The sequence below is a fragment of the Hyperolius riggenbachi genome, chromosome 5 (genome assembly GCF_040937935.1).
Source record: "Hyperolius riggenbachi isolate aHypRig1 chromosome 5, aHypRig1.pri, whole genome shotgun sequence".
NCBI lineage: Eukaryota > Metazoa > Chordata > Amphibia > Anura > Hyperoliidae > Hyperolius > Hyperolius riggenbachi.
In genome coordinates, this window is record NC_090650.1 from 401,896,682 (window position 1) to 402,420,127 (window position 523,446).

Sequence of the window (523,446 nt, forward strand, 5' to 3'; positions counted from 1 at the left end):
ATGACAGGGTAGTCTCCACCAGCCTCTATAGATAGAGTATAGAGCACCAGAGTCAATAAATAGCCTTACACATATCAGTTCTTCTCGGTGACATAATAATTTCCTCTGTGTTACAGGCAGCGGATACAAGCTGGAGTTTGTCCTTAACCAGGTGTCTGCTCAGACTAGAACATTTGCTGCAAAATCTTTACCACCACCGACCACCGCAGCTACTAACACCACCACAGCTTCAACAAACCAACCTCCTCCCCAACCCAATGTTGGGGACTCAGCTGTTGCCACCTACAGTCCCTTCCAAGCACTGCTGGTGCTGGCCGTCACCCTGATGACCCTCAACCTGTTAATGGGTGATGAATAAACAATTGCTGCATCACTGGTGAGTTTCATCATTACTACTATTTGTATTTTACAGTAAGAAACAAAGTGTATGGACACTACTATCACACTTTTTCCCCCTCACCTTCCCACCCACGTTACATAAGGTAGAGTGTATTTGAAACTAAAAAAAAATAACAACAACAACAAAAAACAAGAAAACAATTCACCAAAATGTATCTCAAAATCACAATTGTATGATCTTAGCAGACTGGACAATTTTGGGCCCTTTTTCCACCCCAGGCAAGAAAACATCTGACCTGCATGCTTGTTCAGGGCCTATGGCTAAAAGTGTTACAGACAGAGAATCAGCAGGACAGGCAGGCAATATGCATTCTTTAAAAGGGAATAAATATGGCAACCTTTATATCCCTCCCCCTTTAGGATCTCTTTAAAGTGAATGGGAACCACATTTAAAAAAATGAGATAGATACTTACCCAAGGAGAGGGAAGGCTCTGGGTCCTATAGAGCCTTCTGGCTCCTCTCCTGGTCCCCTCGTTCCAGTGCTGGCTCGCCCGGTAGCAGTATTTGACAAAATTAGTAAAATACTGCTTTACCCAGCTGAAGGAGGCTTCAGAAGTCTTCAGGGAGCCCGAGTGCTCCTGAAGAAGGGCAGCCCTGTACTGCGCCTGCGCAAGCATGCTCTCTTGCATGCTCACGCCTGTGCAGTATGGAGCCGCACGTCTTCGGGAGGACATGGCTCCCGAAGACTTCCAAATACCCCTTCGGCGGGGGATTGAAACGGGGGGAGCCAGCACAGGATAGAGAGCACCGAGAGAGGAGACGGAAGGCTCTATACAACCCAGAGCCTTCCCTCTCCTTAGGTAAGCATTTGCTTCATTGTTTTTAAAATGCGGTTCCCATTCACTTTAAAGAGAACCCAAGCTGGTCAAAATAGTAAAAAAAAGCTTACTACATGATCCAAAAGGGAAGGGGGGGGGGGAATGGGGGGGTGTCGCGGTGGCCGGGTCAGGTAGCGTCCATTGCCGCCTCTCACTGCCGCTCCTATTTGCTGTATTACAGCACTTTCAGTTTTGTGACCTTGGGGTCACAATGCTACAAATACAGCTCTGTGCTCTCTTCTGAGAGCACAGAGCCATGATTGGCATGGAGGGACAGGGGTGAGGCCAGGCCAAGAGGCGTTACACAGGAGTTCTTCTCCTGCACGGGACTCCCCTTCCCCATTGGTCTGCCGATGTCGACAAGCTGCTGAGAGGGGCTAGCGCAGCACTTAAGGGGCTGTCAGTGGATCTGAGGGCACACAGAGGCATGTCCTTCAAATGGGAACATGCCTTTGTGTTCCTTATTTTTTTTATTAAAAACCGCCTCAGGTATTCTTTAATCCAGCCAGGGCCAGGCTGAGGTTGAGGCGAAAGAGGCTCCAGCCTCAGGGCGCAGTGTAGGAGGGGCACAGGACTGCTGCAGGGGGCTGGTAATAGCCGCAGGTAAGTGAAACTCTTTACCCCCCGTTCAGTTAAGGTTCCCTTTAAGGCTCACTAACCGCCGGTTAGTGAATCAAGCCCTAACAGGCGCAAACCACGGAGTTAGGTGGTTTGCGCCCACACATCGCACACAGCAGCGTGCACGGCGTCGTGCGCTGGTAATAGTGCGCGGTGTGACTATAATGTCGCACCCGCTGCCCTCTAAACACCGCATTCGGTGCGCCAAAAACGGCGCATCGGGTGCCCCCAGAAGCGGCGCATCAAACGTCATTGCGACGTTTACAGGGCAGCGGGTCGACGCTATCATTGCACTGCACACTATTACCGACGCATTGCACTGCGCGCTCTGAATGCTGCTTTGTGCGATGCTACTTTTGTGGCACGAAGAGGCTTTTCACTTCGACGCTAACACTTAGCGCTGGTTAGTGAATCAAACCCATAGAAGCTAAACCTGCGTTGTGCTACAATATTTTGCCGCAAGGGGCTGCAGAAGCAATGGAAGTCTATGGAGACTTTCACACTTATTGTCGTCCTTTGCGGTGTGCTGAAATTATCCAAGCCGACGCAAGGGCAGCAGTGTGTTACGGCAAGCACCATGCTTCATGGCTGGTGCTTGGGTTAATAGAAGTTTATAGATGACGCACAATGGGTAAATGACGGAGCGTGGTGCAATGTGGCAATGTGGACAGATAGGAATCACAGTGACGTACTTCCTGTCACTGAAGGGGGGCGGTGCTATGCATATGACCCTGTCGGCACACTCTGACGCAGAGTTATATGGTAGCATGGGACCGTATGAGGGCACACTCCCCCCCCCCCCCCCATCCCGGTAACAGACACATAACAGGTTAAATACTAATAGCATAACTTAAATAAGAGATTAAGACAAGTGATGATCGTAATCTGCTAACTACTAATATACCAGCAGCAGCAAGCTGATAGGTTCAGCAAAGTAGACAAAAGAGTTTCAGCCAGTAAGGCCCTTTGCCTCTAACTTGACCTGTAAATAAGGAACAGAAAGCAGTACCCAAACCCACAGGCAGTTAGAAATCCAAAAATCAGAGGGAAAACTTCCCTCTAAATATGTGGTGTGATGGACGGTGCCCTCAACTGTCCCATGGGATGCTTTCCCCTTAAAGTGAACCTCCAGACTAAAAATATACTCAGCAGCATTGAAAATGCTTGGTGTTTCTTTAACAATTTTACAGCATCAGAAGAAAACTGCCAGGGCATTTTTCCCCTGATGCAGTGCAAAGCATGATGGGATTTCTGATGTTATTGTTCTCAATCTGCTGTTTTGGAGCAATTTTTTTATTTTATTTTGAATTTGAGATTTATAGCCTAGTGCGCAGCTGCGAGGGGTGCTCAGGACACAGGACAGTTGGAACTGTGTCTCATGCTCCTTGTCACCTCCATTCAGCCAAAAAGATGGCTGCCCCCATGGAAAAGCTGGCAGCCCCCATGAAATCACAAACATTTGCCTGTTCTTTTAAAACAGGGTGGGTAAGAGAATATATTACCTATCTATTTTAATTAACATAACTAATGTAACTTAATGACAGTATGTTTGTTTAGGCTGAAGTTTCCCTTTAAATGGGCGCCTCCATGCAGGAGCAGTGCACCACAAAAAACAAGTGTAAAACCATCCTGAAACATTACCAGCTGCCTGGCAGTCCTGCTGATCATTATAGCTGTAGTATTGTCTGAATCACACACCTGAAACAAGGAATCACCCTTTGTTTTGGCAGAAATATCTGATCTGAATGCTTTACAGGGTCTATGGTTAAACATATTAGAGGCAGTGGATCAGCAGGACAGCCAGGCAACGTGCATTGTTTAAAGGGACCCTGAGCAGTCCCCTAAAATCAAAAATGTCACTTACCTGGGGCTTCCTCCAGCCTACCGTATGCTGCGAGGTCCCCCGGCGTCAACCTGGCTCCTGTCCATGTGCCTCCGGCGGCTCCCCTTACCGGCGACACCCGGACCGGGTGTCGGGCCAACTCTTCCTGCTTTATGATGCTCCTCGTCATCACAGCGCCCAGCGTGCCAGTCCTGCGCATGCGTGGTTTAGATTTAGAAAACCGCGCATGCGCAGGACTGGCACGCCGGCGGCCGTGATGTTGCACAGCGGCCGGGGTGATGACGAGGAGCGTCATAAAGCAGGAAGAGCCGGCCTGACACCCGGCCCGGGTGTCGCCAGTAACGGGAACCGCTGGAGGGACACTGACAGAAGCCAGGATGACGTCGGGGGACCTCATGGCCTACGGGGGGCTGGAGGAAGCCAAGGTAAGTAATATTTTTTATTTTAGGGGACTGCTCAGGGTCTCTGTAAAAGGAATTACATATGAAGATGCTTATGTTGCATGTATTGCTGTTGTTGCCGTGATAATAATAAGGATATTTTTCTGTGTTTCGCAGAGCAGTCAGACCAGCAGGAACGATGGATAGCGGAACGTATTTCCCTGTGTGCTCAGAAATATCATTATATAGAATATATATTGTGTGCAGTGCAATCTATCAGTGTAATCTCTTTCTATCGCTGATTAATGAAAAATAAAACAAGTCTTACTTCATGTATACAATACCAGAGGCAAAGCTGGGGTTTTCAGCGCCAGGGGACAAAAGACTGTCTTACCCACCCCCCCCCCCCCCCCCGATGGGTGGGTGTGTGGTGCGCAAAGCGGGAGTGGTCATGTAGAGTGTGGGCATGGTCATAGGTGGAGCCAAGTGTACATAGTCCATCTGCATAACAGCAGGCTTCATATACTAGTCACCAGGGTCAGGGCTTTGGGATAGAGGGCCCTGTCACACTAGGGCGATTAGCGGGTGATTGAAAAGCGCTAGCACAATACTAAGTAAATGGTAGTGATCCCACTGCAGTGATTGCCGCTGATCACTAGCTATTTGCAATTAGCTGCAATCGCCAAACGTGTTACCTGCAGCTTTTTTGTAGATTCGGGTGCGATCGCGATAAGCATATATAGAAGGCCTAATCGCGATCGCTCCAAGAACGCATACTTGTCCAGTGGTTTTTCTGTGTTAAATCACTTAAAAATCACCCACGCAAAACAGTTTTGCACTTTTAAGTGTGAATGGGCCTAAGTGTCCTGTGTGGGAATGCTGGCGTCACAGGAGCGGTCTGCAGAGCCTGTCTCTCCCACAGCAGGCTTGTGGGTGTGTTTGCACAGAGGAGAGGAGGGGGACACTGACAGCCCTTCAGCCCTTCCTGATAACAAATCAGACTCCAGTCAGAGCAGCAGCCCTGGTCTCACACATCCTCTTCCTGTCCCCAGTGCGCTGGCTCCCTGTTCTCATATGAAATGCTGCTGCTGCTCATCTACCTCTTCCTACCCTCACCTGCATGACTTATCCAATCATCACGCAGGCACAACAGAGGGGAGGGGTTGGGAGAGGAAGGAGCATGTAGCTGTCGCCGGGCTGTCCCTTCTCAGTTTCTGTATTGTAAAACTGATTCTTCGCGGGAGACAGTGGCAACAGCTGAGCGCCCCCAAGTTGCAGCGCCTGGGGACACTTTTACCCCTTTGCCCCCCCCCCCCCCCATAGCTACGCGTCTGTACAATATATTAACAATAATAAAGTCATATATGTCATAACTTGTAATTCTATGTTGGCTTCCATTTACTGATTATTGATCAAATATTTGCACAAAATGATATCCATTCATATCTGAAAATTGTGAAATAAACTATTTTTGGTACAAATGATTCTGCACTTTCTTTAATTGTTTGGCAATAATAACTCTACAGATTCAGATCAGTGGGAAGAAGCCAGATCGTTCTGTAGGTATCTTCTGGTGCCTGTAAAATTGGTTATTAATACTATGGGCTTGATTTGCTAAGACAAATAGCTTGCCTTATCCGAGATAACATGTCTTATCAGAGTTAACAAGCCTTATCAGAGTAGCATAGTGAGCACTACGAACTTATGCCTGCTAATTGGCAATGACGAGAGCTCCACTCGTCCTGCCCTGAGCCGCTGGAGGCTCGTAGTGCTTGCTATGCTACTCTGATAAGGCGTGTTAACTTTGATAAGGCATGTTATTTCTGATAAGGTGTGTTAACTCGGATAAGGCATGCTATTTGCCTTAGTGATTCAAGCCCTATGTATCTACAGTATCTCAGCATCACAAAAGTGAGTACACTGCTCATATTTTTGTAAATATTTTATTATATCTTTTAATGGGACAGCACTGAAAGAAGAACTGTAACCAAGGATTGTACTTCATCCCAATCAGTAGCTGATACCCGCTTTCCCATGAGAAATCTATTCCCTTTCTCAAATGGATCATCAGGGGGTTCTGTATGGCTAATATTGTGGTGAAACCCCTCCCACAGTGTGATGTCATGAACATGGTCCTGAAAGTTTGCTGTCTGTGAACCTCATTGCATTGTGGGAAATAACGGCCAAGCAAGCCACATCTCCCTCTGTGCATGGAACTCTCAGTAATGAACATTCCGCAAAGATCACCTGGCAGAACTAAATATGTCACCACCAGTGATACATTTCAGAATGTAAATCAGGGAGAGGAAAGTTTTTACAATGGCCAACACTACTAAATAATCTACAATATAAATGAGTATAAGCAATGTTATTCATTGTTATTTTCACTACAGTTCCTCTTTAACCTCCTTGCCGGTTTTCCCGACCTGAGCTCGGGGTAGAAAAAATAAGCTATTAGCGGTGATCCCGAGCTCAGGTCGGGGTAGGGAGTGCAGCACTTTACATGTAGTTGTGGAGTCCCGCGCGCGATCTCGCTGCGCAGCGGGACTCCAGCCTCACTCCCTGGCAGTGTAGGGTCTTTCCCTGGCCGCCGGGATCCCCCATGTCCCCGCTATTCTACCGGGGACCCGGCAGCCAGTTGGAGCAGCGCAGCCGTGGTGGTGGCAGCAGAGCGGTGGTGGCAGCGTGACGTCATCGGGGGCGGGGCTAATATTGAAAACGAACTTCTCTATATTAGAGAAATATAGAGAAATTCGTTTATATGTATATTAGCGCCATCTTGTGGGCAAAGAGAAAACTGCAGCACAGGAGCCCAGGAAGGTACTTTTTTTTTTTTATTTTGCTGCAGATCTCCCTGCCAGAATGATTTTTTTCAGGTTTTAGGGTCTGACAGAGTGAAAAAAAATTGCACCGCTTTTAGACCCTAAAATCTGGAAAGAATCAGACCGCCAAGGAGGTTAAAGGGAACCTAAACTGAGAAGCATGTGGATTTTTCCTTTTAAAATAATCCCAGTTGCCTGACTCTCCTGCTGATCTTGTGCCTCTAATACTTTTAGCCACAGCCCCTCAAGCAAGCATGCAAATCAGGTGCTCTGACTGAAGTCAGACTGGATTAGCTGCATGCTTGTTTCAGGTCTGTGATTCAGCCTCTACTGCAGTCAGAGAGATCAGAGGACTGCCAGGCAACTGGTATTGTTTAAAAGGAAATATCCATATACCTCTCAGTTTAGGTTCCCTTTAAGATATGACGCATTGATTCAATGTAACATAGTCAATGTACAGCTTGTATTACTGTAAATTTGCTGTCCCATCAAAATAACTCAGCAAACAGCCATTAATGTCTAAATCGCTGGCAACAAAAGTGAGTACACTCCTGGATTAATTATGACAAAAATCTGCCCAATTAGACCTTTTCCCTCCCCGGGGCCATGCTACCCGTTAAAGTGAACATAAAGCCAAGTAAAAAAAATGAGATTAACTCACCTGGGGCTACCCTCAGCCCCCTGCAGCCGATCGGTGCCCTCGCAGCCCCGCTCCGATGGTCCAGGACCCGCCGGCGAACACTTCCGGTTTGGCCGTCACCGGCCGACAGGCATGGGAACGAGAGTGATTGTTCCCATGGCTTAAAGGGACACCTCCTGCTGCAAAAAAAATAAAATAAAATAAATGATCAGGGAAACAGCCATTTGGCATTAAAGAGGTTTCATTTGCGATTACTTTAATTTTTCCGCAAAAAATCCGCAAAAGTCTGCGGAAATCTGATAGCGATGGAATTTAGCGCTGGCAGAATTCCGGCGGAACGGAATTTCCCCTTTCCGATGATTTCTAGTCAGTATCTGTCAAACATGTCCCGTAATAGATGTACGAGGAAGTGAAAAACATAAATACAAGTCTATACAAGTAAGCTAACAATCCTTATAATAGCTGAAACCAGCCAGAGCTGTGTCGGGTCATGTTCAAAGGTGTGGGAATTTTTCAAACCGATCTTTAGAGAATAAGTTAACCTGTTTTATATTGAGGGCTTGTTTCCACTGTTGCGACGCGATTTTGGCCGCATTCCGACGCTTGTAAAAACGCATGCGGATGCGTTTCCACATGCGTTTTTACCCGCGATTTCGCATGCGATTTCGCATGGCAGGGTGCCATGCGAAATTAACCATGACACTGCCAGGGCTAAATAAAATTGAAAAAGGTGCGAAATCGCACGCGAAATCGCGGGTAAAAACGCATGTAACAAACGCATGCGTTTTTACTATTAAATACATTAGCGGCGATTCGCACGGATTCCCGACGCAGGCGAAATCGTTGGCTCTTTTGTGCGTTTTTTTCACGCTGAAAAAAACGCACCTCAACAACGCTACAGTGGAAACAGGCCCATCCACTTGTATTACATGTGCGGATCTGCATGCGTTGGACGCATGCAGATTCGCGATAGTGGAAACGAGCCCTCAAAAGGCTGTCAGCATCAGAATGTATGAAAGGTGATGCCAGAGAGGGATTGTCTGACTCAAGGACTTTGCCAAGCAGTAAAAAACTGACAAGATCTTCAAGAATCAGAACGTATGAAAGGTGATGCCAGGGAGTCAGTGACGTAACTAGACTTAATTGCCCCCCCCCCCCCCCTGCAAAAAGAATTAGCATGGGTCCCCGAACCCCATGCAGGTCATGTGATCGGGAGTCGGTGAATGGCAGCACAGAGTATTCTGATTTGAAGCAGCGTCTGGAAGAAGGAAAAAGTTGCACACGCTCCCGCAACTCGCTACTCTGCATGGCATAAAGGGATACTTAAGTCAAGGGGGGGAAAATGAGTTTAACTCACCTGGGGCTTTCCTGAGCCCCCTGCAGCTGATTGGTGCCCTCGCAGCCCCTCTGATGCTCCTGGACCCGCCGGCGGCAACTTTCGGTTTCGCCGTCACTGGCCGACAGGCGTGGGAACGCGAGTGATTCTCCGCGTTCCCAGCCATAATATCGCCCCCTATGCTGCTATTGCGGCCAGGAGGCTGCAATAGCAGCATAGGGGGTGCTATTGTGGCTGGGAACGCGAAGAATCACTCGCGTTCAGGAGCATCAGAGCGGGGCTGCGAGGGCACCGATCGGCTGCAGGGGGCGAGGAAAGCCCCAGGTGAGTTAAACTCATTTTTCCCCCTTGACTTAAGTACCCCTTTAAGTAGAGGGAGGAGAAGGGGCCCCAAAGCCCCCGGCCCGCCCCTGTGATGGTGGGGTTGCAGGGGTGATTGTTATGCCCATGCAGGGAGTAGTGATGGGCTCAGGAGTAAGGACTCAAATTTGTGATTAAAATGAGGCTTAATTGCCTCAGGTGTGCGGCTGGATGAGAAGGGGTTAGTTACCCACAGGGTCGCCATCAGAAATTTTTGGGCCCCTCTCACATCATCAGGTCTGGCTCCCCCCCCCATCCATCCATGGGCTCACCCACTAGTTGCCATGCCTGCCCACTAGCCACCCCACCCCCATGTCCGTGCGCGAATTGCGTTGTGGCGAAAAATGTGCATGGCTCCGACACTGAAGAAAGTGGCATGCACAGCGTGATGCGGCAAAAGTGGCCGTGGCCATGTCATGTTGTAGGTGGGGCCAAATACTAGCAAAATACAAGTAGTCCCCGGTTAACAAATGAGATAGGGACTTGTAGGTCCGTTCTTATTCTTTATCCGATCTCTTTTGCCCCCCTCTTTTCTTCCTGTGCCTCTTTTGTCCCCCTCTGTCTCACCTCAGTTTGTGCCTCTTTTGTCCCCCTCTGTCTTACCTCAGTTTGTGCCTCTCTTGTGTCCCTCTGTGTGACCTCATGTTCCCTTCTCATCTATTTTCTCCCTGTGCCTCTTGTCCACCTCTGTTCCCCCCGGTGCCTTTTTTATCCCCCTGTGTTACCTCTTATCCCCTTCTGTCTCGGCCCCCAGTATAAGTATCCAAGCATAGGTGCCCACAGTATAGGTAGCCAAGTATAGGTTCCCCCAGTATAAGTAGCCGATATAGGTGGTGCCCCATTATAGGTAGCCTGGTGTAGATGCCCCCAGTAGTGCTACTCATCCGGATTTGAGATGTCCGAGCTACCCAGATAATTGAACTTTTTCAGCTATCCGACCTCAGATTCGGATTCCGGATTTCTGTGCAAATCTGAATAGCGCTATCTGGGTAATGCAGATATTTATCCGCAATCCAGATATCTGGTCGGATATCCGTATAGAAGGAGGGGTGCCATGATGAGAAATCTCATCCTTGCTTGTGACTGCTCACTGAGAGACATGCTCCAGTGCGGCTGCCTGGCCTAGCAAGTGCTGTATACCATTATAAACCTAAAGCTTTTCAGTGATTAACACCTTTACTACACTATTGTTCTATTGTGTATTAGGTAGCTAGCTTGATTTCATTCAGTGACAGTCAGAGTTTGTGCTGCAGGCCTGCAGCAGCTGCTATTAGGTCCTGTGTGTGTGCTGTGCACAGAGACCAGGCTTAACATTATACCAGACATAATGTTTATTATGTTGTGCCCTATTTTCTCCTGACGACGCCCTTTAGGGCGAAACAACTGTTGAGTGCACTGTAGATATTGACACTTATGCACCCACTTATACTTGTTACCCCAGTTACCTTCTGTGAAGGAAAGCTACCTATATCCTTGACCCCTATGGGGTCTTTTTAACAAGTGTGGCCGACTACAATATTGACCTGTGTGCCAGTAGATTGCACCCCAGTATCAGGGGAACTTGCACCCAGTGTTTTTGCCACAATTGTGCGACTTATATAGGTACCTCACATTAGAGCAAATAGAACTGTTACACAGGTCTCATATGGTGACACTGGGGCTGAGATAGCTACACCCCACTGTCAAAAACCCGACCAGTGGGGGGGGGGGGGATCAGCAAAGACCCTCACCCTCCAGTGTGTATATCACCATTGACCACTAATACAGTCCTTTAACTCCTCACTAATTGAGACAGGAAACCTCCCATGTACTATTACAACAATCATATTGTCGTGTATATGGGATAGGTCTACTATTGACCAATTTTCTGGTATTTATGGTTTAGCCCTCTGGGCAACGTGTAATTATTGTGTAGTTAGACAGTTAATGTGCACTGTCTTCTCCTCTGAGGTCTGTCACTCCGTGCTGATTTGCTTTTAAGTCCAACCCTGATTTTAATAAAGTACAAGTACCCCAGTCCAACCACAATTTTAATAAAGTACAAGTACCCCACATCATGTGGCTGGAGCAAGCTGGCACTGGCAGTGGTCAGACTCAGAGCACCAGAACCCTCTCTGCCACTCCTGCCGACACTGAGGCCTGTTCAAGCGGCCAGTCCTCAGTGGCCTCCTCTGCTCCCTACACCGCTTCCCGTGCAAGGAAAAACCACCGCCAGACCTTGTTGGGTGAGTCTTTCCCTGTTGTTGGCAAGAGGGGGACATGAAGTGGCTGGGAATCACTATGTCTGCCTTACCACCCTTTACCACCACCACCACAACCTCCTGGCTCCTCCTGATTGTTAACTATGACTGTCAGGAGCCTGAACGGAGAAACAGGGTTTGACCACAGTTTGCAGTATACAGACACTGGAACCAGGAAATAAGGTGCAAAAATGATTATTTATTGCAAATGCAATAATGCAAGCATACATACAAGCCTAAGTGCAATTATCATACAAACATATGCACAGCACACAATGGGCCTGATTCACAAAGCGGTGCAAACTTTTTCGTGGACTTTTCCGAGCGCAATTTTCCCGCGATTCGCGCGATCGCGGACTTTTGCGCGCGAAAAGTCAGCGATCGCACGAATCACGGCAAATTGCGGGCGCAAAACTCCGCGAAAAAGTTTGCACCGCTTTGTGAATCAGGCCCAATATATACAAATAACCCGGGAAGCAGTGACAAATATATATAACACCTGACTATCTAAGTGCACAATAATATATACACAATCGCAGTACAAAAGGGATTAGGCAGAATATCAGGGTCAGCAGGAGAGAAAGGTCAGCAACAGGTTATCAGAAAAGCACAGTACCAGGAATTAGACAAAAAGCAAGGTCTCAGACAGAGCAAACAGGTTTGGCAACAGGAAGGCATACACAGGAATCAGGGCAAGGAACAGGGACCAGGGTGTCCAGAAACTCAGACCTGGGAACTTAAAAGTCTGGCAATTAGCAGGGGGAAGAGGCAGTCCTTAAAGAGTAACTGTCAGGCTGTAAAAGCTAATTTAAACCTCTATTCTCCTGTGTTAAACAGTTTGGAAGGAAGCCAAAAAGGCAATACTGAAGTTAAAAATCTCTCTTACTTTGATGTGTGCTGAACAGCAAGGCTCGTTATTCCCAAGATCCTAAGGAGGCCGGCAGGACGCATAACAGATACTGCAAAGCATTCTGGAGCTGCTTCTTCTCCCCACTGCACTACCTTGGGTCCTCCCCCTTCATTTCCCCATCCCGCCCTAAGGCTGCTTTCACAGTGAGAAGTTACAGGCTCATGTTACAGCAGCTTGTAACAGCAGCCTAACTCACAGCACTGAAAAAAATCACAGGGCACATGTTCCGTTAGAGTATACTGCATGAGTCCGCTATTGTTCCTAGCCACATGGCTAATTAATATTCACTGCACAGTAGTGTTGTCCAGATCATGAACCATTAGGATCTTTTTTGTGAGTCGAATCATCAGGAAGCAGGGAGGATATGACATCGCAATTGGCTTCATAGGAGACAGACAAACATGGAATCTGCCATGAGCTGTCAGGAGCATCATTCTCTGCAAATACTATATAAAAATTCTGTGAAATCCAAACGTGGACAGTAAAATGCATATGTAATGTAAGTACAGCCAATATTTAGCTACTTATATATGTTTTTTTTCTCTGAGACCCTATACCTAACAGCTCCCCTTTAAAGAGACACTGAAGCGAAAAAAAATATATGATATAATGAATTGGTTGTGTACTATGAATAATTACTAGAAGTTTAGCAGCAAAGAAAATATTCTCATATTTTTATTTTCAGGTATATAGTGTTTTTTCTAACATTGCATCATTCTATAATATGTGCAGATTACACAACACTCAGCATTCAAAATGAGTCTTTCAGAGCAGTCTATGAACTAATGACCTCTCCTCTGGCAGAGAAAAAGTAAATAATTCAATAACACTTGAGATAATGAAAGTCAGATAACAGCCCTCTCCACAACTTTGAAAGTCATAGAGCTTAATTGTTTTTTTTCATAGAGATAGCAACTGGAGTTTCTTAACTCTTCAGGTAGCCATACACTGGTCGATTTGCCATCAGGTTCGACCAACTGACAGATCCCCATCTGATCGAATCTGATCAGAGAGGGATCGTATGGCTACCTTTACTGCAAACAGATTGTGAACCGATTTCAGCCTGAAACCGTTCACAATCTGTTGTGGTGGTGGTGGTGGTGCTGCCGCCGCTCCCCCCGCCCACGTACATTACCTGCTCCGCCGGCGCGACTCCAGTCCCCAGGTCCCCGCTGCTCCGTCTCCGCTCTGGTCTCTGGCCCCGGCATGCTTTACTTCTTCCTGCCCAGCAGGAAGTTTAAACAGTAGAGCGCCCTCTACTGTTTAAACTTCCTGCCGGGCCGGAGGAACTGAAGCATGCCGGAGACCAGCGCGGACATGGAGCAGCGGTGACCGGGCGTAGACGTGCCGGCGGAGCAGGTAATGTATGCGGCTCTATTGCGTCGGTCGTCGGGCATTCGAACGCTGCTAGCGACGCGCTCCCTACCCGCGGGCGATCGACGCTAATTTTCCGCACGGAGCGATCGGACGAGAACGATTGAAATTCGGCGTGTAGCGTGAATGATTGGCAGCAGATTCGATCCCAGTGATCGAATCTGCTGTCGAAACGGCGGTGAATCGGGCCAGTGTATGGCCACCTTTCCTGTACTGGAAACAATAAAAGACTGATGTATCTGAGATTAATGTTTTATTTCTTAGCTGTACTACACATACAAATCATAATATCATAATTTTTTTTTTCGCTTCTCTTTAAATAGTCCAAGTAATCAGCAACCACAGGATGCAGCTGGTGGTGAGCAGTTTCAATAAGAGCTCCCATGAAGCCACCCAGAGACCAAACAGGGAACTGCATGTCTTTGTGAAGGCAGTAACAAGCCACCTGCTGGTGGATGGTGGAGATTCAGGATGATGCAAAGTCCTTAGAGCCCTCTGCTGGTGGAGCAGTGAATGTCCAGGGCAGTCCAAGTTACTACCACCAACAGGCAGCAGGAAATGGCAGGAGACAGTTCATGACATAGCCCTCCCCCCCCCTTAAGGAGTGGCCTCAGGACACTCCACCATGACCTTACAAACCCACCGCCAGGGTCCCAAGAGACGGCAGGTAAAACAAATTTTAATAGGGTCCGTAGTGGATGCCATGGCTGGGTGATCAGGGAAGTAAACAAAAAATGAAATTTTGCAACTGTGTTTTTAGAAAACAGGAACACATCATGAAGATCACCAGGCAGGGAAACAGGTCGGATGAAAAAATTGTATAGCATCAGCAGGGCCGGATTTACCATAAGGCACTGTAGGCACGTGCCTACAGGCGCCTTATCTCACAGAGGCGGAAGTACCCGACATTCCCCTTCTCTGAGCAGAGCGGAGCGGAAGTGCGATGTCACTCACCGCTCTGCGTCTGGCTCAGCTCTCCAGTCCTAGCGGCTGCGTTACAAAGGCTCATGGCAGACGTGGCGGGGCTGGGCTAGGCTCTTGCCGGGACTGCTGCAAACTATTACGCTCCATAGCAATAGCTGCCCGCCTGTCTGTACCATACATTGAGTAAGTGACTTACTCAGCGTGCAGACAGGCGGGCAGCTATTGCTATGGAGCGGAATAGTTTGCAGCAGTCCCGGCAAGAGCTGTTTGGCATCATAAGATTTGCAGAGCACTGCCTTCCTGTTTCCTCCTCTGGTATAGTGAATGCTGGGGCAGGCTGCCTGCATGTCACATGGACAGCTGTAGCGCGAAATTTAAGAAGAGTGAAGGAGCACTGGAGCATGTCTTGATCCCGGAGCACTTTGAGTCTCACAGGGAGGAGGAGGAGGGGGGCAGCATAGACGATCAAAAGAGCTGTCAGCTAGCACACAGAAGTCGGAAGAGCAGAAAAAACAGCCAGAGATCAGCCTGCCTGCTTCAAAGATGGGGATATACAGAGGATGATACAGTGACAGAGGGAGAAGGTAATCTACTCTGCCTGGCTTCTTCACTATGCTTTTACTCACGCTTTTTACAACCCTCTGTTTCCCTGTTCATCTCTGTGCTTCCCCCTTATGCCCAGTCCACCCTTTGTGCGCCCACCCAGAGCACCCTCTGTGTGTACCCTGCTCATGCCCACCCTCTGTGCTTTCCTCTCATGCCCACCCTCTGTGCTTCCCTATCATGCCCACCCTCTATGTGTACCTAGCCCAAGCCCATCTTCTTTGTGCCCACTCTCTGTGCTTCCCCCTCATGTCCACTTTCTGTTCTTAAACCTCATGCCCACCATTTGTGCTTCCCTCTCATGCCCACCCTCTGTGTGTACCCAGACCATGCCCCCATCTTTGTACCCACCCTCTGTGCTTCCCCATGCCCATCCTCTGTGCTTCCCCCTATGCCCACCCCCTGTGTGTACTCTGCCTGTGCCCACCCTCTGTGCTTCCCCCTATGCCCACCCTCTGTGTGTACCCCACCAGTGCCCACGTTTGTGCATTCCCCTTCTGCCCACGCTCTGTGCTTCCCCCTCATAGCCACCCTCTATGCGTCTCCCACCCGTGCTTCCCCCACATGCTCACCCTTTGTGCATACCCCACCCATGCTCCCCCCTCTGTGTGCCCCCCTGCACCCACCCTTTGTGCTTCCTCCTCATACCCATTCTCTGAGCATCTTCTGCCTTTGCCCACCCTCTGTGCATTCCCTCCATGCCCGCCCCCTATGTGCATTCCTTTTGTGCCCACCCCCTCCCTCTGTGCATTCTTTTTGTGCCCACCCTCTGTGCATTCCTTCCATGGCCACCCTCTATGCATCCCCCTGTAATTCCTACCATAGCTAGTGTCATATCTTAGCTTTATTGATATTGTTTATCTATTATTTATATAGCATGGACATCTTCTAATTGCAAGAAGTTTTAAATCAGGATGATACCATTTATTGGCTAACTACAAATGAATAAGAATGAACAAGCTTTCGGCCTTGCAGCCTTCGTCAGGTTTACATCCTGTTAGTTTGCAAGCTGGTGGTACAGACAGCTTATATACATGCAACATCAAAAGGGAAAACAGATATTTTTTTCAAGCATAAATACGTCATTAAGATGCCTTAATACAAACAGACCATCTAAATGGGGTAAGATAAGGATCCTTGTTTACTCTATTGCTCACAGACCTGGTATTAGGATTGACCCAGAGGTATCGTAAATTCTTAGTTCACAAGTTCAGCTAGAGTGGCTGAGACAGTTCATATATCATCAATCTCATACCAATATAGAAAGTTGTTGTCCTTATTCAAACCCTTCTGCACAGCTTTGAACCAATTTATAAATTTTGTTTCTGCTATTAAAGGTAGCCATACACTGGCTCGATTCCCGGCCGTTTCGACAGTAGATTCGATCCTGGGATCAAATCTGCTGCCAATCGTTCGCGGTAAACGCAGCCGCCGATCCGATTCCCTCCCGGAATCGGATCGGTCCGTCGATCGCGCTGTGCGGGAAATTACCCTCGATCGCCCGCGGGTAAAGTGCGCGTCGCTAGCGGCGGCCGATCCTATCAGGTATACATTACCTGAGGCTGGCTCCCGGGCGTCTTCTCCGTGCTGCACGGCTCTGTTCCGGCTCCATCCATCACTGCAGTGACCAGGAAGTTCTAATAGAGGGCGCTCTATTTGAACTTCCTGGTCACGGAGTAACACAGGAAGCGCCGTAATGGATCCGGAACAGAGCCGTGCAATGCGGAGAAGATGCCCGGGTGCCAGCGTCAGGTAATGTATACGGGGGGGGGGGGGGGGGGACAGGCGGCAGGAGCAGCTCAGCAGATGGTGAATCGGTTTCAGGCTGAAATCGATTCACAATCTGTTTGCAGTAAAGGCAGCCATACGATCCCTCTCTGATCAGATTCGATCAGATAGGGATCTGTCAGCTGGTCGATCTAATGGCACATCGACCAGTGTATGGCTACCTTAATCGGTCATTTGACGTTTTGAAGCCGCCATTCAAGGCAGTGACACGAAGATCATCCATGCTGTGTCCATTGGACCGAAAGTGTGTAGCAACTGGGAGTCCAGATTTGGTATCATTAATAGTGTGCCTGTGTCCATTCATACGTTTGCGCAGTGTTTGTCCAGTTTCTCCCACGTACATAACATTGGGGCATTTAGCACACATGATCAGATATACCAGATTGGTGGACCCACAGGAAAATTTACCTTGTACTCTGTACTCCTGTTGTGAACCTGGTATCGTTACCCTGTCAGTGGAGTAAATGTGTTTGCAGGTCCCACATTTTTTTTTGTCGGCAGGGTGATGTTCCGTTTTGTTGAGGCCTATTCAAAGAGCTCCTGACAATCATCTGTTTTAGATTGTGTGGTTGCCGATATGACAAGAGTGGAGGTTTAGGGAACATCGTTCTCAGTCTGTGATCCTTGTGTAAAATGGGATGAAGTTCCTTAGCAATCCTCCTTAAGATTTCCAGGTGTGGGTTGTAGGTGACAACCAAAGGGACACGTTCCTCTTTCTGGTTTTGCTTATATTTCAGGAGTTCAGTCCTGGGGATGTTGCTGGCTTTCCTGATTTGGGCCTCAGCCATGGGAGGACTGTAACCTTGTTTAATGAAAGTGTTCTTAAGGTGATTCAGGTGCTTGTCTCTGTCCATCCTGTCAGAACAAATCCGGTTGTACCTTATAGCTTGGCTGTAAATTATAGAGTTCTTAATGTGCTTGGGATGAAAACTGTCATATCTTAGGTATGTGGGACGGTCTGTAGGTTTGCGATACACAGAGGTTTGTATGTTGTTACCCCTGATGTATATGGTGGTGTCCAGAAAGTTAATCTCTGTGTGAGAGTAGGTAAGTTTCAATTTGATTGTAGGATGGAAGGCATTGAAGTTCCTGTGGAACTGGAGAAGATCATCCTCACTTGCGGACCAGATGATTAAAATATCATCAATGAAGCGGAAGTAGGCCAAGGGTTTTATGCCACATGCATTGAGGTATTCCTCTTCGATTTTGGCCATGAATAGATTTGCATACTGTGGAGCGAATCGCGAACCCATTGCCACGCCCATCTGCTGTAAATAGAGGTCCTGTCCAAAAGTGAAATAATTATGAGTGAGAATGAATTTGATCAGTCCAGTAATAGGCTTTACAGGTATGCCCTGACCCTGAAGATATTTACGGCAGGCCGCAATACCATCATCATGGGGAATGTTCGTGTACAGGGACTCCACGTCCATCGTGGCCAGTATGGTTCCCTCAGGTACTGGGCCGATGGCTTTCAGTTTGTTCAGGAGTTGGGTGGGTGGTATCCTGTAAGTAGCTGGGTCTTTTACAGACAAGAGGTTTCAAGATGTTTACCAGCCACCCTGAGATGTTCTCTGTAAGAGTTCCGCTCCCTGAGATTATGGGCCTGCCTGGGTTTCCCTCTTTGTGGATCTTGGGAAGCATGTAAAAGCAGGCTGTTCTAGGCTCTTCAGGGATAAGGGTCCTTACATGTAGTCTGATGTTGTTTGCAGGCAATCTGTTAACCATCATATTAAGTGCCATCCTGTAGCCTTTTGTGGGGTCCCTCTGTAATTTGGCATAGTGAGCGGTGTTGGATAATTGTCTTTGTGCCTCCTGGATGTAGTCACTGGTGTTCATTATGACTATGGCACCACCTTTATCCGCTGGTTTAATAATAATGTCCTTATTCTCCTTAAGGGCTATGATGGACTGTCGCTCCTGTGGTGTTACGTTCTGGGCCAGTGTTTTTCTTTTACTCAGGATCCTGTCAGAGATTCTGCGTCTGAATTTGTTGATGTAATTATCCAGGGCCGGGTTTTTTCCTTCTTTGGGGGTCCATCTTTTTTTCTTCTTTTTAGATCTGGTACGTTTTGGTCCATTATCCATTGTATCACAGGCTTCCTTATCATTGTAGTGTTCCTTGAGTCGCAGCTTTCTGAAAAATTCCTCCATATCTCCACAGAGTGCAATCCTGTCTATGGGTCTCGCAGGGCAGAATGACAGGCCTTTGGAGAGTACTGACATTTCAGCTTCAGTAGCCCGATAAGAGGAAAGATTCATTACACCTGTGGGTTGCTCTTTTTCTGCTGCTTGTGCATCCAGGCGTCCACTCTTAATTCTAAGTCTCTGAAGTTTTTTCTTTTTGTTGTTAATTAGGAATCTCTGTAGTTTCCCATAGAAGATTTGTAGTTTATCCCATGTATTTCCAGTGGGGTCATCATTCAGAGACAGTTTCAGGCTCTGTATCTCATCCTTTGTAATCCTCTTACGGTTATCGCAGACTCTTAAAAGGTTATTCCGTATTCTCTCCGAGCTCCTCCTGCAGATTTCTTCTGCAAACCTGCTATTGTATGTATGCAGGGTGGGATTCTGTATCCTTAGTCTGTTTGTATTAACCACTTAACAACCTCTGCCACGCTTATCTACGCCCCTTTAAACTTCACCTGAGTCACAGGGGTGTAGATAGGCAACTCCTGTTTATTTTGCTGCTGTGCACGATCGCGATCGCGTGCGCGTGCACGCGGATGTGCATACGCGTTGGGCACCCGCTGGTCCATGATTGGCTGATGTGAACATGTGTTCACAAAGCCAATGACGGTGCTCCTTCATGCAGAATGTGTGTAAACATTGCATCAGTCTCTATGCTGTTACAGTTACTGAGATCACTCGTGAGAGGATCTCAGATAACTAACACAGCATTAGTGACTGATCAGCATCAGTCAGGTTTTTTTTTTAAATAAATTATACCCCCACTAAGCCCATTAACCCTTGCCTCCCTTAAATGTGAAAATTGCTGTGGTTTTTAGGTGAAAAACCCTGTGGTAGAGAAGTGGTTAAGGCATCTTAATGATGTATTTATGCTTGAAAAAAATATCTGTTTCCCCTTTTGATGTTGCATGTATATAAGCTGTCTGTACCATCAGCTTGCAAACTAACAGGATGTAAACCTGACGAAGGCTGCAAGGCCGAAAGCTTGTTCATTCTTATTCATTTGTAGTTAGCCAATAAATGGTATCATCCTGATTTAAAACTTCTTGCTTTTACTGATGGCTAACACGGTACAATACCCTACTGCTACTACATCTTCTAATTGAGGATGAGCTCTGGTGTTTTTCCAAATTTCAATTTAAATGTGTGGACCACGACAGGGAGGCAGTTAAACTATCCTAGCCGCCACCTATAGGCAATGTGCTTCACGTTGCTTTCCATAGCATTTCATCTTTCCAATCCTTCAAACCCAGAGGGTGGAGGTAGTGGAGGGACATGAAACGCAATGTGGAGAGCATTGGCTATAGGCGGCAAAAAGGGTAAGTTAACTGCTGTCCCTGTGTCCTCTACTGTTCCCGTGTCATCCGCTGTCCTCCTTCCTTGCGCTGTCCCCGTGTCCTCCTGATGTCCTCGTGTCTTACCCTGTACCCCCTGTGCTCTGATGTCCCGCTGTGTCCTCCTCTGTCTTCCTGAATCCTCCGCGTTCCCCCACCTCCATGTTATGCTGTGTCCCGAGTGAAGCATCAGCCAAAGACGATGATGTACAGTAATTTGTGTTATCACTGTAGACAATGGTCTCATGGGCAAGTCCATTGCTCCATCATCTGGCCAATCATTGCGCTCACTGGGTAGCAGCGGGTGTAGTGATAACTGAGCCATGGTTCCGCCCATGAGACCATATGCAACTTTTATGTCAAAACCATAGGGGCGTGACTTCGGGTGGGGCCTATGCTGAGGGAGGGGAGTTTAGGGACGCCACAACTTCTGTGCCTATAGGCTCCTGAGCTGTAAATCCGGCCCTGAGCATCAGGCAGGACCCAGAAAAAAGCATAAAGTACTGAAAACAGCAGATGCCAAACCTGGGTGGGCAGGGAGGGAAACAATGCCAACCAAAATATGACCAGAATTCTTTGAACAGCAAGCAATGTTGGAAACTGGACCTCAGGAAGCTGGAACACACACCGGAAACCATCAAACCCGGAGGCAGGCAAAACATCAGGCAAAAGCAGTGGACTGACAGGCATCAGGCTGGACAGGAAACTGGCATGCATCAGGCTGGAAAGGAGACTGGACAGGATCTTCAGGCTTGGCAGGAGACTGGACAACAGGTTGGCACGTCTCAGGCAGAGCAGGAAACTGGCAGACATCAGACGATACAGGTTTGGTACCAACAGGACAGACAGCAGTTTTGGCACCATCAGGAGCGTTGGTAGCAGGAGTCTCTAGCGGCTAGGCAGCAGCAGAAGTCTGTGGAGGCCGGGCAGCAGCAGAAGTCTGTGGAGGTCGGGCAGCAGCAGAAGTCTGTGGAGGTCGGGCAGCAGCAGAAGTCTGTGGAGGCCGGGCAGCAGCAGAAGTCTGTGGAGGCCGGGCAGCAGCAGAAGTCTGTGGAGGCCGGGCAGCAGCAGAAGTCTGTGGAGGCCGGGCAGCAGCAGAAGTCTGTGGAGGCCGGGCAGCAGCAGAAGTCTGTGGAGGCCGGGCAGCAGCAGAAGTCTGTGGAGGCCGGGCAGCAGCAGAAGTCTGTGGAGGCCGGGCAGCAGCAGAAGTCTGTGGAGGCCGGGCAGCAGCAGAAGTCTGTGGAGGCCGGGCAGCAGCAGAAGTCTGTGAAGGCCGGGCAGCAGCAGAAGTCTGTGAAGGCCGGGCAGCAGCAGAAGTCTGTGAAGGCCGGGCAGCAGCAGAAGTCTGTGAAGGCCGGGCAGCAGCAGAAGTCTGTGAAGGCCGGGCAGCAGCAGAAGTCTGTGAAGGCCGGGCAGCAGCAGAAGTCTGTGAAGGCCGGGCAGCAGCAGAAGTCTGTGAAGGCCGGGCAGCAGCAGAAGTCTGTGAAGGCCGGGCAGCAGCAGAAGTCTGTGGAGGCCGGGCAGCAGCAGAAGTCTGTGGAGGCCGGGCAGCAGCAGAAGTCTGATGGCTGGGCAGCAGCAGCATAAGTCTGTGATGGCTGGACAGCAACAGAAGTCTGTGAGGGCTGGGCAGCAGCAGAAGTCTGTGACATCTGGGCAGCAGTTTGCATAACATCAGGTGAAACAGAAGACAGGAAAACTTCAGGCAGGTTACCAGGTTGGGAAGCTTCAGACAGGGCAACAGGCTCAGTAGTTTCAGGAAGGGCAACAGACTGCATAACCTCATGGATCTGGACCTTTGGCTGAGCACTTGGCTGGGCCGTTGGCTGAGCACGTGGCTGAACCATTGGCTGAGCGCTTGGCTGGACCTTTGGCTGAGACCCTGATACAGTTTGTGCGAGCTGGTACTGAAACTGTGCGGACTGGGCCAGTGCGAGCTGGAACTGAAACTGTGTGGGCAAAATACTAGGTGCTGTATGCACGTTTCTGTAGCTTGAATGCAAACTTTTGCAGATTAGAGCAAAGTCTCTGCAGGCTGGAAGTGAGATTCTGCAGACTGAGAACAAAGCTCTGCAGATGGAGGCAAAGTCTCTGCAGGCTGGAGGCAATATTCTGCAGACTGGAAACAAGGTTCTGCAGACTGGATGCAAAGCTCTGCAGACTGTGAGCAGGATTCTGCAGGCTGATTTGAAGTCTCTGCAGGTTGGAGGCAAGGCTCTGCAGACAACCAAATGGCTGGACTGGATTCTGGAGCATACAAAGTCTGCAAGAGTTGTGAGAGGAAGGCAAGAGTCACAGGAACATTAACTGGAGGCTGCATCATACTGGAGTTGGATGGAGGCTTGCACAGGAGGCGAGATGACTGGAGGCTGCACGGGAGGCGAGATGACTGGAGGCTGCACGGGAGGCGAGATGACTGGAGGCTGCACGGGAGGAGAGATGACTGGAGGCTGCACGGGAGGCAAAATGACTGGAGGATGCACGGGAGGCGAGATGACTGGAGGTTGCACGGGAGGCGAGATGACTGGAGGCTGCACGGGAGGCGAGATGACTGGAGTAATGGAAGCTGTTGGAAAGTGTTTGCATCTGGTTTTAGTGACCACTCTGGAAACTGGAACAGCAGGTTTTCTTGATATAGCTGGATACTGCCAGGACCAAGGTGTGGACCTGATAGCAGTTTGTAATGTTGCTGATTTTACAGTTTTTTTTAACTATTGCAGGTTCTGAGTTCTGGACAGAGGAAGAGATACATGGAGAATTAGCAGAAGAAGGAGAGTGGAAACAGGAAGAAAGGATCTCACGCCAGGCAGTAATCAACATAGAAGCAAATTCACACTTACAGAGCTTATGCAGCATCAATGACTCAGTTGCACGAATACAGGCACACACATACAATTCACCGTTCTCAGAGTAAGAATCATAAAACCCTTGTTTGTCCCTCTCTAAATAACCATATACGTGATCAATTTGATAAGAGTTAAATGAAATCAAATTGTTTTGTAATGGGTGATTGACATTTAAGCTGTTTAGTGGCGGGGGGCTGAGGATTCTGAACGTGACAGACATTCGGAGGGTTAACTGAAGAATTTCTTACTTGCAGGACTTCTAAATAGGCAGCAATTAAGGCAGAAGCAGATTCATACTTGCAAAGCCTATGCACAATCAATGATTTAATTGCACATATACAGGCAGACACAAAACCTTCACTTTTCTCACAGTAATAATGAATAAATCCTTCTCTATCCTTTCTCAGAAAACCACACAAATCATCAATCAGTTCAGAGTCAAAAATAAAATTCTTCTTTGCTGGGAGACTGACATTGGAGCTGTTTAACTGCAGTGGACTGGGAGTGAGTGGCATTCAGAGGGTTAACAGGAGGTGTGCATAATGACAAGATTTCTGAATAATGCATTGATCAAAGCATAGGCTGACTCAGGCTTACATTTTCTTTCAGACAACAGATTCTCGACTGCATTTACACCCCCTTACAAACTCAAAGCTTTGTCTTTTATAGAATTAAAAAAAAAAAAAAAAGTGTATTTTTGTCTCTTTAAATAACTGAAATACATGTTCACTTGTTGTAAGGTAAAATCAACCTGAACTGGATTCACAACAGGTGAGCCAACGGTTGTGGAACCTGCAGAAATAATCGTCTGCCAATCATTTCACAGAAGGGAAGCTTTCCCATAATTGCATATTCTCTGAGTGATCAGGGACTGGAGGGAATCTATGCAAGCCTGCACGGTCTGTTTACCTTTGAGTAATGATCAAGAAAATATTCCCTGTCATCCTCAAACAAGTTAATCAGAGCTTCTATGGCATAATTGTCAAAAGGTGGATCATAATCACTGATTGGTCAGAATCAGGTTGCATGCAAACATTTGTCATTTTGGGGTATGCAAGATCATTCCAGGTTCTGGCTAAATTTTCAATATCTTTTGTAAGAATTATTCCTAATTTGACATAACTATATGTCTGGGTCTGGCTAATCAACTGCTGCAATTCAGCTTTAGAGAAATCAGCAAAATCTGCACAACACTCAGCTTCATCCTCATCAGCAAGCAATGCATAATAATCAATTTGTTGCAGACCCCTTTTTGGACATAACAGGTATCAGTGTGCAGTATAGCTGCAGTGGTCAGTGTATATATAGCCAGAACTTTCTGTCAGGAGCCTGAACGGAGAAACAGGGTTTGACCACAGTTTGCAGTATACAGACACTGGAACCAGGAAATAAGGTGCAAAAATAATGATTTATTGCAAATGCAATAATGCAAGCATGCATACAAGCGTAAATGCAAATATCATACAAACATATGCACAGCACACTATATATACAAATAACCAGGGAAGCAGTGACAAATATATATATATAACACCTGACTATCTATCTAACTAAGTGCACAATAATATATACAGAAAATATATACACAATCACAGTACAAAAGGGATCAGGCAGAATATCAGAGTCAGCAGGAGAGCAAGGTCAGCAACAGGTAATCAGAAAAGCACAGTACCAGGGATTAGACAAAAGCAAGATCTCAGACAGAATAAACAGGTTTGGCAACAGGAAGGCATACACAGGAACCAGGGCAAGGAACAGGAACCAGGGTGTCCAGAAACTCAGACCTGGGAACTTAAAGTTCTGGCAATTAGCAGGGGTAAGAGGCAGTCCTTAAATAGTCCAAGTAATCAGCAACCACAGAATGCAGTTGCTGGTGAGCAGTTTCAATGAGAGCTCCCATGAAGCCCCCCAGAGGCCAAACCAGGAACTGCAAGTCTTTGTTAAGGCAGTAACAGGCCACCTGCTGGTGGATGGTGGAGATTCAGGATGATGCAAAGTCCTTAGAGCCCTCTGCTGGTGGAGCAATGAATGTCCAGGGCAGTCCAAGTTACTATCACCAACAGGCAGCAGGAAATGGCAGGAGACAGTTCATGACAATGACTAACTAAGCCACCTGGTTCACAATTTTTTTACAGCCGTGGTACCAACGCTGCGTGCGATGTACACGTGTCACGTGCCACGAACACGTGCCATGTCCGGCATGCTGCTGGGCCTGGCACGTTACACCTGCTGCTGCTGCTGTTGCATTGCCCTGCTCCTGCTGCCTGTGCTGCTTCCACCGCCAGGGTGCCACAGGCCACTGCTGCTGTGCTGATACCACCTATATTTGACCCAAAACACAATTGCCGCATAATTTTTTTGGAGGTGTCTGGGGTGAAAACTGTCATGTCCCAGTTGTGCAATTGGACTTTGGACACAATGTGGGCTGCATGACTGCTGTCTGCACGGCCGGCCTTTGGCCTGTGCGACCGGAGCGATCGCTCAGGGCGCCGGACCGCCGGCTTCCAGGGGGGGGGGGGCGCCGCGCTCCTGCCGCATATTGTTTTGTGCTGTAGCTCCATTCACGCTTGATTGTGTATCTTGCCTGGCTTCCCACCACGTGATATGCCTGTGTGAGGCTGGCTTCCTACCACGTGATTGTGCATGTGCCCGTGTTTGACTAGCAGTGTGATCGAAGGAAGACTTATGAGGGAATCTGAATGGCTGGCGGATGGCCAGAGATGGTCTTGCGAGGATGCTTTGATCCTGGGCTGCAGAGTCCGACGGAACGGAGGTGAGATTAACCTCTAATTGACGGCTGTTGTCTGTGTCTTTCCGGTGGAACTGTTCAGCTTTATCTTGATTAATTGCCTTTGGACTGACTGCTGGATTGATTATCAGTCTTTACTTCCAAAGTGGTCAGTGGAGGTTTTTATGGGGGCTCTTCAAAGGTCAAATAATTAGCCTGGCATGTGTGAAAGTTTGTTGTATTGCTTTTACAACTTTTACAATTTTGCATTCTGCCTGTTTGTTATAATTACATGGCTTGAGGCAGAAGGCTAATGGGATTTATCCACATTGCTCTGTGATTTTAATATTCTGGAGGGGGTTAACCACCTAATGTAGTATCCTATTTAAAGGACATCCGAGGTGATTTTTGTCTATGCATATTTGTATAACTGTCTGCAGGCCAGGTGCCTGGTGACAGTGTGAGTTTGCAAACAAGGGGGCTTGGAGCTGCAGCAGCATGCCAGGAGTGGAGTGTGTGGTATTTGAGATATGCATGAAAATATATGGTATATCTACTTTTTTTTTTTTAAGTGCATTGCACACTACCAGGGGTGAGCATGGGGAAATGAGTGTTCATGGGGCTCAGACTGTAGCTGTGCATGCAGGGTCTCAGCAAACACCCGTAGGGACCCTTAGGGGGAACATGACTGGTGAGTTTCGGGCCCCTAGGCCAAAGAGGTCATAGCCTAGCGTCACAAAAACCTGTTTATTTGGGCTATTTCAATGGTAGTGATGGTGACGTACATAAATCTCAGCCATGGCCGTTAGCAACGTCTGAATTTCACAAAATGTCTCATGCAGGCAGAAGACATATTGTTAGACTTGGATTCCAAAGATGGGGTCCCTACATCTCTGCAAACCAGAGTTACAGGGGTCCAAAATTGGTAAAATCCCCCATAGGCTTTCATTGGGCCTACTATTTACCGTTCCAAAATCTCACACCATTTCAAAGAGCAATGGCTCAGCAGTGGCAAAACTCACCAGTCATGATCCCCCTAAGGGTCCCTACATTGCTAGAAAATTTGGTACTGCTGAGCCATTGCCCTTTGAAAAGATGTGAGATTTTGGAAAGTGAAATAGGGAGGCAATGAAAGTCTATGGGGGATTTTACCAATTTTGGACCCCTGTAACTCTGGTTTGCAGAGATGTAGGGACCCCATCTTTGGAATCCAAGTCTAACAATATGTCTTCTACCTGCATGAGACATTTCGTGAAATTCAGACGTTGCTAACGGCCATGGCTGAGATTTATGTACGTCACCATCACTACCATTGAAATAGCCCAAATAAACAGGTTTTTGTGACCCTAGGCTATGACCTCTTTGGCCTAGGGGCCCGAAACTCACCAGTCATGTTCCCCCTAAGGGTCCCTACAATGCTAGAAAATTTGGTACTGCTGAGCCATTGCCCTTTGAAAAGATGTGAGATTTTGGAAAGTGAAATAGGGAGGCAATGAAGGCCTATGGGGGATTTTACCAATTTTGGACCCCTGTAACTCTGGTTTGCAGAGATGTAGGGACCCCATCTTTGGAATCCAAGTCTAACAATATGTCTTCTACCTGCATGAGACATTTCGTGAAATTCAGACGTTGCTAACGGCCATGGCTGAGATTTATGTACGTCACCATCACTACCATTGAAATAGCCCAAATAAACAGGTTTTTGTGACCCTAGGCTATGACCTCTTCGGCCTAGGGGCCCGAAACTCACCAGTCATGTTCCCCCTAAGGGTCCCTACAATGCTAGAAAATTTGCCACTGCTGATCCATTGCCCTTTGAAAAGATGTGAGATTTTGGAACTGTAAATAGGAGGCCCAATGAAAGCCTATGGGGGATTTTACCAATTTTGGACCCCTGTAACTCTGGTTTGCAGAGATGTAGGGACCCCATCTTTGGAATCCAAGTCTAACAATATGTCTTCTACCTGCATGAGACATTTCGTGAAATTCAGACGTTGCTAACGGCCATGGCTGAGATTTATGTACGTCACCATCACTACCATTGAAATAGCCCAAATAAACAGGTTTTTGTGACCCTAGGCTATGACCTCTTCGGCCTAGGACTGCATTGAACGCGACCCACGCATTGTGCGCATTCTGGACAACACCAATTACTGGGTTTATACCCTTCTGGATCCACGGTACAAACACAATGTTCCAAAACTGCTTGAAGAAAGAGTCCGACAGGTCAAAATGGAAGAATACCAGCAGGCCCTTGTGGAGACTTTAAAGAGGAGATTGACATCCTCCCCCTCCTCTAGCCAGTTGTATGCCGACAGACTGACTTCTGCAAACCCAGGACGACCAGGAGGGCAGCAAACAACACAAGCCGCAGCTAGTGCCCAAAAGGGAATGGTATCGGCAGTGTCCTTGGAGTGGGAACATTTTCCGACACCCATGCAGCAGCACACAGAACAGCAAGCGTGCAGATTCACCTCCAACACCGATCGCCTGGAGAAGATGGTCAAGGACTACATGTCAGATGGCATAGCTGTGTTGAACAATCCATCTGCACCCTTCAACTATTGGGTATCGAAGCTAGACACCTGGCACAAACTGGCAATGTACGCAATAGAGGTGCTGGCTTGCCCGGCAGCCAGCGTTATGTCGGAACGCTGTTTCAGTGCTGCCGGAGGCATCGTCACAGATCGGCGTATCCGCCTCTCCACAGAAAATGCAGACCGTCTGACTCAAATTAAAATGAATCAATCCTGGATTGGAAATGACTACGCAACACTCCTGGACCCCAACCAAGTAACATGAACAATGAACATCTGTGATGGGTTAGCGTTTCCGGTCCCTGTTTATTGAACCTCCCATCTGTATTACATTTATGACTGCATGGCGACAAAACGCAAATTGCTATCCGCACGCTTCTTGTCCTCATGCAAGGCCTGGGTTGTTGTGTCTCAAAGCGTGGCCTTCTCCTCCTGCGCCACCCTCCCCCTGCTGGGTTAGCGTTACCGGTCCCTTTTCCTGGAACCTCTTATATGTATTACATTTATGACTGCATGCCGACAAAAAGCATGTTACCTGTGCAAAGAAAACAGACATTTCCCGCATTTAAAAGACAGTTTTCCCTTTGAAACTTTAAAATCGATTTTCTCAAAAACTATAAGCTCTTTTTGTTAAATTTTTTATTCCTCTTGTACCCACTCCCAAGGTGCACATACCCTGCAAAATTGGGGTATGTAGCATGTAAGGAAGCTTTCGAAAGCACGAAAGTTCGGGTCCCCATTGACTTCCATTATGTTCGGAGTTCGGGTCGAACACCCGAACATCGCGGCGATGTTCGGCGAACGTTCGCGAACCCGAACATCTAGGTGTTCGCCCAACACTAGCTGGGATGCTGACTATCATATGTTGGGTCAATGCTACTTGTCACATGTGGGTGTTTATGCTGCTTTTTATAAGGGGTGGGGGGCAATTGCTGCTTTTCATATTTGGGGTGATTGCAATTTATTTTGTATACAGCAGTAGTGTATTTGCAGTCAACAGTTAAGACTGTATGTTTGCTGGGGGAAAAGGTGTGTGTGTGTGTATTGTGGGGATGGGGGTGTTGGGCTGGGAATGTTAGGGTGCCGTCGGTCAGGGGGCGGCTGATGGTAGTGTGCCTAGGGCGGTAAAAAGTACAAATCTGGCCCTAGCCGGCGCTGGGGTTGATGGGGGCGAAGACCATGCGGCGCTGCCTCTTGGAGTCAGTGTGAGACTCCGCCCAGCTCCCGGCCCCGTGATAGGATGGATGGAGCCAGGAGCGCTGAATGGATGGATGGATAGATAGATATATAGATTCCCTCTTAGTGTATATAGGTTACTAGTCTTGTATATGTAGTAGTCAGATCCCCCTTTAGTGTATATATAGGCAGATCCCGCCCTTAGTGTATATAATACATATACACGAAGGGTGGATCTACCTAATATATACACTAAAGGGGGGATCTGCCTATATACACTAAAGGGAATGTTGCACGTGTGTGTGTGTGTGTGTGTGTGTGTGTGTGTGTGTGTGTGTGTGTGTGTGTGTGTGTGTGTGTGTGTGTGTGTGTGCGCGCGCGCGCGCACAAAGAGGATGAATGGGGGGGGCACCAAAATCTGGTTACGCTCAGGGCGCTGTGAAACCTAAGGCCGGCCCTGGCTGTCTGGAACCTAGTCCTGTTAATTTACAGCCATTTTTTTGTGGGGGGGGGGGGGGGGGATTTTGAGTCCCCACATAATCAATAAGTGTTTCCCTTTAAAAAAATAATGATGCTACATGCCTCATTTACCCTAAAAAATGTTTTAGAAGCGTGTTAAAGGCTACTTCCGGTTTTCTGGTTATCCGAATCTGCCCAGATATCCCGAATAATGAGTTCGGATACGCAGATACCAAAAAATTCTGATTAGGATATCCGATTTGGATCCAGATATCTGGGTATCCAAATCCGAATTCAATTCGGATTTTGAAAAGGGGTACCTGAGCACCACTGGCCCGCAGTATAGGTAGCCTGGTATAGCTGGTGCCCCAATATATGCCAGCAAGATACAGGTGCCCCCAGTATAGGTATTCAACTATAGGTGGTGCCCTGGTATAGGTAGCCTGGTATAGTTGCCCCCAGTATAGGTAGCCTGGCATGGGTGGTGCACCAGTATAGGTTAGCCAGGTACAGGTGCCCCCAGGATAGGTATCAAGCTATAGGCGCCCCAGTATAAGTAGCCAAATATAGGTGGTGCCCTAGTATAGGTAGCCAGGTATAGGTGTTGCCCCAGTATAGGTAGCCAGGTATAGGTGGTGCCCCAGTATAGGTAGCCTGTAGCCAGATATAGGTGGCACTGGTGCCCCAGTATAGAAAGTCCACTGTAGCGGGCTCACTCATCTGCTTCCCATGTTCAAGTGCTGATGTCACTCTTCTCTCAGTGCTTGAATGCGGTGTGCTGGTTAGTGAGCCACAGGCCTGCAGCCAGCACATGTAGCCCTTCCAATGCTTTGGGGGACCAGGGCCCCCAGAAGCCCTGGGCCCCTCACTGCATTGTCAGTTGCCCCCCCCCCCCCCCCTGATGGCTGCCCTTGTTACCCATAAGTCCGTCGTCCTCCCTGCGCTCCAAACAGCTTGCATGTGTCCTGCTGGATGCATTGCAAGCCTCACTATGCACACTTCCTCCTTCCGGCTTGAAGGAGGAATAGCCCGTAGGAAGGCTTGCAACGCATCCAATAGGACGCATGCAAGCTGTTTGGAGCGCAGGGAGGATGACGGACTTATGAGTAACTAACCACTTCTCATCCAGCCGCACACCTGAGGCAATTAAGCCTCATTTTAATCACAAATTTGAGTCCTTAGGGACTCGTGACTACTTGTAGGTAGTGTTGGGCGAACAGTGTTCGCCACTGTTCGGGATTCTGCAGAACATCACCCTGTTCGGGTGATGTTCGAGTTCGGCCGAACACCTGGTGGTGTTCGGCCAAACTGTTCGCGTTCGCCCGAACTGCCAAATTACTAGCCGAACAGGGCCCCTGTTCGACCGAACAGGGCCCTGTTCGGCCGAATACGGCCCCCCCTATGGGGTCGCAGGCATAAGGGGGGAGCATGCCCCGATCGCGGGGGGGGGGGTCGGAAATTCCCCCCACCCCCTCCGCTAGCGCTCCCCCCTCTGCCCGCTTCCCCATACAAAAGTTGCAAGAAGTACCTGTGTCCGGGTGGTAGTGGGTGGCTGTCTGGCTGGCAGTGGGCGGCACTATGCAGTGACTAAATGAGGAGGAGGAGTCCGGAGAGTGACGCGTTGAGGGAGGCCGGGCAGCGGGCGGTTCAGCAGTACTGCTGAACCGCCCGCTGCCCGGCCTCCCTCAACGCGTCACTCTCCGGACTCCTCCTCCTCATTTAGTCACTGCATAGTGCCGCCCACTGCCAGCCAGACAGCCACCCACTACCACCCGGACACAGGTACTTCTTGCAACTTTTGTATGGGGAAGCGGGCAGAGGGGGGAGCGCTAGCGGAGGGGGTGGGGGGAATTTCCGACCCCCCCCGCGATCGGGGCATGCTCCCCCCTTATGCCTGCGACCCCATAGGGCCCCTACAAGCGGGATGTTCGGGGAGTTCGGGGTTCGGCCCGAACATGCCGAACATTGCGGCCATGTTCGGCGAACTTTCCCGAACCCGAACATCCAGGTGTTCGCCCAACACTACTTGTAGGCCCATCACTAGCAGGGAGTCATTGTCTGACTGCAGGACTTTGTCTTGGCCTGTGATTGGATTAGTAATACATAGCTCCCAACTGTCCCTCTTTTGGAGGGACAGTCCCTCTTTGGGAGCCCAGTCCCTCTGTCCCTCTTTCCTCCTCATTTGTCCCTCTTTCAGGACTTTGTCCTTCTTTCCATGTAAATATACAGTGGGTTGCAAAAGTATTCGGCCCCCTTGAAGTTTTCCACATTTTGTCATATTACTGCCACAAACATGAAGCAATTTTATTGGAATTCCACATGAAAGATCAACACAAAGTGGCGTACACATGAGAAGTGGAACGAAAATCATACATGATTCCAAACATTTTTTACAAATAAATAACTGCAAAGTGGTGTGTACATAATTATTCGGCCCCTTTGATCTGAGTGCAGTCAGTTGCCTATAGACATTGCCTGATGAGTGCTAATGACTAAATAGAGTGCACCTGTGTGTAATCTAATGTCAGTACAAATACAGCTGCTCTGTGACGGCCTCAGAGGTTGTCTAAGAGAATATTGGGAGCAACAACACCGTGAAGTCCAAAGAACACACAAGACAGGTCAGGGATCAAGTTGTTGAGAAATTTAAAGCAGGCTTAGGCTACAAAAAGATTTCCAAAGCCTTGAACATCCCACGGAGCACTATTAAAGCGATCATTGAGAAATGCAAGGCAGGAACGGATCTAGACCAAGTTGCGCCTGGGGCAAGGTCAGGTTTTAGCGCCTAAACTGCCATTCCCCATCCAAACTTTGCTGCCTTTTTAAGAATTCAACAAACTGCGCCTGGGGCAAGATACCCGCTTGCCCCCCCCCCCCCCTAGATCCGTCCCTGATGGAAGGAGTGTGGCACAACTGTAAACCTACCAAGATAAGGCCATCCACCTAGACTCACAGGCCGAACAAGGAGAGCGCTGATCAGAAATGCAGTCAAGAGGCCCATGGTGACTCTGGACAAGCTGCAGAGATCTACAGCTCAGGTGGGAGACTCTGTCCATAGGACAACTATTAGTCATGTACTGTACAAAGTTAGCCTTTATGAAAGAGTGGCAAGAAGAAAGGCATTGTTAACAGAAAGCATAAAAAGTCCTGTTTGCAGTTTGCCACAAGCCATGTGGGGGACACAGCAACCATGTGGAAGAAGGTGCTCTGGTCAGATGAGACCAAAATGGAACTTTTTGGCCAAAATGCAAAACGCTATGTGTGGCAGAAAACTCACACTGTACATCACTCTGAACACACCATCCCCACTGTCAAATATGGTGGTGGCAGCATCATGCTCGGGGGGTGCATCTCTTCAGCAGGGACAGGGAAGCTGGTCAGAGTTGATGGGAAGATGGATGGAGCCAAATACAGGGCAAACTTGGAATAAAACCTCTTGGAGACTGCAAAAGACTTGAGACTGGGGGAGAGGTTCACCTTCCAGCAGGACAACGACCCTAAACATAAAGCCAGGGCAAGAATGGAATGGTTTAAAACAAAACATATCTATGTGTTAGAATGGCCCAGTCAAAGTCCAGATCTAAATCCAATCGAGAATCTGTGGCAAGATCTGAAAACTGCTGTTCACAAACGCTGTCCATCTAATCTGACTGAGCTGGAGCTGTTTTGCAAAGAAGAATGGGCAAGGATTTCAGTCTCTAGATGTGCAAAGCTGGTAGAGACATACCCTAAAAGACTGGCAGCTGTAATTGCAGCAAAAGGTGGTTCTACAAAGTATTGACTCAGGGGGCCGAATAATTACGCACACCCCACTTTGCAGTTATTTAAAAAATGTTTGGAATCATGTGTGATTTTCGATCCACTTCTCATGTGTACACCACTTTGTATTGGTCTTTCACATGGAATTCCAATAAAATTGATTCATGTTTGTGGCAGTAATGTGACAAAATGTGGAAAACTTCAAGGGGGCCGAACACTTTTGCAACCCACTGTATATATTCCTCTACTAAAAAATGTGTTTGTTGACTCTAAACATTATTCCCATCCTTTAAAGGGATATATTACTAATTTTAAAATGATAATATGAAGGAAAATGAACCAGGAACCAGGAAAGAAAGGACCAGTGTAGTTTGAATTATAAAACAACATATTTTTCTTATGAAATCTCTATGGTAGGTGTGGCTAGGGGTGTGATCAGAGGCGTGTCAGGGGTGTGACTTAAGTGTCCATCTTTCTCATCTCAAAAAGTTGGGAGGTATGCAGTGCTTTGCAGACTACATTGAACAAGTCACCCCATTTCCTGTCTTTCAAGCCAAATTCTAACTTGACATATCACCTTTCCTGAGTATTTTCAATGACTGCATGTGATATAGGAAGGGATCATTCTTGGACTGTGCACTACAGCTCCAGGTGACCACTGGTGTGAATGTCTCTGACCAATCAGATACATGTTTCATGAGGGTGACCTGAATGCCTGACATCCCCTAGTGGGTCTTGTGTTCGCTGCCTGGCACTGGGGAGTGCTTGATTGGCATATGCCATAGAGTACCAGTAGGTAGGACTGCCACTGGCACTGCTTTTCACAGATAAAAGGATGAAAGCAAGTTCACCATGAAACAGATGGGTCTGGAGAAGCCATGGAATATTTTATGCTGTAACATAGTTCTGAATGACTGGTCTGGTGGTGGTGGGTCAATGATGATCTGGGGAGACATATTACTGGACAAATGCACAGACCTCTACAGGCTAGGCAATGCCCCATGACTGCCTGTATGTATTAAATGCTTGGACCCAATGCCAGACACTACACTGGTGCAAAGAGTCCTGGCCTTCCTGATGCATGACAATTCCTGGCCTGTTTTGGCAAAAGTATGCAGACACCATTGCCTCACCTGTCCTATCCAATCCATCAACCCACTGGCACCCAAAAACGAGTACATCCCTAAGTGAAGAATGTCAAAATTGTGCCCAAAGTGTCAATATTTTATGTGCCCACCATCATTTTCCAGCACTGCCTTAACCCCTCCCATCTAATCCCCCAGCTTTCCTCCTCCCTTAATCCCGCTCTAACAACTCTATTCAATCTTTCTATCTCCACTGGCACTTTTCCTTCCTTATTCAAACAAGCTATTATCACACCACTTATCAAAAAACATTCTCTTGATCCAGCTTCTCTATCCAATTACCGGCCTGTCTCACTCCTCCCCTTTGCTTCTAAACTGCTGGAACGTCACATCCATTCAGAATTGTCTGCCTTTCTCTCTACCAATTTCTTACTTGACCCCTTTTAATCTGGATTCCGCACACACCATTCCACTGAAACTGTCCTCACGAAAGTTGCTAATGACCTACTGGTAGCTAAATCCAAAGGCCAGTTCTCCATTCTAATACTCCTTGACCTTTCCTCTGCCTTTGACACGGTTGATCATGCTCTGCTTCTGCAGACACTGTCATCTTTAGGAATCAAGGGACAAGCACATTCCTGAATCTCCTCTTATCTCTCTGGACGCTCTTACACTGTGTCCTTCTCTAACACCAATTCCTCCCCACGCCCACTGTCTGTTGGTGTTCCTCAAGGCTCTGTTTTTGGGCCACTTCTTTTCTCAGTCTACACCCGTGGCCTGGGACAACTAATTAACTCTTTTGGCTTCCAGTATCACCTCTATGCGGATGACACCCAAATCTATCTCTCAGCTCCTGATCTGGCATCACTACTATCTAGAGTCCCCGACTGTCTACGTGCTGTTTCTGCATATATGTCCTCCCGCTTCCTCAAACTTAACATGAGTAAAACGGAAATTGTGATTTTTCCACCATCGCTATCTACACCTCCACCAATTGCAACCATAACGGTAGACAAAACCCCAATAACCTCAACCACTAAGGCCCGCTGCTTGGGGGTTATACTCGACTCAGAGCTCTCCTTTAAACCTCACATTGCCTCATTAACCACCAACTGCTATTTCCCGCTCAAAAATATATTCCATATCCGTCCTTTCCTCACACAAGAGGCCACCAAGATGCTTGTACATGCCTTAATCATCTCCCGCCTAGACTACTGCAACACCCTGCTCTGTGGGCTACCACAAAAAAGGCTAGCACCTCTCCAATCCCTTCTAAATTCAGCGGCCCGCCTCATTCACCTCTCCACACGCTCTTCCGATGCAGCCCCACTATGCCGTTCTCTCCACTGGTTACCTATTACCCAGAGGATCCAGTTCAAACTCCTGACTCTAACATGCAAAGCCCTCCATGAGTTGTGCCCTCCATACAACTCATCACTAATCTCAAGATATTGTCCCTCCCGCAACCTTCATTCCTACCAAGAAATTCTCCTGGCCTCTAAGCTGATCACCTCCTCTCATGCTCGCATCCAGGACTTTACACGAGCATCATCTCTTATCTGGAACTCTCTTCCACAGCCTGTACGTCATGCTCCAAACCTGGACATCTTCAAACGCACTCTTAAAACACACCTTTTCAGACAAGCTTATAACATTCTATAGCCCTTATTTACTTATTTGACACAATGTAATCAGAGGCAAAGGGTCACTGCCTCATCCATCTTTCACCCCCTTACCTAGTGTGTCCCCCACTACCCACTAGATTGTAAGCTCGCAAGGGCAGGGTCCTCCTCCTAATGTTTACTGTTTTTGTCACAATATTTGTGCTGCTTGGAACTCTGTTTTACAATTTAGTTTATCTATGTTCCCCTTGTCGTCTTATTGTGCTTTGTAAAGCGCTGCGGAATATGTTGGCGCTATATAAATAAATAATAATAATAATAATAATAACTTTCTTGGGCATGGAGCTCACTAGAGCTTCACAGGTTGCCACTTAAAGATGAACTTTAACCAAGGATTGAACTTTCCTTCCTATCAGTAGCTGATACCCCCTTTCCCATGAGAAATCTTTACCTCTTGAATAGATCATCAGAGGGTTCTGCATGACTGATATTGTGGTGAAACCTGTCCCAAAGTGTGATGTCATGGCCATGGTCCTGACAGTTTACGGTCTGTGAACCTCATTGCATTGTGGGAAATAACGGCTGTTTTCAACGGTCAAGCAACCTGTACCTCCCTCTGTGAATAGAACTCTCACTAACTAACATTCCAAACAGATCACCTGGCAGCACGAAAGAGTTCACCACCAGTAATACATTTCAGAATGTAAATCAGGGAGACGAAAGATTTTACAAAGGGCAAACAGTGCTGACTAAATAATCCATAAATTAATATTGTAAAAAATAAGCAATTTTATTCATTATGTTATTTTCACTACAGTTCCTCTTTAAATACTGATAAGGAGTAGAGATGTCACGAACGGTTGCCGAACTGTTCGCCAGCGAACATCTCAGTCTCCCTGTGCCCTGTACTACTTCCGGGTCGCTATGACCCGGAGCAGTAGGCCTGTGCTGGACCGACGGTGCGCTTCCTAGATCGCGCTCCTGTTGCCAGGCACTTTCTGCACATGTGTGTGACGTCATGAGTGATGTCACGCTCATGCGCATAGAGTGCCCGGCAACAGGAGCGCGATCTAGGATGCGCACCGCCGGGCCAGCACAGGCGTACTACTCCGGGTCATAGCGACTCAGAAGTAGTACAGGGCACAGAGAGATTCGCCCGGCGAACGGTTCGGGCCATCTTTATTAGGGAGTTAAAGGAGTACTATCGATTGAAATGACTTTTTTTTTTTAATACTCTATATTAGTGTACACATTACCACTAGTGCTAGGGGCACTTTATTCATTCACCCAGGTCTCTCTCTCACTATCCCTACTTAAAAATTCATTTCTCACACAGCTCATAGTAGTTTGGGTCACCCTGAGCTGCTTGGTTACTCTGTCACACAGCTCACAAATATATTTCACTGTGTCACTCACAGCATGCAGCAGACATGAGGAGAAATAGACTGATCTGAGGTGGTAACAGGTAACTAAATGAGCTGGAATATTGCTGGAATATAACTAGCTATACCACGAGTCTGTGTTTACACTCAGACTGGCTGCCTGCTTGAGGCGATTCACTCCAGGCTGCATCCACTTTACAAGCTGCTGAGAGGGGCAGACCACTGTCTACAATTAGCATTATTAGTATCTTTATCAGTAAAGAGAAGCAAAGATAATAAACACACATTGCTAGAATCTTTAACCCCTTACCACCATATCAACAAGATTATTTCAGCAAGGTGATAATTAAACTATAAACTGAGGAGTTGATAGCATCTCCCCTTTGCAGAGACATGGTCTAGCCCTCTGGGAGCTCAGTATTCGATACATTTTGTATCCAACACTGACGCCAAAACTGACGGAGGATTTTACAGCTGAGAGGAACAGCTGTGTGAGGAACCAAATTGCTCCTAGTACTTGCCCTAATGTGTGCTACAACATACAGCATTTAAAAATAAATGCATACATCGATAGTATTCCTTTAAGGAGGGGGGCGAATGAGAAGGAAGTTCCTGCACGAGGTGCCCCCTGTTGGTCATATAGTCTATGACTATGTGCGACTGAACCCTCCTGCCTCAGCCCTCAGCCTCTGCTTAATTAAAGGATACCACAGTCGAAAAAAAGTTTGCAGCAGTGTGTGGGGGGTTAAAATTACATACCGTTAGCCAGTCCTGCCCCCTCCGTCTGCCGCCGTTAGTCTCCTATAAGTCCCGGTGCCCGGCGACTTGATTGACCGCCCACCCGGACATACTGCGCCCTGTGCGCGCAGTATGTCCTCCTCTCTTCACTTCTGGCCGGCGCATAGCGATCGGCTCAGAAGCACGTTCATTCCTCTGCCTCCCCTGCGCTGCGTGTGTGCGCTCCATTACACTTAGCGTCACATGATTAGCATGTGACGCTAAGTGTAATGGAGCGCACACGCAGCGCAGAGAAGCAGAGTAATGAACGTGCTTCTGAGCCGATCACTATGCGCCGGCCAGAAGTGAAGAGAGGAGGACATACTGCGCGCACAGGGCGCAGTATGTCCGAGTGGGGGGTCAATCAAGTCGCCGGGCACCGGGACTTATAGGAGACTAACGGCGGCAGATGGAGGGGGCAGGACTGGCTAACGGTATGTAATTTTAACCCCCCACACACTGCTGCAAACGTTTTTTTTCGACTGTGGTATCCTTTAAGTATTGCAGACTAGGGCCCATATGCAATTCATTTTTTCACCTGAGTTATCTCCTAGGAGATAACTTCCATCTTTTCTTTAAACTAAATTTTCATAGTTACATACAGTAGTTACATAGTTACATAGTTATTTTGGTTGAAAAAAGACATACGTCCATCGAGTTCAACCAGTGCAAAGTACAACTCCAGCCCATCCCCCACATACCCCTGTTGATCCAGAGGAAGGCGAAAAACCCCCCACAAGGCATGGTCCAATTAGCCCAAAAAGGGAAAAATTCCTTCCCGACTCCATTTTCAGCATTTTACAATTGAGAAAGTATCCAAAAGTTGGTGAAAAAATACTATCACATTTATTTTGAGTATTTTCTCACTTGCTGGTGGCTCGAAGGGCATTTTATGACAAGTTGTGAAAATTTCACCAGGGAGAAAATTCAGGAGAAAAAATGCATTGCATATGGTCCTAGGTGTAAGGTATTTGCACTTCGTATTGCCTGGCTAGCAGTTTGCAGACTATATAAATGGCAGCGTGCTGTCTGGGAGTGAGCATTTGCCTTTTCTACATGTATGCCACTCAGAACACCCATGCCATTACTGGAGCTCCTCCATACTTCTAGACTGAGAACCAGGATGGTTAGGATAGCAACTGACCCTTCTCACCCTGGAACTCAAACCCTAAACCTTCTCCAGTTGGGGCCACCACTACAGAGCAACAATCTCCACCAGGACTTACAGACAAAGAAACATTTTCTACCCACAGGCTATCAAACTCCTCAACACAAGTACTCCTACAATCCAACTCTCCTAGTCTTCCCATATCCTTTAAAAACTCCTCCTCTGTATTTATTCTTTGTATTGTATATAGTAAAGTTGTCAGGAACTTACCTGAGGGGTCCCACGCTGCTCCCAGTCCCTCCCAGAGTCGGCCGGGATTGCCGCTGTCCAGGTCTCGCCCTGTCTCCTCTTCCAGTGGGGCACACGCAGCCAGTAGCATCCCTGTGGCTGGGAGCACGTGTACACGTTTCCGCATTGTGCAGGAACCGATGCGTACAGCCAGGCATCCATTCTATGCACTCAGGAGGAGAGTCTAGCAGGGCTCAGCTATCCAGCATGTTGGGGAAAGTTCTGGCTGGTTGCTGCAGCTAATCAAGGCTCAGCTGACCTGCACTATGGGGAAAGTTCTGGCTAGATGCTGCAGCCAATCAGGGCTCAGCTGATCAGCCAGCTAGAAGCCACGCCTCTCCCCTAGCAGTACTTTAGCCTTGCTCTTGCAGTGTTCCCTTGCCCACTATAGCATTTAGCTGCCTTGGAGAAGCGCTGGGTGCTATTGCTTTGATTGGATTTGCCGTTTACGATTCTGGCCTGATTACCAGATTACATCTTGCCTAGTCCTTTAGTACTGCGAACCTCTGATTCTCTGTGTATGACCTTTGGACTATTTCTGGACCTGTCTTTGCATAGCGTTCTGTTACTGTGAAACTTTCTAATACCCGTTGCTGACTCGGACTGTTTTGACCTTGCTTATTCTCTAGTGTGGTTTTGGCATGTCCCCGCCTTCACCCTATGTAGTGGGGACACGCCACATAGGGTGAAGACTGTGGCGGTAGGTTGGGGCATTGGATCTGAAACGTAGGTGGGAACTCTGCCAGGCCTCACAACTCACAAGAGTATTGTATTGTTTGGTATATTAAGGTTTTGTATTGTATACTTAGGTTCTGTACTTACTGTGTTTCTATGTTTGCTATTTACTTTTAAAGTTGAGCCTGTGTGAGTCTAAAACAATTCCAGGTACGACTAAAGATGAGCAGAAATTACACCTATGCATAATTACACATCGTAATTCACAATTACGTAATGCAAAATTTCAGGAAAATTCTGAATAAATTTTGCATGTAAACGTAATTCATCCATAAATCCTGTAATTTCACAACATTTTGTGTAATTTTTTTGCAGACTTTGGCAGTTAATAGCACAGCCCCCATACATGCTATCATCACCACATTGCTGCATACATTAAAGTACATTAAAGTGGACCCAAATTAAAAATAAAAGATTTCATAAATAAAATCTATTTTCTAATAATAATAAATAGCAGCCTTTTTCAGCTGCATGATGACAAATATAAAATATTTTACATTTATTGGAGGAACCCCTCCCTTCCTTTCATATTGCCGGGACAGAATACGGAAGACTGGGGGAGTAGGTGGTGTCTGGCAAAGGAGGAATTGCTAATGGCTGCCACCTGTATAACCCTATTTATGCAAAGAGGAGGGTGAAAAGCATGCACTGAAATGCTCATAGGCTTGAAGGAGTGTTTATTTATCTTTGTATGTGTCAGAGTGGTGCAACTAAATATTTTGAATTAAAAAAATGTTTGGTTTGGGTCCGCTTTAAATACTGGGAACAAGCCATACACATAATTTTTCAAAAAGACCTTGTAGTTTTTGAGAAAATCGATTTTAAGAATGCAAAGGAAACATGGTTTTTAAACTGCCATTTTTATAAGTTTAAACATTGCTTTTTCTTGCATATTTAAAGAGACTCCGTAACAAAAATTGCATCCTGTTTTTTTATCATCCTACAAGTTCCAAAAGCTATTCTAATGTGTTCTGGCTTACTGCAGCACTTTCTGCTATCACAGTCTCTGTAATAAATCAATGTATCTTTCCCCTGTCAGACTTGTCGGCCTGTGTCTGGAAGGCTGCCAAGTTCTTCAGTGTTGTGGTTCTGCTATGAACTCCCCTCTATGCACACTGCCTGTGTATTATTTAGATTAGGGCAGCTTCTCTCTTCTCTCTTATCTTTTACAAGCTGGATAAATCGTCCTCTGAGCTGGCTGGGCTTTCACATACTGAAGAATTACAGACAAGGGCAAAGCTGTTTGCAGGAAGAAACGAGCAGCCTGAAACTTCAGTGCATGAGAACAGGGGGAAATAAACACACAAATGATCTCTTGAGATTCAAAAGGAACGCTGTATACAGCCTGCTTGTGTATGAATGTATTTTCTATGTGTGGACATACTGTACATCAACCTACTTCCTGTTTTGGTGGCCATTTTGTTTGTTTATAAACAAACTTTTTAAAACTGTTTTTAACCACTTTTAATGCGGCGAGGAGCGGCGAAATTGTGTCAGAGGGTAATAGGAGATGTCCCCTAACGCACTGGTATGTTTACTTTTGTGCGATTTTAACAATACAGATTCTCTTTAAAATCAATTTTCACAAAAAAAGGTCTTTTTGAAAAACTATTTTTTTGACTTGTTCACAATATTCTCCGTAACTTGTGTAGCAGAGCAATTTTGGTGTCAATAGCATGTATAGGGGGTTTGCAATTCACAGCTAAAGTCGGCACAAAATGATGTGAAAATTATGCGAACATTTACGCAAAATGACGCGAACATTTATGCGAAATGTGTAAACAAAAATCACTTGCATTACAAATCATATTTACGTATAGATAATTAGCTGATTATGTTCATTATTAGGTACAATCCTTGTCATACTTAACAAATAAATCTAATTCTGATTGGGGATGGTCAAAAATGGCCATTTCCGATTCCACAGAAATTATGATTTTCCGTTTTTACGATTACTGATTTTCTAGCAGTATTTTATTAGTCATGGTTTTTTGTTTTGTTTTTTTGCATCAAGGAATGCAAAAAAGGGAAAAAAGAAAGATTTAAAAAAGAAAAAAAAAATGAAAATGGGAAAAACTGAAAATCATTCTTGTAATTGGATTAAAATTACTGTGGCGATCCATTTTTTTGCAGAAAAATTCTGCATTCTCTGATTGGTCCGATGCTTCTGAGTTCAGTGATTGGGCTAAATTTACTGAGTTGCGGTAAATCGCATTTCTGCGGAATTCCAATTTCCATTTCCGATTTCCAAATTTCAATTGGAAATGCCGATCACCGATCGGAAATTCAGAAATGTAAAATTCCAAAGAATAATTCTGATGGGCCGAGATGTACCATAGCACTACCAGGAATGGGTCAAGAAGAATGCTTTCTGATGACAGCAATATGACTTTTTTGGTATAACAGATTCCTATTATGTCCAAAGCTATTTTTCTCTATGTTCTTCCTCATACTTTACATAAATATCGACTCTATAGACGTAAGTACCACCATTGTGGGGGGAAGGCTCAGAAATGTCCATTGTGTGCAGTGCTCCATACCTTGTGCAACAGCTCAGAGTGAGGGTTATTTATTCAGAGTAGCAATAATATAAACATGAGCTGCAACATAACACGAATATACTAGATCGGGTGTACAGGGAACAGGTTCCACTGCTATTCTGAGTTTAGCCATACTGTAAAGCACAGTGGAATTTCTCCTGTCTCATAAATGTGATTGGTTGTTTCAGTTGAACAATATGCACAGTGCAACTCCTTTGGTAAATGACTCCAGTGTTTCTGTCAGTTGACTAAAGAGGGGAGGCACTGGGGAGCACTATAAATACATGCCGATGACTACTGGAGGAAACAGTGTGTGGGCATATCTTACGTTCCTCTCCTCACCTTCCAACAGTCCAAGTGACTGAATCTCATCACCTCCATACCGCCAGGTAAGAGGACCACTCTGAGGACATCTTTATACATGCTAGATGGGAGTGAGGTCAGTAGAAGGAAATTTGGACACCCGTGGCTAATGGACGATTTAGCCTCCCTGTAGGCTCTAATGCAAATATCGCTAATACAGTGCCCAATTTGGGTGCCCAATAAATATAATTTTCGACATTAGAATATTAAAATTTTTGAAATATGTTAACGTTTTGAAACTTGCAACATTATAGTTTTTGTAATATTGTTTCATTTGTATGTACAGATATTACATTTGTAAAGGTGATTGTGCAGTGGGAACGGTTAGGGTTAGACACCAGGAAGGGGGCCATGGGGTGGTTAAAGTTAGGCACCACTGGGCCAGGGGAGGGGGGGTCTCAGGGGTAAGCACCTCGGGGCTCTTAGGGTTAGGCACCTCGGGGTGGTGGGGGGGATTAGGGTTAGGCACGACCGGAGGAGGTTTTAGAGTTAGGCACCACCAGAGGGGTCTTAGGGTTAGGCAACACCGGGGGCGGTCTTAAGGTTAGACCCTAGGTTAGATCGCTACAAGTTAGTAGGACCACCCTCATTGAGAGCCAGTAGAGTAGTGCTTTGCCGATCACCGTCGATCAGCAAGTGTAGCGAAAGGGCTACTAGTGGGTCCCAGCCCTGAGGCTGTTGCATTTCAATTTAGTTTTACTATTAAACATTGAAGTTATGTAGAGATGCAAAGTAAAATATCCAATTTTTCAAATAAAATTGTAACTAAGTTTTACTGAGATATTGCACGGAAGTTATGATAAATCTGCATGCATGTCAGTATATTTTTGAGAAGATTTTGTATTTTATGTCAAACTGGAGTAAAAAAAATGTATTACTATTATTATAATTATCATTTGACCAGGGTCTCTAAAGGTCCCCTTTATGGCTACAGAACCTAGCTATAAAGAGATTTTGAAACTAAAATAGATACATGCTCTGATAATATAATATCTCAACTGGACTATTGTAACTTACTACTTTGTGGCCTATCTACTAACAGACTGGCACCTTTCCAATCTGTACTGAACTCGGCTGCTTGTCTCATTCACCTTTCTTCTTGTTCCTCCTATGCTGCTCCTCTCTGTCAAGCTCTTCATTGGCTACTAATTAACCAGAGGATTCAGCTCAATCTCTTAACCCTAACCTACAAAGCTCTCCACAATCTCTCTCCTGTGTACATCTCCTCATGAGTTTCCAGACACCAGCCCAACCACAATCTCAGATCTGCACAACTTTCTATTGTCCTCTTCTAGAATCACCTTCACATTTATAAGATATATTCACACGTGCTTCACTCCTCCACTGGAATCCTCTGTCACACCACATCTGTCACTCTCCAACCTTTAATATCTTTAAAGGACACCCGAAGTGAAAATAAGCTAATGAAATAAACGATTGTATATATCTTCCTTCTCCTAAAAATGACTTTTTAAGATATTCCACAGTTTTATTTTATGTTTAAATCTAGTTTTTAAGTTTTAACTGCTTTATTGTTTTGCTCAATGAAGTATGCCAGAGCTAAAATCGATTAACTATTGATCTTTTTTATCTCTTTCCTGCTCTCAGAATCCATTTTCTGCTAGGAAAGTGTTGGGATTTCTTATCAGTAAGAGTCACACTGTAGTCACTTGCTGTCTGAGTCAGGACTGAGTCAGCCAGTTACATACCTGATATTTAACTCTTTCAGGCAGAGAAAGAAAAAAAGGAACACAGCATAGTTATTTGTGTGCTTGGCACTGTACATACCCATGTCTATCTCATCATGTCACATGTCACTTCAGGTATCCTTTAAACGCGCCCTCAAAACTCCATTTTTCAGTCATGCATACACTCTACCTTAGGCCAGTTCACCTTTTGACCTCTGGCCAAGATATACTTCCTAATTGATAACCCAAAACGCACTGCCTCTACGTATGAATATTGTATACCACCCCAACTCTTGTTGCCACTCTATTCCTTTAGATTGTAAGCTTGCAAGGGCAGGGCTCTCTCACCCTTTTGTGTCTTGGATTTTATTAGACATTTTTTCATATTAAGTTTGTCACTGTCATTACTAATTCTACACTTTGTACCAATTCTGTATTTTGACTCAACTCTGTATTTTGTATATTGGTGTGTACAATTGTCTGTATTATTTTCTACCCCATGTTTGTTTCTAACCTTGTACAGCGCCACAGAATTTGTTGGTGCTTTATAAATCAATAATATTAATAATAGTAATAATGATACAGTGTTATATGGCCTGCTGGCACCATGCTACCTAAAAATGGGCTCTGCAACAAATTTTGTTAAAAACTGGATAACAACCACATCATCTCAATGTTAGGCCTGGGGGAACTTCTATAGCCCAGCAGGGATCGGTACACCATCCCTTGGGTAACATAGCACAGCCGACCATGTACAAATGTACTGGCTAGCCTCCTGTACTGGCTAGCAAAATGTCTGCTTCTATGGAGAGTGTGGAGGGAGGTCAAGCGGCGTACAATGGAGTGTATTACCGTTTGGGCGTCAAGGATTGCTAAATGCCGAATCTTTAGCAGACATTGGGCTTGATTCACTAAAGGGTGCTAAGTGTTAGCACGACAGTGAAAAGCCCCTTAGCATGTGCAAAGTCACTTTGCACGTGCTAATATGCACGCAAATTTATGCTGCACCGGTGCACGCAAAACGTCGCACCGTCCGCGTGCTAAATAGCCTGATAAGCTATTTAACACATGAACGGTGCGACGTTTCGCACGCACCGTGCAGCGCTAAACTTTGTGTGCGATCAGTATCAGCTTTCGACGTGCAAACTACTTAGCACCCTAGTTTGCATCTCCAAAGCTTTTAGGTGTGCTAACTAGGTTAGCACTCTTTAGTGAATCGAGGCCATTGTGCGACCACTGTGCACACACTGCTCTGACTCCCGATATGTACTCTGCCTAAGTTATATGTGAACTCTGGATTTACGATGTCTCCCCTGTTTTCATCCATTCTCCACTCATAGCTAACCGGACAACAAATGGCTCCCATGTTATACAAAGGAGCCATTCACACTTGTCATGCTGCACCGGGATCCGTTGCAGTAAGCGGACCGCACTTCTGTGCAATCTGTGATAATCCCGGGCAGGTGGATGCGTCTGCATCTGCCCCGGGCTACGCAAATCGCCGCCACTCCGTCCCTGCAAACGAACCAATGAAAATGATCCCTGTTTCTAGGGAGAGTTGGCCTAATGCAGCTTATGGTGAGACCCATGCTTCTGCCGGCCTCCAGGCTGATTTCAGAGAGGGATTGAGCAGCAGTGATCGGCGGTGGGACAGGTGAGCAGTGATCACTTCAGAAGGCGGGCAGACAAGGAGTGGATGCAAAATGGGTGTAGCCGTGTCCATTTTGCATCTGCTGTAGTGAGAACAACCACTCATAGCAACTACTGTATAAGTGTTTTCATTGTATGTTTTGCAAGAGTTTAGGTCAGTTTTAATTAAGTGCTTTCGTATATATATAAATAATTGAGAAACATCTACTTTTCTAGAACATAATAATTCTGTGTTATTCAGAATTTCTTGAAACCCACTGGGAATCGTGTACGTGTGTGGCCAAAGGTATGATGAGTTGTGTTATGAATAGAGGTTTGGTGGAGGTGTGGTGAGTGAAGTACCAAATGTGGAGTAAGGGCAAGACTGGAGCTATGGTGGATGCAGAATAGAAAGTGTGGTGGGACCGAACTAGTGGTTTGAACTAGTGGTTTGTTAAAGGACAAGACTGGAGAAGGTAGATTAGTAGGGCTGGAGGTGGGATGAGAGTAAGAATGGACAGGAGTGGGTGAATGTGGGGTGGGGCAGGACTGGGGTTGAGTAAAGGGCAGAAATAGAAGTAGATTGGATATCAATTGGATTGGGTAGATGGTTGGCAGTGAGTTATGGTGAAGTCAAAACTGGAATGTGCAAAAGGAAGGACATTAAGTGTAGTGGTGTTGAAAGAGTGCTGAAGGCAGGAATATAGGTGTTGGTGGATGCAGGTCTGCATGTAAGGTGAGAACAGGACTGAAGGTGAAGTAAAGGCATGCCTGAAGAAAATGGTCGGTCCAGCATGTCTGTCAGTGTTTTGAGAGCAGGACTTTGAGTAGGCTGAAGTCCTGGAGGTGGGTTGGGGGCTGGACTGGACATGTGGTGAGAGCAAATGTTTAGGTTGGTTGAGTGTAGGACTGGACTCACAGTGGGGGCTTTTCTTTTGTCAAAATATGTTTCGGTTTAAAGAAGTCTGTTTTTCTCATTCTAAAAAGTTACAAGCTGGGATTATGCCATTTGTGTTCAATGTCTATTCAGATTATGTACATATGTAATTATATCATGTACTGTTTTTCAGCCCCTGGCTGGTGCTGGCCACTAATGAGAGGTGCCATGCATCACATCATTGTCATCCTCCTTCTCCTCACCATCTACTACACAGGTGAGTCTAACCTCATTAGTGAGTTGACTTGTGGTCTGTTGTTATATTATGCCTCCATGTAGGAGAATTGTATGATTATGATAGCACGTTTTTGAGTATTATACCAGTCATGTAACATCTATTAGAGTACAGGACTATATACTGCACATAGTTAACTATTTTAATACTCTGTGCTCAATTAGGCATATACATGTAGAAATAATGGCATCTGAACAACTTTCACATGCCTTAGGGCCAGTTCACACGACCGGCTGCCGGTGTCTCATTTCATCATTGTATCGTCCTGACAAGTTTTGGGTTCCTGGAGGGGGGGGGGTTTATGGATCCACAAATACAATGAACGCTAGAAGCTACACGTGGGGTCTGCTTGCCACTGTATATGCACGTCTATCTCATCATGTCACACATCATCTCGGGTGCACAGTGGCGTAGCTATGGAGCTATGGGCCCTGGTGCAAGTTTTTCATTGGGCCCACCCAAGCAACAAAACCTGCCAAGGTCATCTACTGTATTAGAGGTGCAACAAGGGGATGGGGAACAGTTTGTTAATGATTACTACTATTCAAAGCATCTATAGAAGTGAGTATTACCAGCACAGGACCAATAAACAGCTTATATTGTTGTTTAGGAAGGGGGCCCCGATGCGGTGGCTACCTCTGCAACCCCTATTGCTACGCCACTGCGGGTACACTTTAGGGGCTTGATTCACAAAATGGTGCTAACATAGTTAGCATGCCTAAAAGCTTTGGACGTGCAAACTGGGGTGCTAAGTAGTTTACATGTCTAAAGCTGTTACTGATACTGATCACGCGTTAAGTTGGTGCACACGAAACGTTGCACCAGAGCATGTGAAATGTCGCACTGTTTGCGTGTAAAATAGCTTATCAGGCTATTTTGCATGTGGATGGTACAACGTTTCTGTAAGAATCTCTAACGTTGGTTGCTATTGGCAACAACACAACACACCTTTTACTCTGGCACCAGCAACTCATTAGAGCTGCAACTCACAGTGACAGCATACAGGAGATAGAGCGGAGACAGCCACCTTCACCTTTAAGGGGTTTATTCAGCAATCAGGCATCTTGTGTTACATGTTGATTTCTTCAGAGTATAAACAGTCTTTCCTATGTCCTATGTACATCACATATATTTACAGCATACAGACAGGAAGCTATTATTCTAAATAGGAAGCGTAGAGAGCAGGATAGCATGCAGAAGAAGAAGTCCCCTCTGCCATCCCGTCTCTTACTTTTATATGAACATCAAAGAGTTACATTCTGACATCACCCGAGCCATACCCCCAAGTCTACAATTGGCGGGCATGGGCATGTGACCCACATCATCATCTTATACACCAGTGCTTTATAACCTAGATACAAGGGGCTCGATTCACAAAGCGGTGCTAACCCAGATAGAGACTTTAGGCGTGATAACCATTGCACCACGCTGGTGAAAAGCCAGTTTAGGCGTGATAAGTTTAGGTGTGATAAGTTTAGGTGTGATAAGTTTAGGCGGGATAAGTTTAGATAAGTGTAGATAGCGTGCAAAGTCCCGCACGCAAAGCAGCGCCATTAAACTCTATGCGAAGTGCACCAGACTTTGCTAGCGCAAAACTTTTGATCAGCTGTGCACTGCGGTGCTAATGCAGTTGGTGCTTAAACTTATCATGCCTAAACTTATCACACCTAAACTTATCATGCCTAAACTTATCACGCCTAAACTTATCACGCCTAAACTTATCACACCTAAACGTATCATGCCTAAACTGAGTTTAAGCGTGATAAAGGGCTTTTCACCAGCGTGCTAACTGTTAGCACCGCTTTGTGAATCAGGCCCAAGGAATGCAATGTTTTCCAAATATTGGCTTTGTTTACCATTTTGTCGTCTAACAGTCGGTACAGTTAGACCTGAAAACATATTATGTGTCCTTCTAGAGGAACATAAAGCAGAGGGACACCAAGAGCCCCAATAGTGTAATTCGTCTTGGGGACAACAAAATAAATGAGAGGTTAAAATTATACTTACAAACCAGGGTTACCAATAGGCAACCACTGTATAGGCAGGTGGGGAGAACAATCCTGACCCCACTCAGGAATAAAAAGTTGCTCTCTGTAGACAGGAAAATAGGGTAACAACCCTCCACCCAGGGTGGACTCAATGTAGTGTACAAGATACAGAGGCGCCAAAAGAATAAAAGGTAATTAAATGAACTTAAAAAACCAACTGGTTAAACAGAAGAGGCAGCGGTGGTCTTACCCCCTCCAAACAGACACAGGCAAGGACTGCGATTCAGACAGTCAACAATTTATTCAGAACTCCAAAAAACAATGCAATGCGTTTCACGGGCCATACATCCCGCTTCCTCAGGCAAAATACAGTAGGAGTCACAGCATCTGTATTATATCAGCGAGCTCGGCGCCTGTCTGAATCGCAGTCCTTGCCTGTGTCTGTTTGGAGGGGGTAAGACCACCGCTGCCTCCTCTGTTTAACCAGTTGGATTTTTAAGTTCATTCAATTACCTTTTATTCTTTTGGCGCCTCTGTATCTTGTACACTTCTAGAGGAACATGTTTCTTGTAAATGACTGCATAATTTCTCTCCGAGAAACTCTGCCTAAAGAGACCCTGCATCTCAAGTATTTACTAGACTTTAGTACCTGAGGCCTAGAATTCAGTATACTTACATTCTAATAGTTTCACGTGCACCGGTGCAATGTTTTGTGTGCACCGGGCAGTGCTAACCTTTGCACGTGCAAACGCTTGCGTGCATATTAGCGCGTGGAGAGCTCATTTTTGCATCCTAAGTGCTTTTTCACTAGTGTGCTAACACTTAGCACCCTTTAGTGAATCAAGGCCTAAGTGTATCCTATAGTAGTATAAAGCAAAAAGTTTTGAATCAGCATGATTCAAAACTTCTTGCTTTCACTGATGGCTAAAGGTGGTCATACACGGAGAGATTTGCAGCAGATTCGACCATCAGATAGATTTCTGTCATATGCCTGTTGGGTCGAATCTGACAGGAATCTATCTGATGTGTGCCACACACTAGGAACAGATTTCCAATAGATTTCAGCATGAAATCTATTGGAAATCTATTGAAAATCTATCTAAATGCATTACTGCACCATTAGATCCAATGCAATTCTATGGGCCATAGATGTGCTGCCAGCGACTTAGGTGTTTCCATCCTGTCAGATAGATCAAATCCATCGAAATCACCCGCAAATCGATCAATGAAATCGACCAGTGTATGGGCCCTTTAGCACGGTACAATACCCTACTGCTACTACTGTAGTAGTATAACGTAAAGGGTGGCACTCCTGCAATGATAATAAAGACATTTATTGCTGCATAATCCAAATCCAACAGTTTGTATCAGCAGCATGCCTAGATATCAAGGTAAACAATGCAGAAAGATGCGCAAAACAAGGGAATTTTGTACGAGCAGCGCACATTATACCAGGATTCCCGCGTGTGAACATCTTTCTGCATTGCGTACATGCACCTTCTGCTTTCATGCTTTACAACCGTTTTTTTTTTTGGAGAGTCATTTCCTATTTTTATCCTTCTATATCTATTTACTTCTCAGTTGTGCCTCTTTCAGGTCTTATATATAGTTCTGTATAAATAAATGCATCATTCTGCTGTTAAAGGGACACTATGAAAAATTGGAAAATTTAAAATATGTGCAAACATAGGCAAATAAGAAGTATCGTATTTTTCGGACCATAAGACGCACTTTTTCTCCCCCCAAAAGTGGGGAGAAAAAGTCCCTGCGTCTAATGGTCCAAAGGTAGCAAAAAATAGTAGTAAAATGCAGTACACGTATTGCAAAAACAGTTATTACTGTTGCGCTCTCTGTGGGTCTCTGTGCCTGCTGCACACTAATCACCTCTCATCCTCCTCGGTCTGCCAGCTCCCTGCCACCAATCATCTGCCCCCATGCCCGCTCTTTAAGTTGCCGCCAATTACCCATCTCCATGCCGCCAATCATCTTCCCCCATGCCCGCTCTTTAAGTTGCCGCCAATTACCCATCTCCATGCCGCCAATCATCTGCCCCGTGCCCGCTCTTTAAGTTGATGCCAATTACCCGCCTCCATGCCGCCTTCAATAAGCCTCCGCCTGCTCTCCATACCGCAGTAATCTACCTCAGCCCGCTTTCCATGCTGCCTCCATTCCACCCTCTGCGCAGTTCGGCGTTCGGCAGCCAGTCGGGATGTGCGGTAGTCCGCCCACATGTCCACCTCGTGTGCTCGCGTGATTGCCTCCATTCCACCCTCTGCGCAGTTCGGCGTTCGGCAGCCAATCAGGATGTGCGGTAGTCCGCCCCTCGTGTGCTCGTGTGATTGCCGCCGAAACTCCGCCCACCGCTGGATGTATTGCTGGATGGCTGGCCAAAAGTACGCTGGATCTCCACCCATCACTCCGCCCTCTGCTGGATGCCGCTTGATGGTTGGGCGTAAGTACTGAAGATCTCCGCCCAGCACTTTGCCCTGCATGATTGTACTACCGTTTACTGCAAATTGTATGCAGTACTGTAAGCCTCACAAACGTTGTATACTGTTGTATACTGTAATCACTGCCACCCAAAGCCATTAAAGATTTTAAAACTGCTCCATTGTATATATTTGCCCATCGTGCAGAGACTTTATGTTATTCAGCAATAACTTGCACTGTCGTGCCTCCAGCCTCTTCTCTCACCAGGCTAAAAGCTGTCAGCAAAGTTCAGTGTTGCATAAAGGTGTGTGGATACCCATAAATCATGCAGAGATACCCTCTCTGCATGATGGGTATCCACACACCTTTATGCAACACTGAACTTTGCTGACAGCTTTTAGCCTGGTGAGAGAAGAGGCTGGAGGCACGACAGTGCAAGTTATTGCTGAATAGCACAAAGTCTCTGCATGATGGGCAAATATATGGTATGATGGAGCAGTTCTAAAATCTTTAATGGCTTTGGGTGGCAGTGATTACAGTATGTGTTGTACCTTAGATTGCTGGATAGCAGAGAGTCTCTGCATGACTAATGGGTACTGTTTTTGGGACACTGTCCTATGAGAGCACCTGATGGAATATAGGGGGATAATGAGAGCCCCTGACCTGATGGAATATAGGGGGATAATGAGAGCACCTGATGGAATATGAGGGGAGTAATGAGAGCACCTGATGGAATATAGGTGTTATTGTGGTTCTATGCTACATAAAATATATTAGGGCACTATTTGGCACAGAATCTTTTTTTTTCTTCATTTTCCTCCTAAAAAACGAGGTGCGTCTTATCGTCCGGTGCGTCTTATGGTCCGAAAAATACGTGTATGTTTTTTCTAGAGTGAAATAAGCCATTAATTACTTTTCTCCTATGTTGCTCTCACAGTAGGTAGTAGAAATCTGACAAAAGTGACAGATTTTGGACTAGTCCATCTCTTCATGGGGGATTCTCAGGTATTTATTTATTTTCAAAAGCACTTAGTGGATGGCAGTTGTTCTGTCCACTAGCTGGATAGCATCATTGTTTAAATCCTTTTTAGGGAATATCTTTATAAATAATAAAAGCCTTGCTGAGAATACCCTATGAAGAAATGGACTAGTCCAAAACCCGTCACTTCTGTCAGATTTCTACTACCTATTGTAAGTGACAGCAACATAGGAGAAAAGTAATGTATGGCTCATTTTACTCTGAAAAAAAAATGTACTTAATATTTATCTGTGTTTGCACATATTTTCCATTTTACAATTTTTTCACTGTAATGACCCTTTAAGAAAGAGGGAGATCTTTAACTCTTTAGCAGCCAATTTATTTAGAGACTTGCAAGTATACTAGGCTAATTTATTGTTGCATTTTTTTTTTATTTGCTACATTTCCCTCTGCTTCTAATTAGTTCAGCTGTAATTTGTATTTATGACCACTTGTCACTAGGGGTCAGTGTGATACAATAACAGAGGACTTCTGTTTTCAGTTTCTAAATCTTCACACAGTAGAGAGAGAAAACGCGTTCTAAAAATTTACAGCACAAGTTCTGCTGACTGAGGTCAAAAGCAATGCACTTATCTCAAACGAGGTAACTCTATTGAACCTGCTAATGGTTTAAAGCACACTCCTGCCACACCTAACCATGCTCCTATTCAAGCTCAAGCACACCACAAAGACTTCATAAGCAAACTACATAGTTTTGTCATTCAAATCATACTGATTCTTTATGCCATCATTAGTTTTTCTTTATATAAAAATATATGTTTTTTTTATTGTATATTTAAAGAGAACCAGAGATGAAGCACCCTCTTGTATTTTACCTTATAAATCAGTGGGAACATGACAGTAAACACCTAATCTGCTCTTTGTTTCATTGTTCTCTGTTTAATCTGACTCTTATCACCTCTGATAAGAATCCCCGACTGAGCACTCAGTCTAGCTTTGCTATGGAAAGATTATAGCTGAGTCTGTCTTCTCTGGTGTCTTTTCAAGCCCAAGCCTGCCCCCTTGTGGCTCTGCTATAATGACTCAGCTATAATTTTTCCCTGCAAAGCCAGAATGAATGCTCAGTCCGGGATTCTTATCACAGCTGATAACAGACACTTTTAGCAGTGCATGGTAAGTGTTTTCTCTAATGTTCTTACTGATATATATGGTAAAATACACAAGGGTGCTTCGTCTCTGGTTCCCTTTAAAAATTAGAAGGTATCTCCAATTAGAGCATGATAATACAAGTTAGTTAGAGTCCATGAAGCAAATTTTTCAGTAGAAAAAAAACATATTTACCATATATTTACATATGATCTGTACTTGAGTCCCGAGAATGGGACAAATGAGCAAGATCGGGGCAGCCACTTTTCCAGTATGCATTTCCTCTACTTGTCTCCGGTTTCCATAGACCTAGTTACAGCTCATGGAAGATGCTTTCAAAATCTGGCCCCAATAAGTTGGATATGAAGACTGGATTTGCCTTCAACTGCTCACCCCCTATTGTGTACAACTTAGAACTTGAGGGGAGAGAGATACAGAGGCTGATATTTATTTGCTTTTAAACAATGCTCATTGCCTGGCTGTCCTGCCAATCCTCTGCCTCTAATACTTTTAACCATAGACCCTGAACAAGAAAGCAGCAGATCAGGTGCTGTGTGTAACCTGACAAGATTAGTCACATACTGGTTTCAAGTGTGTGTATGATTCAGACACTATTGAAGCCAGAAGGATCAGCAGGACAGCCAGGCAATTTGCATTATTTAAAAGGAAATACATTTGGCAGGCTAGCTATGCTTTTCACTTCAGATTCCATTTAAAACATTTATTTCAGTACCGGTTTATTATTCCAAGAACAGCCCATATCAGCATCCAATGCCGGGTACTGCTGCTTATTATTCATAGCATTGAAAGGGCCCTAACGGTTCGTTTCTACGAGGGACAGTAAGGGTCGGTTCTAGCTACAATGAGGCCTTGAGGCAAAATTAGCCTGAGCCCCCCCTGCCCCCTCCCTAGCATATTCACACACCCCTCCCCTCTGGACACCTGAGCCAGCTGCTGCGCACCCCAAATCTCCCCCTTCAACTTTACTGTGTCCCCCAGGGTCCCTGCTCTGTTTTTGTCAGAACATCAACTCACCAGGGCCAGTTCTACACTTTTTGCAGCCTGAGGCAAAAGATCTGACAGTGAGTGAGGATGCATCCCCCTTTCCGATTTGGATTGATCCCTCAGCCACTCCATTCCACCTCAGTCAGGACAGCAGTGCCACCTCCTCCCTTCTGCTGTGCAAGTCGAATGAAACACTGCTGCTCTCCTGCCTCCCCCTCCTCACTCACTGTCAGACTCCTCACACAGCACAACAAGCTGCTTTTCCCCAGTGATGACCTCTGCACCTCACTCTCCTCTCGCTTCTCCTCCTACTCTGTTAGTGTAACCACAGTACAAACATGCTTCCCCTGTAATCTCTGCACCTGATGCAAATGTTTCACCTTGCTTCATGAGAGAACTGGTCTTGCAACTCACCTACCCCGGAATTCCATCCGTGCTCCCGATCTTCGTCCCCGCTGGCTGCCTCTTCTCCGTGACTTGGAGATTGTTATTGCGTAATGACTTGTTATGCAGAAAAGGCAGCCAGCGGGGGATGAAGACAGGGAGCATGAATGGAGCAGCGTGCTGGGATGGGTTAGTTGCTATTCTGGCAATTCGGTGCAGAGGCCCCAGTAGGCACAAGTCGGGGGAAGACCTGGTGACCCTGCAGTCCTCAGGAGCCCTGGGACGATTGCCCCCTTTGCCTCTATGGTAGCGTCGACCCTGGGGACAGTCTGTGCTGGACGAAGGACACCAATGGGATAAGTTGGCATGGGTTGCACCCAATCATCAGATCAAAATATGTCCTGACATTTAGGGGTTTCGAAAAAGATGGGTTTTAATTAAACTATTTGTTGTTTTTTATATTTTTGGTTTTTTTTGTTTGTTTGTTTTTGTTTGTTTGGTTTTTTTTTGTTTGTTTTTTTTTTTGCATCGGATAGCATTTCTATGTGTTTTTTGGACTGTTTTGCAACCTCACGCCACTGCCTGTATGTATGCTCTACTTGCAAAAAGCCCCCATTGCAGAGTTACAAAAACTGGTATGGAATGTTTTGTAACATGCGTCACACTTTCTGGGAAGCACAGACATTCCGGCACGTCATGTGATGAAAGGTTTTGATTATTATTATCTTGAATATGTTCGGTAATAACATGGAAAACGGGTCTGGTTGGTTTCTTTTGTTATGATTATGTTATATTCTCATTATGTCATTTTACAAAGCTGTTAACTTTGTGTCCTTTGCAGATGGACAAGTCACAGTCAATCAGATTTCCCCTACTTACTTCGGTGTGAATGGAGCAATCAGACTCACCATCAAGGGACAAGGTGGGTAAGGAGGGAAGGATTGAAGCTGTAACTTTAGATTATAGCACTGTATGTTATTTTGCCTTATAGGAGACATCCAAGCTCTATAAAAAAAAAAAATACTTACTTGGGGCTTTATCCAGCCCCTCCCAGCTGGCCTTTGTCCTCACGGCAGCTCCACTCACCACCGGTGGCCCGGGGTCCCCTCCGGCGCAGGATGCCCACTGCGCCTGCGCATGCAGCTCTCAGAGTCTGACATGATCCAGACTGTACTGTGCAGGCGCAGTGCTTCTGGATGACTTCAGCGAGACTAGTGAGCCGCATGCTGGATCAGAGAAGAAGCTGACCCGGAAGCCGACCTGGCGAGGTCGGCATCTCCAAAGGGGACTGGGAGCCACCGAAGCTGCAGAGAGGGCACAGGACTGATGCAGGGGGCTGGAGGAAGCCCCAGGCAAGTGGATTTTCTATTTTGAACTGCTTGCTAATCGCGTCACGCCGATGGGTGTGACAACGGCGGCAGCCCCAGGACCGCCTAACACCAATCGGCGTAAGGTCCTTGGGGCTCGCAGTGCTGCTCGCGCAATCTCCTGTTGGTAGGCGGAGCGGAGCCTCAAGAGGTTAGTGCTTGGATTTTCCCTTTAAAGTGTACCTTTAGGGAAAATAAACACTATGGAGTGCTCACCTTGGGAGGCTTCCCCGTTCTCCTCCAGAAGCCCGTTTCAGCAGTCAGCACGAGGACCCCCGAAGAAACGTTTGTCGACGGCTCGCGTATGAGTAGTATCATGGACCCGCTTAGGCTTCTGGCCGGAAAAAGCTGAGCCTGATCGAGTCCGTGCTACTGTGAATGTGTAAGCCATCTGCGCCTGCACAGTAGCACATAAGTATTTGTTTTTCCTCCAAAATACCTCACAAGTTTACTTTAAAGCCCAACTTTCTGCACACTGGAAGAAAAGAGGCCTTGGAAGCAGGGGCGTAACTAGAAGTCCCCAGGCCCTCCTGAAAAAATTTGAGTGGGCCAGCCCTCCTGGGGCCCGCTCATGGCCGTTTTAAGGGGGGCAGGAGGGGTCGCAGCATGAGGAGGAGAGCTTGGTAGCACGTCGGTGGGGAGGGGGGGGGCGGTCCCCCCCCCTCCCTCACCTCGGGCTCTCCCCTCTGCGCTCCCCTCATGCATCTATGTAAGTGGTAGCAGTGGCGGCGGCAGCAGCTATAATTACCTCCATACACCACTGGAGGTCGCCGATCTGCAAGGGCTTCACATTACTTTCACATTACTTCCTGTTTTAACAGGAAGTAATGTGAAGCCCTTGCAGATCGGTGACCTCCAGTGGTGAATGGCGGTAATTATATCTGCTGCCGCCGCCGCTGCTGCCACTTAGATAGATGTGGGAGGGGAGTGCAGAGGGGAGAGCCCGAGGTGAGGGAGGGAGGGACTGTCCCCCCTCCCCACCGACGTGCTACAAAGCTCTTCCCTCATGCTGCGACCCCTCCTGCCCCCCCAAAACGACCATGAGCGGGCCCCAGGGGGCTCCGCTGCTTCCCCTATTGTTACGCCAGTGCTTGGAAGGTACAAGGACACTTGGAGAAGAAACACAGGTGCTAAGGGAATCCAGTATAGTTTAAAAAAATGTATATAAACAATATCTAGAAATGGGTACTTACAAACCATGGTTGCTTGTTAGAGATGCTCATTCAGATTCTGCGGAACTGAAATGTCCGCATTTCCGATTTATTGCAACTCTGGAATTGTAGCCCAACCACAGAACACGGAAGCCTTGGACCGATCTGAGAATGCAGAATTTTTCTGCAAATTACCAGGGTAATTTTAGACCAGTCAAAAGATTCAGCTTTTCGTATTTTCCTGATTTTTTTTTGTCCATTTTTGCATTGCCTGATGCAAAAAAAAATCTATATATATAAAATCTGATGTATGTATGTATGTATCTGTGTATGTGTGTGTGTGTGTGTGTGTGTGTGTGTGTGTGTGTGTGTGTGTATGTATGTGTGTATGTATGTATGTGTATGTGTGTATGTATGCATGTGCCGCGATCACTCGAAAGCGGCTTGACTGATTTGAACTAAACTTGGTATACAGATCCCTTACTACCTGGGATGATATGTTCTGGGGGTCTCGCTGCCCCCCTGCCCACCTGGGTGGAGCTACAAACAGCTAATCAGATTTTATCCATTCATGTCAATGGAAAAAATGGAAAAGGCTGCCATTCTCACAGTAATCAAGCCAGAGTCCCCACACTTGGCACAGTTGGTAACTTGGTGACCGAGGTTACAAATCCAGGAAAAGTGGGCTGACAGCTAAAACAGCCAATCAAATTTCAGCCATTCATTTTTAATGGGAAAATGTAAACTGCAGCCATTCTTAGACTGTTAATCGCAGGGTTCTCAAACTTGGTCACTGGGTGAATGAGATTAGAGGTCCGTACACACGCCTGATCCGGGCGGATCACTCAGAAACAGCCTTATCAGTCCAGCGACAGACTGTACACACGCTGTACTGTCTGCTGAAAACACGCCCAGCAGGAGGTGATGACGGACCCGTCGTTGACTTTGATCAGGCGTGTATAAGGACCTTAAGAGCCAAGAAAGTGGGTGGAGCATACAACAGCCAATCAAAATTCACTTATTGGTTTTCAAGGGGAATATTTAAACTTCTGCCATTCAAACTTGCTACAGTTGGTCATTGGGTGACTGGGGTTCAAATTCACTAAAGGGGCAGGGCCACAAACAGCCAATCAGATTTCTTTGCTGGATAAACTGCTTCCATTCACACATGTTTGATGTCAGGAAAATGAAAGCTCACAAACTTGGTCATTGAATGACTGTGTGTGAAGGTTACAAAAAAGTGGGCGGAGCCAAAAACAAATTTCACTGGTGAAATATAAACTGCAGCCATGCTTACACTATTAATGGCAGGATTCTCAAAGTTTGCACAGTGAGTCACTGGGTGACTGGGATTAAAATTCAGGAAAATGGGTGGAGCCTACAACAGCCAATAAAAATTCACCTGTTGAATTTCAAGGGGCATATTTAAATTGCTGCCAAAAACAGCCAATCAGATTTGATTAATTTTAATGGGAATATACAAATTATTGATACCAAGGTCCCCAAAGCTCATAAACTTGGTAATTGAGTGACTGTAGGTCAAGGCCAGAAAAAGTGGGTGGCGCTATTGTCTAAATTTTTTTACATGGGAAAATATAAACTGCAATCATTCTTACACTGTTAATGGAAGGGTTCCCAACTGTGACACAGTTGGCCACTGGGTGACTTTAATTAATAGTTAGAAAGTGGGTGGAGCCTACAATAGCCAATCAAAATGTACCTATTGATTTTTCAAGAGGAATATTTACATTGCTACTATTCTTACACTGTTAATGGCAGAGGCCTCAAACCTGATACAGTCAGTCATTGGGTGACTGAGGTCCAAATTTACTAAAGGGGGTGGAGCCACAAATAGCCAATCAGATTTGTTAGTTTGATTTCAGCCATTCTGTTATTGGCAGGGGTTTCAAACTTGACACAGTTGATCACTGGATGACTGAAGTTAATATTCAGGAAAGTGGGTGGAGCCAACAACATCCAACTAAAATTCACTTATTGATTTTCAAGAGGAATATTTACATTGCTGCAATTCTTACACTCTTAATGGCAGATGTCTCAAATATGGTACAGTCAGTCACTGGGAGACTGGTTTTAAATTCGGAAAAGGGGACGGGCTACACACAGCCAAAAGCTCATAAATTTGGTAATTGAGTGACTGTATGTACAGGTTAGAAACAACCAAAAACAACTAACTTTTTACATGGGAAAATATAAACTGCAGCCATTCTCACAATGTTAATGGCAGGGTTCTGAAACGTGACACAGTTGGTCACTGGGTGACTGGGATTAATATTCAGAAAAGTAGGTGGAGCCTACAACAGCCAATCAAAATTCACCTTTTGATTTTCAATGTAAATTATAATATTGAAATTTCTGCTATTCTTACATTGTTAATGGCAGAGGCCTCAAACCTGCTACAGTCTGTAATTAAATGACTGGGGTTAAAATTTACGAAAAGGGTGGAGCCACAAACAGCTAATCCGTTTTTTTTTCCTGGATAAACTGCTTCCATTCACACATATTGATGCCAGACACCCGGAAGTTCACAAACTTGGTCATTGAGTGACTGTTTGTCAAGGTTAAAAAACTGGGTGGAGTCAAAAACAGGCTTCCCTGGGAAAATGTTAACTGCAGCCCTTCTTCACTGTTAATGGCAGGGTTTTCAAACTTTGTACAGATGGTCACTGGGTGACTGAGATTAATATTCAGCGAAGTGGGTGGAGCCTATAATAACCAATTAAAATTCACCTGTTGATTTTCAAGGGGAATATTTAAATTGCTGCCATTTTTACACTGTTAATAGCAGATGCCTCAAACCTGCTACAGTTGGTCATTGGATGACCAGGGTTCAAATGCTGGAGAGGGGCGGAGTCTCAAACCGCCAATCTGATTTATTTAATTTCTATGGGAATATACAAATTGATGCCAAAGCTCATAAACTTGGTCATTGAGTGTTTGTGTGTTAGGGTTAGGAAAAGTGGGCGCAGCCGATGCCAGCCAAATACATACCCGGGCAACACTGGGTCATCAGCTAGTGACAAATAAAATACTCCTCAGAAACTGGAAAATCAGAAAAACAGAACATTGAAATTCATGAAAATCTTACAAATCAACCACCCATCAGATGTGGTATGTAGTGGAAAGGGTAGGATGTGTCCAGTAAAAATGAAACAATTAAAAACAGTTTAGAAAGGAGGTAGATGTTGTCCTACCTCCATTAAGAATTCAACCTTTACTGAACGTAGCACAGAAATGATGGCTGCCTGACCCCCCAAATGCACCTCCTTCCCGCATGTAAAATGGCCTGGTCCTGGCCTGAATGAAGTGCTGCTGTCAATCAAGTCCACGTTGTCTGTGACGTACTGTGCAGGTGCATTAGTTCTGCGCTTGCCCAGTATGCTGCGGACAACGTGGACTTGATTAAGAGCGGCGCTCGTGCAGGCGCAGTAGAGGACGTCAGCCTCTACACACGGCGCGGACCCTGGGCTGGCGGTTGCTAATGGAGATGCTGCGTGGGACATGTCGGCTTCAAGGGGCTGGCAGTAGCCCCCGCTAAGTACAGTATACAGTGGGATGCGAAAGTTTGGGCAACCTTGTTAATTGTCATGATTTTCCTGTATAAATCGTTGTTATGATAACAAATGTCAGTTAAATACAGTGGTGTGAAAAACTATTTGCCCCCTTCCTGATTTCTTATTCTTTTGCATGTTTGTCACATTTAAATGCTTCTGCTCATCAAAAACTGTTAACTATTAGTCATAGACATAATTGAACACAAAATGCAGTTGTAAATGATAGTTTTTTATTATTTAGTGAGAAAAATAACTCTAAATCTACATGGCCCTGTGTGAAAAAGTGATTGCCCCCCTTGTTAAAAAATAACTTAACTGTGGTTTATCACATCTGAGTTCAATTTCTGTAGTCATCCCCAGGCCTGATTACTGCCACACCTGTTTCAATCTAGAAATCAGTTAAATAGGAGCTATCTGACACAGAGAAGTAGACCAAAAGCACCTCAAAAGCTAGACATCATGCCAAGATCCAAAGAAATTCAGGAACAAATGAGAACAAAGTACTGTAATTGAGATCTATCAGTCTGGTAAAGGTTATAAAGCCATTTCTAAAGCTTTGGGACTCCAGTGAACCACAGTGAGAGCCATTATCAACAAATGGCAAAAACATGGAACAGTGATGAACCTTCCCAGGAGTGGCCGGCCGACCAATATTACCCCAAGAGCGCAGAGAAAACTCATCCGAGAGGCCACAAAAGACCCCAGGACAACATCTAAAGAACTGCAGGCCTCACTTGCCTCAATTAAGGTCATTGTTCACGGCTCCACCATAAGAAAGAGACTGGGCAAAAACGGTCTGCATGGCAGATATCCAAGGCGCAAACCACTTTTAAGCAAAAAGAACATTGAGGCAGGGAACACACTTGACTGTTTTCGTACGCGTTTTCTGCACAGATAATCAATGGGCTAGAACACACTTACTGTGTTGTTCGCGCGCAGAAAAAAAACTGACATTCTGCATCCTGATTCTGCACATTTTGGCAGTTTCCTCTATCATTTACATCAGCTGCTGTGAAAAAATGTGCGCGTTTTCCTGCATGGAAACACACTTGGTGCGCAGAAAAAGTATGCAGAAAAACGTGCGCGGAAAACTGAAAGTCAAGTGTGTTCCCTGCCTAAGGCTCGTCTCAATCTTGCTAAAAAAACATCTCAATGATTGGCAAGACTTTTGGGAAAATACCTTGTGGACCGACGAGACAAAAGTTGAACTTTTTGGAAGGTGCATGTCCCGTTACATCTGGCGTAGAAGTAGCACAGCATTTCAGCAAAAGAACATCATACCAACAGTAAAATATGGTGGTGGTAGTGTGATGGTCTGGGGTTGTTTTGCTGCTTCAGGACCTGGAAGGCTTGCTGTGATAGATGGAACCATGAATTCTACTGTCTACCAAAAAATCCTGAAGGAGAATGTCCGGCCATCTGTTTGTCAACTCAAGCTGAAGCGATCTTGGGTGCTGCAGCAGGACAATGACCCAAAACACACCAGCAAATCCACCTCTGAATGGCTGAAGAAAAACAAAATGAAGACTTTGGAGTGGCCTAGTCAAAGTCCTAACCTGAATCCTATTGAGATGTTGTGGCATGACCTTAAAAAGGCGGTTCATGCTGGAAAACCCTCAAATAAAGCTGAATTACAACAATTCTGCAAAGATGAGTGGGCCAAAATTCCTCCAGAGCGCTGTAAAAGACTCGTTGCAAGTTATCGCAAACGCTTGATTGCAGTTATTGCTGCTAAGGGTGGCCCAACCAGTTATTAGGTTCAGGGGGCAATTTATTTTTCACACAGGGCCATGTAGGTTTTGAGTTATTTTTCTCACTAAATAATAAAAACCATCATTTAAAACTGCATTTTGTGTTCAATTATGTTATCTTTGACTAATAGTTAACGGTTTTTGATGAGCAGAAACATTTAAGTGTGACAAACATGCAAAAGAATAAGAAATCAGGAAGGGGGCAAATAGTTTTTCACACCACTGTATATAATAGAGGAGACACACACAGTGATATTTGAGAAGTGAAATGAAGTTTATTGGATTTACAGAAAGTGCGCAATAATTATTTAAGTAAAATTAGGCAGGTGCATACATTTGGGCACTGTTATTTTATTGATTCCAAAACCTTTAGAACTAATTATTGGACTAAATATTGGAACTCAAATTGGCTTGGTAAGCTAAGTGATCCCTGACCTACATACACAGGTGAATCCAATTATGAGAAAGAGTATTTAAGAGGGTCAATTGTAAGTTTCCCTCCTCTTTTAATTTTCTCTGAAGAGAAGCAACATGAGGGTCTCAAAACAACTCTCAAATGACCTGAAGACAAAGTTGTTCACCATCATGGTTTAGGGGAAGGATACAGAAAGCTGTCTCAGAAATTTCAGCTGTCTGTTTCCCCAGTTAGGAACATATTGAGGAAATGGAAGACCACATGCTCTGTTCCAGTTAATGCTCGAAGTGGCAGACCAAGAAAAATCTCGGATAGACAGAAGCGACGAATGGTGAGAACAGTCAGAGTCAACCCACAGACCAGCACCGAAGACCTACAACATCATCTTTCTGCAGATGGAGTCACTGTTCATCGTTAAATCATTCAGCGGACTTTACACAAGGAAATGCTGTATGCAAGAGTGATGCAGAGGAAGTATTTTCTCCACCCACAGCACAAACAGAGCCGCTTGAGGTATGTTAAGGCACATTTGGACAAGCCAGCTTCATTTTGGAATAAGTTGGGTGCTGTGGACTGATGAAACTAAAATTGAGTGGTGAGAACAGTCAGAGTCAACCCACAGACCAGCACCGAAGACCTACAACATCATCTTTCTGCAGATGGAGTCACTGTTCATCGTTAAGGCAGGGAACACATTACATGCGTTTCTGCGCGTTTTGCCGCGAACGGCAAAACGCGCACGATTTTAGAGGCTATTGAAAATAATAGCCTAGCTCGGGAAACGCTGCGCCGCATGCGTTTGTGCGCGTTTGCGGTCGCGTTTTTTTCCGCGTTTTGTAGCCGCACAGTTTTCTGCTTTTTTCCGCACATTGCATGACACTACATGCCATGCAAACGCAGAAACGCAGAAACGCACGCGGAAAAACGCACGCGTTAGACGCGACCGCAAAACCCGACGGAAACCTGGGAAACGCAGGGGAAAACGGCCCTGCAAGTGTGTTCCCTGCCTAAATCATTCAGCGGACTTTACACAAGGAAATGCTGTATGCAAGAGTGATGCAGAGGAAGTATTTTCTCCACCCACAGCACAAACAGAGCCGCTTGAGGTATGCTAAGGCACATTTGGACAAGCCAGCTTCATTTTGGAATAAGTTGGGTGCTGTGGACTGATGAAACTAAAATTGAGTTATTTGGGCATAATGAGGGGCATTATGCATGGAGGAAAAAAAAACACAGCATTCAAAGAAAAACACCTGCTACCTACAGTAACATATGGTGGTGGTTCCATCATGCTGTGGGGCGGTGTGGCCAGTGCAGGGACTGAATCTTGTCAAAGTTGAGAGACACATGAATTCCACTCAGTATCATCAGATTCTGGAGACTAATGTCCAGGAATCAGTGAAAAAGCTGAAGTTGCGCCTGGGCTGGATCTTTCAACAAGACAATAACCCTAAACCAGGGGCGCCGCGAGGCACCAAGCAGACCACGCGGGCGCTTGGGGCCTCAAGGTCTTAGGGGCCTCGGCGGCTCCGTGACGTCGGCGTGATGTCACTGTTTTCCCGCAGCCCCAAGGGGCTGGCAGAGCAGAGCAGGGCTACGGGAAGATGGCCGCCGCTGAAGCCCTGCTCTGGAGACTATTTATGTCTCCAGTACAGGGCTTTGGGTGGCCATCTTCCCGTGGCAATCAGCACGGGAGATTGGAGGAGGGAGGGAGCTCCGTGTGAACTGCGCGCCTAAGGAGCCGGCCGGGAGACGGGGAGAGAAGACTTCTGCCAGTGCCAGATGAGTAAATTATTTTCTTTTTGCAGTCCTAATTGCGTTTATCTGCTGAAATGTGCCCTAATTGCGTTTATCTGCTGAAAATGTGCCCTAATTGCATTTGATTTCTGCTGAAAATGTGCCCTAATTGCATTTGATTTCTGCTGAAAATGTGCCCTAATTACGTTTGATTTCTGCTAAACTGTGCCCTAATTGCGTTTGATTTCTGCTGAACTGTGCCCTAATTGCGTTTGATTTCTGCTGAAAATGTGCCCTAATTGCGTTTGATATCTGCTGAAAATGTGCCCAAATTGCGTTTGATTTCTGCTGAAAATGTGCCCTAATTGCGTTTGATTTCTGCTGAAAATGTGCCCTAATTGCGTTTGATTTCTGCTGAAAATGTGCCCAAATTGCGTTTGATTTCTCCTGAAATATGGCCCAAATTGCGTTTGATTTCTGCTGAAAATGTGCCCAAATTGCGTTTGATTTCTGCTAAACTGTGCCCTAATTGCGTTTGATTTCTGCTGAAAATGTGCCCAAATTGCGTTTGATTTCTCCTGAAATATGGCCCAAATTGCGTTTGATCTCTGCTGAAAATGTGCCCTAATTGCGTTTGATTTCTGCTGAAAATGTGCCCAAATTGCATTTGATTTCTCCTGAAATATGGCCCAAATTGCGTTTGATCTCTGCTGAAAATGTGCCCTAATTACGTTTGATTTCTGCTAAACTGTGCCCTAATTGCGTTTGATTTCTGCTGAACTGTGCCCTAATTGCGTTTGATTTCTGCTGAAAATGTGCCCTAATTGCGTTTGATATCTGCTGAAAATGTGCCCAAATTGCGTTTGATTTCTGCTGAAAATGTGCCCTAATTGCGTTTGATTTCTGCTGAAAATGTGCCCTAATTGAGTTTGATTTCTGCTGAAAATGTGCCCTAATTGCGTTTGATTTGTGCTGAAAATGTGCCCAAATTGCGTTTGATTTCTGCTGAAATGTGGCCCAAATTGCGTTTGATTTCTGCTGAAAATGTGCCCAAATTGCGTTTGATTTCTGCTGAAAATGTGCCCAAATTGCGTTTGATTTCTCCTGAAATATGGCCCAAATTGCGTTTGATCTCTGCTGAAAATGTGCCCAAATTGCGTTTGATTTCTGCTGAAAATGTGCCCTAATTGCGTTTGATTTCTGCTGAAAATGTGCCCTAATTGCGTTTGATTTGTGCTGAAAATGTGGCCCTAATTGCGTTTGATTTGTGCTGAAAATGTGCCCAAATTGCGTTTGATTTCTGCTGAAATGTGGCCCAAATTGCGTTTGATTTCTGCTGAAAATGTGCCCAAATTGCGTTTGATTTCTGCTGAAAATGTGCCCAAATTGCGTTTGATTTCTGCTGAAAATGTGCCCAAATTGCATTTGATTTCTGCTGAAATGTGGCCCAAATTGCGTTTGATTTCTGCTGAAATGTGGCCCAAATTGCGTTTGATTTCTGCTGAAATGTGGCCCAAATTGCGTTTGATTTCTGCTGAAAATGTGCCCAAATTGCGTTTGATTTCTGCTGAAAGGTGTCCCAAATTGCGTTTGATTTCTGCTGAAATGTGGCCCAAATTCTTTTTGTTTTCGGTTGAAACGTTGCACAAATTGCGTTTGTTTTCTGCTGAAATGTTGCACAAATAGCGTTTTTATTTTCTGGTGTCTGGGGTAACTGTTGCTGCATTTATTATTTAATGGTCATAGTTGGCTATATTTGCTGTGCTACGGTTAAGCTCTGCCCATACAATGTCATGGCCACGCCCATCTTTTGGCGCGGCGTGCTGCGCGCGCCTCAATCACCCCCACATCCATTTTTCCCCGCAAACAGCCCTGCCCCAATCCGCCCTCCCGCTCCACCCACATGTCATGGCCACTCCCACTTATGCGGGTTAGCCACACCCATTTTTCACCGCAGATAGGGCCACTTACTGCAGTCCGCTTGGGGCCACAAAAACCTTAGCTGCACCCCTGCCTTAAACGCTGCTCAAAATCCAAGGCCGGCCTTAGGTTTCACAGCACCCAGAGTGAAACCTGATTTATGTGCCCCCCTTCATCCTCTTCCGCCGTTAGCCGCCCCCCCCCCCCCCATTTAGAATGATGGCACAGCACCGACAATTTGCAGCATGCGTTATAGCCGCAGTGCACCCCCCAAGAAAAACGCCCCCCCCTTCCCGATCTCATGTGTAGGTGCCCTCAATATAGGTTGCCAAGCATAGGTGCCCCCAGTATAGGAAGTCAGTTGAAGGTCTCCATCGCCCCCATAGGTAGCCAGGTTGGTGCCCTCAGTATAGGTAACCAGCTATTAGGCGCCCCCTTGGAAGCCGGCGCCCTGAGTGACCGCTCTGGTCGCACAGGTCAAAGGCCGGCTATGTCAAAATCCACTAAGGCATTCATGCAGAGGAACAAGTACAACGTTTTGGAATGGCCATCTCAGTCCCCAGACCTGACTATAATTGAAAATCTGTGGTGTGAAATAAAGAGAGCTGTCCATGCTCGGAAGCCATCAAACCTGAATGAACTAGAGATGTTTTGTAAAGAGGAATGGTCCAAAATACCTTCAACCAGAATCCAGACTCTCATTGGAACCTACAGGAAGCATTTAGAGGCTGTAATTACTGCAAAAGGAGGATCTACTAAATATTGATTTAATTTATTTTTTGTGGTGCCCAAATTTATGCACCTGCCTAATTTGGTTTAAACAATTATTGTGCACTTTCTGTAAATTCAATAAACTTCATTTCACTTCTCAAATATCACTGTGTGTGTCTCCTGTATGATATATTTATCTGACATTTTTTATCGGAACAACCAACGATTTATACAGGAAAATCATGACAATTAACAAGGTTGCCCAAACTTTCCCATCCCACTGTAACATGGGGAAGTAAATTTTGCTTGATGCTTCCTTTAAATATAGTTTGTTGCAGCAATGCCACTGTGTTATGGTCTTCTCTTCTCTTTTTAGGATTTTCAGATGCCAATCAGTTTAATTATGGAAACGGCAATGCCAATCTTGGGAACAGCGTCCAGCTTGTCTCCTCCATCAGTTCAGTCCCGTGTGATGTGGAGAAAGCCGCAAGCTCTGCAAAACAGATAGTCTGCTACACCAGGTAACATCTGTAAGAACCTACTCTGTGAAATGCCAAAAATAGCTAATTAGTTCAACATACTGTACATGACTATAACATAGTCCCTGCATACCCATAGGCCAGTTATGTTCCATGTACTGCAGCTCTTTCTTCATACACAGTTCCCTTGGGTATCACCTTTTTTATGTGTTGCTCGCTATTTTCAGCCTCCTCTTTCATATGAAGCAGCTCCCATTTCATGACCAGGGTAACAGCCGCCCAAGGCCTGGGCCTTTGTAGTCTTTCTAGAACTTTTTCTGAGTTCATGGTTCGTGAATACAGGACGTTTCGCGACCTATGACCAGGTTGCTTCTTCAGACGCAACCATTTTCTGAATTCATTTTTTTTTTAATACAGGACGGTTTATAAAATAATAAGAAAAAACATGAAAAAAAATTGAACATGTCAAGTTTTGATTTCTTAAAACATGTTCAAAGATTATGATGCCAAAATGCAATTAGTTTGTCCAACCCCTGAAGGTTTTATGCATAAGATTACTAGGCCGAGAAACCCTCAATTTGTATTTTGGCTTTTTTTCGTATTGAATTGCTAGATGGGTGGCACTTTTCTTCCCAGATACAACTATCAATATCTATGTAGCTTGTTACACAAATAGTAAAGCTTGTGGAGTACATGCAATGACTACATTACTGTTGTATAACAGACAACGTAGGCACTGCATGTGTAAAGCTATGTTATTTGCATAGCATGCTAATGTTAGGCTGCATAAAGTGCAGGAAGCCTTACAAATAAACAATGATAATGACCACTTGCCGACCTCTCTCATGAACGCGGCGGCTCCTCCAGGACCGCTCAATGCCAGTTGGCGTGATGTCCTGGGGGCGTTTTGCACGAGATCGCACGCTCCGATGCACATCTTCTCCGCTTGAATAATGGAGCTCCGCTCCATCATCGGTCTCGCAGCGGCGATCGCTGCTAGGAGACAGTTATTTATAATGTACAGCGCTGCGATCTACGGCAGGGCAGCCATCAGGGGGGGGGACAACTTACAGTGCAGTGAGGGGCCCAGGGTTTCTGGGGGCCCTGGTCCCCCCAAAGCAGTGGAAGGGCCGCATGTGCTGGCTGCAGGCCTGTGGCTCACTAACCAGCACACCGCGTTCCAGCACTGAGAGAAGAGTGACATCAGCACTTGAACATGGGAAGCAGATGAGTGAGTCCGCTACAGCGGACATTCTATACTGGGGCACCAGTGCCACCTATATCTGGCTACAAGCTACCTATACTGGGCCACCACCTATACCTGACTACCTATACTGGGGCACCACCTATATGTGGCTACCTATACTGGGGCACCACCTGTACCTGGCTACATATACTGGGGTACCACCTATACTTGGCTAATTATACTGGGGCACCACCTATACCTGGCTACCTATACTGGGGCACCACCTATACGTGGCTACCTATACTGAGGGCACCACCTATACCTGGCTACCTATACTGGGGCACCACCTATACGTGGCTACCTATACTGAGGGCACCACCTGTACCTGGCTACATATACTGGGGTACCACCTATACTTGGCTAATTATACTGGCGCGCCTATTGCTTGCTACCTATCCTGGGGGCACCTGTACCTGGCTAACCTATACTGGTGCACCACCCATACCAGGCTACCTATACTGGGGGCAACTATACCAGGGCACCACCTATAGTTGAATACCTATACTGGGGGCACCTGTATCTTACTGGCCTCTACTGGGGCACCAGCTATACCAGGCTACCTATACTGGGGGCCAGTGGTGCTCAGATACCCTTTTTCAAAATCCAAATTGAATTCGGATCCGGATACCCAGATATCCGGATCCGAATCGGATATTCGAATCCGAACTTTTTGGTATACGCGGATATCCGAACACATTATCCGGGATATCCGGGCAGATTCGGATAACCAGATAGAAAACTTGAAGTGGCCTTTAAATAGCTTCTAAAACATTTTTTAGGGTAAATGAGGCATGTAGCATCACGTTTTTTTTTTAAAGGGAAACACTTATTGATTATGTGGGGACTTAAAATCCCCCCCCCGTCCCCCAAAAAAATGGCTGTAAAATTAACATCAAGACTAGGTTCCAGACAGCGGTCGTGCAGCCCACATTGTGTGTCCAAAGTCCAACCGCACAACTGGGACATGACAGTTTTCAGCCCAGACACCTCCAAAAAATTACGCAGCAATTGTTTTTTGGGTTAAATATAGGTGGTATCAACACAGCAGCAGTGGCCTGTGGCAATGGGAGCAGCACAGGCAGCAGGAGCAGGGCAATGCAGCAGCAGCAGGTGTAACGTGTGCCAGGCCCAGCAGCATGTCGGACATGGCATGTGTACGTGGCACGTAGTGTTGGTACCACGACTGTAAAAAAATTGTGAACTAAGCGGCTTAGTTATGCATAGTTAAAATCAGGAGGAGCCAGGAGGTTGTGGTGGTGGTAAAGGGTGGTGGTAAGGCAGACATAGTAATTCCCAGCCACTTCATGTCCCCCTCTTGCCAACAACAGGGAAAGACTCTCCCAACAGGGTCTGGCGGCGGTTTTTCCTTGCATGGGAAGCGGTGGAGGGAGCAGAGGAGGCCAGTGAGTACTGGCTGCTTGAACAGGCCTTAGTGTCGGCAGGAGTGGCAGAGGGGGTTCTGGTGCTCTGAGTCTGACCACTACCAGTGCCAGCTTGCTTCAGCCAGATGATGTGGGGTACTTGTACTTTATTAAAATTGGGGTTGGACTGGAGTACTTGTACTTTATTAAAATCGGGGTTGGACTTTAAAGCAAATCAGCACAGAGTGACAGACAGCAGAGGAGAAGACAGTGCACACTAACTGTCTAACTACACAATACACAATAATCCTCCTATTCCCTAACCTACACTGTGGCTAATAGCAGGCCAGCTGCAGGCCTGGTCTCTGTGCGCAGCACACACAGACACAGGACCTAATAGCAGCTGCTGCAGGCCTGCAGCACAAACTCTGACTGTCACTGAATGAAATCAAGCTAGCTACCTAACAATAGAACAATAGTGTAGTGAAGGTGTTAATCACTGAAAAGCTTTAGGTTTATCACTGTATACAGCACTTGCTACGTCAGGCAGCAGCACTGGAGCATGTCTCTCAGTAAGCAGTCACAAGCAAGGACGAGATTTCTCATCGTGGTACCCCTCCTTATATACAGGGGGGGGGGCTGGCAAGGGTTCCGTTCTGTGATTGGGTGCTAGGACATAGGCTGGGAGCCCTCTGATTGGCTCAATGAGGTCAGGAGGAGCTGGTCAGGGTTCCCTTCTGTGATTGGTTGCTAGGGCTTCTGCTGGGAGCCCTCTGATTGGCTCAATGACGTCATGGATGTCATCTCCATGGTTACAGAATCCGGATTCAGATGTCCAACAGATATCTGACCAGATATCCGGATTGCGGATAAATATCCATGTTACTAGGATAGCGCTATTCGGATTTGCACAGAAATCCGTAATCCGAATCCGAGGTCGGATAGCTGAAAAAGTTCGGATTATCTGGGTAGTTCGGATATCCAAAATCCGGATGAGCAGCACTACTGGGGGCATCTACACCAGGCTACCTATACTGGGGCACCACCTATATTGGCTATTTATACTGGTGGAACCTATACTTGGCTACCTATACTGTGGGCACCTATGCCTGGATACTTATACTGGGGGCATCTATACCTGCCTAGGGCAGGGGGACGAGTTGAGACAGAAGGAGACCAGAGGTAACACAGGGGGATAAAAGAGGCACAGGGGGAACAAAGGTGTACAAAAGAGGCACAGGGAGAAAAGAGATGAGACGGGAACATGAGGTCACACAGAGGAACACAAAAGAGGCACAAACTGAGGTAAGACAGAGGGGGACAAAAGAGGCACAGGAAGAAAAGAGGGGGTCAAAAGAGAACGGAAAAAGAATAAGAATGGACCTACAAGTCCCTATCTCCTTTGTTAACCGGGGACTACTTGTATTTTGCCAGTATTTGGCTCCACCCACAACATGACATGGTCATGCCCACTTTTTGCACCATCACGCTGTGCATGCCACTTTCTTCAGTGTCGGAGCCATGCACATGGATAGTGGGCAGGCACAGCAACCAGTGGGTGGGCCCATGGGGGGGGGGGGGCAGACCTGATGATGTGTGAGGCGTCCCAAAATTTCTGATGGCGGCCCTGACGGCAGCGGTGTACTGGGGACAGCCGTGTCACTCAGCTGTCCCCTGCACATGATCAGGAGCCGATCATGGTGATTGGGTATTGGGGAAATAGATAAATAGACAAATTTACAAAAAAAACCACCAAATAAATAAAAAAATTAACAAACAGGGCAGCAGCGATCAGAGCCCTCCAACAAAAATCTCTGTTGGTGGGCAGAAAAGGGAGGGGTAGGGGGGTTACTTATGTTCTGAGTTGTATGGCCCTGCAGCTAGCCCTTAAAGGTGCAGTGGCCTAATTTGTAAACAATAGTGTAACGATCGGTGCAACACAGAGAGGGTCTGATTATTGGTGATCTGCAGTATCACCGATAATCAGATATATTACTAACCTCTGGCCACCTGAGTGATATAAGTGTTTGGTGCAACAGTAATACTTTGAGGACAATATCTGGAGGACAGGTACAAAGGCAGTAAGGAACACTGCACTAGAGAACGAGTACCTTTCAGCAGCCTGAGGATCTCCCGCAGGGAGGAGTCAGGCTGGGAGAAGGAAGGACCAGAGCGTGAGTGACACCAATAGGAGGATGTCACTGACTGATCTGTGAACTATCTCTTAACTGGGGAGATAGTTCTCAAGGTCGGGCAAGCCAGGTCGGCAACACACGGACATACAAAGTACAAAGACAGGAGGCTGATTCGGTAATCCTAAGGCACGCAGGGTTTGGCAACAGAGTATCAGATATAGCGAAGTACCGAATCAGTGAACAGAAGAGTGGTCAGGAAAGCAGTAAGTCATAACAGATAATAAACAATGCCTAGTCTTGGGTGTGAGCTCCGTGATCATCAACACCCTGGAACTAGTCTGACATATAACAGAATGATAACACAAGTCCCTAGTCTTGGGTGTGAGGTCCGTAATCATCAACACCCTGGAACTAGTCTGAAGTTTAACAGAATGATGACACAAGTCCCTAGTCTTGGGTGTGAGGTCCGTGATCATCAACACCCTGGAACTAGTCTGAAGTATAACAGAATGGTAACACAAGTCCCTAATCTTGGGTGTGAGGTCCGTGATCATCAACACCCTGGAAGTAGTCTGAAGTATAACAGAATGGTAACACAAGTCTCTAATCTTGGGTGTGAGGTCCGTGATCATCAACACCCTCGAACTAGTCTGAAGTATAACAGAATGGTAACACAAGTCCCTAATCTTGGGTGTGAGGTCCGTGATCATCAACACCCTGGAACTAGTCTGAAGTATAACAGAATGGTAACACAGATTCTGACAAAAAGGTCTGAGTGCTTCCACGTAGTGATCGCAACGGCAGACAACCAGCAAATGACCAGCACCCGGTATATATAGCACAGCGCTCTCCAGCGCCTCCCCTAAGTGCTGGACCAATGGGAACTGGTTGAATCGTCAGCTGACCGGCTGGTCAGCTGACTCCCTTCTGGTTGTCATAAAAGTTCTGCCTCTCAGCGCGCGCGCGCGTCCTTCTGAACCTGTGTGGACTATCAGTCCCAGCCAGACCAGACATGTGTTGTGTACCACCCGCCGTGCTGGACGCGGAACCAGCCGCACCGCTATCAGGGCATGCCGTGGTTTCTCCGCGTTTAGCCATACTAGCAGATGTAGGCCTATGCGTGCAAACCGCCGCGTTAGATGTGGAATCAGCCGCCTTGTTCTGAGCACACGCGGCGGCTTTTCCACGTTTTCTCACAAATAGTAGTTGGGGGGGGGTAAAGCCTGTGGTCATTAAAGTGAACCTCCAGACTAAAAATCTACTCAGCAGTGCTGGAAAGGCTTGGGGTTTCACAGCATCAGAACTTTGTTTTTCTTATCCAAGCCTAATTTTTAGCTGCGCAGAAGCTAAGTTCCGCCGCATCAAACAAAACTGCCCGGGCATTTTCTCCTGATGCTGAGCAAAGCATGACAGGATTTCTGATGTTGTTGTCTAGCAGCTGGGAGAAGTGATCAAGACACAGGACAGTTGGAACTGTGTCCTCATGCTCCCTGTCACCTCCTTTCAACCAAAAAGATGGCTGCCCATGAAATTACAAACATTTGCCTGTTCTTTTAAAACAGGTTGAGTAAGAGATTATATTACCTATTTATTTTACTAATGGAGCTTAATGACGGTATGTTTATTTTGGCTGAAGTTCCTCTTTAACTAGTTAAGGACGGCAGTGATTGAGATCTACGCCCTGTATTGGTGGGCTCCTGGCTGGCAGGGCGTAGATCTCAATCACTGTCCGCAGCGCGCATCCGCCGTTTCCGCCGCTACCCGCTGATCGCGCCCCTCAAACCCGACGATTCTCGCCGCATCTCACAGGCTCTGCCTGTCTCTATGACGGACGAGTCATGTGAGCCGGTCAGGAGCCGATTTCATTGGCTCCTGGCCATGCCTTTCAATGTAAGCCATTCCCATTGGCTTACATTGAAAAACAGGGTCAGGAGCCAATGAAAGCGTCTCCTGACCGGCTCACATGACTCTGCCCGATTTCTGGGTATCCGGACTAAATTCAATTCAGGATTTTAAAAAGGGGTATCCGAGCACCACTGGCCCGCAGTATAGGTAGCCTGGTATAGCTGGTGCCCCAGTATATGCCAGCAAGATACAGGTGCCCCCAGTATAGGTATTCAACTATAGGTGGCGCCTTGGTATAGGTAGCCTGGTATAGTTGCCCCCAGTATAGGTAGCCTGGTATGGGTGGTGCACCAGTATAGGTTAGCCAGGTACAGGTGCCCCCAGGATAGGTAAAAAGCTATAGGCGCCCCAGTATAAGTAGCCAAGTATAGGTGGTAACCCAGTATATTTAGCCAGGTACAGGTGGTGCCCTCAGTATAGCTAGCCAAGTATAGGTGGTGCCCCAGTATAGGTAGCCAGGTATAGGTGGTGCCCCAGTATAGGTAGCCAGGTACAGGTGGTGCCCCAGTATAGGTAGCCAGGTATAGGTGTTGCCCCAGTATAGGTAGTCAGGTATAGGTGGTGGCCCAGTATATGTAGCCTGTAGCCAGATATAGGTGGCACTGGTGCCCCAGCATAGAAAGTCTGCTGTAGCGGGCTTACTCATCTGCTCCCCATGTTCAAGTGCTGATGTCACTCTTCTCTCAGTGCTGGAATGCGGTGTGCTGGTTAGTGAGCCACAGGCCTGCAGCCAGCACATGCAGCCCTTCCAATGCTTTGGGGGGACCAGGGCCCCCAGAAGCCCTGGGCCCCTCACTGCACTGTCAGTTGTCCCCCCTGATGGCTGCCCTGATCTTAACAACCGATGATACACTGTAGATGTGAGGGCAACTCACTGAGAGCATAAAGTACCCCTGACCTCGTTTGGCACAATCCTCCCCCTTTAGTGCCCCCACCCTCGCTCTGCACAGCCGTAATGCAGAGCTCGATGATAGGTGGGGAGTGTCAGTAACACCCCCTCCACCTTCCACTCATAGTTAGCTATCTGCACAGTGTGCTGGGGAGCAGCGCTGTGTTTGTTCTTGAGGTAATTTAGCTGAGAACGATAGTGTATAGCTGTATTAGTACACTATCGTTCTCAGCTAAATTACCCCAAGATCACACACAATGCAGGTCCCCAGCGCACTGTGCAGATAGGCACTACTAAGTGGAAGGGGTGTTCCTGATGACAGGCAGAGAGGAGGTAGTACTGACACTTCCTCCCCGCCCATCCTGGATGTTCTGCTCCAGTCTATAGATGGCCCGAACTGTTTGCACGTGAACTTATTCGCACGAACATCGGTGGTTCGAGTTCGCAGTGAACCGTGAACTTTATGCGAGTTCGACCCGCCCCCTATGCTACATCAGTAGGCTCAACTTTGACCCTCTACATCACAGTCAGCAGACACAGGGCAGCCAATCAGGCTACATTCCCTCCGGGAGTCGTCCCCCCCCACCCCCCCCGTATAAAAGGCAGCTGCGTCGGCCATGATCTCACTCTGTGTGCTGCGTAGTTAGTGATAGAAGGGAGAGAGGTTGCTGCACAGATTAGGGAAAGCTTAGTTAGGCTGTTGTTAGGTTTGTTAGCTTGCTCCTTGCTGACACTTATTGCTAAGAAGCACCCCAAAACAGTTGTTTTGAGAGCTAATGTTCTTGTGATCAGTTTTTTTTTGTGTGTGTGTGGCCCACTGACACTTGCATATACAGCCCTGTCAGTCATAGCCCTTGCTAATTCCTATACTGTGCAAGGCCCAGCACATTCAGTGACTACCTGTTCATGGTACCTCTGTGTGTGACAGCTGCACATTTATAATACCAGTAACTGCATACCTGTTCATGTTTACTGCACCTGCGTGAAAGCAACACGCAGTGTTATATATACCAGTCACTGCATACCTATTCACAGTACCTGTGTGTATGCCAGCTGCACATTTGTAATTCCAGTCACTGCATACCTGTTCATGCTTACTGCACCTACGTGAAAACAGCACGCAGTGTTATATATACCAGTCACTGCATACCTGTTCGCGGTACCTGTGTGTGTGACAGCTGCACATTTGTAATACCAGCCACTGCATACCTGTTCATGTTTACTGCACCTGCGTGACAGCAGCACGCAGTGCTATATATACCAGTCACTGCATACCAGTTTACGTTCACTGCACCTGCGTGACAGCAGCACACAGTGCTATATATACCAGTCACTGCATACCTGTTCAGTGTACCTGTGTGTGTGACAGCTGCACATTGTATTGATACCAGTCACTGCATATCTGTTCACTGCACCTGTGTGTGTGACAGCTGCACATTGTATTGATACCAGTCCGTGCATACCTGTTCACTGTACCTATGTGACAACACACAGTTTTATATACCAGTCACTGCATACCTGTTCACTGTACCTGTGTGACTGCACATTGTATTAGTCAAGTAAGTGCATACCTTTCACTTCATCCCCCTCAATATGGACCAAACAGGCAGAGGCAGGTCACTCGGCAGGTCTGTTCGAGATCATGCTGTCGTGATCTTGTGCGGCCCTGGACCAAAGTACAGTGTTCAGAAGGCACGTGCCATCATCCCCCAAGATTGTCAGGACGTAGTTGACTATTTAACACAGAAAACCTCAGCTTCCGCATGGAACCATGACATATTTTTCTCCTCCTTCTCTGATTCTGGCACCCCACTTAACACTCACTCGGCCGCCACCACCAAAGTGCCATCATCTCAGAGATCAGCGGTGTGGAATTTTTTTTGTGTGTCTGCCTCAGATGAGAGCAATGCCATCTGTACTCTCTGCCACCAAAAATTGAGCCGTGTAAAGACCAAGACATCTTCCTTACGAAGGCACATGATGACAAAGCACAAACTGCAATGGGAGGAGCACCTGAGGAAAAGCAGCACAAAAAAGCAAAGCCACACACCGCAGTGGAAGATACCAGGCCGCAATTATTTCTCAAAAAAGGCGATGCTCAAACTGTACCGTGATGTTGAAAGGCAAGTGGTGTCATCTCTGGCACACAGCGTTGGGTCAAGGGTCCATATGACCACGTGGTCTGCAAAGCACGGTAAGGCCTTCCTGAAGACTAAGTCAGTCCCCACACGCGGCATCTCTGCCTGCACGCTGTGTGACTGCCTGCCCCAATACTAAGTCGGTCCCCAGCCCGCACACAGCATCTCTGCCTGCCGGCCGCTTGACTGCCTTCTCCGCCCCCATCAACAGGGTCTAGGACTCCAGGTGGATTTCTGAATTTTTAAGGCCGCTAACAAAAACAATAACAATTTTTTCTGGCGCGTGTACATACCTGCCTAATTTTTCTGGCTGCACTGCGGCTGCAACAACAAAACAAAAGGCATGTACATGTGTCAATTCCCCTTCGTGATCATTACCTTGCCGCAGTGAAGGGGCTTGCGTATCACAATGAAGCAATGACCGCCGGCTATATGAATGTGTTGGGGGGGGGCACACCCAAAATAATAAGGTCGTTGCTTCATTGTGGACAGACCAAATTCGATCAGCTGGACAGTCACTGATGTTCTGTAATTGAGCTACCTCAGCCCGGCGACCATATGGGCTTGAAAACCGCCATCTCCTGCACTCTCGCCATGGTGCGCACCAGTCCACCAAGGCCGTCACTTCACAAACAGCTGTTTGCGGTGCGTTACACAGTGAGTTTGGTGTGTCAGTGTGAAGCAGTACCCTAATTACACTACCTGATTGATGTATACACATGCAAGATGTTTTCAAGCACTTTAGGCCTCCAATTTAGCATTGCAATGTGATTTCTGCCCTTAAAACACTGCTTTGCATCCAATCCAGATTTTTCCCTGGGATTTTTGGCGTGTATCCCTCCACCATGCACCCCTCCAGGTGTTTGACCCCTTGAAACATCTTTTCCATCACTTTTCTGGCCAGCATAAATCATTGTAGTTTTCAAAGTTCGCCTCCCCATTGAAATCTATTGCGGTTCGCAAAGTTTCGCAGGTTCGCAAACTTTTGCGGAAGTTCACGATCGAGGTTCACAAACCTAAAATCGGAGGTTCGAGCCATCTCTACTCCAGTCGAATCGCACCTGCTCCTCCCAGCCTGCCTGCCATCTAGTGCCGATCGACTTTCCTCTATTGCTGCTCTTTCACCTCGGGTTCCCATTAAGAAAACTGAAACACAGGGGGCAAAGAGTAAACATCTACAAAGAGTCTTTAAAGGGGTTCTCTTGTTTTTTTTTTTAAATAAAAACAGAAGCTGTAACGTCCCGCGCCGTCCTCCAGCGATCCGCTATTCTCCGCTGCCCGTCCTGGTCTGATCGGCATCTGAGACTCACTGCAGTTGCGCGGCCGTGGCCTCGCTCGTGCTCGCTCCCGTGCGCCTCATCGGGAGCTTACTGCGCAGCCACAGTACAAGAAGACTTCGTACTGCACCTGCGCAGTAAGCTCCCAATGACGCATGCGCGAGCGAGCATTATTCCTCCTGTTAGACGAATACATTACCAGGACCAGCAGCAGGGGAACCGAGGATCGTAGGAGACGGAGGATGGTGTGGGACATTACAGCTTCAGGGGGCTGGTAGAAGCCCCAGGTAAGCGTCCGTTTAAAAAAAAACAAAAAAAACAAGACAACTCCTTTGAGACACTACTTTATTTATTTAAGGGAAAATTAATTAATTGTAAACTAAATGTCCCTTATCTTACCCTAATCATGGGAACTAAACCTCACAAAAACTGAGCCCTGACAGTAACACACTTTTTATTAGAATTCTAAGATTAAAAGACAATTCCGAAATAGATGAGAAAATTATAGAGAACCACAAATTTGGAAAGGGCTGCAAAGCTTTATTAAGCGTCAAATCAACCAAGGTGAACACCGTTACCTCTAAACACAGAAGCTTTGGAAGGCCAGTGAATCTTCCCAGGAGTAGCCATTAGCCATGGCCACATACATGTTACGGGTCACCTGACCCTTCCTCCTTCCTTGAGGAAGGGTCAGGTGACCCGTAACATGTATGTGTCCATGCTCAAATAAACCACAAACAAAAGTTTGAAGCCGGTGGAGTGCCTTTCTCTACCGTGTTGCAGTATTTAGACAGCAGTAGTGGTGGACCTGCAGGAAAAGCCTTTCCCGCCACACACCCAAAAAACCAACTTCGGCCCGACATCTCGCAGCATGCACGATTGGCAATGCGACCGATTTCCACCCTGAAATTGGTCGCTTTGTCGTTTGGGCATGCACTTGGTGGCACTGATTTTCATCCAATGCGATTATAATAATCAAATTGGATAGTCGATCGGCTGCCAAGTTGCCTGATGTATGCCCACCTGTAGAGATCTAAATTAGTCTACACTAAAATCCTGACCAAGATCCCTTAGGGCCTGTTCACACCTATAATCGCAAAATGCCGGCGATTACCGCCGGCGTTTTGTGGGAGTGATTTAGCCGCAATTGACGCGGAGAAAATCACTGGACATGCAGTGGTTTTGACGCGATCGCGATTAGCAGTGCTATGCATGCTAATCGCTAAACGCTAAACGCTATTCGCGAATCGCTGACAAACCGCTGCAAGTAACACGTTCGAGTGAGAACACTGACATGTGTTACATGCTGCAGCGGTTTTTAGAAAACCGCTAGCGGTTTGCTTGAGCGGTAATCGCGCTTATAGGGCTTATAAAAGGCAGCAGCATTGGCCATGTTCTCACTCTGTGTGCTGCAGTATTAGTGAGAGAAGGGGGAGGTTACTGCAAAGATAGGGAAAGCATTAGTTAGGTCTTGTTAGCTTGCTCCTGGCTGATATTTGTTGCTGAAAAGCACTACAAAAAAAGCTCTTTTGAGAGCTAATGTTCTTGTGATGTGTTTTTTTTGTGTGTGTGCCACTGACACGGCATATACAGCCCTGTCTGTCGCAGCTGACCCTTGTTAATTGCTATACTGTGCCAGGCCCAGCACAGTCAGTGCATACCTTTCACTGCATCTGTGTGACTGCACATTGTATTATACCAGCAGTCAGTACCTTTAACTGCATCTGTGTGACTGCACATTGTATTATACCAGCAGTCAGTACCTTTCACTGCATCTGTGTGACTGCACATTGTATTATACCAGCAGTCAGTACCTTTCAATGCATCTGTGTGACTGCACATTGTATTATACCAGCAGTCAGTGCATACCTTTCACTGCATCTCTGTGACTGCACATTGTATTATACCAGTCAGTGCATACCTTTCACTTGATGGATGGCAGACTTGCCCTCCAAACAGATTCTCATTATAGGATTTCAAGTGTATTCGTCTCATCATTATACAGCAGTCAGCAGGACCTCATTGTATTATACCAGCAGTCAGTACCTTTCACTGCATCTGTGTGACTGCACATTGTATTATACCAGCAGTCAGTGAATACCTTTCACTGCATCTGCGTGACTGCAAATTGTATTATTTCACAAGCAGAAAAGGCTGGCAGGCACTTCAGGATAAAAACTGTCATCATTTATTGCCATTCCGTGCACATGACTGATAGCTGCAAAGCATCAAACATCAAAATCACTTCTATGCATAAAGCAAACGTGGCCAGATCTGTCCATCAACACAATGTATAACTTGCGAGCCCAGGACCAAGCCAAAAAACATGTGAGGAGCAAGAAAGATATTATAAATTGTAATATACCAGCAGTCAGTACCTTTCACTGCATCTCTGTGACTGCACATTGTATTATACCAGTCAGTGCATACCTTTCACTTGAATAGATGGCAGACTTGCCCTCCATCAGGGATGCTCAGCAGAGCTCGAATATTCGAGTCGCTCGAATATTCGAGCTCTTTTTCAGCTATTCGAATAGGCTATTCGAGTGAACTCGAATAGCCCATTCACTATTCGCGCTATTCGAGCAAACAGCGGTATTCGAGCTCGAATACCGAGCTCGAATAGCGTCATAGCCCAGATTGATGTCCTTAGAGCCAATCAGAGGGCTCCCAGGCCCTCTGACGGCAGCCAATCACAGAGGGGGACCCTGGCCAGCCCCTACCCTATAAATAGCGGCCGCCATGTTAGGTTTTTCCGTCCTTGCTTGAGACTTGTACAGAGAGAGATCTGCTCCTTTGTGCTTTGGCTTAGCAAGTGCTCTATTGTGGTCAATCACCTAGCGTTTTTGCTCACATACACCTCCTATACACACCTATATTGTTGTTAGCTAGATAGAGATTGTATTTTAGTTAGTAGCTTGTGTGTTACATAGAGACAGCTGCTGCTGCAGGCAAGCTTACAGCGGGCCTTGCCTGTGTGGGCAGCTGTCCTCCTGTCCTCTGTTTATTTCTCATCTATACCTGTGTTTCTGCTGTGTATTCTACCCTGTCTTGTCCTTTACTACTGATTATTGTATTTTGTAGTTGTACTGTACTAGGGACACTCACTGTCACTGTTCATAGCTCCTGCGTGTGTGTGTGCGTGCACTGTCTGTAGTGTACAGTACACACACTCTATTTCCTTCTACTGAATCTGATTACTACTGATTAGTGTATTTTCTAGTTGTACTAGTGTACTAGGGGACACATTCACTGTTCACTGCTCACACTCACTGATGACTGATTATTGTATTTTGTATTTGTACTGTACTAGTAATCACTTAGCGATCTAATCACTTAGTGATTAGTGTCACCTCACCCACCAACCCACTCCATTAAAATACCCCACTTTTTCACCCGCCCTTTTAAAAAACTTTTTTGTTTACGCCCAAAACATCTAAGATGTCTGGAAGTGGCAGCCAGCGCGGTTTGGGCAAGGGGAAGGGCAGCAAGGGAATCAGGAGGAGAGTGAGCAGCATTGTGGCAAGCCGCGCCACCATGCACAGTTCTGCAGCAGCAGCAGCTGCGTCAGTGGCTAACATTCCGCCTATAGCCACTGGCTGTGGACGCCTTGGGCGCCCAGCAGGACCATCTGCAACTCATGCTGCAGAGACACAGCAGCAGCAGCGTGTAGTACCTGCTCCTATTATCCTCCAGCCGGGTCGAAAACGTCCCATTGAGGAACAGGATGCAGCCACTGTGATGCAATTGATGACGGAGGATGAGCAGACCGCCATCAGCTCTGTATCCGAGGCCTCCACCCTCACCACCACCACCCCCATCACCCCTGTTCGCAGCAGCCACCCAGCAGGGCCTGGGGAGGAGGAGTAGGCCAGTTCACCGTCACAAGTTGGCGACCTGTCATTCAGCAGTATTTTGACCCCAGGCATCATCAGGGAATTGTCTGCTGTTGTTGGCGATTTTGAGGAGGAGATGCTGATGGGCACTTTGGGGGAAGAGGGATTGGACAGCAAGACTGTGGCGACAGTCAAGCAGCCCATCCATGCATCAGGAGAGGAGTTTGGGGGGTCATCATCCCAGCAGGACATGTTTCAGGAGGGGGGGGATGATGATGATGACAGGGTGACGGACAAAGACTGGGTGCCACCAGCTCCTGGGGATGTTATCATCAGCAGCTCTGAGGAGGAGGATGCGCTTGTGGGCCTTGCAAGGAGGCGCATCATTGCAAGTATTGGTAGCAGTAGGCAGGTCCCACAGCCTGCTGGTGTCTCAGGCTCAGCAGCAGCAGCAGCAGCATCTGCCAGTACCACCACCAGCCGTACCCAAGCCCCCCCCCCCAACCACCACAGGAAGACAGGCAGCAGCGGCTCCAGTCCGTAGGGGGACTTTCACGTCACCAATCTGGCAATTTTTCACCATGCCCACAGTTGACAGCAAGTACGCCACTTGCAACCACTGTCAGCGGAAGCTGAGCAGAGGTGCAGACCCCTTAAAGTACAGCACCACATCTCTTCTGAACCATCTTGCTGCTAAACATTACCACCAGCATGAGGAGTTCAAGAGGCTGAAGGCATCTGGCGCTGGCAGTGGCACCACACCCACCACTGCACAGCCTTCAGCAGCAGCAACAGCAGCCACCCACCCTCCTGCTCCTCCAGCACCACCAGCAGGAGTGCGGAAACACACTGCTCCTCCCCCCTCTGCAACTCCTGCCGCCGACACTGAGGCCTGTTCTGGCAGCCAGTCCTCAGTGGCCTCCTCTGCTGTCTCAGCTGATTCCTGTGCTAGCAAAAGGCGGCGCCAGAGCCTTTTGAGCGAGTCCTTCCAGGGGGTGGTTAGGGCTCTGTCTCCCAGCAGCCGTCGCGTGCGGCAGCTGAATGGCTTGCTGGCACGGGCCATGTGCTCCCAACTCCTGCTGTACACGCTCGTGCAGGAGGGGAGTGACATGCGTGCGCTGCTTGCTTGTGCAGCCCCAGACTGGCAGCTCCCCAGCAGACACTTCTTCGCCCGCAAGGTCATGCCTGCACTGCACCGCTTTGTGATGGCCAATGTGGAGCGAGGGCTGGAGCATGCGGTTGGTGAAAGGGTCCATGTCACCATGGACTCCTGGAGCAGCCGCTTCGGGACAGGCCGCTACCTGTCCTTCACTGTCCACTGGGTCAGCTTGGTGGAAGGGGGTGAGGATGGGAGAGCAGCAGCGGGCACAGCAGCAGCAGCAACACAGTGGGTGGTGCTACCCCGCAGGGTCAAGGGAACTGCAGCAGGTTCCTCCGATCCTCTGCCATCCTCCGGCACACCTGGCCAAACCCCCCACCTCAGCAGCAGCGTGAAGCCACGCCACTGCCAAGCGCTGCTGCAGTTGGTCAGCCTTGGGAAGACCAAACTGACGGCAACCCATGTGTTGGCCAAACTCCAGGAGCAGGAGAGGAGTTGGCTGACCCTCAGAGGCCTCAGATTCGGAGAGGTGGTGGCCGACAATGGGGCCAATTTGGTTGCCGCAATCAACAGGGGAAAACTGACCCACATCCCCTGTCTTGCCCACGTGCTGAACCTGGTGGTGCAGAAGTTCTTGCGCACCTACCAGGGGATGGACGAACTGCTGGAAACGGCAAGGAATGTTGTGCGTCACTTCCGGCGCTCGCCTGCAGCCTCTGCGAGCCTGGAAGACATGCAAAATGAGCTGGAGCTTCCACGCCATCGGCTGATCCTTGATCTGTGGACAGACTGACGTTTCTCAAGATGAACCAGGCATGGGTGGAAGGCGAGTTCCTGGCCCCTGTTGTCGGCGAGAGGGGGACATGAAGTGGCAGCCGGAACCATCGTTAATATGCCTTACCACCCTTTACCACCTCCTGGCTCCTGCTCACTAAGCCAGCCTGGTTCACTTTGACTATTACGTCGCCTACAGCCACACATTTTACACCTACAGTGGGCTGCTGTGTACTGCCCTTCTGCTGTCTGTCTGTCTGTGTTTCCCACTACCAGGGTACACAGAATTACCATCTGCTGCCACTCTGCCACCAGCTATTACGTCCAACAATAGCTATATGTGTAATTTGCTGTAAATAAATTTAAAAAAAAGGTTACATTTTTCTGAGGTGCCCGGGTTGAAAACTGTGTTGTCCCAGTTGTGTATTGGACACGATGAGGGCTGCACGACCGCTGTCTGGGACCTCCTGTTGTGTTTATTTACAGCCCTGGTATCACCGCTAGGTACCAGGGCTATTATGTCATGCTGCCTGCCTGCTGCCACACTCACACTACTCCTCCATTCCTCCTGCTGTTGCTGCTGTCTGTCTGTGTTTCCCACTGCCAGGGTACACAGAATTACCTTCTGCTGCCACTCTGCCACCAGCTATTACGTCCAACAATAGCTGCCTGCCTGTATATTTATCTTTAAAAAAAAAAAAAGGTTTAATTTTTCTGAGGTGCCCGGGTTGAAAACTGTGTTGTCCCAGTTGTGTATTGGACACGATGTGGGCTGCACGACCGCTGTCTGGGACCTCATGCTGTGTATCTACGACCTGGTACCACCGCTAGGTACCAGGGCTATTATGTCACGCTTCCTGCCTCATTGACTGCCTGATGCCCCACACTCATCCTCCTCCTCCTCCTGCTGCTGAATTTACCTCCTGCTGTCTGTGTGTTTCCACTGCCAGGGAGCACATACAATGGCGCTTCCACCATGCGCCAACCAGCTATTTATTACGCTCAAAAATAGCTGCATTTCTTTAAAAATAAAAAAAATATATACTTTTTAATACTTTGTGATATTATTTTTAGAGGTGTCTGGGTTGAAAACTGTGTTGTCCCAGTTGTGTATTGGACATGATGTGGGCTTCACAACCGCTGTCTGGAACCTCATGCTGTGTATTTACGGCCTGGTACAACCGCTAGGTACCACAGCCTATTATATCTCGCTGCCTGCCTCATTGACTGCCTGCTGCCACACACTCATCCTCCTCCTCTTCCTGCTGCTGAATTTACCTCCTGCTGTCTGTGAGTTTCCACTGCCAGGGAGCACATACAATGGCGCTTCCACCATGCGCCACCAGCTATTTATTACGCTCAAAAATAGCTGCATTTCTTTACAAAAAAATGTATAAGAATAATAATAATAAGAGGAAGAAAAATAAAAGGGAAAAGAAAAAAGATATAGAAGAGAAAGAAGTGAAGAAGAAGAAGAAGAAGATATAGAAAAAGAAGAAGATATAGAAAAAGAAGATGAAGAAGAAGAAGATATAGAAGAAGAAGAAGAAGATATAGAAGAAGAAGACTGGTGAAACACAAACGAAAAATGCACCCGACCACCGGGAGCCCAATCTAGTGTAATATCGCCTTATTGGGTTTAGGGTGAAGTAATTTCGGTGGAAATATACTTACAAGTCTGGGTTGCTCCAGAGGCAACCACTCATTAGAGCAGATGGAGAAATACCGTCCCCACTCGGCCTTTTCTTGTTAGATGTCGGTCGCAGCTCCAAATGAAAAAATATATTCGACTCGCTATACAAGCGGGGCGAACAAACCCTACTAGGTAGGGTGTAAGTATATCAGTGGATAAGATAGGAGGCGCCCAATTAGAAATTTTGTGTAAATTGTATCAGAGCTAGTATCTGACGACACGTGCTCTTAGTAATGAAAACATTGATTCGTAATAGAATTAAAATATCTTTTCATTTATTATATGCGATCAGCACTGTGACAACGCGTTTCTCGGCGTGAAGCCGCTTCCTCAGGTCAAATACGTGCCGGCTCCGGAGTGAGCTGGATATAAGTGCGCTTGTGTGCAGCGGCACACAAGCGCACTTATATCTAGCTCGCTCCGGAGCCGGCACGTATTTGACCTGAGGAAGCGGCTTCACGCCGAGAAACGCGTTGTCACAGTGCTGATCGCATATAATAAATGAAAAGATATTTTAATTCTATTACGAATCAATGTTTTCATTACTAAGAGCACGTGTCGTCAGATACTAGCTCTGATACAATTTACACAAAATTTCTAATTGGGCGCGAAGAAGAAGAAGAAGAAGGAGAAGGAGAAGGAGAAGAATATACAGTACTGAACAGAACTTTGGACACACCTTCTCATTCAAACTGTGTTTTGTTTTGTTTTAAAGGAACATCCCCACATAATCACTTGCTGTTGTTACTTGGAAAAAAGGATGTTTCTTGCATCATTCACCCCCAAAAGAAGTGTTGGAAGCTATTTAAAGGGAAGGTTCAAGGAAACCTTTAAAAAAATTGTGCGCAGTACAGCCCGGAGGACGTCCGATGACGTCAGCGTGCCCGCGTGGGATGCAGAAGAGCCCGTCCTTGGAGCGCAGAAGAGCCTGACCTGGCAGCCGGCCTGGCCAGGTCGGGTCGGCCACCGAAGACGACCGGAAGCCTCTGGAGCGGCGGCGAGGGCACCTCCTGCCTGCCACGGGCTGGAGGAACCCCCAGTTAAGTGGATATGGATTTTTATTTTTTTAAAGGTTTCCCTGAACCTTCCCTTTAAGGCCAATTCGAATAGTCAGCTCGAATAATGAGCTCGAATATCAACTCGAATAGTGAGCTCGAATACCGAGGTCGAATCGAATAGTAAAAAATATGCGACTCGAATATTCGACCTAACTCAAATAATTTACTATTCGAATTCGACCTAACTCGAATAATAAAAAGGGGTATCCGAGCATTCCTCCCCTCCATAACAGATTCTCATTATAGGATTTTAAGTGTATTCGTCTCATCATTATATAGCAGTCAGCAGGACCTCATTGTATTATACCAGCAGTCAGTACCTTTCACTGCATCTGTGTGACTGCACATTGTATTATACCAGCAGTCAGTGTATACCTTTCACTACATCTGCGTGACTGCAAATAGTATTATACCAGCAGTCAGTACCTTTCACTGCATCTGTGTGACTACACATTGTATTATACCAGCAGTCAGTACCTTTCACTGCATCTGCGTGACTGCACATTGTATTATACCAGCAGTCAGTGTATAGCTTTCACTGCAACTGTGTGACTGCACACTGTATTATACAAGGAGAGAGTAGCTTTCACTGCATCTGTGTGACTGCACATTGTTTTATAGCAGCAGTCAGTACCTTTCACTGCATCTGTGTGACTGCACATTGTATTATACCAGCAGTCAGTGTACACTTTTCACTGCATCTGCGTGACTGCAAATTGTATTATACCAGCAGTCAGTACCTTTCACTGCATCTATGTGACTGCACATTGTATTATAATACCAGTCGGTGAATACCTATCACTGCATCTGTGTGACTGCACTTGTACTATACCAGCAGTTAGTGTATACCTTTCACTGCATCTGTGTGACTGCACATTGTATTATTGTATTTTACCAGCAGTCAGTACCATTCACTGTATCTGTGTGACTGCACATTGTATTATACCAGCAGTCAGTACCTTTCACTGCATCTATGTGACTGCACATTGTGTTATAATACCAGTCGGTGAATACCTATCACTGCATCTGTGTGGCTGCACATTGTACTATACCAGCAGTTAGTGTATACCTTTCACTGCATCTGTGTGACTGCACATTGTATTATTGTATTTTACCAGCAGTCAGTACCATTCACTGTATCTGTGTGACTGCACATTGTAGTATACCAGCAGTCAGTACCTTTCACTGCATCTATGTGACTGCACATTGTGTTATAATACCAGTCGGTGAATACCTATCACTGCATCTGTGTGGCTGCACATTGTACTATACCAGCAGTTAGTGTATACCTTTCACTGCATCTGTGTGACTGCACATTGTATTATTGTATTATAATAGCAGTCAGTACCATTCACTGCATCTGTGTGACTGCACATTGTATTATACCAGCAGTCAGTGCATACCGTTCACTGCATCTGTGACTGCACTTTGTATTAGTCAAGTCAGTGCATACCTTTCACTTCATCCCCCTTATTTATGGACAAAAGAACATTCAGAGGCAGGCCACCCAGCAGGTCTGTTTGAGGTCATGCTGACGTGATTTCGTGCAGCCCTCGACCAAAGTACAGTGTTCAGAAGGCATGTGCCATCAACTCCCAAGATTGGCAAGACATAGTTGACTATTTAACACAGAACACCTCATCTTCTGCACGGAACCGTGACAAATCTTCCTCCTCCTGCTCTGATTCTGGCACCCCAGCATACTCAGCTGCTGCCGCCGCCACAACCAAAGTGCCATCATCCCAGAGCTCAGCGGTGTGGACATTTTTGTGTGTGTCTGCCTCAGATGACAGCAAAGCCATCTTTACTCTCTGCCACCAAAAATTGAGTCATGGAAAGACCAAGACCCGCGTATTGAAAACTGCCTTATGAATGCACATGACGAAAAAGCACAAACAGCAATAGGATGTGTGACTACCTGAGAAAAAGCAGCACACAAATGCAAAGCCACCCTCCGTCTCCTCTTCCTCCTTCAGGTGCAGCATCTTCAGCCGCTTTCACCCTTGCACCTTCACAGCCACCCTCCTCCACTCCGCCTCTCACCTTGAGCGGTTCCTGCTCCTCTGACCACAGCAGCCAGGTGTCCGTTAAGGAAATCTTTGAGCGGAAGAAGCCAATGTCTGCCACTCACCCCCTTGCCCAGCGTCTAACAGCTGGCTTGGCGGAACTGTTAGCTCGCCAGCTGTTACCTTACCAGCTGGTGGACTCTGATGCCTTCCGAAAATTTGTGGCCATTGGGACACCGCAGTGGAAGATACCAGGCCGCAATTATTTTTCTAAAAAGGCTATACCCAAACTGTACCATGATGTTGAAAGGCAAGTGGTATCACCTCTGGCACAAAGTGTTGGGTCAAGGGTCCATCTGAATACGGATGCCTGGTTTGCAAAGCACAGTCAGGGCAGGTGCATTACTTATACAGCACATTGGGTCAACCTGGTGACCACTGGCAAGCAGGGAGTACGTGGCTGTGCAGCGGACCGAGTGGTGACATCTCCATGGCTTGCAGGCAGGCCTGCTGCCACCTCCTATCCTTCTCCTCCTACTCTTCCTGCTACATCCTCTTTGGTGTTGTTGTCCTCCTCCTCCTTGGCTGAGTGGCAGTGCTATTCTACTTGTGCTGCGATCTCCTCTCCAACTACACACCCCCAGGGCCTATGCTGCATGCCAGGTACACCGTCTTGGACATGTCTTGCCTCAAAGCCGAGTGTCACACTGGAGCAGCTCTCCTGGCTGCTTTGAACAAACAGATGGATCAGTGGCTGACCCCGCACCAACTGGAGATCAGCAACGTGGTGTGTGACAACGTCAGCATTTTCTTGTTGGCTTTGAGTTTGGGAAAGTTGACACATGTACCCTGCATGGCACATGTGCTGAATCTAATAATCCAAAGATTTGTGTGTAAGTACCCAGGCTTACAGGAGGTCCTGAAGCAGTCCAGGAAGGTGTGTGGGCATTTAAGGTGTTCCTGGTGCGCTTGGCCATGGTGCGCTTGGCCAATATTCAGCAGAGAAACAACTTGCCGGTGAGACGCTTGATTTGCGATAGCCCGACTCTCTGAAATTCAACGCTCCTCATTTTTGACCGCCTGCTACAAAAGGAGAAAGCTGTCAACAATTATCTGTACAGCTACGCTCAAAGGTCATGCTCTGGGGAGCTGGGCATTTTCTGGCCGAAGTACTGGTCACTCATGCGTAATGCCTGCAGGCTCATTCGTCCGTTTGAGGAGGTGACAAACCTGGTGAGTCGCAGTGAAGGCGCCATCAGCGACTTGATCCCATATGCTTTCTTCCTGGAGCCTGCCATGCGTAGAGTGGTGGATCAAGCTGTAGAGGAGCGTGAACAGGAAGAGGAGGAAAAGTTGTTGGAAACATCACGACCTGCGGCAGCACAGAGGGGGGAGGAGGAATAGTCGTCTGGGGAAGAGGGGTCAGATGAGGAAGGTGTTTTTTTTTAGGAGGAGGCAGAAGAACTGCAAATTGCGCAAAAGGTGGATCAGCGCATCACCAGGCCACCTCCAAATGGCCTACAATCAGAGCTTGAGCCCCCCCCAGAAACTGCAAACGCACCTTGAACCCAAACAGAAGCTCTACATATACACCAAAAGCAAGGCTGTTAAGTGGGAGCAGCTGACCAAAAATGAATTAAATTAGTACATGGCAAGGAAATGAACAGCGCTACCTAAAAACAGACAAGTGCCTGCCTGCAAGAGAGTGCAAGCCCCACTTGTGGGATATAATACACACCGAGCATACACATGACCTGTCTACCACTGGAGGAGGATGTTAGTTTCCTGTAACAGCTTGCATGCAACCTATTAAGTACTCGTCCCTCCCACTGCGAAGAAGTCGATCCTCCATGGGAGGGGCCTAACACTAACTAAATCCTAACCTATGTATATGCATAGCCTGGATGCGGCTAATCAAATAAAATCGAAAATTGAAAATTGCGCAAAAGGTGGATCAGCGCAACACCAGGCCGCCTCCGAATGGCCTCCAATCAGAGGTGCGCTGAGCCCCCCCAGAAACTAGAAACGCACCTTGAACCCAAACAGAAGCTCTGCATATACACCAAAAGCATGGCTGTTAAGTGGGAGCAGCTGACCAAAAACGAAATAAATTAGTGCATAGCAAGGAAATGAACAGCGCTACTTAAAAACAGGCAAGTGCCTACCTGCAAAAGAGTGCAAGCCCCACTTGTGGGATATAATACACACCGAGCATACACATGACCTGTCTACCACTGGAGGAGGATGTTAGTTTCCTGTAACAGCTTGCATGCAACCTATTAAGTACTCGTCCCTCCCACTGCGAAGAAGTCGATCCTCCATGGGAGGGGCCTAACACTAACTAAATCCTAACCTATGTATATGCATAGTCTGGGTGCGGCTAATCAAATAAAATCGAAAATTGAAAATTGCGCAAAAGGTGGATCAGCGCAACACCTGGCCGCCTCCGAATGGCCTCCAATCAGAGGTGCGCTGAGCCCCCCCAGAAACTACAAACGCACCTTGAACCCAAACAGAAGCTCTACATATACACCAAAAGCAAGGCTGTTAAGTGGGAGCAGCTGACCAAAAATGAATTAAATTAGTACATGGCAAGGAAATGAACAGCGCTACTTAAAAACAGACAAGTGCCTGCCTGCAAGAGAGTGCAAGCCCCACTTGTGGGATAAAATGCACACCTAGCATACACATGACCTGTCTACCACTGGAGGATGTTGGTTTCCTGTAACAGCTTGCATGCAACTTGTTAAGTACTTGTCCCTCCCACTGCGGAGAAGTCATTCTCGAAGGGAGGGGGCCTAACACTAACTAAATCCTAACCTACGCATATGCATAGCCTGGGTGCGCTACCAAGTAAAATTGAAAATTGCGCAAAAGGTGCATCAGCGCATCACCAGGCCGCCTCCGAATGGCCTACAATCAGAGGTGCGCTGTGTGTATGCTAGGTGTGTATTTTATCCCACAAGTGGGGCTTGCACTCTCTTGCAGGTAGGCACATCTGTTTTTAAGCAGCGCTGTTCATTTCCTTGCCATGTACTAGAAGAACAACTGCAGCAGGCGTTGCAGGGGGCTTGTGCTGCTCACCTTTCCCGTGGTATTGTTCATGGCTGGAGGGAGGAGGAGAACTTACCTGACATCACTGAGGAAAAGCAAGAGGAGATGGCTAGTAGGTCGGCATCAGACTTTGTGCAGATGGGGTCTTTCATGCTGTCCAGCCTGTTGAGGGACCCCCGTATAAAAAAAATTCAAGGGGAATGACTTGTACTGGGTGGCAAAGCTACTAGACCCTCGGTACAAGCACAAAGTGGCGGAGATGTTACCAAATTTCCAGAAGGCAGAAATGATGCAGCACTTGCACAACAAGCTGGCAAGTATGCTTTACAGTGCGTTTAGGGGTGATGTCACAACAAAATGGAATAAAGGTGCCACTGCCAGTAATTTTCCTCCTCCTCCCATGTCTACGCAGGTAAGGACAGGATGCTCTAGCGATCTCATGATGATGTCGGACATGCGGACCTTCTTTAGTCCAACACCTTGCCTTAGCCCTTCCGGATCCACCCTCCACCAACGCCTCGACTGGCAGGTAGCCGACTACCTGGCCTTAATTGCGGATGTAGACACTGAGCAGCGATGAACCCCTTGACTACTGGGTGCGCAGGCTTGACCTGTGGCCAGAGCTGTCACAATTTGCCATCCAACTTCTGGCTTGCCCTGCCTCAAGTAAGTGAAGGGTATCACTGGGTGATGATTAATACCAGTGAGCAGTAAGCACAGTACAACCTAACAGAAGGGTATCACTGCGTAATGAGATGATTAATACCAGTGAGCACAGTACAACGTAACTGAAGGGTATCACTGGGTAATGAGATGATTAATACCTGTGAGCAGTGAGCACAGTAAAACATAACTGAAGGGAATCACTGGGTAATGAGATGATTAATACCTGTGAGCAGTAAGCACAGTACAACGTAAGTGAAGGGTATCACTGGGTAATGAGATGATTAATACCAGTGAGCAGTGAGCACAGTATAACGTAAGTGAAGGGTATCACTGCCAAATGAGATGAATAATACCAGTGAGCACAGTACAACCTAACTGAAGGGTATCACTGGGTAATGAGATGATTAATACCAGTGAGCAGTGAGCACAGTACAACGTAACTGAAGGTTATCACTGCCAAATGAGATGAATAATCTCCTGCCAAGTGTATGACTGGCTAGCTGAATACAAGTGAGCAGTGCACTCTGAACCTGCCTGCCTGCACTAAACACACTAATCACCAGTACACACTGACTACACTGACTACAGCAATGACTCACTGGCTACCTAACTAAATACAAGTTACAACTGACAACTACAGTATAAGAGCACTGTTAGCAGTAAAAACGCTGGGTTTTGACACAGAAAACGCGCTTGCTGAAAGTGGTATCGTCACCATAAAAATCTAATTTCAACAGCAACTGGTCTGAGTGTATTAAGTGATAAAGATGCTAATCCTGCATTCAAAACTTTCAAAACTTTTTCTGCTGTTATGATTTGGAGTTATCACATACTTAAGGAGCACTGGCCCTTTAGTAGTCGGTGCCAAAGAATTGCATGCTGGGGGTTCTTTTTATCTATAATCTATTCCTCCTCTTCCCTTTATTTCCCTGCCAGCTGCTTATCTGAAACTTAATCCCCTACTCACTTGTGTTTACAAGCAAGGCTGAGGTGACTTAGCGATTGGAGGAGACAAGAAAAAAAGTAAAGGGCAGAAATGACATCACGAGTTAGCTTTAACTGTGACAAAATACATGGCCCCCACCAGGAACAGAATTCTCGTCATTTACTATATAACTTTCAGTGAAATCAAAATGTGGACAGTATAATACATGTGTTATGTAAGTAGATCAAGTATTTATCTACTTATATATGTGTTTTTTTTCCCTGGCATAGTATGGCTGATCCTACTGCTTGAAGGAACAATGGCCTGGAGTCTAGCAAGGACGGAGCTTTTCCATCATGGTCGCTGCTTTATATGCAGGACAGGACATAGCCTCCCCTCCTGTGATTGGTTGCTAGGGCCTGGCTGGGGGCCTCTGATTGGTGCCAGGGAAGTCACTTCTGCCTACTTCCGCTATTCACGACCTAACCACGACTTCTGCGCCGTTTTCAATAGTGTGAATGCGTTTGGATGTACGCATTCACGGGCTGCCAAAGCGGCTTTTAGTGAATGAAAAACGGGACGAATTTCCGTGGCAGATAGCTGGCAAATAGCCAAAACCAGTCAAATACATACGCGGGCAACGCCGGGTCATCAGTGGCTGGAGACAAATACAAATTTCACTGGAAAAATGTAAACTGCAGCCATTCTTACACTGTTCATGGGAGGGTTCTTAAACTTTGCACAGTTGGCCACTCAGTGAATGGGATTAATATTCACAAAAGTGGGTGGAGCCTACAAAAGTGAATGATACTTCACCTATTGCTTTTCAAGGGGAATATTTAATTGCTGCCATTCTTACACTGTTGATGGCACAGGCCTCAAACCTGGCACAGTTGGTCAATGGGTTGCTGGGGTTCAAATTCAGAAAAGGGGGTGGAGCCACAAATAGCCAATCAATTTTTTTTATTTCAATGCAAATTATTAATGCCAAAGACTGCAGAGCTCACAATCTTGGTCATTGAGTAATTGTGCGTTAGGGTTAGAAAAGTGGGCAGAGCCAACACCAGCCAAATACATACCCGGGCAATGCCGGGCAATCAGCTAGTAGACTATAAAAATTCACCTTTTTCCCGTTTCCTAAAAATCAGCCTAATAGCTCATCCAATTTATAGCCTGCTAGCGGCTATGGAAACTGAGTTATTATTAAATCAAACAAATTGCATGCAAGCTTGTTAGTGGAAACTAACATCTTCCAAGTGGTAGACAGGTTGTATGTGTGCTCATTGTGTATTTGTATCCCATGAGTGGGGTCTGCACTTTTTTGCAGGTAAGCATTCATCTGTTTTTAAGTAGCGCTGTTCATTTCTTTGCTATGTTTGATTTAATTCTGGTCAGCTGCTCCCACTTGTTAGTTTTTCTTTGGTGTATATGCAGAGCCTCTGTTTGGGTTCAAGGTGCGTTTGTAGTCTCTGGGGGGGGCTCAGCGCATCTCTGAGCTGAGGCCATTCGGAGGCGGCCTGGTGATGCGCTGATCCCACTTTTTCTGCGCAATTCTTAATTTTACTGGTAGCGCGCCCAGGCTATGCATATGCATAGGTAGGATTTAGTGAGTGTTAGGTCCCCTCCCATGGAGGAAAGACTTCTTCGACAGTGGGAGGGACGAGTACCTAACAAATTGCATGCCAGCTTGTTAGTGGAAACTAACATCCTCCAAGTGGTAGACAGGTTGTATGTGTGCTCATTGTGTATTTGTATCCCATGAGTGGGGTCTGCACTTTTTTGCAGGTAAGCATTCATCTGTTTTTAAGTAGCGCTGTTCATTTCTTTGCTAAGGGGGTGAACACACCTACTTTTCAGGTAAGCCAGCCCCAAAACTCAGATTCTATAAAGGTTCGGGCAGTACCAGCCTCTCTTTGTCTTCCAAAATTCCACCGACAACGAACTTTCTCCAGGCATGCATCCTAGGAGGCACGGAAGCAAGCCATATAAGGACTTTTGATATTATCCTTTTTATTTTAAGCTTTGTGTTTATATGTTAATTGGTGTATGTAAATGTGTGTAATGCATTTTTGTTATTAAAACATTTAAAAAATCGTTTTGCGGTTATGAGCTATTCCTGACCATACACAATCGTACTTACACCTCTGAAAGCGTTACCTTGTGTCCTATAGTATTTTGTATCTACGACCCATATGCTTGAATCGGGCACAGATAGACAGATCTACGCAGTAATTCTGCGCCTGCGCAGTACCGTTCTGATGACGTCGGAGAGATCACGTGACCCGCACAGTGCAGCGCAGAAGAATCCGCCCCGGAACCCGACCTGGCGAGGTTGGCTTCACCTGCGGAGAAGACCGGGAGCCACTGGAGCTGCGGCGAGGGCACAGGACGGCTGCCATGGGCTGGAGGAAGCCCCAGGTAAGTGGATCTTTTTTTTTTTTTTTTTTTTTTTTTTAGCAGCTTGGATGTATCCTTTAACTGCAGCCCTTCTTCACTGTTAATAGCTGGTTACTGGGTGACTGGGATTAATTTTCAGAAAAGTGGGTAGAGCCTAAGAAGGCCAATCATTATTCACTTGTTGATTTTCAAGGGGAATATTAAAATTGCTGCCATTCTTGCACTGTTAATGTCACAAGCCTGAAGGGGGTGGAGCCACAAACAGCCAATCAGATTTGTTTTTAATGATGCCAAGGACCCGAAAGCTCACAAACTTGTTCAATGAGTGACTTATGTGTCCAGGTTACAAAAAGTGAGCAGAGATAAAAACAATGGCAGGCCTTCTTACTGTAACACACTTACCTTCCGGCGGCAGGTCCTGCGACGGCTCTGGCGTGGTCTGAGCGAGCGGCGGGACTGCCGCGCTGACATCCTCTGGCGGCATCCCCGGCTTCCCTCCAGCAGTGTCTTCCGGCTCGCGCGCGACCCAGAGGTCACGTCGCCGCTCGCGCGAGCTCTGCCGAGCCTTATAGGCTTAGGAGGAGAATTCAGCAGGTGAGGTCATGAGTGACCTCACCAAATAGGAGTGGCTACCGATCGGGGAATCTGGATTTAAGGCCAGGAGCAGTCAGTGGTCGCTGACCCTGATACTAATCAGTTCGCTGGTTCTTGGTCCTAGATAGCTTCTTTGAGTTACATCATATATGGTGGTACTCACCATATATATGTACTCTAGTTAGTCAGTTGTCGTTATTCATTGATAACTGTAATTTCTCGTAATTCCTCCCTGATATTATTGAGTTTTATTTCTGTAATAAACGCTGGAGGGGCAGCTGCGGGGAATAGTGCTACCACCGCAGCTGCCTCCAGCCCCCTGTTTAGCAGCATGTCCGGGCCTCAGGCTAGACGCATGCCGAGGACGGAACTGTCAGTTGCACATAGGGTTGCCTTGTCGCGCGCGCGCGCGTGCATAGACGGGACCTTTATGCCGGGAGGAGGCGCGTCAGCTGACCGGCTGGTCGGCTGATGTCAGAGGAGACGCTCGCCGCTCCTCATTGGATGATCTTTGGGGGCGTGCCTGGAGGGTCTCTTCTGCTTCATAAGCCGTACTGTGTCACTTGCAACTTGTCTGCTGTTGCGAATACTTCGTGTTAGCACTCAGACCCTTAGATAGTTCAGGTGTGCTTTGATCCGGGAGGAGACCGGGGATATCACACAAGATAGGAATTGTTTGATAGCCTTAACCATCACCTTACTGTATATTATTTGTGCATGACTCTGGCTCGTTCTGACCTCACTCTTGCTAAGTGATTCTGCACCTTTGCTCATCTGATCTAGTTGCCAAACCCTGCCTGTTTATATCTCTCTGTCTCTGCCTCCCGATTTTGTACTGCATCTGTCTGTCTGTTGCCAAACCCGATCTGTCTGACTACTCTACTCTCACTAGAGGGCCCTCGTCTCTGGTGAGAGGCAATATACTGATTATACCCACCAGCTCCTCTGGTGAGGTGTTGCTCTTATCAGTATTACTGTTGCACCAAACACCATCTGTATTTGTTGACACATCAGCTTCTGATATACCAGTATTATAGGTGATTCTGCAGATCACCTTATAATCAGGTATATATCTGCATTATAGGTGATACTGCACATCACCTAATAATCAGAATTCTGTCGCTTGCTGACACAAATCGTTACAGAACAGCAGACCAAAATGTCTATGGACGCACTGTGTAACCAGGTTGAGGCCTTGACCACAGCGGTGAACAATTTAACCATATTGGTCAATACCCAACAGACTCAGATCACCCAGCTGTCTGGGGTGGTCCGCACCCTTCAATCTGCAACGGTACCAGTACAGTCCCCTCCAGTTATAGAGTCTAGAATGCCTATGCCGGGAACATTTTCAGGGCACACATCTGATTTTCAGAATTTCAGAAACCGCTGCCTTTCTTACTTTGAGATGAGACCTGTTTCATCAGGGACTGAGAGTCAGAGGGTGACCTTCATTAACCTCCCTGGCGGTAAGCCCGAGCTGAGCTCGGGCTATGCCGCGCAGGAGGAGATCTCAGCCCCAGTATCAGTATTACTGTTGCACCAAACACCATCTGTATTTGTTGTCACATCAGCTTCTGATGTACCAGTATTATAGGTGATTCTGCAGATCAACATATGATCAGGTATATATCTGCATTATAGGTGATACTGCAGATCACCTAATAATCAGAATTCTGTCGCTTGCTGACACAAATCGTTACAATTTAATTGTGATTTATCTGTGTACTGATCTACTGCCTGTTTCCTGACCTCGTCTCTGTCTAGCCCTTTTGTACCGCAGCCATCTGATTTCTGTTACTGACTCGGCCTGTCCCTGACTCTGTTACTGTCTGATCCTCGCAAAACAACTGACATCTGATACACTTGTATGACCCTGCTCGAATTTGACTCCGATTAAGTTTAACGATTTTGTACCTCGACATTGTAAACTTGTGCACAAGTTCTGACCAGACTAGACTATGTATTGTACTGTTATTGTGTATTGATCTGTACGTTATCTCATCACGCACCAGCGTGATACTTACATTGTTAATGGCAGGGTTTTCAAACTTTGCCCAAATGGTCACTGGTGGGTGACTGAGATTAATATTCAGGGAAGTGGGTGGTGCCTATAATAGCCAATCAATATTCACCTGTTGATTTTCAAGGGGAATATTTAAATTGCTGCCATTTTTACACTGTTAATAACAAATGCCTCAAACCTGCTACAGTTGGTCATTGGGTGACTGCTGGAGAGGGGCGAAGTCACAAACTGCCAATCGGATTTATTTATTTTCTGTGGGAATATACAAATTATTGATGCAAAAGCTCACATTTGAAAGTTTGTGTGTTAGGGTTAGATTGGGGAGACTCGACACCAGCCAAATACATACCCATTAGCTAGTTATCTATATATATATAAAATCGTATGTATGTACAGTGTGTGTGTGTGTGTGTGTGTACGTGTGCGTGCGTATGTGCCGCGATCACTCGAAAACTGCTTGACCAAATTGAACAAAACTTGGTATACAGATCCCTTACTACCTGGGTGCTATGTTCTGGGGGTCTCGCGTCCCCCCTGCTTACATGGGCGGAGCTACAAACAGAAAATCAGATTTCACCCATTCATGTCAATGGGAAAAATGGAAAAGGCTGCCATTCTCACAGTAATCAAGCCAGAGTCCCCACACTTGGCACAGTTGGTCACTTGGTGACCGAGGTTACAAATCCAGAAAAATTGGGCAGAGTATTAAACAACCAATCAAATTTCAGCCATTCATTTTTAATGGGAAAATGTAAACTGCAGCTATTCATAGAGTGTTAAACCCAGGGCCCTCAAACTTGGCACACTTGGTCACTAGGTGAAGGAGATTAAGATTCAGGAAAGTGGGTGGAGCATGCAAAAGCCAATCAAAATTCACTTGTTGATTTTCAAGGAGAATATGTAAACTGCTGCCATTCTTACACTGTTTATGGCAGAGGCTTTAAACTTGCTACAGTCAGTCATTAGGTGACTGGGGTCCAAATTCACTAATGGGATGGAACCACAAACAGCCAATCAGATTTCTTTGCTCGATAAACTGCTTCCATTCACACATTTTTGATGCCAGGAACCTGAAAGCTCACAAACTTGGTCATTGAGTGACTGTGTGTCAAGGTTACAAAAAGTGGGCAGAGCCAAAAACTAAATGCACTGGTCAAATATAAACTGCAGCCATTGTTACACTGTTAATGGCAGGGTTCTCAAACTTTGCACAGTTGGTCACTGGGTGACTGGAATTATTATTCAGGAAAATGGGTGGAGCCTACAACTGCCAATCCAAATTCACCTGTTGATTTTCAAGGGGAATATTTAAATTGCTGCCATTCTTAAACTGTTAATAGCAGATGCCTCAAACCTGGTACAGTTGGTCACTGGGTGACTGGGGTTCAAATTCAGAAAGTCGGCAGAGCCACAAACAGCCAACCAGATTTGATTAATTTCAAAGGGAATATACAAAATTATTGATACCAAGGACACCAAAGCTCATAAACTTGGTAATTGAGTGACTGTATGTCAAGGTTAGGAAAAGTGGGTGGTGCCAACAACTAAATTTTTAACATGGGAAAATATAAACTGCAACCATTCTTACACTGTTAATGGCAGGGTTCCCAAACTTGACACAGTCGGCCACTGGGTGACTGGGATTAATATTTAGAAAGTGGGTGGCGGCTACAACAGCCAATCAAAATTCACCTATTAATTTTTCAAGTGAAATATTTACATTGCTACCATTCTTACACTGTTAATGGCAGAGGCCTCAAACCTGATACAGTCAGTCATTTGCTGACAGGGGTCCAAATTCACTAAAGAGGTGGAGCCACAAACAGCCAATCAGATTTGTTAGATTGATTTCAGCCATTCTGTTACTGGCAGGGTTCTCAAACTTGGCACAGTTGGCCACTGGGTGACGGGGATTAATATTCAGGAAAGTGGGTGGCGGCTACAACAGCTAATCAAAATTCACTTATTAATTTTCAAGGGGAATATTGAAATTATTGCCATTCTTACACTGTAATGGTAGAGGCCTCAAACCTGCTGCAGTCGGTGATTAAGTGACTTGGGTTCAAATTTAATATAGGGGCAGAGCCACAAACAGCTAATCAGATTTCTTTGCTGGATAAACTGTTTTTATTCACAGTCATTGAGGGGCAGTGTGTCAAGGTTACAAAAACTGGGTGGAGTCAAAAACAGATTTCCCTGGGAAAATGTAAACTGCAGCCTTTCTTCGTTGTTAGTGGCAGGGTTCTCAAACTTTGCACAGTTGGTTACTGGGTGACTGGGATTAATATTCAGAAAAGTGGGTGGAGCCTAAAAAATACAATCAATATTCATCTGTTGATTTTCAAGGGGAATATTAAAATTGCTGCCATTCTTGCGCTGTTAATGACACAAGCCTCAAACCTGGTACAGTTGGTCAGTGGGTCACTGGGCTTCAAATTCAGAAAAGGGGTGGAGCCACACACAGCCAGTCTTATTTTTTTTATTGATGCCAAGGACCCGAAAGCTCACAAACTTGGTCATTGAGTGACTGTGTGTGCAGGTTACAAAAAGTGGGCAGAGCCAAAAACAAATTTTACTGGGAAAATATAAACTGCAGGCCTTCTTACACTGTTAATGGCATGGTTTTTAAACTTTGCCCAAATGGTCACTGGGTGACTGAGATTAAAATTCAGGGAAGTGGGTGGAGCCTATAATATCAAAATTCACCTGTTGATTTTCAAGGGGAATATTTACATTGCTGCCATTTTTACACTGTTAATAGCAGATGCCTCAAACCTGCTACAGTTGGTCATTGGGTGACTGGGGTTCAAATGCTGGAGAGGGACGGAGTCACAAACCACCAATCTGATTTATTTCATTTCTATGGGAATATACAAATTATTGATGCCAAAGCTGACAAACTTGGTCATTGTTTGTGTGTTAGGGTTCCCAAAAGTGGGTGGAGCCAACACCAGCCTAATACACACATGGGCAACGCCGGGTCGTCAGCTAGTTAAGAATAAACACTTAATCTACAGGCCAATACTTTTTCATAACACTTTGTATGAACCTGATTTGCTAAGAAAAAAGTAACAAAAAATAATAATGTTATGTTTTGATTCCTTTGTAAGCGGTAAAATGTTTTCCACTTGAATAAACAGATCTGAATTGTTGAATATGATTACAAAATTGTAAAGGTTATAGAGGAAAATGTGGAACATGCTTTAAAAAGTGTTGTTGGTTTCTTGTCTCTATTGCAGGCCAATGCCAGCTGGTAATTATGTGTTGACTCTAAGTGTGGACGGGGTGTCTGTTAACAACCAGAACATTTGCAATGGCTATTCTCAGTACTATTGGAGTGGTTGCATTCTCCAGGTATGTAAACAACAATAGATGATTTGTGACTCATTGACCCAAGTGCAGGACATGGTGCTCTCCCTTGTTCGCAAACTGAATGCAGAAAATGTAGAGGGATTCAAAACCTAGCAGAGAGGACCCCTCAGTTATATTAAATATTGCCCCTTCCCCCTCCCCTATCAACTAAACTCTCAATTTTCACAAAGGAACCAAGCCTTTGTAGATTGTATAGTGTCAACAAGGCCAGTTGTAGACTTTTTGTTGCCTGTGGCAAACTTGTGAGAATGCCCCTCCCCCCCCCCCCTCCCCATGACAAGCAAACTGCCACCTCCTCCCTTCTGCTGTGCTACTCAAATTAAACACTGCTGTTTTGATGCCTCCCCCTCCTCACTCACTGTCAGACTCCTCACACAGCACAACAAGCTGCTTTTTCTCAATGATGACCTCTTCACCTCGCTCTCCTCTTCCTTCTCCTCCTACTCTGACTGCATGATGTAAGTGTAAACACACATCAATACATGAAGATGCTAATGAGTACAAAAAAAAAACAACTGCTACAAATCCACAACTACATCCCCCAACTTACAGCAGAACTGAAATGTGATTAAAAAAAGAAAAAGACTATCACTTACCTGGGGCTTCTGCCAGCCCCCTGCAGCCTCCCTGTGCCCTCGCTGTCTCTGAGCCATTTCTTGACTGCCGACCTACAAGTCGACTGCCACTGGATATCATATACACATCCTCATTCTTGCTCCCATCACCGGGAACGTCCTGCGCAGGCATAGTATGAGAGAATCTCACGCTGCACCTGCACAGGACACTCCCGGCGAGAGCTAAGTGAATGAGGACCAGTGCGGCCGAGGGCACGCTGGCGCAGTGGCTATTGACTTGTAAGTCGGCAGTCAAGAAATGGAGCTGCTCTGGGGGATCGGAGAGTTGTTCAGTGACTGCGAGGGCACAGGGGGCTGGCAGAAGCCCCAGGTAAGTGAAAGTCTTTAATTTCTAATCACATTTTAGTTCCACATTAAAAGGTATTTTTTCAGACAAAAACAAACAAAAAAAAGGTTCTTTCCTGTAAACTTTGACATGAAGTCACGTGACATTAAGAAAGAAAAAGGATTTTCCATAAAAATTATTGTAATTAGAAGTAAAATGATATAAATAAAGAGTAAAATGTAAATGTGACCTTTCTTTGGCTTTTAGCCCTTACAGGACACCCGAGGGAGGTGAAAATAAACAAATGAAATAAACAATTCTATCTATCCTCCTCCTACAAATGACTTTTTAAGATATTGTGAGCTCCTCTGAGGGACAGTTAGTGACAAGACAATATATACTTTGTACAGTGCTGCAGAAGATGTTGGAGCTATATAAATACTAAATAATAATAATTAATATTCTTACTTGTATTTATAATAATTTTTTACTAATTAAATGTGCCATTTTCACAAACTGATTTGCAAGATTTTCATGGACCAATTGGGAGTTGGGAAAAAACACGGGAAACTGCCAGGGACTATTTTGCTCATCCATACTCTACAGCAGGGGTAGGGAACCTTGATGGCTACATCTGGCTCACAGTTAGGGGTTGATTCACTAAGCTACACGGTACAAGCAGCCCAAGTAAAATTTTCAAAGTAGGCACGCTACTGCTGTACCGTGCACTACTAACTTACTCGCGCTCCCCTCCAAAACTGACGGCCGATCCATTTGTCCCACCCTGGATCCTGTCAGGTCCAGTGACTTTGAAGGATGAGATCCACGCACCTTGATTGGCCCAATAGTCTGCCTGTCACTTGACAGGCAGCCTATTGGGCCAAAGTGCAGGGATCTCGTCCTACAAAGTGAATCAGCCCCCAACTCAGCTAGCTAATTGTACAAGCTTTTAGTCGGTATTTCTCCTGTCTGGCTCTCGGGGAAATTGCTGATGTTGCTGAAACCCAAGAGCAGCTGAAGACGTGTCTGACACTTTCACTGCCTGGCGGATCAACTGTATACACATCACCATCGCAACAGGGACGTGAGCCCTCTGCTGCGCATGCAAACTGTTCTAATCGGAAACTTACTGTATGGCTCTCACAGAATTACATTTTAAAATATGTGGCGTTCTCTCAGCCAAAAAGGTTCCTCCTGACCCCTGCTCTACAGCTAAGGTTCAAGTATAAACAAATTTTGGATGAATCTCCACCGAGACTCACAAACAATTTCTAGATAGCCCAAGTTTTCTTCCTGTTTCTGAGAAGCCTGGTAGTTTTTAATGGTGTACAGATACCGTAATTCATTTGTTACACTAAATATATTTGGATGTGCAAGAAAGTGATTGTTTTGTGTCGATGAAGATATATTGTTAGTGTAAGAGGCAGGCATTTTTTGTCTCTCTTTTGATCTGTTAATTTTTAAGCTAATATAGAGTTTTATTTGTCTGCTAAGAACAAATACAGTGGCTTGCAAAAGTATTTGGCCCCCTTGAAGTTTTCCATATTTTGTCTCATTACTGCCACAAACATGAATCAATTTTATTGGAATTCCACGTGAAAGACCAATACAAAGTGGTGTACACGTGAGAAGTGGATCGAAAATCATACATCATTCCAAATATTATTTACAAATCAATAACTGCAAAGTGGGGTGTGCGTAATATTTCAGCCTCCTTCATTCTGAGTGCAGTCAGTTGCCCATAGACATTGCCTGATGAGTGCTAATGACTAAATAGAGTGCACCTGTGTGTAATCTAATGTCAGTACACATACATCTGCTCTGTGATGGCCTCAGAGGTTGTCTAAGAGAATCTTGGGAGCAACAACACCATGAAGTCCAAAGAACACACCAGACAGGTTAGGGATAAAGTTATTGAGAAATTTAAAGCAGGCTTAGGCTTTAAAAAGATTTCCAAAGCCTTTGAACGTCCCACGGAGCACTGTTCAAGCGATCATTCAGAAATGGAAGGAGTATGGCACAACTGTAAACCAACCAAGACAAGGCTGTCCACCTAAACTCACAGGCCGAACAAGAAGATCACTGATCAGAAATGCAGTCAAGGTGACTCTGGATGAGCTGCAGAGATCTACAGCTCAGGTGGGGAATCTGTCCATAGGACAACTATTAGCCATGCACTGCACAAAATTGGCCTTTATGGAAGAGTGGCAAGAAGAAAGCAATTGTAAACAGAAAAGCATAGGAAATCCTGTTTGCAGTTTGCCACAAGCCATGTGGGGGACACAGCAAACATGTGGAAGAAAGTGCTCTGGTCAGATGAGACCAAAATGGAACTTTTTGGCCAAAATGAAAAACGCTATGTGTGGCGGAAAACTAACACTACACATCACTCAGAACACACCATCCCCACCGTCCAATATGGTGGTGGCAGCATCCTGCTCTGTGGGTGCTTCTCTTCAGCAGGGACAGGGAAGCTGGTCAGAATTGATGGGAAGATGTATGGAGCAAAATACAGGGCAATCTTGGAAGAAAACCTCTTGGAGTCTGCAAAAGACTTGAGACTGGGGCGTGCTGCAAAGAGGGCCTACTCTGACAAGCTGGGTCACTACCTCCAGTCAAACAACCCACGCGAGGTGTGGAAAGGCCTCAGAGCAGCTACGAACTTCAAACCACCCCCCCCCCCCCCCAGCATGCGACCCCCAGCACCTCATTAGCCGAGGAACTAAATAAGTTTTATGGTCGGTTTGAAAACAGTCCCAAGCAGCTGGCTGACCCTGCACCCTCGACAACGCTCTCCCCGAAGATCCAGGTCGACCCAGTGCCAGTAGCGGTACAGGAAGAAGATGTTCTCCTATCACCTCCGCAGACTCAATGCCAGGAAAGCTGCCGGCCCAGACGGCATATCACCAACTTGCCTGAGAACTTGCGCAGACCAGCTGGCCCCCACGCTCACCTCCCTCTTTAACAGGTCCCTGGAGGAAGGCAGTGTCCCCTCCTGTCTTAAGAGGTCCACAATCATTCCGGTCCCAAAAAAGCCAGGCAACACAGAACACAACAACTTCAGACCAGTGGCCCTCACCCCCATAGTCATGAAGATCCTTGAACGTCTGGTTCTTGCCCACCTGAAACGCCTTGCCAGCCCCCTCCTTGATCCACATCAGTTTGCATACAGGGCCAATAGGTCAGTGGATGACGCCATCAACATCAGTCTGGCGTACATCACGGAACACCTCGAAAGACCAAACTCCTACGTTAGGATCCTGTTTTTGGACTTCAGCTCCGCTTTCAATACAATCTGCCCAAACATACTGATCGACAACCTGGCACATCTTGGAGTTGACTCCACACTCTGCGCGTGGGTAAAAGACTTTCTCTCAAATAGGATGCAACAGGTGAAGCTTAGTAACTGCTTCTCCAGTGTGAGCACTACCAACACAGGGGCTCCACAGGGGTGTGTTCTGTCCCCTCTCCTGTTCTCATTGTACATCAACAACTGTACCTCCTCCGCTGACTCCGTAAAGGTCATTAAATTTGCGGACGATACCACTATCATCGGGCTCATCGGAGAGGCGGATGAAGAGGATTATCGCAGTGAGATAGAGAGAATCTGAAGATGGTGCAAGGTCAACAAGCTCGTCCTTAATGCAGCCAAAACAGTGGAACTGATCTTGGACTTTAGGAGACACTCCCCCACACAACAACCAATCTCTATCAACGAGATTGAAGTGTCCAGGGTTTCCAGCATTAGGTTCCTGGGAACTACCCTAACGAGCGACCTAAGGTGGGCGCAGAATACCACCAAAATCCAGAAGCAGGCTCAGCAGATACTATTCTTCCTGCGCCAATTGAAAAAATTTGGTGTGCCTCGGGAGCTGCTCTCCAGCTTCTACACTGCCACTATTGAAGCTACCCTCTGCTCCGCCATTATTGTGTGGTACGCAAGAGCAACCATCAGTGATAAGTATAAGCTCCAAAGAGTTATCAGCTCAGCGGAAAAGACCATCGGCTCTCCTCTGCCACCTCTAGATCTCCTCTACACCACCAGAATGAAAACAAGGGCTAACTTGATCTCCCCGGACCCGTCCCACCCAGGCTGCCGCTTCTTTGAGCTCCTTCCATCGGGCCGACGCTACAGGACCATCCGCCCGAGGACTAACAGGCATAGGGACACTTTTTTTCCCCCAAGCAGCCCACCTGCTGAATTCAGGCCTCTCGGCGGTACACTAGCCGCATTTCAGGTCATACTAGCCTACACTCCTTGGCAGAACTCTACTCAAGGTGTGGTACAAAGCTACTTATCCCTGAGTGGCACAATATCCAAACCCGGAGGGTTTCCATAAAAGAGCAAAACACATATTGCACTACATCGACCGATTAAAAACTGTGTGTTACTGCATGTCTTGCTTATCTTGCTTGTATGATATGTTATTATCTATGCCTGTCTTGCTTGTACTATGGCTATTGTCTAATGCCAATCTCTGTCCTTGCTATTGTTGCCACTGCCATGTGAACCACAACCAATTCCGGATACGACCTCGGTCGCACTTGGCAAAATGAAGATTCTGATTCTGATTCTGAAGTTTACCTTCCAGCAGGACAACGATCCTTAACATAAAGGCAGGGCAGCAATGGAATGATTTAAAACAAAACTTATCCATGTGTTAGAATGGCCCAGTCAAGTCCAGATCTAAATCCAATCGAGAATCTGTGGCAAGATCTGAAAACTGCTGTTCACAAATGCTGTCCATCTAATCTGAGCTGGAGCTGTTTTGCAAAGAAGAATGGGCAAGGATTTCAGTCTCTAGATGTGCAAAGCAGGTAGAGACATACCTTAAAAGACTGGCAGCTGTAATTGCAGCAAAAGGTGGTTCTACAAAGTATTGTCTCAGGGGGCTGAATAATTATGCACACCCCACTTTGCAGTTATTGATTTGTAAAAAATGTTTGGAATGATGTATGGTTTTCGATCCACTTCTCACATGTACACCACTTTGTATTGGTCTTTCACGTGGAATTCCAAAAAAATTGATTCATGTTTATGTCAGTAATGTGACAAAATGTGGAAAACTTCAAGGGGGCCGAATACTTTTGCAAGCCACTGTATGTTTGACCTAGCCATCCATAAGAATGAGAGTTTCTTAAAAAAGTTGTATTAGTATGTATGTGCATTTGTTGCTAGAATGTCTCTCCCTAAGATTTTTTTGAAAGTTTCCTCTATCTTTATAAGATTAACGTTTTGTGTTTTAGCAAAACTAATGAGGTGCCCTCTTACTTGAGCTTTGTGGAATAGGATCATGCACATGAGATGTTCACACTGTTTAGATAAAGGGAAAATATATGGATGGTAGTGTTGAGCCGAAATTTTCGAAATTTCGTGTTTCCTAAATTAAGGAAGCGAATTTTGCAGCTACGACACGAATTCCTAATTTCATAATTGCCATACAAACCGTAATTTGGATTTCTGTAAGCGAAATTTTGGTTTCGTAATTTCGTGTTTCATCGCAAATTCATGTTTAACGCAAATTTAGTAATTTCATGTTTTCTATACAAATTAATTTATTTTAGTTACAAAAATGAACGTAATTTCATTTCAAATAGTAATTATGCACATTAGGTAATGACTAAACTCAGGACAGTCACTCACGAATTTCAAGTACCGATAATGCAAAGGCCCCTGCACATGCTGTCGCTTTAAATGTATCAGAAGGCTTTATCTGCAGCCACTTCTAAGTCAGGTGCTCTTTGCCATGGTGCACTTAGCGGTCATGTTGAGGCACTTGGTTTTGGGCCTTAAATATTTGATAATGCAAATGTACCTGCAAGTGCTGTCGCTTTAAATGTATCAGGATGCTCTGGACTGGAACACAATTTTGAGAAAGGTTGAATTAGCATGTTAAACACGAAATTCTGTTTGTTTGTGTTACGTAAATGATTGTAATTATGAAATTCACCATTAACACGAAATTTTGCGTAATTTCGTGAAATTCACGAAATTTCGATTACGCCCATAATTGTAATTTCGTGAATTACACGGAATTTTGTGAAATTTCGTGAAAACGTAATTGGGTCATTACGCTCATCACTAATGGAGGGCACAGTCCACTGAAAGTCTGACCAATCACGAGTGGGACGTGAAACAGATATAATAGGGATGTTGACAATCATCTACAACCAAGTGACATAAACTGAGTGGTTCAACCAGGATCACCAGGAGACACTCATGAGAAGGAGGCTCACCAGATATTTAGACCCACCAAAAGTGTCTCTATACCCTTGCGAGGTACTTGTGGCAACCTCCTGCCTTAGCAAAAACTCAGAGGAGGCTTGACTAAGAGGCTGTCCAGTGTTTGGTCCAGCAAATTTTATGGGACCATGAGATTAACAGTCCTGTCAACCATCACAATTGTCAAAGCTCCCACTCCCTCTGTGTCGTTATACTAGTGCCGTCTCCTGAAACGACGCCCAATGCATTTCGTTCCCTCATCAGGGGCATGTTATGTTACTAATATTCTACAATTGGCTTCCATATCCTATACCTCCCTCAATTCTCCCCTGCCTATGCCTAACACTAATTTTCCCTCCACCTATGCCTAACACTAATCTCCCCCCTACCTACAACTAACACTAACCTCCTACCTATGCCTTACACTAACTTTCTACTTAACTACACCTAACACTTAAAAAGTAGAGGTGTAGCGAACGGTTCGCCGGCGAACAGTTCCAGGCGAACTGTGGTGGTTCGCGTTCGCCTGGACCAGGCGAACTTTTGCGGAAGTTCGATTTGCCCCATAATGCACTATGAGGGTCAACTTTGACACTCTGCATCACAGTCAGCAGGCACATTGTAGCCATTCAGGCTACACTAAGCCCTGGAGCCCCACCCCCCCTTATATAAGGCAGGCTCGCTGGCCATGACACTCACTCGTGTGCCTGCTGCAAATAGACAGACTAGGGAGAGCTACTGCAGATTTTTTCTCCTAGGGAAAGATTAATTAGGCTCTTGGCTTGCTCCTGGCTGATTGTTATTGCTAAAATAGCACCCCCCCCCCCCCAACAGCTCTTTTGAGAGCTAATGTTTTCCTGATGTTTTTTTTTTTTTTTTGCGTGTGTTGCTCACTGACACTAACATTATACAGCCCTATCTGTTGCAGCTGGACCTTGGTAATTGTTATTACTGTGCCAGCCAGGCCCTGCCTAACTATCTATACTGGGACACCTACCTATGCCTACCTAACTACTGGGGCAACTACTTACCTATACGGGGACACCTACCTACCTACCTATACTAGGGGACCTACCTATGCCTACCTACCTATACTGGGTCTCCTACCTATGCCTACCTACCTATACTGGGACTCCTACCTATGCCTAGCTAACTACTGGGACACCTACCTATGCCTACCTACCTATACTGGGTCTCCTACCTATGCCTAGCTAACTACTGAGGCACCTACCTATGCCTACCTACCTATACTGGGACTCCTACCTATACCTACCTACCTATACTGGGACTCCTACCTATGCCTACCTACATACAAGTAGATAATAAGGTTGTTGCTTCATTCTGGACAGACCAAATTTGATCAGCTGGACAGTCACTGTTGTTCTATCATTGAGCTACCACAGCCCAGCGACCATATGGGCTGGAAAACTGCCACGGCCTGCACTCTGGCCATGTTGTGCACAAGTCCAGCACGGCCGTCACTACGCAAACAGCTGTTTGCGGTGCGTTACACAGTGAGTTTGGTGTGTCAGTGTGAAGCAGTACTCTAATTACACTCCCTGATTGATGTATACACATGCAAGATGTTTGAAAGCACTTTAGGCCTGCAATTTAGCACTTAATGTGATTTCTGCCCTTAAAACGCTGCTTTGCGTCAAATCCAGATTTTTCACTGGGAATTTTGGTGTCTATCCCACTCCGCCACCTGGGGGTCCAGGTGTTAGACCCCTTGAAACATGTTTTACATCACTTTTCTGGCCAGCATAATTTTTTCTATTATTCAAAGTTCGCCTCCCCATTGAAGTCTATTGCGGTTCACGGACTTTTACGCGAACCGAACCTTCCGCAGAAGTTCGCGAACGGGGTTCGCGAACCGAAAATCGGTGGTTCGCGACATCACTATTAAAGAGGAACTCCAAACTACAGTGAAAATAATGTAATAAAAAAGTGCTTCATTTTTACAATAACTATGTATAAATAATTTAGTCAGTGTTTGCCCATTGTAAAATCTTTTAAATCCCTGATTTGCATTCTGACATTTATTAAATGGTGACATTTTTACTGTTAGCAGGTGATGTAGCTGCTGTATGCTTTTTTGACAGTTGGAAACCACTGTAAACAGCTATTTCCCACACTGCAACAAGGTTCACAGACAGGAAACTGCCAGGAGTACCACGGTCCTCAGAGTTTGTTGTGGGAGGGTTTCACCACAATATCAGTCATACAGCGCCCCCTGATGGTCTGTTGTGAAAAGGAATATATTTCTCATGTAAAAGGGGATATCAGCTACTGATTGGGATAACGTTCTATTCTTGGTCGGAGTTCCTCTTTAAGCTGGGTTCACACATACACCGAATGAAAATGTGCACAGTTCCGTTCCTGTCCAGTACATTTCATCTGTTTTGTATCTGTTTTGATAAACAGGAATGGAACTGGCAGAGTTAAACAGGAGACAGCTAATTCTCATCTTGCAATGCTGTGTGCTGCAAAGAGCTTCCTGTGAAAACAGATACTAATTCAATTAATTTAGTCCGATTGTTACTGTGCATATGGTATCCTGTACGTTTAGCTTCAGGTCCAGAAAAATGCTGCAAGTTGGGCGTTTCGAAACATTCCATTACTGAATAGGTGCTGGTCAGTGGTGAGGAAAAATGGCAATATTCTTTTTCACGTTCATTTTCGCAAAAATAATGTTAAATTCAATTTTTGAGCGGAAATTCCGTCCAAAATTTGTTTTGATATTTTTTGCACTTTTCACAAATTTTCTCGGTAAAGATATGAAGTTTTCACAGTAAATATTGTCATGATAAAAATGTTTTTCTGCATTGTCGTGCTTTTCATGATTTTTCTTTTTTGTGTGGTAAAAATATAGATTTTTCATGGAAAATGCAAGCCTATTTTTCGCAAAAATTTCTTGAAATCGACGATATCACTTTCAATGCGAAAATGACAAAAAAAAAAAATCGCAAGCAACACTGGTGCTGGTTCACTGAACAGGAAGAGTCAAGATTCAAACCCTGGTCTCCTGTGTCAGAGCCCTATCCAGCCAATCCTAGCTTGGTCTGTTTTTTTTTTTTCATTTCATTCACAAATATGAATTATTTTCCTTATGCATAGAGAGAGGGGAGAAAAGCTTGAGGAAACCATCCATTCATTTTAAATGTTTCTCTTCCTCATTTTCAGGCTTATCCGGGCTATTCCCCTACTATAAACAGCATATCACCTCAGTCCGGGGCACCAGGTATGTCTTATAAAATAAGCACTGCTTCATTGATGTCTCATAAAATGTCTCGCATACATTCAGTGACAAAATGGTGTGACAATGTGAGGCCAAAGAGTGATAGCATAATCTGTTGTAGACTATTACATTATTTTGATTTTCATACTTAATTTTCATACTTAAAGAGACACTGAAGCGAAAAAAAATTATGATATTATGATTTGTATGTGTAGTACAGCTAAGAAATAAAACATTAAGATCAGATACATCAGTCTAATTGTTTCCAGTACAGGAAGAATAAAGAAACTCCAGTTGTTATCTCTATGCAAACAAGCCATTAATCTCTACGACCTTCAAAGTCGTGGAGAGGGCTGTTTTCTGACTTTTATTATCTCAACTGTTAGTTAACTATTTACTTTTTCTCTGCCAGAGGAGAGGTCATTAGTTCACAGACTGCTCTGAAAGAATCATTTTGAATGCTGAGTGTTGTATAATCTGCACATATTAGAAAATGATGCAATGTTAGAAAAAACACTATATACCTGAAAATAAAAATATGAGAATATTTTCTTTGCTGCTAAACTTCTAGTAATTATTCATAGTACACAACCAATTCATTATATCATACATTTGTTTTCGCTTCAGTGTCTCTTTAAAGGACTACTGAAGTGAGAGCGATATGGAGGCTGCCATATTTATTTACTTTTAAGCAATACCAGCTGCCTGGCTGGTCTGCTGATTCTCTACTTTTAGCCATAGACCCTGAACAAGCATGCAGCAGATCAGGTGTGTCTGACATTATTTTCAGATCTGACAAGATTAGCTGCATGCTTGTTTCTGGTGTGATTCAGACACCTCTGCAGCCAAATAGATCTTCAGGGCTGCCAGGCAACTGGTATTGTTTAAAAGAAAATAAATATGGTAGCCTATATACCCCTCTTGCTCCAATTGTCCTTTAAACTCGTCCACTGATATATATATATATATGCCCTCCAGTCTTCTAATGACCTCCACCTGACCATCCGTACATTTCTCACTCTCCAAGAATTCCCAAGAGCCACCCCTACCCTATGGAACTCCCACCCCTCCCCCAGAAAAAAAACTCACCACATCTTTCGACACCTCTCTTTCGACACCTCCAAGCAAGCCCTCAAAACACACCTCTGCCTGCAGGCCGCTTGATTGCCTTCTCCGCCACCATCAACAGGGTCCAGAATTCCAGGCGGATTCCTGAATTTTTAAGGCCGCTGCTAAAAGTGCCCGCTATAATACTTTTTCTGGTGCGTGTACATGCCTGCCTAATTTTTCTGGCTGCACTGCAGCTGCAACAACAAAACAAAAGGCATGTACATGTGTCAATTCCCCTTTGTGGTCGTTACCTTGCCGCGGTGAAGGAGCTTGCATATCACAATGAAGCAATGACCGCTGGCTATATGTGTCTCGGGGGGGGGGGGGGGGGGCACACCCAGGATAAGGTCATTGCTTCATTGTGGACAGACCACATTCGATCAGCTAGACAGTCACTCTTGTTCTGTCATTGAGCTACCTCAGCCCGGCAAACATATGGACTTCAAAACCGCCATGGCCTGCACTCTCGCCATGGTGCGCACCAGTCCAGCACAGCCGTCACTACACAAACAGCTGTGTGCGGTGCGTTACACAGTGAGTTTGGTCTGTCAGTGTGAAGCAGTAGAGATGGCTCAAACCTCCGATTTTAGGTTCGCGAACCTCGAACGCGAACCGCCACAAAAAATTGGGTTTGCGCAAACTTTTGCGAACCGCAATAGACTTCAATGGGGAGGCGAACTTTGAAAATTAGAAACATTTATGCTGGCCACAAAAGTGATGGAAAAGATGTTTCAAGGGGTCTAACATCTGAGTTTTTGCATGGATGAGTGGAATACAAGCCAAAAGTCCCGGGGAAAAATCTGAATTTGACGCAAAGCAGCGTTTTAAGGGAAGAAATCAAATTGCATGCTAAATTGGAGGCCTAAAGTGCTTTAAAACATCTTGCCTGTGTATACATCAATCAGGGAGTGTAATTCGAGTACTGCTTCACACTGACAGACCAAATTCACTGTGTAACGCATCACACACAGCTGTTTGTGTAGTGACGGCCGTGCTGGACTGGTGCGCACCATGGCGAGAGTGCAGGCAATGGCGGTTTTCAAGCCCATATGGTCGGGCTAAGGTAGCTGAATGAAAGAACAAGAGTGACTGAGTGTCCAGCTGATCGAATTTGGTCTGTCCACAATGAAGCATCGAACTTATTATCTTGGGTGTGCCCCTCCGAGACACTCATATAGCCGGCGGTCATTGCTTCATTGTGATATTCAAGCCCCTTCACCGCGGCAAGGTAACGATCACAAAGGGGAATTGACCATGTACATGCCTTTTGTTTTGTTGTTGCAGCTGCAGTGCAGCCAGAAAAATTAGTCAGGAATGTAGATGCACCAGAAAAATTATTATAGCGGCCGCTGCTAGCAGCGGCCTTTAAAATTCAGGAATCCGTCTGGAGTCCTGGACCCTGTTGGTGGTGGTGGAAAAAGGCAGTCAAGCGGCCTGCAGGCAGAGATGCTGTGTGGGGACCGACTTAGTCATGGGGCAGGCAGCCAGTCCCACGGCGTGCAGGCAAAGATGCTGTGTGTGGGGACTGACTTAGTCTTCGGGTGGGCAGTAGCCCTGAAGGATCCATGCCTCATTCATTTTAATAAAGGTGAGGTACTGAACACTTTTTTTGCTAAGTCGACTTCTCTTCTCAGTGACAATGCCTCCAGCTGTGCTGAAGGTCCTTTCTCACAGGATGCTTGAGGCAGGGCAAGACAGAAGTTGGATGGCAAATTGTGACAGCTCTGGCCACAGGTCAAGCCTGCGCACCCAGTAGTCCAATGGTTCATCGCTGCTCACAGTGTCTACATCCACGCTTAAGGCCAGGTAGTCGGCTACCTGCTGGTCGAGGCATTAGTGGAGGGTGGATCCGGAATTGCTAAGGCGAGGCGTTGGACTAAAGAATGTCTGCATGTCCTACATCACCATGAGATCGCTGGAGCATCCTGTCCTTGCCTGCGTGGACATGGGAGAAGGATTACTGGCAGTGGTACCTTTATTCCGTTGTGCTGTAACATCACCCTTAAAAGCATTGTAAAGCATAGTTGCCAGCTTGTTCTGCAAGTGCTGCATCCTTTCTGCCTTCTGGTGATTTGGAAACATCTCCGCCACTTTGTGCCTATACCGAGGGTCTAGTAGCGTGGCCACCCAGTATAGCTCATTCCCCTTAAGTTTTTTTGTACGGGGGTCCCTCAACAGGCTGGACAGCATGAAAGACGCCATCTGCACAAAGTTGGATGCAGAGGTACTACTCATCTCCTCTTGCTCTTCCTCAGTGATATCAGCTAAGTTCTCCTCCTTCCCCCAGCCATGAACAATACCACGGGAAAGTTGAGCAGCACAAGCCCCTGCGACACCTGCTGCGGTTGTTCTTCCGCCTCCTCCTCCAAAACAACACTTTCCTCATCATCTGATTCGTCTTCCCCACTCTACTCTTCCTCCTCCTCCCCCCTCTGTGCTGCCACAGGTGTTGAGGAAACATCTGCTTCTGCTGAGAATTGATCCCACAACTCTTCCTCCTGTTCCTGTTCACGCTCCTCCACAGCTTGATCCACCACTCAACGCACGGCACGCTCCAGGAATAAAGCATATGGGTTCAAGTCGCTGATGGCGCCTTCACTGCAACTCACGAGGTTTGTCACCTCCTCAAACGGCCGCATGAGCCTGCAGGCATTTCACATGAGTGTCCAGTACTGTTTGACAGCTTTCTCCTGTTGTAGCAGGCGGTCAAACATCAGGAGGGTCGAATTCCAGCAAGTCGGGCTATCGCAAATCAAGCGTCTCACCGGCCGTTGTTGTTCTGCTGAATATCAGCAAAGCGTGCCAAGGCCGTGTAAAACTGCCTAAAATGCCCACACACTTTCCTAGACTGCTTTAGGACGTCCTGTAAGCCTGGGTACTTAGACACAAATCTCTGAATTACGAGATTCAGCACATGTGCCATGCAGGGTACAGGTGTCAAATTTCCCAAATTCAAAGCCGAAATGAGATTGCTGCCATTGTCACACACCATGTTGCCGATCTCCAGTTGGTGCGGGGTCAGCCACTGATCCACCTGTTTGTTATGTGCAGCCAGGAGAGCTGCTTCAGTGTGAATCTCGGCTTTGAGGCAAGAAATGTCTAAGATGGCGTGTAGTGATGCTCGGATGTTTCCATCCATGAATTCGGCAACCACGGTCCTTGTTAAAAAAAATCCTGGTTCTGATTTATGCAATGCGTCCACGCCACGACGCCGATTTTCGGTCGTGAATGAGGCAATCACGGCCGGATCCGGATTTTCTTTTAACGTTAATAGCAAAGCCCCCATACATGCTACAATCCCCCAAATTGCATGGAGATAAGGGGCTACAACAACAAGTTCGCCTCCCCATTGAAGTCTATTGCGGTTCACAAAAGATCGCGCGAACTGAACTTTTGGCGAAGGTTCGCGTTCGAGGTTCGCAAACCGAAAATCAGAGGTTCGAGCCATCTCTAGTCACTTGTCATTGAGCAATCCACCACATAACAGATCATTAAGTGATGTTGTAGAACAGCATCACTACACAGGCTTGGTAAAGAGTGCTAGGGATGAGCAGACAAATTTAAAGTTCAATCTTTCAGCAAATTGGGCTGTTTTTGCATATCAAACTTTTTTTTGTGTGGAATTACCCCATTTTTTTCTAGTTTTAAAATCTGCCTTTTACATTTTTGTGAATTTGCAAGCAGATTTCCTGGCAAAGTGTATTAAATTCAATGGTGCCAACTTTAGCAGTCAATAGCAAAGGTCTTATACATGGTAAAAATATCACAAAATGTGCTAGGTATGTTACGGAAAAAAGTGGGAACAAGGGGGGAAAAACAGTTTTTAAAAAAGACCTTTTTAAGAAAATTTATGATAGGAAACATGGGGGTTGATTCATTGGGCTCGATTCACAAAGCGGTGCTAGCCCAGTTAGAGACTTTAGGCGTGATAACCATTGCACCACGCTGGTGAAAAGCCAGTTTAGACATGATAAGTTTAGATAAGTTTAGATCGCGTGCAAACAGAGCAGGGACAAGGTCCTCCAGCACCCAAGGCTGAGACTCCAAAGTGCGCCCCTCCATCCCTCCCACCCCAGCCGTCACACACTGATTGCTATTAGACTAAGAGGGCCACAGGGCCCACAACCTCCCCAACACCTTAATATCTAGTTATCTGGCTTGCAGTCACTGCTATGTGTCCCCTTTTCTTATTTTTTTTCTGCTTCAAACACAATTAGGAATGACAGCTGAATGAATTGTGTGCCCCCTCCTACACTGCGCCCTGAGGCTGGAGCCTCTCCAGCCTATGCCTCAGCCCGGCCCTGCGTGCAAAGTCCCACATGCAAAGCAACGCCATTAAACTCTATGCGAAGTGCACCAGACTTTGCTAGCGCAAAACTTTTGATCAGCTGTGCACTGCGGTGCTAACCCAGTTGGTGCTTAAACTTATCATGCCTAAACGTATCACACCTAAACTTATCATGCCTAAACTTATCACACCTAAACTTATCATGCCTAAACTGAGGCTTTTCACCAGCGTGCTAACTGTTAGCACCGCTTTGTGAATCAGGCCCATTAAGTTGTGCTGCTAAAGTGTCAAGTGACAGACAACCTATTGGGCCAATCAAAGTGCCTGAATTCACGTCCTATGATGCCACTGGACCCAACAACGGGGCTCAGGGCAGGATGAGTGGAGAGACAGTTATGTGAATGGAGCATGCGTAAGTGAACAGAGCACGCTACCTTGTGTACAACTGTGCGTAGCGTGCTCATTACTCACACTCCTCGCAGTAAGCTGCGCTGCTTTAGCAGTGCAACGTTATAAATCAACCCCATATTTTGTCAATGCAATTAAATGACAGATAAGGCATCTACCCATTGGTACTGAAAATGTACATATATCCCCAGAAACTGCAGTGAATGTCCTGCCAGCCTGGGGCAAGGTGCAATGCTTTTGCCAGGGATTGCTGTATAGTGGCAGTTCTCCTGTCCCATATACCATATTTGCCGGTGTATAAGATGCTACAGAATGAGACGCAGCTAGGTTTAGAGGTCAAAAAACAGGGGGGAAAATATTTATACTAAACCTGATGTGTCCATATTCCAGTAGCGTCTTGTAGAGGTTCTTCGTCCTGTCGTGCTGTGTCCCATAAGTGTCCTCCTGTGTCCCCCATGTGTCTTCCTATGGCCCTTCTGTTTCCAGTGTGTCCCCATCTGTCCTCAATGTGTCCCCTTCTGTCCCCAGTGTGTCTCCCATGTGTCCGCCCCCCATCCCCCCATCCACTGTGTGTGTGTCCAATCCCCCTGTGTCTCTTGCTCCCCCGTGTATAATTAGCAGTGTAGTGGAAGCATCTCTCACCTAATCCATGGCTCCTGTGGGGATTGCAGACCTCTTCTCTCCCGCACTGCTTCTCTAGTTTTGGCTTCTGCTGATCATGTCATCAGCAGAAGCCATCATTAGGGGAAGCCGTGCATAACAGGAGAGGTCTGCGAGGGGAGAGATGCTCCCGCTACACTGCTAATTATACATGGGAGGGAGCAGGAGACATGGGGGAGTGGACACGAAGGAGTGGGGGGGGGGAGGGAAAGCGGACACACCGCTTTCTCACAGAGAATCCCACCCTTGCCATACCTCTGCCATCCATACTCTGCTTGCTCGGCTAAGTATCTCGGCTATCTTTCCTGTATGTTGTCCACACATGGTCACGTTTGATCTCACTCCATTACTGCTAGGTTTATGGGTTACTTTAACTGGCGCTGTATTGTATATGTATTTATATTGTTGGCAATATGTGATTTTTCTTGTTTTTTGCACGTTTCATTGCACTTTACTAGCTGAGGGACTGAACCCGGGATCTTAGCCCAGGAGAGCTCTACTGTTGAGCATTCTGAGTGCTATTATATAAGTGATCATTCTTTAACACATTGCTATATTTATATGATGGATTATATGCATATGAGGTTATGGCTATTTCCTTTTAATGATTTTTAACCTTGATGTAATGGTTTATATTGTTCAATAAGTATTTTCTATATTGGATTATCAATTTGTGTAGTGCTAGTTTTTGGGCTGACATTTCTCCTTGGTGTTTAATGTTTATCTATATTTACAGCCCTAGCACACACTTCACACTTCTGGGGCTAGAGTGCAGTGATATCCTCTGTTTATGTGCATGATAATTGACCGCTCAGGGGTTCTCAACTTTTTTTCTTGTTCTCTTTTTAGGAGGAGTAAATGAGTTATTTAGTATTAAGGTTTTAGTATATTCAAGAATATGGCTCGTGATCCTGCTATTTGCTCAAAAGAAGTTTTTAAGCACACCTGAAGTGACAGAAATATGGAGGCTGACATACTTATTGCATTATAAACAATAAAGATTGTCTGCAGGGCTGGAGCTACCATAGGAAAAAATGGGCAATTGCCCCAGGATCCCAGAGCCTGTAGGGGCCCCCAAGGTTTCCCTCCCCATCTTAACTGTTGCTCCCCAGGGACTCTGCAGAGTCTGTTAAGTTGGGAGTTGATTGGGGCAGGGTCAGTATCCAGCTCAGGGGCCCAGGAGGGAAATTTGGCTACAACAAAGGGCCTCTAATGACGCTTTTTGGTCGGGGGGGGGGGTTCTGTTGGGGGGGGGGGGCAGGCTAATTTTGCCCTAGGGCCCAATTTTTACTTGAACCGGCCCTGATTGCCTGGCTATCCTGCTGATCCTCTGCCTCTAATAATTTTATCCATAGACCCGAAACAAGCATGCAGATAAGATATTTTTGACTGATGATGTATCACTGGATTAGCTGCCTGACTATTTCAGGTGTGTATTTCAGACACTACTGCAGCCAAAGAGATCAGCAGCAGGGCTACCTGGCAACTGGTATTGTTTAAAAGGAAATAAATATGGCAGCCTCCATATGCCTCTCACTTCAGAGTCCCTTTAATTTGCCAAATAGAAGTTTTAAAGCATGAGTAAGGATTGTCTTGCTATTTCACACCCAGCATTACAGAGTTCAATGTGTTCTTCTTTAGGTTCCCTGATCACAATTACTGGTAGAATATTCAGTAGCATCTATGCCGCTGCTACCAGCTCCAGTACGAACAGTGCCAAAGTGCTTAGGTAAGGATCTTCCTGTGTACCCCACAAGGTGCAGAATAGAACAAGCCACTATGTTAGAAGCCATGTACTGTATGTGTATCAGAATGTCAAATTCAGCCATCCATCAGCCTTAAATCACTGCACATCAATATGTTTCCACTGTGACACAGTAGTCAGCAATCTCTATCCAGTAACCAGGCTAGAGTTCCAATCCTGGGCACAACATTTTAAGAAGTTTGTATCTTCTTTCTGTTATAGATGTAACATGTATAATCATTATCATGTGACTGACAATAGTCACCCTTTCCTTAAAGCGGATCCGAGATGAAAAACTAACTATAACAAGTAACTAGTCTATATACCTTATCTAATGTTTAGATAATTTACGCAGCAAATCTAGCTGAAAACAGCTTTAATAGAATATGATTATTTCTTCCTGTGATACAATGACAGCAGCCATGTTGTTTGTAAACATTACACAGAGGCAGGCTTATCTGCATCTTGTGCAAAAAAACCTAATCCCCCCCTCTGAAATCTCTGGCTAGTAATATCTCCCCCTCCTCCTGCCCAGACTGAGCTCCCATGAGCCCTTGCTACTGTCTGAAACTGCCTTGGCTCTCTGAAAAGCTGTGGGCGTAGCTTGTTTAGTTTATAGGGAAGTAGAGTATTAAAACAAAAACAAAAAAGTATTTGGCTTGAGGAATGCCCTATAAACAATAGGAAAGGAACACAATTATGCAATAGGTAAAAAGATCATCTCGGATCCACTTTAAAGGGAACCTGAGATGGCATGTGTGGGTAAATTTATACCTACCTGGGGCTTCCTAAAGCCCCATGAGGTGCTCGGGGTCCCTTGACATCTTCTCTGGCTGCTCCGTTCTCTCAGAAATCTGCCTTGTAATCAGGCAGGCCGCGGTCTCCTAAGTAGGTGCAGCTCGTCCACTTGCGCACAGCCGGGAACGTGCTGCACCAACGCAGTAGTACTGCGCAGGCACAGAACGCTCCTGGGCATAGAAGCGCGACGGGGGTGTGCTGAAGACCACAACTGGCCATGACTGACCCGATTACCAGGAGGATTTCTGAGAAAAGGAAATGGCCAGGGAGAAGGTGGAGGGACCTCAAGCAACTCATGAAGCTGGAGGAAGCTTCAGGTAAGTATAAATTGGCCCACACACGCCATCTCAGGTAAACTTTAAAGGAAACACAACTTTCCAAACTGTTCTCCCCATGATAACTGCCAGTTTTATAAGCAGCATATTTACAGCAAATGTAATGTTCATAGAAAGATCTCACAGAAAAATTAACATAGCTGGATGTTCTTTCACCACTTTCTGTACGTTTTCTGTGTGGAAGTATCCCCAACCACTAACATGTTTTTAGCATGTCACATCACTATTAGCATGGTGCCAATATATAGATTTTCCTCTCCAATGAACATGTTCTCCATTACGGATTACCCACCCATCTCCCCTTCCCTTATGACAATGAACATACTGTTAGGAAGGAGATGGTTCCTAACTACCAACTTGCTTCCATCATAGAAATTTCCCACAACAACCACCATCATGCCTCTTACTAAATGTCCCCCTGTTACCAACATACCATCAGAACAAAGATGTCACCAAATACCACCACATCTACCAGCTTGTCTTCATCACAGAGATTTTCCTTCACCACCAACATGATGTCAGCAGCATGGGGATGTTCCCCCACTATCAACATGTCCTCCGAAGAAAGATACTACCCCACCCCACTTAACCACCAAACTCATGACATTATTGAATGCATAAATAAATAAATGAAGAAATAAATACTATATTTATTGTTTTAAATATGAAAAATGTATTAGAAAAGTAATACATCCCCTTCTAAGGACCTGAAAATAGATATATGAAAACTTTAGCTAGTCAGTGTCTGCATCTATAAAAGCCAGGAGGTACCAAGTAGGGAGCCTCCATCCGCTTTCCATCTTTGTTCACAATTTTTACACCATCTCATTTATTTTCAGGGCTTACGCTGGAGCAATGTCGTGTGAGCTGCTCATGCCTAACTCCGAAACACTGTAAGTACTTTATGGAGCACATCTGTTGAAGAGACAAAAGCCATAAACTAGAAAAGAAGTCTACGTTCTAAACTATTAGAATTTTGAGAGCTCTGGTGGGGTTGAATGCTTACATAACTGGCAGTGGGTCTACAATTTTTTAGCGTAAAATAAAAATCACACACTATTTGCATAATGGGCACTACATAGATTGCATAAGCCCTATATAACTATATTTGTTTTCTCTGCTCAAAATGCAGATGTTTTTGAATATACCTCATTGTGTACTCTCTATTCTGTGCAGTACATGTGTCATTGATAGCTGTTGGGCTGAGAGTAGAATGGAACCCTGTACGTAGCTTCAGTGTAATACAAAATTACCGATATGGAAGGTCAAAATTCTGGGAAGCAATTTTGCTTGAATGTATTAGTTCCACTTTGTTCCTGTGATGATTTGCTCAGCTGCCTGTGCAGACAGGCAGCCCTTTGACCATTGTGTAAGTTTGCATGCTGCAGGACTCTGGAAAGAAGAGTTTCTGTCAGTTTTGCAGCTTGTGCTTGCAGAGGAATTTGCATACGTTGTTATGCAAATTGCCTGGCCACATTCATTGGAGGCGTGTACTATAAGTACTATGTCTTTCCCACAATGCTTTGCTGGTCATTTCCCTTCCATGCTCAGTTCCTGATGGACACTGCTGGAGTGTCAGCCATTGCTATCTAGTATAGTTAATTCCTGGGGGTTGCTTTAGGCTCCCCTTCTAGCCCAGTCAGGTTGTATTATCTGTATTGCCTGTTCTGTCTTGTCTTGCCTGTTTGCCATTGTCCTGTCCCTATGGTGGTTGACAGGAAATGGTTCTGATCTATGTTCTTGGAGTATAGCTGGTGCAGCAGTTGCTGCCAGCTATCTCTTCTGTTCTGTTTCCTGGGATCGCGCTAGCTACTTTGTGCTAGCGCTGGGGATCCTTCTGTTCTGTTTCCTGGGATCGCGCTAGCTACTTTGTGCGAGCGCTGGGGATCCTTCTGTTCTGTCTTGTCGGTCGCGATTGCGCTGTCACCAACGGCGGTTGATAGCGAATCGTTCTGTCTTGCTGAGATCGCACTAGCCGCTAGCGTTAGCGGCTGTGGATCTTTCTGATCTGTGTTCCTGCTTGAATCACACTTGCTCTGGCGGAAGAGCGGTGGATCCTTCCTGCCTAGTTCTTGTTTTTCGTGTGTCTGTCTTGTCCGCTGCGCTTGCTACAGGCTCGGTGAGGTAACCGTTAAGCAAGCGCTCGCGTCCCCTGTTTCATGTTTGTCTGTTTATGGTTAGTTAGGCGTGCTTGTCTCTATTGTGCTTATCACGTGGAGATCGCGCATAACCGCGTGCACTGTTGCGAATGAGTGCGGTGTTCGCGGTTAGCTAGCGGTTGTTATTTTCCGTATCTCCTTATTGTATTTGCTGTGCCTTTGCTACCCTCGTATTCTATTCTGTTCTGCCTTGTGTCACGTCTCGCGATCGCACCTCTCGCGATCGCGTTCCTATTTCGTATCTGCTGTTGTGTGTGTGCGCGGTCGCGGAGTGGCGACTGGATTGGCGCACACACATACAACCTATCCCTTTTGCTCAATCTCATTCGCAATCGCCTCTCTTGCGATTGCGTTCTGCGCTTCGTACAATTCCTGTCTGGCACTTGTGGAGGTACAGAGGATTGGTTCCTCTGCACTCCCCAGCGCCATCTGCCGACAGGAATTTCCCTCTACAGGTGCATAGCACCTTTTGCTGGGTTCCTGCAAATTATACGCTTGTGGAGGATCTCCGCCGTGTCAGCGCACGCGTTGTGCGCTGATCACGGGGAAAGTTCCACAATCGTGACAGAATGACCAGCCCAACCCAAAACCCCAGTGTAGACGGAATTTCCGATTTGTACGATTTTGTCGAATATGGCTCTTGTACCTTTAAGAGATTTAAAAAACTTGAACCTGAATCAGCAGACGAATTTTTGTCTGAGTGTACGAAACTGTTAGCGAACCCTGAATTCCAATGCACCCCAGTGTCTACCTGGGCCCCCCAAATGGTCTACATTCTGTTGGGGGGCGAAATGTCAATGTGGGGTTATGATGTGTTAGATCATACCACCCTGAGTCAAAGACCCCTGGAATTCTTGGCCTTTTTAATTCACAATTGGCTGAGATTACCTCAATTACCATACCCCCTTAATGAGTTGTTGTCAGCAGCTCAATCAGCTGTTCCATCTACTCTTTCATCCATAAAGCAGCCATCCAAAGCCTCTAAGTCTAAACGTAAAAGATCTAGGAAGGCTTCCCAGCGGAAAGATCCGTTGCCCATGGCAACCACAGATAGAGAGGTTATTTCTGGCAAGTCTGAAATGGGCAAAACCATGCAGTATGATAATGATGTTTATAATGCATCTGCTGATCAGTTTCCAGGTTTTCTGCCCCAATCCAAAGCTTATGTGGATCCTGCTATAGGTAGGATCGCACACTACATTAAAGCAGTTAAAAAATCTGTTCTTGTTCCTGAACTCCACCCCTATGGAGATTATTTGGATACTGGCCTGTTTGAACCCCCATTTGCTTCCTGGGATGTTGGGGCCTTGCTGGAGGAATTCGATTTTGATTGGAAAGCCTTTTGCGATTTTTACATCGCAAAAAGCGAAGATGTCTTGAATGCTTGTCTTGACTCTATGTACCTTCTGATTGATTCCGATGAATGTGACAAGGATGATGTGGATCTGGTGATCTATGTATGGCAAACGATTTTGGATGAGTTGCACACACACCAACCAATTGATTCCAATAAAGAGACATCGTTGTCGGATGATTGTTCCTGCCTTTCTGGGGTAAAGCATGTGAGTCTTGACTTTGTGCAATCTGAAATGAATGAGTGTGCCGCTGTGGTTGATTCCTGTGCGAATCCTGAAGGATTCGCTCCTGACAGTGTGCAGTTTGAATCTGTGCGATCTGATGCCTGTTTCTCGGATGTTCCTGCAGATTGTGATCGGCATGAGTCTGCCGGTTTCCTCAAGGATGTGTGGGATCCTTTGTCATTTAGAAACAGATCTTTGAGATCTTCCGTCTGTGACCCTGCTATGGGGAAAGTTTCTCGACTGTGCAGCGTCAAAAGTAAAATTAATATGCCTAATAAAGCTTGTCCTGTTGATGTCACTATTTCTTCTGCAGATGAGTCTCTGTCTCACCCTGTTCACACCTGTAAGGGCCCGTTGCCTGGGGACAGTTGCTCCAGCGTTTCGGTCCTAGATGCCTTGCAGTCTGCTCCGCAGATCGCGAAGGTTTGCGCTATAGAAGCGTCAGTTTCACAACCTAAAGTGAATTTTGATTCGCAGGTTTTGCGTTCTGATTCCTCGGATTCGACATTGTTAGCCGAATCTAAGAGTGAGACAGCGCTTCGGTTTTGCGAATCTGATGCTGAACCCTCTTTGCCTTATTCAGAGACGCTTTCTCTGAACCTGCCCTGTACCATGAATAACAATATGATGTCCAATCACACTGACATTTGTGAGTCCCTTTCTTGCTCTGAGGGAAGTTTTGACTCTCCACCCTGTACTCTGGATGAGTCAACATTGCCTTGTACAATATCTCCTGCCCTGCCCCTAGAGGCTCGTCTAGGTATTGCTGCTATTTTTACTTGTTTTTCTGCAGTTTTGGAGTTACAAGCTAGTTTGATTGCCACACAGAATTCTGGGTACAGTGAGAATGAAGTTAGGGAGTCAGTGTGTGTTCCAGTAAATATACCTGTACATTCCCCTCATGATGATGAGATCCAGTCTCAGGTTATGGTGGAACCATTCCTGGGACATCTGCCCTGTCCACAAAATAAAGTTCCAGTTTTGCCCTGTAACATGGATAGTTCAGAATCCTTTTTAGAAAACTTGAAAAATGATGCTCCTGAGGTCTTGTTGGATGTTCTGGAGGTCTCCGAGTTCCTCCCAAAGGGTGCAGAACTTGTAGGAGATGTCTCCTGCCCCCCAAGTTCTTCTGAGGGGTTACCCTCTTCCGTAGGCATTGCTGCCTTGCTGACTACCTTTGCAGCTCTGGTGGAGCTTCACTCATATGTAGTCAATGATGATATTGCAGTCACAGAAATTTCTGAATTTGAGCCCGAGTCTTCTTTTGAAAGTCCAGTGCTTGAGACCATTGCTCGTGATGATTCTCTGCCCGGTCCTGGTTTTGGTTTCCTCGTGTCGGACTCTGAGGTTGGCAGTTTCCCGACATGTCCTGAGGTTTCTCCTGTGCTGGTGTACCCCAGTGTGCTCTGTGACCCAGAAAGCCCAAGTGTGCCTCGGTTACCAGTGTACTCAGATGCTTCCTCGGTGGAGACATGCTCTGATATGGCCTGCCTGCTTGCATGCCCAGAAGTGGTCCCTGAAAGTCTTGATCTTGATGGGGGTCCTCGTAATTCTGAATCCGGAATTGTCATTGGTTCCATGGGGGTTCTTGGTAATTCTCCATGTGAGCCTGGTGATTGTTCTGCCCTCTTGGGATCTCTGTGGAGCTTCAAAAGGTTCTGGGAGATTCCGGGGGAAATTTTGCTTGGTACCCTGGATAAGATCAACGGTGGCTTTTGTGTTGTAAGGGACACTTCGAACAGGTATTGTGGCAGGTTTGGTATTTTCAGACGCTCCTTGGAAGGTGGTGGGTATTGTCTGGAGGGTGTCGATGGCTTCTTCTCTGGCGTTCACAGTCCTGATGGGTGTTATCCTGAGACTGGTAGTACTGATGGGCATGTTTCGGTGGCTTCTGTTTCCGATGAGGTCGGTTTCGGGTGGACTGACTCTGGAATTGGACCTTGTCGGGCTGCCCCGACCTTCATGAGTCTTCAGTTTGAGTCTGTTGCTAATAGCAGTTTTGGGGGTCGTCTGGAATTCGACCCTGGAGGGGGGGGTACTGTGATGATTTGCTCAGCTGCCTGTGCAGACAGGCAGCCCTTTGACCATTGTGTAAGTTTGCATGCTGCAGGACTCTGGAAAGAAGAGTTTCTGTCAGTTTTGCAGCTTGTGCTTGCAGAGGAATTTGCATACGTTGTTATGCAAATTGCCTGGCCACATTCATTGGAGGCGTGTACTATAAGTACTATGTCTTTCCCACAATGCTTTGCTGGTCATTTCCCTTCCATGCTCAGTTCCTGATGGACACTGCTGGAGTGTCAGCCATTGCTATCTAGTATAGTTAATTCCTGGGGGTTGCTTTAGGCTCCCCTTCTAGCCCAGTCAGGTTGTATTATCTGTATTGCCTGTTCTGTCTTGTCTTGCCTGTTTGCCATTGTCCTGTCCCTATGGTGGTTGACAGGAAATGGTTCTGATCTATGTTCTTGGAGTATAGCTGGTGCAGCAGTTGCTGCCAGCTATCTCTTCTGTTCTGTTTCCTGGGATCGCGCTAGCTACTTTGTGCTAGCGCTGGGGATCCTTCTGTTCTGTTTCCTGGGATCGCGCTAGCTACTTTGTGCGAGCGCTGGGGATCCTTCTGTTCTGTCTTGTCGGTCGCGATTGCGCTGTCACCAACGGCGGTTGATAGCGAATCGTTCTGTCTTGCTGAGATCGCACTAGCCGCTAGCGTTAGCGGCTGTGGATCTTTCTGATCTGTGTTCCTGCTTGAATCACACTTGCTCTGGCGGAAGAGCGGTGGATCCTTCCTGCCTAGTTCTTGTTTTTCGTGTGTCTGTCTTGTCCGCTGCGCTTGCTACAGGCTCGGTGAGGTAACCGTTAAGCAAGCGCTCGCGTCCCCTGTTTCATGTTTGTCTGTTTATGGTTAGTTAGGCGTGCTTGTCTCTATTGTGCTTATCACGTGGAGATCGCGCATAACCGCGTGCACTGTTGCGAATGAGTGCGGTGTTCGCGGTTAGCTAGCGGTTGTTATTTTCCGTATCTCCTTATTGTATTTGCTGTGCCTTTGCTACCCTCGTATTCTATTCTGTTCTGCCTTGTGTCACGTCTCGCGATCGCACCTCTCGCGATCGCGTTCCTATTTCGTATCTGCTGTTGTGTGTGTGCGCGGTCGCGGAGTGGCGACTGGATTGGCGCACACACATACAACCTATCCCTTTTGCTCAATCTCATTCGCAATCGCCTCTCTTGCGATTGCGTTCTGCGCTTCGTACAATTCCTGTCTGGCACTTGTGGAGGTACAGAGGATTGGTTCCTCTGCACTCCCCAGCGCCATCTGCCGACAGGAATTTCCCTCTACAGGTGCATAGCACCTTTTGCTGGGTTCCTGCAAATTATACGCTTGTGGAGGATCTCCGCCGTGTCAGCGCACGCGTTGTGCGCTGATCACGGGGAAAGTTCCACAATCGTGACAGTTCCCCTTGTAAGATGCTCTGCATTCTTCTTAATGATGTGTGTCTAACTCTACAACATTATGTACCCCAATTCTACAGACCTCCTCAGTTTAAAAAATACACAAAGACTGCCAGGTTGAGTGTGAATATCCAAGCAGCCTTTTATTACGAAATATTAAAACATAGCATACACTAATATAGACATATCAACAATGAAAAATAGAGTGCCAAAAGACCCAAGGAAGGGGATACGTAAGTCACCAAGATTATGGCCTCAATTCACTAAGCTTTATCAAACACTTTATCAAATGTTTGATAATTTACCTAATGGGTAAAATCTAATTTTGAATTCACTAAGGTGTTTTATAGATTTATCAAATGTTTTCTCCATAAAATGTTCAATAAATCTACAACACCTTAGTGAATTCAAAATTAGATTTTACTCAAGAGGTACATTTTCAAACGTTTGATAAAGTGTTTGATAAAGCTTAGTGAATTGAGGCCTATGAGTTCACAGCCAACAACCAGCCCCCAGACGCAAACCCTGACTCAGGGACAACTACGTGCCCTTCTTAACCATCACCGTCCAATACAAGTATTAGAAACACTATAACTGAAGTAAAATTGTTAAGAATTGCCAGGAGGGAAAGTGGTGGACTTCCCCTCAATAATTAGACACCAAGGTCTGTCATCGAATCAAACGAATACATTTATTCAATAGTACCCCAAAATCTGCAACGCGTTTCGTGGGAGCAGACCCACTTCTTCAGGCAATAAAGCGGGGACAACAAACACAGCAATCAATGTGCAGTGAATTTAGCACCTCTGTGTCGAATGCCGATGTCTGGTTGAAAGATGCAGCCCTGGTGCATCTTCAGGTTTGTCACTGATTCCTGAACATGGGTCTCCAGAATCTGCTGATACTGAGTGGAATCCATGCTTCCCTCAACTTTGACAAGATTCCCTGCACAGCCACACAGCCCCACAGCATGATGGAACCACCACCATATTTTACTGTAGGTAGCAGGTGTTTTCCTTGAAATGCTGTGTTGTTTTTTTCTCCATGCATAACGCCCCTTGTTATGCCCAAATAACTCAATTTTAGTTTCAGCAGTCCACAGCATCTTATTCCAAAATGAAGCTGGCTTGTCCAAATGTGCTTTAGCATACCTCAAGCGGCTCTGTTTGTGCTGGCTTCCTCTGCATACAGCATCTCCTTGTGTAAAGTAGGCCGAATGGTTGAACAATGCACAGTGACTCCATCTGCAGCAAGATGATGTTGTGGGTCTTTGGTGCTGGTCTGTTGGTTGACTCTGACTGTTCTCACCATTCGTCGCTTCTGTTTATCTGAGATTTTTCTTGGTCTGCCACTTCGAGCCTTAACTTGAACTGAGCCTCTGCTCTTTCATTTCCTCAATATGTTCCTAACTGTGGAAACAGGCAGCTGAAATCTGAGACAGCTTTCTATATCCTTCCCCTAAACATGATGGTGAACAATCTTTGTCTTCAGGTCATTTGAGAGTTGTTTTGAGACCCCCATGTTGCTTCTCTTCAGAGAAAATTAAAAGAGGAGGAAAACTTTGAATTGATCCTTTTAAATACTCTTTCTAATAATTGGATTCACCTGCAGGGCCAGATTTGTACTTTTTACCACCCTAGGCCAACTGTCAACAACCGCCCCAGTCAGTGACATGACTATACATTCTATAGTGCTTCAGAAGATGTCAGCAATATATTAATACATAATAATATGGTAGGACATTAGACTATGATTATGGTATGTATTAGATTGTGAGCTCCTCTGAGAACAATGACATGATAATGTACTCCGTAAAGTGCTGCAGAACATGTCGGTGCTATTTAAATACATAATAATAATAATATGGTAGGACGTTAGACTATGACTATGGTAGGATTATATTGCGAGATCCTCTGAAGACAGTCAGTGACATGACTATGTACTCTGTAAAGTGCTGCAGGAGATGTCACTGTTATATAAACATCATAATAATAGTATGGCAGGACAATAGACTATGATTATGGTAGGGATTAAACTGTGAGCTCCTCTGAGGACAGTCAGTGACATCACTATGTACTCTGTAAAGTGCTGCAGAAGATGTCGGTGCTACAAAAATGCATAATGATAATATGATAAACAGACTATGGTAGGGATTAGATTGGGAGTTGAAAGTCAAAAGAGAGAGGGGAAAAGAATAGAGATGGGAAGGAGGGAAAAGCAAGGGAGAGACAGCACAAGATGGAATAGGAAAAAAGAGAGGGAACAAGATGGGGATGAGGGGATGGGGAAAAAGACAGAAATAGAGACTACATGGGAGAGGACAAGAGAGGGAAAGTGTGATCTGAAGGAAAGTAAAAGGCTGGAGCAGGAAAACAGACCTTTTACCCATCACAGTGGAGTGACTGAAAATGGGCAATAAATCAGGCAAGCTTGTTTACTTAGAAGTGCTGACCTCTTTACTTTGATCCGTTTTCTAATGACCCCTGTGTGTGTACGGAGCTTCTGTTATCATGGTGTTTTGCTTCCTGACCACTGATATGTCTGTACAATGTCAGTGATAGCCCTGCTTGCATCTCCATCACTCCCTCACTTACTTCACTGCTTACACAGAGCTTGCAGATGGTTAGCAGTGTGGTGGCTCACAGTGATGATGAGAGAGGCAGTGAGTGATTACTTCCTGTATACGGCTACTGTTCGTTACAGGGCACCGCTCTCTCTTATCACTGTGAGCCTCGCTGTTGATGACCTGCAGCTAGTGTTGGGCGAACATCTAGATGTTCGGGTTCGGGCCGAACAGGCCGAACATGGCCGCGATGTTCGGGTGTTCGACCCGAACTCCGAACATAATGGAAGTCAATGGGGACCCGAACTTTTGTGGTTTGTAAAGCCTCCTTGCATGCTACATACCCCAAATTTACAGGGTATGTGCACCTTGGGAGTGGGTACAAGAGGAAAAAAAAATTAGCAAAAAGAGCTTATAGTTTTTGAGAAAATCGATTTTAAAGTTTCAAAGGGAAAACTGTCTTTTAAATGCGGGAAATGTCTGTTTTCTTTGCACAGGTAACATGTTTTTTGTCGGCATGCAGTCATAAATGTAATACATATAAGAGGTTCCAGGAAAAGGGACCGGTAACGCTAACCCAGCAGCAGCACACGTGATGGAACAGGAGGAGGGTGGCGCAGGAGGAGAAGAAGGCCACGCTTTGTGAGACACAACAACCCCGGCCTTGCATGAGGGCAAGAAGCGTGCGGATAGCAGGCTTTGTACCGCCATGCAGTCATAAATGTAATAAAGATAAGTGGTTCAATAAACAGGGACCACGCGGCAACGCTAACCCAGCAGCAGCAGACGTGATGGAACAGGAGCAGGCGCAGGAGGAGAAGGCCACGCTTTGTGAGACACAACAACCCAGGCCTTGCATGAGGGCAAGAAGCGTGCGGATAGCATGCTTTGTACCGCCATGCAGTCATAAATGTAATAAAGATAAGTGGTTCAATAAACAGGGATAACGCGGCAACGCTAACCCAGCAGCAGCAGACGTGATGGAACAGGAGGAGGCGCAGGAGGAGAAGGCCACGCTTTGTGAGACACAACAACCCCGGCCTTGCATGAGGGCAAGAAGCGTGCGGATAGCATGCTTTGTACCGCCATGCAGTCATAAATGTAATAAAGATAAGTGGTTCAATAAACAGGGACCACGCGGCAACGCTAACCCAGCAGCAGCAGACGTGATGGAACAGGAGCAGGCGCAGGAGGAGAAGGCCACGCTTTGTGAGACACAACAACCCAGGCCTTGCATGAGGGCAAGAAGCGTGCGGATAGCATGCTTTGTACCGCCATGCAGTCATAAATGTAATAAAGATAAGTGGTTCAATAAACAGGGACCACGCGGCAACGCTAACCCAGCAGCAGCAGACGTGATGGAACAGGAGGAGGCGCAGGAGGAGAAGGCCACGCTTTGTGAGACACAACAACCCAGGCCTTGCATGAGGGCAAGAAGCGTGCGGATAGCATGCTTTGTACCGCCATGCAGTCATAAATGTAATAAAGATAAGTGGTTCAATAAACAGGGACCACGCGGCAACGCTAACCCAGCAGCAGCAGACGTGATGGAACAGGAGCAGGCGCAGGAGGAGAAGGCCACGCTTTGTGAGACACAACAACCCAGGCCTTGCATGAGGGCAAGAAGCGTGCGGATAGCATGCTTTGTACCGCCATGCAGTCATAAATGTAATAAAGATAAGTGGTTCAATAAACAGGGACCACGCGGCAACGCTAACCCAGCAGCAGCAGACGTGATGGAACAGGAGCAGGCGCAGGAGGAGAAGGCCACGCTTTGTGAGACACAACAACCCAGGCCTTGCATGTGGACAAAAAGCGTGCGGATATAGCAGCAATGCTTTTTGCCGCCATGCAGTCATAAATGTAATACAGATGAGAGGTTCAATAAACAGGGCCCGGAAACGCAACACCATCCCAGATGTTCATTGGTCATGTTACTTGGTTGGGGTCCTGGAGTGTTGCGTAGTCATTTCCAATCCAGGATTGATTCATTTTAATTTGAGTCAGACGGTCTGCATTTTCTGTAGAGAGGCGGATACGCCGATCTGTGACGATGCCTCCGGCAGCACTGAAACAGCGTTCCGACATAACGCTGGCTGCCGGGCAAGCCAGCACCTCTATTGCGTACATTGCCAGTTCGTGCCAGGTGTCTAGCTTCGATACCCAATAGTTGAAGGGTGCAGATGGATGGTTCGACACAGCTACGCCATCTGACATGTAGTCCTTGACCATCTTCTCCAGGCGATCGGTGTTGGAGGTGGATCTGCACGCTTGCTGTTCAGTGGGCTGCGGCTGCATGGGTGTCAGAAAATTTTCCCACTCCAAGGACACTGCCGATACCATTCCCTTTTGGGTACTAGCTGCGGCTTGCGTTGTTTGCTGCCCTCCTGGTCGTCCTGGGTTTGCGGAAGTCAGTCTGTCTGCGTACAACTGGCTAGAGGAGGGGGAGGATGTCAATCTCCTCTCTAAAGTCTCCACAAGGGCCTGCTGGTATTCTTCCATTTTGACCTGTCTGACTCTTTCTTCAAGCAGTTTTGGAACATTGTGTTTGTACCGTGGATCCAGAAGGGTATAAACCCAGTAATTGGTGTTGTCCAGAATGCGCACAATGCGTGGGTCACGTTCAATGCAGTCTAGCATGAATTGAGCCATGTGTGCCAGAGTCCTACCAGAATCCTCATCATCCTCTTGTGAGCGTTGTGATAGTTGTTGTGATGCATCATAGTCGTCACCTTCCTCCTGGTCTGCTTCTGCTGACCATTCGCGTTGAATTGTGGAAGTCCAACGTGCACCGCTCTGGCCCTCGTCAGTGGTGGCATGAAATTCCTGCTCCAACTCCAGCTGTTCCTCCTCCTCTTCTTCGTCATAGCTGCTGGGGCCAGCGTTCCCTGAGGCGGATGGCCTGATGTTGGTACCATCACGCTGATCGTTTTCTCCTTCAGATTCCCCCAGTTGCATCATGACAGCTGTTTCCTTGATTTTTAACATCGACCTCTTCAGTAAACACAGCAGTGGTATGGTAATGCTGACTGAAGAGTTGTCACTGCTCACAAGCAACGTGGATTGCTCAAAATTTTGGAGGACTTGGCAGAGGTCCAACATGTTGGCCCAATCGGATCCACAGAAGCTTGGCAGCTGGCCGGATGCGCCTCGGTACTGCGCCGTCATGTACTGGACCACTGCACTCTTCTGCTCGCAAAAGCGGGCTAGCATGTGCAGCGTAGAATTCCAGCGCGTAGGGACATCACACAGCAAGCGATGGTGGGGGAGATTGAAGCGCTCCTGCATCTTGGCGAGTGCCCCCGAAGCAGTACTGGAATTTCTACAATGTTTGGACACTCGACGCACCTTCAACAGCAGATCGGGCACGCCTGGGTATGTCCTCAGGAACCGCTGAACTACTAGGTTCATCACGTGCGCCAGGCAAGGGATGTGTGTCAGCTTAGCCAACCTTAAAGCGCGAATGAGATTACTCCCATTATCACACACAACCATGCCCGGTTTCAGGTCCAGCGGTGCCAGCCACAAATCCGTCTGTTCCTTTATTCCCCTCCAAATTTCCTCCCCTGTGTGCTGCTTATCCCCAAGGCAGATTAGCTTCAGCAACGCTTGCTGACGCATGCCAACAGCTGTGCTGCACTGCTTCCACGATCCTACTGCTGCTGGGTTAGCGTTTCCGGATGAGGTACAGCTTTGAGATGCGTTGGAGGAGAAGGAGTCAGAGAGGTAGGTGCTGCTGTTATCCAGTGGGAGGGACGGCGGTGCAGCTGTTTGTGGCGTGGGCAACACCCGTGCCGTAGCAGGTGAGGAATCGCTGCCAGGCTCCACAAGGTTCACCCAGTGCGCGGTAAGGGAGATGTATCGACCCTGGCCGAACGCACTCGTCCAGGTGTCAGTGGTGAGGTGAACCTTGCAGGCAACGGCATTCTTCAAGCTTCGGGTTATTTTGCTGACCACGTGCTCATGCAACTCAGGCACTGCAGAGCGTGCAAAGTGGTAGCGGCTGGGAACCACGTAACGTGGGATGGCCACTGACATCATGCCCTTGAAGCTGTTTGTCTCCACCAATCGATATGGCAGCATTTCGCAGGCCAGAAGCTTGGCTATGCTGGCTGTTACTGCCACGGCCCGGGGGTCATTTGCTGGCAATTTCCTCTTGCGCTCAAACATCTCCGACACAGACAACTGAACCGTAGCGCTGCACACGGAAGGGCTGTTGGTTGTTGTGTTTGATGAACACTGGGAGACCTCAAGAGCACTACTCCGGAAAGTGACAGTGTCAGCGTCGTCTGATGTTTGTGAATGTTGTGAACCACGCAATGGCTGGGCTACTGCTGCTGCTGAGGCGGGTCTGGTGGTGAGTCTGGTGAACCCAAGGGAGGCAGTGTTGTTTCTGGTACCCTGTCCTGACGCGTTTGCCCAAAGAGTGGGATGTTTGGATAGCATGTGACGGCTCATGCTGGTGGTGGAGAGGTTGTTAATATTTTTCCCCCTGCTCAGGCGGGTCTTGCACACCTTGCAAATCGCCATGGTAACATCCTCAGTGCAGTCTTCAAAGAAAGCCCAGACTTTGGAGCACCTGCCTCCTTGCTGGCGATTTCTGTTTGCTCCTCTTTTGCCTCTCACTTGAACTTCCACGCTTGTGGTGCCTGAAATTGCGCGCCGCCTACCTTGTGGCACAAGGCGAACTCGTGCAGCAGTGTGTTCTTCAACAGACTCATCTGTGCTGCTGCTACGACGGCGATGTTCTCGTTCACAAACAAAATCTGGGTCTCTGTCCACATTGTCCATACCCTCCTCTTCCATCTCCTCAAACTCGTCATATGTCATTGTGGGCCACCGCCGTGGAGTAGAGCTCCCCACAACAACCTCTGCGCAGCACACTCCAACGTCGTCTTCCAGATCTTGTCGGCCGACCTCCTGCAATTGCAACCCCTCCTGCCCAAATTGCTCTGGGATTTGGGTTTCCGAGTCCTCTTCGGACTCGCCTTGTATTTCAGTGCGCGGTGCATTTCCCACAGTTAACGGTTGTGAATCCAGGCACAACATTTCTGGCTGTTCCTCCATTGACCTTTGAAAGGTGGAAGTTTGTTGGGCTGGGAATAGCTCCTGCGAATACCCCATTGTGTCCTGAGGTAATTCATCGGACTGGTTATCTGGCAGTTGTGTGCGTGGTGTCGCTGCCGGTTGTGTCAGCTTTGTGCCCACTGGCTCCTTGTAACTGGCTGAGGACTCGGACCTCGTGCGTGATGTGCTGGTGCTGCTTAACCCACTGCTGGACGCTTGAGAGGTCATCCAAGTAATTATCTGGTCCTGTTCTTTTGGATTTGTGAGGGTTGTTGTCCTGGACAACATGGGCGGTATTGAGTGGGTTTTCTTGGGTGCTCCCCTGTGGCCTGTACGTGAACCGTCAGGGGAAACACCTCTTCCCTTGCCCCTCCCTCTTTCACCGGATTTCTTCCTCATTTCACTTATCCTTACAGTACACGCTGACTGGCAGCAGTACAGTGGCAGTACAGAAATGCTATACAGTACCACTATTCCCAGCAGCGACACAGAGCACAATGCTATACAGTGACGGGTGAGCGGTGTACCACTATTCCCAGCAGCGACACAGAGCACAATGCTATACAGTGACGGGTGAGCGGTGTACCACTATTCCCAGCAGCGACACAGAGCACAATGCTATACAGTGGCGAACGAGCGGTGTACCACTATTCCCAGCAGACACAGAACAGTACACAGAATGCTATATAGTGTGGCTGAACGAGCGGTGTACCACTATTCCCAGCAGACACAGAACAGTACACAGAATGCTATATAGTGTGGCTGAACGAGCGGTGTACTACTGTTCCCAGCAGACACAGAACAGTACACAGAATGCTATATAGTGTGGCTGAACGAGCGGTGTACTACTGTTCCCAGCAGACACAGAACAGTACACAGAATGCTATATAGTGTGGCTGAACGAGCGGTGTACTACTGTTCCCAGCAGACACAGAACAGTACACAGAATGCTATATAGTGTGGCTGAACGAGCGGTGTACCACTGTTCCCAGCAGACACAGAACAGTACACAGAATGCTATATAGTGTGGCTGAACGAGCGGTGTACCACTGTTCCCAGCAGACACAGAACAGTACACAGAATGCTATATAGTGTGGCTGAACGAGCGGTGTACCACTATTCCCAGCAGACACAGAACAGTACACAGAATGCTATATAGTGTGGCTGAACGAGCGGTGTACTACTGTTCCCAGCAGACACAGAACAGTACACAGAATGCTATATAGTGTGGCTGAACGAGCGGTGTACTACTGTTCCCAGCAGACACAGAACAGTACACAGAATGCTATATAGTGTGGCTGAACGAGCGGTGTACCACTATTCCCAGCAGACACAGAACAGTACACAGAATGCTATATAGTGTGGCTGAACGAGCGGTGTACTACTGTTCCCAGCAGACACAGAACAGTACACAGAATGCTATATAGTGTGGCTGAACGAGCGGTGTACTACTGTTCCCAGCAGACACAGAACAGTACACAGAATGCTATATAGTGTGGCTGAACGAGCGGTGTACTACTGTTCCCAGCAGACACAGAACAGTACACAGAATGCTATATAGTGTGGCTGAACGAGCGGTGTACTACTGTTCCCAGCAGACACAGAACAGTACACAGAATGCTATATAGTGTGGCTGAACGAGCGGTGTACCACTATTCCCAGCAGACACAGAACAGTACACAGAATGCTATATAGTGTGGCTGAACGAGCGGTGTACTACTGTTCCCAGCAGACACAGAACAGTACACAGAATGCTATATAGTGTGGCTGAACGAGCGGTGTACTACTGTTCCCAGCAGACACAGAACAGTACACAGAATGCTATATAGTGTGGCTGAACGAGCGGTGTACTACTGTTCCCAGCAGACACAGAACAGTACACAGAATGCTATATAGTGTGGCTGAACGAGCGGTGTACCACTGTTCCCAGCAGACACAGAACAGTACACAGAATGCTATATAGTGTGGCTGAACGAGCGGTGTACCACTGTTCCCAGCAGACACAGAACAGTACACAGAATGCTATATAGTGTGGCTGAACGAGCGGTGTACTACTGTTCCCAGCAGTGACACACAATGACTGGGGGGGACCCTGGCTAGCGTGGCTGGAGCGCGAACTACCCTGCCTGCCTACCCAAAGCTAAACCCACAGACAAATGGCGGAGATATGACGTGGTTCGGGTATTTATTTACCCGAACCACGTGACAGTTCGGCCAATCAGAGCGCGTTCGGGTCCGAACCACGTGACCCGTTCGGCCAATCACAGCGCTAGCCGAACGTTCGGGGAACGTTCGGCCATGCGCTCTTAGTTCGGCCATATGGCCGAACGGTTTGGCCGAGCACCGTCAGGTGTTCGGCCGAACTCGAACATCACCCGAACAGGGTGATGTTCTGCAGAACCCGAACAGTGGCGAACACTGTTCGCCCAACACTACCTGCAGCTTTCTGCAGCCAGTGCAGTGAGCGGGGAGCTGTGAAGGAGGGCGAGTAGATATTAATCATTCTGGGCTGGCGGGCAGACGGACCAGCTGCGGTACTGAGGAGAGGACGCAATCAAAGCATTGCACATTGCACACAGGGCAGATATGAAGCAGCTGATTGGCTGTCAGCTGCAGGCCGCCCTAGCTCAAGCCCCGCCCTAGGCCCCAGCCTACTGGCCTGCCCACAAATCCGGCCATGTTCACCTGTGTATGTAGGTCAGGGGTCACTGAGTTTACCAAGCCAATTTGAGTTCCAATAATTAGTTCTAAAGGTTTTGGAATTAATAAATGGACAACAGTGCCAAAATGTATACACCTGCCTAATTTTATTTAAACAATTATTGTGCACTTTCTGTAAATGCAATAAACTTTATTTTACTTCTCAAATATCACTGTGTGTGTCTCCTATATGATATTTCATTGACATTTTTCTATCGTAACAACCAACGACTTATAGAGGAAAATCATGACGATTAACAACGTTGCCCAAACTTTCACATCCCACTGTATACTGTACATGTAATACAAAAATGTAGTTAATTTATTTTGAAAAAAGTGTTTGTTGCAGCCGCTGTAGCAGAGGCCATAATGGTGTTTGCATTGGCCTATACATTATATACACAATTTTTTTTTAAATGTTTGCTGGCTGCAGCCGCCATAGAGCAGGTGACAAGGCTTCTTCTGGTGGTGATTGTGACCACAACTCTTCCTGTTCCTGCTCCTGGTTATGCTGATCTACGGCCTGACCAAGCACTCTTATTTTTGAAAAATTGATTGCTTTCAATAAAAAAAACAAAAAACATTTGTTTAGGGAATTGTACTATGGTACCAAACAGACCAGGGTGCGTGTGCAACCTACCCTTTTTTTGGCTTATTGTGAACTCCTACATGCTAATTAGTTATGCAACCATTCAGCCATGCGAGATTGAGCACCAACAGGTCTTTAATGCCCTTTAATGGCAGAGGCCATAATGATGTTGGCACTGATATACAGGGAGTGCAGAATTATTAGGCAAATTAGTATTTTGACCACATCATCCTCTTTATGCATGTTGTCTTACTCCAAGCTGTATAGGCTAGAAAGCCTACTACCAATTAAGCATATTAGGTGATGTGCATCTCTGTAATGAGAAGGGGTGTGGTCTAATGACATCAACACCCTATATCAGGTGTGCATAATTATTAGGCAGCTTCCTTTCCTTTGGCAAAATGGGTCAAAAGAAGGACTTGATAGGCTCAGAAAAGTCAAAAATAGTGAGATATCTAGCAGAGGGATGCAGCACTCTTAAAATTGCAAAGCTTCTGAAGCGTGATCATCGAACAATCAAGCGTTTCATTCAAAATAGTCAACAGGGTCGCAAGAAGCATGTGAAAAAACCAAGGTGCAAAATAACTGTCCATGAACTGAGAAAAGTCAAGCGTGCAGCTGCCAAGATGCCACTTGCCTCCAGTTTGGCCATATTTCAGAGCTGCAATATCACTGGAGTGCCCAAAAGCACAAGGTGTGCAATACTCAGAGACATGGCCAAGGTAAGAAAGGCTGAAAGACAACCACCACTGAACAAGACACACAAGCTGAAACGTCAAGACTGGGCCAAGAAATATCTCAAGACTGATTTTTCTAAGGTTTTACGGACTGATGAAATGAGAGTGAGTCTTGATGGGCCAGATGGATGGGCCCGTGGCTGGATTGGTAAAAGGCAGAGAGCTCCAGTCCGACTCAGACGCCAGCAGGGTGGAGGTGGAGTACTGATTTGGGCTGGTATCGTCAAAGATGAGCTTGTAGGGCCTTTTCGGGTTGAGGATGGAGTCAAGCTCAACTCCCAGTCCTACTGCCAGTTTCTGGAAGACACCTTCTTCAAGCAGTGGTACAGGAAAAAGTCTGCATCCTTTAAGAAAAACATGATTTTCATGCAGGACAATGCTCCATCACACGCGTCCAAGTACTCCACAGCGTGGCTGGCAAGAAAGGGTATAAAAGAAGAAAAACTAATGACATGGCTTCCTTGTTCACCAGATCTGAACCCCATTGAGAACCTGTGGTCCATCATAAAATGTGAGATTTACAAGGAGGGAAAACAGTACACCTCTCTGAACAGTGACTGGGAGGCTGTGGTTGCTGCTGCACGCAATGTTGATGGTGAACAGATCAAAACACTGTCAGAATCCATGGATGGCAGACTTTTGAGTGTCCTTGCAAAGAAAGGTGGCTATATTGGTCACTGATTTGTTTTTGTTTTGTTTTTGAATTTCAGAAATGTATATTTGTGAATGTTGAGATGTTATATTGGTTTCACTGGTAAAAATAAATAATTGAAATGGGTATATATTTGTTTTTTGTTAAGTTGCCTAATAATTATGCACAGTAATAGTCACCTGCACACACAGATATCCCCCTAAAATAGCTAAAACTAAAAACAAACTAAAAACTACTTTCAAAAATATTCAGCTTTGATATTAATGAGTTTTTTTGGGTTCATTGAGAACATGGTTGTTGTTCAATAATAAAATTATTCCTCAAAAATACAACTTGCCTTATAATTCTGCACACCCTGTATACTGTACATAACATAAGAAACTGTTTTTCTTTTGAAAAACATGTTTGTTGTAGAGGCCAGAATGATGTCGTCGTGGATATACATTTTACATGAAAAAAAGTATTGCTTTTTAAAAAATATATATATACATGTTGCAGCAGAGGTGACACTGATAGACAGGAGATGCAGTGACTTGGCTCTGTGCATTGTACAGGTTTACACACAAAAAGGTTTTTATTTAAAAAAAAAAGTGTGTTTTTGCAGCCACTGTAGCAGAGGCCTGAAAAATGTTGGAATATACATGTTACATAACAAAAAGTTTTATTTAAAAAAAAATAATTATATATATATATATATATATATATATATATATATATATATATATATATATATATATATATATATATATACAGTGGCTTGCAAAAGTATTCAGCCCCCTTGAAGTTTTCCACATTTTGTCACATTACTGCCACAAACATGAATCAATTTTATTGGAATTCCACGTGAAAGACCAATACAAAGTGGTGTACATGTGAGAAATGGAACGAAAATCATACATAATTCCAAACATTTTTTACAACTCAATAACTGCAAAGTGGGGTGTGCATAATTATTCAGCCCCCTGAGTCAATACTTTATAGAACCACCTTTTGCTGCAATTACAGCTGCCAGTCTTTTAGGGAATGTCTCTACCAGCTTTGCACATCTAGAGACTGAAATCCTTGCCCATTCTTCTTTGCAAAACAGCTCAAGCTCAATCAGATTAGATGGACAGCGTTTGTGAACAGCAGTTTTCAGATCTTGCCACAGATTCTCTATTGGATTTAGATCTGGACTTTGACTGGGACATTCTTCAATCACATGGATATGTTTTGTTTTAAACCATTCCCTTGTTGCCCTGGCTTTATGTTTATGGGCATTGTCCTGCTGGAAGGTGAACCTCTGCCCCAGTCTGAAGTCTTTCGCAGACTCCAAGAGGTTTCTTCCAAGATTGCCCTGTATTTGGCTCCATCCATCTTCCCATCAACTTTGACCAGCTTCCCTGTCCCTGCTGAAGAGATGCACCCCCAGAGCTTAAAGCTGCCACTACCATATTTGACAGTGGGGATGGTGTGTTCTGAGTGATGTGCAGTGTTAGTTTTCTGTCACACATAGGGCCATATGCAATTGTCTTTTACACCTGAGTTATCTCCTAGGAGATAATTTTCAGCTTCTCTTTAACCTTACTTTTCAGCATTTTACTATTGTAAATGTACCCAAATGTTGGTGAAAAAGTACTATCAAATGTATTTTGAGTATTTTCTTGTTTGCTGGTGGCTTAAAAGGCATCTTATGACAAGTTATTAAAATATCACCTAGGAGAAAACTCATGAGAAAAAGGCAATTGCATATGGCCCATAGTGTTTTGCATTTTGGCCAAAAAGTTCCATTATGGTCTCATCTGACCAGAGCACCTTCTTCCACATGTTTGCTGTGTCCCCCACATGGCTTGTGGCAAACTGCAAACGGGACTTCTTATGCTTTCTGTTAACAATGGCTTTCTTTTTGCCACTCTTCCATAAGAGCCAACTTTGTACAGTGCACAACTAATAGTTGTCTTATGGACAGATTCCAGCACCTGAGTTGTAGATCTCTGCAGCTCGTCCAGAGTCACAATGGGCCTCTTGGCTGCATTTCTGGTCAGCGCTCTCCTTGTTCGGCCTGTGAGTTTAGGTGGATGGCCTTGTCTTGGTAGGTTTACAGTTGTGCCATACTCCTTCCGTTTCTGAATGATCCCTTGAACAGTGCTCCGTGGAATGTTCAAGGCTTTGGAAATCTTTTTGTAGCCTAAGCTTGCTTTAAATTTCTCAATAACTTGATCCCTGACCTGTCTGGTGTGTTCTTTGGACTTCATGGTGTTGTGGCTCCCAATATTCTCTTAGACAACCTCTGAGGCCATCACAGAGCAGCTGTATTTGTACTGACATTAGATTACACACAGGTGCACTCTATTTCGTCATTAGCATCAGGCAATGTCTATAGGCAACTGACTGCACTCCGACCAAAGGGGGCTGAATAATTACGCACAATCCACTTTGCAGTTATTGATTTGTAAAAAAATGTTTGGAATCAGGTACAATTTTCGTTCCACTTCTCACATGTACACCACTTTGTATTGGTCTTTCACGTGGAATTCCAATAACATTGATTCATGTTTGTGGCAGTAATGTGACAAAATGTGGAAAAATTCAAGGGGGCCGAATACTTTTGCAAACCACTGTATATACTGTATATATGTTGCAGCCGTGGTGACACTGACTGACAAGAGATGCGGTGATTCGGCTTTGCACATGATGGATGGTACAGGTTTGCGTACAGTAATGTAAAACACGTATAAGCCAGTCAACTACTTCCTCGGCATTTTGGAAGTTCAGAGTACGTGGCCCCTGAACAATGGGCATTATTCTAGGGCCACAGGAAATCACAGCAGCATGACCTCTATGACCCCTGCGGTGTGGCCTGCCTCTGCCTATAATTTTTTTTATTTCGAAACATAACAATATAAAAAGAGAACCACAATAGCACTTATGGGGGATGGGGTGTATTGTGCAAGGCACTGTACCAATACTAGCAGTGTGCACCCCTGTGCCATGCAGCTAAAGTTACTGCACTGGAAAGTCACTGGACGCAGAGAACTGCGATATAACAATAGCAAAAGAGAACTAAAATAGCACTTATGATGGGGAGTATTGAGCAAGCTACTGTACCAATAGCAGCAGTGTGCACAGTGCACACCTGTATCACTGCACTGTGAACAGCCGCTCACTCCGCTCCTCCAATGAACTTCGCCTGACCGCCCACCGCATCATCCAGTCCCATGCACACCTCCAGGACTTCTCAAGAGCTGCTCCAACACTATGGAACTCCCTACCTCCACCCATTAGAGCAGCCCCTCCTTCAACATCTTTAAAGAGACTCTGTAACAACAAAAACCTCCCCTGGGGGGTACTCACCTTGGGTGGGGGAAGCCTCCGGATCCTAATGAGGCTTCCCACGCCGTCCTCTGTCCCACGGGGGTCTCGCTGCAGCCCTCCGAACAGCCGGCGACTGTGCCGACTGTCAGTTCAATATTTACCTTTGCTGGCTCCAGCGGGGGCGCTGTGGCGACTTTCGGCACGGAAATAGACGGAAATACCCGATCTCCGTCGGGTCCGCTCTACTGCGGAGGCGCCGGAAACTTGCGCCTGCGCAGTAGAGCAGACCCGACGGCGATCGGGTATTTCCGCCTACTTCGGCGCCGAAAGGCATCAGAGCGCCTGCGCAGGAGCCAGGAAGGTAAATATTGCGTCACGGCTGTACGGAGGGCTACAGCGAGACCCCCGAGGGACGCAGGACGGCGTGGGAAGCCTCATTAGGATCCTGAGGCTTCCCCCACCCGAGGTGAGTACCCCCCAGGGGCCGTTTTGTCGTTACAGTTCCTCTTTAAGAAGGCCCTCAAAACTCACCTTTTCCCTCTACCACCCCTCACAAGTGCTCCAAACCCACAGCTGAACTCTGGTCCCCTACCTCTCGTGTCCCTACCTCTCCCTCTAGATTGTAAGTCTTTGGGCAGGGTCCTCCTCCTTTTGTGTCCTACCTGATCATGCACCTCCATCACCATATACCCATCCTATGGATCTGAGTGAACTCGACTTTCCTAATCTCCATGCTCCCATCCAGTGACTGACTAAGCATTACCTGGTACTCATACTGTGCTGCGTGATCTGTTTTTTCTTGTAATCCTGTATTGTCATATTGCTGTATGTCACCCCTAAATATTGTCTGTAGCCTAAATTAATGTCCAGTGCTGCATAATATGTTGGCGCTTTATAAATACAATAAATAAAGAGTGAGACACACAGAACTGTGATAGCACAATAGTAAGAAAACCTATGTAGCAGTACCAGCCCCTAGAAGGGCTCTTTGTCTGCTCACGATGCTGTATAAATATAAAAATAAAAAATAATAATAATAAAAAATACATTTATATACGTACATGTTAATACATTATCTGTCATTTTAGTGCAGTGATTTTGCTATTTTTTCCCTTTAATTTTAACATAGATTTTCTCAAAAACTATAACTAATTTGGTGTTTCTAGCACATAAGGGGGCTTTGCTATTGACCGCTTAAAGAGAACCAGAGATGAAGCACCCTCGTGTATTTTATTACATTTATCAGTGGGAACATGACAGTAAACACCTACCCTGCTTTTAGTTTCATTCTTATCTGATTAATTAGTCTATTAGCAGCTGTGATAAGAATCCCCGACTGGCTCAGTCTAGGTTTGACCTGGAATCATTATAGCTGAGTCACTCTTCTGTGGAGTCTTTTCAAGCCCAAGCCTGCCACCTCCTGGCTCAGATTTCCTGCTTTGCATACTGAGAGCTGTGATGACATGGGAGGGGCTGCTCCTGCTGAGAGAGAAGCTCTGAAACAGACAAGTTTTCAGAGCAATATGCAATATGATCTGTGTGCTCTGTGTGCACTCTGTCTGCATAGATACTGATGATGACTGCAGTTTAATTCCTATGAGAATAATGTTCCAAAGATTGTCAGCACACCGTTCTTCTATTGCACACACTTTATTGTGCCAGTTTCCACCATGTAGTCCAACAATTGTTTCGGGGCCACACAGGGTCCCCCTTTATCAAGGCATGTGGTTACCATGTAACCACATGCCTTGATAAAGGGGGACCCTGTGTGGCCTAGATAGCAGCCTAGTCTCATATAGCCTAGACAACACATCCAGAACAACTCATAACCCGGAAGCAGAAGGGATATGAGCCGGCGGCCATATTTGATTTTTCCTGGAGCAATAATGGATAAAAAACACTAAAAAAGGCACACCAGAGCGGCAAAATTATCAGGTAGAGCATTTATTCTTTACAAGCTATCGACTGATATGTTTATTTTGTGTGAAACGTTCATCTCTGGTTCCCTTTAAGTCGGCAACTCCTCAAGTCTTCAAGTGCTTCCGAAGCCTTTTGAGGGCTCCCGAAGGCGGCCGGCAAATTGGAAGGGAAAACAACAGTGCTGGAACAAGGACACAGTGAGAAGACAAGGAAAGTTCTATGAGATTCAGAGCCTTCTCACTGCATAGTTAAGCCAAGTATTGCTTTTAAACCAGCCCATAGGATGCAGACACATTAACCCCTGTCTGCCTAAACCTAAAGCACCTGGGCAGCAAAACCCAAACATGTTAGCCTTCCCTTAGTTGCACACAATTCAGGCCCCTGCTTTGGGTAGCAGGTAAAAAGGGGAGCCGGCTGAGGGTGGACGAAAATGGCGCCGCCATAGACTTTAATGCAATTATCGTTAATACGGCGAAAAAAGCAGAAAAAAGGGCGCCATGAAAAATATTGTTAATAAAATTACAACATTATAGTTTTTGAGGTAGTTTTAATAAAATAATTTACAATGGTATAGTTTTTGTCATATTATTTCTTTAATTAATAAGTACAGATTTTAAGTTTTCAAAGGTATTATCGTTAATATATAAAAGGGTGTTTCTGCAGAGGAAGTGGTTAGGGTTAGGCACCACCAGGGGGAGTGGTTAGGGTTTTTCACCACCTAGGCGGCGGTTAGTTTTAGGCAACACTAGGGGGGGTGGATAGGGTTAGGCACCAGCACCACCGGGGAGGTTAGGGTTAGGCACCACCGGGGATGGGGGGGTGGTTAGGGTTATGCACCTCCCAGGAGGTGGTTAGGGTTAGGTGCCACTAGGGGAGTGGTTAGTTTTAGGTACCACCAGGGGAAGGTTCTGTGTGAGGGTGGGGTTGGGTTAAGCAGTATTGACAAAAAACGTTACAACATTTAACGTTAATATTTATTCATTATTATTTCTAGTTTGTTTTTGCAACAGTAAATATCGTTAATAAAGCTTGACAACGATGTTTCTCGTTAGCAAATTTCGTTAATACCTGGCGCCAAATTCGTTATTATGTCGGGCCCTTTTTTAACGGCGCCCTTTTTTTCATGCACACCTGCTTTAGTATCTTTGCACCTGTATTGCAGTGTAAGACTTATTACAGTGCAGTGTTTTTTTATTTCCCTTACAGGTATGGATTGACAGCAAACGGGGACTATGGCACAATGATCTGTCGCTCTACTAGCACCTATGTTGGTAAGGTGTAGTTCTAGATGCATTGTTGTGAGTAATATTTTATAAGAAGCATAGTAATGAACGGACAAAAGGAATGAATGTTGTGTTTTTCTTTTTATGCAGGACATTACAATATCAGCTTTATTATGGACAACATTTATGGACGGTGAGTACCACCATTTTACACCTCAAGTGTCTACAGCAAGGGCCAAGCTTCAGTGCTGCTCGGATACCCCTTTTCAAAATTCGAATTGAATTCGGATCTGGATACCCAGATATCCAGATTCGAATCAGATATCCGAATCCAAACTTTTTGGTATCCGAGTAGAATCGGATATCCGAACCCAATATCCTGGATATCCGGTCGGATTCGGATATAATCCGGATAGAAAACCGGAAGTGGCCTGTAAATGGGTTTAATTCCTTCCAAATCTCTCTCTCTCTCTCTCTCTCTCTCTCTCAGACTGAATGCCTCCGAAAGGGATTTTTGCCATTGAAGGCCTCAACTCGGATATCCTAACTAACTATCCGCCCGGATTTCGGATTTTCACATGGAAATCCAAGTTTGCTCGGATAGTGCTATTTGGATTTACAAAGATATCCGAATTCCAATTCAAAGTTCGGATAGTGGAAAAAGTTTCTATTATCTGGGTAGTTCGGATACCCAAATATTAGATGAGCAGCACTGGCAAGCTTATCACTTATAATTTATCTATATGAATGTATTAAAAAACGAATTGCCTTGAGGGGAAATCTCACCACCGAACGTGTGCAGGGGTTAATGTGTGGCAGTGCAGGGCTGGTGTGTGTCTGGTACAGGGAGAGACAGGGGCGGGGCTTCCAGAAGAGAGTGGCGGTACTGGAGACAGCAGTGTGATCGCAAGTCCCAGAGCATCCCAGAGCATCTTTAAATTCCTTCCAGTGCCTGCTATTGGTCTATTAACAGGCCAATCGGAATAAAAAGGGGACCCCAGATGCCACCATAAAAACCCCTCCCACAGTGTAGTTACCCCCACTTTTCTGACAGACACCAGAGGTGTGAATTAGCCCCTTGTCCATTGATTGGACAACGGCTCGGTGGGAGGGGGGAAGGCTTTGACACACTTTACTTCCTGCGTCCCCCCCTCCCATCATACCATGCACCATGCAGACTGGTATAGATCAGGCTATGGAACCCCACACGGTTCGGGCTCCACATTCTGGCTATACCAGCCTGCTTGGGGACAAGGGGTTAAAGAGGCTTGGGATCGCAAATCCTTTTTTTTTATTTAACTGTTAATAGTCCAAACAATGGAAATAGTTGCCAGGGATCCTTATACAGCAATTTTGCAACTTTACAGTGATCTCTGGCCAAAGCGTTTCCACATGGTCATTATGCACTGGGTACTGACCACCTGGAAACCTCAGCAAGAAATTCACTGCTCTTTATTTTTACACATGTAAATTTACCAATGGGTTAATACATTATCTGTCATTTAACTGTAGTTAACCACTATCCGCCCACCATTTTAAAATGTCCTGTTGGTCCCTCTTAATGGACTACAGGACATTTTAAAACGTCCTCACTGCCGCTACCATGCATGTGCAATCGCCCCCCTCCACCACCACCACTGCGGGTACCGCGTTTGGTGAAAGTCTTCCTTGAAGTGCCTGTAATGCTGCATACACACTTGAGATAAAAGTCTTTGGAAAAGGCAAGATCACAGACCAATTTTACCCCATTCCATGTAGTATGAGAGCCATACTCTACACAGTCTATTCTATGGAGCTGCACTCCCCATCAGATAAAATCTTTGCAAGATGCTGCACACACAGATGCTGTACACATTCAAAAGATCATTATCTGCAAAAGATCTCTTCCTGCAATAGATCCATTCCTGCAAAATGCAATCATAGTCTATGAGATCTGCAGATCATCATACACACCTTGTTTAACAGGCAATCATCTGTAGATCAGATCCACCAGGATGGATTTTCAGATCTGCAGATGATTGCCAGATATGTAGATGAAGTCTGTTAAACAAGGTGTGTATGAGGATCTGCAGATCTCAAAGACTATGAATGCATTTTGCAGGAATGGATCTATTGCAGGAAGAGATCTTTTGCAGATAATGATCTTTTTAATGTGTACAGCATCTTTGTGTGCAGCATCTTGCAAAGATTGTATCTGATGGGGAGTGCAGCTCAATAGAATAGACTGTGTAGAGTATGGCTCTCATACTACATGGGATGGGGTAAAATTGGTCTGTGATCTTTCATTTTCCAAAGACTTTTATCTCAAGTGTGTATGCAGCATAAGGCAAAGATCATTGCTTCCACGAGAAGCCAATGATCTTTGTTGTAACAAAAGCTGTCTTTGCTGGAAACAGTAAATTCGGGCGCCAGAGGCAGGTGGACAAAAAGGGCGCCGCCATAGACTGCCATATTAATTATCATTTGACGGGAGCTCACCGGGAAAAAAGGGCGCCCGCGTAAAATAATATTTTATCACTACATTGTACATAATCAACGTTTTCCACATTTTTCGTCCAGCATTTTCGTTAATATATCTGAAATTATCATTTCTCATTTATATTTCAAATTTATATTTATGTTTACAACATTCTTTTTATAAATGTTAGGTTTACGTATTTAAAACCTTCCAGTAATAAATCAGTAAATATCACTTTTACAATCATCATTGAGTTTCACATTATTAATCACCAAAATATCAGTTATAAATATAAATTATAATATAGTGTTTTAAATCAACACTACGTATTAAACTTTTTAATACGTTTTCTGAACTGGCGTACATTATTTCGTTAAATATATCTTTTATAAATTATCACCGTGTAAAACATTATCTAACACATAAGAAAGAGCGCAACCTGCAAATCATAATGTAACGTTTTACACACCAAGAACCTCTCAAACAATATAATCCGTCTATTAAATTTTGCAGTACATTGAATATCGTTTCTTCAAAGATTTTTAATTAAACCGTATTAACTTTTTTGTAAAAGCATGAAAAACTTTAACGGTATATATATTTTTATTTTCTGAATTAGTTAAACGCAGTTATAATTTCAAAAACCCAAGCAATATATAAACCAATATATATATTTTAAATTTTGATTGGGTTGAAAACTGTATTATCCGTCATATCCTAACATTTATCTTTTTTCCCTGATAATTTACAAAACATTATTATTAGTCTAATAATTATTCCTCAAAAAAACTGTATTATGCCTGTGATCCTCCTCCCCAAAAATCCTATCAATCCTAATGCCTATCAATCGCATTGTGTATTGATTTAATAGTGGTTAACCCGTTAAATGTTCTTTAAAGGACTTACGAGGCCTGTTTTGTAAAAAAAACATAAAAAAAGTTAGATACCTGTGTCTGTTTGTAAGGCACGGAGGACGCCGTCCGCGCCCTCCGCGCCGTTCCGCCGGGTCCCCGCTGCACAATATCCCCCCGAACGTCCCCCGACCGCGCGGCCCGGGTCGGGCTCTCCAGCCTGTACAAAGATGGCAGCCGGATGTGGCCGCGGCTGCGCAGTATGCATAGCCGCGAGTGCGGCTGCGCAGCTCTAAGGCCAACCCCCCGATCCATGCTACTGTTACGTGGATCGGGGGGTTGGTCTTAGAGCTGCGCAGCCGCACTCGCGGCTATGCGTACTGCGCAGCCGCGGCCACCTCCGGCCGCCATCTTTGTACAGGCTGGAGAGCTCGACCCGGGCCGCGCGGTCGGGGGACGTTCGGGGGGATATTGTGCAGCAAGGACCCGGCGGAACGGCCCGGAGGGCGCGGACGGCGTCCTCCGTGCCTTACAAACAGACACAGGTATCTAACTTTTTTATGTTTTTTTACAAAACAGGCCTCGTAAGTCCTTTAAAAAAATGTTTTGTTAATGTAATTGTGTCTTGCTGTTATATGTGCCTTGTAATCAGCCCAGTATGTTTTTCCCCAAAAATGGCAGTGTACTACACACATGTATTAGAACACCACATCTCCTGTACTGTCTTGTTTCAATGTCTTGGCGCAACTTAGTTCAGTGCGTCATTTAGTCCCCTATAGCATTCATCACATATGTCCATTTGTGGCCTTTATGTAAATTTCTCCTCCCTTTTTTTCTATATTCAATTTTAACCATTATCAGAACATCAGGGAAGCCATAGGGGTGAAGTGTGTTGGCAAAAACCAAACAGTACACAAGTGTGTGTGTGGGAGGTAGGACCACCACACAGCAGAGAACAGTGTAGTGCAGGTTGTGTATTAGTACATACCGTTCGATGGTGTTTGTGAGGTGAGGCATATTTTAAATAACTATCGTTTCTAATTGTACTTTTCTGTATTTTCTTTCCTCCTGCAAAGTTCCTGTAGATGGGTAACTTCCACTTTAAGAATTTGTTTTGTACTTACCTGTGTCAACTGTCATCCTTGTGCAGTTGTCCTGTGTCTACGCCTGTACTTACCTGTGTCTTCTGACAGCCTTGTGCAGTTCACCGGTGCCTACGCCTTTCTGAAATCTATCCCACTCTAGCTGTACTTTTTCTAAGTTCCATTTAGATATGATATTCTGTTCTTCTTTAGTATGACCCTTTCATCTTATGTAGTCTGTGTATGCAGCCAGGCCATTTGTTGCTTTACACATACTAGTTGTTAAGTCCTCTGTTACCAGGGGATTGATACTCAGCGGCCTAGTCAATTTGATTTCATGCTACGTTTTAGCAGTATTCTGCTGACAGTGGTTTCCTGAACAGAAACTATCAAGTTTATTTAACTTTTTACCTTTGTCCATATTGTTTACCCTGTAACATGGGTCTATTTTTGAATTGTTTATAGCATTTACAGAGTAGCACAGAGTGCAGTGATGTAACCCAGGAACGATAAATGCCTTCTTCGTGCCTGTGAGATCCTTTTTACGTTTTTGAATGTTACTTATTAGACTTATAAACCCTACAGCAGTGTATTTTACTTTCAGGCGATGTCTATATTTAATTATCTGAGGCTGCATATCATGTAACAAAACATGTTGATCGTGTCCAATACTCCAAAAACTATCCAAAATTTTTCATAATGTTTTAATGGCAATTGTAAACTGAGTTCAATGTAACTGTTACTATAAAGAAAACATTTTCATATAATGTAATCAGAAAACACTATAACAAAGCTTCTTATTTTTTTAATGGGAATGTTAAACTTTTTCGTATAAACAATTCCATGCAACAGGTAGAATAATGAAATTCTTTTTGTGCAATGCAAGCGTTAAGCAATTACATAAAAATTTCTTGTACATGTCAAGTTTTTTGGTCAGTAGAACATCTTATCATTTTTAACGGAACATGTGAAATACAATATTATTAAACAATTCAAAACCAATTTTATTCATATTTTGTAAAAGTTTGATAGTTTGTGTTCATGCCTATCTTCATTTTTTTTAAATCTGTATACTACCATGCCATAACATAATGTTCTTCAACCAAAAAATGTTATTCTTGTTTTCTTCTGTAAGTGCTACACTGTACGTTTATAAATATTGCACTTGTCCCCACTACCATGCCATAAGACAGTGGCGTACAAGAAAGAGGTTATTTGTGTTCCCTTTTTTGTTCGGTTGAAGTGCTACACTGTATAGTCGTCATTATTGCAGTTGTCCCCACTACCATGCCATAAGACAGTGGCGTACAAGAAAGAGGTTATTTGTGTTCCCTTTTTTGTTCGGTTGAAGTGCTACACTGTATAGTCGTCATTATTGCAGTTGTCCCCACTACCATGCCATAAGACAGTGGCGTACAAGAAAGAGGTTATTTGTGTTCCCTTTTTTGTTCGGTTGAAGTGCTACACTGTATAGTCGTCATTGTTGCAGTTGTCCCCAGTACCATGCCATAAGGCAGCGGTGTTCAAGAAAGAGGTATTTTTGGGCCCTTTTTTTGTTGGTTGAAGTGCTACACTGTATATTAATCATTATTGCAGTGGTACCCAGTACCATGCCCTAAGACAGTGTTGTACAAGAAAGAGGTGATGGTGGCCTTTTTTATGGTTGAAGTGCTACACTCTATACTCCTCATGATTGCAGTTGTACCCAGTACCATGCCATAAGACAGTGGCGTACAAGAAAGAGGTTATTTGTGTTCCCTTTTTTGTTCGGTTGAAGTGCTACACTGTATAGTCGTCATTATTGCAGTTGTCCCCACTACCATGCCATAAGGCAGTGGCGTACAAGAAAGAGGTTATTTGTGCTCCCTTTTTTGTTCGGTTGAAGTGCTACACTGTATAGTCGTCATTATTGCAGTTGTCCCCAGTACCATGCCATAAGGCAGCGGTGTTCAAGAAAGAGGTTATTTGTGTTCCCTTTTTTGTTCGGTTGAAGTGCTACACTGTATAGTCGTCATGATTGCAGTTGCCCCCAGTACCATGCCATAAGGCAGCGGTGTTCAAGAAAGAGGTTATTTGTGTTCCCTTTTTTGTTCGGTTGAAGTGCTACACTGTATAGTCGTCATTATTGCAGTTGTCCCCACTACCATGCCATAAGACAGTGGTGTACAAGAAAGAGGTTATTTGTGTTCCCTTTTTGTTCAGTTGAAGTGCTACACTGTATAGTCGTCATTATTGCACTTGTCCCCAGTACCATGCCATAAGGCAGCGGTGTTCAAGAAAGAGGTTATTTGTGTTCCCTTTTTTTGTTCGGTTGAAGTGCTACACTGTATAGTCGTCATGATTGCAGTTGTCCCCAGTACCATGCCATAAGACAGTGGTGTACAAGAAAGAGGTTATTTGTGTTCCCTTTTTGTTCAGTTGAAGTGCTACACTGTATAGTCGTCATTATTGCACTTGTCCCCAGTACCATGCCATAAGGCAGCGGTGTTCAAGAAAGAGGTTATTTGAGTTCCCTTTTTTGTTCAGTTGAAGTGCTACACTGTATAGTCGTCATTATTTCACTTGTCCCCAGTACCATGCCATAAGGCAGCGGTGTTCAAGAAAGAGATTATTTGTGTTCCCTTTTTTGTTCGGTTGAAGTGCTACATCGTATAGTCGTCATTATTGCAGTTGTCCCCAGTACCATGCCATAAGGCAGCAGTGTTCAACAAAGAGGTATATTTGGGCCCTTTTTTTCTTGGTTGAAGTGCTAAACTATATACTCTTAATTATGCCAGTTGTCCCCAGTACCATGCCATAACACAGTAATGTACAAGAAAGCTGTGTTGGTGCCCTTTTTTATGGTTGAAGTGCTACACTCTATACTCCTCGTGATTGCAGTTGTCCCCAGTACCATGTCATAAGACAGTGGCGTACAAGAAAGAGGTTATTTGTGTTCCCTTTTTTGTTGGTTGAAGTGCTACACTCTATACTTGTCATTATGCCAGTTGTCCCCAGTACCATGCCATAAGACAGTGGTGTACAATAAAGGTTTTGTGGTATAATTTTTGTTGTGGTTTATAGCACACAGCCTATAATCAAGTTATTTACTGTCTGCAGTACCATGCCTTATTTTTTTATATTTTTTTACTGTACACACTACCACGGAGTTCTCCCCATAATTTTTTATCCACCTATGGTGTTGTGAAGTAGTAGCTGGCTGTTGGCATTAAACTGTAGCCGTGTGGTGTCATGACGTATTATTCGTGTTTTGGCATTAAATAGTACGTGTTATGAAGGCATGAAATAGTAGCCTGGTTGAGCCGATACATATTATGTGGGTGATGTCGGTAAACATTATCTTTTTTTTTTGCATGTTTCTTGCTTGACTTACAATGCGTGATGTTGGCATAAAATTTTAAGGAGGTGGTGGGGGTGGGGCACATGAAAAAGTGCCTTGTGTGGCGAGATGACATAAATTCGCACTTGTACTTTTGTGCACAACTCTGCACACAGAATAGTTGTAGGTTAACCCTACATAGCTGATTACGTATTTAAACCGATTTTATCAAGCAAGCACCATGTTAAAAAATACTGGGGAGAACACTGATAGCAGATTGGGAATCAGAAGTGCATACTCTTTAGCCGATGACTTGGTTAAATCGATTGTCCATAGTAAGTAATGTCCACGCCCTTCCTTTTGCGGTAACCAGAAATACAGCAATTCGGTTACAAATTGTAATAAGCCAAATTTTTCTAATTAATTTATCTAGAAATAATCTAATTCTAGATTTGCTGCAGCCCCTCTTAAAGCGGACCCAAACCAAACATTTTTTTAATTTAAAAAATATTTAGTTGCCACACTCTGACACATGCAAAGATAAATAAACACTCCTTCAAACCTATGATCATTTCAGTGCATGCTTTTCACCCTTCTCTTCATAACTAGGGTTATACTGGGGGCAGCCATTAGCAATTCCTCCATTGCTGGACACCATCTACTCCACCAATTTGCCGGAAAAATGCCGGCAATTTGAAAGGAAGGGGAGGGGTTCCTCCAATAAATGTAAAATATTTTATATTTGTCATCATGCAGCTGAAAAAAGGCTGCTATTTATTATTATAATTTAGAAAATAGATTTTATTTCTGAAATCTTGTATTTTTAATTTGGGTCCACTTTAAGTATTCGACAAAAGTTCTTTCATTGTATTGTTCAACAATTTTGTATCTGAATCCTTGTATTTCCTTCTTTTTGTTTGTGCTGGGTCCCCGCGAACATACTGTTCGTACATTAGGTCCCTCCCCTTTTGAAATTCTCGCATGCCATCAATGAAAGTCCATAGGCTCGGGTGTTCAAATCCCAGCTGTGACCGCAGGCAACGGTGCGCTGCCTCCACATAATTGTTTGTCCGGTCCATGCCTGTAAGAGTGCGTTCATAAACCGACCACAGGGAGGGTGGAAAGATCGGCTTACGAAGGCAACTCCCACAGACCCCAATGTAAACTCTACTGAACCAGCTGAGCAAAGACTGAATCTCTGGTACCATCTCAAATCTGATTGCATCTAATGCCGCCTCCAAATCAACAGGTGGTACAAATGCAAGAGATGCAATCATTTTTGTTTGTAAGGAAAATTCCGCACTAGATGTGTACAATTTTTTAAGTCTGAGATTCTCCATTTTTGATTTAATATTCCTCTTCAAATGAAAGAAACAGCCATGAACACGACAGGAGGGGTACACTGCTTTGAATGCGTTGATGGCTGCAAATTCAAAATCAGAGGAATAGTTCTCAGGATTCAGTTCAGGCCACATTTGGTGGATTGCGTCAAACAATTTTTTGTATGTTTCTTGTGTCTTGTTTGGCTGCAAGCAGTACAGCAGAGGGAGAACATAGTCATTTCTTTTTCCCAATAATTCAAAGACTTGCTTGAAAAGGAGGGGAGCTATTTTAAAAGTTCCGTCCCCGTATAACGTTTTCACATGATGAATCCAAGAAGCGTTTGAATTATTGCCAAAAATCAAAATCCTATGTTCATCATCAGGTCTGGAATCGTAAAGGAGAAATGGCACTGTCTCTAGGTCTGACACAGAATAATTTCTGTAGGCGTCTGGGATGACAAGTCCAGATAGAGACATTGGATTTGTAGGATGTGCCATTTCTCTTTTCCTGACATTCTGGACCATATGACGTAAACATTCCCTCGGCGGTAGTGAGGCTAGTACTGCAGGTTCCACATTACGGATTGCCAAATTGATAATTGTGGAGGGACCACCCCTTGAGCCTATTGCCTTTTCTTTGATGGCATTGCGAAAAAATTTTATCGTTAGCATCGGCACACATATATATGTTAGTTTTACGTTCAAATATTTTGCTATTTTCAACACTTTTATTATCGTTTAATATGTGTAAAACATTACATTAAACTGTAATTGTAGTTCAAACACTGTAATTATCGTTCAATATTTGCAAATCATTTGAACACTTTAAAATTCAAACGGTAAGATCACATTTATTTACTACAAGTTATCGTCTAAATCCACTCACTTTTAACAATATTATATTTTCGTTTATAAATTTTAGTCTCTCCTGCACGCTATTTTAAGTTTAAATTGTACAAATCATAATTGCAAACGTCTATTAATAATATTTAGCTACAAATGTAAATGTTGACTAATGGTTTATAAATGCGCCCGATTTTGTTTTCGTCCATTTTATGAATTTTGTAAAGGAAAATTTTAGTATAAAATTAAAGAAACGTATAATCCAGTTACCGTATATACTCGCAAGCAAGCCGACCCGCATGTAAGCCGACCCCCCAACTTTCACCTGAAAAAACAGGGAAAAATGATTGACTCCCATATAAGCCGGGGGTAGGAAATGCTGGCCGCCTTATTCCCCTAGTGTGTCCCAGTATAGCTAGTATAGTGCCCAGTATCGCTAGTATAGTGCCCAGTATAGCTAGTATAGTGCCCAGTATAGCTAGTATAGTGCCCAGTATAGCTAGTATAGTGCTCAGTATAGCTAGTATAGTGCTCAGTATAGCTAGTAAAGTGCCCCAGTTTAGCTAGTAAAGTGCCCCAGTTTAGCTAGTATAGTGCTCAGTTTAGCTAGTATAGCGCTCAGTATAGCTAGTATAGTGCTCAGTATAGCTAGTGAAGTGCCCCAGTTTAGCTAGTATAGTGCCCCAGTATAGCTAGTATAGTGCCCCAGTATAGCTAGCATAGTGCCAGTATGGGTAGGTGGGTGGGTGGGTAGGTAGTTAGTGCCCCTCCCCGCTCCCCCCGCGGCCGCCGCTGCTATTACCTTAGGCGGCGCTGCTTCCTCTATCCCCGTCCTGCTCCGATAACTAACTAATTCACAGCAGCGCGCCCCTCACTGCTGTGATGATGGAGGAAACCATAGAGAGCGGCTTCCTGTAGCGGCGATGCCGTTAATATGGGAACCGCTCTCTATGGTTTCCTCCGTCATCACAGCAGCGAGGGGCGCGTTGCTGTGAATTAGTTAGTTATCGGAGCAGGACGGGGATAGAGGAAGCGGCGCCGCCTAAGGTAATAGCAGCGGCGGCCGCGGGGGGTGCGGAGAGGGGCACTAACTACCTACCCACCTACCCATGACTCGCAAGCAAGCCGACCCCCCAACTTTTGGGCCACTTTTGGGGGGTGAAAAATTCGGCTTGCTTGCGAGTATATACGGTAATAATATTTAGTATTTTTAGTGCATATTTATACTTTTGAAATTTATAAAACAGTATTTTAAACGGAAGCCATCACTCTTTTTTTTTAAACGTTATCTTCCATTACCGTTTAAACCCCGCGCCCTTTTTTCCCGTCGCCCCTTTTTAACGTACGCGTCTTTGCTTGTTCTAAGCACACAGACAGCGAGTGTAAGGACATCTAGTGGTAAAAAAAAAAAATACATTCAAAAGTAAAAAATACACATTTTACACTACAAATTAAATAAAAATAAATTAATACCTCCTTTATCCCACCCCATAGTTAGCAAAATAAAAGACTCGTTAAAAAAAAATAGAGCATTTAAAATGAAAAAAAAATACATGAATTGTTACACTAGGGACTCTGTTTTTGTTTTACCATATATGGCATGAGGGTATAATTTTTTTTTTCTGCCATAGTATAGCTGACCCTGCTGCTTTAAAAAGTGAACACAAACTTTTGGGAATGATAATTCAAGTAAAAACATTTGTTTCACCTTTATTTTCTAATTCAAATCCACTCCGGAGTCCAACTGGGATTCCCATCAGTACAGGGCTTTAGAAAGTTTTTGAGTTTTCTCGCCCCCTTCCCATGTGACCCTTGTGATGCAGAATCCAATCGATGTCATCAGTGGAAGGAGACACAAACCACACCCACTAGCCACACCCATGTGCAGTAGCATGGAGTCTCTTAGGTTTGGTGTAAAAATCAGAGCCCAAGCTGCCCAGTGTGATCACACTTATTCATAGACAGAAGTGCAACTGTGAACTCGGAAATCAGAAAACTGAAATCGGATTTCAGTGGAAATACTGAGTACCGGCCGCAATTCGGTAATTTCAGCACAAACTAAGAACTCGGAAGCATTGGACCACTCAGAGAGTGCAGAGTCAACTCGGAAGTATTTGACAAAGCAGAGAATGCAAAAAATGACAAAAAAATACTTTTCTGAAACTGTAATTAATATCTACCAAGTATGTATTATGTACCAATGTCTATATTTTGTATACTATTGTCTGTATTCAGGGATGTAACTAAAAATCACTAGGCCCCCCCTGAAAAACTTTGGATGGAGTCCCCCCCAACCACCCCCACCCCCCACAAAAAAAGAAAAGAAAATGGAAAGGAAGTTTAGGCAGGATATTTAAAATGGACCGTAACTATTGCACAAGACACAAGAAAAACATAACAGAAATGCACCCTGTATGTATTTAAAGGAGGTCAGTGAATAATGGCGCACAGTGCTTATGCATAAAAATGGCGCCGCATTAAAAAGATACGCTTATCGCTATTTATCGTTAGTACTGCATAATAATGGCACACAGGGAAAAAAAGAAGAAAAACGGCACACACTAACGTTATTTATCAATAGTGGCACACACTAACCTTATTTATCAATAGTGCCGTTCATTTGCCAAACAGCAGACGTTATTGCCCACAGTAACGTTATTTATCAATAGCGCCCTACATAAGCCAAACTGCAGATGTTATTTAACTGCAAAATGGTGAATGGATTTAATGTAACACTGTCAAGGTTAGGGCTAGGCACCACTGGGGGGGGTCTTAGGGTTAGGCACCATCAGGGGGGTGTTAGGGTTAGGCACCACCAGGGGGGTCTTAGGGTTTGGCACCACCAGGGGGGTCTTAGGGTTAGGCACCACCAGGGGGGTGGTTAGGGTTAGGCACCACCAGGGGGGGGGGGGTTTAGGGGTTAGGGATAGGTACAGAGAGGGTTCTTTGTGTTAACGCTAAATAACGATAAGGCTTTAACGCTAAATAACAATAAGGCTTTAACGTTAAATAACAATAAGGCTTTAACGTTAAATAGCGATAAGCGGCAAACGAATTAGCGGCAACACCGTGCGCCATTATTCGCAGGCGCCATTTTCAGATGGATCCATTTATAGAGTTTAGCCTGTGTAATTCCCCCTTATTTGTGTCTAATAACTAGTTGTAATTTGATCTCCCCCTTGTGTCACATGACTGCCTATGGCAGATAAGCAGATAAGCCCATTAGAAAGTACAGGCTGTAAACAATATGTCTGCTTCCATGAATCAGGAAGTAGAAACTGTGCAGATTTATTTTAGGATTTGTATCAGCTGTAACAAAGTAATGTTTTTTGTTTAAAGGTTATTATGCTATTGTGTATCTTTTAGAACAGAGAGGAGTTCTGAGTTCAGGTCAGGCTATGGAACAAAAAACTTACTTACAGTAGAGGTAGACAGGTGTAGGTGCCCCCAGTGTAGGTAGCAAGGTATAGGTGCCCACAGTATAGGAAGCCTGGTATAGGTACCCCCCAATTTTGGTAGCTTGGTATAGGTGCCCCCAGTATAGGTTAGTCATGTATAAGTGCCCCCAGTATAGGTTAGCAAAGTATAGGTTCCCCCACTATAGGTTAGTTAGGTATAGGTGCCCCCAACAAAGGTTAGTCAGGTGTAGGTGCCCCCAGCATAGGTTAGTCAGGTATAGGTGCCCCCAGCATAGCCAGACATATGTGCTCCTAGCATAGGTAGCCAGGTATAGGTGCCCCAGTATAAGTTAGCCAGGTATAGGTGCCCCCAGTATAAATTAGTCGGGTAAAAGTGACCCAGCATAGGTAGCCACGTATAGGTGCCCCCAGTATGGGTATCCAGGTATAGGTGCCCCCAGTATAGGTAGCCAGGTATAGGTGCCCCCAGTATAGGTTAGTCAGGTAATGGTGCCCCTAGTATTGTTTAGCCAGGTATAGTTACTCCCAGTATAGGTTAGCCGGGTATAGGTGTCCCCAGTATAGGTTAATCAAGGTATAGGTGCCCTCAGTATAGGTTAGCCAGATATAGGTGCCCTCAGTATAGGTTAGCCAGATATAGGTGCCCTAAGTATAGGCTAGCCAAGTATAGGTGCCCCCAATATAGGTTAGTCAGGTATAGGTGCCCCCAACATAGGTTAGTCAGGTGTAGGTGTCCCAGCATAGGTTAATCAGGTATAGGTGCCAGATACCAACCCAACCGCAATCTCAGATCTGCACACGAGCTTCTTTTATCCTCTTCTACAATTACTTCCTCACATTCACGTGTACAAGACTTCTCACGTGCCTCACCCCTCCTCTGGAATTCCCTTCCACAGCACATCTGCTACTCTCCCACCTTTGAAATCTTTAAACGCTCCCTCAAAACCCACCTTTTCCGACAAGCGTATTCTCTAGCTTAGGCCATGCACCCTTCAACCTCGCATCTACATTTACTCCTTACCAAATAACCTAATTACGCACTGCCTGTACATATACTGTATACTTCCCCCACCTCTTGTTTCCACCCCATTCCTTTAGATTGTAAGCTTGCAAGGGCAGGGCTCTCACCCTTTGGTGTCATGGAATGTTATGAACTTAACTGCTTGCAATCTGTTAGACATTTATGCATTTTAGTCATCATGTTAAATTTGCTATTGTAATCACCAGTTCTGTATTTTGTACCAGTGTTCATATTTGATGTATATCATTGTCTATATCATTATGTATCCCTTGTTTGTTTTCTTACATTGTACAGCGCCACAGAATATTCTGGCGCTTTATAAATAAATAATAATAATAATATAGGTAGCCAGGTATACTTTCCCCAGTATATTTTAGCCAGTTATAGGTGGCCCAGTACAGGTTATTCAGGTATAGGTGCCCCAAGTATAGGTTAAGAAAGGTATAGGTGCCCCCAGTATAGGTAGCCTGGAGGGGGGAACAGCGAGCACACAGTGGATGGGAGAAGGGCACAAATCCCCCCTTTCCTCACTTAGGACCCCCCTTCGGTGTTGCCAGCTCCCCCCTCCAGAAATGAGTGCAGTGGCAGGGAACTCACCTCTTCCATGTTCCATGTGACGGAGCTTTGTGTGCCGCCGGTCTTTACGTCTCCAATGCTGCTGACTCTACTTTAGATTTTGGTATCCTCATTGTGCACTACTTTGCATTGGACTTTACTGGACATACTGCAAATTGCTTTGCTAGCATTTTGGGTATATTGGTGTAATGTACCTGATTATTGCTGGTAAACGATATGGGGCTCGATTCACAAAGCGGTGCTAAAAGACTTTAGGCGTGATAACCATTGCACCATGCTGGTGAAAAGCCAGTTTAGGCGTGATAAGTTTAGGAGTGATACGTTTAAGCGTGATAAGTTTAGATAAGTTTAGATCGCGCGCAAAGTCTCGCACGCAAAGCAGCGCCATTAAACTCTATGCGAAGTGCACCAGACTTTGCTAGCGCAAAACTTTTGATCAGCTGTGCACTGCGGTGCTAACCCAGTTGGTGCTTAAACTTATCACGCCTAAACGTATCACGCCTAAACTTATATCACGCCTAAACTTATCATGCCTAAACTTATCACGCCTAAACTGAGTTTAGGCGTGATAAGGGGCTTTTCATCAGGGTGCTAACTGTTAGCACTGATTTGTGAATCAAGCCTGTGGCCTATTCTGAGGTGCAGAGTCCTTGATCATCACCAAAACCTGCAGCAAAGAAAAATAAACCAAGAGCTTTAATGAACAGTCGAATACCTTTGCTGCAGTCCACAGGTGAACTTCTCAGTGGAGGTGGTTCTGAAGTGAATGGCTGAGATCAGATGAGCAATGACATGGCAGAACGAATGAAGTTCAAGGCAGAATAGTTAGTAATACGGTAATAAGGATGAGATCTTTTGAAATATGATAGAAATCAAGTGGTGCAAGTTAGTACAATTAATCTTGCAAATGGTCAATATTTCCACCAGGGATATACCAGATTAAGATTTACAGATTAAGTATATATAGTTCTGAGCATGCCCAGTTTGACTAAATGAGTCCTAGCCAGTTATGAAAATGAAAAACTCATTTTCACACACTAGTTAGGTGTGTGCATGTTGGGAGAGGGGGGATGGGAATGGAGAAGTCTTAGCTTGAGAGGAGAAAGAAGTCTACGGACATTAACAACAATCAAGTCAGAAAATAAATATTTTGGTCTCAGCAGTTATTAGAAACTTTGGTAAGCTATAACCACAGAGCATTACATTAGCTTTTACACTACCCTCATCTGCATAGGCATAGCTAAGGGTGGACAAGGGGGGACATTTGTCCCTGGGCGCAGCACTGTGAGAGTTCTCAGCACAACTGCTGCACCCCCATGCACGTGGGAGGCGGCTTGCTGGCTGCCCGAAGTGCCCCTGCTTCTCCCCTCCCCTCTGCAGAGGAGTGCAGAAACGTTATAGCAGCAGAAAAATTGGGTACATCTGTCTATATAAACAGGAGGAAGGGGAGCAAATCTGGCTATATTAACAGTGGGGCACATTTGGCTATTTCAAGGGGGGCACATCTGTCTATTTAAAGGAGGCATATCTGGGTATCTAAATGGATAAAGGGGCCACATGTGGCTATCTAAACAGCATTTGTCCATCTGTCTCCACCCATGACCACGCCCACATTCGGATGCGTGTCTACGCCCATTTTGTCCGGGTGGGAGGGCACAAATATTGTTTTTGTCCTCGGGTGCTGAAAACCATAGCTACGCCTCTGCTCATCTGACCAGACCCCAAATAGTTTATATCCGCATCCAACCCGCAAACCTATTATGAAAAATGCGGTTTACCTGAATGCAGGTCACTATAACATTCTGCCAATCAGTGGGTTAAGTCAAATGTCCCTATTACGGTCTATTACCAGTTTTGGGGTGGGGATTGTTGAAGTACCAGTATGCATTTGAATTGTGGAATCACCTGGAGCAAATCCCCATAAATACAAGGAGTGCATACAGACCCCATGCAGATATTGTCCTAGCCAGGATTTCAGCTTAGGACACTAGTGCTGCAGGACAATGATGATCACTTAAAGTGAACCTCCGGACTAAAAATCTACTCAGCAGAACCGAAAAGGCTTGGTGTTTCTTTAACAGTTTCACAGCATCAGAACTTTGTTTTTCTTGCCAAAGCATCATTTTTCGCTGCATTTTTAGCTAAGCTCCACCCACCCAAAAAATAGCCTGGACTTTTTCTTACTGATGCTGTGCAGAGCATGACGGGATTTCCTATGTTGTTATTCACGTTGCCTAGCAACTGGGAGGGGTGATCAGCACACAGGACAGTTGGAACTGTGTCTCATGCTCCCTGTCACCTCCTTTCAACCAAAAAGATGGCTGCCATCATGAAATCAAACATTTGCCTGTTCTTTTAAAACAGGGTGGGTAAGAGATTATATTACCTATCTATTTTAATTAACATAACTAATGTAACTTAATGACAGTATGTTTGTTTAGGCTGAAGTTCCTCTTTAACCTCTGTAGTTTATTTGAAGTATCAATATTGCAAAATTTACCAGCACAGCCCAAGTTTCTACCCTGCCCTTCTCTGCCAAGGAACAGTTTGGCAATAGTGTATTCCTCTTCTTAATCTTTTTATTATTATTATTGTATGGTGATCAAAGTACAATTCATTATTCTTGTCTAACTGGAAATGAATTCTTTATGATTTGCAGGAGCTTACCAGACCGGACCACGTACTTTGTGTCTTCCCTTAATAAAATTGCTATGCACCAAACTTATGCAGGTAATGAGAATAATCAGCTGTAAAGAGCCATCTATCCACCATCTTCATAGCTCCGCCCCCTTCCTTGGTCTTCCCTCCCCCTTATGTTTTCCTCTTTCCCACCCCTTAGATTGTAACCCTATTTGGCAGGGCCTCCTCCCATGTGCTCTTTTCCGCCTCTATATGGACTCTGCACGTCTGCTGTATTTCTCCCTACAATGTTGAATCATTTTTTTTTGTGTACCATTGTTGCATTGCACCATTGTGTAACATCAATTAATGTGGTAATGTCTCTCTTTTCTATATTATAGTATTGTGTAATACTGTATGTTAGCACTTAATAAGTGTAATAATACATTTTAATAATATCTTGTGTTTATTTATAACCCCAAAAGAACCAATTTTCTGTGCTTTATCCCTTGCGCAGTGATCTCTGGGATCTTCCCCTCCTCTGGAAGTGTGGCGGGAGGCACTGTTATCACCATAACTGGACAGTACTTCGATCAGACAGACCTTCCAGCCAAAGTCCTGGTAGGAGGTATCTGAAAGCCAAGCCATTTGTACTATACAAAAATCAGAGATCATGATTTGTATTTGGATGAGAGTAATAAGCCTGATATGCTGTATGTTAAAACCATCCATGGTTGCAATGAGGATTGCACTGAGCTAACTTATAACACCATCTATGGTGCACACATCCATAATTCTAATCCACAGTTGTAGGTATGCACAGACGTGGAAGCACCTGTAGGCGGCGGCTTAGTGTGGATGGCGCAGATGTGGGGTGGCGGCTTAGTGCAGCAGTGGCTTAGTGTGGATGACACAGTTGTGGGAGGTGGCTTAGTGTGGGCTGGCATAGTGCGGCATTTGTGGTGTGCGTGCGCAACTGCAGGAGTGTCCAAGCATACTTAAGTATGCATGGATGCACATGTAGGCGGAGCTGTTGTGGGTGGGTGGCGCAGATGTGGGGTGGTGGCTTAGTGCAGCAACGGCTTAGTGTGGGTGACATGGTTGTGGGAGGTGCCTTAGTGTGGGCTGGCTTAGTGCAGAGTTTGTGGTAGTGGCTTAGTGCGTCAGTAGTGATGTGTGCTCTGTGCCTGCTATTTGTTTGACTGGTAACTACCTAGTACTGCTATCTGAGCACCTTGCATGGCTACCCAATACCTAATACTTTAAAGGATACCCGAACTGAAATGTGACATAATGAGATAGACGTGTATGTACAGTGCCTAGCACACAAATAACTATGCTGTGTTCCTTTTTTTCTTTCTCTGCCTGAAAGAGTTAAATATAAGGTATGCAAGTGGCTGACTCAGTCCTGACTCAGGCAGGAAGTGACTACAGTGTGACCCTCGCTGATAAGAAATTCCAACTATAAAACTCTTTCCTAGCAGAAAATGGCTTCTGAGAGCAAGAAAGAGGTAAAAAAGGGGAATTTCTTATCAGTGAGGGTCACACTGTAGTCACTTTTTGTCTGAGTCAGGACTGAGTCAGCCACTTACATACCTGATATTTAACTCTTTCAGGCAGAGAAATAAAAAAAGGAATACAGCCTAGTTATTTGTGTGCTAGGCACTGTACATACACATGTCTATCTCATCATGTCACATTTCAGTTTGGGTATCCTTTAAAGTATTGAGAAGCAACTTAAATCTATGTAATGATCTGTCATTGTGTTGTGATTTCAGGTCAGGAATGTGCCGTTCTCAATGTCACAGACACAGCAATCACCTGTGTGGTGCCTCCAAAACCATCTGTTTTACCAGCCTTCTTCCCAGGTACGTCACACTGTACTTCTGCTGAATGAAAAAGTTGTCAGCATTATCAGTAGAGATGGTCAATGAGATGCAAGTTAGTTCTCCTAAAAATCAAATGTCATGTAAATTACAAGAGATTGAAATTGGACCAATAAGAATAACTTCCTGTCAATTGTTATTGGTCCACTGTCATGCTCCATATAATTTACATGAAATTTGAATTTTAGGTGAACTTATTTTCATCTTATTGACCATTTCTAATCATCACCAGTTTATCAACATTATGTGTGATTGGTGACCATTCTGTACTAAAGCCTGAAGGTTTATATTCATTCATATGAATACAAAGAGGACAAAACCAAACAAAGTCAGCAGAGCTTGCAGATATTGTCTTAGCACGCACACATTTGATAAAGGCACCCATAAGAGGGCGCAGGAATATCGGTAGTAGAAAATCTGTAAATTTACAGATATTCTACTACTTCGTTCATATAGTTACGTATTGGCAATATTTATCAATATTTTACAATGACCCAACCTCTCCCCACTCTCAACCCTCCCCCCGGTCCCTAACAGATTAAAGAGACTCCGTAACAAAAATTGCATCCTGTTTTTTTATCATCCTACATGTTCCAAAAGCTATTCTAATGTGTTCTGGCTAACTGCAGCACTTTCTACTATGACAGTCTCTGTAATAAATCAATGTATCTTTCCCCTGTCAGACTTGTCGGCCTGTGTCTGGAAGGCTGCCAAGTTCTTCAGTGTTGTGGTTCTGCTATGAACTCCCCCTTCCAGGCCTCTCTCTGCACACTGCCTGTGTGGTATTTAGATAAGAGAAAAGAGAGAAGCTGCTCTAATCAGCTGGATAAATCGTCCTCTGAGCTGGCTGGGCTTTCACATACTTAGGAATTACAGACAAGGGCAAAGCTGTTTGCAGGAAGAAAAGAGCAGCCTGAAACTTCAGTGCATGGGGGAAAGAAACACACAAATGATCTCTTGAGATTCAAAAGGAATGCTGTATACAGCCTGCTTGTGTATGGATGTATGTTCTATGTGTGGACATACTGTACATCAACCTACTTCCTGTTTTGGTGGCCATTTTGTTTGTTTACAAACAAACTTTTTAAAACTGTTTTTAACCACTTTTAATGCGGCGAGGAGCGGCGAAATTGTGACAGAGGGTAATAGGAGAGGTCCCCTAACGCACTGGTATGTTTACTTTTGAGCGATTTTAACAATACAGATTCTCTTTAAGGTTAGAGTCCATCTCTGGGGTGGGGGTTGAAGTACAGTTAACATCGACACACTTGTATAGAAGCTTTAAAGTATACCTGAACTGAAAAATAAAATAAATGCTCCCTCCCAGTTAGGATCATTTACCTTTCTGCATTCCGGTTTCTTTCAGCATCGTTCCCATTCCCCTCAATCCCCACTTCTTTGTATGTGGCTCCCGAGCAGTTGAATACAGTCACGGGTCATGTTTGTAGATGGCAGAAATACTGGTTTTCACGGAGTTTGCAGCTTCAGTTTTTATGATGACAGTTTGAATATGCTCCAGAATGTTATGAAGAGTGATAAAATGAAATGCAAAGTCCTTCTTTGCCATGGAAATGCACTTTATTCCCCGAAAAGCATTTTCCACTGCATTTCAGCCCTGCCACAAAAGGAAGTGTTGACTAGCACAAGGCCACAGATCATTCTGTCATGCTGATTGAGTTACAATAGCAGACTGGATGTTTAAAATCATTGTACTCTGTTATCCATGGTCACATGCAACAACACACTGAACATTGCATAAAAAGAAGAGTTTCACTGGCAAGGATATTGCTGCTAATAAGATTGCACCTAAATCAACCATTTATTGGGGCATCAGGAACTTAAAGGAGAGAGGTTCAGTTGGCGTGAAAAATGCTTCAGGGCACCCAAGAAAGTCCAGCATGCTCCAAAAGATGAATCAATTAATTGCGGGATCAGTGCAGAGCTTGCTTAAGCTCAGGAATGGTGGCAGGCAGGTGTGAGTGCATCTGCATGCACAGTGAGGTGAAGACTTTTGGAGAATGGCCTGGTGTCAAAAAAGGGGAGCAAAAAAGCCACTTCTCTCCAAGACAAACATCGGGGTCAGGCCAATATTCAGCAAAAAGTACAGGGATTGGACTGCCGAGGACTGAGGTAAATCATTTTTTTCTAATGAAGCCCTTTTCTAAATGTTTGGGACATCTGGCAAAATAAATGTCCAGACAAGAAAAGATGAGTGCTACCATCAGTCCTGCCTCATGCCAACAGTAGAGCATCCTGAGACCATTCATGAGTGGGGCTGCTTCTCATCCAAAGAAGTAGGCTCACTCACAATTTTAACACAGCCATGAATAAAGAATGGTACCAAAATATCCCCCAACAGCAACTTCTTCCAACCCTCCAAGAACAGCTTGGTGAAAAACAATGCTTTTTCAAGCATGATGAAGCACCATGCCATAAGGCCGTAATCCAATTGAGAAATTGTAGTCAAGAGGCGAGTGGACACATAAAAACTCACAAGTTCTGACAAAATCCCAGCATTGATTATGAAAGAATGGGTTGCCATCAGTCAGGATTTGGCCCAGAGGTTGATTGGTTGCAGAGGTCTTGAAAAAGAAGGGCTAACACTGCAAATGTTGACAGTGCCATACATTTGATGTAATGTAATTGTCAATAAAAGCCTTTGAAACATATGAATAGAGATGGCCCGAACCTCTGATTTGAGGTTCGTGAACCTCCCACGAAAGTTCAGTTCGCGCGAACTTTCGCGAACCGCAATAGACTTCAATGGGGATGCGAACTTTGAAAACTAGAAAAATGTATGCTGGCCACAAAAGTGATGGAAAAGATGTTTCAAGGGATCTAACACCTGGAGGGGGGCATGGCGGAGTGGGATACATGCCCAAAGTCCCGGGGAAAAATCTGGATTTGACGCAAAGCAGCGTTTTAAGGGCAGAAATCACATTAAATGCTAAATTGCAGGCCTAAAGTGCTTTAAAACATCTTGCATGTGCATACATCAATCAGGGAGTGTAATTAGAGTACTGCTTCACACTGACACACCAAACTCACTGTGTAACGCACCAGAAACAGCTGTTTGCATAGTGACGGCCGTGCTGGACTGGTGCACACCATGGCGAGATTGCTCTTCCTCACTCAGTGATGTCAGGTAATGTCTGACTGCCTTATCAATTTTCGATGGTTCTTTTTCTACCATTGTCAAAGCTTACATCTATTTTTTTAAATACTTGTTCTGCTTGCTGTTCTGTACCTGCAACGAGAATCTTTTATGGAGGGCAAGTCTGCCATTGCAAGTGACCACGGGTAATGGCCGGGGAATCCTGGTTCGATTCCGGTTTGGAGTGGGAGCCAAAGAAACAGCTACCACCACCAGGGCCGGGCCGAGGCATAGGCTGGAGAGGCTCCAGCCTCAGGGCGCAGTGTAGGAGGGGGCGCACAATTCATTCAGCTGTCATTCCTAATTGTGCATTAAGCAGAAAGAAATAAGAAAAGGGGATACATAGCAGTGACTGCAAGCCAGATAACTAGATATTAAGGTGTTGGGGAGGTTGTGGGCCCTGTGGCCCTCTTAGTCTAATAGCAATCAGTGTGTGACGGCTGGGGTGGGAGGGATGGAGGGGCGCACTTTGGTGTCTCAGCCTTGGGTGCTGAAGAACCTTGTCCCTGCTCTGACCACCACCACACATCCAAGGAAGGCAGCAGGCACGCTGTGGGCAAAGGAGCAGGAATGGTTACCACACATCCAAGGAAGGCAGCAGGCATGGCATGCATGTCCCGAGGTAGTGACCAAAAATAACAATACAGGAGGACTTTCAAGGCCCTGCTGTAGATGACACTGACAGACTGTACTACCTGTAACAAGAATCTGTTATGGAGGGCAAGTCTGCCATTGCGAGTGACCACGAGTAATGGCCAAGGAATTTGCCAAGAATGTGTTATGGAGGGCAAGTCTGCCATTCAGTTCAACTGTGTGAAACTTTCAATGGTACTTTCTCAGTACCATGGTGACCACGGGTAATGGCCGGGGAATCCTGGTTTGATTCTGGTCTGGAGTGGGAGCCTAAGAAACGGCTACCACCACCACACATCCAAGGAAGGCAGCAGGCACGCTGTGGGCAAAGGAGCAGGAACGGCTACCACACACATCCAAGGAAGGCAGCAGGCATGGCATGCACATCCCAAGGTAGTGACCAAAAGGAGGACTTTCGAGGCCCTGCTGTATATGACACTGATCGACTTTATTACCTTTAACGAGAATCTGTTATGGAGGGCAAGTCTGCCATCCATTCAAGTGAAAGGTATGCACTGACTGCCAGGTATAATACAATGTGCAGTCAAAGTTGCAGTGGAAAGTATGCAGTGACTGCAAACATCTGTTTGTGTAGTGACGGCCGTGCTGGACTGGTGCGCACCATGATGAGAGTGCAGGTGATGGCAGCTTTCCAGCCCATATGGTTGCCGGGCTGAGGTAGCTGAATGACAGAACAGTGACTGTCCAGCTGATCAAATTTGGTCTGTCCACAATGAAGCAACAACCTAATTATCTTTGGTGTGCCACCCCCCCCCCACCCACCCCCCCAGACACTCATATAGCCGGCGGTCATTGCTTCATTGTGAAACGCAAGCCCCTTCACCTCGGCAAGGTAATGATCACGAAGGGGAATGGGCACATGTACATGCCTTTTTTTGTTGTTGTTGCAGCCACAGTGCAGCCAGAAAAATTAGGTAGGCATGTACATGCACCTGAAAAATTATTATAGAGGCCGCTGCTAGCAGCGGCCTAAAAAATTCAGGAATCCGCCTGGAGTCCTGGACCCTGTTGGTGGTGGCGGAGAAGGCAGTCAAGTGGCCTGCGGGCAGAGGTGCTGTGTGGGGTGCAACTTAGTCTTGGGGCAGGCAGTCACACAGCGTGCAGGTAGAGATGCTGTGTGTGGGGACTGACTTAGGCTTTGGGTGGGCAGTAGCCCTCCGGGATCCATGCCTCATTCATTTTAATAAAGGTGAGGTACTGATCACTTTTGTGACTTAGGCGACTTCTCTTCTCAGTGACAATGCCTCCAGCTGTGCTGAAGGTCCTTTCTGACAGGACGCTTGAGGCAGGGCAAGACAGAAGTTAGATGGCAAATTGGGACAGCTCTGGCCACAGGTCAAGCCTGCGCACCCAGTAGTCCAAGGGTTCATCATCGCTGCTCACAGTGTCTACATCGACACTTAAGGCCAGGGCCGGATTACCGACCAGTCAACAGAGGCACCTGCTTGGGGCCCCATCAGGGTTGCCAACCATCCGTTTTTGATACTTGTCACCATCAAAATGTGTGTGGCAGCCGGCCCTGCGAATCCGAACGAGCATTTGTGCTTTGCTACACAAGCAGGGCAGGCTGGTTTTCAGACGCTGAGCCAGTAACGTCATGTGTCCTGCTGTCCTCCTCTGTCCCTCCTTCCCTCCAATCATCTTTCATCTGCACTACACTCACCACCAATGAGTGAAGAGAGAGGCAGCCAAGAGCCCGCCCACATATGCCCGGGACGGCAACCTTCTCGAGTAGCGTGCAGGACATGAGTCAGTGTGGGCTGGGGATGTTCATCCATCCTCCTCTTGTTCTACACAGCAGCAGGTAATCACTGTAAAGTGTCAGGATGAACAGGGAGAACGATCTGTATGACTGCCTGTCACTACATCTAGCTGTGGCCAGTGGGAGGAAAAACCGAACAGGAGGTGTTTTCCCCCAGAGCTCTGCACTTTTTACCTGAAGCAGAGCAAACCAGCAGCGAGTGACAGGCTGTAGAGTCTGGAGCCTGTGTCTTCTCTCCTGCCCTGAGCTGCCTGTATCTGATCCTCCCCTCCCCCAGTGCACAGGCACAGACCGAAGAGGTAACCTCATTTTCTGCAGCCCACTCTGACAAGTGCAAACACTGCTTCATTCCCTCATATGCATCCACTTCGTGATGTGTTGCTGCTGCATATGAATTTATCATACAAATTATTTATATGAATTTAATGTATTGAAGTTGTTTGAAATGAGGATAGATGCTGTAGTTGAGGTCATGTGACATGAATTGGATTAACAACTCAGGGCATTTGATATGGTTATCATAATTGAGGATTATTTGATTTGTGTATCACATTCATTGCTGATTTTACTGTATAATCTTTATAAATTAATTGTTGAAGAGCATTAGTCACTTTATCCCGAGTCTTTTCTCCATGATCCTGTCACTTTTTTGTCAGCACTTTTCTACATCTGTGCACTAGTTAGTTTATTCTTTACTAGGCATAAGCCATCCCGTTCATAACAGGTGCTAGGGCTCAGTCGTGACACCACCACCTTGCCCATGCTGCCCCTTGCATCCGTCCGCCTGCATGCCACACATGTGCAGTAGCGCAAACGCAGAAATACGGGGACAGGAGAGGACGCAGGGACACAGGTATTTTATTATAGAGGATTCTCAGTAGCCTTCGCTGGTACATTTTCATTGTACTAGTCACTTTACTTTTTCCGAGGGGGGCCCAAATTGTCTACTTTGCTTAGGGCCCCATTTGGCCTTAATCCGGCTCTGCTTAAGGCCATGTAGTCGGCTACCTGCCAGTCCAGGTATTGGTGGAGGGTGGATCCGGAAGGACTATTGCGAGGAGTTGGACTAAAGAATGCCCGCATGTCCGACATCACCCTGAGATCGCTGGAGTGTCCTGTCCTTGCCTGCGTGGACATGGGAGGAGGATTACTGGCAGTGGTACCTTTGCGTTGTGCTGTGACATCACCCTTAAACGCATTGTAAAGCATAGTGGCCAGCTTGTTCTGCAAGCGCTGCATCCTTTCTGCCTTCTGGTGAGTGGGTAACATGTCCGCCACTTTGTGCCTATACCGAGGATCTAGCAGCGTGGCCACCCAGTACAGCTCATTCCCCTTGAGTTTTTTTATACGGGGGTCCCTCAACAGGCTGGACAGCATGAAAGATGTCATCTGCACAAAGTTGGATCCAGACATACTCTCCATCTCCTCTTGCTCTTCCTCAGTGACGTCAGGTAAGTCCTCCTCCCCCCAGCCACGAACAATACCACGGGGACGTTGAGCAGCACAAGCCCCCTGCGACACCTGCTGCGGTTGTTCTTCTGCCGCTGCCTCCTCCTTCTCCTCCTCCAAAGAAACACCTTCCTCATCATCCAAGTCTGACTCCTCTTCCCCACATGACTCTTCCTCCTCCTCCCCCCTCTGTGCTGCCGCAGGTGTTGAGGAAACATCTGAATCTGATGAAAATTGCTCCCACGGTTGTTCCTGCCGTAACTGTTCCTCTTCATGCTCCTCCACAGCTTGATCCACCACTCTACGCACGGTACGCTAAAGGAAGTAAGCATACGGGATCAAGTTGCTGATGGTGCCTTCACTGCGACTGACTAGTTTGGTCACCTCCTCAAACGGCCGCATGAGCCTGCATGCTTTTCGCATGAGTGTCCAGTTGTTGGGCCACAACATCCCCATCTCCCCAGATTGTGTCCTTTTACTGTAATTGTACAGGTACTGGGTGACGGCTTTCTCCTGTTCATGCAGGCGAGAGAACATGACCAGGGTCGAATTCCAGCGAGTCGGGCTATCACATATCAATCCTCTCACCAGCAAGTTGTTTCTCCGTTGAATGTCCGCAAAGCATGCCATGGCCGTGTAAGACCGCCTGAAATGCTCACAACTTCCTGGTCTGCTTCAGGACCTAAGCCTGGGTACTTTGACACAAATCTTTAAATGACTAGATTCAGCACATGTGCCATGCAGGGTACATGTGTCAGCTTTAGCAAATTCAAAGCGGAAAGAAGATTGCTGCCGTTGTCACACACCATGTTGCCGATCTCCAGCTGGTGCGGGGTCAGCCACTGATCCACCTGTTTGTTAAAAGCAGCCAGGAGAGCTGCTCCAGTGTGACTTTCCACTTTGAGGCAAGACAAGTCTAAGATGGCGTGACACCGTCGTACCTGGCATGCAGCATAGGCCCTGGGGAGATGGGGCTGTGTAGCTGGAGAGGAGATCGCAGCACCAGTAGAGTTTGTACTGCCACTCAGCCAAGGAGGAGGAAGAAGACAACAGTGAAGAGGATGTAGCAGGAGGAGAGGAGGTGGCAGGAGGCCTGCCTGCAAGCCGTGGAGGTGTCACAAGTTGGTCCGCTGCACAGCCATGTACTCCTTTCTTGCCATTAAGGGTGTAGCGAACGGTTCGCCAGCGAACGGTTCCAGGCGAACTTTGGTGGTTCGCGTTCGCCTGTACCAGGCGAACTTTTGCGGACGTTTGATTCGCCCCATAATGCACTATGAGGGTCAACTTTGACCCTCTGCATCACATTCAGTAGGCACATTGTAGCCATTCAGGCTACACTAAGCCCTGGAGCCCCCCCCCCCCCCCCCTTATATAAGGCAGGCTCGCCGGCCATTAGAGTCACTCGTCTGCCTGCTATTAGACAGACTAGGGCGAGCTGCTGCAGATTGTTCTCCTAGGGACAGATTAGTTAGGTTCTTGGCTGCTTAGCTTGCTCCTGGCTGATTATTATTGCTTTTATAGCACCCCTCAACAGCTCTCTTCAGAGCTAATCCTGTTCTTTTTCTTTTTTTTTTTTTTGTGTGTGTGTCAAACTGACACTTTTGTTGCAGACACAGGCTTGCTATTGCTAATTCATACTGTGTGAGCCACTGCCAGCAACCCAGCACATTCAGTGACTACCTGTGTGTGTGACAGGGAGCTGCACATTGTACTACCCAGTACTGCATATACCCAGTACCTGTTGTGTTTACTTAACCCACCTCATCACTGCATATACCTAGCTTTGTGTTGAGTGAACCCAGCTCACTGCATCTAACTACCTGTTGTGTTGAGTGAACCCAACTCACTGCATCTAACTACCTGTTGTGTTCAGTGAATCCAGCTCACTGCATATAACTACCTGTTGTGTTGAGTGAACCCACCTCACTGCATATAACTACCTGTTGTGTTGAGTGAACCCAGCTCACTGCATATAACTACCTTTATTGTTCAGTGAACCCACCTCACAGCATATAACTACCTTTACTGTTGAGTGAACCCACCTCACTGCATATCTACCTTTACTGTTTAGTGAACCCACCTTACCTCACTGCATCTAACTACCTGTTGTGTTCAGTGAACCCACCTCACTGCATCTAACTACCTGTTGTGTTGAGTGAACCCAGCTCACTGCATATAACTACCTGTTGTGTTGAGTGAACCCACCTCACTGCATATAACTACCTTTATTGTTCAGTGAACCCACCTCACTGCATATAACTACCTTTACTGTTGAGTGAACCCACCTCACTGCATATAACTACCTTTACTGTTCAGTGAACCCAGCTCACTGCATATAACTACCTGTTGTGTTGAGTGAACCCACCTCACTGCATATAACTACCTGTTGTGTTGAGTAAACCCAGCTCACTGCATATAACTACCTTTATTGTTCAGTGAACCCACCTCACTGCATATAACTACCTTTATTGTTCAGTGAACCCACCTCACTGCATATAACTACCTTTACTGTTCAGTGAACCCACCTCACTGCATCTAACTACCTGTTGTGTTGAGTGGACCCACCTCACTGCATATAACTACCTGTTGTGTTGAGTGAACCCACCTCACTGCATATAACTACCTGTTGTGTTGAGTGAACCCATATCACTGCATATACCTAGCATCCCCCCGAGATGGACAAAATGGACAAACCAGGTAGAGGAAGAGGTAGAGGCAGACCCAGAGGAAGGCCACCTGGCACCGGCAGGTCTGTGCGAGGTGGTGTTGCTGTGATTTCGTGCAGAACTGGCCCAAAATACAGTGCTCAGAAGAAGGCACGTGCTATCACTTCCCAAAATTGTGAGGACGTGGTTGAGTATTTAACACAGAAAACCTCATCTCCCGCAGCCAGTGCCACCAGCGCTAGTACAAGCACCACATCTGCTGCATTTGACACTTTGCAGGAGTTAATTGGTGGTGGTGGTGAAATCACTGATTCACAGCCACTACTGCAACAACAAGAAGAAGGCGCAGGTACACCACCTCATACGTCTGAGTTAGGTGGCGACAGTATGGACGTAACGTATGAGGAGGGGGATGATGAACCACCTGAAGTTGGTGCAGTTGTGGGTCTGAGGAAAGCGAAGCTGGGCAGGAGGATTATTATGACGATTATACGGATGCCACGTATGTTCCCAGTAGAGGAGATGACCAGGGGGACAGTTCAGAGGGGGAGTAAGGGAGTAGGAGGAGACGACTCCATGATAGAAGCAGAGGGAGCTCATCCTCAGAAACAGCGGGGGGTAGTGTCCGGCACCATGTATTGCCAGCTATGGCCAGCCAGCCAACATGCCCTTCAACGTCAGCTGCTGATGCCACCATAGCGCCATCACCCCAGGGGGGCTCAGCGGTTTGGAAATTTTTTAATATGTGTGTCTCAGATCGGAGCAAAGCCATCTGTTCTCTCCGCCAGCAAAAATTGAGCCATGGAAAGGCCAACTCTCACGTAGGGGCAAGTGCCTTACGAAGGCACCTGGAGAAAAGGCACAAACAGCTATGGCAAGAACACCTGAGGAAAAGCAGCACCCAAAAGACAAGCCACTCTCCCTCTCCTCTTCCTCCTTCAGGTGCATCGTCTTCATCCGCTTTTTCCCTTGCATATTCGCAGCCACCCTCCTCCACACCGCCTCTTCCCTTGAGCGGTTCCTTCTCCTCTGCCCACAGCAGTACCCAGCTGTCCGTAAAGGAAGTATTTGAGCGTATGAAGGAAATTTCTGTCAGTCACCCTCTTGCCCGGCGTCTGACAGCTGGCGTGGCGGAACTATTAGCTCGCCATCTATTACCATACAAGCTGGTGGAGTCAGAGACTTTCCGTAAGTTTGTGGCCATTGGTACACCACAGTGGAAGATACCAGGCCGCAATTATTTTTTACAAAAGGCCATACCCAAACCGTACCGTGCAGTTAAGAGGCAAGTGGTGTCATCTATTGCGAAGAGCGTTGGGTCAAGGGTCCACCTGACCACGGATGCCTGGTCTGCCAAGCACGGGCAGGGCCGCTACATTACGTACACAGCCCATTGGGTCAACCTGGTGACCGATGGCAGCAAGCAGGGAGTACATGGCTGCGCAGCGGACCGACTTGTCACACCTCCACGGCTTGCAGGCAGGCCTCCTGCCACTTCGACTCCGCCTGCTACATCCTCTTCGCTGTCGTCATCCTCCTCCTCCTCCTTGGCTGGTGATGCGATCTCTTCTCCAGCTACACAGCCCCCGCACCCCGGGGCCTATGCTGCATGCCAGGTACGACTGTGTCACGCAGTCTTAGACATGTCTTGCCTCAAAGTCACACTGGAGCAGCTCTCCTGGCTGCTCTTAACAAACAGGTGAAGCAATGGCTGACCCCGCACAAGCTGCAGATCGGCAACGTGGTGTGTGACAACGGCAGCAATCTCATTTCCGCGTTGAATTTGGGAAAGCTGACACATGTACCCTGCATGGCACATGTGCTGAATCTGGTCGTGCAAAGATTTGTGTCCAAGTACCCAGGCTTAGAGGACGTCCTGAAGCAAGCCAGGAAGTTGTGTGGGCATTTCAGGCGATCTTACACGGCCATGGCATGCTTTGCGGACATTCAGCGTAGAAACAACTTGCCGGTGAGATGCCTGATGTGCGATAGCCCGACTCGCTGGAATTCCACACGTTCTCTCGCCTGCTAGACCAGGAGAAAGCCGTCACCCAGTACCTGTATAATTACAGTACAAGGACACAATCTGGGAAGATGGGGATGTTGTGGCCCAACAACTGGACACTGATGCGAAATGCATGCAGGCTCATGGAGCCCTTTGAGGAGGTGACCAAACTGGTGAGACGCGCTGAGGGCACCATCAGCGACTTGATCCCCTACGCTTACTTCCTGGAGTGTGCCGTGCATAGAGTGGTGGATACAGCTGTGGAGGAGCGTGAACGAGAACAGTTACGGCAGGAGGAGTCATGGGAGCGATTTTCATCTGAACCAGATGTTTCCTCAACACCTGCAGCAGCACAGAGGGGGGAGGAGGAGGGAGAAGAGGAGTTGTGTGGGGAAGGAGAGGAGTCAGACTCTGATGATGATGATGAGGAAGGTGTTTCTGTGGAGGAGAAAGAGGCGGCGGAAAAAGAACAACCGCGGCAGCCGTCACATTGGGCTTCTGTTGCTCCATGTTCCCGTGGTATTGTTCATGGCTGGGGGGAGGAAGAGGAGTTGCGTGCCGTCACTGAGGAAGAGCAAGAGATGGAGAGTACGTCTGCATCCAGCTTTGTGCAGATGGCCTCTTTCATGTTGTCCAGCCTGTTGAGGGACCCCCGTATCAAAAAACTCAAGGGGAATGACCTGTACTGGGTGGCCACGCTACTAGACCCTCGGTACAGGCACAAAGTGGTGGACCTGTTACCAACTCAACACAAGGCGGAAAGGATGCAGCACTTGCAGAACAAGCTGTCAATGATGCTTTACAATGCGTTTAAGGGTGATGTGGCAGCACAACGCAATCAAGGTACCACTGGCAGTAATCCTCCTCCCAAGTCCACGCAGGCAAGGACAGGACTCTCCAGCGATCTCAGGGTGATGTCGGACATGCGGACATTCTTTAGTCCAACTCCTCGCCATAGTCCTTCCGGATCCAACCTCCACCAACGCCTGGACCGGCAGGTAGCCGACTACCTGGCCTTGAGTGTGGATGTAGACACTGCGAGCAGCGACAATGAACCCTTGGACTACTGGTTGCGCAGGCTTGACCTGTGGCCAGAGCTGTCCCAATTTGCCATACAACTTCTCTCTTGCCCTGCCGCAAGCGTCCTGTCAGAAAGGACTTTCAGTGCAGCTGGAGGCATTGTCACTGAGAAGAGAAGCCGCCTAAGTCATGACAGTGTTCAGTACCTGACCTTTATTAAAATGAATGAGGCATGGATCACGGAGGGCTACTGCACGACCGAAGACTAAGTCAGTCCCCACACACAGCATCTCTGCCTGCAGGCCACTTGCCTTCTCCGCCACCACCGACAGGGTCCAGGACTCTAAGCGGATTCCTGAATTTTTAAGGCCGCTGCTAGCAGCGGCTGCTACACTAATTTTTCTGGTGCGTGTACATGCCTGCCTAATTTTTCTGGCTGCACTGCGGGCGGCTGCAACAAAAAAACAAAAGGCATGTACATGTGCCCATCCCCCTTCGAGATAATTACCTTGCTGCGGTGAAGGGGCTTGCGTATCACAATGAAGCAATGACCGCCAGCTATTTGAGTGTCTCGGGTGGGGGTGGCACACAAGATAATAAGGTCGTTGCTTCATTGTGGTCAGACCAAATTTGATCAGCTGGACAGTCACTGTTGTTCTATCATTGAGCTACCACAGCCCGGCGACCATATGGGCTTGAAAACCGCCACGGCCTACACTCTCGCCACGGTGCGCACCAGTCCAGCACGGCCGTCACTACGCAAACAGCTGTTTGCGGTGCGTTACACAGTGAGTTTGGTGTGTCAGTGTGAAGCAGAACCCTAATTACACTCCCTGATTGATGTATACACATGCAAGATGTTTTAAAGCACTTTAGGCCTGCAATTTAGCATTCAATGTGATTTCTGCCCTTAAAACGCTGCTTTGCGTCAAATCCAGATTTTTCCCCGGGACTTTGGGCATGTATCCCACTCCGCCATGCCCCTCTCCAGGTGTTAGACCCCTTGAAACATGTTTTCCATCACTTTTGTGGCCAGCATAATTTTTTCTATTTTTCAAAGTTCGCCTCCCCATTGAAGTCTATTGTGGTTTGCGAACTTTTCCGCGAACCGAACCTTCCGCGGAAGTTCGCGAACCGAAAACCAAAGTTGGAGCGCATCTGCTCGCATATCTTACTCCATCACTAAGGATATTGGATAGACCCGTGTCAGCTCGAAGCATTGGGAGATATTTTGCAATGATCCTATTCCAAACACTACCGAATAAAAGGTACCAGGGAAATGTACTCAAACACAATTGTCCAGAGGACTTGTTGCCCTATAGATACATATAAAAGATCTATAACTTTTATTATCAAAAACCTAATTGGTTAAAAAAGAGTAGTTCATATGAATGAACAGCCTCACTGTGAAGGTCTCGTGAGTCCGATAACCAACACACACATGCAGGGGTCCTAGCTTATCCCCCTCCACTTCACATCAGATTTAAAGTGGGGTGTAGCTATCCCGCAGTGGTGATAAAGTATACTTAACAGTTTGAATGTATGGGGAGCTTGAGAGTCCCCTACACAGGTGTATATTAACCCCTGTGGGTATGCTCAAGTTCAAACAAGATCACCCCATACATATATTGCTCAATGGGAGGATGAACAAGGCTATTTACACAAAAGGTGCACGGTGCTGTATATGACTCTCAAGCTCCCCATACATTCAAACTGTGAAGTATACTTTATCACCACTGCGGGATAGCTACACCCCACTTTAAATCTGATGTGAAGTGGAGGGGGATAAGCTAGAACCCCTGCATGTGTGTGTTGGTTATCGGACTCACGAGACCTTCACAGTGAGGCTGTTCATTCATATGAACTACTCTTTTTTAACCAATTAGGTTTTTGATAATAAAAGTTATAGATCTTTTATATGTATCTATAGGGCAATGATCCTATTCACCTGCTTGTACTCACTTCAATATGTGGTAACAAAGGTGGGTTTCTGGGGTTTGGGATTCTGTGGCACCCGAGGATTAAACAAGTCTGTTCTAGATTTCTTGGCTACTCTAGAACAGACTTGGTTTAAGACTTGGTCTGGAGTAAGATATACGAGCAGACACGCTCCAACTTTGGGACAAGTTTTGTCCCCAAGCTTGTTCAGCACGGTGGGCTCCCATAGGTGTGGTTTGGCGACCTGTAAATCTTGCCATGTCCATGCTAGATCCAAAACTGTTGTCTCTGCTTCTAACGGCCGAAGTTTCCCCATCTCACAGTTTATCAACTGTGGAACTAGATATGTGGTGTATCTTATTTCTTGTGGAGCATGTTCACTGCAATATGTGGGGTGTACTACAAGGCCTTTGAGGCAGAGAGTGGCAGAACATTATCTGGGGGCAGATTGTCACACTACACATATTACCAATGTCGCCAAACACTTTCGTGAGATACATGGAGGGAATATGACCAGCTTTTCCTTTTGAGGGATTGAGAGAGTAGTACCGTCTAAGAGGGGAGGGGATCTCTATAAGAGACTACTGAGAAAGGAAGCCAAGTGGATTTTTAAACTAAACACTAGGGTCCCACATGGCTTAAATGTGAGATGGGATTTGGCTACCATTATTTAAAGGATTTTTGCCACTTGTCCCTCAGATTTATGGTTAATAGGTTACCGGCCTTGCTCTTCCGTGTTGGTCTGCTTTCAGGTTTGCTCTTCCGTGTTGGTGTGCTTTCAGGTTTGTCCTTGCTGTCACTGGTTGTTTCTTCTCCTTTGGAAGCTTTTTAGGTTACATGCTCCTGGTTTTTAGTTTGTATATACATATTTTTCTACATATGCATTTTTAATGTTGAATGTTGCATTGATGTTCTGCTTTGCTTGTGTGGGTGGGAGGTGGTGCCTTTTAGACACCCCCTTGGCATGTGACCACTCCCTAATTCGGATGCTTTTGGGGCGGGTACTGTGTACTGACATCCCTATCTATATGTTCAAACTGCCATTTTTGTATGAGCTATGATTAAGGACGTTTGAGTCCGAAACATGTCAGCTATGATGCCTGCCAAGTTTTAATTTGGATATGTCCTTAATAAAGGTTACTTCAATCTGACAAGCGCGGACCTCCCCTTGTGTGCTGCATCTCTTGGTTTTGCCAACCAGGTCGAGCACTGCAGTAGAAGTGGTGGAGTGGAGCTGTGTTCACCTTGCAACTGTATAAATAAATGTTGTCTGTTAAAAAATCTAGTCATTCCTGCAGCAGATTTCCAGAACCTCAGGCCGGTTTCAGACTATAAACCTGTATTAGCGATGCGGTGCATCGCACCCCGAAGCACCAAATCACACTGTCAAAAACAGGGGTTCAGGGAACCGCTATTGCGCGGTGTTACCTGTCTGACGACCAAGCAAGAGATGACGCACGCTTGCCATCACTTCCTGCTTCAGTTATACGGAAGTGCATGTAAGTATATTATTAAACTACGCTTCCATGCATGCGCGCTGCAACGCCGCGTAGGTCAGTTTTTACGAATCCATGCGTTGCTCCGATAGACTAAGATGACTTCCGGATCAACACAGATCGCCACAACTCGACGCAGAAGCTGCACGGTAACATAGTTCTTGACCTGGGTTGGGGATGCAGCGAAAATGTCACTTCCGTCGCATCATAACATTGCAGTATGAAAGTCTCCATAAACTATCATTGCATAGAGGTGGGGTGCAGTAAAAACACCACACCAAACTGCCTAGGTGTAAAAAGGCCCTGAGGTTGACACCTTCTTAGACAACGCTGTCTGTCCCCAATCACTTGGACAATACAATAAACAGCCACATGAGCCTTATAGTGCATGCACACATCCAATTTCACAATTGTCCTGTAGTATGAAGGCCAATAGATTCTGAATACTATGAATGGATTTTGTAGGAAATCTCTCATACTACATGGAGGTGGTAAAATTGGTCAGTGATTGGCCAATCAAAATTTGTGTGTGTGTACACGCCCTTATTTTATATCATTTAGCTTGGATGTGTCAGGTTGAGTGATCAAATTAGCTGTGTTCAGATTTAGACCTGGAATTGGGTTTCAACAATGGTTCCAACAAATGTTGTAATGAAATAAAGGAAGCTCTACCCTTTTCTTCTGCCTAATATCTTGTGTTTAGTAAAGCTTAGAAATATATGTTGTTCTTAGAAACCATTTTTTCTCCTGTTGCTTTTCTTTTTTTATCCACAATTAGGAAACCGAGGGTTGAAGGTGGAGAGATGGGTTGGATATTATTATTCCCAGAGTCAATTTTTTACTTTGAATGAGAACTCCACCGGGTATGCTGGTGCCTACTGGACTGATGGAACCCCGACTTCCTGGCCTCAGTCTTGTACTGTTCGAGTATCTGGCTTCCTGGTGCCCCCAGAGACAGATTACTACAACTTGTACATCAAGGGATATTCTAATACAATCCTATACTTCAATCAGTCTGGAGACCCTGCAGGAAAGGTAACATATAGTAATAGACATCACGCTGTTATTTGTAAAGGTCCTTTTTACAGGCCATGCTATTTCCGAAACAAGAGACCTTCAGCTAGACAACTTTGTGTTCAAAAACAAGTTTCATCACTTTCATCAGTCTTACAAACAATTTTTTTGTTAGTTCAATTGAGGCGTCCTCAGCAGGCATGAGCTTCCGAATTCCGTGGAAGCTAAAATACCGAAATACCGCCGGAATTGGGGTTTCCGCATTGTTCCGCGGAATCCGGAAACGTCAAACCGGAATGCGGAATAATGTGGAATTCCGGCAAAATCGGAATCGGAATGAATTGACCAATCAGGAGATGCGGAATGAGTTGACCAATCATGACAACAAGCTCATGGACGCAAAATTCCGCCTGGGCGCCACCCAGCAAACAGTGCGCATATAAAAAAACAGCATTTCCATAATAAAAGGCTGAAATTTACGAAAGTACACTTTTCAATCACGTTTCCGTAATATACAACAACTTTATTGACAATAGACAACATAGACACAATCATTTGAAAATTACGGAAGTCCGGATAAAAATTACGGAAAATACATGCGGAATATCGCGGAATACCGCGGAATACCGCGGAATACCGCCGGAATGTGCCGGTATGCGGAATTTCGGTATGACGGTATGCGGAATTGTCCTGGAAATGGAAATGGGCTCTTCCGACCATGCCTGGTCCTCAGTGACAATATGTTATAGGTCTGTGCATAACCCGGCAAGTGACCTTTATTTGCAGCAATCTTGATGACTGGACACAGGAGTATGATGCAATATAATTATTTTTTAGAATAGTGCACTATATACAAGTGAAAACAGCAGATAAGCAAATAACCAACTTCACAGTGAGCAAAACCCAAAATGTACAGTAAACCTAACAAACTAACTAATTTACTAATTAGTAAGCAAATGGTATTTACACATTAACAACTGGGCGGAGCACAAAAGAGTCAGGTAGAAGAATTAAAATCACAATCAGAATCAGCTTTATTCACCAAGTATGATGATTTTTGTAGTACATAGACACACATTAATTTGACAAACATGGGAGGTATAGTCAAGAACATAAATCAGTTTGCCTATGTGTATCAGCACCAAGGAAACAAAGTGGCCGCTGCTGAGAGAAGAACAATGTCCAGAGTTCACAAACAGGTAAATTATACATGATCAGCGCAGAGTCCCAAAAACAAAAAACGAGTCTTCAAGATTCAGAGCAGGCAAATCTCCACCGCAATAAATATTGTGGTCACGGCACAGCTCTGTAATCATGGATACCCAGAAAAAGGAAAGAGGCTTACCAGCTGGTGACAACCAGTGGCGCTCATCTGAGCTAGGATATCCGAGATACTCGGATATCCTAGCTCTTTTTTCACTATTCGAGCTCGAATACCGAGCTCGAATAGTATTAGCTATCCTGGCTGTGCTATCCGAGCGCACTCGGATAGCAAGCAGCTATCCGGAGATATCCTAGCTATCCGAGCTCGGATAGCGTCACGAGCTCGGATAGCGTGACGTCTGACGTCACCTCGAGTCCTCAGCCCTCAGCCCTCTGACTGCAGCCAATCACAGAGGGGGAGCCTGGCCAAGCCCCCCTCTATAAATAGCGGACGCCATCTTGCCTTACTCGTCCTGCTTGCGACTTACTGACTGAATGTACTGAGAGATTGCTCCAGTGCTTTTTGTCTGTGTGCAAGTGCATTTACATTGTTCTAAACCAAGGGTTTTTACACTCCAACACTTGATATTCAACTGTATTGCTTTGTATTGTCGATAGATTGTATTTTAGGCAGTTTAGTTTGTGTGATTAGGGACTAGGGAGGGAGACTGTCACTGCTGCAGCTGCAGCCAGCAGCTAGGCCCTGTGCCTAGGCAAGGCAGCCTGCCCTGCTCTGTGCTCTAGTCTCTAGTTACCTGTGCTCTCACCTGTCCTATTCGACTGTACTACTACTTCTGTGTTAGATAGATTTGTACTATTTTGTAGTTAGCAAGGCCCAGCTTTACTGCTATACCTGTCCTGTATCTGCTCTCTGTAATCTAGTCACACCTGTTCTATTATTTAGCTAGATTATTCTATTGTTTAGTTAGTAGTACTGTAGTGTACTCTAGTCTGTGTATAGGGACCGTCGGCGTCCGTCACCGTGTTACCTAGGGTCTTTGTGTGCGCAGTGCACGTCTGCGCTGTCCGCACCCTCTCATTAGTGCTACACCCGTCCTATTGTTTATATTACTTCTGTTGTGTATTTGCTGACTTGTACTGTACTGTAGTCTGTGTATAGGGACACCGTCAGTCAGCGTCAGCTAGGGTCTTTGTGTGCGCAGTGCACGTCTGCGCTGTCCGCACCCTCTCGTTAGTGCTACACCCGTCCTATTGTTTATATTACTTGTATTGTGTATTCGCTGAATTGACAAGACAAGACAAGACAAATAACATTTATATTGCGCTTTTCTCCTTGCGGACTCAAAGCGCCAGAGCAGAGCAGCAGCCACTAGGGCGCGCTCTATTGGCAGTAGCAGTGTAAGGGAGACTTGCCAAAGGTCTCCTACTGAATTAGTGCTGGCCTACTGAACAGGCAGAGCCGAGATTCGAGCCCAGGTCTCCTGTGTCAGAGGCAGAGCCCTTAACCATTACACCATCAGCCAACTGCAATTGTACTGTAGTCTGTGTATAGGGACACCGTCAGTCAGCGTCAGCTAGGGTCTTTGTGTGCGCAGTGCACGTCTGCGCTGTCCGCACCCTCTCATTAGTGCTACACCTGTCCTATTTTTTTCTGTTACTTCTATTGTGTATTAGCGGACTTGTACTGTACTGTAGTCTGTGTATAGGGACACCGTCAGTCAGCGTCAGCTAGGGTCTTTGTGTGCGCAGTGCACGTCTGCGCTGTCCGCACCCTCTCGTTAGTGCTACACTCGTCCTATTGTTTATATTACTTGTATTGTGTATTCGCTGAATTGTACTGTAGTCTGTGTATAGGGAGACCGTCAGTCAGCGTCAGCTAGGGTCTTTGTGTGCGCACTGTCTCGTTAGCGCTACACCGATCTTTTCTGTAGAGTACACCTGTCCGTCACCTCACACACCCGCCACCACCAGTCCCACCCCATTAAAGTACCCCACTTGTCCCACCCGCCTTTACATACATAAGTTTTTTTTTTCATTTGTATAATATTAAAAATATACGATGTCTGGCATGGGCAGCCGCGGTTTGGGCAGGGGCAGCAAGAGCAGCAAGGGCATCGCCAAGAGAGGAAGTCGTGGGCGTGGCAGCCGCGCCACCACCACCATGCGCAGTTCTGCGTCTGCACCAGTGGCTATTCCGCCATTAACCACTGGCCGTGGACGCCTTGGCCGCCCAACAGCTGGGAGTCACGCTGCAGAGACACAGCAGCAGCAGCGTGTGGTGCAGATGTTCCTCCCACCGCCAGGTCGTAGCCGTCCTATTGAGGAGAAGGACGCAGATTCTGTGGTGGAACTGATGGTGGATGAGCAGGCCACCATTAGCTCTGGAACCGAGTCCTCCACCCCTGCCACCACTCCTGTTCGCAAGAGCAGCAGCAGCCGACTAGCACTGCCTGGGGAGGAGGAGGAGGAGTGCAGTTCTCCAGCCCCAGCGGGCGACACCAGCACCCTGTCACTCAGCACCTTCTTATCCCCAAGCACAGCGGGGTTATGGAGTGCTGTTGCGGCAGAATTGGAGGAGGAAGGAATGCTCATGGACACTTTGGGGTATGATGCTTTGGACAGTCAGACAGTGGTGACTGTCCATCCGCCCATGCATGCAGAAGGGGAGTTTGTGGGATCCCAGCAGGACATGTTTGCGGAGGGGGAGGATGATGATGACAGGGTGAAGGACAGAGACTGGGTGCCAGATCCTGGGAGTGGGGATGTCATCAGCTCTGATGAGGAGGATGCGTCTGTGGGCCTTCAAATCAAAAAGTGATAGGTTGCCGGCACTACAGAGTCTCTAGCCGTGTTACTGGGAGAAAGGATGGACGGATGTTCTATAAGCCACCTTGATATTATAACAGATACTGCGTGCTCATGACTAAAATAGCGAAACATACACATTGGATCAGCATCAGAAAAGAAAAACAGTTGAATCAGGCACTGCAGTAATAACTGATTTAATGGTGTTTCTGATTGTGAATAAAATCACCATTGCTGTATCAAAAATTGTGACATTCAAAAAGGTAGGTACAAAACATCATCATCTGTAGAAAAATCGTCATGTGCAAACATCTTGTGCATTCAAACAGTTGCAAGAGGAGGAGGTCCTACCATATCAAAGGTGGCGGTGGTGGGTGCAGGGCAAAAACGGTAGCCTAACGGCCGTTTCGCACGGCGGTTTTTTGCTCCCACTGCCAATTTATGTGTACCGGCACGTTTTATCGCGTAGGTGCCTTGCAGTGGACAGTGCGTGACTTAATCACTTGTAATACTAAATTTGTGGTCTATGCTCTGTGGTGCCCTTGCGGCCGATTTTATATTGGCAAAACTACACGCCCCCTAAAAGAGAGAATACAAGAACATTGGCGTTCCATTGAAAACGGTAAAGGCGCCACGAGAATGATAGAGCATGTTAGACAAATACATGAAAGCAATCCAGACGTGTTGAAATTTTGTGGTCTGGCACAAGTCATGATTCCCAAACGGGGAGGAGATCGCTCTCGACTTTTACTAAGAAAAGAGTCGCTTTTGATTATCAAAAGTGAAGCCCTAGGTCCATTGGGTTTTAATGACCACAACGATTTGGCATGTTTTCTAGATCCATAGCTGTAGCAATTTTTACATCTGAGATTATTTTATAAGCTTAAAATATGCATTTTTGATAAGTAAATTTAGATGCTGCAATTTTATGTAAACAGGTTTGCAATGAGGATTGATGATTCCTGTAATTATTGTCTCCACTGTTCTTTAGTTCCCCCTCTCCCTCTCGCATTTTTAGCATTTTCACGCAATCCCACGTTCCACATGCACGTTTGAGTCACTGTATTTCACAGTTAGCCTCAAACAGCTTTTCTTACGATTTAATCTGCAATCTGGAGCAATAAGCTCCTTTAAGATGGTGAATACGCCTCCTTTTTGATTGCGTGCATACAGAGTTACGCGCCCGCATACATTCCATGCTGATACGCATGGTTTGCGCCGACGCATATTTTGTTACGCATTCGGTAACGCGTTTCCCCTTTTGGACGCGTTAACGCCCGGTTGACGCTTACGTTTTTACGCATGCGGCCGGAAATGCGTACGTCATAGCATACCCGCCCCCAGTTCATGACACAGGAAATAAAAGCCTGTGCATTCATGTGTACTAACGTGGATCAGCCTCGGAAGAAGCAGCGCCGTGCGAAACGGCCGTTAGGCTACCGTTTTCGCCCTGCACCCACCACCGCCACCTTTGATATGGTAGGACATCCTCCTCTTGCAACTGTTTGAATGCACAAGATGTTTGCACATGACGATTTTTCTACAGATGATGATGTTTTGTACCTACCTTTTTGAATGTCACAATTTTTGATACAGCAATGGTGATTTTATTCACAATCAGAAACGCCATTAAATCAGTTATTACTGCAGTGCCTGATTCAACTGTTTTTCTTTTCTGATGCTGCGTCTGTGGGCCTTGCTAGAAGGATCAGCATCGCAGGCATGGGCAGGATCACAAGTGGGCGTGGTATGCAGGCCACACAGCGTGCTGATCCGGAGACGAGCTCTGCCAGTGCCACCACCGGCCGCACCAAGAACCCCCTCCCCCCAACCACCACAGGGAGACCAGCGGCGGCAGCACCTTCCAGCCGAAGGGGCAACTTCACCTCCCCAATTTGGAATTATTTCACCCTGCCATATGTGGAGTGCAAGTATGCCACCTGCAACCAGTGCCGCCAGCAGCTCAGCAGAGGGAAGGAGCCCTCTGCGTTTGGCACCACCTCTCTGGTCAACCATCTTGCAGGGAAAAACTTTCATGAGCATGAGGAGTTCATGAAGTTGAAGGAAGCTGGCAGTGGCAGTGGCAGGCCTGCCACCACTGCGAAGCTGTCGGCAGCAGCCACCCGCCCTCCTCCACCTCTTCCAGCAGCACCAGCAGGAGTGCGTCAGAAACGCACTGCTCCTCCTCCCTCTGCAACTGCTGCCGCTGACACTGAGGCCTGTTCTGGCAGCCAGTCCTCAGTGGCCTCCTCTGCCACCTCCACTGATTCCCGTGCCAGCAAAAGGCGTCGCCAGACCCTGCTCAGCGACACCTTCCAGGGGGTAGTCAGGGTTCTGCCTCCCAGCAGCCGCCGCGTGCGTCAGCTGAACGGCTTGCTGGCACGGGCCATGTGCTCCCAACTCCTGCCTTATTCCCTTGTTGAGGAGGGGAGCGACATGCGTGCGCTCCTGATGTGTGCAGCCCCCGATTGGCCAATCCCCAGCCGACATTTTTTCGCACGCACAGCCATCCCTGCACTTCACCGCTCTGTGATGGCCAATGTCGGGAGAGGGCTGGAGCACGCGGTGGGTCAACGGGTCCACGTCACCATGGACTCGTGGAGCAGCCGGTTTGGGACAGGCCACTATCTGTCCTTCACCGCGCATTGGGTCAGCTTGGTGGAAGGGGGTGAGGAGGGGGGAGCAGCATCGGGCACTGTCAGAGCAGCAGCAGCACCAACAATGCAGTGGGTGGTGCCACCATGCAGGGTCAGCGGAATTGCAGCAGGTTCCTCTGATCCGCTTCCATCCTCCGGCACACCAGCCCAAACCCCCCGCCTCAGCAGCAGCGTGAAGCCCCACCACTGCCAAGCGCTGCTGGAATTGGTCAGCCTGGGGAAGACCAAACTGACGGCGAACCATGTCCTAGCCAAACTCCGAGAGCAGGAGAGGAATTGGCTGACCCCCAGAGGCCTCAGAGTCGGAGAGGTGGTGTCCGACAATGGGGCAAACCTGGTTGCTGCAATCAGCAGGGGAGACCTGACCCACATCCCCTGCCTGGCGCACGTCCTGAACCTGGTAGTCCAAAAGTTCCTGCGGACCTACCAGGGGATGGACCGACTCCTTGAGGCGGCAAGGAAGGTTGTGTGTCATTTCCAGCACTTGCCTGCAGCCATAGCGAGCCTGGAAGAGGAGCAGAAGGAGCTGCACCTGCCACAGCACCGGCTCACGATCGATGTTCCAACTCGCTGGAACTCCACCCTGGCGATGTTGGAGTGTCTGGTTGAACAGAGGCAGGCTGTCAGCCAGTACCTTGCACGAGCAACAGTTGCCTCCATCACTGCAACTGGGCGTGCCGCCACCAACCTCCCGTCCATCATCTCCACGGAGGACTGGGGGCACATGCAGCAGGTGTGCTCAGTCCTGGCACCCTTCCTGCAGGCCACCAACATGGTAAGCAGGGACCATGCAATGGTGTGCGAGTGGGTCCCCTTGGTGTGTGTGCTGGACAGGGCCCTGTATGCACTGCTGGAAGAGGGAGCAGCAGCCTTGGACCAGCAGGAGCTGCAGGCAGCTTCACAGGCCACCTCTGAGGAGGAGGGCTTGGAGTTGGTGGAGGTCCCTGACCTTGCTGCTGATGAGGGGGAGCAGCAGAGCGCAGCTGGACTGGTGTGGGGGTGGAGAGAGGATGAGGTGGAGGAGGCAGAGGAAGAGGAGAACAGCACTGTCGGCTCTGGGGCTGCCGATGATGTGCCAACAGACGTGGCCAGACTCTTCCCAATGGCAGCACACATGCTGAGGTGTCTGCGCAAGGACCCAAGGGTGATCCAGATGAAGCAGAGGGAGGAAATCTGGATCTGCATGATGCTGGACCCACGTCTGAAGGGGAAGCTCAGCCAGTTCCTGCCTGCAGGAGGAGACCGTGCGCAACAAATGAGGGATTTGCAGCTGTCCCTTGTTGAGCGCTTGGAGGAAGCCTTCCCTCAGACATCCACCCCCACTGTCCAGCCAGCACAGAGGCAGCAGCAGGTGCCTGCATCCACCAGCAGCAAGCGCACGTGCACGCGCACCACAGACCTGCTGTCTCTGACCCAAGAGCTCTACATGAGTGTAGAGCTGCCAAGGACTAGAGAGAAGGTGCCTGCAGCAGCATCCTTCTCCAGTCACAGGCAGCGCTTGACCCGCATGGTGGCTGACTACATAGGGTCCTTCAGCGGGCTTGACAGCGTGGCCCCTGTTGATCCCATGGAGTATTGGGTCAAGCACCTGCCGATCTGGAGTGAGCTTGCGCAGTACGCCCTGGAAGTGCTCTCCTGCCCCCCTTCCAGCGTACTGTCAGAGCGTTGCTTCAGTGCAGCCGGTGGAGTCGTCACTGAGAAGCGATCTCGTTGTGTCTCACAAGTCTGTGGACAGACTGACGTTTCTCAAAATGAACCAGGCTTGGGTGGAAGGCGAATTCCTGGCCCCTGTTGTCGGCGAGAGGGGGACATGAAGTGGCGCACACACATTACACCTGCTGCTGCTGCTGTATTTCTTCCTGCTGTCTGTGTCTCCACTGCCAGGGAACACATTACAAGGTGCTGCTGCCCATGCGCCACCAGCTATTACGCTCAAAAATAGCTGCATCCATTTGAAAGAAAAAAACATTGTAATTAATTTAGAGGTGTCCGGGTTGAAAACTGTGCTGTCCCAATTGTGTATTGGACACAATGTGGGCTTCACGACCGCTGTCTGGAACCTCATGGTGTTTATTTACGGCCCTGGAACCACCGCTAGGAACCAGGACCTATTATGTCTCGCTGCCTGCCCTCCTGCCTGCTGCCAGTCTGCCACACACTCAACCTCCTCACGCTGCCTGCTGTTGTATTTCCTCCTGCTGTCTGTGTCTCCACTGACAGGGAACACATTACAAGGTGCTGCTGCCCATGCGCCACCAGCTATTACGCTCAAAAATAGCTGCATCTATTTGAAAAAAAATGTAGTTAATTTAGAGGTGTCCGGGTTGAAAACTGTGCTGTCCCAATTGTGTATTGGACACAATGTGGGCTTCACGACCGCTGTCTGGAACCTCATGGTGTTTATTTACGCCCTGGAACCACTGCTAGGAACCAGGGCCTATTATGTCTCGCTGCCTGCCCTCCTGCCTGCTGCCAGTCTGCCACACACACTGATCCTCCTCACGCTGCCTGCTGTTGTATTTCCTCCTGCTGTCTGTGTCTCCACTGCCAGGAAACACATTACAAGGTGCTGCTGCCCATGCGCCAACAGCTATTACGCTCAAAAATAGCTGCCTGCATTAATTTGAAAAAAAATAATTGTAATTAATTTAGAGGTGTCCGGGTTGAAAACTGTGCTGTCCCAATTGTGTATTGGACACAATGTGGGCTTCACGACCGCTGTCTGGAACCTCATGGTGTTTATTTACGGCCCTGGAACCACCGCTAGGAACCAGGACCTATTATGTCTCGCTGCCTGCCCTCCTGCCTGATGCCAGTCTGCCACACACTCAACCTCCTCACGCTGCCTGCTGTTGTATTTCCTCCTGCTGTCTGTGTCTCCACTGACAGGGAACACATTACAAGGTGCTGCTGCCCATGCGCCACCAGCTATTACGCTCAAAAATAGCTGCATCTATTTGAAAAAAAATGTAGTTAATTTAGAGGTGTCCGGGTTGAAAACTGTGCTGTCCCAATTGTGTATTGGACACAATGTGGGCTTCACGACCGCTGTCTGGAACCTCATGGTGTTTATTTACGCCCTGGAACCACTGCTAGGAACCAGGGCCTATTATGTCTCGCTGCCTGCCCTCCTGCCTGCTGCCAGTCTGCCACACACTCAACCTCCTCACGCTGCCTGCTGTTGTATTTCCTCCTGCTGTCTGTGTCTCCACTGACAGGGAACACATTACAAGGTGCTGCTGCCCATGCGCCACCAGCTATTACGCTCAAAAATAGCTGCATCCATTTGAAAAAAAAAATGTAATTAATTTAGAGGTGTCCGGGTTGAAAACTGTGCTGTCCCAATTGTGTATTGGACACAATGTGGGCTTCATGACCGCTGTCTGGAACCTCATGGTGTTTATTTACGGCCCTGGAACCACTGCTAGGAACCAGGGCCTATTATGTCTCGCTGCCTGCCCTCCTGCCTGCTGCCAGTCTGCCACACACACTGATCCTCCTCACGCTGCCTGCTGTTGTATTTCCTCCTGCTGTATGTGTCTCCACTGCCAGGGAACACATTACAAGGTGCTGCTGCCCATGCGCCAACAGCTATTACGCTCAAAAATAGCTGCCTGCATTAATTTGAAAAAAAGTAATTAATTTAGAGGTGTCCGGGTTGAAAACTGTGCTGTCTCAATTGTGTATTGGACACAATGTGGGCTTCACGACCGCTGTCTGGAACCTCATGCTGTTTATTTACGGCCCTGGTACCACCGCTAGGAACCAGGGCCTATTATGTCAGTCACATCACACTGCCTGACACACACTACTCCTCCTCCTGTAGCTGCATTGAGCTTCTGCTGTCTGTGTGCTGCTACCACTGTCAGGGAGAACAGAAGAAGAACTATTTTCTGCTGCCACCTGCCCACCCACTCTCCTACCAGCAGCTATTACCACACTACAATAGCTGCAAGCCTGCAACTACTTCCTCCTCCTGCTGATGTCTGTGTTTTACCACCACCAGGGTACACAGAAAAAGGCGCTGTGGCTTGCAATGTGCCACTACCTACCTACTATGCCATTAACACAAATATCACTATGGTGTTATTAAAATAACATATTTCCACAAATGAAGTAAAAAAAATATTACAAAAGAAAGGAAAACCAAGACACATAATATAATGATAGAGAAGAAGAGGAAGAAGACGAAGAAGATATAGAAGAAGAAGATATAGAAGAAGATATAGAAGAAGAAGATGAAGAAGATATAGAAGAAGAAGACGAAGAACAAGAAGATATAGAAGAAGAAGATGAAGAAAATATAGAAATAGAAGACGAAGATGAAGAAGATATAGAAGAAGAGGAAGATATAGAAGAAGAGGATATAGAAGAAGAAGATATATAAGAAGAAGAAGAAGATATATAAGAAGAAGAAAAAGATTTAGAAGAAGAAGAAGATATAGAAGAAGGAGAAGGAGAAGAAGAAGAAGATGATGAAGAAGAAGAAGAAGAAGATATAGAAGAAGAAGAAGGTATAGAAGAAGAAGAATAAGAAGATATAGAAGAAGAAGAAGATTTAGAAGAAGAAGAAGGTATAGAAGAAGAAGAATAAGAAGATATAGAAGAAGAAGAAGATTTAGAAGAAGAAGAAGATATAGAAGAAGAAGAGGAAGAAGATATAGAAGAAGAAAAAGATAATTGAAGAAGATACAAGAAGTAGAAGATGAAGAAGATTCGAGTAGAAGAAGATATAGAAGAAGAAGAAAAAGAAGAAGATATAGAAGAAGAAGAAGATATAGGAGAAGAAAATGAAGACGACGTAAATGAAGACTTCCAACAACATTTTGGACACACCTTCTCATGCAAACACTTTTCATGAAGTTAATTTACTATTTTTGATACCTTTTTTATAACTACTACATCACCACATAATCACTTGATGTTTGTCTTCATAAAAAAGGTGGTTTCATGCATCATTGACCTCCAATACAAGTTTTAAAAGCTATTTATGGCCAGCTCGAATATTTTAATCGAATACAGACTCGGATAGTGACGTCAGATATCCGAGTTCGAATCGGATATTCGATTAACTCGAATATTGAACTTCGAGTGAATTCGGATAGTTTACTATCCTAATTCGACCAAACTCGAATAGGATAATGAGGTATCCAAGCAACACTGGTGACAACCCACATTGTAAGGTTGTATCAACGCTTTGGTAGGACATCAGTAAGCAACAGTCTGTCCAGGATCCGCCAATTCAGCAATGATTTATCGCACAAATGGATATCAGTAAACATCATAAAAAACAAACAAACGGCAACTTTAAGTGTAAACCGTTTAATATAGAGTTTTCATAGTAAAAACGGCTTAAAAAATAGCATAAAAACAAAACTTACATACGGGGCCCATGCAATGGGAACCCCGAGAAAGTTGCACGCGTGTATGGGTCAGCAGTAAAGGAGAGTATAAAGGTTCCGCCTGTCTCCTTCTCCTGGGAAGTGATTATACTGAAAGTGCTCTTAGTACCACCCTCAGGCAGACCCAGATTTAAATCACAGGAGCCTATAGGCACAGAAGTCCTGGCATACTAGACTTCACCCTCAATGAACATACTAAACCACCACTGAACTTCACTGCAAGTGTGCTGGCTAGAGATGGCCCGAACAGTTCGCTGGTGGACAGTATTCTGCGAACTTCCGCTGTTAGCATTCGCGGTGACCAGTGAACATTTGGGTTGTTCAACCTGCCACCTATACATCATCATTAAACTAAACTTTGACCCCTTACTTCACGGTCAGCAGACACATGGCAGCCAATCAGCTAGCAGCCCTTTCTGGACCCCCACCCCTATCAAAAAGAAGTTGCAGTGGCCATATTGGATGAATTCTCTGCTGGCTGCTGAATGATAGTGAGAGCAGGGTCAGACTTGCTGCAGATAGGTAGCTAAAGCATTAGCTAGGCCTGTGTTCTTGTTCCTCTCACTGTGTTGCTGTGAAAGCATCCCAAACAGCCCTTTTAAGGGCTAGCACATTGGTGTCGTGTGTTTTTTTTGTGTGTGTGACACTCCACAGCCCACTGACACCCAGAGCTGTGTGCACACTAGTGTTGGGCGAACAGTGTTCGCCACTGTTCGGGTTCTGCAGAACATCACCCTGTTCGGGTGATGTTCGAGTTCGGCCGAACACCTGACGGTGCTCGGCCAAACCATTCGGCCATATGGCCGAACTAAGAGCGCATGGCCGAACGTTCCCCGAACGTTCGGCTAGCGCTGTGATTGGCCGAACGGGTCACGTGGTTCGGACCCGAACGCGCTCTGATTGGCCGAACTGTCACGTGGTTCGGGTAAATAAATACCCGAACCACGTCATATCTCCGCCATTTGTCTGTGGGTTTAGCTTTGGGTAGGCAGGCAGGGTAGTTCGCGCTCCAGCCACGCTAGCCAGGGTCCCCCCCAGTCATTGTGTGTCACTGCTGGGAACAGTAGTACACCGCTCGTTCAGCCACACTATATAGCATTCTGTGTACTGTTCTGTGTCTGCTGGGAACAGTGGTACACCGCTCGTTCAGCCACACTATATAGCATTCTGTGTACTGTTCTGTGTCTGCTGGGAACAGTGGTACACCGCTCGTTCAGCCACACTATATAGCATTCTGTGTACTGTTCTGTGTCTGCTGGGAACAGTAGTACACCGCTCGTTCAGCCACACTATATAGCATTCTGTGTACTGTTCTGTGTCTGCTGGGAACAGTAGTACACCGCTCGTTCAGCCACACTATATAGCATTCTGTGTACTGTTCTGTGTCTGCTGGGAACAGTAGTACACCGCTCGTTCAGCCACACTATATAGCATTCTGTGTACTGTTCTGTGTCTGCTGGGAATAGTGGTACACCGCTCGTTCAGCCACACTATATAGCATTCTGTGTACTGTTCTGTGTCTGCTGGGAACAGTAGTACACCGCTCGTTCAGCCACACTATATAGCATTCTGTGTACTGTTCTGTGTCTGCTGGGAACAGTAGTACACCGCTCGTTCAGCCACACTATATAGCATTCTGTGTACTGTTCTGTGTCTGCTGGGAACAGTAGTACACCGCTCGTTCAGCCACACTATATAGCATTCTGTGTACTGTTCTGTGTCTGCTGGGAACAGTAGTACACCGCTCGTTCAGCCACACTATATAGCATTCTGTGTACTGTTCTGTGTCTGCTGGGAATAGTGGTACACCGCTCGTTCAGCCACACTATATAGCATTCTGTGTACTGTTCTGTGTCTGCTGGGAACAGTAGTACACCGCTCGTTCAGCCACACTATATAGCATTCTGTGTACTGTTCTGTGTCTGCTGGGAACAGTAGTACACCGCTCGTTCAGCCACACTATATAGCATTCTGTGTACTGTTCTGTGTCTGCTGGGAATAGTGGTACACCGCTCGTTCAGCCACACTATATAGCATTCTGTGTACTGTTCTGTGTCTGCTGGGAACAGTGGTACACCGCTCGTTCAGCCACACTATATAGCATTCTGTGTACTGTTCTGTGTCTGCTGGGAACAGTGGTACACCGCTCGTTCAGCCACACTATATAGCATTCTGTGTACTGTTCTGTGTCTGCTGGGAACAGTAGTACACCGCTCGTTCAGCCACACTATATAGCATTCTGTGTACTGTTCTGTGTCTGCTGGGAACAGTAGTACACCGCTCGTTCAGCCACACTATATAGCATTCTGTGTACTGTTCTGTGTCTGCTGGGAACAGTAGTACACCGCTCGTTCAGCCACACTATATAGCATTCTGTGTACTGTTCTGTGTCTGCTGGGAATAGTGGTACACCGCTCGTTCAGCCACACTATATAGCATTCTGTGTACTGTTCTGTGTCTGCTGGGAATAGTGGTACACCGCTCGTTCGCCACTGTATAGCATTGTGCTCTGTGTCGCTGCTGGGAATAGTGGTACACCGCTCACCCGTCACTGTATAGCATTGTGCTCTGTGTCGCTGCTGGGAATAGTGGTACACCGCTCACCCGTCACTGTATAGCATTGTGCTCTGTGTCGCTGCTGGGAATAGTGGTACTGTATAGCATTTCTGTACTGCCACTGTACTGCTGCCAGTCAGCGTGTACTGTAAGGATAAGTGAAATGAGGAAGAAATCCGGTGAAAGAGGGAGGGGCAAGGGAAGAGGTGTTTCCCCTGACGGTTCACGTACAGGCCACAGGGGAGCACCCAAGAAAACCCACTCAATACCGCCCATGTTGTCCAGGACAACAACCCTCACAAATCCAAAAGAACAGGACCAGATAATTACTTGGATGACCTCTCAAGCGTCCAGCAGTGGGTTAAGCAGCACCAGCACATCACGCACGAGGTCCGAGTCCTCAGCCAGTTACAAGGAGCCAGTGGGCACAAAGCTGACACAACCGGCAGCGACACCACGCACACAACTGCCAGATAACTAGTCCGATGAATTACCTCAGGACACAATGGGGTATTCGCAGGAGCTATTCCCAGCCCAACAAACTTCCACCTTTCAAAGGTCAATGGAGGAACAGCCAGAAATGTTGTGCCTGGATTCACAACCGTTAACTGTGGGAAATGCACCGCGCACTGAAATACAAGGCGAGTCCGAAGAGGACTCGGAAACCCAAATCCCAGAGCAATTTGGGCAGGAGGGGTTGCAATTGCAGGAGGTCGGCCGACAAGATCTGGAAGACGACGTTGGAGTGTGCTGCGCAGAGGTTGTTGTGGGGAGCTCTACTCCACGGCGGTGGCCCACAATGACATATGACGAGTTTGAGGAGATGGAAGAGGAGGGTATGGACAATGTGGACAGAGACCCAGATTTTGTTTGTGAACGAGAACATCGCCGTCGTAGCAGCAGCACAGATGAGTCTGTTGAAGAACACACTGCTGCACGAGTTCGCCTTGTGCCACAAGGTAGGCGGCGCGCAATTTCAGGCACCACAAGCGTGGAAGTTCAAGTGAGAGGCAAAAGAGGAGCAAACAGAAATCGCCAGCAAGGAGGCAGGTGCTCCAAAGTCTGGGCTTTCTTTGAAGACTGCACTGAGGATGTTACCATGGCGATTTGCAAGGTGTGCAAGACCCGCCTGAGCAGGGGGAAAAATATTAACAACCTCTCCACCACCAGCATGAGCCGTCACATGCTATCCAAACATCCCACTCTTTGGGCAAACGCGTCAGGACAGGGTACCAGAAACAACACTGCCTCCCTTGGGTTCACCAGACTCACCACCAGACCCGCCTCAGCAGCAGCAGTAGCCCAGCCATTGCGTGGTTCACAACATTCACAAACATCAGACGACGCTGACACTGTCACTTTCCGGAGTAGTGCTCTTGAGGTCTCCCAGTGTTCATCAAACACAACAACCAACAGCCCTTCCGTGTGCAGCGCTACGGTTCAGTTGTCTGTGTCGGAGATGTTTGAGCGCAAGAGGAAATTGCCAGCAAATGACCCCCGGGCCGTGGCAGTAACAGCCAGCATAGCCAAGCTTCTGGCCTGCGAAATGCTGCCATATCGATTGGTGGAGACAAACAGCTTCAAGGGCATGATGTCAGTGGCCATCCCACGTTACGTGGTTCCCAGCCGCTACCACTTTGCACGCTCTGCAGTGCCTGAGTTGCATGAGCACGTGGTCAGCAAAATAACCCGAAGCTTGAAGAATGCCGTTGCCTGCAAGGTTCACCTCACCACTGACACCTGGACGAGTGCGTTCGGCCAGGGTCGATACATCTCCCTTACCGCGCACTGGGTGAACCTTGTGGAGCCTGGCAGCGATTCCTCACCTGCTACGGCACGGGTGTTGCCCACGCCACAAACAGCTGCACCGCCGTCCCTCCCACTGGATAACAGCAGCACCTACCTCTCTGACTCCTTCTCCTCCAACGCATCTCAAAGCTGTACCTCATCCGGAAACGCTAACCCAGCAGCAGTAGGATCGTGGAAGCAGTGCAGCACAGCTGTTGGCATGCGTCAGCAAGCGTTGCTGAAGCTAATCTGCCTTGGGGATAAGCAGCACACAGGGGAGGAAATTTGGAGGGGAATAAAGGAACAGACGGATTTGTGGCTGGCACCGCTGGACCTGAAACCGGGCATGGTTGTGTGTGATAATGGGAGTAATCTCATTCGCGCTTTAAGGTTGGCTAAGCTGACACACATCCCTTGCCTGGCGCACGTGATGAACCTAGTAGTTCAGCGGTTCCTGAGGACATACCCAGGCGTGCCCGATCTGCTGTTGAAGGTGCGTCGAGTGTCCAAACATTGTAGAAATTCCAGTACTGCTTCGGGGGCACTCGCCAAGATGCAGGAGCGCTTCAATCTCCCCCACCATCGCTTGCTGTGTGATGTCCCTACGCGCTGGAATTCTACGCTGCACATGCTAGCCCGCTTTTGCGAGCAGAAGAGTGCAGTGGTCCAGTACATGACGGCGCAGTACCGAGGTGCATCCGGCCAGCTGCCAAGCTTCTGTGGATCCGATTGGGCCAACATGTTGGACCTCTGCCAAGTCCTCCAAAATTTTGAGCAATCCACGTTGCTTGTGAGCAGTGACAACTCTTCAGTCAGCATTACCATACCACTGCTGTGTTTACTGAAGAGGTCGATGTTAAAAATCAAGGAAACAGCTGTCATGATGCAACTGGGGGAATCTGAAGGAGAAAACGATCAGCGTGATGGTACCAACATCAGGCCATCCGCCTCAGGGAACGCTGGCCCCAGCAGCTATGACGAAGAAGAGGAGGAGGAACAGCTGGAGTTGGAGCAGGAATTTCATGCCACCACTGACGAGGGCCAGAGCGGTGCACGTTGGACTTCCACAATTCAACGCGAATGGTCAGCAGAAGCAGACCAGGAGGAAGGTGACGACTATGATGCATCACAACAACTATCACAACGCTCACAAGAGGATGATGAGGATTCTGGTAGGACTCTGGCACACATGGCTCAATTCATGCTAGACTGCATTGAACGTGACCCACGCATTGTGCGCATTCTGGACAACACCAATTACTGGGTTTATACCCTTCTGGATCCACGGTACAAACACAATGTTCCAAAACTGCTTGAAGAAAGAGTCAGACAGGTCAAAATGGAAGAATACCAGCAGGCCCTTGTGGAGACTTTAGAGAGGAGATTGACATCCTCCCCCTCCTCTAGCCAGTTGTACGCAGACAGACTGACTTCCGCAAACCCAGGACGACCAGGAGGGCAGCAAACAACGCAAGCCGCAGCTAGTACCCAAAAGGGAATGGTATCGGCAGTGTCCTTGGAGTGGGAAAATTTTCTGACACCCATGCAGCCGCAGCCCACTGAACAGCAAGCGTGCAGATCCACCTCCAACACCGATCGCCTGGAGAAGATGGTCAAGGACTACATGTCAGATGGCGTAGCTGTGTCGAACCATCCATCTGCACCCTTCAACTATTGGGTATCGAAGCTAGACACCTGGCACGAACTGGCAATGTACGCAATAGAGGTGCTGGCTTGCCCGGCAGCCAGCGTTATGTCGGAACGCTGTTTCAGTGCTGCCGGAGGCATCGTCACAGATCGGCGTATCCGCCTCTCTACAGAAAATGCAGACCGTCTGACTCAAATTAAAATGAATCAATCCTGGATTGGAAATGACTACGCAACACTCCAGGACCCCAACCAAGTAACATGACCAATGAACATCTGGGATGGTGTTGCGTTTCCGGGCCCTGTTTATTGAACCTCTCATCTGTATTACATTTATGACTGCATGGCGGCAAAAAGCATTGCTGCTATATCCGCACGCTTTTTGTCCACATGCAAGGCCTGGGTTGTTGTGTCTCACAAAGCGTGGCCTTCTCCTCCTGCGCCTGCTCCTGTTCCATCACGTCTGCTGCTGCTGGGTTAGCGTTGCCGCGTGGTCCCTGTTTATTGAACCACTTATCTTTATTACATTTATGACTGCATGGCGGTACAAAGCATGCTATCCGCACGCTTCTTGCCCTCATGCAAGGCCTGGGTTGTTGTGTCTCACAAAGCGTGGCCTTCTCCTCCTGCGCCTGCTCCTGTTCCATCACGTCTGCTGCTGCTGGGTTAGCGTTGCCGCGTGGTCCCTGTTTATTGAACCACTTATCTTTATTACATTTATGACTGCATGGCGGTACAAAGCATGCTATCCGCACGCTTCTTGCCCTCATGCAAGGCCTGGGTTGTTGTGTCTCACAAAGCGTGGCCTTCTCCTCCTGCGCCTCCTCCTGTTCCATCACGTCTGCTGCTGCTGGGTTAGCGTTGCCGCGTGGTCCCTGTTTATTGAACCACTTATCTTTATTACATTTATGACTGCATGGCGGTACAAAGCATGCTATCCGCACGCTTCTTGCCCTCATGCAAGGCCTGGGTTGTTGTGTCTCACAAAGCGTGGCCTTCTCCTCCTGCGCCTGCTCCTGTTCCATCACGTCTGCTGCTGCTGGGTTAGCGTTGCCGCGTGGTCCCTGTTTATTGAACCACTTATCTTTATTACATTTATGACTGCATGGCGGTACAAAGCATGCTATCCGCACGCTTCTTGCCCTCATGCAAGGCCTGGGTTGTTGTGTCTCACAAAGCGTGGCCTTCTCCTCCTGCGCCTCCTCCTGTTCCATCACGTCTGCTGCTGCTGGGTTAGCGTTGCCGCGTGGTCCCTGTTTATTGAACCACTTATCTTTATTACATTTATGACTGCATGGCGGTACAAAGCATGCTATCCGCACGCTTCTTGCCCTCATGCAAGGCCTGGGTTGTTGTGTCTCACAAAGCGTGGCCTTCTCCTCCTGCGCCTGCTCCTGTTCCATCACGTCTGCTGCTGCTGGGTTAGCGTTGCCGCGTGGTCCCTGTTTATTGAACCACTTATCTTTATTACATTTATGACTGCATGGCGGTACAAAGCCTGCTATCCGCACGCTTCTTGCCCTCATGCAAGGCCGGGGTTGTTGTGTCTCACAAAGCGTGGCCTTCTTCTCCTCCTGCGCCACCCTCCTCCTGTTCTATCACGTGTGCTGCTGCTGGGTTAGCGTTACCGGTCCCTTTTCCTGGAACCTCTTATATGTATTACATTTATGACTGCATGCCGACAAAAAACATGTTACCTGTGCAAAGAAAACAGACATTTCCCGCATTTAAAAGACAGTTTTCCCTTTGAAACTTTAAAATCGATTTTCTCAAAAACTATAAGCTCTTTTTGCTAATTTTTTTTTCCTCTTGTACCCACTCCCAAGGTGCACATACCCTGTAAATTTGGGGTATGTAGCATGCAAGGAGGCTTTACAAACCACAAAAGTTCGGGTCCCCATTGACTTCCATTATGTTCGGAGTTCGGGTCGAACACCCGAACATCGCGGCCATGTTCGGCCTGTTCGGCCCGAACCCGAACATCTAGATGTTCGCCCAACACTAGTGCACACTACTGCTATTGTTGTTGCCTCATTAAGTTGCAGGCACAGAACCACTCCAGTGCATTATTATTTCACTGTATTCTGATAGTACTATTGCATTTATCTGTGTGTGACACTCCACAGCCCACTGACACCCAGAGTAATGTGATATCTGCCCTTTAGGGATTAAAACTCGATTTTGCGTCAACTCTGTAATTTTTGGTGGAACTTTTGGCATGGATCCCTCTCTGGCATGCCACAGTCCAAGTGTTAGACCCCTTCAAACAACTTTTCCATCACTTTTGTAGCTAGAAACAGTCTTTGTAGGTTTTAAAATTCTCCTGCCCATTGAAGTCTATGGAGATTCGCCAGGTTTGCCTGTTTGCGAACATTTGCGGAAGTTCGCGTTCGCCGTTCGCAAATGGAAAATTCTATGTTCGTGACATCTCTAGTGCTGGCTGGCCCAGCTGTCACTTCTACCTTACTTCCCCTGCTGGCATAGGTAGCTACAGGTGCCCGTTAGTATTAGGTAGCCAGAGGTACTCTGAGTATTAGCTAGAGGTGACCCAAAGTATTAGGTAGGTAGAGGTGCTCCCAGTTGAAGAGAGATCTCATTAGCGAAATGCTGAGAGTTAGGTGAGCTGGCTGGCCTGAACAAAATTATTGATCGTCCGGGAGCGCTATGCACAGTAGTGATTTTTGCATACCGCACATGCGCAGAACGCTCCCGGCCACAGGAGCATGGTGAAGAGAATCCTGGCCTGCCAGCATAGCTGAGGTTGCTGCTGCTTGCCGAAGGGACTCAGAAGGTCTTCAGAAGCCCCAGGTAAGTTAAACTCTTTTTTTTTTTTTTTCCCTTTAACATTTATTGAACCGTCTCCTACTAAGTGGAAAGTTATAATTAAAGCCTGCAAGTGTTAATTTTAGCAGCATAGTGAATTCACCAGTGAGGAAAAACTCACAGGCAAATGATAAAATAAGTCTAGAAATGATAATTATGCCAATAAAGAGGCTTTGTGAATTGACCACATCTTAAATAATTCTGAGCAACTGTTCTCTTTCTGTGTTAGGTGGCTGTAGCTTCTGCTTTCTACTCAGGATCCTATTCCGACTATTCTTCTCAGAAGTCAAATTCATTTTACCTCCAAAAAGGACAACCGTAAGTGTGTGTGGTCACTGTATGTAGGAATGTGTGTTTACAGGTGTATGATGAACACTGTTGCACCGAACCAGCTGATTTTGGAGCAGCGAAGCCCCAATTGTTTTGGCGCCAGTGCTACGTGCCTGGTTTAAATGCCAGGAGTTTCAGCCGGGCACTGCACAAATTAGGAGGAAAAAGAAAAAGAGTAATTTGGCCGCTGGCAATAGCCAGTGATCGAATTACATGTGCCCCCCCCCCACCCGAGCAGGGATGTAACTACAAATCATAGGGCCCCTATAAAATTTTGATGGGGGACCCCACAAGAAGGGGGTATTGGCCACAGTGGCGGGGAGGGGGTCGGAACCCCCTCACCTGGGTCCCCCATCTGGGCTCTCCCTCTAGCTTAAGTTCAGCAACAGCAGCCGCTATTAGTGAGAGTCAGTGGGCGGGGATGACTCACCTTTTCCGCGTTCCAGCAATACAGTCATTGCAGGAAGTGATGACAGTGGAACGCGGAAGAGGTGAGTCATCCCCGCCTGCCGCCTCTTACTAATAGCGGTGTCTGCTACTGAACTTCAGCTAGAGGGGGAGCGCAGATGGGGGACCTAGGTGAGGGAGGGGGGATCCGACCCCTCCCCGCAGCTGTGCCCAATACCCCCTTCCTGTCCGCTACCCCCTTATGCGGCGTATGGTACGCCGTGGGTCAGCCCGCTGCCTCTTACTAATAGCGGCGGCTGCTGCTGAACTTAAGCTAGAGGGGAGCGCAGATAGGGGACCCAGGTGAGGGAGGAGGGGTCCGACCCCCCTCCCTGCCGCTTTGCCCAATACCCCCTTCCTGCTCGCTACCCCCTTATGTGGCGTATGGGTCGGCTAGTACCTTTTAAACCATCAGAGAGCAAGAAAATGCTCAAAATAATTTTAATAGTACTTTTTTTCACCTACTTTTTGGTACTTTCTTAGTTGAAAAGTGCTGGAAAAGTTATTTTAAATCGAAGATTAAAAATTATCTCCTAGGAGAAAACTCAGGTGAAAAAGTGAATTGCATATGGCCCCTGATCTGGAGGATGGACCCATTTATCTGAAGGATTAAAGAAGTAGTTGGGGCCCCCTTACAACTCTGGGCCCCCCTACAGTCGCAGGGACTGCTCCCCTCTAGTAAGGCCCCTGCCCCCGAGTTGCTACAACTTGAAGGGGGAATAGTAATCCGCACTGGCCCTGAGTTTATGCAGGAGCAGGGTGAGCCATTTTTTGGCTTAACCCTATGCCAGTGGATCCTAGGCCCTCTTGCGGACGTCAGTAGTTTAAATCTACACCCTGTCTGGAAGCTGTTATCCCTGCTGGGGCGTAGATTTCAGCTACTTACACTATGCGGAGCCGTCACTCTCGCTGTTCGCGCTGCTGTGACATCGCTGTAGCCCGATCACTCTGTTGACATTGTGATAAGGGAGGGTCGGAAAGTTGCCATGCATCAGTAGACTTGGCAGCTAATTGACCATCAGATTCAATAATTATTATCCAATCTAATGAAAATTGGTGCCACCAAGAGCATGCCCGATCAACAATTCAACCAATTTAGGGCCGATTGGACAAGATGGGAAACGTTAGGCCGACAGGCTTGATCGTGTGATAATAGCAAGCGACATATGCGATGGAAAACCCTGTTGTGTCCCCCCAAATGAAGATGTAACACCTCCTTCCCCTCCCCCCTGGTGCGGTGCATTAATACTTCACCTGTCCGGTGTCCGCACTCATCTTCCTCACTTGCACCCCACGTGGTGGCCGGTGTATTGCACGTCGGGCTCACATGTGATGTCACGGGCACTGGTGGGGCACATCTACATTTGGGGGGACATGGCCGGGGGTGAAAAAGCCTCATCACTAGGTTGATTCCCAAAAGATTTCATGCAGTTTATGGCGGCTAGCATGGCAGCTAACAAATCTCTCTCCGATTGGATTCGATCACAGAGAGATCTGTCTCTTGGTCGATCGGCTGCCAAAATCGCTTGATGTATGGCCACCTTAAAGGAAGTGGTGAAAAAAAGTTTCCTTCCTTCCATTTTATAACAATCTTCTGATTTGCTTTTTTGTTTTTTATTCAAATGACCTCATTCTGATTGTGCCTTGGATGACTTTTTAGGAGTTACATCGAGGCCTATACTGGGTTTGGATCATCCTTTATTGATATTGGTCTGTACAAACGTGGCAGTCCGTACAGCGACCAGCAGACAGCTGATGCCGTGAACGACGTGCAGATGATCCAGTCCCGCAGTGACAACATCTTAGAGAAACAGGTATGTGCAAGCCCCCAAGTGTCCTGAATCCTGCAGGACTATCCTGATTTGGTGGGGGCTCTCCCACTATCCCGCTATAACCCCCCCCCTCCCCCAGTGCCCCGGCCAGAAATGGGCAGAGAGGGTGAGAAAAATGATCAAGCCGCCAGGTGCGCAGATGTGGGAAGTGGGTTCGGCATTACATTTCTCCCTCCCTCCTAATGTGAACCCCGCCCCCCACCGTGTCCCCCCTGCTTGCAGAGTAATTTTGTGCAGTGGAGTGGGCTGTCATCTTACCATTGATCCACGCGTACTGGAATTCAGCTCTTCTCTGCTTCTTGTGATGTCACAGGGATAGAGGGAGTAAGGTGATGCTGGACCCACATCCCGCTTCCCACATCGGCGCGGCTGGCCCCTCGATCTTTTCTTTCACTCCTCTCCAATGGCACCCTCCTCCGCACCCACGGGCACCCTCACCCTCCTCCCCACCCACGGGCACCCTCACCCTCCTCCCCACCCACGGGCACGTCACCTCATCCTCCTCCCCACCCATGGGCACCCTCAACCTCCTCCCCACCCACGGGCACCCTCACCCTCCTCCCCACCCACGGGCACCCTCACCCTCCTGCCCACCCATGGGCAGGGTATATTGGTTCTTTTTTTAAAAGTTAATATTATGGAATATTGTCCAGGATAGAAAGGACCTATGCGGTTTTAATAAAGAAAACAAACAAACATTTTTCATTTAAAATGTATGCATGACTAGGGGTGTGTAAAGGTGTGATTAGGGGTGTGACCTAAGTTTCCTGCTTTCTGATTTCAAAATGTTGGGAGGTATGGGTATGTGTTTACCATATTTTCAAAAGGATAGTTAGTTCTGCATGGACATAACTAAGGTTGGGTCATTTCAGGTGACTAAGGCCATGTTCACAGTGTTGTGTTGCAGCTTTCTTTAACGGCCACTTTATAATGCAGCTAACTACATACAATGCACTACTTATGTGATATTCATAGTGAGGCGGTAGTGTTACAGTGCATTACAGCAAAATGTGCATGTTAACAGTAAAAGTATAGCATACTTTTCATTGACTCTATGCTTCACTGAGCCCACTCAGTCTACTGTCGGTATAAGCTCAGTGTGCCAGTCATGGGCCAATTACAGTGATTACAGGGTCAGGAGCCAATACAATTGGCTCTTGACCGGCTTATGGAGCTCTGCTGTCATACCGACAGCAGAGGGAGTGGTCTGCAGGGACCGGAGAGCGGCACGATAGGCAGAAGGGGAGGGAGTGTGCTGCGCGGTAATTTAATTCTACGCCCTGGCAGGGATAACTGATCCTAAACAGGGCATAGATTTCAATTACCAAGGTCCAACAGCGGTGTTCATAGTACACATTGTTTTTGTTTTTTTCCTCAGATCATAGCGCTTAAAAATTGGACAACAACTCAACAAGCTGTAGGTGAAGTTCAAACAATTACCGTGACCAAATACTGTGACCCTCCATGTCCAGAATTGTACTACAGCCTGATCTATGGAGCAGAGGAGACAGGTATTGTGTCATATTATGATATATACAGAGGGTATACCTTATATACACATGTATAAGCCTAATTTTTCAGCACACACAAAAAAGTGCTGAAAAGTTACCCCCAGCTTATATTCAAGTCAGTGGAACAGAACAGATGGTGAAGTTGGTTTTGTTACTGGCAGAGGAGCTTAAGGATCTTGCACTAGTGATCCTGCTCTTGCCTGCTGGCACCCTGCTGTGTCTGTGCCCTGAATCCCCTGCCCTGTGCCCTGGCTTGTGGAGTGGAGCATGCAAGCAACTTATCAGTGGTGCACTGATCAGGGATTCTTCATGTGTGGCAATCGCTGTGTCTCATATCTATGACGCCATCTAGTGGCTTCTTAAAACACAACTGTATCATCCTTGGGGCAAATCTCGCTATGGGGTGAAGGAATGACTTGTACTGCGGGCACATCTGGCTACTGTGGATTGTGCTATACTGGGGAGGGGTTTATACGTGAGTCAATCACTTTTTCCTGGTTTCTGAGGGAAAAGTGGGTACCTGGCTTATACACGGATCTGCTTATATGCGAGTATATATGGTAACTTCTAGGGATGTCTGGTCTCTAGCCTGTCTGTTATCCCCATGTTGTGTGAAGTATTTTATGTGTTTAACACAGCACTGCATAATGTCGCTGGTATTATTATTATTGATTTATAAAGTGCCAAAACATATTCTATGGTGCTGTGCACAGTAAGAAACAAAAATGGGGTACATAATAATATGGACAGATGGTAAACTATACACCAATATACAAAATACAGAATTGGTGACAAAATACAGAATCGATACAAAATACAGAATTGGTAATTACAGTGGTACAGTGGTATGACGTAAAACCAGAACATACAGTCCATAGCAATAGCAAATGCAGAGATTGGGACTGCACCAGGGCCTCTGGACCTAAGGGGCCCACATAGGGCCCTGCTTCAGTTTCTATATTAATTCTTTATTGGTGCTGTGCTGGTAATGATCACCTCTAGATGTGCTTTGAATATGGTAATCCTTATCAAACCATTCCTTTTCCTCTCCTTACACCTCTTACTAAGTGGATGTCCTTGGAGATTGGGCTTTGGCCATGACCAGATTTTTCCACTCTGTTTGGCACAGTCCAATAGTAACATCTACCATGTGTGCCAGTTATTTCAAACTATTCAATATACAGTAGAGCCCCAATTATCCAGAACTCAACTAACCAGAACAAATCAAAGGCAGTACTCAGTGGTGAAGGCCAACTTTTTAGTCTTTTTGTAGGCTCTGCTGTGCTTAAACACTGGGCTCCATGGCTCTCCCAACGTCAAAATACTTTCAGTTACTGCATTTTATCATTTAATATAGACTTCATGGTGTGCATATAGAGTGGGGTATAGTACTGTATTAACTAGGTCTGTTTTTAACATTGAGTCTCAAGCAACCAGAAAGCAGTCTTATCCGGCATCAGTTGATCCCCATTGGTGCCAGATAACCGAGACTCTACTGTATATTGGTGAGGAATATCCCATATGTTTTTATCAATTTGTATAGACGTTTTCAATTGCAAGTTGATCAGTTCAATCCCACACTGATTTGTTGATCATGACAATAAGTTCAATGTTCTCCAGTGGGGAACTATAATGAAGGCAATGCCATGGAGTTACTGTAATGAAAGAGGCCACTATGAGGCGTACAAGAGAATTCACCGCCGGGAGACCTGGGCGCAGGATACAGCCGATATGGCTTATCCTGCTACTGCACAAGTTCCCGGCAACGGGATGTGGATGTTGGGGAATGAAATAGAGTACTGGCCAAAAGTTTTGAGACTGTCAAAAATATTAGTTTTCACAAAGTTTGCAGCTAACTGCTTTTAGATCTTTGTTTCAGTTGTTGTTGTTTATGTGATGTACTGAAATAAAATTATAAGCACTTCAAGCGGAATGAAACCCAGCATTTCTTCTTTGCTCTAAAAAAATATTTACAGCATATTATATACTTCCACCATTTTTTTTTACTAGAACTGCATTCAATTAGTTAAACACAGAGCTTGAAAGTTCAGTGCAGAGAAATCTGGACGCATCTGAAGTGTAGATAATGTTATCTTGTGTTTTCTTAATTGTATCAAGTGAGGAATGTGACTGTGCAAAAGCTCCTGGACACAGAGAGACAATGAAAGCATTTCTGCCTTCAATACAACATGAATAAATCCAGTTGAATAAAATGCAAAGCAAAAAACTGTACTTTTGGGATCTTGTTATTTCTAAATGAATAATAATACTTATGCATAAAAGCAAATATGATAACTGTATGGCATATAAAAAGTAGGAAAACATGTTTTTATTGAATATTATGTCAGGGTTTTATACCGCTTTCATAAGTTTCAAAGGCTTTTATTGACAACTACATGAGATTTATGCAAAGAGTCAGTATTTGCAGAGCTGGTCCTTCTTTTTCAGGACCTCTGCAATTCGACTGGGCATGCTCTCAATCAACTTCTTGGCCAAATCCTGACTGATAGCAACCCATTCTTTCATAATCACTTCTTTGAGTTTCTCAGAATTAGTTGGTTTTTGTTTGTTCACCCATCTCTTGAGGAATGACCACAAGTTCTCAATGGGATTAAGATCTGGGGAGTTTCCAGGCAATGGACCCAAAATTTCAATGTTTTGGTCCCCAAAGCCATTTAGTTATCACTTTTGCCTTATGACACGGTGTTCTATCGTGCTGGAAAATGCATTGTTCTTCACCAAACTGTTGTTGTATTGTTGGAAGAAGTTGCTGCTGGAGGGTGTTTTCGTACCATTCTTTATTCATGGCTGTGTTTTTTTCAAAATTGTGAGTGAGCCCACTCCCTTGGATGAGAAGCAAACCCACACATGAATGGTCTCAGGATGCTTTACTGTTGGCATGACACAGGACTGATGGTAGTGTTCACCTTTTCTTCTTCTGACAAGCCTTTTTCCTGATGTCCCAAACAATCGGAACGGGGCTTCATCGGACAATATGACTTTGCCCCAGTCCTCAGCAGTCCATTCACCATACTTTCTGCAGAAGATCAATCTGCCCCTGATTTTTTGGGGGAGAGAAGTGGCTTCTTTGCTGCCCTTCTTGACACCAGGCCATCTTCCAAAAGTCTTCGCCAAACTGTGCGTGCAGATGCGCTCACACCTGCCTGCTGCCATTCCTGAGCAACCCCTGCGCTGGTTGCATTCCGATCCCGCAGCTGTATTCTCTTTAGGAGATGATCCTGGCACTTGCTGGACTTTCTTGGACGCCCTGAAGCCTTCTTAACAAGAATTGAACCTCTGTCCTTGAAATTCTTGATGATCCTATAAATTGTTGATTTAGGTGCAATCTTAGTAGCCACAATATCCTTGCCTGTGAAGCCATTTTTATGCAACGCAATGATGGCTGCACACGTTTCTTTGCTGGTTAACATGGTTAACAATGGAAGATCAATGATTTCAAGCATCACCCTCCTTTTAACATGTCAAGTCTGCCATTCTAACCCAATCAGCCTGACATAATGATAATCTCCAGCCTTGTGCTCGTCAACATTCTCACCTGAGTTAACAAGACGATTACTGAAATGATCTCAGCAGATCCTTTAATGACAGCAATGAAATGCAGTGGAAAGGTTTTTTTGGGATTCAGTTAATTTTCATGGCAAAGAAGGACTATGCAATTCATCTGAACACTCTTCATAACATTCTGGAGTATATGCAAATTGCTATTATAAAAACAGAAGCACCAATGTTTCTAATTTCCAATATTTTTGACAGTCTCAGAACTTTTGGCCAGGACTGTAATTCGGCTTACAGCTATTGCTGGAGGCCGAATTGCAGTGTTTTATAAGTAACTTCAGCTCCGTCTTCTCACAGCACTGAAGTTACTCACTGTGTGCCGTTATAGCCGTAATTCCTATTACGGTCTATGGTGGTGCCGGCTGTGCCCAAGTCTCCTGCGCTGGATTGCCAGTGTTCAACTATGAGGCCAGAGTCACCAGATCTCGATCCACTAGACTAGAGCACCTTTGCGAGTGGTGGGATGGGATATCCACATCATGGATGTGCAGCCGACACATCTGCTGCAGCTGTGAGACTGATGCTGTCTTTTTAGCATGGACCAAAATCTCTGAGGAAGGTTTAGAACCCCTTGTTGAATCTTTGTGCTGAAGAATTAAAACAGTACTGAAGGCAAAAGTGTTAGAAGTATCAACAAGATTATTACTGTAAACTGCAGTGTAGTAAAACAACCACAAGATGTCACTGTATGTAAAATGTGATGGTAATCTTTATGGCATTGTCATTTCCTGTAGGCACAGACTAACCAGCAAGCTCATGGTGACCCAGAACTCATTGGGGTGTGTAAGGGACTACAATGGTCCTAAAAGCCCCCTTAGTAAGATGTTAAGAAAAACAAAAGTTTGCTTTCCTAAAACAGAAAGAATTTGCGATAATTCAGGTTGGAGTGAGCTCGAGATGTCTCCCAGGCACCACTGCTGAATATATGCAAATCATTTCCTGTATTCACTCTGTAATCTAAGTACGCTGCATTACCTGATGGTGTTGTATGATATAATCACTGCATGTTTTTCTTCAGTAAAGAGGTCTAACTTGTTATAATGGGTGCCTATCTGCATGTAAAGAATAATAAGCTCCAACATAAAGGGCGTCCAACCAGGTAGGGATGGTTTCGGATTCTGTGGAATTGAAATTTCCGAATTTCCAATTGGTAAATGAGAATCGTATTTACCGCAGTAAAATTCTGCATTCTGAACTCTTAAGTATTAATGCAAAAAATGACAAAAAAAAAATTGAAAATGGTAAAAAACTGAAATTGCTAAAAAGAAAAATTCAGAAATCGGTAAAAACTAAAATTTGGAAAATCAGAAATCGGCATTAGCGGAAATGAGAATTTTCACAGAATTGGAAATTGGGGTTTCTAACCATCCCTGCAATCCAGTACTAGCATAGGTACTATGAAGGGGCCAGTGAGTGTATAAAAAGTAATCAACTTAACTGTTCATTATTTACATTTGTACTCTTCCCAGGTCTGTTGTCAGCCGATGCCAGCGCAGCCGATGTCCAATCAGCATTGAACAACCTGTGGTCCATCCAGCCGGACTCAGTAAATGTGGATGTTCAAACTAATGATACACAGAATGTATACACCGTCACCTTCAACTCACAGAGAGGTGAGACAACACTGAGCACATTGGTCTCAATTCTGGTAGCTAAGTGATGTATATATTTTTTGGTAGGTAAAATACCTCATGCGGTATTTTATTTTTTTTTAGCAATTCTGACATATCTTTCTCCATTTCCAAACATGAGGTAAATGCATAAAGTGAGGTAAATCATGAGGTATTTCAGTGGTAAGCATGCAGCCAGTAAATAAATTATACTAGTCTTTAATTGTCTTCCATAAGTTAGGATAGTCTTTGGAAGATTTTTTTTTTTTTTTTTTTTTTGAGGGGGGAAAGGTGTATTTGATTATGTAGCAACCTATGAAAAGTATATTTATAGGCATCCCCTATGAAGAAAATATCCAGTAAATATTTGGAGTTTTATTTCTACTATTCTTTTCTATTACACAGCCTGAGTTGGAACGACACTAAAACAGCAATAGGAACAGCAATAGGAACTCCACTAAAAACTGCATAGTGCATACAAATTGACTTTACCTCCAGGTACAGGCAGGTCTTAAACTGATCGGTAAATTATGTGCTAACATGCCCCCTAATTTCCATGAGAATAGCTATTTTTGGTAAAATTAATGCAAATTATCTCACAAATTACCTCGTAATTTACTGCATGAGGTAAAACATGACTAAAACTGACTAGAATTGCTAAATGTCATTACCTCATGAGGTAAATGACTGTACTTGAGGTAATTTGTTTGAAAATCCTGCCAGAAATTAGGCCATTGTAAGATCACATATTGTTATATTTTCAACATCTTTATTAAAATAATATTAAGGTATATTCTCAAAAAGTAAGCCTAAAGAGCAACTGTAGTAAAAATAACGTAACAAATACAATTGCTAATTTCTTTTGCAATATCAATTAATAAATCATTTAGTCAGTGTTTGCCCATTGTAAAATCTTTCTTCTCCTTGATTTACTTTCTGAAATTTACCACATGTGACTTTAGTCCTGTCAGGTGCAGCTTTGCGGAATGTTTACTTATGAGAATTCCGAAGCCAGTGAAAATAATGCCTAGCCTCCCAGAATCTTGGAGATTTCCGCATAGCTAAACAGCCTAGGCTATAAGCTGGAAGGGTGGGACTACATACCAATTTTCAGTAATATACATATATAGGAAATGTTTGTGATGCTGAAGGAAAATTACCATAAAAGTGGGTATCCTGAATAATTGACTGTATTCTACTATAAGTCCCTAGAGTACCTCTTTAACCACTTCCCTACTAAGGGGTTTTCCCCTTCTGGACCATCGCAGTTTTCACCTGTCAGTGCTCCTCTCACTAATTCACCAATGACTTTATAGCTACTTATCACAACAAAATTATCTATATCTTGTTTTTTTTTTTTTTTCGTATTTTTGCAACCAATTAGTCTTTCTTTGGGTGGTACATTTTGCTAAGAATTATTTTATTCGAAATGCATTTTAACAGGAATAATAAAAAAAAAAAATGAAACAAATAAATTAATTCTCAGTTTTCAGCCTTTATAGTTTTACAATAAAACATGCTGCTGTGGATAAAATCCATACATTTCCTTTGCCCATTTGTCCCGGTTATTACATCATTTAAAATATGTCCCTAGTACAATGTATGGCAAAATATTTTATTTAAAATAGATAAAGGTGCATTTTTTCTGTTTTGCGTCCGTCACTAATTACAAGCCAATATTTGCAAAAAATAACAGTAATATATACTTATGACATACATATTAAAAAAAGTTCAGTTTCCAAGGTAACTATTTATGTATTTTTTAATGTCATTTTTTTTAAATATATAATTTTTTTATTTTGGTAACTATGGGAGAGTGTGGAAGGTAAGTGGTTAATTCTAATGGAAAATGTATGTATTTTTTAATAAATTAATATATGTAGGTGTAGTTTTACTATTTGTCCACTATCTGTTGCTCCCACCTTTATTCCCTCTTGTGTACTGAACAGTACACAGAGGAGGTTATATGTGTGTATGTGGCACTTTCTTTTTTGTCAATGACCACAGCATCTCATTGATGCCATGACCATTAATCACAGGCACTTAGACCAATGAATGGGAACTGTGTTCCTATTCACTGATCTCCGGGGAAATGGACAGCTGCGAGAACACGGCGTGGGAGCAAGCGGGAGCGCGCACAGCGGTGATTGTGGCAGGAGACGTATATCTACACCCCTGTGCGGGAACTGAAGTCCTGCGGGACGTAGATATACTGCCACAGATGGCATAAGTGGTTAAGCACGTTAACTTGCTTAATTAATACAATACTTATGCTGCCTACATAACAGGCATTGTAAGTGTTGCATGTATAAAGAACTACATTGATAGGGCCTCATATTGTTCATACCCTTTCCCTTGCCTACCCCTGACGATCCTCACAGCCTGGAGGCCCTTCTTGCAAGGGTTATAAAACAAGTGTTATAAAACAAGTGTGGACATCATAATCTCCACACCCATAAGGGTAGCCACAACATCTGATCTGAAGGATGGACTCCTTTACAAGAGGGAGTGAAGTAGTAATTGAGGCCCCCTTACAGCTCTGGCCCCCCTGAAGTTACACCTAAAGTGTCTTCCCGTTCGGTGGCCACTAGTTTTGATGTGATCGAGTTGTTCAAGTTCTTCTAATCATAACCTGATCTTAACCCATGCAGACCACATCAGGGGGTATTAACTCACAGTTGTTGTCGAATCTGGTTGCTGCATGCCACGTTTCAGCTCTCCAATATTTCCTCCTTCACAGCTGGCAGTGGGCAGATTTCTCTATGAGGGTCAAAACATTTTTTTTTTTTTTTTTTTTTTCAAGGAAGAGATTAGCGTTACAATCCCTAACTATTTTTTTTTAATTGCTGTCCTTCACTTTGTTTGCCTGGGGCCACAAGTTTTCATACTAAAGCCACAAAGCTCCACAGAAGTCCCAAGAGGAGGAAGTAAGAAGAATCTCCCCAATGGAGACACATACATAAGTTTCTAATGCTGTTTTCCGTTTACGTCAATTGTAAACTTCTTTCTATTTTTACAATAATTAGGGGATTTCAAGCTGCTGTCGTATCAGATTCTGGATGGAAGCAACATCACGGTGGTTATTGAAGAGCAGACGAAAGGGGTCCCGGACATGAGAACCTTCACCTTGGTGTGGGACAACGTCTACTCCAAACCCCTGGCTGTGAATGCCTCCTCTGCAGACGTAAGTTGGGAATGCCGTAGATACATTTGTGGCATGCTGGTAGAAATAAAAGCTGTTTTAAAGTGCATCTCGGGGGGGGGGGGGGGAGTAGCAATAAAGTGTGTTTTAGTACAGGTAGTCCCCAGGTAACAAAACAGCCAACTTACAAATGATCCGACACCCCCTTTGTGATGATGATGTCATTTCCGCACACTGGAAACAGAAAAGACCTCAGTAAGCTTTCCCAGATCAGCATGGGAGGTTAGTAAGTAGGGCACAGAAGACACTAATCAGGCAGAGAATACACAGCGTGGGGCACAGGTGGAACAACGGTTGTGCAGTGGAGACACAGGAGGCACAAAGAGCGAAGCAGGGCTTCTTGGCGCCTCCTGCTGCGAGACCGCGCAGTGCCTAAGCTTGGCACGGCTATAGCAGTAATGAGTAGTCCACTACCCATGCGATTGCCGGACACCGAATTACTTCTTCGTCTGCGTTGCAACGACTCGTCCCCCCCCTCCCCCCCGAGTTTGTGCGGCAGCAGCGTGAGCCGTCATCCGTTTGGTTTAGTATAAGATGTACCAACTGTCCATTAAGAATGTATTTAATAGCATTTGTCCCGTTCCATCAAAATATTTACTACTCTATTGCTTTTATCATGGTTGAATTAAAAAAATCCATTAGAAAACAAAAGGAGGCACAAAGTGAAGGTACAGAGGAAATACAAGAGGCACAAATGGGTCACAATAAGAGCAGTGAAGCCACAGGGGAACACAAGAGGCACAAAGAGGAAATGAAAGCACGGGGGGGGGGGGGCAGGAGGCACAAAGGGGTCACAATGAGAGCAGGGAAGGCACAGAGGGGCAGAGGAGGCACAATGGGAGCAATAGAGGCACAAAGGGGACACAGGAGGCACAAAGGGGTTGCAATGGTGGAAGTGAAGACACAAGGGGGGCAGTGGAGGCACAGGGGGAAACAGGAGACATAAAGGGGGCAGTGAAGGTACAGGAGGAATACATGAGGCACAAATGGATCACAATGAGCGTATTTGAGACACGGCGGGGGGGCAGGTTGCACAATGAGGGCAGTAGAGACACATGAGGTCACAGGTGGCACAGTGGAGGCACATTGGGGGCACACAGGGGGAGCGAAGGTACAAAGGGGCTGTGGGTGGCAAAATGGAAGCAGTGGATGGGGGGGGGGGGAGGATACAGTGTTTTGACTTACAAACAGGATTCATGGTTAGAACTAACCTACGGTCCCTATCCCAATTGTTCACCATGGACTACCTGTACACAGAAAGATATCCGGTTGAAGTTAACTTAGCACAAACAGTGTGTTCCCAAAGGACGTGCAGCAAAAGAGATTGCGCCTCAACAATAAAAAATGTCATCCAAATTCACAGCGTCACAGTCCGTCAGGTTGTATAAAACTTACAGTATTTCCCCACTTTTGCTTCACCACATATACTGTGCCCACCACATGGGCCATACAGTGCATCCAGAAAGTATTCACAGTGCATCCTTTTCCCACAAAAGATTAAATTATGATTTTTTCCTCTACTTCCGCACGCAACACCCCATAATGACAATGTGAAAAAAAGTTTACTTGAGGTTTTGGCCAATTTATTAAAAATAAAAAATAAAAATTTAGAAAGCATTGGTACATAAGTATTTCGCAGCCTTTGCTATGAAGCTCAGGTGCATCATGTTTCTCCTGATCATCCCTGAGATGTTTCTACAGCTTAATTGGAGTCCACCTGTGGTAAAATCAGTTTTTGAATATGATTTGGAAAGGCAGACACCTGTCTATATAAGGTCCCACAGTTGACAGTTCATCTCAGAGCACAAACCAAGCATGAAGTCAAAGGAGTTGCCTGTAAACCTCTGAGATAGGACTGTCTCGAGGCACAAATCTGGCGATGGTTAAAGAAAAATGTATGTGGCTTTGAAGGTCCCAATGAGCACAGTGGCCTTCATCATCCATAAGTGGAAGAAGTTAAAAACCACAAGGACTCTTCCAAGAGCTGGCTGGCCATCTACACTGCACAATTGGCAGAGAAGGGCCTTAGTCAGGGAGGTGACCAAGAACCCGATGGTCACTCTATCAGAGCTCCAGGGGTCATGTGTGGAGAAAGGAGAACCTTTCAGAATGACAACCATCTCTGCAACAATCCACCAATCAGGCCTGTATGGTAAATGGCCAGACGGAAGCCACTTAATTAGTACATGGCGCATGGCAGCCCACCTGGAGTTTGCCAAAAGGTACCTTAAGGATTTTTAGATCATGAGAGACAAAAGTCCCTGGTCAGATGAGACAAAGATTGAACTTTTTGGTGTAAACAGCACCAGGCATCACATTTGGAGGAAACCAGGCACCAGTCATCACCATTCACCAGGCCAATACCATACCTATAGTGAAGCAAGGCAGTGGCATCATGCTGTGGGGATGTTTTTCTGCTGCAGGAACTCAAGGATAAAGAGAAAGATGACTGCAGCAAAGTACAGAGACAACCTGGATGAAAACCTGATTCAGAGCGCTTTTGACTGGGGTTCATCTTTCAGCAGGACAATGACCCAAGAGTGGCTTCAGGACAGCTCTGTGAATGTCCTTGAATGGCCCAGCCAGAGCCCAGACTTGAATCGGATTGAGCATTTCTGGAGAGATCTTAAAATGGCTGTGCACCGAAGCTTCCCATCCAACCTGATGGAGCTTGAGAGGTGCTGAAAAGAGTAATGGGCGAAACTGGCAAAGGATAGGTGTGCCAAGTGTATAGCATCATATTCAAGAATGGAGGCTGTAATTGCTGTTAAAGGTGCATCAACAAAGTCTTGAGCAAAGGCTGTGAATACTTATGTACATGCAATTTCTCAGGTTTTTTCCTTTTTAATAAATTTGCCAAAACCTCAAGTAAACTTTTTCACTTTGTTATTATAGGGTGTTGTGTGTAGAATTCTGAGGAAAAAAATGAATGTATTCCAATTAATGTAATGCACTGTAAATGTGCTCATCTCATTAAAATGGACCCAAACACAGGGTCACTTAGCGTGTTAGCTCTCCTCCCCAGGTGCTCACAGCACAATCCAGGCTTGTCCACACACCGAAGTCGTATTTTCCTCCAATGCACTGGTCCCAGTTTGCATAAGGAAAAGGCACAAGAAATTTAAGTATCTCCGCTTCAAACTACCGATTTCGCTTTTGCAAATGCAAAATTGGTAGGGTGAGGAAGAGAAGGCGATCCATGTAAGTTTACTTTCCCAGGTGGTGGCCACAGTATGGGCTTGATTCACTAACCGGAGTGAAAAGTCACTTATTGCGTGAAAAGTAGCTTTGCGGGCACTAACAGCCGCGCAAAGCTACATCGCGCTTAGCCCCGCTAAGTGAGCGCATCGTGGTGCGCCGGTAATAGTGTGCGGTGCGACGATAACATTGCACCCACTGCCCTGTAAACATCGCACCCGGTGTGGGTGCAAGTTATTGTCGCAACGTTATCGTCGCACCGCGCACTATTACTGGTGCACCACGCTGTGCGCGCACTAAACGGGGCTATGCGCAATGTAACTTTGCGCGGCTGTTAGTGCCCACAAAGCTACTTTTTGCACATTAAGTAACTTTTTACTTTGACGCGCCGTTTCAGGGGCACCCGATGCGCCGTTTTCGGCGCACTGGGTTGCGACGTTTACAGGGCAGCAGGTGCAACGTTATCGCTGCACCGCACACTATTATTGGTGCACCGCTGAGCAGGGCTGTGCGCGATATGTGGGCACAAGCCTACTATCGCCCTGGTTTGCGCCCACAATGTATTTAGGCTCACTAACCGGCTTAGCGCCGGTTAGTGAAGCAAGCTGAATATGTGCTGAAGCACGAGTGGTGAAATAAGTTTTATACAAACTGAAGGACTGTGCGCTTTGAATTTGGATTACATAATCAACACTGGTTGGTTTCTGAGATTTTCATCAAACTTCTGATTGGTCGTCAATCTCTAATCTTGATCTTGCATGTATGGGGGGCTTTGCAGTTAACTGCAGAAGTCGGTCGCTTGGCAATACTGACTTCAGTGTAAAGAGTGAAATCTGGCTGCAGATCTTGCTAATGTTGCTCAGCGACATTTGGGCCAATTTGCTGCAAGTCAGAACTTGAAAAAATGTGCTCTTTCAGACCTAGACCTACATAAAAGTCATATTTTTTAAGTAACTGTGTACCATAGGCAAACGCAGATGGGATTGCAGCTGCCTAGAATCCCCCCTCAGGCCAGGGCGGTGCCGTGTCTTGGGACAGGCACAAGTTGAGACACCAGAATATCTGCAGGCATCCTGCAGCTCACAGCACCGCCCCCTTTCTTTCCCTGCTACAGTTACCTTTGGATGGAGCAGCAACGTCTGCACAGAGCATGGAGCAGCAGTGTGTGTACAGAGCACTGAGGGACTGGGAGCTGGAAAAGCTGAGGAAATCCATTTGCTGGCCAAGCAGCAGTAATCCGGTATTGCTGCTCATAGTGAAGACTTGCTGCAGATTTTTATTGTGAGTGATAACACAGGGTTACTGCTGCTTGGCCAGCAGGTGGTTTTCCTCTGCTTTTCCACCTCCCAGTCCGACACTGGTACAGAGCATGGAGCAGCTCTGGGGGACTTAACAAAGCACAGAGCTAGGTATGAGCACAGCCCTGTGCTCCTGCTGAGTAAATGCTTCACTTTCCCCTTCATTACCCATGTTAAAAATATTATCTGTATCCGAACTGCTCCTGATCGACCCCTTCGTCGATCGGGAGTAGATCAGGCATCTAGAAAAAAATTGTCAGATCCTGTCAGTTGGACGGGAATTAGAATTATGTGTACCCAGCATGATGTCCTACCATATTATTAGACTGTATTGTGCGCGGCTGAGGGAGACTTTTCAGGAATCCCCCCCCCCCCCCCTTTAAAATCCTGTGTTTGCCCCTGCGTACTGTGTACTGTTTGCACACACGCAGCATAGCTTGAAAGAGGAGCTCTTGCTCCGAAATGAGGTTGTTTTGTGCTGTGATGTCTGATTGAATAAAAGAGCAATAATATACATTTGGATGGTGCTGGTCTTCTACTTCTTTGGACTTGTTGATCAGGAGTGCTGCCTGATCCACCTGGCACATCGTCACTGTTTACCTGAAGAGTGCTACACCTGTCTGAGCAATTAAGTAACTGTGTTGTCCTAATTTGTTAAAACACTATTTCTCCAGGTACAAGCGGCCGTGTGGGATATGGTTTCTGGCCAGTGTCTAGATGTCATCGCCAAACAAAAAGAGGGCCCATCGGTGAAATACTTCAGAAACTATGAAACCGATTTCACACTTTCGGTAAGAAAATCTACATTTTAATGGGGAATTATTCTAAACGTAGAGTCTCCTACTTAGACTTTCACATTTGTTTGCTTTTACATGCTAAAACAGAATACCCAGGTAGCTCATGGTGTCCCAGAACCACTAGGAAGGTATAGTGGACTAAAAGAGACTGAAAAGCTCATACTGAAAAGCAACAGTGTAACTTCTTAAAACAGAAGGTGTTTGTGATAATTCAGCTTTAAGTGACCAACTGCGGTTTCCCATGATGCATCACTCATGAATATGCAAATTAACTAATTTTGCCGCTGAATCCAGGTTCATATCCTGAACCTACAGTATAGTGAACCTACAGCTTTTACATTTTACAGAGCAACATCAACCCAATATGCAGACAACCTGTTTAGGATTCTCTGGTACTCATCAGTGCGTGGCAGGGATTGATATGGATCTATGGGATGTATGGGATAGGGCTACGTTCAACAGCCAAAGAGACGAAGCGAACAGGCTTGTTACTACTATGCTTTATTTGTCAATGATAAGCATACAATACATAAACAGTTAAAAACATGTAACCAGTACACTTATTGTGGTAGATGAGGGGGTGCTGGAAGGGCAGTGGGTACCGGTGGTGCATGAAAAGAAGGATGGCTGGGTCTCCATCTGGATTTAAGCAAATTGCAGTATTTATTGAACCATAGCACAAAACAACACACAACGTTTCGGCCTATGGCCTTTATCAAGTGTTACCGGGTGGTGCATGGCCTGACGACCGTTCCGATGTGCCGTGCTTCCTCTAAGGCCTAACGTGCACAAATGTAACCAGAGAAAAATCCTTATAAGCATCTCCATGATGGAACGCTTCCTATGTAAGCTTGGGCTCCCCCCCATAACCTAGTTCTAATCCCACTGGAGAACAGCATGACAGCATGTTCAGCGTCATGGCTGATGACGTACGAGGGGGTGTGTGGATACGTGTGGCTCATTCAGCACAAGCCGCATGTTCTCTCTCGAGCAGAGAGAGGCACATAACTCATTAGGAAGATATCCTTTGATGTGTAGGCGGGTTGCCTAGCGACAGTGCTATACAATGAGCTGAGCATCCACCGTTCCATAACACACGTAAAGTGATTCTTCTCCCAGTGTCCTGCAGCCACCCTGTGCCACGCTGGGACAAATTGATCCTCTGGTCCCCAGCAGCGAGTCAGTGATCGAGGAGGCACGTGGCCAGGGCTGCGCAGGTGCAGTGGCCATCAACTGGCCAGTCGGCAATAACGAAATTGACTCGCTGCAGGGGACCGGAGTATCGTTTGTTCCGGCACAGACACACCTTAATTTCCAAATTAAATATAGTCTCAATTAATTGTACTAGGAACATTATTTCAATTTTGAAATTAGCGGGACAAATAAGCAAATAAAAAGTATGGGTTTTAATCAGGGCCGGATTTGTACTTTCCAGAGCCCTAGGCCTGCTGTCACCAAGCGCCCCCCCCCCCCCCCCCCCCAAAAAAAAATGTCCAACACTCTGACCAGCGATCATTGGTTTGAATGGGCCCATCTCAGTTGTGCTGCTCTGCCTCCCATTCAACAAATAATTCCTGTAATTTGCGCTCCTGCCCGAATGTGCACAGCAGCCGATAGTGTTCTGGGCTTGCATACTTGAGAAATGACGCTGATGTATGACCGGTACTTGTCAAGAATGCATAACACTGTACTGGCCTCGGTTGCTGTGCACATCTGGGCAGGAGCGAGAAATTACAGGGAGCGCGAGTGGCCAGAGCATGCACTGCTTCTTTGTCCTCTGTGCGACTGGCTGCAGTCGGAGCCACAAACAGGTGGAAGGGCAGTGCAATGGAGAGAAGCCCATCCAAAACAGAGAACAGGTAAGTAGCAAACATCCTGTCAAGACTCACTTTGGATGTTCTGTTGTAATTACAGTGGACCTGAACTCAGAACTTCCTCTCTGCTCTAAAAGATACGCAACAACAGAACCTTTCAATAAAAACATTTTTGTTACAGCTGATACAAATCCTGCAATAAATCTGCAGTGTGTCTACTTCCTGCTTTTATGGAAGCAGACATATTTTTTTTAGCATCCTGTGCTTTCAAATGAGCTTAGCTGTTGTGGCAGTCGGGTGACACAGTGTAGAGATCAAATTACAACTTGTGACACAGAGGAGGGGGAATTAGACAGGCTCTCTAAATACATAAATGGTACTTTTCTCTGTTTTCCTTCTGTCCTGTGCAAGAGTTCAGCTCCACTTTAAAGCATCTGAATGACATATATTTATATTTGCTGAAAAATCTATGCATCTCTTTTGAATGCTGAATGTACATATGGTGGTGTGCGCTAACATATTGGCAGTATACGGGAACAAAGTCTGAAGAAGGCTTATTTAAATTGCCTTTAAAACGTTTTTTAGGGTAAATGAGGCATGTAGCATCATGTTTTTTTAATGATGTGGGGACTTACAATCCCTCTCTCTCTCTCTCAGATGGGAAATCCGAGTTTGCTCGGATAGTGCTATTCAGATTTTAAAAAATATCCGAATTGCTATTCAAAGTTCGGATAGTGGAAAAAGTTCAGATTATCTGGGTAGTTCGGATACCCAAATATTGGATGAGCACCACTGCTCAGGTGTATTTAAAATAACAGTTTAGCAATGAAAGGGAAGAAAACAGCATTTTTTATCCTGCAGTCTCATAGATGGTAGGACCTGCAGGACAGAAAATGAGTCAGGAAAGAGTTAACTAAGGAAGAGAAGTGACCAGTGCTACTAGAAAAAAAAAAAAAGAAAGACCGTCATAAATTACGATTAGATAAATTAACAGCTGCTGGGGTCAAAGCTGTAAAAGAGGTGAAGAAACTGCAGAGCTCTCTGATGTTTGGGAATGCCTACATTAAAACTCAGCGGAACTTAGTTCTATCTGCTTTGTAATGTAATTCTCTGGTATTCCTCACATCGATCTGTAAGTCTATCATACAAAGAAAGGAATGGATTATCAGGAGACCGTTATGATTGATCCTGATTGTTTTAACACATCAGGAAGTGAGAGAGAGATGCAGGGATTGGGGAACTCTGGAATTCAGCTATTAGTGCAGAGCAGGGCGCTGGATGGCTGCGCTGCGGGACCAGAAGAAATGATTTACTTTGACATATGACCTCTTCTCTCTCCAAGTCATGCCGCCCTTCTTATCTTATCTAATTTTATCGCCCTAGGCCGTGGCCTTTCTGGACTTTCCAGAAATCCGGCCCTGGTTTTAATTACAGCTGTGCATTTTATTTTAAAACTATAGTGGCTGAAAACTGAGAAAAAAAATAATTTAATTTATTTCTTCTTACTCCCTTTAAAATGCATATAAAATAAAGTAATTCTTTGCAAAAAGTACCACCTAATTTGTGATAAATAAAACAATGTATAGATCATTTAGGTGTAATAAGTAGTAATAAAGTTATTGAGGTCGATTTATAAAAAGCGGTGTGAAAAAAAATCTGCATTCGGTATTTTAGACTTTTGTGTGCTAATTCATAAAAACTTTCACAGGTGCAGTAGAAGTTTGGTAAATTACCTAAGACCATTGACAAAAACCTGTTCATAACAGCAGATAAGAAGGGAGTGGAGTGTCTCTGTGTTGTTACAATCTGTTCCGTGCAGTGAGGGCATTACAATAGAAGAGGCATCCCAGACATTCCTTTAGATGTGCATGTTTTGTTTTACTGCCTCTGCTTGCTCTGAATCTGCTCTTGATCTGTCTATTTGTCTTTCTTTACATGCTGTTTAATTGCCACAGCCTAGATTAACTTCTAAGAAACTTTACACATGCCATGCTTAGGTGATTTTCCCCAGTAGCTCCTACACATCTTCAAACAGGGACCTAAGATGTTAAACCACTGAAGGTATATAGTGGAAGCCTGTTTTGTTCCAATCGCTCTGCTGCTGCTTGAGAAGGCTGCGGGTCCTATCAGATTCCATCATTCGGACTTGCAGAAAAAAGGGGCTGTTTCTATTGGCTCCCTGCTCCTGTCAGTCACAGCTCTCACTGCTTCTGCTCGTGAGTCACGACTCCCAGCACAGTCTCCTCGCACAGACTCGGCACTATTTTCACCACTTCAAAGCAGATGGTATTGTTTCATGGCTTTACCGTCTGTTCTAATTTTCATGAAATGACATTTACTGAAATTTGTTTAGGTATTTACCGCACAAGTCGGTAATTTACCTCACTGCTCGATAATTTCAGCTTTTCATGCGGGAACAGCCTTTATGAATTGACATTTTCCTAAGTGCGCGGTAAAGTCAGTAATGTTTTCTGCATTACCGAATATGGTAAAGCTTTATGAATCAACCCAATTGCTGAATGAATGGAAGCTACACTGAAATGTGAAAATTGCTTAGTGGGGAAGTTGCTAACACACACATTCTGGTCATCTAGATAATTAAACCAACAATCATCATCATGGCAGGAAAGCGTTGTCAGTATTAGCTTTCTCACTCCGCAGACACTGTAATATCTTGGTGGTTAGAGTTCGATATATTGGTCACTAGACATTGTTGACACTTAAGATCTAATGCCAGTTACTTTAACTGATTACTTTTTATACAGTCTTCATATAGGGGCTTCTTGACTGCTGAGACTGAACCATACTGTGGCCGATATTCCCTGAAGAACCCTCAAGTCTTGTATGATTATTCAGAAACTAAGACAACAACTTTAGAACAATATGGTCTTATCAAAGTATCTTCCTTTAAGAAGGTAGGAATGTATATTCTAGCACCTCTGTTATTTTGAGACCTGTTAAAAACCTGCTATAAAAGCTCCCTGCACCGCTCTGCGAGTCTGCATCCGCTGCCTAGCCTGCCAGGCTAGGGAAGGAACCTTTCCCCAGCAGCAGGAAAAATTTAGCCCCACAGCCAAATAACGTAAAAACTTTATTTGGCTGCTAAAAGGTTAATAGCAATTGTAGCCAAGATAAAATGAGTACATATACTCACATCTGGGGCTTAAGTACATTAGGACACTCCTAATTAAACATGCCTTCCACACACAGTGGCACAGAAGTCTGCTTTTTACCCGACCATTTTTGGCTCAATCTGTTGTCAACTGTATCAAGGATGACGGCGAGAGGCCGAGCCTGGTTTGGTCGAAAGCAGACATTTGTTTGAATCTAGCCACCTAGCCCACCCGCCAGGGACTCTCGAGCTTTCACCTGAAAAATGCAACCACCGGCCTGGATAAAATAAAAGCAGATATCAAACAGGTTGGTGTAATTTTCTATTTTCCTCCAAAAATGTATTTGAGCCACCATCTTCCACAGCACAGTATAGTAGAGGATACACATACGGGTAACTACAAACATTTAGGTGATCCTTGCAAAAATTTCACAGGGCTCCCCTCCATAGGTTCTATAAACCTTCCTCTGTTGCTCCCCCACCCCCCACCCCATGACCCTCCCCCAACTCGTATGATCCAGCCTTATTCCCCAAAAGCCCCCCCGCAAGACCGGCTACCTACCCCCACAAATGTGGACCAAAAAATTGGCAATCACCACTTCTCTCTCTCATAACAATAATTACCAGCATAACTGCCCTCCCACTTAGCAAATGTGGCTGCATACCCCAACCACCACCACTACCACAACCAGCCCCACCCAATCTCGCTGGATAATAATGAGTGGTTTGGGGTGATCTTAGCTTGAATAGGTTTGAGTTATGTTAATGGAATTTCGGAGGAAGTGGCAATAGGTAAGTTATATGTTTATGATTTGACTGACTGACACTTCAGTAGTAAGTCAAAGTGGATCCGAGATGAACTTTTACTCATTGCATAATTATGTTCCTTACATATAGTTTATAGGGCATTCCTTAAGCCAAATACTTTTTTGTTTTTGTTTTAATACTCTAATTCCCTATAAACTAAAAAAGCCCCACCCACAGTTTTTCAGAGAGCCTTGACAGTAGCAAGGGCTCATGGGAGCTCACTCTGGGCAGGAGGAGGGGGAGGTATTACTAGCCAGAGATTTCAGAGGCAGAGAGGAGGAGGGAGGAGGGGGGATTAGGTTTTTTTCACAGTCTGAGTGCTGATGGTGCAGATAAGCCTGCCTCTGTGTAATGTTTACAAACAACATGGCTGTTGTCATTGTATCACAGGAAGAAATAATCATATTCTATTAAAGCTGGTTGCAGCTAGATTTGCTGTGTAAACTATCTAAACTTTAGGGAAGATATATAGACAAGTTACTTGTTATAGTTAGTTTTTCATCTCGGATCCGCTTTAATTTGAACTCTGGGGGCATCTTATCTAAACACAGTGCTTTATTTCTTCTCCTAGCTCTGTTTTGCCTATAAAGGATATGTATCCTCTGTGATTCGTCTCAACTTTCAATATTCAACTTCCTCTGGCTACATTACTTCCACAGTTCAGGATTTCAGCTACCCCCTGGCTCAGGGTAACAGGTATGTTTCAGAGTTAATTTTGTGCATTTTTTTTATGTACAGCATCTGAAAGATTAAATCAATACCTGAATGCAGATTGCAGGTTGTGCATTAACAGACACCAAACTACTGCCATCACTAAGCTGAGAACATAGACCTTAAAGAGGAACTCCAGCCTAAACAAACATACTGTCATTAAAGCCAATGGTTACCGCTAGAAAAATAAAAAAGTCAGATACTCACCTAAGGAGAGGGAAGGCTCGGTCCTAATGAGCCTTCCCTCTCCTCTCCCGGTGCCCTCGGTGCTGCGCTGGCTCCCCCGTTCGCGTCCGCTGCCGCAGGGACTTCGGAGGTCTTCGGGAGCACTCGAGCTTCCGAAGACGGGCCACTCCATACTACATATGCGTGAGTGCGTCATAGAGGGCGCTCGCGCATGCGTACTATGGAGCGGCCCCGTCCTCGGGAGCCCGAGTGCTCCCGAAGGCTTCCGAAACATCCCTTCGGCTGCGGAAGTGGCAGTATTTGACCGAACTGGTCGAATACTGCCACGGGTGATCCTGCGCGGGACCGGGCACTGGGAGAGGAGAGGGAAGGCTCATAAGGACCGAGCCTTCCATCTCCTTAGGTGAGTATCTGGCTTTTTTTTTTTTTTTTAAATGGTAAACTTTCACTTTAAGTTACATTAGTTATGTTAATTAAAATAGATAGGTAATATAATCTCTTACCCACCCTGTTTTAAAAGAACAGGCAAATGTTTGATTTCATGATGGCAGCCATCTTTTTGGTTGAAAGGAGGCGACAGGGAGCATGAGACACAATTCCAACTGTCCTATGTCCTGACCACCTCTCCCAGTTGCTAGGCAACGTGAATAACAACATAGGAAATCCCATCCTGCTCTGCACAGCATAAGGGAAAAAAGCCTGGGCTTTTCTCTTTGATGGGTGGAGCTTAGCTAAAAATGCAGCTAAAAATTATGCTTGTAAGATAAACAAAGTTCTGATGCTGTGAAACTGTTAAAGAAACACTCAAGTCTTTTCAGTTCTGCTGAGTAGATTTTTAGTCCGGAGGTTCACTTTAAGCATCTAGTTCTTTGGCTTGGACATGGCTGAGATTCCTAAATGTTGTTTGTGGTGAAGAGGGTAAGGGGAGTGAGAAGAATATTAAGGTGCCATTGATGACACTTTGACCCTTCAGATTCTGTGCAGAGGGAAATTACAACTAGTTTGGTTAATTTCGATCCCTTCTCACTAAACCTACGTGGCCAGTGATGACTGCACAAGAATATACTGAAGTTATTTGGGAGCAAATTTCTCTTCCATACCAAGCATTGGCACTGGATAGCAAGTCAGGTTGTTTCGGCTCCCACTCAGCACCATGCTGCGCCTGATTTGGTTAGAGACTAAAACAATTTTGGCCCGAAATTGGTTGCATCGTCGATCGGGCTTGCTCTTGGCAGGGCCGATTTTTCATCAGGAGGGACTCTCATAATCAGAAGAACCATTGAGACTAGACTATATTTCCCATCACCACAGTACAAAAAATATGGCTGTGAGCGGCACAGGGTAGTACCGTGGAAAGAATTTTCACATTTGTTTCTGTAAGTGCACACTTCACCATACAATTAATCTATATTCCGTGAAATGGGATAACAAGACTCCATTATTCATAACAGGAAGCCTATAAATTCCTGTACCTGGATGCAGTGGGGGGCCAAAATTTCGCATATGCAAAATTTCTCATCGAAATTCGCAATTACACATCGTAACCGTAATGCAAAATTTCAGACTAAATCGTAATTCATTTTGTATGTAATGGTAATATTTTATAATTTAGCGTAATTTTTCACATCATTTTTGCTAAATTTTATGCCGACTTTAAGCCCCCATACATGCTATTGCCACCAAAATCGCTACATATGTCAAAGAGAATAGTGCTGCGCTGCGTAATATGTTGGCGCTTTATAAATACAATAAATAAATAAATAGTGAATACAGGGTAACAAAAAAAATTAAAAATGCAAAGAGAAATGTTTTTTAAACTGTTATTTTTCTGAGTTTAAAAACCTCTTTTTTATTTTTAAAATCAATTTTCTCAAAAACTATATATATATATATATATATCATGTACAGGGGCTTTGCTATTCACTGCTAAAGTTACACACAAAATTACATGAAATTGAACGCAAAATTATGAATGACTATACGAAATCAATTGAATTTACAAATTGGAATTAGGTATAGGCATAATTGTGAAAAATTACACAAAATTTTGCTTCATCATAATTAGTTGATTAAAATCATCACTACCTGGATGGATAGGTGCACAGTTGCAAAACTATAAAATAGATTTTTAAATTTGGAAAAAAAAAAATGTTAGAAATAATAGGTTAATTTGTAGAGCGGAGGACATGGCAGCACTTTCAAACAGAAGTTTTACCTGAGTGATCTATCTGCATGGATGTGCCAAGCTCCAGTAACTGGACTATATTACACACCTAGCACTCACTACAGGCAAAGGGGTGTGTTAGCTTCAGTAAACAATGTGTGCACAAATTATTACCTAATAGACTTCCCCACGGCAATGACGGACCACCTTCGGGGAAGGCCTAACACTAGTCTAGCAATAAAAACATAATATTCCTTGTGCTGCTAAACATAAATGGAATACACATTACATCAAGTAGACAGACAGACAAATGACAGCGCTCAAGGCTGAACCTGCAATGTAAACCAACAGAGGCAATGCAGAGCCCCACTGGGGCTAAACACATGCATTGAATGCAAAACAGATGCAAATTATGTACTAATTTAATCTAAACATTTTGAATGTAATGAATGCAGCTAGCCACTAGTATACTTATGTTCAATAATAGTTTAGTGTACTTTCAGAATTATGGTCTAGAATTAAGTCAGGCTTTAGGCGCCTTTCCCACTGGGCCTTTTAATTGCATTGCATTACCAGTTTTTACCGCAGAGTAACGCTTAAGCAACAAAAGTCTATGGGGCATTTCATACAAGATGCAGTGCGATGCATTGGAAGTATCACATCTGACGTGAAAGCATCAGCATAAATCCATTCGACATGTGTGGTGACATGCTGCAACCAGAAGTCATGTAAGTCAATGGCGACGCACATATTATAAAATGGTTTGCATTGCTGTGCGCATGTGCGGAAGCATATTTTTTTTAATACACTTCCATGGAATTCGTATTCTGGCCACAGGAAGTGAGCGCTAGAAAGCCTCAATTATACCTTGGCTTACCCGACAGAAGTGAGATTACCGGGCATTGCCGCGGTAATCTCCAAAGCCTATTTTAAGGGTTGTGGTGCGATGTGATCATGCAATCACACCACAACTAAAACGCTGGTTACTGGTGTGAAACCAACTTTAGTGATTTCCTAATTGAACCTTTCTGCCAATAAAATTATAACATTACCTCATCATGTTTTCCAGCTGGAGCTATACTTGCATAGATCTGCAGGAGCTGTTAAGACCACAGTACTCTGGAACCATCAATGTGATAACCATCGCTTTATTGCCAATCCAAGACTTCTATGTGGATGTTGTGTACATTGGACAAGGGGAAACAACAAGAGACCCCAATGGTAAATCTCCATCTCCTCCCTCTTGTAGGTCATCTGCTGTCTGTGCACATCCAACTTTGATTGACCAATCACTGTACAATGTTGCAGTATGAGCAGGGCCGGGCCGAGGCAGAGGCAGGACAGGCTACAGCCTCTGAGCGCAGCCACCAGAGGGCGCAATCCTCTGCACTATCCTCACCTGCCACATTGCTGTGTGATCTTCCCCGTCCTCTGCAGCATCCCTCACCACTTCTTTCCGGCTGCTTTTGCAATCGCTCTGAGTCCTATTCAGAGCACCAGCCTGTCCTCTGCATTAAACAGCCACGCTGTCATCAAAGAGATGACAGGCACGGCTGAGGCATTGTATTGCTAGGCAACAGCAGGAAGCCGACATCTGCTCCAAGGGAAGTGGCTTCCTGCAGCTTTGCCTTTGAAGAGTGAACTGTGAACAAATACTTTATGGGAGCAGTGGCTGGACTGGACAGGAAGGGAGGGATCCTTTTTGATCTCAAACTGTGAACTTTCATTATGCATATGGATGACTGGACGGGACAGGGACCTGGCTGTTTTTATATGGGTGCCTGGAACCAGCCATGCCTGCAGCCTGAAACTAAACAGGTATGGAAGGGGATTTGAAAGGGGTAGACATTAGAGTCACACACATCACATCAAATAGCTGTTAGTGTGACTACTAGATGTGTTCTCAGTACTGCATATACCCTATGTGAAGTGGGGGTTGAGATAAATTGTGGACACTGCAGTACTAAGAACACATCTAGTCATCTTGGGGGTCATACATGTAAAGCATGCCTGAGATAAAAGAAAAAAAAGGCATAATGATTTATACTTACCTGGAGCTTCTTCCAGCTGACTTTACACCATTAGCTCCTTCCCCATCCTCCAGGACTCCCCAGATTTGCCGCTGTCAGCCCTGTAAATTCTTTGACTCACCTGAGTCGCTGACAACTGCGCAGTCCGAGCCGCTTGCACCCTCGATTGTGCTCCCTTAGATGTATGACAGACTTCACAGGAGCACAGCAGATTGGCCTACAGAGGGCTGGAAAAATCCTCAGGTCCCTAATACTAACCTACCCCCTACCTATACCTTACACAGCAATTAGCAAACACAGCTAGCCAGCCACTACCATCATAGCTACTCCTACTGCTATGGGTGCCTGCCACAGAGCCATTGTGCTGCCCCAGCACCCAAATTACCGGCTGTGGCTAATAATTTTAGAATTTTGATATGGGCACCTATAGTGGCACCCAAATGACCTGCTGGGGGGGGGGGGGGGGGTCGCACTTTGGAAGCTCTGCCTTTAGTGCTGGGAAACCTTGTCCCAGCCCTGTGAGGGCTTACCTAAAAATACAGTAGAACCTTGGTTTGCGAGCATCATTCATTCCAGAAACATGCGTGTCATCCAAAGCACTCATATATCAAAGCAAATTTCCCCATAAGTTTCCCCATAAGTTGCCCCATAAGGACTAAAGAAAACTCAGTTGATTGAAATCTAAAAAAAAAGACTTTCACTATAACTAACAGAATCATTGCCATCTGTTCACCCCAACCTTTTTTCATGTGTGGCTTTAACAAGGAACTTATGCAATGACAGTTGCTTCTGCCTACTCTTGAGAATTTCATCATTGTACAGTCCCTATGCTCAGATAAAGTACAATTATGTACAATCCTGGAGCGTCAAAGAGAGAAGAACCATCATCTCAGTTGTGATGATGCGACACACGTATACGTGCTTTGCTTGTATATCAAGATGTTGCTTGCTTATCAAGTCAACATTTCATAGAACTTGTTGCTTGTCTTGCAAAGCACTCTCCAGTCTCCAACCAAGTAACTTGCAAAGTGTACCAGAGATGATGTAAAGTAAAAGTTTTATACATACCTGGGCCTTCCTCCAGACCCATGAGCACAGATCGATTGCTCCCATGCCACTGTCCTCAGCCCTTTCTGTTGCCGGTACTGGGTCCCGTAACATCTGCTAGTCGCGGCCATTCTGCGCAAGACACTTCTCTTGTGTGAGACTGGCCGCGATTGGCAGAAGTTATGGGACCCATTACCGGCAACAGAGAAGGCTGATGACGCTGGCGTGGGAGTGATCCATGCAAAGGGCGCTGGAGGAAGCCCCAGGTATGTATAAAACGTTTACTTTATTTCATCTATGGTTTCCTTTAACTGTATGTTCCTAGTATTCAAAATCTGTTGGCCCTTATACTACATGGAAGTGGTAAAATTAAGCAATCAAAATTGGATGTGTGTAAGCGCCTTTACGTCATACAATCAACATTAGTGTTTCATGTATAAAATGCGGTACATTTGCCAGCTCCCGAGGAAGCGGGTGTAAATTCCTGGGATACACGTTAGGCAATTGAGGGGATTTCCCCCGGACGCTCAGACGTCATCCTGATCACTCAAGGAGTGGCCATTCCGATGTATTAAACCTATACATCCTTACTTAGCTCCATTGTACCTCCTAGTAAACCCATATGCTACGCCATCATTAGTTTTTTCAGCACTTTTGTATTTTAACTATTAGTGGTTGTGTTTTTTTTGTTTTTTGTTTTTTGCTCAATATTGCTCTACTGAACCAGGTTTTTGCACAAGGTGTGCTCTAATTAAATCCCCATTTGCTATGAAATTATTCAATTATTGCTTTATAATCATGGTCTTGTTGATCTGGTTTTGAATGGCTTTATATTGTTTTGAAGATGTTATGAAATAAAGTGTAATCTATATATATATAAAATCGTGTGTGTGTGTGTGTGTGTGTGTGTGTGTGTGTGTGTGTGCGTGCGTGCGTGCGTGCGTGCGTGCGTGCGTGCGTGCGTGCGTGCCGCCATCACGCGAAACCGGCTTGACCGATTTGAACAAAACTTGATATACAGATCCCTTACTACCTGGGATGATATGTTCTGGGGGTCTCGCGTCCCCCCCGCACACCTGGGCGGAGCTACAAACAGCAAATCAGATTTCACCCATTAATGTCAGTGGATAAAATGTAAAAAGGCTGCCATTCTCACAGTAATCAAGCCACAGTCCCCACACTTGGCACAGCTGGTCACTTGGTGACCGAGGTTACAAATCTAGGAAAAGTGGGCAGAGCATAAAACAGCCAATCAAATTTCAGCCATTCATTTTTAATGGGAAAATGTAAACTGCAGTCATTCTTACACTGTTAATCTCAGGGTTCTCAAACTTGGCACACTTGGTCACTGGGTAACTGGGATTAGGATTCAGGAAAGTGGGTGGAGCCTACAACAGCCAATTAAAATTCACCTATTGATTTTTAAGGGGAATATTTAAATTGCTGCCATTCTTGCACTGTTAATGGCAGAGGCTTCAAACTTGCTTCAGTCGGTCATTGGGTGACTGGGGCCCAAATTCACTAAAGGGGCTGGGCCACAAACAGCCAATCAGATTTCCCTGTGTGGATAAACTGCTTCCATTCACACATTTTTGATGCCAGGAACCTGAAAGCTCACAAACTTGGTCATTGAGTGACTGTGTGTCAAGGTTATAAAAAATGGGTGGAGCCAAAAACAAATTTCACTGGGAAAATATAAACTGCAGCCATTCTTACACTGTTAATGGCAGGGTTCTCAAACTTTGCACAGTTGGTCACTGGGTGACTGGAATTAATATTCAGGAAAATGGGTGGAGCCTACAACACCCAATTAGAATTCATCTGTTGATTTTCAAGGGGAATATTTAAATTGCTGCCAATCTTAAACTGTTAATAGCAGATGCCTCAAACCTGCTACAGTTGGTCACTGGGTGACTGGGGTTCAAATTCAGAAAGGGGGAGGAGCTGCAAACAGCCAATTAGATTTGTTTAATTTCAATGGGAATATACACATTATTGATACCAAGGACCCCAAAGCTCATAAACTTGGTAATTGAATGATTGTATGTCAAGGTTAGAAAAAGTGGGTGGCGCCAACAACTACATTTTTTACATGAGAAAATATAAACTGCAACCATTCTTACACGGTTAATGGCAATGTTCTCAAACTTGGCACAGTTGGTGACTGGGATTGATTGATTTTCAAGGGGATTATTTACATTGCTGCCATTCTTACACTCTTAATGGCAGAGGCCTCAATTCTGGTATAGTCAGTCACTGGGAGACTGGGGTTTAAATTCTGAAAAGGGGGCAGGCCACAAATAGCCAATCAGATTAGTTTCATTTCAGTTGAAAATTGCAACTTATTGATGCCAAGGACCTCAAAGCTCATAAACTTGGTCATTAAGTGACTGTATGTCAAGGTTAGAAATAGTGGGCGGAGCAAAAAACAACTAACTTTTTACATAGGAATGTATTCATTCCTACACTGTTAATGGCAGGGTTCTCAAACATGACACAGTTGGTCACTGAGTGACTGGGATTGATGTTCAGAAATGTGGGTGGAGCCTACAACAGCCAATCAAAATTAATCTATTGATTTTCAAGGGTAATATTTACATTGCTACCATTCTTACACTATTAATGCCAGAGGCCTCAAACCTAAAACTGTCACTGGGTGACTGGGGTCCAAATTCACTAAAGGGGGTGGAGACATAAACAGCCAATCAGATTTGTTAGATTGATTTCAGCCATTCCATTATTAGCAGGGTTCTCAAACTTGACACAGTTGGTCACTGGATGACTGGGATTAATACTCAGGAAAGTGGGTGAAGCCTACAACAGCCAATCAAAACTCACCTATTGATTTTTAAGGGGAGTAGTTACATTGCTGCTGGTCTTCTTACACAGAGGCCTTAAATCTGGCACACTCAATCACTGGGAGACTGGGGTTTAAATTCTGAAAAGGGGGCGGGCCACAAACAGCCAATCACATTTGTTCAATTTCAATGGAAAATTGCAATTTATTGATGCCAAGGACCCCTAAGCTCATAAACTTGGTCATTGAGTGACTGTAAGTTACATGGGAAAATATAGCTGCAGCCATTCTTACTCTGTTAATGTCAGGGTTCTCAAACTTACTGACTGGGATTAATGTTCAGAAAAGTAGGTGGAGCCTACAACAGCCAATCAAAATTCACCTATTGATTTTCAAGGGAAATATTGAAACTGATGCCATTCTTACACTGTTAATGACAGAGGCCTCAAACCTGCTACAGTCAGTCATTAAGTGACTGGGGTTCAAAATCACTAAAGGGGTGGAGCCACAAACAGCCAATCAGATTTCTTTGCTGGATAAAATGCTTCCATTCACACCATTTTGATGCCAGGAACCCGAAAGTTCACAAACTTGGTCATTGTGTGTCAAGATTACAAAAAGTGGGTCAAAAACAGATTTCCCTGGGAAAATGTAAACTGCAGCCCTTCTTCACTGTTAATGGCAGGGTTTTCAAACTTTGCACAGTCGGTTACTGGGTGACTGGGATTAATATTCAGAAAAGTGGGTTGAGCCTAAAAAAGCTAATCAAAATTCACCTGTTTTTAAAGGGGAATATTGAAATTGCTGCCATGCTTGCCCTGTTAATTGCACAAGCCTCAAACCTGGTACAGTTGGTCATTGGGTCACTGGGGTTCAAATCAGAAAAGGGGGCAGAGCCACAGCCAATCAGATTTGTTTCACTTCACTGGGAAAATACAAATTATTGATGTCAAGGACCCCAAAGCTCACAAAATTGGTAATTGAGTGACTGTGTGTCCAGGTTACAAAAAAGTGGGCGGAGCCAAAAACACATTTTACTGGGAAAATATAAACTGCAGCCATTCTTACACTGTTAATGGCAGGGTTTTCAAACTTTGCCCAGATGATCACTGGGTGACTGATCAATATTCAGGGAAGAGGGTGGAGCCTATAATAGCCAATCAAAATTCATTTGTTGATTTTCAAGCAGGATATTTACATTTCTGCCATTTTTACACTGTTAATAGCAGATGTCTCAAACCTGCTACAGTTGGTCATTGGTTGACTGGGGTTCAAATGCTGGAGAGGGGTGGAGCCACAAACAGCCTATCTGTTGTTTGATTTCTATGTGCAAATTATTGATGTCAAAGACCCCAAAGCTCACAAACTTTGTCACTGAGTGTTTGTGTGTTAGAGTTTGGAAAAGGGTCATCAGCTACTTGCATATATTTACAACAGGTGCTGCAGTCTGTTGCAATTTGTTTTACTACATAACCAGTTGCGTACCAGCAGTCTCACTCTCTGGCCCCTTAAGGACCAGAGGCTGCTGGTACAAAAACTGAGCTCACCAACGTCTCACCACACGGAATTGTCACTGTTGCTGATCATCATGCCACTCACCCGTCACTAGAGCCCTCTCGCTCTGCTGTCGCTATGCCAGCAGAACTCTGTGAGCCAGTCAATGAGATTGGCTCACAGTGATCATTGGGTCAGGAGCCAATAAAATCAGCTCATTTAGCTCTGCTGTCATATCGAAAGGGCGGGGTGGCTTTAGAGACAGGAGAGCGGCACGATCGGCGGTAGTGTGCAGTGGGAAAGTTAAAACCTATGCCCTGGCACGGATAACAGGTCCATTATTATTATTATTATTATTATTATTTATTGTATGTATAAAGCGCCAGCATATTACGCAGCACTACACAATAGATAAATGGGTTAACATACAAGGTAGAACAGACAGGCGAGTCTGACGGCTGGTGGGAGAGAGTTCCAGAGAGTAGGGGCAGCCCTGGTGAAGTCCTGCAATCATGCATGTGACTGAGATATGCGTGGTGCGACTAGGCGCAGGTCATTGGAGGATCGGAGGGGGCGGGCTGGTATGTGCCTGTGGACCAGATCAGAGATGTAGGTTGGGCAGGTCTTGTGCACTGATTTGTAGGCCAAGCACAGGATTTTGAAATTGATCCTAAAGCTGATGGGGAGCCAGTGTAGGGCTTTACAGAGCGGAGTTGTAGAGGCGCTGCGCTGAGAAGAATGTATCAGTCTGGCTGCCGCATTCATTACCAGGTCCATAACAGGGCGTAGATTTCAACTAGCGTTGTCTGGAAGCAGCTAATTTATAAAACGAGGTACGCAGTTTGTGTAACCTGCTTTGTATAATTTGTAAACCCGGTAAACTTTACTGCGCTATCTGCGCACCTAAAGTTTACTAACCTTTTGTGAATAGGCATTGTTGTGATTTATGAATTATGTATAGGCCAGTGGCACATTCACAGCCAATGCATGATCTTTCACCTAGCAGGTGACTGGGGCATAATCTTTTCATAATTATGCTCAGTTTATACAATGCAAATGACATATTGAGAAAAATTCAAAAAAGGTCAGTAAACTTCAGGTATGCAATGCAAATTGCCCTCATAAGGTTTTCGTGTTTCATGGACAATCTACATAGCGAGTTAAACTATTTGCATAACTTAGTGCCAGCGTTGCATGTATAAAGCGAGTTACGTAAGATGTGCAACTCGCTACGCGCATTACGTAAGCAGTGTTGCTTGCCAATTTTTGCCAAAGTAATTTTCGCATTGAAAATGCCATTTTCGATTTCAAGAAAATATTTGCAAAAATACATTGTATTTTCTATTAAAGACAACGGAAACAAATATTTTTTTCCAATGCGAAAATTCATGAAAAACATGAAAAATCGTTATTTTTACCGTGACAATTTGTAAAAACGTGAAATCTTTATTTTTAGTACAAAAATTTGTAAACAATGTGGAAAATCACACATTTATTACAATATGATTTTTGAGGGCATTTTCACCCGAAAGTTAAATTTAACATTATTCTAGTGAAAATGAATGCAAAAAGAATATCACCATTTTCTCTTATGACTGTTCGTAAGCCCGATAAACTATCTGCACACCTAACTTTTACTAACCTTTTATGAATACGCATCATTGTTACATTTTGGTAAATTTATTGGAATTTTATTATTGGTAATAAAATGTACTGATTTTACGCAGGTGCCAGGATGCGACCAGCTTTGTCAGGCCAGGGGCTTCAGATCAGTGATATTTCTGTGACCAGAACAGTTATGGGTTCCTCCGAAACACAGCACGCCATCACCGTAACTCCGTACAACTGTGGCTACAACTTCCCGCTGTTCACTGTTGGATTCGCAGAGGTACGTCCACAAGAAAACATTTCTATGAAAAGGAAAGAAAAAGAAATAAACGTAGTAAATATTAAAACATACCTAAACTGACGTGACATGATGAGAACTTGTCTGTGCTCCATATTTTTCTTTTTATTGCAATGGTTATAGATCATAAAGGGTCTGTGTGGCTGTGAAAACAGGTAAGCAGGATAGTGATATAAAGTTCAATAGGTCATTATTTATCTATGGAAGCTGAATGAACCATATCTGACATCACAGTGACATGAATGTTTAAAGGGAACCTAAATTGAGAGGGGTATGGATGTTTCCTTTTAAACAATACCAGTTGCCTGGCAGTCCTGCTGATCTCTTTCGCTGCCATAGTGGCTGAATCACAGACCTGAAACAAGCATGTAGCTAATCCAGTCTGACTTCAGTCAGAGCACCTGATCTGCATGCTTGTTCAGGGGCTGTGGCTGAAAGTATTAGAGACACAGTATCAGCAGGAGAGTAAGGCAACTGGCATTATTTTCAAAGGGAAAAAACATATCCTTCTCAGTTTAGGTTCCCTTTAAACATCTGAATTAACCTTTCAAGACTTAAAGAGGAACTTTACTGAAGGGAAACTGTTTCAAAACATACTGACCTCCATGATTTAGGAGCTTTTCAGACTCCTTATTGTGTCCGGCCTTTCCTCCACCTTGCTGCAATATACCCAGTTGAGAACTCTGGTTGGATCTTCAGGGAGCAAGCACTGTCAATCCATGCCTGCCTCTCTGTATTCACTTCCGCATGGCTGTGCGTAGCAGCTATGAGCAAGAGGGTCCAGAGTTTGCCAGTTCCGAACCTCGCATGCCGAGGACGTTCTCAGCCATGGATGCTGTGCACAGCCAATGCCATGCAGGCAGGAGCACAGAGTGGACTGCACATGCACCATACTCTGACTGGTGGCAATCATAGCTTACAATTGCAAGACAAATAAGTAGTCTAGATGCAAGAAGGAGCCTGGAGGAGTCAAAAGAGCCTTTTGATCACAGAGATGAGTATCTATTTTATTTTTACCTACCTCAAGTACACTTTAATGAATACATTTGCTATTTGTATTATTTACATTATTCATTTATTAGTCAGTGTTTGTCCATTGTAAAATCTTCTCTGACCCTAATTTTCATACTTACATTTATCAGTGGTGCCTGCAACTTTACTGCTGGCAAGGTGAATCACTGTGGGATTTTTTCCCTATCTGTGTACTGAGCAGAAACAACATCTGGTCTCCTACAGTGCTCTGAGGCAGAAGACTGCATGACATCATAGCTTAGTCTAAATATCACTGGGAGGGCGAGGCTGCATACCAATATAAAGCAATGTTAGTTATAGCAAGCATTTCTGATGCTGAAACCAGGTTCTTGTTGTTCTGCTGTAGGTGCTTTTTAAATTGAAAATAAGAATATGAGATTCCAGACTAGTTATATTTAACATTAAACTACAGGTATATATATTTATTTCAGGAGATTATTTTCACTTCAGGTCTCCTTTAAGACTGACCAGTTCATAACCAGCGATTTGTGCTGAAATGGTCTTTGGAGGGTGGTGCCTCTTGAAGATGTAATCCAATCCAGGTGGAATGTCATTATTGGGGTCCAGAGCAGATCTTGTATAGGCTTTTTTTGAAGTGAACCTAAACTGAGGAAATTTGCTAGGTTGATAATCACAGTTGACATGAAGGTAATAATGGCCTCTCGCTGATCTTTTTTTTCATCCTGACCTGTGAGCAGAACATCCAGCCCGGCACAGATTCTGCCATCTATGAAGCCACAACATGGACTCCTGGGACCCTCATCAATATCAACAGGACCCAAACAGCCTCCCCACCTATCGGAGGAACATTCACCATTCAGGCTTATGGGAAGCAAACTAAAGGTCAGTTAATACTTTGTTTTGAAGGTCTTGCTATCCCTTGGTTTATGTTATGCCTGTGAGCAGAAGACTGAGCCAAGCATTATGCCCATATTTAGACGAAACCCACACAAATGCAAGGAGAACATATAGATGAGCAGCACCTTCTATATTATATACACTACCACCATTTCTTGAATCTATATAGTACCAACATATCACACAGTGCTGAACAATAAATAGATTTACACACAATGATGATGGGGTGACAGACACCACAATACAGGAAATAAGCAGTAAGACACACAATGCCAGAGACACTGGAGTAGTAGTCCCAATAATACTAGCTCACACCTCTCTGTGGGCACAGTGCTCGATCAATGGAGACTTTAGTAAAGTCCTGCAGTTGTGTATCGGACTGTGAGATCCGCGTAGGGTAGTTAGGAGAAGCTTATTAGAGGAGCAAGGTGGGCGACCAGGTGTGTATCTGCTGACCAGGTCAGAGATATAGGGTGGGCAGGATTTGTGTGTACAGGGCCGGCACTACCATAGAGGCAGAGGGGGCAACTGCCCTGGGGCCCCGACCTCTGCTGAGGCCCCCGAAGCGACGACTCTGCTACATTCTGCCTGGTCCGGGGTCCTGCAAGTATAATAGCCATAATTACCTACAGACAGGCAGCAGCTGCACTTTGAGACACGCTGTCTCCCTCCCACTCTATGACCCGGCACGTCATGTGTAAACACGCACCGGGTCATAGAGTGGCAGGGAGACAGCGTGTATCAATGTTGCCTGTCCGCTCACCCGCCGGGACTAATAGGTAATTATGGCTATTATACTTGCAAGGCCCCGGGGAGCAGAGGGGTAATGGCGGGGAGGAGAGAAGCTTTGCTCTGGGGGGCCCCAACTCTAGTTTGCCCCAGTGCCACAGGGCCCCTTAAACCAGCCCTGTGTGTATAGACTCATAGGATATTTATTTTGTGTTGGCATCAGCCATAGTAGCAGTGCCTAATCATACTTATCTATCACCAGCACTGGTTTTGTGATAGCTGAGCATGGGGCCAAGCTACAGTGCTGAATCAACCTGTTTGTGATGCAGCGTATGTGCTTGTGGCTCTCCTGCTGCAGCACAGACCGTTTATGGTGGTCAAATGTGGGCTTTTAACAACAAGTCACTGCTTACAAGTTTGAAAAGATGTTTAATTTTATTGTCTTGTAGACCTTGCTGTTGATGTATCAGCCAAGGACCTGACATACAATCTGCAGACCATCCCAGAGTTGGGTCAGGTGTCTTTGCAGCAATACTATGGAAACTGCAGAGGATACACCTGGCAGTTTAAATTTCTCACAGCTACCGGATATCAATCTCCTCTTCAGGTAAGAGTTTGCTATTTACAGATGAGCTAGTGTTATCCCCTAAATACATTTTGCTGTCACTTTGGTTTAACCCTCCTGGCGGTCTATTAAAAACTGCCAGGGGGCAGCAGAGCAGTTTTTTTTTTTATTTTATTTTTTTTTAAATCATGTTGCGAGCCCAGGGCATCGGCATCCCCCACCCTCGGGATTTCCTGGAGGGCTTCCCCCGTCGCCATGGCGTCGGGCGGCATGACGTCAGCGACGTCGTGATGTCATTGGGAGTCCTGATCTACCCCTCAGTGCTGCCTGGCACTGATTGGACAGGCAGCGCACGGGGTCTGGGGGGGGGGGAGGCGGCGCGGCGAGCGGTGGACAAGCGGCGCGGAGCGGCGGCGATCAGAGTGCACACGCAGCTAGCAAAGTGCTAGCTGCGTGTTGAAAAAAAAAATTATGCAAATCGGCCCAGCAGGGCCTGAGAAATCCTCCTGCGCGGCATAGCCCGTGCTCAGCATGGGCTTACTGCCAGGAAATAATAATTTCCATTTGTGTTTTGATTTTATTCACATAGTAAACATTTTAAAAAAAACTCTGCACTTTAGCAAAGCCATGCAAAAAAAAAAAAAGAAAAACAAGCTATGGGTGAGGGGGACGCACACACGCCACCAATGAGGCTAGTGTGACCTTTGTCAGTGCTGTCTCTGAAAAGGTTTCATGGGCTTTAATAAGTAATCAAGAGATCCTGAATTGCTGACAACTTGAGCCTCTGGGTCCCCTGGGAGGGGAGGGGGAAAGCAAGAAGAGTTCAAGATCCTGGAAGATCTGCAGTAACAGTGTGAAGTACTGACATCCTAGATCAACACAGAGCTCGGCTCCCGCCACACCAAACCCAGAGATTCCTTGGGCTTTTCTTGACACACTGGTACGAGTGGCGGCTCCAGGAAATTTTTTAGGGGGTGCTATGCAGGTGCTGGACCAATTTCCGGGGTAGCTGATGACCTGCGGTGCGTGAAGCGCGCTGCGGCAAAAAAATGGGTGTGGCTACAACCTGCGGCGCCGTGGCAGAAAAATGGGTGTGTTCATGACCGGATGAGGGCGGGGCTAACTGTAATTTAAAGTGAACCCGGGGTGAGAGTGATATGGAGGATGCCATATTTATTTCCTTTTAAAGGAAAGGTTCAGGGAGGGTGGGCAAAAAATAAAAATCAAATTCCACTTACCTGGGGCTTCCTCCAGCCCGTGGCAGGCAGGAGGTGCCCTCGCCGCCTGTCCGCAGGCTCCCGGTGGTCTCCGGTGGCGCGCCCGACCTGGCCAGGCCGGCTGCCAGGTCGGGCTCTTCTGCGCTCCAAGGCCCGGAACTTCTGCGTCCCACGCCGGCGCTCTGACGTCATCGGACGTCCTCCGTGCTCTACTGCGCAAGCGCAGTAGTTCTGCGCATGCGCAGTAGAGCCCGGAGGACGTCCGATGACGTCAGAGCGCCAGCGTGGGACGCAGAAGTTCCGGGCCTTGGAGCGCAGAAGAGCCCGACCTGGCAGCCGGCCTGGCCAGGTCGGGCGCGCCACCGGAGACCACCGGGAGCCTGCGGAGCGGCGGCGAGGGCACCTCCTGCCTGCCACGGGCTGGAGGAAGCCCCAGGTAAGTGGAATTTGATTTTTATTTTTTACCCACCCTCCCTGAACCTTCCCTTTAAACAATTTTAGTTTCCTGGCAGCCCTTCTGATCTATTTGGCTGCAATAGTGAATTGAATTACACCAGAAACAAGCATGCAGCTAATCTTGTCAGTTCTGACAATATTGTCAGGAACCCCTGAACTGCTGCATGCTTGTTCAGGGTCTATGGCTGAAAGAATTAGAGGCAGAGGACAAACACGGCAGCCAGGCAGCTGGTATTGCTTAAAGGGGAACTTCAGCCTAAACAAACATACTGTCATTAAGTTACATTAGTTATGTTAATTAGAATAGATAGGTAATATAATCTCTTACCCACCCTGTTTTAAAAGAACAGGCAAATGTTTGTGATTCATGGGGGCTGCCATCTTTTTGGTTGAAAGGAGGTGACAAGGAGCAGGAGACACAGTTCCAACTATCCGGTGTCCTGATTACCCCCCCAGCTGCACACGCTAGGTTTCAAATGTCAAATTCAAAATGTAAAAAAAAAAAAAAATTGCACTATAACAGCAGAACGAGAACAACAAAATCAGAAATCCCATCATGCTTTGCACAGCATCAGGGGAAAAAATCCCGGGCAGTTTTCTTCTGTGCAGCTAAAAATGAGGCTTGTATAAGAGATACAAAGTTCTGATGCTGTGAAACTGTTAAAGAAACACAAAGCCTTTTCAGTGCTGCTAAGTTGATTTTTAGTCCGGAGGTTCACTTTAAAAGGAGATAAATATGGCAGCCTCAATATTATTCTCACCTCGGGTTCCCTTTAAAAGTGCAATGCAAAGACAGAGGGCTCAAGTTTTGTTGACCCTTTCCCGAGACAATTCACATAATTGTGCAGGTTTTCTCAAGAAAATACACATAATGTGAGCAGATTTGAACAAAAAACACGTTCAGTAATTTGGCAGATCTGACCCCAATATGCACAATCGTTAGCAGATCTGACCCCAATATGCACAATCGTTAGCAGATCTGACCCCAATATGCACAATCGTTAGCAGATCTGACCCCAATATGCACAATCATTAGCAGATATGACCCCAATATGCACAATCCTCAGCAGATCTGACCACAATATGCACAATCCTCAGCAGATATGACCTCAATATGCACAATCCTCAGCAGATCTGACCACAATATGCACAATCCTCAGCAGATCTGACCACAATATGCACAATGCTCCGCAGATCTGACCACAATATGCACAATCCTCAGCAGATCTGACCACAATCAGCACCACCTGTTGAAAAAGAAATATCCATTTACTCACCTACAGTCAGAAGACCTCCTTTCCCGACCTCTTCCTGTCCCGACCTCCTGTCCCGACCTCCTTGTGGCGCGCAGCTCCCACGATCCTCTTCCTTCCCGACGTCAGGTGACTTCCTGCCCGTGCTGAGAGCAGGGCTACAGGAAAATGGCCGCCCGAAGCCCTGCACTGCAGACTCCAAGTCTGCAGAGCAGGGCTTTCGGAAGCCATCTTACCGTAGCCCTGCTCTGCTGCTTCAGGCTGTCGCTGTGAACTGACTCTTAGACGCCTGAAGTCAGTTCACGCCAGGGAGTGCTTTGGGGGTGCTTGGACAATTCTAGGGGTTGCTTGAGCACCCAAAAGCACCCCCCTGGTGCCGCCCCTGCTCTGGGGACATCACACCCTAGATTAAAGATATTGGCAACCGGGTTAATGAGCCCAGTACAGAGTTCAGGCCAGAGTTCAGGCCCACTTTAAGGTATCATTAACATACTGCATATGTTTTCAAGAGCTCCAAAAATGTAAATTTATCTCAAGTCATAGTAATCATAACTTGTATTCTGTGCCTCGGCTAGATAAATAACTCAGCTGTCACAGGAGTGAATGCCAAGGTGATTGCCACAAAAGTCACTGATGGAGGCCTCTTCCGCCAGCATCTGCTCGGAGACCTTGTGAGAACGGTGCACAGAAGACCTCAGGTACAATACAGACATTATAAACATTCATTATTGCATGGCATGTACAATGCAACACAAGTCATTCCATTGCAGCAGGTATGGACATCTGCCATTTATGACGAATGCCAATGCATCCGCTGTCTGCTGAAGTGTGTGCAGCTGTGCGCTTTACACTCAGGCATGGAATTCTGGAAAGGCCACCTAGGTAGAGTGACCATATTTTTGTGGGTCCAACCTGGGACGGGGAGGGGGGTCGTGGGGGGGTGCGGCGCGCGTAGCGGCGAAAAGTGGGGAGGACTGAGGAGCGCGCTGCGACGAAGACTGGGGGGGGGGGGCGTCAAAAAATGGGCATGGCCATGACATTGTATGGGCGGAGCTAACGTAATGATGTAACAGCGAGGCATAAGAAAGCAGTGTTTACACCATGATGTGGACAAATGAGACTTTGCATCATGGGTGTGCAGAAACTGTGTGATGCTAATAGTATACCGTAACCACAAAACAGCAAACATAGCCATCTATGACCATTAAATAGTAAATGCAGTAACAGTTACCCCGGACACCAGAAAATAAACGCAATAGGCAACATGTCAGCACAAAATAACCGCAATGCGGGCAACATGTCAGTACAAAATAAACGCAATGCGGGCAAACATGTCAGTACAAAATAACCGCAATGCGGGCAACATGTCAGTACAAAATAAACGCAATGCGGGAAACATGTCAGTACAAAATAAACGCAATGCGGGCAAACATTTCAGTACAAAATAAACGCAATTCGGGCAAACATTTCAGTACAAAATAAACGCAATGCGGGCAACATGTCAGTACAAAATAAACGCAATGCGGGCAAACATTTCACCAGAAAAGAAACGCAATGCGGGCAAACATTTCACCAGAAAATAAACGCAATGCGGGCAAACATTTCACCAGAAAAGAAACGCACTGCGGGCAAACATTTCACCAGAAAAGAAACGCACTGCAGGCAAACATTTCACCAGACAAGAAACGCACTGCGGGCAAACATTTCACCAGAAAAGAAACGCACTGCGGGAAAACATTTCACCAGAAGATAAACGCAATACAGGCAAACATTTCACCAGAAAAGAAACGCAATGCGGGCAAACATTTCACCAGAAAAGAAACGCACTGCAGGCAAACATTTCACCAGACAAGAAATGCACTGCGGGCAAACATTTCACCAGACAAGAAACGCACTGCGGGCAAACATTTCACCAGACAAGAAACGCACTGCGGGCAAACATTTCACCAGAAATGAAACGCAATGCGGGCAAACGCTTCACCAGAAGATAAACGCAATACAGGCAAACATTTCACCAGAAATGAAACGCAATGCGGGCAAACATTTCACCAGGAATGAAACGCAATGCGGGCAAACATTTCACCAGGAATGAAACATAATGTGGGCAAACATTTCACCACAAATGAAACGCAATGCGGGCAAAGTACACCTGGAAAAAAAACATTTACTCACCTGGCAGAAGTCTTCCTCTGGCGCGCTGCTCCGTCCCGGGACCGTCTTGTTCCTCCTGCTCTCTCTGGTCTTCCGCGCTGACAGGGCTACTGCAAGATGGCACCTGAAGCCCAGTACTGGAGACACAAATAGGTCTCCAGTACAGGGCTTCGGCAGCCATCTTGCCGTAGCCCTGCTCGCCTGCCGGTGTCGGAACAGACACCGGAAGAGGAGGCTGGAGCGGGGCTGCTGGCAATGAACTGGCACGGCGTCTATAGACGCCACTGCCAGTTCATGAAGAGAGAGTGGCCAGAGTCCCGAGGCCGGGACGTCCCGCTGCTGAAAGCGGGACGTTTCCCGGGACCTCATGCTGCCTGGGACAGCGGACCCCGAATCCGGGACGCGTCCCGGGCAATCCGGGACGACTGGTCACTCTAACCTAGGCCCAGGCCTTGGGAAGTTGCTGTCCGAGAGGAGGTGGCTAGACGGGGAAAAAAAGTTGCTGCATATGGAAAAAGTGGCTGCAAATATGGGGGGAGGAGCCACAAATAGTTGCACATGAAAAAAATGGGCTGTTGTACTGTGTTACAGAACGAAGAGGGGGCAGCACTTGAAATGGGGCTGACCTACTACATGTCTAAGGGAAGCCAAGAGAAAGTTGCCCTGTGGCAGAAAAAGTATAAATCTGCCCTTGTTTGCACTAAAACATGAAAGGAAAATGGGCCGTTTTAAACAAAAATGTCTGTTCTGCACTACCAGGAAACCCCCAATTCTCAAAAGAAGAAGCCACCACCCACACTAAGCCACCGCCCACAACTGCACTGTCCACACTATGCCACCGCCCACAGTTGCATACATGCATACTTAAATATGCATGGGCGCAGCTGCGCACGCACACCACAACCGCTGCACTAAGCTGCCAGCCCATTAAGCCTCCACCCACAACTGCACCATTCACACTAAGCTGTCGCCACACTAAGCCTCCACCCACACTAAGCCAGTGCCCACAACTGCGCCACCCACAGGTCCCATGCATACTTATAATACTTATAACCTCTTGTTAATATATAGGATGTGCTGTCAAGTTTCCACTATCTGCTGTATCATTTTTCAGCACAGCAATCACAGAGAAAAGGCCCTAGAGGGTTTGTGAATGACTTCAAGTATAGCCATATTTATACTTAACCACTAGTGCATCATCTGCAATATAGCTTTGCCCCGCGGTTGGTCTCTTTCCGCTCCAGGGGCGTAGATATTAATCTTCACCATTGCGGAATACATGCAAACCAGATCATGCAGCACAGTATGAGTACAAGGTAATGCTTAATCAGTCACTGGTCACTGGATGGGAGCATGGAGATTAGTCAAGTCGAGTTCCCTCAAGAGTTCTCACAGATCCATAGGATGGGTGTACAGTGATAAAGGTGTATGAACAGGTGGGAGACACAAGGAAAAGGACACTGCCAAAGGCTTACAATCTAGAGGGAGAGGTAGGGACACAAAAGTTAGGGGACCAGAGTTCAGCTGCGGGCTTAGATCATTAGTGAGGGGGGTAGGCCAGAGTGAAATGGTGAGTTTTGAGGGCCTTCTTGAAGATGTTGAAGGACGGAAAACTTAATGGGGGGCAGGTAGGAAGTTCCATAGTATTAGAGCAGCTCTTGAGAAGTCCTGGAGGCGTGCATAGGACTGGGTGATGCGGGGGGGGGGGGGGAGCAGGAGAAGTTCATTGGAGAAGCGGAGTGAGCAACTAGGTGTGTACCTCTGAGTAGTGTTGGGCGAACAGTGTTCGCCACTGTTCGGGTTCTGCAGAACATCACCCTGTTCGGGTGATGTTCGAGTTCGGCCGAACACCTGACGGTGCTCGGCCAAACCGTTCGGCCATATGGCCGAACTAAGAGCGCATGGCCGAACGTTCCCCGAACGTTCGGCTAGCGCTGTGATTGGCCGAACGGGTCACGTGGTTCGGACCCGAACGCGCTCTGATTGGCCGAACTGTCACGTGGTTCGGGTAAATAAATACCCGAACCACGTCATATCTCCGCCATTTGTCTGTGGGTTTAGCTTTGGGTAGGCAGGCAGGGTAGTTCGCGCTCCAGCCACGCTAGCCAGGGTCCCCCCCAGTCATTGTGTGTCGCTGCTGGGAACAGTAGTACACCGCTCGTTCAGCCACACTATATAGCATTCTGTGTACTGTTCTGTGTCTGCTGGGAACAGTAGTACACCGCTCGTTCAGCCACACTATATAGCATTCTGTGTACTGTTCTGTGTCTGCTGGGAACAGTAGTACACCGCTCGTTCAGCCACACTATATAGCATTCTGTGTACTGTTCTGTGTCTGCTGGGAACAGTAGTACACCGCTCGTTCAGCCACACTATATAGCATTCTGTGTACTGTTCTGTGTCTGCTGGGAACAGTAGTACACCGCTCGTTCAGCCACACTATATAGCATTCTGTGTACTGTTCTGTGTCTGCTGGGAACAGTAGTACACCGCTCGTTCAGCCACACTATATAGCATTCTGTGTACTGTTCTGTGTCTGCTGGGAACAGTAGTACACCGCTCGTTCAGCCACACTATATAGCATTCTGTGTACTGTTCTGTGTCTGCTGGGAACAGTGGTACACCGCTCGTTCAGCCACACTATATAGCATTCTGTGTACTGTTCTGTGTCTGCTGGGAACAGTGGTACACCGCTCGTTCAGCCACACTATATAGCATTCTGTGTACTGTTCTGTGTCTGCTGGGAACAGTAGTACACCGCTCGTTCAGCCAGACTATATACCATTGTTTACTGACACTATATAGCAGACTATATAGCATTGTGTGTACACCGCTCAGCCAGACTATATACCATTGTTTACTGACACTCTGTGTACACCGCTCAGCCAGACTATATACCATTGTTTACTGCCACTCTGATTCTGCTGGGAACAGTAGTACACCGCTCGTTCAGCCACACTATATAGCATTCTGTGTACTGTTCTGTGTCTGCTGGGAACAGTAGTACACCGCTCGTTCAGCCACACTATATAGCATTCTGTGTACTGTTCTGTGTCTGCTGGGAACAGTAGTACACCGCTCGTTCAGCCACACTATATAGCATTCTGTGTACTGTTCTGTGTCTGCTGGGAACAGTAATACACCGCTCGTTCAGCCACACTATATAGCATTCTGTGTACTGTTCTGTGTCTGCTGGGAACAGTGGTACACCGCTCGTTCAGCCACACTATATAGCATTCTGTGTACTGTTCTGTGTCTGCTGGGAACAGTAGTACACCGCTCGTTCAGCCACACTATATAGCATTCTGTGTACTGTTCTGTGTCTGCTGGGAATAGTGGTACACCGCTCGTTCAGCCACACTATATAGCATTCTGTGTACTGTTCTGTGTCTGCTGGGAACAGTAGTACACCGCTCGTTCAGCCACACTATATAGCATTCTGTGTACTGTTCTGTGTCTGCTGGGAATAGTGGTACACCGCTCGTTCAGCCACACTATATAGCATTCTGTGTACTGTTCTGTGTCTGCTGGGAACAGTAGTACACCGCTCGTTCAGCCACACTATATAGCATTCTGTGTACTGTTCTGTGTCTGCTGGGAACAGTAGTACACCGCTCGTTCAGCCACACTATATAGCATTCTGTGTACTGTTCTGTGTCTGCTGGGAACAGTAGTACACCGCTCGTTCAGCCACACTATATAGCATTCTGTGTACTGTTCTGTGTCTGCTGGGAACAGTAGTACACCGCTCGTTCAGCCACACTATATAGCATTCTGTGTACTGTTCTGTGTCTGCTGGGAATAGTGGTACACCGCTCGTTCAGCCACACTATATAGCATTCTGTGTACTGTTCTGTGTCTGCTGGGAATAGTGGTACACCACTCACCCGTCACTGTATAGCATTGTGCTCTGTGTCGCTGCTGGGAATAGTGGTACTGTATAGCATTTCTGTACTGCCACTGTACTGCTGCCAGTCAGCGTGTACTGTAAGGATAAGTGAAATGAGGAAGAAATCCGGTGAAAGAGGGAGGGGCAAGGGAAGAGGTGTTTCCCCTGACGGTTCACGTACAGGCCACAGGGGAGCACCCAAGAAAACCCACTCAATACCGCCCATGTTGTCCAGGACAACAACCCTCACAAATCCAAAAGAACAGGACCAGATAATTACTTGGATGACCTCTCAAGCGTCCAGCAGTGGGTTAAGCAGCACCAGCACATCACGCACGAGGTCCGAGTCCTCAGCCAGTTACAAGGAGCCAGTGGGCACAAAGCTGACACAACCGGCAGCGACACCACGCACACAACTGCCAGATAACCAGTCCGATGAATTACCTCAGGACACAATGGGGTATTCGCAGGAGCTATTCCCAGCCCAACAAACTTCCACCTTTCAAAGGTCAATGGAGGAACAGCCAGAAATGTTGTGCCTGGATTCACAACCGTTAACTGTGGGAAATGCACCGCGCACTGAAATACAAGGCGAGTCCGAAGAGGACTCGGAAACCCAAATCCCAGAGCAATTTGGGCAGGAGGGGTTGCAATTGCAGGAGGTCGGCCGACAAGATCTGGAAGACGACGTTGGAGTGTGCTGCGCAGAGGTTGTTGTGGGGAGCTCTACTCCACGGCGGTGGCCCACAATGACATATGACGAGTTTGAGGAGATGGAAGAGGAGGGTATGGACAATGTGGACAGAGACCCAGATTTTGTTTGTGAACGAGAACATCGCCGTCGTAGCAGCAGCACAGATGAGTCTGTTGAAGAACACACTGCTGCACGAGTTCGCCTTGTGCCACAAGGTAGGCGGCGCGCAATTTCAGGCACCACAAGCGTGGAAGTTCAAGTGAGAGGCAAAAGAGGAGCAAACAGAAATCGCCAGCAAGGAGGCAGGTGCTCCAAAGTCTGGGCTTTCTTTGAAGACTGCACTGAGGATGTTACCATGGCGATTTGCAAGGTGTGCAAGACCCGCCTGAGCAGGGGGAAAAATATTAACAACCTCTCCACCACCAGCATGAGCCGTCACATGCTATCCAAACATCCCACTCTTTGGGCAAACGCGTCAGGACAGGGTACCAGAAACAACACTGCCTCCCTTGGGTTCACCAGACCCGCCTCAGCAGCAGCAGTAGCCCAGCCATTGCGTGGTTCACAACATTCACAAACATCAGACGACGCTGACACTGTCACTTTCCGGAGTAGTGCTCTTGAGGTCTCCCAGTGTTCATCAAACACAACAACCAACAGCCCTTCCGTGTGCAGCGCTACGGTTCAGTTGTCTGTGTCGGAGATGTTTGAGCGCAAGAGGAAATTGCCAGCAAATGACCCCCGGGCCGTGGCAGTAACAGCCAGCATAGCCAAGCTTCTGGCCTGCGAAATGCTGCCATATCGATTGGTGGAGACAAACAGCTTCAAGGGCATGATGTCAGTGGCCATCCCACGTTACGTGGTTCCCAGCCGCTACCACTTTGCACGCTCTGCAGTGCCTGAGTTGCATGAGCACGTGGTCAGCAAAATAACCCGAAGCTTGAAGAATGCCGTTGCCTGCAAGGTTCACCTCACCACTGACACCTGGACGAGTGCGTTCGGCCAGGGTCGATACATCTCCCTTACCGCGCACTGGGTGAACCTTGTGGAGCCTGGCAGCGATTCCTCACCTGCTACGGCACGGGTGTTGCCCACGCCACAAACAGCTGCACCGCCGTCCCTCCCACTGGATAACAACAGCAGCACCTACCTCTCTGACTCCTTCTCCTCCAACGCATCTCAAAGCTGTACCTCATCCGGAAACGCTAACCCAGCAGCAGTAGGATCGTGGAAGCAGTGCAGCACAGCTGTTGGCATGCGTCAGCAAGCGTTGCTGAAGCTAATCTGCCTTGGGGATAAGCAGCACACAGGGGAGGAAATTTGGAGGGGAATAAAGGAACAGACGGATTTGTGGCTGGCACCGCTGGACCTGAAACCGGGCATGGTTGTGTGTGATAATGGGAGTAATCTCATTCGCGCTTTAAGGTTGGCTAAGCTGACACACATCCCTTGCCTGGCGCACGTGATGAACCTAGTAGTTCAGCGGTTCCTGAGGACATACCCAGGCGTGCCCGATCTGCTGTTGAAGGTGCGTCGAGTGTCCAAACATTGTAGAAATTCCAGTACTGCTTCGGGGGCACTCGCCAAGATGCAGGAGCGCTTCAATCTCCCCCACCATCGCTTGCTGTGTGATGTCCCTACGCGCTGGAATTCTACGCTGCACATGCTAGCCCGCTTTTGCGAGCAGAAGAGTGCAGTGGTCCAGTACATGACGGCGCAGTACCGAGGCGCATCCGGCCAGCTGCCAAGCTTCTGTGGATCCGATTGGGCCAACATGTTGGACCTCTGCCAAGTCCTCCAAAATTTTGAGCAATCCACGTTGCTTGTGAGCAGTGACAACTCTTCAGTCAGCATTACCATACCACTGCTGTGTTTACTGAAGAGGTCGATGTTAAAAATCAAGGAAACAGCTGTCATGATGCAACTGGGGGAATCTGAAGGAGAAAACGATCAGCGTGATGGTACCAACATCAGGCCATCCGCCTCAGGGAACGCTGGCCCCAGCAGCTATGACGAAGAAGAGGAGGAGGAACAGCTGGAGTTGGAGCAGGAATTTCATGCCACCACTGACGAGGGCCAGAGCGGTGCACGTTGGACTTCCACAATTCAACGCGAATGGTCAGCAGAAGCAGACCAGGAGGAAGGTGACGACTATGATGCATCACAACAACTATCACAACGCTCACAAGAGGATGATGAGGATTCTGGTAGGACTCTGGCACACATGGCTCAATTCATGCTAGACTGCATTGAACGTGACCCACGCATTGTGCGCATTCTGGACAACACCAATTACTGGGTTTATACCCTTCTGGATCCACGGTACAAACACAATGTTCCAAAACTGCTTGAAGAAAGAGTCAGACAGGTCAAAATGGAAGAATACCAGCAGGCCCTTGTGGAGACTTTAGAGAGGAGATTGACATCCTCCCCCTCCTCTAGCCAGTTGTACGCAGACAGACTGACTTCCGCAAACCCAGGACGACCAGGAGGGCAGCAAACAACGCAAGCCGCAGCTAGTACCCAAAAGGGAATGGTATCGGCAGTGTCCTTGGAGTGGGAAAATTTTCTGACACCCATGCAGCCGCAGCCCACTGAACAGCAAGCGTGCAGATCCACCTCCAACACCGATCGCCTGGAGAAGATGGTCAAGGACTACATGTCAGATGGCGTAGCTGTGTCGAACCATCCATCTGCACCCTTCAACTATTGGGTATCGAAGCTAGACACCTGGCACGAACTGGCAATGTACGCAATAGAGGTGCTGGCTTGCCCGGCAGCCAGCGTTATGTCGGAACGCTGTTTCAGTGCTGCCGGAGGCATCGTCACAGATCGGCGTATCCGCCTCTCTACAGAAAATGCAGACCGTCTGACTCAAATTAAAATGAATCAATCCTGGATTGGAAATGACTACGCAACACTCCAGGACCCCAACCAAGTAACATGACCAATGAACATCTGGGATGGTGTTGCGTTTCCGGGCCCTGTTTATTGAACCTCTCATCTGTATTACATTTATGACTGCATGGCGGTACAAAGCCTGCTATCCGCACGCTTCTTGCCCTCATGCAAGGCCGGGGTTGTTGTGTCTCACAAAGCGTGGCCTTCTTCTCCTCCTGCGCCACCCTCCTCCTGTTCCATCACGTGTGCTGCTGCTGGGTTAGCGTTGCCGCGTGGTCCCTGTTTATTGAACCACTTATCTTTATTACATTTATGACTGCATGGCGGTACAAAGCATGCTATCCGCACGCTTCTTGCCCTCATGCAAGGCCTGGGTTGTTGTGTCTCACAAAGCGTGGCCTTCTCCTCCTGCGCCTCCTCCTGTTCCATCACGTCTGCTGCTGCTGGGTTAGCGTTGCCGCGTGGTCCCTGTTTATTGAACCACTTATCTTTATTACATTTATGACTGCATGGCGGTACAAAGCCTGCTATCCGCACGCTTCTTGCCCTCATGCAAGGCCGGGGTTGTTGTGTCTCACAAAGCGTGGCCTTCTTCTCCTCCTGCGCCACCCTCCTCCTGTTCCATCACGTGTGCTGCTGCTGGGTTAGCGTTACCGGTCCCTTTTCCTGGAACCTCTTATATGTATTACATTTATGACTGCATGCCGACAAAAAACATGTTACCTGTGCAAAGAAAACAGACATTTCCCGCATTTAAAAGACAGTTTTCCCTTTGAAACTTTAAAATCGATTTTCTCAAAAACTATAAGCTCTTTTTGCTAATTTTTTTTTCCTCTTGTACCCACTCCCAAGGTGCACATACCCTGTAAATTTGGGGTATGTGGCATGTAAGGAGGCTTTACAAACCACAAAAGTTCGGGTCCCCATTGACTTCCATTATGTTCGGAGTTCGGGTCGAACACCCGAACATCGCGGCCATGTTCGGCCTGTTCGGCCCGAACCCGAACATCTAGATGTTCGCCCAACACTACCTCTGAGTAAGCTTGGAAATGTAGGTTGGACAGGTTTTGTGGACAGATTTGTAGGCCAGGCACATTATGCCAGGTTTTTCCTTGTAATGATTATGCTCCAAAACTAATATAAATTAGGGTATGTTTGAATAGGTAGGAGACGCCTAGTGAAAAATAGAACAGTTGAAAAAAAAAGGTAAGTGTTGGTCTATCTTCCAGAAAAGGTCACCAATAGAAATTCATCAAACAAATGTATTAACAACAATGCACCTGACAATGTATTTCCTGAGACACCAGCATACATCATCAAGTCAGTTACAGGATACTCGAGGTGAGAGGTATATGGAGGCTGCTGTATTTATTTCCTTTTAAACAATACCAGTTGCTTGGCAGTCCTCCTGTCCCTGTGCCTCTAATACTTTTAGCCTTGGACCCTGAACAGGCATGCAGCAGATCAGGTACTCAGACTCAGCTGACTCAGGTTTTACTGAATTAGCCATATGCTTGTTCCAGGGTTTTGACTCAGACACTACTTATGCCAGAAGATCAACAGGACTGCCAGGCTACTGGCATTGTTTAAAATAAATAGGGCAGCCTCCATATACCTCTCACCTCGGGTATCCTTTAAAGTGCTTAAAGGAACCAGAGACGAAGCACCCTCATGTATTTTACCATATAGATCAGTGGGAACATTTGAGAAAACACCTACCATGCTTTCTGTTTCATTCTGCACTGCACAGCTTGCTTCTAATCATCCCAGATAAAATCCCCGACTGAGCATTCAGTCTGGCTTTGCTCAGAAATATTTATAGCTCAGTCTGTGTTCTCTCGTGTCTTTTCAAGTCCAAGCCTGCCCCCTGCTGGCTCTGCTCAGGAATCATTATAGCAAAGCCAGGCTGAATGCTCAGTGGGGGATTTTATCAGGTCTGATTAGAAGCAAGCTGTGCAGTGCAGAATGAAACAGAAAGCATGGTAGGTGTTTTCTCTAAGTTTTCCACTGATCTATATGGTAAAATACATGAGGGTGTTTCATCTCTGGTCAACTTTAAAGACCAAAATATGAGTGAACACCACACCTGTGTAATAAGTCCCTACAACCCCTTAAGGGTGCATGTCCACATCAATAACCACTGAGCGCAATTAGCAACATGCAAGTAGTTTTTTTGATCTATTCCATCTATATGATCAAATTGGTTAGCAGCTTTCCTTCCACAAGTGGGCCGAAATGATCATTTCAGAATGATATTACAATAAAATCAAACAATCAGGTTGATTATGGCTGATTCACTTATTTTTATTAAATGTGTTGGTGGTCTGCTGCTTCAGAGATGCTTGACTGAGGATCTCTGACTACATTTAGAGCCTAAGCAGTATCCCATTTTGTTACAAAGTTACCGAGAACTTGTAGCATGGCAGAGGTTCCTCAGTCTTGGGTATAACTGAGGATACATGCTGTGCATATTGGCTGCATTTAAAACTATTAGGTAGTAATACAAGTGAGGTCAAGGGCTACACAACCAAGAAGACAAGATGCATCAGCCCATTAAAATGTTTTATTCCAAAACTACTGTGTAAAAAGTAAACTTTGATAATCGTCATCTACCAGTTGCCTCTCAACCAAATATGTCTGGTTATTCAACAGGTGGTAGTCTACATCAATGGAATCCCATCAAACTGCACAGGAAATTGTGGCTACTCCTGGGATGTGCAGAAGACACCAGTGGTCAGTTCTTTTCACACAGGTAGAGTTTCCACTTATCTATCTAGAGCAGCTTCTTTATCAGAACTAGATGTACCCCGATGGGTTTCTGACATGATCAGCACTACTTCTACACATTCACTAACATTTAAAATAACTTAATATATATTGTAATAATCCAACAATAATAAGGTAACACAAAAAAACACTAATATAATAACTAATACACTCTATAGGCATTATTTTAGTTTCTAAAGGAAACCTGAGACCAAAGAGGTCTCAGGTTTTATACTTACCTGGGGATTCTTCCAGCCCCCTTGAGGCTGCTCGCTCCCTCGCCCGTCTCCCTCTGAACAAATGCTCCCAGCCGCAGGAGCGCGATGGGGAGCACACACGGTCAGGTTGCGCATGTACGATGAAGACCAACTCGGCCAGAATACCAGGCCATCTATCGGGAGACAGGAGCGGTCCAAGGAGACGTTAAGGGACAAAGAGGCCTCAAGGTGGCTGGAGGGAGCCCCAGGTAAGTATAATACCTGAGACCTCTTTGGTCTCATGCACACTTTATATTCAAATCATTTTTAATGGGTTTTTGAATAAAAAATATTAACAATTGGTCGTTTTGTGTCTAAATATAGTCATATACATTTAACCATGTGAATTTTCAATATGTTAGACCAAGAATCGCATATACATGAACATTTCAATAACAGTTATGAGTAGTAAACCTTTTGCAATTTTTACATCATATCTTAGTAGTATAATGAAAGAGAAGCTTGATATGTTCTGATGTTAGCTAGGAGCAGTTCTTTTGGAGCCTGGGGCCTAAGAGACATCCTGCTAAGGCCCAAAAGTCGCTTCCTAATCCTATATAAAGACGATTGAAATCTTAGTGATTTGTGTATACTACTATCGTATGTTTTACAGTTTTATAGAACAAGAGAATAAGATAATTGTCTTATTACCCATTTAATTCTATTAGTAGAGTAACCAAGCAGCTCAGGGTGACCCAAACTACTAGGAATGTATAGGGGGATGAAAGGAAGCAAAAAGCCCTCCTACTAAAAAAGCAAAGCTTGGTGATATTGCCTTCTTAAAACAGAAGAAAATTTGCAATAATTCAGTTATAAATGAACATTTGTGGTTACCCACAATGCACACCTACTAAATATGCAAATTATCCCTTTCCGCCCTTGATAAGCCAAGCAAGCATCCAGAACCGCTGGTTTATAGCAAGCCTATAGCTTTAAGTTTTACACAGCCATATCAAACCCACATGTAGACAGCCTGTTTCAGACTTTTGGTCCTCTATTAGTAAATTTAATTCTATTAGTAAATTTAATAAACTGTTTTGGGTAAACAAACTAAAACATCATGTACACTTTAAAAGATTTATTTAAAAAATGTCATTGAAGCTTTGCGTACACTACTGCACAACTACTGCACAACGGCGTCGACTTTATTGGTTAATAGCAAAGCCCCCATACAAACTATAATCATTCAATTTTCTTGGTATGTTAAGGAGAACAGTGGGAACAAGGAGGAAACATTTTTCAAAAAGACCTCAGTGATTTTCCTGCCGGGGTTTCCTGTTGATGAGTACACAGAAAATTTATGGCAAAGGACAGTGATTATCGACCATGTAGCAAGATCTATCCTGATGGATTGGTTTGGACAATAATTGGTGTTTGTTGTTTGTAGCAAACAAGCCACTGCTCCATTTAAACTACTTGTGCTTCTGGTAACTATCTGATCAGCGGACCCGAGTTGGGCCATTGTTGGGTTCAACCGGGGTTTTGGGTTGAACTCCATGGACATATAGGGTTTTTTCTTTGGTGATTCTTGTAAGCGCCAAGAAAGTAGGGAGAGACCGGGAGCCAAACAGTGCAGTACTGTTAGGTATAGGGAGGATAAACTCATATAAATATATACTCACAAAGGTAGGTTGCAGCTCCTGCAATCTGATATAGGCCTGCAGAAAATAAACTGCTCGGTACTCAAGGTCCTGCTGGATACTGGATGGTTGCTCTACAGTAGTACGTGGCCCACTTCCTCAGGTCAATACAAAATGCCTTGATAACATAGGGGATAGAGTGTAGGCGCCTACACTCTATCCCTTATGTTATCAAGGCATTTTGTATTGACCTGAGGAAGCGGGCCATGACCCAGGAAACGCGTTGTCAGATTGCTTTTTGAGTGAAAACTTTTTTTCCAGTTAAACTGGTGTCTATATCTTCTGGAGAGGTAAGTAATTACCTATCTTTTTATTATAATTTATTTTCTATTCAAAAATACTAAAATAGAACGCACATTGGGTGCTTCCATCCTACCCACTCTATGGACATATGTCTTTTTTTTCAACCCAAATTACTATGTAACTATATAACCATGCGCCGACTTCTCATTTGTCGCAAACCATCGGAGATCCCTCATTTTTTAGTAACGGTGAACAAGCGTTTATACAGCGCATTCCTAAAGGGATAAGGGAGGAAACACAAAGTAGGGTAGCGAGCAAGCTGTATATCAGTGGTCTCGGAGTTTCCATGGGAGGTAGACCATGGTGAGGAGGTGCCTTCATTTAACTTAGCTTGAAAGGGTGAGTTTTAACAGTGTGTTTGAAATCATGAAGAGTTAGGGTGCGTACAGACATGCGACTATAGTCGTTTAAAACTATCGTTACCGACGGCATTGCCCGACGATCGTTCGTAAAAAGTGCACGAATGATCGTTAAAACGACCAACCAACGAGATATGTCGTTGGTAAAGAACGATCCATTCTGCCAGATCTTTTCCAACGACCATCGTTCAAAAAGTAATGTCTGTACAACGATCGGTCGTTGATCGTTCGTTCTTAAAGCTTTGCACATGCTCAAACAGTTCTTTTTGACACTTGTGTTTGAAATCAGTTTATAAATCATGTTGCGCACGCAACGCTCGTTCCAAGATCGTTCGTACACGAACGATGTTCAAAGTAGCCTTTCTTCAAACGATCATCGGCCGATACCTCCTTTAACATCGTTCGTCGTTCAGAATGAATGATCGTTATCGTATGTCTGTACGTACCCTTAGAGAGTGGCAAGTGTGTTGTGGGAGTGAATTCCAGAGGAGAAAAGTCCGTGAGAAATGGTCTTTCATTACCTAACCACAGACACTGTTTTGAAAGAAGATTTGCTGGATGTTAATAATAATACTAATAATAATAATACTACTAATAATAAAATAATAATATTTTATAGTGCTTTTCTCCTCCGGGACTCAAAGCCCTGTGGCCCTGTGTTCTGCAGTTCAATAGCTTGGGAAAAGAGGTGTTTTTTTAGGAGGCAGGAAATTTGGGCGCATGAGGCAAGTGGACAAAAAGGGCGCCGCCATTCACTCCCATAATAAATACAGTATCGTTTAATGGGCGCCCAACAGGAAAAAAGGGCGCCGGAGAAAAATAACATTTTACAAGCGGCACCTGGAGACTTTTAATGTTTTATAACTGCTTCTCATGATTACACATTAATTCATGATTTATAATTTTTTAAACATTATTTTTAAACGAAAAACAGTACAATATTTTTTAAAACATTATTTTTAAACGAAAAACAGACAATATTTTTTTCAAAACGTTATTAATGCTTATCACAGGGGAGTCTTAGGTTTAGGCACCACCAGGGGGGTCTTAGGTTTAGGCACCAGTGCTGCTCGGATACCCCTTTTCAAAATCCGAATCCGATTCGGATCCGGATACCCCGCTATCCGATCCGGGTCGGATATCCGAATCTAAAATTTTCCGATCCGAATCCGATTCGGATATCCGACCCTAGTATCCGACCGGATTCGGATATCCGAATTGAAAACCGGAAGTGGCCTTTAAATTGCTTTAAAAAGGTTTTTAAGGGTCAATTAGGCATGTAGCATCATTCTTTTTCAAAGGGGAACACTAATTGATGATGTGGGGACTTAAAATCCCCCCCCCACAAAAAAAGGCTGTCAACAAAGGGCCAAGTGCAAAGTGCCAAATGCAAAGGGCCAAGTGCCTAATGCAAAGTGCCAAGTTCAAAGAGCCAAGTGTCAAGTGCAAAGGGCCAAGTGCAAAGTGCCAAATGCAAAGGGCCAAGTTCAAAGGGCCAAGTGTCAAGTGCAAAGGGCCAAGTGCAAAGGGCCAAGTGTCAAGTGCAAAGGGCCAAGTGCAAAGTGCCAAATGCAAAGGGGCAAGTTCAAAGGGCCAAGTGTCAAGTGCAAAGGGCCAAGTGCAAAGGCCAAGTGTCAAGTGCAAAGGGCAAAGTGCAAAGGGCCAAGTGTCAAGTGCAAAGGGCCAAGTGCAAAGTGCCAAATGCAAAGGGCCAAGTTCAAAGGGCCAAGTGTCAAGTGCAAAGGTCCAAGTGCCTAATGTAAAGGGCCAAGTTCAAAGGGCCAAGTGTCAAGTGCAAAGGGCCAAGTGCCAAATGCAAAGTGCCAAGGGCAAAGTGCCATGTGCCATGTGCAAAGTGCCAAGTGCCAACATGTGCAAACACGCGCAAACACGTGCAAACACGTGCAAAAATGTGCAAAGTGCAACCACGCGCAAACACATGCAAAAATGTGCAAACACGCGCAAACACATGCAAAAATGTGCAAACACGTGCAAACACATGCAAAAATGTGCAAACACGTGCAAACACATGCAAAAATGTGCAAACACGTGCAAACACATGCAAAAATGTGCAAACACGTGCAAACACATGCAAAAATGTGCAAACACGTGTAAACACGTGCAAAAATGTGCAAAGTGCAAACACGTGCAAACACATGCAAAAATGTGCAAACACGTGTAAAAATGTGCAAAGTACAAACACGCGCAAACACATGCAAAAATGTGCAAACACGTGCAAACACATGCAAAAATGTGCAAACACGTGCAAACACATGCAAAAATGTGCAAACACGTGCAAACACATGCAAAAATGTGCAAACACGTGTAAACACGTGCAAAAATGTGCAAAGTGCAAACACGTGCAAACACATGCAAAAATGTGCAAACACGTGTAAAAATGTGCAAAGTGCAAACACGCGCAAACACATGCAAAAATGTGCAAACACGTGCAAACACATGCAAAAATGTGCAAACACGTGCAAACACGTGCAAAAATGTGCAAAGTGCAAACACGTGGAAACACATTCAAAAATGTGCAAACACGTGCAAACACATGCAAAAATGTGCAAACACATGCAAACACATGCAAAAATGTGCAAACACGTGCAAACACGTGCAAAAATGTGCAAAGTGCAAACACGTGCAAACACATGCAAAAATGTGCAAACACGAGCAAACACATGCAAAAATGTGCAAACACGTGCAAAAATGTGCAAAGTGCAAACACGTGCAAAGTGCAAAAATGTGGAAAGTGCAAACACGTGCAAACACGTTCAAAGTGCCATGTGCAAAGTGGCACTTTGCACGTGTTTGCACGTGTTTGCACATTTTTGCACGTGTTTGCGCGTGCTTGCACATTTTTGCATGTGTTTGCGCGTGTTTGCACAATTTTGCATGTGTTTGCGCATGTTTGCACTTTGCACATTTTTGCACGTGTTTGCACATTTTTGCATGTGTTTGCACATTTTTGCATGTGTTTGCACGTGTTTGCACATTTTTGAATGTGTTTGCACGTGTTTGCACTTTGCACATTTTTGCACGTGTTTGCACATTTTTGCATGTGTTTGCACATTTTTGCATGTGTTTGCGCGTGTTTGCACTTTGCACATTTTTGCACGTGTTTGCACATTTTTGCATGTGTTTGCGCGTGTTTGCACATTTTTGCATGTGTTTGCGCGTGTTTGCACTTTGCACATTTTTGCACGTGTTCGCACGTGTTTGCACATTTTTGCATGTGTTTGCACGTGTTTGCACTTTGCACATTTTTGCACGTGTTTGCACGTGTTTGCACATTTTTGCATGTGTTTGCACGTGTTTGCACATTTTTGCACGTGTTTTCACGTGTTTGCACATTTTTGCAGTTTGCATGTGTTTGCACTTTGCACGTGTTTGCACTGTGCATGTGTTTGCACGTGGCACTTTGCACGTGTTTGCTCGTGGCAGGCAGGCAGCACCTGGCCTGGTGTGTGTACAACACACACACAATCACATAGCAGGCAGCTGCAGCAGCACTGCAGCACACACTCTTAATGTCACATTTATGACATCAATCAAGCAAATGAATGATTTAACTATACTGTAGTGATAGTGAAGGGGTTAATCACTGAACAGCTTAGGTTTATAACTATGTACAGCCCTTTGTAGGGCACCAGCAATGGAGCAGGAGCATGTCTCTCAGGAAGCATTCAGCAAGCCAGGACGATCTGTCTCATCATGGCAGCCCTCCTTATTATACAAGGGGGGCTGGCCAGTGTTCCTTTCTGTGATTGGGAGCCAGGGTTTAGGCTGGGAGGCCTCTGATTGGCTTAATGAGGTCAGGTGGGGCTGGCCAGGGTTCCCCTCTGTGATTGGTTTCTGGTGCTTCTGCTGGGAGCCCTCTGATTGGCTCCCATGACGTCTGGACCTCATGCAGTGTTTCACTGGTCCAGATATCCGCGGATATCCGTACTATCCGCGGATATCCGCATAGCCCAGCCAACTATCCGCAGATAGCTATCCGGATACTGGACCAGCTATCCGGAATCCGGATCCGATCGGATAGGCCTAAAAAGTTCGGATATCCGAATCTATTCGGATATCCGGTATCCTGTTGAGCAGCACTGTTAGGCACCACCAGGGGGGTCTTAGGTTTAGGCACCACCAGGGGGGTCTTAGGTTTAGGCACCACCAGGGGGGTCTAGGGGTTAGGGGTAGGTACAGGGAAGGTTCTGTGTGAGAGTAGGGTTAGGTATAGTTTTAGTAAAATTCTTATTAATCTTTTATAAAACGTCATTATACATTTAACTTTTTAAACAGGGAATATTAACGTTTTTACAATTGCCGATTTCATACACATTATTTAATGATTTATAACTTTATAAAACATTATTTTTAAACGAAATATAGCACAATTTTTTTTTAAACGTTATTCATGCTTATCGTTTAAAACCCTGCGCCCTTTTTTCCCGACACCCTTTTTTAAAGTACGCGTTTTTTTAGCCTTTTCTTAACCTATTTTGGTTCCTGGACGTAGAAACTACGTCCAGGAACCATGTGTGCTACCGCGCGCTCCCACGGCCGCGGTTCGTTAGCCAGGCAATCAGTGAATCGGGCTATGATGCCCGATCACTGATTGCTCTTCCCCGCTGAAAAAGCGACAGCTTCTCTCGGAAGCTGTGCTTTTTCTGGCTGTTCCCTCCCCGATGCGTCACTCTAAGCGTGTGTTACGCTTAGAGTGACGTCATGTAAATAAACTCATGGCCGCCATCTTGTGGCCAAAACGTAATACTACAACTGAAAGTAAAAAAAAAAAAAAAATTAACACACATTTACATTATAAATCTATTGTTTACCTCCCACCCTCCCAAAACTACCCAAATAAAATGTTTACTATAAAAAAACAACAACATTACAATAAAAAAAAACATGTAAATATTTACCTAAGGGTCTAAACTTTTTAAATATCAATGTAAAGATGAAATATTTCTATATTTTTTTTATTTTAAACTTGTAAATAGTGATAGATGCAAAATGGAAAAAATGCACCTTTATTTCCAAATAAAATATTGTCGCCATACATTGTGATAGGGACATAATTTTAACGGTGTAATAACCGGGACATATGGGCAAATACAATACGTGAGTTTTAATTATGGAGGCATGTATTATTTTAAAACTATAATGGCTGAAAACTGAGAAATAATGAATTTTTCCATTTTGTTCTTATTCTTCCTGTTAAAATGCATTTACAGTAAAGTGGCTCTTAGCAAAATGTACCCCCCAAAGAAAGCCTAATTGGTGGCGGAAAAAACAAGATATAGATCAGTTCATTGTGATAAGTAGTGATAAAGTTATAGGCTAATGAATGGGAGGTGAACATTTCTCACGTGAAAACGACGGAACACGAATGGGTTAAAGTGGACCTGAACTCAGAACTCCTCTCTCCTCTTCCTACAGATCCTCTTAATAGTCTTACAGTATATATTTTAATACTTGAATAAACATTCTCCCGAATATTTACAAATCTTGTTTTATAAACCGTGTTATAGAGCGGAGTGGAGATTACCAAGTCCTGGTAATAAATGGCACCGGATTCTCTGACAGTACGAATAACGACACAACCTATGTCACTATCGGCAACATCAGCTGCGCCATTCTCAACATTACCGGTGAGTCACATACGGGATGAGTCAATTCTACCCATCTTGTGAGCATCCTCCCTAGCGGTATGGACAGATATATCCGTCCATAAAAACATGCTGTGAACAATAATGACGTGCATACACATCCATTCTCTCCTGCACTGTATACAAGACCCTTGCTTGACACATTTTGGCAAGTTAGAGGAAAAAAAACTTTTACAAATAAATGTTATCACTTTTTGCACAGAAATCCTGGGAAAATTGAATGCCAGGGAGATTAAAAGATGAATAAACTTGAACAAAACCTATTAAGCTTCACTTTTAATAAATAACCAAAACAATGAAAGAAATTCTGCATTAGTACGATTATCTCTGCAAACGTACATATCTTGTTTAATACCTTCATTATTCCTTTATGTTTCCTTCACAAGTGAATGAGATAAGATGTCTGGTGCAAAATGCCAGTGCCGGGGTCTATCCCATCAACGTCTACATAGCACAACTTGGCTTTGCTGACTCTTCCGGGGTGGACCTGACTTTCACCTATGGAATCAACATCTCCTCCATCACGCCCACAGCAGGAAGCCTCAGAGGTGAGTGCAAGACTAGCAAAGAGGTTGCCATGTTTTCCAGAGTTTGCAATTACATACAGTATACAGTAAACATACAGTATACAATTAATATAGTGTACACAAAAGTGCTAGATGAAGCATCAGCCATCAGTTATTGAATAATAAATAGTAATAAAGTGCAACAATATTCATATAGTAAGAATACAAGTGAATGAGCCCCAATGCAATGGCAGTGCAAATACTAGCATACCTGCTGTATGACCATACAAACCCATAGGAGAAAATGAAGATTGGAGAGGAGTCCATGCAATAATAACTTCTTAATAGTTTGGCTAAAACAGCCACTTCACCAGAATGATCTGTGTGAATGACATGGGAAAGTTCCCATATATCATTTAAAGAGGAACTCCAGTGAAAATAAAGTAATAAAAAAGTGCTTCATTTTTACAATAATTATGTATAAATGATTTAGTCAGTGTTTGCTCATTGTAAAATCTTTCCTCTCCCCGATTTACATCCTGACATTTATTACATGGTGACATTTTTACTGTGGGCAGGTTATGTAGCTGCTCCTAGCTGTTTTGGCTGTTAGAGACAGCTGTAAACAGCTATTTCCTGTCTCTGAACATTGTTACATTGTGGCAGTTTGCCAGGAGCACCGCAGTCCTCAGAGCTTTTTGTGGGAGGGGTTTCACCACAATATCAGTCATACAGCGCCCCCTGTTGGTCTGTTTGTGAAAAGCAATATATTTCTCATGTAAAAGGGGGTATCAGCTACTGATTGGGATAAAGTTAAATTCTTGGTTGGAGTTCCTCTTTAAATACAATCCTAAATACAATTGCTCTATCCATATCTGTTCCCCTAGCACACTTTGCATAGCCATAATTTTTGTCCTCATAGTGGTGCGCACCTGTTGCTTTTATTGTTGGGCTTTCACTAGTGTTGGGCGAACAGTGTTCGCCACTGTTCGGGTTCTGCAGAACATCACCCTGTTCGGGTGATGTTCGAGTTCGGCCGAACACCTGACGGTGCTCGGCCAAACCGTTCGGCCATATGGCCGAACTAAGAGCGCATGGCCGAACGTTCCCCGAACGTTCGGCTAGCGCTGTGATTGGCCGAACGGGTCACGTGGTTCGGACCCGAACGCGCTCTGATTGGCCGAACTGTCACGTGGTTCGGGTAAATAAATACCCGAACCACGTCATATCTCCGCCATTTGTCTGTGGGTTTAGCTTTGGGTAGGCAGGCAGGGTAGTTCGCGCTCCAGCCACGCTAGCCAGGGTCCCCCCCAGTCATTGTGTGTCGCTGCTGGGAATAGTAGTACACCGCTCGCTCAGCATTCTGTTTACTGCCACTCTGTGTACCTCGCTCAGCCACACTATATAGCATTCTGTTTACTGCCACTCTGTGTCTGCTGGGAATAGTAGTACACCGCTTGCACAGCCACACTATATAGCATTCTGTTTACTGCCACTCTGTGTACCTCGCTCAGCCACACTATATAGCATTCTGTTTACTGCCACTCTGTGTCTGCTGGGAATAGTGGTACACCGCTCGCTCAGCCACACTATATAGCATTCTGTTCACTGTTCTGTGTCTGCTTGGAATAGTGGTACACCGCTCGTTCAGCCACACTATATAGCATTCTGTGTACTGTTCTGTGTCTGCTGGGAACAGTAGTACACCGCTCGTTCAGCCACACTATATAGCATTCTGTGTACTGTTCTGTGTCTGCTGGGAACAGTAGTACACCGCTCGCTCAGCCACACTATATAGCATTCTGTTCACTGTTCTGTGTCTGCTGGGAATAGTGGTACACCGCTCGCTCAGCCACACTATATAGCATTCTGTTCACTGTTCTGTGTCTGCTGGGAATAGTGGTACACCGCTCGCTCAGCCACACTATATAGCATTCTGTTTACTGTTCTGTGTCTGCTGGGAATAGTGGTACACCGCTCGCTCATCCACACTATATAGCATTCTGTTCACTGTTCTGTGTCTGCTGGGAATAGTGGTACACCGCTCGCTCAGCCACACTATATAGCATTCTGTTCACTGTTCTGTGTCTGCTGGGAATAGTGGTACACCGCTCGCTCAGCCACACTATATAGCATTCTGTTTACTGCCACTCTGTGTACCTCGCTCAGCCACACTATATAGCATTGCGTACTCTGCCAGTCAGTGTGTATATTGCTGGGATCAGTAATACTCCACTCACCGTCAACCACTATATGAGCTCAACATGAGTTCCCCAGAGACCTCCGCTGTGAGCAGCACTCCCAACAACAGCAACAGCCAACGCCCCACGCAAGCTATAACATCCACCCCAGCAGCCAGTGGTCAGCAGCAGCCCTCCCCGGAGGAGAACGTTGTGTCCATCAGTCCGTCGCCAGAGCGATTAATGAGGGCTGCCATTGAGGAGATGATGGGGCCTGATGTGGAGGAGGAGGTCTGGCTCAGGCCAGCATCCCAAGTTAATGTTGAGGACGATGAGGGGTCTGTGTCTGGGGATGTTGGGGTGGCAGAGGTGGTGGGTGGGTCAGACTCAGGAGAAGAGTTGTATGATGAGGATGATGATCGGGACCATCTGTATGTGCCTCAGAGTCCGACCCCGGAAAACATGTTGTATCGTGTGTTTAGGTACTAAAATCTGCGTTCCCTCCCAGTAGTGTTGGGCGAACAGTGTTTGCCACTGTTCGGGTTCTGCAGAACATCACCCTGTTCGGGGTGACTATATAGCAGACTATATAGCATTGTGTTTAATGCCACTCTGTGTACACGGCTCAGCCACACTATATAGCATTGTGTTTACTTCCACTCTGTGTCTGCTGGGAACAGTAGTACACCGCTCACCCGCCACTGTATAGCATTGTGCTCTGTGTCACTGCTGACAATAGTGGTACACCGCTCACCCACCACTGTATAGCATTTCTGTACTGCCACTGTACTGCTGCCAGTCAGCGTGTACTTTAAGGATAAGTGAAATGAGGAAGAAATCCGGTGAAAGAGGGAGGGGCAAGGGAAGAGGTGTTTCCCCTGACGGTTCACGTACAGGCCACAGGGGAGCACCCAAGAAAACCCACTCAATACTGCCCATGTTGTCCAGGACAACAACCCTCACAGATCCAAAAGAACAGGACCAGATAATTACTTGGATGACCTCTCAAGCGTCCAGCAGTGGGTTAAGCAGCACCAGCACATCACGCACGAGGTCCGAGTCCTCAGCCAGTTAAAGTCTGGGCTTTCTTTGAAGACTGCACTGAGGATGTTACCATGGCGATTTGCAAGGTGTGCAAGACCCGCCTGAGCAGGGGGAAAAGTATTAACAACCTCTCCACCACCAGCATGAGCCGCCACATTCTATCCAAACATCCCACTCTGTGGGCAAACGCGGCAGGACAGGGTACCACCAGCAACACTGCCTCCCTTGGGTTCACCAGACTCACCACCAGACCCGCCTCAGCAGCAGCAGTAGCCCAGCCATTGCGTGGTTCACAACATTCACAAACATCAGACGATGCTGACACTGTCACTTTCCGGACTAGTGCTCTTGAGGTCTCCCAGTGTTCATCAAACACAACAACCAACAGCCCTTCGGTGTGCAGCGCTACGGTTGAGTTGTCTGTTTCTGAGATGTTTGAGCACAAGAGGAAATTGCCAGCAAATGACCCCCGGGCCGTGGCAGTAACAGCCAGCCAGCATAGCCAAGCTTCTGGCCTGCGAAATGCTGCCATATCGAGTGGTGGAGACAAACAGCTTCAAGGGCATGATGTCAGTGGCCATCCCACGTTACGTGGTTCCCAGCCGCTACCACTTTGCGCGCTCTGCAGTGCCTGAGTTGCATGAGCACGTGGTCAGCTAAATAACCCGAAGCTTGAAGAATGCCGTTGCCTGCAAGGTTCACCTCACCACTGACACCTGGACGAGTGCGTTCGGCCAGGGTCGATACATCTCCCTTACCGCGCACTGGGTGAACCTTGTGGAGCCTGGCAGCGATTCCTCACCTGCTACGGCGCGGGTGTTGCCCACGCCGCAAACAGCTGGATAACAACAGCAGCACCTACCTCTCTGACTCCTTCTCCTCCAACGCATCTCAAAGCTGTACCTCATCCGGAAATGCTAACCCAGCACCAGCAGCAGTAGGATCGTGGAAGCAGTGCAGCACAGCTGTTGGCATGCGTCAGCAAGCGTTGCTGAAGCTGATCTGCCTTGGGGATAAGCAGCACACAGGGGAGGAAATTTGGAGGGGAATAAAGGAACAGACGGATTTGTGGCTGGCACCGCTGGACCTGAAACCGGGCATGAAGCTAGACACCTGGCACGAACTGGCAATGTACGCAATAGAGGTGCTGGCTTGCCCGGCAGCCAGCGTTATGTCGGAACGCTGTTTCAGTGCTGCCGGAGGCATCATCACAGATCGGCGTATCCGCCTCTCCACAGAAAATGCAGACCGTCTGACTCAAATTAAAATGAATCAATCCTGGATTGGAAACGACTACGCAACACTCCTGGACCCCAACCAAGTAACATGACCGATGAACATCTGGGATGGTTTAGCGTTTCCGGTCCCTGTTTATTGAACCTCTCATCTGTATTACATTTATGACTGCATGGCGGCAAAAAGCATTGCTGCTATATCCGCACGCTTTTTGTCCTCATGCAAGGCCTGGGTTGTTGTGTCTCACAAAGCGTGGCCTTCTCCTCCTGCGCCTCCTCCTGTTCCATCACGTGTGCTGCTGCTGCTGCTGCTGCTGGGTTAGCGTTGCCGCGTGGTCCCTGTTTATTGAACCTCTTATCTTTATTACATTTATGACTACATGGCGGTACAAAGCATGCTATCCGCACGCTTTTTGTCCTCATGCAAGGCCTGGGTTGTTGTGTCTCACAAAGCGTGGCCTTCTCCTCCTGCGCCTCCTCCTGTTCCATCACGTGTGCTGCTGCTGGGTTAGCGTTGCCGCGTGGTCCCTGTTTATTGAACCACTTATCTTTATTACATTTATGACTGCATGGTGGTACAAAGCATGCTATCCGCACGCTTCTTGTCCTCATGCAAGGCCTGGGTTGTTGTGTCTCAAAGCGTGGCCTTCTCCTCCTGCGCCACCCTCCTCCTGTTCCATCACGTGTGCTGCTGCTGGGTTAGCATTACCGGTCCCTTTTCCTGGAACCTCTTATATGTATTACATTTATGACTGCATGCCGACAAAAAGCATGTTACCTGTGCAAAGAAAACAGACATTTCCCGCATTTAAAAGACAGTTTTCCCTTTGAAACTTTAAAATCGATTTTCTCAAAAACTATAAGCTCTTTTTGCTAAATTTTTTTTTCCTCTTGTACCCACTCCCAAGGTGCACATACCCTGTAAATTTGGGGTATGTAGCATATAAGGAGGCTTTACAAAGCACAAAAGTTCGGGTCCCCATTGACTTCCATTATGTTCGGAGTTCGGGTCGAACACCCGAACATCGCGGCCATGTTCGGCCTGTTCGGCCCGAACCCGAACATCTAGATGTTCGCCCAACACTAGCTTTCACCACCAAACTACCTGCTTCATGAGATAGAGAGGAGGGGGCAGGAAGGTGGGAAAGAGATGGACAAAGATGTGAAGGTGGAGAGACAAAGGAGGGAAAGAAATATGAGGAGTGGGAAAGAGACAGAAAGGAAGTGGGAAATTGAAACAAAAAATAAGGATAGGAAAGAGAAAAAGAAATGTGGGAGAGAGAGAGATAGATGGTACCAGTTGGACAAGAATGAGCACAGCTGATATGGAGGAGGAGGGGAGAGGGAGTGAAAGTAGTTAGATGTAGTGGGCAGGTCTGACCCACATCCTATACTATAAAATCTAACTGTCCCTGCGTACACTCCTGTCCCTGTGTCCTTGGGTCCATGTTTTTTGCTACTGCACATGTACGCAGCATGGACAGCCGTTGGGACAGGAGGACAGGGCCAGGAGGTAACAGTAAATTCGGGCGCCTGAAGCAAGTGGACAAATCGGGCGCCGCCATTCACTCCCATAATAAATATCGTTTAATGGGCGCCCGACAGGAAAAAAGGGCGCCGGAGAAAAATAACGTTTTATAAGCGGCGCCCGGAGACTTTTACTGTTTTATAACTGCTTCTCATGATTACACATTATTTTATGATTTATAATTTTTAAAACATTTTTTTAAACGAAAAACAGTACAATCTTTTTTAAAACATTATTTTTAAACGAAAAACAGCACAATATTTTTTTTCACACGTTATTAATGCTTATCACAGGGGGGTCTTAGGTTTAGGCACCACCAGGGGGGTCTTAGGTTTAGGCACCAACAGGGGGGTCTTAGGTTTAGGCACCAACAGGGGGGTCTTTGGTTTAGGCACCAACAGGGGGGTCTTAGGTTTAGGCACCACCAGTGGAGTCTTAGGTTTAGGCACCATCAGGGGAGTCTTAGGTTTAGGCACCACCAGGGGGGGTCTTAGGTTTAGGCACCAACAGGGGAGTCTTAGGTTTAGGCACCATCAGGGGAGTCTTAGGTTTAGGCACCACCAGGGGGTTCTTAGGTTTAGGCACCAACACGGGGGTCTAGGGGTTAGGGGTAGGTACAGGGAGGGTTACTTACTATTTTTTTTTAAACGTTATTATACGTTTCACTTTTTAAACGGAAGATTAACGTTTTCACAATTGCCAATTTCATGCACATTATTTAATGATTTATAACTTTATAAAACATTATTTTTAAACGAAATATAGTACATTATATTTTTAAACGTTATCCATGTTTATCGTTTAAAACCCCGCACCCTTTTTTCCCAGCGCCCCTTTTTAACGTACGCGGGCCAGGAAGCTGGGCGGGCGTGTGTACAGCAGTCGGGGTGCGTGCAGGGCAGACAGGGTGCGCGTACATGCGCACTAGCATGCAGCGCTGGAATGGAAGGGTTTCCACTGCATGCATGTTGTGCGGATTGATCTGAGAATCTACAGCATGCTGCAGATTCTCGTACGGCCGCATCCTCCCGCAGTCACGTCCCATCTACTCCATTGACGTCCGCATCGGGAGATGCGGAAGTGATGCGGCGGAAGTGATGCGATGCGGCTACGTAGCCGCATTCGCATCACTTTGTAGTGGAAACCGGCCCTTAGGTCTACTAGTCCTGCATAACAAAACCCCTGTGTCCGTGCTCCCCGACCTGACAGTCTGCTGTCTGTGAATCTCAGTGTATTGTGGGAAATAACAGCTTTTTCCAACTGCCAAGCAAGCAACATCTCCGTGTGTGCATATACTTCAGACAGCAGTGGGGGACGGGCGAGCGGGATGCGTCTGTGCACGCATGGCGGGGCAGGGAGGGGGGTAGAGGCCTATGACTTTTAGGCAGGGCAGCGCAGTGGAGCCAGGACATATAGAGACACTGAAGTCTCTTTTTTGTACCTTATCTTCTTCTTCAGCCTTCTTCAGCATTAAATTCTAAGCCCCAGCGGCAGAACAAGGGATTTATAGCCCTGAAATTGACCTGCAAAGTTCCATGACTTTGCAGGTCATAGATTTTGCTGCCTGGTAGAGGCAGAGCTTTGCACAGTAGCTTTGCTTCTTATCCAGTCAATCTCCACCGATCTCTACCTCTCCCCGCCCCTCTCAGTAAAAGAAGACTGAGAGGGGCGGGGAGAGGCAGAGATCGGTGGAGATTGACTGGAGTAGAGGCAGAGCCAGGGGCGTAGCAATAGGGGGTGCAGCGGTAGCGACCGCATCGGGGCCCTTGGGCCAGAGGGGCCCCGAAGGGCCCTCCCTCAACTACAGTATTAGCTCTCTATTGGTCCTGTGCTCATAATAATCACTTCTATAGATACTTTGAATAGTGGTAATCATTAACAAGCTGTTTCCCAGCCTCTTCTTGCACCTCTGACACTGTAGTTACCATTGGCAGGTTTTGGTGCGCCGTATCAATTGTTATGTATAGAGTGCTTGAGGGGCCCCATTGTAAGACTTGCATCGGGGCCCACAGCTCCTTAGCTACGCCACTGGGCAGAGCTACTGCGAAAAACTCTGCCTCTACCAGGAAGCTGAATGATGCGACCTGTGGAACTTTGCAGGTCACTTTCAGGGCTATAAATAACTAGTTTAGCAGCAGCATAGAATTTACTGCTGAAGAAGAAAATAAGGTAAAAAATGAGACTTCAGTGTCTCTTTAACTGGATGCACTTGAATGCACATGAAACAGCTCAGAATAAAACGTTTTCACGTGAACCATCATGTTTGCCCATGCAGCATTACCTTACCCAGGTAAACTCTGACGATGTAGCTGATGGCCACCTCACAGACCTCCCTCTGAACACCCACTTGCTTCTCACTCTCCCCCTCCTTCCAGCCCTCTTCTACTCCATCATGAGGAGAGGTGGGCTGGAAGGTGGCGAGGAGTGAAATAAGAGTAGGGAAGATCTGCCCCTTTGGGGGGACAGTGCAGTCTAATGCAGTGCCCCTCAGATACTGGGCCCGGGGACATATGTACCCCCTGCCTAGCTATGCCCCCAGGAAAACAAATGGTCAGACAGCTAGAAGAATTATCTTGCTGGAACAAGGCTAAATGTTTTGTTGTTCTTCCTTTTTTCATCTATTTTCTTGTGTGGATACTGTTTGCTATTTCATGCCATTTATAGTGTATGTACTAAGTCCTAGTCTCTTTACTGAACGAGCCCATTCTCTAAATGCAGAGGGCTCGCCAAGGTCACGGTATGCCTCCTGATTAATTGTTGCTTGTGTTACCTCCTATGAGTCATTGTCACATGATGCTGCAGCAGTGTGGTGATGTTACATATTGCACACCGACTGACTTTTTCATGTATATTCATGTATATTCTTGTATCTTCTGTCTGTAGGGGGCGTATTGGTGACGATATTCGGCAGTGGATTTGGTGGTGACTCATCGATAGATATTGGTGGTAACAGCTGCACCATTGTCTTTGCTAATCTGACCATGATTCAGTGCCAGACCTCAGCCGTAAGTAGAGGAGAAACCATGCAATTTGCTATTTCTACACAATGTTTTTTTAACTCTCGTACACTAGTTAGGCGCTTTTTTTATATATTTTTTTTTTATGGGAGGTACCTGCAAATTGGGGAATGTTTCAGAACTTGCCTTTCTCTTTCATTAAGTGATTTGGTCTGTCCTGGAGCTCCAGGTATGGATAGAGGCACCCTAATTTAGGCCCGGCATTAAACCCCCCAAAAAGCTCGGTATATAAGGTATTTTACTGCGGTAGTAGAATATTGGTACATTAAAGGGATACTGTACGGGGTCGGGGGAAATGAGTTGAACTTACTCGGGGCTTCTTATGGTCCCCCGCAGACATCCTGTGCCCCCGCAGCCACTCACCGATGCTCCGGTTCACTTCTGGAATTTCAGACTTTAAAGGCTGAAAACCACTGCGCCTGCGTTGCCGTGTCCTCGCTCCCGCTGAAGTCACTAGGAGTGTGTCGTGCAGGCCCAGTATGGTCTGAGCCTGCGCAGTACGCTCCTGGTGACATCAGCTGGAGCGAAGACACGGCAACGCAGGCGCAGTGGTTTTCAGACTTCAAAGTCTGAAATTCCAGAAGTGAACTGGAGGCGGGGCCGGAGCATCGGTGAGTGGCTGCACGGGCACAGGATGTCTGCGGCCTGCGGGGGACCATTACAAGCCCCGGGTAAGTTCACCTTATTTTCCCCCGACCCCCTACAGTATTCCTTTAAGGGCCTGTACACACTGCTGCGCTTGTGCCACGCTTTTAAAATCGCATGCATTTTTTTTAATCGCAAGGTCTTCTGAAAAATCATGAAAATCGTGAAGGCCTGGGCACACTGGTTCAATGTGATTTTTCTATTTTCATGAAGGCTTTTAAATTTAAAAACCACATGCGATTTTAAAAACGCAGCGCAAGCGCAGCAGTGTGTACAGGCCCTTACCGATATTCCACATCCTGACTGATATAGTGAAATATCTGCAATATTTGCCAATATATCACTGACCAAACCTCTCCCTACTCTCACACAGAACCCTCCTCCCCAGACAACTTATAACTCTCCTCACTGGGAAACTAATAACCCTCCCCGGGCCACTAATACCCCCCCCCCCCCCCCGAAAAACGAATAACCCTCCCCCGGGCAGCTAATAACCCCCCACAACTAATAGCCCTCTCCGGGCAGCTAATAACCCCCCACAACAAATAGCCCTCCCCGGGCAACTAATAGCCATGCCCCTGGCAACTAATAAACCCCCAGCAACTTTTAACCCTCCCCGAAAAAATTATAACCCTCTCCCTGGGCAACTAATAACCTCCCCCCCCCAGGCAACTAATAACCCTTCCCCCAGGCGGCTTATAACCCCTCTGGGCAACTTATATCCCCCGGCAACTAATAATACTCTCCAGGCCAATTAATAGCTCCCCGCAACTAATAACCCTCCCCCCGGGCAACTAATAACCCCCCCTACCGGAACTAATAACCATCCCCATGGCAACTAATAAACCTCCCCCCGAGCAACTAATAACCCCCACCGGAAATAATAAACATCCCGTATGGCAACTAATAGCCCTCCCCCCGGGCAACTAATAACCCCCCCCCAGAACTAATAACCCTCCCCCAGCAACTAATACACCCACAACTTATAACCCCCCCCAACAACTAATAACCCCCACTATTTAGCAGGCTGTATCACTAACGTCTAGATGCTGGTGCTGGTAAGAGTTCTGGATTTTGGTTATTTGAGTTGATTTTTCCTACTTCATCCCAGTGGTTTAAAGCTCCATGCCACAGAAGAAAACCAAGACAGAGGGCTGCTAGGAGAATCTTCAGCTATTGAGTCATAACTACATTATTGAGATCACTGAAAAAACTCAGAAGGTCAAACCCATAACCTACTGACTATTTCCAAGGTCAGCTAAAAGTGCTAACCTATGAATTTACATAGATGGAGATTCACCAGAGGTGGCTGAACACGACTTACTTTCCACTTGGAGCCTATATAAAGAGCTAGTCACTTTCTATTGGGTGGCATGGAAGCATAGTGGATAGCACTCTTGCCTTGCAGTGCTAGGACCCCCAGTTCGAATATGGACCAGGATTCTATCACCATGGAGTTTATATGTTCTCCTTCTGTTTGCATGTATTTCCTCCCGGGGCATGTATTTCCTCCCCTTCCCCGCCCCCACCCTATGAATGAAGCTAGTTGTAGGTGCCCGCAGTATAGGTTAGCCAGGCATTGTTGCCCCCAGTATAGGTTAGCTACGTAGGTGCCCCCAGTATAGGTTAGCTACGTAGGTGCCCCCAGTATAGGGTAGCCTGTAAAGTTACCACCAGTATAGGTTAGATAGGTAGGTGCCCCAGTATAGGTTAGAAAGGTAGATGCCTCCAATATAGGTAGTCAGTATAGTTGCCTCCAGTATAGGTTAGATAGATAGGTGCCCCCGGTATAAGTTAGATAGGTTGGTGCCCCCATTATAGGTTAGATAGGTAGGTGCCTCCAATATAGGATGCCAGTACAGATGCCCTTAGTATAGTTTAGATAGGTAGGTGCCCCCAGTATAGGTTAGATAGGTAGGTGCCACCAGTATAGGTTAGATAGGTAGGTGCCCCCAGTATAGGTTAGCTGGTAGGTTCCTCTAATATAGATAGCCAGTATATTTTCCCCAGTATAGGTTAGATAGGTAGGTGCCCCGAGTATATGTTAGATAGGCAGGTGCCTCCAGTATAGGTTAAATAGGTAGGTGCCCCAAGCATAGGTTAGAAAGGTAGGTGCCCCCAGTATATCTTAGATAGGTAGGTGCCTCAGTATAGGTTAGATAGGTAGATGCCAGCTCTAAAGGTTAAATAGATTGGTACTATATGTTAGATAGACAGGTGCCTCCAGTATAGGTTAGATAGGTAGGTGACCGCAGTATAGGTTATATAGGTAGGTCCCCCTGAGTAAAGGATAGGTAGGTAGGTGCCCCGGAGCGGGCGTAGTAGTTATAACTCTCTTTCCGGCGCTGATCCCCTGCAGCCTCTATCTCCTTCCTGTCCCATCATCTGTTGCATTGGTAACAGCGCCCCCTGTGATGACATGCGGTCACGTCATCACAGGGGGCGCTGTTACCAATGCAATGGACGCCTGAGAGAGGAATTAAAGGCTGTGGGGGATCGGCAGCAGAGGGTGAGTTGTAACTACTATGCCCGCTCCCCCCACCGCTGCACCCCCTCCTGCCTTTCAATCCGGTGACCTAGGCGATTGCACTATTTGCACGCCCATAGAAACGGGGCTGTTTTCCTCCCATTCACAAAACACGTTGATAGGTTGATTGGTCTCCCCCCCCCCCCCTTTCCAATTGTATTTAGGCTACGATAGCAATATCAGGCAATGACTGATTATGGTAGGCATTCGATTGTCAGCTTCTCACTGGAACAATTAATGCCATGACTATATATACAATATAAAAAGTGTGGAAGATGTCAGTACTACATAAATAAAGAATAATAAAAGGATCTTTGCATCAGAAGCTTCCTGCTGAACAGTAGAGATAGCCCATCTCTACTGTTCAGCAGGAAGCTTCTGATGCAAAGACCGGTTCGCCGGCGCATAGTTCCCGGAAAATATCAGCTGTTCACACCCGCGTCGGACGGTAAACACATGGCGTGCTCGACCCGTCCCCTATACATCATCATTGAGCTAAACTTTGACCCTTTACCTCACAGTCAGACACATGGCGGCCAATCCCCTAGCACCTCCTCCTGGACCCCCCACCTCCCTTTAAAAATGCAGTTGCATTGGCCATTTTGGATTTATATTCTGGCTGCTATAGTGAGAGGAAGGGACAGGGCATTGCTGCAGAAGATAGGGAATGTTAGCTAGGTCTGTTTTCTTGTTCCTCGCTGACTGAATTGCTATGAAAGCACCCAAATAGCCCTTTTTAGGGCTGCTACATTTTCATCCTGTTTTGTTTTGTGTTTTGTTGTGTGCGACACTCCACAGCCCACACTTACACCCAGAGCTGTGTGCACAGCACACTATGGATCTGAGATGAAAAACTAACTATAACAAGTAACTTGTCTATATATGTTACCTAAAGTTTACACAGCATATTTATCTGCAGACAGCTTCAACAGAATATGATTATTTCTTCCTGTGATACAATGAGGGCAGCCATGTTGTGTTTGTTACAGGCTGCTACAAGCTATCAGGAGATGCTATCAGCTTGCCTCTGTGTAAATTCAGTCCCCTCTCCTCCTCCCTCCTCCCCTCTGCCTCTGAAATCTCTGGCTAGTAACACCTCCCCCTCCTCCTGCCCAGACTGAGCTCCCATGAGCCCTTGCTACTGTCTGAAAATGCCAAGGTTCTCTGAAAAGCTGTGGGGGCGAGGCTTGTTTAGTTTACAGGGAATTAGAGCATTAAAACAAAACAAAAAAAGTATTTGGCTTGAGGAATGCCCTATAAACTGTATGAAAGAAACACAGTTATGCAATGAGTAAAAGTTTATCTCGGATACACTTTAAGTTGCAGGCACAGTACTACTAGAGTGCATTATTTTTTCACTGTATTCTGATAGCACGAATGTGACCACTACCCAAAGATTGCCACCGAAAGGAATAACATTTAAGTTCTGAGAGTGTCAACTATTAACAACTCTTTGCGGTGCGTTAAAAACGGCGAGTTTGGTCTGTCAGAGTGAAGCGGATGTAACCCTTACACAACCACCACGTGTACACACTCCGGACATTTTAAAGCAGCCCTTTAAATTCCTGAAATTTAGGAATGTACTCTGATTTCTGCCCTTTAGAGATGAAAACACGACTCAGCTTCAACTACCTAATTTTAGTGGGACTTTTTGCATGGATCCCCCTTGCATGCTACAGTCCAGGTGTTAGACCCCTTGAAACAACTTTTCCATCACTTTTGTGGCCAGAAAGAGTCCCTATAGGTTTTATAATTTGCCTGCCCATTGAAGTCTATGGTGGTTCGCGCAAACTCGAACTTTTACGGAAGTTCAGGTTCGGCATTCGCTAACCCAAAATTTGATGTACTGAACAGATAACAGTACGTTAAGATTACCATGGGGGGATTGTCAGAGGGGACCGAGGTGTACAAAGTTGTACATTGTGTCTGCCACGACATAATTGTGAACGAAGATGTCACAGAGTATAGGTGACTAACATTGAGAAATACTGTGCAAGTACTAAAACCCTTGAAGATTACATTGTTCTACAATAAGCAGTTCTTGTTTCATACCATATAAATTGATAGGCACCCACCTAGCACTTTCACACAGGTTATGTCCCCTTAGAATCCACAGCAAATTTCATACCCAGCTCCTCCCATTTATTTGCCAATAACTTAATCTCTACTTACCACAATGAAATGATCTATATATTGTTTTTGCGGCACAAAGTAGGCTTTCTTTTGTTCTTTTGGCTGTTTTTTTTTGTGTGCTAAGAATCATTTTATTTTATATGTATTTTACAGGGAAAAGTTAGAAAAAAAATTAACTATTTCTTAGCTTCATTAATTATAGTTTGAAAATAAAAAGTTCTCCTGTAGATAAAATCCACAAATTTTATTTGCCCATTTGTCCTGATTATTACAACATTTAAATTGTGTCCCTAGTACAATGTATGGTGAAAATACTTTATTTGGAACTATAGGTGTATGTTTTCCAGGTTGTTGTTTTTTTGTATAGTACAGTATGTCAATAATTACAAGGCATTATTTGCAAAAATAGCAGTAATATACCCCCGAGAAATGACGGCAAATATGCATATCTACACCCCGATCCGCAAGTAAAGTTTAAAGCGGTATAAAACCCTGACATAATATTCAATAAAAACATGTTTTCCTACTTTTTATATGCCATACGGTTAGCATATTTGCTTTTGTGCATAAGTATTATTATTCATTTCGAAATTATACGTTTCTAAGGTACACTTATTTTACTCTGAGAGCTGACTTTGCATTTTATTTATAACTGCGTTATTCATCCTCTAACTTAACCAGAAAGCATCAGAAAGCATTTATGCTTGTCTGACTTTGTTCAGGGGACCCGGCAGTGTGAGTCAAGGCTTTGTTTACATTTCTCACTTGATACAATTAAACACAAGATAACATTATGTAAAGTTCAGAAGCGGCCAGCTCTGCTGGCAGGGAAGCTTCTAAGGGCTCTTTCACACCAGAGCCCTTTTCGGCGGTGTAACGCAAAGGCAGTTCTTTGTGTTAACCAAGGTAAAATGAAAGTCCATAGACTTTCATTTTACCTTTCACACCTGGTGCGTTGCACTTCCGACACACCCAGGAGTGTCGATCCGCCGGGAGTCGCCGTTTTCCGTCGGGTTCAATGAATAGCTACCGCTGCTGATTGCGTCACACCGCAAATACCCGACGACACGCCGTAGGCTATCAATGCGTGCAGGAGAACGGCTCCTGCACTTGTTGTTAGATGTGAAAGGAGCCTAAAGCCTGTGTTAACCCTTTGAATGCAGTTCTAGTAAAAAAAAAAAATGCTGGTTTTATATAATATGCTGTAAATAATCTATTAGAGCAAATTAGAAATGCTGGGTTTCATTCCGCTTTAAAGGGGCCTAGATATGCAAAGCAGGAATGTGGAAGTAGTTACAACACCTTCTAGTTCTAACTTTCCACCCTCTCTCGATTTTTCGATCTATTTTTAAATCATTTTTTTGTATTGATTTTCGCTCAGTTCTATGAAAATTTATAAAAAAGAGCGATATTAAAAATCATTAAAGAAAGATTGGAAAATCCAAAAATCGATCTAAATTTAGATCAGACATGGTGGAAATAATAGATCTGGCACTGGCAGGTAAATCTGCCAGAAAGTTGTACGGTGTGTGTGCCTAGCATAACATCTCTACTCCATATGTCCCTCATAGATAATGCTGGTTTACATGCAGCCAAACAATAATTAATATTATTATTTCCAGGGTCCTGCAGGTCCAGCAGATGTCGTGGTTTCCTCCAATGGGGCTAATGGAACATTACGGAATGCATTCATATTTACTTCAGACTTTGGTCCAACTATAATAAAGATCAATCCAACCACCAGCAGCGTTCTGGGTGAGAAAAAGTATTCAGTTATGTTATTATTAGCCAAGGTAGCAGCTGCAGAAGCCAATAGATTAGAAGTAAATAACTTAGATTTTAAAAAGAGGCTCTGATAACTGTATTAAAAAAAGTTGTTTTATATTTTGCAGGTAACACGACTCTGACTATTGTTGGGCAGAACTTCAGCAGTCTATCAGCAGGGAATGCTGTCTTCATTGGAGATGTGCCTTGTTCTCTAATTGATTGGACACCAACAAACATTACCTGTGTCCTCCCAGCACTCTCTCCTGGCATCTATCCTGTTGAGGTTCAGTTTGGAAGTTGGGGGTTTGCAATTCCCAGGTATATACTGTATTTCACCAGTGAATAATGATGAGCAAAAATTTCACATAATCATAATTTTGCATCGTAATTATCGATTAATGCAAAATTTCGGGTGAGATTTGACATGTATCTTATAAATGTATATAAATTATATATTTTACAGAGCCACACCAATCCAACTGGCATACAGTTGTCTATGCCTTTTTGGTGCTCATCAGCGCATGGCATGGATTCATATGCCTTTGGGATAGGGCTTATGCCCTAGAGCCATATTGATTTGTTTTACTTTTGTGAATGGTATTTGTAGAAACTTTTTCATATACTGTATGTTTAACTGTCGGAGCCCACAAGGTCCTCCCTTGTATATACCCTTCTATGGCACCCTTTAGATTGAATTAAGGAATTGTTTGATACCAGAAAAATGGAGGCTGCCATATGTATTCCTTTTAAAATATGGCAATCACCCATCCATCATGCTATAATGGTGTTTGTGTGAAGCCTGGAACAAGCATGCAGCCATTGGAATCGCCTACTCTGCATACTAGTTCTGGATCAGGGATTTGGAAGGTATTAGAGACAGCATATTATATACAACCAGCATTTTTTTTTTTTACTAGAACTGCATTCAATGGGTTAACACAGGCTTTAGGCTCCTTTCACATCTAACAACAAGTGCAGGAGCCGTTCTCCTGCACGCATTGATAGCCTACGGCGTGTCGTCGGGTATTTGCGGTGTGACGCAATCAGCAGCGGTAGCTATTCCTTGAACCCGACGGAAAACGGCGACTCCCGGCGGATCGACACTCCTGGGTGCGTCGGAACTGCAACGTACCGGGTGTGAAAGGTAAAATGAAAGTCTATGGACTTTCCTTTTACCTTGGTTAAAACAAAGAACTGCCTTTGCGTTACACCGCTGAAAAGGGCTCTGGTGTGAAAGAGCCCTTAGAAGCTTCCCTGCCAGCAGAACTGGCCGCTTCCGAACTTTACATAATGTTATCTTGTGTTTAATTGTATCAAGTGAGAAATGTAAACAAAAGATAGACAAAACAATATTTTTAAATGATGTCAGAAATACCTGTGTCCATAGTGCACCTGAGGAGACATGACATAAAATAAACGTGTATATACAGTGCAAAACCTATTAATAACCAGGCTCTTTTTCTTTTTTTATTTTGCTACCTGAAAGAATTAATTTTTCAGGCATGGAAACTACTCTCTTGTCGGTACTTTGTGGAGAATGGGGAATATAGTAAATATCGCTAATAAACTAATTACAGCAATAAAAGTTTTCCTGGAAGAACACAACTTCAGAGGGCAGGGGAGAGGTAGAAAAAGGTCAATAGTTTATGTATTTAACTTTGGGACACTTAATAGACCGCCATTGAGCAGAGACAATAAAACATTAAATCTACTTTGTAAATGTTTAAGAATAAAATAAAACCATGGGATATCCAAGGGAGTCATTTTTAGGAGTAGGAGGATAAATACACATGTTTGTCTCATTAGTTTATTGTTACTTCGGGTTCAAATAAAGGCCTAATTTACATAAAAAATATGACAGGTGTTTCCAAGGACATTCCCCACATCCCGTCATCTCCTCTTACTGCATTGCAGCAACTATTTATGATTGGACTCAGCATTCGATCAGCTTTGTGAATCCGTGATAAAGCAGCCACTGTAGTTAAACAGATTACTGAATGCTGTAAAAACGCCAAATAAGCTCTTTGCATGTGTAAAAGGCTGTCACACCAACACACAGACACAGACACACACTTCTTCCACTTGACAAATGCAACGTGATTCTCTACAGTGGTGCACAGCCAACTGGCCGCTTCCGAACTTTACATAATGTTATCTTGTGTTTAATTGTATCAAGTGAGAAATGTAAACAAAAGATAGACAAAACAATATTTTTAAATGATGTCAGAAATACCTGTGTCCATAGTGCACCTGAGGAGACATGACATAAAATAAACGTGTATATACAGTGCAAAACCTATTAATAACCAGGCTCTTTTTCTTTTTTTATTTTGCTACCTGAAAGAATTAATTTTTCAGGCATGGAAACTACTCTCTTGGTGGTGCACAGCCAACCCCCCCCCCCCCGCCCCCCCTCCCCCCCCCCCCCCCCCCGAGAATCACTGTGCCCCCCTCTCAAACAGTTAAACAAACAAACAGTGCTTAACAAACAGTTAAATATCTCCAGGATCCCAGAGTATACACTGGACAGGACAGGGTCTGTAAAAACTTTCATTAACTCCTACACGATCTGCACCATCAAAAAGGTCCATCTTTATTGTCAATCCATTAAAACATGGTTAAAAACAGATAGTGGGTAAGTACAGGGTGACGCACAGGCGTTTTGGACTGCTTGGTCCTTTATCAAACCATCACAGACCCACACTGTCATACAATTCTGTAGTAGCGAGTGGGTCTGTGATGGTTTGAGGACTAAGCAGTCCGTAACGCCTGTGCGTCACTCTGTACTTACCCACTATCTGTTTTTAACCATGTTTTAATGGATTGACAATAAAGACGGACCTTTTTGATGGTGCAGATCCTGTAGGAGTTATTGCAAATACTTGTGACTCCAAAGTTGATCCTTTGCATATCTCCAACCATCGGTGCAGAAACAATTACTACAGAATTGTAAAAACTTCCATGTCAGCCTGAGTCTATATAGGCGTTAAGTAAACCCAGGATCCTGTCTATTTTAAATAAATCACAAGCCTTGCAAGATCCCTTGTAATTAATGTATCTGAATGACACCTGTATTTGCAAAAAAAAAATCTCTGCTTCCTTCTGATTGTATGTTCTAATATTGTCAGTCAACAGGAAAAGAGTCTGAAGAAGGCTTACAAGCTGAAAGCTTACTTTTTTTTCTTTTAAATTAGCCAATACACTAGAGCTTGTTCCTGTAGTAAAAGACAAGCTCTAGTCTCCAGCAATGCTTAGCTACTAAGATAAGGAATTACACACACATTGTTTCTCTCCCTCCTGCCTCTTCCCCCACTCCTTGCTTGCAAAAGTTAGACAAAGGCAGGGGGTTGGAATGATTTTTCTGTGATCTGCCCATGCAGGAGGGGCTTGCTAGCAAGTAAAAGTTAAAGCATGGTAACGGGTAGAAGCAGCAAACAGTCATTTTAACATTGGAGGTATACTTATTTGGTAATATGGATGTATAAGGATTAAAGCATGCTAATTACATCTGTAAGTTACTTTTCTTCAATAATAGCACCATCATTTGGACAATCTGCTCTGCTCAAAAGAATCTGAGTTCTTTTTGTGATGTTTACATTTGGTTCATATCATTGCTGAACTAGCCTTAATTTTATCACTTGAGTTAGGCAGCTCGCCATACAAACATTAGTTTTGATCACCCAAATGGACCCCACCAGCCAGCCATCATGCTCCCTTTGTATCCAAATTTTTCTGATCGTTGCGCTCAATTCACAGATACTTCAATAGATCCCGAGAACCAAAACAAATTGCACCTTAATAAATAAAAGAATATATAGGGTAGTCTGTGGGGAACCTTAACCGGCGGGGAAAAAAAATTCACTTACCTGGGGGCTTTCCCAAGCCTCCTGCAGCCGTCCTGTGCCCGCGCCGGTCCTTCGGTGCCCTCCGGTCTCCCTCCGCCGCTAAGTTTCGTTTTCGGACGACTTCCAGTCGTCCTCGGGCAAAGCGTCATCTTCTTCCGGATTCCCCATCGTAAAGAGCCATAAAGTACGTCCGCATGACGCCAAACGCGTCATGCGGACGCGCTTTACGGCTCTTTACGACGGGGAATGCGGAAGAAGATGACGCTTTGCCCGAGGACGACTGGCAGTCGTCCGAAAATGAAACTTAGCGGCGGAGGGAGACCGGAGGGCACCGAAGGATCGGCGCGGGCACAGGACGGCTGCAGGTGGCTTGGGAAAGCCCCCAGGTAAGTGAATTTTTTTTTCCCCGCCGGTTAAGGTTCCCTTTAAGTAACATAAAGATTAGCACCCTTTTTATGACAGGCACACTCTAGGAGCAGTGTTTACATAAACCAGGGTTAGAGGCCCAACACCCCCTACTTCAGGCACTCCCCCCCCAGTTATCCCTGCTCACCAGCAGTAATCAGCAGCAGGCTTTATATCAATCCACCAATGCGCTTAAGTTACACTGTGTGGTCACCAAGGGTAATATGCTTAGGAAGTATCTGGAAACTCAAACAGGAACGATCATGTGTAAAACCGCAATTTAATAAAAACAATTAAAAGGTAATGCCCGTACATAAAAAACACAGGTAAACAGCATATATGTCACCATCTCTGGGTCAGGAAGCGGTAGCGTCCCGCATCCCCTTTCCACATGTCCCGCTTGGTGCATCGGCCTTAGCAGCGCCGCACCGGTTTCGTCATAAAATGACTCATCAGAGGCTAAAGGTCACTAACAAGTGTCAGGCAGTGAAAGGTTCCTGTAGAATACATAGACATGTGGAGGAACTTTTTTCAATGCAAACCGAGTGACAAAACACTTGAAATTGTATACAATGAACAGAGGCGCCAAAAGTATAAGATTAGATTAAATGAGCTTAAAAACCAACTTAAATGGCAAAATTGAAGGAGGAAGTGGTGGTCTTACCTCCCTCAAGCAGACACGACAACGACTGCGATTCAGACAGTCAAACACATTTATTAGGAACTCCAAAAAGAAATGCAACGCGTTTCGCAGGTTCAACCCTGCTTCATCAGGCAATATAGGGAGGAGTATCAAACAATCTTCACAAGGATTCAAATTAAGCACCTTCAATTTTGCCATTTAAGTTGGTTTTTAAGCTCATTTAATCTAATCCTATACTTTTGGCGCCTCTGTTCATTGTATACAATTTTGAGTCCACCCTTGGTGGAGGGTTGCTACCCTTTCTTCCTGTCTACAGAGAGCGACTTCTTAATCCTGAGTGGGGTCAGGACAATCTTCCCACCTGCCTTTACAGTGGTTGCCTGCTGGTGACCCTGACGTGTGAGTATCTAGCAATACAAACTTATTGCCACCTTGTCCAGTACTAATTACACTATTGGGGCTCTTGGTGTTCCCTGTTTTTAAAACACTTGAAATTAATTTACAATGCATTTTATAAAAGGTCTTACTGGCTGCTGGTTTTTTTTCAGCAATAATAATGGAACAACAATTGAGTACATTCTAGAGGTGACCAGCGTCTCCCCGCAGTACGGATCCCTGTATGGAGGAACCAAAGTCACACTGGCTGGATCTGGATTTAGCCCTAATCCACAAGACAACCAAGTCCAGATAGGTAGGTTATTGCAATGTGCATGCGATACAGATATGGGGCTTAAAAAGAAACTCCAGTGAAAATAATGTAATAAAAAAAGTGCTTCATTTTTACAATAATTATGTATAAATGATTTAGTCAGTGTTTGCCCATTGTAAAATCTTTCCTCTCCCTGATTTACATTCTGAGATTTATCACATGGTGACCGTTTTACTGTTGGCAGGTGATGTAGCTGCTGCCTGCTTTGTTTGGCAGTTGGCAACAGCTGTAAACCGCTATTTCCCACAATGTAACAGGGTTCACAGACAGGAAACCGCCAGAAGTACCTCAGTACTCAAAGCTTCTTGTGGGAGGGGTTTCACCACAATATCAGGCATACAGCGCCCCTGATGGTCTGTTTGTGAAAAGGAATAGATTTCTCATGTAAAAGGGGGTATCAGCTACTGATTGGGATAAAGTTCAATTCTTGGTCGGAGTTTCTCTTTAAATCAATCCACCTGTTATTTTTCCTACATTTTCTCCTAGGTGATATTTTCATGTCTTATCAATAAAACGCCTTTTAACTTGTTTTAAGCTACCTGCAAGCAAGAAAATACTCAGAATATGTTGACAGTACTTTATCACCCACTTTTCCTTTGCAGAATATTGAAAAGTTATTTTAAACAGTAGAGGAAAAATTATCTCCTAGGGGAAAACTCAGGAACACAAATCCTTTGGCCCATATGCAATTCACTTTTTCACATTGGTGATATATAGGGAGTGCAGAATTATTAGGCAAGTGGTATTTTTGAGGAATACTTTTATTATTGAACAACAACCATGTTCTCAATAAACCCAAAAAACTCATTAATATCAAAGCTGAATATTTTTGAAAGTAGTTTTTAGTTTGTTTTTAGTTTGTTTTTAGTTTTAGCTATTTTAGGGGGATATCTGTGTGTGCAGGTGACTATTACTGTGCATAATTATTAGGCAACTTAACAAAAAACATAAATATACCCATTTCAATTATTTATTTTTACCAGTGAAACCAATATAACATCTCAACATTCACAAATATACATTTCTGACATTCAAAAACAAAACAAAAACAAATCAGTGACCAATATAGCCACCTTTCTTTGCAAAGACACTCAAAAACCTGCCATCCATGGATTCTGTCAGTGTTTTGATCTGTTCACCATCAACATTGCGTGCAGCAGCAACCACAGCCTCCCAGACACTGTTCAGAGAGGTGTACTGTTTTCCCTCCTTGTAAATCTCACATTTTATGATGTACCACAGGTTCTCAATGGAGTTCAGATCAGGTGAACAAGGAGGCCATGTCATTAGTTTTTCTTCTTTTATACCCTTTCTTGCCAGCCACGCTGTGGAGTACTTGGACGCATGTGATGGAGCATTGTCCTGCATGAAAATCATGTCTTTCTTGAAGGAAGCAGACTTCTTCCTGTACCACTGCTTGAAGAAGGTGTCTTCCAGAAACTGGCAGTAGGACTGGGAGTTGAGCTTGACTCCATTCTCAACCCGAAAAGGCCCCACAAGCTCATCTTTGATGATACCAGCTTAAACCAGTACTCCACCTCCACCTTGCTGGCATCTGAGTCGGACTGGAGCTCTCTGCCCTTTACCAATCCAGCCACTGGCTCATCCATCTGGCCCATCAAGACTCACTCTCATTTCATCAGTCCATAAAACCTTAGAAAAATTAGTCTTGAGATATTTCTTGGCCCAGTCTTGACGTTTCAGCTTGTGTATCTTGTTCAGTGGTGGTCGTCTTTCAGCCTTTCTTACCTTAGCCATGTCTCTGAGTATTGCACACCTTGTGCTTTTGGGCACTCGAGTGATGTTGCAGCTTTGAAATATGGCCAAACTGGTGGCAAGTGGCATCTTGGCAGCTGCACGCTAGACTTTTCTCAGTTCATGGGCAGTTATTTTGCGCCTTGTTTTTTCCACACGCTTCTTGCGACCCTGTTGACTATTTTGAATGAAACGCTTGATTGTTCGATGATCACGCTTCAGAAGCTTTGCAATTTTAAGAGTGCTGCATCCCTTTGCAAGATATCTCACTATTTTTGACTTTTCTGAGCCTGTCAAGTCCTTCTTTTGACCCATTTTGCCAAAGGAAAGGAAGTCGCCTAATAATTATGTACACCTGATATAGGGTGTTGATGTCATTAGACCACACCCCTTCTCATTACAGAGATGCACATCACCTAATATGCTTAACTGGTAGTAGGCTTTCGAGCTTATGCAGCTTGGAGTAAGACAACATGCATAAAGAGGATGATGTGGACAAAATACTCATTTGCCTAATAATTCTGCACTCCCTGTATTTCACAACTTGTAAATGAAGTGTCTTGCAAACCATCAGCAAGCAAAAAAATAATTCAGGGGAAAAGTTAATTGCGTGTCTGTAAATCTGTATGAAAATGTTGAAGCTTTATTTAATCTGCTTGCTATGATTTCTCTTGTTCAGGCTCTGTGCCGTGCAATGTCACCACCAGCTCCGCCACGCAGCTGACCTGTGTGATCCAAAATCCTGGAACAACCTTCACTGTCACAAACGCTGGAAGAGATAACAGTAAGAGCAGAGTAGCTGTATTGCTGTTATTTGTGCCAATTATTGTGGGGCAGCTTGTTCCATTACGCTGGGAATACACCATGAGATTTTTTGGCTGATAGATGGTTCGATAGATCATTTCCGACAGGTCCGATCTTATTTTCGATTGTTTTTCTGATCAATTTTTCATAGAAGTGAATAGAAATCAATAGGAAATCGATCCGACAGTAAATCTGCTGAAAAATCTCATCGTGTATTCTCAGCATTAGGAAGTATGGGTTTATGTACCTCAAAGTGTATGGACAATTTCCTAGAGGTTTTCTGACTTCTCTCTTCAATATTTCAAATTAGAAAATAATAAAATAACTAGAAGAGTAAAAACAGTTTGTTAAAAGATTTAAAATGAAGTGGGCAGTGGTGGACTTACCCCTTCAAATGCAGACACGAAAAAGTTCCTGGTTTTAACAAAAAGTTTATTTACTCCAGAAGGGTGCAACGCGTTTCGCGGGTATAGCCCACTTCCTCGGGCAATATAGGGGAGCATATAACTCATACAGTCCGTTTCATACTCCAGAAGGGTGCAACATGTTTTGTGGGTCTATCCCACTTCCTCGGCCAATATAGGGGAGCATATAACTCATACAGTCCGTTTCAAAGCTTAGCAGTCTAGAGATGTCCCGAATGGTTCGCCGGCAAACGGTTCCCGGAGTAACACATGTGGTATCGCCGTACTCAGAAGAAGTAGTATAATGTGTTTTGGGGTGTATTTTTATACATACCCATGCTGGGTGGGAGAAATCTCTCTGTCAACGGACAATTGTGTGTAAAAAAAAATCAAAAAATTGTCATTTACAGAGATATTTCTCCCACCCAGCATGGGTATGTGTAAAAATACACCACAAAACACATTATACTACTTCTCCTGAGTACGGTAGTACCACATGTGTGGCACTTTTTGGCACCCTAAGTGCGCTAAGGGGCCCAAAGTCGAATGAGTACCTTTAGGATTTCACAGGTCATATTGCGACATTTGGTTTCAAGACTACTCCTCACGGTTTAGGGCCCCTAAAATGCCAGGGCAGTATTGGAACCCCACAAATGACCCCATTTTAGAAAGAAGACACCCAAAGGTATTCCGTTAGGAGTATGGTGAGTTCATAGAAGATTTTATTTTCTGTCACAAGTTAGCGGAAAATGACACTTTGTGAAAAAAAAAACAATTAAAATCGATTTCCGCTAACTTGTGACAAATAAAAAATCGTATACTACTTCTCGTGAGTATGGCAATACCACATGTGTGGCACTTTTTTGAGCGTAACTGCGCTAAGGGTCCGAAAGTCCAATGAGCACCTTTAGGCTTTACAGGGGTGCTTACAATTAGGCACCCCCCAAAATGCCAGGACAGTGAACACACCCCACAAATGACCCTATTTTGGAAAGTAGACACTTCAAGGTATTCAGAGAGGAGCATAGTGAGTCCGTGGCAGATTTCATTTTTTTTGTCGCAAGTTAGAAGAAATGGAAACTTTTTTTGTTTTTGTTTTTTGTCACAAAGTGTCATTTTCCGCTAACTTGTGACAAAAAAATAAAATCTTCTATGAACTCACCATGCCTGTCAGTGAATACTTTGGGATGTCTTCTTTTCAAAAAGAGTCATTTGGGGGGTATTTATACTATTCTGGAATTTTAGCGCCTCATGAAACATGACAGGTGGTCAGAAAAGTCAGAGATGCTTCAAAATGGGAAAATTCACTTTTGGCACCATAGTTTGTAAACGCTATAACTTTTACCCAAACCAATAAATATGCAATGAATGGATTTTTTTTTTATCAAAGACATGTAGCAGAATAAATTTGGACAAAAATGTATACAGAAATTTTACTTTATTTGAAAAATGTCAGCACAGAAAGTAAAAAAAAAATCATTTTTTGACAAAATTCATGTCTTTTTTGATGTATATATAATAAAAACTAAAACTCGCAGCACCAATCAAATAGCACCAAAAGAAAGCTGTATTAGTGACAAGAAAATGAGGTAAGGTGGTAGGTTGTATGACTGAGCAATAAACCGTGAAAGCTGCAGTGGTCTGAATGGAGAAAAAGGCTCTGGTCCTTAAAGGGAAGGTTCAGAGACACAAAGAAAAAAAAAATCGAAATCCACTTACCTGGGGCTTCCTCCAGCCCGTGGCAGGCAGGAGGTGCCCTCGGCGCCGCTCCGCAGGCTCCCGGTGGTCTCCGGTGGCCGACCCGACCCGGCCAGGCCGGCGGCCAGGTTGGGCTTCTTCTGCGCTCCATTATGCGTGTCACGCCGGCGCGCTGACGTCATCGGACATCCTCCGGGCTGTACTGCGCAGGCTCAGTAGTTCTGAGGTCTATCCCACCGCCGCATGCCAGCACGCGCGCATCGGCCGCACACACCAGCCCACCACCCTGGCCCCATCCTTCTTCTGTCCCAACAGCTACACATGCGCAGTAGCATGACAGGAGGATGACGCAGGGCCAGGTAGGGTTTTATTATATAGGATAGGCTATATCTAAATGCATCTTGATTAAGTTCCTTACGCACTACACTAGAGTGCTAATTCCATGAGGTTTTTTTTTCACTTTATGGAAGGTAATCCATCAGAATAGCCTGAGCACCTATCATTTAATAAATAGAATTTTATAATGGGAATTGCAAGTCTGAAAGTCTATGCATTTGTTTTTTGACACCATTTATAGACCCTTATTATGTTAAAAATTGCTATTTGTATGTACAGTACGTCAATCCACTCCCAAGCAGTGAGACGATTCTTGCTTCTGGTAATACCATGTGCTTCTGTTTCAGCTTATGGTGCTGGCTATGCATGGTCTCCATCCAGGCTGGATATATCTGTAGGAGACACTGTGGTCTGGCAGTGGAAGTCACAACTTTCCATTGCGGGTGTTGGATACAGAGTGTTCTCAGTGTCAGATCCGGCCAACACCACCTATGATGGTGTCGCCTTCAACAGCGGATCCCGAGTGGCCACAGGTCTGTATTCAGGTCATTTCTTTTCTGTCTGTGATGGGTCTGCATTGTTTCATGGCAGAGGACCTCTTGCACCTCCCTAGCTTTGTCATCAGCAGTAACTTATTGGCCTACATGCAACTTACATTTTCTCCTGAGCTTTCTCCTAGGTGACCATTTTTTCATCATCTGTCTAAAATATCTTTACAGTTACCAAAAAGTTGGTAAAAAAAATAAAAAAAGTACAACATTATTTTAAGTACAGCGGAGTCCATAATATCCGGCACCGACGGGGATCCCCTGATGCCGGATACATGTGCTTGCCAGTTGCTTGAACAACTGGCCTAAAATGCACAAACCTCCGCCCCCCCCCCCCCTCAAATTCTTACTGAGCCTCCAGCAGCATGTAGCAGTACTTCCACATCTCGTAAGAGCCTGCTAGAGGCTTTCTGGCATCCCCCGTGCACGCAAGCCAGCGCGTCAGCTGACCGGCACCAGGTCACGTGACCTACTGACTTGCGTGCACGGACAGTGGTAGGAGCTCGCTAGGTGATGTGGAAATACTGCTACACGTCGCTGGAAGCTCAGTAAGTATTTAAATAGCCTCAAAACCCGCCACATGCAAAGTCCACTGTATCCCTCAGGCATGCTGGTTAGTTGAGATTTCTAGGTGCCAGTTAATGGGGACTTTGCTGTATTTTTTTGCTGGTGACCAGAGCCGGGACAAGCTTCTCCAGCACCCAAGGCTGAGACACCAAAGTGCGCCCCTCCATCCCCTCCAACCCAAGCTGTCACACACTGATTGCTATTAGAGTAAGAGGCGCCCTAGGGCCCCCAGTCCCCCATCACCTTAATCTATTATATATATATCTTTTAATTTGCATATTTATTATATTTTTTCCTCCTAGGTTCCTTTTCTTACCAGTTCACCTCCCCGGGTAACTATTACTATAGCAGCGGTAATGTGAATGATGCATTCAGCCTCGTCATGCAGGGAGTGGTCTATGTATCTCCAGCTTCTGAGCAGACCAGCGCCGTGCATGTGACTGTAGGGAGTGCAGAGGCAAACTATGCGCCAGGTAAGGGGAAAATGAGCAAAAAACAAGACAAGTATTGACTATTATGCTCTGATACTCTGTGTAGTGATGTTATGGTGGGGCTGCTGCTTGTATGGGTGAGGGTGTGTCCGCAGGCCTGAGGTGTGACCATGTATCATGGGGACCCCAAGTGAAGAGGTTCTTCACACCTCCAGAATACTGACCATATGTGTGCAATCCACACTCGATCCTCAAATGGGATGAATCTCCGAAACTTTGTTTTGTATTACATATAGTGGTTGTACAGCATAACAAGACAGGCACAACGTTTGGGGTTATCCACCCTCAAGTACTAGACACTTATTATAACGTGTGCGTTCTGCCACTGACCACTGTGAACCTAGCCTAAGGACCCACTCAAATGAAATACTAAAATGTATTCAGAAAGCATAGCTCCCAACTGTCCCATCTTATCATGGTTGCTTTGCATGCACTGCTAGAATTGTGAGCATCTACTTATAAGAATTCTACTTTCTCTCCCTCCTTTTCTCTCCTTACATCCAAATACTACACCACTAAATTGGGCTCCTCTTGTCCCTGTCTTTTTCGACCTCCAACTCCATTAGACCAAAATAAAATGTTTTAGTTTGGATTAGGCGTTAAAAATAAATAAAAATTAAAAACATATTGCTTTCTTCACTTCCTTCATCTTTCTACAGGTGCTTCCATACCTGTGCCAGCTGCAACCTGTGTCACCCCAGCACCTAACTGTTCTAGGCTCAGCAATGTCCCTTCCGATAACAGCTCCTTCTGGTTCACCTTCTCCAGATGTTACTCACCTTCCATTACTGGCATCACCCCAACCTCTGGAACCATTCGTGATGCCATCACCATAACAGGGGCTGGATTCAGTAACATCACTTGTGCTAACCAGGTGGGTGATAGAATGGGTGGGGACAATGTTATATACCTACAAACACAACTGTATCTCATAGAGGGCTACTAACTTTCTCCTCCATCCTATTACTACACTTTTGTATTGTTATTGTTTGATTCTTTTTTTCTTTTCTTTTTATTAGTTTATATAACATACAAGAAAGTGTTTTTGTATATTTTGAGCATTTTTAACAATGAAAAAGGTTATGAAAAACAAAAGATGGTGATAGACAGACAGATAGATAGCATACTGATAAGCAAACAGACATACAGGTACATATGTAAAATACATCTCACTTCCTAAATCTATCGATAAGATAAGATGGAAGACTAAAGTTACAGTAGATACCGTACACACGGTAAATGCAACTTGGCTGAGGTGGTCGTTCACAGCTGTCTTAGATCAGAGTATAATATGTACATGTGTCCCAGAGGTCGTTCAAAGGTGCCCATTAACTGTACAGTTTTACCGAACGATCAACCTTCCGATCCAATAAATGCAAAGGTAAGGAAACAATTATAAATCCTCAAATGGCCTCATAAATGGAATCTATATATAGTATATAAAAGTGGATGTGTGTATGTATTTGCCGCGATCACTCAGACGCCTTGACCGATTTCAATGAAATTTGGTTTACAAATCCCTTACTACCTGGGATGATATCTTCTCACCTGGGCGGAGCTACAAACAGCCAATCAGATTTCACCTATTCATGTCAATGAAAAAAAATGTAAAAGACTGCCATTCTCACATTAATAAGCAAGAGTCCCCACACTTGGCACAGTTGGTCACTCCGTGACCAAGGTAAAAAATTTGGGGAAAGTGGGCAAGGCATAAAACTGCATTGCAGCCGTTCATTTTAAATGGGAAAATGTAAACTGCAGCCATTCTTACACAGGTAATCGCAGGGTTTTCAAACTTGTCACACTTGGTCACTGGGTGGCTGGGATTCATATTCATGAAAGTGGGTGGAGTCTACAACAGCCAATCAGAATTCACCTATTGACTTTCAAGGGGAATATTTAAATTGCTGCCATTCTTATATTGTTAATTGCAGAGGCCACAAACCTGCTACAGTTGGTCATTGGGTGACTGGAGTTCAAATTCACTAAAGGGGGGGAGCTTTCATTCACACATTTTTGATGCCAGGAACCTGAAAGCTCATAAACTTGGTCACGTTACAAAAAGTGGGTGGAGCTAAAAACAAATTTTGGTGGGAAAATGTAAACTGCAGCCATTCTCACACTGTTAATGGCAGGGTTCTCAAACTTTGCACAGTTTGTCACTGGGTGACTGGGATTAATATTCAGAAAGGTGGGCGGAGCCTACAAATGCCAATCAAAATTCACCTATTAATTTTCAAGGGGAAAATGTAAAATGTTGCCATTCTTGCACTGTTAATGGCACAGGCCTCAAACCTGGTACAGTTGATCATTGGTTGACTGGGGGTTCAAATTCAGAGAAGGGGTGGAGCAAAAACCAACCAGATTTGTTTCATTTCAGTGAAAAAATACAAATTATTGATGCCAAGGAGCCCAAAGCTCATAAACTTGGTCATTCAGTGACTGTCAGTGACAGTAAGAAAAAGTAGGCGGAGCCAACAACAACGAAATACATACCCGAGCACCCGAAACTAAAGCCATTTTTACACTGTTAATTCACAGGGCTTTAAAACTTGGCACAGTTGGTCACTGGGTGATGGGAATTAAGATTCAAGAAAGGGGTGGAGCCACAGCCAATCACATCTCTTTGCTTGATAAACTGCTTTCATGCTCACATTATTGATGACAGGAATCCCAAAGCTCACAAACTTGGTCATTGAGTGACTGTGTGTCAAGGTTACAAAAAGTGGGTGGGGCTCAAAAAATTCACAAGGAAAATATAAACTGCAGCCATTGTTACACTGTGAATGGCAGGGTTCTTAAAATTTGCACAGTTGGCCACTAGGTGGTTGGGACTCATATTCATGAAAGTGGGTGGAGCCTACAATAGCCAACCAAAATTCACATATTGATTTTCAAGGGGAATATTTATACTCCTGCCATTCTTACAATGATTAATTAATGTTAATGGCAGAGCCCTCAAACCTAGTACAGTCGGTTATTAGGTAATAGGAATACAAATTCTGTAAGGGGGGCATAGCCACAAACAGCCAATTACATCAGCTAGTTGGAAATACTGTATATACAATGGGCTTGATTCACAAAGCAGTGCTAACTGTTAGCATGCTTGTGAAAAGCCCCCCCTTCTCGTCTAAATTCAGTTTAGGCATGTTAAAATCAACTCGCGCGAAAGTTCCGTGCGCAAAATTTTGCGCGCCGTCGCACCTCGCATCCAATGCACCTCGCAGACGCATTGGATGCGACACTAAAGTCGCACCGTGGTGCAACGTTTCACGCGCACCACTCTGTGCGCAAGCAAAGTTTTGCGCGCGGGACTTTGCGCGCGATCTTATTGTCAAAACGGTGCTAACCTACTTAGCACCCTGCTTATCACGCCCAAAGGTGCTAAGTAGGTTAGCATGGCTTTGTGAATCAAGCCCAATGTGTTCATTTCAGATAGAGTTGATTTGCAAATGTATTCTATACAGAGTTTGCTCCATTACTTTTGTTCTGCCTGTCTGCAAATATCTACAAGCTGCATTGCTACATGCATCCTCCCAATGTACCACACTCCATATGTATTTCACCTGCTCTGCTTTCCTCACCTTGCTCAGCTTCTCATGAACTGTTAGCTCTCCTGAAATCTCTCTCTCCCTCCAGCAGCTGAAAAACCTTTCCCTCCAGCTCTTACTTGCAGCTGGTGATATATCGCCTAACCCCGGGCCACAGCCTGCTGCCAGACAAGCATCACCTGCTCACTTGCTTCACACACTTCACAGCCTTCTGCTCCCAAATAACCTCAACATCCAACTTCGCCCCAACCTCATTTCCATCCACCTACAAACACATGCTCCCCCTACCCTGCGGTCTCTGGAATGCCAGATCTGTCCGCAATAAACTGACAGCGGTCCACGACCTCTTCCTCTCCAAAATCCTCACTATCCTCGCACTCACAGAGACATGGCTCACCCCTCTGACTCTGTCGCAGAGGCTGCCCTCACCTATTGGGGGCTTCTCGTCAGTCACTCCCCCAGACCAGACAACAGACCCGGGGGAGGGGTGGGTCTGCTCCTCTCCCCAACTTGCATCTTCCGTGTCATCACCCCACCTCCCTCCCTACAATTTACATCATTCGAGGCCCACACCATCCGCCTCTACCATCCCCTCCCAGCCATTGTTGCGGTCTTATATCGCCCTCCGTCGAGCTCTCTTCCTCACTTTCTTGACAACCTTGCCTCCTGGCTCCCACACATCCTCTCATCTGATGTCCCCACCATTATCCTTGGGGATTTCAACATTCACATTGATGAACCCAACAACTCTGTCCTGACCCGGCTACTCACTATGACCAACTCCCTTGGCCTAGTACAACATACCAACACCCCCACCCATAATGCAGGTCACACTCTTGACCTGATACTCAGTAAATCCACCACAATAACAGACCTTGACATCACACCCTTCCTGCCCACAGACCATCACCTTCTCTCCTTCAGCCTCCTCACAGAAGGCACTTTCCAACCACCCTCCCACCCACTTGGTCGATGGCAGCAAGATATACTTCAGCTCAACCCATGTGTCCTAGCCAATCCTCCTCCATCCTATCCTATCCTCCCCTCACCTCCTTCAGTTTTATTACCATTGAGGAAGTCAACCACCTACATCAGACTTCCCATACCACTACCTCCCCCCTTGACTCCATTCCTTCTTGGGGACAGAAGGCCAATCCTCCTCCATCCTATCCTCCCCTCACCTCCTTCAGTTTTACTACCATTGAGGAAGTCAACCACCTACATCAGACTTCCCATACCACTACCTCCCCCTTTGACCCCATCCCTTCTGACTTACTCCGTCCTCACTTCCCGCATTTGGCCCCAGTCCTCACTGCCCTGTTTAACCTCACCCTATACACAGGCACCTTCCCGTAAGACTTCAAGCAGTCCACTGTACTACCCCTGCTCAAGAAACCCTTCCTCGACCTCTCACTACCCTCCAACTACCGCCCTATCTCCCTCCTACCCTTTGTCTCAAAACTCCTTGAGCATCTAGTTTACAAATTCCTCAATGCCAACTTCCTGCTAGACCCGCTAAAATCTGGATTTTGGCCTGCCCACTCAACCGAAACAGCTCTCACCAAAGTGGATAATGATCTCGCCTCAGCAGCTTTTGACACAGTGGACAGTCCCTTACTCCTCCAGTCCCTCCAGTCCATGGGCATTCATGACCTCGCCCTGGGATGGCTCTCATCCTACCTCTCCAACCGCACCTTCATGAACTCCTTCAATGAGTCCTCATCTACCCCCAAACACCTCTCAGTAGGAGTAGGAGTCCCCCAAGGCTTAGTCCTTGGCCGCCTACTGTTCTCACTATACACATCCTCCATTGGCAAGGTTATCTCCTCCACAGGTTTTAACTATCATCTGTATGCAGATAACACCCAGATCTACACACTCCTGACCTATCTACCACTACCATGGACAAGGTCTCCACCTACCTATCAGCCATCTCCTCCTGAATGTCCACTAGGTTCCTAAAACTAAACCTGGACAAAACGGAATTTATGATCTTCCCACCCTGGCCCTCCCTGAACCTCCCAGATGTGAATGTCACTGTTAACCACACTACTATTCGCCCTACCTCTCAAGCCTGCTGTCTTGGTGTCACCCTGGACTCCGCACTTTCCTTCACCCCTACATCAAAAACCTCACAAAGTCCTGCAACTTCCACCTCCGTAACATCTGCAAGATGTCACCACCAAACTCCTCATCCATGCCCTCATAATTTCCCGCCTTGACTACTGCAACGCCCTTCTGTCTGGTCTCCCTATGACAAGAATTGCCCCACTGCAGTCCATCATGAATGCGGCAGCCAAAATTATCCACTCCTCCCATCGGTCCACCACAGCAGCTTCCCTCTGTGAATCCCTCCACTGGCTTCCTATCCAGTCCAGAATCAGATTCAAGATACTGTGTCTAGCTTACAAATCTGTCCACAAAACCTGTCCAACCTACATTTCCAATCTTACCCAGAGGTACACTCCTATCTGCTCACTCCGCTCCTCCAATGAACTTCGCCTGACTGCCCTCCGCATCATCCAGTCCCACGCATGCCTCCAGGACTTTGAAAGAGCTGCTTCAACACTATGGAACTCCCTACCTCCCCCCATTAGGCTTTCCCCCTCCTTCGACATCCTCAAGAAGACCCTCAAAACTTACCTTTTCACTCTGGTCTACCCCCCCCCCCCCCTCACTAGTGCTTTAAATCCACAGCTGAACTCTGGTCCCCTACTCTTTGTGTCCCCACCTCTCTCTCTATATTGTAAGCCTTCAGGTAGGGCCCTTCTCCTTATATCTCCTACCTGTTCACGCACCTCCATCACCGTACACCCATCCTATAGATCTGAGTGAAATCCACTTGCCTAATCTCCATGCTTCTATCCAGTGACTGACTAAGCATTACCTTGTACTCAAACTGTGCTGCGTGATCTGTTTTGCATGTATTCCTGTATTGTCGTATTGCTGTATGTCACGCCTAAATATTGTCTATAACGTTGGTTAATGTCCAGCGCTGTATAATATGTTGGTGCTTTATAAATACAATAAATAAATAAATTACACCAGTGTGTTCACCAGTGACCTGCAAACTCTACTTTACTAACTAAACCTCAATGTCAGCTGTGTCATGTTCTATATAATAAGACGTGTTTTAGTTTAAAGTCTGAAGGAGTTCCTGATGGAATCAAAATCTTTATATGATCCAATGTTCTTTTTCCTTTTAGGTTTCAGTCGGAGGGTACCCTTGTCTAGTCTCCTCTGTAAATGATAATTCAATAACCTGCAATGTAGATCCTCAGGACTCCATGGATATTGGAATGGCAGAATTGGTTTCGATAACAGTGAACAACTATGGGAGAGCCATCAACACATTAAGCTTGGAGATGGCCAGGAGATTTGGCTTGTTGCCTCACATTGACTCCATTACACCCAACAATGGCTCAGTGAATGGACTGACAAGAATAACCATACACGGATCTGGCTTCTTTGGCAACAGCACAACCATATCAGGCTTCGGCTACACCATCGTCTCTGTGAATTACACAGACATTGTTTGTGATACTCAGCCCAGTTATACACACACGGTTGGTGTTCAGGTCACTGTCGGTGCATTTCCTGCCCAATGTAAAGGAAGTTGCAGCTTCACCTACAGCAGTGATGTCAGGGTGGTTGTATCAGGTGTTTCTCCAACTGTTGTAGGCAACACCTCAACCACATTGTTCATTAATGGCAGCGGATTTGGAGAGGACATTAATGACGTTGTAGTTTATGTTGGAGACAAAGCAGTGAATGTGGTAAACATCAATGACACAAGTATTATTTGTACTGTAGATCCCATTCCTGCCAGTAATTATCTTCTCAAAGTTATTGTCAGAAGTAAAGGCTTGGCTCAGGGCTCCTTCACCATCAGCAGTCCAGCTCAGGCGGTGCTCCTCACCCCATCTGGGAGCGTTCTTGGTGGGACGGTTCTTCAGATAGTAGGAAATGGATTCCACCCAACGAATACTATAGTGTGGGTTAGAGGTTACCCATGCAACATTACTTCAGTCACTCCTGGCAGCATCCTTTGCGTGACTCCACCAAGCACAACTGCCCAGTATGTTGCCATCAACATCCAAATACCAACTTATTTCTACCCATCACTCTACTATTCCTACTCTGATGCTGATACCCCAACAGTAACATCAGTTTCTCCCAGCACAGGTAAGATATATTTTTAATGTGTAAGTTTAATGTTTAATGTTTCAAGTGCCGTAAATTAATGTAGTGGCACCCGCGCTAGTGATGTATCGAGGTCGCACTACATCACTATCTCGCGGCACTTACATGGGTCAGCTGTTACTAATGAGCGTACGCTATGCTGCCAGGACCTAGCGTATTACCAAATTATTGCAAATTACCCCACGCTGCTTAAAATAACTCGTGCTGACGAGGTGCGTAACTTTTAAATAATCAACTTGTATACGTGTGCTTCTATATAGACTATATATACCACACACTATAGATGTAGTTATACATAGGGCCTGATTCACAAAGCGGTGATAACTCAGTTATCACGCCTAAAAGACTTTAGGCGTGATAACCTTTGCACCAGCAAAGTTATCACCGCTTTGTGCTCTAACTCGAAACTTTGCGCACGGGAGTTCGCGCGAATTCCTTCAGATCACGCCTAAACTAAGTTTAGGCGTGATAAAGGGCTTTTCACAGGCGTGCAAAGTGTTTGCACCGCTTTGTGAATCAGGCCCTTAGACTATATATACCACACACTATAGATGTCCTTCTACATAGACTTTGCTTACTGTACATTATCGCTATGCTTTTACATAGACTATACTTACCATGTAGTATACATACCACACACTGTAGATGTAGTTCTATATAGATTGTACTCACCAGGCATGTACATATTATAACGCCAATGGACTGTTGGGCGCAGGGGGAATTGAAGGATGGCTCACCCTTCTGCCGTTAAAAAACTTGGCAGCGTTAAATACAATCCCCCCTTTCAAGCCGTAGAAAATCTGCGGAGGGTGGGGACACACACATGTAATCCTGCTGTTAGCAGCACCTGAATTACCGGTACACAGCTGCAGACCATAGCATTACACCTCTAGCTGCGCCGATACCAGGTTCTGTGTGGCACACACACTGTCGATATAGTTCTACATAGACTATGCTTACCACACGCTATAGATGTAGTTCTACATAGACTATGCTTACCACACGCTATAGATGTAGTTCTACATAGACTATGCTTACCACACGCTATAGATGTAGTTCTACATAGACTATGCTTACCACACGCTATAGATGTAGTTCTACATAGACTATGCTTACCACACGCTATAGATGTAGTTCTACATAGACTATGCTTACCACACGCTATAGATGTAGTTCTACATAGACTATGCTTACCACACGCTATAGATGTAGTTCTACATAGACTATGCTTACCCACATACTATAGATGTAGTTCTACATAGACTATGCTTACCACATGCTATAGATGTAGTTCTACATAGACTATGCTTACCACACGCTATAGATGTAGTTCTACATAGACTATGCTTACCACACAGTATAGATGTAGTTCTACATAGACTATGCTTACCACACGCTATAGATGTAGTTCTACATAGACTATGCTTACCACACACTATAGATATAGTTCTACATAGACTATGCTTACCACACACTATAGATATAGTTCTACATAGACTATGCTTACCACACACTATAGATATAGTTCTACATAGACTATGCATACCACACACTATAGATATAGTTCTACATAGACTATGCTTATCACACGCTATAGATGTAGTTCTACATAGACTATGCTTACCACACGCTATAGATGTAGTTCTACATAGACTATGCTTACCACACGCTATAGATGTAGTTCTACATAGACTATTTTTATGCCCCTGTTCAACTCTCTAGTAAGGCCACATCTGGAATATGGAATTCAGTTCTGGGCACCACATTACAAAAAAGATATTGCAGTTTTAGAGCAGGTGCAGAGACGAGCTACAAAATTGATACGTGGGATGGAAGGTCTCGCTTACCAAGAAAGGTTAGATAAACTGGGTTTATTTAGTCTAGAGAAAAGACGCCTTAGAGGAGATCTAATTATCATGTATAAATACATTAGAGGGCAATATAATAGCTTGGCGGATGAGCTTTTTGTCCCTAGGCCTTCTCAAAGGACTAGAGGACATGAGCTGCGCATGGAGGAAAAACGTTTTAGCCATTTATTTAGGAAAGGGTTCTTTACAGTAAGAGTGGTTAAGATGTGGAATGCATTGCCACAGGAAGTCGTTATGGCAAACTCTATACCTGCATTTAAAGGGGGCTTAGATGCTTTCCTTGCGTTGAAAGACATCCATGGCTACAATTACTAGGTTATGCCTAATGATGTTGATCCAGGGATTTTATCTGATTGCCATCTGGAGTCAGGAAGGAATTTTTCCCATTTGGGGCTAATTGGACCATGCCTGGTGGGGTTTTTTTCTCCTTCCTCTGGATCAACAGGGGTATGTGGGGGACGGGCTGGAGTTGTACTTTGTACTGGTTGAACTCGATGGACGTATGTCTTTTTTCAACCAAAATAACTATGTAACTATGTAACTATGTAACTATGCTTACCACACGCTATAGATGTAGTTCTACATAGACTATGCTTACCACACACTATATAGTTCTACATAGACTATGCTTACCACACGCTATAGATGTAGTTCTACATAGACTATGCTTACCACACACTATAGATATAGTTCTACATAGACTATGCTTACCACACACTATAGATATAGTTCTACATAGACTATGCTTACCCACATACTATAGATGTAGTTCTACATAGACTATGCTTACCACACACTATAGATATAGTTCTACATAGACTATGCTTACCACACGCTATAGATGTAGTTCTACATAGACTATGCTTACCCACATACTATAGATGTAGTTCTACATAGACTATGCTTACCACACGCTATAGATGTAGTTCTACATAGACTATGCTTACCACACACTATAGATGTAGTTCTACATAGACTATACTTATCACACACACTAGATATGACATTCTACACAGACTATGCTTACCACACAGTATAGAAATAGTTCTGCATAGACTATGCTTACCCACACACTATAGATGTCCTTCTACATAGACTTTGCTTACCACACGCTATAGATGTAGTTCTACATAGACTATGCTTACCACACGCTATAGATGTAGTTCTACATAGACTATGCTTACCACACACTATAGATGTAGTTCTACATAGACTATGCTTACCACATGCTATAGATGTAGTTCTACATAGACTATGCTTACCACACGCTATAATGTAGTTCTACATAGACTATGCTTACCACACGCTATAGATGTAGTTCTACATAGACTATGCTTACCACACACTATATAGTTCTACATAGACTATGCTTACCACACGCTATAGATGTAGTTCTACATAGACTATGCTTACCACACACTATAGATATAGTTCTACATAGACTATGCTTACCACACACTATAGATATAGTTCTACATAGACTATGCTTACCCACATACTATAGATGTAGTTCTACATAGACTATGCTTACCACACACTATAGATATAGTTCTACATAGACTATGCTTACCACACGCTATAGATGTAGTTCTACATAGACTATGCTTACCCACATACTATAGATGTAGTTCTACATAGACTATGCTTACCACACGCTATAGATGTAGTTCTACATAGACTATGCTTACCACACACTATAGATGTAGTTCTACATAGACTATACTTATCACACACACTAGATATGACATTCTACACAGACTATGCTTACCACACAGTATAGAAATAGTTCTGCATAGACTATGCTTACCCACACACTATAGATGTCCTTCTACATAGACTTTGCTTACCACACGCTATAGATGTAGTTCTACATAGACTATGCTTACCACACGCTATAGATGTAGTTCTACATAGACTATGCTTACCACACACTATAGATGTAGTTCTACATAGACTATGCTTACCACATGCTATAGATGTAGTTCTACATAGACTATGCTTACCACACGCTATAATGTAGTTCTACATAGACTATGCTTACCACACACTATAGATGTAGTTCTACATAGACTATGCTTACCACACACACTACATATGACATTCTACACAGACTATGCTTACCACACAGTATATATATAGTTCTACATAGAATATGCTTACCACGCACTATAGATGTAGTTCTACTTAGACTATACTCACCAAACATTGTAGATATAGTTCTACATGGACTATACTTTCAACACGCTTTAGATCATACATGTCAAACTCTGGCCCGCGGGCCAAATCTGGCCCTCAGAACCATTAAATGTGGCCCCAAGTGGTTTCCCCACTTTGCAATATGTTTTGCCCTCTCTAAACCACCACGGAAGCTATATTGGAGGTGAAGCCCTAGAACACCAGAGAAACAATATGGGGGAGGTAGGGGGGGAAGCAATAAACACTAGGGAACTGTATAGGAGTGGGTGGGGGCCTCTAGACACCAGGGAGCTATATAGGGGAGGAGGGAGGACCACTCCACACCAGGGATCTGTATAGGGGTTGAAAGAGGGCCATTAGAAACCAGAGAATTTCTTAAGGGAGGAAGGTGGCCAGTAGACATTGACGTTGGCCCATGACTAGGTCCTAGTGTACAATTTTGGCCAACTTTGCATTTGAGTTTGACACCACTGCTTTAGATGTAGTTCTACATAAACTATACACAACACACACTGTAGATATAGTTCTGCATAGACTATACTTACCACACACTTTAGGTGTAGTTTTACAGAGACGATGCTTACCACACACTGTAGAAGTAGTTCTACATAGACTATGCTAACCAGAAACTTAATATGTGCTTTTTAAATAGACTAGACAAAAAGAGGCAGTGCAAGAGCTTGTGAGCATCTGTGAATGTATGAAAAGTATCTACTATAATGTAGTATTCTATGTAGTCAGCAGTCTCATGAGATGGTACCTCATCCTTCTGTTACACTCAAAGATGAGACAACCCCTGAACACTTTAAAGGACAACTATCAATAAACATGTTTTTTAAACTGGGATGGGAATAGCTTTCTTTAGCTGCCCCTTAGTACTGCTGTACATCTTCCCCAATTATATATTCCTTTGTTGTTTTAAAATTGTCTTTCTGACTGGTGTCAGGGATGGGTGTTGCACCAGTGAATCATGAGGGGAGGGGGGAATCCCTCTCCCTACATCTGTTAACCCTGTGTGCACTTTCTGGCGTTTGCAGGTGACCGGTCTCACTAATTGCCTTTCTCGAACTGAATGAGTTGTATAGATAACATGTGGGGCTTTCATGGATAACTGTAGTGTATGAGGAGTACTGGTGTGCAACTAAGCAGAGAAAAATGTATGTCTTACCTGCTACATAAAGCAAAATAAACATTATGTACTATTGTATGTGAAACCTGACACCAAGACAGGATTTTCACACAAGATTTTTTTTTCTGTCAAAGAAAATCAGTCTGTAGTCTCTTGAGAGATACATCGACCAGCACTGGGTGTGATGTTACATTTCAAATAAAAAAGAATCCATTTTTACACACACGCACGCACACACGCACACACACACACACACACACTTTTCTGCAAACATTGTGCAGAACTGCACACAAATGTGCACCTGTTCTTTATCAATTACATTCGCTTCTGTGATAAAACGTGCATCTTTTCACACATACAGACACACGTGGTGTGCAGAAAACACATACAGAGAACCTACAGACTCAAACCTACAGTGTTCCTAAACTCAGCTTATTACACTCATTCTGTCCATCTCTGATGGAGCAGAACAGGATCTGCAGACTTCTTCAGCATCGCTACAGTGCATAGCACTTGGGGAGGTGTAGAGAGGCTGGGGGTAGAGCAGCACTGTACACAAAAGCCTGCTGCACACTTAATGACTGTCTACAAAACTTTATCTACAAAACTTTGTATAACTCGGTATCAGTGGCTGAGCAGATGGGGTCATTAGAACAATTGTCCAGAGAGCAGAAAGCTTTTTCTCTCTGTGCCCTTAGTTGTCAGTCTCTCAGGACAAAGAAAAGAAACTCCTCCCACCACAGGCCCCCTGCGCTCCTTTGCAGAGCCTGTTGTTATGCCCCTGCCTGCCTGTGATGCTGCTGATGTAATATTTTGAAGAGCTTTTTTTTTGCACTATACGATGACCTAAAGAAATGGGAGTCTTCACAGAATTGTGTGATGGGTGTTTAACTCTAAACTCTCTATCTGTGTTGTTGGACAGGACAATCAGGAACCATCGTCACTGTTTCTGGCACAAATTTTGGTTCCGCAGACGTGACAGTGACTATTGGGAACACGACATGCACAGTCATCACCGTGTCTGATATTCAGCTGAACTGCACTGTGGGAGATCACTGGGGAGGAACATTCTCCGTATCACTGCTCAATGGGAAAGGATATGCAAGATCCAATGCAAGTTTCACGTATAATCTGAGTATGACGAGTGTCTCTCCAAGCCAAGGTGAGTATGATGATCTTTTGTGATTTCTATAGGAGCTGGTCATCACCTGTCATCCCCACAACAGCGTGTGCGTGTGTGTGTGTGTGTAACTCAGAAGTGTGCAGGTAGCCCTCAGAAAGTTCTGAACTAGTGGGGTAACCCCCCAAAACACGCTGCTTTGCTGCCTCACCAGCAAAGCAAGATCATACACAAGGAAAACTAGGCAGGTGTGTAGGGTCAGTGGGTGTCAAGGGCCCTGGCTGCTGTCTACTCTGAGTATCTGTTCCCATCCCAGCTTACAAAAAAGGCCAGGTACAAAGCAGGGAGAGCAGGCAGAACTGCTACTTTTCCCATCGCCTCATTTCCCCTCAATCTATCTCTGCTTAGCAGTGGCCGAGCTATCGCAGCACCTCAGATGATGGGGACCATTGCGGTGTCAGTGTTGCTAATCCACAATATGGAAGCCTACCACTGCTAGAGATGGAAGCACTGCTGGTTCTAGCAGGACTGCTTCTGCTTGTGTGCCTCAGCTTCAGTGTTCTGTGTAGAGGCCAAACCTACAGGTTGAATGTAGAGTGGAGCTGGAATTGTTGCTGATATTTCCCGGAGATGGTGGACACCACTGGGCACTAATCAGATTTGAAATGGTGAAGGGGTGGTTTGGGGGACTGTGACTGAGCACCTGTGTGGAGGAGGGTTCTGTGTGTGTGTGTGTGTGTGTGTGTGTGTGTGTGTGTGTGTGTGTGTGTGTGTGTGTGTGTGTGTGTGTGTGTGTGTGTGTGTGTGTGTGTGTGTGTGTGTGTGTGTGTGTGTGTGTGTGTGTGTGTGTGTGTGTGTGTGTGTGTGTGAGAGTGTGTGTATTTAAGCAGTGTGTGTACGTGTGTGATGTGTGTAATGTATGGTGTGTGTGTGTATTGTATGCTGTGTGTGTGGAGTGTGTGTAATGTATGGTGTGTGTGTGTATAGTGTGTGTGTGTGTGTGTGTATTGTATGGTGTGTGTGTGTGTGTGTGTGTGTGTGTGTGTGTGTGTGTGTGTGTGTGTGTGTGTGTGTGTGTGTGTGTGTGTGTGTGTGTGATGTATGCTGTGTGAGTGTGTGTGTGTGTGTGTGTGTGTGTGTGTGTGTGTGTGTGTGTGTCTGTCAGGGCCAAGGCAGAGGCGAGAGAGGCTCCAGCCTCAGGGCGCAGTGTAGGAGGGGGCACGCAACTCACTCAGCTATCATTCCCCTATTGTGTTTGAAGCAGAGAGAAATAAGGGCTAGTTTACACTTGATGCTCAGAGCGCCGCTAGCCTGCAATCGCCTTCAGATTGCAATTTTAACAAAAAAGATTCTTGCACGCTTTGCGCTTGTGATTCCCGTTTAATAGAACGAGAATCACATCACAATCACCCCCAAAACGCTGCATGCAGCGCGTTTGCAATCAATCAAAATCGCAACCGCTGCAGTGTGAATGTATCCATAGGGATACATTGTAGCATTGCTTTGCTGAACGCCGCCGGCGATCAGCAAAGCGCAGAAGAATCGCCCCAATGTGAACCAGCCCTAAAAAAGGGGGTACCTGGCAGTGACCGCAAGCCAGATAACTAGATATTGAAGGACACCCGAGGTGAAAATAAACGAATGAAATAAACATTTGTATCTATCTTTGTTCTCCTAAAAATGCCTTTTTAAGATATTCCACAGTTTTATTTTATGTTTAAATCTACGTTTTAAGTTTAAACTGTTTTATTGTTTTTGCTTAATGACACATTCATTGAAGTATGCCAGAGCTAAAATCTATGAACTATTGACCTCTTTTATCTCTTTCCTGCTCTCAGAAGCCATTTTCTGCTAGGAAAGTGTTTTATAGTTGGATTTTCTTATAAGTGAGGGTGTCAGGCTTGTCTGGTCACCTGCTGTGAATCAGGCTGTATGCCTATATGACTGACACATAACCCAGCCCTAATGCCCGTGAAAGCTCCTGCCTAATACAAACTACAATACCCTGCAGGCAGATGTAGCATACAAACTGGCAGACAGCAATCACCAAACACAGCAATGTAACACAGTATACTGAATAGTCACCTGAGGCCTATAGACTGAGGCAATCCAGATGAAGACAAGGTGGGAGGCAATGGCTGAAGTATAATCACTAAACAGATGCGTAGTCAATCAAGCCAGAGACCGTCCAGGCAGCGTTCATGCGAATCCTTTAACAAGTCGGGTCGGTAACAGGGTATCCAATTCAGAAGCGTAGTCAGGTTCAAGCCGCGTCGGTAACAGGTAATCTAGAAGAAGCTTAGTCAAGAGACAGACAAAAGTCGGCAGCAAGACAAGCACTTGGTGTGAGCTCAATCTCAGCAACAAGCCCAGCATAGGCTATCACGGGTGATGACAGAGGGCACTCACCTTTCATTTATACTAGAACTAACCAATCAGAAAGTAAAGGAATCCAAAGTAACCAATCAACAGAGAGCATATCAGCAGAGATGCTGACACGCTATGCGCACACGTGGTTAATGTTTGCAGCGGCGGAGCGCATACTGAGAGCGCGTCCGCCGCTTATCCAATGGGAGCTGAGTGCCATGCGCTCCAGTGACGTCAGAGACAGGCCGACGACAGTTCCGCCGTCATGAGCGGCCACCGGATCTTACAGAGGGTCACACTGTAGTCACTTCCAGCCACTTACATACCTGACATTTAACTCTTTCAGGCAGAAAAAGAAAATAAAGAACACAGCATGTGTGCGTGCGTGCGTGTGCGTGCGTGCGTTTGTGTGTGTGTGTGTGTGTGTGCGTGCGCATGCGTGCGTGTGTGTGTGTGTGTGTGTGTGTGCGTGCGCATGCGTGCGTGTGTGTGTGTGTGTGTGTGTGTTTTTTTTTGTGTGTGTGTAGTGGAGGTAACTTTGGTCTTTAAGCCTCTGATGTTGCAAGACTTAGTCTCAGCCCTGCTGACAGCACTATCTGCTAAGACATATTGTTTATGCTTTTATATGCATATGTAACCATTTTGTTTTCTTGTGATATGTAGGCAGTTTCGGTGGTGGACTGATGCTCACAATCACTGGCTCTGGGTTTGGTCAGCAGCTGTCCCGGGTGCTGATCTGTAGTTATGACTGTATAGTAGATGGCGTGAGATCCAACACCAGCTTCCTGCTCTGCGAGGTGCCTATGAGAAATGGTAAGAAAAAAGTGTTCATTTTTGCTGCCAAAATGTAAGTTATTTTGGTGCTACAGTTGATCGTGTTTGTCTGGTTGCATTAGTTGCCATTTATTGCAGACTTGACAATGCTGTTTACTCCCAGCTCCCCTTCACCCCCCCCCCCCCCCGATGCTTACTTTGCCCCCTCCTCACGTACTTCCAAAGCTCTTCATTGGCTGCCAATTAACCAGAGGATCCAATTCAAACTCCTAACTCGAACCTGCAAATCTCTTCACAATCTCTCTCCCCTGTACATCTCCTCACTACCGGTAGTTTCCAGATACCAACCCAACTGTAATCTTAGATCTGCACAAAACCTTCTTTTGTCCTCCTCTAGAATCACCTACTTGCATTCATGGCTGCAAGATTTTGCACTTGCTTGACCCCCCCTCTTGAATCCCCTGTCACAGCACAACACTCTCCAATCTTTGTTACCTTTAAACACTCTCTCAAAACTCACTTGTTCCAACAAGCATACGCTCTACCTTAGGCCATTCCTCTTTTGTCCTAAGGCCAAGTTGCACTCCTACTGGATATCCTAAAACACACTGCCTCTAAAGGCAGCCATATATCTAACGATTTATGGTCATAATCGACCAAGAGACAAATCTCTCCCTTATCGAGTCTGATAAGAGAGCGATCTGCCAGCTGCCCAAACCACAGGCCTATTCCCGATCAATTTTTATACTGAAATCGATCCGGAATCAGCCTTGTACACAGCATCTGCCACCTTGACGCCCCAATGCTGTGCCCCCCTAATGAAGAATGTGCCCCCGTGCAAAGAATACATTACCTTACCTGTCCTCGACCTGCGCTTGTCCCCTGCTGCCTCTGGGATATCTCCTCTTTATACCCCACGTGGTTTCCTAGCGCCCTTACTAGGAAACCACGTGGGGCGTGCGTGTATTGTAAAGGGAATGCGCCCAGAGCAGCAGAGGGAAAAGCGCAGGCCGCGGGCAGGTAATGTAATGTAAACTTTACATGGGGCACATTCTTTATTAGGGGGGACAGCATTGCGGGTTTTGTCGCGTTCTACGAACGTTGTGAAATTGCACGCCGCTCCTGATGCCCACAAGTTCCAGCAAACCGGCCACGTTGTCGGTCGGACATGCACTTGGCGGCACCGATTTTCATCCAATTCGATTATAATTATCGATTCGGATGGTTGATCGGCCGCCAAGTCGCCTGATGTATAGCTACCTTAAAGGAGTTCTGTTAGGGGTTTCTGAGGAGGAAAACAGACACTTACCTTGGGTGTCTATCAGCCCCCTGCAGCGGTAATGTCCCACGGCGGCGGCCTCCCATCTGCCGTTCTCCGCCGCCGGCCCCGGTCTAGCGCGGCATGGGATCCAACTGCGGCTGCGCTACAGTGGCCGCGCACCCGCTTGCTTCCGCCTGCGTCATTGGACGCTTACTGCACAAGCGCAGTACAAGGCTCCGTTGTACTGCGCCTGCGCAGTAAGCCTCAGATGACGCGAGCGGAGGTGCGGCAACGCGCATTATTCGTCTGTGTGACAGACGAATAATAGCCCGGTGCCGGCTGCGGGGAACGGCGATGGGAGTAGGACGGCGTGGGACATTACCACTGCAGGGGGCTGATAGAAGCCCCAGGTAAGTGGCAGCTTTCTCCTCAGGAACCCCCACAGAACCCCTTTCAGTATGTTTTATGTATACTACCCCACCTCTTGTTTTCCCCTATTCTTGTAGATTGTAAGCTCCCAAGGGCAGGGCTCCCTCCCCCTTTTGTGTCTTGATATTTCATATACCTGTTATTCATCATGTTACTTTTGTCACTGTCACCAATTCTGTATTTTGTTTCGATTCTGTATTTTGTCTCCAGTTCTATATTTTGTATATTTGGTGTATTACTTTGTACCCCATGTTCGTTTCTTATTTTGTACAGCGCCACTGAATATGTTGGCGCTTTATAAATCAATAATAATAATCCCCCACTTCCCTTCATCTTCCTTCGACAATAGACCAACCTTCTGTAATAAAAAAAAAGTAAGAGGGGTGGTTCCAGTAGGAGAAGGACTAGATTTCTCTTTCTCCCTCTTCGACCCCCACTACACATGCAGCTGCAGAGTTCAGGTCCGCACTGAGCAATTTGAGCAAGTTAGCAGCAAGTCTGCAGTGAGAAAACTAGCAACAATCAACTGCTGCACCATACATTGCATATTTTATGTAACAAAAAGTAAAACATTTTTGATAAGATTTTATGCATAAAAACATGAAATACAGTGCTTAAAGGAGCACAATTGATTAACATGTTTTTGTTTATTTTAACCTGAGCTTGAGAGAGTTCCTGAAGTGCTGGTAAATAATGATGTATACATTTGACTTTCTTACCTCTTTTGTTTACTGTATCAAATTCCCTTCAATATTAACTAACAGCAAGTGTGCTCAAATCTGGCGGCAGAGTGAACCATGTGGGGAGGGGGAATTCCCTCACAGTGCATCTGTTAACCCTGTGTGTGTGAGAGAAATCTCTCAGCACCTGCCTCTGTACTGTTTCCTGTGTCTCTGACTGAAATGTTTGAAGAGAGCAGAGGAGATGTAACTTGTTATAAATATTTGTAATTGTCTGCGACAGCACAGCTTTTCATACTTTTTTTTTGCTTTCAGAGAAAAATACTCTGTAGTCTGATATGCAAAAAAAAAAAAAAAAAAAACACTGGCTGGGCATTGAAGCAGACACCCCTTTTGAGAATGATTTGTTCCAATAGAGCTAAATCCTACACACAATGAATAAAAGCTTTTGCCTCTGATATTTAACATGAAAAGTAGGAAAATGTTTACACAACTACTTAGACATTATTTGTACATTGTCATTTTAGAACAATTTAGAGCATTTGGTTTGATTGTGTTCCTTTAATGCCTCTAAAAACAGAAGTAGGGTTTTAATGATGGTTTCTCTTAAATAGTAAGCAGCAAAAAATAGTCATGATGGTTCTCTGTATGTTTCCGCAGGTACAAATACATCTTCCCTGGTCTGTAACGTCAGTGTCATGAATGGAAACAATGTTGTCCAGATCAATAACTCCTTCACCTACTCTTCCGCTCTGACCCCCCTCATATATGACGTCACCCCTAAGAGAGGCGGCACCGCTGGGGGCACCAGGCTCACCATCACCGGATCTATGTTTGGGTATTGGTTATCTTCATAATGGTTTTCTGTTGATTGTTCAGTGGAAGGTGCTTTCCAGGTTTCAGGTGGCTATAAAAGAGTGAAACTATATTAAAGGACCACTATAGTGAAAAATGGTAAAAGTGAAAATCCACGTAAACACATAAATAAGAGGTATGTTTGTTCCAGAGTAAAATGATCTATAAATTACCTTTCTCCTATGTTACCATCACTTACAGTAGGTAGTAGAAATCTGACAGAACCGACAGGTTTTGGACTAGTCCACCTCTTCATGGGGGATTTATTGTTTATAAAGACTCTCCCTGTAAAGGATTTATACCAAGATGCTGGCCAGCCTTCCTGCCTGACTTTTTTGGACAGAGCAACTCCCATTCACTAAATGGTTTTGAAAATAAAGAAAACCCTGAGAACCACCCATGAGGAGATGGGCTAGCTAAAAACCAGTCCGTTCTGTCAGATTTAAACTCCCTGTTGTAAGTGACAGCAACATAGGAGAAAAGTAATGTATGGCTCATTTTACTCTGGAGAAGAAATGTACTTCTTATTTGTATATGTTTATATTTATTTTAAATTTTACGATTTTCGCGATAGTGGTCCTTTAAGGGGCAGCCTCATAGTGTTGAGCAGAATTTACGCCTATGCGTAATTCTGCATCGTAATTCACAATTACTCATTGTAATCGTAAAGCAAAATTTCGAGGGAAAATCGTAATTAATTTTATATGTAATTGTAAGCATTCGTAATTACGCGTTAATTTACGTGTCATTTTCGTGCCGACTTTGGCGGTGAATAGCAAAACCCCATACATGCTGTTGCTACCAGAATTGCTACATATCTTAAGGAGAATAGTGGGTACAAGTCAGGCCCGGATTTACATCATGCCTATAAGCACACATGTCCTGGCACCCTAGACTTCACCCTCCATGAACCTACAAACCACCCCCGGCGAACTGCACCGCAACTGTGCTGGCTGGCCCAGCTGTCACCTCTCCCTTACTTCCCTTGCCTGACATAAGTAGCTAGAGGTGCCCCTTGGTATTAGGTAGCCAGAGGAACCTCAATATTAAGTAGCTAGAGGTGCCCCCGGCTGAAGGGAGATCTTGTCAGTGGAATGCCAAGTGCAGGGTGAGTATCCTCTCATTTACGCTGCACTCGGGACTCTGCATGGAAAAGGAGGGCCCAGGCACTGGGGCAGAGGAGTGAGCCGCCTTTCCATCATCAGGCACCTGTAGGCACATGCCTACAGTGCCTTATGGTAAATTCGGCCCCAGTACAAGTTATAAAAAAGAATTCTTCAAAAAGACCTTGTCGTTTTTGATAAAATTGATTTTATAAGATGCAAAGAAAATGGTTTTTAAACCATTTTTCTTTGTATTTTTAAAATCAATTTTCTCAAAAACCACAAGGTCTTTTTGAAAAATTATTTTTTTGACTTGTACTCAATATTCTCCTTAAAGAGACTGTGAAGCGAGTCTAAATTCTCTTTTTTAACTTGTATTCCTGTCAAGGACCATAACCCCTGCTAAACCGCCGCTATCCCGCAGCAAAACGAGGGGTTTATACCCCCCAAACCCCCCCTGCAAAATCCACGACTTTCTTAGCCGTGGATTTTGCTGCTAATGGAGGCAGGGCTATGAGCTGCAGCTCTGCCTCCATGCTCGTCAATCTGCGGGCAGATCTCCGCCTCTCCCCGCCCTTCTCTGTGAAGGCAGATTGAGAGGGGCGGGGCGGCGATCAGCGGGGATTGTCGCACTGAGAGGCAGAGCTACAGCCATTAGTTCTGCCTCATTCAGGATGTGCTCCCCAGAGTTAGGAGAGGGGATTTGAGGGGGTATAAACCCCTCGTTTTGCCACGGACTAGCGGCAGTTTAGCAGGGGTTATGGTCCTTGACAGGAATACAAGTTAAAAAAGAGAATTTAGACTCACTTCAGTCTCTCTTTAATGTATATAGCATTAGCATGCTTTGCTATTCACCGCCAAAGTCGGCACAAAATTACGAGTAAATTACATGTAAATTAATGCGTAATTATGAATTATTTTACAAAATCAATGCAGTTGACAATTTGTAATTACATGTAGGGGTAATTGCAAAAATGTACGCAATATTTTGTGTAATCGTAATTAGCTGATTAAGATCATCACTGCCCATGAGACCACTAAAGATGGTCAATGAGATGAACAATAATACCACCCCACAAGTAGATTGTAAGCAGGGTGGAATTGGGCCAATCAATCTCAGTTCCAGTTTGTTTTGCTTCTATTTACTTTTCAGGAGACCTGTCCTTTGGCATTCAACTGCAGTTTACCTACATAATCTGTTCAAAGTATTCAAAATCTGTTGACCCTCATACTTTATGGAGGTAGCAAAACTGCCCATTCATTGGCCAATCAAATTTGGATGCGTGTACCGGTCTTAAGCTTCCAGCCAATTATTTAATGAACACTGGGCTATTTTTCTATTATTCTGCCAGTAATTATCTAGTAGTGTCAAATATATTGTGGGTTATTTCAAATACAGATTTGGTTGTGTAATTTACTGGTATATTTTATTAACTATCTACTCCTCTTGCACAGCAGACAAGGAAAGCAGATGGGGCCGCTTTCCATTGGGAGCCGTGGCTATTTCCAATTCAGCCCCAGCTCCCGTTCTGGTGCGTAGCCACAGCCCGACTTGCTAAGCCGTGCACACATATAGGGATGCAGCTGCGTGCTGCAGAAATATGCAGCATGCCACGTCATCCAGATTTACTCCAAAATGTGCTCTGGACGGCGAGCCACTAGAAAGATAGGCAGGGTTTCCCTTCGCAGCTTGCAAGCTGGGGGACACTGCAGATACGTCCTTAGTGGAAATAGGCCCATATAGTTGCTGAGAAATTCACTGTGTGTGTCTTTAGAGAGATTGGCCTGTCTTATTAGGCCTTATCAGCAAGTTATCAGCAAGTGTGAATCAGGCTGTCAGCTATGTCCAAAATGTGCTGAGGTGTGACTTTGTTCTGGGCTAAGATGTAAACACTGGAGGTTAACCCTTTCTGTGCTCCCAGGATACCAGGAAGTAAACACTGCAGGGTTTGTAAGATTTCTGTAAGCTGTAACAAAGAATTGTTTTCCTTTAAATGTTATTATGCTGTTGCTCATCTCTAAGAGCAGAGGGGAAGTTCTGAGTTTAGGTTTGCTTTAAGGTGTTCTCTATCGATACAATCTTGAGTTTACAGTTTTACAACTTCTATGTTGAATGAGGCACTACCTAAAGTATGTCTTCAAAATATTTTAAATCAGTTTACCATTCTATTACACAGATTTAGTAAGATTGTTCAATCATGATTGTATCATTAATGGGCACCTTTAATGTGATTGCTTGTTCAGTTGATGTCCCGAACTACCTATGTCTTTATAAAGACTAATGTCTAACTGCTCTGTTATCCTTTCCTATTGCAGAAACAATGCTTCCCTCTTCACTGTGACAATTGCCCAGTCACCGTGCAATGTGCAATCAGCCAACGACACGCAGATCGTCTGTATCACCAGCGCTCATTCCCCTTCTCAGAGGGCCAAGGTCAGAGTGAATGTTGCTGGCCAAGGAGTAGCTACAATGGTAAGATTTGTGGAGTTTTTATTTTGGTCTATGAATAGAACAAAACTATTAAGATATCATATAAAGTGCTCCTATGAAAACCAGAAGATTAAAAACACTACTTGCTGCCACCACATTCTTAAAAACAGAAAACTCTTTAAAATCAGGCATTGTAAAGTTAACCATAATGATGGTGCAAAGTACAAAATAGAGAAAGTGGAATGTATGGTTACCAATATGGCGACCATAATGGTTACCAATAGCACAGTTATTTAACACGACATTCAGAATTTATTTGTGAAGGGTATGAAGTCTCTGTTGATCATTAATTATAATTAGCATTAGCTCAACTAATTCATCTTTCTACTCGATCTTGCTCTGCTGCTCCTCTCTGTCAAACTCTTCATTGGCTACCAGTTAACCGGAGGATCCAGTTCAAACCCTTGACCCTAACTTACAAAGCTCTCCACAATCTCTCTCCCCTGTACATCTTACTAGTTTCCAGATACCAACCCAACCGCAATCTCTGATCTGCACATAACCTTCTTTTGTCCTCCTCTAGTATCACCTCCTCACATTGACGTATACAAGCTTTTGCACGTGCCTCAACCCTCCTCTGGAATGCCTTTCCACAACACATCCGTCACTCTCCAACCTTTGATATATTTAATCGTGGCCTCAAAACTCACTTTTTTCCGTCAAGCATACGCTCTACCTTAGGCCATTTCCCCTCTGACCTATGGCCAAAGTTTTACTCCTACTAGATAACCTAAAACACATATACCTTGAGCTATGAATATTGTATATTACCCCACCTCTTGTTCCTCCCAATTCCTTTACATTGTAAGCTTGCAAGGACAGGGCTCTCTCACCCTTTTTTGTATTTTGTTTTGATTCTGTATTTTGTACCAACTCTGTACTTTGTATATTGGTGTATACCATTGTCTGTATTATTTTGTACCCCATACTGTTTCATTCAAACATTCGGTTTGACCGGATTGGCTTGTATATCTATTACAGGACAATGCTGACTTCTTCTACATCGATGTGTGGTCCTCAAAATACACCTGGGGAGGGGACTTGCCTCCTGATGAAGGCTCATTGGCTGTAATCACTAAAGGACAGACCATCCTGCTGGATCAGAGCACTCCAGTGCTGAAGATGCTGCTCATTCAAGGTAGCATGTCAACAAGACTTTACACTTAGAAGCAGAAGAGCTCCCCACCCAACTAGAGAAATACAACTCTTCCAACATATGGAGCATCAGAGTTCCACAGCCTGTTGGGACATCATTGCTCACTCCAGTTGTGGAATCAGAGCTCTCCTTCCAGTTAGAACGTCAGAGCTCCTCTCCCTATTTATCACTCCTTCCACTCTATTCTACCCAGAATCTCTGTGGAATGGCTGTTTCTGGCTAATCCTTATAGAATAGAGAGCCAGACTAAAACAACTTTTTTTCTGAACAAAAGTAAAACTTCTCTTTAAGAGTTTTATTTTACTCCCTCTGGATCAACTGGGGTTTCTGAGGGTGCAGAGTTGAGTGGGGTTTTTTTTCCGTTAATCTTGAAGGACACATTCGTTTTTTCTGCCAAGGATGTAATCCTGGATGGAGGAAGGAAGAAGTGAGCAACGTGTCCAAAGTTCAAGTTGTGTTTTGTTACAGATAAGTATAATTCCCTTGTGCATTACAGAAAACTAAGAGCAGTGCCAGCAGGTGGGCCCCATGGACTAAATGTTGGCCCAAACATGCGTTTCACTTTCTTACACTTCCTTGCGGCATGTGTGTACAATGTGACAATGTGAAATAGCCATCTGGGTACCTGTTGGAACACTACATGCTGGTTCTGCTCTTAGTATTTCTCTACTGCTCCTATGGTTCATCTAGGGCATGGTGTCGGCTTCTTCATCTCTCCCTCCAGGATTACAGCTTACTTTTTTTCAGCCTGTTCATGGGACATCCAACAGACCTGGAGAGTGCATTTATTTACTATTGGAGTTTTCTGTCTATCTCCCTCAGCCTTTAATTAATTACACACTCAGAGTGCCAGCCAGAGAGAATAGTCCAAGACCAAGGCTGGCTCTAAATTCTGGCTGGCAGAGTGAAAGATAGAGTCTGGCCTTCAAGACTAAGTTCTGTGACCAATCTCTACCAGATACATTTCACAACAAGAGAACCACAGAAGCCGGGCACCAGTCTCGGTACCTAAAGCCACATACACATGATCAAGTCTTTTACTATAAACAACTTTACAAACTACTATGATTAAAAAAGTTGGAAAGATACGTCCTGGCGTGCAAACAGCTATTATACACACAGAACGACTTGACTGACAACTTGACGAACAACTACAAATTTCCGTATTGTTACTGGTGAACGACTAATATGTTATAGTTAGTAAAGGAAATCATTAAAAAGTCATAGCAGACTTCTGTACACATTGCCATGTTGGACGCAACTTCTCTCAGTTGTTCATCAAGTCAATCCAACAGTTGGATTGACTTGAGCTGCATCTTATCAGTCATTGGTCGCCTCTTATCAGTGATATTTGACAAAAGTTATCCATCTTCTTCAAGTTGTTTAATAATTGTGCATTTAAAAGACTTTTGTTGTGTGTGTATGAGGCTTAGAATGCTAATAGATTATTTCATCTTAAAGAGAACTTGAGGCGGGGTTCTGAGAATAAAATCCCCATACAGAGGCTGGGTCTGTCTATAGAGCCCAGCCTCCGTTGCTATATAGTTCGCCCCTAAGCCCCCCCCCCCCCGCGGCTGCGCTCTGCAATACCACCTTAAAACACAGCCGCGCTGCTGACACGCAGCTTGTCAGAGCGCGCTGTGTTTTCCTCTGTCCTGTCAGTCTCGCCGCTCCCCGCCTCCTGCATCGCTCCGGTCCCCGCCCGCATCCCTTCCCTCCCCGCTGATTGGAGGGAAAGGACGCAGGCGGTACCGGAGCGATGCAGGAGGGGGAAAAGCGGCGAGAGTGACAGGAGCGAGGTAAACACGGCGCGCACAGCGCGACTGTGATTTATGGGGTGTTGTAGAGTGCAGGGGGTGATTGGGGGTGATCTATATAGCAACAGAGGCTGGGTATGGGGATACCCAGAGCCTCTGTATGCGGATTTTATTCCCAGAACCCCGCCTCGGGTTCTCTTTAAACACAAACATAACGGACAAGCGGAGTAATGTACTATGGCCTGACAGTCGTTTCATGGGTTCCCCCGCGTCATCAGAGAACAAAGCACTTGTGATGGCTGTCAGGCTGTAGTCTCCAGTGTTTTATTTTGTTTGTGAAGAATATTAAATAAACTATTGGCATTCTAAGGAACTAAGACTGGTGCCCGGATTCTGTGGTTCTCTTGTTGTGGAACACTCAGTGTCATTCTATCTGATCAGCTCTTAGTTGCTGGGCTATAAGGAAGTTTGGTTGGGATAAGGAAGGGGTTGGCTATAAGGAAGGGGTTGGCTATAAGGAAGGGGTTGGCTATAAGTAAGGGGTTGATTCACTAAACCGTTCTAACACATAGCACGGCCGTTAACACACCTTATCAAAGTTATCACGCCTTATCTGAGTAGCATAGTGAGCGCTATGAATGTATGCCTGCTAATTGGCAATGGCGAGAGCTCCACTCGTCCTACCCTGAGCACATAGCGCTCATTATGCCACTCTGATAAGGCGTGTTAACTTTGATAAGGCGTGCTAACTTTGAAACGGCGTGTTATCTCTGATAAGGCGTGGTAACAGCCGTGCTATGCATTAGCACAGTTTAGTGAATCAACCCCCATATGTGATATGAGCATTGTGGTATATATATATTCACTATATATATATATATATATATATATATATATATATATCAACCTAATGTAAATATAACCTCTCTTCACTGTGCACTGACTGAGACATGACTGAGAAGCATTGCGGTCGCGCTATGAGGACATCGCATAGCAGTATGGAGGATCTTGCATAAGTGAAGACCACACGCTACGCTGACAGGACCGTGCGTAGTGTGCACTCGCTAGTATTCGCCCGTGCTACTTGTGCACGGTAACTTTCATAAATCAGCCCCAAAGAGACAAATAATGTCTTTCACTCTAAACTGTCCCTAATGTAGAAAATAAACCTTGACATACTGTATATCCACCACTACTCTGTGCAGGTATGGAACTTGGGTGCCTGCTCTGAGCGACCATACAGCACTTATTGCTTGGCCCTACCAAGCAGAACTAAGGGTCCTTGTCATGCAGTAGCTGTGGAATACAATTGCAAAGATCATTCAGGAAACTGTGTGTTCCAGTTCTCTTCTATAACCGGGGCGGATGCAACAAACTTCATTAATGCCTCTTTTAGCTCATGTGTAAAGGATTTGACTGGCTCCACTTTATATCCAAATTCAGAGAGACTGAAAAGCTGTGAACACACATTTTTTCATTTAATTTCCAGTTACCTGATTGTCCTACTGAGACTCTGCGTCTAACACTTATAGCCATAAACCGTGAGCAAGCATGCAGATCAGATGTTTCTGACAAAAATCCGACCAGATTAGTCGCATGCTTGTTTCAGATTTGATTCAGACAATATTGCAGCCAAATAGATCCGCAGGGCTGCCAGAAAACAGGTATTGTTTAAAAGGGAATAAATATGGTAGGCTCCATATACCTCTCACTTCAGGTTCCCTTCAAGTCTTTCCAAAAGCCATGAACTAATGACCACCTACTTCCACCTCTTCAGAGTTAGGACTTCCCATGTTGGTCATGCAATACCCCATTATATTACCGTATTTTTCGGACTATAAGACGCTCCGGACTATAAGACGCACCTAGGTTTAGGGGGCAAAAAATCAGGGGAAAAAAATATACCAAACCTGGTGTGTCTATGGTCCAGGGGCGTCTTATGGACCTTTTCCCCAGACAGTCTCTACCTTAGCTACACTGCCAAGCTACACTAACCCCTGCAGTTCCCTAGTTAAACTAACTACCTTACATTAACCCTTGCTTCCCCACCAGCTACACTAAGTGCCCCACCAGCTACACAGTCCTGATGCCCCACTTACTACCATACACTAAACCCTGCTGCCCCCAAAACCTACACTATGCTAATGCTACAATGTCCACTACCTGCACTAAGCTACAAGGCCCCCACTACCTACACTAACTGCACTAAGCTACAAACACATTTTTTCATACTTACTGATCCTAGGGAGAGGCTTGCTGTCAGGCTTGCTACTTTCAATGGGGATGGCATCCTGAGTCCCCTGCGGTGTTGCTCAGCGTGGCAGGGTCCCAGTAGCAGAGCTGATGAGGCAGTGGGGACATCTGAGACCGGAGCTGGAGCCGCTGCGGGAGCCGGAGTCACATGGGCAGCTCTAGTTGATGGCCCATGTGACTCATAGCCGCCGATGTCCTGGTCCCGGGAAGCAGCGGCGATAAGGCAGCAGGGCCATCGGCGGTGAAGACCAGAGGCAGTCCTAGAGCCGCTGCGGGAGCCGAGCCACGTGGGCAGCTATAGCTAATGGCCCACGTGACTCTTAGCTGCCAATGTCCCGGGAAGCAGCGGCGATAAGGCAGCAGGGACATCGGCCGTGAAGACCGGAGGCAGACCTAGAGCCGCTGCGGGACACAAGCCACGTGGGCAGCTGTAGCTGATGGCCCACGTGACTCTTAGCTGCCGATGTCCTGGAAGCAGCAGCGATAAGGCAGGCAGCAGTAAGTGACATCACATCGGCGAAGAGGAAAGGCAGAGTTGGAGCCGCTCCGGGAGCCGGAGTCACATGGGCAGCTCTAGCTGATGGCCCACGTGGCTCATAGCCGGTGGTGAAGACATGCTTCCTACTGGAGCCAGAGCTGTAACGCTATGCGGGCCGCCTATGTTCAGGTCAGGAAAGACCAGTGGGGACATCGGTGGCAAGGACCGGATGCCTCTGGGGAGTGACTCAGCCGCTGCGGGGTTAGCCTCCAGTGAGTGCCGCTTGCCAGAGGGAGGACAGAAAAGAAGGGGAGGCAGTGCTTGGGTGACATGAAAGGAGGAAGCAGGATGCAGGACTCTGATCCCGCGGCTGGACAGGTGAGAGCTTGCAGTATGGTCCTGCACCTGCTTGTGGGGGACATCTGGCAGCACATTCAGACTATAAGACGCAGGGAATTTTTCTCCCCACTTTTGGGGGAGAAAAAGTGTGTCTTATAGTCCGAAAAATACGGTATATGGGACGTTAAAGCAAAGCCTTGCACAGCATATCTCCATGGCCAGTCAGAAGGGAAGCTTTGGCACGCGACCAATCATGCAAGGGTGCTAGCACCAAACAATCACAGTTGTCTGCTGCCCCTTTTGCTAACTGGTGCTGATTGTCTTGTGGTCGGGACCATGGCATCTTCATTGGGCCAATCACTGCACTCAATCAGTAGCAGTAACCTATAAAATTTTACTGTTACAAATAGAGTGCAGTGATTGGCCCAATGACGGTGCAGTGGTCCGTCCGCGAGACCATCAGCACCAGTTAGCAAAAAAGAGCGAGCGGCTGTGATTGTCCAGCCTGGCGCCAGCACTCCCAACTGATTGGTCACGGCAGATCCCACTGGTCGAATGAGGACGGGGATTCGTGGATGCATGGGTGATGAGTGTGTGCGCTAGGAAGGCAGGCGTGAGAGGAGGCAGGTTCCAGGTAGCCCAAACTGTTTGTCCAAACGCCGCCCCCTAGATTTTGCCACCTGAATCACGTGATCCAGGTGGCTTCATGGGAGGTCTGCCCCTGGCCCTGGCAGAGGGAGCTGACAGCTTATGTTTTACTTTTAGAAGTCCCAAAGGGTAAAAATAGTTGTCAGTCATGTTTTAACCCTCTAGCAATCAATTTATTTAAAGGCTTTCAAGTGTTCCGGGCCACTTTATTTTAGCTCATTTTCTATTTCTTCTTTTTAACATTTCCTAGCTTCTAATTAGTACTGTTGTAATTTGTATTTATGGCCACTTGTCACTAGGGGGCAGTGTGAGACAATAAAAGAGGACTTCTGCTTTCAGTTTCTATGTTTTCTGCTTGGAGAGAGAGATCAAATCAAACCAAGAATTTACAACACAATGAGTTTGGCTAGCTACAAACAAAGGCAGTGCATTATCATAAAGTGAGATAACTCGTTTGTGGCTGTTAACAGGTTAAACAAAGTTGCATATCTGACCCCATCCTTCCTTTCCTGCAGGAGGAACATTGGTGTTTGATGAAGCAGATATTGAGCTACAAGCAGAGAACATTCTCATTACAGATAATGGAGTTCTGCAGGTTTGTTTCCTTAAAAAGTGCAGATAAATTTTAACATGGCTATACCAGATGAAAACAGTATTACATTGCTCATCATTACATTTGTCCCTGTGATATAATCTGAAATACAGGTTGGAACGGAGGCCGCCCCATTCCAGCACAAAGCCATCATTACCTTGCATGGACACCTGCGCTCCCCAGAGCTGCCCTTGTACGGGGCGAAGACGCTGGCCGTCCGTCAGGGGACCCTCGAACTTCATGGTAGGCTTGCTTGAATAAAACTGCCCTACAATGTATTAGCCAAAGTTTCAAATCATACATGCTAAAATTGAGTCAGGTTACTTTAATACCTGCTCAGGACCCACGCACTGCGCTGGATTTGGGTGCCCAATAGACTGCTCATTATGTAATTTGGGTGCCCACTACAGCCAAATAAACCACCGTAAATTGTGTGCCAGTCGGACCCCGAATTTACGCAGCGAAGAGACAACAGAGGTAATCAGTAGGAGGATATATTTGATATCTTTTCCAATATCACCTAGCGCAGGGAGAGCCGCCTCTCAGCTTCTCCCTGCACCCAAATGACCTGCAGGGCGAACCATCCGTACGCATTAAAATGACCTTTCTAATGCTAGCATGCTAACACATCTGCCACATCAGGAGATTCAAAGGGACAGGAGACTCCTCTACACGTTAGCTGGGACAAGGAGTGTTCGTTTAAATGCTTTGGTTTTAAGGCAATTAGATAACACCTAAAACCCTAGTCCTTAATTATCAGACACACCATCAGGTCAGGAGGTCTATAAAGCTCTTGTGCCCACCAATAGTGGGGGTAATGTTTTGTGAGGTGGGAGGTGAATATGTTGCCCCTCCAAGCAAGGTTGTGCTATCCACTGCTGATAGCACTTGAAAGCTGGGATGAAATTTGAATATAGTATACAGTATAGTATAAATTACCAGAATTAACAATAGCTGGCGGTTGTTTTTTTGTTTTTTTTTTTTTTTGCCTTCCACCAAGCTGAAAATATTAATCTTCATGCAGAGTTGGTCATCTACAAGGTACATAAGCATGTGTCTAGGGCCTGGAGTAAGAGAGAGGGCCTTGTTCACACAAGCCCCCGCCAAATCTTACCAAAAAAGCAATGTCGGCCATCAGCGGTCGGCCAAAGTTTGCCAACTTACCTAGAGCCCCATTTCAACCTTAATCCATCCATCCATCTTAATACAACCTAAGCTATGGTCACTGGGTAAAAAAAATGCTCAGCCAGTACGGCTGGTCCATGAGATGCAAAAAAAATCTGAGTTTTCCTGAATTAGGCACACAGCAAGCTGCTATACACACCAAAATTACAGTAATTAAAGGGCTAAGCAAAAGATTCTGAAAATGTAATTCTTTTAATGGGGAGTATTTGTTATGTAGACAGAGCAGCAGAGTCTGATTGTTTGTTTTCTAGGTATTCCCATACCAGTGGTCTGGACTCGTCTGGCTCAGACTGCAGAGGCCAGAAACTCCACTCTGGTCCTGCAGCGAAGTGTCACCTGGAAGGCTGGAGATGAGGTTGTCATTGCATCAACTGGAAACAGGTACATATGAGCCTTCTATTTACAGAGGTTCTGGAAAGTGTATTGGGTTAAGGTCTCCGATGTAAGAGAGCAGAAACCGTAACTGGCTGGAACCAATACTTTACCAGTGGGCAAGGTTTTACCACAACAGACAAACTTGACCTGCATGATTTTTTTGAATAGCGAATGTGTTGCCTTTATTTGCAATGGACCTTTTGAGTGGTCCTATTCAGATACACTATGGCTCCAGTGTGCTTCACCCTAGTGTGATCTAACCCTAAATCACCTTTGTCCAGTTGAGCATACGTGACAGCAATAAGCCTTCCTTTTTAAGTCATTGCCAAAATCACTTTCTGGAGTCGTATGACATGTTTAACTTTCCCACCAGGCAAAGCCAAAGGCAGAATGAGAAGAGGACCATACTGTCCGTGTCTGCAGATGGCAAAACTCTGACTCTGACACAGCCTCTGGCATACCAGCACCTGGGCATATCTGTCACTCTGGCTGATGGCACTGTGTTTGATGCCAGAGCTGAAGTTGGGGTTCTCACCAGGAATGTTGTGGTCAGAGGATCCACCAACGTGGAATGGAGCGACACCATCCCAGCCTGTCCAGATGGATTTGATACTGGTAATTATTTTTTTCTATTGCATGACTCTTATTTTGTATGTAGCTGAATGTGACCCCTCCCTTTGTTAAGTCTTCAAAATGTGTATTAAATCTGTATCCATTATACAACGAACTTGCCTCCTCATACAGTCAGTCTCATAGACATTCAGCATAGCAAGACAATTTTGATGCAACATTCCAGGCACTTAAGCTGCATCTTCCTGGAGATCCCCAAAAAACATGGACATCCCCAATGACTTTCAGCTCCGGGAGCTGCTAAACAGCAGGGCTGCTCAAATGTAGCAGAACTTATGAAGAACCATGTGATTAGTTTGATCAAAAGACAGATTTATAGATTTGTAAAGGCCTGTTTCCACTACGGATGCAGAAAACTGACTCCAATTAATGCTACACAGAAGAAAAAAAGAGATGTGTGCTCAGACCAGTCAACTCCTGACTAAATACTGGCTGCCTCAAGTCATCTGACTAATTAAAATGGCAAAGCGTATGCAAATTGCATTCGCCCACCAGAATATGCAGGATCTAACCTGTCCACCTATCTTCCTGCAGGAGTTGGCCCACGCAAAATTTTGCATCTCAACAGGGGTGCCGCATGTAGGCCTCCTTGTACCCCCAAGAAATGAAGGGCAGCGCAGACACCCCCACAAGGCATCCACTGCCCTGGAGCACCGCAACCGCCCCCCATGGGAGGGGGGAGCAAGAGAGCATGGCCAGCACACCCCCTATACATGGCCTGTGCCCAGGGGGGACCACCCATGCTGCCCCCCCATAAGATAGCTTCCCTAACTTTGCGAATGTACTTACATGTGGTGCCATTTGCATGGTTTGGGAGCAAACACACCAATGGTGAGGTGAGGGGGGGCGGGGCGCAGACAAGCCCCCCAGGGCAAGCCCATCCGCACCCTGCCCCCCCCCCCCCCCCCACACACACACACACACACACACAACACCCCATGAAGGAAGAAACAATTGTATGCTACACAGGAAAAAAAAAGAGATGTGTGCTCAGACCAGTCAACTCCTGACTAAATACTGGCTGCCTCAAGTCATCTGACTAATTAAAATGGCAAAGCGTATGCAAATTGCATTCGCCCACCAGAAAAAAAGAGATGTGTGCTCAGACCAGTCAACTCCTGATTCCAATTAAAGAGAGACTGAAGCGAGTATAAAACTAGCTTCAGCTTTTATATTCAGCAGGGGCATGTGTGCCCCTGCTAAAACGCCACTATCCCGCAGCTAAACGGGGGTCCCTTACCCCCCAAATCACCTCGTCTACTCACGGGGATCTCTTCCTGTTTGTGGCAGGGCTAATGCACGCAGCCCTGCCTCACACGCGTCTATCAGCGCGTATCTCCGCCTCTCCCCCGCCCCTCTCAGTCTTCCTTCGCTGAGAGGGGCGGGGGAGAGGCGGCGATGCGCCGCTGATAGACGGCGCTGAGAGGCAGGGCTGCAGCCGTTAGCCCTGCCTCAACAGCAGCAAAATCTACGACCAAGTTGGTCGTTGATTTTGCAGGGGGGGATTTGGGACCCCCGTTCAGCCGCGGGATAGCGGTGTTTTAGCAGGGGCACACATGCCCCTGCTGAATATAAGCTCTGAAGCGAGATTTATTCTCGCTTCAGAGTCTCTTTAATGCCTATGGGAAATCTGCATCTGAAATATAGCGTTTAGTGGAAACAGGCACCAAGACATTCATTGCAGTTTTTCTGCATCCAGAATCCGTGTGTAGTGGATTTAGTGGAAACAGGCCCTAAAGGTGGCCACACACCATACAATTTTTTAAATATCTGTTCAATTCAAGAATTGCAATACATTTTTCTGACTGATTGTAGCATTTCAAATTTAAATTTTTCCCTAGTTATGATAAAAATGATTGGAAACTCTGAGAAAATTGCTACACACCATACAATCTTTAGAAAAATATTTCCAGCATTCCGGATCGATAAAAATTGAAAGAAAAGGGAAATCTGATTGGATTTTTCAGTCAAATGAAAAAATGCATTAAATTTTTTTCGGGAGATTCGATCATTTTTATCGAATTACTGTAAAATCGGATCATGTTATTGTATCGTATGTGGCCACCTAAAGGCTCTGATCTTAGGCTTCTGTTGTTATTATTAGACTCTTAAAATTCATCACCTAATCAAACTATTTACATGCTTTTCCATGAGGCAAGATAGTACAGCGTGTACTATTTTGCCTCTGAAGAAGCAGGTTATCCTGCGAAACGGCTGTAAGGCCTAAGATTGATGTTTATGTTTGGAAGGTGTCGGGAACTTAATAAAGGGTGACTGCAAACCATTGGTGCCCGGAACCCTTGTTTTCTCTCGTGCATAACGGAACATGTGCACTGTGAACAGCACATTGATTTTTCAGTGCTGTGAGTTCTGGGCTACAAGTTACAAGCTGCTGTAACATGAGCCTGTAACTTCCCACTGTGAAAGCAGCCTTAGGGTGGGATAGGGAAATGAAGGGGAGGACCAAGGGAGTGCAGTAGAGAGAAGAAGCAGCCCCAGCATGCTCTGCAATATCTGCCGGCCTCCTTAGGAGCGTGGGAATAAAGAGTATTACTATTCAGCAAACATCAAAGTAAGAGAGATTTTTAACTTCAGTATAGCCTTTTTGGCTTCCTTCTAAACTGTGTAACACAGGAGAATAGAGGTTTAAATTAGCTTTTGCAGCCTGACAGTTACTCTTTAAGTGATCACTCATTTGCGATATTGCATATAATACAGCGGCCATTTGGTATAACTTGTATCCATTTGAAGCCATGTTTTATTTTCTGTCTGTGTCATATGTATATGTCTGCTAAAAGCCAGTCTGGCTTTGGGGGGTATAATTGACACCTGGCTGAAGGAAGCTGCTACTTTGAGTTTCTGTATGTCAATGTACATTACATTTGCATTCAGTTCCTCTGGAAGCAGGGAACTGCTAATTAGCAGCCATTTGGCGAAGGACAGTCTGTGTCTGCATGGCTTTGAACTCTGTGTATATGTAAACAGCCAATACACAATCAGACTGTCTGCATCTGGACAGTTGAAAGCTAAAACAGGAACCTTTGGAATTTGCATGTCATAGCCAGCAAGGATGTGCTGTCACACCTGAGTAAATTGGATTATTCCTAGATCTGGACATTTGAGTGGCCCCGGGCCACAAATCTTGCTATAAAACATTAGCTAGGAAGATTTAGAGTTGTACTTCCCCAGGAGCTAGCAACACACTAGGAGTGCCCTGACTACTGAACGGAAACTGCGTTCTCCTCGCAAACAACACTCTGATCTTCATGCTGGTAACGTTTATTCCCATTTTTATTTTGTTTATGAGCAAACTGTCTTCTTGTGTGTCTTTGTATTCTTACTTTTGTTTTGTAAATCTTTTGTATATATTACTTTCTGCGCTGTTCCACTTTTTTCTGGAATATTAAATATTTAAAAAGTTTGACTTCTGCTGTACTAGCCAAAACTCATAGCCTAGAGAGAGACTGCAGTGTAATTTGCGTTACAAGTTCAGTGCCTGATTGTGCCTTACTACTGCGTGATCACATTGTGTGTGTGACGAAAATGCTGGACTGAGTGCAGGCCCCTTGACAGCAGAGTGGGAATTGCTGAAGTGTCTAGCAGCAGCTAGTGGTGGCAGTGAGAAGTGTTTTTGAGGGGTGACAGCCTTGTGTTAGCTTGAATAAGGCTGCTCCCCTTGCGATCTAATTTAACCCCCAGTCAGGTGGGCCGTGGGGCCGGTTCCTGACACTCATTTTTCTACACCAAGGAGGGCCATATGGTCTCTTAGTGTGAAGCCCTCTGATGCAGCCCGGACTGCCTCAGTTTTTTTCCAGAGTCCCTGGAGATGATGGCAAGGCCACCATACATGACCACAGTTCTCTCCCACCTGCACAGACTGCCAACAATCCGATGGCAAAGGGTGGCCAAAACTAGTGCTCTGACTCTCACATTTTATATAAAAACTCAAACCAATCATTTTAACCTTGGGTAGGGATGGGGGGGAATCTTGTGTTTTAATTGTTGTTGGTTTTCCAGAGGGATTTTTTTTTTTTTTTTAAGATCCAGTTACCAAAGAAAACCCTCAATTAAAGTGATCTTCCCATTTAGTGCACAATGAGGGTTTCTAAACTCTTCCCATACTACTTTTAATCTTTTTTTTATTGTAGGATTTCCTTACTCGTTGTCACCTGCAATGCAAAAGCAGTAGATTCCCCCCTTCATCCCCATGCCCACATCACGCCTCCATGATTAAACTGACTAGACTTAATTTGGACATTTTTTCCTGAAAGCTTCAAGACGGGTTACTTAAAGTGATTACAATGCACTGAAATGTTGGCGGATGCTGTAGGACAGAGCGGAGCACTTTGTACAACGGCTTTATGGATACCACTAAGGGCCTGGGCACACTGATATGTTGTATTGTAATGTTGGCCAAAACGCATAGCACCTACATTGCAGCGCAGTCTCATTCAATCAGATGGTGGGACGGCTCTGCGTTTCACTTAAAATGCATACAGCAGTGCCTTGCAACAATTTAAAGCTGCATAGCGCAATAGTGTGCCCATCAGACAGTAGTGTCCAGGGGCGTGACTAAAGGGGAGCAGCACCTGGGCTCACAGGGGGGCCCAGAGCTGTAGGGGGCCACAACTACCAACCTTCCCTTCCTCTGATACAGGAGACTATACTTCAGATTAGGTGTTTTGAAGATCATGATGGCCACACTTTTTTATGACCCTTGTGAGATGGGCTCCAATGCCGTGGTGGCCAGCAAGGGTAGGCAAGGGAAGGGGTGTGAACATGAGGGAGGCCCTGTCAAAAATGTAGGTTATGCCACTGGTGGTGTCTATGCACTGTCTAAAGTCTTTGCTTAACACACACATACATGCTGGAATCATCAATGCAAAAGTAAGTCCAGGGTCTCACAGATTATTCTTTCTTCTTCCAGGTGAATTTGCCATCCAGACATGTTTCCAGGGCCGGTACGGAGAGGAAGTAGGAAGTGATCAGTTTGGAGGATGTATAATGTTCCACGCTCCACAATCCAACCAGCTACAGTCCATCGGAAGGATAGAATATGTGGAGGTACCTGTTTTTCTTCAGACATGGGAGTGATAAATGCAGTCCAAGCACATATAGTGCCTACAGTAGTTAGTCCAATCCAACATGCTGTACTGGGATGGTAAATGTTCCTCTTGGCCGTTAAATGACTCAGTACCTTTAGTAGAAAGATTTAAGTTCCAAAGCCTGCCACAGCCATAACTATAAGGTCACTTTCATTTTGGTGGCTGTTTCATGGGCTTTCATAGAGAATGCAGCAAATACATTTCCAATTAGTGCAGCAGAAGTATGGCTATGTGATAAAGAGGTGAAGATCGGACAAAAACTTTTCTTGTTTGGGTGGTCTGGGGAAGGATTGCTTTGTTCAGTTGATGTCCCTCCCTGTTCTCATTGGAAAGATTTTCTCTCATTTCCTGTTTTGGTGTTATGATAGGAAGTGAAGAGAACTTTGACCAATAGCAACACAGCAATAAAATCCGAAAGAGGTCCCACTATCAAGTTTAGCCTATTCTATCCAAAAACATTTCCTTTGACCTTTCACTTCTCTAATTGCTTTTGTTGTCACTTAATGTACACATCCTCAAAATGAAATAATATTGACACAACGAAAGACATAACTATTTGAATACCTGGCAATTTGGCAAGTTCTCCCACCTAGAAATCATGAAGGGGCCTACAATTCACATTGTAAGTGCATTCCCACTGTGAGTGACAGCATTTAAACACAGAAATTCAGGAAATCACATTGTAAGAATGTATTTGTATTGCACTGCTGCAGGTAAGGAACACCTGGCAATCAGCAAGAACTCAAAGACCTGTCTTTAAAAAGTCCACCTCTACTCCACTCATTAATCTAAATAAGAAGAACCTGTCTGAGCTCTTTAAAGACACCTGTCCACCCAACAGTCAATCAGACTCCAACTACTACCATGGGCAAATCATGGTTTCAAATTATGCATTGCATGGAAGGTTAACCTGCTCAAGTCATCACATGTCCAGGCCCGTCTGAAGTTTGCCAGTGATCATATGGATGATCCAGAGGAGGCATGTAAGAAAGTCATATGGTCAGATGAGACCAAAGTACAAAATCTAAACATTTCTGGTCTGAACTTCACTCGCCGTGCTTGGAGGAAAAAGGATGAGTTGGATCCCAAGAACACCATCCTACTGTGAAGCATGGGGTTGGTAACCTCATGCTTTAGGGGTGCATTTCTGTGAAGAGGACAGGATGATTGCGCTGTATATAAGAAGAGGATGACTGGGGCCATGTATTGTGAGATTTTGAGCAACAACCTCCTTCCCTCAGTTAGAGCATTGAAGATGGGTCCAGGCTGGGTCTTCTAACATGGCAATGACCTGAAGCACACAGCCAGGATAACCAAGGAAGAGTAGCTCCATAAGAAGCATGTCAAGGTTCTGGAGTGGCCTAGCAAGTCTCCACACCTAAATCCAATAGAAAATCTTCGAGAGAGCTAAAACTCCATGTTGCTCAGTGACAGCCCCGAAACCTGACAGCTCTGTGTGGAGGAGTGGGCAAAAATCCCTGTAAGGCCACGTTTACCCTTGCGTTTCTGTAAAGAACGGACCGGATGACCGATCCGATCCGGTCCGTTTGCATACGTATTGATACGGCTGCGATCCGGATCCGTTTGGTAAAAGAGATACAAACTATATAAATATTGTTGGGGTCTGGGAGGTCAGCAGAAGGTGCACATGTAGAATCAGGTCCTCCGCTGTGTAGGGCCTCACCTCCACGTCCGACATATACTGCCAAACAGCTCCAGCACAAAGTCACTGCTGCTCCACTCCAGAAATGCTGGGCCCATGTGTCCCCATCCAAAATGGCCGCTAGAAAACGCATAGGAAGTGGGGTAGAACGTCAGGTTTTTATAGCCAGTGTGTTCTGTACTTTCCGTTTCCCATTGGTTTCTATGCACGGATTGTGCAGTCAGGCTCCGGTCCGGGTGCGTCGGCCGGATGATCCGGACCCAAAAAATAGAGCATGTTGGAAAAGTGACCGGAGTCTGGATCCGATTCGGCTCCGTTCCATACGGAACGGGCGCGTGTGAACAGCCGCATAGACTTTGCATTGCTATGCGGAATGTCCGTTCCGTTTGTACAGTATACTGTCCGGATCCGATCAGGCGAATCCGGACAGCGAACACTAATGTGAACCGGGCCTTACTGTGTGTGCAAACTTGGTCATGAACTACAGGAAACGCTTGACTTCTGTAATTGAAAATAAAGGCTTCTGTACAAAATATTAAAAAACACAAACACTGGTATACATGACAGAAGGGGGCCCCAGGCTCCGCCAACACCTGGGACCACCAAACCCATATGCAACACCAAGACGGGAGCGCAGGGTAGACCTGGTGCCCCCACCAGCAGGTGATTCACCCTCACTGCCTCTAAATACTGAAAGCAAAACACAAGGGAAGCAAATGCTCACTCCTAGCCAGCTCTCTGCCATATATATTGGTCCTCTGCTGGTCACATAGTCTAGGATTATGTGGGACAGAACCCTTTCTCCTGTTTTTTTGCTGGACCTATACAGTTCCTACTCGATTTGGTACTACAGACACGGCTGTATACAATTACACTTGATTGGCTGACGTGCTGTCTATAGACCAATATATATGGCAGAGTGCTGGCTGGGAGTGCTTGCTTCTTTTATGCTTTGTACCAAATATTAACACTGACTTGATCAGGTGTTCAAATACTTATGTGCAGCAGTGCAATACAAATAAATTCTTCTTTCATAGTGGGAATGAACCTACAATGTGAATTTCAGACCCTACCATAATTTCGAAGTGGAAGAACTTGCAAAACTGCAGTGTTCAAATACCTATGTTCCTCACTGTATGTGTAAGTTTATACTGGAATCTGTTGACATGGTCATTGTTATTGGCAAGGGCACATTCAGGTAAGCTAGGTCAGAAGTGGAGGTAAAAATCCAGGGATAGGATAGGGTGCAACCATGTAAACTGACAGAGCTATATGCAGCGAGTGCGTGGAGATAGCTTGTATCCTTTAGCAGGATGTATCCCTACATCCTGCCTTGGACCCCTTCAGGTCCAGTAACTGTAAAGGGAGTGATACTGGCACTCTGATTGGCCCAATAGACTGCCTGTCAAGTGATGTCACATGACAGGCAGTCTGTTGGGCCAATCAGAGTGCCAGGATCACTTCCATTACAGTTACTGGATCCGAAGGGGTCCAAGGCAGGATGTAGGAATACATCCTGCTAAAGGATACAAGCTATATCCACGCATTCATTAGGACCTGAGCCAATTAACGCAGTTGTGCGCAGTTGTGTAAGCTTTTCAGCAACACATCAATGTTACAGATGCTGAAAAGCGGACACATCTGCATACAACTGCACACAACTGTGTTAGTGGGCTCAGGCCCTTAGTGACTGCCAGTTAACTGTCAAAGCTTTCCTAGTAGTAAGACAGGTCTTGTATAGCGTTTGATCATCAGTTTTGAGTGAAGCTAAAAATGAAATACTTGCATTTATGCCATGGCTTTAGAAACATAAAAGAACAAAAATATAAACATTAGCAAACTTGTGTTTTGCAGGTTGTCCATGCAGGTCAGGCTTACCGGCTTAGCCGCCATCCGATCAACTGGCACTTAGTAGGTGATCTCCAGTATACCTCCTATGTACGAGGCTGTGGAATCCATCAGACCTACAACAGAGCTGTGTCCATTCACAATACTCACCAACTTCTAGTTGAAAGCAACGTTATTTATGACATCATGGGAGGAGCTATCTTCATCGAAGATGGCATTGAACATGGGAATATACTTCAATACAACCTGGCTGTGTTTGTTCAGCAAAGTACCAGTCTCCTCAATGATGACATTACACCAGCGGCTTTTTGGGTGACAAATCCAAATAACACTGTTCGGCACAATGCAGCTGCAGGTGGCACACACTTTGGCTTCTGGTACAGGATGCATGACCACCCAGATGGTCTATCCTATGACTCATCCATATGTCCGAAATGGCTGCCACTAGGTGAATTTTACAATAACACTGTCCATTCTCAGGGGTGGTATGGACTTTGGATTTATGAAGAATACTACCCCATGGAATTAGGATATTGCGGTTCTGGAATACCTTCTTCAGCTGTTTTCAAATCATTGACCACTTGGAATTGCCAGAAAGGGGCTGAATGGGTTAACGTTGGTGCTGTTCAATTCCATAACTTCACCTTGGTAAATAATGAAGATTGTGGCATAGAAACTAAGAGGGTTGTACCAAATTATGTTAGTAGATGGGGTGAGAGCAGTGGAGCAGTCCTTAAAAACGTCATTATTGTTGGCCATCTTGATGAACTAGGCAATAGCACCAGTTACTGCACGGCTAGGGGCATATCTCTGCCCTTGGATGATGGACTCACAGTTTCATCTATTAAGTTCATGAATTTTGACCGTCCAAACTGTGTAGCGACCGCTGTTGTTGGGTTGTGCTATGACAGATGTGGTGCTTGGAGTGTAAGATTTGATGGAATACAGTTCTTTAATACGTCAAATAAGGGAAGTTTCCGAAGGGAGAATGAAATCGTTTTCATTGACATGGACGGGACCCTTACAGGTAAAAACAACTTTTTAAAATTGTGTTTTTTTCATGGTATTTCAGAGCCAGAATTGAGGATAAAATATTGTTTAGCATGCTAGACAACACCTTCCAGTACAAATATACGCTATATATATATATATATATATATATATATATATATATATATATGGGATCGGTTGAAAAGGGCGCCCGAGCTGCTTGTATGAAAAGGGCGCCACCATAGACATCAATGTTATTTCTGGAAATATGGGCTACAAGGTGTAGAAAAGGGCGCCCTAGTTTTGATATAGGCTACAAGTGGGCTCCCCTTTGTAGCCCATATTTTTTCGGCTACAAGGTTTTCGGCTACAAGCGGGCTCCCCTTTGTAGCCCATATTTTTTTCGGCTACAGTAAGGTGCCCCTCTGTAGCCCATATTATTGACTTTTTTTTCTAGCCGAAGTTTGTATATGGGCTACAAGCGCTGGAAGCCGAATTATTTCATTCCCCCACTATCCATGGCGGCCTGGAGGGGGAATAGTAATTAACACATCCCGGAGTTTTTTTCTAGCCGAAGTTTTTATATGGGCTACACCAGGCGCCTTGTTTTTTTTGTAGCCGAAGTTTTTATATGGGCTACACCAAGCGTCTTTTTTGTAGCCGAAGTTTATATGGGCTACACCAGGCGCCTTTTTTGTAGCCGAAGTTGGTATATATATGGGCTCCACCAGGCGCCCTTTTTTACCGGCGCCCTTTTCATGTAGACCGATATATATATATATATATATATATATATATATATATATATATATGTATATATAATATATATTTATTTATATATATATATATTATATATAAATATATATATATATTATATTATAATAGACTAAGTGCCTCAACCTTCGAGCAAGAAGAAGAAGTAGCGCCCTGCCCCCAGGGCGTGCCTCAACCTTCATGCAAGAATAAGTACTTTGCATGAGAAAATGTATGCTTGCTCGTACACCAAGTTTAAGGCTTCTTTTCCACGGACTGTTGAGCTGTGTGCTCAGCAAGCAGTTACCAGGCAGCAGTAAGCAGTTACCAGGCAGCAATGAGCAGTTGCCAGGCAGCAGCAAGCAGTTACCAGGCAGCAGTGAGCAGTTGTAAGAGTTTGAGAGGCATTTTACTGTCTATCAACTGTCCGTGGAAAAGAGGCCTACCCTAGCAAGTCTGGCTTTGCAAACCTGGCCTAATTGGCTATTCATGAGGCAATGCTCATGCAAATTCATTGTATGCGGATGCTTATGCCCTTATGTGGAAAAATGTCCGCAATAATCCGCATGGAAATTCAGTCTATGCGGACGTTTATACGGAAAAATGTCCGCAATAATGCACAAGAAACTTCTCTGTATGCGGACGCTAATGCCCTTATGCGGAAAATGTCCGCTATAATACGCAAGTAACGCAAAAATGACTGGCATTAGGCAAAAATGAACGCAATTCGATGGAAAATTCGCCTGTCAAAACGAAATTAGGCCAAAATTCGGTAAAAATTCGGCGAAATGAATTTTTGTATTTTCGCTCATCACTGGCATGTAGCAGGGCGACCGCTTTGCAGTATTGGTTTTTTTACCCTGCATAGTTTGGCATGCAAAAGCAAATGCATATTTGCATGAGCATTGCCTCATGAATAGCCAATTAGGCCAGATTTGCAAAGCCAGACTTGCTAAAGTTAAACTTGGTGTTTGAGCACGCATAATTTTTCTCATGGAAAGTATTTTTTGCAGTTGTATCCTTTGGAGGCAGGTTGTGGATGGCTTGCTCTGGTGGTGTGAGCCCTGGAGTGAGTTGTCTGCGCCTGTCCTCCCCCCCCCCCCCCCCTCTGGAGTGTTGAATGTGAGCCAGCCCTGAGCTTTAAAGCTCGGGGTGACCCATGCTTCACTCCTTTCTCATGTGGTGCGGTGCCCCCCAAGTTAGTGCGCATGAAGCAGAACGCAATGGACGTTAAAGTAAGTGTCTGTTTTTAATATTTGAGGTAGGTGCGAACTGCTCTCCCCGCGCTGGCCATGCTTGGGGGGGGGGGGGGGGGGGGAGTCGCCTGCGGCACCTAGCCTCCCCCTCCTCTGGGGTGCCGCTGTGGTTCCCAGGCAGTGAGAGAGCCTGGGACCCCGTGGTCCCCCCCGGTTGTATAAAAAGGAGGTATTGGGAATCCTCCCCGTGGTGGTCCTGGATAGTGCTAATTAGTGTTGGGCGAACATCTAGATGTTCGGGTTCGGGCCGAACAGGCCGAACATGGCCGCGATGTTCGGGTGTTCGACCCGAACTCCGAACATAATGGAAGTCAATGGGGACCCGAACTTTTGTGGTTTGTAAAGCCTCCTTACATGCTACATACCCCAAATTTACAGGGTATGTGCACCTTGGGAGTGGGTACAAGAGGAAAAAAAAATTTAGCAAAAAGAGCTTATAGTTTTTGAGAAAATCGATTTTAAAGTTTCAAAGGGAAAACTGTCTTTTAAATGCGGGAAATGTCTGTTTTCTTTGCACAGGTAACATGCTTTTTGTCGGCATGCAGTCATAAATGTAATACATATAAGAGGTTCCAGGAAAAGGGACCGGTAATGCTAACCCAGCAGCAGCACACGTGATGGAACAGGAGGAGGGTGGCGCAGGAGGAGAAGGCCACGCTTTGAGACACAACAACCCAGGCCTTGCATGAGGACAAGAAGCGTGCGGATAGCATGCTTTGTACCACCATGCAGTCATAAATGTAATAAAGATAAGTGGTTCAATAAACAGGGACCACGCGGCAACGCTAACCCAGCAGCAGCACACGTGATGGAACAGGAGGAGGCGCAGGAGGAGAAGGCCACGCTTTGTGAGACACAACAACCCAGGCCTTGCATGAGGACAAAAAGCGTGCGGATAGCATGCTTTGTACCGCCATGTAGTCATAAATGTAATAAAGATAAGAGGTTCCATAAACAGGGACCGGCAACGGTAACCCAGCAGCAGCAGCAGCAGCAGCAGCACACGTGATGGAACAGGAGGAGGCGCAGGAGGAGAAGGCCACGCTTTGTGAGACACAACAACCCAGGCCTTGCATGAGGACAAAAAGCGTGCGGATAGCATGCTTTGTACCGCCATGTAGTCATAAATGTAATAAAGATAAGAGGTTCCATAAACAGGGACCGGCAACGGTAACCCAGCAGCAGCAGCAGCAGCAGCAGCACACGTGATGGAACAGGAGGAGGCGCAGGAGGAGAAGGCCACGCTTTGTGAGACACAACAACCCAGGCCTTGCATGAGGACAAAAAGCGTGCGGATAGCATGCTTTGTACCGCCATGTAGTCATAAATGTAATAAAGATAAGAGGTTCCATAAACAGGGACCGGCAACGGTAACCCAGCAGCAGCAGCAGCAGCAGCAGCACACGTGATGGAACAGGAGGAGGCGCAGGAGGAGAAGGCCACGCTTTGTGAGACACAACAACCCAGGCCTTGCATGAGGACAAAAAGCGTGCGGATATAGCAGCAATGCTTTTTGCCGCCATGCAGTCATAAATGTAATACAGATGAGAGGTTCAATAAACAGGGACCGGAAACGCTAAACCATCCCAGATGTTCATCGGTCATGTTACTTGGTTGGGGTCCAGGAGTGTTGCGTAGTCGTTTCCAATCCAGGATTGATTCATTTTAATTTGAGTCAGACGGTCTGCATTTTCTGTGGAGAGGCGGATACGCCGATCTGTGATGATGCCTCCGGCAGCACTGAAACAGCGTTCCGACATAACGCTGGCTGCCGGGCAAGCCAGCACCTCTATTGCGTACATTGCCAGTTCGTGCCAGGTGTCTAGCTTCATGCCCGGTTTCAGGTCCAGCGGTGCCAGCCACAAATCCGTCTGTTCCTTTATTCCCCTCCAAATTTCCTCCCCTGTGTGCTGCTTATCCCCAAGGCAGATCAGCTTCAGCAACGCTTGCTGACGCATGCCAACAGCTGTGCTGCACTGCTTCCACGATCCTACTGCTGCTGGTGCTGGGTTAGCATTTCCGGATGAGGTACAGCTTTGAGATGCGTTGGAGGAGAAGGAGTCAGAGAGGTAGGTGCTGCTGTTGTTATTCAGCTGTTTGCGGCGTGGGCAACACCCGCGCCGTAGCAGGTGAGGAATCGCTGCCAGGCTCCACAAGGTTCACCCAGTGCGCGGTAAGGGAGATGTATCGACCCTGGCCGAACGCACTCGTCCAGGTGTCAGTGGTGAGGTGAACCTTGCAGGCAACGGCATTCTTCAAGCTTCGGGTTATTTAGCTGACCACGTGCTCATGCAACTCAGGCACTGCAGAGCGCGCAAAGTGGTAGCGGCTGGGAACCACGTAACGTGGGATGGCCACTGACATCATGCCCTTGAAGCTGTTTGTCTCCACCACTCGATATGGCAGCATTTCGCAGGCCAGAAGCTTGGCTATGCTGGCTGGCTGTTACTGCCACGGCCCGGGGGTCATTTGCTGGCAATTTCCTCTTGTGCTCAAACATCTCAGAGACAGACAACTCAACCGTAGCGCTGCACACCGAAGGGCTGTTGGTTGTTGTGTTTGATGAACACTGGGAGACCTCAAGAGCACTAGTCCGGAAAGTGACAGTGTCAGCATCGTCTGATGTTTGTGAATGTTGTGAACCACGCAATGGCTGGGCTACTGCTGCTGCTGAGGCGGGTCTGGTGGTGAGTCTGGTGAACCCAAGGGAGGCAGTGTTGCTGGTGGTACCCTGTCCTGCCGCGTTTGCCCACAGAGTGGGATGTTTGGATAGAATGTGGCGGCTCATGCTGGTGGTGGAGAGGTTGTTAATACTTTTCCCCCTGCTCAGGCGGGTCTTGCACACCTTGCAAATCGCCATGGTAACATCCTCAGTGCAGTCTTCAAAGAAAGCCCAGACTTTAACTGGCTGAGGACTCGGACCTCGTGCGTGATGTGCTGGTGCTGCTTAACCCACTGCTGGACGCTTGAGAGGTCATCCAAGTAATTATCTGGTCCTGTTCTTTTGGATCTGTGAGGGTTGTTGTCCTGGACAACATGGGCAGTATTGAGTGGGTTTTCTTGGGTGCTCCCCTGTGGCCTGTACGTGAACCGTCAGGGGAAACACCTCTTCCCTTGCCCCTCCCTCTTTCACCGGATTTTTTCCTCATTTCACTTATCCTTAAAGTACACGCTGACTGGCAGCAGTACAGTGGCAGTACAGAAATGCTATACAGTGGTGGGTGAGCGGTGTACCACTATTGTCAGCAGTGACACAGAGCACAATGCTATACAGTGGCGGGTGAGCGGTGTACTACTGTTCCCAGCAGACACAGAGTGGAAGTAAACACAATGCTATATAGTGTGGCTGAGCCGTGTACACAGAGTGGCATTAAACACAATGCTATATAGTCTGCTATATAGTCACCCCGAACAGGGTGATGTTCTGCAGAACCCGAACAGTGGCAAACACTGTTCGCCCAACACTACTGGGAGGGAACGCAGATTTTAGTACCTAAACACACGATACAACATGTTTTCCGGGGTCGGACTCTGAGGCACATACAGATGGTCCCGATCATCATCCTCATCATACAACTCTTCTCCTGAGTCTGACCCACCCACCACCTCTGCCACCCCAACATCCCCAGACACAGACCCCTCATCGTCCTCAACATTAACTTGGGATGCTGGCCTGAGCCAGACCTCCTCCTCCACATCAGGCCCCATCATCTCCTCAATGGCAGCCCTCATTAATCGCTCTGGCGACGGACTGATGGACACAACGTTCTCCTCCGGGGAGGGCTGCTGCTGACCACTGGCTGCTGGGGTGGATGTTATAGCTTGCGTGGGGCGTTGGCTGTTGCTGTTGTTGGGAGTGCTGCTCACAGCGGAGGTCTCTGGGGAACTCATGTTGAGCTCATATAGTGGTTGACGGTGAGTGGAGTATTACTGATCCCAGCAATATACACACTGACTGGCAGAGTACGCAATGCTATATAGTGTGGCTGAGCGGTGTACACAGAGTGGCAGTAAACACAATGCTATATAGTCTGGCTGAGCGAGCGGTGTACTACTGTTCCCAGCAGAATCAGAGTGGCAGTAAACAATGGTATATAGTCTGGCTGAGCGGTGTACACAGAGTGTCAGTAAACAATGGTATATAGTCTGGCTGAGCGAGCGGTGTACTACTGTTCCCAGCAGAATCAGAGTGGCAATAAACAATGGTATATAGTCTGGCTGAGCGGTGTACACAGAGTGTCAGTAAACAATGGTATATAGTCTGGCTGAGCGGTGTACACACAATGCTATATAGTCTGCTATATAGTGTCAGTAAACAATGGTATATAGTCTGGCTGAGCGAGCGGTGTACTACTGTTCCCAGCAGAATCAGAGTGGCAGTAAACAATGGTATATAGTCTGGCTGAGCGGTGTACACAGAGTGTCAGTAAACAATGGTATATAGTCTGGCTGAGCGAGCGGTGTACTACTGTTCCCAGCAGAATCAAAGTGGCAGTAAACAATGGTATATAGTCTGGCTGAGCGGTGTACACAGAGTGTCAGTAAACAATGGTATATAGTCTGGCTGAGCGGTGTACACACAATGCTATATAGTCTGCTATATAGTGTCAGTAAACAATGGTATATAGTCTGGCTGAGCGAGCGGTGTACTACTGTTCCCAGCAGAATCAGAGTGGCAGTAAACAATGGTATATAGTCTGGCTGAGCGGTGTACACAGAGTGTCAGTAAACAATGGTATATAGTCTGGCTGAGCGAGCGGTGTACTACTGTTCCCAGCAGAATCAGAGTGGCAGTAAACAATGGTATATAGTCTGGCTGAGCGGTGTACACAGAGTGTCAGTAAACAATGGTATATAGTCTGGCTGAGCGGTGTACACAGAGTGTCAGTAAACAATGGTATATAGTCTGGCTGAGCGGTGTACACAGAGTGGCAGTAAACACAATGCTATATACTGTGGCTGAGCGAGCGGTGTACTACTGTTCCCAGCAGACACAGAACAGTAAACAGAATGCTATATAGTGTGGCTGAGCGAGCGGTGTACCACTATTCCCAGCAGACACAGAACAGTAAACAGAATGCTATATAGTGTGGCTGAGCGAGCGGTGTACCACTATTCCCAGCAGACACAGAACAGTAAACAGAATGCTATATAGTGTGGCTGAGCGAGCGGTGTACCACTATTCCCAGCAGACACAGAACAGTGAACAGAATGCTATATAGTGTGGCTGAGCGAGCGGTGTACCACTATTCCCAGCAGACACAGAACAGTGAACAGAATGCTATATAGTGTGGCTGAGCGAGCGGTGTACCACTATTCCCAGCAGACACAGAACAGTGAACAGAATGCTATATAGTGTGGATGAGCGAGCGGTGTACCACTATTCCCAGCAGACACAGAACAGTAAACAGAATGCTATATAGTGTGGCTGAGCGAGCGGTGTACCACTATTCCCAGCAGACACAGAACAGTGAACAGAATGCTATATAGTGTGGCTGAGCGAGCGGTGTACCACTATTCCCAGCAGACACAGAACAGTGAACAGAATGCTATATAGTGTGGCTGAGCGAGCGGTGTACCACTATTCCCAGCAGACACAGAACAGTAAACAGAATGCTATATAGTGTGGCTGAGCGAGCGGTGTACCACTATTCCCAGCAGACACAGAACAGTAAACAGAATGCTATATAGTGTGGCTGAGCGAGCGGTGTACCACTATTCCAAGCAGACACAGAACAGTGAACAGAATGCTATATAGTGTGGCTGAGCGAGCGGTGTACCACTATTCCCAGCAGACACAGAGTGGCAGTAAACAGAATGCTATATAGTGTGGCTGAGCGAGGTACACAGAGTGGCAGTAAACAGAATGCTATATAGTGTGGCTGAGCAAGCGGTGTACTACTATTCCCAGCAGACACAGAGTGGCAGTAAACAGAATGCTATATAGTGTGGCTGAGCGAGGTACACAGAGTGGCAGTAAACAGAATGCTATATAGTGTGGCTGAGCAAGCGGTGTACTACTGTTCCCAGCAGTGACACAATGACAGGGGGGACCCTGGCTAGCGTGGCTGGAGCGCGAACTACCCTGCCTGCCTACCCAAAGCTAAACCCACAGACAAATGGCGGAGATATGACGTGGTTCGGGTATTTATTTACCCGAACCACGTGACAGTTCGGCCAATCAGAGCGCGTTCGGGTCCGAACCACGTGACCCGTTCGGCCAATCACAGCGCTAGCCGAACGTTCGGGGAACGTTCGGCCATGCGCTCTTAGTTCGGCCATATGGCCGAACGGTTTGGCCGAGCACCGTCAGGTGTTCGGCCGAACTCGAACATCACCCGAACAGGGTGATGTTCTGCAGAACCCGAACAGTGGCGAACACTGTTCGCCCAACACTAGTGCTAATGTAGCATGAACTAATTCCCGCAGGGCGACCGCTTTGTGGTATTAGTTTTTTGACCCTGCATAGTTTGGCATGCGAAAGCAAATGCATATTTGCATAAGCATTGCCTCATGAATAGCCAATTAGGCTTAGGGTTAAACTTGGTGTTTGAGCACGCATACATTTTCTCATGGAAAGCCTAAAGGTGGGTACACACATCAGATAAAAGTCTTTGGAAAATGAAAGATCACAGACCAATTTTACCCCCTTCCATGTAGTATGAGAGCCATACTCTACACAGTCTATTCTATTGAGCTGAACTCCCCATCAGATAAAAATCTTTGCAAAATGCTGCACACATTCAACAGATCAGTATCTGCAAAAGATCAGTTCCTGCAAAAAATCAGTTTCTGCAAAATGCATTCATAGTCTATGATATCTGCAGATCTCATGCTGGGCATACACGGTACGTTTTCTACCATGTAATCGAGACGCTGATGGCTCGATTGATAATTTCCGATGTGCTTGATACCGGCAGGCAGTACAAAAGAAGAAACGAGTAAGAAAGCGCCCGCGGGGACGAGCGGGAATCCACCCGGGCGCCCGCGAGGACGAGCGGGAATAGAGCCAGCAGCTCGATTACATGGTAGAAAATGTACCATGTATGCCCAGCATAATACACACCTTGTTTGACAGAGATTCATCTGCAGATCCAAAGATCCATCCTGGTTGATCTGATCTGCAGATGATTGTCCGTTAAAGGGAACCAGAGACGCCGGCCACAGAAAAAGAAAAAAGATGTCATACATACCTGGGGCTTCTTCCAGCCCCATAAGCCTGGATCGCTCCCACGCCGCCATGCTCCGCTTCCTGGATCGGCGGTGGCGGGTCCCGTCACTTCCGGCGGACGCGGCCAATTATCTGCATGATCAGCGGCTCCCTCCATATCCTTACGCGTGCGGCTGCGCAGTATGCAGCCGCACGCATAAGGGTATGCCGGGAGCCCCTGTGATGCGGACAATTGCCCGCGTGCTGCCGCCGACTGGCCGAAACTACGGGACCCGGAACTGGCTGAAACAGGAAGCGGGGGATGGTGGCGTGGGAGCGATCCGTGCGTATGGGGCTGGAGGAAGCCCCAGGTATGTATAACTTCTTTTGTGCTGGCGTCTCTGGTTCCCTTTAAACAAGGTGTGTATGAGATCTGCAGATATTGACTATGAATGTATTTTGTAGGTACTGATCTTTTGCAGGAACGGATCTTATCAGGAACTGATCTTTTGCAGATACTGATCTGTTGCATGTGTACAGCATCTTTGTGTGCAGCATCTTGCAAAGATTTCAATCTGATGGGGAGTTCAGCTCAATAGAATAGACTCTGTAGAGTGTGGCTCTCATACTACATGGAAGGGGGTAAAATTGGTCTGTGACCTTTGATTTTCCAAAGACTTTTATCTGATGTGTGTACCTAGCTTTATTCTTCTTGCTTCAAGGTTGAGGCACATACTCTATTAGATAGATAGAAGATGCGGCGTATGCTACGACGCCGGTCGGCTAGTATATATATATATATATAATACAGTATGCTAATATAACACTTAACAGTCCAGAATGGTTTATACTAGCCCACTACGAGGCTTGTTCCTGATGAAGAGCCTGCCCTCTAAGACTTTCTGCTTGATTTGGCTTCAATTCATAAAGCATTACCACATGCGGTAATGTAGAAAACAGCTGATTTTACAAAGCATTTAGGAAAATGTCAATTCATAAAGGCTGTTATTGCATGGCAAGCTGAAATTACCGACTTGTGCGGTAAATATCTCAACAAATGTCAGTAAATGTCAATTCATACAGATTAGAACATGCGGTAGGGCCTGGTAACACGTTTGGTATTTACCTCCAGCTTTGATATGTCGGAAGCTAGCTTCAGCACGCGATAGCACATGACCGACTGAAGCAAAGAGCCAGTAGGATGTTTCACCTATGACTGTATATCCACTGTGCTCAAGTGTTCCCACACGTTGTTGACTGTAAGCCTGATGGAAAGGGAGGATTGGCAGTTTTCTACATTCTACCTTGGATTTTGCAGGCTCCACCCAGAATCAAGAAAGCCAAAAAAAATGCAGTAAAATGTTGTTTCCAGCTTTGAGTTAATTACATCCTACCATCACTAAATTTTCCATCTACAGTATGTCAGGGTCACTTGTGACAACTGATTGGTCTGAGCACACTTCAGTGTGACAGGCTGAGGCTGCAACATGATCCTATGCTCACACTGTTTACAAGCAAGCCAAAATGACAGAGCTGATTGGAGGAGAAAAGGAAAAAGAAACTTAAGGGAGGAAATGACATCAGGATTTACCTTCACACTATGGGAAAAAGAAATGGCCCCTGCCAAGAACAGAATTCTCTTTATTTACTTTATACAATTCACTGAGATCAAAACGTGGACAGTACAATACATGTGTTTTGTAAGTAGATCAAGTATTCATCTACTTATATATGTGTTTGTTTTTTTACTGGCATATTATGGCTGATCCTCCTGTTCTAATAGCATTGCATCATACAGTCATATTTGCAGTTTAGAAACCACACTCTGTCTTTTAAGCTATAAAACAAAGCAGAATTAATGACCCTTTGAACTTCCATGAAGTAAGGCCTTATCTCAAGCTGTATCTCACTGTTTCATGGCTGTTTAAAGGGAACCTGAAGCAAGAGGTATATGGAGCCTGCCATATTTATTTCATTTTAAACAATAGCAGTTGCATGGCAGCCCTACTGGTCTATATGGCTGCAGTAATGTAGTCTGAATCACACACCTGAAACAAGCATGCAGCTAATCTTGTCAGATCTGACAATAATGTCAGAAAGACCTGATCTGCTGCATGCTTGTTCAGGGTCTATGGCATAACGTATTAGAAGCAGAGGATCAGCAGGACAACCAGGCAACTAGTATTGCTTAAAAGAAAATAAATATGGCAGCCTCCATATGCCTGTCCCTTCAGGTGTCCTTTAAGCGCTTCAGAAAACAGGACTGTCTTCCACCCAATTTGGGGGTCGGAGAGCTCAGAGAAGCTCTTTTGCATAGATAACTGAAGTTTTTTGTAACTCTTCCTGTACTGGAAAACATCATGAAACATTTTTCTATGCTACTAATGTTCTATTTCTTAGCTGTACTACACATACAATTCATTAGCTCATAAGTTTATTTTTGCTTCAATTTTGCTTTAATGACTGTACACAGATGATTAAAGTGGATCCGAGATGAATTGGTATTCATTGCATAATTGTGTTTCTTACATGTAGTTTATACAGTAGGGCATGCCTCAAGCCAAATACTTTTTTTTTTAATACTCTATTTCCCTATAAACTAAACAAGCCTCGCCCACAGCTTCTCCGAAACGCCAAGGCACACAGACCTATGTAGCAAGGGCTTATGGGAGCTCAGTCTGGGCAGGAGGAGGAGGAGGTTACTAGCCAGAGATTTCAGAGCCAGAGGGGGGGGGGGGGGGCTGGGGAGTGAATTTTTACACAGGCTGAGGGGTGGAGATGCAGAGCAGCTTTCCTGTGTGTAATGTGACAAGCAGAAAATGGCTGCTCTCATTGTATCACAGGAATAAATCATCATAAACTGTTGAAGCTGTATGCATCTAGATTTGCTGTGTAAACGATCTAAACTTTAGATAAGATATATAGACAAGTTACTTGTTATAGTTAGTTTTTCATCTCGGATCCGCTTTAAAAGTAACTATTTAGGAGATTTATAAGTCTCATCTATTTCTACACTTACCACTTTAGGTTTTTGGACGCAAGTCTCACGTCCAAACTACAAAAATCTATTAACTCTTCGCACTCTCGCATGCAAATGTTCAAACAAATGCATTCACAGATTCACTCATACAGGCACAACTGTTATCCCTACAGCTAAGTTAAAAGCCGGGGTTTTAGTTCACAGAAGAATGCATTCTTATGCTTAGTCACCTATACTGCGCAGAAGTACCCAGGTAAACATAGGTGTCCTAACTCTGGCCCTGTAACATGCATAGCGCAGACATGCAAACACATTCATTGCATCAAACCTATCAATGGTTTAGGAGCACACATCCTGACGTCCTCTCCTGGGACAGATAGTGCATCTTACCAATCGCACACGGGAGCTAACGTTATGTATCCATGTATTTTTTTCACGTCCAAACAAGTTACACTGTAGGTTCCTGGACATGAGATCTAGCACTAAAATACACCGTTGCGATTGTGCACGTGCGCCTGTCGCACATGCACACTTGTACACTAACCCCATCTATATACAGGATCTTCTCAAAAAATTAGCATATTGTGATAAAGTTCATTATTTTCTGTAATGTACTGATAAACATTAGACTTTCATATATTTTAGATTCAAATACACACAACTGAAGTAGTTCAAGCCTTTTATTGTTTTAATATTGATGATTTTGGCATACAGCTCATGAAAACCCAAATTTCCTATCTCAAAAAATTAGCATATTTCATCCGACCAATAAAAGAAAAGTGTTTTTAAAACAAAAAAAGTCAACCTTCAAATAATTATGTTCAGTTATGCACTCAATACTTGGTCGGGAATCCTTCTTCAGAAATGACTGCTTCAATGCGGCGTGGCATGGAGGCAATCAGCCTGCGGCACTACTCAGGTGTTATGGAGGCCCAGGATGCTTCGATAGCGGCCTTAAGCTCATCCAGAGTGTTGGGTCTTGTGTCTCTCAACTTTCTCTTCACAATATCCCACAGATTCTCTATGGGGTTCAGGTCAGGAGAGTTGGCAGGCCAATTGAGCACAGTAATACCATGGTCAGTAAACCATTTATCAGTGGTTTTGGCACTGTGAGCAGGTGCCAGGTCGTGCTGAAAAAATGAAATCTTCATCTCCATAAAGCTTTTCAGCAGATGGAAGCATGAACCCACTTTTGAACCAGAAACAGTGGCAGAAGCGCCTGACCTGGGCTACAGAGAAGCAGCACTGGACTGTTGCTCAGTGGTCCAAAGTACTTTTTTCGGATGAAAGCAACTTTTACATGTCATTCAGAAATCAAGGTGCCAGAGTCTGGAGGAAGACTGGGGAGAGGGAAATGCCAAAATGCCTGAAGTCCAGTGTCAAGTATCCACAGTCAGTGATGGTCTGGGGTGCCATGTCAGCTGTTGGTGTTGGTCCACTGTGTTTTATCAAAGGCAGGGTCAATGCAGCTAGCTATCAGGAGATTTTGGAGCACTTCATGCTTCCATCTGCTGAAAAGCTTTATGGAGATGAAGATTTCATTTTTCAGCACGACCTGGCACCTGCTCACAGTGCCAAAACCACTGGTAAATGGTTTACTGACCATGGTATTACTGTGCTCAATTGGCCTGCCAACTCTCCTGACCTGAACCCCATAGAGAATCTGTGGGATATTGTGAAGAGAAGGTTGAGAGACGCAAGACCCAACACTCTGGATGAACTTAAGGCCGCTATTGAAGCATCCTGGGCCTCCATAACCCCTGAGCAGTGCCACAGGCTGATTGCCTCCATGCCACGCCGCATGAAGCAGTCATTTCTGCAAAAGGATTCCCGACCAAGTATTGAGTGCATAACTGAACATAATTCTTTAAAGGTTGACTTTTTTTGTTTTAAAAACACTTTTCTTTTATTGGTCGGATGAAATATGCTAATTTTTTGAGATAGGAAATTTGGGTTTTCATGAGCTGTATGCCAAAATCATCAATATTAAAACAATAAAAGGCTTGAACTAGTGGTGCTCAGCAGAGCTCGAATATTCGAGTAGCTCGAATATTCGAGCTCTTTTTCAGCTATCCGAGCTCGGTATTCGAGCTCCGAATAGCTGTAGCTATTCGAATGGGCTATCCGAGTACACTCGAATAGCCCATTCACTATTCGAGCTATTCGAGCAAACGGCGCTATTCGAGCTCGGTACCGAGCTCGAATAGCGTCATAGCCCAGATTGATGTCATTAGAGCCAATCAGAGGGCTCCCAGGCCCTCTGACGGCAGCCAATCACAGAGGGGGACCCTGGCCAGCCCCTACCCTATAAATAGCGGCCGCCATGTTCCGTTTCTCCATGCTTGCCTGAGACTTGTACAGAGAGAGAGTTGCTCCTTTGTGCTTTGGCTTAGCAAGTGCTCTATTGTGATCATTTACCTAGCGTTTTTGCTCACCTACACCTGCCATATACACCTATATTGTTGTTAGTTAGATAGACATTGTATTTTAGTTAGTAGCTTGTGTGTTACATTAGAGACAGGCAGCTGCTGCAAGCTTACAGGTTTAGGCCTCAGGGGGGCCTTGCCTCTGTGGGCAGCTGTCCTCTGTTTATTTCTCTCATCTATACCAGTATTTCTGCTGTCCTTTACTAATAGTATTGTAGTTATACTGTACTAGGAGTAGGACACTCACTGACTGTCACTGTTTATAGGCTACTAGCTAGCTCCTGCGTGTGTGCACTCACTCACTGTCTGTGTGTACACACACTCTATTTCCTTCTGATTACTGATAGATTATTGTTAGTTAGTTGTACTTACTGTTACTACTTACTCTTACTGTACTAGGAGTCTAGGACACTCAGTCAGACAGTCACTGTGTTCATAGGCTACTAGCTCCTGCGTGCGGTCACTCACTGTCTGAGTGTACACACACCACCCACACTCCATTTCCTTCTGATCGCTGATTGATTATTGTAATTAGTTAGTTCTACTTACTGTTACTACTTACTCTTACTGTACTAGGAGTCTAGGACACTCAGTCACTGTGTGTTCATAGGCTACTAGCTCCTGCGTGCGGTCACTCACTGTCTGAGTGTACACACACCACCCACACTCCATTTCCTTCTGATCGCTGATTGATTATTGTAATTAGTTAGTTCTACTTACTGTTACTACTTACTCTTACTGTACTAGGAGTCTAGGACACTCAGTCACTGTGTTCATAGGCTACTAGCTCCTGCGTGCGGGCACTCACTGTCTGAGTGTACACACACCACCCACACTCCATTTCCTTCTGATCGCTGATTGATTATTGTAATTAGTTAGTTCTACTTACTGTTACTACTTACTCTTACTGTACTAGGAGTCTAGGACACTCAGTCACTGTGTGTTCATAGGCTACTAGCTCCTGCGTGCGGTCACTCACTGTCTGAGTGTACACACACCACCCACACTCCATTTCCTTCTGATCGCTGATTGATTATTGTAATTAGTTAGTTCTACTTACTGTTACTACTTACTCTTACTGTACTAGGAGTCTAGGACACTCAGTCACTGTGTGTTCATAGGCTACTAGCTCCTGCGTGCGGTCACTCACTGTCTGAGTGTACACACACCACCCACACTCCATTTCCTTCTGATCGCTGATTGATTATTGTAATTAGTTAGTTCTACTTACTGTTACTACTTACTCTTACTGTACTAGGAGTCTAGGACACTCAGTCACTGTGTGTTCATAGGCTACTAGCTCCTGCGTGCGGGCACTCACTGTCTGAGTGTACACACACCACCCACACTCCATTTCCTTCTGATCGCTGATTGATTATTGTAATTAGTTAGTTCTACTTACTGTTACTACTTACTCTTACTGTACTAGGAGTCTAGGACACTCAGTCACTGTGTGTTCATAGGCTACTAGCTCCTGCGTGCGGTCACTCACTGTCTGAGTGTACACACACCACCCACACTCCATTTCCTTCTGATCGCTGATTGATTATTGTAATTAGTTAGTTCTACTTACTGTTACTACTTACTCTTACTGTACTAGGAGTCTAGGACACTCAGTCACTGTGTGTTCATAGGCTACTAGCTCCTGCGTGCGGGCACTCACTGTCTGAGTGTACACACACCACCCACACTCCATTTCCTTCTGATCGCTGATTGATTATTGTAATTAGTTAGTTCTACTTACTGTTACTACTTACTCTTACTGTACTAGGAGTCTAGGACACTCAGTCACTGTGTGTTCATAGGCTACTAGCTCCTGCGTGCGGTCACTCACTGTCTGAGTGTACACACACCACCCACACTCCATTTCCTTCTGATCGCTGATTGATTATTGTAATTAGTTAGTTCTACTTACTGTTACTACTTACTCTTACTGTACTAGGAGTCTAGGACACTCAGTCACTGTGTGTTCATAGGCTACTAGCTCCTGCGTGCGGTCACTCACTGTCTGAGTGTACACACACCACCCACACTCCATTTCCTTCTGATCGCTGATTGATTATTGTAATTAGTTAGTTCTACTTACTGTTACTACTTACTCTTACTGTACTAGGAGTCTAGGACACTCAGTCACTGTGTTCATAGGCTACTAGCTCCTGCGTGCGGGCACTCACTGTCTGAGTGTACACACACCACCCACACTCCATTTCCTTCTGATCGCTGATTGATTATTGTAATTAGTTAGTTCTACTTACTGTTACTACTTACTCTTACTGTACTAGGAGTCTAGGACACTCAGTCACTGTGTGTTCATAGGCTACTAGCTCCTGCGTGCGGTCACTCACTGTCTGAGTGTACACACACCACCCACACTCCATTTCCTTCTGATCGCTGATTGATTATTGTAATTAGTTAGTTCTACTTACTGTTACTACTTACTCTTACTGTACTAGGAGTCTAGGACACTCAGTCACTGTGTGTTCATAGGCTACTAGCTCCTGCGTGCGGTCACTCACTGTCTGAGTGTACACACACCACCCACACTCCATTTCCTTCTGATCGCTGATTGATTATTGTAATTAGTTAGTTCTACTTACTGTTACTACTTACTCTTACTGTACTAGGAGTCTAGGACACTCAGTCACTGTGTGTTCATAGGCTACTAGCTCCTGCGTGCGGGCACTCACTGTCTGAGTGTACACACACCACCCACACTCCATTTCCTTCTGATCGCTGATTGATTATTGTAATTAGTTAGTTCTACTTACTGTTACTACTTACTCTTACTGTACTAGGAGTCTAGGACACTCAGTCACTGTGTGTTCATAGGCTACTAGCTCCTGCGTGCGGTCACTCACTGTCTGAGTGTACACACACCACCCACACTCCATTTCCTTCTGATCGCTGATTGATTATTGTAATTAGTTAGTTCTACTTACTGTTACTACTTACTCTTACTGTACTAGGAGTCTAGGACACTCAGTCACTGTGTGTTCATAGGCTACTAGCTCCTGCGTGCGGGCACTCACTGTCTGAGTGTACACACACCACCCACACTCCATTTCCTTCTGATCACTGATTGATTATTGTAATTAGTTAGTTCTACTTACTGTTACTACTTACTCTTACTGTACTAGGAGTCTAGGACACTCAGTCACTGTGTGTTCATAGGCTACTAGCTCCTGCGTGCGGTCACTCACTGTCTGAGTGTACACACACCACCCACACTCCATTTCCTTCTGATCGCTGATTGATTATTGTAATTAGTTAGTTCTACTTACTGTTACTACTTACTCTTACTGTACTAGGAGTCTAGGACACTCAGTCACTGTGTGTTCATAGGCTACTAGCTCCTGCGTGCGGTCACTCACTGTCTGAGTGTACACACACCACCCACACTCCATTTCCTTCTGATCGCTGATTGATTATTGTAATTAGTTAGTTCTACTTACTGTTACTACTTACTCTTACTGTACTAGGAGTCTAGGACACTCAGTCACTGTGTTCATAGGCTACTAGCTCCTGCGTGCGGGCACTCACTGTCTGAGTGTACACACACCACCCACACTCCATTTCCTTCTGATCGCTGATTGATTATTGTAATTAGTTAGTTCTACTTACTGTTACTACTTACTCTTACTGTACTAGGAGTCTAGGACACTCAGTCACTGTGTGTTCATAGGCTACTAGCTCCTGCGTGCGGTCACTCACTGTCTGAGTGTACACACACCACCCACACTCCATTTCCTTCTGATCGCTGATTGATTATTGTAATTAGTTAGTTCTACTTACTGTTACTACTTACTCTTACTGTACTAGGAGTCTAGGACACTCAGTCACTGTGTTCATAGGCTACTAGCTCCTGCGTGCGGGCACTCACTGTCTGAGTGTACACACACCACCCACACTCCATTTCCTTCTGATCGCTGATTGATTATTGTAATTAGTTAGTTCTACTTACTGTTACTACTTACTCTTACTGTACTAGGAGTCTAGGACACTCAGTCACTGTGTGTTCATAGGCTACTAGCTCCTGCGTGCGGGCACTCACTGTCTGAGTGTACACACACTAAATTTACTTGTGATTACTACTGATTATTGTAACTGCTAGTTGTACTTCCTGACTGTTACTACTTACTTACTGTACTAGGGGACACTCACTCAGTCACCTCACCAACCAACCCACTCCATTAAAGTACCCCACTTTTCACCCGCCCTTTTAAAAAACTTTTGTCTATACGCCCAAAACATTGAAGATGTCTGGAAGTGGCAGCCAGCGCGGTTTGGGCAAGGGGAAGGGCAGCAAGGGAATCAGGAGGAGAGGGAGCAGCATTGTGGCAAGCCGCGGCCGCGGGCGCGCCACCATGCACAGTTCCGCAGCAGCAGCAGCAGCGTCAGTGGCTAACATTCCTCACATAGCCACTGGCCGTGGACGCCTTGGGCGCCGCCCAGCAGGAGCATCTGCAACTCACGCTGCAGAGACACAGCAGCAGCAGCGTGTAGCACCTGCTCCCATTTTCCTCCAGCCGGGTCGGAAACGTCCCATTGAGGAAAAGGATGCAGACACTGTGGTGCAACTCATGACGGAGGATGAGCAGCCCGCCATCAGCTCTGCATCCGAGGCCTCCACCCTCACCACCACCACCACCCCTGTTCGCAGCAGCCGCCCAGCAGGGTCTGGGGAGGAGGCCAGTTCACCGTCACTCGCCGACCTGTCATTCAGCAGTCTTTTGACCCCAGGCATCATGAGTAAATTGTCTGCTGTTGTTGGCGATCTTGAGGAGGAGATGCTGATGGGCACTTTGGGGGATGAGGGATTGGACAGCAAGACTGTGGCGACAGTCAAGCAGCCCATCCATGCATCAGGAGAGGAGTTTTGGGGGTCCTCATCCCAGCAGGACATGTTTCAGGAGGGGGAGGATGATGATGACCCGGTGACAGACAGAGACTGGGTGCCACCACCTCCAGGGGATGTCGTCCTCAGCAGCTCTGAGGAGGAGGAGGAGGATGCGCTTGTGGGCCTTGCAAGGAGGCGCATCATTGCAAGCATTGGCAGCGTCCCACACCCTGCTGGTGTCTCAGGCTCAGCAGCAGCAGCATCAGCCAGTACCACCACCAGCCGCACCCAAGCCCCCCCCCCAACCACCACAGGGAGACAGGCAGCAGCGCTTCCATGCCGTAGGGGGATGTTTAAGTCACCAATCTGGCGATATTTCACCATGCCCACTGTGTACAGCAAGTACGCCACTTGCAACCACTGTCAGCGGAAGTTGAGCAGAGGTGCAGACCCCTTAAAGTTCTGCACCAGCTCGCTCATCAACCACCTTGCGGCTAAACATTTCCACCAGCATGAGGAGTTCCAGAGGCTGAAGGCATCTGGTGCTGGCAGTGGCACCACACCCATCACTGCACAGCCTTCAGCAGCAGCAACAGCAGCCACCCGCCCTCCTGCTCCTCCAGCAGCACCAGCAGGAGTGCGGAAACACACTGCTCCTCCCCCCTCTGCAACTCCTGCCGCCGACACTGAGGCCTGTTCTGGCAGCCAGTCCTCAGTGGCCTCCTCCGCTGTGTCTGCTGATTCCCGTGTCAGCAAAAGGCCACGCCAGAGCCTTTTGAGCGAGTCCTTCCAGGGGGTGGTTAGGGCTCTGCCTCCCAGCAGCCGTCGCGTGCGGCAGCTGAACGGCTTGCTGGCACGGGCCATGTGCTCCCAACTCCTGCCGTACACGCTCGTGCAGGAGGGGAGCGACATTCGTGCGCTGCTTGCTTGCGCAGCCCCAGACTGGCAGCTCCCCAGCAGACACTTTTTCTCCCGCAAGGCCATTCCTGCACTGCACCGCTTTGTGATGGCCAATGTGGAGCGAGGGCTGGAGCACGCGGTTGGTGAAAGGGTCCACGTCACCATGGACTCCTGGAGCAGCCGCTTCGGGACAGGCCGCTACCTGTCCTTCACTGTCCACTGGGTCAGCTTGGTGGAAGGGGGTGAGGATGGGAGAGCAGCAGCGGGCACAGCAGCAGCAGCAACACAGTGGGTGGTGCCACCCCGCAGGCTCAGGGGAACTGCAGCAGGTTCCTCCGATCCTCTGCCATCCTCCGGCACACCTGGCCAAACCCCCCGCCTCAGCAGCAGCGTGAAGGCCCGCCACTGCCAAGCGCTGCTGCACTTGGTCAGCCTTGGGAAGACCAAGCTGACGACAACCCATGTGTTGGCCAAACTCCAGGAGCAGGAGAGGATTTGGCTGACCCCCAGAGGCCTCAGAGTCGGAGAGGTGGTGGCCGACAATGGGGCCAATCTGGTTGCCGCAATACACAGGGGAAACCTGACCCACATCCCCTGTCTTGCCCACGTGCTGAACCTGGTGGTGCAGAAGTTCCTGCGCACCTACCAGGGGATGGGCGAACTGCTGGAAACGGCAAGGAATGTTGTGCGTCACTTCCGGCGCTCGGCTGCAGCCTGTGCGAGCCTGGAAGACGTGCAAAAGGAGCTGGATCTGCCACGCCATCGGCTGATCCTTGACGTTCCGACTCGCTGGAACTCCACCCTGGCGATGTTGGAGCGTCTGGTTGAACAGAGGCACGCTGTCAAACAGTACCTTGCCCTGGCCACTGTTTCCGCAGCTCTGAGAAGGGACAAGACCAGCAACTTCCCGTCCATCGTCCCCGATGATGACTGGAGGCACATGCAGCAGGTGTGCTTAGTGCTGGCTCCCTTCCTGCAGGCCACAAACATGGTGAGCAGGGACCATGCTATGGTCTGCGAGTGGGTGCCCCTGGTTTCTCTGCTGAACAGGGCCCTCGATGCTTTGCTGGAACAGGGAGCGGCAGCCTTGGACCAGCAGGAGCGGCAACCAGCTGCGCAGTCCACCTCTGAGGGGGAGGAGGAGGAGGACTTGGTGGAGGTCCCTGACCTGGCTGCTGATGAGGGGGATCAGCACAGCGCAGCTGAGTTGGTGCGGGGGTGGAGAGAGGATGAGGCAGCAGAGGAGGAGGATGAGGACAGCACTGACGTCGATGTGCCAGCAGACGTGGCCCGCCTCTTCCCAATGGCAGCGCACATGCTGACGTGCCTGCGCAGGGACCCCAGGGTGATCCAGATGAAGCAGAGGGAGGACATCTGGATCAGCATGATGTTGGACCCACGCCTCAAGGGGAAGTTGAGCCAGTTCCTGCCGCCTGCAGGAGGAGACCCAGCGCAACAAATAAGGAGCTTGCAGCAGGCCCTTGTTGAGCGCTTGGAGGAAGCCTTCCCCCAGCCTTCCACCCCCACTGTCCAGCAGCCAGCACAGAGGCAGCAGCAGGTGCCTGCATCCAGCAGCAGCAAGCGCCCCACAGACCTGCTTTCTCTCAGCCACGAGCTCTACAGGACTGTAGAGGCTCCGGCAGCAGTGACTAGAGAGGAGATGCATGCAGCAGCATCCTCCTCCGGTCACAGCCAGCGCCTGACCCGCATGGTGGCTGACTACATGGGGTCGTACAGCGGGCTTGACAGCGATGCCCCTGTTGATCCCATGGAGTATTGGGTCAAGCGCATGGAGATCTGGAGCGAGCTGGCGCAGTACGCCCTGGAAGTGCTGTCCTGCCCCCCTTCCAGCGTGCTGTCCGAGCGCTGCTTCAGTGCAGCTGGTGGCGTGGTCACCGAGAAACGCTCACGTCTGTCTCACAAGTCTGTGGACAGACTGACGTTTCTCAAGATGAACCAGGCGTGGGTGGAAGGCGAGTTCCTGGCCCCTGTTGTCGGCGAGAGGGGGACATGAACTGGCTGCCGGAACCATCGTTAATGAGCCTTACCACCCTTTACCACCTCCTGGCTCCTGCTCACTAAGCCAGCCTGGTTCACTTTGACTATTACGTCGCCTGCAGCCACACATTTTACACCTACAGTGGGCTGCTGTGTACTGCCCTTCTGCTGTCTGTCTGTGTTTCCCACTGCCAGGGTACACAGATGATTTACCTTCTGCTGCCACTCTGCCACCAGCTATTACGTCAAACAATAGCTGCTCGCCTACTCCTCCATTCCTCCTCCTGCTGCTGCTGTCTGTCTGTGTTTCCCACTGCCAGGGTACACAGATGATTTACCTTCTGCTGCCACTCTGCCACCAGCTATTACGTCAAACAATAGCTATATTGGTTGCAAAACCAAAAACCAAAAAACCATAAAAAAAAAAAAAAGGTTTAATTTTTCTGAGGTGCCCGGGTTGAAAACTGTGTTGTCCCAGTTGTGTATTGGACACAATGTGGGCTGCACGACCGCTGTCTGGGACCTCCTGTTGTGTTTATTTACAGCCCTGGTATCACCGCTAGGTACCAGGGCTATTATGTCACGCTGCCTACCTGCTGCCACACTCACACTGCTCCTCCATACCTCCTCCTGCTGCTGCTGCTGCTGTCTGTCTGTGTTTCCCACTGCCAGGGTACACAGATGATTTACCTTCTGCTGCCACTCTGCCACCAGCTATTACGTCAAACAATAGCTGCTCGCCTACTCCTCCATTCCTCCTCCTGCTGCGGCTGTCTGTCTGTCTGTGTTTCCCACTGCCAGGGTACACAGATGATTTACCTTCTGCTGCCACTCTGCCACCAGCTATTACGTCAAACAATAGCTATATTGGTTGCAAAACCAAAAACCAAAAAACCATAAAAAAAAAAAAAAGGTTTAATTTTTCTGAGGTGCCCGGGTTGAAAACTGTGTTGTCCCAGTTGTGTATTGGACACAATGTGGGCTGCACGACCGCTGTCTGGGACCTCCTGTTGTGTTTATTTACAGCCCTGGTATCACCGCTAGGTACCAGGGCTATTATGTCACGCTGCCTACCTGCTGCCACACTCACACTGCTCCTCCATACCTCCTCCTGCTGCTGCTGCTGCTGCTGTCTGTCTGTGTTTCCCACTGCCAGGGTACACAGATGATTTACCTTCTGCTGCCACTCTGCCACCAGCTATTACGTCAAACAATAGCTGCTCGCCTACTCCTCCATTCCTCCTCCTGCTGCTGCTGTCTGTCTGTGTTTCCCACTGCCAGGGTACACAGATGATTTACCTTCTGCTGCCACTCTGCCACCAGCTATTACGTCAAACAATAGCTATATTGGTTGCAAAACCAAAAACCAAAAAACCATAAAAAAAAAAAAAGGTTTAATTTTTCTGAGGTGCCCGGGTTGAAAACTGTGTTGTCCCAGTTGTGTATTGGACACAATGTGGGCTGCACGACCGCTGTCTGGGACCTCCTGTTGTGTTTATTTACAGCCCTGGTATCACCGCTAGGTACCAGGGCTATTATGTCACGGCGAGCTGCCTGCCTCATTGACTGCCTGCTGCCACACACTCATCCTCCTCCTCCTGCTGCTGAATTTACCTCCTGCTGTCTTTGTGTTTCCACTGCCAGGGAGCACATACAATGGCGCTTCCAACATGCGTGCGCCCACCAGCTATTTGTTACGCTCAAAAATAGATGCATTTCTTTAAAAAAAAATTGAAAAGAGAAATACGTGAAGAAGAATAAGACTATATTGAAAAGGAAGGAGAAGAAGAAGAAGAAGAAGAAGAAGAAGAAGAAGAAGAAGAAGAAGAAGAAGAAGAAGAAGAAGAAGACGATATAGAAGAAGAAGAAGAAAGATAAAGAAGAAGAAGAAGAAAGATAAAGAAGAAGAAGAACAAGTATATACAGTAACACTACTGAACAAAATTAAGGACACAACTTCTCTTTCCACATTTTTTTTTAAAGGAACATCCCCACATAATCACTTGCTGTTGTTACTTGGAAAAAAAGAGGTTTCTTGCATCATTCACCCTCAAAACAAGTGTTGGAAGCTATTTAAGGCCAATTCGAATAGTCAGCTCGAATAGTTAGCTCGAATACCGACTCGAATAGTGAGCTCGAAGTCCGAGGTCGAATCGAATAGTAAAAATTATTCGACTCGAATATTCGAATGACCTCGAATAATTTACTATTCGAATTCGACCAAACTCGAATTTTAAAAAGGGGTATTTGAGCACCACTGGCTTGAACTACTTCAGTTGTGTGTATTTGAATCTAAAATATATGAAAGTCTAATGTCTATCAGTACATTACAGAAAGTAATGAACTTTATCACAATATGCTAATTTTTTGAGAAGATCCTGTATATAAAATCGGATGTATGTATGTATGTGTGTATGTGTGTGTGTGTGTGTATGTGCCGCGATCACTCGAAAATGGCTTGACCGATTTGAATGAAACTTGGTACACAGATCCCTTACTACCTAGGATGATATGTTCTGGGGGTCTCGCGGCCCCCCTGCACACGTGGGCGGAGCTACAAACAGCAAATCAGATTTCACCCATTCAAGTCAATGGAAAAAATGTAAAAGGCTGCCATTCTCACAGTAATCAACCCAGAGTCCCTACACTTGGCACAGTTGGTCACTTGGTGACCGAGGTTACGAATCCAGGATAAGTGGGAGGAGCATAACACAGCCAATCAAATTTCAGCCATTCATTTTAAATGGGAAAATTTAAACTGCAGCCATTCTTACACTGTTAATTGCAGGGTGCCACCTAAAGCCAATCAGATTTCCTTGGTGGATAAACTGCTTCCATTCACACATTTTTTGATGACAGGAACCTGAAAGCTCACAAACTTGGTCACTGGGTGACCGGGTGTCAAGGTTACAAAAAGTGGGCGGAGCTAAAAACAACTTTTACTGGGAAATATAAACTGCAGCCATTATTACACTGTTAATGGCAGGGCTCTCAAACTTTGCACAGTTGGTCACTGCACTGGGTGAATGAGATTAAGATTTTGGAAGGTGGGTGGAGCCTAAAACAGCCAATAAAAATTCACCTTTTGATTTTCAAAGGGAATATTTAAGCTGCTACCATTCTTATACTGTTAATAGCAAATGCCTCAAACCTGATACAGTCAGTCATTGGGTGATTAGGGTTCAAATTCAGAAAGGGGGCGGAGCCACAAACAGCCATATTTGTTTATTTTTCAATGGGAATATACAAAGCATTGATATCAAGGACCCCAAAGCTGATAACTGAGTGACTGTATGTCAAGGTTAGAAAAAGTGGCCGGTGCCAACAACTAAATTTTTAACATGGCAGGCCACTGGGTGACTGGGATGAATATTCAGAAATGTGGGTGGAGCCTACAACAGCCAATCAAAATTGACCTGTTAATTTTCAAGGGAAATATTTACATTGTTACCATTCTTACACTGTTAATGGCAGAGGCCTCAAACCTGATACAGTCAGTCATTGGGTGACTGGGGTCCAAATTCACTAAAGGGGTGGAGCCACAAACAGTCAATCAGATTTGTTAGATTGATTTCAGCCGTTGTCTTATTGGCAGGGTTCTCAAACTTGACACAGTTGGTCACTGGGTGACTGGGACTAATATTCAGGAAAGTGGGTGGAGCCTACATCAGCCAATCAAAATTCACCTTTTGATTTTCAAGGGGAATATTTACATTGCTGACATTCATACACTCTTAATGGCAGAGGCCTCAAATCTGGTACAGTCAGTCACTAGGAGATTGGGGTGTAAATTCTGAAGGGAGCGGGCCAAATACAGCCAATCAGATTTGTTTAATTTAAATGGTAAAATGCAACTTATTTATGCCAAGGACCCCAAAGCTCATAAATTTGGTCATTGAGTGACTGTATGTTAAGGTTAGAAATAGTGGGCGGAGCCAAAAACAACTAACTTTTTACATTGGAAAATATAAACTGCAGCTTTTCTTACACTGTTAATAGCAGGGTTCTCAAACTTCACACAGTTGGTCACTGGGTGACTGGGATTAATATTTGGAAAAGTAGGTGGAGCCTACAAGATCCAATCAAAATTCACCTATTGATTTTCAAGGGGAATATTGAAGCGGCAGCCATTCTTACACTGTTAATGACAGAGGCCTCAAACATGCTACAGTCGGTCGTTAAGTGTCTGGGATTCAAATTCAGTAAAGGGGCAGAGCCAGACACAGCCAATCAGATTTATTTGCTGGATAAACTGCTTCCATTAGCAGAATTTTAATGCCAGGAACCCAAAAGCTCACAAACTTGGTCATTGAGTGACTGTGTCAAGGTTACAAAAAGTGGGTGGAGTTAAAAACAGATTTTTCTGGGAAATTGTAAACTGCAGCCCTTCTTCACTGTTAATGGCAGGGTTCTCAAACTTTGCACAGCTGGTTACTGGGTGACTGGGCTTAATATTCAGAAAGGTGGGTGGAGCCTAAAAATGCCAATCAAAAATCACATATCGCTTTTCAAGGAGAATATTAAAATTGCTGCCATTCTTGCACCGTTAATGGCACAAGCCTCAAACCTGGTACAGTTGGTCATTGGGTCACTGGGGTTCAAATTCAGAAAAGGGGACAGAGCCACAAACAGTCAATCAGATTTGTTTAATTTCATTGGAAAGTACAAATTATCGATGCCAAGGACCCCAAAGCTCACAAAATTGGTCATGGAGTGACTGTGTGTCTAGGTTACAAAAAGTGGCCGGAACCAAAACCAAATTTCACTGGGAAAATATAAACTGCAGCCATTCTTACACTGTTAATGGCAGGGTTCTCAAACTTTGCCCAGATGGTCACTGGGTGACTGAGATTAATATTCAGGGAAGTGGGTGGAGCCTATAATAGCCAATCAAAATTCACCTGTTGATTTTCAAGGGGAATATTTAAATTGCTGCCATTTTTACACTGGTAATAGCAGATGCTTCAAACCTGCTACCGTTGATCGGTGACTGGGGTTCAAATGCTGAAGAGGGGGTGAAGCCACAAAGAGCCAACCTGATTTGGTTCATTTCATGGGAATATACAAATTGATGCCAAGGACCCCAAAGCTCACAAACTTGGTCGTTGAGTGTTTGTGTGTTAGGGTTAGAAAGTGGGCGGAGCCAACACCACTCAAATACATACCCGGGCAACGCCGGGTCATCAGTGGGTGAAGACAAATACAAATTTCACTGGGAAAATGTAAACTGCAGCCATTCTTACACTGTTAATGGCAGGGTTCTCAAACTTTGCACAGTTGGTCACTGGGTGACTGAGATTAATATTCAGAAAAGTGGGTGGAGCCTACAAAAGTGAATCAAGCTTCACCTATTGCTTTTCTAGGGGAATATTTAATGGCTACCATTCTTGCACTGTTAATGTCACAGGCCTCAAGCCTGGTACTGGGGTTCAAATTCAGAAAAGGGGGTGGAGCCACAAACAGCCCATCACATTTTTTTATTTCAATGCAAATTATTGATACCAAACACCGCAAAGCTCACAAACTTGGTCATTGAGTAATTGTGTGTTAGGGCTAGAAAAAATGGGCGGAGCCAACACCAGCCAAATACATACCCGGGCAACGCCGGGCAATCAGCTAGTTGTTAATAATTGCAGCTAGCAGAAGTCATTCACATAAAGTTACAATGAAAAAAAAAAGATTGTAGGCTACAACTCAGCACACAAGTGTCCCCCCCCTCCCCCGCCCTTTTCTGCCCACCAACAGAGCTTTCTGTTGGTGAGCTCTGATTGCTGCTGCCATGTTTGTTTATTTCTTTTATTTGTTTATTTATTTATTTAAGCAATTTGACCATTTTTTTGTATTTATTTTTTTCCCTTGCCCACCAGCCAATAACAGCGGTTGGCTGTCATAGGCATCAGCCTTTGAGAGCCGATTGCTCTTGTGCCTCCCCAGAGGACAGCGCTGCCATAGATCAGTGCTGTACAATGTAAATAGACGGCGGTTTCGTAGTCTAAAAGTGTCCTGGTGGCGAGTCACTGGGAGACTGACGACGGAGCGCGGTCCTGGGGGACCCGCTGTGTTCATGCCAATTGGCGTGAGGCGGTCGGCAAAAGGTTAAAGTCACAGTATAAAATAAATAAATAAATAAATAAAATGTGTTTTTTTAATGAACGTTTAACCCCTATCAAACTAATTATCTCCCTGTGTACTTGGCCTTATGATTCGTAGAAACCCGTAATGGCTGCCATGCCATAGCGATCGGATGCGATCACTATGGTGACAGCTCAGGGATCCAACGCTGTATAGATGATTCAAAGTGTTGTTGCCTAGCAATGCATCTATACAGCTCTGGGGTACCCAAACTGTGCCCTAGCAATCACATTCATACTGAAATCTATTGGAAATCTGTTCCTAGTAAAAAATGTTCCTAAACACATCAGATAGATCAGAAATATATCTAATGATCTATCTGCTGCTAATCTAACGCGTGTATGGCCACCTAAAGAGTTTCACTTACCTGGGGCTTCTACCAGCCCCCTGCACCCACCCTGTGCCCGCTCCAGGACAAACTGATCTGTCGGTCCCCCGCATCGAGTCTTTTTTGTTTTGGCTGATTGGCCAGTCAATGGCCACTGCGCCTCCTCGATCACGCTCCTGTCGCCGGGGACATTTTTTTTGTACTGTGCATGCGCAGGATGATCCCGGTGGTGGGAGCATGATTGAGTATGCGTGCGGCCAGGGTTTAGAGGCTATTCCATCACGCCTCTTCCCCCACCGACTGGCGCTGTAACACTGACATGGTCTTATGGATGCCATGTCATGCCATGTGATTGGAACTGGGAAGCCATGTCGGGATTACATCCCCGCTGGGATGGAGGAAGAGGAAGCCAATCCAGCTGTCTGGAGAGGTATCTATAAAAGCTCCCTGCCACCTCCTCTGCATGCCCTCCCTAGCCTCAGCATCAGCCAAATAAAGTTTTACTTTATTTGGCTGCTAAAGGACTACTGGAGGGGGGTCGGGGGAAAAAGAGTTGAACTTACCTGGGGCTTCTAATGGTCCCCCACAGACATCCTGTACCCGCGCGGCCACTCACCGATGCTCCGGCCCCGCCTCCGGTTCACTTCTGGAATTTCAGACGTCACTAGGAGTGTATTGCGCAGACCCAGTACGGTCTGCGTCTGCGCAGTACGCTCCTGGTGACATCAGGGGAAGCGAGGACACGGCAGCGCAGGCACAGTGGTTTTCCGACTGTAAAGTCGGAAATTCCAGATGTCTCCCAGAGGCGGGGCCGGAGCATCGGGGAGTGGCTGCGCGGGCACAGGATGTCTGCGGGGGACCATTAGAAGCCACAGATAAGTTCAGCTCATTTTACCCCGATGCCCCTACAGTACTCCTTTAAACCTGAACTCAGAACTTCCTCTCTGCTCTGAGGGCTTGTTTTGCGCTTTTTTTGAGCGCCGACGACTTTGAAAAATGCCCTAAAATACCTTGTGCCATGAATCCTTTCATCTGCTTTCCGTTCACAAAAGCAGAGCCTGTACCATTTTTAGGGTGATTTTGCTACAATGTAACGTATAGGAAAAGCGTAAAACGCTCACAAATCGCTTTGTGTGGCGATTGCTTTCGCGATTTTAAGAATAAACACTTTGTATTTATTCTTTTCCGGGTCAAAGAGTTCACTTCCTGACTTGCGTCAGGGAGTGAATTAAAGAATCGCTCCGCAAAAGCACTTTAGAGACGCAGTAGAAAAAACGATGCGCATAAAATCGCAAAATGCTGAGGTTTGGGATTTCGAGTTTAGATGTGAACAAAGACTAAAAGATACACAACAGCATAATCACCTTTAAAGGAAAACAAAATTATTTGTTACAGCTGATACAAATCCTGAAACAAATCTGCAGTGTGTGCCTCCTGCTTTCATGGAAGCAGACATAGGGTTAACATCCTGTGTTTGCAAATTAGCTGCTCGGTCGAGGCAGCCAGCTGACGCAGCTGAGAGATCAAATTACAGTTGTGATTAGTTCCAGATGAGGGGTAATTAGACAGGCTAAACTCTCTGAATACGTACAGGGTGCATTTCTCCATGCTTTCCTTCTGTTCTGTGCAAAGTTCAGGTCCAAAGTTCAGGGCCTGACCACAAACCCTAAATAACAGTAGTTCTTCATGGACACAGTGGTCCCAGTGCCACACTCTGTTCCCTTCCTCAGTCACCTTTGGGATAAAAACTATCTCTCTGAATATACCAGTTTGCATTTGAAAAGGTGAAAAAGTTTATGCCAAGAATTCAGCCTTACAGTGAAAAATTGATCCATGTTTGCAATACGTGAATTCGGTACTTAATTTCATCCAATGCATTGTTTCTCATTGCAGGTCAGACAGGCGGGAAAGTGGTGCCATACAGCGGGCTGCTTGACCCCTCGCAGTGCAGCCGAAGCCGTGAATGGAGTTATGGCTACCCCGGTTATGTCTGTAATTCCACTGTCAGCTTCCACCGGCTGACTTGTGATTGGGCAGATCCATATTGGTTTATTTGGTGGGGTAGCAGAATCTCAAACTCATTTGGTAGGTTTGCTGGTTCACTGGGTATATATTTGAGCACTGCCTTCCAATGACTGAATGTATGTGTTACTCTCAGACTTCCTGGCTATAAAAGGTGTGTTGCCAGTACAGCTACTGTGTACAAGCCTTGAGAGTGGTTGCAAGGTTTGCAACCTGATTTTGTGATTTACTACACTATGGTTGGCTCCTGTGCTCCTTGTGTGATTTTTTTTCGGCTCCTGGAAATTCATCCGGGAATCTATATTCTCAAAAAAAAATCTCAAAAAAAAAAAATGAAAAGAAAAGACAAGAAAATGAAGAGAATAAAACTAAAAACTTTCACAGGATGTGGTTCCCCCTAGTGGAAAACTTCTCTGAGCATGAAGAGGTTTCATTGTCCTTGTATTTTGACTTAAAGGGATGCTTAAACCTAAGATAAAAAAATCAGTTTTACTCACCTAGGAGTTCTACCAGCCCCCTGCAGCTGTCCTGTGCCCTCGCAGTCACTCTCGGATCCTCCTGACCCACGCCGCCAGCTAGTTTTGCTTTCGCACGACAGGCTTACTGCACAGGTCTGGCCAGGCGTCTCCTTCTTCACGTTCCCATTCCCATCCACTATACCGTCCTGCATTGCAGATGGGAGCATGAAGAATGCAACGCGTGGCCAGGCCTGTTGGCGAAGTGAAAGTAGCTGGCGCAGGGGACAGGAGGATCTGTGAGTGACTGCGAGGGCACAGGACAGCTGCAGGGGGCTGGTAGAAGCTCTTTAAATAAACTGGTTTTAGGCTAATCACCCTAATGAGCCCAAAAGCCTGGAATTACAATATTAGCCATGCACCTTTCAGAGGGTGTACGAGAATGAGAGACTTGTCTTCAGCTCCTGCCCCCTTTCTATCTTCTTACTTTACAGCTTGAAAATTGTATTTGTCATCCCAATTATCTCCAAACAATACCTAGACAGCCCATGGTGACCCAAAACCACCTGGAAAATATAAAGGGCTTAAAGTGCACCTGAGGCAACATGTGACATGATGAGATAAACATATATATATATATATATATATATATATATATATATACTTATGTACAGTACAAAACATATAAATAACCAGGCTCTTTTCCTTGTTTTATTTTGCTGCCTGAAAGAGTTAATTTTTCAGGCATACTTTTGTATTTTCAGTACCTTGCCGGGAATATACGTAGTAAACATCACTGATAAAGCAAATTACAGCCATAAAAGTTTTCCTGGCAGAGTACAGCTTCTGAGGGCGAAAAGAGATAAAAAAAAAAGGTCAATAGTTCATGTATTTTAACTCTGACACTTAAGGAGAGTCTAAAGTAAGTGGTTTTTTTTCTCCTTTTATTAATCAGTCATACAAGCTGATTCCCCACATCCCCAAGACAGGACGAGGTATTTATCCCCCTGAAACACCGGGGCAAAACTGCTTACTGGTAGAGGCAGAGCTGTGCGCTCTGCTCAGTACTTCTGCCTCTTATCCGATTTCTGCTGATCTCCCCCGCTCAGTCTTCTTTCACTGAGAGGGGCGTAGAGAGGCAGAGATTGGTGGAGATTGACTGGATAAGAGGCAGAGCTACTGCACACAGCTCTGCCTCTACCGGGCAGCAAAATCTGTGACTTCAAAAGTCGTGGAATTTTGCCCTGGTATTTAAGGGGGATAATTACCTCGTTCTGCCGCGGGGATGCGGTGAATCAGCTTGTATCTTAATGCTGAAGATGACTGATTAACCACTTAAGGACCACAGGCTTAAACCCCCCCTAAAGACCAGGCCATTTTTTACAAAATGGGCCACTGCAGCTTTACAAAATGGCCGCACAACTCAGCACATAAGTGATTCCTCCCTCTACTCCCTACCAACAGAGCCCTCTGTTGGTGGGGTCTGATCTCTCCCCCAATGTTTATTTTCTTTTTAGTAAAAAAAAATGTCCTAATAAATTTTCCTTCTTTTTTAATTTTTTTCTCCCTCCCAGGGGGCCAGCCAATCAGCGCGATCGGCTGTCATAGGCTTCAGCCTATGACAGCGGATCGCTTCCCTGTCCCCCAGAGGGACAGCCGTGTCACAACCGCTGTCCCCAGTACAGCGCTGCCTTAGATCGCAGCGCTGTACAGTATTACTAGATGGCGGTTTTGCTGTCGCCGCTGGGAAACTAATGGTGGAGCGGCGCTCTGTCATTCAAGCACAGATCTCCTGCAAAACACGCCCCCAGGGATGCACACCGATTGGCGTTAGGAGTTCCTGGGGCTGCTGCCGCGTCGTCGCCCTTTGGAGCAGAGCGGTCTTGAAAAGGTTAATAAAAAGAGAAAAAAAAAAAAAAACACTTCAGACTCTCTTTAATATGCTGCCACTGATTAGAAAGAGTAAAATATTTATCCTACTTTATAAATGTTTAAACATATAAGAAAACCATGGGACACTTAAAAATGTCATTTTTAGCAGTAGGTTGATAGATATAAATCTTTTTCTCATTAGTTTATTTTCACCTCGGGTTCACTTTAAAGAGACTAAAGCCCTCTTTTGAAAAGCAATGCTAAATGTAATTTTGCCTTCTTAAGACAGAAGGTATTTGTAATAATTCAGCTGTAAGAGAGCAACTGTGGTTTCCCATGATGCATCTCTCCCAAATTATTTCCTTCTGCTCTTGAAAGCAAGGCTACAAGTCCAGAACCACTAGTGTAAAGTGAGCCTGTAGCTAATACATTTTACAGAGCCACACAAATGCAATATAAACACAGTATAGCTTGTTTCAGACATGTTGGATCTGTGTGGATAAATTTGATTAGAATTATCGCAATACCTTCTGTTTTAAAGGGACTCCGAGAAGTGCAGAAACTATGGAAAGATGCATATCATTTTAAAGCTCTCTTTCTCCTCTTTCCAATGATATATAAACCGCCGCCCTACGCCTTTTAGTTTTCGCTATTTTCGCAATTGAAATTGCCGCGGCCACGATTTCAATCACAAAAATAGAGAAAACTAAAAGACGTAGGGCAACGATTTAGGTGCCGCCAGAAAGAGGAGAAAGAGAGCTTTAAAATGATATACATCTTTCCATAGTTACTTGTATTACACAGGGCGACTTTTTCCTAAAGTCATCAGCTCCATTCTGCAGAATGTAGCTGCTGACACTGGGGAAAGTGTCGTCCTGTATAATACAATGTAACTATGGAAAGATGGATATCGTTTTAAAGCTCTCTTTCTCCTCTTTCTGGCGACACCTAAATCGTTACCCTACGTCTTTTAGTTTTCTCTATTTTTGTGATTGAAATCGCGGCCGTGGCAATTTCAATCGCGAAAATAGCGAAAACTAAAAGGCGTAGGGCGGCGGTTTATATATCATTGGAAAGCGGAGAAAGAGAGCTTTAAAATGATATGCATCTTTCCATAGTTTCTGCACTGCTCGGAGTCCCTTTAAGATCTTACAGTAAGTAGAGCTTTACTCTTTTAATCATTGACATGATGGGCCCCAATGCAAAATTTACACCGAGCCCCTCTTTCCTTTACTGCGTGTATAATAGTCACATGATACAGACCTCCAAAACCGGATTTCCAAGGACTGTCACTGCATGAAACAAAGGCAAGCAGAGAAATAGGAATGGTTTATTAATGATTACCATTGTTCAAAGCACATAGGCCTTGATTGATTAGCGGCCTTCTAGGATGTGATCCCGACGCTTTGATTGGTCCAGTCGGCTGCCTGTCACTTCACAGGCAGCCGATTAGGCCAATCAATCTTTTAACAGCTTGATGAATCAAGCCCATGGAGAGGTGATCATTACTACTACACCAAAATAATAAAAAACGAATGCAGCAACTGGAGGGCAGGATTTGTACTTTTTACCGCCCAAGGCAACTGTCAGCAACCACCCCCCTTCAGTATACAGATAGCCAAATGAGCACCCCCCCCCCCTTCCCCAGCATAGGTAGCCAGATGACCCTTCCTACCCCCATCCCCCAGTTTAGATGGTCTGATGACCCTCCCTTCCTTCCAGTATAGGTATCCTGATGACCCCTCTCCCATCTCTCTAGTATAAAAAGCCAGATGACCCTCCTCCCCTTCCGTATAGATATCCTGATGACCCACCTCCCTCCAGTATAGGTAGAAAGGTGACCCTTCCCTTCCCCCTAGTACAGCCTGATGTCCACGCACCCATGATCCTGTGGTGCCCTAGGCCATGGTCTATGTGGCATTGGCTTGAATCCAGCCCTGATCCCTATTGCAACGTCACTGCTTTTGATTGTCTTTTGCTTGCTTTTTTTTCTTTCTCTTCTTCTTACTCCTGTTATTATTTTCAATAACATATTTATTTCTTATGCAGGTTCCACTTATTTCTACTACTACACACCATCCTTGTTGCCTAATGGTAATTCCTTCAGCTGGAATTCTGACAACATGAATGCGTTTTCAACTGGCGGTTACTACTGCACGTTCTATGGGTTTAAGGTATATTTCCAGCTGGTAAACCAAATTCGATAACGATGGAATGGTACCTGAGATAAGCAATACCCCCCTGTATCTAACCTTACCAGAGACTTCCTCCAGCCCCAAAAGGTCCATGGGCTCCTTTGCCATTTTCACCGGCCGCTCCAATCTGTAGATATCCCCCCAGTCATGATGCTTTATGGAATCTTTTACATTTACATGTACACTAATATCATGGCTCCTGAAGATATTGCAGCCATTAGGGGGAATTACGCAGTGTTGAGCAATACAAGTTATTTCTTTATTGATTGAAGGGGATGGGGGCCTCATGTTACCTTTGCCCCAGGGCCCATTGAAGGGTTGAACCGGTCCTGCAGGAGGCTAAACACACAGTTCAGCCTCCCATCTGCCAGCCACCGAGTGCCACCTGCAGTTTAACCTCCTTAGCAGTAATCACAAGTACAGCTCGAGGTTTAAAAAACATGCCAGGAGAGGTAACCCTGAGCTGAATTCGTGGTAGCCCCCGGGAGGTCTATGCAGAGCAGTGTGCACAGTGGGTGTTTTTCACTCACCTCCCGGGGGATCCCGACGTCGGCCGCCATTCTTCTTCCTCTCCTCCGAGGTTCTGTTTCCCCCTGGTGAGATTGCTGCAGCAACCTCACTATAGGGTTATAGTGCCACCCGGAAGACGGAGGGAAAACTGCAGCACTGGATCCCAGGGAGGTGAGTGAGTGCTGGGCTGCTGCAGATCTCCCTAGCAGCATGATTTTTTTTTCAGGTTTTAGGGTCTAAAAACATGCAAAAGAATTATACCGCTTTTAGACCCTAAAATCCGTAAAGAATCATACCGCCAAAGGGGTTAATGCAGCGTAATGGCAGTGTCTGTAACCCCACGCATGTTAGTATTTGACACATGGTTCGGTTACCCAGCAGCAGTAAACCACATCATCATGTTGTATCTGAGTATAGCCCTGCTCCGAATGTGACAGTGCAATGGATGCCTCCCGGTAGGTGCACAGGAGCAGTGGCGTATCTTTAAGGGTGCAGGCATGGCACGTGGCCTAGGCGCCTCCCTCTTCAAACAACAGGGGGGAGCGCAGTGCTGCTGGCAGAATTTCTGAGTCTAAGGGAGTAACAATCAACGAGCAGCCTGGCTGTCTCAGTCTCTCTCATATATAGAGTTGTCCCGAACGGTTCGGCCACAAACTTATTTGCGCGAACATCGGTGGTTCAAGTTTGCGTCAAAACGCAAACTTTATGGCGAGTTAGACACGCCCCTATACTACATCATTGGGCTAAACTTTGACCCTCTACATCACAGTCAGCAGACACATGACAGTTAATCAGTCTGCACTCCCTCCTGGAGCCCCCCCCCCCCCTATATATGGCAGCTGCGTCGGCCATTATCTCACTCGGTGTTGCTGCAGTAGTGAGAGAAACCTGCTGCAGAGATGGGGAAAGCTTAGTTAGGCTCTTGTAGCTTGTTCCTAGCTGATATTTGTTGTTGAAAAGCACCACAAAAAGAGCTCTTTTTTTTGTGCCACTGACACTGCATTATACAGCCCTGTGTGTCGCAGCTGGCCCTTGCTAATTTCCATACGGTGCAAGGCCCAGCACATTCAGTGTCTACCTTTTCACTGCACCTGTGTGTGACAACTGCACATTTGTAATACCAGTCCGACTGTGCATACCTGTTCATGTTCACTGCACCTGCGTGACAGCACATAGTGTTATATACCAGCAGTCACTGCATAACTGTTCACTGCACCTGTGTGTGTGACAGTTGCACATTTGTAATACCAGTCCGACCGTGCATACCTGTTCATGTTCACTGCACCTGCGTGACAGCATGCAGTGTTATATACCAGCAGTCACTGCATAACTGTTCACTGTACCTGTATGTGTGACAACTGCACATTGTATTGATACCAGTCACTGCATACCTGTTCACTGCACCTGCGTGATGGCACGCAATGTTATATACCAGCAGTAACTGCATAACTGTTCACTGCACCTGTGTGTGTGACAGCTGCACATTGTATTGATACCAGTCACTGCATACCTGTTCACTGCACCTGCGTGACAGCACCCAGTGTTATATACCAGTCACTGCATACCTGTTCACTGTACCTGTGTGTGTGTGACAGCTGCACATTTGTAATACCAGTCCGTGCATACCTTTCGTTGCACCTGTGTCACCGCTTGTTGTACCAGCAGTCACTGCAAACTTTTCACTGCACCTGTGTAACTCCACATTGTTGTATCAGCGGTCACTGCAACCTTTTCACTGCACCTGTGTAACCGCACAACGTATTACTCAAGTCGGTGCATACCTTTCACTTCATCCCCCCAATATGGACAAAACAAGAGGCAGAGCCAGAGGCAGGCCACACGGCAGGTCTATTCGAGGTCACGCTGTCGTGATTTCGTGCGGCCCTCGTCGACCAAAGTACAGTGTTCAGAAGAAGGCACTTACCATCAATCCCCAATATTGTCAGGACGTAGTTGACTATTTAAGACAGAACACTTCATCTTCCTCAGCTTCCGCACGGAAGCATGACATATCTTCCTCCTCCTGCTCTGATTCTGGCACCCCACTTAACACTCCATTGGCAGCCATCACCAAAGGGCCATCATCCCAGGGCTCAGCGGTGTGGACATTTTTTTGTGTGTTTACCTCAGATGAGAACAATGCCACCTGTACTCTCTGCCAACGAAAATTGAGCCGTGGAAAGACCAAGACCCGCGTAGGGACAACTACCTTATGAAGGCACATGATTACAAAGCACAAACTGCAATGGAATGACCACCTGAGGAAAAGCAGCACACAAAAGCAAATCCCCACACCGCAGTGGAAGATACCAGACCGCAATTATTTCTCAAAAAAGACGATACCCAAACTGTACTGTGATGTTGAAAGGCAAGTGGTGTCATCTCTGGCACACAGCATTGGGTCAAGGGTCCATCTGACCACGGATGCCTGTAGTGAGTGCTAGGTGTGTAATATAGTCCAGTTATTGGAGCTCTGCAGTGCACATCAATGCAGATAAATCATTCAGGTATAAGTATTGTTTGAAAACTCTGTCATGTCTCCTGCTGTGTAAAGCATGATCAGGCCTGCCCGAAGACCGTCCTCACACACAGCATCTCTGCCTGCCTGCCCCAAAACTAAGTCGGTCCCCACACAGCATCTCTGCCTGCACGCCGTGTGACTGCCTGCCCCAAGACTAAGTTGGTCCCCACACAGCATCTCTGCCTGCAGGCCATGTGACTGCCTGCCCCAAGACTAAGTTGGTCCCCACACAGCATCTCTGCCTGCAGGCCGCTTGACTGCCTTCTCCGCCACCACCAACAGGGTCCAGGACTCCAGGTGGATTCCTGAATTTTTAAGTCCGCTGCTAGCAGCGGCCGCTATAATTTTTCTGGTGCGTGTACATGTCTGCCTAATTTTTCTGGGTGCACTGCAGCTGCAACAACAAAACAAAAGGCATGTACATGTGTCAATTCCCCTTCGTGATCGTTACCTTGCCGCGATGAAGGGGCTTGCATATCACAATGATGTAATGACCGACTAAATGAGTGTGTTGGGGTTGGGGGGCACACCTGACCCAAGAAGATAATAAGGTTGTTGCTTCATTGTGGACAGACCAAATTTGATCAGCTGGACACTCAGTCACTGCTGTTCTGTCATTCAGCTACCTCAGCCGACCATATGGGCTTGAAAACCGCCATCGCCTGCACTCTTGCCATGGTGCGCACCAGTCCAGCATGGCCATCACTACACAAACAGCTGTTTGCGGTGCGTTACACAGTGAGTTTCGTCTGTCAGTGTGCAGGGGTGCAGCTAAGGTTTTTGTGGCCCCAAGCGGACTGTAGGAAGTGGCCCTATCCTGCGGCGCGCGAAAAATGGGCGTGGCTATCCCTCATAAGTGGGCGTGGCCATGACATGTGGGTGGAGCTGGAGGGCGGATTGGGGCGGGATGTGGGGGTGATTGAGGCGCGCACAGCGCGCCGCGCCGAGAGATGGATTTGGCCATGACATTGTATGGGCAGAGCTTAACCGTAGCACAGCAAATATAGCCAACTATGACCATTAAATAATAAATGCAGCAACAGTTACCCCAGACACCAGAAAATAAAAACGCAATTTGTGCAAAATTTCAGCAGAAAACAAACGCAATTTGTGCAACATTTCAACTGAAAACAAACAGAATTTGGGCCACATTTCAGCAGAAATGAAACGCAATTTGGGCCACATTTCAGCAGAAATGAAACGCAATTTGGGCCACATTTCAGCATAAATCAAACGCAATTTGGGCACATTTTCAGCAGAAATCAAACGCAATTATGGCACATTTTCAGCAGAAATCAAACGCAATTAGAGCCACATTTCAGCAGAAATCAAACGCAATTTGGGCACATTTTCAGCAGAAATCAAACGAAATTAGGGCACATTTTCAGCAGAAATCAAACACAATTTGGGCACATTTTCAGCAGAAATCAAACGCAATTAGGGCCACATTTCAGCAGAAATCAAATGCAATTAGGGCACAGTTCAGCAGAAATCAAACGCAATTAGGGCACAGTTCAGCAGAAATCAAACGCAATTAGGGCACATTTTCAGCAGAAATCAAACACAATTAGGGAACAGTTCAGCAGAAATCAAACACAATTAGGGCACAGTTCAGCAGAAATCAAACACAATTAGGGCACAGTTCAGCAGAAATCAAACACAATTAGGGCACAGTTCAGCAGAAATCAAACACAATTAGGGCACAGTTCAGCAGAAATCAAACACAATTAGGGCACAGTTCAGCAGAAATCAAACACTATTAGGGCACAGTTCAGCAGAAATCAAACACTATTAGGGCACAGTTCAGCAGAAATCAAACACTATTAGGGCACAGTTCAGCAGAAATCAAACGCAATTAGGGCACATTTTCAGAGCTGCAAAAAGAAAAGAATTTACTCACCTGGCACTGGCAGAAGTCTTCTCTCCCCGTCTCCTCTCCTGGCCGGCTCCTCAGGCGCGCAGTTCCCACGGAGCTCCCTCCCTCCTCCAATCTCCCGCGCTGATTGAATCAGGGCTACGGGAAGATGGCCACCCGAAGCCCTGTACTGGAGACATAGTCTCCAGAGCAGGGCTTCGGCGGCGGCCATCTTCCCGTAGCCCTGCCCTACTCTGCTCTGCCAGCCCCGCGGGTCTGCGGGAAAACAGTGACGTCACACCGACGTCACTGAGCCGCCGAGGCCCCTACGATCTTGAGGCCCCAAGCGACCGCTTGGTTCGCTTCATGCCTCGCGGCGCCCCTGTCAGTGTGAAGCAGTACACTAATTACACTACCTGATTAATGTATACACATGCAAGATGTTTTAAAGCACTTTAGGCCTCCAATTTAGCAATAAAATGTGATTTCTGCCCTTAACCTCCTTGGCGGTAACCCCGTGTGTGACACGGGGTAAGCCGCCGGAGGGTGCCGCTCAGGCCCTGCTGGGCCGATTTACTTAATTTTTTTTTTGCTGGACGCAGCTAGCACTTTGCTAGCTGCGCCAGCACCCCGATCGCCGCCGCCGCGCGCCCGATCGCCGCTATCCGGTGCGGCGCGCGGCCCCCCCCCCCCAGACCCCAAGCGCTGCCTGGCCAATCAGTGCCAGGCAGCGCCGAGGGGTGGATCGGGTCTCCCAATGACGTCCCGATGTCGCTGACGTCGGTGACGTCATCCCGCCCCGTCGCCATGGCGACGGGGGAAGCCCTCCAGGAAATCCCGTTCTTTGAACGGGATTTCCTGATCGGTGATCGCCGAAGGCGATCGAAGCGGGCGGGGGGATGCCGCTGAGTAGCGGCTATCATGTAGCGAGCCCTCGGCTCGCTACATGATAAAAAAAAAAAATTTAAAACTGTTGCGCTTCCCCCTGGCCGTATTTTTCATACCGCCAAGGGGGTTAAACCCTGCTGTGCGTCAAATCCAGATTTTTCCCCGGGACCTTTGGTGTACATCCCACTCCGCCATGTCCTCCTACAGGTGTTGGACCCCTTGAAACATCCTTTCCATCACTCTAGTGCCCACAATTAATGTTTGTGTTTTGGTGGTTCGAAAGTTCACATGTTCGCAAACTTTTTTCACGTGTTCGGGTTCGAAGTTCGCGAACCTAAAATCGGAGGTTCGAGACAACTCTACTCATATATCTACATACGTGGGCTCCAAACTTTTTCCTCTCCCCCTGTCCTTGCAGCCCCACTTCTGTGCTCCCCTCCAGGGGATGGAGATAGCGGCAACATTGGCTGGTGCTCAGTCCTGATGCTGCTGGTCTGGAGGTTACACAATCTTACATTCATTCCCCTCTCTGTCATTCTCACCTTCTTCAGCCTTATCTCAGTGTGCTGCGTTTACTCACGTTTATTTATTAAACTCTCTCCACTTTAACCATCACCCTGCTGGCAGCTCTGTGGCCAGCTTTCACAACTTCTCTCATGTTGTACACAGTCTACCTCAATTGTCAAAAATGCATTTTAGTATCTACTGATATGTAATCGGCTGTCAGGGTTTTATTATGTTATAATTGTCACTGCAAATGTTTCATTGTTTCCATTCATATGAACTAGGTACTATTGCTGCCTATTGCCGAAAGTGGCGGCGAAAATATCGGTATAAGAGTTAGTCAGAGGAAAGGTATTTTTAATGTTAGGAGTAGGGGGTGTTCAGGGCCGGCCCTAGACTTTTTGCCGCCTGAGGCAAATTTTGAAAAAATTATTGCTGCCGCCGCCCTACCCCCCTTGGGGGGGGGGGGGGGCGCCGCCGCCGAGCTGGAGGGGTAGCGGGCAGGGCGGGGGTATTGGGCCTAGCGGCGGGGAGGGGGGTCGGACCCCCCCTCCCTCGCCTGGGTCCCCCGTCCTCCGCTCCCCTCCAGCCTTAAATACATCAGAAGCGCAACTCTCGTAAGAGGCAGTGGGCGGGGAGGATTCACCTCTTCCTCGCTCGATCCAGCGTGCGCTCCACTGACGTCCCTTCCTGCAGCGCCGTCCATTTACAATACAGTGGGCGGCGTCAGTGGAGCGCACGCTGGATCGAGGAAGAGGTGAGTCCTCCCCGCCCACTGCCTCTTACGAGTTGCGCTTCTGATGTATTTAAGGCTGGAGGGGAGCGGAGGACGGGGGACCCAGGCGAGGGAGGGGGGGGGGTCCGACCCCCCTCCACGCCGCTAGGCCCAATACCCCCATCCTGCCCGCTACCCCTCCAGCTGGGCGGCCGGCTCCCCGCACCCACCGACGGGTGGATGCCGCCCCTAGAAATTTGCCGCCTGAGGCAAAAGTTTCACCCCGCCTCATGAGCGGGCCGGCCCTGGGGGTGTTACTTATGGGTTAAGTTTAGGCACTATTGGGGGGGGGCGTTTAAGGCTAATCATGGGGGGGTGGGTAAGGTTAGGCACCTGGGGGGGGGGGTTGGTTAAGGTTAGTCGGCACCAAGGGAGTGGTTAAGTTTAGGCAGCACAAGGAGAGGGGGTCCTAGGATAACGCATAGATAGACGGAGAGTTCTGTATGAGAGTAGGGTCAGGAAGTTAGGTAAAGATTACCAATATTTTACTATAGGAATTTCGTAATATAGGAATGTCACTAGTACAATATCGGTAATTTTACAGATATTCTACTAGTGGCAGTCTGCGGTGCTATTTTTAGCGGGCACCTTTTTTATAAGTATGCCCCCATGACTGATCAGTAGCAGGAGGGTGTTGCCCAGGGATTGCTTACAACTGTTCAGAGGACAACTTGCCAATAGAGATGGCCCAAACATCAAATTTTCAAACTCAAACTTCCGTAAAAGTTTGCGAACAGGCAAACCGCGCTAGACTTCAATGGGCAGGCGTTTTTAAAACCTATAGGGACTTTTTCTGGCTACAAAAAAAGTGATGGAAAAGTTGTTTCAAGGGGCCTAACAACTGGACCGTGGCATGCCGGAGGGGGATCTATGGCAAAAGTCCCACCAAAAATTACATAGTCGACACAGAGTCGTGTTTTAATCGTTATAGGGCAGAAATCACATTACATTCAAGTGCAGTAAAACGTCCGGCGTGAGTACATGTCTACCAGGTAGTGTAAGGTTATGCCAGCTTTACACACTTACAGACCCAACGCAGCGTTTACCGAGATTGAGCGCTAAAAGGTCTGTAAGGCCCTTAGGCGTGTGGTGCTGCATGTGCGCTCAACTGAACGGACCAGCGTGGGCGTGTAGCAGAGGCCACAAAACAGCAGGATGGCTCAGTCTACAGCATTTGTTTTGTACATAAATCTAATGTGGAAAAAAAAAAGTTTATTTCAGGCCTGGTGAGGCCCTTAGATGTGGTGTGCTGCATGTTCTCTCAACTGAATGGACTAGTGTGGTGTGTAGCAAAGGCCAAGTTTTGTGATGGGAATTATTAGGGGAAGCATACGATGGCACCAAACAGACCAGCTTCAGTGTACAACAACATTATTATTATTATTTTTAATTTTTTGGGGCTTATTTGTGAACTCCTCCATGCTAACTACTGTATTTTTGGACTATAAGACTCACTTTTTTACAGGGAGTTCCTGACTTGCAAAACGCTTCCCAGTATGAACCTCCAACCCAGCGGGGACTCCCGGTACTGTGCCCATGCAGAGGAGGACACAGGGGGACAAACGGAGGACATAGGAAGACACAAAGGGGCATAGAGGAGGACAGAAGGGGGGCATAGAGGAGGACACAAGGACAACAGAGGCGGACACATGGGGGACACAGGAAGACACAAGGGGGACACAAGAGGTACAAGAGGGCATGAGGTACAAAGGGGGAATAATCCACAAGATTCCCCTTCACCATGGGTGCACCAGGGTTAGTATATATTTTTTCCCCTGGTTTTTGTCCTCTAAATCTAGGTGCGTCTTATGATCAAGAGCATCTTCTGGTCCAAAAAATACGGTAGTTACATGACCATGCAGCCATGTGAGATTGAGCGCTAACAGATCTAGATGTCATGGATATATACAGGTATATTACATACCAAAATATAATTTATTTAAAAAAAAAACCTGTTTGTTTCAGGCCTGGGTGACACTGATGAGAGATGTGGTGACTTGGCTCTGCACGCGATGGTGCAGGTTTACATACAAATGTAATTTGAGAAAAAAATGTTTTGTTGCAGCCACCTGAGCAGAGGGCAGACAATGTCATAGCCTATACATTTTAGAAACAAAATTTAAACTTTTTGTTTAGAAAATAAATATTTGTTGCATCCCTGGTAGGTGACACTGACAAGATATGCGGTGACTTGGCTCTACACATGATGGATGGCACAGGTTTACATACAAAAATGTAAAATGTGCGGTGTGTGTCTGTACATGGCGATCAGGTAGTGTAAGTGCTAGACCCGCTTCACACTGACAGACCAAACTCCCCGTTTAACGCACTGCAAACAAGATTCTCAATAGTAAATTGGCTCTTCCAAAAATATTGGGAGGTCTCAATCTTCCTTCTATTAGAGAATATAATTTAGCGTCTCTCTTGCGACATGTTCATGATTGGGGGACAGGAAATTAATCTTACTCCAATACGAAGCTGGAAAGTGAACACACTTCCATGGTCGCTCAATGGCCTTTTGCATGCTCAATATAAAAATGTGCCCCTACGCCTGAAACAAAATGCCGTTTTCAGAGACACAATTGCAACATGGAAGGCAGTTCGGAAAAAATGTTCACTACCATTTAAGATATATAAGTATCTCCCACTCTGGGGCAACCCCAACTTTCCTGTTAGTACTCAGCAGAAAGACTTCGCGCGTTGGGATGAAAGGGGCTTAAAAAACGTGGGCAACATGTTCGATATTCACAATGGGAAATGGCTAGCCTTTTGAGAGTTAAGGGAGAAATTTGGGTTACCCCCAAGTGACTTTTTGCCCTATGCTCAAGTACGCTCCATGGTTTCACATAACCTTTGCTCACCAAATATTATTATGACTCCCACAAAATTTGACACAATCTTGAAACCTGGGAGATCTGCTCGCACATTGGCAGAATTTTACCAGGCTCTCAGAGACCTAGATAGTAAAACTATTGCTGATAAAGCTATGAGTAAGTGGGAAGATATACTCCAGGAAGACGATGTGGGGGGAAATTTTTTTAGCAGGAAACATGGTTGTTAGAAGGGTCATCAAAGATGAAAAATGGAGATCGTCCCACCTCCTATTTATACATAGAGGCAAATTCGCTTTCAACATAAAATATAAAAATCCTTCTACTCACTATAATCCTTGGTGTCCTAAGTGCAAACTAAGAGACGCAGACCTTTTTCATTGTTTGTGGGAATATCCTAGCATACAGAATTTTTGGGACAAAGTCATCAGGTACGCTAACAAGATATGTAAAAAAAGAATATTGAAATCTAATCTTTTGTTACTGTTTAACTAGTCAAGTCCTGCCTCTGCTGATCCCTTGGTTGTTCCCTCAGCCTTATACCACATTATCTTAATAGCGGCACGCCGAGCAATACTATGTAAATGGCTTGACTCAACTCCTCCAAGTATCAAGTTAATACAAAAGGAACTCTCTTATATCTTCTTAATGAAACGATTAAACACTCTTCAGGCAAAAGAACAACAAACAAAGTCTTTCTTTAAAACCTGGAGGAACTTTATTCTTCATCAGTTTACATCACAACAGATTGAGGCTCTTATGAGAGACTTTATTTACACTTCCTGGTACTGCTTGGAGGACATTGGAGAAACTCTAGGTGCTTTAAAAGTACCTACTAGACGCTAAATTCCCGACTTAATCAGTTATAGACTACGGGAGAACTACCCCAAGAAGTGACTCGTGGGGGTGGGAGGAGAGGGGAGGGAATCTGGGGGGAGGGTAGCATAGGGGTTAAGGGAGGGTGAAAACAGAAATGCATAGTTTGTCTCTTCTGTATCTTGCTATTATTGCTAACTATTGTTCTTTATGTTCCACTATGAGCAAACTTAATAAAAAGTTTAAAAAAAAAATATTGTCAATAGTTTATACCCTCAGAGCATAAATGTTAGTTCTCTCTGAGTCAATCTTTGTGTAGTGTTGACCGTGCTTGTGCGCAAGTTTACAGGAGTGCAGGCGATGGCAATTTTCCAGCCCTTATGGTCTGGCTGTGGTAGTTAAATGACAGTAAAGTGAGCAAAAAAAACACTGATCCTGCACTGTGGGCCCGGTGTTGGCCTAGTAGGCTTTATTGTTGGTATCAGTGGTCAGGTTGACCCTTGCACGAACACTTTGGGCCAGAGATGCGTTGACTTGGCTTTCCACACTACGGTACAGGTTGGGGATTGCCTTTTTGGAAATATAATTTCTGCCGGGTACCTTCCACTGTGGTGTCCCAATCGCAACAAATTTTTTAAAGGCCTCAGAGTCCATCAGCTTGTATGGTAACAGCTGGCGGGCTAACAGTTCCGACAAGCCAGCTGTCAGACGCCGGGCAAGGGGGTTACTCAGAGATATCGGCTTCTTCCGCTCAAAAATTTCCATCAGAGACACCTAACTGCAGGCAGATGAGCAGGAATTGCTCAAGGTGAGAGGTAGAGTGGAGGGTGGCTGCGATGGGACAAGGATAGCAGAGGTTGACGTGGCTCTAGAAGCTGGACCAGGAGGAGAGTGGCTTTGACTTTGGGTTTTGCTTATCCTCATGTGTTGCTCCCATTGACGTGGGTGTTTGGAGCCCAGGTGCCTTCGCAAAACTATTGTTCTTAGGTGGGTGTTGGACTTACCACGACTCAGAATCTTGTGGCACAGGTTGCATATGGCATTGCTGTTGTCAGAGTTAGAGGCACACAAAAATTGCCACACTGGTGAGCTTTGGGATGACATTCTGGTGGTGGTGGAAGTAACAGCAGAAGTTGGCAGGTGTGTTGGCTGGCTGACCCCAGGTGCCGATACATGCTGTGTGGCAGTGCCACTAGCTCCTTGTGACGAGCTTCCTCTGCTTACAACTCATCTCCTTCTCCTCTCTGTCTCCCCATCTGAACTCTCTCCCTCTTCTTCATCTCTTCTTACTGGCACCCAGGTCACATCCTTGGACACATCGATGTCATCATCTGCTTCTCTTGTTCCTGACAACTCACAATAGGCAGCAGCAGCACTTACATCATCATCATCATCCCACCTTAAAGTAAAGGTCCAAGGAAAAAAAAATACACTCACCTGGGGCTTCCTCCAGCCCGTGGCAGCCGTCCTGTGCCCTTGCCGCAGCTCCAAAGGTTCCCAGTCTTCTACGCTGCAGAACCCGACCTCGCCAGGTCGGGTTCTGGGTCGGCCTCTTCTGCACTTCACAGCGCGGGTCACATGGTCTGGCCGACATCATCAGGACGGTACTGCACAGGCGCAGTACATCCTTGGATGTTTCCTTTAAGTCTGTGATAAATCAAAATACAACAACAATAGCACTTATGATGCTGGGGTGTACTGTACTACTGTGCATGGAGTCACTGGGAGTGTACGCATGTCTGTGACCAGGCATGAGCTTCCGAATTCCGCGGAAGCTAAAATACCGAAATTCCGCCGGAATTGGGGTTTCCGCATTTTTCCGCGGAATCCGGAAATCTCAAACCGGAATGCGGAATAATGCGGAATTCCGGCAAAATCGGAATCGGAATGAATTGACCAATCCGGAGATGCAGAATGAGTTGACCAATCATGATCAGAAATGTGTTGAATGGAAACTGTTTATCTAGCAAGGAAATCTGATTGGCTGTTTGTGGCTCCGCCCAGATGTGCAGGGGGGACACGAGACCCCCAGAATATATCATCCTAGGTAGTGAGGAATCTGTATACCAACCTTCGTTCAAATCGGTCAAGCCGTTTCCGAGTCATCGCAGCATATACATATACACCCCCAAACAGTGCGCATATAAAAAAACCAGCATTTCCGTAAAAAACGGCGGAAATTTACGAAAGTACACTTTTCAATCATGTTTCCGTAATATACAACAACTTTATTGACAATAGACAACATAGACACAATCATTCGAAAATTACGGAAGTCCGGATAAAAATTACGGAAAATACATGCGGAATACCGCGGAATTACACGGAATACCGCCGGAATGTGCGGAATTTCGGTATGACGGCATGCGGAATTGTCCCGGAAACGGAAATGGGCTCTTCCGACCATGCCTGTCTGTGACGTGCAGGTCAAATATACACTGCACTAGACAGTGAGTGGACGCAAAGGTTTGTGCTAAATAAAAATACAACAATAGCACTTATGATGCTGGGGTCTACTGTACATGGAGTCACTAGGAGTGTGCTTAAAGATAATGGTCTGAACCACATCCAAGTATAAATCAGCTTTATTGAAGATCTATAAAAAAAATGCTGCGTAGCAGCTACAGCCTGCTGTTTCGGTTACATGCCCTTTTACAAGCGGCTCTGATGAGCGACTTGTAAAAGGGTATGTAACCCGAAACAGCGGGCTGTAGCTGCTACGCAGCATTTTATAGATCTTCAATAAAGCTGATTTATACTTGGATGTGGTTCGGACCATTCTCTTCAAACAAGACGGATCTTCACCCTGTTGGTATAAGGGGTTGTTTCCTGCACACCCACAGAGCATTGCCGAGGTGCTGTTCCGTCTCTCTTGAATCATTAGGAGTGTGCTAGCTGATTGGCTGCCATGTGTCTGCTGAATGTGAGGTAAGGGGGTCAAAGTTTAGCTCAATGATGCTATATAGGCGGCGGATCGAACACACCATGTGTTCACCTGAGGGGGCGGGCTGGAACACCTGTACTTCGCTGCGAAGTATTCGCCAGGCAAATTCTTTGGGCGATCTCAACTTGCTAAATGAAAAAGAAAGTTGTAGCTCTGTAAAGCCATTTCCGTAATTAGCTTTGATAATTGTACTTCCCTGACAGATAATTATGTTTCTTATTATTTACAGAATGACGACTACTTGATGATTTCCCACCGTGTTACGGAGTTAGCGGATATGTTTAACATAATTGACATGCGTAACGGGTCTACCCAGAATCTGACTTTTGCAAACAACACAAATGGAGACTGGCACTTGGATACCAATTCAAGTACGGTCACCTACCTGGGTAAGTACTTTCTAACATTTACTTACAATGTTACTACAGTCATGCTGAATGGTTTCTGACTCTTTTGAGTAAACACTCCATACGGTTTAAATTATTTCACATTGCAAAGCGTGAAGGTAAAAAATGGAAGATGGATCAAAAAAGGATAGAAGTAAAGATGATGACCTGTAGGCTTATTCTGAGTCAGGGACTTAAAGTATTAGAGGCGGAGCATCAGTACAGAAGTAAGGAAACTGGCATGGTTCATTAGAGAATGAAGATGGCAGCCTCCGTATTCCTCTCACTTCAGGTTGCATTTAAAGGAAAATTTAATGGGGATTCTAACTTTCAGCTTTACGTATGTATTGCTCTTCAACATTTCCTCAATTTTAACTCCACTTTAAATCAATCCAAACAAAATTTCTTAAAGTGAACCTCCGGTGTTTCTTTAACAGTTTCACAGCATCAGAACTTTGTTTTTCTTACCAAAGCATCATTTTTAGCTGCATTTTTACCTAAGCTCCACGAATCAAAGAAAAAAGCCCTGGCTTTTTTTCCCTGATGCTGTGCAGAGCATGATGGGATTTCCTATGTTGTTATTCACGTTGCCTAGCAACTGGGAGAGGTGCTCAGGACACAGGACAGGTGGAACTGTGTCTCCTGCTCCCTGTCACCTCCTTTCAACCAAAAAGATGGCTGCCATCATGAAATCAAACATTTGCCTGTTCTTTTAAAACAGGGTGGGTAAGAGATTATATTACCTATCTATTTTAATTAACATAACTAATGTAATTTAATGACAGTATGTTTGTTTAGGCTGGAGTTCCTCTTTAACCTCAGGATTGATTAGCTCCCCATTTATTTTACTAATTACACCAGTTCTTCTTCATGCTTTTTGACACATCTCGTATTCCATGACTTTCACATATGTAATATCTGTAACAGTAACAGCCAGTTCATATTAGCTTTTAGCTGCCGATCCGGCCGTACGGTTCCATTGTCCGTTCTGATGAACGGGAAAATAAAATGCTGCAGGCCCTAATTTCCCGGACCGTTTTGCACAGCGGAACGGAAACTGAAGATTTTGCAGTGCACTAGGAACCTATGGAAAACGGACGTTTTACACCAACCTGGCTGTAAAAACGGACCTTTTTCCCCGATCCAGATGGCCAGGTCCATATGGCTAGATCTGCAAAAAAATGCTAATGTGAACCGGGCCTAACTGACTGTTGCATTGCATTAATTGCTGCTGCCTGCTGCCATTAATTTGGTGCAGGAATTACGGTATAGCATGGTGAGAGACAAAAAAATCTTTATTGTTAACACCAATCAACACCCCCTGAACAATCGTGACACTAGCCTGTCTCCGAGTTATTGCTCTCACACTAACTCGTGTTTTTTAGATACAAAAGATATCCGGTCATATCAGCTGAGATATTGCTGTGTCTAGAATGAACAATCCTGCTTCAGACATAAACAATCCAAAAAATGGTGCAAGAGGACTGTGATATGATTGCAAATTATACTCTTTTCTTTTGTCACCTCTTAAGTTTTTATCACATCGCCATGTTTTAGAATTTTGGCACTGCGGAAAAAAAATATCAATGGATGTAGTTTAGGAAGATCATTCTAATGCCTAACTTTATATTTTATTTTACAGTCTCTGGAAAAAACAGACTTCCTGAGGCGGGACTACTGGATCCAACCATGCCAAACATTTATGTAAGTTTCAGAGCCTACCAGTGCTACTTCAAGAGCTGCCCTACTACTCCAAGTCCAGTCACAGTCCCGGTCCCTGGCCCTGGCCCTGTCCCTGGCCCTGTCCCAACAGACTCCGGAGTGTGTATGTGAGTATTCTACAAAATCTATTTTTTGATTGTATTGTCCTGATTATTGAATGATTTTTTTTTTCCTACCCATCATTATACCAACTTAGTTTTTGATGTGTGGATAAATGATTTACTTTTGAGCAGCCCTGGATTCAGTCATACCGTATAAACAATGTTTTATGGTTGTCTTCAATGTGCTTCCAACAACTGTTAATTTGATACTTGTAACTTATAACAAGCATATATAATAACAAAATCAGTACAATACATTTTGTACATTAGGACACATTTTCTAAGTGTTTATAATTTGACTGAGTGTAAATAGGGGAAATATTCATAATCCTCATTTTCATTACATATGTGAGTATTAAATGGATCATACTCAAAATGGAAAACTGTTAGCAATGGAGTCCCACAAGGGTCAGTACTAGGTCCAGTTCTGTTCAATTTATTTATTTATGACCTAGAGCATGGATAAGTAAGTCATGTTGCCATCTTTGCAGATTATACAAAATTATGTACAATCATCTGCAGTCAAATGGCCGATGAAACAAAATGTAGACAAATGTATTGGTCACATCAATGCTATGGCACCATGTAAACTAAATAGAATATAGCTGAGAGCATCAAACTAAAGGTCCGTACACACGCAGGACTGCAGGCAACGACAGGTCTGTCGTCACCTCCCGCTGGGCGGGTTTTCTGCAGACAGTCCGGCGTGTGTACAGTCTGTCTGCAGACTGATACGGCTGTTTCTGAGCGATCCACCTGGCAGATCGCTCAGAAACAGCCTTATCTTTCCGCCGACAGACTGTACACACGCCGGACTGTCTGCTGAAAACCCGCCCAGCGGGAGATGACGACAGACCCGTCGTTGCCTGCAGTCCGGCGTGTGTACGGACCTTTAGAGTAGGACTTGGCAATGCTAGTTGATAATAGATTGAGTAACCTATCTAACTCTAGCCCTAATGGCTCCTATACCGTATACGTAAGTATCGTTCCAATATAGTCCATATGGGCTGCCTGTCAAGTTTCCTGTTACGTGACAGGCAGCCTATTGGGCCAATCAAAGTGCAGGGATAATATCCTTTAAAGTAATTGGACCCACAGGGGCTCAGGGCAGGATGAATGGAGCTCTCGTCATTGCCAATTAGCAGGTATACGTTCATAGTGCTTGCTATGCTACTCAGATAAGGCATGTTAACGCTGATAAGGCAACATGTCTGATAATACATGTTAACTCTAATAGGGCGTGTTAACTCCAATAAGGTGTGCTATTTGTCTTAGTGAGTCAAGCTCATAGTATCTATAATTAGATAATTCCAATATACAGTAGTATAAGCATATCCATTCATACAATATATATATATATATATATATATATATATATATATATATATATATATATATATATATATATATATATATACACACATATATATACATATATATATATATATATATACATATAAATATATAATATAAATGTAATACATATAAATATATAATGAAAATGTAATTAAAACAATAAATGCCAGAAATCAGAAATACACAGGTAGTTGTAAAAATATACAGTTTAAAATATTATTTCTGATGATAAAAGTCACAATCCTTAATGGATAATTCACAAGTTATTAAATAGATATTCATAAATACTGGTAAATCCCAAAGGATGCAAAGACTCTCGGTAAAAACTCTAGGTGCTGCTGTGGTACAAGGATTGCAGGACACACCAACTGCTCTAAAAAAACTTCAAATCAACCCCTGAACAAATACTATGGGTTCTTTTGGTTCACTAAACAAATACACAGTGAGTCTGGTCCTTCATAACGTATAATCCAAGTTTCCCCCCAGAAAAAAATTGGACGGAAAAACTTTAAGGGCCCCTTAACTGAGTAAAATGATTTAAAATAAACACATGATGTACCTGCAAATGAACATTACATAAATACCTTGCTATCAGTTACTCTTAAAAACTCACCATTTTCTTCTAACAGTAAATTCCAGAACTGACAAGATCTTGTCAGACTCGTCTCTCCGGAAGCTAAAAGCCTTAGGGCCCTTTTCCACTAGCGGCGATTGCGATGCTGAATCGCAAAATCGCAAACCGCTAGTGATTTTTAAATCACTACAGTTTGCCAAATAACATAGGAATTGCGGTAGGTAATTTCCACTACCGCGATTCGTTTTTTACTTAATCGCGATCATGCCGCAGAGCGATTTTTGCAGCGATTTTGCTCTGCAGTGCATTGCATAGCAAAACCGCGATTGCAATCGCCGGGAGAAGTTGGAACTTTGCTGAATCGCAATCGCTAGCGTTTAGCGCGAACGCTAGCAATTGCTAGTGGAAAAGGGCCCGTAGGGCCATTTTTCACTATATCAGTCGCTGTTCGTTAAAATAAAAGCACAACTGATGGGCAAGGTAATGTCCATGATTCTCGTACGGATAAAGTGATATTACTGGTTAATGGAGTGCTGACTGGAAGGTGTTACGAGGTTATTGCCATTTTTAAAATGGAGGACGGAGAATTCCATCAATCACAGTGGGCCAACAGGACGCGGGAGAGGAGAAAGATTGATGAGTAGACTACGCGGAAGGTAAGTATGTCGTATGTATGTATATTTTGACTTTTATTTTTCAGTTCAGGTTTGCTTTAAAGCGGTATAAAACCCTGACATAATATTCAATAAAAACAGGTTTTCCTACTCTTTATATGCCATACGGTTATCATATTTGCTTTTGTGCATAAGTATTATTATTCATTTAGAACTTACAAGTTCCCAAAGTACAATTTTTTTGCTCTGAGAGCTGCCTTTGCATTTTATTCATAATTGGTTTATTCATCTTGTAATGTATGCACAAATGCTTTCTGATTGTCTGACTGTGTTCTGGAGTGTCTGCACAGTCAGAGAAGTCTTTACTTAATTGTATCAAGTGAGGAATGTAAACACAAGATAACATTATCTCAAGTTCGGATGCATCCAGCTTTCCCTGCAGGGAGCTTGTAACTCCTGTGTTTAACTAGTTGAAGGCTGTTCTAGTAAAAAAAATGGTGGTACTATATAATATGCTGTAAATAATCTTTTAGTGCAAAGAAGAAATGCTGGGTTTCATTCCGCTTTAAGTGAAAACCGAATGCAATGATTTGCAAATAAAATATGCAACTCTATATTTAGCTGAAATTGTACAAAGGCAACATGGTGAATGCTTTAACTGACCAATGTTACCATTAGGCCACGTTCACACTGCACGAGTTTCCAGCCGCGTTTTGGAAACGCGTGCAGGAGGCCGACACGCACGACATCAGACAGTTCATAGACTGCACTGTCTGATGTTCATATTGCATGCGTTCCGGACCTGTGCGGTCTGGGAACGCATGCTGCACGCATTTTTTGCAAAAACCGCGCGGCTGTCCCATTAACTTTTCAGTGATAGGATCAACCACGCAACGCATACAAACGTGGATGGCGTGCGTTCGCATGCGTTGGGTTCCACACGCATGGTCGTCCGCGTTTGTATTGTGAACGGGGCCTTACTAATTTTAAAAATGATGCCAACAACACAGTTAAGTCTGAGTCTCTCGAGCCTCTCGATTGGCAAAGTGTTGTACTAACACTTTGTTTCATAATAACTTTTGTCCTGAGTTTTCTCCAAGGAGATATTTTCAAAATGTATCAATTAAAAAAACTGTAAAGCTCCCAACATGCAAGAAAGTTCTCAAAATAAGTTTGATATTACTTTTTTAGTTTTTTACTTACTCTTTAGTACTTTTTCAATTTAGATAATATGAAAAATTACCCCCTGGTAGAAAATACTGGAGAAAAAGTTAATTGGATAAGGACCATTGTGTGCAAATAAAGCAACAATTAAAGAAAAATGTCCCTTTGTGTGAAATTACAAATACTGGGCTTGATTCACAAAGCGGTGCTAACCTAGTTAGCACGCCTAAAGACTTTTGGGCGTATTAAGCATTGCACTAAGTAGGTTAGCACCATTTTGAGGGAAAAACTTGCGCGCAAAGTCTTGCACGCAAAGTCCGGTGCGCGCATAAAACTTTACGCGCGAGTTTATTTTATCACGCCTAACCTCAGTTTATGGGCTTTTCACCAGCGTGCTAACAGTTAGCACGGCTTTGTGAATCAAGCCTACTGTATATACTGGCGTATAAGACTACTTTTTAACCCTTGAAAATCTTCTGGAAAGTCAGGGGTCGTCTTATACGCCGGGTGTCTTTGATGCCGGGTGATATGCCCTATCCTGTTACCGCCTCTCAGATCTCGCTGCTGAGGACTGTAGTGAAGTGCACATGTGTGAGATCTGAGAGGCAGAGAAGGTATTAAAGGGAAGGTTCAGGGAGGGGATTAAAAAATAAAAATAAATTTCCACTTACCTGGGGCTTCCTCCAGCCCGTGGCAGGCAGGAGGTGCCCTCGCCGCCGCTCCACAGGCTCCCGGTGGTCTCCGGTGCCCGACCCAACCTGGCCAGGCCGGCGGCCAGGTCGGGCTCTTCTGCGCTCCATTTCCTGGCACTTCTGCGTCCCATGCCGGCGCGCTGACGTCATCGGACGCCCGCCGGGCTGTACTGCGCAGGCGCAGTAGTTCTGCGCATGCGCAGTACAGCCCGGCGGACGTCCGATGATGTCAGCGCGCCGGCGTGGGACGCAGAAGTGCCAGGAAATGGAGCGCAGAAGAGCCCGACCTGGCAGCCGGCCTGGCCAGGTCGGGTCAGGCACCGGAGACCACCGGGAGCCTGCGGAGCGGCGGCGAGGGCACCTCCTGCCTGCCACGGGCTGGAGGAAGCCCCAGGTAAGTGGAAATTTATTTTTATTTTTTTAATCCCCTCCCTGAACCTTCCCTTTAAATAGGATACAAGGGTGGGCTAGAAGGGTGAAAGAGGCGTGTTTTATGGGCACTGCACGATCTTTTCTTCCATACCGCTCTGATAAATAGGGAGACAAGGAGAGCTGACCAATCCGCTTACGGAGAGGGAGAGTTGACTAATCCAACCAGTCAATCACACCGCAAAAATTTACAGGATGCACCAGGGCCGTGAATACAAGTAGGCTGACCAGGCGTCCTCTTTTGCCCGGACAGGTCCACTTTTTCTGACCTGTCCGGGCCGTCAGGGCGGGGTTTTGAAATGTCCGGGTAGGTAGTGAAGAGAGCCGTTTAGGAGCTGAACAGGAGCCGGCTCTTTGGAGTGAGTCGCTCCACCAGCTGCTCTATGAGTACTCCATGCGCCCCCTCCTACTCTTGTTTATTGGCATAGCAGGAGGCAGGAGCGTCTGTGTTGCCTTAGAAACAAGGCTCTCTTCCTGTTTCCTGTGGCCACGCTGTGAAACACGCTCTGTCCCTTTCCTTCTCCCCTCCAGCCAGCCAGTCTGCTCCAGCGTGCAGGGACACTTCACCCTCCCCAAAGCTGCTTAGCACAGCGTGGTGTGACATCCAGCCAATTGGTCCCTGGTGAGCTGTCTCTCATTGCACTCTGCCTTTACTCCTTTCTCTGCACAGACACTCGCACACTGCTCATCGGACATCACCTCTCCCCCAGCAGTCCCCCTACCCCCCTCCCTCCTTTCATGCTGCTGCCTTAACCCTTGGAGCTCTGTTTTCTTACCATGCTACACTTATTTTGCAACATCAGGGTTTTTCTCTTGTGTTTTTAAAAGGTGTTCACTCACTTAGGTTTACACTTTTCTTACTATCTCCTGCAGTTTATTTGGCATATTAATATTTAGTATTTATAAAGCACCAACATCTTCCAACCACAGCGCTGTACACAGTATATTGTCTTGTCATTTAGCTGTCCCTCGGTGGAGCTCACAATCTAATCCCCACCATAGGCATATGTCTCGTGTAATGTATATATCATAGTCTAGGGCAATTTTGGGGGAAGCCAATTAACTTATCTGTATGTTTTTGGGATGTGGAGGAAACCGGAGTGCCTGAAGGAAACCCACACAGACATGGGGAGAACATACAACCTACATGCAAATAGTGCCCTGGCTGTGATTGGAACCAGGGACCCAGCACTGGAAGGCGAGAGTGCTATCCACTACACCACCATGTAGAAAAAGGGGGTGTGGTCTGTGTTAATGGCCAGAGTTTAGGGCGCCAGAGCTTATGTGCCTATAGGCTCCTGAGCTGTAAACCCGGCCCTGAGGATGGCTCAGGACGGCTGATTCATTGAACGGCTCGCAATCCAGCTCATGATCAGTAGCTCATGACTCAGAACCGAGGGCCCACAGCATCCCCGGCATGCAGATCACGCATCAGACGTGACACAGATGGCACACACAGGCAGGAGTAAAGTAATGCAGGGCAACAAGTAACAGCAAGCGGCAAGAGAACGACAGGTAGACAGGACAAGGCAGAGCACCGAGCAAGCAACAAGCGGGCGGCAAGCAGAGCGGAACACCAAGGCAGAGCACCAAGCGGGTGGCAAGTGGCAGCCGGGGCGCCCTTCCGAAACGTCTCACAGGTACGGCTCACGCACACGCCAGCACTCCCACACTCCTGTGAACCTGCGACCTCCAAGCACACTGCTAAGGTCTTGTATATTTGGCCCCACCCATGACCACGCCCACATGCTGTTGTGATTGTCCTCTTTTTTGGAAATCAAAATATGGTCACCCTAATACAAGTCTACAACGGCATGCAGCCGACGCTCGCTCCTGCATGCACACGTGATCGCGCCGCCGTTGCCTCCGGTTACCGAGGAGATGAAAGATTGGGACTGCAGTTCCCATTCATCTAAGTCCCCAATTCAATGAATGCGTCTACAAGACGCCGGCATTCATTGTATCTTTCCTGTTGTTAAGTGCCGCGCATTACTTGCGATTCACGTGCTTACGTAGGTGAATCGGAAATGATGACTGAGGACATCTTGTGGCCAAATAGTAAATTACACCAAAATGCATTTTTATTTAATAAAAATCCCCACACTGAGTTTAATAATTAACTAGTACTCAAACATTTTTTTTGTATAGGAAAAAAAATGTACATTAATAAAAATATATAAGTAGTTACCTTAGGGACTGAACTTTTTTTTAAATATTTATGTCAAGAGGGTATATTACTATTAATTTTTAATTTACGAGCCTGTAATTCGTGATAGACGCAAAACTGAAAAAATGCACTTTTATTTCCAAATAAAATATTGGCACCATACATTGTACTAGGAACATTTTTTAAACGTTGCAATAATCGGGACAAATGGGCAAATAAAATGTATGGCTTTTATCCACAGTAGAACATTTTATTTTAACACTATAATGGCCCAAAACTGAGAAATAATGCATTTTTTCAATTTTTCAATTCATTTCTTTCTTATTATTCCAATTAAAATGTGTTTAGGATAAAATAATTCTTAGCTTACCGTACCTCCCAAAGAAAGCCTAATTGGTGGCGAGAAAAACAAGATAGAGATCATTTCACTGTGATTAAGTTATTGGCGAAAAGAAAGGGAGGAGCACTGCCAGGTGAAAATTTTCTCTGGTCCACAAGGGGAAAAACACCTCAGTTGTCAAGTAGTTAAATGATCTGAAAATTATTGCATTCAGTAAAATGTTCTTTTTTTTTACAGTCTGTGCTAAAGGAGGATTGTCTGGAGGACAATTTTGTTGAAAACTTTATTTCACTTTTACTTTTACAAGCCAGTGAAAGTCTCTATTGTTTTGTCTGCAGTTATTGGTCGAACGTCTCCTTCTGGCTATCATCTCCAGAGAACAATTACGCCGTCCCCACTAATGGATCCAATGTTGTCATCCCTGCAGGTAGTAAATGTCACGTTTTATGCAAATAACTGTGCATTCTTATAATGTAACCTGTCATCGTGCTGCTGGAAGAACACTGTGAATGGTTAGAGAGGCTTCTTAAAGCGAATGTGAAGCAAAAAATGAACATATGAGATAATGAATTGTATGTGTAGTACGCAGGGCCGTGCAGAGGATCCTCAAAGGGGAGTGCTCAAAACCTATGTAGTATCCGGGTGCTGGCTGCGGGGTGAGTGGGTGGGAGGTAGCATCCGGATACTGGCTAGGGTGGGTGAGAGAGAGCATCAAGGTGCTGGCTGGGGTGGGAACAACTACCGGTAAATGCTGGATGCTTGAGTGGGTGGGACAGAGAATCAAGGTGCTGGCTGGGGAAGGTGAGAGGCAGGCAGGTAGCATCACATCACAGTGTACTGGGTGTTGGCCTGGCTGGATTTGGGAGGTGGCTAGGCTTGCGTTGGGTGAAGCTGCTTACCAATGCACCTTATCCCATAGGAGTGGACTACATGCACACTCTGTTCTCTGGCTTGCTGCATGTGAGAGATCTCGCTCTGTGCATGTGCCCAGCAGCGTTGCGAGATCCCTCACTACAGTAGCATGCCTTCCCCGAACCTCTGCACCATGCTAAGAGGCAGCTGGGGAGGAGGACAGAGAAAGCAAGTGACAGCGGGCTGGCTGAGCTTCCTGCAGGTGGTAGATGGGGCTTCCTGTGATTTGGGGGTGGGGCTTCCCGCAGTTGGTGGGCAGGGCTTCCTGCGGCTGAAGGGGCCTCTTTATTGGCAATTAAAAAGAAGGGGCCCTTCTCTCCGCATGTGCTTGGTACTATGGATAATAAATAGATCATTAGAAGTGAAGAAAACAGTCTCATTTTTATTTTTGGTTACATAGCTTTATTTATAACATTGCATCATTCTGTCACAGTTGCAGTTTAGAATCCATACTCTGTGTTTTAAGCTGTAAAATAAAGCAGAAATGATGACACTTTGAACGTTCCTGCATTAAAACCTTATCTCAAGCTGTCTCTTGGCTGGTTCACACTATGAACGGCTTTTTAAGCGCCAGCAATTTAAAAAACTCTTGCTAATGTAAGGCCTCTTTTCCACGGACAGTTGAAGTGTGTGCTCGGCAAGCAGTTACCAGGCTCAGCAAGCAGTTACCAGGCAGGCAGCAGTGAGCAGTTACCAGGCAGCAGCAAGCAGTTGCCAGGCAGCAGCGAGTAGTTACCAGGCAGCAGCGAGCCGTTGCCAGGCAGCAGCGAGCTGTTACCAGGCAGCAACGAGCAGTTGCCAGGCAGCAACGAGCAGTTGCCAGGCAGCAGCGAGCAGTTGCCAGGCAGCAGCGAGCAGTTGCCAGGCAGCAGTGAGCAGTTGTGAGAGTTTGAGAGGCATTTTACTGCTTATCAACTGTCCGTGGAAAAGAGGCCTAAAGGTGCCCATATATGAGATGACATATGGGCAGATCAACCAAGAGACAGATCTATGTCTGATCGGAGAGAACTCTGTTGGGCGCCATAAACCGCGGGCCGATTCCCGATCGATTTTAGCATGAAAACATTCAGGAATCGGCCTCTGGCGTTGTCCCCCCTAATGTAAAATGTGCCCCGGGGTCCATGCATGAATACTTTACCTGTGTCTCTGTCCTCTTCCTCACACATATGCTCCCCACGTGGTTGCTGACGTATTGCTTGCGGGTGTGTGTGACGTCGCCCCCACACCCACATAACAGCAACCACGTGGGGAGCGTGTGTGAGGAAAAGGACAAAAACAGCGGCGGACACAACAGGTGAAATATTTCTGCATGGGAGTCGGGAGGAAGGGCGTACATGTGCATTAGGGGGGACAGCGCTGGAGGTTACATCGTGTTCTGTCGCTTATCCCGATATTGCATGCTGTTACTGCCATGCACCCAATTGAGCACATCGGCCCAAGATTTTGCAGCATGTCTGATCGATACATGCAACCAATTTCAGCCTTAAATTGGTTGCATCCTCGATCGGGCATGCTCTTGGCGGCACCGGTTTTCGTCTCATTTAAAGAGACTCTGAAGCGAGAATAAATCTCGCTTCAGAGCTCATAGTTAGCAGGGGCATGTGTGCCCCTGCTAAACCGCCGCTATCGCGCCGCTAAACGGGGGTCCCTTCACCCCCAAACTCCCCATTGCAACACTTGGTCGCAGACTTGGTCGCTACTGGAGGCAGGGCTAACAGCTGCAGCCCTGCCTCCAGTCGTGTCTATCAGCGGCGCATCGCCGCCTCTCCCCCGCCCCTCTCAGTGAAGGAAGACTGAGAGGTGCGGGGGAGAGGGGGAGATACGCGCTGACAGACGCGCGTGGGGCAGGGCTGCGGCGGTTAGCCCTGCCCCAACCAGGAAGCGCTCCCCCGCTGCACCGAGGGGATTTGGGGGTGAAGGGACCCCCGTTTAGCGGCGGGATAGCGGCATTTTAGCAGGGGCACACATGCCCCTGCTATCTATGAGGTCTGAAGCGAGATTTATTTTCGCTTCAGACTCTCTTTAATTATAATGATTGAATTGGATGGCCGACTGCCCACCATGTCGCCTGATGTATGGCCACCTTAGGGGCCCGTTTCCACTATGCCTAGGCGAATCTGCATAGAAAAAAACATTCATAGATTCACAATTTTTAAAAAATGCCATACTATTGACTATTGAAAAAGCGTTTGCGTTAACGTGAAAGTGCTTACACCGCGCAGAAAGTTGTTGCAGAGGCGGCCGGTTCTTTTCTCCTGCAGGGGTAACAAATGTCGCCTGTAATGGAAACAAGCCCAATGACTTGTATTGTAATGCGAATCTGCATGCAGAAAATGCATGCAGATTTGTGCTAGTGGAAATGACCCCTTATGTGGGGAATACACCATACGTTTTTTCAGCAGATAGATGGTTCGATAGATCATTTCCAACATGTCTGATCTTCTTCAGTCAGCCTAGGGACTGACTGAAGAAGATGTCGGACAGGTAAGATTGACCCCCCCTACCCACCCCGCACAGGTAACTGGGAGATATCCGCATAGAACTATCCGGATGTCTCCCGGGTCTGGATTTGAGCAGCCCTGGTTGCATATACTGTAGAATGGAGGGGGCTGAATGTGTAATGCATGGCAGCAACATCGAATTGAATTGGGGTGGTGCATATAATTAATTTATGGCTGCACATGGAATATAGTGGGAGATGGACTGCTGCACATTGAAACAGAGATGGAGGAATAGTGTAAAGTTAAGTGTTGTGATAGGACAAAAGACTGCATAGAGTCTTAAAGGGGCACTACAGCGAAAAACTGTACAAATTTAAAATATGTGCAAACAAATACAAATAAGAAGTACATTTTTTCCAGAGTAAAATGAGCCATAACTTACTTTTCTCCTATGTTGCTGTCACTTACAGTAGGTAGTAGAAGTCTGACAGAAGTGACAGGTTTTGGACTAGTCCATCTCTTTATAGGGGATTCTCAGGGATATATTTATGTTCACAAGCACTTAGTGAATGGCAGTTGCTCTGTCCAAATGGCAAAAAACGGTGTAGGGAGCAGGGAAGCTGGCCAGCATCATTGTTTAAATTCTTTTTAGGGAATATCTTTATAAAGAATAAAAGCCTTGCTGAGCATCCCCTATGAAGAGATGAACTAGTCCAAAACCTGTAACTTATGTCAGATTTCTACTACCTACTATAAGTGACAGCAACATAGGAGAAAAGTAATGTATGGCTCATTTTACTCTTGTACTTCTTATTTATATATGTTTGCACACATTTTAAATTTACAGTTTTTCACTGTAGTGCCCCTTTAATGTACTTTGGGTGCCTGTATTGGTTTTTAAGGCCTGGAATCCATTTGCAGTGCTTTTGCAGCACCTGCCGACCTGCAAAGCACTGCAGCAGTGGAACCCTACAGGCTTGGTTCCATTTGCAACAATGCACTCATGGGGCGATTGCAAATCACTGCATGCAGCATTTTGGGAGCGATCGCGTCAGTGGCGGCAGAACCAAATTGTGATCACTCAGGGAATTGCAGTCACAATTGCAGACTTCCCATGATTTTCAAAATCCAGGAGGCATTGCGTTCCATCACAAAGCGCTGCAAGTGGTTCCCAGGCCTAAAGCTGCTTTCATATTTAGCACATTGCTTTGCGCATCCTGAAAAACAGGATTGCAATGGAATGGAAAGGAAGAGTGTGCGTAACATGTACACTGTGTTGCATACAGTAAAGCACACGGTACATAAAAGTATGCTTCACTGAAGCTGAATCCTTTTAACTTATTAGCAGCTTCAATAGAGTTGTCTCGTTCGAGATGAGTGCACTGCTTTTTGACTTCAGTCTGCAGAACTAGTTGTGCTGTAAATTCTTGGAATGGTTTGATCTCTCTGCAGAGCAGAGGGTATAGGAACTGAAAGCAGTTTCCTCTGTTATTGTCTCACACTGCCCCCTAGTGACAAGTGGTCATAAGTACACAATACAGCAGTACTGAGAACCGTAGAAGCATGGAAATGTAACAAATAAGAAATACAAACATATGCTAAAATAAATTGGTCTGGAACGCTTGCAAGCCTCTAAATAAATTGGCTGCTGACGGGTTAAATGTGTTGTGATTCCCCTATGAGTCTTCCTAGTCTTCAGCTGCAACTTTTACTGGGTTATTTAGTGTTTCTATTTCCTTTATTTCAGGCAAGTGCATTATAGCAGATGTGGCTATTCCCTCTCTGAACAAACTGCTCATTTATGGTATTCTGGAGCTAAGAAACCTGACAGCTAACTCATCATCAGCAGGATCTGCACCCATCTTCCAAACCACAGTCCTGAATGCAACATATATCTCTATACAGGTGAGGAGCACCCCCACGCCTTTGCAGTGGTCACTGGTTGCATCTGCATCAATGCTGTATTGTCACACATCTCCCATGTTTCCCATCTACAGCACCACCACAGAACAAATATGGAACTGAATGCTGACACAGTAGTATTGCTGTGAGCATTGGTGCAGGAATTTTAAGCGATAAAAAGAATGACTCAAAGGGAGTTTATACACGTAGAAAGGCAAACATAACACTTCCGCCAATACACTCCCTGTATTCCAAGCAGTTGTTGTTGTCTCTCAGAATCCCTCTCGAAGGCCTGAAAAAAAGAGGAAAAAAAAAGACATTGAAGGATACATCTGGGAAATCAATAAAAATCAGGGGATCCCTCCCTCATGACCTGGCCAGGTCGGCAGCCACTGCACAAGCGCAAGTGCGTGGCGGCCCCAGTCACAGTCACACTCTGATGGGCAAGAGCGTTCTGCATAGGTTATGGGAGCATGACTACGAGCAGTGCAGACGTTCAATCGTGAATGAACATTGGCCAGGAATCAAACCCAGGTCTGGTGCTTGGTAGGCAGCTCTCCTCACCACTATACCACCACCAACTCTACATGCTGAAGCCAGCCTAGCATGTACCATTATGATATATCCAAGCGAAAAATTAGCTTGCTTAGGGATTTGTAGGATGTCAAAAGCCAACTCGCATACATTGGCCGGGAATCATCGAACCCAGGCCTACCACTTGGTAGGCTGCTATCCTAACCATTATACCACCAACACAACACACTACAATACTACATGCTGAAGCCAGCCTAGCATGTACCATTATGATATATCCAAGAGAAAAATTAGCTCTCTCTCTCTCTCTCTCTCTTTCTAGTTCCTCTTTTTTTTCCATCATAAAGTTTTTTATTGAAAAAAGTGAATAACAGATGACAGGTCAAGCAAGAGGATTGTACAATTATATATGCGTATTATACAATGTCAATAAAGATGTACGGAAATTTCTACATGTCATACAGTCTCAGTAATAATGCCTTGGATATATCGTGCACCTCTTAACCGTCATTTACTGAACCCTAAGGGCTGACAGGGGAGGGCACCTCTTACGAATTGCCTGGCGGAATCAGGTGGCTCTATAGAGCCTCCGTCGGGCACTTGCTCATTCCTGAGTGTATCGATACAGAGTGTCATAAATGGGTGGGGGGTATAGTTAGATAAGAACGTATCATAAACATTGACATATCCTATCAAAAACCTATCATAAACATGCACATATCCTAAACATAAACATAAACATGCCCTATAAGGAGGGAACCTAACATTAACACGTTCTGACAACAGGAGGTATACCATGAAGATTGGTGTGTTTTGGTACGTGTGTGTGTATACAAGCCCAGAGAGAGTTTACACTGTGGAGTATATATATTTCTTAAGATTTAAGATTGAACCCGTGATGAGAATGGTCCTCTGCCTGCACTTACTTGTAGCTAGGAGCAGAGTTATCTTTATCTTTATCAGGGAACTTGGAGAAATGACCAGAAATGTTGAGGGTTAAAGTTCTCATTCGCTAGGGAGAGTCTGGCTCTAATTTTGTGTTCCATGAGCAGGTTAGCTTTAGCATTGGCTAGAAGCTGGGGAATTTCAAATTTTTCTTGTGCTTTCCAGTTAGTTGTAATTAGGTGGAGGGCGCTTAATATAATATGGCAAATAGTTGGTTGTAGTGTCTGGGGGATGATGTTACAGTCCACTAGGAGAATGGCTAGTTGTGGAGTGAGGTGGAAGTCTGGCATTAAAGAGTGGCGTATCAGGCCCTCAACCTCATTCCAAAGTTCTGATACTAATGGGCATTCCCAAAACATATGGACGTAGGTCCCTATTTGGTTGTTGCACTTCCAACACATCTGTGATACTTCTTGTGTGAAGGAAGCTATCTTTCGTGGAGTCATATACCACCTGTATAATATTTTTCGCATCATCTCCCAATGTGTGTTACATTTCGAAATGGCCGATATTGCTCTATGGGATTGGAGAAGTTGGAGGCTTGAGATATTGGTTTGGAGATCGTTCGTCCAGATAATAGCATATTTATTAAGTGCTGTTTGTGAGTGTATCAGTAGAGCTTTATACCAAACTGCCAACCCACCTCTATACTATCCCTTGTAATTAAGCATGGTTGCGATATTTGGATAGAGTTTAGGCGGTGTTATTTTGAACCCTTTAACTATGTGCAATACTCTGTGGTAGGGCAAATAATTGCGTATGACGTAGGTTATATGTCTGAACTAAACAGTTGAAGGATTTTACTTTATTCCCTATAAACAAGTCGTTTATGTCCATTATGCCATGGTTAACCCAAGGACTGAGATTGAGGTCTCGGGAGAGAAGTTCGAGGACCTTTATATCTGCTTTGATTGATATGGAGGAGGTGGGGTCAGGGGGGTTTTTAGTGAAATATTCCCATGAACGCAGGGTAGCTTGGATCGATAGGTATGGGGATTTAGGGGGTTTGGCACCCATCTGAATGCTAAGGAGTAGGTCTTTGAGGTTACACCCCAACTCACTACGTTCAAAGGACACCCATGGTTGAGTTGCTGAAGGGGACCACCAGAATCTAATCATGTCTAAATTTGCAGCGTGATAGTATGTTTTAATGCATGGGAGTCCCATTCCTCCTAGTTGTTTGGGTAGTGTCATAATTTGGAAAGAGGTTCTAACTTTCTTGCCTCCCCAAACACATGAGTTGATACATTTTCTGATGTCTGTGAACCACTGGGCTTGGATAGGGATTTGGAGCGTGCGAAAGAAATACAAGATTTTTGGTAGAGTAAGCATCTTAAAAGCTGCAATCTTTCCTGACCAAGCAAGCCATATTTTGGACATGCCTTCACATTCCTGTTTGACTGCAGACAGGAGAGGGAGAAAGTTGTATTTATATAATTCTGACGCTTTTTGCGTTAAGTGGATGCCCAAGTAGGACACTGCTCTCTCTGCCCAGGGAAACGGGAACTGGTGGGATATATGGTCATGAAGTTTTGGAGGTATATTTAGACCTAGGATGTATGATTTGTGGTTATTTAATTTATATAGAGATACTGTTGAGAAGGTTTGGAGTTCTTGTAGAACCGCTTGAAGGGACGTTAAAGGGTTAGTTAGAATCAATGCCACATCGTCTGCAAAGAGACTAATAACATGGGTGCAGTCTTTGGTTTTTACTCCTGTTATGTTAGGGTTAGAGCGGATTTTTTGGGCCAAGGTTTCCATGATTAATACAAATATAATGGGTGATAGGGGGCATCCCTGGCGGGTGCCATTAGATATGCTGAAGGGTTTAGATATAAATCCAGCTGCGTTGACCCGGGCAGAGGGAGCGGAATATAGCGCCATGATTGCCGATATAATCGTACCTGAGAATCCAAATTTGCAGAGGGTCGCTTTCAGGAATTGCCAATGAACTCTGTCGAAGGCCTTCTCAGCATCCAAAGTAAGGAGCAGAGAAGGCCTCCGACAGAGCTCTATGTGTCTCAGGATATTGACCATGCGCCTGGTTGCGTCAGAAGCCTGACGATTTTTAGTAAATCCCACTTGATCTAATGCTAAGAGAGAGGGGGTGACATTCATCAATCTATTAGCCAGGAGCTTAGCGTAAATTTTCACGTCAGAGTTGAGTAGAGATATGGGGCGATAGTTTCCCATTTCAGTTGAGGCCTTTCCTGGTTTTGGTATAACTGTTATGAGAGCTTCTAAGTATTCCGATGGAAGTGAGGCTGATTTAGCTATGTCATTGAATAGTTCCGTAAGGAAGGGGGAGAGAGTGTCTGAGAAAGTTGTGTAATACTCATTGCTGAAACCATCAGGGCCTGGTGATTTATTATGTTTTAAAGCATTAATTACCTTGTTAATTTCTGAAGTTGAGAAGGGGGAGTTTAATTCTTCTAGTTGGAGGGAAGATAGTTGGGGAAGATTTATGGAGCCCAGGAATGATGCAATAGCTTCCTCTGTTGGGTGAATGATAGTTTTGTCAGAAATTAGATTGTAGAGTTTGGCGTAGTAATCGCAGAACATATCTGCTATCTGTTTTGGATTAGTTACATTTTCCTTCGTTGTCGGGTGGATTAGATTATGTATTTTAGATTTGGCTTGCCTATATTTTAACATTTTGGCTAGGTGTTTCCCCGCCTTATTACCTTGATAGTATGAATTGGATTTAAACTTCTGGAGTAAATGTAGGTATTGGTCCTGTAGTAGTACTTTAAGCTCTTGTCTTAAGTTAAATAGGGCTCGCTCATTTTCTACCGTGGACGCTATTTTATGAGCTTTTTCTTTTTCACTGATTTGTTTCAGCAAATTGTCATATTTTTCCGTCCTTACTTTTTTGATAAAGGTTCCCTGTTTTATCAGCTTGCCTCTAATTGTTGCTTTGTGGGCAGACCAAATAGATGTTAGGGCCATATTGGGGGTGCTATTGAGTTCAAAGAATTCTCTAATCTCAGAGGTTAACTTATCTTGAAGGGATTTGTTCAATAACAATGTGTTATTGAGTCTCCAAAAATATGGCTTGTTTAAAGCAAGATTATCGTCAAGTGAGATGTGTACAGGCGCATGGTCAGACCAGGTTTTTAGGCCTATAGATACATTTAAAACTTTTTGCAGTAGAATTTTGTCAGTTAAAAAGAGATCTATTCTGGTATGAGTTTTATGTACATGTGAGAAAAAGGAGTAGTCTTTTTCTGAAGTGTGTAATATTCTCCATGGGTCATAAAGATCATTCCATCTCATTTGCTTATCTATAAGAATGGCTTGCTGGGGTTTTTTGGCGGATGTGTCTAGCTTAGAGGGGCAGGCATTAAAATCTCCTCCGATTAGGAGGCGGCCTTGTTGCAGTGGTTTAATCTTTGAGCATAATTTTTGGAGGAATGTTCGTTGGGCGGAGTTAGGGCTATAGATAGCTACCAGGGTTAGTAATTCATTGTTGATGAGGCCTACAAAGATTATATATCTCCCTTGCGGGTCTAGAGTGACAGATTTAGGTTCCACTTTAAGATCACTATGAAAGGCCATTAACACTCCTCTTTTTTTTTTTGAAAATGTGCTATGATATATTATCGGGTAGGAGGGGTGTTTGCAAAGGCCGGTATGTTTTTCTAGTAGGTGTGTTTCTTGTGCGAATATAATGTGTGATTTGAATTTTTTAACCTCGGACCAAAATAGATGTCTCTTGTACGGGGAATTAAGGCCTCGAACATTGTATGAAGAAATATTTAAAGGCATTGTAATGATGGTGGCTGCTTATCGATATACAATAAAACTGTAAGGGGGTCATATATCTTTAAAATAATTATTGCCCCATGGACACGTGTTATCTCTTTGGCAGTGATATGCATTTCAAAAACATTGTAGGCAGTATAAATGTTGGAGCTACTGTAAGTCAGATTGATAGTGAACATTTTGAGCATGAGCAAATATATACACACTAGCGTTGTCAGAAAACCATACATGTTGTAACAAAAAGGTAATCTAAAAATGAAGTATAGGAGTAAAATACTCCTCTCTATATAGCACTGAGGTAAGTGTGGCATAGTTCAGAGGCTCACACTTCAGACTCTAGGGGGGAAGTAGTGACTCTGAAAGTTTACAGAGTGCTGGCCTTTCAGTGCAGAAATACGTAGCTGTTTATTGCCTCCTTGTGGATAATTATTTCTTCTTTTGGGTACGCCATTCATGCAGCAGCTTAGATCCTCCAGGATGGTAGGGGGGTGAAGCGGAAGTTTCTGGGACAGAGATACGGAGCTGTTTGAAGAGTTTGTATCCTGTATCAGAGGACGCTACAGCGTAAAGCTTGTTGTTGTATGAAAAAAGCAATTTGGTAGGGAAGCCCCATTTATATTGTATTGAGAGATCTCTAAGTGCTTTGGTGAAGGGCTGTAAAGCTTTCCTTTGTTGCAAGGTGTGGGCAGATAGATCAGCAAAAAGATGGATGTTAGCATACGGCTCAGGAAGAGCGCCGGCTTTGCGTGTAGCTGTTAGCAGGTCTTCTTTTACCTGGTAAAATAAAAAGCGGGCTATCACATCTCTTGGGGTTGAATCAGGTAGGTATTGCGGTTTAGGGAGGCGATGGGCCCGATCTATTGTAAGTTCTATCTCCGGGGTGTCCGGCAAGATTGCTTTGGTGAGAGTCTGCAGGTAGTGCTTGAGATCAGTAGGTTGGATCTGTTCAGGGATTCCCCTAAATTTTAAATTGTTGCGGCGGTTTCGATCCTCCATATCTGCTGCCTTAGCCTTCAGCCATTCAATGTCAGTAGATTGGGATGTGGAGGAATCTACCATAGCATTATGTTCTCTAATGAGGTTTCCTATAGCATCCTCTGTGTGGTTCACTCTGTCCCCCAGTTCATTGATTTCAGACTGCAAGTTGCCTGTTATGACAGCCATGTCTGCGAGAAGGGAAGATCTAAAAGTCATAAGAATCTCTTTAATGAAGGCCTGCGTGGCTGGGGTGTCTGCCGCTGGGAACGCCTCAATAGAGAGTGGGCCTGATACAGTGAGTAGCGAGGTTGGAGAAGGGCTTACCCGCTCTTGAGATACGTCTCTCCGTGGTCTGGACTTAGCTGGGCTGTCTGAGGGAGATGCGTCTGGTCGCTCTGCTTCTGAGCGGTGAGCTGCTTCTCCGCAGCTGGGGTCATCTGTTCGTCGCTGGGAAGCGGCTGGGTCGGCGCCATCTTGGGCCTGAGTGGGGCGGCGGCTGCCTCGCGGCTGGAAGAAATCTAGGAGCTTCTTGGGTGGTTGCGGGGATTTCTTCCGCTTATTTGTGCCGGCAGTATCCATGGCTTCTTCCTCTGCCATCCCGGGCTCGGTTCTCTGCGGTAAGGAGATGCTTTTGGCCGCTTATGTTCTGCACTGGAGCGGGAGCTCGGCTACAGCGCGTCCGTCTTCTCTGCTGCGTAGGCCACGCCCCCCTTTCTAGTTCCTCTTTAAGCTTTTGGTAATAAGTTTTTATTTTCTGTTCAGGGAGGACAATTAACAGCAGGAACTGAGAGCAGCCCATTCCAGGGCGAACTCCATATTGTTTTACGAGGAAAGCGCTCCACTCCCAGTATACAATTACCTGATGGATCCAGTCAGGGAGCCAAAGTTCTTGGTATGTATAACAGTCAGCCCTGCATAATTACACTCCTTTCTGCATCACATTCTTTGTACAACTTTCTTATGATTGACAGTTTTTCCAGTTAATGCTGATAGAAGCTTTCCAATATAGTTTATAATATAGATAACAGTTGGCAAAATTGCGACTTTGAGTGGTGAGTGAAAATGCTGATGTTCTTTTTGCATTTAATGTCATGTACATAATGAAATATTCGACTTTCGAACAAAAATGCCATCAAAAATCATTCTATAATACTTTTGCATTTTTCTGCTGCTCTTAAAGCGGAATATAACCCTGCATTTCAACTTTGCTCTAAAATATTATTTACAGCATATTATATGCAAAAAGCATTTTTTTTTTTACTAGACCAGCATTGGAAGGGTTAAACACAGAGGTTTAAAGGTCCTGGAGAGATATGCAGAAGTTCAGATAGATACATTCTATTTAGTTACATGTATCTATTGATAAACAGTTACACACTCTTTGGCTGTCGTCCAAGCTCCTTCTCAGTGAGAGAGATGAGTCACATTCAACACTTAGATACATTATGTAAACAAAATGTATCTATTTCAGCTTCGGATGCGTCTGCAGAAATCTAAAGGAACTTTAAAGCCCTGTGTAACCCTTCCAATGCTGGTCTAGTAAAAAAAAAAAATGCTGGTTGCATATAATATGCTGTAAATAATGTTTTAGAGCAAAGTTGAAATGCAGGGTTATATTCCGCTTTAATGGTTTTCTGCAATTTTGTTGTGTTTTTCCACTAGTTTTGCCATTTTTTACTTAAAAAGCATAATTCTCAACCAAACATATTCCGCAGTTGATATATTTGTGAATGAAAAGTTGTAGTTTCCGTAAACATTTGCAGTTTCTGTGATGTTGGGGTTTCATTGACCACATTGCGAAAATACAATGGGCCATATGCAATTCACTTTTTCTCCTAGGTGATATCTTCACACCTTGTCATATGCCCTTTAACCTCCTGGGCGATACAATAATATCACCAGGGGGCGGCGCAGCACTTTTTTTTAATTTTTTTTTTTTAATCATGTAGCTAGCCTAGCGCAGCAGCGGCATCCTGTGCAGCGGCATCCCCCCACCCTTCTGATCGCCTCCAGCGATCAGAGCAAACAGGAAATCCCGTTCAGAACGGGATTTCCTGTTTGGCTTCCCCCATCGCCATGGCAACGATCGGGATGACGTCATCAACGTCAATGACGTTGTGACGTCAGAGGGAGTCCCGATCCACCCCTCAGCGCTGCCTGGCACTGATTGGCCAGGCTGCGCACGGGGTCTGGGGGGGGGGTTTGGCGCGGCACGGCGGGTAGCGGCGAATCAGCGCGGAGCGGCGGCGATCGATATATACACGCAGCTAGCAAAGTGCTAGCTGCATGTAACAAAAAGAAAAATTATGCAAATCGGCCCACCCGGGCCTGAGAAATCCTCTGCGGTGGCTTATCCCGAGCTCAGCTCGGGATTATTGCCCAGAGGGTTAATAAACCGCCAGCAAGCAAGAAAATACTCAAAATAAATTTGATAGTACTTTTTCAACAACGACATAACTCAGGAGAAAAAAGTGGCATATGGGCCAATGTGTTTTTGCAAAACATATTTTTAAAAATGAAAATGGCATTTTGATGCGAAAATAACTGGTGAAATTTTTGAGCAACACTACTGGACAATAGAGAGGTCTGACAAGTTCATGTTCCTCGTTTAGGTGTTTTTGGAAAGTTGGATCTTCATGGGCTGCCCCGCTTGGTGTATAAGACTAAGCTGGGACTTACTGCATTGGCCGGATCTCAGTACATCATTGTAGCAGATCCTGTGGACTGGCAGGTATGAAGTTCTGATCGCTGGTGAGGTCCACATGAAGAAATATGAACACCATGCATATGAAGAGATGTTTTACTAATATTAATATCATACATTTATTGATCAGGTGGGTGAGGACATTGTGATCACCACCAGCAGTTACAAGGCCTGGCAGACGGAAGCCAGAAGAATCATCGCTGTGTCACCTGACCACAAAAACCTCACCTTAAATGCCTCCCTCACCTTCACCCACACAGGTAAGTCACGTGACCAGACACATTTATGAAAATACAAGATTGCAGGTCTAAAACTTTCATAGTGCTTTTCCATTGTGCTCTTCTCTCCCGCCAATGTTGCTAACTTAACTTTAGATTCTCAGCCAAGTTCCTGACTGCATTACATTAGGTGCTGGAGCCATAAACTGATTGTAAAGAGTAATTTAAGTTTCGTAACATTTTGCATCATTTTCATCATTACAGTTCTGATGATAAATATGATTTCATGGGTAATCTTGATTTTGCGTTATTTTACATACCATATTTTCTGCCATATAAACGCACTTTTTCTCCCGTAAAAATGGGGAGAAAAAGTCCCTGCGTCTTATATGCCAGATGCAGGGAATCCCTAAATTAGAAATGCCTGCCAATACGAACCACCAACCTGTGGTGATGTCGGGACTTCCTGCATTGTTTATGCTCCTCTGCCCCCGTGTCTCCCATGCCCCATGTATGCTCCTCTGCCCCGTGTCTCCCGCTCCACCATGTATGCTCCTCTGCCCCGTGTCTCCCGTGCCCTGTGTATGCTTCTCTGCCCCAGTGTCTGCCACGCCCTGTGTATGCTCCTCTGTCCCCGTATCTCCCGCTCCCCCGTGTATGCTCCTTTGCCCCGTGTCTCCCGTGCCCTGTGTATGCTCCTCTGCCCCGTGTCTCCCGCTCCATCGTGTATGCTCCTCTACCCCGTGTCTCCCTTGTCCTGTGTATGCTCCTCTGTCCCCAAGTCTCCCGCTCCCCTGTGTATGCTCCTCTGCCCCATGTCTCCCGTGCCCCGTGTATGCTCCTCTGCCCCGTGTCTCCCGCTTCACCGTGTATGCTCCTCTACCCCGTGTCTCCCATGCCCTGTGTATGCTCCTCTGTCCCCATGTCGTGTTTGGTCTCTAGCGTTTGTGACATGACACAGGAGAAGAGACAGGGAGGTAAAGAGAAGATATGGGAGGAAGCAGATGACGAGGTTTCCCTCGTCGTGAAATTAATGATATGCTCTTAATCAGTTGAAAAGGGCGTCTGAGCTATTAAAAGGGCGCCTCCATAGACTTCAATGATATTTCTTCAAATCTCAGCTACAAGGTGGTGAAAAGGGCGCCCAGGTTTTCATTTCGGCTACAAGGTTTTCGATTCGGCTACAATAGGGCAACCCTTTGTAGCCGAGATGTTTGATTCGGCTACAAGGTTTTTGATCCTGTTGTTACCAAAGGGCGCCCTTTTATAGCCAAGATTTTTCATTTGGGGTGCAGGGGAGGGGGTTTAGCATCACAAGCGGGGGGCTTTTTGGGTTAGGCACCACTGGGGGGGGGTCTTAGGGTTAGGCACCACCAGTGGAGGGTTCTGTGTGAGAGTAGGGAGAAGCATACCCCATTGTGTGTAACAAAATGCTCAGCAGCTTCAAAACACAAAAGAGAAAGAACCCTGTCTTTGCAAGCTTATAGTAGAAGGGAAGAAACAAGAGGTAAACAGTGAGTAAGCAATAATGCCTGGAGGTGGCAAATTCCTAAATGAGATTCTGCAAGAAGCAAGGATTGGTCAGTGGCAAGAGAGGATTATCTACATTGTATATTAAGGTGCGTACACACGCCGGACTGGAGGCAGCGACAGGTCCGTCGTTGCCTCCCGCTGGGTGGGCAGTCCGGCGTGTGTACGCACTGTCGGCGGACTGATACGGCTGTTTCTGAGCGATCCGCCGGGCGGATCGCTCAGAAACAGCCGTATCAGTCCGCCGACAGTGCGTACACACGCCGGACTGTCGTTGGCACGCCCACCCAGCGGGAGGCAACGACGGACCCGTCGTTGCCTCCAGTCCGGCGTGTGTACGGACCTTTAGTCTAAACATTTGAGCAATCTCTGGGAGTGATCCCTTATATTATATAATGCGAACTGTATGCAGTGTTCTCAGTTCCCAAGTCAGCTGCTTAGGATTCCCAGTAGGTGAATGGTTACATTTTCCTGTACGCTTTTCCAGGGCCCATAAATGGTATACAGAGGATTTATAGGGTGGCTAGGGATGGTCAGGAATTTTTGCCAGAATGGAAATTTCCAATTTTCCGATGGGAAATTAGCAATGGGAAATTGGATTTCCGCGGAAATGCGATTTACTGCAACCTGGTAATTCTAGGCCAGTCACAGCCCTCGGAAGCATTCCACCAATCAGGCAATGCAGAATTTTTAAAATGAACATCGGATTTCTGCAGTAATTATAGTCCAATCAAAAGACTTGGATACTACTGAGTATTTTCGAGTCTTCTGGCCTAAATTTCCAAAGTTTTACAATCTCCAATTCTCTGATTGGTCCAATACTACAGAGTTTTCTGGTTTTCTTTTTTACAGAGAAAAGTCAAAAAATCGAAAATACTTGGAAATTTTAGGCTATTCAGAAGACTCGAAAATTCTCTGTAGTATTCAAGTCTTTTGATTGGCCTATAATTACCAGGGCAATCCAATCTCCGTTATAGAAATTCTACATTCTCTGATTGGTGGAATGCTTCCGAGTTCAGAAGTATTAAGCCAATTAACTGTTTACAAGTATTTTGTAATGTAAAACACTGTTTTTTAATGGAATCCATAATATTTTGCAGATGGCCACAAAGATTATGGCCATCTGCAAAACTGCAAAATTGTACGAATTTAGTAAAATCCCAATACGTTTTCAGAAATCGGAAATAGCATTACCGTCTGTATACCGCGGTAACGGAAATCAGCATTTGTGGAAATCGGAATTTCCATGGAAACAGAAATTGGCATTTCCGACCATTAGGGTGGGTATGGGTAGCTTTTCAGTATTGGAAGAGACTGCAGAATGCCGCAGGAGTGTATACACATTAATTGCCCTCCCCCGTCAACTCCATCTATCCTCTGACCAAAGGCATAATGGAAAGCTACATGACTTCCATCTAGACCCAAGTGGGATCTCTGTTACTATAGAGGAGGGTCAGTTCTAGACTTTTAGCCGCCTGAGGCAAACACTTGTGAAGATACGCCCCCCACCGGGGCAACCATCCAGGCACCGCCCCACTCCACCCCCCCCCCCCCCCGCCACTCACATACATACCATCTGGGTGCTTCCCCCCATCCCCCCCTCGTCACCGCCAGTAGTAGTGGCGGTGCAGCTGCCGTCAGAGTGGGCAGGGGCTAGGGGGTGCCATGTGATGTCCAGATGGGCGTCAGTAAGGCAGGCAGCGGCAGGCCAGGCACACTCTTCACTTCCTGTTTCTGCCTGGTGCCGCCCCCACACTTCCACCGCCTGAGTAAGTGGAGTAATCATGGCCGGGATATCCCTGGATAGGCTATAAATTCCTTTAAGGCAGAGATGATAAATGCCTTTTCTGTCCTCTGCCCAGTCTAACAGATTATTCTCTAACACACTCATTAATAAGTGCAAACTTCAGAACTATTGCAAGTAAAAGAAATCAAAGCCCATTTGCTTATATTTCTATTTGCCAACCAACATGCCTATCTGTGTGTGTCTCCATACAGCAAACACCTACTCAGTGCCGAACACCATGCTGAATTACACGCTGGCAGCGGACGTAGCTCTCCTCACTAGAAACATCAAGATCATTGGAGAAGATTACTTGGGCTGGTACAGTGAGTCATTTGGAGCTGAAGTCCTGGTCAGCACATTTACAGCCAATGGCAAAGAATACCGAGGTATGCAAGATTCTGTATCTGATCTGTGTCCACCTTATAATATAGTAGTCTTACTTTAGATTTATTGAACAAAGTAATCATTCCCTCACTTTACTTACTGTTGTATAATGTATGTTCCATTGTGCGCCAACTTTGTATTTGCTCAGAGTTGGGTAAAGGAAACCTCTGTTTGACTCACTGGCTCTTTGGCAAAGGCAAGCCAGAGTAATTGGAATGTTCCCATGCACGGAGCTAATCGGGGACCCAAGTAATTCCGAAGAGCTCTTCGACCCAGCGGGTCAAATAACTACATTGAAGTACAGCACTGAAACAACAGGCCAGATGTAGCCTTCCATGTATTAACATCTTCCGGACCTTGATCAACATATATGCCAGTTTACGTCCAGTTATTCCTGCCAGGAGTGGAGATTTCAGTCATTCTCACCGCCTACCACGTCACTGCACATGCTCGCTCTGCTGTCATGCTGACAGAAGAGCTTCCACATATTAGTTAGGAGCCAATTTCTTTGGCCCCTGACCCCGTGATTGCTGTGAGCCAATCACATTGCTGTGAGCCATACGAATGGTTCTGATCCAGTTCTGTATAATACTTGAAGAAACTTAGTTTCATAAGCTTGCAATAAACCATGTACAGTTAGGGCTCATTTCCACTATTGCGGTGCGGAATCGCCTGGATTCCACCGCTGATGAAATCGCATGTGGATGCGATTCCGCATGCGTTTTTTGCCGCGAATTCGCATAGGTGAGGGTATTTGCGATTTTAACCATGTCACTGCCTGTGTGAATTTACATTGGTACCTATGCGAATTTGCATGCGAATTCGCGGCAAAAAACGCATGGGGAAAACGCATGCGATTTCCCTATTAAATACATTGTGTGCGATTCGCCTGCATTCCACACGCAGGCGAATTCTGCAGGGTGTTCCGTGCAGATTTTCTCCGCACAATAAAATGCTCCCGCAGACGCATAAGTGGAAACAGGCCCATTCACTTATATTGTCTATGCGAATCCGCATACGCAAGACGCATGCGGATTCGCGATAGTGGAAACGAGGCCTTAGTCATTAAAGGTATTACTGGAATCAGCGTTTGTTGGTTTGATGTCTCCATTTCTGCTAACCCCAGACCACACTTCACTAGCCTGACATGACAGGTCCTATCTTTTATACTGAAAGTACTCTTTAAATAGAGTGCATATACTGCTGTTTTCTATAAATCTCATACATTTTAAAAGCCACCTTGTAAATGGGAGACATTTATGTTTTATGTCATTGTTGTGGACAGGAACAGTCGCTATTTTGACCAAAGACACTGAACTACTGTTATCAAATCATTTGCATGATCTTGTTTTTGTTGCGAGTTCCTTGTATGTCCTACCTTGTATGTTAACCCATTTATCTATTGTTCAGCACTGCGTAATATATTGGCGCTTTATAAATACAATTACTAATAATTATTATTATTGTAGGAAAGGCAAGGATAGAGAACGTGGAATTCTATCACAGCGGCCAGTTATGGAACATAGAACCCACCGACCTCCACTACTCCCTGTCTATCCTCAACCTGGGAGATGTAAGTAGTGAGAGAAAGCGAGTATATTTATACACTACCAATCAAAAGTTTAAGAATACTAATTTTCCCAGTTTTGGATTGAAATTCAAGCAGTTCACTGTCTCATTGTATTCCAAAATGAAAGGCTAGAACAAATAAACAATTCAAGATAAAAAAAAAAATATTGGAATCCACGTATAAACTAAAAATCTTTTTAACAGGTGTCTTCAAATGAGTCCTATGTGAGGGGCTGCGCTATCCACAACGGCTTCGCTCCCGCCATTGGAGTATTCAGTAGCAATGGGCTGGACATTGATGACAATATTGTGTATTTTAGTGTTGGACAAGGTAAGAGATGGTGATTTCTAGATTGCTATGAATAGTGATTTCTAGATTGCTGTACATTTTTACAGCGGAAGGCATTGAGATTAGTACATTTGCTCTTTTGTAGTCCACATACATATTTCTCAACCTAATAAGGTCTATTTACGAAATACCACTTCTCATCCCTGCTAACAGTCCTGCACAAAAGTGTGCTTATTTGATCGTTCTGAATGTAGTGCACTGGATTGTACCATAAACAGTCACCCCTACGAGTAAGCTCTCCATGGGGCATGACAGTTTTCATGGATCTGAACACATTCAGCACCATGGATAGCATCTCATGCTGTGAAAGCTAAAAAGGACAATCAACCAGCTAGTCCTGTATCCTGTGCAGCTTGCATCTCCTCTAGCTCTTGTGTCTCCTGCGTAGCCTGCTGCTCCACAAGTTCCTGTCTCCTGTGCATTTTGTGTCTCCTTTGGTAGTTGATCCCTTTGGTGTATCCTGGTTACTGTCTTTGGTGCAGCCTGCCTCTCTTCTAGATCCTGTGTCTCTTCTAGGTCCTGTCCTCTGTGCAGCCTGCCTCTCTTCTAGCTCCTGTCCTCTAAGCATCCTGCCTCTCCTCTAGCTCCTGCCCCATGTGCAGCTTGCCTCTCTTCTAGTTCCTGTCTTCTGTTCTGTGCAGGCTGCCTCTCTTCTAGTTCCTGTCTTCTGTGCTGTGCAGCCTGCCTCTCTTCTAGTGACTGTCTTCTGTATAGCCTGTCTCTCTTTACGTTCCTGTATTTTGTGCAGCCTGCCTCTCTTCTAGTTCCTGTGCAGCTTATCTCTTTTCTAGTTCCTGCCTTTTAGATCCTGCAATGTGTTCTGTGCAGCCTGCCTCTCTTCTAGTCCCTATACAGTCTGTCTCTCTTCTGCTCTCTGTGCAGCCTGTCTCTTTTCTTGTCTCTGGGCAGCCTGCTTCTCTTCTAGTCTCTAGGCAGCTTTCCTTTCTTCTAGACCCTGTGCATTCTTCTAGTCCTTGCACAGCCTGCTTCTCTTCTAGTCCCTATGCAGCCTGCCTCTCTTCTCGACCCTGTGCAGCATTCCTCTCTTCTAGACCCTGTGCAGCCTGCCTCTCTTCTAGTCCCTGTGCAGCCTGCCTCTCTTCTAGTCCCTGTGCAGCCTGCCTCTCTTCTAGTCCCTGTGCAGCCTGCTTCTCTTCTAGTCCCTGTGCAGCCTGCCTCTCTTCTGGTCCCTGTGCAGCCTGCCTCTCTTCTAGTCCCTGTGCAGCCTGCATCTCTTCTAGTCTCTGTGCAGCCTGTTTATCTTCTACTCTCTGCACAGCCTGTTTATCTTCTAGTCTCTGTGCAGCCTGCCTCTCCTCTGGTCCCTGTGCAGCCTGCCTCTCTTTTGGTCCATGTGCAGCCTGCCTCTCTTCTAGTCTCTGTGCAGCCTGCCTCTCTTCTAGTCTCTGTGCAGCCTGCCTCTCTTCTACTCCCTGTGCAGCCTGCCTCTCTTCTAGTACCTGTGCAGCCTGCTTCTCTTCTAGTACCTGTGCAGCCTGCTTCTCTTCTAGTCCCTGTGCAGCCTGCCTCTCTTCTAGTCCCTGTGCAGCCTGCCTCTCTTCTAGTCCCTGTGCAGCCTGCCTCTCTTCTAGACCCTGTGCAGCCTGCCTCTCTTCTAGTACCTGTGCAGCCTGCTTCTCTTCTAGTACCTGTGCAGCCTGCTTCTCTTCTAGTACCTGTGCAGCCTGCCTCTCTTCTAGTACCTGTGCAGCCTGCCTCTCTTCTAGTACCTGTGCAGCCTGCTTCTCTTCTAGTCCCTTGCAGCCTGCCTCTCTTCTAGTACCTGTGCAGCCTGCCTCTCTTCTAGACCCTGTGCAGCCTGCCTCTCTTCTAGTACCTGTGCAGCCTGCCTCTCTTCTAGTCCCTGTGCAGCCTGCCTCTCTTCTAGTCCCTGTGCAGCCTGCCTCTCTTCTAGTCTCTGTGCAGCCTGCCTCTCTTCTAGTCCCTGTGCAGCCTGCCTCTCTTCTAGTACCTGTGCAGCCTGCCTATCTTCTAGTCTCTGTGCAGCCTGCCTCTCTTCTAGTCCCTGTGCAGCCTGCCTCTCTTCTAGTACCTGTGCAGCCTGCCTCTCTTCTAGTCCCTGTGCAGCCTGCCTATCTTCTAGTCTCTGTGCAGCCTGCCTCTCTTCTAGTCCCTGTGCAGCCTGCCTCTCTTCTAGTACCTGTGCAGCCTGCCTCTCTTCTAGTCTCTGTGCAGCCTGCCTCTCTTCTAGTCCCTGTGCAGCTTGCCTCTCTTCTGGTCCCTGTGCAGCCTGCCTCTCTTCTGGTCCCTGTGCAGCCTGCCTCTCTTCTGGTCCCTGTGCAGCCTGCCTCTCTTCTGGTCCCTGTGCAGCCTGCCTCTCTTCTAGTACCTATGCAGCCTGCCTCTCTTCTAGTCCCTGTGCAGCCTGCCTCTCTTCTAGTCCCTGTGCAGCCTGCCTCTCTTCTAGTCCCTGTGCAGCCTGCCTCTCTTCTAGTCCATGTGCAGCCTGCCTCTCTTCTAGTCTATGTGCAGCCTGCCTCTTCTCTAGTCCCTGTGTAGCCTGATTATTTTCTAGTTTTGGTCTCTTGTGCAGCCTCTAGATCCCCCCCTCCCCCCAGGGCACCAAAGGGAGGCAAGGGAAGGGGTGTGAACATTGGGGGGCCCCATCAAAGTTTTGCTGGGGGGGGGGGGGTGATGATTGTAGTTACACCACTATTTTTGTGAGCTTTTCTTCCTTTACCTCCTCTTAGGAATACGAGTGACGGGAGACAGTGTGAATGTAAGAAGGAATCTGGTGGCCCTCGCTGCCTGGCCCCGTACATACCAAGGCTTGCAGCCAACTGATTCCCTGTGGCATGCTGGGATACAGGTTGGTGTTGTGCTTCATATTTCGCTTCATGTTTGCAGCATTGTTTTTAAATGCGTAATGTGGCTCAGATTGGATAGCTTGGGAATAGATCTACAGCCTGCAGGGCCGGATCTAGTAACAATGGGGCCCCAGGGCAAAAATAACCCAGGGCCCCCCCCCAGCCCCCCCCCCCCCCTCCCTAAAAAAAAGTGGCATTAGGGGCCCTTTGTTTCAGCCAAATTTCCCTCCTGGGCCTCTGAGCCGGCTGCTGACCCTCCCTCCCATTCACCTTTCAACTTAACTGTGCTCCCCGGGCCCCTGCAGAGTCTTTGGTAGTGTGGTGACCCACTTGCCCGCCAGCACAGGTGAGACGCTACTCTGCCAAAAACTCTGTAGAGGTCCTGGGAGCAACAGATAAGATGGGGGGGGGGGGGGGACACCTGGGGGTGGCCCTACAGGATCTGGGGACCTTTGGCCTCTAGGCCCTGACAGCCTATAGAGATTTTCTATAGATTCTGTTTTACTGTAAAAGAGAAGTCTGTGTAAAATAAAAGTATCCACAAGTTACTGCAATTTTTTAAAATACCATTCTAATTATGCTTTTTATCCACTTTGAACCATTGCTAAAACAGAACTGCAGCTGCTAGAAACACCATGGAGCTGCTTTACTAAGGCCAAGACTAGTGCTGACTACAGTAGAGACTAGGGTAAAGGTTAGGTAGAGACTAGGTGGTTAGCCCACACCAGTGTGTTTGCAAACAAGCATTTGCATTGTAAATTGCGCGTTTGTGTCCAGTGAAGATGGCAATCTTTTGGCTGCATTTCCTATAATGCCTTGTGTGACCTTTAAACTAAGGTCAAGTGGGCTATCATAGCTAATTAGAAGTGATCTCTAGTTCACATGTGCTTTCATGTGTGCACGCGGCTGACTGCGCAGGTACTGCCCGGCGGATGCGCGTCCTTAATCGCGCTCCTGGCTGTGGGCGTGCGATAAAGGGTGTGCACAGTCAACTGTGACCACCCCGACCAGGAAGTAAGTTCGGGGCATCGGTACGCGGTAACAGAGGGGGACGGAGGAGCCCCGTTTTTAAAATGACATACGCGCTAAGGTATCCTTTGAACATGTATAATATAAATAAAGTTAACTTGTAGTTGTGCATCTTGCAGAGCCTGTGTTTGTATATCATTGAATATGAGTAAATTGTTTTGTACCTTCTTATTCAGATAAATGAAGGCAGTAACACAGTACTGCGGGATAACGTGGTGGCTGGATTCGATTGGGCCGGATACCACATTAGTGGGGAATCTTGTTCAGGTGAGGATTCATTTCGATACTCAGCTAAATCTTAAATACTAAACAAATAAGGAACACTAATATAAATGCTGCTGGTAAAGGGTCTGCAAATGGTAAAACTAGCGAGGATAAGTGCAGACCTCATATCCAAACTTGTTAAATACTTACATACAGGCCCGGCCCTAGACTTTTTGCCGCCTGAGGCAAAATTCAAAAAAATCGCCGCCCCTCCCCCCCCCCAAGCCGTGTGTGTGGGGGGGGGGCCGCCCGAGCTGGAGGGGATAGCGGGCAGGAAGGGGGTATTGGGCCTAGCGGCGGGGAGGGGGGGTCGGGAGGGGGGCTCCCTCGCCTGGGTCCCCCGTCCTCCGCTCCCCTCCAGCTTTAGAAGTGAGGTCGCTGGCTGCAGCTATATTGTAAGAGGCAACGGGCGGGGATCACTCACCTCTTCCTCGTTCCAGCCCGAGCCTGCGCTCCACTGACGTCACTTCCTGCGGCGTAGCAGGAAGTGACGTCAGTGGAGCGCAGGCTCGGGCTGGAACGAGGAAGAGGTGAGTCCTCCCCGCCCGTTGCCTCTTACAATATAGCTGCAGCCAGCGACCTCACTTCTAAAGCTGGAGGGGAGCGGAGGACGGGGGACCCAGGCGAGGGAGGGGGGGGTCCGACCCCCCTCCCCGCCGCTAGGCCCAATACCCCCTTCCTGCCCGCTATCCCCTCCAGCTCGGGCGGCCCCCCACACACACAGACGGGCGGCTGCCGCCCCTCCAGAAGTGCCGCCTGAGGCAAAAGTTTCACCCCGCCTCATGGGCGGGCCGGCCCTGCTTACATAGTTATTGTGTAAATATATAAACCCCTTAAGTAATAAAACAAAGCATTTATTCAATAAGGGCAGAGGCGCACTGCAGATCGCTTTTCGATCTGTTTCCATTTATAAAAACATGCTCCCACTGACTTGCATTAAAATCGCAGCAAAATTGTCACGATTGCAATTTTTTTATATTATTGATTTACAGATTGTAATGCAAGTTAATGGGGATGTGTTTTTAAAAACTAACACGGATCGAAAAGCCCTCAGCAGTGTTTCTCTGCCCTAAGCAAAATACAAACAGAAGAGAAATTAACACCAATATAACTCATACTTATACCATGTTTCTGCTAAAATAAAACCTCCTCAGAAAATAAGCCCTAGCTTAAATTCCAATCATGCTTGAAATATAAGCCCTCCCCGAATATAAGCCCTAGCTTAAATGGGATGCTTTTAGTGTATGGGGAGGTGTGTGGTCTCTTACCGCACCTCACTTGTGGCGGCGTCCCCCTCCATTCCTTGTAACTGCTACAGTGACCGGCATAGTATTGAAGCTGTACGCGGCGCCCTTTCACCCTCATGCTGACACTGTGCGCTAGGTCGGCTCTGCGCCCGCGCTCTACTCTTGTCATTATCAATGTGCGCCTGGGACGCATCAGCCGGGCACACATTTATTATGACAAGAGGGGAGCGCAGGCGCAAAGGTGACCTTGCCTTCAGCGTCAGCGTGAACGTGAAAGGGCGCCGCGTACAGCTTCAATACTATGCCGGTCACCGGAGCAGTTACAAGGAATGGAGGGAGACGCAGCCACAAGGGTGGTGCGATAAGAGACCACACACCTCGCACACACCTCCCCATACACTAAAAGCGTCTACCCCTCTTCTGAGAGTAAGCCCCTCCCTCCCTGAAAATAAGCCCTAGCACATATTCTCCAACCCCCCCAAAAATAAATAAATACATTATATATATATATATATATATGTGTGTCTTATATTCGGGGGAAAGACAGTATAAGCACCTTTCACACATAACAGTATGTGTTCTCTGCTTTTACTAGCACAGTGTGCAGTATATCTACATCCGACAGGACTTCATCTTAAGTCCCAGGGACATAGATATTCGTCTACCCCTGACACCGCCACTGTGCGTGATACCGCTTGCTGCCGCACGTGCTCCTGCATGCATTCTCGTACCACCCATTACTGCAAAGATCAGTGAATGGGAATACAGTTCCCATTCAACGATCTCAGTGCCTGTGATCAATGACCTCCGGCATCAATGAGATGGTCATTGATAAAGTGAAAGTAAAATGGACACACACTACTCCATTACTCCATGTTCACTTTACACAGGAGTAATTACACTGGGCTGGGGGGACATCTAGTGCCCAAATAGTAAAATTACACCTAAATACATTACTAAATAAAAATAAATTCATATACCATTCAAATTAACCCCTTACCTCTCCCACTCTCCCATAGTTGCCAAAATAAAACATTTGCATTTATATATTAAAAAAAAGAAATAAAAAATACATAAATGGTTACACTAGCAACTCAGCTTTTTTAATATGTTTTTCACAAGGGTATATTATTGTTGTTTTTGCAGTGCTGGGCACAAAACTGAAAACATACACCTTTATTTCCAAATAAAATAATGTCGCCATACATTGTGCTAGGGACATATTTTAATGGTGTAATAACCAAGACAAATGGGTAAATAAAAGAAGTGGGTTTTAATTACAGTAGCCTGCTTTATTTTAAAACTATAATGGCTAAAATCTGAGAAATAATATTTTTTCCGATTTTTTTTCTTATTATTCTGATTAAAATGCATTTAGAATAAAATAATTCTCAGAATGTACCACCCAAAGTAAGCCTAATTGGTGGCAAATAACACAATATATAGATAATTTTGTTGTAATTACAGATGTTGCGAACCTCCGATTTTCGGTTCGCGAACTCCGTTCGCGAACCTTCACGGAAAGTTCGGTTCGCATAAAAGTTCGCGAACCGCAATAGACTTCAATGGGGAGGCGAACTTTGAAAAGATGGAAAAGATGTTTCAAGGTGTCTAACACCTGAGATCTTTCAGTGACTACAAGAGGGGGGAAAAAAATTCACAAATACCTTATAGTTTTTGAGAAAATCAATTTTAAAGTAACTCCTTCTGACCGTGGGAAAATTAAGCGCCCGCCGACTTTAGCAGTTAATAGCAAAGCCGCTTTAAAAGCTAGAAACCCCAAACTTGCAGAAAATGTTAAGAAGAACAGTGGGAATAAGAGGAAAAAACTGTGGGAACAAGAGGAACATTTTTTTTTCAAAAAGACCTTATAGTTTTTGAGAAAATCGATTTTAAAGTAAAAAAAAAAGAGTCGATCCATAAAAAAGAACCGATTCATTAAAAAGATCCGGCTCATTCATGAGCCGTTAGTATAGCAGAGAATGCGTCCTCGGAAGGACGTGAAGCTGCTGGCTCCCGCTGCTGTCTCTCCCCACCTGCCTGCACCTGTCAACCCCCACCTAGGCTGGCACCCAGCGCACTCATGGGTGCACTGGGTGCCAGCCTAGGTGGGGGTTCACAGGTGCAGGCAGGCAGGTGGGGAGAGACAGCGGGAGCTAGCAGCTATGCGTCCAAAAGGACTTTTGGACGCATTCTCTGCTATGTGGGTGGGGGGCTTCGGAGATCTTCAATCAACTTAATAGAAGATCGCAACATAAGAGGATACAGTTCGTTGGATCATTTACCGAGGATATTGCCATGGGAAATTTTTTTTAAAGGTACAGGTAAGTATTTCTGGTTAATTAAGAAAATTAAAGGACTTTTTTCGTGGTTGTGTTTTTATTTCATTTAACCCTTTGTGGAAATGGGTAGGGGTACTTTGTACCTCTATACTCAATTCTCCTGGGAGGGGGTGGGCATCTGGGGTCCCCTTCTTAAAGGGGACTCCCAGATGCCACCATGAACCCCCCCCCCAGGGAGTCGTCGCCCCCACCTCCTCCTGGGGCACCGGAGGTGGGGAAGAGCCCCTTGTCCATGGATTGGACAAGGGTTCCGGGGGGGGGGAAGGGGAAGGCTTGGCATCCCCGACCCCCCCCCCCCCGGAGCCCCCCATACCATGGACCATGCGGGCTGGTATAGCTCAGGGTGCGAAGCCCCAGTCGGCCGGGGCTCCACATTCTGGCTATCCCAGCCTGCATAAGGGACAAGGGGTTACAGAGGCTCGGGAGGGGGGACCCCACGTCATTTTTTTTTCAGATTTCCCACACTCAGCACATAAAAATAATAAAATAAAATAAAAAAATAATATATATATATATATATATATACATATATATATATATATATATAACCACTTTGAATCCCTTGCTACGCTTATCTACTCCCCACAAAACTTCATCTGAAGCTCAGGGGAGTAGATAGGCGTACTTGTGGTAAACAGTGTGCTGTATGCCCAATAAGCTATCTGATTATGTATATAGGGTATCATTTTAACCGTGACAAGTGAGAGAATAGATTTTGTGTTGTTTGACAACTATTTTTTACCGGAAAACTGAATGAAAAGCAATAAAACTGTTATTTTCATGTACTCTATACCCCTAAATACTTGTAAAAAAAAAAAAAAAAAAAAAAAAAAAGTGACAACATTGAAAAGAGAATACATAGTTACCCTAGGGACTTAGCTTCTAAAATATGTATGTCATGAGAGTGTATTACTGTTAACCATGAAGATAAGGGCTTTTAATTACTGATAGAGTACAATGAGAAAACAAAAAACACAAACCAGAAACGAATATATTATCGCCATACATTGTACTAGGAACATTATTTAAATGTTGAGATAACCAGGACAAATTAGCAAATACAATGTGTGGGTTTTACCTATGGTAACATTGTTTATTTGAAAACTATAGTGGATGGAAATGGAGAAATAGTGTATTTTTTCTTTTTTTTCCCTAATTTTTCCCTTTAAAATGCACAGATAATAACATAATTACTAAAATCAAATATCACCCTCACAAAGCATAATTTGTGGCAAAAAAACAAGATCTAGATCATTTACATCTGATGAGTAGCAATAAAGTTATTGGTGAATGAATGGGAGGAGCGCTGAAATGTGAAAATTGCTCTGGTTTTTAAGCAAGAAGAATTGAGGACCGGCACCATCAGGTAAGTATTTGCTCTTTATTGCAGACACATGACCAGATTGCAAACAAGTATAGCAGCGACGTTTCGGAGGACAATCCCTCCTTTCACAAGCTCTGTCAGTGTCTAAATGATAACACACAATCTATCACATCCTTTTAAATATGAAGCTAACCAATCAGAGTGTTGCCACCATTTTGGCGACCAATCCCCATCAGTCCTGCAACGCGGACCTGAAAGAGGACTGCTACTCTATATGCACACACTCTGTAGCCAATGTGGACCTCAGAAACACGGTCACGTGCGGGGCTGCCTTTCGTGACACAAGCGGCAGTCTGACACTCCCCCTGGGACGCCATGCAATGAGGAGAGGTGTGCTGGAAAACGTCATCAGGTCTACGCCCCTCGATGGAGCGGACCTGATGGGAAACCTCTACCTCCGTGAGGGGCGCGCGTACGCCCCTCTCTATGACGCACCACACCGCCCAACGTGCGGCGGAATGTAAACAAACCGCCCACGTGGCCATGCGGAGCACCACCCAATGAGGAGAGAAGATGGACAGCGTCATCGGGTATCCGCCCCTAACCAGGAGCGGACCCGATGGAATAGCCTCTACCTCAGAGTGGAGCGCAATCCACGCCCCTCCATGACGTCCCATATAAGCCCCCGTGTGGCGACATGTAAACACGCCGCCCACGTGGCCATGTGGAGTGCCGATCGCCGCCAGTGCCCATCCTGGCGCCCCACATAAACCAGAAGGAAGGCCAAAAGTTCTAATATAAACATTGCTAAACACCCATCACAACAGATAGGATTAACCGTAGGAGGGGACACAACAAGCGTATTCCATTTGTTAGTCAGTACAGTGTGTTCAGCGGGAGAATAGCAGGTATTATACGTAAGCATTGGGCGATACTCCGAGAGAGTTTAGTGGATATTGAAGAGTTTCAAAATTACCCTTTAATGTCATATAGGCGAGCTCCATCCACAAGAGTACCATCAGAAACAACGTCAAAGAATTGTCAGTACCCTGTCACTTCGTGCAGGCGCGTCACTCGGTGAGCCAGCTGCGATTCCAGATACTCGAACAGATACCACCCCTTAGACGAGGTGGTGATCGGGTGAAACGATTGCTTTATAGAGAGGCTATCTGGATTTGCAGGCTGGACACCTTAGAGCCGCGCGGCATGAATAGGGATTACGATATGACGCCGTTTTTGTAGATTCACCTTTAATTTTTAAGTGACGTGGATCTGGTGGTGCTGTTGTGTTTAGTTGCTGTAGTGTTTAGTGCTAGGTTTCCTGATGCTGTCTTTGGTTTGGATGCTGTCCTGTTGTGCCTCCTCCTATAGATCTGCAATGTTTATTGTGATGGGTGTTTATCAATGTTTATATTAGAACTTTTGGCCTTCCTTCTGGTTTATGTGGGGCGCCAGGATGGGCACTGGCGGCGATCGGCACTCCACATGGCCACGTGGGCGGCGTGTTTACATGCCGCCACACGGGGGCTTATATGGGACGTCATGGAGGGGCGTGGATTGCGCTCCACTCTGAGGTAGAGGCTATTCCATCGGGTCCGCTCCTGGTTAGGGGCGGATACCCGATGACGCTGTCCATCTTCTCTCCTCATTGGGTGGCGCTCCGCATGGCCACGTGGGCGGTTTGTTTACATTCCGCCGCACGTTGGGCGGTGTGGTGCGTCATAGAGAGGGGCGTACGCGCGCCCCTCACGGAGGTAGAGGTTTCCCATCAGGTCCGCTCCATCGAGGGGCGTAGACCTGATGACGTTTTCCAGCACACCTCTCCTCATTGCATGGCGTCCCAGGGGGAGTGTCAGACTGCCGCTTGTGTCACGAAAGGCAGCCCCGCACGTGACCGTGTTTCTGAGGTCCACATTGGCTACAGAGTGTGTGCATATAGAGTAGCAGTCCTCTTTCAGGTCCGCGTTGCAGGACTGATGGGGATTGGTCGCCAAAATGGTGGCAACACTCTGATTGGTTAGCTTCATATTTAAAAGGATGTGATAGATTGTGTGTTATCATTTAGACACTGACAGAGCTTGAGAAAGGAGGGATTGTCCTCCGAAACGTCGCTGCTATGCTTGTTTGCAATCTGGTCATGTGTCTGCAATAAAGAGCAAATACTTACCTGATGGTGCCGGTCCTCAATTCTTCTGGATCAAGTTGGGGCTCTGAATGCTGCGGAACCCAGTGACCTTGGCACATCACCCACTAAATCAACAGGAGTGCTATCCATACTACGTTTACATATTTATACAGCATTGGACTTGCACCCTGTTCCAATATGGAGAATTCAACCATTGAGGACCTCATCTTCTCCTATACACCGGAGGACACGGCGAGGATTGTTGCCAAGGTGACTACAGAAGTGGCCTTCCTCAATACAATTGATGATAAGATGATTCGGAAACAATTGGAAAAAATATCCAAGTTGAAAGTATCCCTGGAACTACATGCCACTACTTTAGCTGAATACTTGAGTGGGCAGGATCCCAAGAGGATTACGTTCCAATGTGAGTCCTTTGATGTTTCCGACAGATACCAAGTTCTGCCATACGTGGATGCTTATATGGAATAAAGCATCCTTTGACTCCATGACCTTGACCGTTGATAGAATCATGGAAGAAATACCCAAACTTGATGCTCAAATTAGTGACCTCAAACAAAAGCTATGTGACAATATGCCAACAGACGAATATGCTAAATATGTGGTTGGATTATCTAACAATATGAAAGATCATAAGGCCAACCTACAGGCCATCAAGAGGGAGAAATATCAAAGAGATGCATCAGATTACACCACGGGCTATATATATGCTTGGCAGAAACCTAACAACAAAAGGAGACGCCCAATACGTCCTAAACCACAGGATAGTAGTCATCCTGAACCACATGGTGGCTCCTCTGATTTTTTGGGCAACAGCTCATCCTCAGATCACCCCTCCAGCGCAGAAGAACGCGTAGGGGGGGTAAGTGGCGAAAACATCAAAAATCGCCTACGGCAACGATTCCGTCAACCCAGAATGAAGAACCCCAGGTCCAACGAATGAAATCCATAGTAGTCAACATCTCCTCTGTGACCTTGACCCCTGCACAGCAGGCACTGTTGGAGAAAAGGTCTCTCTTTTGCACCCACAAACTGGCCACACCAGGTGGATCTTGATATTGAACTTCAACGATTTTTTAGATTGATTCGGTTGAAATATTTTTTTGGTAGACCACGGGGAGATTTCTTTGCGCCTAGGGAATCTGTGGATACAGATAGTCTGTCACTAAAAGATACCCCCTTGCGAGTTAAGAGTAAATTTAATCCAACATCATGTCAAGTTATTGATAAATTTGTGACTAGGGTTACCAATGAAATTGATATTCTTTTTAGAGATAGTGGAAGACGAGATGATATGCATAGCTCCCATAATCTTACTCCAGAGGAGAGAATAGCAATCGGTGAATTGAATAACAACAAATTAATTACAATTAAACAGGCCGATAAGGGAGGTGCAGTGGTTGTAATGGACACTGAATATTATAAAAATGAAATCTATCGTCTACTATCTGATGGAACAACTTATACCCTATTAGAACAGGACCCTACTAGAGACTTTATGGCAAGAATCAAAAAGTTACTTGCTAGAGCAAGGGAGATGGATGTCATCGATGAACGACTGTCTGAATATCTTATACAGGAAAATCCGATAATACCAGTTTTTTACATTTGCCCCAAGATTCATAAGGACAGACAAAGACCACCAGGGCGTCCAATAGTTGCTGGCCTTGACTCGATTTTTTCCCCTATAGCTAAATATTTAGATGTAATCTTGAGACCATTTGTCATTGCAGGCAAATCATATCTGAGGGACACTTCCATGTTCCTGGATGAAATTAAGAGACTGCCAAATATTCCAGAAGGGGCTATCCTGGTTACATTAGATGTGGAAAGCCTCTACACCTCCATCCCGCATGATGGAGGTGTGGAGGCTGTTGAGCACATATTACGATGTGCTTCTGATTTTGACCTGGCGCAGGTTGGGTTTCTCTGTGGTCTATTGAGATTGGTGTTATCTTGCAACTATTTTATGGTCGAGGACCAGTTTTACTTGCAGTTAAAGGGAACAGCTATGGGCTCGAATGTGGCCCCGTCCTACGCAAACATCTTTATGAATGCCTATGAGGAAGCGTTTGTATATACCAATCAAATATTTACTACTCATGCCCTTTGTTGGTTCCGTTATATAGATGATGTATTTTGCGTGTGGGCGGGGTCACATTCGAGCCTTGTTCAGTTTGTGGATGAATTGCATGCAGGCTGTGGAGATATACGATTAACAATACATACTGACAGTCGGGAGGTGAGCTACCTTGATACAATGGTGCGTGTGTCAGATGGTAGGCTGAGCACAGACTTATATATTAAGCCTACTGACACAAATTCCACGTTGTGCTTTGATAGCTTCCACCCACCTGCCACGAAATTATCTATACCTATCAGTCAGTTTCAAAGAGTGCAGAGAATAGTGGAAAATGATGCTGAGAGAGAGGTTAGATTTGATGAATTAGAAAAGAGGTTTATCCAGAGAGGCTACCCCCGACAGGTGCTGGGTAGGGCAAGGTCAAAACTACAGAGGGATAGAACAGATAGGATTAACCGTAGGAGGGGACACAACAAGCGTATTCCATTTGTTAGTCAGTACAGTGTGTTCAGCGGGAGAATAGCAGGTATTATACGTAAGCATTGGGCGATACTCCGAGAGAGTTTAGTGGATATTGAAGAGTTTCAAAATTACCCTTTAATGTCATATAGGCGAGCTCCATCCTTGAGGGACAGATTAGTTCGAGCAGACTTGGGCACTAAAACTAGTGGGAGAGTGATCTCCAGAAGAGCAAATGGTACTTACCCATGTCTAAATTGTGTACACTGTAGCAGTGTCATCAAAGGTACCGACATCTGTCACCCTCATACAGGTATAAAATATAAAATTAATGGACAATATGACTGTAATTCTAGGTTTGTTATATATGCATTGAAGTGTCCTTGTGGTCTGTTATATGTAGGACAGACCACACAGCCTATGAAGGTCAGGTTGTCCGCGCACACAAGAGTACCATCAGAAACAACGTCAAAGAATTGTCAGTACCCTGTCACTTCGTGCAGGCGCGTCACTCGGTGAGCCAGCTGCGATTCCAGATACTCGAACAGATACCACCCCTTAGACGAGGTGGTGATCGGGTGAAATGATTGCTTTATAGAGAGGCTATCTGGATTCGCAGGCTGGACACCTTAGAGCCGCGCGGCATGAATAGGGATTACGATATGACGCCGTTTTTGTAGATTCACCTTTAATTTTTAAGTGACGTGGATCTGGTGGTGCTGTTGTGTTTAGTTGCTGTTGTGTTTAGTGCTAGGTTTCCTGATGCTGTCTTTGGTTTGGATGCTGTCCTGTTGTGCCTCCTCCTATAGATCTGCAATGTTTATTGTGATGGGTGTTTAGCAATGTTTATATTAGAACTTTTGGCCTTCCTTCTGGTTTATGTGGGGCGCCAGGATGGGCACTGGCGGCGATCGGCACTCCACATGGCCACGTGGGCGGCGTGTTTACATGTCGCCACACGGGGGCTTATATGGGACGTCATGGAGGGGCGTGGATTGCGCTCCACTCTGAGGTAGAGGCTATTCCATCGGGTCCGTTCCTGGTTAGGGGCGGATACCCGATGACGCTGTCCATCTTCTCTCCTCATTGGGTGGCGCTCCGCATGGCCACGTGGGCGGTTTGTTTACATTCCGCCGCACGTTGGGCGGTGTGGTGCGTCATAGAGAGGGGCGTACGCGCGCCCCTCACGGAGGTAGAGGTTTCCCATCAGGTCCGCTCCATCGAGGGGCGTAGACCTGATGACGTTTTCCAGCACACCTCTCCTCATTGCATGGCGTCCCAGGGGGAGTGTCAGACTGCCGCTTGTGTCACGAAAGGCAGCCCTGCACGTGACCGTGTTTCTGAGGTCCACATTGGCTACAGAGTGTGTGCATATAGAGTAGCAGTCCTCTTTCAGGTCCGCGTTGCAGGACTGATGGGGATTGGTCGCCAAAATGGTGGCAACACTCTGATTGGTTAGCTTCATATTTAAAAGGATGTGATAGATTGTGTGTTATCATTTAGACACTGACAGAGCTTGTGAAAGGAGGGATTGTCCTCCGAAACGTCGCTGCTATGCTTGTTTGCAATCTGGTCATGTGTCTGCAATAAAGAGCAAATACTTACCTGATGGTGCCGGTCCTCAATTCTTCTGGATCAAGTTGGGGCTCTGAATGCTGCGGAACCCAGTGACCTTGGCACATCACCCACTAAATCAACAGGAGTGCTATCCATACTACGTTTACTGGTTTTTAAGCAAAAAACCCTGTGGTGCTGAAGTGGATATATATATATATATATATATATATATATATATATATATATATATATATATATATATATATATATACACACACACATATATATATTGTAATAAGTAGTGATAAAGTTATTGGTGAATAAAAGGGAGGAGTGCTGAAAGGTGAAAATTGCTCTGGTCCTAAAAGTGTACCTGATACTACCCCTTATTTATACTTACCTGGGGAGTCCTCCAACCCCATGAGCACTGTGGCCTCCCTCTCCATCCTCTTCAGCCCCTCCATTCTGGTGTTACAACTCCTGGTAATTAAGTCAGTCACTGCCAGTTGTGGTCTTACGTGCATGCGTGGTGGGGCCACATGCAGGCCCCTGCCACACTCCTGTCGCCAGGAGTGCTCTGCGCATGACCAGGCCACAGGAGCGCTTATGAGGGGTGCGCATGTGGCACTGGGCTAAACACAGAAGCCCTCGACTGCCTGGATTACTGGACAGCTGCAGAATGGAGGGGCCGAAAAATACGGCGAGGGTGGCAATGGGGCTGAAAGAAGCCCCAGGTAAGTATAAATAGGTACCAGTGAACCATCTCAGGTTCACTTTAAGGGGAAAAAACCCTTAGTGGCTAACTAGTTAGATTAACTTCATTGATATGAAAATTTGCATACCAAAAATTCCCCAAATATTTGAATTATACTTGTGGGTACATTAGGAGTGACTGAAGCAATTGCAGATGACGCACTTCAAAAAAGGAGGTTGCATCACTTCTTTTTCTGCACTATATTTGTAGGCAGGAATACAAATACTGTAGTAGTTATATGCTGTTTATGCAAAATGATTATTGATATTGGCAGAGGGCGTTGTTTTGCCAATTTTACTATTATTATTTATTGTATTTATAAAGCGCCGATATGTTACACAGCACTGGACCATAAATAGGGATACATACAATGTAAACAAAGGGTGACACACAGAGAGGCAGCATACAGTTATACGTGCAAAGAGAGTATAACGCTGGGAATACACGTTTTTTTTTTAGCCATTTAGATGGCTCAATAGATAATTTCCGACATGTCCGATCTCCCGCTTGATCATTTCGCCTCTCGATTCTTGATAGAAGAAAAAGAGCGGAAGATAAGAGAATCCAGTGGGGAAATATCAAACGGGAGAATCGAGCGCCAGAATCGGCCCATTTATTTCAAGCATTAGATACATGATCATACAATTCTACCCAGCAAGTTTGATTTAGTCCATGGTAAGAGTGTCATTGGTGGGGTTTCAAGATCAAGAAGGATCCAGATAATGAAAGATCTGACAGAATATGAAGTCCTACAATTTTCATCCTCTTCACTGTCTCATCTGTGGACTGTTGGTGTTGCAGGTTTCTACAATCCCAATCCCCAGTGGTACAACAATGAAGCCCATGGTGGATTAAATGGAGTTTACATGAATGGAGATTACCTGCCAGTCTGCTCCCGGGTGAGGCAATTTACAGTATGGCGGTGCTGGGATTACGGCATCTATATCCAGGTAAGTGACAGAGGGAACTTTCTGTGTGGATGATTTATGGGCCCGATGAATACATTTCTAGAGAACTTTGGAGAAGATACATACAGAGGGTCCTTAAGTGGGGGGTGCTCAAATTTAAAACACTTTACCAAGGTGCCTTCGCACCACATGGCTTGTAGTTAATACGTTGTCTACAGTATAACCGTTTTTCTTTTGAATAAAGACTCCTTTTTTCCACCAATATGAGCCTTCATTGGAGGTTAAAGACCTCCTTTTATTATAATGCATTTAACCTCATAATACTATTATTTTTTGGGTTCCTCCCCAGACGTTCTTTACCCTGTGCCTTAGGCGGTACATCCTCTGCTAGGCTTTATTGATGATGGCACTGGAGTTGGTCTCCCATATAAATGCTGGAAGACTATGGAGCCTACTTGGGTAACAAAGGGAGGTAACAGTGGGTGCCGGGATAAGCCAATAATAGTAAAATATCGGCCTTCCCGACACCTATCCTAACCTTAACCCTCTTGTTTATGTGCCTAACCTTAATCCCTTCACCTAATCCCTAACCCCCCTGGTGCCCAAATTACTGGCCGGGCTCCCGGATTGGCAAAATTTAACACAGGCACCTATGAGACACCGGCAGGCGAAACAACCTGATCCAAAAAAAGAGGAACCATTTATGATCAGGGTAGGATTTGTGAGGGTGTTTTTTAGAAATCTGTTCTCAATACCACAGTCTTGTTTAGGAATAACCAGGTCTTTTCTCTTTATTTATGTTCTGCTTTGTAGACCCCCTACTCAATACAGATCTCTGACGTGATCCTGGCAGAAAATGGGATGGGTATACTTCCTATTGTCTACACTCCTACAGCAGCCTCTCATGGAATCTCCAATAAGACTGTTCAAATATCGGTAAGAAAGCCAGTCACTACTTCCTAGCAATTTCAGTTTTTCATTGCAGATGGATTTTGGGCTTAGAAAACTTAGTGCGTCATGTGTCGGATTATAAGACCTTATCCTGCATTAATTGAATAAACTGCACCCTCTGTTAGCTGTATTGTCTATAATGTGTCCGCTTCAAACTTCTTATTGGCAGTCAAAATGGTGTATGCATCGTGCACAACCCAATTTCAGCAGCTTTAGAAAACTATAATGTCTGCTGGGCAGAAGCAAAGACAGGTTCTCAGTGTTACTTCCCATGTGATATCTCTGGGATTGTATTTACAGTATATGCCACCACAATGAAAAGGTGTTTTTGACTCCCACGCCCTCTCCTCATCTTACCCATTCCCAGCTGAAGTTCCGGAAGGCTTAGTCCTTGGTCCCTCTTTTTTCTTCATCTATATCTAGAGTCTAGAAACACATCAATTCATTTGGTTTCCAATATGATCTTTATGCTGATGATAACCGATCTACCTTTCTGCTTCTGATCTCCCTGCTTTAACATTTCATGTCACTTAATTTAGTGTCCTCCCTGAAATAATAGTCTTTATCAAAAACGCACCAGTAATCCTGGCTCCTTATATTCGCTGCCTACGAGGACTCCTAAGCAGAGGCGTATCTACAGGGGTGCAGGTATGGCATGTGCCATAGGTGCCTCTTACAGGGGGTATTACTCCATAGCATCCTTAGTCTTCTCCATACATATTTCAGTTTTTTTCCAAGGAGACATTCAGATGCCTGGTTACATCATTTGGGAGGATAAGCTGCTTGTTATTTGGGGATATATATATAGGCTGACCTCCATTCTTATAGGCCATGCTTCACTTCAACTTGGACATAACCAGTTCAACCGAAACCACACCTTAATATATTTGGAGATGCGCCCACCCATGACCAATTTCGATGTTTGCCAAAGGCACTGGTTTCCCTTGATACGTCTCTGCTCCTGAATGTGCTCTCTCAAGCCTCATGTTAGTGCATTAACCACCTCTTGTCTCAATCCACCCAAAAATCTTTGACATTCATTCTTTTCCTGCATAGAACACAACTGCAGTGCTAGTGTAAACACTCATTTCCTGTGTAAATTACTGCAACACACTCCTACCCATAACTAACTCCAATGCATCCTAATCTCTGGATCTCCTAAGGTCTAACTCATCCACCTTATTTCTGGCTCCTCTAATGCTGCTCAGGGCCGGGCCGAGGCAGAGGCTGGAGAGGCTCCAGCCTCAGGGCGCAGTGTAGGAGGGGGCGCACAATTCATTCAGATGTAATTGCCAATTGTGTTTGAAGCAGAAAGAAATAAGAAAAGGAATACATGACAGTGGCTGCAAGCCAGATAACTAGAGATTAAGGTTTTGGGGAGGTTGGGGGCCCTGGGGCACCTATTAGTCTAATAGCAATCAGTGTGTGAAGGCTGGGGAGGGATGGAGGGGCGCACTTTGCTGTCTCAGCCTTGGGTGCTGAAGGACCTTGTCCCGCCTCTGATGCTGCTCCCCACTGTCATTCTGTCCACTGGCCAACTGTCAAACAAAGAATTCAGCTCATGCTTCTTGCTATATCCTTTAAAGAGGAAGACCCCCTTTCCCATGAGAGATCTTTACCTTTTCTCAAATAGAACATCAGGGGTATCTGTATGGCTGATAGTGTGCTAAAACCCCTCCCACAGTGGGATGTCATGACCTTGGTCCTGACAGTTTGCTGTCTGTGAACCTCGATGCATTGTGGGAAATAACGGCTTTTGCAAGCAAGTATCTTCCTCTGTGCATAGAACTCTCAGTAACGGACATTCCACACAGATCACCTGAATATAAATCAGGAAGAGGAAAGATTTTACAAACACTGACTAACTAATCTATAAATAAATATTGTAAAAAATAAGCAATTTTATTGATTATGTTATTTTCACTACAGTCCCTCTTTAAATCTCTCTTTAATGCAACCACTTCATGCAAACTAATCCCACAATACCAAGCAAAATGTAATCTAACTTTGCTTGGCTTGAATATAAACCCCAGGTGGGTAAGATATGCTTCCCATGTTTTACTAATCTTTGCAGTTCCTCCATTATTGGCATTCAGGTTGGTGCTCCTCCCATTATAATGCCCTTTTATGTCAGTTATTGTGTGCTCCCATTATATCATTCCCCTTTATAAAGTTTTCACCTTTTTATCCCTCCACCTTTATAGTGCTACCAGTTGGGATATTCTCCTGTATTTTGTAACTCGTATCGGCCCTTCTTCCTGTTATAACCCCTCCTCCCCCATTATGATGCTGAAACCCATTAGAACACACATATGACCCTCAGCAAGGCAAAATGGTGGCAGATTGGGTGGGTTTAGGGCGTGGCAGCTGAATAGTTGTTCCAGTGATGAAAGCATAGGAAAATAAACCAAGAGTTTAAAGTGGTATTGTCATCTACCAAATCAAATTCCATTTACCGACTTTGGTTATTAGTGGTGTGCAGAAATTATGCCTATGCGTAATTATGCATCGTAATTTGCAATTACGCATCGTGATCGAAATGTGAAATTTGTGGATTACGGGTGTAAATGTAATTGCTAACCGTAATTACATATGTTAGCGTAATTTACATGTAATTTTGGCCTAAAATTGTTTTTTACGCAGGGAAACGCATTTTTCGCATTAAATATTTAAATATCAGCCGCCCATGTGCAGTGTACTGGCTGATGAACACAATTTTTTTTTAGCATACAAACTCATTTTTTGCATTGAATATATAACTAATAACTGCGCATGCACAGTACACTAGCGAATAGATGCAAATATTTTAAGTATTAGACGTGAATTGGGTGTAATTGTGTAATAGGCATAATTACGATTCAACAAACATAGTATGCTGTATGTAGTGTAATCGCAATTATGCAATGCGTATTTGCAAAAAATTAGGTGAAATTTTGCGTCATCCTAATTGACCCATTACGAGCACCACTAGTGTTTATTATATAGACTACATGCAGTCTGCCTTGCAAGCATTCCAACATAATCATAAATGTTTCTGCCTGGCTCTATTTTGGTACATTGCCGGGGAGAGGGAAGCGTGTTATCTCCCCTCCCGCATTCCTCTTCCTTACTAATTGGCTGAGGACAGTTCAGTGTGACACGAGGCTGAGAAGGGAAATACACCTCACCCCTCTGCAGAAGCTGCTGAAATATGATCTATGCTGTGCTCACATGTGTTTACAATGCAGTAAGGCAGAAGCAGTAAAGATGGAAAATGCCTGGAACACTTTTCTCTTTATTTGCTGTATAAAATTCACTGAAATCAAAACGTGGACAGTACAATACATATGTAATGTAAGTAGAACAATATATATATATATATATATATATATATATATATATATATATATATATATATATATATTTAGTTAGTGTGTGTGTGTGTGTGTGTTTTCCTGGGATAGTATGGCTGTCCCTGCTGCTTTAATGACTATTTGGGGGAAACAATCTCATTTTATCCGTGATACTGCTGTGTACTGAGTTTTCTGGATGCCTTTCTTTTGATTCTACTTTGTGGGGTTCGAAACGGTCTGGTGCTGTTATATTTTATCTTACAACACCTAAACGGAAATTGATGGACTTAAAGGAGTCATCGGGGAAAAATGGTAAAATAAATGGTACTTACCGGGGGCTCCCTCCAGCTCCAAGCTCCCAGGATGTCCCTCGCCGCAGCTCTGCAGGTCCCCGGCGATGGAGGACGCTCTGTACTGCGCCTGCGCAAGCGGCGCTGTCAATCATCGCCACGTGGGCCGGAGCGGACTGCGCAGGCGCAGTTGATTGTGTTGATTGTGTGTGTTGGATTTGATTATTGAATTATTTGGATATTTCCAATTGATTAGTTATTGTATCTAGGTGTGGGTGGTCACCTAAGGAAATATTATTAGCCACTTAAGCCCTCGGTCATTTTCACTTTATGCATCCGAGCAATGTTCACCTCCCATTCATTAGCCTATAACTTTATCACTACTTATCACAATGAACTGATCTATATCTTGTTTTTTTCCGCCGCCAATTAGGCTTTCTTTGGGTGGTACATTTTGCTGAGCGCTACCTTACTGTAAATGCATTTTAACAGTAAGAATAAGAAAAAAAACTGAAAAAATGCATTATTTCTCAGTTTTCGGCCATTATAGTTTTAAAATAATACATGCCTCCACAATTAAAACCCACGTATTGTATTTGCCCATTTGTCCCGGTTATTTCACCATTTAAATTATATCCCTATCACAATGTATAGCGACAATATTTTATTTGGAAATAAAAGAGCATTTTTTTCCGTTTTGCATCCATCACTATTTACAAGCTTATAAAAAAAAAAAAAAGAAATATTTCATCTTTACATGGATATTTAAAAAGTTTAGACCCTTTGGTAAATATTTATGTGGTTTTTTTTTAATTGCAATGGTTTTTTTTTCATTATTATTAAACATTTTATGTGGGTATTTTTGGGAGGGTGGGATGTAAATAGTATTTGATTTGGGGAAATATATGTGTATTTAAATTTTTTTTTTACTTTTAGATGTAGTTTTACTTTTTGATTCCTGGGCTAACGATCCGTGGCCGGGAGCGCGCGAGCGATCGGTGGCGGGAGCGCACATGTCCTCCTTGACGTAGAACTACGTCAAGGAGGACAAAGTGGTTAAAGCAGATCCAAACTCTTGCACAGCACACAATGAAAAGTCTTTATCTATACAGTATATATATATAAAATCGGATGTATGTGTGTATGTATGTGTGTATGTGCCGTGATCACTCGAAAACACCTTTACCGATTTAAATAAACTTGGTATAGAGATCCCTTACTACCTGGGATGATATGTTCTAGAGGTCTTGCAACCCCACCGGAACACCTGGGCGGAGCTACAACCAGCAAATCAGATTTCACCCATTCATGTCAATGGAAAAAATGGAAAAGGCTGCCATTCTCACAGTAATCAAGCCACAGTCCCCACACTTGGTGACCGAGGTTACAAATCCAGAAAAAGTGGGCAGAGCATAAAACAGCCAATCAATGTTCAGCCATTAATTTACAATGAGAAAATGTAAACTGCAACCATTCTTACACTGGTTATGGTACAGTTTTCAAACTTAGTACACTTGGTTGCTGGATAAAGAAGATTAAGATTCAGAATAGTTGGTGGAGCCTACAACAGCCAATACAATTCACCTATTGATTTTCAAGGAGGATATTTAAACTGTTGCCATTCTTCCACTGTTATTGGCAGAGGCTTCAAACTTACTACAGTCGGTCATTAAGTGACTGAGGTTCAAATTCACTTAAGGAGGCAGAGCCACAAACAGCCAATTAGATTTCCTTGGTAGATAAACTGCTTCCATTCACACATTTTTGATGCCAGGAACCCGGAAGCTCACAAACTTGGTCATTGAGTGACTGTGTGTCAGTTACAAAAAGTGGGTGGAGCCAAAAACACATTTCACTGGGAAAATATAAACTGCAGCCATTCTTACCCTGTTAATGGCAGGGTTCTCAAACTTTGCACAGTTGGTCACTGGGTGAGTGGGATTAATATTCAGGAAAATGGGTGGAGCCTACAACAGCCAATCAAAATTCACCTGTTGATTTACAAGGGGAATATTTAAATTGCTGCCATTCTTACACTGTTAATAGCAGATGCCTTAAACCTGGTACAGTTGGTCACTGGGTGACTGGGGTTCAAATTCAGAAAGGGGGTGGAGCTACAAACAGCCAATCAGATTTGTTTAATTTCAATGGGAATATACAAATTATTGATACCAAGGACCCCAAAGCTCATAAACATGGTAATTGAATGACTGTATGTCAAGGTTAGAAAGAGGCACCAACATTTACATTTTTTTTACATGGGAAAATATAAGCTGCAACCTTTCTTACACTGTTAATGGCAGGGTTCTCAAACTTGACACAGCTGGCCACAGGGTGACTGGATTTAATATTCAGAAATGTGGGTGGAGCCTTCAACAGCCAATCAAAATTCACTTATTGATTTTCAAGGGGAATAGTTACATTTCTATAGTTACATTGCTACCATTCTTACACTGTTAATGGCAGAGGACTCAAACCTGATACAGTCAGTCATTGGGTGACTGGGATCCAATTTCACTAAAGGGGTGGGGCCACAAACAGCCAATCAGATTTGTTAGATTGATTTCAGCCATTCTGTTATTGGCAGGGTTCTCAAACTTGACACAGGTGGTCACTGGATGACTGGGATTATTATTCAGGAAAGTGGGTGGACCCTACAACAGCCAATCAAGATTCACCTACTGATTTTCAAGGGGAATATTTACATTGCTGCTATTCTTACACTCTTAATGGCAGAGGCCTCAAATCTGGTACAGTCAGTCACTGGGAGTTTCAATTCTGAAATGGCGGGCGGGCCAAAAACAGCCAATCACATTTGTTTAATTTCAATGGGAAAATGCAGCTTACTGATGCCAAGGACCCCAAAGCTCATAAACTGTCAAAACAGTGGGAGGAGCCAAAAACAACCAACTTTTTACAAGGGAAAATATAAACTGCAGCCATTCTTGCACTGTTAATGGCAGGGTTCTCAAACGTGACACAGTTGGTCACTGGGTGACTGGGATTAATATTCAGAAAGTGGATGGAGCCTACAATATCCAATCAAAATTCACCTATCGATTTTCAAGGGGAATATTGAAACTGCTGCCATTCTTATTTATTTATTTTATTATATTTATAAAGCACCAACATATTACGCAGAGCTGGACATTAGTTAAGGTTACAGACAATATTTAGGGGTGACATACAGCAATAAGACAATACAAGAATACATGCAAACCAGATTACGCAGCACAGTATGAGTACAGGTGATGCTTAGTCAGTCACTGGATGGGAGCATGGAGATTAGGCAACTCGAGTTCACTCGAGCCGGTATTGGCTCCTTGGGGGAGCGCCTGGGCGAGTGGGTGGATGCACATCTCCAGCCCTTAGTGGCGAGACTTCCGGGTTACCTTCAAGACACTAGGCATGTTCTCTCCAGTCTCAACAGCTTTAGGTGGAATCGTGACTTTAGGTGGGTGACCTTGGATGTCACCGCACTATATTCCTCGATTCCTCATGCACTAGCTTTAAAAGCATTAGATTTTCATCTAACCACATATTCTACTTTTGACTCTTCACTTCAATCCTTTTTACTTTTAGCGGTTGAGTACCTTCTCACGCACAACTTTTTCGTCTTTGATTCCCAATTTTATCTCCAGAAGTGCGGAGCTTCCATGGGGGCAAAATTTTCCCCCTCACTGGCCAACCTATATATGGGCTGGTGGGAGGAGCTCCGCATTTTTGGAGATGAAAATCCTTTTGCCTCCCATATTTGTTGGTATGGCAGATATATAGACGACTTGTTGCTGGTGTGGGAGGGTCCTCCCGACATTTTGGATTCTTTTTTGCACTATCTAAATAATAATCAACTAAATTTGATTTTTACCATGAATACTCATGCCACTTCGATAGATTATTTAGATCTTACTCTGATAGGAGATCATGTATCACACACGGTCTCTACCTGCACTTTTCGGAAACCCACATCGGGTAATTCTATCCTTTTAGCCAACTCCTGTCACCCTTTACACACAATTAATGCTATACCGACGGGTGAATTTGTTAGAGCAATTCGTAATTGCTCCACTACGGAGGGTGCTGAGAGGGAGTGCAATTTGATTGAAGGTAGGCTGAAACAAAGAGGATATACACAAAAGCATCTGAAGACTAGCCGCAATAAGGTGGCCAAAAGATCCAGAGCTGAATTTCTGGATAATAATAAGGTCAGACAAAAACGAACAGGGAAGGGTGCTGCCACGTTTGTGACAGAGTATAGTTTAGAGTACAAAAATATTGTTGACACTATTAAAAAGTACCTTCCGGTTTTACATTCAGACAAAAAGCTTAAGAAGGTTTTAGACGCAGGGTGCCACTTTTCATCACGTAGAGCACGCACCTTGGGGTCTCTCTTGTCCCCTAGCCTTTTTAAGTCTTCGGCCTCAACCTGCACCCCGACTTGGTTAAGAACAGTAGGATCTTATCCCTGTGGTTTTGTCACATGTCATTACTGTAAGTGTCATCAGAAGGGCACTTCTATTTTCTCATATACAGCTAACAGGTTTTTTCCTATTTCGCAATATATCAATTGTGATACCAAACACACAATTTATGTCATCACGTGCACCAGCTGTCGCATCCAGTATGTGGGGTGCACCACCCGCAATCTTCGTGCGAGGATAGGTGAACACTACTGCGCGACAAGCTGGAACACTTTTAAAAAGTCAGCTGTTTCTAAACACTTTGAGAACTGCCACAATGGCAATATGACTTCCTTTAGATTCCAGGGAGTGGAAAGAGTGGTCACCCCTTTTAGAGGAGGTGACCACCAGCGGCTTCTCCTCAAACGAGAGGCCTTCTGGATCCATCGCATGGGTACCCGCTCCCCTGATGGTTTAAACACCCGTTGGGATATCAGTTTAATATATGACAGTTAAGAAAAAATGGCTGTATTTCTTTCTTTCAGTTGCCAGTCTTTTTATCACTAGCACTATTTGTATCTAATTTTAACATTTATATGTTTTTATGAATTTTGCTACATTTTTGCAATCTGTTATGATGTACCTTTTCTACGTGATTATGTAGTTTGTCTCTCATTGCAATATGTATGTTGTTCTCTTTAAGAGGTTGGCTTTTTCAGGTCGTTTAGGCGGGGGGGCTTTTCCCCTCCCTCTTCTTCCTGCTATAAAGTTCCCGCCTCTTTTAGTTTTTGTATGACTATGATTAAGGGCAGATCCTGAGCCCGATACGCGTCAGTCATTTCCTTGCTCTTATGTGTGTCAGTTTTGTGGCCTTTCCAATAAAGAATACCAGCTTTTACAAACTTCGCTGTGGCTGCGGATCCTTTCCTGTTGGTTCTGCTTTTGGCGTGGCTTGCCTGGTCCTGCACCGGTGGAGTTTCCTGCATTGGGGGTTTCAGAGCGTTTGGCTTCTCCATTTTTTTAGATCCATAGGATGGGTGTACGGTGATGGAGGTACATGAACAGGTAGGAGACACAAGGAGAAGGACCCTGCCCAAAGGCTTACAATCAAGAGGGAGAGGTAGGGACACAAAGGTTAGGGGACCAGAGTTCAGCTGCTGGTTTAGAGCAGTGAGGGGTGGTAGTCCTAAGTGAACAGGTGAGTTTTCAGAGCCTACTTGAAGATGTTGAAGGAGGGGGCAGCCCTAATGGATGAAGGTAGGAAGTTCCATAGTGTTGGAGCAGCAATTGAGACACTTAGGCTGTTAATGGCAGAGGACTCAAACCTGCTACAGTCGGTCATTAAGTGACTGGGGTTCAAATTCACTAAAGGGGGTAGCCGCAAACAGCCAATCAGATTTCTTTGCTGGAACTAAACTGCTTCCAGTCACACAACTTTTATGCCAGGAACGCAAAAGTTCACTAACTTGGTCATTGAGCGACTGTGTGTCAAGGTTACAAAAAGTGGGTGGCGTAAAAAACAAATTTCCCTGGGAAAATGTAAACTTCAGCCCTTCTTTACTGTTAATGGCAGGGTTCTCAAACTTTACACAGTTGGTTACTGGGTGACTGGGTTAAATATTCAGAACATTGGGTGGAGCCTAAAAAAGTCAATCAAAATTCACCTGTGTATTTTCAAGGGGAATATTAAAATTGCTGCCATTCTTGGACTGTTAATGGTACAAGTCTCAAACCTGGTACAGTTGGTCATTGGGTCACTGGGATTCAAATTCAGAAAAGGGGCAGAGCCACAAACAGCCAATCAGATTTGTTTCATTTCAATGCAAATTATTGATGCCAAAGACCGTAAAGCTCACAAACTTAGTCATTGAGTGTTAATGTGCTAGAAAAAGTGGGCAGAGCCGACAGTAGCCAAATACATACCCGGGCAACGCCAGGTCATCCGCTAGTTCCACATAAAGTTGCTGAAGAAATTCAACCTGTCTAATTAGTTTTTCTTTTATTCTGTTGTGGTTAACCTTTTAGAGGAGAGAGGACGTTCTGAGTTTCATTACACTTTAATAATCACATTGTATGATGGCTTTCTTCTTATTCCTAGAACTCTCTAATTGTGGGAAGCACCCCCAACTTCGACTGCAGTGATGTTCTCACTTCTAGTGACCCCAACATTGCACCTACTGCCCAGCATCGCAGCCACAGGCCTCTGACAGGTACTGTCCTGTTCTGCAAATGTATAAAGCATAAAAGGAAGATGTTGGCATGACATAAATCTATGATGATAAAAATAATAAGAGAAAGTTTTGGGTGCACATAATGTAGATGTCTTTTGTGAACTTTTTTCTTTTTTCAGTTTTGAATAGAGTTGGGAATGGAAACAACCCATTTGTTTGTTTGTCTGTTTTTGATGTCTGGGATCCAGTTTATGCAATTTCTCCTCACTGCCTGTTTCAGTGGAATAGGGATTGATTCAAAATGATTGGAGTTAGCAGCACACCATGTGCATATAATCCCCCTGTGAATTATTTGTGCATAGTACTGTGTGTAAGTATGATTCATCAAAACTCTGCAAGGAGCTGGTAACAGAGAAAAACTCTGCCAGCAAAGGGGGGTTCCCCTACACTATTCACCAGCATCTATAGCCGTCAGCAGTGAGAAGGGATGCCTTGATATAGCATGTGCATGGATAATTCGACAAATGGATGAGCGTACCAAGAGGGGTGGTGCTAATGTTTTTTTTTTCAAGTTTGTCAGCATCCAGGGCTAAATTTTCTCATTGGCTGCTGGGATAGTGATTTGATAGGCGTATAGAATAAGGAAAGCTACTGTTCACATATTTTTATGTGGGAATTTGAAATACTGATTGATAACAGGCATGTTTTTAATGTACAGTGCTGGGTGCTAGTAACTGACTCACTTTCAGCTATGTACAGAAGCCTCTTACTTGTACATTACAAGGGCAAAGTCCCCAGACTTGGCAACTAACACGGGGTACTTATTATTGGGGTCCTAGGAAAGATGTTTTTGCCCACCGCTGAGGGTTACCTACACTCCCTTCAGGCCCTAGGCAACAGCTAGGATTGCCTTGTGGATGAGCAAAAGGGTTCCCGTTTGTATTTAGATTTTTTACTATGTAATAGAGTAATAATAGATTGGGGAGAACTTCATATCTCCTAAACATTTTCATAGATACAAGACATGACTTTGTGTGTTGATCTGTCAGGTGGGAGAAGCGGCATCTCCTGGCCAACCTTTGCCTCTGGACATAACTTGGCACCGGTGTATCCTCTTGCAGGACTGAAGAATTACAATGCCATAAGTGGTCTAATGACAGTGACTGGTAAGTTTCGCATACATGTGGTTACTCTTACCTTGTTCTACACCTTTCATAATAAATGGCTATTGACCATAGCTTGTAGACCTTTCCAACTATTTCAGCCTGAAAACACACTTTTCTTTCCAGATACAACATTTGTGAACTTCAGAAACGTTTGTTCCGGGGAGGCCAATGTGATCTTCATGACCAACCCGGAGAACGAGGACTTGCAACATCCTATTCAGGTCTCCAGGATAACATTAGTGGGCAGTGCTGAGGACCGGAAAATCTTCATCCATCGTCCAGACGTAACGTAAGTTTTTCTGTTTGTTGATAAAATTCCCTATTATTTCTTTTTGGTACCACCAGTTTCATGAAGGACAATGGAATGTCTTAAAGCATGGACTTTCACTAAACCAGGTTCTTGAGGTTCTTGTAGACATACACATAGGTAGGGTCTTATCAGTGTCAGTGATATGCAGCTTCACTATGGTGGCCTCTGGCTCTGCTTGCCAGAATAAATGAACGACTCCTTTTCCAGATGTACAAATGGCCCACAATGACCTTGACAGATAGAATATTGGATATCGCCAATCCTGAGTCACAACGGTAGTAACTTTAGGAGAATTGGTTAATGGAAACTATTTAGTCGAAGAAACATTTCTCAGTTTAATTTTATAAGCTGTAAAGATTAACATTTATTCAGCCTCATTACTTTTTTTGTGTACATATAAAATTCAAGTGTTCCACAATGTTCCTAATGCAAGTAAGGTGAGTTTCGGTGTTAGCCGTGTAGGGTAGATCCGAAGACATACTTCAGCAAAAGCCGATTTAGCTAAAACATTGCTTAAAACCGAAACTAATAGGTCCAATTTAATACAAATCATCAATCTTTTAAAAAAGATTGTTTTTATAACCATGCATGTGTGCACCACAATGACTTATTCACCTACTAAGGTGAACCTGTGGAGCCCAGGTATAGGTTGCAAGGAAGACCATAATGTTGATATCTGAGTATAGATTGTTTTTGTGATCTGCAGGTTCTCTAGCCTTTATATTGGTTTCAAGATATCTTACTAGAGTAGAAGGCAACATGTCTGAAGATACTCATTTAGGCAGTTATTGGTATTTCATGAAAACAATAAGGCAGTGTTGATTGGCCTTTAAAAATAAGTTAGTAAGTGGATGCTGTATCTCTGGGGATAGTTCACTGAGGTTGGAGGACTCTTGAGGACATCAGTGGTTGAATGGACCTGGAACGGATTTTTGTAAACTGTCTGCTACTCGGTGGCCAGTGTTTTCAGCTTGCACCTGATTTATAATGTAGTGCAATAGGTGGATTATAAAAGGTTCGAGCCAATTTTTACAGCTTGATTGGTTTGCGCTCAAGCACTCGGCTATAACATAGCTGATGTCACCAACCAGGGGATTTATTGACCACATGAGTATTTTAGAATGTGGGTCCTTAGTTTAAGTGCTGGCCTTCAGTTGTTTTATAGCCAAAGTGCCTTCAGCTCCGGGTGCTTGGACTCTTGCAATAAGGTGAGTATTTGCTGGTATTACCTCCCTTCCACTTGAACTACATTATAAATATAAGTGCAAGTTCATTATTAAAACCCTTTATAAATATCTTGATAACCTTCTGCATAAGGAATAAGGAGAACGTAGAATGTAGAGGAGCAATTTACAAACAAGGAGAAGAGAGTGAACACTTTCCAAGCAGAGATCCGCATACACTGACACTAGTAGGCATAGCCTGTGCTGTATACATTGACATGCCTGTATTATAAAACTGGAGTAAAAAACGTGACGCAACCACAATTATTCTTGCTTGTTAGATAATGTATTCTTAACATTTTAAATGTTTACCTATATGTCTAAGTTTCTTTTTTTTTTTTATCCTTTTAAAATAGAAAAGTGACCCCATCAGCCTGTGTGGACATGGACTGCGACGCAAAGAAGAAGTCCCTCCTGAAAGATCTGGATGGCTCGTTCCTGGGGCAGATCGGCGCGGTGGTACCACAGTCAGAATATCAGTGGGATGGAGACACGCGGGACGGCGTGGGGGATTACCGGATTCCAAAGGTGATGCTGACCCGCCTGAATGGAAGCCGAATACCTGTAGCTGAAATTGCTCCAAACAAAGGTAACTCTCTGCACTGCAGAATGGAAATATGTGTGATAATCAACCACTAGGCTGGAATTATGCATAGTGTCCAATTAAAGTACCTCTGAACTAGGGACAAAAAAAATGAATGAAGCCCATGGCGGACTATATTAACTCTTCCTTAGTGTCCTGGTGCTGCTTGTTGTCCTCAGGCTTGCATCGCTAGATACCAAAGTGTACCCGAGGTGACGTGACATGATGAGATAATTTTTACATGATGAGATAAACATGTATTTGTACAGTGCAAAACATATTACAGTAGAATCACTTTTATAGTAGACTCCAAGGGACCAGGAAAAGGAGTTTACTATATCAGAAGTTTACTATATCAGAATTGGTCATACATTGTATATTAATACAGATGCATTTACTGGGACCTGAGGACCAAGTTAACTATATCCAGAAGTTTACTATATCAGAATTTACTATGAATTTCTACTGTAATAACCAGGCTGTTTTACTTGTTTTGTTTTGCTGCCTGAAAAAATTACATTTTAGGCATGGAAGTGACAGCTCCTGTCTTGTCGGTACCTTGTCAGGAACATAGTAAACATCACTGATAAGCAAATTACAGCCATAACAGTTCTCCTAGCAGAATACAACTTCTGAGAGCAGCCGGGAGATAGAAAAGGGTCAATAGTTCATGTATTTTCATTTAGGACACTAAATAGGCTGTCACTGAGCAGAGACAACAAAACATTCAATCTACTTTGTAAATGTTTAAATATAAAATAAAACCATGGGATATCTAAAAAAAAAGTCATTTTTAGGAGTAGGATTATAAATATTATTATTTATCTCATCAGCTTATGTTTACCTCAGGTTCATTTTAAATAAGATTTCAGGAAGAAAACTGGTTGAAAATATTATATTTCATCTGTATACTGTACGTCAGTCTTCTTTTGTAGTCTTCTGTCTGTAATACATTTTTCTCTTTTTTTTTCTTTTTATATCCTTCTGTTATACAAAATCGGTGACATACTTAAATTTTCTAGCGTGGCTTCTCATTGGTCCATTCCCACCAAGCAACCTTATTGGTCCATATGGGAATGATCACAACAAAATTTAAGTAAAGAACACAATCAAAATTGCCCCAAAAATTCCCTTTCAAGTAAACCTGTTGGCAGACCTAGACCAATAGGGATGCTTGGTGGGAAATAAAAAGATAACATACAGTGAAGCTGATTTGAATTTCCTAATACAGGCTTATTAGAATTTTTCCACCAAGATTATGAACATTTAATATTATATAATAAATATAATAATTGAAGGGGAGGTCCGGGGACTAAGGGAGCCCGGCAGTATGGCAGTGGAAGCAGCATACATTACCTGTTGTCATTGGAGCTACCGAGTTGCCGTCTTTAGTTCTCTCTTCAGCTGCGTTGTAGAGTTGAATTCCTTGCATCTCTTGGGGCACGTCATGTGACACGCAGGAACGGGTGCCGCAAGTATCTAGACTGTGCAACGTGGCAGCAGAGAGGAGTGGCGTGGACGTGTCACTAGCTCCCCTGACAGGTAATATACGCTGCATCTGCTGCGATGCTTTGCTCACTCTGCGGGGGACGCGGGCGAATAGTATACATGCCAGTGAAAGGGGGGCCAGCGACAATTTTGATAGGGGGGGAGAAATGGTTTCGCAGGGGGCACAGCTGGCTCAGTCTTGCTGGAGAGCCCGCCAGGTCCTTAGTTACGCCCCCGATACAGACTGAATGATGATGAGCTAATAGTAGGATGTTTACACCCCCCTCCCCCCCAATCTGGATTCTCTGTCTGTCTTGTATAACGCCACTTCCTCTTCCTGTTTGCCATGCAGGAATCATCAGGGACAGCTCCTGTGTCTACATGTCTTCCTGGGAAGCCTATAAATGTTTTGGTCTGAACTATGAGATGCTGGTTATTGAAAGTCTGGACAGTGATACAGAGACCAGGCGTCTCTCCCCTGTGGCCGTGCTGGCTAAAGGAGATGGCTATGTAGACCTTCTTAATGGTATGTATATCACTCCCTGATTTCATGTCAAAGGCCTTTCTGTACCCACACAGCTAAAGCCCTGAAGCAGTAGAATGGTGGTGATATGAAAGATGAATAATAATTCATGTTTTTTTTCTCACATGCTTACACTGTGTATCCTGCTCCTACGTTACCCAGACTTCCTGTTGAGAACCCACAGGCACAGCCAATCATTCCTCTGGTCTTTGACACACCCTCTCTTGTTGTAAGGCTTTGTTGGGGCACCACACAACGTATTAATCTAATGCACAAGCAATCTGCGCCTCAACTCGTGTGAATGTGAATAACAGCGGCACTCAGTCAATAATTTGGGTGCTGTCAAAAGATGGAGCCCAAATTAAAATAAAAACAGCATAATTCAGTGGCCAGCCATAGCTGGCAGCCAAATTACATCTTTGCCCTGAGTTCATGGTGGCCTAAAGGGGGAATAGCAATAAACGCCACCGGGACTTTTGCAGGAGCAGAGTGAGCCCTTTTTTTGTCTTCGCCCTGCGCCCAAATTTCCAGTTGCCTTAATTCGATGTACACGCTGCAACTACCAATTAACCACCTCCGAACCGCCTAACGCGGGAATGTGTCAAGTACTGGGGCCGGGTTTAACAGGAGATTGCAGGCGCATCTTCGCTTGAATGACAGAGCTCCGGTCCGTCATCAGTCTGCCAGCGGAGATCACCGCTTGGAGACTGATAGGCAGCAAAACTGCAGTATATTTACATTGTACAGCGCTGCCATCTATGTCACCACCGTACTGGGGACAGCCGTGTCACTTATGCCTTGGTTGGTGGGGGGAGGGAGAGAGGGCATGAAAAAACAATATTTATAAAAAAAAAAAAAAAATAAACAGATACAGAAATATACAGAAATATAAAAACAAACAAACATTCCCGGAGTGATCAGAGCCTACCAACAGAAAGCTCTGTTGGTGGGCAGAAAAGGTGTGTGTGTGTGTGTGTGGGGGGGGGGGGGAATCACTTGTGTACGGAGTTGTCCGGCCCTGCAGTAAGCGTTTAAATTTGCAGTGGCCTGAATTGTAAAAAATAGCCTGGTCACTAGGAGTGTGTAAACCTATGGTCCTGAAGTGGTTGAAACTTATGATATGATGAATTGTATGTGTAGTACGGATGATTAACCACTTCACCACTGAGGGGTTTTACCCCTTGAACACCAGAGCAATTTTCACCTTTCAGCGCTCCTTCCATTAATTTGTCTATAACTTTATTATTATTTATCCCAATGAAATGAACCATATCTTGTTTTTTTCGCCACCAATTCGGCTTTCTTTAGGTGGGACATTATGCCAAGAATTATTTTATTCTAAATGTGTTTTAATGGGAAAATAGGAAAAAATGTGGGAAAAAATTATTACTTTTCAGTTTTCGGCCATTATAGTTTTTAAATAAAGCATGCTACTGTAATTAAAACCCATGAAATGTATTCAACCATTTGTCCCGGTTATAAAACCATTTAAATAATGTCCCTATCACAATGTTTGGCGACAATATTTTATTTGGAAATAAAGGTGCATTTTTTCAGTTTTGCATCCATCCCTAATTACAAGCCCGCAGTTTATAAAGTAACAGTGTTATACCCTCTTGACATAAATATTTAAAAAATTCAGTCCCTAAGGTAACTATTTATGTTTTTTTTTTTTATTGTATTTTTTTTTTTTAACTACAAAAAAAAATAAAAAAATTGGGGAGTGTGGGAGGTAATGAGTTAATTTATTGTGTAAATGTAATGTTTGTTTATGTAAAATGCTTTTAGGGTGTAGTTTACTATTTGGCCACAAGATGGCCACAGTGTGTTTGTTTACATGTGACCTGTAAGCGTCCTTCCGGACGCTTACAGGAAGCAGTAGGAGGCTGGGAGAATCACTATGATCGCGCTGTTTCTAATAGAAGCAGCGCGATCATTGCGGGGGCTTAGATCAACGAACGGGAATGGATTTTCCCGTTCATTGATCTCCGTGCGAGCAGGCGACGGCGTGCACGAGCGGCGTGTGCGTGCGCACGAGCAGCGGGAGCGCGGACAGCGGCGGTAGCGCGGAAGGTACGGATTTCTCCGTCCCTGGTTTTTTAGGGGGGAAAAAAGGGACGGAGAAATCCGTACCGCGGGGGTTTAAGTGGTTAATCAAACATTAGTAGCATATTTTTATTTTCAGTTATATAGCGTCTTGTTTTTATAACATTGCATCATTCTCTACTATTTGCAGTTTACACACTACAACCAGCATTTTAAATGATTTCACAGAGCAGAGCTAATGACCTTTTTAACCACTTCCCAACTAAGGGGTTTTACCCCTTCAGCATCCGAGCAATTTTCTCCTTTCAGCGCTCCTTACATTCATTCCCCTATAACTTTATCATTACTTATCACAATGAAATGAACTATATCTTGTTTTTTTCGCCACCAATTAGGCTTTCTTTAGGTGGGACATTATGCCAAGAATTATTTTATTCTAAATGTGTTTTAATGGAAAAATAGGAAAACATTTGGGAAAAAAACATTATTTTTCAGTTTTCCGCCATTATAGTTTTTAAATAATGCATGCTACTGTCATTAAAATCCATGAAATGTATTTGCCCATTTGTCCCGGTTATAAAACCATTTAAATTATGTCCCTATCACAATGTTTGGCGCCAATATTTTATTTGGAAATAAAGGTGCATTTTTTTTCAGTTTTGCATCCATCCCTAATTACAAGCCCATAGTTTATAAAGTAACAGTGTTGTACCCTCCTGACATAAATATTTAAAAAGTTCAGTCCCTAAGGTAACTGTTTATGTATTTTTTTTAATTGTAAATTTTTTATTTTTTTTTTATTACAAAAAAAAAAAAAAAAATGGGGAGTGTGGGAGGTAATGAGTTAATTTTTTTCTGTATAAGTAATGTATGTGTATGTGAAAAATAGTTTAGGGTGTAGTTTTACTATTTGGCCACAAGATGGCAACAGTAATGCGACCTCCAAGCGTCCTTCCGGACGCTCGGAGGAAGTATAAAGAGGCTGGGATTTTTTTTTTCTTTTACAATGATCGCGCTGCTCAGCGGAAAGCAGCCGATCATTGCTGGGGGCAGAGATCAACGAACGGGAATGTATTTTCCCGTTCATTGATCTCCGGGCGAGCGGGCAGCGGCGTGATTACCAGCGGGAGTGCGAGCGGGAGCGCGGACAGCGGCGGGGGGTGCGTATATCTACGCTCCGGAATGGGAAGTGAAGTCCAAAGGAGCGTAGATATACTGTACGCGGGCGGGGAACTAGTTAAACTTTCCTCTGTAGTAAAACCTTACACAAACAAGATACAGTGAGAGACACTTGAGATAATAAGACAGAGCTCTCTGCCACTTTGCAAGTCACAGAGCTCAGGGAGGCTTTTTTGCATAGAAACAACTGAAGTTTCTTAACTCTTCCTGTACTGGAAACAATATTAGACTCAAATCTCTGCTGCTAATGTTTTATTTCTTAGCCACACATACATGTCATTTTATCATAAGTTTATTTTCACTTCAGATTCACTTTAATGTCATTACTGAGCAGAGGAGGATCATGCCAATAATAGATATTACAATGGTTGTATGCAGGGCTGGATTTAGGCCAAGACCGCCTAGGCCATGGCCTAGGGCAACACAGGATCTAGGGCACCAAAGCAGCAGGCTAAAATGGTGCAGCATTTGCAAGCTTGCAAATGCTGCAATGCAGGGAGATCAGGCGAGTGTCTGACTGTGGTACTCTGCTGCTTGCTGCCTGTGCAGAGGCCACCTTGCTCTCTGTGCATGTTTGCATTGTGGCCGCCAGCCAGCTATGGACTTGGGCAGCATTGGAGACGGAAAGGAAGAGGAAGCTTCTGCACTGGAGACGAGCGGAGAAATGAGTGACACTGATGTCTGCTGCGCTGTGAAGGTGAGCTGGCTATTTATATTGAAAGGGTGGTGGAAAAAGGAGGGATTAAGGGAGTAATCTACCTATACTGGAGGGAAAGGGGTCATTAGGCTACCTATACTAGAGAAAAGGGGGGAGGGACGTCTGGCTACCTATACTGGAGGGAACGGGTGAGGGGTCATCTGGCTATCAATACTGAAGGGGGACGGTTGGTGACAGCGGCCTTGGGCGGTAAAGAGTACAAATCCGGCCCTGGTTGTATGGATTCATAAGATTTACCATATGAACCCGAGGCTATCCTACGGTTATAGAAAAATACTTACCTAAGACGAAAAAAGCCTCTGGATCCTCCAAAGGCATCCCTTGTCCTCCTCCAGAACATTGCTGCTGCACAGGACCCTCGTGAAGTTCACGACTGTGCTCCTGTTCTTGGATGAGTATGACTGTGTCTGCGTGATTATGGTTGTGCCTGCGCGGTAAGCTGGAGCCATTCATTCACTGTTTTTTAACCTTAGTTCGCCTTGATATACTTGAAGAAACTCTGTAACAAAAAAAAGTTCCCTGGGGGATACTCACCTCCGGATCCTATCAAGGCTTCCCCCGTCCTCCTGTGTCCCACGGCGGTCTCGCTGTGCCCCTCCGAACAGCGGGGATGTAAATATTTACCTTCCCGGCTCCAGCGCAGGCGCAGTATCAGCTCTCTGCTCGGAGATAGGTGGAAATAGTCGATTGCTGTTGGCCCGCTCTATTGCGCAGGCGCAAGTCTCCTGCTGCTGCACCTGCGTAGTAGAGCGGACCCGACAGAGATCGGCTATTTCCAAGTGGAGAGCTGCAACAGCGCCCCCGCTGGAGAGAAAAGGTAAATACTGCACAGCCTAAGAAGTTATCGGCTGTGCGTTCCATGGGCTGCAGCGAGACCGCCGTGGGACACAGGAGGACGGGGGAAGCCTCATTAGGATCCAGAGGCTCCCCCCTACTGAGGTGAGTACCCCCAGGGGAAGTTTTTTTTTTGTTACAGAGTCTCTTTAAACTTATTATCATTAAAATGTATTTACAGCAAAATCCCCGTTATCCAGAACTCAAACAACTGGAAGTCTCAACTAACCGGCACGCCTGAGGAGATAACTAGGACTGTTTTTTGGGGGGATTTGCAGGCATTAAAATACCTACTGAGCCTCCAGCAACATCTTGTAGCCTTCCTGTAGCTCCTAGTAACTAATCCCCGCCGGTGCCGAAAACTAGGGACTTTGCTATATAGAGCGCTAACATAATACACAGCACTGTACTGTACAACAGATAGAAGAGGCATTCAAACATTAAACAATGTTACACAGGGACATTATGTACTTTCTGTGGATTGCTGAGTGGTTAGAAAATCTATTTCGGCTTAATTGTGCTGGGTTTAGGTTGAGATGATGTTCCTTTCTTTCCTGTAGAGCTAGTTGAGTTAGGAAGTAACAGGATTCTATCCTATTGAGAAGTGTTCCTAGAGGCTGGACTTTGAAGGTGCAGAAACCTGGCTTTAAGGAGGCATTCCACGTCAGGATTTTTTGATTCCATATATTCTGCAGCCCAGGAGAACCATAGAAAATCCAGTCCATTGATGAACACAGAGGTTCTTCTACCTGTTACACTTTTTTTTAATCTCCTGCCCTTAATATTATGCTTTTTATACAGGACCCTCAAACCATGACTTCTGCTCCGGATACTCCTGTCGAAAAAGAGTCTCGTTGTTTCACCCCATTGTGGCAACAAACAAGTCCTATGAGGTCTTTTTCACCAGCACCAGCCCCCAGAAGCTGCGCCTGAAACTGCTGAACGCTGACAACACCAAAGTGAGTTCTTCCACCAATAAGCCAACCAATAAACATGATACCTCCACAAATAAATAGAAATTGTTGGTTTTGCATATTCATAGATGTGAGTGTGAACTTAAGAGTTACAAGGCCAGTCTCATTATGGAGTGCCTACACTAAAGTTCCTTACATAAGTTCAACTAAGGTCACCGAAAACAAATAACTGACATCGCAGAAACAACTTAACCAGCGCCAAAGACGAATGGAAAATGACGAGTCTGTTCAACGACATTGTCCACATACCGATATTGAAAACGATCAACTCCTCTTAAGTACTGAGCGAGCAAGCAGAATTTACATTAGGCACAACGTTGTTTAAATGACCTTGTGCACATGTTGCCGACTGCACGACATCTGCCCAACAGTCATCCTAGTTGATCCGCTGGATAAATCAGGCAAAATGTCCAATATCTGTATCTATTATCATTTTTTGGGTACATTTTTTTTTTTTACATGATTATTGTCCGATACAGCAAAATCTGTTGTGTGTCGAAAATTTCAAATGGCTTTTATTGAGCATGTGTACGTAGCTTAATACTGGATGCATCCTCCACAAACAATGAACACATCCACAATGAGACAGCGAATGCAGAAAAAGCGACATAAGCTACATACGAGTTAAAAATTATCATTTTTTGGGTACATTTTTTTTTTTACATGATTATTGTCCGATACAGCAAAACCTGTTGTGTGTCAAAAATTTCAAATGGCTTTTGTTGAGCATGTGTACGTAGCTTAATACTGGATGCATCCTCCACAAACAATGAACACATCCACAATGGGACAGCGAATGCAGAAAAAGCTACATAAGGGCTCTTTCACATTAGGGTAGATTTTCTGCGTTTCAACGCAAAGGGTAAAGTTTGCATTACCCAAGGTGAAATGAAAGTCCATAGACTTTCATTTTAGCTTTCACATATAACGCTGTGTTTTTGTGCGTTGCGTTACACTGCACCCAGGCACAGTTTTTCGGCCGACGCTAGCTTTATGCGTTACAATGTTAGTCAATGTAAAACGCACACTATGCGCATTTTTAATCCGTTAACGCAGACAATCAGTCCCAGAATGCAACAGAGGAACAATGTAGAAAGTTGAAAACTAAAAGAAAAAAAATTACCTGCGTTTTTCTATGTGCTGTAACGCAATGAAAACGGATTAAAAACGTACACTCACTGCTGTGCAACGCATATTAAAACGCATACAACAAAACGTATGCTTTGAGCGTTCTCCAACGCAAGCTCTGATGTGAAAAAGCCCTAAGAGTTTCCCATATGGCCGGAGTTCTTTGAATGATCCAAAACCGACCCGTAAAAAATGATTTTCCCTTTCCTGGGGGTTCTACCAGCAGCCGCCCTGTGCCGCGCTGTCACTGAATGATCCTCCGGTCTCCTGCAGCACCCCTCTTTCATTTGGATGAGCAGCCCTGGTCTGTGCACCTTTTGATTTTGCCCCCATGGATGGAAGTGCTCTGCGCATGTGCAGTACGGGTACTCTTCTGTTGCGCATGCGCAGAACACTTCCAACGATGGGAGCAAGATCAAGGACGCGTGCGGCCAGGGCAGCGCATGCGCCGTGGCCGTCAACTCGCTGGCCGGAAAGAGGGGCACTGCGGGGCCTGGAGAATCATTCAGTGACGGCGTGGGCACAGGTTGGCTGCAGGGGCCGGTAGAAGCCCCAAGTAAGTAATCATTTTTTACAGGTCGTTTTAGGTTCCCTTTAACATGGGTAGTGTGTGTGAGGGGAGATCACAATAATAATCAATTGAGTATGAACAAAGGCATCTCAATAGGGGTTACCTATTTCATCACATTGCATGGTGTCTTTATGAGATGTCTCTATTGCATTAGAAGTTGTCCCTCATTTTTGTTTCATAAATGTGGGAGCTGTTGCTTTGTTTGACCTGCAACACGTTCGTAGTGTGCTCTGGATCCATGAACAAGATATAAACATTGCTTGCTAACATCACCTGCCATACAAGTTGGTGAACCACAATTACCAACTGTGAGTAAAAAACTGACATGAATGCTTCAGTTTCAGACATTTCTGCCCTATTGTTTAGGACTAGCAGACCTAAGCCCATTACAATAAAGGTCTCTAGGCCTCCCTCACAACCCCCTCCCTTCCTTCCCCATCACCGCCATCATCCGCCATGCTCACACGCGCATGACTGCGCTCCCCCTGTACCCGTCCTCCTCCTGTCCCAACGGCCGCACGCATGTAGTGTGGCACAGCGCAGTAGCACAAAGACACGGACACAGGGACAGGAGAGAACGCAGGGACACAGAGGGTTTATTGTATAGGATGGTAAAGACCAGCATTGGCCTCAAACTCAACCAGGACTTGCAGTTCCACTTATGAGAACAGGGAGATTTCTGATGCATCGCCACTTCCTGTTTTCTTCATATTATCATCCTTTGTCCGTTTTGCCAGGCCAAATGCTCACTGCACTTTGTCTTCTTCCAGGCTGTTCGTGTCGGGATCTACTACTCTAATCCTCAGCGCCTGGATGTCTATGTGAACAATATCTACATCAACCCAACCAACATAAACTGGAAGGGATCCGATTACACTTTATTGGCCCCAACCTACCAAGGTAAGTCTGATGGCTGTTAATTGGGTTTGTGAGCAAGGCTGGATTTACTTACTGAAGCTTATAGGCACAGAGCACATGACGATAGTGTCTTATGATCAGAGCTGGAACAAGGTCCTCCAGCACCCAAGGCGGAGACACCAAAGGAACCTCCATTCTTCCCACGACAGCCGTCACACATTGATTGCAATTAGACTAAGAGGCAACTCCCCGCCAACAACTTAAAGTGGAATGAAACCCATCATTTCTTCTTTACTCTAAAAGATTATTTACAGCATATAATAAACTAACACAATTTTTGTTTCTAGTAAAACAGCATTAAAAGGGTTAAATCACAGGACAGACTTTTTCTCCTGCAGGGGCAGCTGCATGTGAACCTTATTTAGTGTTTACATTCTTCACTTGATACAATTAAGTTAACATTCTCTGACTGTGCAGAAGCTTCTGCTAATGAGTCCTGAACTGAAACACTGCTCAGAAATCATTACTGGGTGCATTTACATTAGAAATACAACAGTTATGAATAAAATGCACCAGCAGCTTTCAAAGTAAATAAACTGAACTTTAGGAACTTATAATTTCTAAATGATTAAAATTATAATAATACTTGTGCACAAAAGCAAATATGATAATTGTATGGGTTATAAGAAGTAGGTAAACACATTTTTATTGAATAGTTTGTCAGAGTTTAAAACCGCTTTAATCTCTAGTTATCTGGTTTGCAGCCACTGCCATGTATCCCCTTTTCTTATTTCTCTCTGCTTCAAACACAATAGGGGAATGATAGCAGAGTGAGTTGTGTGCCCCCTCCTACACTGCGCCCTGAGGCTGGAGCCCCTCTTGCCTCTGCCTCAGCCCAGCCCTGCTTATGATGCGCTGGTAAAGGGCCTACCTTCTGCAGTCTTCCAGTGCTGTTAAGGCAGACCATGCACAGACGACAAGTTATTTTGGACTCATTTTAGAAGATATGCAAATAGATTCAGCTTCAGGACCAGGGAAAATGATCTTGATTGAAATGTGAATAACTCAGAGGCTGGAAAAGATTGAATTTGGACTACATCTCTTATTTAAGGATAAACTCCACATAGTTTAGATAAGATTCTTTCTTTTTTTTTACTTAACCTCCCCGGCGTTTAATTTCTCTTTGATTTTTGTACCAAGAGCGGTACCATTTTTTAAAAGGGTTTCTTTATATTGGAGCATGCGTACAATATAAAAAAAGCACTCAGATATTTGTATTGAATCCAATGCAAAAAAAAAGTGAATTTGCCACCTGATGTCATAATGCTGCATACAGTCACCAGAGAGTGCATGTAGCATCATCAGAGGTACGCATCGGGGGACGTGATCAACGAAGGAACAGGAAGTGAGGAAGGAGGAAGAAGAGATCGCCACCAGGGATTGCCGCAAAGAAGACGGGAATACGCTCGCAGGGAAGATGTGGGGCCATACAAAAAACTGGGCTGTGTTCCTTTTTTCTTTTTTATGCCTGAAAGAGCTAAATATTCAGTTACTGCAACTGACAGTTTTTCTCCAGTTAGGACCTAGTCAACTGTAGAGTAACCCTCAAAGATAAGGAATTACAGTTATAAAACTCTTTCCTGGCAGAGAACAGTTTGAGTGCAGGGGATAGATAAAAAAAGGTCAATAGTTCATATGCTTTAGTTCTGGAACACAGAAAGACTTAGTCATTGAGCAGAGACAATAAAACATTAATTCTACTTTTTAGGTTTTTAAAGATGAAATAAAACTGTCAGCTTAGAGTAGAATAATTGATAAAATTGTTTCTCATCAGTTTTATTTTCACCTCAGATACACTTTAAAGAGTTACAGGATTTATGTAGCAGGAGATATACTGTACTACAAAATGTATGATTTTTTTCCCTTTTTCATCTCCTGTATAGGGCAGTACATGCCACAGCTTAGCTCTACCATTAATGGAGATAACTACTTTGACAAAGACTATAGTACGCTGCATATCCTGGTCAGAGGGTCCACCCCAGTGGAAATTCGCACGTCGCCCCTCATTGTCATCGCCTTCAATATTCCAGCAATGACGTTAGACCAGTTCTATGGAGAGAATCTTGTCAAGAACCTGGCACTTTTCCTGAAAATCCCGGCCAGCAAGATCCGTATCACCAAGATTATTGCCGAGGGATCCAGGCGTAGGAAGAGAGCAGCTGGGGGTCTCACGGTATCGGTGGAAATTTCCGATCCACCAGGACAGCAGCAGGATAATACAACATCAACAGCAACAAATACAACAACAACAAATACAACAACATCCAACTCCACAGGTAACAAAGGGCTTTTCCTGCACAGTGACAGCTTTTTGTACCACAAGGGAGTTACATGAGGCCATGGTCAGTACTGAAGGGCAGTACTGTAGCAGGTAGGAAAAGAAGGGTACCTGCTTTATTTTATTTCACTATTATTATCTGGTCAGCAGCTTTTATTGCAGGCTCTGCTGACACAGGTTTGTTTTGTAAGGGCATTTTAACTTTGATGGCCGCTACCATGTTGAGGGGCAGGGCTGATGGCTGTGCGGAGGAAGGGAGTGGGTGCATGCGTATGTATTGACGCGTGCACTCCTCCCGGTTGCCAAAGCAACTAATCGCGACGGGTAAGGCTCTTACGCAAGAGCCGCTCGCGCTGATTGCGTGAGCAAGGAGAGAAGGTTGCTTAGCAACCGGAGCGCGCGCGGAGGGGAGCGGTTGAGAGAGGTTAACGTCTCTCTGAGGGTTGAGGTGGCACAGTTGGAGGCGGACAGGGGAAGCGGAGAGACGTGGCAGGCCTGGCTGATGACATGGAGGCCAGAAGCGGCAGCAGCTGTCATTTTTGGGGAAAAAGAAGTGCGCAGTGATGATTCTTCAATCCTCCACAGACAGCCATCAGTCCATCCAGGTTGACAGAGAGAGAGAGAGAGCCAGGGGAGAGATTTCAGGCAGATGAAGAAGATCCCCACTACTTGGGGGAAGGATTCTTGATACCGAGTGTGTGTGCTGTGAAGGAAATTTTTAATGCTGACACGTATGAAGTATGATTAATAGTGTGATAAATCAGCATGTGACAAGGAAGATGGTTGAACATTTTGATTATACAAAACTGGCTCTGGTTATGTCCCTCACTGCTGAAATATAGTGCTGGGGAAACAGTTTTTTTTTATGAAAGTACAAAAATGCATACTACCCCTATACCATGTATGAGACTGTGAAATGGTGGTTTTGAAAAGGCAGTGAACTGGCTCAATGAAATAAGTTATTGCCCTTTCCGCTATAGGCCTGATAGAACCTCTTATAGCCCACTGACTTTTATAAGAATACATGCAAAATAGTTTTTTATTTCTTCTGTGTTGTGCACCAGACTGTGCGAAGTTATACCTGAGGAATACTCACCTGTGGGTAGAATCGTCTAGCCGGATTCCTGAGAAAGAAAGGAGGCATAGTTACCGTATTTTTCGGACTATAAGACGCACTTTTTCTCCCTCAGAAGTGGGGAGAAAAAGTCCCTGCATCTTATAGTCCAAATGCAGGGAAGCTCAGACTTAAAATCACAGACGAACAGCTGACCCGCCGCATGCCGGGATTCTCTGCACTCCTGTGGTCCTGGATCCTCCTCCACGTCACCCTCAATGTTTACCTGCATTTTCTTTGTGTCCTCCTCTTTGCCCCTCGCTGCGCCATTGTTATGTAAAATCAGTGTCAGAAGCTGCTCCTACTAAACAGCAGACCATCCAGAGTATTGTGTCCTCTATGCCCCTCGCTGCGCCATTGTTATGTAAAATAGCGGCAGAAGCCGCTCGTACTAAACAGCAGACCGTCCTGTGTATTGTGTCCTCTTTGCCCCTCGCTGCGCTGTGTGTTATGTAAATCAGCGGCAGAAGCCGCTCGTATCACTCACCAGACAGTGCGTGCCTGCGGCGAACAGGGACTCCTCTCTCGCTCACTCCTTCCCCCAAGTGCTGGTACTTCATGGTCGTGTCATTACACACGTGACCGGCACTTGGGGGAAGGAGTGAGCGAGAGAGTAGTCCCTGTTCGCCGCAGGCACGCACTGTCTGGTGAGTGATACGAGCGGCTTCTGCCGCTGATTTACATAACACACAGCACAGCGAGGGGCAAAGAGGACACAATACACAGGACGGTCTTCTGTTTAGTACGAGCGGCTTCTGCCGCTGATTTACATAACAATGGCGCAGCGAGGGGCAAAGTGGACGGTCTGCTGTTTAGTACGAGCGGCTTCTGACACTGATTTTACATAACAATGGCGCAGCGAGGGGCAAAGTGGATGGTCTGCTGTTCAGTACGAGCGGCTTCTGACACTGATTTTACATAACAATGGCGCAGCGAGGGGCAAAGAGGAGGACACAATATGTATACACAGGACTGCTGTGTAATACTGGGGGAAACATGAGGGCACTGGGGGAGAGGAGGAGTGAACTGGGGCAGCATGAGGACACTGGGGAACAAGAGGACATGGGGGCTGCATGAGGTCACTGGGGTGCAGGAGAAGGAAACGGGGGGGGGGGGCAGCATGAGGACACTGGTGAACAAGAATAGGACACTGGGGAATAGGAGGACACTGGGGTACAGCATGAGGACACTGGGGGGCAGGAAAATGAAAATGGGGGGGCAGCATGAGGACACTGGGGAACAAGAGGACAATGGGATGCAGGAGAAGGAAACTGGGGGGCAGCATGAGGACACTGAGGAACAAGAAAAGGACACTGGAGGCAGCATTAGGACACTAGGGAACAAGAGGACACTGGGGGGCAGGAGAAGGAAACTAGGGGGCAGGAGAAGGAAACTGGGGGGCAGCATGAGGAAACTGGAATAACAGGAGGAGGACAATGGGGGACAGGAGGAGGACATTTGGGGGGCCAAGTGGAAAAAAACACGGGGGTAACAGGACAGTAATTGAGAAGACATCTACAAGATGCTCCTGGACCATGGATGCACCAGGTTTATTATATTTTTTTCCTGGTTTTTCACCCTCTAAACACAGGTGCGTCTTATAGTCCGGAGCGTCTTATAGTCCGAAAAATACGGTAATATGTTGACTTACCAGCAATAGTAAAAGAATTTTGGAATAAGTACGTGTTAATAGACTGTTGTCTCCAAGCAGTAGATTGTTCCTGAAAAAGAACAGAAGTGATAAATTTTTGATCTAAGAAGAGAATTTTTTTTTATTTATTTTTGGAGCATTTATATTGAGTAGCTTTGCCTATGAGAACAAATGTTGGAGTCATTTGTGTGATATTTGTCTAATCTAAGTAATCTCACTAATTTACTAAATTTAGTAACTCACTAATCCATTTATCCATTTTTTTTTATTTTTTTTATTTATTAACCAACCCATTCATTAACTTTTTAACCAACCCATCTATTCACTTATTCTTCTGGTCTATTCAAATCCGTCTACAAGATTAAACTAGTGAAATAGTCAGATTCGTTACCAAACTGAGAACAAGAAAGTGGAAGTACTTCATTAACTATTGAGGGTGTAAGATATATTTTTTTTCTTTTTGCTGATCAGCAAAGGTAGAGGTTAATGTCTTTATAACCATATTCTAGTGAAGTATTGAATTGAAATTTACAGTTTTTTTCTCTAGTTGGCATTTAGGGGTTTATATTACTCAAACAGGGCCCATTTTTAATTACTGAAAATTAATGTGGGTGGGTACGCTTAGTAAAAAACTTACCGGGTGGGAGAGTTAGGTGTTTTATGTAACTCATTAATTTTTCCTAGCTTCCGGAAGTGCCTTGTAGGAAGAAGACAAGAAGATATTGAGAAGATTGTGATATTAGAGAGTTGAACTGTTGTAGTTTTCATTGGTTACATGGAGTAGAAAATTTTACTTTTTATTTTTTTTTTATGTAATAAAATTTTTGAATTTTACAACCTGCATTTGTGTCTTTGGAGTCCTCCCTCAGTTGGCGGTGGAAACCGTTTACAGTACTATAGCCAACATCTATGATAAATGAGCACTGGTGTCCATATGTTAGTTACTTTTACAGCTGCTAACACATAAAATTAAATTCTAATGTTCGTAAAATGATTTTCCCCTGTGGGACTCATAGCATGTAGCTTAAGAGAGCTGCAGTAATTTACATTTATGGTAGGGAATTCCAAAGGGTAGGGACAGCATGACAGAAAGCTCTGGCGCCAAAAGTTTTGAGGTGCACTCTGGGAGTGACCAAGTTTATGGATCCTGCTGATCTGAGGTTGTGGGAGGTGTGTTGTAGTCCTTCATGTACTCAGGACCCAAATGGTGTAGGGATTTGAATGTTAACAGTCCAATCTCAAAGAGTATTCTCCATTTTACATAGCATACTGTGCAAGTTGCCTTCATGTCTACAACACTGTTCATAAAGACAAAAAAAATAATCATTATCATTTCTCATCATTCAGGTGAATTATCATTCTCGGATTTCCAGCAAATAAGTCAGAATTTGGCATCAGCTGCAATCAATGGAAGCCTCGGCAATTACCTGAATGTCACTGTTGGGTCACTGTCTGTGTCTGACCCCGTCCCATCTCCAAGTGACCCGGGCTGGAGTGAGGTAATATTTGTCACCCCATTCCTGGTCTCATGCATTATACAGTTTGTCTTTCAGGTTTTTTTTTTTATACTACATGAAATTCCAATTTTGATGAGATTTTACATACGGTTTGATTTTTTTTTTTTTTTTAAAGTCCTGCATGCTGCGTTTTTTGTGTGACTTTCTTCTTGTGTTGCTAGCAACAAGTCCGTAGCCCAACCCCCTAGCAGAAGAGGTCACAGGCGCATCTCTGATTGTTCCTAGAGAAGCACCTATGACCTTTTCCTTTAGGGGCAAACAAATACCAAGGGGTGAGCAGCAGGGCCGGGCCGAGGCATAGGCTGGAGAGGCTCCAGCCTCAGGACGCAGTGTAGGAGGGGGAGCACAATTCATTCAGCTGTCATTCCTAATTGTGTTTGAAGCAGAAAGAAATAATAAAAGGGGATACATAGCAGTGACTGCAAGCCAGATGACTAGATATTAAGGTGTTGGGGGGTTTGTGGGCCCTGTGGAGCCCCTTAGTCTAATAGCAATCAGTGTGTGACGGCTGAGGTGGCAGGGATGGAGGGGCGCACTTTGGTGTCTCAGCCTTGGGTGCTGGAGGACCTTGTCCCGCCTCTGGTGAGCAGCACAAACCAACTTTAATGCAATTTTTTTGCAAAGCATGCACGCAGCAATGAGGACCCCAATCTCCACAAGAAATATATATAAAAATACAGTGGGGCTGCAGCACACAACAGGAAAACAGTGACAGGGGCTCTTGGTTACGCTTTAACGCGCTTAAGCTCACCAACTGCGCCAAAGTGTCTCCGATCTGGTGAGTCCTACTCTGAAATCTAGGTTTTTTTTATCAGCAGCCCTTTTCCTTTAGGGGGTGGGGCTACAAACAGAAGCCAGACATCGGGACACTTGGTAAGTATAAAAAAGTCAAATCCATGTACAGATCAATGAATACATAATAAAGATTAACAATACATGAATTACTATAACTGTATAGCATTTATATATCGCTTCAGCAGAAGAAAGCATCAGTCATTAACCCTTTAGCAGCCAGTTTATTTAGAGGCTTACAAGTGCTCCAGGCCAATTTATTTTAGCACTTTTTTAAAATTTCTTTTTTTGTGAGTTTTCTTTGCTTCTAATTAGTACTGCTGTAATGCGTATTTATGGCCACTTGTCACTAGGGGGCAGTGTGGGACAATAACAGAGGACTTCTGCTTTCAGTTTCTATGTTTTCTGCTAGGAGAGAGACATCAAAGCATTCCAAGAATTTACAGTCCAAGGCGTTCTGCCGACTGAGGTCAAAAGCAGCGCATTTATCTCAAACCAGATAGCTCTATGGAAGCTGCTTATGGGTTAATCAAAGGCAAGTTGATCAAAACACAAAGCATTGTGGGTGCCACCTAGCCATGCACAATGAAAAAGATGGTACACATGCACTTCAGGGGTTCATATTACTCCCAGAGAGGCCGGTGCACTACTCAAGTGAATATTAAGGGAGCATCTCATAGGGGGGGGGGGGGGTAAATGGTTTTATCTTGTCCACCACTCTGAGTCTGAGCTCAAATGTAGAGCAGCCAGGCAGGCAGTAATGAGATCAAAGTGCTCACCGCTTGCACCATTTTTCCCACATTAGATAAATCTTAGGGGGCATACTCCTGAGGACATACAGTATACTAGCTTTGTGTATGGGAGGGCAGAATCAGTCTGCTTAAAGGATAACTGAAGAGGTATATGGAGGCTGCCTTGTTTATTTCCTTTTAAGCAATACCAGTTGCCTGGCAGCCCTGCTGACCCTCTGCCTCTAACACTTTTAGCCATAGACCCCGAACAAGCATGCAGCAGATCAGGTCTTTCTGACATTTTTGTCAGATCTAAAAGATTAGCTACATGCTTGTTTCTGGTGTTATTCAGACACTTCTGCAGCCAAACAGACCAGTAGGGCTGCCAGGCAACTGGTATTGTTTAACCACCCTGGCGTTCTATTAAGAGCGCCAGGGTGCATGCGCAGCAGTATTTAAAAAAAAAAATGTTTTCCCTATCATGTAGCTACCCTAGCGCTAGCTACATGATGCCCCCTCCCTGCGCTATCCCTCCCACCCCTTCGATCGCCGCCGGCTTCCCCCGTCGCCATGGCGACGATCGTGATGACGTCATCGACGTCGTGACGTCATCCGGCGTTCCGATTCACCCCGCAGCGCTGCCTGGCACTGATTGGCCAGGCTGAGCAGGGGTCTCGGCGGGGGGGGGGGGGGGGTGGGGGGGGCGGCGGTTACGCTGCGGATAGAGGCGCATCGGCGGCGAGCGGCGGCGATCAGAATAAACATGCAGCAAGAAAAGTGCTTGCTGCGTGTTTGAAAAAAAAAATTGTGAAAATCGGCCCAGCGGGGCCTGAGCGGCGCCTTCCGGTGGTAATAGACGAGCTAAGCTCGTCCATACCGCTAAGAAGGTTAAAAGGAAATAAACATGGCAGCCTCCATAGTCTTCTCCCTTCAGTTGTCCTTAAATCCAGTCAGCCCTAGTAGGGGATTTGGAATCCAACCAATCTGGGGTTATCTCTTGCCTAACCCGCAAACAGAGACTTTTTGATAACTGCATGTATACTTACTCCAATCCGAGAACACGCCCAGAATGCACTAAATTGGGATTCTAGATATTGGGCATCCCACCTTGTCATGCAGAAATTTGACAATTTGCCTCCAAAAGCCTGCCGCTGGTAGACACTACCGTATAACGTAGACAAACAAAGAAGCAGAGGCATGGAACTTAGGGCAGGCGTCAATTATATTATTGTTAAATTTGTGGAGTCTGGCGGGAGTCATATATGTCTGGTGCAGGATATAGAGCTGCGTAAGCCGCTCTCATAGATTTGGTGAAGAGCTTTTAGCTGCAAATAAGGCCTCATCCCAATACTCTTCATCCTAGTCAGTTATTAGCGTCATCCGTTTGGACTTGGATTGACTTGTTTGAGTAAGAGCACCATGCCCAATCAAAAAGGTATAAATATTCCCTATAAGATGTTTAAACGATACCTTCGTGCAAATAGAAATTAAAAATGGGGGTGCTGGCCTGTTTAGGGGGCTCTCCTCATGCCCACTGCTCCCCTGTTCACTATCAGTTGCGACCACCCCAATCAGGAAGAAAGTTTAGGGGGTCACTAGGCTGTACCGGAGGGGAACGGGCGAGAACAGGGGGATTGGTGGGCATGAGAAGAGCCTACTAAACATGCCTGCTCACCCCGTTAATAGGGCCATCTTTGATAAGCTCTAATACTGGTTAATTATGTAGTATAACAGGGAGACCACCAAATTGCATGCGCACAGCGTGGGCAAGCTGCAAATATCAGAAGCTTTGAGTACAAGGGACTGAGTGTTGGGTCACAAAGTGATGAAAGGAGAGGAGTTTTCCATTATGGACAATGTGGCCAAGAAACACCACCCGCCCTTCTGACCGTACAGTGCTTCTTAAAGAGAACCCGAGGTGGATCTACGGGGGCAGATGGGACACAGAGTCATGTCCTGTGCCTAATGACATGGCTCTGTGTCCCCACACCGCCGCTCTCTGCCCCCTGAGCGCCGCGCTATAGCCCCCTGAGTTTAGCGACAAGATTGAGGTAAATAGAGGGGGGAGGAATTCCCTGTTTACAACGCCCACCAGGGGCGTTCTTACAGGGTTTCCTGTGCTGCCATTGGGCAGCTCTCTCCCCTGGCTGCTCCTCCTGACGCTCCCCTGCCTTCCTGCACGCTATGAGAGACAACACAGTCTCTCAGTGCAGCTATGTGACCCAGAGGTCACCAAAGTGAAAGTGGGCTACTGCAGCCCATGGAAGCGGCAGGGAGCAGTGGTTTTTGTGGCTACCTGATCCGCTAAGCCCCGAGGATCAGGTAGCCTAGTTTTTTTTTTGCATTTTTTGAGCCCACCTTGGGTTCTCTTTAAAGCTCAAAAAGACCATATTTTTTCTTATTACTGAGGCCTGATTGACATAGAATAATTGTGTTATTAAGTATTGTTGACACTTTATAGGGTGACTTTATTTGGTTCATTTTTTGTAATTTCTCAGTTTTCTAGATTATAGGGAGTACAGAATGCTGGGAAATAGATTTTGTTATAAGATGCAATCTATTCTGTACCTGCATGATGTCTATAAACCCCTGTTGGACAAACTGAGGACTCCAGTAGATGCTGTGCAGCCCTCATAAGATGTATTATATAGTCCATGAGTAAGGTAACATCCACCTGTCATAACTTGTACATACTGTACATGTACAGCATATGTATAAATGAACTTGTATATACAAGTTAGTTACAAGCTGCTCTATAGCACAAAGAATAAAGAAATTCAATGAAAACTGCAGGTACAAGTCCCACCTCTCTGGAAACTTGTTCAACAGTTGTGTCTTTTCTTTCCCCTAAAAATGTGCTATACGATCCCAAAGCTAGTAGCTGTTCAAAAGGTAGTTGTTGAAGGCTTCCAGGAATCCCAGCCATGGTTGAGCTACATGGAGGAATCAGTTGAGGTCAGCTCAAACTATGTGAGGCCCTTTAGCACTTCATATCTAGCTAGTTGATCACCACTGGTCCAGAAAGAAAAAGCAGGTGGATTCTTACTAAGCCATATACGGGAATGACCAGAATCCAGAGTAACAGAAACATTTGTTGTTTAGGTGGCAAACAAAACAGATCCAGCAACGCCTTCCACTGGGAGCTATCTGGCCACCGTCTCCACCTTGACAGTGGTCCAAGAACCAATAGCTGGACTACCGGGAGAGAGGATGTCCCAGCAGCCATGTGTTATGGCTCAAGATTCTAACGTAAGTCTCATGTCAATATTTCTTGTAAAGGAACGAGCACAAGCCTGTACATTAGAGTGGGACCTGTAGTAATGAAAAGTGGTTGTAAACATCACATTTTGAGATAATTCTGACTCCAACAGAAGACTCTATGGGCCATATCTTATTAAAGGTGATAAGTTGCTTGCAGATGAGAGCTACTTACCACCTTGCCATTGCATGAGGATTACCCGCAAATCCTATTGCCGGTTTTCGATGGCTGATCATTAGGGAGCATTGCTCAGGTGAGGTTTTACGCTGTGGTCCTTCAGCACCACGGCACTGCTCCCTCGCTTCCCTGGAGATGCGTGCGCACACCCGTTGAACATCCACTGCCATCTTCCGCCGCTGCATTCTGGGGGACTCCTTTAGTAAAGAGACATCCAGAGCTCCCAGTTGGGCTGCCGCACATCTCTGAAGCCCCCCTGCAGCTGCACCGTCACCCATGAGTAATGTACTTACCGCCACTAAACACGCGCTGCCTCTCGCCGCAAGTCAAGATGCTGTAATTACAGTGTCTCTCACTGTAATTTCTGTCCCTCTGAGCCCCAGCAAAGCATCTTTGAAGCTCCCGCGGAGCTCCCTATTGGTCCACTGTCTGGACCAAAAATGGTCTTTGCATGGTCTTTGTTTAGCTCTTTGCAGGTTTAAGCTGACGCCCATGAAATGCTTCCCGGCAACATAAAAATCGCAATAGGATAGGCTGTAAAGAACACACTGGGCGATTATATCACCCAAGCGAGTTCTTTATCGCCAGGGCGGTTGGGTGGGTGTAATAGGCAACTGGATTAGGCGATGCACTCATCGCCTACTATAAGAACTCTGTAATGGGATATGGCCCTATGTATCAAAAGTGAGCACTTATAATTACCATTCCAGCTTCTGACCTGCCATCCAGGAAGTGAGCTTTATCAGACAGGATGGGGTAAAGCAGCACACAACTCTATTCTCTGTGCAGAAGCAGGTGGCTTTGTAATCTGGAGGATATGCGGCCATGTGACTGCTTAGTCATATTTGGGACTGTCTATGAAAAGGACTGTGACATCTGCTAATTATCTGCTGTTTGCCAGGTCAAAACTACATTTAAAACTGTGCAAAGAATTTAGCTATCAACTAGGTGTTTAACCACCAAAACAAAAAATTCAGGTCTGATGCACTAACTTTCCGTAATGTTTTCATGTGCAGGTAGCCACGGCTATTTTAGCCATAGCACACATTATGCAATTAGCACAACTCTAGTTACCTGGGTAACTTGTGCATTGCTATGGTAACTCGTGGTATGCTACTTGCGTTAGTGGTGTATGGCACATTACCATAGCAACATATACGTTACACAGGTAATGTGAGAAGGTGAGACTGCAGCACATCATGTGATCAGCAGAAAGAATAATTGGCTGTAGCTTACCTTGCCTGCAGGATCTTTAGACTAGCAGGTGCAGTAAGAGAGCGACCTCTCATCCTGCACACTCCATCTTCCAGCATATGACGTCAAGGATGAGATACAGGTCAGTCGCAACAAAAGCTTCCAGGCACAGTTACACTTCTTCCCTCAGACGATAGCCCTGCGTAATGCAGAACCACCACATTATTCCTCCAGCACAAACACCAATTCTCAGACTGCTAGAACTTGAAAACATTACAGCACAGAACTGCAACTGGTAAATGAATGCTTCTCATCCTGATTTCCACTATTTTAACTCCTATACTGTCCTTGACCTGTAATATTTATATAGTCTGTCAGTAAGTAAAAATGCACAGTTTTCTTAATTCAACTGTGCTTTAACCACTTCACCCCAAAGTGGTTTTTACCTTAACGGTCAAGAGCGATTTTCACCTTTCCATGCTCATCCCTTTCATTTGCCAATAGCTTAATCACTACTAATCCCAATGAATTGATCTATATCTTGTTTTTTTTCACCACCAATTGGGCTTTTTGGGGTTGATATTTGTTTTCAGTAATTACTTTATTTTCTATGCATTTTAAAGGGAAAAACAAGGAAAACATGAAAAAATACACTATTTCTCCAATTTCATCCCCTATAGTTTTATTATAAACACTGCTACTGGACACAAAACCCACACATTTTATCTGCCTATTTGTCCTGGCTATCACAAGATTTAATTATGTTGCTAGTACAAAGTATGGTGACAATATAGTATTTGGAAATAAAGGTGTATTTTTTCTATGGTGTTCTTTTTTTCCACTGTTTTCACAGCACGTGCACAGCGGCAGCAGTACTGTCTGACTTATAAAAAGCCGTTAAGAGGCTCTAGAAGGACGTTTTTATAAGTCAGCTTGTCATTAAGTGGTTAAAGTGATGAATGAAGTATAAGGATTAACCTGTTCACCTCCAGTGGGACGAGTATCTACATCCCTGAAAACTGCACTTGAGCTCCCAGGGACGTAGAAACTCAACCCTTCCTGTTTACAAGCAGTGCACATGTCCACACCCTCGGCTTCACGTGGGGATTTAGCATTCCAACCAGACAGGAGACTGTGTGGGGTCATCTAGTGGCCCCCAAAAATATTACCTTAAAAATATTGTAAAACAAATTTCAGTATTACAGCATAACAAACCCATTTACACTTTCTCCCCCCTCCCTGCCCACATATAACACACATACACACAAAAAAAAGGCCAAAGTGACAGAATTTAAAAGACAATATATAAATTGTTGCCTTAGGGTCTTAGCTTTTTAAATATGCATACCATGAGGGTGTATTATTGTTACTTTTGCAAATAAGGGTTTGTAATTATTGATAGAATACAATGAGAAAACCCAAAACATACACCTTTATTTCCAAACAAAATATTGTCACCATGCATTGTACTAGGGACATAATTTAAATGTTGTAATAACCAGGACAAAAAAATGTGTGGGTTTTATCTACAGTAACACATTTTATTTTACAACTATAATGGCTGAAAACTGAGAAATAATGCATTTTTTAATGGTTTTTTCTTCGTACTCTCTTTAAAATGCATATAAAATAATTTTTAGCAAAAAGTACCACCAAAGAAAGCCTAATTTTTGCCGATCTTTTGGGTGTAATAAGTAGTGATAAGTTATTGCATAATGAATGGAAGCAGTGCTGAAATGTGAACATTTACCTGGGGCTTCCAACCATAGTCTGTCTGCTCAATCGCCGTCCTATCGGGCTGATCTGTTCTCGTGCAGTGTGGTTTTGCAAATTTCCAGACTAGGCCAGTCATGCTCTAATGTGCATGCGTGGCCCCAGCTGGGCGTACACCTCGATCGAGGTCCCGTGGCCAGGAGCATTCTGCCCATGTTTGCTAAGACTGTAACTTACGCTTTAGCTATGGGAGCACAATCATGGGACATGGACGGCCGGGACCTTACATGCGGATCACAGACTCCACTACGGGAGAACGGAGCAGCCAGGAGGGTGGCGAGGGAGCCTCCGGCCTACAGGGGGCTGGAAGAAGCCCCTGGTAAGTATATATCCTTATACTTAGTTTATCTCTGGTTTCCTTTAAGGACTAAAGGCTTGATTCACTAAGCTGCACTGCTAAAGCAAGGAGGAGCGGCCACTAATGCATGCCTTATATAGCTGCTAATGTGAAGGAGCGGCCACTAATGCATGCCTTATATAGCTGCTATGTAAGGAGTGTGCCTTCTTTAGGAGAGTGCCTTACTTAGATAAGAGCGTGCCTTCCTATACATAGTTACTATGTATAGGAAGGCACGCTCCTATCTAAGGAAGGCACGTTCCTAAGGAAGGCACGCTCCTTACATAGCAGGAAGTACTGCTATGTAAGGCATGCATTAGTGGCCGCTCCTTCACATTAAGGTGCCCTGCTTTAGCAGTGCAGCTTAGTGAATCAAGCCCTAAAATAGAAAGAGCATACTAACATTTTTACTTCTATTGAAAATCATTTTAGGGGTAATTCTTGTTCTTGCTTAATGTGCTTGGTGGTGAGAATTTGTTGACATTCTCACAGGAATCTTGCTAAGCGAAATTGGGGCTAATTCGCCACAAGACCGAACTTTAAAAATTTTGTTTGCTCATCCCTAGTATAAACATTGCCTGGCTCATTAATCTTTTGTTCTGTACCTGAGATTTCGCCAAAGTGTCACATTAATTCTGAGCATTATTCTATTCACAGGGAAACTGTGTGTCGGTGAGCACCAGTTCCTTATCACTGACAGCTACGTTGAAATACTCTAATGGCACCATTGTGAACGATGGGTTGGGAGGAAACAGCACAATCCTGTTTGACAGCTGCTGGGCCAACTACACCGACCTCGTCCTCAAACTGCCAGGTAAGAGCAACCTCCCAATACCAACAGAGCCGAACTTGCCAACAAAATAGGAAAGATGTGGGACTCCGTGGAGGAAAAACAATTGGCAAACAAAAGGTCACTCACCATTACCACATGCAGACACAATATCAACATATGGCATGGATGCTGTGTGATTGCGGTGGGGCACAAAACTCAGAGCAGACCGCCACAATGTCCATTTTGCATCTAAAAGAAGCTTGCTCATGTGTAGTCCAGGCGGGAGCCTAATTTACTAAGACATCCCCAGAGATATCCAAGCAACTCCAGTAGGAATACCACAAGTCTGGATTGGCATTTTTACTGCTATTAGGTGGTAAAACTCTCACTTGAGACATATTGAAGCATAAGTACTTATTTTAGTGAAGTTAAGTTTAGTGACTATGCTACAGTAAATCTGGGCGAAAGTCATGCCTGGTAAATTGGGCGTCCCCATAGGCCACAATGCAATTTGCATCAACTCTGGCTAGTGGTGGTGGGTATTAGTGTTAGGCGTAGGTAGAGGGGAGATTAGTGTTAGACGTAGGTAGTGTAATGGTCAGTGTTAGGCATAAGTATGAGAGAGGTTAGTGTTAGGCATATATAGGGGGTAAGTTAGTGTTAGGTTTAGGTAAGGGGGAGGCTAGTGTTAGGTGTAGGTAGCAGGAAGGGGAGTTAATGTTAGGCGTAAGTAAGGGGGAGGATAGTGTTAGGCATAGATAGGCGGTTAGTGTTAGTTGTAGGTAAGGGGGAGGCTAGTGTTAGGTGTAGGTAGCAGGAAGGGGAGTTAATGTTAGGCGTAAGAAGGGGGAGGTTAGTGTTAAGGCGTAGGTAGGGAGGCAAGTTCGCTTTAGGTGTAGGTAGAGGGAAGTTACTGTTAGATGTACTGTCCTTGTGTAGCAGGGGCAAGCGCTGTAAAAAGTGAGCAGGAGATTTGGGCACAGACAGCGTCACCATGAACCATATTAGGAATTAGGGCTATAGCAGAGCTCAGTGACTGATTTAGGCAACGTCAGAAGACGGAGCAGTGTTAGGCATAGGTAGGGAGTGATTAATGTGAGGTATATTTTAGGGAAGTGAATAGTAGAAAATCAGTAATATTATCGATATTCTACCATTTACAACATCTCGCCCCCATATTAACAGGCATCTCTAAATGTACGCATTTCTAGGCATAGGAATTGTGTAGTTAGGAGTTAGAACATTTCTTAATTTGAATTGCTGCTCCACATCCCCATCTGTGAGTATTTCCAGTGCTTCCTTTCCAGAAAGCTGAGAATTTTTTCCCAAACAAGAATGTCAGAGACAGAAACCACTATCATATTTTCTTTGTAGAACCAGGAAGGCGTTAGAATCCCTTTATGTTTCCTTTCTTGGGCACCCTTATCTCTGCCAGGTCTCACACTAAGGCCTACGGAGGTCTCAGGGACTGAAAGTGAGGTGCAGTGTCTCCACTTGGTCCCACTGGTGACCCATGTGACATTAGTTCAGCAACCAATGACAGGGTAGTCTCTACCAGCCTCTCAGTATAGAGCACCAGTCAATAAGTAGCCTCACACATGTCAGTTCTTCTGGGAAACATAATAGTTTCTTCTATTACAGGCAGCGGATACCAGCTGGAGTTTGTCCTTAACCAGGTCTCTGCTCAGACTAGAGCATTTGCTGCTAAATCTTTACCACCACCGACCACCGCAGCTACTAACACCACCACAGCTACCAACGCTACCACAACTACAACAAACCAACCTCATCCCCAACCCAACCCAGACCCTGATGATGGGGACTCAGCTGTCGCCACCTACAGTCCCTTCCAACCACTGCTGGTGCTGGCCGTCACCCTGATGACCATCAACCTGCTTATGGGTGATGAATAAACAATTGCTGCATCACTGGTGAGTTTCATTACTACTATTTTTATTTTATTTTACTTTATTTTATTTTACAGTTAGAAATAATGTGTATGGACAGTATCACACATTTTTCCCCTCACCATGCCATTTATATATTTGAGATAAAAAAAAATAAAATAATGCACCAAAATATACTGGTACCTTAAAATCGCAATTGCACGATCTTAGCAGACAGGGCCGTTTTTGACACACACTGATATTTGAGAAGTGAAATTAAGTTTACTGGATTTACAGAAAGTGCGCACTAATTGTTTAAATAACATTAGGCAGGTGCATAAATTTGGGCACTGTTGACATTTTATTGATTCCAAAACCTTTAGAACTAATTATTGGAACTCCAATTTGACTTGGTAAGCTCAGTGACCCCTGACCTACATACACAGGCAAATCTAGTTATGAGAAAGAGTATTTAAGGGAGTCAATTGTAAGTTTCACACCTCTTTTAATTTTATCAGAAAAGTAGCAACATGGGGTTCTCAAAACAACTCTCAAATGACCTGAAGACAAAGATTGTTCATCACCATCATGGATTAGGGGAAGGATACAGAAAGCTGTCTCAGAGATTTCAGCTGTCTGTTTACACAGTTAGGAACTTATTGAGGAAATGAAAGACCACAGGCTCAGTTCAAGTTCCAGCTCGAAGTGGCAGACCAAGAAAAATCTCAGATAAACAAAAGTGACGAATGGTGAGAACAGTCAGAGTCAACCCACAGGCCAGCCCCAAAGACCTACAACATCATCTTGCTGCAGATGGAGTTGCTGTGTAACGTTCAACCATTCGGCGCACTTTACAGGGAGATGCTGTATGCGAGAGTGTTGCAGAGGAGGCCCACAACACAAACAGAGCCGCTTGAGGTATGCTAAGGCAGATTTGGACAAGCCAGCTTCATTTTGGAATAAGGTGCTGTGGACTGATGATACTAAAATTGAGTTATTTGGGCATAATAAGGGGAGTTATGCATGGAGGGAAAACAACACAGCATGTCAAGAAAAACACCTTCTACCTACAGTAAACTGTGGTGGTTCCATCATGCTTTGGGGCTGTGTGGCCAGTGCAGGGACTGGAAATCTTGTCAAAGTTGAGGGACATGGATTCCACTCAATATGAGCAGATTTTGGAGACTAATGTCCATGAATCAGTGACAAAGCTGAAACTGAGCCGGGGCTGGATCTTTCAACAAGTCAGCGACCCTAAACACTGCTCAAAATCTACTAAGGCATTCATGCAGAGAAACAAGTACAACATTCTGGAATGGCCATCTCAGTCCCCAGACTTGACTATAATTGAAAATCTGTGGTGTGAGTTAAAGAGAGCTGTCCATGCTCGGAAGCCATCAAACCTGAATGAACTACAGATGTTTTGTAAAGTGGGATGGTCCAAATGCCTTCAACCAGTATCCAGACTCTCATTGGAACCTACAGGAAGCGTTTAGAGGCTGTAATTTCTGCAAAAGGAGGATCTACTAAATATTGATTTCATTTCTTTTTTGTGGTGCCCAAATGTATGCACTTGCCTAATTTTGTTTAAACAATTATTGCACACTTTCTGTAAATCCAATAAACTTCATTTCACTTCTCAAATATCACTGTGTGTGTCTCCTATATGATATACGGTATTTAACTGACATTTTTTTATTGTAACAACCAACAATTTATACAGGAAAAATATGATGATTAACAAGGTTGCCCAAACTTTTGCATCCCACTGTATACAAGTTTGTCCGTGCGTGCACCAATGTCACACTTCCGCAGCTGGGAGCATTCTGCGCCTGGGCAGTAGTACTGCGCAGGCACAGAACACTCCCGGGCATGGGAGCTTGGCAGAGGTGCGCGCGCAGCCAGGCCTCACATGCGCAAAAGCATACAACTTGTCATACTGACCAAATTACCTGAGGGATTTCCTAGAGAAAGGAGTGGTCAGAAAAGATGGCGAGGGACCCCACAAACCTAATGGGGCTGGAGAAAGCCGCAGATAAGTACTTTAAATAACCCCACTTCCATCTCAGGTACACTAAGTGTTAATTCACTAAAGAATATTTTCTCTCCAGTCCATAACTTATCACCTCTGTGGTTGTTTTCACATGCAGTAGGTAGGGAGGGAAGGAGCACATGCAGGCAAGATGTAGCTCCACCCCTCCTGCTACCAGGACGATTACAGGTAGCCTGCGTAGGACAGCAAGGGAAGGAGAGAGAGAGAGGCTGTGGCTGTGTATGTGGGTCTTGGTCTGTGTATGTTTCTGTGTTCGTGTGAATTTATCTATGTTTGTGTGCGTATGTGTGGCTATATATGTGTGTGTGTGTGTGTGTGTGTGTGTGTGTGTGTGTGTGTGTGTGTATGTATGTATGTATGTATATATATATATATATATGTATATGTATGTATGTATGTATTTATATATATATATATATGTGTATGTATATATATATATATATATATATATATATATATATATATAGGCTGTGGCTGTGTATGTGGGTCTTGGTCTGTGTATGTTTCTGTGTTCGTGTGAATTTATCTATGTTTGTGTGCGTATGTGTGGCTATATATGTGTGTGTGTGTGTGTGTATGTATGTATGTATGTATATATATATATATATATATGTATATGTATGTATGTATGTATATATATATATATATATATATATATATATATATATATATATATATATATATATATATATATGTGTATGTATATATATATATATATATATATACACAGAGAGGGAGGGACACCAAACATACATACATACACACACATATATATATATATATATATATATATATATATATATATATATATATATATATGTGTGTGTGTATGTATGTATGTTTGGTGTCCCTCCCTCTCTGTGTGCCTGCTGCATAAACTAATCAAAAATAAAGCAGACAGCTCGGAATGCTTCTATATACATTGCAGTCTGTAGTAACACTCCACTTAAAGGGGCACTATGGTGAAGAATTGTAAAGTGTAAAATATGTGCAAATATACAAATAAAAAGTATGTTTTTTTCCAGTGTAAAATGAGCTATAAATTACTTTTCTCCTATGTTGCTGTCACTTACAGTAGGTAGTAGAAATCTGACAGAAGCGACAGGTTTTAGACTAGTCCATCTCTTCATAGGGGATTCTCAGGGACTTATTTATTTTCAACAGCACTTAGTGAATGGCAGTTGCTCTGTCCAACTGCCAAAAAACTGTGTAGCGAGCAGAGTTTAAATCCCTTTTAGGGAATATCTTTATTAAAATAAAAGCCTTGCTGAGAATCCCCTATGAAAAGATGGACTAGCCCAAAACCTTTCACTTCTGTCAGGTTTCTACAACCTACTGTAAGTGACAGCAACATAGGAGAAAAGTAATTTATGGCTCATATTACTCTGGAAAAAAACGTACTTCTTATTTGTCTATGTTTGCACATATTTTAAATTGTACAATTTTTCGCCAATTGCCATAGCGCCCCTTTAACAGCTCAGGCCAGGTCACACGCTATACACTTGCACTTCTCTCTATGAATTAACATCCTGTCCTAACTTTCGAATGCTGTTGTTATCTTAAAGAGAACCCGAGGTGGGTTTTAAGAATCCTATTAGCACACAGAGGCTGGTTCTGCATATAATCACCAGCCTCTGTTACAATACTGTTCCCCCCAGGATCCCCTGCGCTTTGCTGTCATCCCTAAAAGAAACCGCCATGCTAGCGACACGCAGCGTGTCACTAGCAGGCTGTTTACATGCAGACTGTCACTCTCCGCCGCTCCCCGCCTCCTCTATAGCGCCGCTCCCCGCCTGCGTCGCTTCCCTCCCCGTCTCCGTAAACTGATTGGAGGGAAGGGACGCAGACGGGGAGTGGCACTATAGAGGAGGCGGGGGAGCGGCGGAGAGTGAAAATCTGCATGTAAACAGCCTGCTAGCGACACGCTGTGTGTCGCTAGCCTGGCGGTTTCTTTTGGGGGGGGGGGCAACAGAGCGCAGGAGAGGCCTGGGGGGAACAGTATAGTAACAGAGGCTGGTGATTATATGCAGAACCAGCCTCTGTGTGCTAATAGTATTCTTAAAACCCACCTCGGGTTCTCTTTAAGGATTGAAACCTTAACTTTAGAAATCACTCGTTAACGTAAAGACAGAATCCTTATTTTAACCACTTGCCGACCAGAGGTATTTTCACTGATCGGTGCTGCGTGGGCTCTACAGCCCGCAGCACCGATCAGGAGTGCAGCAGGGCGATCAGACTACCCCCCCCTTTTTTCCCCACTAGGGGGATGTCCTGCTGGGGGGGTCTGATCGCCGCCGGCCATTAGTGGGTAGCGGGGGGGGGGGCTTCTCAAAGCCCCCCTCCGCAGCGTTTTGTGCGCTCCCTCCCTCCCCTTACCTCCCTCTCCCTTCCTGGGCTGCGCAGGACGGATATCCGTCCTGCGCATTGTGGGATAGGCTTCAGCCTATCATATGCAGGCGATCCCCGGCCAATCAGAGGCCGGGGATCGCCGATCTGCCTTACGGCGCTGCTGCGCAGCAGCGCCGTATGATGTAAACAGCGGGGATTTCTTCCCCGCCTGTTTACATTTTGCCGGCGAGCCGCTATCGGCGGCTCTCCGGCTGTTCACGGAGACACCCTCCGTGAACTGACATGGAAAGGCCGCTCGATCAAGCGGCCGTTTCCATGGTAACCCGCAGACGACCAGTTTACGCCAATCGGCGTTAGCTGGTTGTCAAGAGGTTAGGGGTTGGCTGAGGTAAATTGCGTTGTAACCATGGTGATAACAGTAAAAACAGAATTGTTATTAAAGACAGGATTGAGCTTAGAGAACTGTGGCCGTTATGGCTGCAGTAGTGTCTGAATCACACACCTGAAACAAAGAAGCAGTAAATCTTGACAGATTTTTGTTAGAAACAACTGATCCAAATGCTTTTCAGGGTCTATGGCTAAAAGTATTAAAGTCAGTGGATCAGCAGGACAGCCAGACAATGTGCAATATTTAAAAGGTAAAAGGAAATGCATATGAAGATGCTTATGTTGCATTTATTGCTATTGTTGCCAGGATAATAATGATATTTTTCTGTTTCACAGAGCAGTCAGACCAGCAGGAACAATGGATAGCCAATGGCATTCATGGAAGGACGCATCTCTCTGTGTGCTCAGGGATATCAATATGTGCTATATGTAGTGTGTGTAGTGCAATCTACCAGTGTAATCTCTATCGCCTATCAATGAAAAATAAAGCAAGCCTTACGCCATGTATGCAATACATTCACAATAATAAATAGATGTCATAACTTATAATTATATGTTAGCTTTCATTTACTGATTTTTGATCAAATATTTGCACTAAATTACATCTATTTATATCTGAAAATTATGAAATAAACTATTTTTGGTACAAATTATTCTGCACTCTCTTTAATTATTTGCCAATAACTCTACAGCTTCAGATCACTCTGTAGAAGCCAGATCGGTATGTAGGTATCTTCTGGTTCCTGTAAAATGTGCGTCATGATAGTTATTGTAATGTATTTACAGTACTGTATCTCAAAAACTTGAGTACACCACTCACGTTTGTAAATATTTTATTATATCTTTTAATGGACAACACTGAAAGAGGAGCTTTAACCAAGATTTGAACTTCATCCCAATCAGTAGCTGATACCCACTTTCCCATGAGAAATCTTAACCTTTTCTCAAATCGATCATCAGAGGGGTCTGTAGGGCTGATATTGTGGTGAAACCCCTCCCACAGTGTGATGTCATGGCCATGGTCCTGACAGTTTGCTGTCTGTGAACCTCATTGCTTTGTGGGAAATAGTGGCTTTTTCCAACTGCCAAGCAAGCCGTATCTGCCTCTGTGCATAGAACTCTCAGTTACGGACGTTCTGTACAGATCACCTGGCAGAACTAAAGATGCCACTACCAGTAATACATTTCAAAATGTAAATCAGGGAGAAGAAAGATTTACAATGGCCAAACACTGACTAAATAATCTGTAAAAGAATATTGTAAACAATAAGCACTTTTATTTATTATGTTATTTTCACGACAGTTCCTCTTTAAGATATGACACTTTGATATACAGGTACAGGGGCGTAACTAGAAATCACTGGGCCCTCCTGCGAAACTTTGAATGGGGCCCCCTCCCCCACACTTTCTGCACAGATAAACTGAACAAAAAACCGACAGACAAGTGTACTCCCAGCCTCAGCTTATTATACTCACTCTGTCCATCTCTGATGGAGCAGAACTGTCTCTGCAGACTTCTCCAGCATCACTACAGTGCACAGCACTTGGGGAGGGGTAGAGATTCTGGGGGTAGAGCAGCGCTGTACACAAGAGCCTGCTGCACACTGAATAGGGACTGTTTACAAATCTTTGTCTACAAAACTTTGTATGATTCATTATCAGTGGCTGAACAGATGCAGTCATTAAAACAATTGTGCAGAGAAATAGAAAGCATTTTCTCCCTGTGCCCTTATTTGTCAGTGTCTCAGGACAGGCAAGAAAAACTTCTCCCTCCTACGGGGCCCCCTGAGGCTTTTGGCCCCCCCCTGCGGCTGCATGCCTTGCAGGGTCTATTGTTACTCCCCTGTACAGGTAGTCTCCGGTCAACAAACGAGGATTTTAGATTCATTCTTAACCTGAATCTGTTCTTAAGTCGGAACATTGTGCCATCTCTGTCCCCTGTACCTCCGCTGAGCCCACCTGTGCCTCCAATGTCCCCCTCTGTGTCTCCTCTGCCCCGGTTCCCTCAGTGTCTCCATCTGCGCCACCTCCTCTCTGTGCCTCTACTGTGTATCTCTGCATCAACTGAGTCTCTCTGTACCACCTCTGATACCTGCCCCCTTTGTGCCTCCTCCTCCGCCCCTTTCTCCAGGGCTGGATCACAGGTTTGTGTAAAATGTGCATGTAGAACGTGGAACTCTCTCTATAGTATAGTGTACCACTTTTGAATGTCTTTGAATTTTTTTAATTGATTTTCTCAAAAACTGTATGGTCTTTTTGAAAAATGTTTTTTTTGACTTGTTCCCACTGTCATGCCGTTTGTATTGGCAGGTCGTTCGTATGCCGGGGACTACCTGTAATGTAAAGTAGCCAGTGTACAGCTTAAATAACAGTGTACATTTGCTGTAACATCATTTATCTCTATTAGTTAGCTATTAAAAGGTATTATTTTTTACAAAACGTTGTTTTTTTCTACCTATATAATTTGTTTGGCTAACACGGTACAGTAACTTTTTTGCTACTGCAACATCAAAGAAACACAACACACAGCCATTAATGTCTAAATCACTTCTAAGATCATTCTAAGAAATTGATGCCCAATTAGACATTTTCCCTCCCAGGGTCTTGCTACTTGTGAGGGCTGATGCACACATAGAGCACCTCTGAGTGTTTTTTTAAAACGCTAGCGCTTTCAAAAGCGCTTGGCTAATGTATCTGGATGGGATGGATCACACAAAGCGATGTGATTTTTGACAAAACGCAGTCGCGGATCCTGCAGCATTTCTGAGGCGATTCAGCCTAAATGTTAAAGAGAATCTGTCCTGTCCGATTTGTACAATAAAAAACATACTAATTGAGTCACTGTGATCTACTGGATCCCTCTTTGCCATTTCCGCCGCTCCCCGCCGTGATCCTGGCTTTTAATTGACAGTTTTAGGGAGTGTTTACAAACAAAAAACATGGCCGCTAACCAGGAAGTGATGTTTGTGTGTGTATATATATATATATATATATATATATATATATATATATGTTACAGTATACTACAACTTTTTATTACATAGTGAACTCCGGTCAGCCACTTTACCACCACATATTTATATATATATATATTTACGCTCCTTTTAACACCCTTTCCCCACCAGGAGCGTAGATATATGCACCTCCCGCCGCTACCGCCGCTGTCCACGCTCCCGCTCGCTCCCACGCTCGTGCACGCCAACGGCTGCTCGCCCGGAGATCAATGAATGGGAAAAAACGTTCCCGTTCGTTGATCTCAGCCCCCCAGCAATGATCGGCTGCTTCTATGAGAAGCAGCGCGATCATTGTGAAAAAAAAAGGTTTCCCAGCCTCATTGTACTTCCTGTAAGCGTACTTCCTACGCTTACAGGTTGCATGCACAAAAAGTTACTGTGGCCATCTTGTGGCCAAATAGTAAAACTACACCCAAAAGCATTTTTTATATACAAATACATAGGTTTACATTATAAATTAACTCATTACCTCCCACACTCTTCAAATTTTTTTTTTTTGTAATAAAAAAAAAAATTACAATAAAAAAAAATACATAAATAGTTACCTTAGGGACTGAACTCTTTAAATATTTGTCAAGAGGGTAGAACACTGTTACTTTATGAACTATGGGCTTGTAATTAGGGATGGACGCAAAACTGAAAAAAATGCAACTTTATTTCCAAATAAAATATTGGCGCCAAACATTGTGATAGGGACATAATTTAAACAGTGTAATAACCAGGACAAATGGGCAAATACATTTCATGGGTTTTAATTACAGTAACATGCATTAGTTAAAAACTATAATGGCTGAAAACTGAATAATAATAATTTTTTTTTGCAAATTTTTTCCTATTTTCCTATTAAAACACATTTAGAATAAAATAATTCTTGGCATAATGTCCCACCTAAAGAAAGCCTAATTGGTGACGAAAAAAAAAACAAGATATAGTTCATATCATTGCGATAAGTAATGTTAAAGTTATAGACGAATGAATGGAAGGAGCGCTGAAAGGTGAAAATTGCTCTGGTGCTCAAGGGGTAAAACCCCTCAGTGGTGAAGTGGTTAATGTCCCTACCAGGACCAATTCATTTAGCAGTATGTTTTTGAATGGTGGGAGTAAATCCTCTGGTTTGCCCGGGGAAACGCGGTAAGCAAATACAAACTCATGCCAGCCTGTGTTCCTGCCCACCGCTGCTGCCACCTATTTAATGCTGGAGGGGAGCGCTTAGGGGAGAGCCTGAGGTGAGGGGGGAGGGACTGTCACCTCCCCGCCGATGTGGGTGGCCAATGCTCTCCCCTTATGCTGCGACCCCTCCTCTCCCCCAACACGCCCCCCGCGGCTTCATGGCTTGCAGCCCCTATTGTTACGCCACTGGTATCAGCAATCAAAGCAGGAGGACAAGCACAGCGGATGTAAAACAGGTGCCGAGCGGATGCGATTTCAGTCCTGTTTTGCATCCGCTGCAAGTCTGAACTGAGCCTTTCCCAACTTACGCATCGCATGCTGTGCATTACTGCATCTGAACCCACCGCACCGCAATACATGTGTAAAGCCCCATAGGAATATCCTTGCATCATCTTTCAGATGCCGTGTGAAAGGGTCCTAAATATAAAAATTTACATAACTACTTAATGAGCTTAAAGGGATACTGTTAGGGGGTCGGGGGAAAATGAGCTGAACTTACCCGGGGCTTCTAATGGTCCCCCGCAGACATCCTGTGTTGGCGCAGCCACTCACCGATGCTCCGGCCCCGCCTCCGGTTCACTTCTGGAATTTCAGACTTTAAAGTCAGAAAACCACTGCGCCTGCGTTGCCATGTCCTCACTCCTGCTGATGTCACCAGGAGTGTACTACGCAGACACAGACCATACTGGGCCTGCGCTGTGCGCTCTTGATGACATCAGCGGGATCGAGGACACGGCAACGCAGGCGCAGTGGTTTTCAGGCTTTAAAGTCTGAAATTCCAGAAGTGAATCGGAGGTGGGGCCGGAGCATCGGTGAGTGGCTGCGCGGGCACAGGACGTCTGCGGGGGACCATTAGAAGCCCCGGGTAAGTTCAGCTCATTTTCCCCTGATCCCCCTACAGTATCCCTTTAATGAAGTGATGAATAATTTCTGTACACCATGTGTGTTTACATGTGGGAAAATGCACAGTGCTGCAGTGCGAGAAATGGATTTTAAGTGTGAACTAGCACACTGATTAGCATTTGTTCTCAGTTTAAATGCATTTTTGCAGAAAACGTACATTAAAACAGACAATTGTGACCCCCTGCATAAAAGACTGAACTCCATGACAGCACCCCAGTAACTGCTTGCTCTACTCAACCCCCCTCACTGTTACCATGACTGGGGTAGGGTACGAGCCCTAATGTGTCCCAATACTCCCCTTGGTAAAGCCAGAATTTATGCCACTCTTCCTGCGTTCAGCTGTGTTGACGCAGCTAAACCGGTGACCCAATAATCTGTTGCCCATTGCAAACGCCTTGTGCCATAACCTAGTTATGCCTCTGCCCCATGTTTAAAAGCACGTATGCCCCAAGTAAGGTATTTTTTTTTTAAACCTACATTGGGTGAGAAATCGCTACTTTCAGAATATCCACATTTTGTTGCTTTTCAGCCTGAAATAAAACAAACAAACAAAGACAAATCTGTTTTTACAGCTGTACGTACATGCTTAGTGCAACTTCTGACAGTCTAATGAAAAACATACAAGTAAGAAAAAATAAGTCAGAAAAAATAAAGAAAAAAAAATGGAATTGAATAGCTGAAAGAACCGTATGTGTCAGTACTTAGTGGAACCACCATGAACCTTAATTACACTGCTCTGTCTTTTGGGATACAACTCTAGGGACTTTACATCTAGACTGTGCAATACTTGCATACTCTTCTTTTCAGAACTGTTCAAATTCAGTCAATTCAGATGGCAACTATTGGTAGAGTGCAATCTCGAGTCATTGTATAGATTTCAGTGGGGTTTAAGTCTGGGCTCTGACTTGGCTACACAAGGACATTCACCTTTATCTCCTTCAGACACTGTGTAGTGAGTTTACTGTGTGTTTAGGGTCACAGTGGGAAGATTTGCCTTCTACTATGACAACCTTCTGATACAGGGCGGCAGGTTGTCTTCAAGAATTCAATGGTATTTTGCCCCATCCATTTTTCTTTCTGCCCTTACAAGTGCCCCAGTCCCCACTGCAGAGAAACACCCCAACAGGATATTACCACCTTCATGCTTTACTGTAGGCACAATGAGCTGTATTGGCTTTCTCTCAGATAGCCCGTTTGGTGTTCAGCCCCCCCCCCCCCCCCAAAAAAAAAAATTGTTGTTACATTAGACCATTTCTTTTACTCTCAGTCTTTGGTGTTTTTTTGTATTTTTGGTGTCTGATGAAGCAGAACCTGTGAAAGGGCTATCAGGCCCTCTGTTTGTACTCTCTTTTTGAGTGCCTGGTTGTCTGTACATGGGATTAGAATGGAGGATTGTACGCTAATTGAACGGCACCCAACTCTACTCCTTTGTTGATCTTTAGTGTGTACTTTGGCAAAGCTCACCCAGCACTTAATGTGGCCTTTCTTGGCGTGTCTTTTTCTTGTAACTCACTCATAAAAGCCGTATGTGCGAAGCACTTGTAATACTGTTGTCAAACATATACCTAGTGGCCGCTCTTTGCCATAAATTCCTGTAACTGCTGCAAAGTTACCAATGGCAACTAGTTTCTTCATTTCTATTTTATCCAGTTTTAATTTGCATATTCGGTAGTTATGCATTGTGAGAGACCATGGTCGTTCACTTACAGCTGAGTTATCACAAATACCTTTTGTTTTAAAGAGAATCTGTATTGTTAAAATCGCACAAAAGTAAACATACCAGTGTGTTAGGGGACATCTCCTATTACCCTCTGTCACAATTTCGCCGCTCCCCGCCGCATTAAAAGTAGTCAAAAACCGTTTTAAAAAGTTTGTTTATAAACAAACAAAATGGCCACCAAAACAGGAAGTAGGTTGATGTACAGCATGTCCACACATAGAAAATACATCCATACACAAGCAGGCTGTATACAGCTTTCCTTTTGAATCTCAAAAGATCATTTGTGTGTTTACCTTCTGTCCCCTTCTTCTCTCACCCACTGAAGTGACAGGCTTCCTGCAGACAGCTCTGCCTGTGTTTGTAATTCCTCAGTATGTGTCAGCCAGCTACTTTCACAGCCTAACAGAGGAGGATTTTTATCCAGCTCTCTTCTATCACTGATAAGATAGCAGAGAAGCTGCTGGCTTATGTAAATAAAACACACACTGGAGTGTGCATAGATGAACAGACCAGCACGGAAGAGTTGGCAGCCTTCCAGACACAGGCCGACAAGTCTGACAAGGGAAAGATACATTGATTTATTACAGAGACCGTGATAGTACAAAGTGCTGCAGTGAGCCAGAACAGATTAGAATAGGTTTAGGAACGTGTAGGATGGTAGAAAAAACGTTGTAATTTTTGTTACAGAGTCACTTTAAGGCAAACTTCACTGAGTGTTGGCTTTTAAGTAGGAGGGCTTTTTCATCTTTTTTAGTCACCTTTACTTTTTTGTATCTGTTATGGTCAGAACAAGAAGTCTGGCTACATCGGGATCTGGCCGGCTAATACACAAAGTGGCCGACTGATGCGGCCAACGTGGGAACAACTTGTTCTTAACTGAACTATTTGGACTTTGGCCAACCAGAACACAAAATGACAGGAACCAGACGGACAAGTCCGGAAGAGAGGCAAAAAGGAAAGTTCAGCTATGGCATCTGCTCCTCCCCCTCCACTTTGTAAGTTCTACTTGTATTGGCCAAATCAGTCGTCCACTTTGCGTATTTTCCAGCCAGATCCCAAAGTGGCCATCTTCGGGTTCTGGCCGTAACATATCCAATTCATGGCTTGTGACACTGACTGTGCATAACTTTTCCCAGAGATCCTGTGACAGTGTCTTGCCACAGAGATGGTGAATAAGATGCAAATAATTTTGCATCTTATTCACCATCTTATATAAAATATACACAGTTCACCAGCACACCAATAGTAGCGTTAAATACTCTGCACTTTTAGTGTGCAATTATTCCACAAGAAAGTCCAACAATTGTTTTCTGGGGCCTCGTACGGTGCCCCTTTCTCAAGGCGTGTGGTATGTGGTATCATAACATGCCTTGAGAAAAGGGGACCGTGCCAGGCCCCCAGAACAATTGTTGGATTTTCTCTGGAATGATTGCACACTAAAAGGGCAGAGTATTTAATGCTACTAGTGGTGTGCTGGCGAACTGTGTATATTTGCTATAATGGTGACTTTGCCATAAGTCACCTCACCAAGCACACAGAAACAGATGGTGTGCCTGCTTCACTAGAACTATTATTCCCCATCTTGGCATGCTTCTGTATCCAGCTACTCAGCAACTTAGAGGTCTAACTGCTAAATATTCTGGAGGAACCCTAATAAAGGAAATCCACAAGTGCTGCATAATTAATCCGTGCAAATTATTATCAGGATAATAATCCTGATTCAAAGCTTCCTGTCTGTAAAATACAAACTTTAGTCTCCAGCAATGCTTAGCTACTACGATAAGGAATTACACACATAGGGCTCAATTCACAAAACTTCTCATGACCAGGGACAGATTTAGGCCAAGGTCACCTAGGCCATGGTCTAGGGCACCACAGGAGCAAGGGCGGGTGAGCAGCAGGCTAAACTTTTGCAGCATTTGCAAGCTTGTCGCGCCTGACCATGGTACTCTCCTGCCAGACGCCTGTGCATTGGCCACCCTGCTCTCTGTGCATGTTGGCGTAGTGGCGGGCGGCTACGGACTCAGGCAGCATTGCAGAGTTGCAAGTGGAGGAAGTGGAACTCACATCTCCACTTGTCTCCACCATAGAAGCTTCCTTTTCCCCTCTGTCTCCATCAGCCGCCGATGTACATCTGCCCCTCCGGCCGGTGTCTCCCCTTGTGACTCGCTGGCATGTTACCACGTTAAAAACACGACAACGAAAAAAGTCCTTTATTGCTCTGGATTAACCAGGGATACTTACCTTGCAATAATCCCACGCCAGTATCCTCAGGAGTGGTCCCACGCACCCGCCCAACTCCCGGGGGTCAATGGCTATAGACAGCCTTTGCAATCTGTATTGCATAAGCTAGAAACACAAAAATTGTTTGCTAAGACAAGAATTTTCGGCAAACAGTGTCATAAACAAAATGGCTGCTGAGGAATTCCCGTTCCCCGGAGGCCACCTCAGAATGTCAGACTGAGCGTTATTTCACATAAATAGGTGGGTCCAGGGGACCAGGGCACCTCCTGCTCTGGTCACCTGGACCCACCATCTATGTGAAAAATGGCTGGTTTTGCCACTCTAGTGTGGCCTCCAGCGTTCCGGGATTTCCCAGTGGCCATTTTGATCGCATCACTGTTTGCCGAAATTTCTTTTTTCAAAGGCAACATTTTCGTGTTCATAGCCTCTGCTATACAGATGCAGAGGCTGACTGTGACCATTCAGTGGCGGGAGTTCGTCAGTGTGGGAGGGTGGTGAGATGTCCTAAGAGGATACTGGCGTGGGACCACTTCTAAGGATACTGGCGTGGGATTTTCGCAAGGTAAGTATCCCTGGTTAATTTAGAACAATAAAGGACTTTTTTCGTTGTCGTGTTTTTATTTCTTTTTTTAACTCTGCAGAAATGGGTAAGGGGTACCGTGTACCCCTACACTCATTTCTCCTGGGGTGGGGGAGGCTTCCGGGGTCCGCTTGTTAAAGAGGAACCCCGGATGGCACAATGAACCCCCCAGGACGTCGGCGGCCCCCACCTCCTCCTGGGGCACCGGAGGTGGGGAAGAGCCCCTTGTCCATGGATTGGACAAGGGCTCTGGGGGAGAGGGGGAGGTTGACCGCCCCTCTCCTCCAGAGCCCCCCCCCCATACCATGGACCATGCAGGCTGGTATAGCTCAGGGTGCGAAGCCCCACGTGGCCGGGACTCCGCATTCTGGCTATCCCAGCCTGCATGGGAGACAAGGAGTTAAGGAGGCTTGGAAGGGGGGACCCCACGCTGTCTGTTTTCATGAAATGTATACAATATGTATACAGAACTCGGAATGCAGTAACCTGTACTGCAGCAGTGTCATTTTACACAGTTTAAAAAACATTTTTCCTATGAAACTTTGAAATCTATTTGCTCAAAAACTACAAGGTCTTTTCACAATTTTTTTTTTACCATGTTCCTACTCATCTGCTTATTATACATGCCAAATTTGGTGATGATAGCATGTACAGGGGCTTTACAATTAACCGCAGAAGTTGGCACTATTGACTTCAATAGAAATGCACTCGGAACACGAAAATTCAGAACAAAAATTCGGTTTTCGGATGCGGTACATGAAATTTCAAAGAAATCGGAATTCAGCTGTTCCGATCAGCCCTAGAAGCGATCACCTGCGCAGAAGTGTATTGCAAAAATACGCTTCCGTGCAATGCATAAAACTTGCGTGGCTAACGTGACTTATGCAGTCGACTTATGCGACGTATGCAGTCGCGTGAGGGATGCAGCAAAAACGTCACTTCCGTCACATAAAGCCGCACTGCGTCAGTATAAAGAAAAGACTATGCAGATGTAGTCCCGTTTTTTTTTTTTTTTTTTTTATGGGACCCATTGGATGGGGAGACATCCCTGTTACCAGTGACTCACCTCTCCCCTCACACCCACATATCTACTTTTTATGACGTGTCAATTGCTATTTATACCTCCATATTTCTGCCGTTTTCACCTTATGGCGAGATATTTAGTTTTACAACCCACACGTAGTTTTACAACCCCCAGGCTACACAGATTCATTAAAGACGTCTTGATCCTGAATACGTAGCCTAAATCTAATGAAAATTAGAAACTATGGCCCTTAACAGGCAAAACTGGCCAGAGCAATGCACCTGCGACTAATTTGCATAACCCCGCCTCCTCCTGATGCTACCCTTCTGTGGATCTATATCAATACATCATGTTTGTTTTCACATGTTCCGTTGCTTGTCAGGATCTGGACAAATACCGGGGGCTTGATTCACAAAAGAGTTAGCACGGCCGTTTTTGCGTGAATTTTCACATGTGCGCGCGTTCGCGAATTTTTGCGCGCAATTAAACGTTTTCGCGCGCAGCAAAATCTTTATTGTTTTTGCGTGCAAACTCTAATTTGCACGCGAAAGCAATAGCAATTTCACACGTAAATTCGCTTTTGCGCGTGAAATGTTTAATTGCGCGTGAAAATTTGCTATCGCAAACGTGCGTTTAATTCGCGTGAAAACGGCCGTGCTAACAGTTAGCACTCTTTTGTGAATCAAGCCCATGGTGTATATAATCTATATATGAATGAAATAATGATGGAGAAGGTACTTTTGTATTACGCGTCCAGCAGAGCGGCTGATGTAACTGAGCCTGTTACCGGGGCTCACCGCAGCTGAACGGCAGACTGCAGAAGGGCGGCATGGGACTTAGACGTGTTTATGGGGCGGGAGAAAGCCCCGGGTAAATATCAGAGTTTTAGTATTGTTCGTCTCTGAGTCTCTTTAAAGTCCTTCGACAGGAAGTTGCAAGGTCTCCTGGGATTTGACCTCGAAAAAATGCAATCTCCTTGCCTTTTTTGTATGCGATTTTCTAATGCAGTCACTGCGATTGCAAGTTTCTAAAATCGCATCATACTACCGTGTACAATTCATCACAATTTTCATTATTTTTAAAAAGGCTTTGCAATTGAAAAAAAATGCATGATGTTATAAGAACACAGCGCAACGCCGTCTGTTTGTACAGGCCCTAATGATGCACTAATCCTTAATCTGTACTGACAGCCCATGTAAGGCTGGGTTCACATAGGACATAGCGTGAAACGCTGCATTTTATGTCATGTTGCAAGTTAATATTGTGTGCGGTTTTTGTGCGTTTGTGGTGCGTTTGCAATGCATTTTCCATGTGTTTTAATGCGTTTGCATATACAAAACGCATATGCGTTTTGTATGCGTTTTCCATGCATTTTTAGATTTCCATTCATGCAAATCACTTGGAAGACAGCAGGAAACCAAAATACAGCAAAAAAAATATTTGGGGGAAAAAACGCATGAAAAACGCATACCATTGCGTTCCCATTGACTTTCATTTTGTGCGTTTTGTGGGTACGCATTACACAAAGGGAGTCAAGAAGCCGCTACTGCCACACATCTAACCGAGCCTTTTCGAGCACGCCAGATTGATGCCAGTCTGAACGTAAATCGATCGGGCTTCCAAAGTGCAGTATTAGTCTCTGGCAAATTCAGGCCAGTTTCACTCTGAATGTTGGCGGAAGTCTGGTGGCCGCACTGCCGACTGCATTCTTCGGGGATTACTGCGTTAGTACGCGGTAACTCCTATCTGGCAGCAGGCAAAGCAGGAAATGACACTCACTTCCTATGGCCGAAGCGATTAGGGTTGAGCTCTCGGATTCCGAATTTGGAGTTTGCCATCTGAATTTGGCAGTTCCAAGTAAGCACTCGAAACGCGAAAATTCGGCAATTCCGAGTACCGAATTTGCGTTTACATTGAAGTCAATAGTGGTAAATTCCGTGGTTAATTGTGAAGCCCCCTTACATGCTATCATCACCAAATTTGGCATGTATAATAAGCAGATGAGTAGGAACATGGTAAAAAAAAAATTTGTGAAAAGACCTTATAGTTTTTGAGCAAATAGATTTCAAAGTTTCTCAGGAAAAATGGTTTTTAAACTGTGTAAAATGACACTGCTGCAGTACAGGTTACTGCATTCCGAGTTCTGTATACATATTGTATTCATTTCATGAAAACAGACAGCGTGGGGTCCCCCCTCCCAAGCCTATGTAACCCCTTGTCCCCAGAGCCGGGCCGACACAGAGGCTCAGGGGCTGGAGCCTTGGGGCGGAGCTCACTGCAGTGTGGGAGGGGCGCCAGGAGCAGGGCTGTGTTGTGGCTAGCTGGCCGTCCACCACCCCTGCTGTGTTTACCCTGCACAGTGCTGCTGGCAGGCGCTTGGTGAGAGGGCAGGAGAGCTGGGGCGGGTGTCGCACACTGGCAGCAGCTGTTGTCCCTGTAATCAATCAGCTGGCTGCTGTGTGCTGCTGTCCCCAGTCTCTCCTGCGTGCATTGCACAGAGCAGAGCGCCCCTCCCCTTCTCTCTTCTGTGTGACACTGAGGGGCGGGGCTGAGCACTAGAGACGAGAGGACCTGGACCCGGGAAGTTGGTGACCACTAATGATCCAACCTTTTTCTTCCAATCTTACCATTTCTATGTAATATAAGGGAACTGCCTAAACTATCCATTGAATGTATTCACTCAATTTACCCTTATACTACATATATTTGGTAAGATTGGATGAAAAAGATTGGATCATTAGTGGCCACCATTAGAAGGAGGCAGACGGACTCCACAGGACAGGTAGCTGTGCAGAGAAAGGGGGGTGAGGAAGAGAGAGAAGTCAGAGCAGAACAGTTCAGCACACACTGCAGCTGGATCACTTTCCCCAATACTGCTGCTACATGTGCTACAGATACACTCACCCCCTCTGGAGTCAGTGTCCAGCTGGGATCCTCCTCTCTTTCTCCCCCCTCCTCACTCTCTCTCTTGCTGCTGCATGATTATGTGGGGATTGTTAGGTAGATAACAGGAGCAACAGCAGCGTTTTAATAGGCCAGAGCTGGGCCTCCTATGTGAAAGGAGAGCACAGGGGGGAGTAACTGAGCTGTGTGTCAGTCAGGTCTGTGATTGATGCTGGCTTCTGTTACCAATACCCATGCCTCTCTCTCCCATTCCCTATCACTCTCCATTCCTTTCCTCCCTTCTCATGCTATATCTCCCCTAACCCCCCCCCCCCCCCCCTATTTCTTAAAGGACTTCCGAGGCCAAAAATCAAAATTTTGATGAGTACCTGTCTCTTTTTTAAATCCATGGGCAAGTTCCTCCTCTCCCTCCGCTCTGTTCCGCGCAAATGTATTCTTTTCTCTGCCCCCAGGTCGGGGCCCGACCCCACTGCACGGGTCGGCCCGTACTCCACTCGCAAGATGGCCGCCGATCAGAGCCGTTGCTGCGCAGTACATATGAAGGCAAGTGCGGCTGCGCAGCTCTCCTCTTGCAAGATGGCCGCCGATCAGAGCCGCGACTGCGCAGTACATGTGGAGGCAAGTGCGGCTGCGCAGCTCTCCGCAGCTGGACGGGGGGCGGAGAGCTGCGCAGCCGCACTTGCCTCCACATGTACTGCGCAGCCGCGGCTCTGATCGGCGGCCATCTTGCGAGAGGAGAGCTGCGCAGCCGCACTTGCCTTCATATGTACTGCGCAGCAACGGCTCTGATCGGCGGCCATCTTGCGAGTGGAGTACGAGCCGACCCGTGCAGTGGGGTCGGGCCCCGACCTGGGGGCAGTGAAAAGAATACATTTGCGCGGAACAGAGCGGAGGGAGAGGAGGAACTTGCCCATGGATTTGAAAAAGAGACAGGTACTCATCAAAATTTTGATTTTTGGCCTCGGAAGTCCTTTAAGGTGCGTACACATGCACTACCAGCGGCAACGGAGGGTCCGCCGGACCCTCCCGCTGGGAGGTCTTTAGCCGACAGTAGTGCGTGTGTATGCGCTGTCGGCGGACTGATAAGGCTGTTTCTAAACGATCCGCTCAGCCGCTAAAAGACCACCCAGCGGGAGAGTCTGGCGGACCCGTTGTTGCCTCTGTTAGTGCGAGTGTACGCACCTGAAATGTTCTACCCCTCTCTGCCTCTCTCTATCTTTCCTTTCCTCAAATATCTCCCTCTACAAAAGCATCCTATCAATGTTTCTCTTTTAAAGTGGACCTGAACTTTTACACAGGACAAAAGGAAAACATAGAAAAATGCACCCTGTATGTTTTTAGAGAGCTTAGCCTGTCTAATTTCACATCATCTGTGTCTAATCGCAAGTTGTAATTTGATCTCCCCCCTGTACCACCCGATTGCCACCGCAGTTAAGGCATATAAGCTCATTTGAAAACCACAGGATGTTAGCAATATGTCTTCTTTCATGAAAGCAGGAAGTAGAAACAGTGCAGCTTTATTGCAGGATATTTTTTTTCTTTAAATGTTCTTATGATGTTGCCTATCCTTTAGAGCAGAGAGGACAGTCCAGGTCCGCTTTAAAGTGACCATTACCGATACAATTCTCCGGACAATCAATCGTCCTGGACCACTAACGAAAGCTTACCGGTATATCCAATTCGATCAAATTGATGGAATCAATCCGAAAAAACGTATTAATTCCATTAATCTCTGCAAATTGAATACCAGCTTTCCTTCCATTAGTGGGCCAAAAAGATCATTTCTGATCAATGTTATTATCAAATCAGATTTTCAATCGTCTGGAGAATTGTATAATTAATGACCACTTTTATATAGTGCTGATGCCCTCCATAGCATGTTACAGAGTGCAGAGTAATATTGCTGATTATCCTGAAAGATTAAAAGGTAATCCTACCATAGGTAATCCTAATCATAGTGTAATTTCTCTACCATATTATTATTATTATTATTATAATTATGTATTTATATAGCACTGCCATGTTCTGCAGCACTTTACAGACTACATAGTCATGTCACTGACTGTCCTCACAGGAGCTCACAATCTAATCCCTACCATAGTCATAATTTAATTTAAAGGGCTGGTTAAGGGCTCTGCCTCTCTCACAGGCGACCTGGGTTTGAATCTCGGCTCTGCCTGTTCAGTAAGCCAGCACCTTTTCAGCAGGAAACCTTAGGCAAGTCTCCCTAACACTGCTACTGCCTATAGAGCGCGTCCTTGTGGCTGCAGCTCTGGCGCTTTGAGTCCGCCAGGAGAAAAGCGCTATATAAGTGTTTGTCTTTTGTCTTTAATATCTGACCATATTATTATTATGTATTTATGTAGTACTATGGACATCTTCTGCAGCATGTTACAGACAGAGTACATAGTCATGTCATTGTCCTCAGAGGAGCCCACAATCTAATTCTGCCATAATCATAGTCTAATGGCCTACCATATTAATATTATTATGTATTTATATAGCATTGATATGTTCTGCAGCACTTTTACAGAGTACATAGTCATGTCACTGACTGTCCACAGAGGAGCTCACAATCTAATCCTACCATAGTCATAGAGCATAATGTCCTACCATATTATTATTATGTATTTATATAGCACTGACATCTTCTGCAGCACTTTACAGAGTACATAGTAATGTCACTGACTGTCCTCAGGGGAGCTCACAGTCTAATCCTACCACAGTCATAGTCTAATGTCCTCCCATATTATTATTATGTATTTATATAGCACTGACATCTTCTGCAGCACTGTACAGAGTACATAGCCATGTCACTGACTGCCCTCAGAGCAGCTCACAATCTAATCCTACCATAGTCATAGTCTAATGTCCCTTACCATATTATTGTGCATTTATATAGGCCGTCTCTGTAAGCTTACTACACACATGTGGTTCAGTCATCAGAGAACAGTAAGCTTACAGAGACGGCCTGTAGGGGGGGGGGGGGGGGGGCGCACTTGGGCAGCTCAGCCTCTGTTGATGGTGGACCTTGTCCCGGCCCTGCTTGTCCCCCATGCAGGCTGGGATAGCCAGAATGCGGAGTCCCGGTCACGTGGGGCTTCGCACTGGTATAGCGCAGTGTCATTTTACACAGTTTAAAAACCATTTTTCCTATGAAACTTTAAAATCGTTTAAGTCAAAAACTATAAGGTCTTTTCACAAAATTGCTGGTGTATGCACTGGAAGGTGTCCTTTTCCACTTTTTGGGCATTATAGAAAGAGTGTTTTTTGTTTATGGTTTTTGTTGCTGTTTGTGACCTGGCAGCTATGGCACATGGTGACGACCTGTGATACCCAGATTTGGTGGATGAATATACAAGTGGTTCAGTGACACTGGGGTGTCAGTGTTACCACTGGGGTGTCAGGAACAGTGTTACCAAAACAGTATTATGCTATTTTTTTGTTTTCTTTTCCTTTTGAGTGATAACATTACCGAATACGGAGGTGATACATGAGAGCGCAGTATTGCTTGGAGAAATTGGACTATAGACTATATGCTTGGTGATTGATGCTGCAACCCATGGACACGTAAAATGATGGACTAAGTTTTTGTATTAATATATGTGATATTGGGCTCTATTGTCAAAGACTTCCCGCATGCGGTAAAGTACATGCGGGAAGTTTCCGACCAAAATACCGTCAAGTTGAAATTCTCGAAATGTTCCGCATGTTTTTTCCGCATGCGGAAAAAGTGTGGTAAAAGTGTGGGATTCATGCGGAAAATTTTCCGCAAAAGTCGGTATTTTCCGCAATAAAAAATCAATTCTCAAAAATGTTCAGGCGCATCATGTCGTTGTTATTTACCGATTTTTTATCACCTACAAATAGTAGGTGATATATTCCGCATCCTATTGACTTTAATGAAGTGTGGAGGCTTAAGGGCTGTGCTTGCTGGACTTTATTTTTTTTTTTTTAAACACTTTTTCATGCAACCTTTTTACCGCATGATTCCCGCATGAATAATGGCTGTTTCCGCATCTTTTTTCCCGCATGCGGACAACATGCGGAAAATATTAGTGAATGTGGAAAAAAATGCGGAGTTTACCGCTGGTGGAAATATAGCGGTAAAATTTTGCGGTGTTTTTGCCTCTTTGAGAATAGAGCCCATTGTGTTAGGAGTGAGTGAGCGCACGTTTACATTGGGTTTGTGGTAAATGTCAGAATGTAAATCAGGGAGAGGAAAGATCTTACAATGGGAATCATTCATCGTACATAATTATTGTAAAAATTAAAGGAATACTTAAGTCATTTTAAAAAAAATGACTTTTACTCACCTGGGGCTCCCCTCAGCCCCCTGCAGCTGAACGGTGCCCTCGCCGTGTCCCTCCGATGCGCCTGGTCTCGCCGGCGGCCACTTCCGGTTTGGCCGTCACCGGCCGACAGGCTGTGAACGCGGCTGATTATCCGCGTCCCCGGACGCAATAGCATGCGTCCGGGGACGCGGATAATCAGCCGCGTTCACAGCCTGTCGGCCGGTGACGGCCAAACCGGAAGTGGCCGCCGGCGAGACCAGGCGCATCGGAGGGACACGGCGAGGGCACCGTTCAGCTGCAGGGGGCTGAGGGGAGCCCCAGGTGAGTAAAAGTCATTTTTTTTAAGTGACTTAAGTATTCCTTTAAGCACGTTTTAAAATTACATTATTGATCACTGGAGTTCCTGTTTATGCTGTATCCCTTCCTTAGAGGGATCTCTCCCTTCTTTTCTTATGAGAACATTGGCAACAGCACCCTCTCTCCATGCTATGCAGACCTACAGTACAGCAGGCATTATACTCATACCTCTCAACTTTTTGAGATCAGACAGAGGGACACGTAAGCCACACCTCTAACCACACCCCAGACACACCCCCATTCAAGCACACTATAAAGATTTCATAAGAAAATTATGTTGTTTCATAATTCAAACCACACTGGTCCTTTCTATCCTGGTTCATTTTCCTTCATAGTAACATTTGAACAATATTTAACAATTATATATCAATTTAAAGGATGGGAATAAAGTTTAGAGTCAATCAAACATATTTTTCAGCATAGAAGTCACATATTTACATAGAAAGATGGACAGGGCTCCCAAAGAGGGACAGTTGGACTTGGGAGCTATGATTATACTGTAGATCCACAAACACTGTGATCTGTGATTTTGACGGGTAAGGACTCAGGACTACACCTCCCGGCAGCCTCCACCTAGCCTTCCTTTGCTTTATGCCGCGCCCCTCAGCGAGTGACGTCATCACGCAGCTGTCAGGACGTGTCCAGCAACGTCACCTCCGTCCAGCCGAGGAGAAGACTAGAGAGAGGAGCTGCTTCCTGATGGCGTTTCCGGGGGTCAATCCCGACTGCTGATCACTCCCACCTCCAGCCCACCGCATGCCGGGTAATCTACACTGCAGCCGGGCCCACGTGCAATATACTGTATACTCTACATCCAGCCTGTGACAGCTACACCCCCCCAGGAGGTGGAGAGCATGGGGTGCTGAGACTGCAGCCCCTCTTCCTGTGCATGCTGGGGGCAGGGGAATGGGCATAAGCATGAGCTATTACCTTCTGCAGCCCCCTCTTCCACTGCATGCTGGGGACATATGCATGAGCTATTACCTTCTGCAGTCCCCTCTTCCACTGCATGCTGGGGGCAGGGGCATAAGCATGAGCTATAACCTTCTAAACCCCCCACTTCCAGTGCACGCTGGGGGCAGGGTCGTATGCATGAGCTATAACCTTCTGAACCCCCCTCTTCCAGTGCATGCTGGGGGCAGGGACATATACATGAGATATAACCTTCTGCAGCCCCTCTTCAGGGGCAAACGCAGGATTTTTAAGGGGGGGGGTTCCTGAAAGGTCCAGAAGCACGTATGTCCCCGAGTGCTTCCGAATACAGGTGGCTCCATACTGCCCATGCACAAAAGTGCGCTGGCGTATTACGGAACTGCCTATCTTTGGAAGTACTCAAGGACATGAGTGTTTCTGAGGGCTTCTGGTAGCAGCAAATGTGAATGGGGTACAGCGCTGGAACAACTCCCCAAGAGAGGAACAGGAGATAGACTTAGTTTGGACAATTCAGTGGAATATGCTACATAGTGTCACATAGCGCAAGCGATACCCATATGATGCAGGGATATATGCATCTGCGGAAGATGGCGGCACTATATAAATACTAAATAATATTTTGCCTCACCAGGATTGCACTTTTATTTAGCTTTCCTGTATGACAAGAACACACAGCCAGCTCTAGGGGAAGAGGGAAACAAAGGTGAATGAAGGAGGCTGGTGCACACCAAGAGTGCTTCTGAGCGTTTTTCAAATCAACAGTGATTTGAAAAGCGCTTGGCTAATGTTACCCTATGTGGGTGTTCCCACAGCAGCGTTGTGATTTTTTCAAAATCGCAGGTATACTGCATGTAGCATGTTTTTGAGCAATTCATTCAAAAATCGCTCTGAAAATCACTTCACAAAATCACACTCACAAATTGCTAGCGATTGCTATTGTCATTTTGGCGTGCACTAGCCCAGAGAGAGGAGTGGAGAAATTGAGAATAGCCTGAGATGGAGCAGAGAACTTATCTGTATTGCAGTCCCACATCACACAGGCTACTTGCCTGTAATCAGACTCCTGTCCCTGTCAGTCTCTCACACAAGTCAGAAAGAAGCCCTCCTGGAGTCAAGGGACTGTCAAAAACTTTTCAGCTTGTTAAACACCTTACCCACACATGCAGTCATTATAACAATGGGGAGAGACCAGACAGATGTTTGCCCACAGACCCTGAGTCCAGGCAAGCTCTGCATCATGCTGTGCATATTTACCAGCTTGCCTGCACTCTAATTTCATCATGTCTGACACTTCTGTGCTGTGGAGAGTCCAGGACTCCATAATCAACATTCTCTCACTGCAGGCTGCATCTTCCTGAGGGAAGCTGGGCTGCCTCTCTCATTCTATTAGCTGGAGGGAGGCACCAGAAGTTAGAAGGGAGGGAGAATGAGGCTGTTTATATTATGCAGGCTTCCCTGGCTTAATAGACAGCTCAGTGCAGGGGGGAGGTTCCAGACACCCGGAATAGCCCCCTCAGTTCGCCAGTGCTCTTCCAGTGCATGCTGGGGGCATATGCATGAGCTATAACCTTCTGAACCCCCTCTTCCAGTGCATGCTGGGGGCAGGGGCATATACATGCGCTATAACCTTCTGCAGCCCCTCTTCCAGTGCATGCTGGGGGCATATGCATGAGCTATAACCTTCTGCATACTAACATAGATGCAAATTCCTGTTCACACTGAGCTCTTATAAATATGTTGAAATGTGAATGTTGTCAATCATTCTACAGGCAGAAGAACAGCAGGCAGAGGTCTGGCCGAGTGCTCATCACTCTGGAAGATTATCACAGCTCTGGTCTCCCAGGTAATGTGCTCAGGGCAAACAATCCAGCAATCCAATCTTAGAGTTGCTCTATGTAACAAGCAGCCAGTACCTATTATTAAAACAGACCTGAACCTCCTCTCTGTGCTAAAAGAAAAGCAACTGCAAAGTAACTTTTAAAGAAATACATTTCTTTGTTACAGCCACTACAAATCCTGCAATACATCTGGAGTTTGTCTACTTCCTGCTTTATTGAAGGCAGACATAGGGTTTACATCATGTTTTTACTTTTTAGCTGCTCTGCTGTGGCCGCTAGCCACATGATTTTTAAGCTGATCCGAGATGAAAAACTAACTATAACAAGTAACTTGTCTATATATCTTATCTAAAGATAGTTTACACAGCACATCTAGCTGCAAATAGTTTCAACAGAATATGATTATTTCTTCCTGTATTACAACAGCAGCCATGTTGTTTGTAAATATTACACAGAGGCAAGCTGATAGCATCTCCAGCACTCAGCCAGTGGAAAAAACCAAATCCCCCCTCCTCTTCCCTTCTCCATTCTGCCTCTGAAATCTCTGGCTAGTAATACCTCCCCCTCCTCCTGCCCAGACTGAGCTCCCATGAGCCCTTGCTACTGTCTGAAAATGCCTTGGCTCTCTGAAAACCTGTGGGTGTGGCTTGTTTAGTTTATAGGGAATTGGGGTATTAAAACAAAAAAGTATGTGGCTTGAGGAATGCCCTATAAACAATAGGAAAGGAACACAATTATGCAATGAGAAAAAGTAAAAGTTCATCTCGGATCCACTTTCATGTTTTTTTTTTTCAATAAAAGAACTTGTTTACTGCAGTGCCAGCCTCCATCGTGTATAGTGGCAGTCAGCTGACACAGCTAAGGGAGGAAATTACAAATTGTGATTGGTCCCAAATGAGGAGGAATTGGACAGGCTAAACTCTCTAAATACAGTTAGTTTGTAACCTTGACAAACAGTCAAGGTCATGACCGAGTTTGTGAGCTTTCGGTTCCTGGCATCAAAAGTGTGTGCATGGAAGCATTTTATCCAGCAAAAAAATCTGATTGGCTGTTTGTGGCTCCGCCACTTTAGTGAATTTGCACCCCAGGCACTTAAAGGATTTATCAGGGATATTTTGAACAAAATAAGTGCTACTTACCTGGGGCTTCGTCCAGCCCCAAGCTCCCAGCATGTCCCTAGCCGCAGCTCTGCCCGCAGCCGTTCGTCTCCTTTGCCTCACGGTCCCCGGCAATGACGTCAGGCCGACCTGGAGGTCGGCCTGTACTGCGCCTGCACGAGCGGCGCTGTCAATCACCGCCACGCGGACCGGAGAGTACTGCGCAGGCGCATTCCACGTGGCGGTGACTGACAGCGCCGCTCGCGCAGGCACAGTACAGACCGACCTCCAGGTCGGCCTGACGTCATTGCCAGGGACTGTGAGGCAGAGGATATGAACGGCTGCGGGCAGAGCTGCGGCTAGGGACATGCTGGGAGCTTGGGGCTGGACGAAGCCCCAGGTAAGTAGCACTTATTTTGTTCAAATATCCCTGATAACTCATTTAATGACTGACTGTAGCAGGTTTGAGGCCTCTGCCATTAACAGTGTAAGAATGGCAACAGTTTCAATAGTCTCCTTGATAATAGGTGAATTTTGATTGGCTGTTGTAGGCTCCACCTACTTTGCTGAATATTAATCCCAGTCACCCAGTGGCCAACTGTGTCAAGTTTGAGAACCATGTCATTAACAGTGTAAGAATGGTCCCCATGTAAAAAGTTAGTTTTTGGCACCGTCTACTGTTTCTAACCTTGACATACAGTCACTCAATGACCAAGTTTATGAGCTTTGGGGTCCTTGGCATCAATACATTGCATTTTTCCATTGAAATTAAACAAATCTGATTGGCTGCTTGTAGCCTGCCCCCTTTTCAAAATTAAACCCCAGTCTCCCAGTCACTGACTGTACCAGATTTGAGGCCTCTGCCATTAAGAGTGGAAGAATGGTGGCAATGTAAATATTCCCCTTGAAAATCAATAGGTGATTTTTGATTGGCTGTTGTAGGCTCCACCCACTTTCCTGAATATTGATCCCATTCATCCAGTGACCAACTGTGTCAAGTTTGAGAACTGTGCCAATAACAGAATGGCTGAAATCAATCTAACAAATCTTATTGGCTGTTTGTGGCTCCACCCCCTTTAGTGAATTTGGACCCCAGTCAATGACTGATTGTATGAGATTTGAGGCCTCTGCCATTAACAGAGTAGGAATGGTAGCAATGTAAATGTTCCAGTTGAAAAATCAATGTGAATTTTGATTGGCTGTTGTAGGCTTCACCCACTTCTAAAATTAATCCCAGTCACCCAGTGACCCACTGTCAAGTTTGGGGACCCTGCTATTGACAGTGCAAGAATGGTTGCAGTTTATATTTTCCCATGTAAAAAATGTAGTTGTTGGCGCCGCCCACTTTTTCTAACCTTGACATACAGTCACTTACTTACCAAGTTTACGAGCTTTGGAATCCTTGGTATCAATAATTTGTATATTCCCAGTGAAATTAAACAAATCTGATTGGCTGTTTGTGGCTCTGTCCCCTTTCTGAATTTGAACTCCAGTCATCCAGTGACCAACTGTGTCACTGGATGACTGAGGACCAACTTGACACACAGTCACATACGACCAAGTTTGTGAGCTTTCAGGTTCCTGGCATCAAAAATGTGTGAATGGAAGCAGTTTATCCAGCAAGAAAATCTGAGTGGCTGTTTTTGGCCCCCGCCCCTTTAGTGAAGTTGAACCCCAGTCACCCAATGACAGACTGTAGCAAGTTTGAAGCCTCTGCCATTAACTGTGTAAGAATTGCAGCTATTTAAATATTCCCCTTGAAAATCAATAGGTGACTTTTGATAGGCTGTTGTAGGCTCCACCCACTTTCCAGAATCTTAATCTCATTCACCCAGTTACCAAGTGTACCAAGTTTGTGAACCCTGCCATTAACAGTGTAAGAATGGCTGCAGTTTACACTTTTCCCGTTTAAAATTAATGGCTGAAATTTGATTGGCTGTTTTATGCTCCGCCCACTTTTTCTGGATTTGTAACCTTGATCACCAAGTGACCAACTGTGCCAAGTGTGGGGACTCTTGCTTGATTACTGTGAGAATGGCAGCCTTTTCCATTTTTCCATTAACATAGATGGGTGAAATCTGATTTGCTGTTTGTAGCTCCACCCAGGTGTGCAGGGGGGATGCGAGACCCCCAGAACATATCATCCCAGGTAGTAAGGGATCTGTATACCAAATTCCGTTCAAATCGGTCAAGCCGTTTTTGAGTGATCGCGGCACATACAGTGGGTTGCAAAAGTATTCAGCCCCCTTGAAGTTTTCCACATTTTGTCACATTACTGCCACAAACATGCATCAATTTTATTGGAATTCCATGTGAAAAACCAATACAAAGTGGTGTACATGTGAGAAGTGGATCGAAAATCATACATCATTCCAAACATTTTTTACAAATAAATAACTGCAAAGTGGGGTGTGCGTAATTATTCGGCCCCCTGAATCAATACTTTGTAGAACCACCTTTTGCTGCAATTACAGCTGCCAGTCTTTTTAGGGTATGTCTCTACCCGCTTTGCACATCTAGAGACTGAAATCCTTGCCCATTCTTCTTTGCAAAACAGCTCCAGCTCAGTCAGATTAGATGGACAGCGTTTGTGAACAGCAGTTTTTAGATCTGGGCTTTGACTGGGCCATTCTAACACATAGATATGTTTTGTTTTAAACCATTCCATTGTTGCCCTGGCTTTATGTTTAGGGTCATTGTCCTGCTGGAAGGTGAACCTCCGCCCCAGTCTCAAGTCTTTTGCAGTCTCCAAGAGGTTTTCTTCCAAGTTTGCCCTGTATTTGGCTCCATACATCTTCCCATCAACTCTGACCAGCTTCCCTGTCCCTGCTGAAGAGATGCACCCCCCGAGCATGATGCTGCCACCACCATATTTGACAGTGGGGATGGTGTGTTCAGAGTGATGTGCAGTGTTAGTTTTTCGCCACACATAACGTTTTGCATTTTGGCCAAAAAGTTCCATTTTGGTCTCATCGGACCAGAGCACCTTCTTCCACATGGTTGCTGTGTCCCCCACATGGCTTGTGGCAAACGGGACTTCTTATGCTTTCTGTTAACAATGCCTTTCTTCTTGCCACTCTTCCATAAAGGCCAACTTTGTACAGTGCATGACTAATAGTTGACCTATGGACAGAGTCTCCCACCTGAGAGGAGATCTCTGCAGCTCGTCCAGAGTCACCATGGGCCTCTTGACTGCATTTCTGATCAACGCTCTCCTTGTTCGGCCTGTGAGTTTAGGTGGATGGCCTTGTCTTGGTAGGTTTACAGTTGTGCCATACTCCTTCCATTTCTGAATGATCGCTTGAACAGTGCTCCGTGGGATGTTCAAGGCTTTGGAAATCTTTTGTAGCCTAAGCCTGTTTTAAATTTCTCAATAACTTGATCCCTGACCTGTCTTGTGTGTTCTTTGGACTTCATGGTGGTGTTGCTCCCAATATTCTCTTAGACAACCTCTGAGGCCCTCACAGAGCAGCTGTATTTGTACTGACATTAGATTACACACAAGTGCACTCTATTTAGTCATTAGCACTCATCAGGCAATGTCTATAGGCAACTGACTGCACTTAGATCAAAGGGGGCCGAATAATTATGCACACCCCACTTTGCAGTTATTTATTTGTAAAAAATGTTTGGAATCATGTATGATTTTCGTTCCACTTCTCATGTGTACACCACTTTTTGTTGGTCTTTCATGTGGAATTCCAATAAAATTGATTCATGTTTGTGGCAGTAATATGACAAAACCCACTGTAAAATTGATTCATGTTTGTGGCAGTAATATGACAAAACCCACTGTACACACACACACACACACACACACACACACACACACACACACACACACACACACACACACACACACACACACACACACACACACACACACACACACACACACACACACACACACACACACACACACACACACACACACACACACACACACACACACACACACACACACACACACACACACACACACACACGAATATATATGTGTGTGTGTGTGTATTTTTTACAGCCCATGATATATTCTAATCTGATCCAGGCATGGGTTGCACAGTTTTCACAATTTTGGGAGCGTTTTTTCCATTTCTATGGATCATGATGGTTGTAAATCGGACCTGAACTCTTGCACAGGAGAGGAGGAAAACACAGAGAAATCCACCCTGTGTTCACCCTGTTTGTATTTATAGAGAACAGCCTGTCCTAATTTTCCCTCATCTGCAAGTAATGAGCCAGTGTAATTTGAGCTGTCAGCTCTACCGAGTTGTGAGCTAACCATGGGAGTTAACCCTTTCTGTGCTCCCAGGATACTAGGAAGTAACCAAACTACAGCATTTCTGTAGGAGCTTTATAAGTTGTAACAAGGAAGTGTTTTTCTTTAAAGGTTATCATTCTGTTGCTTATCATTTAGAGGAGAGAGGAAGTTCCGAGTTCAGGTCCGCTTTAAAGCGGACCTGAACTCTTGCACAGCACACAATGAAAAAAAATCTTTATTCCACATTTAGTTGCTGACGTTGTCCTGTGTTTGTTTAACCAGATCAACCTGTCTAATTAGTTTTTATCAGTATCTGTGAATAGACTGCAGGAGAGCTTTGCCGAGGCTGCTTTCCCATACAGTGAACACCGAGAGTACACGCTAAATGCTCCCTGGAAAGTGAAATCAAGTTAAAAATCAAGAATTATTTAGGATTTCCATATGTTGTAATACATGTTTCCCATAAAGGTAATCATGTGCTTGCTAATCTTTTAGAGAAGAGGATGTTCTGAGTTTTTCACCTCGGGTTTCCTTTAACCACTTCACAACTGAGGGGTTTTACCCCCTGACCACCAGAGCAATTTCACCTTTCAGCGCTTCTTCCATTCATTCGTCTATAACTTTATTATTACTTATCCCAATGAAATAAACTATATCTTGTTTTTTTCGCCACCAATTAGGCTTTCTTTAGGTGGGACATTATGCCAAGAATTATTTTATTCTAAATGTGTTTTAATGGGGAAATAGGAAAAAATGTGGGAAAAAAATATTATTTTTCAGTTTTCGGCCATTATAGTTTTTAAATAAAGCATGCTACTGTAATTAAAACCCATGAAATGTATTAACCCATTTGTCCCGGTTATAAAACCATTTAAATTATGTCCCTATCACAATGTTTGGCGACAATATTTTATTTGGAAATAAAGGTGCATTTTTTTCAGTTTTGCATCCATCCCTAATTACAAGCCCGCAGTTTATAAAGTAACAGTGTTATACCCTCTTGACATAAATATTTTAAAAGTTCAGTCCCTAAGGTAACTATTTGTTTTTTTTGTTTTTTATTGTATTTTTTTTTTTTTTTTAATTACAAAAAAAAATAAAAAAATTGGGGAGTGTGGGAGGTAATGAGTTAATTTATTGTGTAAATGTAATGTTTGTATATGTAAAATGCTTTTAGGGTGTAGTTTACTATTTGGCCACAAGATGGCCACAGAGTTTGTATACATGCGACCTGTAAGCGTCCGGAAGGACGCTTACAGGAAGCAGTAGGAGGCTGGGAGACTCACAATGATCTCGCTGTTTCTGAAAGAAGCAGCAGATCATTGCGGGGGCTTAGATCAGCGAACGGGAATGGATTTTCCCGTTCATTGATCTCCGGGCGAGCGGGCGGCGGCGTGCACGAGCGGCGGGTGCGCGCGCACGAGCGGCGGGAGTGCGGACAGCGGCGGTAGCACGGAAGGTACGGATTTCTCCGTCCCTGTTTTTTTAGGAGGGAAAAAAGGGGGCGGAGAAATCCGTACGCGTGGGGGTAAAGTGGTTAAAAGACAACTGATGCGAGAGGGTTATGGAGACTGCCATATTTATTTCACTTTAACCATTTAAGCCTTTTGGACCTATCTGCTACATCCAAAATGCTGCTGCATGCTCCCGTGAGCGATCACACACGCACCCATGCGCTCTCGTGCCGCCTCCCGGAGATCAATGAATAGGAACACAATTCCCATTCATTGCTCTAAGCCCTATTAGAAAGACTCCAACTCCGGGTACCCAAAATTGCTCCGACTCTCCGACTCCACAGCCCTGCCTGTAAGCGTGATCACTTGTTTACAAGAAAAATAATTTGACTGAGGCCATCTTGTGGCCAAACTGTAATACCACATCTACGTACCTTTTTTTTTTTTTTTTTTTTTTTTTTTAACTGCTTACCTCCCACATTCCCAAAAATACCCAAATAAAATGTGTAACTATATAAAAAAAAAAAAAAAACATAAATAGCTACCTAAGGGTCTGAACTTTTTTAATATGCATGTCCAGAGGGTATATTACTTTTATTTTTTAAAATTATAAGCTTGTATATAGTGATGGACACAACACTGAAAAAAATGCACCTTTATTTCCAAATAAAATATTGGCGCCATACATTGTGATAGGGACATAATTTAAATGGTGTTATAATCGGGACAAATGGGCAAATCGAATGCGTGGGTTTTAATTATGGTAGCATGTATTGTTTTAAAGCTGTAATCGCCGAAAACTGAGAAATAATGAATTTTCTCAATTTTTTTCTTAATTCCTTTAAAATGCATTTAGAAAAAATTAATTCTTAGCAGAATGTACCACCCAAAGAAAGCCTTATTGGTGGCGGAAAAAGCAAGATAGAGATCAGTTCATTGTGATAAGTAGTGATAAAGTTATTGGCGGATGAATGGGAGGTGAAAAATGGCTGAATTGGTTAAACAATCCCAGTTGCCTGGCTATCTTGTTCATCCTCTGCCTCTAGTACTTTCAGCCATAAGCATGCATCAGATCAGGTGTTTCTGACAGGATTAGCTGCTTGCTTGTCTGTGGTGTTATTCATACACTACTGCAGCCAAATAGATCAGCAGGGCTGCCAGGCAGGTATTGTTTAGAAGAAAATAAATGTGGCAGACACCATAGTCTCCTCGCTTCAGTTGTCCTTTAAAGAGGAACTAAACTGATGAGATAAACGGTTGTAGCTATCTTCTTACCCTGGGAAATTACTTAATTTTTTTTAGAAAGCCAATCTTTAACCACTTGAGAACTGCGGTGTTAACCCCCCCTAGTGACCAGGACATTTATTGCTTAAATGGCCACTGCAGCTTTAAGGCCAAGCTGCAGGGCCGAACAACTCAGCACACAATTCCCCCCCCCCCCTTCTCCCCACCCCACCAACAGAGCTCTCTGTTGGTGGGGTCTGATCGCCCCCCCAGGTGTTTTTTTTGTTTTTGTTTTTTGTAAATATTTTATTAAATTTTCAATAAAATGTTTTTTGTTTTTTTTTAATTTAGTCTATATCCCTCCCTCCCCCCGCCAGCCAATCAGCATGATCAGCTGTCATAGGCTTCAGCCTATGACAGCCGATCACTGTTTAGGCTGCCAGGGGGACAGCCGTGCCACACGGCTTTCCCCAGTTCAGTGCTGCTGCGGATCGCAGCGCTGTACAACAATCTCTGAAGGCGGGGTGGAGCTCCGCCCCCCAAGCAGGAGATGTGCACGCGATCTCCTGCTAGCCCCATAGACGGTCATTCACGCCAATCGGCGTGGAGCAGTCCTGGGGATGCCGCACTGCTCACGCCCATTGACGTGGAGCAGTCGGCAACAGGTTAAAATGTAAAAAAATACTGTATATAGTCATGTATAAGCCAAAACTTTCAGCACACAAAATGTCCCCCCCCCCCCCTTCCCCTGCTTGTACATGAGTCACTGTGGGTCATGGGAAGCAGTCACTATTCAGAATGTACCTGGCAGAGTAGTGTGACAGAATGTGCAGCAGGTTCCTGCACCTGACAGCGCCTGTGCTCCCCGCTGCGCCTGCAACATGTTTAGTGCAGCAGTGCGTGGTACCAGACTACCTGTCACCCCCGCTGTTGATCAGGGATTTTCTCTAGCCGCTCAGTAGCACTCGCTGTCTCATATCTGTGATGCCATCTATTGGTGTCTTGAGACACAGCGAGTGCAACAGAGTGACAAGAGGGAATCTCCGATTAACACTGTCACTGACACACTGCTACACAGAGAAAGGTGTGATGTTGAATGACACATACACAGCTGGGAGCACAGGCGCTGTCAGCTGCACATTCCATCTCCCTACACTGCCGGGCACACTCTGAACAGTCATTCTGCCTACTGGGGCATATCTGATGGATTCCTGATGGGAGAGAAGCTGTCACTTGCATACCTGAATGGTTAACTCTTTCAGACCGAAAAAGAAAAGGAACACAGCATAGTTACAGTATTTGTATGCTAGGCACTGTACATACATGTCTGTCATCGTGTCACCTTGGGTACACTTTAAAGGGAGTCTGAAGCAAGAGGGACCTGGACTCTGACGTGTATATATATTTCCTTTTAAAAAGTTAAGATTTTTGAACGCGAGTCTCGCGTCCTAATTTGTCCTGCTAATTGTTCCAGGATGTGAGAGATTCTTCTTGTAAAAAATGCTCAGCAAAAAGTTAGTGTTTCCCTGCATTGGATCAAACCTTAAGGGGGATGTTACTGCTGAAAAAGAGGGATGACACCCTCTGCAAATCTTCAAATAAAACAGGAAACTGTTTTACGCCTAAAGTGTGTATTTAAGATACATATTGGATGTATCCGCTTCCTGCACAAAATGCTTCTGCACGCTTCTGCACGCCCCTGACGTTGCTGCATGTGCATCAGTCTAAAAGTAAATGATTGCTGCTATAGCCATGAGGTCTTCTATATGAGCCTGTGAGTTCTCTATTGTATCCTCTCGCACATACTGTGGAGATCAGGAGTGGAGTACAGCCATGAGTGGAGGGAGCTGTGGCCAGATCCTGTTACCAGGTTGTGAACACATTGATGCTGCACTTAATAATCTTAATGTCACAGCTGAGTGCACACTTTCACTAATCATGCGTGTATTTTGCCTCTATGATTTGTTATAATTCCATTGTTCGGTGAACTTGCTGTGCAGGTTTGGTACGCTCCACGTAGTCCGCTGCAACGTATCCTTCTGGTTCCACATTCACAGTGCGTTTATTCCATTAATTAATTTCATGGTTCTTATTTTTCACATGCATGCGATCTACTGGGCATCCTGGCTGCCATTGAAGCGTGTGATATTTCTGCTGTCACCCTTCCCTTCTGTGCTGTGCTAGGAGCGTCCCTCTTATGGAAAATTCTACAATGCTTATGAGAATCTTCCAGTTCTTGCATGCTTTGATTTTCCACTGGCCAGTAGAGGTCAAAGTGGATCTGAGACAAACTTTCCCTGCCTTTATTTTTCTGCCCGTTACATGTAGTTTATTGGGCATTATTCATCCCCAAATGCTTTTCTATGAAATTGTATTTATTACCCAATTGCTTGCAAATTAATGTATCCACGCCACAGCTCCTCCCACGCCTAGGCATTCCGAGTCCCATGATGCAAGTGCTCATGGGAACTCAGCCTGGGCAGGAGGAGGCTTTTGGTGAAGCATGCATGAGATTCAGAGGTGAGTGGGTAGAGAGAGGAGGAGGGGGATGGAGTTTTCACAAGCTGAGGGGTGGAGATGCAGAGCAGCTTGCCTGTGTAATGCTGAAAAGCAGAATATGGCTGCTCTCATTATACCACAGGAAGAAATAATCATATACTGTTGAAGCTGTTTCCAGCTAGATTTACTGTGTAAACCATCTAAACTTTAGATGAGACATATTCTGTAGTTACTTGCTATAGTTAGTTTTTCATCTCGTTCCACTTAAAGGGAACTTAAAGCGAGGCTTCCATATTTACTGTATTTCCTTTTAAACAATATTAGTTGCCTGGCAGTCCTGCTGATCTCTTTAGCTGCCGAAGTGTCTGAATCACACACCTGAAACAAGCATGCAGCTAATCCAATCACACACAGAGCACCTCATCTCCATGCTTGTTCAGGGTCTATAGCTAAAAGTATCAGAGACAGAGAATCAGGACAGCCAGGCAATATGCATTGTTTAACAGGAAATAAATAAGGCAGCCTCCATATCCCTACTAGGCGCCCACAACTGGAAAAAGTGCAACTTCAGGCACTGCATTCGCCCTGAGGAAGCGACTTACGCCGTGAAACGCAGTGTCATTTTAAAGCCAATGGGTACCAATTTACAAATCAAAAAGTCAGATACTCATCTAAGGAGAGGGAAGGCTCGGTCCTAATGAGCCTTCCCTATCCGCTCCCGGTGCCCTCGGTGCTGCGCTGGCTCCCACGTTCGCGTCCGCCGCCGCAGGGACTTCAGAGGTCTTCGGGAGCACTCGGGCTTCCGAAGATGGGCCGCTCCATATTACGCACGCGCGATTGCGTCATAGAGGGCGCTCACGCATGCGCAGTATGGAGCGGCCCGTCCTCGGGAGCCCGAGTGCTCCCGAAGGCTTCCGAAACATCCCTTCGGTGGTGGAAGTGGCAGTATTTGACCAAACTGGTCGAATACTGCTACGGGGTATCCTGCGCGGGACCGGGCACCGGGAGAGGAGAGGGAAGGCGCATTAGGACCGAGCCTTCCATCTCCTTAGGTGAGTATCTGACGTTTTTATTTTTAAATGGGTAAACATTCACTTTAAGTGCTCAATAAATGTCCTTTATTTTACTAATGCCTACTGAATTATTAAGGTAGGACCATTTTATTTATTTTTATTTATCCCTAACATTGAGACATTCCTAATCTATTTGGGCGCCTCCTACTACTCTGCTATCCATATCCCTCACTTTCGGTTCCCTTCAAAGCGGACCTGAACTCAGAACTTTCTCTCTGCTCTAAAAGATACGCAACAGCATAATAACTTTTAAAGGAAAACACTTTTGTTACAGCTGATACAAATCCTAAAATCTGCACCGTTTCTACTTCCTGCTTTCATGGAGGCAGACATATTGTCAACATCCTGTGCTTTCAAATGAGCTTATCTGTCGTGGCAGTCAGGTAACACACGGGAGAGATCAAATTACAACTTGTGGTTAAACACATATGAGAGGGAATTAGGCTAAACTTTCTAATACATACAGGATGCATTTCCCTATGTTTTCCTTTTTAAAGGACCATTATAGCAAAAAAGTAGGTAGTTAAAATCTGACAGAACCAACAGGCTTTGGGCAAGTTTATCTCCTCATGGGGGATTCTCAGGGTTTTTCTTTGATTTCAACAGCATTTCCTGAACAGCAGTAGCAAAGTCTAACTGATAAAATAGCGTGCAAGTGAGTAGGGAGGCTGGATGGTATCTTACTATTTTGGCAGTTAAACTGTTGTTCAGGAAATGCTGTTGAAAACAAAGAAAACCATGAGAATCCCCATGAGGAGATGGACCAAAACCTGTTGGTTCTGTCAGATTTAAACTGCCTACTTTTTTCACGATAGTGGTCCTTTAACACACACATCACTTTCTTCTGCTACAGAATCATCTTGAAAGCATCCCGTTTGACTTGAAGCTGATTTAGAACATATATTTTACAAACCAGTTACAGATTCTCTTTAGTTTGTCTGGATGAGAGCCCCTCCCCTAGAAATTAGAAGTGTGGGAGCTCTGTGATTGGCTGTTTGGGAAGAGGCGGTCATACTTAGTTGTATATATACAGAACAGTGGTACCAGATGGACCATTTAGTGTATGATCTGCATGGTCTCTGGTTACTCTGAACTTACACATCAGGACTATCTAGTTCTCCATTCCCCTGGCTGCATCCGGCTGGTATGTAACGCTTATTCTCTTCTTCACAGGGACAACAATACCTTGCTCTCTATGAATGGTGTGGAGGTTTGATGACGCTGAGAGGGGCTGACTAGTCCAGGTATTTATCTTGTCATGCCTGAGAGGTTAGCATAGACCATCATGCTCTGGGACAATGCACAGGTCCTATCTGGCCATCTCTAGGCCTGAGGGCATGACTGCCTTCATTGCTTGAGGAACAATGGCTCATTCTCTGAGCCTTGGCAGTCTGGGATGCTCCTGAATAGCACCTAGTGACCCCATAACACAGCTACCTCTATATGGCTCAGGTCACATGATTGTACTATGTGGAATATACTACATGGCAGTCTGCAGCTGTGTTATTTCTCAGTCCAGGCTGATCAGGGGCTGCCTGTGGCTTCTGTCGTGTGAACTCGTGTATGGTAGAGGTATGGGAGCGATTCTGAATAATTGCCATGCTCACCAATAGCTTGTAGAAAACAGAATAAAGGTAATGCAGGTCATTAAAATAGTAAGGCTAGGTTTCCACAGCACTTGCGCAATTCTTTTCCACAAATCTTCGCAATGCAAATTCACATGTGTATGAAAACCAATGATGGCGAATGGTCTAGTTTCCATTTCATGCAAATTATTGCATGAATTTGTATGCAGGAAAAAAAAATTGAAAGCTTATCCTATATTTTCGTATGCCATATACAATTTTTTTGTATACAGTGAAGAAAAATCGCATTCAACTGCAAATTTTCACATAGATATTATTACCAGAAAAAGGAACTTGTCATGCTGTCACTAGGCAGAACATGTAAATTAGGACCATTTCAAAAAGTTACACATGTAAAATAAGTTTTGGATTTTTAGAAAAATCGTGTATGATTTTCCTGACGTGAAAACGCAAAATTACAGTGGAAACGTCTAATGGAGAGCCTTAAAAAGAACCTGAGATGAAGATAACGGCTATATTTATACTTACCTGGGGCTTCCTCACCGTTCCCTCCGGCCATTCCGTTGTCTTTTAATCAGCACTGGTAATGTAATCAGCTGAGCTCTTCTGCACATGCGCATCTCGACTGCACGCACACCCACCCATCACGCTCCTGAGCACGGGAGTGCAGCGGGGGCGTGCAACTATGCCACGCATGCACAAAAAGTGCATGACTGGCCAGATTACCGAGGCTGATTAGAAGACAACGGAACGGCAGAAGGTGGTTAATATGTAGGTAAGGTATCAGTGTGTCATATAGAGCAGTGTTTAAAGAGGAACTTCAGCCTAAACAAACATACTGTCATTAAGTTACATTAGTTATATTAATTAATTTAATATAAACTCTTACCCACCGTGTTTTAAAAGAACAGGCTAATGTTTGTGATTTCATGAGGCAGCCATCTTTTTCGATTGAAAGGAGATGACGGGGAGCATGAGACACAGTTCCATCTGTCCTTTGTCCGGATCACCCCTCCCAATTGCTAGGCAACGAGTACAACAGTATCAGAAATCCCATCATGCTTTGCACAGTATCAGGATAAAAATGCCCGGGCAGTATTCTTTGATGGGGCGGAGCTTAGCTTCTGTGCAGCTAAAAATGAGGCTTGGGTAAGAAAAACAAAGTTCTGATGCTGTAAACCGTTAAAGAAACACCAACCCTTTTCAGTGCTGCCGAGTAGATTTTTAGTCTGGAGGTTCACTTTAACATTATTACAGCATGTACCCCTTTATGAGAGACAGGGTTTTGCTGAGTATTTCATATTGTGAAAATTAACATCTCAAGTCCTCTGTGGAACCCTGCAACGCCCATTCCCCTACTGGGGGCAAGATGTACATTGTGTCTGCAGCACAGAATCTGGTCCTGCATCAGCGAGCATCTTTATGTACATTTTTCAGGTAATGTCTTTATAAATAATAAAAACCATGCTGAGAATCCACTATGAAGAGATGTACTAGACCGAAACCTGTCGGTTCTGTCAGGTTTCTAATACTTACTGTTAGTGACCGCAACATAGGAGAAAAGTAAATAATGGCTCCTTTTTACCTGGAAGAAACAGACTTTTTTATTTATTTGTTTTTACATATATTTTACATTTTAAGATTTTCGCAACAGTACTCCTTTAATAGTAGGACATGTATCATAGATCAGCATGCTAGAGCATTGCAGGGGCTGCCAGATCACCCTATGGAATGGAAGCCAGCACTGCAGCAGCCGACTGTAGAATCCAAATGAACATTACAAACATTGCTAATTCCTGTATCGCAGAGAGGGTGGATTGTGGCGAGTGCACTACATATATAAGCCATAAACAACACTCATGAATGATGGTGCAACATCCGGAACCAATACAAAAGTTCATTCAGCAATGCAAGGAGAAAAAAGCGATTCCAGGAGCAGCTCAAGATAAGGGCTTTCTCGGTTCGGTCTCAAGAAAGCCCTTATCTTGGGGCGAAACGGCCGTCGACTACACCTCCGCACCTCTATCCTCCTGCAATGGCCTGATGAGTATATCTGTTTGCAACATTTTTATGCCATATATCACTGTTTTTTAACGAAGAGAATTAAAAGTTGAAGATTTATATTGGATGCGCTGCTCCTGGAATCGCTTTTTTTCCCCTTGCATTGCTGCATTGCTAATTCCTGAACCTGCTTATAAACCCGGTAGCTGGCAATCTTGGTGGAAATATTCACCTGTTGCAGCCCTCCAGGGGGAAGCAGCAAAGTACGCTGGACAGCAGACAATCTTTCTCACAGTCTCCCTCTGCTACTGACTCACAGGAGTGGAGAGCTGCGCATGTGTGTATGGGGGGGGGGGGGGAGTGTATATATGTGTGTGTTCTGCCTCTCTTCATTAGTATTCACTGCACTCCTGGCTGTCTCCGCCTGCTCTCCACATGCTGGTTCCATGTAGGGAGATAAGGCCAGTGGGGGGGGGGGGGGGGGTGTCCCGGGGTTAGCAGGGGATTCAGGCTACAGCCGTACCACAGCTTGAGGTGTTTCTGGGATGTTAAGAGGACCTGAGGAGGCTTCTGTAGCGAGAAGATAACACACAGTCATCAGAGAGTTCACACTGCACGCTGGGCTGAAGAGCTTACACTCTCATCTTCTCCCTGCAGCTATGCCCAGGCACCCCGGGGGGGGGGGGGGGAGCTGAACTGCAATTTGAGATCTGGTGGCCTATGAGCCAGCTTTCAGGCCCTGTGCAGTTGCCCAGTTCACCCCAATGAAAGCGCTGATCCTGTATTTCCCTGTACCTCCCGGTCCAGGTAATTTTTCATGCCGCCCAGCTGCGAAAAACTTCTGGGGAGAACACTGGAACTGAAGCAATTCAGCTGTACAAGCCAAAGGCAGGCTCTATGGCAGGGCTGCTACATGATTTAGCACAGTGGTCCTCAAACTACAGCCCGCTGGCCGAATGCGGCCCACTGAGGCTTTTTTTGGGACCCCTGGTCTATGTGCTCTACAAAATACTCTTTATCCTTATGTTCATTCAGGAGGTGCTGCATAATTAAGAGGGGGGGGGGGGGGAGCCGCAGACTATTTGGAGGGGGTAATTCTGTCTAACGTGGGGCTAATTAAATATTTAGAGGGGAGGTTGCTTCCGGGGGAAGGGGGTGGAAGACAGTCATTGGCTGCTGGGAGGGGGGGGGGGATTGCCTAATAACCATCACTAGCTACTTAAAGGGGGGGTGGATGATGCAGGGTCATAACAGCATTTTGGTAGTAGTTTTTGTGCTGAGGGGTGCCTTTAAAAAACATTCAAAGCCATTAAGGGTTGACACCAATAATAAGTTTGAGAACCACTAATCATGCTGTTCAGATGACAGGGGAAGGGACATAGACAGCTGTGTGAAATAGGGCGGCCTGCAGTCATTTTATGGTCTACTAGAGCAAGCCTGGCTGCAAAGTCTGGAATCCTGTCTCCTTCAATGTATTAGTGTGGTGTCAGTTAAAGAGGAACTCCAGTGAAAATAATGTAGTAAAAAAAGTGCTTCATTTTTTACCATAATTATGTATAAATGATTTAGTCAGTGTTTGCTCATTGTAAAATCTTTCCTCTCCCCGATTTACATTCTGACATTTATTACATGGTGACATTTTTACTGTGGGCCGGTTATGTAGCTGCTCCTAGCTGTTTTGGCTGTTAGAGACAGCTGTAAACAGCTAATTCCTGTCTGTGAACATTGTTACATTGTGGCAGTTTGCCCAGAGTACCGCGGTACTCAGAGCTTCTTGTGGGAGGGGTTTCAGCACAAAATCAGTCATACAGCGCCCCCTGATGGTCTGTGAAAATCATATTTCTCATGTAAAAGGGGGTATCAGCTACTGATTGGGATAAAGTTCAATTCTAGGTTGGAGTTTCTCTTTAAAAACACAGGAACTGGCGTTGATATACATTGAATTGATATGAGTGTATGTTTGCAATTGCAGGTGGAGATCACTCAGCATGGCTGTCACACAATTCCGCCTGTTTAAGATTTGCACTTGCCTGGCATCCATTCTCTCCTTTTTCAAGAGGTTAATATGCAGGTAAGGTCTCATTGTGTCATACAGAGCAGTGTTCCCCAACATTATTACAGCATGTACACCTTTTATGAGAGACCGGGTTTGCTGAGTACTTCATATTGTAAAAAACATCTCAAGTCCTCTGTGGAACTGCGTAATGCCAATTCACCTACTGGGGCAATATTCACATTGTCTGTGGCATGGAATCTGGCCCTGCATCGGCATGTCAAATTAAATATCCAAATGAGCTGGATACACCCACCCCTGCCTTAAACCCAGACCAAGTACCCCCAGGGTTACACATACTGCCTGTTGAGAACCGTGGGCCAGATTTGTCAAGAGTGTCTGAGACAAAATATTGGTAGGTTTTTAGAAATTCATGCAGAACTGTCTCAGCCATCTTAAGAAATCAAAAGGTGGGCCTGACGGAGGAGGAGCTTGGCACCAAAAAATAGTCCAGGCAAGTGAGCACAGCCCGGGGGCCAGTTGGACAGCCCTTGTGTAATGTTTAACTCCCCTTATGCGTGAAACCACATGTATGAGAAGGTCGTTGTGCCTGCCTGTCTTCTACTCTTCCACTCTCTCCCTTCCACCTCCGTATGCCAATAATCATGTATAACTGCTTGATTATTTGAAAGCTGCAAATAGTCTCCTGCCCGCATGGATGGTCAGTGCCCAGATCTTTTTCTTTTGTGGAGGAACCCTTTAGTAAAGCCGGTCCTGAATCTAGCTGCACCAAGCAAAGTGTCATATTTTAGTGCACCGATTTTATGTTTTTGGAGGTGTAAATGATAACCTGAGTAGATAAGATTTTCCTGTTGTCTCTTATTGTTTTATAACACCGCTCGATGTTCTTTCTCCTGTAAGGTCGGGACGTGGCAGAAAGCTCAGCGGTGATCAGATAACTTTGCCAACTGCAGTAGATTACTCGTCCGTCCCTAAACAGGTTGGTTCTTTTCTAACCTTCATTTGCAGTGCATCCCCGGAGCCCCCAGGGAATTAGGAGAATCCTAGCTTCAGCATTTGTGATATCAGTCATACTCCTTAAAGGGAACCTAAACTGAGAAGGATATGGATTTTTCCTTTTTAAAATAATACCAGTTGCCTGACTTTCCTGCTGATCCTGTGTCTCTAATACTTTTAGCCACAGCCCCTCAACAAGCATGCATAGTAGATGCTTTGACTGAAGTCAGACTGGATTAGCTGCATGCTGGTTTCAGGTGTGTGATTCAGCCACTACTACAGCTAAAGACATCAGCAGGACAGC

The 523,446-nt window shown here is 45.4% G+C and overlaps 3 protein-coding genes and 1 long non-coding RNA gene across 4 annotated transcripts in view; all 4 read left to right on the top strand.

Annotated features, from left to right (window-relative positions):
* The window catches only part of LOC137519140 (fibrocystin-L-like), a 328,027-nt gene extending 322,588 nt beyond the window's left edge, over positions 1-5,439 (top strand). Inside the window, exons 69-70 of the mRNA XM_068237923.1 lie at positions 117-376; positions 4,237-5,439. Of these exons, the coding sequence (XP_068094024.1) occupies positions 117-358 (242 nt within the window). The 3' untranslated portion in view covers positions 359-376; positions 4,237-5,439. The remainder of the gene's footprint in view (positions 1-116; positions 377-4,236) is intronic.
* Positions 5,440-186,445: 181,006 nt separating this feature from the next.
* On the top strand, positions 186,446-229,945 carry LOC137519449 (fibrocystin-L-like). Its single transcript, XM_068238403.1, has 9 exons — positions 186,446-186,580; positions 207,221-207,309; positions 209,429-209,582; positions 210,979-211,111; positions 216,157-216,300; positions 219,324-219,481; positions 224,670-224,786; positions 229,372-229,521; positions 229,817-229,945. Exons 1-9 carry the CDS (start codon positions 186,446-186,448, stop codon positions 229,943-229,945), a joined length of 1,209 nt encoding a protein of 402 aa, XP_068094504.1.
* Positions 229,946-234,756: 4,811 nt separating this feature from the next.
* Positions 234,757-484,482, top strand: LOC137519142 (fibrocystin-L-like). The gene is made up of 57 exons (XM_068237924.1): positions 234,757-234,807; positions 242,682-242,842; positions 244,591-244,735; positions 245,929-246,086; positions 249,546-249,668; positions 261,258-261,357; positions 269,459-269,578; positions 269,983-270,144; positions 278,973-279,094; positions 286,034-286,166; positions 286,304-286,496; positions 291,620-291,762; positions 294,215-294,319; positions 297,125-297,310; positions 298,195-298,365; positions 299,043-299,257; positions 305,141-306,119; positions 312,253-312,492; positions 315,481-315,630; positions 318,622-318,799; positions 322,236-322,392; positions 323,392-323,548; positions 329,557-329,636; positions 329,747-329,876; positions 331,070-331,199; positions 331,567-331,808; positions 336,751-336,887; positions 340,446-341,466; positions 372,083-372,274; positions 376,588-376,712; positions 390,607-390,766; positions 392,406-392,592; positions 400,261-400,349; positions 405,023-405,180; positions 412,162-412,291; positions 414,012-414,130; positions 414,234-414,363; positions 417,850-418,023; positions 419,491-419,594; positions 419,795-419,921; positions 422,651-422,769; positions 423,973-424,063; positions 436,774-436,922; positions 437,694-437,816; positions 447,952-448,063; positions 449,074-449,190; positions 449,314-449,479; positions 451,080-451,312; positions 453,147-453,320; positions 458,896-459,053; positions 461,538-461,667; positions 463,569-463,961; positions 468,076-468,227; positions 472,871-473,017; positions 477,166-477,322; positions 478,922-479,211; positions 484,292-484,482. Exons 2-56 carry the CDS (start codon positions 242,690-242,692, stop codon positions 479,191-479,193), a joined length of 10,218 nt encoding a protein of 3,405 aa, XP_068094025.1. The 5' UTR covers positions 234,757-234,807; positions 242,682-242,689; the 3' UTR covers positions 479,194-479,211; positions 484,292-484,482.
* An 18,310-nt stretch (positions 484,483-502,792) lies between these two features.
* LOC137519143 (uncharacterized) lies at positions 502,793-522,118 on the top strand. The gene is made up of 4 exons (XR_011020972.1): positions 502,793-502,929; positions 504,869-504,942; positions 517,719-517,789; positions 522,105-522,118. It is a non-coding gene; the product is annotated as an uncharacterized lncRNA (long non-coding RNA).
* Positions 522,119-523,446: the final 1,328 nt, after the last annotated feature.

Coding starts and splice junctions, on each gene's coding strand:
- LOC137519449 (XM_068238403.1), top strand. CDS start 186,446: ATGCGGAATAATGTGGAATTCCGGCAAAATCGGAATCGGAATGAATTG. Junction 219,482..224,669: donor TGAATGCCTCCTCTGCAGAC/GTAAGTTGGGAA, acceptor CTATTTCTCCAG/GTACAAGCGGCCGTGTGGGA. Junction 224,787..229,371: donor AAACCGATTTCACACTTTCG/GTAAGAAAATCT, acceptor CTTTTTATACAG/TCTTCATATAGGGGCTTCTT.
- LOC137519142 (XM_068237924.1), top strand. CDS start 242,690: ATGCGACCAGCTTTGTCAGGCCAGGGGCTTCAGATCAGTGATATTTCT. Junction 436,923..437,693: donor ATTACGGCATCTATATCCAG/GTAAGTGACAGA, acceptor TCTGCTTTGTAG/ACCCCCTACTCAATACAGAT. Junction 449,191..449,313: donor TGGTCTAATGACAGTGACTG/GTAAGTTTCGCA, acceptor TTTTCTTTCCAG/ATACAACATTTGTGAACTTC.